General features: G+C 42.5%; 4 protein-coding genes across 8 annotated transcripts; 2 read left to right on the plus strand and 2 right to left on the minus strand.

Moving 5' to 3' along the window:
* The first annotated feature begins 66,165 nt into the window (after positions 1-66,165).
* OSBPL2 (oxysterol binding protein like 2) lies at positions 66,166-135,261 on the plus strand. Of its 4 annotated transcripts, none has more exons than XM_058175551.1 (14): positions 66,166-66,303; positions 86,078-86,212; positions 102,517-102,652; positions 105,284-105,359; positions 106,182-106,316; positions 109,999-110,096; positions 111,147-111,329; positions 113,861-113,968; positions 115,159-115,248; positions 117,730-117,853; positions 120,813-120,932; positions 124,708-124,831; positions 128,335-128,425; positions 130,374-135,261. In XM_058175551.1, exons 2-14 carry the CDS (start codon positions 86,176-86,178, stop codon positions 130,474-130,476), a joined length of 1,425 nt encoding a protein of 474 aa, XP_058031534.1. In that variant the 5' UTR covers positions 66,166-66,303; positions 86,078-86,175; the 3' UTR covers positions 130,477-135,261. The 4 variants fall into 4 exon arrangements, with proteins under 4 accessions (XP_058031534.1, XP_058031535.1, XP_058031536.1 ...); XM_058175552.1 differs by lacking the exon at positions 66,166-66,303 and adding an exon at positions 79,571-79,719; XM_058175553.1 differs by lacking the exons at positions 66,166-66,303; positions 86,078-86,212 and adding an exon at positions 92,697-92,720.
* Positions 135,262-140,898: 5,637 nt separating this feature from the next.
* ADRM1 (ADRM1 26S proteasome ubiquitin receptor) lies at positions 140,899-163,996 on the plus strand. 2 transcript variants are annotated; one of them, XM_058177107.1, is made up of 10 exons: positions 140,899-141,053; positions 148,142-148,352; positions 149,536-149,652; positions 150,459-150,582; positions 151,588-151,674; positions 152,413-152,473; positions 157,984-158,213; positions 159,326-159,483; positions 161,083-161,185; positions 162,381-163,996. In XM_058177107.1, exons 2-10 carry the CDS (start codon positions 148,143-148,145, stop codon positions 162,485-162,487), a joined length of 1,197 nt encoding a protein of 398 aa, XP_058033090.1. In that variant the 5' UTR covers positions 140,899-141,053; position 148,142; the 3' UTR covers positions 162,488-163,996. The 2 variants fall into 2 exon arrangements, with proteins under 2 accessions (XP_058033090.1, XP_058033088.1); XM_058177105.1 differs by having other exon boundaries at positions 152,392-152,473; positions 162,381-163,994.
* A 98-nt stretch (positions 163,997-164,094) lies between these two features.
* LAMA5 (laminin subunit alpha 5) lies at positions 164,095-459,384 on the minus strand. The gene is made up of 84 exons (XM_058176711.1): positions 458,785-459,384; positions 432,206-432,358; positions 373,048-373,165; positions 360,649-360,767; positions 351,032-351,202; positions 349,582-349,679; positions 333,683-333,798; positions 327,506-327,624; positions 325,937-326,027; positions 322,405-322,539; positions 320,801-320,863; positions 320,468-320,608; positions 319,145-319,282; positions 317,171-317,305; positions 315,763-315,897; positions 313,338-313,475; positions 312,564-312,616; positions 310,427-310,526; positions 307,281-307,333; positions 305,376-305,481; positions 301,382-301,481; positions 299,660-299,816; positions 293,036-293,165; positions 290,333-290,475; positions 290,143-290,249; positions 284,495-284,648; positions 282,464-282,624; positions 280,090-280,198; positions 277,259-277,356; positions 273,816-274,017; positions 271,216-271,342; positions 270,127-270,266; positions 266,882-266,997; positions 265,574-265,782; positions 261,752-261,956; positions 261,014-261,158; positions 260,080-260,220; positions 257,576-257,737; positions 255,780-255,881; positions 255,166-255,249; positions 252,615-252,845; positions 250,044-250,157; positions 249,754-249,881; positions 247,264-247,344; positions 246,887-247,101; positions 245,426-245,526; positions 242,431-242,611; positions 240,318-240,461; positions 236,775-236,926; positions 235,331-235,441; positions 231,742-231,853; positions 228,125-228,295; positions 224,947-225,143; positions 223,601-223,717; positions 222,850-222,892; positions 221,848-222,044; positions 220,434-220,550; positions 216,571-216,725; positions 210,883-211,068; positions 208,186-208,327; positions 204,308-204,410; positions 201,978-202,088; positions 200,038-200,217; positions 197,361-197,503; positions 195,461-195,640; positions 194,339-194,475; positions 193,116-193,269; positions 191,558-191,691; positions 190,169-190,331; positions 188,325-188,456; positions 184,835-184,986; positions 184,385-184,517; positions 181,854-181,994; positions 180,573-180,703; positions 180,318-180,485; positions 178,575-178,707; positions 175,460-175,599; positions 173,016-173,205; positions 172,251-172,403; positions 169,974-170,133; positions 169,716-169,843; positions 168,017-168,107; positions 166,913-167,032; positions 164,095-164,917 (listed from the first exon to the last, which is right to left on the minus strand). The coding sequence occupies exons 1-84, from the start codon at positions 459,091-459,093 to the stop codon at positions 164,775-164,777; spliced, it is 11,598 nt and encodes a 3,865-aa protein (XP_058032694.1). The 5' UTR covers positions 459,094-459,384; the 3' UTR covers positions 164,095-164,774.
* Positions 459,385-513,277: 53,893 nt separating this feature from the next.
* RPS21 (ribosomal protein S21) lies at positions 513,278-521,408 on the minus strand. The gene is made up of 6 exons (XM_058177108.1): positions 521,345-521,408; positions 518,150-518,243; positions 516,018-516,081; positions 515,262-515,333; positions 513,966-514,021; positions 513,278-513,342 (listed from the first exon to the last, which is right to left on the minus strand). Exons 2-6 carry the CDS (start codon positions 518,197-518,199, stop codon positions 513,333-513,335), a joined length of 252 nt encoding a protein of 83 aa, XP_058033091.1. The 5' UTR covers positions 518,200-518,243; positions 521,345-521,408; the 3' UTR covers positions 513,278-513,332.
* Positions 521,409-526,100: the final 4,692 nt, after the last annotated feature.

The following is a 526,100-nucleotide window of genomic DNA, read 5'->3' on the forward strand; positions in this document are numbered from 1 at the left end:
CTCAAAATGACGCTACAGAGCACTGCACACCAGAACACCTAGACACAAGAACAGTTTTTCCCCGAACGCCATCACTCTGCTAAACAAATAATTCCCTCAACACTGTCAAAATATTTACTAAATCTGCACTACTATTAATCTTCTAATTGTTCCCATCACCCATCTCCTTCCACTTATGACTGTATGACACTAACTTTGTTGCTTGTATCCTTACGATTTATACTGATATTGATTGTTTCCTGATTGCTTATTTGTAGCCTATGTGTCAGCGTTCCAGAAAAAGCTGGCTTCCAAAGCTGACACTATGACTATCATTAAGTGTTGTAAGCGTTGTACCTTGATGAACAAATCTGTTCTTTTATGTGCACTGAGAGCATATGCACCAAGACAAATTCCTTTTGTGTCCAATCACACTTGGCCAATAAAATTCTATTCTATTCTCTATTCTATTCTATATTGATATTGTTTCCTGATTGCTTATTTGTACCCTATGACTATCATTAAGTGTTGTATCTTATGATTCTTGATGAACGTATCTTTTCTTTTATGTACACTGAGAGCCTATGCACCAAGACAAATTCCTTGTGTGTCCAATCATACTTGTGTGTCCAATAAAAAAATCTATTCTATTCTATAAGAAAAAGAAGAAAAAGAAGCATTGACTTCCGATTCTCTGTTACAGTAAAATAAGGCACTAACATCAAATCACAATTTTTTGTTTTTTTTCATAACAATATGAACAAGTCATTTCTATGAGGATCTCTCAGTCTAATCGATAAAAGTCGAATTTTCATTCTTTTCCATATCAAGCACGAAATTCAGAAGCGGTCTCCACGTAGAAACAAAAGTACTTATGTGCTTTACTTTAATCAAAGTAGTCGATTTTGCCATTTCAGCCAACTCCATCACATCATCATCATCTTTTAACGACCCCATAATCCCTTGCAGGGGTGGAGTCTGTGCAACTGAATGGAGCTACCAGAGTCTTTAATGGCCGGATGCCCTTCCTGATGCCAATGTGGAGTTTTGTTCAGCAGATATATTCTCATTGTGCCCAGAGAGAGAATGCCCAGAGAGATTGTGCCCAGAGAGAGAGAGAGAGAGACAACTCCATCACATGACATGTTGTAAATACATGCTAATTGCCAAGCACCCAAATTCCGGTCACTTTTTTCAATGCCTTTGTAACTTTGGTCACTAAACAAATGGATGCAAATTGAGGATTGCTTGTATATGGCTCCTTTTTCTTCCTATGCATGGTTCTGAATTGGACCTGTAACTTCAGGCTATGTTCAGTTTGATTATCTTCTCACATTAACTTCTAGTTTTTAGGTTAGAAACTGTTAAGAGTTTGCAGCAATCCAAACAGCACACGAGTAAACAATTCAGCAGGATTCATTTATATAAGAAGCTTCTTTATATACAATACCCATGCAGCAGAAGCCAGAACCAGAACTCAGATGCACGAAGCCAAGTTCCTTTCTTGGAACTTATACATTTTAAAATAATCTTTCTTTAGGAAAGGGACAGAATTAAGCTAATAGCATCCGAGCTGGAAGAATTTCTCCTTCAAATGAGCTATTTTCCGAAAGAGCTCAACTGTCGGCAGTTTTTTTTTTTTTAAAATGTGATGCACAGAACAAAACCCTCTCTTTCAAATGCGGCCTCGCTAACATCGAAGACAGAGGAATTATTACATCTTGTGATTTTGAAATTATGTGTCTCTTAATGCAGTCTGAATTAGCTCATTTAGCAGAGCCGTATTATACCGATAGCTCAACTTTTTTTTTAAGCGTTCTTGTTTTCTCACCCACTACTCTCGCCAGCCAGCTCCACCTCAATCTTATTTCTTTTCTTTTTCTTTTCTTCCTCCCTTTCCTAAAAGTAGCGATACAGTTATCTCTTCTTTGGGGGTTAGGTTTAACAATCCAGTTTATCTGGATGCTACACCAAATGTATGAAAAAGGGGGGCGGAGGCTGATGTGTTAATAATTAAAAAGGATATATAAATAACAAAAAGGGATGCGGTGGCTCAATGGCTAAGACGCTGAGTTTGTCAATCGAAAGGTCAGCAGTTCGACGGTTCGAATCCCTAGTGCCGTGTAACGGGGTGAGCTCCCATTACTTGTCCCAGCTTCTGCCAACCTAGCAGTTCGAAAGCATTTAAAAAATGCAAGTAGAAAAATAGGTACCATCTTTGGTGGGAAGATAACAGCATTTTGTGCGCCTTTGGCATTTAGTCATGCTGGCCACATGACCACGGAGACGTCTTCGGACATTCGTTGGCTTTGAAATAGAGATGAGCACTGCCCCCTAGAGTCAAGAATGACTAGCACATAGGTGCGAGGGGAACCTTTACCTTTACCTTTTTACAAATAACAAACCAAGACTACAATCTGGATAATTTTCTATTAACAAAATTTACAAAGTGTTTACAAAAGAGGTTTGTTAAAGCTCTGAAGTATTTCGTGACAAGGGACAAAGGAATTTAAAAACAAAACAAAACACTAGGACAGTACAGGAAGTCCTCAATTTACGACCACAAATGAGCCCCAAATGTTTGTATCCTTTCAAAGTTACAACACACTGAAAAAATTGACTTAGGCCTTATGGTCACACGATCAAAATTCAGACACTCTTTTTTTTTTTTTAATTTGCATTTGTATCCCGCCCTTCTCCGAAGACTCAGGGCGGCTTACATTATGTTAGCAATAGTCTTCATTCTATTTGTATATTTATATACAAAGTCAACTTATTGGCCCCAACAATCTGGATCCCCATTTTACCTACCTTATAAAGGATGGAAGGCTGAGTCAACCTTGGGCCTGGTGGGACTAGAACCTGCAGTAATTGCAGGCAGCTGCTGTTAATAACAGACTGCATTAGCAGTCTGAGCCAGAGAGGCACTCGACAACTGACTCGCATTTATGATGGTTGCAATGTCCTGGGGTCACGTGACCCCTTTTTGCGACCTACCGACAAGCAAAGTCAATGTGGAAGCCAGATTCACTCAACCATTATTGACTGCAGCGATTCACTTAGCAACGATGGCAAGGAAAGTCGTAAAATGGAGCAAAATTCACTTAACAACTGTTTGACTGAGCCATGGAAATTTTGGGCTGAATTGTTGTCATAAGTCAAGAACTACTTTTACTGGATAAAGTAATCCTTGCGGTTGCTGTTCCTGGATCAAAAAAGACTTTGGAAGAATAAGATAGTTTGCTACAACTTCAGAAATGTCTTCACAGTTAGAAATATCAACGGCATTCAGATGTTTTATTTTGAGGTTACAATATCACTCCAGGATTCTCATAGAGAAGAGGGAGTGGTGCAGTGGCCTAGAGGCGGAGCTCTTGTCTCACGATCAGGAGGCTGTGAGTTCGATCCTAGGTAGAGGTGGATATTTCTCTCTCTGGGCATAATGAGTAATTATCTGCTGCGAACTCTGCATTGGTGACAGGAAGGGCATCTGGCCAGTGGTGGGCTCCAAATTTTTTAACAACCAGTTCTCTGCCCTAATGACTGGCTGTGTGGGTGTGGCTGTGTGTGGGGTGTCCTGTGACTGAGTGGGCGTGGCCAACTCTATGTCACTTGTGTGGGTGGTACCTGTATGGGTTGGGGAGGGAATCCAGGGGTCCTAGTGTGTCTCACCCTGTACTACAATTTCAGGCCATTTTGGGGGCCGATTTTGGACAGGAAAGTGGCCCAAAAAATGGCCTGAAAACAGACCGAAAACACCCCGAAAAACAAGTGGTGGCAGGGCCAGCCAGTGGTCCAATTTGCCAGTTCTCCGAACCGTGCAGAATCGGAACAACTGGTTCAGCCGAACCGGGCTGAACCAGCAGCAGCCCACCTCTGCATCCAGCCAGTAAACACTCTGCTCCATTCAGTCGTCCTGACTCCATCCCAATGTAAGGGATTACGGGGTCATTAAAAGACGCACACACACAAATCTCTCATAGAAAAATGGCTGCTTTTTGCAGAGAGATGGCAAAGCTGATAGCTATTTTTGAAAGGTTTCCACTTTGGTTCCCTTTCACCCAGGACAGGGTGGGTTGTGCCAAAGTCCATTACAGGCAGTCCTCCACTTACAGCAGTTCGTTTAGTGACCATTCGAAGTTACGATGGCACTGAGAAAAGTGACTTGTGGCCATTTTCCACATTCACGACCATTGCAGCATCCGCAGGGTAATTGACATTTGATTGCTTGACAACCGGTTCATATTTATGATGGTGGCAGTGTCCTAGGATCGCGTGGTCAACTTTTCTGACCTTCCGACAAATAACGTCAATGGGGAAGTCAAATTCGCTTAACAACCGTGTTACTAATTGAACAACGGCAGTGATTCGCTTACCGAATGTGGCAAGAAAAGTCGTAAAATGTGGAAAAACTCACTTAACAAATTTCTCAGTTAGCAACATAAATTTGGGGCACAATTGTGGTCATAAGTCAGGGACTACCTGTAATAGCTGGTGGGAGACCTCTGGTGGGAAAACTGAGCTCTGCTGAGTAGTGGAAGGCAAAAGAGAATAGAGAAGGGGCAAATAAAAGGAACAGGGGCAGCAACATTATTTCAAAAATCACCCTACAAAAATCAGAGAGGTTTGTGGTATTGTGCCAGAGGAGGTGGGCTAAAATTTAGGCTCTCTGAGGATTGGGAGGAGACTTTTAAAGCAAAAATAATTGATGATAAGCCTAGCAGAAGCCCCACCCATCTATTTTATAGCTCATTTTCCAAAAGAACAATGAAAGGAAAGAAGAATTTGCAGCATCGATATAGGATGCTGCAGAGGCTGAAAAAAATGGGGGGGGGGAGTTTCTTATTTTATGGCTTCTGAGGAGGGGGAGGAGGAGGAGAAGAGGAGGAAGAAGAGGAGGAGGAAGAGGAGGAGGAGAAAGAGGAGAAGAGGAGGAGGAAGAAGAGGAAGAGGAGGAAGAAGAGGAAGAAGAGACGGAGGAGGAGAAGAAAGAAAAGGAAGAGGAGGAGGAAGACGATAAGGAGAAGAAGAAGAGGAAGAGGAAGAGGAAGAGGAGGAGGAAGAAGAAGAGGAAGAGAAGAGGGACGAGGAGAGGAGGAGGAAGAGGAAAAGGAGGAAGAGGAGGAGGAAGAGGAGGAGGAAGAAGAAGAGGAGGAGGAGGAGGAAGGAGGAGGAGGTAGGAGGAGGAGGAAGAGGAGGAGGAGGAAGAGGAAAGATTAGGAAAAACTTAGATAATTCAATCTCAGATAGCTTTCTCCAATCTGGGTTTAAATACATTGGACTTAAATTTCCAAGGACCGAACCTCTCCACACTGGAAAGAACCGCTTTGGGGAAGACAGGCTTAAAGATACATAGGAAGGAGATAGAACTTTTACTTCTGTAAAATGAGCTATTAAAATCATGGGGTCCCTGCCAACAGCTTTGTAGGTCCTTCCCCTTTGCAAAAATGAAGACATGCCACGATTAAAAAAAAAAAATGCACTGGGCAAGGCTGGCTATTGATCCAAATAAAGAAGCAGTAACCCAACTTGGCCCTTTCAGATTAGAAAAGATGAACTGCTCGTAGTTATGTTGCCATGTGGACATTGGGTGTCACTGTCTGCTTTTAATCTCTAGCGGCTCAGGACCATAAACAAATTAAAACCCAGGGTGGGGAGGGGAAAACAGGAAATTAACGGAGTAGTTTTAAAAAAAAAGAGCAAAGGATTTACAAAACACTTGGTTATGACCAGGGGTGGGCTTCAAAAATTTTAGCAAGGGATTCTCTGCCCAGGTGCTGGGTGGGTGTGGCCATGGTGGGCGTGGCCTACTTGGCCTCCTGCACCATGGGAGTGGGGGGCAGTGGGTGGGTTTCAAATTTTTTTACTACCGGTTCCGTGGGTGAGATTTGGTGGGCATGGTATGGCTTGGTGGGCATGGCAGGGGAAGGATACTGTAAAATCCCCATTTCGTCCCGATCAGCTGGGAGTTGGGAGGCAGAGAATAGATGGGGGCGGGGCCAGTCAGAATTTTTACTACCAGTTCTGTAGGTGTGGATTGGTGGGTGTGGCATTGCTTGGTGGGCGTGGCTTGGTGGGTGTGGCAGGGGAAGAATACTGTAAAATCCCCATTCCCTCTGCACTCCAGCGGAAGGATGCTGCAAAATCCCCATTTCCTCCCGATCAGCTGGGACTCGGGAGGCAGAGAATAGATGGGGGTGGGGCCAGTCAGAATTTTTACTACCAGTTCTGTAGGTGTGGCTTGGTGGGTGTGGCATTGCTTGGTGGGCGTGGCTTGGTGGGTGTGGCAGGGGAAGGATACTGTAAAATCTCCATTCCCTCCTGATCAGCTGGGACTCGGGAGGCAGAGAATAGATGGAGGCAGGACCAGTCAGAATTTTTATTACCGATTCTTTCGAACTACTCAAAATTTCCACTACCTGTTCTCCAGAACTGGTCAGAACCTGCTGAAACCCACCTCTGGTGTCGGGGGCATTTTTGCCCTCCTCAGGCTCCAGAAGCTTTTCTTGAGCCTCCGGGGGTGTGTGTGTGAAAATGGCCTTCCCAGGCTCTCTGGAGGACGGAAACGGGCTCATTTCCAGCCTTCCCGAACTTCCGGTAGGCCCATTTTTCGCCTTCCCTGAGCTTCCGCACACACCTTGCATTTACCTGCATCCAAAATGGGCTGCATGGGGACTTCTGGCAGGGGCGGGGCAGGGTGGGGCGGGGCCAGCCAGGAGTGGGATTTGGGGATTCTCCAAACTGCACAGAATCTTAGCTAGAGGTTCTCCCGAACTCCTGCGGACCCCTAGCAGCCCACTCCTGGTTATGACGAATAAAACTTGGGAAGCAGATATTAAAAGATGAGAAGTTCTATTAGAAATTATTATAGTGTTTTGCTCTGTACCGACCTTCAATCGAAATAAAATGTCTTTTTTCTCTTATTGATTTATTTATTACATTTTTACGCCGCCCATCTCTGGTGTCGCAGTGAATTAGAAGGCAGAACAGGTAGATCTCAACTTACGACCACTACTGAGGCCAACATTTTTGTCGCTAACTGAGACATTTGTTAAATGAGTTTTGCCCCCATTTCACAACTTTTCTCACTGCAGTTGATAAGTTTGTAACCCTGTTGTTAAGGGAATCTGGCTTCCCCATTGACTTTGCTTGTGAGAAGATCGCAAAAGGGGATCATATAACCGTAGGACACAGCAACGGTCATAAATCTGAACCAATTGCCCAGCATCTGAATTTTGATCATCTGAGCATGAAGATGCTGCAACATCTGAGTTTTATACGTGTGAAAAACGGTCGTAAGTCCCATTTTTCAGTACCGCTGTAACTTTCAACTCAAGGCTCAAGGTTGACTCAGCCTTCCTGTTGTGTCTCGTCCAATCTCACCTCAGCCGGGGTCTTCTTATCTGCTTCCGAACACAGAGGAATGTTTTAGTATGCCTCCCGGCCCCAGCCCTGGCTCCATGCCCAGACAGGCTGAAGAGGAAGAAATACCTCCAGCCCCCAGCTCTGGCTCCATGCCCAGGCAAAAGGAACAACTAGACCCCTCCCCCTCCTCCACAGCATGTGAGCCTGAGGGAGGTCAATTACCAACAGCTGCCAACTGGAGTGACCCTCGCGTCAGAAGACTTGATAGGCGGAGGCAACAGAAGGAAGGGAGGGGCAGGCCTGGATAAGTGCTGAGTCATGGAGCCACACCCCATGGCCTATATAAAGGATCTGCTTTCTGGCATTCTCTGAGTCAGGCAAAGTCTAAACGTATCTTGCTGAAGTCACTTTCTGGTCTCCTGCCTGCCCTGAGGACTTTGCTAGGACTTTGGCAGAGCTGCAGAGGCACGCCTGATTCGGATTTCCCTGACCCGGCCATCAGCGGAGGAGTGGGACACGACACTTCCATCCTTTTGAGGTCAGTAAAATGAGGACCCAGATTGTTGGGGGTGTTGGAAGAATTGCCCATCTGGGTTCAGTCCCAAGTGGGGAAAAAGACACTGAATTCATGGAAGTTGATGAACAGGATTACATGGCTTGAGATCCTGGGCAGGAAAAGGGGGCAGAGATGCTGAGAGTGCCTGGGTTTTATGCCCTCTTGTTGGGCTTTGAATTTGAGCTTGTCTTCTGATTGGTTGTCAGACTCCCATGGGGCCATGCAGGGGTAATTTTGTAGGTTTTCTTTTGAGTCCCAAGTATGATTGACTCTTGCTGGGTGATGATGTAGTGAAAGGGCTTTGGCCAATTCCTACTGTGGCTCTGCTTGAAGGCGGTAAATCTTTGTTATGTAGAATAGGCTGGCCCAGGCCTTCATAGCCCATTGACAAAGGTGGGGTGGGTGAGGGGCTGAGTTTCTGCCTCCCTTTTAGGAGAAATATTTTCCCCTTTTAATATTTCCTAAAATATCTCATTTTCCTAGGAAAGGGGTGGCTGCTACCTTCCTATAACATGCTGACTCTGTAAATTGCTTAGAGAGGACTGCAAAGCCACTGTGAAGCGGTATAGAAGTCTAAGTGCTATCACTCTCTCCCCTACAAGGTGACTCTGGTCCAGAGGTCTCCAACCTTGGTCCCTTTAAGACTTGTGGACTTCAAGCTGGCTGAGGAACACTGGGAGTTGAAGTCCACAAGTCTTAAAGGGACCAAGGTTGGAGATCCCTGCTCTGGTCGACTTACCTTTTTATCAGCAAGGTATCCTGCATTACCTTTATAATTCAAACATTCTTTTTCATCAAGGAGGCTGTCCCTACACACTTTATATATAACTTATACAGGGTTGGCATATTTTATATTATTTTGAAGGCACTGTCACAAAATGGTTGCCAAAGGGAGTCCTTCATATGCACCACAGGCTGACCTAAAAAAACAAACAAACCAGAATTAAGAACAAGGTTAGAACAATACCTAATTTTACCAATATACTTATTGTTACATAAGCACCTACAGTATGTTTTTCTGTAAATTCTAGCTCAGAGATGCTGTAAGTCCCAATGCATTTTTTGTTTTAAAAAAAACAGCATCCTGCACTTTGTTGTCTTGTCAAAAGACTAATTCGCCTCGGAAATCGGATCTGTTACAAGGCATGTATGCGACAGTGTTTGTGAAGAGTGCATCTAACCATGGCTGTTTTTCATTGTTTGGATTATCTTCTCCATGTTGGTGGGGTTTATCTGAAGCATCATCTTTGAGTTGGTGATATTGAAGTGATGAAAACAAACTGAATGTGTGACCAGAATAATTTTTGCCACTTCCAGATTCCATGAAGAACACATACACTCTTAACTTTCACTGTTATTCTTTGCAGAGAGCAAATTCAAATACTAGAGGAAAAGTATGGTATTTATTAACTGGTGATATAGATAGATAGATAGATAGATAGATAGATAGATAGATAGATAGATAGATAGATAGATAGATAGATAGATAGATAGATAGAGTATATAGAGATGGGTGGATGGATGGATGGGTGGATGGATGGATGGATGGATGGATAGGCAGGCAGGCAGAGGATAGATATAGAGCTAGAGCTAGGCAGGCAGGCAGGCGGACAAATAGATAGATGATAGATGAGAGAGAGAGAGAGAGACAGTAGATAGAGATGGATGGATGGATGGACGGATAGATGATACGCAGGCAGGCAGAGGATAGCTAGCTAGCTAGCTAGCTAGAGATAGAGATAGAGATAGAGATAGAGATAGAAATAGAAATAGAGATAGAGATAGAGATAGAGATAGAGATAGAGATAGAAATAGAGATAGAGATAGAGATAGGCAGACAGGTAGACAAATAGATGATAAATAGATGATAGAGATAGATAGATAGATAGATAGATAGATAGATAGATAGATAGATAGATAGATAGATAGATAGATAGATAGATAGAGTAGATAGGATGGATGGATGGACGGATGGATGATAATTAGGCAGGCAGGCAGAGGATAGCTAGCTAGCTAGCTAGATTGATAGATATAGAGATACATATAGATATAGAACTAGGCTGGCAGACAGGCAGACAAATGGATAGATGATAAATAGATGATAGAGATAGATAGATAGATAGATAGATAGATAGATAGATAGATAGATAGATAGATAGAGTAGATAGAGATGGATGGATGGATGGACGGATGGATGATAATTAGGCAGGCAGGCAGAGGATAGCTAGCTAGCTAGCTAGCTAGATTGATAGATATAGAGATACATATAGATATAAAGCTAGGCAGGCAGACAGGCAGACAAATGGATAGAGGATAAATAGATGATAGAGATAGATAGATAGATAGATAGATAGATAGATAGATAGATAGATAGATAGATAGATAGATAGATGATAGATATGGAATATAGCTTTATCTTTAAATTATCTTTTATATATAACTGAAAGTGATAAACATACTTAATGCTCCTTAATACTCCTCTACATAACAACAATCCTGTGAGTTCGGTTGGGCTGAGAGAGAACGATCGGTCCAAAGACACCCAGCTGGCATGACATCTTTGATTCTTCCATCTCTGTCCTGACAAGTTCACAAATAATCCAAGGCCAATACCACAAAAGGAACTCATGATAAGATCTTTAAGCAAAGGGACAGCCCAGTCCAGGGCTCAAGACACATGTACAGGACATAAAGCATCAGCAGATCCAGGAAAAAAAAATTAAGATTTCCAGTTTAACTGAGTAACGGACTGTTCTGTCCTTACTACACATTAGTCTACGTGCAGCTCGACATGCAGCTTAACCCACCTATCCTCCAATAAAACAGACCGTGTGCATAGATCTGAATGCTTTATTGAAAGAACAGGATATGGTAAAACTGGGGAAAACAGGGATACCTACAATGAGAACCAAATACAAGATAGACAGTATTGAGTTACTGCTGAACAGAACAATTAATAAATACAAGTAATTTAAATCTCACCAGCGATGCTCAGATTAAGATGGAATCTTCTTTGTGCTTCTGCCTTCTCCAAATGCTAAAGAAAATGGAGTCTGGCTTCCCAGCATGCACTTGTTTTGAGAGTGTGGGCTAATAGATAAAGGGATGGGTCAGATTCAAACAATATACTTGGTATTTGTCTCTCCGGCCACTAGATGGGGCTAGAGAGCAACAACAGTATATAAAGATCTATGTTGGGGCATATTTGTCCCTCCGGCACTAGATGGGGCTAGAGAGCAACAACAGTATATAAAAGTTACATGCTGAGGCATGACACCGACACCTGAGTTCTTTGGGGGAGAAACTTAACATTAAAGTTAAACTTAAGAGGTATTTTGATCTTTCTGTTTCCTTTTGGACGTTGTCTCTTTTGAATAGGATGTGGATTTGTTTATCTGTATGTGTCTGTTAATGACCAGTCAGTCTGAGTGTCAGGCTTCCAGAAATTCTCTGTTTTGGATTTGACTTGCTCTACAATGCTGTGTCTCAGGGGCTGGGACGTTGAGCTTGTCGATCGAAAGGTCAGCAGCTCAGCGGTTCGAATCCCTAGTGTTGCCATGTTACGGGGTGAGCTCCCGTTCCTTGTCCCAGCTTCTGCCAACCTAGCAGTTTCAAAAGCATGTAAAAATGCAAGTAGAAAAAATAGGGACCACCTTTAGTGGGAAGGTAACAGCGTTCCGTGCGCCTTTGGCGTTGAGTCATGCCGGCCACATGACCACGGAGACGTCTTCGGACAGCGCTGGCTCTTCGGCTTTGAAATGGAGATGAGCACCGCCCCCTAGAGTCGGGAACGACTAACACGCTCATATTTTCCCAGTTGAAACTATGGTTATGTTTGTCCATGTGTTATGAAATTAAAGAGTTTGCTTAACTTCCTTAATTCTTAAATTCCTTAACTACTTAAAGAGTTTAAGTTAACTTTAAAAAATGGATTTTTATTTTAAAAAACAGCTACCGAGTTTGAAGGCAGGCTTGACATTTAAATCCCTGTATTTTTGCATTCCGGGAAGAAGCACACCATCTGTCATACCCAAAAGAGAAGGAATGAGATTGAGATCCAGATAAGAAGGACTCCATCCACCAAGGACACAGATCAACATCGTAACTGTTTGCCCTTCACAAGGTCTTCTAGATTTCAGCAGAGCCAAGAAAACCAAATATCCTCGACTGGCTTCAGATGCCAACCAAGGTCATTGGAACAGTACAGGATTTTTATATATTCGCCACTTCTCTCTTCCCTGACATGAGGAAAATCGCATCCTCTAATACAGTGTTTCTCAACATTGATCATTTTAAGATGCATGTACTTCCAGAATTCCCCATGCTGCTGGGAAATCGTAAAATGGCCGAGATTGAGAAATGCTGCTCTAATACATTGGATGCAATTCAAGAATGTCCAGCAAGGATGAGATTTTTTTTTTTCCAGTGGTGAAATGTAAAATTTGTTACTACCAGTTCTGTGGGCATGGCTTAGTTGGGGGGGGGGTAATGTGACTGGGTGGGCGTGGCCAACTTTTTTTTTTACTTTTAAAAGCATTTTTTCTACAACCTCTTTGGCCGAAGAGGTTGTTAAAAAACGCTTTTAAAAAGGTTCTGACAATTCCAGCTGAGTTGCCTGATCGTCAGAGGCTTTTCTTTTCTTTTCAAAGCATTTCTTTTGCCTTTAAAAGAAAAAAAAAGCCCCTGATGATCGCGCGGGTGGGATCCTCAGATCCTTTTAAAAGCATTTTTTCTACAACCTCGCCAGCCAAAGAGGTTGTAGAAAAAATGCTTTTAAAAGGTTCTGAGGAACCCAACTTAGCTGCGCAATCATCAGAGGCTTTTTTTTTTTACTTTTAAAAGCATTTTTTCAGCCAAAGACCAAGGGACCAACCTGGTTATTTAGGTAGTTTCGATCTGCAGCAATCCAGCTAGGTCCCTGTCTAAAAACTGCAGACCATTTTTCTATAGTCTTTGGATAGCTTTTAACATTTGGAGTAGTGAGCTGAACTATTCCTAGATTAGGTGGGATTTCCTTTGAGAGATCGGTGGGACAGTTAAGCCCTGAGTTATCCTACTTAGGAAAAACATACATCTAAATCGGCCTCCTTTAAAAAAAAAAAAAACCCTGTATCTTAAGCTTTGTTTTCATGGTCTCTTCCCTTTCACCCCTGCAACTTGTAAAACTAGAATTGAGGAATCTGAACTTTCTAAATCCAGTTTATGTTCTCCGCAGATGATAACAAGAAGAGAAAATATGTCAAGGTCAGTGGCCTGTTCGTTTCCCTTCTGAGTTCTATTACAACCAGAATTTTTAACATCACAAAGACACATCCCCACCCCGATGAAATATTTAAAAGACTTCCTGAAACAATTAAGCAAATGAGACTGTAAGCATCTTGTGTTATCTCTTCTGCATTAAAAAATAAAATGGAATGGTGAGTTATTTCCTGCTGTCACTCAAAACAGCTGGCCAAATCCACATGAACCCTGCTGCTCGGCCTGCTTTCTGGATAGCCAAGGAGGAATTTACTTTTTTTTTTTCAAAAATGTTTTTATTTTTGTTTCTCATAAACATATTTAAATGTACAGTCTTTTATCCATCATTTTCCATTCATCTTATCCAGTGGTGGGATTCAAATAATTTAACAACCGGTTCTCTGCCCTAATGACCACCTGAGTAGGCATGGCTCGGTGGTCATGTGACTGTGTGGGCGTGGCCAACTCAACATTGCTAACGCCGATGAGCGCTTCGCCGTAGCTGTTACAATGTACTAAGGGTTAGCCAGAGAGGCAGTTTCTGTAAGCAGGGCAATAAAGATTAGGCTAGAAACACCACCAGAATGTTTCCTTCCTGTCTTCCTTACAGGATTAGCCCTGGAAAGTGGGAAAAAACAAAATAAGATTTCTTCCAACAAACCGGTTCTCCGAACTGCTTAGAAAGTTAACAACCGGTTCTCCCGAATAGGTGCGAACCGGCTGAATCCCACCACTGATCTTATCTTTTAACTTTCAAACGCAGATGATGCCTAGGTAAAGGGAAAAAAGGGGAAGGGGGAGTGGTAAAAGGGAAAAAGTGAGACTATTATAAAAATGTACACAAATGATGAAATAGATGTAATTATTAAACGAATAAGAAATTCAAATGAGAACAGAGGTAAAAAAGAAAATTGGGGCTGCTTGAATACCATTCTAGATTGAACTGAAAAGGGAAACAACAAGAGAGAGGGAAAGGAGTAGAGAGAGAGGAAGGGAGAAGAGACGAGAGGAGAGGGAGAGATAGAAGAAAGGGAAAAGGAGAGGAAGAAAAGGGAGGGGAAAGAGGAGTAGGAGAGAGGGTCAGAAAGGGGGGAAGAAGAGAGTAGTGGGGGAAGGGAAGGGGAAGTAGGAAAGAGAAGGAGAGAAAGAACGAAGAAAGTAGGAAGAGATAAAGGAAGGAAGAGAAGGGGTGGGGAAGAAGAAAAGTTGTGGCAAAATATTTATTTATTTATTTATTTAATCAAATTTTTATACCGCCCTATCTCCCGGAGGACTCAGGGCGGTTTACAGGCCAATAAAATACAAATATCAAACAAAGTAAAAAACTAATTAAAAAACTTATTTAAATAGGCCATAGTTTAAAAGTACAGATTAAAATAGTAAAACCCCATTTCCTAAAAGTAATCAACCCCAATTAAAATTAAGTAAAAACTTTTAATCCAGTCCCGCTTGGATAAATAAATGCGTTTTCAGCTCACGGCGAAAAGTCCGAAGATCAGGCACTTGGCGTAAACCAGGGGGAAGTTCGTTCCAAAGCGTAGGAGCTCCCACAGAGAAGGCCCTACCCCTGGGGGCTGCCAGCCGACATTGTTTGGCGGACGGCACCCTGAGAAGGCCCTCTCTGTGTGAGCGTACGGGTCGGTGGGAGGCATAAGGTAACAGCAGGCGGTCCCATAAGTACCCGGGCCCTAAGCCATGGAGCGCTTTAAAGGTGGTAACCAAAATCTTAAAGCGCACCCGAAAGACCACAGGAAGCCAGTGCAGACTGCGTAGTAGCGGTGTTACATGGGAGCAGCGGGTGGCTCCTGTTACTACTCGCGCAGCTGCATTCTGGACTACCTGCAGCCTCCGGGTGCACTTCAAGGGCAGCCCCATGTAGAGAGCATTGCAATAATCCAAACGAGATGTAACCAGGGCATGAGTGACCGTGCATAAGGCATCCCGGTCAAGGAAGGGGCACAACTGGCGAACCAAGCGAACTTGGTAAAAAGCCCTCCTGGAGACGGCCGCCAGATGGTCATCGAACGACAGCCGTCCATCCAGGAGGACACCCAAGTTGCGCACCCTTTCCATTGGGGCCAATAACTCGCCCCCAACAGCCAGCCGCGGTTGCAGCTGACTGTACCAGGGTGCCGGCATCCACAGCCACTCCGTCTTGGAGGGATTGAGCTTGAGTCTGTTTCTCCCCATCCAGACCCGTACGGTAAATGGTAAAAGAGCATTTTTTACCAAGGAGGGTAAATGGTAAAAGAGCAGCCATAAACAATTAAAGAGGAATTTACTTTTTGCTGGAGTGAAAGTAGCAGTCATCCAGGTTGGGGGTCGGTGGGGAGAGGGCGTTTCCCACCAAATATCAGCTGTGGCTTAATTTGGACCAGTATTTCTCAAACTTGGCAACTTTTAGATAAATGGACTTCAACTCCCAGAATTCTCCAGCCAGAACTCTGGGAGCTGAAGTCTACATATCTTAAAGTTGCCACGGTTCAGAAACACTGATTCAGCCTCTGCTAGGGCTGATGGAGAAAGATGTGAACGTGGAATGCCAACACTCCATAAGGTAGACGGAAGATCCAGAAGGAACTTGACAGACTTGTCCACAGGGCCTTATCTAACAAAATGAAATTTAAGGGTGAAAAAAGTAAGGTTCTACATTTCGGCAAGAAAAACCAAATGCATTGGTATTGGCAAAGCTGGCTGAGGAACTCTGGGAGTTGAAGCCCACAAGTCTTAAAGGGACCAAGGTTGGAGACCCCTGGTATATTATTATTATTATTTATTCGATTTCTATACCGCCCTTCTCCCAAAGGACTCAGGGCGGTGTACAGCCAGAATAAAAACCCAAAAACAATACAATATACAATTAAAACAGAATTTAAAAACTTATTATACAATTTGGCCGAAAAACATTAAAACATTTAAAATTCTAAAAACTCATTAAAATTCATATAAAAATTTAGAAATATAAAATATAAATTTAAAATACAACAAAATTTAAGCCAGCGAATAAATAAATACGTTTTCAATTCGGGGTGAAAGGTCCGAAGGTCAGATATTTGGCGTAAACCAGGGGGAAGTTCGTTCCAGAGGGTAGGAGCCCTCTGGAGTATAGGTGGTACCTCGCTCAATAGTAGCAACTGTGAGAGGGATCTTGGAGTCCTAGTGGACAATCGCTTAAATATGAGCCAGCAGTGTGCTGCAGCTGCCACAAAAGCCAACACAGTTCTAGGCTTCATTAACAGAGGGATAGAATCAAGATCATGTGAAGTGCTAATACCAGTTAATAATCCCTTGGTAAGACTTCACTTGGGTTGCTGCATCCGGTTTTGGTCACCACAATGTAAAAAAGATGTGGAGACTCTAGAAAGAGTACAGAGAAGAACAACAAACATGTTTAGAGGACTGGAGGCTAAAAATATGAAAAATGGATGCTGGAATTGGATATGTCTAGTTTAATGAAAAGAAGGACTAGGGGTGACATGATAGCAGTGTTCCTGTCAGCGTTCCAAGTAAATGCACCCATTGAAATCAGAACTCCGAGGCAGGTAGATTCCTCTAAGAACAGGTTTATTGGATACATCATATCGGTGAAAACCAACTCTGAAAGTCCCCGCATTTTTTACCTAATTAAAAAATTAATACTCTCCCACTTCCAGGGGTGAAATGCTCCAGATTCAGACCAGATCACACGATCCAGAAGTAATGGCAGCAGGTGGTTCGGAAAACCAGTAGCAAAAATCCCTGCCCCCCCCCACATGCCCAGTCGGCTGAAGAAAAAATGCTTTTAAAAGTTAAAAAAAAAACCTCTGATGATCACACGGCTCAGCTGGGATCGTCAGAGCCTTTAAAAGCATTTTTTCTACTGAAGAAGTTGTAGAAAAAAATGCTTTTAAAAGGCTCCTGCGATCCCAGCTGAGTTGCCTGATTGTCAGAGGCTTTTTTTTCTTTTAAAGGAAAAAAAATGCTTTTAAAAGAAAAGAAAAGCCTCTGATCTATCTGACAAATTGAAAGACAAAAAGGACAAATATAAAAAGTGGAAAGAGGGGCAAATAACTAAGGCAGAATATCAGCAAATAGCCCGAGCCTGTAAAGATGAAGTGAGGAAAGCTAAGGCTCACAATGAACAAAGGCTAGCGACAAAAGTAAAAAATAACAAAAAAAGCTTCTTCCAACATGTTAAAAACAAGAAAAAAGTCAAGGAAACAATTGGCCCATTGCTGGGAGAAAGTGGCAAGAAGATGACAAGCAACAGGGAGAAAGCAGATCTACTTAACTCATATTTTGCATCTGTCTTTACACAAAAGGAAAAAACAATCCAACCTATCAAAAACAGCACTACAAAAAACAGATTAAAAACACAAGTTAAAATAGGGAAGAAAATGGTAAGTGAACACCTGTCTACCCTAGACGAGTTCAAATCACCAGGACCGGATGGATTACACCCCAAGGTTCTGAAGGAACTGGCAGACGTGATCTCAGAACCACTGAATTATATCTTTCAAAGATCCTGGAGCACAGGGGAGCTGCCAGAGGACTGGAAAAGAGCTGATGTAGTTCCCATCTTCAAAAAAGGGAAAAAAACAGATCCAGGAAACTACAGACCTATCAGTCTGACCTCAATACCGGGGAAGATTCTGGAAAAGATAATCAAGCAACGAATCACGAACACCTAGAAGCAAACAAAGTAATAACCAAAAGCCAACATGGGTTTGTCAAAACAGATCATGCCAGACTAATCTTATCGCATTCTTTGACAAAATGACAAAATTAGTAGACCAGAGGAATGCTGTCAATATAATTTACTTGGACTTCAGTAAAGCATTTGATAAAGTAGACCATAACCTATTACTAGATAAAATAGAAAAAATGTGGGTTAGACAGCACCACCACCAGATGGATTCGTAACTGGCTGACCAACCACACTCAGCGTGTAGTCCTCAATGGAACTACATCCACATGGAGGGAAGTACGCTGTGGAATAACTCAAGGCTCTGTTTTAGGCCCAGTACTCTTCAACATCTTCATCAATGATTTGGACAAGGGGATAGATGGGAAACTCATCAAATTTGCAGATGACACCAAACTGGCAGGAACAGCCAACACTCCAGAAGATAGGCTCAAGATTCAGAAGGATCTTGATGGATTTGAACATTGGGCGCTATCTAACAAAATGAAATTCAACAGTGAAAAAAGTAAGGTTCTACATTTAAGCAAAAAAAAACCAACCCAAAATGCATAGGTACCATATATGTGGTACCTTGCTCAACAGTAGTACCTGTGAGAGGGATCTTGGAGTCCTAGTGGACAACCATTTAGATATGAGCCAGCAGTGTGCAGCAGCTGCTAAAAAAGCCAACACAGTTCTGGGCTGCATAAACAGAGGGATAGAATCAAGATCACGTGAAGTGTTAGTGCCACTTTATAATGCCTTGGTAAGGCCACACTTGGGATATTGCATCCAGTTTTTGGTCGCCACGATGTAAAAAAATGTTGAGACTCTAGAAAGAGTGCAGAGAAGAGCAACAAAGATGATTAGGGACTGGAGGATAAAACATATGAAGAACGGTTGCAGGAACTGGGTATGTCTAGTTTAACAAAAGAAGGACTAGGGGAGACATGATAGCTGTGTTCCAATATCTTAGGGGCTGCCACAAAGAAGAGGGAGTCAGGCTGTTCACCAAAGCACCTGAGGGTAGAACAAGAAGCAATGGGTGGAAACTGGTCAAAGAAAGAAGCAACTTAGAACTAAGGAGAAATTTCCTGACAGTTAGAACAATTAATAAGTGGAACGACTTGCCTTCAGAAGTTGTGAATGCTCCAACACTGGAAATTTTTAAAAAAATGTTGGATAACCATCTGACTGAGATGGTATAGGGTTTCCTGCCTGGGCAGGGGGTTGGACTAGAAGGCCTCCAAGGTCCCTTCCAACTCTGATGTTATGTTATGTTATGTTATGTTATGTTATGTTATGTTATATGATGATCAGTCAACTCAGCTGGGATTGTCAGAGCCTTTTAAAAGCATTTTTACAACCTCTTCAGCTGAAGACAAATGATTTTCTTCATAATGCAGAATAGGGGAAGGATCACCTACTTCCCATCTCTATTCTGCTAATGCAATGCATATAGAACATAGAGTAATAGGTTGCAAGAGACTTGGAGAACTTTTAGTCTAGGGGTGTCAAATTCAAGGTCCGGGGGCCGCATCCGGCCAACAGGGTGCTTAGATCTGGCCCGTGAGCCTGTCCGGGAAACAGTGAAGGATCAGCCCGTGGTACCTCTGCCAGTAAAAATGGAGCTCGGGAGGCCATGGGATGAAATAGCGATGGATTTCATAGTTCCCATCACCAATCTCTTTCCACTTATGACTGTATGACTATAACTTGTTGCTGGCAATCCTTATGATTTATATTGATATATTGATCATCAATTGTGTTGTAAATGTTGTACCTTGATGAACGTATCTTTTCTTTTATGTACACTGAGAGCATATGCACCAAGACAAATTCCTTGTGTGTCCAATCACACTTGGCCAATAAAATTCTATTCTATTCTATTCTATTCTATTCTATAAGCATATGTATGAGTATAAGCGTGTAATAACTATATAAATTGGATATAATGAAAGGAAACAGTAGGACAGGAACAGTAGGCACATTTGTGCTCTTATGCACGCCCCTTATAGACCTCTTAGAAATGGGGTGAGGTCAATAGTAGACAGTTTTTGGTTAAAGATTTGGGGATTTTGAGTAGAGACCACAGAGTCAGGTAGTGTGTTCCAAGTATTAATAACTCTGTTACTGAAGTCATATTTTCTGCAATCAAGATTGAAGCGGTTAACATTAAGTTTAAATCTATTGTTGCTCTTGTATTGTTGTGACTGAAGCTGAAGTAATCTTCAACAGGAAGGACATTGCAATAGATGATTCTATGAGTTAAACACAGGTCCTGTCGAAGGCGGCGGAGTGCTAAGTTTTCTAAACCCAAGATTTCAAGTCTGGTGGCATAAGGTATTTTGTTGTATTCAGAGGAGTGGAGAACTCTTCTTGTAAAATATTTCTGGACACGTTCAATTGTATTGATATCAGAAATGTGGTCTGGGTTCCAGACAGTTGAGCTGTATTCAAGAATTGGTCTAGCAAATGTTTTGTAAGCTCTGGTTAGTAGTGTAGTGTTTCTGGAGAAGAAGCTATGTAAGATTACGTTTACAACTCTTAATGCCTTTTTGGCTGTCCAATCTCTTCTTGAAAACCTCCAGTGATGGAGCACCCATAACTTCTGGACGTAAGCAGTTGCACTCATTTAATTGTTCTCACTGTCAGGAAATTTCTCCTTAGTTCTAGATTGGGTCTCTCTTTAACGGGTTTCCACTGGTTCTGCCCTCAGGTGCTTTGGTGAATCTGTAGATGTTAAATCGGCAGGCCATTTTGGCTTCCTTAAAACATTACATCTGGCAAGACGGCAGTTTTGGTGGCCTGGCCTGCGTAAAGACGTTAAGGAATATACTAAGAAGTGTAGGACGTGTGCTACCACTATACCACAACCCGGAAAGCCTCTAGGTTTCCTACAGTCAGTGGCCGACCCCGGGAGGCCATGGGATGAAATAGCGATGGATTTCATAGTTCCCATCACCAATCTCTTTCCACTTATGACTGTATGACTATAACTTGTTGCTGGCAATCCTTATGATTTATATTGATATATTGATCATCAATTGTGTTGTAAATGTTGTACCTTGATGAACGTATCTTTTCTTTTATGTACACTGAGAGCATATGCACCAAGACAAATTCCTTGTGTGTCCAATCACACTTGGCCAATAAAATTCTATTCTATTCTATTCTATTCTATTCTATAAGCATATGTATGAGTATAAGCGTGTAATAACTATATAAATTGGATATAATGAAAGGAAACAGTAGGACAGGAACAGTAGGCACATTTGTGCTCTTATGCACGCCCCTTATAGACCTCTTAGGAATGGGGTGAGGTCAATAGTAGACAGTTTTTGGTTAAAGATTTGGGGATTTTGAGTAGAGACCACAGAGTCAGGTAGTGTGTTCCAAGTATTAATAACTCTGTTACTGAAGTCATATTTTCTGCAATCAAGATTGAAGCGGTTAACATTAAGTTTAAATCTATTGTTTGCTCTTGTATTGTTGTGACTGAAGCTGAAGTAATCTTCAACAGGAAGGACATTGCAATAGATGATTCTATGAGTTAAATACAGGTCCTGTCGAAGGCGGCGGAGTGCTAAGTTTTCTAAACCCAAGATTTCAAGTCTGGTGGCATAAGGTATTTTGTTGTATTCAGAGGAGTGGAGAACTCTTCTTGTAAAATATTTCTGGACACGTTCAATTGTTTTGATATCAGAAATGTGGTCTGGGTTCCAGACAGTTGAGCTGTATTCAAGAATGGTGTATTCAAGAATTGGTCTAGCAAATGTTTTAAGCTCGCGGCGGAAGGTCCGAAGGTCCGGAAGCTGACGAAGTCCTGGGGGCAGTTCATTCAATTGTTCTCACTGTCAGGAAATTTCTCCTTAGTTCTAGATTGGGTCTCTCTTTAACGGGTTTCCACTGGTTCTGCCCTCAGGTGCTTTGGTGAATCTGTAGATGTTAAATCGGCAGGCCATTTTGGCTTCCTTAAAACATTACATCTGGCAAGACGGCAGTTTTGGTGGCCTGGCCTGCGTGAAGACGTTAAGGAATATACTAAGAAGTGTAGGACGTGTGCTACCACTATACCACAACCCGGAAAAGCCTCTAGGTTTCCTACAGTCAGTGGCCGACCCCGGGAGGCCATGGGATGAAATAGCGATGGATTTCATAGTCCAGGAGTCTCCAACTTTGGTCCCTTTAAGACTTGTGGACTTCAACTCCCAGAGTTCCTCAGCCAACTTTGCTGGCTGAGGGACTCTGGGAGTTGAAGTCCACAAGTCTTAAAGGGACCAAGGTTGGAGACCCCTGTCATAGTCGACCTCCTAGGGCTACACAATAATCTGGACTGTGGTGGCACAGCTCCGGCTCGACACATGACGCTACAAGGATCCGGATCATGGGAGCAGCCCCTAATCAAAGATCCAAAGGGATGACATATCAAGGACTTATTTGAGGGATCTGCGTTTGGCAAGCATGAGAAATGAATCAGCACACTGGATAGAGGGAGATGAGGGCTGAGCGTTAGAAAGAGCTGCTTTAGTTCTGGGATTTAGCAGATGATGTGGCAGCTGAGGCTGTCAGACGAGGAGGGAGAGAGCGGCTGGGCGTCCAATCAACGGAGCAGTTCAGCCATGGGACGGGGCCTGAGCAGCGTGGGATGTTTAAAAGGGGCTGAGAGGCAGAAGCTCTCAGCGCTGACTTTATACAGAGAAACCTCGACTTTTCCTGAGACCCGTTTTGTAGCAGACCCAATAAAAGAAGTCACTATCGGGAAGAAACCCAAGATGGCTTGTTTATTCTCACGGCGTCTGACACAACTGTGGCTGAGCTAGCCGAGACCGCTCTTCTCTGTGACAGCCTTTCCAAGTACAGGTAGTCCTTGACTTATGGCCCCAACTGTGCCCAACATTTCTCTTGCTAAGCAAGACAGTTGTTTAGTGACGTTTGCTACTTTTTACAACCTTTCTTGCCACGGTGGTTAGATGAATCCCTCCAGTTGTTCAGTTAGTAACGTGATTGTTAAGTGAATCCGGCTTCCCCATTGACTTTGCTTGTCGGAAGGTCACAAAAGGGGATCACATGACCCCAGGACAGCGCAACCGTCATGAATACATGCCAGTTGCCAAGTATCTGAAATTTGATCACGTAACCATGGGGATGTTGCAACAGTCGTGTGAAAAAAGTCACTTATTTCAGTGCCACTCTAACTTCAAACGGTCACTAACTGAATGGTTGTAAGTCAAGGACTATCTGTACTGGAAAACTGCTATCATATCATCCCTAGCCCTTCTCTTCATTAGACTGGACATACTTAATTCTCTCAATCAGTCATCTTATGGCTTAGCCTCCAGACCTCTTATCATTTTAAAAGGCTTAAAGATGGAATAAGCAAAGGCTACTCCTGGTGAAATTGTCCATTCTACCTTCAGAAAGGATTGTCTCCAGTAACTCTGGAAAGTTCTGTGTTTTTCTAATGTACATAAAATATAGATAATGCGGACCGTTGACCTTAAATCTTCTCTCTTTTATCTGTCACCCATTGTTCATGTCTTTCTTGACACATTGGGTTTGCCTGTCATTAGTTTGTGCCAACTAACTCTTTTTTTTTGATGTTTGCTAATGTTGAATAAATAAATAGCAGGCTACCTGTTTTGCTGGCTGAACTGAGAGTTGAGTGCGCTTGCTTTGATCTGGATGTTGGTACAGATTTGGAAGTTGCTGGGTACAAACTAAACTGGAAATTACCCGCCGTCATTTCCCCACATTGGCTTTCTTACCATATTCTTTGCAACCCATGGTTTGGCTGTTGTGTGAATCCACCCAATCATGGCTTATTCAAAAAAAAAGTATGTTTACACAAACCACGGCTAGGAGTGGTGAATGAATCAAGTCTAATTATTCTACTCTATATTTACATATATTTATTGATTGATTGATTGATTGATTCATTCATTCATTTATCCATCCATCCCTTATTATTTTTATAAATAACTCTAGAGAATAATAATAATAATAATAATAATAATAATAATAATAATAATAATAATAATAATAATAATAATAATAATAATAATAATAATAATAATAATAGAGAATAACAAGCACAATACTCCTTCCTCCTCTCTTTTTTTCCTCACAACAACATTATGAGGTGGATTGGACTGAGAGAGAAAGTGACTGGCCCAAAGTCATCCAACTGGCTTTCAAACCTAAGGCAAGACTAGAATTCCCAGTCTCCTGGTTTCTAGCCTGGTGCCTTAGCTGCTAGACTAAACTGGCTCTCATTTTACACAAAGTCTATTTGGCAGATTTGTTGAAGACATCTTCCAAGACATGGTGACTTTTTTGGGACAGGGATACAAATTGCGCTCTTCCAGAAAAAGTGCCAGACATCTTGAGAGTTTTATCAGTTTTACAGTGACTTGCCTTCTCTCTTCAGCAATGGTTGCCTCCATGCCTTTCACACCGTATCAAAATTTCATGAAGATCTCACTTAAGGTTTGTGACTCTCCCCTCCCATTATCAGTGGTGGTATTCAGCTGGTTCAGACAAGTTCAGGCGAACCGGCAGCGGCGACCTGCCCAGACGCTATGCCATCCTATTTAACCACATTTTCTAAGCCCGGGCGCTATGCCATCCTATTTAACCATGTTTTCTAAGCCTGGGTGCTATGCTGTCCTCTTTAACCATGTTTTCTAAGCTGTGTGCATGCGTGAAAACTGCGCGCGAGCAAGGCGCATGCGTGGAAGTCGCACACACACATTTTTGGTGCACGGCGAATTGGTGGTAACGTTATGTGAACCCCACCTCTGCCCATTATCCAAACTGCTACTGAAGAGATATAGTTATTTTCAATAATAAAAAGAGAGTGTTATTTTTTTTCCCCCATCTGGATATAAAAGAAATCTTCTCTTAGGTTTGGCTTGTGCTCTGTACATAAAGTCACTCGGTTCATTTCAGCAGCTGTTGAAGCGTTTAGGAATATAGGAAGTTCAGCTGCCTCTTTCATCCATGCTAAGAAGATCATGTTTTAGTGGCCTCAGGATCGGAGGCGGCAGTTCTGTGGACAGAGCAGGAGGTGATCTGTCCTTAAACCAAGTGTTGTGACTCGTCCTCCCTCCTCTCCTCAGCCGGGCCCCTCCCATCTCCAACCGGGCCTTTTATCAGACTCCGAGTCTGATAATGAAGATGAACAGCCTGTCATGACTCCAGCCCCCGGCCCTGACCTCATGCCTGGAGAGGATTCCAGGAGTGAAAGGAGTAGCCCAATAAATCTCACTCATACAGCGTGTGTTCCTTTGGCTCAGCCTTCAGAGCAGGAAGCCAGCCAGGTGATGGAATTGCTCGGGCCTACTCCCTCTGACCCCTCCCTTTCCCAGACGCTGACAGCAGATCCAGCTGAAGACTTTTATTTCAGAGTGGGTGGACCCTCGCTTCCAGAGATCTGAGAGGCGACGCCAGCAGAAGGAAGGGGGGGGCAGGCCTGGATAAATGCTGAGTCATGGAGCCACACCCCACAGCCTATATAAAGGACCTGCTTTTGACATTCCAACCTTGAGTCAAGCAAAGTCTTATCTAGTTTGCTGATACTGGACCCTATCGCTGAAGTCACAACTTGGATTCCTGCCTGCCCTAATAAACCTCGAAAGAACTTGGCAAGCTGCAGAGGCTTTGTTGCCAAGTTTGTTACGGACTTCCTTGACTCGTTCGTCAGAGTGGGGGTGGGACACAACACCAAGCTCCTTGAGAGAACTGTACAAAGGCATAGCTTCCATAAATTAGCATACATAACAATAGAGATACCTGCGTAAAAGGACGCCGTATACAAAGCAGGGGATGATGATCAAAGCCCTCTGCCTTTGCTGATGAATTATTATATTTAAATGGTGACTCCAATGCAGAGGGCATGTGGGTTTACAGAGAATAAATCTCTGCCCCCACAAAAAACTTATTTTTTCTTACTTTACATTTCTTCCCCCATCCTTTTCTCTCTCAGCCTTCACAACAAGGGCCTTCTCTGTGGGGGCTCCCACACTCTGGAACGAGCTTCCCCCGGGTTTACGCCAAATACCTGACCTTCGGACCTTCCGCCGCGAACTGAAGACACATCTTTTTATTCGCGCGGGGCTGGCTTAAATTTTATTGATTTTTAAATTTTTTATTATTAATTTAAAGGGTTTTTAGTTTTTATATATTTTAAAAAATTTTAGGCCAATTATAAAATAAGTTTTTTAATTTTTATTTTAAATTGTATATTGTATTGTCTGTTTTTACTTTGGCTGTACACCGCCCTGAGTCCTTCGGGAGAAGGGCGGTATAAAAATCGAATAAATAAATAAATAAATAAATAAATAAATAAATAAATAAATAAAACAAGGATGACTGCAATTGGTAATACACATTTTTTACACTTGTATCGCATGCAGTAAGCATGCAGAACAGTAAGTAGTTCAGTAAAGTATTTTTTTCAGTGGTGAAATCCAATTTTTTTTTACTACTGGTTCAGTGGGCGTGGCTTGCTAGGTGTGGTGTGGTTTGGTGGGCGTAGCAGGGGAAGGATATTGCAAAATTCTCCATTCCCACCCCACTCCAGGGGAAGGATATTCCAAAATCCCCATTCCCTCCCCATTCCTGGGGGAAGGACATTGCATAATCTCCATTCCCACCCTACTCTGGGGCCAGCCAGAGGTGGTATTTGCCGGTTCTCCAAAATACTCAAAATTTCCTCTGGAAAGGGATTTGTGATGTTGACCTACGCCAGAAGTCAGCAACCTGGAGCCGCATGTGGCTCTTTCACCCCTCTGCTGCGGTTCCAAATATGCATCACAACCGCCAATGTGCGACACCCGCTGGCACGTGATTTATTGAGCTTTTCAACCCCCAGTAGGCCAACCATGGATAAATCCAAGAAAAGAAAAGTTTCAGAAGAAAACAGAAAGTTTAATTCAACTACATGTACTAGTTTTGTGGCTACTCAAGAAATAGTCAGGCACGGGAAGGGTTTTGTGGCTCCCGGGGTTTTCTTTTCTGTGGGAAACGGGTCCAAATGGTTCTCTGAGTGTTTAAGGTTGCAAACCAGTGGTGGAATGCTCCCAGTTCGGACCAGATTGCCCGATCCAGTAGCAATGGTGGTGGGTATTTCGGAGAACCGGTAGCAAAATCCCTGCCCCCTCCCCCCATGCCCAGCTGCTGAAAAATGCTTTTAAAAGTTTTTTAAAAAGCCTCTGATGATCACGCAGCTCAGCTGGGATCGTCAGAGCCTTTTAAAAGCATTTTTTCTACAACTTCTTCGGCCAAAGAGATTGTAGAAAAAATGCTTTTAAAAGTTAAAAAAAAAAGTTGGCCATGCCCACCCAGTCACATTACCCACCCACCCCCACCAAGCCATGCCCACAGAACCGGTAGTAACAAATTTTACATTTCACCACTGTTGCAAAACCCTGACCTACGCCAACCCCGTACAGCAGAGACATCAAATCACCTAGCTACAGCACGTTGTTAAGCATAACCAGTAATGGTCTGAAACTGCAGGCAGAAATTCCTTAATAAAAAAACCTCATTTATTTTGTCATTTTCTTTCTATTCACTCTCATTTCAATCAGCATTGCAGAATATTAGAGGGACGGTGCCATCAGATAAAATTTCTTCTTCCCTTTTCTGTTCTCTCTTTTTAGTTTGAAAATGAAGCTCATCTTTAGAATTAATATAAAAAGGAACACCTGAACTTTGGGGTGTTCAGTGAACTCATCTGCCAGCTCCAAATGGAAACCACAAAAGCAGGAAATACTGGTTCACCCGAACCGGTAGCATTTTTTACTACTGGTTCAGGAGAATTGGTCCGAACCGGTAGCATTTCACCCCTGCTCTGTAGGAGTAGAAAAGACAGAGCCTGGGGTTGGAGTTAAGAGAGAACTCAGTCTATTTGTTTGTTTGTTTGTTTGTTTGTTTATTTTACATACTGCCCTTCTCCCGAAGGACTCAGGGCAGTTTACAGCCAAATAAAACAGAGTTACAAAAAATTAAAAACGTTTTAAAAACCTAAATTCAAATTAGGCCGAAACAAATAAAACAGTGATAAAACCAAAATAAAAATCCACATTTAAAATACGTTAGGCCAGCCTAGAATCATTATGTGTCCACAAACACTAGAATAGCAGTTACAGCAGAAAGAAGAAAAGTGAAACACGTAGGAAAAAAATGAGATATACCAAAATGACCACCATAGAAAAAACGAGATATACAAATGTTATCTCGACAGTTAATACTTAGTTGGGTAACCTTTAGCATGAACAGCCTTACAACGTCTTCCCATAGAGTGAACCAAGTCTTTGAGTTCCCCAGCTGTTATAATGTGAAACCAAGATTGAATGATGGCTTCTATTAACTGGGTTTTATTGTTGGGTCACTTCTGACTAACAAGTTTCTTTAGTCGGTTCTATAGATTTTCAATTGGGTTAAGGTCTGGGCTATTCCCAGGCCATTCCAGCAGTGGAATAGGATTATCTTGAAACTCCAAAAAAAAAAAAAGTGGTGTTATTAGCCATCAAACCTCAAAAATATACTTTTCCCAAAAGGTTTCCACAATTTTGGCCACTACTGTCTAGTTTAACAAAAAGAAGGACTAGGGGAGACATGATAGCTGTGTTCCAATATCTCAGGGGCTGCCACAAAGAAGAGGGAGTCGAGCTGTTCTCCAGAGCACCTGAGGGTAGAACAAGAAGCAATGGGTGGAAACTGTTCAAAGAAAGAAGCAACTTAGAACTAAGGAGAAATTTCCTGACAGTTAGAACAATTAATAAGTGGAACGACTTGCCTTCAGAAGTTGTGAATGCTCCAACACTGGAAATTTTTAAGAAAATGTTGGATAACCATCTGACTGAGATGGTGTAGGGTTTCCTGCCTGGGCAGGGGGTTGGACTAGAAGGCCTCCAAGGTCCCTTCCAACTCTGATGTTATGTTATGTTATGTTATGTATATCTGCATTTAAACCAGAGTATTAATATTTTGCATCACAGAAGATGCCTTGTCAAACTGAAATTGCAAATGTGTCATTTAGCTGGACCTCTATTTTCTGACCTTATTTTATCTTTCTACATAGGACAGCCATAGATATAAAGCACCATCTGATGACAAAGTAAATTATGTCTGATATCACATTTCATCTCCATATAAGCAAAAAAATAACACTGCAGTCCTTCAATACTGAACTAACATCCAGCTTTAGTATGTAAAAATGTTTGACTTTGTGCAATATTTTAAAGTGAAAAAATGGAAATAAGAATCCAATTAACTCTGTATCATTAGGCTAAGCATTTTAAGTTAGATTTTCAATCAGAATTAAATTCCCACTCATTTCAATATCAATATCTGGGATCATATTTTAAACAGCCTTTTTTTCCCTCCCCTAAATCACAAGAAATTCAGTGGATACATTAATCCAATAAACCATGGTTTATAGAAAGGAGGAGCTCAACCAACTGATAATTAAACCCAAACACAAGCATTATCGCTTAATACACAGCCTAGTTCGTAAGAGTGCAATAAAGCATAACATAGTTTCTTTGGTTTGATAGAAGCATTGTGCAAACCTAACTATTACGATTTATGAAACATGATTTGTGGCTTAGCATGATTTGGGATCCACATAGGGATGGCAGGCAGGGGTGAAATCCAGCAGGTTCTGACAGATTCTGGAGAACTGGTAGCGGAAATTTTGAGCAGTTCAGAAAACTGGCAAATACCACCTCCGGCTGGCCCCAGAGTGGGGTGGGAATGGAGATTTTGCAATATCCTTCCCCCAGGAGTATGGAAGGAATGGGGATTTTGCAGTATCCTTCCCCTGGAGTAGGGTGGGAATGGAGATTTTGCAGTATCCTTCCCCTGCCATGCCCACTAAGCCACACCCACAGAACTGGTAGTAAAAAAAATTGGATTTCACCACTGCTGCTGGTGGTTCGCAGGGGTTCGGGAGAACCTCTAGATAAGATTCTGTACAATTCAGAGAACCCCCAAATCCCACTCCTGGCTGGCCCCTCCCACTCCCTCCTAGGAGTCCCCAAGTGGCCCTTTTTGGATGCAGGTTAGCGCAGGGTACACACGGAGGCTTGGGGAGGGCGAAAAACAGAAGTTCGGGAAGAGGGCCTCCAGAGCCTGGGAAGGGCAAAAATGCCTCCCTTTGCGATGGTGCAGTAGGCTGACTAGGCCACGCCTACCGTGGCCACGCCCAACCAGCAACCGGGCAGAGAACCCCTTACTAAAATTTTTGAAGCCCACCCCTGGACCCACACTGTGGCTTGTTCAACAACCAGGGCTAAGCAAATTATTTCTCATCTCTGTGTTTTGCTCCTGAAAAGCTAATCATCCAGCCTAGCTATTTCAGTCATTCTTCTTGTCACTTGATAGAAGCCACATTTCTTGAAATTTCCTCCTGCGGCAGAAAACAAATTTCCTTTATCATCCGTGATCTCCAAATATTTCAGAACAGTTTGTGCAAATGATTTATCTCTTTTCCTCTGAAATTTCACTTGGGGATAAATAACATTGCTTCATCGCAAGGATACATGTGGGCTACGGTTTCAAGGACATAAGCAATGTATCTTATTCACCATTACAGCAAGGTCAGAGGGCCCATGTTCTATCCCAAAAGGCAATTGGTGGTGTTATGTAACTATTTTCTATGTGTATTATTATTTATATATTTTCAGCCAGCAAAAGGGCAGGGGGTTGGATTAGAAGACCTCCAAGGTCCCTTCCAACTCTGTTATTATGATAAATACCTACAACGACACTTAGCAAAAAGGGGAGAAAAAAAATGAATATGCTAAAATCTAAATACCGTGGATCAGGGGTGAAATGCTTCCGGTTCGGACTGGATCAGCTGATCCGGTAGCGAAGGCAGTGGGTGGTGCGGAGAATCAGTAGCAAAAATCCTGCTCCCCTCCCCGTCCATGCCTATCCAATGCCCGCTTTCCCCACTTGCCACTTCTTCTTCTTCTTTTTTTTTTGCATTTATATCCCGCCCTTCTCCGAAGACTCAGGGCGGCTTACACTATGTCAGGCAATAGTCTTCATCCATTTGTATATTATATACAAAGTCAACTTATTGCCCCCCAACAATCTGGGTCCTCATTTTACCTACCTTATAAAGGATGGAAGGCTGAGTCAACCTTGGGCCTGGTGGGACTTGAACCTGCAATAATTGCAAGCAGCTGCTGTTAATAACAGACTGCATTAGTCTGTTGAGCCACCAGAGGCCCCATTTTTTAAAAATGCTTTTAAAAGGTTAAAAAAAAAAAGCTCTGACGATCACAGCTGAGCTGGGCGATTGTCAGAGCCTTTTTTTTTTTTACTTTTAAAAGCATTTTTTAACAATTTATTCGCCCGAATAGCTTGTAAAAAAAAATGCTTTTAAAAGTAAAAAAAAAAGATTGTGCGCCACAGCTGATAACCGACCCCCCCCCCACGCTGTTCTACTTACCCCATGGCTCATTTTAACGTGCACTGCACCCATGTGCATGTGCACCTTGCACTTGGTGCATAGTGCACACAGCGCACATGCGCAGCCAGCGAACTGGTAGTAAACCAGTTCAGATTTCACCACTGCCATAGATGTGTGTTAAACCTGCCATGATTAAACTAATTAAATAGGAGCAGAATCAGGAATTAAACCCTTATTATATCAACTTAAAAGGAAAGAGAAAGACAGTAAAAGTAGGTAGAACATTGTGGAAAAATAAAGTGGAAGTTTCCAGCCAACCCTGACCATCTCTTGGTACGTTAGCAGCCTAACTGCATTCCATACTAGCTAACAATTTAGTTAGGAATCCCTGGAGCGAGCTCTACAGGTAGTCCTCAACTTACGGCCGCAGTTGAGCCCAGCATTTCTGCTGCTAAGCGAGACAGGCGTTAAGTGAATGTTGCCACGTTTTGCGACCTTCCTTGCTGCAATTGTTTGGTTACAGTTACACATGTTTAAGTGAATCTGGCTTTCCCATTGATTTTGCTAGTCAGAAGGTTCCAAGAAGCGATTACACGATCCCAGACATTGCAATAGTCATAAATACGAATCAGTTGTGTCTGAATTTTGATCACATAACCAAGGAGATGGCTGCAGCGGTCGTAAGTGTGAAAAATGGTCGTAAGTCACTTTTTCAGTGTCGCCGTAACTTTGAACAGTCACTGAATGAACTGCTGTAAGTCGAGGATGACCTGTACTTCAGAGCTACGAAAGTAATTCAGAAGAGTCTAAAGAAAAGAAGAATTAAGGGTGACATGATAGCAGTATCCCAGTATCTGAGAGGCTGCCACGAAGAAGAGAAGTTCAAACTATTCTCCAAAGCACCTGACGGCAGGACAAGAAATAATGGTTGGAAAACTAATCAAAGAGAGAAGCAACCTGGAATTAAGGAGAAATTTCCTACCAGTGAGGACAATTAACCAGTGGAACAACTTGCCCTCAGAAGTTGTGGGTCCTGCATCAGTGGATGTTTTGAAGAAGAGACTGGGCAGAATAGGATAGAACAGAATAGAATAGAATAGAATAGAATAGAATAGAATAGAATAGAATAGAACAGAACTGGAAGAGACTTTGGAGATCTTCTAGTCCAGCCCCCTGCTCAAGCAGGAGAACCTATAGCATTTCAGATAAGTGACTACCTAACCAGTGATGGTTAACCTTTTTGGTGCCAAGTGCCCAAAGTGCTCATGCACACCCGAATTCACATGTGGATGCCTAAACACCCAAAACGCAATGCGAGCGCCCCTCCCCGCGCATACGCCCTGCCTCCTGTGCCCCATTTTGGCTTCCAGGGTGGTGCAGGAAGCTTTCCGAGCCCAAAATGGCGCAAGGCTCTCCGGCGCCTCATTTTGGGCCTGGAAAACCTCCTGCACCCCTCCCCCACCCATGTGCCCACACATGCATGGCAGCTGGCTGGTGGGAGGCGTGTGCACATATGTGGTGAAGCTGGGTTGGGGTGATGGCTGGCGTGCCCACAGAGAGGGCGCTGCGTGCCACTTGTGGCATGCATGCCATAGGTTCGCCATCACGGATCTAGACTCTTCTTAAAAACATGTAGTGATGCAGCGCAACTTCTGCAGGCAAGCTATTCCACTGGTTAAGAAGAAGTGTCTTCTTAATTCCAGGTTGCTTCTCTCCTTGATTAGTTTTCATCCATTGTTTCTTGTCCTGCCCTCAGGTGCTTTGGAGAATAATTTGACACCCCCCCTGTTCTTTGTGGCAGCCCCTGAAATACAGGAATACTGCTATCATGTCACCCACAGTATTTCACATGCTCTTGATTCTATGCCTCTATTTATACAACCTTGGATTGTCATTAACTTTTTTGGCTGCTGCTGCACACTGCTAGCTCATATTCAAGCGATCATCCACTAGGACTCCAAGGTCCCTCTCACAGTTACTGTTGTTGTTGTTGTTTTTGTCAAAGTTACTCTGCTTGATGGAAAGTTACAAAAGGTGATCACATGATTCTGGGACACTGCAACAGGGCCTCTGGTGGCTCAGACTGGTAAGACAGTCTGTTATTAACAGCAGCTGCTTGCAATTACTGCAAGTTCAAGTCCCACCAGGCCCAAGGTTGACTCAGCCTTCCATCCTTTATAAGGTAGGTAAAATGAGGACCCAGATTGTTGGGGGCAATAAAAAGTTGACTTTGTATATAATATACAAATGGATGAAGACTATTGCTTAACACAGTGTAAGCCGCCCTGAGTCTTCGGAGAAAGGCGGGATATAAATGCAAATAAAAAAAGCATGCCAGTTGCCCAATGTCATGTGACCCCCGGAGAGGCTGCAACAATCGTGACGGTGAAAAATGGTCACATTTTTTTTCAGTGCCATTATACCTCCGAACAGTCACTAAACAAAACGATCATAAATCGAGGACTACCTATATGTCGGATCTCTGGGTATATAAAAGAGGAAGCAATTGGTACGTAAATAAACATATTGTTGAACCTATTGACATCTCGAAAGTTCATTTGCTTTTGGAAAAACAAAACCCTGCAAAAAAAATGAATTCAGTTTGGGTCAGATTCATATTGGAGGAATTTATTGAGCTTGCAAAATGGATTTTGCAGCTTTGTGCAACACATAACACACACCTATTTTTTTCCCCCAACGTCTCTCGGTGGTGTGTCGAAAGAGAATAGCTCATCTCCTGGAAATACAAGAGACATAAAAGATTGTCAACAGACATGATTGATTCTCTCGGGAGAAATGGATTATCCTAATACCAACTTATACTCCTCTCACCAACCGACTCGTGAATTCCCAGGCGACCTGCAAGTGGTTGCAATCATTATGGAAGCAGCAAAATCTTGATACAGAAATCCACCACAGATTTGATGTCCTCCTCTCCTGCCGAACCGATGGAAACATTTTTATTTTGGTAATTAGAAGCGTGACATCTGGAAGACTGCAAGACTTCCAGCCCTCAACCATCAGAAATCAAGCAAAACTATTTGTTTATATATTCAATTTCTACAGCTGCCCATCACTGGGCAGTGAACAACCAGGAAACAATTAAAAGCAGTTCCAGAGTGAGGTTCTAGAAAGAGTGTAGAGAGGAGCAACAACTATAATTAGGGAACTGGAGGCTAAAATATATAAGGAACGGTTGTTGGAATTGGGTATGTCTAGTTTAATGAAAAAGGGAAGCGGTGGCTCAGTGGCTAAGACACTGAGCTTGTCGATCGAAAGGTCGGCAGCTCAGCCGTTCGAATCCCTAGTGCTGCCGTGTAATGGGATGAGCTCCCGTTACTTGTCCCAGCTTCTGCCAACCTAGCAGTTTCGAAAGCAGGTAAAAATGCAAGTAGAAAAAATAGGGACCACCTTTGGTGGGAAGGTAACAGCGTTCCTTGCGCTTTTGGCGTTGAGTCATGCCGGCCACATGACCACGGAGACGTCTTCGGACAGCGCTGGCTCTTCGGCTTTGAAACGGAGATGAGCACCGCCCCCTAGAGTCGGCAACGACTAGCACGTATGTGCGAGGGGAACCTTTACCTTTACCTTTAGTTTAATGAAAAAAAGGACCGGGGCAAAGGTGGTTATTCAACAGCTTCTGACCAGTTCTGAGAGAAAGAATATTTGAATATTCTTTCTGAATATTCTGAAAGAATATTTGTAGCAGAGGGTTAAATTGTGGGTTCTTTAGTGCTCTCCAAGCCCGGTGGTTCTCAAACAAACTTTTCATTACCAAACTATATATCATCAGTACACTGCATCCCGTTGATGAATGATGCTTTATATATCTGCTGTTAGTTTATATGTACTAAGAAATTTATTTTTGGCTGATAAATGCCTGTCTATTTACAATGAAATGTAATTATTTCTTTAAGACTTGATGAGAGCCACATTGTCATAAACATACCTGCTCCGTGCTTTTCCATAATATATTTTGGAAAATCTAAATTGCTTTACTGTATACCAGAGGTGGTATTCAGCAGGTTCTGACCAGTTCTGGAGAACCGGTAGCAGAAATTTTGAGTAGTTTGGAGAACCGGTAAATACCACCTCTAACTGGCCCTGCCCCATCTATTCTCTGCCTCCCGAGTCCCAGCTGATTGGGAGGAAATGGGGATTTTGCAGTAACCTTCCCCTGGAGTGGGGAGAGAATGGGGATTTTACAGTATCCTTCCCTTGCCACGCCCACCATGCCACGCCCACCAAGCCATGCCACGCCCACCAAGCCACACCCACAGAACCGGTAGTGAAAATTTTTGAATCCCACCACTGACCAGAGGTGCCATGATAGCAGTGTTCCAATATCCCAGGGGCTGCCCCAAAAGAAGAGGGAGTCAAGCTATTCTCCAGAGCACCTGAAGGCAGGACAAGGAGCAATGGGTGGAAACTAATGACGGAGAGAAGCAACCTAGAACTAAGGAGAAATTTCCTACAGTTAGAACTATTAATCAATGGAATGACCTGCCTCCAGAAGTTATGGACGCTCCCACACTGGAAGTTTTTAAGAAGAGATTGGACGACCATTTGTTAAATATAGGTATACAGGTGTAGGATTTCCTGCTTTAGTAAGAGATTGGACTCAAAGACCTCCAAGGTCCCTTCCAGCTCCATTATTCTGTATTCAATTACAAAATAGTACAACATTAAATATATAGGTAGTCCTTGACTTGTGACCACAATTGCGCCCAACATTTCTGTTGCTAAGCAAGAGAGTTGTTAAGTGAGTTGTGCCCTATTTAACGACCTACAGTGGTTAAGCAAATCATGCAGTTGTTAAGCAAACCTGGCTTCCCTCATTGACTTTGCTTGTCGGAAGCCATCTGGGAAGGATACATCCCCAGACAGTGTAACCATCATCAATAAATGCCGGTTGCCAAGTGCCCAAATATTGATCACATGACCCTGGGGATGCTGCAGTGATCATAAGTATAACAACCAGTCAGAAGTCTTTTTTTTTCAATTCTATTGTAATGTTGATCATTAAATGAATGGTTGTAAGTCAAGGACTACAGGTAGTTCTCAACATACGGCCACAACTGATCCCCAAATTTATGTTGCTCTGTGAGAAATGTCTTAGGTGAGTTTTGCCCCATTTTGCGACTTCTCTTGCCACATTTGTTAAGTGAATCACTGAAGTGGTTAAGTTAGTAACACAGTCGTTAAGTGTTCTGTTTCCCTCCCCCAATACTCCCAACAAAGAGTCAGTGAAAGGCCTCCTCTTCTACTTTATTTACATAGATAAATGTCCTGGCCACGTCTACCCATGGGCCTGCCAAGTTTCTGGAGATAACGAGGAAATTATAGATAAGGCCAGAATTACTCACGAATATATTCTTCCCTCCATTGATACAGTTTGACCGCGCAAATTCATTGCTTTGTCCAAGACAAAAAACCAGGAAGTCCCACCTCCTATTTATAGTCTCTGCAGATGTCCATCATTCCTTGGCCTTATCCCAACGCTGTTTCTGCTGCGCGCGCCGGTCACGTCTGCGCAGTCTTGCATCACTCCAAAACTGTTCTTGGGGCATTGCCAAATCAGAAGAAGGCTCCAGAGAATCAGGCCTTGCCGGCCCCTCCTCTTCCCTTTGAGTGGGTGCCAGGGAGGGAGAGGGCCCAAGAGAAGAAGGGCTTGCCAGGTCTTCTCCCTCACTTTCTGAATCATCCAAGTCCAGGAGTCCGGGTCCAGGAACCTGGGTCACAACATTAAGTGAATCTGGCTTCCCCATAGTTTTTGCTTGTCAGAAGGTTGCCAAAGGGGCTCACATGACCCCGGCATGCAGCAACCGTCGTAAATACAAAGCATTTGTCAAACAACTGATTGTAAATCACATGACCATGGGGATGCTGCAACGGTCATAAGTGTGAAAAATGGTCATAACCAGGGGTGAGATTTAGCCAATTCTGACTGGTTTGGGCGAACTGGATGTTAATTTTAATCTGGTTCGCCGAACCGGTTGTTGCAAGGACTGGCTGACCCCACCCACCCTGCCTTACCCCTCCCAGGAGTCTCCACACAGCCTGTTTTGGATGCCAGGTAAGTGCAGGGCCCATCTGGAAGCTCTAGGTGGGTGAAAAATGGGCCTACCGGAAGTTCCTGAAGTTCAGAAATGGGCCTGTTTCTGGCCTCTGGAAGGCCTCCGGAGCCCAGTAGAGGCCATTTTTGCCCTCCCAGAGGCGCGAGGAAAGCCTCCAGAGTCTGGGGAGGGCAAAAATGCCCTGCCATGGTGCAGGAGGCTGAGTAGGCCACACCCACCATGGCCACACCCACCCAGCAACCGGGCAGAGAACCGGTTGCTAAAATTTCTGAATCCCACCCCTGGTCATAACTCACTTTTTTTCAGTGCTGTTGTCACTTCAACGGCACTGAATGAACTGTTGTAAGTCAAGGACTATGTTATGTCCCCCTCCCCACTTCACAGAGCAAACACAAAGACGCGTGTCTCCCATCTTTTTATTTGCTACAGACCTGATTTTCTTCAGTTGAGGAAATACTTGGCAGTGATCATGCAAAGGCCTGCCAAGTTCTAAGTCCGTCACAAAGGTCAAATGGCAGCTCCACCCACTTTTATAGCCTGTGGGGTATGACTCATTGACTCAGCAATCTCTGAGCCTGCCACACCTTTTCCTCTGCTGCGCACACTTATCTTTTTGTCATTGCCTCGGATCAATCCAGGATTGATCGTCAGCAGCTGGGACTTGAGGTGTTGCCAGGGAGGAGGAGGGTGTGGGAGAGGGAGGCCTTGTCAGCTCCTCCTCCTGGCCTGCAGCTGGAACTTGGGGCGGTGCCAGGGAGGAGGGTCCTGGAGAGGGAGACCTTGCTGGCTCCTCTCCCTCACTCTCCAAGTCACTCTCCTCCATGACAACAGGCTCGGAGGGTGGAGTCACAACAGACTACCTGAACCAGTATAGAGCAGCCAAGAAAACGTGTCATCATAGATGAACCAACAGAAGAGAGTATTTGTAGCTGAGGTTGGGGGGTCCTTGGTACTCTCTGAGTTTGGTTGAACAAGCTGGCTGGGGAATTCTGGGAGTTGAAGTCCACCCATCTTGAAGTTGCCATGGTTGAGAAACAACTGCTATAAACAATTACGCTTTTGAAGTTTCTGGTTCCCAATAAATGCATTAGATGTAAGATGAAGAGCATGCTTTGAAAAGCTTTATTATTATTTTTTTCAAAGGCCTTAGATCAAGTTTCAGAAGAGTATTAAGCCAGGCTAATATCATGTATCATTACTGTTGTTCCAGATTGATATGGGAGGAAGTTATAGTAAAATATAGACATTATATTTATTGGAAAATTACTCAAGCTCTCCCTTTATCTTTGCATTACTGTCCCCAAATTAATCTTGTTTCGCCTTTGATCTTTTTTTTTTAAAGTATGGCATGTTTGATATTGTTTCTGGTTTGAAATCCAGCTCCTCTTTTTTTTCCTTTCTTTCTTTAATTGCATTTTAATTCTGGTTCATCTTCCTGTACCCCATCATTCTTCATCCCTCCAGCAGCCTTAATAGAAAGAGGCAAAATTACTGGAAAATTGAACCTAAATTGTTCCAATTCTTAAACTGGGATCAGAGTCAGAGTCTGCAAATATATCTGATATCTGAAATATATCTGATATTTGCAAATCTGACCATCAACTTTCCTCCAATTTTCCTCCTGAGAATGTTATTTACTAATTATTTACTAAGGTTATATTACTACTGTTCTTCTCATCCTTCTTATTACCTATCTCCTTTTCTATTTATGACTATAAACTTGTTGCTTGTATCTTTGTGATTTATATTGTTTCACTAAGCATTGTATCCAGAGGTGATATTCATTCAGTTTGGACCGGTTCGAGCAAACCGGTAGCACCTCGGCTCTATGCCATCCTATTTAGGCACGTTTTTGAGGCCGGGTGCATGTGCAGAAGGAGCGCATGTAAGCAAAGCGCATGCACAGAAGGCATGCGCGCATGCTCACATTTGCGAACCAGTAGGGAAAGTAAGTGAATACCACCACTGGTTGCATCTTATGATTCATGATGAATGTATTTATGATGACTATGATCATGATTTATCACTTATATCTTTTATGTACACTGAGAACTTATGCACTGAAGACAAATTTCTTGTGTGTCCAATCAGACTTGGCCAATAATGAATTCTATTCTATCACAGAAGATAGGGATACCAGCCACCTTCTGTCCTAGAATCCCAAAATAAAAAGGCAATGCAAAAAAAAAAAAAGCTTTTTAAAAAAAGCAAAAGCCTCTGGCGATCAGGCAACTCAGCTGGGATCGTCACAGGCTTTTAAAAGCATTTTTTTACAACCTCTTCGGCCTACGAGAGGTTTTTGAAAAAATGCTTTTAAAAGTTTTTTTTAAAAAGTTGACCACGCCCATCCAGTCAAATTACCCATCACCACCAAGCCACATCCACAGAACCGGTACTAACAAATTTTACATTTCATCACTGCTCCAGTAGGCCTGTTTTTTGCCCTCCCAGACCCTCCGTATGGTCCCTGTGCTTACCTGGAATGATGAACGAACCATGTGGAGACTCCTGGGAGGGGAGGGCGGGGTGGGCATGGGCAGCCAGGGGTGGCATTTGGGTCTTCACCGAACCCTGGTGATCCTTGGCTAGAGGATCGCCTGAATCCTGCCGAACCCCCAGGAGCTTACCCCTGGATACATTGTATTATTGTTCAATTTCCTGACCTCAACAGTGAAACAGAATGATCCCAGATGGGCAAAAAGCAATGGGGATTCCTGAGAGTTTCCTCATTGATTTGCCTTGTAGGAAACGTTCAGAAAGCATTGGAATAAAACTTCACCTGACTATGGCAAAGAAGCTGCATAGCAGCACAGGTGTCATAACCTTGTTAAATCTTAATTTTATTAAGAATCATGGATTTTGGACACATCCTTTAAGTCAGCCCATTTGTGTTATGTTGATTCAAAAATGGATGCCCTGGGATGTATTGCTTTGTCCAATTGAAGGTTACAAACTATCAAACAAGAGTTTTAGCAGGAGATCATTTGATAAGGGCCGCGGTGTGGCTCAGGCTGTAAGAAGCCTGTTATTAAAACACAGCTGCTTGCAATTACTGCAGGTTCTAGTCCCACCAGGTCCAAGGTTGACTCAGCCTTCCATCCTTTATAAGGTGGGTAAAATGAGGACCCAGATGGTTGGGGGGGGCAATAAGTTGACTTTGTAAATATACAAATAGAATGAGACTATTGCCTTACACACTGTAAGCCGCCCGGAGTCTTCGGAGAAGAGCGGGATATAAATGTAAACAAAAAAAAAAGTTGAGTTGACAAAATCAGAAACGAGGAGGTGATAAGCGAAAGAGAGAATATTTTGGATTTGTGATGCGACACCCGGAAAAATACGCCATACTTCACTTAATCCTTCCAAGGGAAAAATTGAAGGCAAACAAGGTCCAGGCAGAAGAAGAACATCATGGCTTCAAAATCTAAGGAACTGGCTTGGACAAAAACTCAACAGCACTTTTTCGGGCGGCTGGTGATAAAAATAGGATCGCCAACGCGATCGCCAACATCCGATGACAGAGATGGCACAAGAAGAAGACCGTTTGCAGAAGATTCTATGTATCTAGTGCCAGGGTCTAGATAGCTTAGAAAAGAAATGAATAATAGAGTTATATAAAATACAAGGTTCTATGAATTCAATTTGCAGTAGAAGATTTGAAGCCCCATTGAATCAGATCTGGTTACGTACAAGTGATGAGTTTCAGTAAGCATGAAATTGGTTGTGTCCTGCCTGCTGGTGGTAAAAAAGGTAACTGAAAACACCACACAGGATGTGCACTGGGTGAAAATAGAGATGCCGTCTCCTCTTCTCAGGATGGTGGTGGTTGTGGGGTCATCAGTGGAAACCTTGTTCACTAGGAAAGGACCTGTAGACCACCTATCCACAACATAGTCCTTTCAACAGTTCCAAGAAGGCTCCACACTCATTTGCACCACTCCGGTGACCCTGAGAACACAAATAAACCTCCAAGTGGCCCCGACGACTCTCTAAAAAGGATGCAAATGACCAGTTGTCTGCATGGAATATAAATTTCATGCCTTCCATCCTTTATAAGGTAGGTAAAATGAGGACCCAGATTGTTGGGGGCAATAAAAGTTGACTTTGTATATAATATACAAATGGATGAAGACTATTGCTTAACACAATTTAAGCCGCCCTGAGTCTTCGGAGAAGGGCGGGATATAAATTCAAATTAAAAAAAAAAATCCTTCCATTCCCCACCAGTCAGAGCTGAAGAAGCTTCTTAGATAAGAAGCGAAATGTCTTCAAAGAAAAAAAAACAAAGTCCAGTTGCCCCTTGAAAAAAGCACTTTTGGGAAAGCATTCTTAATTTACAGTGTTTTTCTACAACTATCTAACATGCCTGTTCAGTACAGGTAGTCCTCAATTTACAACCACAAATCAGGCCACAATTTATGTGGTCAAGTGAGAAATTTAAGTGAGTTTTGCCCCTTCTGAGGACTTTTCTTACCACCGTTGTTAAGTGAATCACTGCAGTTATTAAATTAATAACATGGTTGTTAAGTGAACCTGGTTTATTCCTCGATGTTGCTTGTCAGAAGGTTATGAAAGGGGATCACGTGACACCCCCCCACCCCGGGACATTGCAACCATCATAAATATGAGTCAGTTGCCAAGCATCGGAATGTAAATCACGTGACCATGGAGATACTGAAACAATCATCAGTGTGAAAAATGGTCACAAGTCACTATTTTCAGTGCCATTGTAACTTCGAACGGCCACTAAATGAACTGTTGTAAGTCAAGGACTACCTGTACTGTACATTTTTGTCTACTTTGCTTTGCTTTTGTTTATTTTTTTTCAAATGTAAACCATTCAGAGCAGTGGTGAAATCCAATTTTTTTTTACTACTGGTTCTGTGGGCGTGGCTTGGTGGGTGTGGTGTGGCTTGGTGGGCGTGGCTTGGTGGGCATGGCAGGGGAAGGATACTGCAAAATCCCCATTCCCTCCCCACTCCTGGGGGAAGGATATTGTAAAATCTCCATTCCCACCCCACTCTGGGACTAGCCAGAGGTGGTATTTGCTGGTTCTCCGAAGTACTCAAAATTTCCGCTACTGGTTCTCCAGAACCTGTCAGAACCTGCTGGATTTCACCCCTGATTCAGAGCCATTCTTAAGTCAGGTAACCTAAACATTTGATGGACGTGCAATGTCTACATATCACTGCTTTTAACAACACAAGCTACAGAGGATGTCTTCAGGGGCACTGATGGGATTCAATTTTTTTTACTACCAGTTCTGTGGGCGTGGCGTGGCGGGCATGGCAGGGGAAGGATATTGTAAAATCTCCATTCCCACCCCACTCCAGGAGAACGATACAGTAAAATCGCCATTCCCACCCCAATCCAGGGGAAGGTTACTGCAAAATCCCCATTTCCTCCTGATCAGCTGGGACTTGGGAGGCAGAGAACAGATGGGGGCAGGCCAATCAGAGGTGGTATTTACTGGTTCTCCGAACTAACTAACACCCATCCTGCGCAGACTGCACTGGCTGCCTGTTGTCTTCCAGGTGCGCTTCAAGGTTTTGGTGACTACCTTTAAAGCGCTCCATGGCTTAGGACCAGGATATTTACGGGACCATCTACTGCCATCTTCTATCTCCCAGCGACCGGTGCGTTCTCACAGAGAGGGACTCCTTAGGGTGCCGTCAGCCAAACAATGTCGACTGGCGGCCCCCAGGGGGAGGGCCTTCTCTGGGGGGGCTCCTACCCTGTGGAACGAACTTCCCCCTGGACTTCGACAGCTCCCTGACCTTCGGACCTTTCGCCACAAACTTAAAACCTATTTATTCCATCTAGCTGGACTGGCTTGATTTTAAAATTTTTAATTTACTTTTATGGGTTTTAAATTTTTGTAAATTTTTATAGGGTGTTATTGTATTTTAAATTTTTGGCCAATCGAATAAGTTTTTTAAGGGGTGTTCTTAATATTATATGTATTGTTTCTTTTTGTATTTTTATTCTGGCTGTGCACCGCCCTGAGTCCTTCGGGAGAAGGGCGGTATACAAATTAAAATATTATTATTATTATTATTATTATTATTACTCAAAATTTCCACTACCGGTTCTCCAGAGCTGGTCAGAACCTGCTAAAACCCACCTCTGTTCAGGGGGTGTCCAAGGAGTCAAGGTGATGACCACAACTCTACAATTGCACATGCATCAACATCTTAAAAAATGGCTGGAAGTTTGATCAGCAGTCACAGCCATCATCTTGATTCTGACATCCATTCACCCATCGTCTTTCCACCTGCTCAGGGATAAACATCTCTTTTTAATGGAAATCAACTTCTAACAACTTTATAGACATTTCTGTGCAGGATTGTTTTTTTGACAGCATAAGAGTAGGACTATAAGAAAAGAAACAAAATATATCTCTATTTCTGTGATATGCTTATATGCTGTTTTTTAGACTTTATAATTTTTCTTTATCTTTCATTCTTCCTTAGTTTCTTTCATTCTTTTTCTTTGATCTCTTTGGTTTTTTTTCTCTTTGGCTTTCTCTTTCTTTGTCTCTTTCATTTTCCTTCTTTCTCTTTTTTGTCTATTTCTTTCCTCTTTCCTTCCTTCCTTTTCTTTCTTTTTCTTTCTTTCTTTCTTTTTCTTTCTCCTCTTTTTTCTTTTTTTCTCCTCTTTCTTTCTTTTTTCTTTCCTCCCTTTCCTTCCTTCCTTGCTCTTTTTTCTTTCCTTTCTTTCTCCTCTTTTTCTTTTTTCTTTTCTTTCTTTTCCTTCCTTCCTTCCTTCCCTCCCTCCCTTCCTCCTATCTTGGTGTTTAGACAAGTGAGCAATACTTAATTTCATCCGAGCTTTATTCCTGTGGAGAAGGGTGTCCATTCTCGAGCCACGTGACATAAACTGGATTCTAATACATGATTGCTATTCTTCTTCAACTTCAGAGAAGGGAGTTTTGAACATGTAAGAACTGCCACTTCCTTTTATGTACACTGAGAGCATATGCACCAAGACAAATTCCTTGTGTGTCCAATCACACTTGGCCAATAAAAAATTCTATTCTATTCTATTCTATTCTATTCTATTCTATTCTATTCTATTCTATTCTATTCTTATCGCCTCTCTCCCCAACTGCCCCGTGCAATTAAGGTCCAGGGCCTTGATTTTTCTTTAACCTGGGACTCTGTGGGAGGGTTTGATAGCACAGCTTGGCAACTGATGTCTCCCTTTACTAGTCAAGACTTGGATGCTGTTACCCAAACGAATTTTAAAGTCAAATTATCCTGCCAACAATGCAGCAGCACTCAGTACTCAAAGGCTGTATTTTAGAGGGTTAAAAATAGATTCTGCTAAATGGAAATAAACCAGTGCAATGTTAACAATAGCAGTCTCGCAGAGTGTCCCTCTGAATAATTGAAGAAATGAATTGGTATAAAATTACCTAAGAAGGAGTTAGTTAGACAGCTGGTTTCTTTCTTATAAAGGTAGTGCTTGACATACAACAGTTTGTTTAGTGACCGTCCAAAGTTACGACTGCACTGAAAAATGTGATATTTTTTTATAGTTACAACCTTTGCAACATCACCATGGTCACACAATCATAATTCAGATGCTTGGCACCTGGTTCGTATTGGTCATGTGATCCCCTTTTGGGTCCTTCTGACTGTTGTGACCCAGGCCCAAGTAGATAGTAGGAAACTCAGTCCGTGAAAAAACGAACAAACTTTATTCGAACATCTGCGAATTACTTCATTCCCGGCGTCGTTCAACTCAAATTAAAACAAAGGCCTCCCAACACAAATTCCTCAGTCCTATCACAAACCTTGGTCCAATTAGGCAACCTGTCAAAGGCCTTTCTTGGCAAACGTTCAGAAGTCACAAAAATAAAGGCAAGATGTAGACGAAGCAGAAGACGAAGCTACCAATGTTGTTTTACGGCAAAGCCCAAACGCCGTTACTGGTTTGTTTTAAGCCCTACGGGAGGGGCCAATCATCTCTTGCCCCTACTCCCGAGTTGTCCTTTTTGCCTGAGCTGCTCTTGTCTTCTGGCAGCTCTTCTCATGCGTGCATTAGGAACAGGTTCCTCCTGTTGCTCTGCCTGATTACTATCAGTCTCTGGAGGCTCTGGAGGCTCCACCTCACTTCCCGATGGCCCTGGCCCCAACTCAGCCTCATCGCTGTCTGACTCCATTGCCAGCTTCCGTGGGCTGCTGACGGACCACAACACTGAGAAGCAAAGTCAAAAGGGAAGCCAGATTCACTTAACAACCAGGTTACTAACTAATCGACTGCAGTGATTCACTTAACAACTGCGGCAAGGCAAGTCATCAAGTGGGGCAAAGCTCACTTACCCATTGTTTCGCTTAGCAAGAGAAATCTTGGGCTCCATTGCAGTCGTAAATTAAGGACTACCTGTGTTGCATGAAATAAGGACTGTGCTAATCAAATAAGGAGGAGAAATCCCAGCCAGGATCCTTACTTGCATCTAAGCCAGTGGTGGGTTTCAAATTTTTTTTACTACCGGTTCTGTGGGCGTGGCATGGTGGGCGTGGCATGGCATGGTGGGTGTGGCAGGGGAAGGATACTGTAAAATCTCCATTCCCATCCCACTCCAGGGGAAGGTTACTGCAAAATCCCCATTTCCTCTCGATCAGCTGGGACTTGAGAGGCAGAGAATAGATGGCGGGGCAGGGCCAGTCAAAATTTTTACTACCGGTTCTCCAAACTACTCAAAATTTCCACTACCGGTTCTCCAGAACTGATCAGAACCTGCTGAAACCCACCTCTGATCTAAGCGTAAGACAAACATATCTTGGTCTTTTCTTCCTTCTTGTTGCTCATGCTGTAACTTTCATCTTCTATTGTTGCAAGAAAAATTCCAAGCTGGGAGAAAGGCGCTGGAACCAAAATGGAGGCTGGAGGCTGATTGGAAAGAGGTTCTGTTTATTGATGAAACAGAACCTCCAACTACATGTGATTCTGCGACAGCTGACAAAATGGAGTTGAGAATGGGGGGTGGGGTATTTATACCTTCTGGATTCCTATGGGGTCATGTAGAGGTCATGGCTGGCTCTATAGGCAAAAGGGGAAATGAATATCCTAGGTCAGTGTCGGCAAACCTTTATAGCACCGAGCACCAAAATGGGGGCATGTGCGCACATGCACGAGTGCCAGAAACCAGAAAAGCAGATGACCTTCTGGTTTCCAGAGCTCACATGCGCACCAGCCACCTGCTCTTCCAGGTTCTGGCGAGCATATATGCATGAAGACCAGCTGTCCAGCATACATGCGCAGGTTCCGTCTGGCCTTTCGGGGGTCCTGGTGCCTCCCTGCCCGCCCCCCCTGGTCCCTGTCGGGATGGCAGGACATCCCCACCGACGATCCAGTTCTGCAGCCCCGGACAGGGAGAGAAAGTTGGATGGGGAATGCCGCCTCCCTCCGCTGGAAAGCCGGAGCTCCTTCCTGGCCTTGGAGGGAAGAGGCAGCAGTGTTCCCAAGGCTCAGCTTTGGGGCCAGCAGGCGGGAGAGCTTCGCCCCCACTCTGGCGTCAGTGCCACGGGTTTCCCGGCGTGCACATGCACACTGGGCGGCTGCTCTTTCAGTTTCTGGCACTCTAGCATGCATGAAGACCAGCTGGCTGGCGCGCCGGAACTTGGAAGAGCAATGGGCGCCGGCTCTGCCTGCCACTTCTGCATATGTGCCATAGGTTTGCCATCACAATGGTGAAATCCAATTTTTTTTTACTACCGGTTCTGTGAGCGTGGCTTAGTTGGCATAGTGTGGCTTGGTGGGCATAGCAGGGGAAGGATACTGCAAAATCTCCATTCCCACCCCACTCCTGGGGCCAGCCAGAGGTGGTATTTGCAGGTTCTCCGAACTACTCAAAATTCCCGCTACCGGTTCTCCAGAACCTGTCGAAATTTTTTTTTATTTCATTTTGTCACAACAGTATACACAAACATCAACATAAGAAAATCAACACATTATAAAAGAAAAAAATATATATAAGCAAAAGTATGCAACAACCATGTTAATTTGTTATAACAAAAGGGAACAATAGGACAGGAACGGTAGGCACATTTGTGCTCTTATGCACGCCCCTTATCCACTTGCTTATCCACTTGCTGGATTCACGGTCTTAGGTGTTTGTCTGAGATGATTTTGTCAACCTTTCCTTTCTTGATTATCTGAGTTTCTGTCTTGACCCAGTCTTTCTGAATGGATTGCCGAATCTGCATTTCTAAAAACTGGCCTCTTCAGTTTCTGCTTGGGAGCAAGGAGTCTGGGGCTGGGTTCTGCCTCCCTTAAGATTTTTCCCATTTCTCATTTAGTGGAAATATTCTCTCCTGCCTTTTTTTTTTAAATATTTCCCAAAATATTTCATTCTTCCAGAGAGGGGGAGGGGCTTCCTACAGTATCTAAACCCCTGCCACGGGCAGCTTTAAGTCGTCCATCATTTCTGCAGATATAAGTCTACAGCTGGGTTGTTTTAAGGGGTTCAAAATCTGCTTTGCTCTCAACAGGGTAGTCAGGTAACCATTGAAAGGAGGATCGACTCTATAACTCTATGATGGTGAACCTATGGCACGTGTCCCACATGCCCCGCAGTGCCCTCTCTGTGGGCACGCGAGCCGTCACCCCAGTTCGGCTCTGCCACGCATGTTGGCCAACTGGTTGTTGGGTCTCTGCCATGCATGCACGGGGGATGGGCTATGTGCAGGGGATCCGTGCACGCTTATGCGGGGGTGGGGCCTATGTGGGATGTGTGCGCGTCCATGCGCAAGGGGGGCGCGGGCATGTGGGGGGCGCACACACATGCACGAGATGACTATTGAAAAATAAAGAGAAAGAGCAGGAAGATAAAAGTTAAGAGTAAATACAAAGTCGATGCTGAAAGTTGTAAAATTGTATATATCTGTTGTTAGTATTGTAGTTTAACGTTTGATTTAAGCGTATATGTTTTTGTTTGTTTTCTTTTGTTATTGTGTGTTTGGTTTTAAAAATGTAAAACACTCAATAAAAATTATTTTTTGTAAAAAAAAGAATCCTTCACCCTGACCGTCAAATTTTCCAGAGATCCCATTCTTTATTTTTTATTTTATTTTAGATCTTTTTTTAATCCCACCTTGCTTTTATAAATAGCTCAAGGTAGTGAACATACCTAATATTCAAGGTCTATAATTCTCAGTCATTCAGTTCATGGTTGTCCTAAAGGTGCTTTTTCAGGAGGCAGCTGATTGGACTTTATTTTTTTCTTTGAAGATGTTTCACTTCTCATCCGAGAAGCTCCTCCAGCTCTGACTGGATGGTGGGGAATGGAAGGATTTATATTCCTTGCGGACAGCTGGTTACTTGCATCCTTTTAGAGAGTCATTGAGGCCACTTGGAGGTTAATCTGTGTCTTCAGGGTCACCTGAGTAGTGCAAATGGTTCCTGTAATTTGCAATTTTTCTGGAAATATGTTCATACTCCCATAGCATTTGAGGGTGTTCATCACAAAGTGCTATGCTAAACATCTTCCATGAAAAAAACAAGAAAGTCCAGCTGCCTCCTGAAAAAGCACCTTCGGGATACCTAATACTCCTTCCTCCTCCTGTTTTCCCCATAGCAATAGCTCTGTGAGATGAGGACTAGCCCAAAGTCACCCAGCTGGCTTTCATCCCTGCAGCGGGACTAGAACTCACCGATTCCTGGTGATTGCCCCAAAGTCACCCAACCAGCTTTCATGCCTAAGGTGGGACTTTATTGCTTTCATCCTCCACCCTAAATTCCCCAAGTGTTGCTTTAAAAGATGGGTGAATCACTCATTTGGGCTTAGGTAAATATGCAGATTGGCCTCACATGATCAATCCAAGTTAGATCACCAGTTCAACCGGAGTTAGAAATTACAGGTAGTCCTCGACTTACAACCACAGTGAGCCCATAGTTTCTGCGGTTAAGTGAGACGTTTCTCAAGTGAGCTTTGTCCCACTTTAAGACCTTTCTTGCCACAGTTGTTAAGTGAATCACTGCAGTTGTTAAGATAGCAACACGGCTGTTAAGTGACTCCGGCTCCCTCCATTGATTTTGCTGGTCAGAAGGGTGCAAAAGATAACTCCAGGACAATGCAATGGTCATAAATATGAGTCAGTTGCTAAGCGTTTGAATTTTGATCACGTGACTATGGGATGCTGCTAAGCCACTTTTTTCAGTGTCATTTTAACTCTGATTCCATGTAACATTGTTAACTTTGATTGTATGTAATAGAATAGAATAGAATAGAATAGAATTTTATTGGCCAAGTGTGATTGGACACACAAGGAATTTGTCTTGGTGCATATGCTCTCAGTGTACATAAAAGAAAAGATGCGTTCATCAAGGTACAACACTTACAACACAAATGATGATCAATATATCAATATAAATCATAAGGATAATGTTGATAAATGAACTGTTGTAAGTTGAGAACTGACTGTACTGTATCAGAAAGAATCTGTTGTACAGAGGAATGGGCAATGACTGGGTTTTTTAGCAAGTTAGGTTTTCAATCTTTGTTATCATCTTGCAGGTAGAGATTTAATTTCCTGTCTCCAGTCAATTTGTTCTATTCACCAACTGCTGAGAAGTTCCTGATTTCAGAACTGCCAATGAAAACTCCAGGTGAAACTACTTGCAATATTTATAAAGTTTTCACCGCAGGGTCTTCTTCAACACAGCGTGAGCCCAACTTCCCAGCATCTTTTGCGGAGATGAATATTTGTTTGCGTAGAACAACTTCATCTGGAAAAGCCAGCCGTGGGTGTGTTTGTTTGTGTGTGTGTGCATCACATATTTTGGGGGCTGCCAATATTTGAGGGGCTGCTACAAAGAAGAGGGATGGAGTCAAAAGTCCCTAAAAGCAGGAGAAGCAAATGGATGGAAACTAATCAAGGAGAGAAGCAGCCTAGAATTAAGGAGAAATTTCATGACAGAACAATAAACCAGTGGAACAGCTTTGTCTTCGGAAGTTGTGGAGGCTCCATCACTGAAGAGATTGGACAACCTTGTCTATGAAATGGTCTAGGGCAGGGGTCTGCAAACTTGGCTCTTTTTTAGACTTGTGGACTTCAACTCCCAGAGTTCCTCAGCCAGCAAAACTCTGGAAGTTGAAGTCCACAAGTCTTAAAAGAGCCAAGTTTGCAGACCCCTGGTATAGGGCAGGGATGGCTAACCTTTTTCTCGTTGTGTGGTGAAAGCGCGTGTGTGTGTGCCAGCATCCATAATGCAATGCATCACCCTGTGCATGCGTGCATGACCCCCCCAGGCCCTTTTGCGCATGCGCACGGGACCCCCTAATGCTCCCCTGCCACCCCACGCATGGGCGCATGACCCCCACCTCCCGTTTTTGGCCTAACAGGCCTCCCTGCAGCCTCCTGCCCCCCCCCAAAAAAGACTATCTACTATTGACTTCACCCCATTCCTAAGAGGTCTGTAAGGGGCGTGCATAAGAGCACCAGCGTGCCTACCGTTCCTGTCCTAATGTTCCCTTTGATTGTATCCAATTCGTATGGTTATTTCATGCTTATACTTATATAGTATAACGAGCTTCCCCCAGGACTTTGCTAACTTCCTGACCTCTGAACCTTTCGCCGCGAGCTTAAGACACATCTATTTATTTGCGCAGGACTGGACTAGATTTTAAATTTGAATTGGTTTTAATGGGGATTTTATTATTTTTATTATCATCATTTTAATTATTCGGCCAATTATAATAAGTTTTTTAATGGATGTTTTTATTTGTATTTATATGTATATTTTTATCTGGTTGTTAACCGCCCTGAGTCCCTAGGGAGATAGGGCGGTATAAAAATATGAAAAATAAATAAATAAATAAATAAATAAAATATATACCGTTGTGTTTGACAAAATAAATAAATAAAATAAAATAAAATAAAATAAAATAAAATAAAAACGGGCCTGGAATGGGGGCATGCCGCCCCCACTGCACTCCACCCACCCCCATATGTGCACAAAACCCCCGCTCCCCATGCATGCGCCCCACCCTGTGCATCCCAAAAATCAGCTGGCTGGTAGGAGGCTGTGTGCAGGCGCGGTGGAGCTGAGCTGGGCGACGGCTCGCCTGCCCGCAGAGAGGGCTTTGCATGCCAACTGTGGCACACGTGCCTTAGGTTTACCATCACGGATATAGGGTTTCCTGCCTGATCAGGAAGTTGGACTAGAAGACCTCCGAAGTGCCTTCCGATTCTATCATTTTATTTCGTCTTCTGATGCCCGTCTATTTTAAAGGTAAAGGTTCCCCTCGCAATATGTGCTAGTCATTCCCAACTCTAGGGGGCAGTGCTCATCTCCGTTTCAGAGCCAAAGAGCCAGCGCTGTCCGAAGACGTCTCCGTGGTCATGTGGCCGGCATGACTCAACGCCAAAGGCTCACGGAACACTGTTACCTTCCCACCAAAGGTGGTCCCTATTTTTCTACTTGCATTTTTTACGTGCTTTCGAACTGCTAGGTTGGCAGAAGCTGGGACAAGTAATGGGAGCTCACTAGGGATTTGAACCGCTGAACTGCCGACCTTTCGATCGACAAGCTCAGCGACTTAGCCACTAAGCCATCACGTCCCACCTGTCTATCTTACGATCCTACTAATAGTGACATCTCTCAAATAGAATTACATATTCTTTTTGTTTTTGAAATATAGTGATGATGATGATGATGTTGATGCAAATACTTGTTTTTGAATAGTGACAAAACCTGCTCCAGGGACTGGATTACAGAGATATATTGATGGCCCAGGTTCTAATCCTATTGATCTAGTTATCTGAAAACTGCAGCAGAACCAGTGTTCTGGATTACACCATAAAAAAAGAAAACTCCAGGTACATTGCTGAGTGCAATAAGGATCCTTCCAGACCAACCTCACCACTCCAAAAGAAACATGCCAGTCTTTAACCTACAGTCTAATTCTAAAACCATGATAAAAAATCTGATATAATGGCATTTCCCCCAAAATCGCATTCGTTTGTGTAAAAAAATGTTTTTTGCTTCTCTGTGTTTTGAACTTAACATGTCGTTCAGGCAAGCTGCTCTAAGTTCATACATTTAAGACCAGTGGTGGGATTGAGCCAGTTCGCACCACTTTGGTAGAATCGGTTGTTAACTTTCTGAGCAGTTTGGTGAACTGGTTATTGGAAGAAATAATTAGGGGAGAGAACCGGTTGTTAAATTATTTGAATCCCACCACTGTTTAAGACCCTTAATGATTATTAAAATGATGCCTTTTTTTGTTTTGTTTACATTTATATCCCGCCCTTCTCCGAAGACTCAGGGCGGCTTACAGTGTATAAGGCAATAGTCTCATTCTATTTGTATATTTTTACAAAGTCAACTTATTGCCCCCCCAACAATCTGGGTCCTCATTTTACCTACCTTATAAAGGATGGAAGGCTGAGTCAACCTTGGGCCGGGCTTGAACCTGCAGTAATTGCAGGCTACTGTGTTCTAATAACAGGCTGTAACAGCCTGAGCTATTCCCTGGCTGGTTTTTTGTTGGAAGAAATATCCCTCTGGGTTCAGTTCCAAATGGGGAGAAAGACACTAGATACATGGAAGTTGCTTAGAAAGAAGGTTTATTGATGGACAGGACCACATGCCTTGAAGATCTTAGGTGAAGAGAAAAAAAAGGGAAGAGATGCTGAGAGTGCCTGAGTTTTATGCCCTCTCTGGGCTTTTGAATTTGAGCCTGTGTTCTGATTGGTTGTCAGACTCCCATGGGGCCATGCAGGGGTACCTTTGTGGGTTGTCCTTTTGAGTCCCAGGCTTAGTTGAGCCTTGCTGGGTGATGATGTAATAAAAGGGCTTTGGGATTCCTATTATGGCTCTGCCTGATGGCGGTAGATCTTTGTTATGTAGAATAGACTGGCCCAGGCTTTAATGGTCCATTGACAAAGGTGGGGTAGGGAGGCTGAGTTTCTGCCTCCCTTTTAGGGGAAATATTCTTCCCTTTTTATATTTCCTAAAATATCTCATTTTCCTAAGAGAGGGGTGGATGCTAACGTCCTACATTTAAAAAAAAAATAGTGCAATTTTAAATTTGGGAAGAGGAATGCAAAGGGCATTCTTTGGAGTCCTTTGCTTTTATTGTCTTTAAAACAGGGGTCTCCAAGCTTGGTCCCTTTAAGACTTGTGGACTTCAACTCCCAGAGCAAAGCTGGCTGAGGAACTCTGGGAGTTGAAGTCCACAAGTCTTAAAGGGACCAAGCTTGGAGATCCCTGCTTTAAAATATTTGCAAATGCCAATACAGATAGTCCTCAACTTACAACAGTTTATTTAGCGACGGTTCAAAGTTACAACGGCACTGAAAAAAGTGACGTATGACCTTAGCAGCATCCCCCTAGTCACGTGATCAAAATTCAGACGCGTAACGACTCATATTTATGACCATTGCCTTGTCCTGGAGTTATCTTTTGTGCCCTTCTGACAAGCATAATCAATGGAGGAAGCCCGAGTCACTTAACAACCCTGTTACTAACTGAACCGTTTTTCACACCTATGACCATTGTAGGATCCTCACGGTCACATTTAACAAAATTCAGATGCTTGGCAACAGATTGATGTTTACAACAGTTGCACTGTCCTGGGTTCATGGGATCATTTTTTGCAACCTTGGACAAGCGAAGTCATTGGGGAAGCCAGATTTACTTAACAACCATGTTACTGACTTAACAACTGTAGTGGTTCCTTTAACAACTGTGGGAGAAAGAAAGGTCGTAAAATGGAACAACTCTTAACAACTGTCGCGCTTAGCGACAGAGATCTGGGAATCAGTTGGGGTTGTAGAAAGTCAGCACCCACCATCCTAGAAGAATGAAATATTTTGAGGAACATTAAAAAAAAAAAAAGGGCAGAATATTGTATTTCCGTAAATGAGAAATGGAGAGGCATGTTTTTTTAGAGGCAGGAAGCAGACTCAGTCTTTCTTAATAACCCCCAAGCAGGAACTGAGGAGGCAGCTTTTAAAAATGCAGATTTGGTAATCCATTCAAGACAGGGTATTTTGAAACTCCCTGCAGCAAAGTCTGAAAAAAGGCAGGATGGTAGGATTGACCCTCACTCAAGTTCCAACACAGGACAAAGCCATGAAGCCACAATAGGAATTGTCCAACACCCTTTCGGAACACAAACCCCTTCATTGCATCACTCCAGAGCAGTCCAAACTTCAACCAAACCTGGGAGCTCAGACAAACACCTAAGATTTGCATTTTCTCTTTTGCCTATAGAGCCAGCTATGACCCCTACATGACCCCATAGGAATCTGACAACAGCCAATAGAATACATGTTCTTGCACAGGAACAGGAAGCTCAAGTGCAAAGAAGGTATAACTCTCGCCCCACTCTCTATTTTTTTTTCCTATTTTCTTTCTTTTTTTTTTTCTGGGCAAATTTTTTTATTTTCCATAATAATTCCCACAATTTGACCAGTGTACAATACAATCACTTATCCAACAATCGATCCTATACTCAAATTATGCTCAATCAGGCCTGCTCGATCGCCACTCCCTCCCTTAATCCTTTCTACCCTTCTCATCCTTCTTCTACTTTCCCCACCATCCTTCTCCTCGCTTTCCTACTTCCCCTCCTCTTTCCCACTTCTCACTACCATCCTTTCTAACCCTCTATCTTCTCCTTCTTCTTCTTCTCCTATCCTTTCTTCTCCCTCCCTTCTTTCCTACCTACCTACCTGCCTACCTACTTTCTTCCATCTTTACTCCTTTTTCCTTGCCCTTTCCCTTCGGGAGTGGTTACCGAGCAGTCCCGACTTTACACCATTCCAACTTGTTTAAACCCTCGCCCCACTCTCATTTCCATTTTGTCAACCACAAACCCATGTGGTTCTGCTTCAGCAATAAACCATTTTTTTCAATCTGCCTCCGTGTTTCCAGTGTCTTTCTCCCAGCTTGGAACTGAACCAGATGGATATTTCTCCCCCACATAAATCAAGGACTATTTATAAAGCTCATGCTCCCTTTAATGATGTCACCATGTTGGCCCTCCTTACATCTTGAGAATGTTGCAAACCTAGATGTTAGCTCCTACACCATGGAAGAGTTGCCACTTCTGGTTTACTGCACCTTATCCAATTTCTCAGGATTTCAGCATGCCCTGGAGGAAAAGTGTTGAAATCCTGTTTTTTTTTTTTAAAAAAATACTTTTCGTAGACATACCTTGACCTTGTATAGGTAATGTCTATTTGCACTGTGATTTGGAAAGGAGGGGACAGAACCAACATTCTTAAAGTAAGAAGATTACGGTTTTGTGGAGCTCTGGAGAAGAGGTGATGGAGAAATTTAGGAGGGAAGGTTTGAGGCCCCCCCTCCTTCTGGGGAACAGTGGTGGCGTCCAGCTTCCGCCTTCACTATGAGAATTTTGATGACATCACTTCCCTTCGGCTTCCTGGTTGACTAACTGTACTCTGGACTCGTTGCTCCTGTGAGTGCCCCCTGGTGGATCCGGAGGAAATTACAAGGATACTGTGCTTGCCTGAGGATTTTGAATACTTTTTTTTTCAAATGGCAAAAGGTCAGAGACCAACTGCTGGAGAGATGGAGAATTCTGGAAAAGTTATCTAATATGGACAAGAAATTGGATGATTTGCAAAGAGGCCAAACGGAAATAAGAGCAGAAATTGTGACTATCCAAAAGGATTTAAAGGATACTCAACAAGTCTCAGCAGAAAACAAGCAGAAAGTGGAAGGTCTGGAGGGTGATATGCGGGCAGTGCAGAAAAGAGAGGCGACAGGCAATGCTGTGCTTGGACTACAGATGGATAAAATGTCTTATTTCCTTAGGTTTCAAAATTTGGAAGAAGTGGACCAAGAAGATTTGAGAGATGTTGTGACTAAATTGTTGGGAGAATTTCTTGGGAGAGGTGTTGATTTCATGAATTGGGATGTGGATCGAGTTTATAGAGTTAATTCGCAATATGCACGCACGCATGCAGTTCCCAGAGAGGTTCATGTCAAATTTGTGAGAAGAGGCGAGATGAAATTCTTAGAAAACATAGGAGTGGGGCACTGATTTACAGGGGCAGGAGATAGCCATTCTGAGGCAGATTCCCAGACAGGTGCGTGAAAAAGAAAGAAATATTATTTTTGTCAAGCAAATTGTACCAGAAGGAGTGGGCTTCAGATGGCTGATGCCAGAGGATTGATGATTTTCCGGGAGGGCATTACGAAAAAATCAGTACAATTGTGGAGGCTACGGCCTATGTGGAGGAACACAAAGCCTTCCTGGAATCAGATGATCCAGGAATTGAAGAAGGAGGTTATAGATCATGGGGCTGAGCGGCTGCCGCTGTTGCGGCCCTGGAGTTGGGTCAGGCTGAACCCAGAGTTCTGAGATCCAAAACTAGGAAGTGATAAAGATATTTGGGATTGTGTTGGTTTTCCTTATTCTCTTTTGTACGATATTCTGATTATTCTTGACTCTTCTTTATTACGTATTTAAAATTTGCAAACTTAGCTACTTCGTGTCACCTGCTTGCCTTATGGCTGTTGTATGTGTTAAAAAATTTGAGTAAAATTCTTATTTTAGATAAGAAAAATGAAAATTTACCATACTTGATATGTATTTGTATAAACTTTTTTTGACTAATAAAAACTTTTTGAATAAAAAAAAAAAAAAAAAAAAAAAACCTGGGAGCTCAGACAAACACCTAAGATTTGCATTTTCTCTTTTGCCTATAGAGCCAGCTATGACCCCTACATGACCCCATAGGAATCTGACAACAGCCAATAGAATACATGTTCTTGCACAGGAACAGGAAGCTCAAGTGCAAAGAAGGTATAACTCTCGCCCCACTCTCTATTTTTTTTTCCTATTTTCTTTCTTTTTTTTTTTCTGGGCAAATTTTTTTATTTTCCATAATAATTCCCACAATTTGACCAGTGTACAATACAATCACTTATCCAACAATCGATCCTATACTCAAATTATGCTCAATCAGGCCTGCTCGATCGCCACTCCCTCCCTTAATCCTTTCTACCCTTCTCATCCTTCTTCTACTTTCCCCACCATCCTTCTCCTCGCTTTCCTACTTCCCCTCCTCTTTCCCACTTCTCACTACCATCCTTTCTAACCCTCTATCTTCTCCTTCTTCTTCTTCTCCTATCCTTTCTTCTCCCTCCCTTCTTTCCTACCTACCTACCTGCCTACCTACTTTCTTCCATCTTTACTCCTTTTTCCTTGCCCTTTCCCTTCGGGAGTGGTTACCGAGCAGTCCCGACTTTACACCATTCCAACTTGTTTAAACCCTCGCCCCACTCTCATTTCCATTTTGTCAACCACAAACCCATGTGGTTCTGCTTCAGCAATAAACCATTTTTTTCAATCTGCCTCCGTGTTTCCAGTGTCTTTCTCCCAGCTTGGAACTGAACCAGATGGATATTTCTCCCCCACATAAATCAAGGACTATTTATAAAGCTCATGCTCCCTTTAATGATGTCACCATGTTGGCCCTCCTTACATCTTGAGAATGTTGCAAACCTAGATGTTAGCTCCTACACCATGGAAGAGTTGCCACTTCTGGTTTACTGCACCTTATCCAATTTCTCAGGATTTCAGCATGCCCTGGAGGAAAAGTGTTGAAATCCTGTTTTTTTTTTTAAAAAAAATACTTTTCGTAGACATACCTTGACCTTGTATAGGTAATGTCTATTTGCACTGTGATTTGGAAAGGAGGGGACAGAACCAACATTCTTAAAGTAAGAATTCCTGTATTACTTGAAAGCCATCAAACGATTTTACACAAGAGGTGTTTGCACATGTGTTTTAGGATCCTGCTGTACTCTGGTTGATCAGGTCTTGGGTTGGTGTTTTTTTTTATGAGACTAAAATTTCCAGCTGCAGAACCAGTTGGACTCCCAATTCCTTAAAAAAAAAAAGTTAACAGATTAATAGAGTTGGATGGACCCTTGTAGGACATCTAGTCCAACCCCCATACCCAAAAAGGAGACCTTACGCCATTTCTGACAAATGGCAGTCCAATCTCTTCTTGAAAGCCTCCAGTGATGAAGCTCCCACAACTTCCGAAGGCAACTTCTGTTCCATTGGTTGATTGTTCTCGCTATCAGAAAATTTCTCCTTATTTCTAATCTCTCCTTGGTCAGTTTCTACCCATTATTCCTTGTCTGGCCTTCCGGTGCCTTGGAAAATTGCCTGACCCTTCCCTTCAAGCCCCTCAAACATTGGAAGATTGCTATCCTGTCTCCCCTGGTCCTTCTCTTCACTAGACTAGACATACTGAGTTCCTGCAACCGTTCTTCATATGTTTTAGCCTCCAGTCCCCTAATCATCTTTGTTGCTCTTCTCTGCACTCTTTCTAGCATCTCAACATCTTTTTTATAGTGTGGTGTCCAAACCTGGAGGCAGTATTCTAGGTATGGTCTTACTAAGGCTTTGTAGAGTGGTATTAGTACCTCACTTGATCTTGATTGTAGCCTTCTGTTAATACAACTTATTAACATAATAAGTTAATAAGCTGCATTAACAGAAGGATACAATCAAGATAATAACCTGCTTTATTAAGGGTTAACCACATTGGACTCTCTCTTCAGTCCAAGAGGGCAAATTCAAAGAAAATTCCTGGGTTTCGCAATGTTATATGCTAGCTATCAACTTTCCTTTTCTGTGCCCCATTAATGAGCTAGCTAATTGTTTTTTTTCTTTTTATTATGGTACCTGACCTGGCTTTTAACAGCTTAATTAATGCTGCTAACGTCCCCCTTCTTCCTAGAAATTCTCCTTTGCTCCTGACAACCGTCGTGCTGTTTCAAAGCTTTCCCCCCCCCTCCTATGTTGGAGACGTAACTCACACAGACAAAACTAAGGCTGACCTTGTGAGACAATACCGTGAATATTAATGAAGGCCAGCCCGTCCTATCCTTACTCCCTTCCTTGCTTCAAATTTCTTTTATCGTGACTGATTAACAAAGGAGAGGAAATTAAATGAGGCTAACATAAGAATCTAACCAAAGTTGGGAGGGCTATCGGTCTCTTTTCCAAAACTGTAAAGGGATAATATTTAAAACAAAAATAGAAAGAAAAAAAAGAGAGTGAGAAATTGTAAAGCCAAAAGAACATACAACACCAAAAAAAAAAAAAAAAAAGGAAACACTAGAAAGAAACATTATAGAGTTAAAGTACTGGAGGTTTTTAAGAAGATAGTGGACAACCATGTCTTGCCTGAGCAGGGGGTTGGACTAGAAGACCTTCAAGGTCCCTTCCAACTCTGTTGTTTGGTTAAATATGAAATATTCTTTGTATTTATTTGTATAAAATTAAATTGGGGTTTTATTAATATTTTTTTAAAAAAATTTAAATTTAAATTTTGATTATCAGCCTTTTTTTGTAATTTGCTATTTTTTAATTTGGTTTTAATTGTACATATTCTGTGTTTTATCTTTGGCTGTACACCGCCCTGAGTCCTTCGGGAGAAGGGCGGTATAAAAATTTGATAAATAAATAAATAAAATAAATAAATAAATTTCTCCAACATTCCTCTGCTTGCTAACCATGGATCGTTGCTCCTGTCATGTCCATGTACAATTTAATGGGTTGTCTTCTGCTCTTTAAATTTCCCACTTGCCTATTTTTAAAGTTTTATCACCTCCATCGAACTACAGGCAGTCCTTGACTTGTAACACTTCATTTAGTGACTGTTCAAAGTTACAACGGCACTGAAACAAGTGACTTATGACAGTTTTTCACACTTATGGCCATTGCAGCATCCCCACCGTCACATGAACAAAATTCAGACGTTTGTCAACTGACTCATATTTATGATGGTTGCAGTGTCCCGGGATCCTGGGGTCACTTTTTGTGACCTCCTGACAAGCAAAGTCAATGGGGAAGCCAGATTCACTTAACAACCGTGTTACTGACATAACAACTGCAGTGATTCACTTAGTGAGTGTGGCAAGAAAGATTGTAAAATGGGGCCAAGCCACAAAAGTCACATAACAATTGTTTTGCTTAGCAAAAGAAATTTGGGGTTCAACTGTGGTCATAAGTCAAGGACCATATAACATTCTATATAACATGTATAACATTCACAATCTTCCCCTTACTCAAACACATTCTCTTTTCCTTCATATTTTTTTTTAAATTTTATTTTGTCACAACAGTATACACAAGCATCAATATAAAACAACAACACATCATATAAGCATATATATGAGCAAAAGTATGCAATAACTATATTAATTTGATATAATGAAAGGAAACAATAGGACAGGAACGGTAGGCACTTTTGTGCTCTTATGTACGCCCCTTACGGACCTCTTAGGAATGGGGTGAGGTCAATAGTAGACAGTTTTTGGTTAAAGCTTTTGGGATTTACTTTGAAGTTCCATGATTATTCATTCTGTCCAAACAACCATTCCTAAACAAACTTAGTTCATTCACTATGCCTCTTCATATTTTCCCCCTGGTATAAAATACCCCGTCAAGTTGATATATTGTCTCATACATTACCCTTTGTTCTTTGTACTTTTAATTATTATCTTTTCATTGGAAGTTTACAACACATACAGCCACAGATTCTACAGAACTCAACAGCGTATTACTCTCCGATTGCCTCATGACATAGTTGGTTATTTGCCATCAGGAAATCTTAATAGGATAAAGTATGTTATATATTCTTGTTTAAAATACATTCAGTCAAAGTGATTTGTTGGGTTGTGTGCTGGATTAGCTACTACCTTCTTGGATTTCTGTCTTCAGAAATACAGTGAAAAATCTGGATGGATGATTGATGTTACGCTACTACAATCATCTTTATTTTATTAATTTTTTATTTTTTTAACAAATTGACTTAAAACCGGAATTATTTTTATTAGGTGTAGTAAGAGGAAATTATTGTAAGAAAATTCATTATACTGCACATAATAACTGCGGCCAGAGTCACCTATGCACAAAATTGGAAAAACGAAAGCACTCCTTCCGATGGAATGGTGATAGAAAAGGTGATAGAATGTGCGGAGATGGACAGAATAACGATCGAAATAAAAGAAAGAGGAGAAATGGAATATTATTTGATTTGGGACACACGGTATAATTGGTTAGAGAATAGAAGTAAAGAATAAGAACATAAAGATAATTTTAGAGGTATTTTAAGTTAAAAGGTTATATATATATATATATATATATATATATATATATATTTATATTTATATTTATATTTATATTTATTTGTTTTCTGAGGTTTTCACGGGTGTTTGTATGTAGGTCTTTGTTTGTTCGGGTTTTCTCCCGTGTAAAATTGGAAGTGTCTTGGCGACGTTTCAATGAAGTCTCATTCGTCATCTTCAGGCTTCAGCACGAAGCTGAAGCCTGAAGATGACGAATGAGACTTTGTCGAAACGTCGCCAAGACACTTCCAATTTTACACGAGAGAAAACCCGAACAACCAAAGACATATATATATATATATATATATATATATATATAGTTACGAATAATGACTCAATATATAGAACAGATATGTATTTAGAATAGAATAGAATTTTTTATTGGCCAAGTGTGATTGGACACACAAGGAATCTGTCTTGGTGCATATGCTCTCAGTGTACATAAAAGAAAAGATCATCAAGAATTCTAAGGTACAACACTTAATGATAGTCATAGGGTACAAATAAGTAATCAGGAAACTATCAATATAAATTTTAAGGATACAAGCAACAAAGTTACAATCATACAGTCATAAGTGGAAGGAGATGGGTGATGGCAACAATAAGAAGATTAATAGTAGTGCAGATTTAGTAAATAGTTTGACAGTATTGAGGGAATTATTTGTTTAGCAGAGTGATGGCCTTCGGGAAAAAACTGTTCTTGTGTTTAGTTGTTCTGGTGTGCAGTGCTCTGTAGCGTCGTTTTGAGGGTAGGAGTTTAAACAGTTTATGTCCAGGATGTGAGGGGTCTGTAAATATTTTCACAGCCCTCTTTTTGACTCGTGCAGTATACAGGTCCTCAATGGAAAGCAGGTTGGTACCAATTTTTTTTTCTGCAGTTCTAATTATTCTATGAAGTCTGTGACTGTCTTGCTGGGTTGCAGAACGAAACCAAACCAAACCGAATTTAAATGGTAAGGAAGAAAAATAAAAATAACTGATACGTACTTATGAGTGATACTGGTACTGGAGTGCTGTAAAGATTGAAAATGTGATATAAAATGAAGAAAACTGTTCAATAATAAATAAAAAAACCAATCATCTTTAATTCAATTGCTCTGGTTGTTTTTTGATTTTTTTTACGTCTTCCCAAAAATTCAGGGCCAATTTCTAGAACCATTAATATTCTCAAGATGAAGTTAAATCGTTGTTACTGGCAACGTATCAAAAAGTCTGGCGAGTAAAAAGTAAACGAGATACAAAGAACGTCAAATGCCTCCCAAATAAAACGGGGGGGGGGGAGCAATTAGGATGTAAGAAGGCGACCAATCTTTTTAGGCAGATTAGAAGCCGAATACATTCTTCATGCAAACATAGAATGGCACCTGAATTCAGCATAGTGGATTTTAAATAGTCCGTCCTTGAAACATGTCTAGATAGACATTCTAATTATTCTAAAATGCCACTTGCAGACTACTTTTTGAGTTGTGCTGGATACATCATAAGAGTCCCAGTTTGTTATTTGTTCACAGTTCTGGTTGTTGTGAGACAAAAATGCTAGTGACAACCTTTAAATGTAGAAGGCTGCAAAACTTTTGGCCATCATTGCAGTTTCTGTATTTCTCTGCTACCCATCCAGTCACAGCATGTTTTAGTTCCAGATGATGGTTTTGTTGTTGTTAGTTGCGAAGTCATGTCCGACCCATTGCGACCCCCATGGACAACGTTCCTCCAGGAAGGCCTAGCAGTCCTTTAAAACGCTAAATAGATTTTCTTTAAAGATTACTTTACCAATAGAAGTGATTATCTGTAGCCAGTGGTGAAATGCAAATTTTTTTTTGCTACCGGTTCTGTGGGCATGGCTTGGTGGGTGTGGCTTGGTGGTGGTGGGGGTCATGTGACTGGATGGGTGTGGCCAACTTGTTTTTTTTTTTTACTTTTTAAAGCATTTTTTACTACCTATTTGCCTGAAATGGTAGTAAAAAAATGCTTTAAAAATGTAAAAAAAAGAGGTTCCGACGATCACAGCTGTGTAGCACGATCGTCAGAACCGGGTTTTTTTTTTTACTTTTTTAAAGCATTTTTTTACTACCAGTTCGGGGGAATAGGTAGTAAAAAATGCTTTAAAAGAGTTTTTTTAAAAAAGGTTCCAATGACCACATGGCACAACTGTGATTGTCAGAACCTTTTTTTTTTACTTTTGAAAGTATTTTTTTACTACCGGTTCACCCGAACTGGAAGTTTTTATCACTACCAGTTCGCGCGAACCGGTAGCATTTCACTCGTCTGTAGCTCAGGGTTGAATTGCGGCATTCTCACTGTTCTCTGAATTTGGCTGTTTGCTTGCAGACATTTTATTACCCAACTACATAATATTATCAGTGCTAATTCTGATAAGTGCACTGCAGATGTTACCTAGCTGGGTAACGATATATTTGCAAGCAAACAATCAAACCCATTATTTTCTCTTTGGTGTTTTTCTCCTATCATTTGACTGAGTTTAGTAGGTGAGTATAAGTAAAGGCACCAATTCTCTGGAATGACCATGTTACAGGTAGCCCTCGACTTATAACCATTCATTTAGTGACCAAACTAAGACCAGCACTGAAGACTTATGACCAGTTTTCACACTTACAACCATTACAGTATACCCATAGTCACGTGATCTGGATTTGGATGCTTCGCAACTGGTTCATATTTATGACGGTTGCAGTGGCTTGTGGTCATGTGATCCCGTTTTGTGACCTTCTGACAAGAAGGAAGTCAGATTCACTTAACAAGCATGTGTCTAACAACTGCAGTGATTCACTTAACAACTGTGGCAAGAAAAGTTGTAAAATGGGGCACAACTCCCTTAAAAAATGTCTCACTTAGCAACATAATTTTTGGGCTCAATTGTGGTTATAAATCGAGGACTATATATGTACGTAGCTGGATAGTGAAATGTCTGTAAGAAGACAACCAGGCTCAGAGACCACAATTCAACCCTGACCTACAAATATTCTCTACTATGGATATTTAAGAATTCTCTTGCAATCAAATAGAATAGAATAGAATAGAATAGAATAGAATTTTATTGGCCAAGTGTGATTGGACACACAAGGAATTTGTCTTGGTGCATATGCTCTCAGTGTACATAAAAGAAAAGATACGTTCATCAAGGTACAACATTTACAACACAATTGATAGGTGTAACTCAATCTAAACCAGGGGTAGTCAACCTTTTTATACCTACCGCCCACTTTTGCATCTCCGTTAGTAGTAAAATTTTCTAACCACCCACCGGTTCCACAGTAATGCGCCGTCTGCACATGCCTCTCATGCATCGTGGATTGGGGTTGGGGTGGGTGGGCACTGGCTACCTGCTCTGCTTGTCTGTTACAGCTGGGTGGTGCGGGGGGAGATGCACGAGCTATTCTGGGACGAAGTTCTTTTGTTTGTGGTTGCACTATAGCACCATTTAGTTTCACTTACGTAACGTGAACTAAACTTATGCGCGGCAATACAAATAGTATAGTTTCAGAAATTTAAATTGTCACGGGGAATTTTATGAAAACCTAATGAAAATGTTTTTAAATAATGCTGTGAAATTTTTTTAAAAAGTCAATTAAATTAAGAAAATGGAAAGTGCTTTAGTATAGGACAAAACCCCTACTGCCCACCATGAAAGCTGGAATGCCCACTAGTGGGCGGTAGGGACCAGGTTGACTACCACTGATCTAAACTATTGTGGGTAGCTCACTAGGGCAATGAATTACAATTCTTTGTCTAAATTCAAAGGAGCAAGTACAATTCCCTAGTCCATGTCAACTTTCCCCCCAATGTGATTTAGGTGGTCCTCAACTTAAGAATTTGTGTTGCTAAGTGAGAAATATGTTGAGTCTGGCCCCATTTTACGATTCTTCTTGTCACATTGGTTAAGTGATTCAATGCAGTTGTTAAACTAATAATAGGGTTGTTAATTGAATCTGGCTTCCCCATTGACTTTGCTTGTCAGAAGGTCACAAAAGGGGATCACATGAACCCAGGACACTGCAACCCTCATAAATGTGAGTCAACTGACAAGCATCCCAATGTAAATCACGTGACCATCAGGCTGCTTCTAACGGTGGTTAGTGTGAAAAACAGCGGTAAGTCACTTTTTTCAGCGCCGCTCTCACAATCGATGGCCATACCAGCAAGGGATTCTGGGTGTTGTGGACCCAACACACCTGGAGCATCTTTGGTGGAGGAAGAGCTTCTGTAAACCACAAAATGTCTTTCTGGTCATGGCGATTGGACATCAACAATCAAGTGGGACGCCTGCAAAGGAGGCACAGTGCCTGCTTTCTTCACCAAAGGCTTCGGGGATCACGAGCGGTCCGACCGCATTCCGCTTATGACGCGCCTGAGCTGCTCGACGGGATTACTTTCCCCCATCTCATTTGCATGGCCTCGCCCCTTCGGAAGAACGCCATTGGCCGAGCAGAGCTGCCTTGAGGTCGAATCCGCTAGACAATGCGCGAAAGCTCGAGAGGAACTCCGGCGCCTCAGGCTTTTTGATTAGCATAATCCCCGCCCTTTCCCTTCCCTCGCGATCCATTGGCCCGCTTGCGGGAGGAGAGCGAGACGACACGGCCGTGTGCCGGGGGGGGAGCGGAGGGGAGGAGGGGGGTCCTTGGAACGTCACGTCGCTCCATCGCTGACGATTGGACGGCCTGACGCGTCTGTCAAGCGTGGACGGGGAAGGTGGGGGGAAACGTTGAGAGAGGAGGGGGTGGCGGCGGGTCGTACTTCCGCCTCGGGGAGTGTCGACGGGTCTCGCCGGGGGCTCGAGGCCGGAGAGGCGTGTGCGCGTGCGCACGGCCGCACCGCAGGACGGGGACGCGCCGGGCGACAGGTAAACCCACCGCCGGCGGGGTTGGAAACAGCGGCCGGCCTCTCGCCAACCCTCCGGGGCTCCGCAGCTCGAGCCCGGCCGCTTGGCAGCGGGAGCTCTACGGTCTCTACGGTCCCTCTGGCCTGGCTGAGGGAAGAGGGGGACGGCGGAGGGAAGGCCTCGCCGCCTGAGGAGGATGGGGGTGCCGCCCGAACCATCTCCCGGGGTTGGGGGAGGCGGTGCAGGCCCGGCTGATGGAAAGAATCCTCCCCCCCCGGTGATGGGGAAATGGGAGTTGCCCTCGTCCCCCCCCCCATCGTTTGGGAAACGTCGAGGCATGGGGACGGGAGACCCCGCGGTGATCCAAGCGGGGAGGACCGTGAATCTGCCTTCTCAGGGGGTTTTCTTCTTGCGAGGGTGGCGGGTGGAGGGGACACAGCTGGGCTGCTCGGTGTCTGCAAAGGTTTTCAGAGAAGTTAAGCCGGGGGTCCTTCCCTTAAATAGGTTTCTGGGAGAAGTACAGTCAGTCCTCGACTTGCAGCGGTTCATTTAAAAATAAAAAAGCAATTTTAAAGGTGTGGAAAGGAGTGCTTTGCCCCCCTTCGGACCCCTTGGTTCTGTTGCTCCCTTTAAAATACTGTCAAACATCCCCTACTTTACAACAGTTCGTTTAGTGACCGTTCAAAGTGACGACGATGCCGGGGGAAAAAAAAATGACTCGGGATCACTTTTTTCACGCTCGCGGCCCTTGCAGCATCCCCATGGTCAACCTGATCAGAATTCAGATGCTCGGCGACGGACTCGTTGTTTATGACGGCGGCGGGGTCCTGCGATCCCCTTTTGTGACCTTCTTAAGAAGCAAACTCGACGGGGAAGCCAGATTCACTTAAAAACAACTGGGCCAAAGAGCGACGTCAAAAAACGGGGTTCAAATTCACTTAACAGATGCCTGGCTTAGTGTAATGTAAATTTTGGAGCTTGATTGTGGTCGTACGTTGAGGACCTACCTGTACCGGGTTGCTTTTCCTTTTGGGGGCTTCCGACCCGAAGTTGAAGGTGGGCCAACTTGCCTCTGAGTTGAAGAGGCCTGTGAAGTCCTTGGCTTTCTCTCTTAGCTGCCTTGCTGGGCTTCTAGGAGATGATGGAATAGCTTGGCCGGCAAGGGAATGCGAATGCTGATGGCTGCAGGCTGGCAACCTTCACGTGAGGATGGTTGCGGTTCAGCCTGTTTAGATCATAAGATTATTTATTCTGTTTTGGATTTCCAGACTGCCGATCTCAGTTCCTTACACCGTAATGAGGAAACAGGATGGTACAGATAGTCCTCCACTTAATTTAAGAGTTAAATTGCAACCTATGACTATCATTTGTATTGTAAATGTTGTACCTTTGATGAAGGTATTTTTTTTCTTTCTTTTTTCTTTTTCTTTTCTTTTATGTACACTGAGAGCATATGCACCAAAACAAATTCCTTGTGTGTCCAATCACACTTGGCCAATAAAATTCTATTCTATTCTATTCTATTCTATTCTATTCTATTCTATTCTATTCTATTCTATTCTATTCTATTCTATTCTATTCTATTCTAACAAGCAGTTCATTTATCAACCGTTCAGAGTTCCAATGGCACTGAAAAATGGGACTCCCGACCGTTTTTCACAGTTACGAACTTTTGCGGCATCCCCACTGGCAACTGGTTCATATTTATGACCGCTGCTGGGTCCCAAGGTCACATGATACCCTTTTGTGACCTTCTCCCGAGCAAAGTCAATGGGGAAGCCAGATTCACTTAGCAGCCGAGTTACTAACTTGTCAACTGCAATTGATTCACTTAACCCACTGTGGCGAGGTGATAAAATGAGGCAAAACTCACTTATCAAATTTAAGACATTTTGGGCTCAGTTGTGATCGTAAGTCGAGGACTACCTGTATCTTTGGGGCTTGTCTGCTCTTCGTTTGTATTAGAGGAATAGAAGTTGTTTTCCATTTTTACTCAATTTAAATATTTTCTTTTTAAAGACTAGATGAAGGGAACCCAACTGGTGATCTTTGTAAATAGATGACCTGGGTTTGGTTTAAATGCTGCTTCGTTTTATTCTCTGTACCTGAATTGGAACAGTTTTTCGTGATTGTGCAGCCATTCATCCTTGATAATAAGTAATAAGTTACAATAGATTTTAATTGTCCTCTTCCTCTTCTGACACTTCAGCACTGGTGCTTGGATTCCCAAGCTGTGTTTTATTTTAGCCGAAGGTCACACACCCTCCCCAGTTCAAGGAAGATGACGCCATGCTGGCATAAAGCTACCTTGAGAATGGGATGGTTCATTCTGGGTTGAGGAAAATGGCAGCCGTTCCTTGTAAATGAGGTTCCCTTGTTTGTCATTATTTTGACTGACATTGAATTTGACTTGCCTGGAGAATTTGCTATCATCAGACGTGCTGAGGGCCATCAGGTTAGAAGCCTTGAAAGGAACCAGGGACATTGGTAGTTATAGCCTCATCTCTCTCTCTTCCAAAGATGGTGTGAGTTAATTAACAACTGTTGAGGAAGAAAAATTGAAAAGAACTCTTGTTTATTGTTAGTGTATTGTGTAGGCCACAATGTGACATAAAATGCAAGATTTGATGAGCTACTATCCCGACGCCACTGAGCTCTTATATTTGATGAAGGAATGAGTCACATTTTAAGGTGGGTTCACCCCGTAGCCTAGTCTTTTGAAACGAGTACAGGTAGCCCTCCACTTACGATCACAATTGAGCCCAACATTTCTGTTGCTAAGTGAGACATCCGAATGTAAATCACATGGCCATGGGGATGTTGAAATGGTCGTAAGTATGAAAAATGTTCAAAACTCACTTCAATGAGTTTTGCCCCATTTTGTGATCTTTCTTACTACAGTAACTGAATCGCTATAAAGTTAGTAACACAGTGGTTGAGTGAATCTGGCTTCCCCATTGCTTTTTGCTTGTTAGAAGTTTACAAAAGGGAATCACATGACCCAGGACACTGCAACTGTCATCAATAGGAACCAGCTGCCAAGTGTCTGAATTTTGATTACATGGCCATGGAAATCCTGCAGTGCAAACGTTCCTAAGTCACTTTTTTCAGTGTCATTGTAACTTTGGATGGTCACTAAACAAATGATAGTAGGTCAAAGACTACCTGTACCACAACATTTTTCTTTTCCTGGGAGAAGTTTTTGCCTGGATAATAAACAGGGATATGACCACAATTGAGCCCAACATTTATGTTGCTAAGTGAGAGCAAGCACACATCCCAAAATTTTCACAGCCATGGTTTTCCTTTAAATTACAGGCTGCCCATTTCCAAGGGTTGGTTACTGAACCTGCCCTAGCTCTTACTTTAGTGCATCCAGATTTTTTTTAGTCCAAATTGAGGTTAATCAGTGTGCAATCCAGGCTTTTTCCTTTCTTTTTTTTAAAAAAACATTACACACAATGAGCCCTGGGACTTCTACTCATGAGACCACCAGTGCAACATATCTTGCTTTACTGGGCAACTGGGCAGCATCATTTGTGAGTCATTCAGGGCTTGGGTTTTGGATATCACTTTTTCTGCTATCTCTTCAAGAGAGGAATTGCCTGAGAGGGATGCCCCTCCCACATGGAATTAGCAGGGAGATCTGACTCCTTGGGCTTTTAGTGCCACAGAGCAAAATCAACCTAGGGGGAAGCCTTGTGTGGAGGTAAGTGAAGGGAATAGTTTCAGTCTAATTCTGAATAGTGTCTCTCTCTGTGTGTGCCTGTGTATGCAGCTACCTTTACAATTCAGACAATACAAACAATACAAACATGCTGGACAAATTTCCCTACCATTAGACAGAAATCTCAGGTGTTCAGAACTAACTGTGGCAGCCACTCAAATACAATCCTTACACGAATACTTTTGCCCCGTTTTACAACTTTACTTGCCACAGTTGTTAAGTGAATCACTGCAGTTGCTAAATTCGTAACATCGTTGTTAAGGGAATCTGGCTTCCCTTGACTTTGCTTGTCAAAAGGACACAAAAGGGGATCAACTGACCCTGGGACATTGCAACCGTCATAAATGTGAGTCAGTTGTCAAGCATCTGAATGTAAATTACGTGGCCTTGGGTATGTTGAAAAGGTCCTAAGTGTGAAAAATGGTCATAACTCACTTTTTTCAGTGCCATTGTAACTTCGGTCACCAAGTGAACTGTTGTAAGTCAAGGACTGCCTGTGTATTCCCTAATTCCTTTCATAATGCAGTATTTGCTATTCTTTCCCTTGGGCTGTTTTCATCTAACAGCAAGGATTCTGCAAATTAGCTACCTCCCTGCAAATTAGCTACCTCCCTGGTGAGATCTCATGCCTTTTCCTCATAGTGGTCAATTGTAGCCAAGCATTAGACTACTTTGATCACATTGGATTTTTTTCCCCACCGATGGCTCGGAATAATTGAGGATTTGAAAACATTGCAGCAAGTTACTGTGAAAACATTTATAGAGGTAGTGAAACGGACTTGTAAAGATAGGGGAGGACAACATTATTTTCTTCTTGGAAAGCTACCACGATAGCGCTAAGTTGAAATTAATTTTATTCTTTCCTAGAGAAATATGTTTTGTTTTCCTAGCTGAGTACAAGTAATGTTCAACTTATAACCCTTGAATTAAGCCTAAAGTTTCCGCTGCTAAGCAAGACAGGTGTTAAGCAAGTTGTGCTCCTTTTACAATGCTTTTTAACCACAATTATTGAGTGAATTTCTGTAGTTGCTAAGTAAATCATGCGGTCGTTAAGCAAATCTGGCTTCCCCCATTGACTTTGCATGTTGAAAGTCAGCTTGGAAGATTACAAAACTCTCATAAGTACCTGCCAGTTGCCAAGCATCCAAATTTTGATCATGTAACCATGGGGACACTGCAACGGTTGTGAGTGTGAAAGCCGATCATAGGTCATTTTTTTTTCAGCGGTGTTGTAACTTTGAACAGTCACTAAACAAATTATCGTACGTTGAAAACTACCGGTGTTTCAACTTTTTTTAAAAAAGTAACACCGTGGAAAGATCTATAATTTCAAGATATTTTTTTCTTGTGATATGGAAATTGTAGCATAACGTGAATAGCATGGGTGGATGTTCCCTGTCGTTTCCCCCATTTTTACAACTTTTCTTGCCACGTTTGTTGAGTTGAATCACTGCAGTTGCTAAATTCGTAACATCGTCGTTAAGTGAATCTGGCTTCCCCATTGACTTTGCTTGTCAGAAGGTTGCTGAAAGTTGGTCACATGACCCCGGGACACTGCAACCATCATAAATATGAACCAGTTGCCAAGCATCTGAATGTAAGTCACGTGACCATGGGGATGCTGCAATGGTCATAAGTGTGGCAAAACTGTTATGTCACTTTTTTCAGCTCCGTTGTAACTGAGCGGTCACTAAATGAACGGTTGTAAGTCAAGGGCTACCTGTATTGTGACACTTTTCCTTGATTGATTTATGGCTAATCTCTACCATATCTCCTTGGACCTTGAATTGGCAAGAAGCTGTACCAAATTTGCTGCCCTTATTACTATATAATAAGCTTATGAGCTGTAGATACTTTTTTGCTTAGTTTTTCTCTTTTCTGCTGACTTTCAGATTCTCTCATGCTTTGTTTAGGGAGCAGTGTGCGATGCTTGGCCCTGTCATTCTACAGCAGACACAGACATGTTACAATGGCACTGAAAAAAGTGACTTACGATCATGTGATCAAAATTCTGATACTTGGCAACTGAGTCATATTTATGACCGTTGCAGTGTCCCAGGGTCATGTGATCCCCTTCTGCAATCTTCTGACAAGCAAAAATGGGGGGAAGCCAGGTTCCCTTAACAACCGTGTCACCAACTTAAAACTGCAGTGATTCATTTAATAATTCTGGCAAGAAAGGTTGTAAAATGGGACAAAACTCACTTAACAACTGTATTGTGGAAATTTTGGCCTCAATTGTGCTCATAAGTCGAAGACTACCTGTATAATTGTCATAGCCCACTGTAGAAACTAGGGAGACTAATACATTCCCTTAAATTGTGATTCTCAGACGGCATATCCATGAGCTCATTCTAAATACTCTTCTATAAAATTTGCCTCTAACTTAATGGATGGAAACATATAACAGAGTTTAGATACCTTACAGCTGTCATTGATGCTGTGATTTAGTAGGGAAAAGATGAGTACAGGTAAAAGGCACCTTAAGCATGTGTCACTATAATAATGGCTGGTGATAAATTGAAGGCAGCCTTATAGAGTCACAGCAGGAAAACAATGTTGTAAGGTGTGCTTGTGCCATGGTTGGGTACAAGTAAATAAAAACCTTTTGTGCTTTTGCAATACTGATTACCACTTGGTTTGTGTTATAATGAAACCAGTTTGGAAAAATGTAAACTTTCCCCTCAATGCATTCATCTTTCCATCATCCCTGTATGTTTGGAAACTACTTTCCAAAAAGTATTTTGGCACTCCTTTGTACTCCATAGTTTCTTCAAAATTTAGTATTGGTCAAATGTAAATGTAAAAACAAACTTATTTCAATATAGTAGATAAATAGTTGCATTATGCACATCTTAAATATGAATCAAAATCCCCAGTTTTATTCTTGGCTTGGCATGCAAGTTCTGAGAACTGAAAGTCTGACTTTGATTTTCACTTGCTGGATAAGAGTTAAAAGTGCATTGTTGAGAAGGGTGGTTTACTGAAATATTTTGCTGAATGTGGATATTGTATCTAGCAACACAATTTAGGATGCAATACGTGCAACCTTACTTCAAAATGAATGCATTATATTACTCTATTAATTTAAAGTACACAGTCTTTCAAATTTAAAATAAAAATATTCATATTTTGTTTCTACTTGCTCTTGCCTGTATGATCTTGTCCAGAAATAATATTTGCTTTTTGCTTTGCAAATGTTTTCCAACAGAAAAGCAAAACTTTTTGCAATTAGTAGCAAAAGTGTATAAGTAAGAATAATTACTTCTATTAGCAATTTATGAGTGAGGAAAGAGCATATTATTGTAATTAGCTGATTCTTCTGATGTCATCTAACTTTTGAATTCAGTATAATCCACTTTGATGATGGATGGTGATTTAGAAATTAGGGATTAGGTGTATTGATAGAAAATTGGGCTGAATTAGAACCAAATGTTTATAAACATCAGGTGCTCTTAATATAGGGAAATATTACGCTCATGTGAAGACATTCACTAAATTTTTGGAGGCACATCTAATTAGGAACTGCACAATAACCAAAACATGATGGTCTTTTAACTGATCCAGCAAGCTTTTATGTTTTTAGAATACCTGTACTGTAATGCATGAACTGAGAACAAGTTGGCAGTTAGGAAAATGTATTTGATGTGAACTGCATGGCAATTAGCAATTGGGTGCAAACAAACACAATGTTAAAAAGTTACCATATGTATGTAGCTACTTACCAAGCACATCCTAATTACATTAAAGTAACCGAAATATCTTTACAATCCTCAAGGCATGTCACAACTTTTGAGCACCCCTAATGTTTGGAAATTGAAAGTTGAAAAATTTGACTCGCTCTTTTTTTTGTTGTTACTCGCTCTAGCACTGCTTTAATCTCAGTTGCTTTCAGATACAGAAGTGGTTAAAAAAACAACCACTAATGAAACAATATCTGCAGATCAGTTAAAAACATTTTTTACCATTTTGCCACATGAAAGACATTTTTGCATTTTTATTTTTAATATAGAAATATATAGAAATTAAGGGTTAATTTTGGTTAATAAAGTATTAAATATAATGATTCCTTATCAGTGGCCTGACATATTGCTTTAGTGAAACAGATTTAATGTCGAATGAATAAATCTCATCCAGTCTTTGGATCAAGTCACCTCTAGTTTTTTTAGTTTGATTCATTTATCGTTGTTGAGATTTATATCCAAAATGTAAACTGTAGTTGGCTAACTGTGGTTTACAGAAATACATTTTCCAAGTCATAAAAATCAGTGATGGCAATAAGTTGTATTTAAACCCGTGATATACCTTAGTTAAAAGTGGACCAAAAGATTTTGGTGGCTTGTCTATGCTTGGGGATCATTTACATGATATTGAATTTTAGTTTGACATGTGCAGGCAAAGTCAATGGTGTTATTTGCACACCAGACTAAGCATTCTGAATGGTCAGGAAGTATTGTTCCAGAGTTTCTCCTTTTTTGTTAACCATTGTGTGACTCACTAAGATTTTGGAACTGTGCTTAAACTAAATTCAGTAAAACAAAGAAGCCATGTTTTGAAATGGCTTATTTTAAATTAATTGCAACCAATCTTATGTCACCCATACGTAATAGTTAAACCCAATGCAGACACTTCTTAGTTTCTCTTCTATGGTCCTAAAAGGAAGAGTGAGGCACACTTAGATCTGATATTCACAGCAACATTTGCCTGCTTTCACAAATCGTAATAAACCAAGTCAGGATGAAAGAAGAGTTTAAATAAAGTTCTGTATAGCTGAATTAGTTACATGTAGGAGATAACCCTATGTGGTAGCACAGGGGTGTCCAAAGTTTTTTTGGTGAGGGCCAAATACAGAAAAATAAGCAAAGGCACGGGCCACACCATTGAACGGGGGGGGGGGGGGGGGGAGGGCTAATTTTTTTTGTACCAGTTCTGTGGGCGTGGCTTATTTTGGGGTGTGGCTGAGGAACTCTGGGAATTAAAGTCCACAAGTCTTAAAGAGACCAAGTTTGGACACCCCTGATCTTGGCTTTTGTTTTGTATTTGGTATGAACTTGAAACTCCATTATTCCCTGCCCAAGGGGTGGAGGCGCGAGGAGCCTCGCCAGGCGGCCCGAGGAAGGCGAGGGTAGAACTGCTGGGGTCGGGCACGGCCAGCAGCCTCTTTCCCGCTCGCCGTCGCCTCCTCCGCCCCCTCCCTTCGTTATTCCCTGCCCAAGCGGTGGAGGCGCGAGGAGCCTCGCCAGGCGGCCCGAGGAAGGCGAGGGTAGAACTGCTGGGGTCGGGCACGGCCAGCAGTCTCTTTCCCGCTCGCCGCCGCCTCCTCCGCCCCCTCCCTTCGTTATTCCCTGCCCAAGGGGTGGAGGCGCTAGGAGCCTTGCCAGGCGGCCCGAAGAAGGTGAGGGTAGAACTGCTGGGGTCGGGCATGGCCAGCAGCCTCTTTCCCGCTCGCCGCCTCCTCCGCCCCCTCGCTTCATTATTCCCCGCCCATGGGGAGGAGCCACGAGCCTCGCAGCAAACCACCGGGCAAGTACCGGGAGGCGGCCGAAAAGGGCCATATTCAATTATACTTTCAGAATTTGCTGCGGGCCAATAAAAACTGACCCGCGGGCCACAGTTGGCCCGCGGGCCGTAGTTTGGACACCCCTGTGGTAGCAGAAATGCATATGGTTAGGTTTTCTGGTGTCGTGCTTTGCAGAATCCATTTGTTTCAAATAAAAATCAGTATACTGACATTTTCTGAAAGTGAATAAGGCCTAAGCGTCTGCAAGAGGATCAGCTGTCCTTGACTTAAACTACAAGTAGTCCTTTTTTTTGTTTTTGTTTACATTTATATCCCGCCCTTCTCCGAAGACTCAGGGCGGCTTACGGTGTATAAGGCAATAGTCTCATTCTATTTCTATATTTTTACAAAGTCAACTTATTGCCCCCCCAACAATCTGGGTCCTCATTTTACCTACCTTATAAAGGATGGAAGGCTGAGTCAACCTTGGGCCGGGATTGAACCTGCAGTAATTGCAGGCTACTGTGTTCTAATAACAGGCTTCTAACAGCCTGAGCTATTACGGTCCTTGACTTGCAACCATTCTTATGTCACCCATACGTAATAGTTAAACCCAATGCAGACACTTCTTAGTTTCTCTTCTATGGTCCTAAAAGGAAGAGTGAGGCACACTTAGATCTGATATTCACAGCAACATTTGCCTGCTTTCACAAATCGTAATAAACCAAGTCAGGATGAAAGAAGAGTTTAAATAAAGTTCTGTATAGCTGAATTAGTTACATGTAGGAGATAACCCTATGTGGTAGCACAGGGGTGTCCAAAGTTTTTTTGGTGAGGGCCAAATACAGAAAAATAAGTAAAGCCACGGGCCACACCATTGAACGGGGAGGCTAATTTTTTGTACCAGTTCTGTGGGCGTGGCTTATTTTGGGGTGTGGCTGAGGAACTCTGGGAATTAAAGTCCACAAGTCTTAAAGAGACCAAGTTTGGACACCCCTGATCTTGGCTTTTGTTTTGTATTTGGTATGAACTTGAAACTCCATTATTCCCTGCCCAAGGGGTGGAGGCGCGAGGAGCCTCGCCAGGCGGCCCGAGGAAGGCGAGGGTAGAACTGCTGGGGTCGGGCACGGCCAGCAGCCTCTTTCCCGCTCGCCGTCGCCTCCTCCGCCCCCTCCCTTCGTTATTCCCTGCCCAAGCGGTGGAGGCGCGAGGAGCCTCGCCAGGCGGCCCGAGGAAGGCGAGGGTAGAACTGCTGGGGTCGGGCACGGCCAGCAGTCTCTTTCCCGCTCGCCGCCGCCTCCTCCGCCCCCTCCCTTCGTTATTCCCTGCCCAAGGGGTGGAGGCGCTAGGAGCCTTGCCAGGCGGCCCGAAGAAGGTGAGGGTAGAACTGCTGGGGTCGGGCATGGCCAGCAGCCTCTTTCCCGCTCGCCGCCTCCTCCGCCCCCTCGCTTCATTATTCCCCGCCCATGGGGAGGAGCCACGAGCCTCGCAGCAAACCACCGGGCAAGTACCGGAGGCGGCCGAAAAGGGCCATATTCAATTATACTTTCAGAATTTGCTGCGGGCCAATAAAAACTGACCCGCGGGCCACAGTTGGCCCGCGGGCCGTAGTTTGGACACCCCTGTGGTAGCAGAAATGCATATGGTTAGGTTTTCTGGTGTCGTGCTTTGCAGAATCCATTTGTTTCAAATAAAAATCAGTATACTGACATTTTCTGAAAGTGAATAAGGCCTAAGCGTCTGCAAGAGGATCAGCTGTCCTTGACTTAAACTACAAGTAGTCCTTTTTTTTGTTTTTGTTTACATTTATATCCCGCCCTTCTCCGAAGACTCAGGGCGGCTTACGGTGTATAAGGCAATAGTCTCATTCTATTTCTATATTTTTACAAAGTCAACTTATTGCCCCCCCAACAATCTGGGTCCTCATTTTACCTACCTTATAAAGGATGGAAGGCTGAGTCAACCTTGGGCCGGGATTGAACCTGCAGTAATTGCAGGCTACTGTGTTCTAATAACAGGCTTCTAACAGCCTGAGCTATTACGGTCCTTGACTTGCAACCATTCATTTAGTGGCCATTCAAAGTTACAACGGCACAGAAAAAGAGTGACTTGTGATAGTTTTTCATACTTATGACCGTTGCAGCATTCCCATGGTCACATGACCAAAATTCAGTAAGTGACTCATATTTATGACAGTTGCAGTGTCCCGGGGTCATGTGATCACCTTTTGCGACCTTCTGACCAGCAAAGGCAATGGGGAAGCCAGATTTACTTAACTGTGTGGCTAACTTAACAACTACGGTGATTCACTTAATAACGGTGGCAAGAAAGGTTGTAAAATGGGGCAAAATTCACTTAGCAACAAATTTGGAGCACAGTTGTGGTCATAAGTGAAGTAGAAACTGCCTGTAGTAGAAACATTATGGAGATGTGACCATGTAATGCTGGAATTTGTACTAAGAGACATTACAAGGGACCAATGTCAAATGTAAATTTTGGACGTCAAGAAAACCATTGCTTTTATTAAAGTGATGAATTCTCCTCTGGTGGGAGAAGCTAATGTGTAAAGTGCTCATGGTATGGGAGTGAGGGCGAACCTATAACATTTTTGGTAACACACCAGGCCTCAGAACCCTTTGGAAGTTGTGCGAGAGGACTCTGTTCTCATGCAGCCTCTGGAGCAAGGGTGTCAAACTCGATTTCATTGAGGGCCACATCAGAGTTGTGTTTGACCTTGGGGGGGGAGCTCGATGTCACTCGTGTTAGGGGCACCTGCGGTGGCCAAGTGCTAAGGCAGGACTTCCCTCAGACCATCCCTCCCTCTCATTATAATCTTCCTTCCTTCCCTCCCTCTGTTCTGACCTAGGCTTCCTGAGACAGTAAAAAGCACACGCTTAGTCCCAAAAACCCTCTTTTTATAACACAGCCGGTAATGAGTCACAAATAGTTTGTAAAGAGTCTGACAGATGTCTGCCACAGTCTTTTGTGATAAGACTGATAAGCACCCACCTTATCTCCCTTGACATGCTGCCAAAGACCTAATTGGCAGTTGGCTTTGCAAGGCCACGCGGAGCACAGAGTCAAAACGGAGCTTCAGAATTCAAACCGACCAGAACGGACAAAGTTGCTTCCTGCAAAGGCTCATGTGCCTTTGCTCCTCCTTTATGTCTTATGGGAGGGGCCAATCATCTCCAAGCCCTACTCCCGAGTTGTCCTTTTGTCTTAACTGTTCTTGCCTTCTTGCAGCTCTGCGCATGTGCGCACTGGGAACAGGCTCCCCCTGTTCCTTTGCCTCACTGATGTCTGACTCTGGAGGCTCCGGAGGCAGCACATAACTCCCACATGGCCTTTCTCTGCCTTCAATGGAGAGCCCTCATCCGAGCCTTCCCTGGACTCCAGGACTGGCCCATGTTCCTCCCCAACCTCCTCACTGTCCGACTCTGCTGCCAGCTCTGCAGGCCGCCAGCGGACCACAACACCCTCCCTCCCTTCCCTCTTCCTTCTCTTTTCTTTTTCCTTCCCCTCTTTTCTTCTTTTTCCTTCCTTGCTTTCTTCCCATCTTCCCTTCTTTTTCTTTTTCTTTGTCTTTCCTCTTCCCCTTTCTCCTTTTCTGTCCCTTCTTGGATGCTCAAATGCAAAAGGGGAAACATTTCTCCTTTTGCTTTGTTTTGCTAGCCCTCTGCCAGCAAAAACGTAGCCTGGGGAGGGGGGTTGCGCGCCCCCCCCCCATACCCAGTTTGAGCCACAACGGACTCCTGCATCCCTCCATTTTTGCTGGCAGAAGCACCGTGGGCCGGTCCATCACGGCCCGCAGGCCTTGAGTTTGACACCTCTGCTCTGGAGCCTCCGAAAAGCATGTGAGAATGGGACAAGCTTTCCTTCTCCTTTTGGAGGCTGCAAGGCTGTGCAAGAGCCTTCTCCAAAGTTTCCAGGCCTCGTGTGACCCAGAGCTGACTCAAATACACATTTTTTCTTACTGACAGGAAAAGGCAAATTGAAAAATATTTACAATCTAATTTCTTGTTATGAATGGCTTCTCTTTTCTCTGGGAGTCTGGGTGTGTGAGACAGACACCCCAGCGAAGTCAAATGAGGCATTCTCTGAATTTTTTGACACACTGAGCTCAAAAGATTCACCATCCCCATACGCAGACCGCAGCTTGAGAACCACTTCCCTACAGCAGGAAAATTGAATTCTAGTAGTCCTTGTGGTGAGTGTTTCCTGACTTGGCTTCAGAGGCCTGACAAGATGCATATAGAATCATAAGACTGGAAGGGACCTCGGAGGCCTTCTAGTCCAACCCCCTCAGGAGTCCTTATACCATCCTTTCCCAACAATCAGTCAAATGGTCATCCAATCTATTTTTTGAAAACCTCCAGTGATGGAGCACCCACAACTCAGGGAAACAAGCTGCTGTGCCTCGTTCGCCCCCCTCTCCGCAGCCGGGCCCTTCTCATCTCCTGCCAGACACTGATAGTACAGGAGAATGGCCTGACATGCCTCCAGCCCCCAGTCTTGGCACCATGCCCGGACAAATGGAGCAGCTGGGCCCCTCCCCCACAGCATGTGAGCCTGGGGAATGTGAAGCCAGTCATGAGCTGGAATTACTAACAGCTGGAGGCTGGAGAGACCCATGCTTCCGGAGAGTGGAGAGGCAACGTCAGCAAAAGGAAGGGAGGGGCAGGCCTGGATAAGTGCTGAGTCATGGAGCCACACCCCATGGCCTATATAAAGGATCTGCTTTCTGGCATTCTTTGAGTCAGGCAAAGTCTCATCTGGATTGCTGAAGTCACACCTTGGATTCCTGCCTGCCCTGAGGACTCTGATAGGACTTTGGCAGAGCTGCAGAGGCACGCTTGATACGGACTTCCCCGACCCGGCCGTCAGAGGAGGAGTGGGACACAACACAAGCTATTCCACTGATCCATTGTTCTCCCTGCAGAAAATTCTCCCTGTCCGAAAAAATTTCCTTATTGTAGTGACCAAAATTGTGGAAACCTTTTGGGAAAAGTGTTTTTTTGAGGTTTGATGGCTAATAATGCCACTTTTTTTTTTTGGAGTTTCAAGATAATCCTATTCCACTGCTGGAATGGCCTGGGAATAGCCCAGACCTTCACCCAATTGAAAATCTATGGAGACGACTAAAGAAAGTTGTTAGTCAGAAGTGATCCAGCAATAAAACCCAGTTAATAGAAGCAACCATTCAATCTTATATATTATAACAGCTGCAGAACTAAAAGACTTGGTTCCCTTCATGGGAAGATGTTGTAAGGCCGTAATTCATGCTAAAGGTTACCCTACTAAGTATTAATGGACATGGTGATAATTTTTGTATATCTCATTTTTTCTATGTGTTTCACTTTTCTTCTTTATACTGTAACTGCTATTCTAATAACAAATCCTTATTGCATTACATTCTTGATTAAATTATTTTTCCATTGATATATAATTTTATAGTACTACTAAAAAAAAGTGGTGTTATTAGCTAGATTTAGAAAATACACTTTTCCCAAAAGGTTTCCACAATTTCGGTCACTACTGTAGGTTGGAACTCTCTTTTAACAAACCTGCATGCATTAGCATTGCTTCTTGTTCTGCCCTCTGGTGCTTTAGACTATAAGTCGATCCCTTCTTCTCTATGACAGGCTAAATATTCCTCTTGCCCCCAACAAATATTCTTCTGGCCTCTCCTTTTGGCACATGCTCTGAATCTTTGTCGATCCCTTTTTTGGCTGTACTTGTGTACCTTAGCTGGTTATCTTTTGGGCGAGGCCTCTGATTGCCTCACAATCTATTGTTGGGAAAGGATTTAGTCTCCACCGAACTTTTAACTGTGGCCTTCTTTAAAAAGATGTGGGTGTACTTGTGGGCAGGAGAACCATAATCCTATTTTGAAACATTTTATAGGGCACAGGGTTAGGTAAGGTAGAGGTGGGCAGATTTCAAGGAGTGAATCCACGGGGAAATTAAAAGAAGATGGCTAATAATAATCACACTAAAAGTTGCAGTTGATACTATCCAAAGGTGCTTTTTCTGGAGGCAACTGGAGTTTCTTCTGTTTTCTTTTGAAGTCGTTTCGCTTCTACGCCTTTTCAGCTTTGGCAGGATAGTGGGGAATGGAAGGATTTATAATTCTTGCAGACAGCTGGTAATCTGCACCTTTTTAGCAAGCTGTTGAAGCACTTGGAGGTTTATCTGTGTCCTCAGGGTCACCTTTGTGGTGCTCCTGGTTCCTATAGTCTGCAATTCCACCCCACCCCCCTCTGGAAATCCATTCCTAGTCCCATACCATTCAAAAGGTGTTCATCCCAAATTGTATAGCTAAAAGTTTGTAGAGATTCTCAGTCATCCAGGTCATGGTTGTCCCAAAGGTGCTTTTTCAGGAGGCAACAGGAGTTTCTTCTTTTTTCTTTTGAAGACGTTTCGCTTCCCATCCAAGATGCTTCTTCAGCTCTGATAGGATAGTGGGGAATGGAAGGATTTTTATATTGTTGATACTACAAATGAATGGGCCTCTGGTGGCTCAGCAGACTAAGTCTGTCTGTTATTAACACAGCTGCTTGCAATTACTGCAAGTTCAAGTCCCACCAGGCCCAAGGTTGACTCAGCCTTCCATCCTTTATAAGGTAGGTAAAATGAGGACCCAGATTGTTGGGGGGCAATAAGTTGACTTTGTATATAATATACAAATGGATGAAGACTATTGCTTAACACAGTGTAAGCCGCCCTGAGTCTTCGGAGAAGGGCGGGATATAAATTCAAATTTAAAAAAAAAATGGGTTGGTCAGCTTTCGACTTGTCACCAGCTGCACCCGAGTTCTGAAAAATGTTGTTGTTCTGTAATTCTCCTGTCATTGAGATGGCTAGCATTAATAGATGTTGAATGCCAGCTCTACAGTTAACCTATAACACAAACAAAAAAAAAAGAATTATTTCAATCAATATATTTATTTTGATACCACATGTATACAAATTACAGGTAGTTCTCAACAACAGTTCGTTTAGTGACCGAAGTTACAACATCCCTTAAAAAAGTGACTTAGGACTGTTTTTCCACACTTACAGCTGTTGTGGCATTCCCCTGATCATGTGATCAAAATTCAGGCGCTATTTAGGACGGATGCAGTGTCCCGAGGTCATGTGATCTTTTGCGACCTTCTGACAAGCAAAGTCAGTGGGGAAGCCAGATTCACTTAACAGCCGTGTTAACTAATTTAACAAATGCCGTGATTCACTTAACAACTCTGGCAGGAAAGATCGCAAAATGGGGCAAGACTCACTTAACAGCTATCTCACTCAGCAACAGAAATGTTGGGTTCAGTTGTGGCCATACGTTGAGGATTCCCTGTAATAAAATCAAAACATTTCCATAATGCCTATTAAATAAATAAATAATCATGGTTAAAGCACAGGGCCAGTTTATCTGCGGAGCACTTTTCGTTAAGGACAACTTCCCTTCCTACCAGGTCAGATGGGATAGGCATGATTTTAGTCCCTTCCCCTAAATATTGCCATCTGATGGGAGCTAGGAAACAGTGCCTTTTCTGTGGGCTGCCCCTGCCCTATGGAATACTCTGCCCCCTAAAGTTTGGTGGGCATCTACCTCCTAGTTTTCCATAAAGTCCTGAAGACCCAGCTTTCCCCCCAAGTGCTTGGGATATGATTAATGGCTGTACATCAGAAGCTTGACTTAGTGCCAGGGTTTTGTTTTTAATGCGTTTGTTTTTAATAAGGTTTTTTTTTAATGTTGTTTTGATTAGGAGCCGCCCAGAGTTTGTTATAAGATGGCAGCTATATAAAGGCTTTAAATAAATAATAGAAACGTTCCTACTAATGAACCAATTGTGCAATTAGAATTTTGGATTGTTGCTGACAATTAGCATGTATGAGAATGCAAAAAGCTCATTGTAGAGGTTTTTATTGATTGTTTTGTGGGCCACTTAGACTTTTTAAAAGCAAGAAATATAAAGGAACAGATCATCACTCAGAAGAACTATACAGAAAGCAATAAAACTGACAGAAGTTTGACAACCCACCCAGGGCCTGGGAGAAATATATATATACATACATCCATACATCCATATATATACATATACATACACATATATATGCATACATACATACACACATTTATGTGTATGTGTTGTTTTCGTAGGTTTTCACGGGTATATGTATGCAGGTTTTGGTAACTTTGGGTCTTTTCCCGTGTAAGGTTGAAAGTATTTAGGCAACGTTTTGATGAGGTCTCACTCATCATCTTCAGGCTGGAGTTTTTGGCTTTGTTCTTATGTGAGCAAATATAAGAAATATAAGAATGTATATATATATATATTTACATACATATACATATCCCATCTTTATTATTATTATTTTTTAAAAACAACCCAACTGCCTCCTAATTTCCCCACAACGACAACCCTGTGACGTGGGTTGGGCTGAGAGTAATTTACCCAAAGTCTCCAAAGTCACGACTAAGAAGGGACTTGAACTCATGGTCTCCTGCTTTCTAGCCTTGTGCTTTCAAAGTTTTTCTGAAAATCAAGGTGGGAGCTAAATAGATCACTGGGAAGATATCACACCTGGCAGCAAATCCAGAAAAGACATACAGGTAATCCTCAATTTACAACTAGTCACTTAGTGACCATTCAAAGTTAGAGGGGACTGCGATGACTCCCCCACACGCTTTCCCAGATACCTCTCCAGATATCAGCTTGGAGGAAGATGAACCGGTTCAGGGCACATCAGGAGGGAAGTTGGTCAATGGCTCCAAGCAGCTGTCTGAGAGTGATTTGGCTTGAAGCAGAGCTACAGCAGGACAGCCCTGAGGCTTCAGGTGGGGAAAGCATGCAGCTGCAGCAAGTGAGCGAAGAAGAAGAGGAACTGCCTTTTGCCCCTGATCCCAAAACACGTAGGGCAGAGAAAAGGCTGGAGCAGTGAAGGTCAGCCAGATTACTCATGAGGAGGCAGCCGCGCCCTTCTTGATGGGCTGCATCAAAAATTCACTGTTTAACACAGCAGACAGATGGAGGCGATGCTGGAAACAATTTGTTCGTTTCCTAGCTGTGTGTTCTTGCCTTGAACTTTGGATCGTGTCTGTTCAGCTGTTGCCTTTGCTTGCCTTGCCTTGCCTTTGCCTGTGGATTTGTCTTTGCCTTGGGAACTTGCTTTTGCCTAGTGGACTGCACTTGCCTTTGCCTTGAAGACTAGCGTTGGCTTCATTTGAGTAGCCTGTGAAACTCATTGAGGTTGAGCTGGTGCCGGCGCAGGGAACTTCAGTGCTGTTGTAACTGTTGTAAAGTACACCGGTATTCCAGGTGTAAAGAACACCTGTATTACTAAGGCTTTATCTAGCAGTGCTAATACTTCATGTGATTTTGATTCTAGGCCTCTTTTTATACAACCAAGGATTGTGTTAGCTTTTTTGGCTACTGCCGCAGACTAGACTGCTAGCTCATATTTAAATTCCATGATGAGCTTTATATGGGATGATATGCACCTTGAATGGCACCCAAAAGTCAACTGGCAAGCATTGGAGTTTGCACAGCAAACACAGCAGGATGTATCGAAGCATTCCTTTCACTGTATTTTCTGTGGTTTATTTACTCTATTATTCTGTAAATAGAATCATTAGAAGTATCTCACTTCTTTTCCAATCTAACAAAAAGTAAGATTTGGCGGCTAAAATAACATTATGATCACAAGTCTATTTTTTTTTTACAACCTGATTGTGCTCAAGGTTAATTTTAAAAAAATACCCTAGCTGTATTTTTCCTTTCAATACATCACTTTCTTATGTTTTAACTTTACCATTAGTCCTTGACTTATGGCCGCAAATGAGCCCAAAATGTATGTTGCTAAGTGAGAAATTCATTAAGTGAGTTTTGCCTCATTTTATGACTTTTCTTGTCACGCTTGTTAAGTGAATCACTGAAGTTGTTAAGTTAGTAACACGGTCGTTAAGTGAATTTGGCTTCCCCGTTGATTTTGTTTGTCAGAAGGTCTCAAAAAGTGATCACATGATCCTGGGACACTGTAACCATCATAAATATGAACCAGTGGTCAAGCATCCAAATGTAAATCACGTGACCATGGGGGTGCTTCTATGGTCATAAGTGTGAAAAAAAGGTCATAAGTCACACTTTTCAAGGGCATTGTAACTTCAAATGGTCACTAAATGAACTGTTGTAAATCGAGGACTATCTGTATTAAATTCCCAGAATAGTAATCTTAAAAACCAATCTCTCTCTCTCCATGACTCAGGTGGTAGAACAGAATTTGCTAAGTTTTAATTCCTCAATTTTGTGCTGAATTTTTTTCTTATTAAATTCCTTAGTTTGAGAAGGCTGGTTTAGACAAAACCTGACAAGAGATGTTGCAAACCAAAGTAGTCTGCATACTGTAATTGCTTAATTTATTTTATGAAATTGCCCAATGTAATTTTGAAATTTAATATGTACTAATTACATTGGGTAACCGCATGAAACAAATCAGGGGCTGGGTCTTTTGAGATAATCCAGATAAATAAAGAATATTATTTATTCTTGTTTTTCTTCCTCCTCTCTGTACAGGACATCTGGAACTATTTTGCTTTTATGAAAACGTAATCGCGTCAATAACAACTATGCATTAATGAGATACTGAAGAGAGATAAAAAACAACTAAAAGGATGAATAGTGAAGAGGAATTTTATGATGCTGTCACAGGTAAATTAATTCTGTATAAAGTCTAAATTTGTTGGAACTGAGGATCCTGTGTTTTTGTCCTGTGGGGCTCAAACATATTGCTGGGAAGGAAGTTGTCTTAGGCCCCATAACACCTGCTGGGTTCCCTCCTTCCCTATTCCTTAAGTCTTCAGATGTTTTCTTTCAACAAAACAAGCCTCTCTGATCACAGAGAGTCTGACACCCGGACTTATGGTCATGGGGGATTTCAACTTGCCGTCGGCGGGCGAATCGTCAATGGCAGCTCGGGAGTTCATGGCCTCCATCACAGCCTTGGACCTGACCCAAGTAGTTTATGTCCCCACCCACGTTGGGGGTAACACACTGGACTTGATTTTCGTCTCGGGACAGTGGCTAAATGATCTGGAGTTAGGGGAATTAATATCTCAACCCCTGTCATGGTCAGATCATTTACTCCTTCAGCTAGACTTTCGGACCGCTACACCTCACCGCAGGGAGACGGAACCGGTTCAATGGTTCCGTCCCAGGCGCCTGATGGACCCAGAGAGGTTTCTGACGGAGCTTGGGCCATTTCCAAGGGATTTAGCCCACGGCTCGGCCGAGGAACTGGCGGCCGCCTGGGAGGAGGCGGCGGCTGGCGCCTTGGACCGCGTCGTGCCTTTGCGGCTTCTGATCCGGCAACGAACTCGACCAGCTCCTTGGTATAACGAGGAGCTGAGAGAGATGAAGCGCCGGAAAAGAAGCCTAGAGAGCGCCTGGAGGTCCAGCCGCTCCAAACCTGACCGAACACTAGCGAGGTCATATATTCAGACCTATCTAGTGGCGATCAGGGCGGCGAAACATAACTATTTCTCCGCACTCATCGCATCGGCAGATAATCGCCCAGCCACCCTGTTTAGGGTGACCCGCTCCCTGCTTACGCAGGAGGCTCGGGAGGACCCCTTACAGGGACGTGCTGAGGATTTTGTACAGTATCTGTCTGATAAAATCGCTCAGATTCGGGATGGCTTGGACACTGATTGGATAGATCTGGGTGGGATGGCGGGGACGAGTCTTGAGAATGTTATCTGGGCTGAGTTCGATCCTGTGACTCCTGATGACATGGACAGGTTGTTGGGTAGGTTGAATCCCACCACATGTTTATTGGACCCGTGTCCCTCCTGGATGGTATTGGCCACACGGGAGGTCACACGAAGCTGGCTCCTGGGAGTTACCAACGCTTCTTTGTTTGAGGGTGTTTTCCCCGCCGCCTTGAAAGAGGCGGTGGTGAGGCCCCTCCTTAAGAAACCCTCCCTGGACCCGGCTGTATTAGCGAACTATCGTCCAGTCTCCAACCTTCGCTTTCTGGCGAAGGTTGTTGAGAGTGTGGTGGCATATCAGCTTCCTCAATACCTGGAGGAAACTGTCTATCTAGACCCGTTCCAGTCCGGTTTCAGACCCGGATACAGCACCGAGACGGCTTTGGTCGCGTTGCTGGATGACCTCTGGAGGGCCCGGGACGGGTTGTTCCTCTGTCCTGGTTCTATTAGATCTCTCGGCGGCTTTTGATATCATCGACCATGGTATCCTGCTGCGGCGGTTGGAGGGATTGGGGGTGGGAGGCACCGTCTATCGGTGGTTCTCCTCCTATCTCTCTGACCGTTCGCAGACGGTGTTGGAAGGAGGGCAGAGATCGACCCCGAGGCGCCTCACTTGTGGGGTGCCTCAGGGGTCTGTTCTCTCACCTCTCCTGTTCAACATCTATATGAAGCCGCTGGGTGAGGTTATCCATGGTTTCGGGGTGGATTATCATCTGTACGTTGATGATACACAGCTGTACACCGCGTTGCTCCCATATAACACCCATCCTGCGCGGCCTACACTGGCTGCCGGTAGCCTTCCGGGTGCAATTCAAGGTTTTGGTCACCATCTTTAAAGCGCTCCATGGCTTAGGACCGGGATATCTACGAGACCGCCTTCTGCCGCTGATTGCCTCCCAACGACCAGTGCGCTCCCACAGAGCAGGCCTCCTCAGGGTGCCATCGACCAAGCAATGTAGGTTGGCGACCCCCACGGGGAGGGCCTTCTCTGTGGCAGCACCGGCCCTGTGGAACGAGCTTCCTCCAGAGTTACGGCAACTCCCTGACCTCCGGACTTTCAGGCGTGAACTGAAGACTTTATTATTTCAGCGAGCTGGACTAGCCTAAGAATAAAATATTTTAGTTAAATTTTAATGGGTTTTTAATCGGTCTTTACCGTTTTAGTGATTTGGCTATTATAATATTTTGTTTTAATTGGGTTTTAAATTGGTTATTTATTATATTGTTGTATTTTAATATGCCTGTGAACCTCCCTGAGTCCTACGGGAGATGGTGCGGTATAAAAGTATGATTAATAAATAAATAAATAAATACAGAATGCAGAGGTGTCAAACTGGCCGCCCAGTGGCGGGATGCGTCATGTGCAGGCCACACTCACCCTAATTCTGTGAAGGGAAAAAACATCACGATATGTCACATGACAGCAACGTGACATGCCAAGTTTGACACCCGTGACATCCTTGGAGCCTAGTGGACGAGCAGAACCACTATGGTCTCTCACCATACCTCCTGCTCTTTAATCAACCATTGCTTTAGCTGTAGTCTTAGTGGAAGAAGAGCCCTTGGAGGTCCTCATTGACTGCTGTCCTCTCTGTATTGCTCTTCTAATTGTCCTCCTTCCTGCTAGTGAAGGAAGCCAGAATGAATGAGATTCTCAGGTAAAGGGGTACCAGCTTATGAAGTGCAAAAGAGCAGGGTCACATGTGAATCTTCTCAACTGATGGTTAGTACCTGCTTAGAGTCAGATAACAGTCTATGGAATTCAAGGGGGACTTGTGGCTACAGAGAAATTCTAGACTGATTCCTCTCTTAACTCCGCCCCCCCCCAGGTTCTACCACTCCTTTTCTTATAGAGCTTCAGTTATTCCCATGTTTGTCTGAAGTGGTATAGGGCCGTTGTTGTTTTTTCTCACATGCTGTAATATTAATGCTCCTGTGCTGACAAAAATAAACTAGAAAAGAGAAAAACTAGCACTCTTGAACATATGGGCATGTATTCTTAGTAATACCCACAGCCTAGCATATTTGATGGTCATCCAGTGCCTTGCCATATTATTTTAGACAAGCAAGATGCAAAAGCGTAAGGAATTAATTGCCTCATTTGGGCTTCTTAAAGCTTACATCTTACAGGAAGGCATGACCAGATGGCCCTTTTCTTGTTACTACATTGAAAACTAGATTCTAACGGTAGTTAAACAGCTACGATGGTGGTTAGGGGAAAAGGCAAAAGGCATACTTTATTTTGAGATAAGTGGACTCAAAGCTTTGTAAGGGACAGAGGTGTAAACAAAAACTAGAAAAACAGGTGACTGCTGTTTTCAAAACTAATATTGCAATACTGGGAAGGCCAAAAGTTTAGAACAAGAACCTTGCTGTTTAACAATTACTCTGGCTTGCTAGATGTTTTCTTCAGTGGGAAAAAATATGATCAGATTGATCATCTTGGAAATATACTAGAATAGAGGATTTTCTCCTAATTGCAAATAATTACATTATATATATCCCGAAACATTGGGAATTACCACCTGCAAAATAAGAGTCCTATTTTGCTTTTTCTCCAAGCTCTGTAAAAATAGTTCTGTGAATAACAAAGTATATACATGAAATTTGTTCTAGCTATTAACAGTTCCTTATAAATGCCAGAACAATTTTAAACATTTGCCATCATTTATTTAATTAGACTTCTACCTCCCATGATGGGGGGAAAAAGATGATTTTCAGCAGTTATATTAATGTTTTTCAAACTTGGCAACTTTAGGATGCCTAAACTCTCAGAATTTCCCAGCCGTCATCATATTCTTCTGTTCTAAGTTAGGCTGTAATTGGCACGCTAAATTAAGTAAGTACCTTCTTGGGGTGTGTCGACTGGTCGTAACTCAAGGACTACCTGTAAAATTTGATCCAGTCACGTGATGTTACATATCATTTATTCTGTTCAAGTTCTGCACTTATACACTTAATACAATTCTGAAACGCAACAAGTTAAAGACTCAATGATTGATTTATTCTGTTTCTGGACTGTATTTCAAAAACAGTAAAAAGAAGAGCTCACAGTTGTTCTCAAGGTTGTGTTAAAAGCTTTCAGATTCAGCCAGGTCTCTGCGAGTTCAACCTTGTTTTTGTAATTCTTTCAAACTATGTAGCTAATTAGAAGATATTGCAGCCAGTGAGGTGTTTCTGACTATTTCAGTGAGAGTCTCAAGAGATTTCAAGTTTGTTTTATTAAAGATTAAATTTTGCAATCTATAGGAATTATTGCCTCTCCATTGATCAAGCCCATGCAGTCCTAGGCTGCATCAAAAGAGGGATAGTATCAAGATCACTTGAAGTGTTATTACCACTTTATACTGCTTTGGTAAGACCACACTTAGAATACAGTGTCCAGTTTTGGTCACCATGATACAAAAAAGATGTTGAGACTCTAGAAAGTGTGCAGAGAAAAGCCGCAAAGAAGGGGCTAGAGGCTAAAACATATGAGCAGTTGCAGAAACTGGATATGTCTAGTCTAATGAAGAGGACTAGGGGTGAAATGATAGCTATCTTCCAATGTTTGAGAGGCTGTCACAAAGAAGAGGGGGTCAATCTTTTTTCCAAAGCACCTGAGGGCAGGACAAGAAGTAACGGATGGAAATTTACCAAGGAAAGATCCAATCTAGAACCAAAGAGGAATTTCCTGACTGTAAGAACAATTAACCAGTGGAATGACCTGTCTCCAGAAGTTGTGGGTGTTCCAACACTGGAGGTTTTTAAGAAGAGATTGGACTGCTATTTGTCCAGAATGGTACAAGGTTTCCTGTTGGATCAGAAGATCTGCAAGCAAGATTTATACCCACTGAAATCTTGACAGAATTGAGATCTTCTTTATTTGAGTGATTGGTGAAATCAAGTAAATTATATATTTTTTTCACCTTGTGATTCTACAACTCTTTCTGTTGTTTTTGTTTTGGCAGGATCATCCTTCATTCTAGGAAAGTTTTCATTCTAGGAATTATAAATTTCCTGTTTGGGGAAAAATATTTGCTTTCTCTTTGTGCTCAGCTTAAGATTTATACCCCACTGAAATCTTGACAGAATTGAGATCTTCTTTATTTGAGTGATTGGTGAAATCAGTCATCAATATTTTAGGTTACATATGGAGATCTGTTGTTTTTGTTTTGGCAGGATCATCCTTCATTCTAGGAAAGTTTTCATTCTAGAAATTATAATTTCCTGTTCGGGGAAAAATATTTGCTTTCTCTTTGTGCTCAGCTTAAGATTTATACCCCACTGAAATCTTGACAGAATTGAGATCTTCTTTATTTGAGTGATTGGTGAAATCAGTCATCAATATTTTAGGTTACATATGGAGATCCTTAAATTGTAGGATGATTTTACCCATGTCAGAGTTGTAACGTGGCTGAAGAATTACCTATACATTTTTTGAGATTACATTGCAACTCTCATAATACAAGTAGTCCTCGACTTACAACAGTTCATTTAGTGACTGTTGGAAGTTACAATGGCACTGAAAAAGGGGACATGATCATTTTTCACACATATGACCATTGCAACATCCCCATGGTCACATGATTTACATTCGGATGCTTGACAACTGACTTATTTATATTTATGATGGGTTGCAGTATCCTGGGGACATGTAATCGATCACCTGTTGCGAACTACTGACCAGCAAAGCCAATGAAGAAGCCAGATTCGCTTAACAACCATGTTACTAATTGAACAATTGCAGTGATTCACTTAACAAACGTGGCAAGAAAAGTCGTAAAATGGGGCAAAACTCACTTAACAAATTTCTCATTAAGCAATATAAATTCTGGGCTCAATTATGGTCGTAAGTCAAGGACTTACTTTGCAAAAGCTTAGTTCCATTGAAGCAGTAGAAGAATATCATAGCATTTTATTAGATTATTTCTGACCAGTTTATTTTATTTGGCGTGGTTTCCACCGATGCTTCTAAAATTCCGTTGGAAGAATTAACAGACATTCCTAAGATGATATCATATTTATTTATATACAAAACTGAAGCGAATAGATGAAATAGATAACAATTATTTATGCAGCCATTAGAATCATAACCTTGAGCGTCCTTTTTTAAAAAAACCATTAAATTGACCCCATCCCTCTGAAGGGTTAAGACCAGTTTGGGAGAGTCAGCACACCGGTTACTCTTGATTTTTATTTTCTTTGTTTTTCAAAACATGTTTTCGCCCTCATTGAGGCCACGCTATTACAAACATAGGAGAAAATACCATTAAGTTCCAACACATTTTTTAAAAAAAAAAACCCAACCTATTCCAGAAAAATCTGGAATTAAACTCATTGAGTTGGCTTCTTTTTAAATAGAGACGGTTTTCTTTTAATTACAGAAGAGCATGAAGAGAATGAAACTGGCATCTGCCTTCTGAAGTGGTTTAAAAGCTGGGAATAGATTTTGCCACCCTGATAAACTGGTAAAGAGTTGGCTTTTTATAATGCGACGCTTCGGTTTAATTTCTTCTGGCCGTTGTTGATTATATCTCCTTTTTCTGCAGAGATTGCATTGACTGAAAATAAAAACACGTTTGTACTGCTGAAATAGCCAGGAATAATAATAATAATACCATTGACTTATGTCATCTAAAAAATGAACGGGTTAGTGGTGTTCTTGACTCTGAAAGAAACTATACAGTGTGTCAGGATATCCAAGCCTTGACACTCTCCGTTGGCATCATAACATCCTCCGTGCCAAGGACTCTTTGTGGGAACTCCTCGTGAGGATGATGCGTCAAGACTGCTTTCCAAATGACATATTTAACTCGGAGGCACTATTGAAAGAATCCTTCCTTGCTGCATTGCACCTCTTAATAATCGGCTAGGCGGTGTAAACAGGGCAGGGAAGGTTGCTTGCTTGCTTGCAGAACAATTCCTGTGCTTGAGTTTCTAGGTGGAGATTTTTTTTTTCTTCCTCCCAGATTGTTGACCTCAAACTGTGAGCTTTGCTTTGCTAAGAGGTTGGACCTTTCGCTCAGGAATTCTTGACGGACGATTGACATTCAGGTTGAAAATCTTTCTCTTGCGACAGTGCAAGAGAGTGGCTTTATTTTCTATTTGCAGCGTTGGTGGTGGTGTTTTTCCCTTGTACGCCATAAAAACATATCTCTGTGTGTTTGTGTGTGTGTGTGTGTGTGTGTGTGTACATACAGATAGTCCTCGATTTACAACCAGAACTGAGCCCAAAACTTCTGTTGCTAAGTGAAACATTTGTTAAGTGAATTTTTGCCCCATTTTACGACTTTTCTGGTCACAGTTGTTAGGTGAATCACTGCAGTGAAATAGCAATACAGCTGGGCTTCCCCATTGACTTTGCTTGTAAGGAGGTTGCAAAAGAGGATCACATGACCTCAGAATGCTGCCACTGTCAGAAATATCAATCGGGTGCCAAGCGTCTGATTTTTGATCATGTGACTGTGGGATTGCTGCAACGTTTGTGTGAAAAATGGTCGTAAGTCACTTTTTTCAGTGCTGTTGTAACTTCGACCATTGTAAATGAACTGTTGTAAGTCGTGGACTCGACGAAGTCTCATCGTCATCTTCAGGCTTCAGCTTCGTGCTTCTGGGAGCAATGTGTGATTGCAGCTGTTTCTTCCTTTTTAACTGCTAGTGGGGTTTGAACTGATTGAGTGGGAGCTTGGCTGTGCTCTGATTGGCTGGGGGTGTGTCCTGTTTGGGTGGGGGCTTGGTTGTGCTCAGATTAGTCTGAGTTGCAAGGGGATTTGAGCTGGTGAGCTGCACTGCTGCTGTTTGGCTTCGTGTTCGTGTGTATGTATATACATATACATACACACACACATACATATACACATTTGTTATATATATTTGTTATATATATATTATTTGTTATATCAAATTAATTAGTGGAGATGCAGTTCCAAGTATAGAAGTGGTTCTTTGAAGTTATTCTTGCACTACTCTATTTGATCATTTTATCAACATTTATTTTGCTGTTTATGGATCTCAATTTCTAATAATATAACAGCACTAATAACAATTTCTAATAATATAACAGGAGAATCCAATGTAAACTGATTATTTTCTTCTCTTCCTGAATAATCTGAGTCCCTAAAGTTGGAAATTTGGCTAGTGGTTTAACATTATAATGGTCCCCAACTTCCTGAATAAAAGTTGCATGCAAAAGACTCTTAACATGGCATTTTTCTTTTCCTGAATTCCATATTTCATTCTGGGTTGTTGTTTAGTAATAAAATGACATTTATATAAAATGTCTTATAGAAAGCATTGCTACACTCTGGAATTCAGAACCACTAGATGTGGAGGTGGCCAACAACTCGGCTTGAGAAATTCATGAATGCTGTTAGTTTAGATGACTGCGGCTCCAAAACCATAGAGAAGATGATTCTTAAATATCATGTCTTGAGTGAATAAATGGAAGAAAGTCATCAGCCTTCTACCAATACTTGCGACCTTTCTGAACGTTTCTGTCCACCCATAGTGTGCTAGACTAGTTGGGCTCTTATCTTCTCAAGTGCTTGTGAAAAACATGTTTGTGTATAAAATATGGCAACTAATGATTAGGTCAAAGAACTGGCCCTGTTTTTCTGGGGTTGCAGTTGATAGGGCTTGGTGAGTTATATTCCGCTGAGCACATTATAGAAAATATATTCATGTGTTTATTTATTTGGCTTTGAACTACCATAGAAATTACTAAAAGTATATGTAATTGCAAGTTAGTAGTAGTAGTGTATTGTGTGTGGATAAGGTATATACATTTCGCCTTAATAATAATAATAATAATAATAATAATATTTTAATTTGTATACCGCCCTTCTCCCGAAGGACTCAGGGCGGTGAACAGGCAGATAAAATATAAATACACACAATAATTTAAAAACAACCCTTAAAAAACTAATTTAAATGCCCAAAACGTTAAAAAACATACTCCCCTGTAAAATAACACAATTTTAAAACCCATCCAATAAAATAAAAATCAGGCTAGTCCAGCCATATGAAATAAATAAGTTTTAAGTTCATGCGAAAGGTCCTAAGGTCAGGTAATTGTCAAGTCCGAGGGAAGTTCGTTCCACAGGTCGGAGCTCCCACAGAGAAGGCCCTCCCCTGGGGCCGCCAGTCGACACTGTTTGGCTGACGGCACCCTGAGGAGTCCCTCTCTGTGGGAGCGTACCGGACGATGGGAGATAGAAGCCGGCAGTAGGCGGTCCTGTAGATAGCCCGGTCCTAAGCCATGGAGCGCTTTAAAGGTGGTAACCAATACCTTGAAGCGCACCCGGAAAACAACAGGTAGCCAGTGCAGTCTGCGCAGGATAGGTGTTATGTGGGAGCTCCGAGACGCTCCCTCAATAACCCGCGCAGCCGCGTTCTGAACTAGCTGAAGTCTCCGGGTGAAGGGCCAAGTTTCCAGAAGGATTTTGACAAACTGAAAAAGTCTTTGGATTCTGACCTTGTTTAAATTAAAGACCGTATCTGCGCATACAATTGGGCTATGGTTTTTGATTACTTTTTAATGTTACAGATACTGAACTATAAATCTTTTGAAGTCTGTTCTCGTGTGCCTTGTACTTTCTTCGATATCAGGAGAGCATGGACTATTTGGTTTATGATTAACATTATCCTTAACCGTTTATTGTTATAGTACATATATTTTATAATAATTTGTGACATACATAGCCTGTAGAGAAATAGATCTTTCTTCCCTCAGTTATTTGTAGCTCCCTTCTTAGTTACCTTACTCAAAAAGATTTGTGATTTTTTAAAAGAAATTCCATCACTTTGCCCATTGGCTTTTATCTGGCATTTAAATATAAGTTGCTTCATTTCAAAGGGGTAGTCTCATTCCTTTTATAATGTACTACGATGACTCAGGCTGGCTCACCTTCCTGAATCACCTGGAGGTGGAGCTTAGTCAAATGAGGACTGCTGTTACTTTTCAGGATGTGGAGGAAGAAGAAGACTTCTAAAAACAAGCTTGCTCGTAAGTCACCATTTCTCACGTTGTTTTTAATACCAAAGACACCATTCTTACAATCTACCGAAGCATATTCAACTCAATTCTGAGTGGATTATACTGTGAAGTGTTTGCTGTTTAAGGAATTAAAAGGAATGCTAGTGTTGCTATGGATGGTAAACATCTCAAAAAATCGTATGAGTTCTTGTGTGTTGCCACTCCATCCTTCAGTGGCCATGAAAGCCAAACCCAACCTTGATTGTACATTTTTTTTTTTGTTTATGGTTAGATTTTCTCTTCTCTTTTGCAAAGTTTGCTTTAGGTCTTCTCTTGTTTGTTTGAAGTTTGAGCTGTGTGAACAGAGAACAGCAATACTGTATTCTTTTAATTCAGTTCCTTGAGGTGTCATCAGTTGTCTTTACTTTTAAAATGATAAGAAACTAGGTAAAACATCCAATCATGGGTTCTCCAGCATTATGTCTGTTTTGTATGCACAAGGGACATATGTGAGTGAGAAGGTTGGCTGTTTTTTTGTGGGAACAGTGCTTTTTGTTTTTTTTTGTGAACTTTAATTTGGTTTCTTCCTTCCTTTGGTTAAGCTCTGTAATTAACTTTAGGAATACAAATATCCAGAACATGGATAATTACGTTTAGCAATTTTATATGCAAATTAACCTTTGAAAATTTATCTCTGGCTATTAATTGAAAAAAAAATTAGTATTGTTGGCTATATGGAAGTTTGGGGTAACTTAAGTTTATGTTGTTTAAAAGAGAGGCTAATAAAGTTAAAAATTAAAATAAAAAACCACTTGGCAAAGTACAGGTCCACACACACTTGGTCTAAATAAAAAGGATGTATCTCCTTTTTGAGTGCTTTGATTTGATTTGAGTGCCCTTCTGAATTTTAATGTTAGCTGAAAATTGGTGCTATAGTTTCCTACAGTTTTGAGGAGAGAAATACAAAAGTGATATATTTTAAGCTGTTCTATAGACACAATTCTAAAAACATCTTCCTCACAATTCTAAAAACATCCTCCCACATAACTGGAAAATCCCAGCCCTGTCTAGTTTGCGTGGTGCCCTACTCTTTGTATACCTTGTCTTGAGGACATTGAGAAATCGCTCACCCCGAAGTCTGTGTTATATAAATAATGATAATTAGGTAGGTAATGAAGTGACATCCCTTATTTAGTTTTCAAGCTTCAACAAGACTTGCAGAGGACTGATGTGGATACCCTTTCTGTTCTTTTATTGAAACAATTGCTGAAAATAGGGCCATACACCTTTAGTCTGTCCATGATATGGGACTTTCTCAAGTTATTAGAAAGTCTTGCAGTCCTTCAGATCCTTTTCTGGTATGTGATTCCATGCCCGCAATATAGAATGTGCTGTAGGGTCTTTGGTGGTCTCTGAGTAGAGTGGTTTTAATGCAGATATTTCATTGGTAATGAAACATAATGCATCAAGCTCAGAGAGCACCAAGGACCCTGTAGTTCAACCCTGAGCTACAAACATTCTCGTCTTATCAATGTGCTGGAGAGATGTTTTTGCTACATATCAGTATAGCACCAGTTTGTGTCTCCATACCCCTAAAGACGTACGTTATTTTTATAATTCTTAAATTTTTTTGAATACTGTTTTGTTCAATTTGTGTACCCATATGGTGTATGGTACAATAGCAACATTTTCAAATGCCTTCCATTTATTTCACACGTACGTTAGAAGCAGCTCTTTTAACACCCATACAGGCTCCCATGAATGCCATTATTATTACAATACTAAAATTAGGTATTGTGATACCTTGGGATCTGATTATCATTAGATAATTACAGTTGCTTCTCCTGAATGTTCTGATGTGGCACAAATTAATGTGTGACATCACCCTTTATACTGCCAAGGGGAATAATAGTAAAACAGGATTTCGCCACCTGTAACTCTTTTTTCAGAGCTGATGCCTCAGTTAAAGAAACCCTAATCTTTTACTTCTCATAGTCTGATTAATTGATGGATCAGTTGATTGTTGATCAATAGACATCAGGTATAAGAAAAACACACACCACACTATACACCAAGAAAATTTGTTCATATTGTGTTTCAACAGACAATAGCTCTGTTTCTTGCTTGTCCTATCTCACAAATATAGTTAGTGAGTCTATAAGAGACATTAGACCAAAAGCTTCTAGTTCAGATAATTCTAGCAGTTAGTTCTGGCTGTGCTGGCACAGTGGTTAGAATGCAGTATTGCAAGCTAATTCTGCCCACAGTTTGGAGTTTGATCCTGACCGGCTCAAGGTTGACTCAACATTACAACCTTCCAAGGTCAGTAAAATGTGTCAGAGGGCTGTAAAGCCCCATGGAGTTGTATACAGAGTGCTATTGGTATTGTATTACATAGCCTGCTTTCTTTTTTAACATTCGAAGTATTTAAACTTGTCAAATGTGTGATGGTCACTGCTTAAAATAGTCAGAATTTGTACATGCCTCCATCTGATTTACATTGCATAGTATAATTCAATAAATCTGGAGGACTTCAAGTTGTGAAAAATTGACATTATTCACGATTGAAAAATAAGCAGGTTGAAACGGAAACTAATGTTCTTGTTTGAGCATATTAGAGAACAAAAATGTGTCCGGTCATACATCTCATGAATGTCAGTTGTGATATTTCTGCAGCATAGCAGGAGCTGATCATGTCCTTATTAAACCCAGATATTGTACAATATGTGCTAATATTTCTCCTGTATTGCATCAGAAATTCTTTAAACCAAGATACCCACTGGTTTTGTGCATAGACTGTGTCAGGAGGTCTATATATGTGATAAACTTGTGCAATATTCATATTTGGTCATGGATGAGAACTAAGTGGGACAGAGAGACATGGTTGGAATGCGAGAATATACCATGAAAAGGTGTGAAACAATGGGATGGTTTCCCGAAAAGAGACTTTTATTTATTTCTTTAATTTCATTGCATGTTGCATTAAGTCTCAGCAGTCCCCTGGTTATGTCTTGGAATGTACTTTTGTCCATAAGTGTCTATGGAGATTCTCAGTCCAGGTCATGGTTGTCCCAAGGGTGCTTTTTCAAGAGGCAACTAGACTTCCTTTGTTTTTCTTTGAAGATGTTTCACTTCTCATTCAGAAAGATACCTCTGCTTTGACTGAATGGTGGAGGATGGAAGGATTTATATTCCTTGCCATCATCTGGTCGTCAGCACTCTCTCTGAGAATTGTTGAGGCTACTTGGAGTTTTACCTGTGCCCGCAGGACCATCTGAACAGTGCAAATGACTATGGAATCTTCTTGGAACTGCTGAAAGGATTGTGTTGAGATAGATGGTGTCGTATCCCACACCCTCTGCTGAGAGAGGGCTGTTTACTCTTAATGTAGATGGCCTCTTTCAAACCAGCAGTCCTCTCTGTCCAGAATGTGGGCTTTGCTGTCTTCAAAAGAATGCCATTTGTCTTTGAAGTGCAGATGGACTGCTGAGTCTTGTCCGGATGGGTTTGTTCTCTTATGCTGTGCCATGCATTTGTAACGGGGTTGTTTTGTTTCTCCATTGTACAGATCTGCACATCTCACTGCATTGTAGCGCATTTTTGTCCACAAGAATGTTCTGATAAATACATTACACAGTATCAACTGACTGAATATACTTACTCATATGCCCCAGAATACTCTGAATCTCTTCTGCCAGATAGAGAAGAATGTGAAAGTCTTTCATAACATAAAAGTCATTTAATGTATTTTTGCTGTTTTAAAGCATGATTCAGAACAGCTGTTCCTTATCGCATACTCTGCAGATCGGCCTTTCTCAACCGAGTCACTAGGGGTTACATAAGAGATTGTGATGGGGCAAAGAACTCATAACATCATTTTTTGAACTTCACACACCACGTAAGGTAGTGCTTGCAGTGGTGGGACTTCTTACAAGTAGCAATTCAGCTGCCAAATTGCTGTGTTGCTGTTGTGGTAAATGTTATAATATAAAACAAGGTCAGAAGTATTGTGAAATGTTCTTTAAAAAAAGAAAAACTTTTATGCAGGGGATTTTTGAGTCCCTGAACATGATTTTGTGGCTTCCTCCAGGGTAATGTGATGGATTGTGCCTCTGAACGGGGAGAGATGGTATGATAGTGACAAGTCAGTTTCCCAGGAAAGAGGTAGCACCCTCCATGCAGCAGGGGTTTCCAACCTTGGCAGCTTTAAGACTTGTAGACTTCAACTCCCAGAATTCCTCAACCAGCTTTGCTTTGCTGGCTGAGGAATTCTGGGAGTTGAAGTCCACAAGTCTTAAAGCTGCCAAGGTTGGAGACCCCTGCCATGGAGGATTGTGAGAAAAAGAGACAACACAGGCCAGAGCTGGATTGGAGACGTAGGAAGAGAGTGAGGATAGTTTTTCCCAGGATATATTTGTTAAGCTTAGAGTACTATATATTACTCCAAAGGTTTATAGAATATGGGTAGTCCTCAACTTACAACCACAATTGAGCCCAACCATTTCTGCTGTTAAGCGAGACATTTGTGAAATGAGTTTTGCCCCATTTTAAAACATTTTTTGCCACAGTTGTTTAAGTGAAAGTGCCATAGTTGTTAAGTTAGTAACCTGGTCGTTAAGTGAATCTGGCTTCCCCGGTGACTTTGCTCATCAGAAGATCGCAAAAGGTGATCACATGACCCCGGGACACTACAACCGACATAAATACGAACCAGTTGTTAGGCATTTGAATTTTGATCACATGACCATGGGGTGCTGCAAAGGTTATAACTCTGAAAAACACTTTTTTCAGTGCTGCTATAACTTTGAACGGTTACTAAATGAACTGTTGTATATCGAGGATTACCTGTAATCTAAAAGAAGTAATCTATAGAGTAGTAAAATAATCTCTAGCAATGTTGGCAAATCTTTTTGGCACCAAGTGCTGAAACGGGAGCGCGCGCGCGCGGGAACACAAGAAGAGCAGTTGCTGAACTTCCGGTTTCCGACATGCGCATGCATGCCGGTCACATGGTCTTGCAGTTCCTGGCATGCATGCGCACCAGCGAGCTGCTCTTCCGGTGCTCCTGCATGTGTGAAGATGCATGCCCGAAACCGGAAGAGCAACGGGCGACAGCTGGCATGCTTGGAGAGATGGCTCTGCGTGCCACTTCCAGCACACGTCATAGGTTCGCCATCATTAATCTATAGTCTATATAGGTTTGATTTGATAAGATTCTGCTGATATGGTATAAGCAGATAAAGCATTGAACTTTTGCTGGATTGTTCTGCATTATCCTTGGGCTGGGCCTGACAGGTAGAAAGGTTACTTTAGAGATATATTATGATTACAACTAGACATAGTTTCTGTGCTGGCTAAAATCTCACTACATCTTGTCCAGGGTTGAAAAGACTTTTTAAGGTGGTGACTGTCTATCCTTCCATGCCCTTGTTAGATAGCCATGCCTCAGTCCTGTACGCAAAATGAATATTAAACGAACATTTAATATTCTTTTTCCTTGTACTTTCTTACTATCGCTTATTAAAATATGGCAGCTTGTAATCTCCTCTTTGCTTTTTTAAACCCTGTAAGCATCATTGTATAATTCATAAGCTGTTAACCTGAGACAAATTGCTTATGACTTTGTTTACTTCTCTCCTTCCTCCTCAACTGATATTACCCACGTGGCAGAAATAATTGAACCACTAGCCAGTTCATTTACGTATTAGTTTGCCTTTCAGGCTTTAGAAAATGAAATCAACATTTCTGCTAGATAGCTTGTAATCTAAAGTAAGAGGAACGTGCATATGTTGCCAAAAACAATAGTAAGGACCGTGCCGACTTATTTACAGCGGTATATTTATTGATTGTGTGCTGCCTTCAAGTCAATTGGTGACTGCCTGAAAAAGTCCCTACATTTTTTACTCCAGGACAAATGTGATGCTCTGGTTGGTTGTGACAAGAGAAGCCAGTTATGCAGGTAATCACACATCAAGTCATGTACAGCTTTGTAGTCAAAACAATACTTGAATTGCATCGACATGTCTGTTGGGATTCCATGCTGTACTCAAAGCCCAGGGAGAATGTGCTGTCAGTACATCACATGGGCTGCTACATATTATATCAACTCTAGCTTTCAGGTAGTCTTCAGAGGCAATCCCATATAAAAAATTCAGTTTATGACATTTACACATACAGTTCATATGTGTAGAAGTACTTCGTGCTTGCCTCTTTCCATTAGTGTATTATTTACAGGACAACCCCCCAGAGTCCTGTGATATGTTTCAATATGGTTCACTTTCTTTACACAGGCTTTGATTCCGATAATTCTTCAGGAGAATTTTCAGAAGCAGTTCACAAAGTTGATGTGGATGATCACCAGAGTAACAGGACTGGAAAGCACAATGGCGATGGGCCAGTACAAGAGAACGGAATCAAGAAACACAGGTACTTTCTCTGGAACTGACCAAGCAGGGCCTCACATTAGTAAAGTAATTGCTTTGGTTGGGAGTTTTTACTAAGGAGCCTGTGTTTTGAGAGTGAGCAGTGTGTAGACGTCATACCTGGGTATTGTTGTGACCGAGGCCCAAGTAGTGATTACCAAACACAATTCCGTTCTGAACAAACTTATTTTATTAAAACAGCTGAGAATTCATTCATTCTCAGCTTAGTCCAAAACAAAATTCTTCATAAACAGTCCTGCGGCCTTATCACCAACCTTTGTTGTCTTTGGCAACCTGCCAAAGACTTTTCTTGGCAAAACCCCCACAAAGTCCAAGAGATGCTGACAAGAAGCACTGGAATCAACGTTGCTTTTCCACAAAGAACCCAACGGCTTGTTGCTGCTCTTTTAAGCCTTCTGGGAGTGGCCAATCATCTCCTGGCCTTACTCCTGAGTCGTCCTTTTTGCTTCAGCTGCTCTTGCCTTCTGGCAGCTCTTCTCATGCATGCACTAGGAACAGGCTCCTCCTGTTCCTCTGCCTCTCTGCTGTCCGCCTCTGGAGGCTCCGGAGTCTGCGCATTGCTCCCAGATGGCCCTGGCCCCATCTCTGCCTCTGACACAGAGCCCTCGTCTGGGCCTTCCCCTGACTCTAGGACTGGCCCATTGTCCTCCCCAGCCTCCTCACTGACTGACTCCGCTGCCAGGTCCTCAGGCTGCTGGCAAACCACAACATGTATGAAGAACTATTTTTTTTTGCTTTTTAATACTCTTAATACTTAAAAATTATTAGATTGATATATAAACTACAATGAGTGAAACAGTGGGCAGTTTAGGAGGGTTTTCCAACAGCAATGGTTGATTCAGAAGTTCATTGTCAAAATGGGAAGTGGGAATGCTACACTTCGAGAATCATGTTCCACAAAGGAACTGAAAAATACAGTGGTACCTCAGTACCCGTCGGTAATTTGTTCCAGAAGACGTGATGAATTTTAAAACCGACCAGTACCTAGAAAATCATGAGACTTACCACATGACCGGCTATTTCAGCTGGAAGAAATAGCAAGTCACGAGGCAGCTGAAGTCAGCAAGTTATTCCTTACACATCGACTACCGGGAGAAAGACAAGTGCCAGGTGAAGATTCCTGCTTCAAAACATGTCGATTACAGAATTCGACAAAACATGTCGATTACAGAATTTGATGAGTTTAATTGCTTAGTTGTATGAGGGTTTTTTTTTTATTCCAGAATTATCTAAAACAACTGAAAGATGATTGACTCAAACTCTCAGAATTTTGGGAGTTGGAGTCCAGCCATCTTAAAGTTGCCAAGGTTGAAAAATATGGCTGTAAAAGAATGTTTAATTTTAAAGCTGAAGTTCTATTTGGATTTTGTTGGAAGAGTCATGTTAGATTTGCTCCCATTTAGTTTTCATTTAAAAAGTGAACTAATAGAAATTAGTTCAGTTCATCAGGTGATTTTACCTTATTGTTTAAGGTTTGCTTTGTGTAAAAAAACTTACCCTTTTCTCAGAGATACATTTCATTGCTTTCAATAGAGTTTGTACCAAATAATATTTATGTTTTCAAATTTTAGAAATTGCTATCCTTGTGTTTAAAAGTACACATAAGTTTGCACATGCCATATTCTTCGAGGCAGGATAATGCTCATATACATTCATAATATTTATTTAGTTAGTTAGTTCTTATTTACTTATTTAATTAATTTATATTGCCGCTTATTCACCCATGGCGATTCAAGGTAGTTTACAGAATATAAAACCACATTTAAAACAATAAAACTAATAAGAATCAAATAAACCAATAGTATAATATAATAAAATCACCCCCCCACCCACCCCCACCCCGCCCCGGTGACAGCCGATTACACAAGCCATTTAATGGGCTCCATCTCACTCTGGGTTCCCCAGGCCTGCTGGCAGAACTAGGTCTTTAGCGCCTTCCGGAAGAGCAATAGCGTGGGGGCCATTCTAATCTCTGGGGGAATGATGTTCCAGAGAGAGGGAGCCACCACGGAGAAGGCCCTTCTTCTGGGTCCCACCAGGTGTTTCTCCCTTGGGGATGGGACCCACAGCATTCCCTCCCTCCCTACTCTGATGAGTCCGGTAGATGTGACCGGCAAGAGACAATCCCTCAGATAACCTGGTCCCAAGCCATGAAGGGCTTTAAAGGTGACAACCAGCATCTTGAATTGCACCCGGAAGCAAACCGGCAGCCAATGCAGCTCCCACACGAGAGGTGATACATATGCACACCGGGGTCTGCACAAAACCATTCGGGCTGCTGCATTTTGCACCAACTGGAGCTTCCGGATGCTCTTCAAGGACAGCTCCATGTAAAGCGTGTTGCAATAGTCAAGACGGGAATGTCCTAGTCATGAGTGACTGTGAGTAGGGATAATATTGCAAAGATCAAGCCAAAAGTGTTAGAAGAGTCTTGGAAAAATTCCTGAAAATATCCCAACTAGTGGTTTTATATTTGTACCTGTCACTTTAAAACTACTCACCTGTACCATTGAAGAAATCCAGAAAACAGCTTTGCCTAGTGACCATTGCAGAATAATATTTTATGGAAAGGTAGGGACCCTAGTATTAATATATTGATTTACTCTTCCTGCAGAACATCTTTACCTGCCTCAATGTTTACTAGGAGTGATTTCAGTGTCTGGAGTATCTTAAAAAAATGCATTGGTTTGGTAAGTTACTATGGTATACTGGTATGGTTTGCTTGGCATGTTTGATCAATGTAGTGTGGAAATAAATTGGATGGATGAGTAATGTAAACACTGGTGAATGCACACAGAAGACAAATAAGGATGCCTTGTTTCCTGATGGCTGGCTGAAGATCTATTACAGTGCTTCTCAGCCTCAGCAATTTTAGGAGCTGTAGCACAGTGGTTAGAATGCAGTATTGCAGGCTAATTCTGCCCACTGCCAGGAGTTTAATTTTCAGCAGCTCAAGGTTAACTCGGCCTTCCCTCCTTCTGAGGTCGGTAAAATGAGGAGCCAGATTGTTGGGGACAATATGCTGATTCTGTAAACCCCTTAGAGAGGGATGTAAAGCGCTGTGAAGCGGTGTATAAGTCTTAAGTGCTATTATTATTGCTAAGATGGCTGGACTTTAGTTTGTAGAGTGGCATGGCTGGCTGGGGAATTCTGGGAGTTGAAGTCCATCTTAAAGTGGCTGAGGCTGAGAAACAGGCTACAATATATTTGAAATATAATATCTGTAAATTGGATAGTAGGTGCACACATTGAGCAGGATGGATATGTTAAGAAGTAAAAATAATGAAACAGCAGTATAACTAACTGTTCAAAGACGACTCATGTTGGAAAAAATCGGCAGCATAATGTGTTGTGGCAGCTGAAATAACATCCCTTCGCATTATGCTTTGTTTGTCTGGTGTTTAAGTAGCAGCAAGTTGTAAGGCAGATATCTGGGGCTGGTGTCTGTTAATTGGCAGTTGTTTAAAATATGCTTGTGGAATCACAGTTTTTTCCCCCTTCCCACTACTTAGGAGCTGTCAAAAATTACCATGCCCATTGCCTTCAATGAACCCCTGAGCTTCCTTCAACGAATAACAGAATATATGGAGCACACATACCTCATTAATAAAGCAAACTGTCATTCTAACCCTCTAGAAAGAATGCAGGTAAGATTTTTCATGTTTTTATGGCTGCGTTATGGCTTTCTTCTTCTTCACGCTGCATACTTAGGATCGTGTAATATGAATCTTGTAAAGATAGGGCTGTGTGTGAGGGAAGAACAGAGGGAGAGGGAGGGATGGAAGGAGGAGAGAGAGGGAAAAAGAAAGGGAGAGAGAGAGAGAGAGCACATAAAATCTGTTTTCAGAGTAGCTAGGTCATGGAATAGGGATGCGTGACTCAGCGGCTAAGACACTGAGCTTGTTGATCAGAAGATCAGCTGTTCAGCGGTTCGAATCCCTAGCGCTGCATAACAGAGGGAGCTCCTGTTACTTGTCCCAGGTTCTGCCAACCTAGCAGTTCGAAAGCACGTAAAAAATGCAAGTAGAAAAATAGGAACCACTTCGGTGGGAAGGTAACAGCGCTCTGTGCGCCTTTGGCATTTAGCCATGCCGGCCACATGACCACGGAGACGTCTTTGGACAGCGCTGGCGCTTCGGCTTAGAAACAGAGATGAGATGAGCACTGCCCCCTAAAGGTGGAAACAACTAGCATGCATGTGCAGGGGAACCTTTACCGTTATCTTTTAGGTCATGGAAAGCTCACAACCAAGACTGAAGGCTAGCTGGTGACTCTAGCTATTTTGTAGCTCTATAAAGCCTCTTCCAGTGTAAAGCAGGTCTTCAGTTCAGGCCAGGAGAGGCAGTTATAAGCCTCTTTTTCTGCAGACAACACCTGGCCACAGGTCCTCAAAATACCAAGGACTATAGGAGAGATTTCCTGGCTGGCCTGATACTAAAACCTTCTGACCCAGCACTCAGAGAGCACAGAAACTAATAGGCTGAACTTGCCTGGCAAGATTGCTATTGTCTTTGTTGTTTGTTGAAACCTGTACGCCATCTGACTCTCAATATCTTTGGGCAACTCCCAACAATCAAACCAAGAAATTGCAATGCAATCAGTAAAACATAAAAAGATAAAAGGTGATAAGTGCAATAGGCCACGTGAAACAAAGCAGAAAATGTCCATTGTTTGTTTATTTTCCATGCTGTTTTGCTCAGTTACCCAAAGTTACCTTTGCTGTTCCTGGGAGACTTGATTAATTATCTCTTATCTCTTGGGCATAGATACGGGTCTCTATATCTTACTTCAATTAATTTAATTCTCATGTAGCCACACTGTCATATGTATGAAAATACAAACCATGTACTGCAATTTAGAACTAAGAAGAAAGTTTCTGACAGTTAGAACAATGAATCAGTGGAACAGCTTGCCTCCAGAAATTGTGAATGCTCCAACACTGTAAGTTTTTAAAAAGAGATTGGACAACCATTTGTCTGAAATGGTATAGGAATTTCTGGATGAGCAGGGGGTTGGGCTAGAAGACCTCCAAGGTCTCTTCCAACTCTCCTGTTCCTGTTCCTGTTCCTGTTCCAGTTCCTCTTCCTCTTCCTCTTCCTCTTCCTCTTCTATTCCTGTTCCTGTTCCTGTTCCTATTCCTATTTTGTTCCTGTTCCTATTCCTATTCCTATTCCTATTCTTATTCTTATTCCTATTCTAATTCCTATTCCTATTCCTATTCCTGTTCCTATTCTTGTTCCTGTTCCCATTCCCATTCCCATTCCCATTCCCATTCCATCCCATCCCGTCCCCATCCCTACCCTATTATGTTAGTGCAGTATTGGATTTCTAGTGGCATCACATATTCCAAAACCACTCAGGCCTGGTCACACTGTTTACAGTGGAGAAACTGGATCCATTTTGTCAAGACAGTTCAGATCAGGGGTTAGAAGAGGGCTATGACACCCCTTCAGAGAGGGGAGGGGAGAGATCTTCCCATTCAAGAATAGGTAGCTTAAGTATCTGTCCTGGATGGGAATTCTTTCACTTGTACAGGTAGTCCTCGACTTGCAACCACAATTGAGCCCAAAGTTTCTGTTGCTAAGTGAGGCAGGTTTTTTACGACTGTTGCAGCATCCCCATAGTCACATGGTCAAAATTCAGACTCTTGGCAACCAACTAATATTTATGACGGTGGCAGTGTCCCAGATCTTGTGATCTCCTTTTGCAATCTTCTGGCAAGCAAAGTTAATGGGGAAGCCAGATTCACTTAACAACCATGTTACTAACGACCGCAGCGATTCCCTTAGAAACTGTGGCAAGAAAGGTCGTAAAATGGGGCGAAATGTTCACTTAACAAATGTATCGCTTAGCAACTAAAGTTTGGGCTCCACTGCAGTCGTAAGTCGAGGACTATCATCAGGGCTTGTTTCTCATTATGGGGGGGGGGAAAGCATTTGCTTTGAACAGCAGACTGTCAAAATTGATAAATGAAGGCCAAGAGACTGGTTGGTCTTGATGTGATGTTCAATCCTGTATAATAGGAAGAAAAAAAAACCATAGTAAAAATAGTTGTAGGCCTACATTTTGGAAGTGTGTTCATATGCTCTGAAAAAAGATCAAATATAAGTTGGAATAATGGAGGACATTCAGGGAGGAGCTATTCTAGAGCAGGGGTCTCCAACCTTGGCGACTTGTGGACTTCAGCTCCCAGAGTTCCTCAGCCAGCAAAGTTGGCTGAGGAACTCTGGGAGCTGAAGTCCATAAGTCTTGATAGCTCAGGCTGTTAGAAGCCTGTTATTAGAACACAGCAGCCTGCAATTACTGCAGGTTCAAGCCGGGCCCGAGGTTGACTCAGCCTTCCATCCTTTATAAGGTAGGTAAAATGAGGACCCAGATTGTTGGGGGGGGCAATAAGTTGACTTTGTAAATATACAAATAGAATGAGACTATTGCCTTATACACTGTAAGCCGCCCTGAGTCTTCGGAGAAGGGCGGGATATAAATGTAAATAAATAAATAAATAAAAAAGTCTTAAAGCTGTCATGATTGGAGACCCCTGCTGCAGAGGAATTGGCAATAGGAGTCTGTCTAGATCAGCCCTTTTATGAATGGAGGAGTGCTTCCCCCGGTAATCATTTTGTGAGTGCTTCTATCACGTAGCACTAAGTGTGTGCCCACAGTGTTATTAAGATTTTTAAGGTGCTGGTCACTCCCAATACTTGGGGGAAACTGGATAGGAGCATCTGAAAATTAACAATAATGTTTAATTACCATATTTTTCGGAGTATAAGATACACCGGAGTATAAGACCCGTCTTAGTTTTTGGGGAGGAAAATAAGAAAAAAGCTGATTGGCAGGTGGATTGGTCTCCCGGAATACCCCCAATCAGCTGTTCCCAGAGGTGAATTTTAGCAACAGGTTCCTTGGTTGTGAGCTTTTTTTTTTTTTGCTTTTTTGCTTTTTTTTCTCTGCTTTTGAAACTTCTGAAACTCTGTTTCAGAAAAAACTTTTTTCTGCCTCTGAAAGCCTCTGAAACAGCTTCAGAAAAAAAGCCTCTGAAGCTCTGTTTGGGGGCTTCTTTTCTGAAGCTCTGTTTGGGGGCTTTTTTTTCTGAAGCTCTGGTAGGGGGCTTTTTTTTCTGAAGCTTCGTTTCTGATGCTTTTTTCAGCCTCTGAAACCTCCATTTGAGAAGCTGAGCGGGGCTATGTTTGGCGTATAAGACGCACCCAGATTTTCACCCTCTTTTTTGGGGGAAAAAGATGCGTCTTATACTCCAAAAAATACGAATGCGATTTGTGTTATTTTCTGTTCTGTGGGAGAAATTCTTACCCGTAATGCATCTTGCAGACTGTTGCTGCTTTTGCGGTGTCCGCTGTTGCCTCTCAGTGGGAGAGAACAGGCAAACCATTCAACCCTCTCCTTGGAGAAACATATGAATTAATCAGGTGAGGCTAGAGTCTTAATTTCACTTTTGCAATAAGCCACATAGGTCCTCTGCTCCTGGCCCAAAACAATGCTTCCAGTTTGGATTTTGTGCATATAAATATTTACTGTAAGATAATAGCCAGATGCCTGCCTGTTTCTAAATGGCAAAGAGTAATCCTACTCTATAACGCTTTCCAGATCTTTTGAGATCATCCCATGTAGAATTTCTAGCTGGAATGGCCATATCATGGCAGGTAAATGTTGTGTAAATTTTAGTCTGCTGCTTCTGTGACAGACCATGTTTAGGAATAAAAAGTTTTGACCCTGAAGAAGCAAAAGGGGGAAAACTAAGGAGGTCTGGAAGTATTCTCTAGGGCCGTGATGGCGAATCTATAGCATGCGTGCCAGAGTTGGCACGTAGAGGCTACTCTGTGGGCACACGTGCCATTGCCAGCTGCTCTTCTAATCTTTGCATGTGCCAGAGCCTTGGACCACTTGGTCTTTGGGTTTTCGGCACTCTGGTGCACGCGAAGACCAGCTGACCTGTGCACATATGCGTGCCGCCAACTGGTCTTCGAGTTTCCGGGGCTCCGGCTTGCATACCTGTGCACACGCACATTCCAGTTTGGGTGTTCGGTGCCGAAAAGGTTCGCCATGACTGCTCTAGGGTGATCCCCACTTGAGTAGCCTACCTCCAAGTTTTGACTGGTAACAAGCGCCCTTTCGTAAAGCCAAGAGGGCCTTGTTCTATTTTTGAGCATTGAAGTTGCCCAGTGCAAATTAGCGCTCTAATATTTCTACTATTAGAATATTTGTAGCTCAAGGTTGAATTGTGGGGTCCTTTAGGCTCCCTGAGCTTGGTTGTTTTCATTACCAAACTAGGTAACATCATCAGTGCAGCAAAGCCAGTAATTATAATTGATATTGGCAATATAGGAAACGAATAAGAAGATAAGGAAGCTGTTAACAATTGATAGACAAATGTTTGACCACAACAATAATTTGAAGCTTCCGCCCCCGCCCCCCCAAATAACTGATTTATACTGATGACCACTTTTTCTTATTTCTAGGGATGATTTAGGTTTTAGGTTAATTTCTGAACAGGTCAGTCATCATCCACCTATCAGCGCATTTTACTCTGAAGGCTTAAACCAGGACTTCATTTTTCATGGCTCAATTTATCCTAAATTGAAGTTTTGGGGGAAGAGCGTAGAAGCAGAACCCCGGGGAACCATAACATTGGAATTGATAAAGTAAGTATATCTCTTCTTTCTTTTCTGGGTATTTCATTTTAATAGCTATCTCTACCAAGGAATTTTCATTTGTTGATCTTTTTCTGGATTTTGTTTGGTCTTAGGTTTCTAAATTTTTATAACTTGGATATCCCAAATATGGTATTAAGTACATTTAATATAAATTATAGTGCAAAAATATCAATATTGAAAGAAAAGAATATTTGTAGCCAAGGGTTAAATTGTGGGTTCTTTCCAAGCCCGGTGGTTCTCAAACAAACTTTTCATTACCAGACTATATATCATCAGTACACTGCATCCCATTGATGAATGATTATATATCTACTATTAGTTTATATGTACTAAGAAATTTATTTTTGGCTGATAAATGCCTGTCTATTTAAAACAAAATGTAATTATTTCTGTAAGAATTGATGAGAGCCACATTGTCATAAATATACCTGCTTTGTGCTTTTCCATAATATATTTTGGAAAGTCGAAATTGCTTTACTGTACTCGAAAGGTGGGGTATTCAGCAGGTTCTGACCAGCTCTGGAGAACCGGTAGCTTAAATTTTGAGTAGTTCGGAGAACCGGTAAATACCACCTCTGACTGGCCCCGCCCCCATCTATTCTCTGCCTCCCGAGTCCCAGCTGATCAGGAGGAAATGGGGATTTTGCTGTATCCTTCCCCTGCATTGTGGTGGGAATGGAGATTTTGCAGAAACCTTCCCCTGGAATGGGGAGGGTATGGAGGTTCTACAGTATCCTTCCCCTGCCCCCCCCCACCAAGCCACGCCATGCCCCGCCCACCATGCCCCGCCCACCAAGCCACGGCCACAGAACCAGTAGTAAAAAAATTTAATCCCACCACTGCTATACACCGTATAGTTGCATCACTGTGTCATCAGTACAAGTAGGTCACTTAGGGACCATTCAAAGTTACAACAGAGTTACTGAAGGGGCTACTGACAACCCGGATTTGAAGTTCTGATGGTCATGTCCCCCTCATGACTTACAACTGTGATGTGTAGGTCCCATTACAGTCATAAATCTGAGTATTTGTACCTATTTTACTTACTGGCTTTATTCTGCTCAACAGCTGTAACTGTGTGTGTGTGTGTGTGAGAGAGAGAGAGAGACACACGCACACACACAGAGACAGAGAAACAGAGCAAGAGACAGAGGGAAAACACCCTTTAAGTTATGTCATAGAGCAGAGTGGGGAACAATAAGGGGCCATAATTCCCCACCTCTGTCATAGAGCATAAATTCAGATTATACATGCTTACTGATGAACGTGCTGACTAACAGATTACTTTGCATGATCGGTGAGAACAGGAATCAAAGTGATTACCAAATGGCTAGCAGTGAAGCTGTTGCAGTGCATGCATTTTTCTTTGGTGCCAAAGGAAGTCAGGATTATCCCTTCAAACTCAAGGCAATGAGATTCATAGCCAATGGAAATTCATCTCTTCATGCACCACAGAGCCATTACTAGAATTTATAGCGATTGGATGTGACCTGTAACAAGTTTACATAATTTCAAAAGAGAACCAAACATATTCCTGGAGGACTGGCTGTTAATGGGCTAGGGCAGGGTTCTGCAAACTTGGCTCTTTTAAGACTTGTGGACTTCAACTTGTGTAGGATATAAAAGGTGGACAAGGAAAGAGTGAAACATTTTTAATATATAATTTAGGCTTTGTTTGATGTGGCTGATGTTCTCTCTTTGGTAGAACAAAGAAATATTTTGTTAAACATTAAGTGGATATTGTCAATTCTAGGATGTTTTGTTTGCTGAAATCATATCTTGAGTAAGTTTCAAAAATGTGAAGGGTGTTGGTGCTGTTAAGAATGTAAGAGTTTAGTTTAAAAGCTCCAGTAAAATCATTTGTATCTGTTGCTTTAGCCCAACCTGCCTACAGTGTGAATCTGTTAAAAATCCCAACAATCTTTTCAAATTATTAAGTAATTTTTTAAAAAATTGATATGGTACCCTTCCTTCCAATCAACTACAAAAATAATGTTTTAAAGTGATACTTATTATTTTCCTCTTGTTCATTGTTGCTTCATTGTTGATGTTGATGTTTTGATTTTAAAACCAATTTGCTTTCAGTTTTATTTAATAAATGTTAAAGTTATTTACATAAATTTAGGGAAAGTCTAGTTAGTCTAGGCGCTTTACATCAATAAAATCATGATTAATAAAGTAAAAAAAAATACCCATAGAAATTTGCAAAGCAAAACAACAAACAAAATCATATATTTATTTGATCAATTTCTATAGCACCCATCTCAAGAAGTAATTCTTGTCTGTAAGTGAATCTTATAGTTTTTCATCATGTTACTTCAAGGTCTGGGATAGTACACAATTTATGATCACAATTGAACCCAATATTTCTGTTGCTAAGTGAGACAGTTATTAAGTGAGCTTTGCCCCACTTTATGGGACTTTTTCTGCCATAGTTGATAGTTGCTTCAAATACCTTTTTTCTCCTCTTTCATTTTATTTTCCAAGCCTCTGATCAGCCTTTCCTTCTTCACTTACAGACATCGTGAAGCTTACACTTGGACTAACCCTACCTGTTGTGTACATAATGTAATTATTGGCAAGCTCTGGATAGAACAGTATGGAACAGTAGAAATCATAAATCACAGGTAAACTTTCATTTACATCACACTGCACGTTCTAAAACCTGCCAGAAGTAATGCATACTACTTGAAGGTGTAATTATTAGTGGGTCTGTCTAGTTCTGCCTATCAGCAGAAGCAGTTCAGAATAAAGATTTGTTTGTATGGATTTTTAATATCTCTCTTGGTGTGAGAAGAGATGAGCCTGCCGTCAAGAAATGTGACATTTCTTTCTAACCCTGGGGCAGAATATGTGAGAAATCTCTGCTATTGCTGGAGTTTTTCTGAAGCCTCTTCCTTCTGGAGAGGTTTCTCCTATAGAAATTCTAAAGCTTCTCAACTTCAATAAGTTGTTTAGAAATTGGGCGCAAACAATAATGCAATAAAAGGTGCTTCTAGTGCAGGCTACAGTATTTTTTAAAAAAAAATTCAGTGGGGTTAAAATATCTGTTCAAAGAAACCAATTTAAGTTCCATCCCAAAGATGCTTTTTCAAGAGGCAACTAGACTTTCTTTTTTTTCTTTGAAGACATTTCGCTTCTCGTCCAAGAAGATTCTGCTTCTTGGATGAGAAGCAAAATGTCTTCAAAGAAAAACCAGAAAGTCCAGTTGCCTCTTGAAAAAAGCACCTTTGGGACAACCCTGACCTGGATGACTGAGGATCTCCATAGACAATTTAAATTCTGCTGTCCATCCATTTAGGTCTGAGGATGACTTTGTACTTAGCTGGTGGTCTTTTTTTTTTTGTCTTTCCCCCACCCACCCTTCCCTGGAAGAACTCGCCCTCTCTCCCAAACAACAGTAAAATTGCCCATGAGTGGTTACGGTAGTTAAAAGCACGGTGATATAGCAACATTATGAGAGAGCCAGACAAACAGAGACAGACAGTTTGGTCTAATGGTTGAGGTACCAGGCTAGAGAACGGGAGATTGGGAATTCTAGTCCTGCCTTAGCCATCAAAGCCAGCTAGGTGATTTGGGGCCAGACGTTCTCTCTCAGCCCCAATCCATCTCACAAGGTTGTTGTTGTTGTGGAGAAAATAAGAGGAGGGAATTGAGTTCGATATGTTTGCTGCCCGGAGTTTATTTGTAAAAATAATAAAGGTGGGATACAAATAAGAATAAATAAAAAAATTAATATGATGCAGATGCTGAATGGGGAGAAGCTTTTATTTTCCCATGAGATCTTAGCACTATGTAACCTGTTTTCTTTTTATAGTACTGGAGATAAATGTATTCTTAACTTTAAACCATGTGGACTGTTCGGTAAAGAGCTTCACAGAATAGAGGGCTACATTCAAGACAAAAAGTGAGTAATCTATCAGAATCATAGAATCGTGGGGCTGGAAGGGACCTTGGAGATCTTCTAGTCCAGCCTCTCCCAAGGCAGGTGTGAATGGACCTAAATGGTTACACACACCGTCTTCCCATATGGAAAAACTTTCAAATTTGCTCTAGAGAAAAGAAACATACAGAAGTCTGTACCAATTTGTGAGGAAACAGTAGGGCCAGGATGGTTTACCAAGTCTTTCATATTTCTCCAATAACCAAGTTTCATTACGGGTAGTCCTTGACATACGACTGTAAAGAAGCCTGCCCGTTAATGTTATGTCATGACGGGTAGTAAAACAGGTCAGCCATGTGACTAATGTGAAATTACGGCCTTTCTTGGGGTGGTCAGTAAGCAAACACCATGGTTGTTAAGGGAATGTTTGTCGTTCAATGAACCCATTGTTTGCTATGGCTCAGTTTGGCCCAAAACTGGGCATCGGTGCCATAAGACTTCAGCAAAACTGTTGTAAAATGTGGTCACATGACCGTGGAACACTGCCAAGAGTCATAAATGGGGCTGCGTTGCTGAGGGATTCAAGTTCAGTCACAGGACTGTTGGAACTTTGAATCTAGGTCCTAAGTAACCCGGAAGGAAGGTTGAGAGCTACCTGCACCATTTTAGAGTTTGGGGTTTTTCAAACTGGGTGCCACGAAGACTTGAATGAGCTCTGCAGATTAATAGGGGAAAAAGCACTTGCCAAAAGGTACTGAAGTGGAGAGTTTTTTTCTTCCTTGGTCACCTGAGGGTTGAGGGGGTGGGAGAAGGGCCAAGCTTGTCATCCAACATGTCAACATTTCGAGTAACGCATCCACCAAGGCAGATAGATTCCTCAAAGAACATGTTTATTGGATACATCATAACGGCACAGCCGGTGAAAACCAACCCTAAAAGTTTCCGCGGTTTTCACCTAATTAAAAGAGCAAAAGTTCCCCCTCTCAGATGTCACCGGTCACATTGTCCAATGAAAGTAGCTGGCAGGCTGCTTGGTTACTCCTCTCCTCCTTCCACAGCCACCTTTTGAGGTGACCTTGGTTCCCACAGGAAAACTTTTTGTTTTGACTGTTAGCAAGCCTATTTATCTCTCCCCTCCTTTCGCCCTCTCAGAGTTTGTGGCAACTGTGAGGCAGCAAAAGATGGCTTCAACCAGGTTCGCCTCTGAGTTGACACAACGTTCAGAAGTCCCACCCCTCTCGATCAGAAGTTCCAGGGAATTTCTTTTTTAAAACAGTCAGGTTCCATGGTCTGATTTTTTTTTTTACTTACGACGGTTTTTCACACTTAACAACCATTGCATCGTGATCGGCATTTGGACACTTGGCAACTGGCTTGTATTTATGATGGCTGTAGTATGCCGGGGTCACGTGATCCCCTTTTGTGACCTTCTGACAAGCAAAGTCAATGGGGGAAGCAGGATTCACTTAATAGGTGTGTTACTAATTTAACGACTGTAGCGATTTGCTTAGCAGCTATGGCAAGACAGGTCGTAATATGGGGCAAAACTCACTTAACCAACAATCTGGTTTAGCAATGGAAATTGTGGGGGTTCCATTGTGATCGTATGTACCTCTACTCATAATAAGAAAAATCAGACTCTTGACAGTGAATTTTATTATCAGTTCTTGCAGTCTGGAATATGAAGTAAATATAAGATTATTTTATAATTTGTCATCCCAACCGTTTCATTCCCATTTTTCTATACAGTGGTACCTCAGTACTTATCGTTAATTGGTTCTGGGAGGCACAGTGAATACCAAAAACAATGAGTACCAAACACAATTTTCCCATAAGGAATAATGTACTGAGTCAAAAAGCAGCCAACACCGACAAATTCTAGCTTGTGCATTGAGTACCAACAAATAATGAGTACCAGGACAAAACTTTTACCTCAAAATGTGTTGATTACCAGATTTGATAAGTTTCAAATCAATTGCCTTACCAAGGTGCCCCTGTAACTAAGTTTTCCTCACCTAATTTAATTTCTAGATTTCTATTGTCTTGGAAACAAATCGACTACTTTTTCTCTTAAAACATTTATAACTAACTGTAATTTTGCGAAAGGTCTAAAATGTAGAAGGTGTGATTCTAAAGTGAGAGTGTTGAAAGCTGCTAGAAACTGTGTTTCTACATTTCGTGGTTTTATTCTTTTCAACAAATGCAGATAATGATGATAGCTTTTCATGTCACCTTGGGTTGATGTTTTTTTTTTTTTTTTTGGCCACTCCTATTCCAGATCATCTGATGAGGGAAAGAAAAATAACATTATAGAGTTGGTAGCTAGCTAGAGTGACAAATCCTCCATATTATAAAGGTTAATCTCATAATTGCCCATTATCAGCCCGTGTTAAGAATCATACCATATTTCATTAGTGGTGTTAGGGCTGAATTAGATTCTATCAGATTTTAAGTAGGCTGGAGATGCACAGAATCTGAGTAAACTAAAATGTCTTTTAAACACAGTAAGAAGAAACTCTCAGTGGTCTATGGGAAATGGACAGAATGTTTGTGGTGCGTTGACCCTTATTCTTACGAAAACTACAAGAAGAACGAGAAGAAAGGTGGCGATCAGAAGAAACCAAAGCCGGTAAGTTTTGTGAAAGTGGGAGCTTGCACATCTTTTTAAGAAAATTGTTCTCTAAATAGGATACAGTGCAAATGGGATGATTGTGATTTAAGTTATGATAAGGGTACCTGTTGTGGTCCGCCAGCAGACTGCGGATCTGGCAGCGGAGTTGGACAACGAGGAGGCTGGGGAGGACAATGGACCAGTCCTGGAGTCAGGGGAAGGCCTGGATGAGGGCTCTGTGTCAGAGACAGAGATGGGGCCAGGGCCATCTGGGAGCGATGTGTGGACTCTGGAGATTCCAGAGGCAGAAAGTAGAGAGGCAGAGAAACAGGAGGAGCCTGTTCCTAGTGCACACATGAGATGAGCTGCCAAAAAGGCAAGAGTAGCTAAAGCAAAAAGGATGACTTGGGAGTAAGGCCAGGAGATGATTGGCCCCTCCCATAAGGCTTAAAAGAGCATCAATGGCTCTTAGGCTCTTTGTAGGAAAGCAACATTGCTCCAATTGTTTCTAGTCAGCGTCTCTTGTTTCTGAAATTCATGGGGCTTTTCCAAGAAAAGCCTTTGGCAGGGTGCCAACGAAGACAAAGGTTTGTGATAAGGCCGAAGGACTTTTTCTGAAGGACTTTGTTTTGGATTTAATTTGGATTAAGTTGAGAATGAAGTAATTCTCAGCTGTTCTAATAAAATATGTTTGTTTAGGACTGATTGTGTCTGATAATAACTACCGTATATACTCGAATATAAGCCGATCCGAGTATAAGCCGAGGTCCCCAATTTTACCCCAAAAAACTGGGGTAAACTGGGGACTCGAGTATAAGCCGAGGGAGGGAAATGAGGCAGCTACCGGTCAGGGAAAGCCTCCCTCCCTCAGCCGAGAAGGCTGGCGGCTCCCCCGCCCCGCCCTCTCACTGCACCGGCAGGGCTTCCCCGCGCTAATGCAAAAGCCCGGCAAGTTTGCACCATCCGGTATAATGTGAAAAAAAGAAAGAAAAAAAAACTCGAGTATAAGCCGTATATACTCGAGTATAAGCCGAGGGGACGTTTTTCAGCACAAAAAATGTGCTGAAAAACTCGGCTTATACTCGAGTATATACGGTACTTGGACCTGGGTCACAACAGTACCATCATTTACCTTGTTAAGTTCTGGGATTATCCAAGGTTTTATCCAGTACAGTCAGGGATTATAGTTAGTCCTTGATTTACAACCATGAGTGAACTCAGAATTAATGGTCCTGCTGTGCCGAGGTCACCAGTGATTGTATCAATTTTACATCTGTTTTTGCCGCAGTCGCAAAGCGAAGTGAATGTTGCGGTTATTAAGTAAACCTTTGTCTGCAATAGGTGCTTTTTGCCAGAAATTGGAAATAAACACCAATTTCTGACCAAAAAGCCATAAATGGTGGTCATGTGACCATGGGACACTGCAAACGGCCATAAGCGTGGGCAGTTGCTGAGCATCCTAAATGTGATCGCGGGGCGAGGGGGGGTGGCCTTGCAACTTCAAATCGGCGTTATCATTAGTCCTGGGGAGATCTGTTTAACTTTGAATGGTTGCTAAGTGGCCTGTTGTAAGTCAAGCATTACTTGTGTATACATTTTTCAATTTATTTATTAAATGTATAGGCTACTCATCTTTCCTGAAGGTTAGAGGCATTGTACATCTCTTTCCATTGCTCCCCTTTCCCTCTGCTATTCATTGTAATGGCAGATTTCTAGAATACCTGTTGACAAAATGAGCAGGAAAAAGGGGTGAAATTGAAAGAAGAGAGATTTTTGGTCCTTGTGAGAGTGTAGGGGAATGTAACAATTAGTATAAAAGTGAGAGTAAGGTAGGAGCAAACATTGGCACAGAAGAAAGAGTTGATTTTAATGAATAAAAGGCAATGTATAATTTGGTCAGTGGCATGGCTGAAGCAAAGATGGATTTTAAGGAGAGAAAAATAAACAGGGATGATGTGAACCAGTTATCCTTTGCTTCTGTTTATCTTCCTCTCTTTAACTATGGTTAATATTAGTTATTCTTTCCCCCCCTTTTTTGAATAACATAGCTTAGCCTGGGAAGAATAATGTAAGGAGATCTGTATGTCTGTATGGATGGATGCAATAAAATTTCTGTGCTGCAATGAATGAGAGGGACATTGAACCTTAATATTGTTGCTTCAGGGACGCAGTGGCTCAGTGGCTAAGACACTGAGCTTGTCGATCGAAAGGTTGGCAGTTCAGCGGTTCAAATCCCTAGTGCCGTGTATTGGGGTGAATTCCCGTTACTTGTCCCAGCTTCTGCCAACCTAGCAGTTCAAAAGCACATAAAAAATGCAAGTAGAAAAATAGGGACCACCTTTGGTAGGAAGGTAACAGCATTCCGTGCGCCTTTGGCATTTAGTCATGCCGGCCACATGACCATGGAGACGTCTTCGGACAGTGCTGGTTCTTCAGCTTTGAAACGGAGATGAGGACTGCCCCCTAGAGTCCGAAACGAGTAGCACATATGTGTGAGGGGAACCTTTACCTTTTAACCTTATTGTTGCTTCAACAGATCAGAGTTCATTGCCCCATAAATGAACTTGGGTGCTCTGTCTTTCCCCATTCTTCTTCCCATTTCCTTTTCTACATTTCCTTTGTGGTTTTTAAATCCTCCCTCGAGGATATCCAAATTGAATAATATTGAAAAAAGAGTTGGGAGCCCTTAAATCGGAGGTCTCCAAATTTAGCAACTTGTAGACTTCAATTTCCAGAATTTCCTAGCCAGCATGGTTGACTGAAGAATTCTGGGAGTTGAAGTCCACAAGTCTTAAAGTTGCCAAGTTTGGAAACTCCCTGCCTTAAATCATAGCTTGCTGTTTGAGGTCTCTAGAATGTTTGGTTTAAGGAACCAGGAAGTGTTGTGCCTAAATGGGAAGCCATGTATGGCTTGAAAGTAGTTCTGAAGCTCCTTGGTGCTCTTTTGATTGAATATGCAGTATTATTTCATTTTAAGAGAGATGAACCTGAAAATGATGAAGCCGATGATATGCCAGAGGTTCAAGAAACTGTGCAAGTTATACCTGGCAGCAAGCTACTTTGGAGGATAAGCTCAAGGCCATCAAATTCATCACAGGTGAGCAGCTCTGAACATTGGACGTGGATTTACATATTATGTACTTGACCGAAAGCACAGCAGTAGATTAGAAAAAAGCCTTTATATATTTCCTTTTAGAATATTAAAAGAGTTCGATGAATTAAAGATCACAAGTGGTGAAATACTTGAAATAGTGTTAATTCTGATGCTGTAAAATTGCTTATTAGCCATGAGGTTTTTTTTGAAACTCAGATGGAATTTATATTAAGTTGAACCTCTTCCAAAGTAGTCTATGGAATTTTGATTTTGTGCCATCAAGTCAGGGTCACCGAGATACATGTTTTCCATGACAGTCTGTCTCTAATATGGTCCTTCAGGGTTTTTCAGTGCGTCACCCTGTCCTTCCAAATATATCGATATAGTAGATCCAGAAGGCAACAAATTAGACTGACTGCAATTCTTAATATACGGTAATCAGAATGTAAACTATTGCTGTATAATTTGAACAGACAATAACATTGTTATCAAGGACAGCCATAGTAACATTGGCATATTAAAACAATTTATATGCAGTGTTGAGTGCCACAACATCTTTATTAATTTAAAGATGGTGTAGCAGAGTAAACCAAATTAAAGATTGAGGGAGACAAGGGACTATCTTTATTAAATGCCATGTTGCCGTAGGTTGATAGGTTAGGTTGATAGGTTGAGAAATTCATGTATTTGTAATAACTCTAGCCATTTAATAGAGATACCAGATTGTAATGCAGTAAACAAAAGATGGTGCAATCCCAGATATCCTTAGAATACACTTCATAAATTCAGTTAGCACAATATTTTTATTTTTATTTATTAAGTAAATTTATCTGGCCATCCAAGTCACTCATGGTGACTCCAGATAGCTTACAGAAATAAAACCCCAATATCCAGGGCCTTTTCGGCATCGAACTAAATTGTAGTTTATTTGCAGCTCTACGACTCATGATATCAGTCATTGATAGATATTGTCAAATGCTTTTTAATTTTTTTATAAATTCAGATTGGCATGGATAAAGTATAGCTGGTATTAGTTCCTTCAGTCTTCAGGTAATTTTGCTGCAAATATTTTAATATGCTCAATCAAATTAATCAAGATACAGATCTATGGCCTCTATAGCATGCCTGTGTTATAAGAATGTTCTTAGATTTTAACATTAGTGTAGTATAAATCTCATAGAAAGATTAAATGATTGATTATAGATGTTATATAGGTGCCAGTAGTACTATAAAAATATTCTATCATTTAGAGGTATATCCAATTAATCTGAGGACTTTCTCCATTTCTACACCATCTCTCTAGAGCGATTATGATAATTTATTTTCTATTTTTAAAAAAATTCCAATGCAATATGACCATTGAAATAAGTATATATATATATATATATTTGCTTATATAAGGCTATAGAATCTATACTTTTACCAGGCATTTTAGCTTTTTCATAAAAGCAGACATTTTCGGGGGACAAATTTGTTTTTGGAATGAAGTGTGTCGTATTTATCCAGAAGTATGTAAGAGACATTTAAAAAAAAGATAAACAACCCATAAGTATTATGGGCCGTGGTTAGAATGCAACATCGCAGGTGTCAAGGTTCCAGAAAATAACTCTGCTGACTGCTAGGAGTTTGATCCTGATGGGCTTAAGGTTGACTCAGCCTTCCATCCTTCTGAGATTGGTAAAATGAGGACCCAAATTGTTGGGGTCAGTAGGCTGACTTTGTAAACCGATTAGAGCAGGGGTGTCAAACTCAATTTAATTGAGGGTGGCATCGGGGTTGTATTGACCTTGGGGGGGGCAGGGTGTGTGTGGCCAGCTTGATGTCACTTGTGTCAGGGGTGCCTGTGGCAGCCCGTGGTGCCTCTGCCAGAGAAAACGGGCTCCCGAGCTCCGTTTTCATGGTTGCAGGAGGTCGTCCCAGCTGAAAATGGAGCTTGGGAGTCCGTTTTCTTAACCCTTTGCAGGGTGGCCCTGCGGGCCAGATCTAAGCACCCTGTGGGCCGCATCAAGCCCCCGGGGCCTTGAGTTTTATACCCCTGGCTTAGAGAGAGCTGTAAAACACTATGAAGTAGTATACAAGTCTAAGTGCTATTGGTATTATTGTTTTCATTGTCCAGAAAATAAAGAGGTAGATTCCTTCTACCTGTTTATGATTTATGATTTTGTGGAACTAAGCAAGTCTCTTTTCTTTCAAACTGAAGTGAAAACAGTTTTAAGTGAAGGGTTTTGATGCAGGAAAAGGCCTTTTCCTTGTTCTGTTAATTTAAGATTTGACTTGACACTTGTCACGGAAGTTTTCTTTGCTTCTCCCACTCTTTGCTGTCAATGGAACTAGTCACAGTTTAGGGAACTTGGTAAGGAAAGTGAATTTGAGATAAAAGGGGAAATTTGTTCCTTTTAAAACCTTTTGGAACAAGAAGTTTAAAAAGTTGCCAGGTGAGTTTAGCTTCAGCTCTGAAAAAATAAAAATTAATGGCAAGTTTGAGAACTTGAAGAATTCGAAATAAACAGCAAAAGATTTTGATCTAAGAAAGTTATAAATGGGTTAAGGGAGTACAGGTAGTCCTCGACTTACAACAGTTCATTTAGTGACCATTAGTGAAGTTACAACGGCACTGAAAAAGCGACTTATGACCATTTTTCACACTTACTGCATGCAGCATCTCCATGGTCATGTGATCAAAATTTAAGATGTTTGGCAGCTGGTTCATATTTATGACTTGCTGTGTCCCAAGGCCATGTGATCCCCTTTTGCGACCTTCTGACAATCACATTCAATAGGAAATCCAGATTTCACTTAACAACTTTGTTACTAATTTAACAACTGTGGTGATTCACTTAACAATTGTGACCAGAAAGATGGTAAAATGGAACAAAATTCACATAAGAATTGTCTCACTTAACAACATAAATTTTGGGCTCAATTGTGGTTGTAAGTTGAGGACTACCTGTAATTAAATTTGGAATGTTGACTTTTAGTATAAGATTTTGGGAATTAACTACAAAAAATCAATAGCTTTTTGTGGGAAACAGACTTATTTTGGTTTGTGACATGTGGGCTAATATCAGTGCCACCCCTTAAAGAGGAAGATGATTTGTACTATTTTTTTATTTATTTATTTATTTATTTATTCGATTTTTATACCGCCCTTCTCCCGAAGGACTCAGAGCGGTGTACAGCCAAGGTAAAACAAAACAGTACAATATACAATTAAAATACAAATTAAAAAACTTATTATAAAATTGGCCTAAAAACTTTAAAATATATAAAACTAAAAAACCCCTTAAAATTAATAATAGAAATTTAAAACCAATAAAATTTAAGCCAGCCCCGCGCAAATAAATAGATATGTTTTCAATTTGCGGCGAAAGGTCCGAAGGTCAGGTATTTGGCGTAAACCCAGGGGAAGTTCGTTCCAGAGGGTGGGAGCCCCCACAGAGAAGGATCTTCCCCTGGGGGCCGCCAGCCGACATTGCTTGGCGGACGGCACCCTGAGAAGTCCCTCTCTGTGAGAGTGTACGGGTCGGTGGGAGGCATGAGGTAACAGCAGGTGGTCCCGTAAGTACCCAGGCCCTAAGCCATGGAGCGCTTTAAAGGTAGTGACCAAAACCTTAAAGTGCACCCGAAAGGCCACAGGTAGCCAGTGCAGTCTGCGCAGGAGCGGTGTTACACGGGAGCTACGCGAAGCTCCCTCTATCACCCGCGCAGCTGCATTCTGGACTAACTGAAGCCTCCGGGTACTATGTGCTGTGTGTTTACATTTCTGTTTCTGCTTCAGATGTACAATTTCACCAGTTTTGCTGTCACTCTCAATGAATTGGAGAAGGGCATGGAAGATATATTGGCTCCTACTGATTGTCGGTTAAGACCAGACATAAGGCATATGGAAAATGGAGAGATAGGTATGTGTCTGCAGATGGCCATGATTCTCAAAGATTACTAACCTTAAGCAAAGCTATGTTTTTCTTACAGATCTTATGCCCATGTATCTTATCCTCTTCTCTCTATTCCGAAGATGGTTTGATCCTTTGAAGGCTCCATCATAATACCTCCAAAGTGTTGAGTGCCCTTATAAACCTTGTTATGAAGTTGTAATTTTGTGACAGATGAGGAAAATTATTACATTCATGAACGGAGAAGACTCCTATTAACTGTTCTTGAGCCTAATTGCATCGAATGTACAGTAGTGGCCAAAATTGTGGAAACCTTTTAAGAATAGTGTATTTTTGAGGTTTGATGACTAATAACACCACTTTTTGGGGGGGGAGTTTCAAGATAATCATATTCCATTGCGGGAATGGCCTGAGAATAGCCCAGACCTTCACTCGATCGAAAATCTATGGAATCGACTCAAGAAACTTGTTAGTCAGAAGCCACCCAGGAATAAAACCCAGTTAATAGAAGCAATCATTCAATCTTGATTTCACATTATAACAGCTGCAGAACTAAAAGACTTGGTTCACTCCATGGAAAGATGACGTAGGGCCACAATTCATGCTAAAGGTTATCCAGCTAAGTATTAACTGACACGGTGATAATTTTTGTATATCTCGTTTTTTCTATGGTGATAATTTTTGTATATCTCATTTTTTCTACATGTTTCACTTTTCTTCTTTATACTGTAACTGCTATTCTAATAGCAAATCAAAGTTATTGCATTACATTCTTGATTAAATTATCTTTCTATTGATATATAATTTTATGGTATTACTAAAAAAAAGTGGTGTTATTAGCTAGTTTTAGAAAATACACTTTTCCCAAAAGGTTTCCACAATTTTGGCCACTACTGTAATTGGTGTTATGGCCGTAGCACTACTGTTTGAAGGTACCACTTTTCGAAGGGCAGCCCCTGGCATGCTGTGGGTCTTCTAGAAGCTGTGCAATTGTTTTAGGACACGGGGGCGGGAGGGGGGGATTTACTAAAGAGTAAAGGGTAGAAATATTTTCTACATATTTACAAAAATAGTATAATTCCAGAGCATCTCAAGGCAATGGATGGAAACTAATCAAGGAGAGAACCAACCTAGAACTAAGAAGAAATTTTCTGACAGTGAGAACAATTAATCAGTGGAACGACTTGCCTCCAGAAGTTGTAAATGCTCCAACACTGGAAGTTTTTAAGAAGAGATTAGACAACCATATCAATGGTATAACATTTCCTGCCTGAACAGGGGGTTGGACTAGAAGGTCTCCAAAGTCTCTTCCAACTCTGTTATAATTCTGATATACAAATTGTATAATCTCTTTTAAGCTTCCAGATATGAACTCTCATAATTAAAACTCTTGTTGATAAAAATAATAGGACAGAGATAGATTACAGCCCTGAATGCCTTGAGGCCAGGCCTTTGCTGCCAGTGTTATCTGTCGGTTGAGTGCAGAGTGTTTTGTTTTAATCCGTTCTATCAAGCTCCTTCTTTAATGGATTTGAAGTTTATCTTTGTGAGGAAGTTTTCATAAATGGGAAGGCTTAGCGGTTATTATTTATTTATTATGTTTTTATGCCACCCATCTCCCCTATAATGTGACTCTGGAGAGATTACAGGTTATTAAAAAAATAAAATATTGAAACTATGCAAATTTTAAAAAATTAAACTACAAAAACACTAAGACTAAGAGACGGATGGCAAGGCATGAGGTCTTCTTACCCCATCAACCACCTCCAGCAGTGAATACCACCCTTGGACCCCCAGGCCAACCAAGTTTTAATATCCTTCCACAAGGCCACGTTCTCACCTCCTGTTCTGACCCAGCTCCCCAAACATGACAAACTCTCTGAAGTGAACTCAAAAGATTTCTTTAATTAGGAGCGCCAGCAGCCCTGGCAAAAAGTTTCTCTCTCACTGCAGACTAGCAGGTCTGTCCGTCCGGAAGATGAATAGTCGTCTGCCACGTTTATTCCTGTCCGCCCCCCTACCTTTTATCTCTAGAGCTAGGGTGGGGCTTCACTAGCAGCGGTGGCTCTTCCTTCCTAAGGATCAGCCCATGGATTTCCACTGCTCTTCTCTCTTCTACTTTCTGCGCATCCTTGCGTCAGGCACTGGACCCAGCTGTTCCTTTTCTTCCTCATCAGCCACCTCCAGACCTGGGGGTTGTTGACTCTCCATCTAAGGGCTGACGGACAGCCCAGGCTCCGCCTCCGCCTCCGTCTCTGTCTCTCTGTCAGCTCCACTTCCTCTTCCCACTCAGAGCTCTCAGGTTGCCTTGATGCTGACCCTGACTCCCACACCACCTTCTCCTCTGGTGTGGTTGGTGGAGGGGCCGGCGGTTGACAGGCCACAAAACTTCCAGTGTTACAGTGTTCCACAAGGATGGAGCCACAGGAAAAAAGTCTCTTCTCCTTGGACCCACCCACTGGAATTCCTTAGCGCAGGGGTCTGCAAACTTGGCTTTTTAAAGACTGGTGGACTTCAACTCCCAAAGTTCCTCAGCCAGCAAAGGTGGCTGAGGAACTCTGGGAGTTGAAGTCCACAAGTCTTAAAAGAACCAAGTTTGCAGACCCCTGCCTTAGCAAATGGGATCGATAGCAAACCTTCCATCCTCAGATACCTCAAGTTAAATGGATCTTTTGCAAATACCCAATAACAGAATAACAGAGTTAAAAGGGACCTTGGAGGTCTTCTAGTCCAACATTTACTCAAGCAGGAAGCCCTGTATCATTTCAGACAAACTGAGCATCTACAACTAATCACTCCACTGATTAATTGTTCTCACTGTTAGGAAATTTCTCCTTAGTTTTATGTTGCTTCTCTCCTTGTTATGTTTCCATCCTTGCTTCTGGTCCTGCCTTCTGGTGCTTTGGAGAATAGCTTGACTTCTTTGTGGCAGCCCCTCAGATATAGGAAGACTGCTATCATGTCACTCCTAGTCCTTCTTTTCATTAAACTAGACATATTTAATTCCAGCAACTATTCTTTATATTCAATGTATATAATTGCAGATTTTATCTCTCTGAATATTTTGTCAGAACTCAAGTTTGACTATTAGTAGAGAGCTGAGAGTTCAGGATAATGATTGAAAGAGTATACAAATATTGGTACTTGGTATTCTAATGTTGTGGTTTGCTTTGTTTGTGGTTGCCATTTGTTTTCTAATATCCCAGTGCAATTATTTAGGTGGAAATAGTTTTTCTTGACCTAAAATCTTTTAGAGGCGTTGAATGATAAATTCTGTCCTCCTTCCCAGTGAAAATTTGATCCTGCTGATTAGATGGGATGGAATTTTTAGTCCAACATACTCCGAGAATCTCAAATAGGGAAAAATGCACTGGAGCAAGCACAGGTCTGAGTAAATTGTTCAGATTCACTTAGAAGTATTAAAATTGGTCTTAACTTGATCTGCTTTTTAATGTCTTCATCTACCGTTTTTGCCTTTTTCATTAAAAAAAATCTCTTGAAATATCTGTTAGATTTGGCAAGCAAAGAAAAAGAGAGGCTAGAAGAAAAGCAAAGAGCTGCTCGCAAGGATCGTGCAAAAGAGGAAATTGACTGGAGGACAAGGTAAATCATAGTTCTAGAAACAGGGAAGGATGCACTGCTGACCACTTTAGGTGCCTGAAGTATTCACACTTTTCCATTAAGAGACAATCAATCTTTTTGTGAGCACAGTCAGGAATGAATTGCTGTATAAAGTAAAAACTTCCTCAGTTGTTTTGCATCCATCTCTCTCCCTCTCCCTCCCTCCCTCCCTCTCTCTCTCTCTCTCTCTCTCCCTCCCCCCCTCTCTCCCTTTCCCTCTCCTTCTCTCTCCCCCAATTTTTGTTTTATAATAGAATGTGCAAAATTAAGATTAAAGAATTGGGTCCCTAGTGCTCTCTTAAGCTTGGCTGTTTTCTGCAGACATTTCATTACCCAACTAGGTAACATTATCAGTGGTAGGAGGGAGTGGTGTTTGCTTTCCATTTATATACTAGTTGGGTAATGAAATTCTGCAAGAAAACAACCAAACTCGGAGACCACCAGGAGCAGCAACCCTAACCCTAACCCTGAGCTACAAATCTCCTCTTCTAAAGATTAAAGAGGCAAATAGGCAACACAGACTGCTTATTCCTTCTTTTATTATTAATTATTCCAATCATTATTCCTTCTTCTGGCCTGTCCCTCTGCTCGTTTCTTCTCTATGACACTTTTTAAATACTTGAAAAAAAATGCTATCATTTCTCTCCCCACTCAGCCCAGTCTTCTGTTTGTAAGGCTAAGTTTCTAGTCCCTTGATAATCCTCACTGCCCTTCCTAAATCTTCCTATATGGATTTTTTTCCAAAAGCCTTGGAGCAGAACGCAGTACTCGAGTTGAGATGTGATCAATAAAGTGTGAAACAGAACAGTTACTTCCCATAATTTGTAAACTACCTTTGATGGAAATTGCCTTACAATTTGTCTTTGTGTAGCCACATCACATGCCTAGCCTGAACTCATTTTGCAGTCAATTGCCAAGATAAGCTTTTTTCCAGTACCGTTACCAAACTAAAGTCTCCCGCGTCCTGCATTTCATTTCTTTTCCCAGCGAAGAATTTCACATTTGCGCTGCCAAATATCATTCTATATTTTCAGCCCAATTTCTTAACCTTTCAGGATCACTTTGGATTTCTGTCTCTCAGGATATTCGCTGTCCTACCCAATTTTATCTCGGATGCAAATTTGGAAAAGGTTCTCTTCACACCTTCCTCGGAGAGAATAAAAAAAAATGTGAAGGACTGAATCCAGATTGAGTGTTTTTATGATCTGGTGTTTTAGAATCTTCCTTAATATTGTCATCAATCTGGCAGTCTATAGTTCCCTGGATCTTTTTCCTGTCGAGGATGATGGTTATTCTCCGCTGGCATTTTGACCATTCTTTAGCGAATTATTAAAGATAATGCAGAAAAATTTAAACTAAACTTTAAAGTAAATAAAGATTAAAGACCATTCAACTTCAAGTCCCGTCTCAGCCCTGAAAGCCAGCTGGGTGACTGTGGGCCAATTGCCAGGGGACTGTGAGTTCTAATCCCACCTTAGGCAGGAAAGCTGGTTGGGTGACTTTGGCTCAATCACAAACTCACAAACACACTATGAGTTCTAATCCTGCTTTAGGCAGAAAAGCTGGCTGGGTGACAATGGGTCAGTCATACTCTCTCAGCCCAGTCTGCCTCACAGGGTTGTTGTTGAGAAAATTGGCGGAGGAAGGTATGTTGGATATAATCACCCTTTGTAACCTTCCCAGCTGACTTCTGACAAGCAAAGTCAACGAGGAAAGCCAGATTCATTTAATGACCACACGATTCACTTAACAACGGCAATGATTCATTTAACAGCTGTGGCAAAAAAGGTCATAAAATAAGGCAGAACTTGTTTAGCAACAGAAATTTTGGGATCAGTTGTGTGCATAAGTTGAGGGCTATTTGTATTTTACTGAATTTAACTACTTTTCTTCTACCTTTGTGTTTTGTTTTTTTTAAATTTCCTTACAGATGGTTTTACCAAGGCACTAATCCATATACTGGGACTGCTGACTGGTTATACACGGGAGGATATTTTGATAGAAATTTCTTTGACTGTCCGGATATCTATTGAAAACCTTGAATGCCGTTGCTGTTTTGCCCAGAATTGGTAGACTTAAATGAGTCCAGCGGCTATTGGGCTATGTCATGACAAGAAAATAATATATTTTTCCTAAAGCAATGAAAATCATCCATCACTGATCAAGGTTTTGTCATGTACATTTGCCAAAATACTGAAGTGCTGTTTCTCATTTTCCTGAAGCTGCAACATGAAATTATGTAACGGGGAAAGATGCATGTTTTTGTTAGCTTCCTTCAATTTATCATTTCATGTTTTTGTTTTATTTTATTTTGGCCAGAATTAACTCACTATAACCAGTGGGAAAATGGCTCCTTTCTTAAAAAGAGAATATAGGTACTTTTTAAAAATAAAATAAGAATAAATTAAAAGTATTCAAAACTTGGAGGCCACAGAGACACCTTAGCCTAACAGATATGCTGCTAGTCCTATTGGAAAAAGTTTCTAGCGAAAATGCAGAGTGATTCAAAATTCATACGAGTCTTTGAACACTCCTAACTTTTAAAAGTTTGACAACATACAATAAGAGATAGACTTAATTTTCAGGAGCGATTTCTCCATTTTGCCTCAGCCTCTGGGGACTGTGATTTATTGATTCAATGAAGTATCTGTGATTTTATTTTTAAAAAAGGAACTACTCCATTGAATGTTGGGCTGGTTTGTAAGTGTGGATAACAGCAAACTCTTGTGTGTTTGAAGTTGCAAAATGTTTTGTCTTAAAACCCACTTTTGGAGATATTTATAGGAACTTGGATGTCATGTAAATATCATGTAAGAAATCATACTCCTTGCTTTGTTCAGAAATGTTGTTTGTTTGCAGCTCTGCTTTGGGAGACTGATTTTCCCATTCATTTCATAATACGGGCATCCTTCTTCCTCTTTCAATTTGCCTCGGATACATTCTGCAAAAGTTCATATTTATTTTGGGCTTGTTTTTTCCAAATCGCTTGGATCACAACTGATAACAGGTTTTTGAACAGCAGTTTCTTAGTCTGTCCAATGCTGAGTGATACAGTGGAAGCTTTTAATGCATCTGCCCTTGGTAGAATTTCCTTGAGAATAAGTGTAGGTTTTGCTATTTTAACCATGTCAAAAGTATGTCATTCTGGAGCCGTTTGGATTGAGAGGGAAAGAATAATTTTCTTTTATTTGTAACACGCATTAATGACAATGTGTGTGGCTTTATAAATAAGTTAATATTTACTAATTATTATTTACCAAATTAGAGATAATTTACCTTGCTGTTAAATGGTAAACCATCAAGAGCATAATAATTTAAAAGGGTCAGTGAAAAAAATATTAAGAGATTGGATTATAGTCCCATGAACATTTGACACCGGAATATTTGAGTATTTTTCATTAAACTTCAAGCAAAAAAAAATAAAAATACTTGAAGCAATAAAGTACACTTTTAAGAGAATTGATTTGGACAGGCACTAGTTAATTCTAAATTTTATGTTCTTGATTATCTAAATTTACTAAATATTGCAGCTTCAAATTCGTTTATTGTATTAGGGCTTCAAATTGCTTCAGTAGTCCCTCTCTTGAAATCACTTGCATCACAATAGTCTCATTGTATTACAATATATTGCCTCTCCTTCATAATGTTACCCATGAATCAGTGTGCATTTTATTGTTAATAGATTAATTTATCTATTATGTATTGCAGTCCAAAACTCTGGGGCCCCTTCTGTTTTTTGGTAGGAACAGTGAATATTGGTTCCAGCAGTAATTTTTGTGCTTTATGCCCACAGAATTTGGCTGTTTATATTGCTTATAATCCACTGATTTCAGTATCTGAACAATAAGGCTATACAAAGACCACCTATCCACCTGGGTGGTGGTGAACAGAAATAAAAGCAAGCCAACTATACAAATCTATTAAGAAGCAGCTGTGATGAGGTGCCTATGAATCATATGATCAGCCCATCAGTTGTTATGATATTTCAAGCTCTAACTCCAGAAACATGAAAATAGGGGACAATAGAAACTCACTTTTTCTCCCTTGATTAAGTCACTATCTCCTTTTATTAATAAAAGTTTTGGAAAGGGTCAAGCCAGGTGGTCTGTATGCTTAATTTAAGCATGCAGACAAATGCAGGTGGGTTGCATTAATATTTTGAAGGAATCACATTAATTTTTAAACTGGTTGGACTTTTTTTTTTTAAGAAGTGGCAAGGGATGTTTCTAAATTCCAATTTGCTGTAAGAGGAAAATGCGATCTTTTAAGTTGAAATTAAAATTGTTTTAAAGGAAGAGTGAATATTTTTCATTCACTTTTTGTATAATTACTCTCTACTGAAAATACATTTATATTAGATTTTCGTGACTCATCTTCTATACCAACTAAGGCATATATTTGTACTGTGTTTTCCCAACAATAAGACCACCTTATATGAAATAAGCGCTTGGCCTTATTGCCATGCACTCAAAAGTCCGATTGGGCTTATTATCAGGGGATGTCTTGTTTTGGGGGAAACAGGGTACTTATATGTTCATGATTTGGTGGCTGGCTGAGCCTTACGTTTCAAAAACGATGTGAAATTAAGACTGCAGAAAATCTGTTGTCCAGTAGAAATAGTGGGAGGCTATTAACTTAGCTAATTTGTTTCTCTGCAAATGTCTGTTCTCCCACATAGGTGTATCTCATTTCTAACCAACGGCAGGGTATTATACTAAATGTAATGCTTCAGAACAGATTAGAATTAAAACGCACACTAAAGTTTGATGACTTAAAAGCTTTAATTATATTGGGTTTTTTTTTCCTTATGAAAAAAGATAGTCATTTAGATTGTTTACATTCTTACCTGCACTTATTATAAGCACCACCTTCACAACTTAAGCACTGCCTTACATTTGACACTTCCATGGGGGGGGAAAAGCACTTTTAAAATAAAAAAATAATCATGTTAAATATTAAGATAGGTATTAACTTAAAGCAGATATTTTTTTATGTGAAAAGAAAAGTAGTTATTTTCTTGGTGGCTTTCTTCCATTGTGTTTACCTTGGTACCTTTGTTTTGAATTAAGGCTCGTGCATACGTTAGCTTAACTCCAGGCCAATGGGTTGACACCCAAAACTTTTATGTTTGCAGATAGTGGTGTTCCGCTCACCCTTCAGCATTGGGAAGAATTCCACACCCACATGATGCCTCATGCTATATCGCAACACCAGAGTCAATAAAACTCTGTGGATGAATAGCTTTTCTTGCTGTGCCATTAGGTTGACCTCACAATAAATGCAGTCTTTATCATAGCAAGAAATAACCACAAAGATTAACACTACTAGACCATTTCTAGAATAGCATGACAGCAGCAGGCTATGAAACGAAGATGGGACTTCCCCATTCCGAAACAAATCCCGCAGGAAAACATAACATGTCCACAAACCTTTGCTAGTCTTCTTCGCTCTCTTCCCCCCAAAGCAACCTACAGATGAGCAATTATTTTGACGTCACTTCAACAAAGATGCTTGATCGATGGAACACTACTAATTCATTAAATTCTCTGACAAGTGAGCATTAACTGGAAAGGATAGTTGGAAAAAAAAATAGAACGAAAGATAAGAAATTCCTGCTTGGTAATGATTTGATTTACATTATTAGCTTTTATATGTAAAGAGAAATGGGTAGAAATGGCACCTTTTTGATAAGTTTGATAAACCTAATTTAAGTTTCTTACTACTGCACCTTGCATACACTTTGGGGTAGATCAATACTTGAGTGTTTTCTCTTAGGCATCTTTAAAAATCTTTGGTCCTCAAAAGTAGGATATTAGACTAAAACCTTCATAAGTTTTAAAGCATAAGATTAGATCTATTTTAGTAAGTTAATATACAAATTCGTGAATCAGTACCATCTAGAATTAGTTTCTGAAAGTTTTACTTTGATTCTTAGAGTTCTTACCCAAAACGTAGCTTCAGATTACTAACTGTTGATACTCAGGTAGCCTGTATTCCTGAAAAAGACGTCGTCGTAATAATAGTCCCAACAGTTCAGGTGCCTGTGTAGCTCTTCAGTTTTTCTATGTTTGTTGTCTTCTGTGTATTTTAATGTGGCAAATGTGGCTGTCCTCTTGATGTCGTGTTTTTAATTCTTCATTTGATAATCTACTGTAACGTCATTGCCTCTTTAAAATCCTTAAGTGGTTTGGGTTTAATTGTAAAGTAAAGCAATATTTAAATGCCTCTGAAGCAAATGGTTCTAACAAAAATGATTTTTATGATGTTTATAGCATGTGGGGGGAAAAAAATAAATAAAAAGCACACGCCCCAGTTACCAGCTCTTAATTTCCCCATTCATTCTCCGCTGCTGTTGCTGCTACTGCTGTCCTGTTTTGTGTTTTTTATTTTGCTGTTAATAATCCCTGTTAATAATAAGAAGAAAAGGACACGGCACAATCCACCTAGAATTTCTTGGATCAAGCCTCATTTGGGATCCGTGGACTTGGAGAGAAGCATCGCGCGGTGCCCTTCTGCATTTTTATGTAAGTTCCCATGGGGCTTGTCCCAAAGAGTGCTTCCTGGCAGAAATATGCCGGCTGTGGTTTTTTTTTGCCTTATCCATGTTATATGAACCTGTTGGAGGATATTAAAAATTAAAAAAAAAAAGGCTTTAGCGAAATGGATTTATTTTTATAATATTTAACAACTGTCAATACCCAACTATATTAACTATTACAAATTCGTATTTACCTTTTTAGAGAAGTCTGTACAGGTTTGTGGACATAAATGTTAAAAAAAAAAAGTGTCAATGCAAATAAAGGCTGTTTTGGAGAAGACGTTGAGTTTCTGGCCCTTGTTTTGTCCCTTTGCAGCAAACGGGGATCAGCATCTCTTTTTAGCGGGTCATCCTCGGATCCCCTGACCCGGGTTTATTATACCCACTTTGATTCTGTCTTGTTCCCTGGAGAAACTCAAATTCTCGAAAGTTGAGTGTTTTACCTTAAGGAAACAACTTGGGCAGCCAAATAAAGATATTTCACAACCTGCATTCCTTATAGAATAGAATAGAATTTTATTGGCCAAGTGTGATTGGACACACAAGGAATTTGTCTTGGTGCATATGCTCTCAGTGTACATAAAAGAAAAGATACGTTCATCAAGGTACAACATTTACAACACAATTGATGATCAATATATCAATATAAATCATAAGGATTGCCAGCAACAAGTTACAGTCATACAGTCATAAGTGGAAAGAGATTGGTGATGGGAACTATGAAACGATTAATAGTAGTGCAGATTCAGTAAATAGTCTGACAGTGTTGAGGGAATTATTTGTTTAGCAGAGTGATGGCCTTCGGGAAAAACTGTTCTTGTGTCTAGTTGTTCTGGTGTGCAGTGCTCTATAGCGTCGTTTTGAGGGTAGGAGTTGAAACAGTTTATGTCCAGGATGCGAGGGATCTGCAAATATTTTCACGGCCCTCTTCTTGATTCGTGCAGTATACAGGTCCTCAATGGAAGGCAGGTTGGTAGCAATTATTTTTTCTGCAGTTCTAATTATCCTCTGAAGTCTGTGTTTTTCTTGTTGGGTTGCAGAACCGAACCAGACAGTTATAGAGGTGCAAATGACAGACTCAATAATTCCTCTGTAGAATTGGATCAGCAGCTGTTGGTTGTATGAATAGTTAAGGAGGGAGTTTCCTTCAGCCTGGATTTAAGCATTTGTGTGACTGCAGGTCTACAGGTAGTCCTCGACTTAACAACAATTCGTTTAGTGACCGAAGTTACAACAGTACTGAAAAAAGGGACTTACGACCGTTTTTCACACTTATGGGATTCTATAGTGTGATTCTATGATCAAAGAATTTTGATCATAGGATCAAAATTCAGGTGCTTGGCAATTATCTCCTTTATGACGGTTGCAGTGTCCAGTGTCATATGATCCCCTTTTGTGACCTGACAAAAAAAAAGTCAATGGGGAAGCCAGATTCACTTTACAACTGTGTAACTAACTGAAAAACTGCAGTGCTTCATTTCAAAAACTGGCAAGAAAGGTCGCAAATGGGCAAAATCCACTTAACAACCGTCTCACTTAGGAAGAGAAATTTTGGGCTCAGCTGTGGTTGCAAGTCGAGGACTTACCTGTATTGCATTATCCCCTTTTCCAGCAGCTCCTTGAAAGATCCAGTTCTGTAATGGTCAACCTTGAAGATGCGGCCTTGTTTTTATTTTTGTATTACCCCTGTCATAATACCAAGCTCTGATTTTTGTACAGGTAGTCCTTGACTTATGACCCCAAAATTTTCTGTTGTTAAGTGGAGACATTTGTTAAGTGAGTTTTGCCTCATTTTACAACTTTTCTGGCCACAGTGGTTAAGTGAATCACTGCAGTTGATAGGTTAATAACCCAGTTGTTAAGTGAATCTTGGCTTCCCTCAGGACCCTGCGACCGTCGTAAATATGAGCCAGTTGCCAAGCAGCTGGATTTTGATCACATGATCATGAGGAATGCTGCAAAGGTCATACCTATGAAAAGCGGTTCCAAGTCACATTTTTCAGCGCTGTTGTAACTTTTGAATGGTCACTATACGAACTGCTGTAAATCGAGGACTACCTGTATCTAGCATTAGGCTATGGTGAGTTTCAGGTATTTATTTATTTATTTAGTCACACTATATATAAGCATATATGAGTATGAGTATATAATAATAATAATAATAATAATAATAATAATAATAATAATAATAATAATAATAATAATAATAATAATAATAATAATAATAATAGAGTTGGAAGGGACCTTGGAGGTCTTCTAGTCCAACCTCTGCCCAGGCAGGAAACCCTACACCATTTCAGACAAATGGTTATCCAATATTTTCTTAAAAATTTCCAGTGTTGGAGCATTTACAGCGTCTGCAGGCAAGTTGTTCCACTGATTAATTGTTCTGTCAGGAAATTTCTCCTTAGTTCTAAGTTGCTTCTCTCCTTGATTAGTTTCCACCCATTGCTTCTTGTTCTACCCTCAGGTGCTTTGGAGAATAGTTTGACTCCCTCTTCTTTGTGGCAACCCCTGAGATATTGGAACACTGCTATCATGTCTCCCCTAGTCCTTCTTTTCATTAAACTAGACATACCGAGTTCCTGCAACCGTTCTTCATATGTTTTAGCCTCCAGTCCCCTAATCATCTTTGTTGCTCTTCTCTGCACTCTTTCTAGAGTCTATATAATAAATAATGGGCTACCTTTATAATATTTACAATATAACATGGGCTACCTCTTGCCCATACCCTCTCATCTTCCTGGGTGACCTAAATCTACCTCTCATTAACTGGATAACTAATGAATGTACAACTGACCCAATCCATACTACACTATACAACGCTGTTACAAACCTAGGTCTTGAACAACTTGTAACTAACAATACAAGACTCAACAACTCCCTTGATCTCATCTTCTGCAACAACTCAAACTCAATTTACAGACTACAAATTAAAGAACCTTTTTCCAACAGTGACCACTGCATGATTGATTTTCGTCTCAATATACGTCCATACTTAAATCATCATAACAACAGTATTCCCAACTACAACTTCAAAAAAGCCAATTACGACCTTATAAACAACAATCTTTCATTTCTGGACTGGCAAAATCTGTTTGCAACCTGCATAACCGCTGAAGACCACTATAGAATCTTCCTACTTGAAATCAATAGTCATTAAACTATATGTATCATAAATGACTACCATGATCAGGAAAAACAAACTACCCATATCAATAAAAAAGCTTCAATCAAAAAAAAAATCCCTCTGGAAAAGAAACAAAAAAGGCTACGTTGCAAATTTCAAAAACCGCTATAGAAATATATGCAACCAAATAAAATGCACAAATTACCACACCAAGCAAGAAGAGAACCTGCGCACAAATTCCAATCGTGCCTTTTATAATTTTGTTAACAATAAACTTAAAGACTCAAGATCCATCCCACCAGTAAAAGATTCTAACAACAAAGAATGCAATGACGAAACAGTTAAAGCAAACCTATTCAACATTTTCTTTGGCTCAGTTTTTGTTAACTCCGATAACACATATCCGACATTCCACAAAGGTACCAGCAATGATTATGATGACTTAACTCATATAGATTTCACAGAAGATAATGTTGGAAAAGCTCTTCATAACTTAAAACCATCGCTATCTATGGGATCCGATGGACTATGTGCATACTTCTTAAAAAAACTTTCCATTAATATAGCAGAATCCCTAAGTATTATCTTGGATAAAGCTTTCACTACCAGTTCCCTTCCCAAACTTTGGTCACTAGCCACAGTCATCCCTATCTTCAAAAAAGGAGACCCCAGCTTAGTCGAAAATTACAGACCGATCTCTCTGTGCTGCGTCACCTGCAAAGTCATGGAATCAATCATCAACCAATCCATTACCTCACACTTAGAAACTAACAACCTACTCTCCAATAAACAATTTGGTTTCAGGAAAAAATTATCATGTAACTTACAACTTCTCCACTGTAAAAACATATGGACTACAAATCTTGATCAAGGCAAAACAATAGATGCAATCTACATAGACTTCTGCAAAGCTTTTGACTCAGTAGTACACGATAAACTTCTCCTAAAACTAAAATCCTATGGCATCTCAGGACCCCTTCACAAATGGATATCTGCTTTTCTGTCTAACAGACAACAAGTGGTCAAAATTGGCAATGCTTTATCAAATCCTGTTCCTGTCAAGAGTGGCGTTCCTCAAGGCAGCGTCCTTGGACCAACACTCTTCATACTATACATTAATGATCTTTGTGACCATATCTCAAGTAATTGTGTTCTCTTTGCTGAAACATGTGAAACTATTTAACACCACAGACAACACATCTATCATTCAAAACGACCTTGATCATCTAACCGCTTGGTCTAAAACTTGGCAGCTCCAAATCTCAACCAGCAAATGCTCAGTCTTACATATAGGAAAAAAGAACCCAAACACTAAGTACATACTAGATGGACATTACCTTACAATGACCCCCATCCCGTTAAAGACCTTGGAGTTTTCATGTCAAATGATCTAAGTGCCAAAGCCCACTGTAACTACATAGCAAAAAAGGCTCTAAGAGTTGTAAACCTAATCCTGCGTAGCTTCTTTTCCAAAAACACCACACTACTAACCAGAGCATATAAAACATTTGCTAGACCAATTCTAGAATACAGCTCACCTGTTTGGAACCCTCACCACATCTCTGACATCAATACAATTGAACGTGTCCAGAAATATTTTACAAGAAGAGTTCTCCATTCCTCTGTAAACAACAAAATACCTTATCCCACCAGACTTGAAATCCTAGGCTTAGAAAACTTGGAACTCCGTCGCCTTCGACAAGACCTAAGTTTAACTCACAGAATCATCTATTGTAATGACCTTCCTGTTAAAGACTACTTCAGCTTTAATTGCAATAATACTAGAGCAACCAATAGATGTCAACCTCTTTAATCTAGATTGCAGAAAATATGACTTCTGTAACAGAATCATCAGTGCTTGGACTCTGTGGTCTCTTCTCATAATCCTAAAAGCTTTAACCAAAAACTTTCTACTACTGACCTCACCCCATTCCTAAGAGGACCACAAGGGGCGTGCATAAGCGCACAAACGTGCCTACCGTTCCTGTCCTATTGTTTTTCTTTTCTTCTTCATATATATTTACTCATATATGTGTTTATATACTATATAATCTTTTTGTATGATACCTACATATATTGTTGTGACAAAATAAATAAATAAATAATAACTATATAATATATAATAACTATATTAATTGGATGTAACGAAAGAAAACAATAGGACAGGAACGGTAGGCACGTTTGTGCTCTTACAGACTTTTAATCAGGAGGCGCATTGTTGGAGCTTTCCTTCTCTAGCTGCCTTATGAGCGAAAACAAGCTTGGCAAGATCCTCAGTGAGGAGTCTTGGAAGGAAATTACACCTTCAAACGACCCCAGTACACGCGTCTCGTGTACCCTGTAGAAAAATGAAACTTTGCTAGGCTCGAACTCATGGGAGGGGAGAACGGGCCGCCCTAACAGGCTGAGGAGGAAGCGAATTAAAATAATCTTTTTTAAAAAAGTGGATAATTATCGTGCATGGCTATGTAGCTTAAATACAACATAGAGGAAAAGATTTACGGCAGCGAAACGTTCAACGCTGCAAACTTCCAGGCTACGCTACGCTTCTGTCGTAGGACGCGATTCTCCAACGTTTCCGCAGCTCCGAAGCCCCGCCCTTTCCCTTCCTCCCTTTCCTTTCCGCCCGGCCGACGTGACACAGCACAATAGCCGAAGGCAGGCGGAAAGAGCGACTCTGAGCGCAGTGCATGCTGGTCCGTGTAGGTTCGCGACAGGAGAATGAGCGACTGAGGCTACGTATGTTGAGTGGCGTGTCTTCTTGACCAAGGAGAAGTGTAGGGGCGGGGAAACCGCCAGCCAATTAAAGAGAGGAAAAGGCAAGGGGGGGGAAGGTGGGCTTCCGCTGTGACTGGAAGAGAAGCTGAAGGGAGCCGGAAGAGACCGTCGAAGCTTTTGAGGGGAAGAGAAGCGAGCGGCGGGAGGCCCAATTGAGGCGACAGGTAACCGTAGGCGGGCTCGGCGGGAGCGCCCGGAAAGATTGTGGGGTGAGGGTAGCCTTTCTCAAACCACTCAGAAGCACCCTTCAAGTCCGGAGATGATGGGGATTGTAGTTCAACCCCCACCCCCTCCGGAGCGATGCCAGGTTGGGAACGTGAGCGGGTGGGATGCGCCCAGGTGAGGCTCAGAGGGGCGGTTTTTAGAAAGGTTGGGCTGAAGAAGTATTCCAGTACTTGAGGGGCTTCCATAAAGAAGGGGTGGGTGGGTGTCAACCTAATTTCCAAAGCACCTGAGGGCAGGACAAGAAGCCACGGGTGGAAAAATAACCAAGGAGAGAAGCAACTTAGAACTAAAGAGAAATTTCCTGACAGAAACACTGGAAGTTTTTAATAAGAGACTGGATAGCCACTTGTTTGAAGTGGTGTAGGGTCTCCTGCCTGAGCAGGGGGTTGGAGTAGAACAGGGGTCACCAACTTTTCGGACCCCACGGACCACTAAATTCATAATTTTAAATCCCACCGACCGCTAATATGATCTGCCTAATGACTGGCTGGGTGGTCATGTGATTGGGTGGGTGTGGCCAACTCGATGTCACTCACGTCGAGGGGCGCCTTGCCAGCCGTCGCCTGCCTACCAGCCTGAACTCCTTATGGCCCCAACAGGAAGCAGTTGCTGGAGCTAAGCAGCCACCATGAGAAAAGTTGGCAAAACAGCTGGCTCAGTTCAAATTGGATCTGACCGAGAAGGAGGCTCAGCAGAAGCAGCTCACTGAGGGCTAGGAGCATAGGCTTTCCAAGCAGAGGGAAGACCTGTTGGGGTGCAAGGCCAGGTACCAGCGCCTGGAGGCTCAGCAGGCTGAGATGGTCAGCCAGTTCCAGGCCATGAGGCAGTCCCACTGGAACAAGCCCTTCCAGCTCTTTGCCACCTTCCTTCTAGCGTTTGCCCAAAGCCCCGCACCAGGAGGCTGAAACAGACCCCAAGTGGGAGTTTCTGGCCCCCTCCGACCTGCACAAAAAGACCCAGAAGTGGGAGATTCTGCAGCAACACAAATTTTCATTGCATGTATCTGGCCCAGGGGCCTTCGTTTGAGAACCCTGGCCATAGTTTGATTTCGTGCAATATAAAAAATACAAATAATTTTTCTATGGACCACCAAAATTTTCTCTTGGACCACCAGTGGTCCGCTGACCACCAGAAGACCTCCATGGTCCCTTCCAACTCTTGTTACTTTGTTCTATTCATCTCCAGAGGATCTGATTTCCCCCAAGCCTCAAAACTCAGTTATGTGTTCTGGTTGATCCTTGGCAGCCATCTGCCAACAAGAAGCAGTTGGTGGGTTTTGATTTCTATTCTGACTGACTGGGGGGAAAAAAAGATCCAGGGTGGGAGCAAAAGGGGAGAGTCATCATGGCCTCCCAGCCAGAAAGAGCTCGGCTGTAATACTTCCTTGCCTTGCTAACTTTCTGCTTGCAGGGAGTTTTGCCTGCTTGGGTGCAACTGAAGAAAAGAGGGGCCTGCAGGGGTGAGACTCATGCTTCTTAGGGTGCCAGCCAAACTTAACCTTTTCCACAGGGCCCAAATGATGCCAGGACACATCCTTGTCCCTGACTTGGGATTCCTTACTTGTTTATTTTGGCAAAGCCTTTTAGTCTTCCGAGTGTCAAGGTTCCAGAAAAACCTCTTCTGCATAAAAAAACTCAGAAGCCATTGTTTTTCAGAGTTCTTTACTAGCATGAGGAAACTGGCACACGATGAGTGAAATTCCAAAACTGAATTTCCGGATTCTTTTCCCAGTTATACAAACCCCAAGAGTCCCACCCCCCTGACCCCTTTGATGGTCACATGGTCCCATGTTCTCCCAGTTCATTTGAATATCTTCTTGCCACTCTTCCTGCAGATGTGAACACCCTCCGACCTTGACCACTTGAAGAATGTTACCATACCCCTCAGCCCCCCTTCTTCCCCTCAGGGGAAAAATGTGGCAGCGTCTGGAACCCTAAAGTCTAGTATGGTTTCCGGGCCTGACACCGAGCTGCTGAGGTTGGTGGTTTGAGAGAATACAAAAATTGAGAAAAACACAATTGCTCTTGCCACCTTGTTGTATCTGAGTTTATTTTAATTGCTTCTGTATCATAAAGTCCACTACTACTCGACTTACGACCACAATTGAGCCCAAAATGTATGTTGCTAAGCATGACTCGTTACGTGAGTTTTACCCCATTTTAGGATCTTTGTTGCAAAGGTGGGTTTCAGCAGGTTCTGACCAGTTCTGGAGAACGGGTTTGAGCAGTTCGGAGAACCGGTAGTAATAATTCTGACTGGCCCCGCCCCCATCTATTCTCTGCCTCCCAAGTCCCGGCTGATAGGGAGAAAATGGAGATTTTGCAATAACCTTCCCCTGGAGTGGGGTGGAAATGAAGATTTTACAGTATCCTTCCCTTGCCATGCCCACCAAGCCATACCACGCCCACCAAGCCGCACCCACAGAACCGGTAGTAAAAAAAAAATTAAACTCCCCACTGCTTTGTTGCCATATCTTTTAAGTGAATCACTGCAGTCTTTAAATTAGTAACATGGTAAGTGACCCCATTGACTTTGCTTTTCAGAAGGTCTCAAAAGGTGATCACATGGCTCTGGGGCACTGCAACCGTCATAAATATGAGTCAATTGTCAAGTATCCAAATTTTTATCATGACCATAGGGATGCTGCAGCAGTCATAAATAAGAAAAATGGTCATAAGTCACTTTTTTTCAGTACTTTTTTAACTTTAAACTGTCATTAAATTAATTGTAAGTCGAGGACTACCTGTACATGCTGGAACTTTTTCATTCAGTTAAGTCTGTCAAGGTGATAAGACTAATATGCATGTAATACACCTAATATTCTTGTCTCTTATTTTCCCAGCAACCAGTAAAAGAGTTGAGCTGAGGCTGACGCTCTCTCGGCTTTCATGACTAAGGCAGGACTGAAACTCAAAGTCTCCTAGTTTCTAGGCCAGCTAATAAAGTTCATGGAGTAATTTGTTTAATTGGTTTACTACAATTTTCCCCAAATTGTAGATGGGGTAGACTTGTATACAGAAAGCCAGTTTGGGCTAGTGGTTAAGGTACCAGGCTAGAAACCGGGAGACTCCGTTCAAATCATGCCTTTGTCATGAAAGCCAGTTGGGTTACCTTAGGCCAGTCACCACCTCTCAGCCTAGGGTTATTCTTATGGGAAAAATAGGAGAAAGGAGCATTAGGTATGTTTGCCAGCCTTGAGTTATTTGCAAAAATAATAAAGGCGGGATATAAATAAATATCTATGGCAAAGGTAGTATTTGAGCTCAGTGTTGGAAAATCATATCTTATTTCCCTGAAAATAAGACCCTGTCTTATATTTTTTTGAATCCTGAAATAAGCGCTTGGCCTTATTGCCATGCGCTCAAAAGCCCAAATGGGCTTATTATCTTATTGTCTTATTTTGGGGGAACAGGGATACATCAATAGATTCATTTGCATGACTATGATGAATCATCAACTAGGACCAAAACCAGAATATTTTTATGTGAACATTTATGCATTTTGATGCAACTGGTACTGCAGCCTCTCAGGATTTGTAATATTTGTATTTTAGCCCTAATGCTAAATTTGCCCCAACCCTGTTCGGAGAAAGTCAGATCCATATGGCATAGATGGCCTTGTACCCTATTGCATTTTAATTCTTTTTAACTTATTTTCTAGCTTTCCTTTTCTAGGTAGGTTGCTATTTGGAGGAGACCTTTCTAAAATTATTACATTCCACCTAATATGAGTAATAGGGGAGTGCACATTTTATGTATTTCGAAGGGACACAAATGAATATTCTTATTTTATCTCTTCAAAGTTACAGACATTGAACAAAGCAAATTTGTTGCAGTTGGCTATTAGGAGTAGACTGGATGTATAATTTAAATAGACCTTCTTGGATAAGTGAATACAAAGTTTAAAGAGGAGCAATTGGAAAACTAATATTCGTTTGACAAATTTTATTCTGCTATGTCATCTTCCGCAAGTCTCTAATAATCTTATCCAAAGATAATTTGATATGTACACAACAGTGCTGCTGTTTTGAAAAGCGCTTATGTCATGGTCTAAGGCTCCCAAGTGACTTTCTTGGCTTTTACAGGAAGAATGTAGTTGGAAGAGTAGATGAGCATGAGTAGATATCATCTGAGAACTGGATGTAGCAATAGGATGAAGGCTTAAAAAATAAGCCATGAAAGCAGGGAACATGTGTCTGTTGTAGGAGACACTGATTGGTTCCTTCAGAACTCTTTGCTTACCCTTCCTTTGTTTTGGAGAACTTCAGAACAACTGTTTATAAATATGATCAGGGATCCAACAAGGAAAAAAAGGCCTATCTTTTCATGGACCGAAGAAAAGTGGGGATTTTTTTTGCTATTACTCCACTTGCTGCTGTGCAAAAAGCTTTTATATTTGGAATGTGGATAGATCCACCTTAGATATTCAGTTTTACATGAAACTGTTCTCCGCAGTTTCACTCCTCTCTATTTAAGTACCTGAGTGATATTTTCTGGAGTTAAAAGCTAAACAACTTTCATACTCGGATAAGATTCTTCAGGCTAGACTGGGCAAAACACTTTCCAGGAAAAAAGGAATGGCAAATCACAGGCTGCCAAGAAATCTAAATGAATATATCCATCAATTAACAGAATAACAGGATTGGAAGGGATCTTGGAGGTCCTCTAGTCCAACCCCTGCTCCAACCCTATACCATTTTAGACAAAATGGCTGGCCAACCTCTTCTTAAAAACCTCCAGTATTGAAGCACCCACAACTTCTGGAGGCAAGCCATTCCACTGATAATTGTTTTCTCAGGAAATTTCTCCTTAGTTCTAGTTTGCTTCCGTCAAGACAAATTCAGTTTGATTTAAGCTTCTTTGAAAAAATGTGCTAGTGGCAATAACATTTTTATTTTGCTGGACTGGACCCCTATACAGTTACTAAATTGTTGCCAATATTTTGTCAAAATATGTTTTTTTAAAAAATGTTTGTGCTCTGGAAGTAATTCACATACTTTTTAAACTAATAAATACTTTTGAGTTTTTTCTAAGGTTGGGCTCACTTTTTATGTTGATCAGGTTTTTATTTTTGCCACATGAATGTGTGATTATCTGATAAGGAAACTGATAGTGGTTTCAGTATTCTTCTAAAATAAGAACTGGTCTCAAAAATCTGGTTACAGTAGATAGTTGGGCTTTTGTGCTGTTTCATTGGGCAGTTGCTCTGTTTTAATAATTGCGTAGAATTCTTTCATGAAATTTGTATCAAACGTTCCTGAAATAGCACCTGACTCTGGACTCTCCTCTTGTTATGGTTTGTCTGCATTGTTTTTCTGCATTGAAGGATTGGCACTGGAATTGAATATGAAGAGGCAGGTTACTACCGTATTTTTCAGACTATAAAACGCACTGGAGTATAAGACACACCTAGAGTTCAAAGAGGAAAAGAAAAAAAATAGTTTTTGGCCTCTGCAAGTCCGATTTTTGCCTTTCCCACTTCCCAAGAGCAATTTGCAAGCCTCCCAAACCCTTTGCACGTCCCGTTTTTGTGAAAAACAGGTCCATTTTTGGCCTCCTGAACCCCCCATGTGTCCTGTTTTTGCCCCCCCCCCAGCCCCCAGGAGCAGTCTGCAGGCCTCCCAAACCCTCTGCGTGTCCCGTTTTTGGCAAAAACAGTACGCGGGGGTGGGGGTGGGGGTATTCGGGAGACCAAAAACAGGGCTATATTCTGTCTATAAGATGCACAGACATTTTCCACCCACTTTTTTGGGGGGAAAGTACATGTTATAGTCTGAAAAATACAGTAGTTATAAAAAGAAAAAACCCAATTTCTTTTGGCATGCAAGAATTAATGAAAATTATAATATCGTAGCTGCTTCAGCAGTTGGATCTGTGTTCCTCATTATCCATGTTTTTGCAAGAGTACCCCAAATCCAGGTAAAACTGATACTGTAATTGGTGCAACCTGTGGGAAATTGTTTAAGAACAATTGTCTATGGAGATTCTCAGTCATCCAAGTCATGGTTGTCCCAAAGATGCTTTTTTCAAGAGGCAACTGGACTTCGTTTTGCTTTAAAGACATTTCGCTTCTCATCCAAGAAGCTTCTTCATCTCTGACTGGATAGTGGGAATGGAAGAATTTATGCTCCTTGTAGGCAGCTGGTTATTTGCATTCTTTTAGAGAGTTATTGAGTACTTGGAAGTTTGTCTATGTCCTCAGGGTCACCTGAGTAGTGCAAATGGATTTGGAGCAGTAGTGAAATGTAAAATTTGTTACTACTGGTTCTGTGGGCGTGGCTTGATGGGGGGAATGTGACTGGGTGGGCGTGGCCAACTTTTTTTTTCTTTTAAAAACATTTTTTCTACAATCTCTTTGGCCTAAAAAGTTGTAGAAAAAATGCTTTTGAAAGGTTCTGATGATCCCAGCTGAGCTGTGCGATCATCAGAGGCTTTTTTTTTTACTTTTAAAAGCATTTTTTCGGCCAAAGAAAAAATGCTTTTAAAAGTAAAAACAACAACAAACCTCTGATGATCATGCAGCTCAGCTGGGCATGGGGGTGGTAGGGATTTTTGCTGCCGGTTCTCTGAACCACCTGCTGCCATCACTACTGGATTGCGCAATCCGGTCTGAATCGGGAGCATTTTACCCCTGGTTTGGAGCCTTGGAACTGCTAAAAGGATTGTGTTATGGAGCTGTGCTGTCTGGAGGATGTTTATGCCCTGTGTCCCTTCACTGTTGAACACAGGCACAAGCTGTTGGGGATGAGTCTGTGTTGTCTGCATTTCAAACTGCAGCGCAAATGGTCCCTGTAGTCTCCAATATTTTCTGGAAATCCAGTCATGGTTGTCCCAAAGGTGCTTTTTCAAGAGGCAACTGGACTTTCTGGTTTTTCTTTGAAGATATCATAGGCATCATAGGGAAGATAGAATTAGGGGATCAGATTTGGTGCCATGCAGCTGCCAAAATTGAATTTATCTACACCTCTGGAAACGTGATTGCCATGACTGTAAGAGAAGCCTTCATGATGAATCTTATCTCTTTCCAGGATGTCTTCTGGTGCTTTATTCCCAACCTTGGTGCCCGGCTCTCGGGGCTCATCAAGCAAATACCTGGTCGAGTTCCGTGCAGGAAAGATGTCTTTGAAAGGCAGCACGGTCACCCCTGATAAGAGGAAGGGCCTTGTCTACATACAGCAAACGGATGATTCCCTCATTCACTTCTGTTGGAAAGACAGGACATCTGGGAACGTGGAGGATGTAAGTGGAACACTCCAGCCATTGGATTGTGCTTACATAGATTTAAAGCATGCTTCCCCATTGATAGCTAAAATAGAATGCTTGTATACTTGTTTATTTAGTAGATTTTTACCCCACCTCTAAGTAACTCAAGGCAATGAAGATACATAACATTCTTTCCTTTTCCTATTTTCCCCACCATAACATCCCTGTAAGATGGGTTGGACGGAGAGAAAGTGACTAGCCCAAAATCACCTAGCCGGCTTTTCATGCCTAAGTAGAGTTCACAGTCTCCTGGTTTCTAGGCCAGCACCTTAACCACTAGACCAAACTGGCTTTCATTGATAATAAGAAATTAAGTTACATGCTTTGGGATGACATAACTTACCCCCCTTTTCTCTCGTACTCCTATTTTAGCAAGAAACAGAATAAATATAGAATATATTTATTCTGTCTGGTGGCTCAACAGACTAATGCAGTCTGTTATTAACACAGCTGCTTGCAATTATTGCAAGTTCAAGTCCCACCAGGCCCAAGGTTGACTCAGCCTTCCATCCTTTATAAGGTAGGTAAAATGAGGACCCAGATTGTTGGGGGCAATAAAAGTTGACTTTGTATATAATATACAAATGGATGAGACTATTGCTTAACACAATGTAAGCCGCCCTGAGTCTTCGGAGAATTCGGGATATAAATTCAAATTAAAAAAATATATATATGAATCTATGTAGAATTACCTCTTTCTGCATAGAGGCAAGTATTTATTTACTTTTATTTTGCATCTAGCTTCCTCAGCTCTTTTTCAAAAACCATGCTGATAAACGTATAATTCAAACTGTACAAATTATGTTTTCTGCTTTCTTCATGAGAAAAAAACATCCTGTTTTTTTCTCATGAAGCATACTCAGTCAACTATCCAGTGATAATTTCTCTCTTCTTTGAAAAGGAACCTTCAAGAAAGGGAATTGGTTTGTGGTTTTCCAGAAATCTTTTAATCCCCAAATTTCTGGATTGGACAACAGATGAGAATGAGAGAACATTTGATCTAGAAGATTTGATTTCCCCCCGATAATTGGAATGGTACCTTCCAAGGGAGCAATCGAACATGAAGTGTTCCTTTTCCCTTATTGTAGATTGAGAAGTTAGTTATTGATCAGCATTTGATTGATAATGTAAGTATTTAGATCCCGCCTTTGTTTTTTAGGACCTGATTATATTTCCTGATGACTGTGAATTTAAAAGGGTGTCTCAGTGTACTACTGGCCGTGTCTATGTGTTGAAGTTCAAGGCTGGGTCCAAGAGACTTTTCTTCTGGATGCAGGTTTGTGAGTGCCTCAATCTCTGTGTCCTGTGCTTCTCTGGGAATTTTAGTGTGATGTTGTACAGTACAATGCCAGTGCATCTAGAGAAGATTTTGAGTGAGAACAATCATGAAATTGATAGGGAAGAGTCACCTACCGTAACTTTGGATCAAGGTCATACCGTGTTTTCCCGAAAATACGGCCAACTCAGAAAGTAAGTCCTAGCTTGATTTTTACATCTGCACCCAATATAAGCCCTACCCCCAAAATAAGCCCTTATTAAGACCCCCACCCACTGCATGGGTAAAAATTAAGCTAGGGTGGGGATGGTGGTGGTGGAGCTGCCCTACTACTTACCTTCGGACAGTTGCAGCCAGGCCTTGCACACCTCGGCCCATTTCTTCTGCAGCTGGGAAGGCTTTCCCAAAGGCCTCCGTAGCCGATAACAGAGCTCTGGATTGATCTGGGGCTCTGTTAACACTGCAGAGGCCTTCGGGAAAGCCTTGCTGAATGAAGAAGTTCCTGAAGGCCTCAGATAGTGAAAAAGAGGCTGGGGGTGATGCGCATAAGTGAGGTGAGTCAGTGGATGACACCACCCCCACCCCCCCGAAAATAAGACCTGGTGCCTTTTTTGGTGACAAAAAATATAAGGCAGGGTCTTATTTTGGGGAAAACCTGTATGTCGCTTTGGGGGACGGTCTGTTGTAATATCAAATGGCCGCTAATTGGCCATAAATTGAGGACCTCTTCTATTGAGAAAGCCAAGATGTTAAGAATTACTCATCTGTCCTGAAGAAAAAAAAATTCTTTCTTTTTTTCTTTCCAGGAACCTAAAACGGAGAAAGACGAAGAACACTGTTGTAAGGTGAATGAGTACCTCAACAATCCACCCCTGCCTGGAGCTTTAGGAGGCAGTGGAAGTGGGGGCCATGAACTTTCTGCCCTTGGAGGTAGGAGCCTTTTCCAAGAAGCTCTTTCTGCTCAGGATTAGTCATTTTTTTTATTATTATTATTATTTATTTGCATTTATATCCCGCCCTTCTCCGAAGACTCAGGGCGGCTTACACTATGTTAGCAATAGTCTTCATCCTATTTGTATATTTATATAAAAAGTCTTATACTTATTGCCCCCAACAATCTGGGTCCTCATTTTACCTACCTTATAAAGGATGGAAGGCTGAGTCAACCTTGGGCCTGGTGGGACTAGAACCTGCAGTAATTGCAGGCAGCTGTGTTAATAACAGACTGTCTTACCAGTCTGAGCCACATTTAGTTCTGGTTCTTTACGGATTTTTTTTAAATCCAGTTATAAAAACTTCGATGCTGGCTAAACATCAAAATCACATATAAAATAGTAAAAACCCATGCTTTGATGGTAGCATATATACGTTTAGCTAGGCAGCTTAGTATGTGCAGTTCAATCAATCAGAATAGAGCTGGAAGGGACCTTGGAGGTCTTCTAGGCCAACTCCCTGCTCAGGCAGGAGACCCTATCTCATTCTAGACAAGTGGCTGTCCAATCTCCTGAAAATCTCCAGTGACGAAGCACCCACAACTTCTGGAGGCCAGCTGTTCCACTGGTTAATTGTCCTCACTACTAGGAAGTTTCTCCTTAATTCCAGGTTGCTTCTTTCCTTGATTAGTTTCCATCCATTGCTTCTTGTCTTGCCTTCTGGTGCTTTGGAAAATAGGTTGACCCCCCCCCCTTGTGGAAACCCCTCAAAGACTGCTACCATGTCACCCCAATCGTCCTCTTCTCTAGACTAGCCATACCTAGTTCCTGCAACAATTTTTCATATGGATTGTGGGAAAATGTCCTGAAAGGAAGGTGTGAAAATGCATTTTGTGTTTATCTGTTAAATGGTAGCACCAAGGCTTTCATTATGTTAAGCAGTTTGCATTGTGTAGCATTTAGTCACACAGTTATAAACATTTTGTCTTATTTTTCTTTTTAGGTGAGGGTGGTTTGCAAAGTCTTCTGGGAAACATGAGTCATAACCAGCTGATGCAGTTGATTGGACCAACAGGCTTAGGAGGACTTGGTAAAGTGCTTTCATGATATTTTTGTGAGAATGATATTTATTTAAATCTTGTCTTAGCTTTTAGTTTTAGAAAACGGCTATCTTGCCGCTGATGAGACTATACTTAAACCAAAGTACCCTGATTTGTGAATGTTAATATGGGATGCAGGAGCATTTTCTAAAGATGGTAACAATTGTGAACCTTTGCCTTGAAAGTGCTGCAACTGATCTCCAACATTTGCAGTTCTGAATGCATGGTCTGGAACTTCTGGATTTTCGTTTGATCATCTTTGATTCAAGATTGGTTTGATAAATGAAATTTGTGGAAGACATGGTGCACAGCAGGGGTGGGTTTCACTTATCTTTGCTACCGGTTCGCTCGCTACATCTGAGCATGTGCAGAAGCTTCTGTACATGCGCAGACCGTATTTGATGACGTCCAGGCGGGTGGGAGGAACCTCCCGCTGCTGCCGCTACCGGTTCTCCCGAACCAGTAGCAACCCACCACTGGTGCACACAGGTATTATTTTGGTGATTCCTTTTGAGAGTTCGCAGCAAGATTAAGAGGTCCTCTCACTGATAACAGTTTTACAATGTGGGAATGCACAATTTGGCCTCTTGCGAGAGACCAAAGGAAATTAGTGTGGAATAAACTTTTCCAAATGTTTTGATAAAGTTTTTTCTAAGAAACGTCTTTTTTAAAAAAAATAAAATTCTTATTATTAATTGTGCCGATAGGTGGACTTGGTGCTTTAACAGGTCCTGGTCTGGCTAGTCTGTTGGGCAGTGGGGGGCCTCCAACGAGCAGCTCTTCTTCCAGGTAAGAAGTTTAACTTACCATTTAAATGTCCTTTTACATACAGTATTAAGATAGGGATAGAAGTTAATTTCATTATACCGCCCCCTAGAGTTGGACATGAGTGGTTGGGGCAGCGGCCCCCAACCTTTTGGGCACCAGGGACCGGTCCTGTGGAGAAAGGTTTTTCGGTGGACTGGAGGGGGTGGGGCGAGATTCACATGCCTGCATCCCACGGATGGAGCTTCCCTTGTTTGCGTAGCCTGGTTTCTAGCATGCCACAGACTATGGACCAGGAATTGGGGACCCCTGGGTTAGAGGAAACCTTTACCTTTAATGTTTTAAAACCTCTCAGCCTCACAGTAGAACAATTTTCTGCCTTCTGTGGCACTTTTATAAGCTCATTATATTAGCCCCCCATAAAGAATTATGCTTGTACAGGTAGTCCTTGATTTACGATTGGAATGGAGCCTGTTCATTAGGGTTGCAAAGCAGGCCATCAAATGACTGATCAAATTTTATGACCTTTTTTTGAGGCAGTCATTAAGCAAACAAACGTGATCGTTAAATGAACCCAGTGTTCGCTATGGGGAGTTTTTGCTGAACACCAGAACACCAGTTTTTAGCAAAAATGTCAAAAATTATAGCCATGTGACTCGAAATGCTGCAAACAACCATAAATGCAGCCTGGTTGCCAAGTGCCTGAAATGCAGTGTGACGGGGGAAACTTCAGAACTGGGTTATAAGTACCTCTTTGGGGGTGTGGGGGTGTGTCATAATTTCAAACAGTTGCTAAGTGACTGGTCATGAGGACTGCCTTTATTTGGAAAAAAATATCAGTGCTTCTTACTTATTTCAATAATTCTTGTGTTAACTATATAGACCAGCCGTCCCAAAGGTGCCTTTTTCAAGAGGCAACTGGACTTTCTGGTTTTTCCTTGAAGATGCTTCACTTCTCATCCAAGAAGCTTCTTCAGCAGCATCCAGCCCATCCAGTCAAAGATCTATAGAAAATACGTTGGGTTTGGAGAAATCGAACTCTCTCCAGAATATACAAGCGATGCTTCAATCAATTCAAGAAGCCATGGTCAAAATGCAAGAAACTGGCAAAAAATCATGAGGAGATCAGAAGTGAAATGAGGGAGCTGAAGTGGGAGATACGTAAGTTAGATGAAAAAATAGGGAATTTTCAGCAAATGATAGGAAAAAATGAACAGAGGATACAAAAAATGGAGGAAAAAGCAGAACAAACAGAGAAAAAAGTGGTGGAAGTAGCACAAGTTAAGAAAGGCCTGGAGAAGGCAGTAATTGTCCTGGAGATGGAAAAGGCGGCCCACTTCCTGAAATTCCAGAATATTGAAGAAGAGAAAGGGGAAGACCTGATGGACGTGATGACAGAGTTGTTCGCTGGAGCTCTACAGAAAACTAAACAAGAGGTCCAAGGGGAAATAGGTGACGTATTTAGAATTCATACAGACTATGCAAGAAGACATAAACTCCCAAGAGAGGTACATGTGAGATTTACTAAAAGGACATTGATAGATGCAATACTTAAAAGATCAAGAGACAAGACTTTGAAATATAAAAGAAAAGAAAATTTGACTTTGAAATGGGTCCCTAGGAGAGTAAGAGATCAAAGGAGACAATATAAATTTCTTGACAACACAACTGATCAAATATAATGTGATTTTCAGATGGCTGATACTAGAGGGAATCCTGGTTATTTGGCAAGATAAAAGATTTAGACTGGATTCACTAGATAAAGCACATGCATTTTTTGATCATCATTTTACTGCAAGTGAAGAACAGGAAAGCAGGAAAGAGATAGAAAGTAAAAGGCAAGAAGAAATACAAGCAGAAGAAAAGACTTCACAACAAGAAGAGAGCAAAAATGAAAAAAGAGAACGAGCAGAACGAGAAGGTGCAAGAGCAAAAGAACAGAGAAAGATAAGAACAACTAGGAGTGTAAAACCTATATATAAATGAAATGATGGAAGAAGAAGTAAAGATGTTATCAATTAACATAAATCGATTGAACTCCCCTATGAAAAGGAAAAAAATGTTTACGAAACTACAAAACTTAAAATTGGATCTAATTTGTCTTCAAGAAGTACATATTAAAAAACAACATGGCAATTTATTGGAATACCCCAAAATTGGGAAATTATATTCAGCATTAGCACAACAAAAGAAAAGAGGGGTGATATTATATGTCAAAGAACCATTAAAAGCCAAACAAGTATATTCAGATGAAGAAGGGAGAATATTGATGGTTGAAGTTGTAATAAATCAGACACAGATTCTTTTGATTGCAATATATGCACCAAATAACAAACAAGAATTCTACAAAAAGCTTCATAAGAAGATAATTGAAATGGACTATAAAACATATGCATGATAGGAGACTTCAATGCAATTGTGGATGTCAAACTAGACTAGAGATGCAGCAAAAAAAGTAAAAAAAAATAAGAGGGACACTCCAAAAACTTTTCGAAATGACACGAGAAATAGGCATGCAGGATATATGGCAGTGTCACTGAACCTATGGCACATGTGCCTGAAGTGGCCCGCGAAACCATCCCGCGAAGAATGCGCTGCCTTGCTGTCTCCTATTCCGTGTTCCTGTGATCACACGCGTGCCGGTTAGCTGGCCATCGCACGCGCAGGAGTGGTGGAACCCGGAAGAGCAGCGTTCCATCACGCATGCGCAGGCCGGCACCCGAACTTCCGGGTTGACGTCGCGCACATGTGTGATGGACAGCTGTTCATCGGGCACACGTCCGTGCTGGTATCTGGGTGCCTGCTCGTGCATGTGTGATGGACTGCTGCTCTTCCAGGTATCGGTGCTCCCCGTGCGCAAAGGCCAGTGGGGCCGCGCATACCTTGCGGGATGGTTTCACGTGCCACATCCGGCACACGGTGACGTCAAAGGTTCGCCAACACTGATATATGAAGAGAGTTAAATCCAAAGAAAAACCAATATACATTCTATTCGAACAGACACCAATCATGGTCTAGAATAGATATGATATGGATGTTGCCAGAAATGAAACGGAGATCCAAGAGGTTCAGGAGTGGTATTCACTTACCTTTGCTATTGGTTTGCAAATGTGTGCGTGCATGGTAAAACAACAAATAGACCTAAAACTAGATACGTTGGGTATCCTACCAGAGAAATATAATAAAAGAAATACATATTTAATTTTACATCTGATAACAGCAAGAATTGTGTATGCACAAGACTGGAAAAATGAAAACATACCTATTGAGGAAAACGTAATAAAGAAAACACTAGAATGTGCTGAAATGGATAGATTAGCTTTGAAAATTAAGGATAAGGAGGAAACGGAATACTTTTAAACTTGTGAATTATTTTATCAATGGTGTTAGAAAACAAAGCAGAAGTTAGAAATTTAGAATCAAGGAGGATATGTAAATAAAAATGAAGTAAATGTGTAATTAAATAATGAATATTTAATAACGATAAGTAAAGATGATTAATAGACTTGGACGATAATGGTTACAAATGTGATGGTTATGTGATGTTTATAATGCTTGATATTATTAACTATAGACAAAACCAAACTCTTTAATTAAATAACGGAAAATGTTTAATAAGGATATGTGAAGAATATGGTGAATAGATTTTGAGAATAACAGTTATAGCTGTGTGTATAAGATTTACTATTTGTATTTAAAAAAGAACACTGCCATTGTGGATATGGAAATTTTATATATAACAAAAAAAATTGTATAATAAAAAATAATATATATATAAAGAATTATGCTTGTACAGGTGATCCTTGATTTACGATTGCAATGGAGCCTCCCCATTAGGGTTGCAAATCAGGTCCTCACATGACTGATCCAATTTTATGACCTTTTTTTGAGGCAGTCATTAAGCAGACACCATGATCATTAAATGAACTCAGTGCTCGCTATGAGGTGCTTTTGCTGAAAACGGGAACACCAGTTTTTAGCAAAAACATCAAAATTGTATAATAAAAAATAATATATATATAAAGAATTATGCTTGTACAGGTGATCCTTGATTTACGATTGCAATGGAGCCTGCTCATTAGGGTTGCAAATCAGGTCCTCACATGACTGATCCAATTTTATGACCTTTTTTTGAGGCAGTCATTAAGCAGACACCATGATCATTAAATGAACTCTGCTCGCTATGAGGTGCTTTTGCTGAAAATGGGAACACCAGTTTTTAGCAAAAACATCAAAAATTGTCGTGTGACTTAAGAGATGCTGCAAGCCACCATAAATGCAGGCTGGTTGCCAAGTGCCTGAAATGCGGTGTGATCTGGGGAAACTTCGGAACTGGGTTGTAAGTACCTCTTTGGGGGTTGTAATTTCAAACAGTTGCTAAAAGACTGGTCGTAAATCAAGGACTGCATTTATTTGGAAAAAAATATCAGTGCTTCTTATTTATTTCAATAATTCTTGTATTAACTATATAGACCAGCTGTCCCAAAGGTGCCTTTTTCAAGAGGCAACTGGACTTTCTGATTTTTTCCTTGAAGACGTTTTGCTTCTCATCGAAGAAGCTTCAACTCTGGATAGTGGAGAGAGAGCTGAAGAAGCTTCTTGGATTGGAAGAGAAATGTCTTTAAAGAAAAATGAAGTCCAGTTGCCTCTTGAAAAAGCACCTTCGGGACAACCATGACCTGGATGACGGAGAATCTCCATAGATATATAGACCAGCATTATTCCTTCATTGCCGATGGGGCATTAGAGATGCAGACGTGAAAGTGATCTAACATTTTCCAGGGAAAGTGTCTGCTAAATGTCCCCATCTTCCCTGTGAACCAATCAGGACTTCTTTGCAAGTTGGAGCTGGGTTTGGGTGTGGAATGCTTTGTTTAGCGGGATGTGTTTTGCAACTTAAAGGAAGGCTATTTCTCTACTTCTAGCGTTTTTAAAATGTGACTTAAAATGATGGGTCTCATTTATAGGAACCGAAATTTGTGTCACGTTTCTCTCCAAAATTGTACTTCTAAATTCATGGCTGTAAGATGAAATTATCTGTTGCCTTTTATAAGTTAAGAGTTTGTATTTTTTTTACAATTTTTATGACTTCTGTTTTATCCAAGTATAAAATATGAAGGAAAATAGAAACTGGAAATTAGGGGAAGGAAAAACAGGGTTGGGAGGGAGAAAAATGTGGGGAAAAAGAAAAAAAAATTACTTCTATTTTCAGCACAGTAGAAGATGACAACAATTTTATAGCCTCATCTTTTTACTTTTACACATTAGTATATACCAGCCATTTCTATAACAACAAATCTATCTAATTGGCAAAACCAAAGTGATCAAACATTTCACTTCTGGATTTTGTGCTTGTGATGAAAAAAAAAAAAGCCGAAGAGTTTGAAACCGAAAAGACTCCTAAGGAGTTGTCAAACGAAGAATAGATGGTGACCTAAATTAGAAGGTTTTTGGGCTTTTCACTTCTTTAACCCCCTCCTTCTTCTTTAGCTGAGAAATAATAGTTGCAGAATTTTTTTCCGAAATCTTTTCAGTTCTCGCAGCCAGTCAGCAGCTGTGACACCATCCTCCAGTACCTCCTCCACACGGGTAACGCCCGCTCCTGCTGCCCCTGCAGCTGCCGCGGCCACTAGTCCTAGTCCTGCTCCGAGCTCAGGAAACGGGACCAGCACAGCAACAAGTCCTACACAACCCATCCAGCTGAGCGATCTTCAGACCATCTTAGCTACTATGAATGTACCAGCCGGAACAGGAGGACAGCAAGGTAAAAAAGAGGGTTGCACGTTTGGTATGTCTCTCAAAACGTGCATCTTTCCTCAAACTTCCATCCTAACATCATCTCCCAATCTTTATTATTCTGGCCTGGAGTTAGATAAAAGTTCTGGACTGCAGATACACAACAGTTTGAGCCAGTGTTTGGCAGCTGTTGGTTCGTACTGTTCTGGCCCGGCCTTCGCAGAAGCAAAAAACAGATCCCCCGCAAAGAAAACCCCCTCTTTATTTACACATTGGGAATTAACTGCCTTCACCAACAGAAGGTCCGGGCAAGAGTCCTGCAAGGAGTTAAGTGAAAAAAATAAATCCTTATCAGCTCGTTATGATAAATGCAAGGCCACCAGCTGGGAGGCTGCAAATTAAATCAGTTCAAACAGAGAAGTAGACAAACCTCAGTTCTGGTAAGGCAGTCTTTGTCACACAAAACACACACGGAGCAAACTTTCCAGAAATGTGAATGGTTGTCTGCGACAACCAAACCGCTCCCCTTTCCTCATATTTATTCCCCAGCCAGGGAAGGAGGGGCCAGTCAGCGTCTACGTTTGTTTTGCTTCCCGAACCGGCTCACTGTCCTCCGTTGTTCACCTGTCCTATCTGCTCTGCGCATACACACATCTGGAACAGGCCTCAGCTGTTCCTCCTCCTCCTCACTCATCTCTGACTCCAAAGGCAGCTGCTTCCCTGGCTGGGAAATGCCGGGCAGCCCTGGCTCTATCTCTGTGTCTGACGCTGAGCGTCCATCAGAGCTTTCCCCAGGCTCCAGAATTGGCCCAAGTTGCTCCCCAACCCCCTCATTGTCCGAGTCTCCTGCCAGTGGAGCTGGCGGTCCCAAACAGGTTGGTTAGAATCAACTAGCACAGGGTGTCAAGCCCGCGGGCCGGATGTGTCATGCGCTGGCTATACCTGCTTTAGCAAAGCGGGAGGGGGAAATCACGATATGTCACGTGATGACCCAAGTTTGACACCCCTGAACTAGCACGTATAAGATGTGGTAGTCATGATTTTTATAGTTATTGGGGGGGATTCCCAGGTTACTCTTGGGAAGCATCTTTGCTAATTCCACGTACCTCAAGAGACCATCCTAATTGTGTCCTTCCACAGTTGACCTGTCCAGTGTGCTTACTCCAGAAATAATGGCACCTATTCTGGCCAACACAGAAGTCCAAGAGCGCTTGCTGCCTTACCTTCCTTCCGGGGAATCTCTGCCGCAAACAGCAGAGGAGATTCAGAACACGCTCACCTCTCCGCAGTTCCATCAGGTAACCAGGTTAATGTCAGTAGAAGAGCAGAGCTTGGTCCCAAGTTGAATAAGAAGTTAGCTTCTACAGGGAGTCCTCAACCATAATTGAGCCCAGTTACAGTTAAAGCTGTAAGTCATTGGAGTTGTAAGGCAAGGCATCATGTATCTGGACCCTATTTTTCCAACCTTTTTTTTGGTGGTGGTTAAGCAAATGCCGAAAGGGATGCAGTGGCTACGACGCTGAGCTTGTCAATCGAAAGGTCGGCAGTTCAGCGGTTCAAATCCCTAGTGCCGTGTAACGGGGTGAGCTCCTGTTACTTGTCCCAGCTTCAACCAACTTAGCAGTTTGAAAGCACATAAAAAATGCAAGTAGAAAAATAGGGATCACCTTTGGTGGGACGTTAACACCGTTTGTGGGCCTTTGGCATTTAGTCATGCCGACCAGATGACCACGGAGACGTCTTTGGACAGCTCTGGCTCTTTGGCTTTGAAACAGAGATAAGCAACACCCCATAGAGTTGGGAACGACTAGCACCTATGTGCAAGGGGAACCTTTACCTTTACCTTAAGCAAATGCCACAATCATTAAGCAAATTCATTTTCCCTTAAAGGCCTTTTATTTTTATTTTTTTGCCGGAAACCGGAAGTAAGCACCAGAAACCAGCAAAAAATGTTGCAAACCATGGTTATGTGACTGCAGGCACTGCAACGATGAGCTGGTTGCCAAGTACTGAAAATGGGATGATGTGCCTGCTGAAGGGGCCAGGCGAATGAAACTTTGAACACCAGTCATAAGAAGCTCTGAGGAGATCCATTATAACTTTGAACTGTCACTAAATCACAGGTCAATAGGTCAGGATCTACCTCTATGAATCGAAGTGGCTTACAGCAGGGGTCTCCAACCTTGGCAACGTGAAGACTTGTGGACTTCAATTCCCACTGAGGAACTCTGGGAGTTGAAGTCCACAAGTCTTCAAGTTGTCAAGGTTGGAGACCCCTGGCTTACAGGATCAGGTTAAGGAAAAATTATGTGGGGGATGAGAGTTCATTCAGAAATTTACATGTCATTTTAACCAGTCCAGCTCTGCTGGTGTTCTGTCTATCTGAAGCTTTTGATAGTATGTATTGTTTGGGGCTGTGTTGCTTACTCATTTCTGATTTAGAGTGACTTTACCCCAGCACTGCTTGGCTACGAATCCACAGGACTGGTGATAATTCAATTAAAGAATTATAGCTGTTATACTACCACCCATGTTGATAGTTTACAACAAAGCTCATAGCACTAGCTAATTTTTTTTTAGCTCTAATTGAAGTATCAAGAAATTATAGGGCAGAGGTTTGAAATTAGAGCATAATATTCTAGGATAGAAAGAAAATGCGATGAATGAAACCTGACCTTGGTTGGATTGTATCACAGGTACGTGAGAAGGATTCCCTCATCTACCTTTGTGGTCATGTAGCCCAGTGGGAGCTGGATTTTTGATTTCTCCATCACTAAATCTTCTTGGAACAAGGATGGTCTCTAGTCTGCCTCTGGGAAGATAGAAGCAGCTTGATTTTCTCAGAATCTGAGAATCTTTTATAGCCTAGGATGAGCTGGTCTTTTTTCGTTTTGCAGGCGTTGAGCATGTTCAGTGCTGCCTTGGCTTCTGGGCAGCTGGGACCCCTGATGAGCCAATTTGGCTTACCAGCAGAGGCCATAGACGCAGCAAATAAAGGCGGTAAGTTCATTTGCGTAGCTAATTGGGAGCTGCTGAATCATGAACGGAAATCTTTCTAAGGATGAAGTAATACGTCGTGAGATTTGAATTCTGCCCTCTCGTGTTTTCTGGAAGGCTTTTTGGGTGACTCTCATCCAATGTTTCTCAGCGATGGGCAACTTCATAAAGTGTGGACTTCAACTCCCAGAATTCCCCAGCTAGCATGCTGGTATGTGGAACTTTGGGAGTTGAAGTCCACACAAATCCTATTTTATGTACACTGAGAGCATATGCACCAAGACAAATTCCTTGTGTGTCCAATCACACTTGGCCAATAAAATTCTATTCTATTCTATTTTGGATTGCCCATTGGTCACGTGGCTGTTCAAAGCCTGCACCTTTGTTTACGTCTTCCTATGTCTGGGCGTTATGTAACGCTATGTAACAGGCGTTCCGTGTGCCTTTGGTGTCTAGTCATGCCGGCCACATGACCATGGAGACATCTTCGGACAGCGCTGGCTCTTCGGCTTTGAAACAGAGATGAGCACCGCCCCCTAGAGTCGGCAACGACTAGCATGTATGTGCGAGGGGAACCTTTACCTATGTCTGGGCGTTCTTATCTGTGATATAAATGGCTGTAGAGAATTTGCTGAATCCTTACTATTGAATAGTTAAGGAGAACTTTAACCAAGAATGCTACCAGAGAGCTGCTCCATCTTGAAAACCCAAAGTGTTTCAGGTCATGTGGATGCTACAAATTTTTAGATGTTCTTTAAAAACTTGATTGTTCCCCCAAGGTCTGAAATAGATGCAATGCTGCACGCCATTTTCCCTTCTCTTTTATATAATATTAGCTTTAAATTTTTAATTGTATGCTGTCAAGAATGTATGCCGAGTGGAGGAGCACTTGCAGATCTAAAGTATAAATAAAATCTCTACTGCTAAAACATAGTGAAATGGAAAATGTGATATCCAGCTTCTTGGAAACTGAGTTAGAAGGGAAATAAAGTTAGGCCAACATATTTATGCAAAGGATTTATCATTTGGACTAACGTTTAAAAACGGACGTTGCAAATTGCAGCTATCCTGTTGCAAACCTTCCATGCTGTTGCAAGTCGTGTTTTGCAACTAGACGCTTCAAATGTGCACAAGGCGGCCTGCTGTCTTTCATACTTTTCTCTTGCTGAATTACCCATTTAATGTGTCTTCTTTCTAGATGTAGAGGCGTTTGCAAAAGCCATGCAGAACAACGTCAAATCCGACCAAAAGGAAGGAGAAGCAAAGGAGAAGAAGGACGAAGAGGAGGACATGAGTTTAGATTAGGTTTCTTAATTGTGTCTGAATAATACTCCTAGATATTAACTTTAAGTAGAATCCCTAGCTGACTCCATATATTGAATCTACAAGTAAAGGATCTCACTCCCAAAATTCTTTCTGGAAATAACGTTTTTCCCTGTTTCTTGTTAAAGCCCAGGCAACTGTTTAGCCTTAAGACACCACTTGTCCCAAGGAAAGATTTGGTTGAACTAAAGGCAATCTTGCATCCAGTAAAACTGTAGCTTTTATGTTTGAAGGGTTAGCCTACATCTCTTAGTTTATATATATTTTTTATATTTAGCCAATTGTACCTGGGTGTGTCTATATTTGGTGGAATATTTGACTTCTTGCCTTCCTTAAAGATTTGAGGGGCTCCTGGGAGTCTGATCCCCTCCACTCCCTCTGTGTTGGATAATGTGGGGCCTGAGGAATTGTTTGAGCAGAATGTTTTCACAGAAACTACAAATCTGGGTATTTCTAACTGGCTTAAGCTCTAGTTGCAAAGAGCCTTCTCCAAGGGTAGGTTGGGCGTATGACACAAGGTGATAAAGAATGGCTACGGCTTTGGGATTGATAAATAACTGGCAAAAAATATTGATATTCGGGGGAGGTTATAGAATTGAACCCTTGCAAGCAATTCAGTTGGTTGTAAGCATGTAATTCACGGTGTACAAAGCGGGAAAACCAGTATCCCCTTTCGTGGTTTCCTATGAATGCATTTACTCAAACATATTCTCCTGCATTGAGGCCACTTTGTGCACAAATATTACAAGAAAAGAACAATCAGAAAAATTTATTGGAAGTATGTAGCAACGATGTACAGAAATATTGCTTTCATTATTCAGCCCCCAAAACAAGTTGCTGAAATAAAAGTCAGGATGAGTTAAAATCCACTTTTCAATATGTACCCCAGCATTAAAATAACAAATATACTGATGAGTAATAAAATTCTTTTTAGAACCATCTTAACCCAATGTGATGGGGTGGATGTTTCTAAGTGCACAAGTGAACCTGGTTTGATATTGAGGAGTAAGGGAAGTTAGCTGATGGAAAGGGAAGTTGTGATACTAAAACTGAAGAAGACGTAACACGACAGCGTAAGAGTGAAGGATTGGTGTTTTTTTCCTGAAAGGCGCTGAGGACATCACCTTAATAAATGAAAACTGTGTTTTCCTTTAATGTCACTGAAATGTAGACTGCAGCAACAGCACCTAAGATGAAGGGACCCCCCCCCCCGTTTTTGCCTGGAGTCACAAAATCCGCTTAAATCCTAGATCTAGACTCTTGTGCTATTAAGCAAACCACAGTATGGCCGATCATCATGGACTGGCTAGGTTCTCACAACACTGAACCGCAAAGTACTCCAGATCCAGGTTAATTATATCACACTTGACGGGCAAACCTAATTAAGCAATGCCCAATACATTTTTTATCAATTTCGGAAAGTTGGTGAAGACAAAATTTCAAGTGTAATTTGTATCTGCGGGAAAAGGGAATGCGGGTGCCTTTTGCAGTATTGGGTTCTTTTACCCCTTGCAGCCATTTTGTCATCACTCCCATTAAAAAAATGTAGACTACCGTCTCTGGAAAATTATTTACAACTGCAGTGGTCAAACCTACATGCAGATGCCAATAGAAGGGAATGTGTGCAGTTCAGGGTTGAACTGTGGAGTCTTCGGTGCTCTCCAAACTTGCTTTGTTTTCAGAAATGATGTTACTTTAATGCAGGGTTCTCCAACCATGGCAACTTTTAAGACTTGTGGACTTCAACTCCCAGAATTCCTCAGCCAGCAAAGCTTCAACTTTGGGGGTTGAGGTCCACAAGTCTTAAAGTTGCCATGGTTGGAGACCCCTTGCTTTAATGGAACATCACCAAGCTTAAGAGAGCACCAAGAAATCTGTATATTGTGTAGAGATCAGCTTAAAACACCTTGGTTCTTGTGTATTTTGACGAAATTGTTGCTTAAGGCATCACTGTGACTTGTCTCACTCGTGCAAGGGAGCACCTTGGCTTTCTAACACCCATTATAAATATTTTTATAAAGCGCACACCATGTGCCTTGTTTGAAATACCCTACTGCCAATATACTGGAAGAAATGTGCAAATATATTACAAATTAACGAACACAGCCCAGAACCCCACCACAGTTCTTCCGCTGCTCTATAGACACTCTTTTTGTTGAACCCTGTGTTTTCGTTGGCAAGGGGATGCATCACGAAGGCGTCCGCCGCCTTTTGGGAGGGTGACGAACCCATCTGTGGCTCTGACTTTGCACCTGCCAGGAAGCTTCAGTTATCCAGTCGGGCACCCTCTGAGCCCTACGGAGCCCCTGGCTAAGCCAGCTTGCCTGATGTCAATTGGGTTTCGGTTGATCACCATATTCTTCATGCAACCCACAAACGGAGGATGACGCATATGGGATAGTGAAGGGAGTTCTGCAAAAGGAAAAAAAAACAAAAGTGGTTTTATGCACAGAAACCAGCAGGACTTGATGCAGAGATAATCTTGCTAGGGTCACTTTTGCATCAAGGGAGCATCAAGCCACTTGAGCCTTATCTGTGCTGCGCATTACATTCAGAATTACCTTTTTTTTTTTTTTTTTGAACCGGGTCCAAATTCTCCAAGTAGGTGGTTTGTCCAGAAAAAGCCAGCTTGGCCCATCGCCTCTCCAATCCTTTGTGATCCCACAAGATAACTCACCCCTTCCTTCCTCTTTCCCTCCTTCCCTTCCTTCCTGCCTTCTCCCCTTCTCTTTTATTTAACAGAATAACAGAGTTAGAAGGCACCTCGGAGGTCTTGTCCAACTCCCTGCTTAGGCAGGAAGCCCTATAGCAGTGTTGGCGAACCTTTTCAGCACCGAGTGCTGAAACAGGAGCGCGCGTGCAGGGGAGTGGAGAAACCGGAAGACCAATTCCCCAGTATGTGTGCATGTGCTGGGAAACTGAGCTTTTGGTTTCCAGCATGTCCGCCGGTCACCTGGTCGTCTAGTTTCTGGCACACGTGCGCGCAAACACCAGCTGGGTGGCACATGCATGCACCAGAAACCAGAAGCTCAGCTTCCCGGCGCGTGCATGCACACCGGGAAGCTGCTCTTCCAGTTTCCAGCACTCCTGCACGCAAGAAGACCAGCTGGCTGCCGCCCATTCGCGCACCGGAACCTGGAAGTACAACAGGTGATGGCTGGTGTGCCCAGAGAGATGGCTCTGTGTGCCACTTCCGGCAGGTATGACAAAGGTTTGCCATCACGGCCCTATACCATTTCAGACAAATGGTTGTCCAATCTCTCTGCAGGCTCCAGTGATGGAACACCCACAACTTCCAAAGGCAAGGCGTTCCACCAATTACTTGTTCTAACCGGCAGGAAATTCCTCCTTAATTCTAGATACTGTAGGTTCTCTCCTTGCTTATTTTCCATCTGTTACTTCTTGTCCTGCCTTCTAGTGCTTCGGTAAATAAGCTGATGCCCTCCTCTTAGTGGCAGCCCAGTGATGGCTTTCAAAAATTTGTACTACCGGTTCTGTGGGTTTGGCTTGGTGGGCGTGGCAGGGGAAGGTTACTGCAAAATCCCCATTTCCTCCTGATCAGTTGGGACTCAGTAGGCAGAGAATAGATGCGGGTGGGTTCAGTCAGAGGTGGTATTTACCAGTTCTCTGAACTACTCAAAATTTCTGCTACCGGTTCGCCAGAAATGGTCAGAACCTGCTGAAACCCATCTTTGTGGCAGCCCCTCAGATATTGGAACACTGTTCTGTCACCCCCTAGACCAGTGGTTCTCAACCTTTATAGTGCTGCGACCCCTTTAATACAATTCCCCACAATGTGGCGACCCCAACCACAGAAGGAGGAAAAAAAGCAGCAAACTCTTCTTTTGAATTTATCGCGCCTGAAGCCGTATTGGCTAGCGATCTGAACTGCTTGCAATTGCCTTGAGGACGGAGGCATTAAAGCGGAGACTCCTCCCCTATTAAATTTATCGCGCCTGAAGCCAGATGAGGCTAGCGATTGGGAGTGATTGCAGCTGGCTTCAGAGGGAGACATCAGAGCAAAGATTTCTCTCTTTTAATTCATCGCGCCTGAAGCCGAATTCGGCTAGCGATTTGAAGAGCCTGCAGCTGGTTTGTGGAGTCAACCATTGGAGCGTGTTTCTTCGACTCGCAATTATACTTTCCATATTTCCGATGGTCTTAGGCGACCCCTGGCAAATCGTCATTCGACCCCCAACGGGATTGCGACCCACAGGTTGAGAACCACTGCCTTAGACCTTATTTCTATTAAGAGCAGACACATCCAATTCCATCAACTGCTTCTCATATATTTTAGATTCCAACCCCCATCTTTATTGTCTGTAGGTCTAGAAAGTTTAAAAACCAATAATCTGGATACATCCATTTAATGGACTCCTGAATGTTCCAGTTCCTTAACCCACTCACCTGGCATCCCACCAAGATAAATGCTTGCTTTGTCCGAGGTACCATGGACTTCGTTTGGACCCACTGTGTAATTTGCCTTGGTATCCACATCCAGTTGGATCATGTTGCTTCCTTTGATGACTAGGAAAGAAAAACAAAGCGTGGCTCTATTTCATAATTCATGCAGCCCCCACTTGTTCCCGTATGCCAGAGGAATATGCAAGGAGACGATAAAATCGATCTAGTGCCACTGATACTGCTCTTTCCAACCCACTGCCCAATAACAGTTGGACTGCAGCCCCTCTTAATTACCAACAAGAGAGACCTCTATTAGCAAAGCACACTGAGCTGGACCAGGAACAAAGAATTAGTCTTTCTTTAAACCTGGGGACAGATGGATATGCATGATTTGCGAATGTTATAATGTTTTTTAATTAGTATCCAATAGCTCTGTGGGATCTGAATTGACTCCAAAGTCCTCAAAGAAGTGTGGCGGTCCAATTTTAGCCTCCCATCAACAACCACTTGATGAGGGGAAAGGTTTCATGAAATCGTGACTGCACCACTGATTTTACCGACATTACATCTAATTAAATTAACTTGTTTTATGCTTTTACACTACACTTGAGACAATATGTTGACTCAACACGTCAACTAGATCAGGGATGGTTAACCTTTTCTGGACCGAGTGCCCAAAGCATGCACACACATGCCCGAACCCCCAAAATGGGCTCCGCACATGACACATGCCCCCCCTTCCATGCGCCCCTGCATGTACGGCAGGGACCCGAAGATCAGCTGGACAGCGGGAGGCATGCGCAGCACAGCTGAACTGGGGCGATGGCTCGCGTGCCATCAGAGAGGGTGCTGCGTGCCACCTCTGGCACACGTGCCATATGTTGCCATCACGGAACTAGATCTTCAACGGATCAACAGCGTTCTACGAAGACACTATTTTGTGATTAGGCTCTGCAGTGTATTGTCAAGTCCCGTGTAAACATAAGTTGAGGAGTGGGGGAAGGAGAATGTTGTAGAATACAGAGTTTGGGGACCATCTCTGATGCAGTCGATTCCTTCCAAAAGAGACAAAAAAGATGAGATCCCTTGGGTTGGAAAGTAGCTCACCTGTGATTGAATGCCATTGGCCATCGCAGAGGGAAGGCTGGGACACAGAAGTGGAGAACTCTCCGGTTCCTGTATTTGCGGTCAGCGTAACCTAATGCAGAGAAATGATTTGGAGAACTTCATTTAGATGGCCGCAGGACGATGCCCCTGAAAAATCCGGTTTATTCTATCTGAGGGTCGGTTCTTCAATGAGAAGAACAATGCTAGCGAGGAAGTTCTCAGAAAGAAAGTCAGATCCTTACAGATCTACCCCACTACTATTATTTTCAATTTCCACTGGATGAAATTTATCATCGAGAATCTGTCTGGTCTTGTGGTTAAGGTACCAGGTCAGAAAACAAGAAACCATGAGGTGAAGCCCAACTTTAGCCATGGAAGCAGATGGATGACCTTGGGCCAGTCATTCCCTCTCAGCCCAATTCATTTCGCGGGGTGGTTGTAGGGAAAACAAGGAGGAGGGAAGTGTGTTGGAGAAGTTCCCTGCCTTGAGTTATTTGTAAAAAATAATAATGGTGGGCTATAAACAAACGAGTGTAAAACTCAAGCCTTTCATCCAATCTATAATCTTTCCTCGCGGCTGTTAGTACAATGTGGCCTCTTCATTTATTTTTTACGTTTTTATTACTGATATTTCTCTATCACCCTGCTTTGGAGCGTGGGTCATAAAAGAAAGCTTAGTTCCTCCTCAAAGCATCTTCCAGAGTCAATTTTTCATCTCTTTTCAGAATCCAAGTAAAGAGAAAATAATCCTTAAATGTGGAAGCAAGTTGTACCACAGAAGAAGGGCCAATACTGTAAAGGCCCCGTTGACACAATTCCTTCATAAACCGCACACTCAATAGGTCTTCTTCTCCAGGTCTTACAAGAAAGGCAATTCACTTTGGAACAAGTACTTCTCGAGATCTTCCATGGTTCATGTTCCTCCTCAACCTCCTCACTGTCCGAATCTGCTGCCAGCTCTGCTGGCTGCTGGTGGGCCACAATACTATTTGCCCAGCCTGAACTCTTGGCATGACTGGCTGGGGAATTCCGGAAGTTGAATTCCGCAGGTCTTAAAGCTGCCAACATTTAGAAACATGTTCTTCCTTGACAATGGATGGTACATTTTTCTACTGTCCTTGCCCAGGAACATATATGACAATTGTTCTGGTTTCCCTCAAAAGCTGTTCAAGATAATTTGTCTCTATTACTTTAAAAAACTCTTAGAAGTTCGTTACTCAATCGATCAAAATTTAGAACTCCGCCGCCTTCGACATGACCTGAGTATAACTCATAAAATCATCTGCTACAATGTCTTTCCTGTCGAAGACTACTTCAGCTTCAACCACAACAATACACGAGCACACAATAGATTTAAACTTAAAGTGAACCGCTCCAATCTTGATTGTAGGAAATATGACTTCAGTAACAGAGTTGTTCATGCCTGGAATGCACTACCTGACTCTGTGGTCTCTTCCCAAAATCCCCAAAGCTTTAACCAAAGACTATCTACTATTGACCTCACCCCATTCCTAAGAGGTCTGTAAGGGGCGTGCATAAGAGCACAAGCGTGCCTACCATTCCTGTCCTAATGTTCCCTTTGACTGTATCCAATTCGTATGGTTATTTCATGCTTATACTTATATATACTGTTGTGTTTGACAAATAAATAAAATAAAATAAATTAATCAATCAAGGAGGAATCAGTTAATCAATTTACCTTTTGGCTGTCAGTAGATAGCCTGAGATAGTTTGTCTTTCTTCCTATGTGAAATATCAGGCCAGATGAACTCCGGGGTCGTATCTCTAATGTCATCTCATAGTCTTGACCGATGGCTACTGACCTATCTGAGGGGAGAAGAGCAAATCTTTCACAAAAGGTTTGTGGGCAGGAACCAAACGTTAAAACTAAAACAATCCTGAAGGGAAGTGCCAAGAATGACCAAGTGTGAAAGGACAGACAACACTTAAAAAGTACCTAGTGTGATGTAGCCTCCTTCAATGGAGAAAAAAACGCCGGTTTCCAAAGGGCCCACATAACAAGGGGTCACAGCGAAGACACGGGAGGGTGAATTTAGAGGCTTTTTGTCCAGCTTTAGGTGCCTGAGGCAACCCTTAAAGCTACTAGCAGAAGCGTCCTGCAGAAAAGAATTAGATAACTTCTAATTAGAATTAGATAACGGTAGCTGGACATTTCCACTGTCTACACACTTTCCCCCAAAACTTGCAATTTCATGCTTTCTTTTACACTGGCTTACTTAAAGAACTCAAAGGGCCACCCATCTCCCATAGAGATCCCCAGGGTGGGCTCATGAATGCTAATAAAAACAATATAAAAACAAATCAAATCCTTCCCACCAGGCACCAGACCACCCAACTGTTGGTTCTGATCAGCGGTGAAATCTGAACCAGTTTACTACCGGTTCGGTGGCTGCGCATGCGCTCTGCGTGCCAAATGCGCACTGTGCGCGTTCATGCGCAGTGTGCGCCATGCATCAAATGCGAGGTGCGCACATGCGCAGTGCACGCCAAAAGGAGGCATGGGAAGGAAAGTAAGTAGAACAGCGTGTGCGGAGTGTCTGTGTGTGATCAGCTGTGGTGCGGGATCATAGGAGCCTTTTTTTAAAAACTTGTTTTAAAGGATTTTTTATTACCTATTCAGGCGAATAGGTAGTAAAAAAATGCTTTAAAATACTAAAAAAAAGGTTCCGATGATCCCGTGCCACAGCTGTGATCATCAGAGCCTTTTTTTTTACTTTTTTAAATGCATTTTTTTACTACCTATTCCTACCATTTGGGGGGAGGGGAAAGCGAGCCGGAAAGAAGTGGCAAGCGGGAAAGCGGGCGATCGAGCAATTAGGTGGGCATGGGGGGTGGGCAGGGATTTTTGCTAGGGCCTCTGGTAGCTGTTATTAACACAGTTGCTTGCAATTACTGCAGGTTCAAGTCCCACCAGACCCAAGGTTGACTCAGCCTTCCATCCTTTATAAGGTAGGTAAAATGAGGACCCAGATTGTTGGGGGCAATAAATTGACTTTGTATATAATATACAAATGGATGAAGATTATTGCTTAACACAGTGTAAGCCTCCCTGAGTCTTCAGAGAAGGGCGGGATATAAATGCAAATAAATAAAAAAAACCACCACCCACTGCCATCACTACTGAATCGGCCGAACCGTGAGCATTTCACTCCTGGCTCTGATCCAAAGACGCTTTTTTCAAAAGCCAACTGGACTTTGTTTTTCCCTTGAAGATGTTTCGCTTCTCATCCAAGAAGCTTCTTCAGTTCCAACTCCCACCATTCAGCCAGATCTGAAGAAGCTTCTTGGTTGACAAGCAAAACGTCTTCAAGGGAAAAAACAAAGGAAGTCCAGCTGCCTTTTGAAAAAGCACCTTTGAGATACCCATGACCTGGATGACTGAGAATCTCCATAGGCTTGTTGACTATGATTCAATCTCATCCTAGCCCAAGGACTGAGGAACAACCAGGTCTTTCTGGCCTTCCAGAATGCTAAAAAAGATTGGGAATGCCAGATGGGCAGCTATAAATTTGACAAATAAATAAATATATTCCAAGGGGCCAAGGCAACAGCAGTGAAGATGCCCCTTCAAGGTCCTATCAGATGACAATGTCTAAGGCAAGGGCCTTGGAGCGCCTCCACCCCATCTGATCTAGTATGATGCGCAGAAGGTGCCCCCTGGTCCTTCTAGGGTTTTAAAAAAGGATCACCTGAATTTTAAATTGCATCTAAAAAATAAGTGGGAGCCAGTGTAACTCATATAACAATAGTGTAACATAGGGGTAAAATGCTGCTGGCTCTACAAGGTTCATGGGAGCTGGTAGCGCCGGCGGTGGGTAGCTCGGAGAGCCGGTAGTGGCAGTGGCGGGAGGCTCCACCCCCCCCAAACCAGGATGTCATCACGTCCCAGTTTTGACCATCTGCACATGCACAGATGATGGTGCATGCGTGCACATCAGTGAGCTGGTAGGAAAAGTAAGTACAAGGGAAAATTATAAAGAACCCAGAAGCATGTAAACAGCTGCATTTTGCAGCTTCTGGATAGTCTTCAAGGGCAACTCCATACAGAGTGCATTCCAGCAGTCCAACACCGAAGTGACAAGGTGCAAGTGACTTATTAGGTTTCCTGGTTCAGGAATGGGTGCAATTCATAAAATTCTCTCCCTCTTCGTACCAGGGGTGAGTCTAGTTAAATGAACAAGCGGGTTCCAAGGTAGATTATTAGGGTCCTTACTGGTATATGAGCCTTGGCTTTGGCCAGTGGTGCTCCCCCCACATAAAAGGGGCCAGAGATCCCAAAGTTGACAGGGGTTGGCAGCAATTTCTCCAGGGATCTCAGTCCATCAATGACCAGCTGAACTCTGTTCCTATCTCTGCTGAAGAAGACCTGAAAATGATAAGAGATGCATGCAATTTTTCAACAGAATAGAACGCAATAGAATAGAATAGAAAATAGAATAGAATAGAATAATTAGAATACAATAGAATAGAAAATAGAATAGAAAACATAATAGAATAATTAGAATAGAATAGAAAATACAATAGAATAGAAAATAGAACAGAATAGACTAGAAAACAGAATAGGATAGAATTAGAATAGAATAGAATAATTAGAATAGAATAATTAGAATAGAATAGAATAATTAGAATATAGAATAGAATAATTAGAATAGAACAGAATAGAAAACAATAGAATAGAACAGAATAGAAAACAATAGAATAGAATAGAAAACAGAATAGAATAGAATAATTAGAATAGAATACAATAGAAAACAGAATAGAATAGAATAATTAGAATAGGATAGGATAGGATAGGATAGGATAGGATAGGATAGGATAGTTGATAACGCACTGAACCATCTAGCCAAGGAGTCGATGCCATATCCTATCCGATGCTAATTCACGAAAACCACTCTTGGCTCAGTGTTAATCTAGAGGAAAACGAAGGCATTTGACACAGAAGAGATTAGCAAAATGTGCCTATTTCCCCTTTCCTTACCGTGTGCCATCTGCCGTCGTGGTATTTTTCTTTGGTCCGGAGTCTCAGTTTATGTCCGTTGGTATCAGCCAAAAGCACCAAGCGTCCATTGGAGACAAAAAGGGAGAAGAGGGAGCCCAGGGATTCATTAGCCATGTAGAAAAGCAGCCCGCTGGAGGAGTTCAATCTCAACTCCAGGGAGAAATGAAACCTGTTGAAGAAGCATCGATTGTCATTCAAGCTTTCTGACGTCTGGATTGGAGTTCAGAAGGTCAGTGAATAGAGTACAGGTTGTCCTTGACTTATCACCATTCGTTTAATGACCGTTCAAAGTTATGACGGTACTGGGGAAAAAAATGGCACATTTTTCATGTGATCAAAATTCAGGCATGTATTTATGTTTGTTGCATTGCCCCGGCTCATCTGCTGGCTTCCCACAAACAAAGCCAAGGGAGGAAGCCAGATTTGCTTAACAACCACATGGTTCACTTAACAACTGCAGTGATTCTCTTAACAACTGTGGCAAAAAAGGTCGTAAAATGAGGCACAACTCATTTAACAATCACCTGGCTTAGTATGACGACCTGGGGCCTGGCACACAGGTAGCTGGCAGTTCAAACTGCCCCCTTTATTGCTCCAAATTTTCCCAAATACTCCCACGTTCCCATGTTTCTGGCAAGTCCCAGAGCAAAGTGATGACAATCCGCCACACACATCTCAAGCAGCCTCTGGCTGCAAATAGTCCAGCCCAGCGCTGCCTACACCAAGGCTGCACAGCAATAGGGCCTCTGTGGCTCAGACTGGTAAGACAGTCTGTTATTAACACAGCTGCCTGCAATTACTGCAGGTTCTAGTCCCACCAGGCCCAAGGTTGACTTAGCCTTCCATCCTTTATAAGGTAGGTAAAATGAGGACCCAGATTGTTGGGGGAAATAAGTTGACTTTGTATATAAATATACAAATAGGATGAAGACTATTGCTAACATAGTGTAAGCCGCCCTGAGTCTTCGGAGAAGGGCGGGATATAAATGCAAATAAAAAAAAAATCCAGCGGGGCAAATCAAGGGGTTCAGGAAACAAAGGATCCAGTTAATTAGTCCAGAAAGCCAGAAAGAACACAAGGACTCTTGGAAAGTTCCAACGTCGGCACTCAACACTTCAGGAACTCAGCATTTGTTCCCGACAAATGCCCCTCTTCAAAGTGTCTCCTTTAAGTCTCATTCCCCAGGTGTGCCTTGTGAAGATAGGCGGGGCACCCTTCTCTCTAGTAGCCTGCTCAGTCTGCGCTATTCTCACCTTCTTTCCACTCTCTGTGCTCTTGCATCAGGAGGGGGTGGTCCTTGCTCCTCATCTGAGCTGCCTCTCATGTTCATCCTGCCCCGGTTCCTCCCTGTCTACAAGCTGTTCTAATCCTGAAAGGCCCTGGCCTTCCCCATTTCCCTCCAAAGCCAACGAAGCTGCCCCCTCAATCTCTGTTGGCTCAAGTTCCAGCTCATCTTCCCCCCACAGATTCAGGCTCCGACGGGGACATGACACTTAGCAACAAAACATTTTTGGGTTCAATTGTGGTTGTTAAATCGAGGACCTGAGGCTTTTTCATTTGACGGCCGTCTCCAGGAGAGCTTTTTACCAGGTTCGCCTGGTCCGCCAGTTGCGCCCCTTTCTAGACCGGGATGCCCTATGCACGGTCACTCACGCCCTCGTGACGTCTCGTCTGGATTACTGCAATGCTCTCTACATGGGGCTCCCCTTGAAGGGCATCCGGAGGCTCCAGTTAGTTCAGAATGCGGCTGCGCGGGTGATAGAGGGAGCCCCTCGTGGCACCCATGTGACACCTCTCCTGCGCAGACTGCACTGGCTACCTGTGGCTTTCCGGGTGCGCTTCAAGGTGTTGGTAACTATCTTTAAAGCGCTCCATGGCATAGGGCCGGGCTATTTACGGGACCGCCTGCTGCTACCGAATACCTCTCACCGACCGTGCGCTCTCACAGAGGGACTCCTCAGGGTGCCATCGGCTAGGCAGTGCCGTCTGGCGACACCAGGGAAGGGCCTTCTCTGTGGGGGCTCCACCTCTGGAACGAACTCCCCAGGACTTCGTCAACTTCCGGACCTCCGAACCTTCCGCATGAGCTTAAAACACATCTATTCGTTTGCAGGACTGGACTAGGTTTTTAAATGTAGATTTTAATGGGTTTTATTATATATATTGTTTTTAATTATCTGGCTGCATTTAATAAGTTTTTTAATGGATATTTTATTTTTGTATTTATATGTATTTTATTTGCCTGTGAACCGCCCTGAGTCCCTAGGGAAATAGGGCGGTATATAAATTTGAATAAATAAATAAATAAAATAAATAAATTTTTCGCCTCCCTATTTTTTTATTTATTTTTTAGTCTGAAATACAGTGTCAGAAAGACTTTCCAAGCAAGAAGAAAAAATACATTTCGCTTTTCAATGTTTACCTTTCTTGTAAAATTCCTGGTATTTTATTGTACTCTAAGCGGCTGACAGGGGATCCACCAAACTGGAAGGCATCTTTAATAGCTTTGGGCTCTTTAAGCAGGTGGCAATTTGTGTCCTTCAGCATTGTCTTGCTTGGTACCTGCAGAGACATAATTTGTAATTCACAGTCCAGAAGTTGGTAATAGAAATAGAAATGGAAATGGAAATGGAATAGCAATAGAGAGAATAGAATAGGATAGGATAGAATGGAATGGAACGGAACGGAATAGAATAGAATAGAACCAAAGGTGGTATTCAGCTGGTTTGGACCAGTTTGAGTGAACTGGTAGTGGTGACCTGCGGATGGACCTGCCCACCGCCTGGGCGCAATCCCGTCCTATATCGCTGTGTTTTTGACATTGCATGCATGTGCAGATGGTGCGTGTGGATTGCCATGTGGTTTGACGCTGCATGTGTGGACGGTGCGCATGAGTGAATTGCCATGTTTGGTCATGCTACACGCATGCACAGATGCTCACATTTCCGGTGCTGGGCAAATCGGTTGCTAAAGTATGTGAATCCCACCTCTGAACAGAACAGAATACAGAACAGAACAGAATAGAGAACAAAACAGAATAGAGAACAGAACAGAACAGAATTCTTTATTGGCCAAGTGAGATTGGACACACAAGGAATTTGTCTCCAGTGCATAAGCTCTCAGTGTACATAGAAGCAACAAGTAATAAATCATGATCACAGTCATTGAAAAAAATACACTCATCATACATCATAAGATACACTTAGTGATAGTCATAGGATACTAATCAGCAATCAATTTAAATCATACTAGGGTACTAAATAAAACAATATAAATCATAAAATACAAGCAACAAAGTTATAGTCATAAGGAGATAGGTAATAGGAAAGATTGTGATTGATTTCCCATTGAAACATGACTTGAATTTAAACTTTTACATTTTGGGCCCATAGATCTGTTAATCGCTTCACACCTTGGTAACATCCAACAGTAAGGGCTCCTAATACCTAAATGCTAAATGCCTGCTTTGTTTGCTGTTAAAAAAAGCCACAGAGATTTATTACAGCTAACATCAAAAACATCATTAAAAAAGGACAACAAAGAATGTTCTTTCTGCGCCAACTCAGTAAGCTCAAACTGCCCAAGGAGCTGCTGATCCAATTCTACAGAGGAATTATTGAGTCTGTCATTTGCACCTCTATAACTGTCTGGTTCGGTTCTGCAACCCAACAAGAAAAACACAGACTTCAGAGGATAATTAGAACTGCAGAAAAAATAATTGCTACCAACCTGCCTTCCATTGAGGACCTGTATACTGCACGAATCAAGAAGAGGGCCGTGAAAATATTTACAGACCCCTCGCATCCTGGACATAAACTGTTTCAACTCCTACCCTCAAAACGACGCTATAGAGCACTGCACACCAGAACAACTAGACACAAGGACAGTTTTTTCCCCGAAGGCCATCACTCTGCTAAACAAATAATTCCCTCAACACTGTCAGACTATTTACTGAATCTGCACTACTATTAATCGTTTCATAGTTCCCATCACCAATCTCTTTCCACTTATGACTGTATGACTATAACTTGTTGCTGGCAATCCTTATGATTTATATTGATATATTGACCATCGTTTGTGTTGTAAATGTTGTACCTTGATGAACGTATCTTTTCTTTTATGTACACTGAGAGCATATGCACCAAGACAAATTCCTTGTGCGTCCAATCACACTTGGCCAATAAAAATTCTATTCTAAAAAAAAAAAATTCTATTACTATTGGGTAGAAATAAATGCAGGTCATCTGCGAGTCACGACAGTTCATTTAGTGACTGTTCAAAGTTATGCTGACAGTGAAAAATGTGACTTCTGACTGTTTTCACAACACGTGAACATTGCAGCACCCCCATGGTCATGTGATCAAAATTTGGGTGCTTGGCAACTGGCATGTATGTAAAACGATTGCAGTGCCCCAGGGTCACGTGATCCCCTTTTGTGACCTTCTGACAAGCAAAGTCAATGGGGAAGCCGGGCTACTAACAACCGGGCTACTAACTTAACCACTGCGGTGATTCACTTAACAAGAAAGGTCATAAAATGGGGCAAAAGTCACTGAACAACTGCCTTGCTTAGCAGCAGAAATTTTGGGCTCAATTGCAGTCATAAATAGAGGACTACCTGCCTGCTTTCGTACAACTGAAATAAGGGAACTCAGTATATTATTTGTTCTTTGGACAACACGTAAAGACAGGCACCAGCAGGCAAAAGTGAATTGCTGTTCTAGACATTTCTTTGGGTCCTGAGTTCAATATAAATTGAACTGATTGAAAATATACTGATTGAAATATGATTGAACTGATTGAACTGATTGAAAATATTTTATATTGAAAATATAAATTGAACAGCAACTTTGTTGCTGGCAATCCTTATGATTTATATTGATATATTGATCATCAATTGTGTTGTAAATGTTGTACCTTGATGAACGTATCTTTTCTTTTATGCACACCGAGAGCATATGCACCAAGACAAATTCCTTGTGTGTCCAATCACACTTGGCCAATAAAAATTCTATTCTATTCTAAATAAAGCCAGGGGTCTGCAACCTTGGTCCCTTTAAGACTTGTGGACTTCAACTCCCAGAGTTCCTCAGCCAGCTTTGCTGGCTGAGGGACTCTGGGAGTTGAAGTCCACAAGTCTTAAAGGGACCAAGGTTGGAGGCCCCTGAATAAAGCAGAAGCTAAATGTACAACTTGATCTTCCGTAATAGCCTTCATAATGGGTGTGGATTATTCCATTCCTGAAATCAAGCCAAATGCTCTTAGGACAATGAAATTTGGATTTTAAAGATTTCTATCTCAGTCCAGAGTCCTCTGAGCTTAGCTGTTTTCCTGCAGACGTTTCATTACCCAACTGGGTAACATCATCAGTGCTAGAAGAGAGTGGAATTCGCTTTGCTTCTAGTATTGATGTTATGTTACCTAGTTTGGGCAATGAAATGTCTCTAGAGAAACAACCAAGCTCAGAGGGCCCCAAGGGTTCCACCAAGAGTTCAGTCTCGAGCTACAACTCTTCTCTTCTCTTGTATTTCCATCACCTTCGGTTTCCACCTGCTCTTCTTCTCTGGCGCTCTCATCTGCTGAGGTTGCCGATCTCCGGGGCAGTTCATGGTCACATTGAAACTCTCGGTGCTCTGCTGCAGATCCACAACTGCCTGAGCTTCCAATCTCCTAGTTCAGAAAGGAAAAGAAGATTAACAGCTGTCGGGGGGGGGGGGGAACCACAACAGATGACTTTTGACTACTACAAAAATATCTACGGTAATTCAGTAGTTGTACTGAATTGTAAATAGAATATTCTCGGAAGATCTTATGCAAGAAAGACTTGGGGGGGAAATGGGGTGATTATATGGTTTATAGAAGCTATAAGGGAGATATTCTCTGACTTGGATTGGATTTTTATGCATTAACTGGTTTTAAATACTTTAGGATTAATCTGTTCTATTGACTTATATATTTTATTACTGTTAATTGTTAATTTTTTTTGAAGGATTTTGGTTATGTAAGGAGGAAGTCAGAGCTAGAGAGGGAAAATTGGTATAATAGTTTTTTTTTGGGGGGGGGGGATTTTTTTTTAGCATACCGTATATACTCGAATATAAGCCGATCCGAGTATAAGCCGAGGTCCCCAATTTTACCCCAAAAAACTGGGGTAAACTGGGGACTCGAGTATAAGCCGAGGGTGGGAAATGAGGCAGCTACCGGTCGGGGAAACCCTCCCTCCCTCAGCCGAGAAGGCTGGCGGCTCCCCCGCCCCGTCCTCTCACTGCACCGGCAGGGCTTCCCCGCGCTAATGCAAAAGCCCGCCAAGTTTGTGCCATCCGGTATAATGTGAAAAAAAGAAGAAAAAAAAAACCTCGAGTATAAGCCGTATATACTCGAGTATAAGCCGAGGGGACGTTTTTCAGCACAAAAAACGTGCTGAAAAACTCGGCTTATACTCGAGTATATACGGTATGTTTGTTTTATTTTTAACTATACCTTGTGTTTGTTCCGGGAAGTCGGGGGGGGAGGGGGGTTTGTGAAGGGAGGGGGGGGGAAAGGGGAAAAAATTTTTTGTAAAACTTTTTGAATAAAAAAAAAAGTATCTACAGTAATTCAAAACCTCAATGAGCCCAATAGTTAAAGTTTGTGAAGAAGGAAAGAAAGCTGGAGGAAGGTTCTGTTATGGCCTGCCAGCGGCTGGCAGAGCTGTCAGCAGATTCGGACAGTGAGGAGGTTGGGGAGGAACATGGGTCAGTCTTGGAGTCTGGGGAAGGCTCTGAGGAGGGCTCTGGGGAGGGCTCTGCGTCAGAGGCAGAGAGGGGGCCAGGGCCGGATCCCAGTTATCAGCTGCCTTCGGAGTCAGGCATCAGTGAGGCAGATGAACAGCTGGAGCCTGTTCCCAGCGTGCGCATGCACAGAGTTGCCAGATGAAGGGAACAGCTAAGGAACAAGGGTCGACTCAGGAGTAAAGCCACAGGTGGACAATGAATGGCCCCTCCCAAAGGGAATAAAAGAGGAGCGAAAGGGGAGTGGAGTTTGCAGGAGATAATTAGTTCATTCTTGCCAAGTATTGTGGCGTCTGAAAGATATCAGCCTGGCCACTCTCCAAGCCTGATAAAGGTCGGTAATTGTGAACTATCTTGAAAGACTGTGGGAAAGGAAAGACTTTGCTGGAGAGGAATTCACTATAAATTAAATAAATGGGGTTTATTGGGATGAGGACTTGGCTTCATGCTGCTGGGGAAGCCTAGGTCAGAACAGGTACAAAAAAGGACACGACTGAAGCACCGGCTCACCTCTTGATGAAGACATTGCTAATGCAGCCTGTAAGGTTGCCAATGTTGCTGAGGTTGGGCAAACCTCCCAGGTGAAAAACGCCCAACTTAGCTTCACGCTTTTGCCTCCTCTCCCGATTCAGCCCGGCTGTGGATCCCTGAAGCTGATCATCTACATACATCCGGACCCTACAACAAAAATGTTGTGTGTTTCAAGATGGGGAGATCAAGATGGGGGAGCGGATAAGATAAACATGCGATGCAAAAGGGTGGTACCCCGCAGAATCACTGTAGATAGCCACGTAGTGGCTGGTGTCGTCAGCGTAGGCATTCTTGGTGGTAAGCTGCGTGGACAGGACATTGGCAGCCACACGGCCATCTTGCAAGGAAACCTGGCAGCTCCCTTCCTAGAGAGAGAGAGAGAGAGAGAAAGGATAATATATTGCTGCTGGAGAACCTTGACTCTTTGAAAGCAGTTCATTGGGCGTTAAAATATGCAATTCTTCGAAGGCGCCTAAAGGGTGGCTCAGAGTGATCAGGATGTCATTAACATCCCTCATGGACACCCATGAAGGGCAAAAGAAGCCACCATCTTTCCAGTTTAGAATATCTCACTCAGATAATAGAAGGATGGATGGATGGACGGGATAGATAGATGATAGATAGATAGATAGATAGATAGATAGATAGATAGATAGATAGATAGATAGATAGATAGATAGATAGATAGATAGATATAGACAGAGAGAGAGAGAGACAGACAGACGGACAGATAGATAGACAAACATAGCTTACGATAGATGATACAGATAGATAGATGATAGAAAGTGAGAGATAATAATAAATAGATAGATAGATAAGATAGGTAGGTAGGTAGGTAGATATGGATGGATAGATATAGCTATAGATGATAAAAGCTAGATAGCTAGAGATAAGTTATACATAGATAACAGAGGTAGATGATAGAGATAGAGAGAAGCGATAGAGATAATGATAGAGAGATAGAGACAGATGATAGATAGATGATATGGATAGCTAGATTGATATATATAGCTAGAGATGATAAAAGCTAGAGATAGCTAGATAGCAGATAGAGAGAAGCGATAGAGATAATGATACAGACGATAGATGATAGAGAGATAGATGATAGAGATATGATGGAGATAGAGATAGATAGATACAGATGATATAGATAGGCAATAGATAGATGATATATAGATAAGAGATAGTTAGATAGATACCAATAAAAGAAGAGTGAAGTTGATGAGTCTTGTAAAGAGAGTCTCAGGTGGGACAAATATAAGGAGAAAGTATACTGTCCCTCCTTGAGATACAGCTGTTAGTTAAAACCCCCCATCTGTCTCTTTTCTTAAGAATGCAAAACATCCCATTGACAGTCTTTCCAGTTACACAAACAGCATCTAACCAGCATCTAACATTGTCTTTTTCCTACGCTTCTGGATGCCAGTTAAGAGTTATTTCTCACCATTCGGCCAATACTAGATACAGGAGACTATTATTTTAGGACGCAATTCCTTCAAGACCCAAACGGCCTACCTTTGTATCATGGTGATAGAGCAAGCCACGACTCTGACTGGTACGGAAGCTAAAACCAGTGTAGAAGTCTTCCAACGGAGGGACGTTCCTCAGGGAGAGAGTCAAGTAGCCGGAGCCATGAAGTTTCACAGAACGAGCCACCTGGAAAAGGACAGGTACAACACCCATTGAAGTGGGTTATCCTTAGATCGAACAAAAAACAAAACAACAACCAGAGCTACCAAAAAGAACAGATTGATGCACTGACCCTGGTGGGGATGGAGAATCACAACATCAAAGAAGATTACCAACAACTAATAGAGTTTAACAGGTGGATGGAACTACACAGGTAAGTGGTAAGTGTACAGATAAAGTAAGGTGTCTCAGTGATTGTTATGAACAGTCAAAAGTTTCTTAGCGGCAATAGGCCAAGCAGTAATAGTATCTGGATGCTGGTAGTAGAAGAGACTGACAACCATTTGTTTGGAATGGTATAGGACCATGACGGCGAACCTATGGCAAGTGTGCCACAGGTGGCACGCAGATCCGTCTCTGCGGACACACAAGCTGTCGCCCCAGCTCAGCTTTGCCACGCCTGTGTGCACGTCTCCCATCAGCCGGCTGGTTTTCGGGTCTCTGCTACGCATGTGCATGGGGTGGGGCGCATGCGGGAGATGCGTGTGCATGCGCAGGGGTTGGGTCACGTGCATGTGTGGGGCGCATGCAAGGGGTCATGCATGCATGTGTGGAAAGGTGCACACAGGGGGCTGCGCACGCATGTGGGAGAGTGGGGCACACCTGGGGGGGCTGCACATGCATGCGTGAGGGGTGAGGCACATGGGGGTCACACACACATGCGTTGGGGGTGGGGCGCACAGGGGGTCACGCGCACATTGCATTACGGGTGTGCACTTTCGGCACTCGCCACTGAAAAGGTTGGTCATCAGTGGTATAGGATCTCCTGCTTGAGCAGGGGTTGGACTAGAAGTTTTTATTGTTATAGGAGAAGCTTCAATTGGAGTAGGGAGTCAGATTACTGCTTTACCTCCAGAGAGAAAACTGGCAGTGCTTAAATACTGAATGCAGATAGTAGTCCTTGACTCATGGCCGTTTGTTCAGAGATCGTTCGAAACTATGATGGAGCTGAATGATGGGACTTAGGACGGGTGTTCAAAGTTACATGGGTTTCCCACGGTCATGGGATTTTGATCTGGGTTCCTGGCAACCCGTTCGCACCGACACTGGGGTGGCCAATTCCCCAAAACTTTCTCAAAGCATCAAGAGGGAAGATCACAAGTTTGCTTCCTTCCTCTGGCACAGAACGCACATCCCCCTGCCCTCCACTGGTTGGGAAGTATCAGCTTTTTGAAATTGACTGATTGAGTAGAGATGGTGAAATTAACTGCTTTGATTAGAGATAATGGACTAGATAGGCTTTATAAGAGACTGGAAACCTTGTGGACTTTCTACGCGCTAAATACAATAACAGATGGTTAACAGAGGGATTTGAAGATGAGTGTAATGATTAGTTCAACCTGTTGACAGCTCTATCTATCTATCTATCTATCTATCTATCTATCTATCTATCTATCTATCTATCTATCTATCTATCTATCTATCTATCTATCTATCTTTGTCTGTCTGCCTGTCTACCCACCTTCCTACCTGTAAAAGGGGAACAGAATTTACTGCTTTTTTCTTTCAGGATCCAGCCAGGGTGGAGCTTACATGTTAAATTGACCTTTTTCCTCCTTTTTAATACACTTTTTGTTGTTGTTGTTGTTAGGGTTGAATGTATGTTTTTCTTTTGTTTAGTTTTGTTTGTTTGACTATTTTATTTTTACTTTATTTTCTATGATAAAACAATACATTTACATTTTTTTTAAAAAAAGTATAACTTTCTAACATATAAACGAGACGGGATCCAGTGCACTGTAGTGGAGAAATTCAAGCTTGAAACAAAGCTCAGATCATTGGGAGCTGTGCTTTCTTTCTCCAATCCAGCGTGCCAGTGCTATGACAGAACACAGCTGCCTGTCCTCTTTCAGTAGGCAGCTCTTTCGTTCTGTTTGTTTAGAGACCGCACCTTGGAAGGCCGGGAAAGTGATTGTTCAGCGAGGCGATCACATGGGAGCGTCATAGAACAACCTTACCCACTGATAACTGTGATGGGCAGGCTCCATTACGGTTAGAAGTAGAGGTCTAGCTCAGCGGTGGGTTTCACATATTCTTACCACCGGTTTGCCACGTGTGTGCACGCTCGATTTGCTCGTGCATGCATGGAAGGCGCGTGCAAGCGAAGCAAGTGTGCCCACATGTGGCAAACTTCCGTGCATGTGCCCGGCCTCGAAAACATGGCTAAATAGGACAGCATTACTTCCAGGTGGGTGGGTGGGTTCAGGTGGGTGGGCGGGTTCAGGCGGGTTGCTATCGGTTTGCCCGAATCAGTCCGAACCGGCTGAATACTACCTCTGGTCTACCTGTTGTAACAAAGCTGGCTTTTTCCCAAGCTGTGTGCTACGATAAAGAGGTCCATCAATGCATCTTCTTACCAGGAGGTCCAAGGTGCAGCCGTAACTCACTCCGATGGTGTTCATGCGTTTTAAGTCCACGTATTTGCCCAGAGCTTTCAGTCCTTTCATGCAACCTCTGATGGAGCCTCCTTTGGGGAACATTTTCTTCAGTCTGAAAAAACGTGTGAAGTGGAGCAAAGGATATTTGTGTTTTTTAAAGGATCAAAGTCTTTAGAACTTGGGGAGGAATCAGAAAGCATGTAGGTAGAGAGGATTTGGGCAGATGGGTGGATTAAGGAGCAGAAGGAACAAAAACGACCAGCTAAATGTTCCTTTTCCATATATCCCAGCTGCCAAAGCAGAATGAAAAGACTGGTTTAAATGAAGTCCTGACCCCAACTGACCCTAGACACATTACAACATAATACAAACTGTAGACACAAAGGAAACAAAGTTCCACCTGCAACTGTGAATACCAGAAAATCTTACTTTTCGGGCAGGATGGAAGTGGGCACGCCCCCTAAATAATAAGAGGTGGCCCCATGCAGAAGGTTTTCTTGTTCAATCATGAAGACGGTCGATTGCTCCAGACGGACCAGAACGCGATCCTTGGAACCCATTTTGAGGAGAAACAGCTGGATCTGGAATTAGACCAAGCAGAAATGTCCATGGAACTGCTCGCTCGCAAAAGAGACATTCAAGATTCAGACGTTCTTCTCAAAGTATCTCCTATCTAAAAACTAAGGAGACCACCACACTCTAGAACAGGGGTCTCCAACCTTGGCAACTTTAAGACATGTGGACTTCAACTCCCAGAATTCCACAGCCGGCAAAGCCGACTGAGGAATTCTGGGAGTTGAAGTTCACAAGTCTTAAAGTTGCCAAGGTTGGAGACCCCTGCTCTAGAAGAGAGTGCAGAGAAGAGCAACCAAGATAAGTTTCAATTTACTTTATTGTCATTGCACCTCATATAACGAAATTAAATAACATCTTCAATGTACATCATACATAAGAAAACTATAAAAAAAATAAAACAAAAATAGACATCCTTCACATTCTACACAATTGAATTGGAAACCCCTGATACTGCATTAATATTGCACTATACAGTAGAATTCAACATAGTTACTGCTCTGGGATAGGATAGGATAGGATAGGATAGAATTAGAATTAGAATTAGAATTAGATTAGACTAGACTAGACTAGAACAGAACAGAACAGAACAGAATAGAATTCTTTATTGGCCAAGTGTGATTGGACACATAAGGAATTTGTCTTAGGTGTATATGCTCTCAGTGTACATAAGAAGAATAAAATACATTCATCAAGAACAAAAAGATACAACACTTAGTGATAGTCAAGATTACTAATAAGCTATCAAATTGTACTAGGAAACAAATAAACACAAGAACAACTAGACACAAGAACAGTTTTTCCCCGAAGGCCATCACTCTGCTAAACAAATAATTCCCTCAACACTGTCAAACTATTTACTGAATCTGCACTACTATGAATCTTCTCATAGTTCCCATCACCAATCTCTTTCCATTTATGACTGCATGACTATAACTTGTTGCTGGCAATCCTTATGATTTATATTGATATATTGACCATCAATTGTGTTGTAAATGTTGTACCTTGATGAACGTATCTTTTCTTTTATGTACACTGAGAGCATATGCACCAAGACAAATTCTTTGTGTGTCCAATCACACTTGGCCAATAAAAATTCTATTCTAAAAAAATTCTATTCTAAAAACAATATAATTGAAAGATACAAGCAGTATGGTTATAGTAATAAGTGGGAAGAGATAGATACTAGTAAAGAAGGGAAATATAAATCGTAAGGATACAAGCAACAAAGTTACAAGTCATACAGTCATAAGTGGAAGGAGATGAGTGATAGGAACGATGAGAAGATTAATAGTAATGCAGCCTTAGTGAATAGTTTGACAGTGTCGAGGGAATTATTTGTTTAGCAGGGTGAGGGCGTTTGGGAAAAAAACTGTTCTTGTGTCTAGTTGTTCCGGTGTGTAGTGCTCTGTAGTGTCGTTTTGAGGGTAGGCGTTGAAACAGTTTATGCCCAGGATGTGAGGGGTCTCTAGATATTTTCACAGCCCTCTTCTTGACTCGTGCAGTATACAGGTCCTCAATGGAAGGCAGGTTGGTAGCCATTATTTTTTTCGCAGTTCTAATTATCCTCTGAAGTCTTGTTGGGTTGCAGAGCCAAACCAGACAATTATGAAGCTGTTTTTCAGCCTATTTGTCCTTGTTTTTATTGTCCTGTGCCCAGGATGAGATGGATCTTTAAGAACATTTTGAACTTTCTTAAGGCAGCAGCTCTTTCAAGGAAAGGAGAGGGCAACCAATGATCCTCTGGGCAATGATGTTAACCCTCTGGAGCGCTATCCCATCTGCCGCTATGCAACTGGCAATTGTGTTGTAAATGTTGTACCTTGATGAACGTATCTTTTCTTTTATGTACACTGAGAGCATATGCACCAAGACAAATTCCTTGTGTGTCCAATCACACTTGGCCAATAAAAATTCTATTCTATTCTATTCTATTCTATTCTAAAAACCAGACATTGTGCAGTAGGTTAAGATACTCCCTATAGTGCAGCAGTAGAAGGTCACCAGCAGTTTTTCTTTCAATTGTTGTTTCCTGAAAAATCTCAGGTAGTATAATCTCTGCTGGGCCCTTTCGACCAGTGCTGCAATGTGAGTGCCCCAGGTCAGGTCCTCTTTTATGATAATTAGGGAACTGGAGGCTAAAACATATAAAGAACAGTTGCTGGAATTGGGGATGTCCAGTTTGATGAAAAGAAGAACTGCGGGTGGCATGAAGCAGTCTTCCAATATCTAAGGGGCTGACACAAAGAAGTGGGGTGGGGGGGTCAACCTATCCTCCAAAGCTCGATTCAGTGGGTTCGAACCAGATACAGAAGTCCTCGACTTATGACCCCAAGTAAAACCAAATTTCCATTGCTAAGAAGGGTGGTTGCCAATTGAGCCGCAACCAATTTTACGGCTTTTTTTTTTTTGTCACGGGTGTTAAGTGAATCACTGGAGTTGTTAAGTGAATCATGTAATCCTTAAACAAATCCAGCTTCCCCCATTAACAACAAAGATGATTAGGGGACTGGAGGCTAAAACATATGAAGAACGGTTGCAGGAACTGGGTATATCTAGTTTAATAAAAAGAAGGACTAGGGGAGACATGATAGCAGTGTTCCAATATCTCAGGTGCTGCCACAAAGAAGAGGGAGTCAAACTATTCTCCAAAGCACCTGAGGGCAGGACAAGAAGCAATGGGTGGAAACTGATCAAGGAAAGAAGCAACTTAGAACTAAGGAGAAATTTCCTGACAATTAAGTGGAACAACTTGCCTGCAGAAGTTGTGAATGCTCCAACACTGGAAATTTTTAAGAAGATGTTGGATAACTGTTTGTCTGAAGTGGTGTAGGGTTTCCTGCCTGGGCAGGGGGTTGGACTAGAAGACCTCCAAGGTCTCTTCCAACTCTGTTATTATTATTATAAACTAGTCCCGTGGGCCAATAGGGTGAGTGTTGCAGTGCTGCTGCAATTTTTGTAACTTCGGGACTTTGTCATAAACTCTTTGGGGGGTGGGGTGGGGGAGGTTATCACGTAACTTAGAATGTTCACTAATTGAACTGTCGTAACTAGAGGATTACCTGTATATGCCGTTTGCCAATTGACTTAATTTTGATCACATGACCTGGGGATGCTGCAATGGTTGTTAAGTGAAAGGACTGGTTATAAGTCACATTTTTCAATGCTGTCGTAACTTCGAATGGTCGCTAAGCAAATTTTCGTAAGTCGAGAACTACCTGTAATTTGAAGTCAGTTACAGCCATTCTGTGGCCCTTATAATCTGAAACCCCTAATGCACTGAAAGAATAACAGAACGTACTTCTGCCTCAGGATGCAAAATTGAAAAAGACAGTTCGGTCATTACCGCTTTGTTTGCGTTGTTGCTGACTATCAGGGTGGCCTGATCCCTTGAAGGGGGCACCATGTTCAGGCCTCCCCCAAAGTCGTAATACAGCACCAGCTTTCCGTCTCGAATAGCCAAACACAGCAGGTGATCCTGTGGGAGGAAAAAGGACAAATCACTTTCAGGTTTTGGAGTCTAAAAGTGTCATATCCCACTCCTCCTCTGACGGCTGGGTCGGGGAAGTCCGTATCAAGCATGGCTGCAAAGCCTCTGCAGCTTTGCCAAAGTTCTGTCAGAGTTCTCAGGGCAGGCAGGAGACCAGGATGTGACTTCAGCAATCCAAAGTAGACTTCCTGACTCAAAGAATGCCAGAAAGCAGATTCTTTATATAGGCCATAGAGTGCGGCTCCATGACTCAGCACTTATCCAGGCCTGCCCCTCCCTTCCTTTTGCTGACGTCGCCTCTCCATTCTCTGGAACCGTGGGTCCCTCCAGCCTCCAGCTGCCGGCAATTCCAGCTCGTGACTGGCTTCATACTCCTCAGGCTCACATGCTGTGGGGGAGGGGTTTAGTTGCTCCATTTGTCTGGGCATGGTGCCAGGACTGGGGGCTGGGGGCATGTCAGGCCATTCGTCTTGTTCGGTCTGTCCGGGCATGGTGCCTGGACTGGGGGCCGGAGGCATGCCAGGACATTCTTCTGCACTATCAGTGTCTGGCAGGAGATGAGAGGGGCCCGGCTGCGGAGAGGGGGGCGAGCGAGGCACAACAAAAAGCAATGCTCTACTCTATATAAAAAGCAAAGGTTTCCCTGTCAGTCTCTATTCCTGAACTCTAGGACATATCTGCTCATATCTGTTTCTTGGCCAAGGGAGCCAGCATGTCCAAAAACAATTTCAGTGGTCATGTGGCCAGCATGGCTATACCCCAAAGGCACACGGAACACCGTTACCTTCCCACCAGAGGTATCTATTTATCTACTCCCATTTGCATGCTTTCGAAATGCTAGGTGGGAAGGAGTTGGAGCAAAGAAGAGGAGCTCACCCAGTTCTGCAGAGCTCGGGTCTCGAACCTGGGCTGTCAGCTTTTCAGCTGACAAGCTCGGAATCTTTAACTGTTGAGCTATCGCGCCCCCCACTGTTGTGTCTCGCCCGCTTTCACCGCAGCCAGGGCCTTCTTATCTGCTCCCGAACGCTGAGGAATGTCCTAGTATACCTCCAGCCCCCAGCTCTGGCTCCATGCCCAGACAGGCTGAGGAGGAAGAAGTACCTCCAGCCCCCAGCTCTGGCTCCATGCCCAGGCAAACGGAGCAACTAGACCCCTCCCCCTCAGCATGTGAGCCTGAGGAAGGTCAATTGCCAACAGCTGCAGACTGGAGTGACCCTCGCTTCAGGAGAATTGATAGGCGGCGTCAACAGAAGGAAGGGAGGGGCAGGCCTGGATAAGTGCTGAGTCATGGAGCCACACCCCATGGCCTATATAAAGGATCTGCTTTCTGGCATTCTCTGAGTCAGGCAAAGTCTATCTTATCTTGCTGAAGTCACTTTCTGGTCTCCTGCCTGCCTTGAGAACTTTGCTAGGACTTTGGCAGAGCTGCAGAGGCACGCCTGATTCGGATTTCCCTGACCCGGTCGTCAGCGGAGGAGTGGGACACGACACCCCACCTACTATATATAACGCTGCTTTAATCTGGGAAAAAGCATGAGAAAATGAGGACATATTGCTCTAAATTTGCTTCCTCTGATCCATCCGAGATGTCTTTATGACATGTCTTCTTTCTAATACCACTTGCACCAAGAACGGACTTGGACCAAGCAACCCGGATCCTTGCCAGGTTATCAAGTATGACCAATCAAAGAGACACCTGCCTGATGTTTCAGGAAGAAAATGATCCCATGGTAGGACACCAACCGCATCTCCTGCTCAAAGCGTTTGATCGATCCCACCTGGCTCTCAAAGGTGATTTCCGCATATCCAGTCCCATCAAAATAGGAGCCATCAGTCAGCCAGGGATCACCCGTTGATTTAGATCTTTGAGAAGAAGGAAAGAGCAGATGTGTGATATGCCCAATCTACCCAGCTGTATTCTAGAAATTAAAAATTTGGAGATTTATATATTTACTGACAAAAAAAATAGAGAGAGACTAGTATATTTCAAGCTATTTAGTTTGCTTGCATATTAGGCAGATATATTAACCTCTAAGCCATAAATGATTAGAGGACTGGAGATTAAAACATAGGAAGAACGGTTGCAGGAACTGGGTATGTCTAGTTTAATGAAAAGAAGGACTAGGGGAGACATGACAGCAGGGTTCCAATATCTCAGGGGCTGCCACAAAGAAGAGGGGGTCAAGCTATTCTCCAAAGCCCCTGAAGGCAGGTCAAGAAGCAATGGGTGGAAATTAATCAAGGAGAGAAGCAACTTAGAACTAAGGAGAAATTTCCTGATAGTTGTTCAGTGGAACAACTTGCCTCCAGAAGTTGTGAATGCTTCAACACTGGAAATTTTTAAGAAAATGTTGGATAGCCATTTGTCAGAAATGGTATAGGGTTTCCTGCCTGGGCAGGGGGTTGGACTAGAAGACCTCCAAAGTCCCTTCCAACTCTGTTATTATGTTAAATATAAATTTAACACAAAATAGTTTGTCGTGTAAACGACTGCCTGTGAGGGCTCCTGGACTGGGGCTGAGAGATGAAAAGGGAAGCCGTATGCTCCCTCCCATTTTTGGGTCGATCAGGTTGCTTTGATAGAAAGACCCTGAGCTTAGCTTGCCAGAATCTTCCTGCCTCCAGACAGGACATCAGCAAATCAAATTACATACAGATATTCCTCAACTTACAACCATGCATTCAGTGACCACTTGAAGTTACAATGGCACTGGGAGAAAACAATGATCTGCAACTAGTTCTCGCCCTTAAAATCACTGTAGCATCCTTACGGTCACCTGATCAAAATTTGGGCACTTGGGCAACTGGCATGTGTTTACGAAGGCTGTGACATCCTGGGTCATGTGATCGCCATGTGTGACTTTCCCAGCCAGCTTCCGACAAGCAAAGTCAGATTCACTTAACGGCGGCAGTGATTTGGTCCACAAAAGGTTCTAAAACTGTGCGCGACTCACCTAACAACTTCCTTGCTTAGCAAAGGAAATATTGGTCCGAACTGTGGTCGTTAAGTCAAGGACTACCTGTACCACCATGTCCATTTTCCATCCAGGGAAGAGGAAGGTTCTTGACCATATCGTCACCAAACTTACCTTGTGCAAGGCCTCTCCGCCGTGGTGTCGAGATGGAACGTGCGTTGGAAATTGTACAAGCTCATCACCTCTTCATTCAGCGAATCCATCTCTATACAGCCTCGGTAATTAGGATAGCGCAGAGGTAGAGGAGGCTGTTGGGGGGGAAAAATAATCCATTTGCTGAATCTTGTGTTTCATTTTCTCAGCAAAATAAACACTCCCATCTGGTTGCAAGTTGGTTGCGTCTGTAGCTTCTTGCTTCCTGCTTCAGTTACCTAATGGTCCTGCCTTTGAAATCCCAACCTTTGTCAGAACTGCCATCATATGCTTGAGCTTCGCATTCGCTAGCTGTCAGTCTGCCACGAACTATGAGTGGAAGGAGCTGGGCGACATCTCAAGGTCAACAGGGCTGGGAATGGAACGCAATGGCTTACCAACCAGCCCGCCGTTGAAGAGACTGTTCCCAAAACTGACTGTGCCCAAATATTATTGGACAATAAGGGACCAGCAGAGGGGAGGATCTAAACGGAGGAAGTTAACTGGGAAATTTTGGTGTGTGAACTTCAGTTCCAGCTTTTCTACATTGTATTCCACTTGGCTTTTAGTAAAGTATGCCGTTTGATCCAAATGGAATCGAGGGTCTTTCTTGCCTAGAGAACCAAGTTGGAGCAAGTCTGACAACCTTGCTTGATAGTAACAGAAGACGGTCTCTGCTTACCAACCCCCTTGTATATGGATTTTCCAGGGAAAAGTGACGTTAGTCATATAATTAATTGCCAGTTGAAGTTCCTTGTAAAACCCTTAGCTTACTTAAAATAGTTATAGCTTTTGTATAGAGAACAGTTTGATCTAGTGGTTAAAGCAAAAGGTTAGAAATCAGGAGATCTTGAATTCAAGTCTCACCTTAGGCATGAACGCCATCTGGGTGACTTTGAGCCAATCACAAGGAGTCTCTGAGTTCTAGTCCCGTCTTAGTAATGAAAGTTGGGTGGGGCCCATCCCCAGGAATCTCTGAATTCTAGTCCCGCCTTAGGAATGGAAGTCAAGTGGGTGACTTTGGGGCCAATCCCCAGGAGTCCTTGAGTTCTAGTCCCGCCTTAGGAATGGAAGTCAGGTGGGTGACTTTGAGCCAATCACCAAGAGTCTCTGAATTCTAGTTCCGTCTTAGGAATGGAAGTCAGGTGGGTGATTTGGGGGCCAATCACCAGGAGACTGTGATTTTGTGGCTTGCCTAAGGCATGAAAGCTGGGTGGTTGACTTTGGGGCCAATTCCTCCACCACCCCCCAGCCTAAATACACCTCACAGGGATGTTGTTGTGGGGAAAATAGGAGGAGGAAGGTATGTTGGATATGTTTTGTTGCCTTGAGTTATTGGTAAAAATGCTAAAGGCGGAAAACAAACAAACAAACGCAATCATAGGTGTGAAAGAACTTCATAATTGTTAAGACAGCTAAAAGGGTAAACGGGCTAACCATTAAGTCACCAATTGCTACTACGAGTTTATGCAACCTGATTCTAAAAAGTCCCAAAAATACCCCCTTGCCCAACACAAGCAGCATACTCAGATGAACTCACCGTGAAGCTGGAAGGGTAGCCACCCACGTACAAAACGGTGTTATGGGGCCTGAAGTTGAACAGTCCATGTTCTCCTTTGGCAACGCTGTCCCCCTTGGTCTCATGCAAGGTTTGCTTCTCCACTGTCACAGACATGTGTCCGTACTGCAAGATCCTACAAACCAGGAAGACATTTTATTTATTTATTTTATTTATTTATTCGCATTTTTATACCGCCCTATCTCCCTAGGGACTCAGGGCGGTTTACAGCCAAATAAAAATACATATAAATACAGAATAAAACCACAATTAAAAAACTTATTAGAAAGGCTGAATATTTAAAATAGAAATACAAATACTAAAACCCCATTAAAAACCAAATTCAAAATTTAAAAATCTAGTCCAGTCCTGCACATATAAATAGATGTGTCTTAAGCTCGCGGCGGAAAGTTCAAAGGTCGGGGAGTTGGCGCAGTCCCGGGGGAAGTTCGTTCCAGAGGGTGGGAGCCCCCACAGAAAAGGCCCTTCCCCTGGGGAAGCTGATTTCTAGGCTTGCTGGTTTCTAGGCTTTTCTCTCCTATCCCTCTGCCAGGAAACGGCATTCATGAACGCCCACGAAAATAAAAAATAATATAATCGGAACCAACATAAGCAGAAATGCAGCAGAAAGTCGACAAAGCCCATTGGTTCAAGGAAAAGAAGACAAAACCCAGGCCAAAGAGGACTTCTTTTGACGAGGCCTTAACAGAAAGCACTCTAAGAGCAAGATTTCAACCTTCAAAACAATTTTCTCTCTTCTACCAAGAAGTACAGGTAAGTCCTCGACTTGCAATAGTTCATTTAGTGACTGTTTGAAGTTACAACGGCACTGAAAAAAGTGGACACTTGGCAACTATCCTCACATTTATGACGGTTGCAGCGTCCCGGGGTCATGAGATCCCCTTTTACGACCTTCTGACCAGCAAAGTCATGGTAGATGGTTAGATTCAGTTAACCTAAGTGTTACTAACCTAACAACCGCAATGAATCACTTAACAACAGTGACAAGGTTGTAAACTGAGGCAAAACTCATTGAACAATTGTCTCAAATTGCCAATTTGGGGCTCAATTGTGGTCGTAGGTTGAGAACTACCTGTAGTGACTGTAGAGAGCAATTTTACCTCAGAAACTCTCATCCATGGATCCACCATGAAACACCAAATTTTGAAGCCTGTTTTTTTCCCCCCTGCTTCCTTCCTCCATACCTGTTGATGCTGACAGCAGCAAACTGTTCTCCAATTTCTTCATCGACCGTCAAATGTGCCGGTTCATCGTCTCCTAGTTTGTAAATCCATTCCACTTTGTGGTCTTTAAGGATGAGGCCCATGTAGTCCCCAGTGGCCTGGAAAATACAAAGAACAAAAGTGAACTTGGTTTGGCCATCCAACCTGGGGCCCAGGTAAGTGTGAATGAGCCTGGGTTTTTTTTGTGTGTGTGTGGTTTTTTTTTGGTTATATTGGATTGTGAGATGTTGCAACTCTTCCTATCTGTTGTTTATGCTATCTTAGGTTTAATTCACCTAATGAGAAGGAAGGACTCACTGGAGAAGAGCCTAATGCTGGGAAAGATTGAGGGCAAAAGAAGAAAAGGACGACAGAGAATGAGGTGGCTGGATGGAGTCACTGAAGCAGTAGGCATGAGTTTAAATGGACTCCAGAGGATGGTAGAGGACAGGAAGGCCTGGAGGAACGTTGTCCATGGGGTCGCGATGGGTCGAACATGTGGCCAGCATGACTCAACGCCAAAGGTGCATGGAACACTGTTACCTTCCCACCAAAGGTGGTCCCTATTTTTCTACTTGCATTTTTTACGTGCTTTCGAACTGCTAGGTTGGCAGAAGCTGGGACAAGTAACGGGAGCTCACCCCGTTACGCGGCACTAGGGATTCGAACCACTGAACTGCCGACTTTTCAACTGACAAGCTCAGCGTCTTACCCACTAAGCCACCGCGTCCCTTAATAAACACATACAATAGCCAAAATAATTAGCTAACTAACAATAAAGCCAAGAAATGAGACTTCAAAAACAGAAAACAGCAGAAGCAAACCACATTTGTATTTTAACATTGCTCTGGTTAAACTAAACGTTTTGCAAAGTAACATTTTGCAAAGTGCAAAATCTGAGGAAGAAACAGTAATCAAAGATATTGGGGCAAAGAAGAGGAACCCAAACAGAGCTAAATCTACATTACACCAACAATTAATATCAGTCATATTGAATAACAACAATCTCAAAAACATGTGAAAAACAAATTATCCTTATACTTTCTACCCCAAACCCACTGGGTTGATTTTTCCAGGTTCTTGATTTCTTTCCTGAGAACTTACATCCTTTTGTCCCAGGTACAACACGAAGCGTGTAGACTCATCCTGTGGTTGGTCTCTCTTTTTGGAGTCCGGGTTCTGAATGTAGAATTTGAGGGAAGTGTAGGCAGCCAAATCCTGCAGATTGCTAGGAGTCCGGATTTGCACACCGGAAGTGCCATTGAATTTTACCGGAACTTTAATCTAGAAGCCAAAAGATCAAAGGAACAAACATTTGATACTGGACACTTCAGGCCTGGCATTAAAAAATACTGTAATCCCAGCAGGATTTGCTATTTTAGCAATAGCACTTACACTTATATACTGCTTTACAGTGCTTTATAGCCCTCTCTAAGCAGTTTATAGAGCCAGCATATTGCCCACAACAATTTGGGTCTTTGTTTTACCCACCTTGGGAGGATGGAAGGCTGAGTCAACCTTGACCCTGGTGAGATTCAAACTGCCAAATTGCAGGCAGCTGGCAGTCAGCAGAAGTAGATTGCAGTACTGCACTCTAACCACCGTGGCTCATTTTGATGCTAATTTGTCCCAACCTCCCTTTAAAAATCGCCACTTCCAATAAATTGTTCTTAATGATATCCTGAGGAGCATGAATTAGTTTCTGTGAGTCAAATCCTTAACTGGCTTCACAGATTATGCTTATTTCTATTTGATGTTCTTAAGGATTGATGGGCAAAAATAATATACAGGTAGACTTCATTGAATGACCACTCAGTCACCAACCAAAGCTGCAATAGTGTTGACCGAGGGGACGTTACGACTCACAACATCCCCTGAGTCACACAATTGGAATTTACACACTTGGCAACTGGCTTGAAATTATGAGAATCATAGCATCATGTGCCCATGGGATCTCCGTTTGCAACTTTTCTTGTTGTCTTCCAAGCCAAAGGAACGGGGAAACTTTTCTTTTCTTTTATGTACACTGAGAGCATATGCACCAAGACAAATTCCTTGTGTGTCCAATCACACTTGGCCAATAAAAATTCTATTCTATTCTAATTCTATTCTATTCTATTCTATTCTATTCTATTCTATTCTATTCTATTCTATTCTATTCTATTCTAATTCTATTCTATTCTATTCTATTCTATTCTATTCTATTCTATTCTATTCTATTCTAAACTGGCAAGGGGTGACAAATGGTGATCATGCAACCATGGCATGCTGTGACTGGGTGGGATTGACTGAAGAACAGCATCTGGGAAGGCCTCAATTGCTGTTGTTAAAGTTGGCAAGCCCACCATGGTTTACAACTGGATCACTTAGTGACAGAATAACAGAATTGGAAGGGACCTTGGAGGTCTTCTAGTCTAACCCCCTCCTCAGACAGGAAACTCTATACCATTTCAGACAAATGGTTATCCAACATCTTCTTAAAAACTTCTAGTGTTGGAGCATTCACAACTTCTGGAGGCAAATTGTTCCTCTGATTAATTGTTCTAACTGTTAGGAAATTTCTCCTTGGTTGCTTCTCTCCTTGATTAGTTTCCATCTGTTGCTTCTTGTCCTGCCCTCAGGTGCTTTGGAGAATAGCTTGACTCCCTCTTCTTTGTGGCATCACCTGAGATATTGGCAGACAGCTGTCATATCTCCCCTAGTCCTTAAACTATAATGCCAAATTCCAGCAACCATTTCTTTATATGTTTTAGCCTCCAGTCCCTAATCATCTTTGTTGCTCTTCTCTGCACTCTTTCTAGAATCTCCACTTCTTTTTTTATCATTAAGCAGGGACTACCTGTAATTACCAATCCTGCCCTTGACTGACCAGATTGCACACAAGTCCTAAGTCAAGATTGTCTTCTCTTGAAGACCTAAACTCCCACATATAACTTTGTTTTGGAGTCCCACCATGGCAGAGAGCACGATCATCAAACATTGGGTGACTCTGAAGCCTTCTTACCTTACTGACAGCATTCCGGGCCAATGAGATAAGTTGGCGCACCCGCAGGATATTGTCCAAAACAGTTGCGTTGTGGCTTCTTCTGTTTTCCAGGCTGGTCAGTTTTCCCAGAAGGACTGGGAGAGTGCTTTCAAGACTTGAGACTGGACAGCCGACATTTTTTGAGAGGAAACCCAGACACCAACCCAATGGGAACATAAACAAGTCACAGAGGAAACATGTTATGCCTGATAGATTACAACTTAGTTCCAAGAAAAGAAGTTTCAAATCTTCTATTTCAAAATTGCCTTCAACGTAATTATGAGCTCTGATAATTTCGTTGTTTTATTTCAGATGACATTTCAGGGAAAGAGGGAAGAAAGCAAATAGAGAAGAGGGGACGGAATCACACAGAATCTGTTGGGTTTGGTCATTTTTAAAATAAGACTAAAGAAAACCAAAAAGTAAAAAAAGATAGAAGAATTTGCATCTTTTTTCTTTCAGCATTCTGTCTCAAAAAATAATGCAATGACCCTGACACACTGGAAGAAAAATGGAAGAAAATGCATAAAAGGGAAGCCAGAAAAAAAAGAGAATCTAACTGATATTTTGTATCTGACATTATTTATATCCTGCCTTTATTATTTTTACAACTAACACTGAACATAGTGTTATGCCTTTTACAAGGCACTGAACATAGCTACCATATTTTTCACACTATAAGACACTCCAGACTATAAGACGCACATTAGCTTTAGGGGAGGAAAACAAGAAAAAAAAATCTGCCTCTGCCTCCCAGCATCCATCCGGTAGTCATCTGGCTAACGTCCTTGCAGCAAACAGCAAGATCAGCTTCAGCACATTATCGCAGCCCCAGCACGTGGTTCGTTGGGGCCCTGCTCCATTGCGCCCATTACCGGTCAACTGAGCTGAGCTGCTGCTGGCAGCCAGGACTGGAGCCTTCGCTGTCGAGCAGCTGATTGGCAGTTGGATCAGCCTCCCAGAATACCACCAATCAGCTGTTCTAGGTGGTGGGGATCGCTGCCGCCGCCATTCACTACTACCAATTGCTGCCGCCGCTGATTGCCACCATCTATAACAGCTGATCGGTGGTATTCCAGGAGGCTGATCCAAACGTCAATCAGGCTTCAGCTTTCTCCGGTGGCAGGGTACCAACCCCCATCCCCCCCGCCGCAATATTCGCTCTATAAGACGCTCCAGACTATAAGATGCACATTAGCTTTAGGGGAGGAAAACAAGAAAAAAAAATCTGCCTCTGTCTCCCAGCATCCATTCATCCGGCTAACGTCCTTGCAGCAAACAGCAAGATCAGCTTCAGCACATTATCGCAGCCCCAGCATGTGGTTCGTTGGGGCCCTGCTCCATTGCGCCCATTACCGGTCAACTGAGCTGAGCTGCCACTGGCAGCCAGCACGGGAGCCTTCGCTACCGAGCAGCTGATTGGCAGTTGGATCAGCCTCCCAGAATACCACCAATCAGCTGTTCTAGGTGGTGGGGATCGCTGCCACCGCCATTCACTACTACCAATTGCTGCCGCCGCTGATCGCCACCATCTATAACAGCTGATCGGTGGTATTCCAGGAGGCTGATCCAAACGCCAATCAGGCTTCAGCTTTCTCCGGTGGCAGGGTACCAACCCCATCCCCCCGCCGCAATATTTGCTCTATAAGACGCTCCAGACTATAAGATGCACATTAGCTTTAGGGGAGGAAAACAAGAAAAAAAAATCTGCCTCTGTCTCCCAGCATCCATTCATCCGGCTAACGTCCTTGCAGCAAACAGCAAGATCAGCTTCAGCACATTATCGCAGCCCCAGCATGTGGTTCGTTGGGGCCCTGCTCCATTGCGCCCATTACCGGTCAACTGAGCTGAGCTGCTGCTGGCAGCCAGGACTGGAGCCTTCGCTGTCGAGCAGCTGATTGGCAGTTGGATCAGCCTCCCAGAATACCACCAATCAGCTGTTCTAGGTGGTGGGGATCGCTGCCACCGCCATTCACTACTACCAATTGCTGCCGCCGCTGATCGCCACCATCTATAACAGCTGATCGGTGGTATTCCAGGAGGCTGATCCAAACGCCAATCAGGCTTCAGCTTTCTCCGGTGGCAGGGTACCAACCCCCCTCCCCCTCTGCCGCAATATTCGCTCTATAAGACGCACAGACATTTCCACCCACTTTTTTGGGGGGGGAAGTGCATCTTATAGTGCAAAAAATACAGTAATACTTTTTCTTCACAACAGTTTTCATGCCTAAGGCGAGACTAGAACTCACAGTCTCCTGGACCAAAGTTATCCAATCACCTTTCATGCCTAAGGCAGAACTAGAACTCACAGTCTCCTGGTGATTGGCCCAAAGTCATCCAACTGGCTTTCATGTTTAAGGCGGGACTAGAATTCACCATCTCCTAGAGATTGTCCCAAAGTCACTCAGCCAGCTTTCATGTCTACAGTGGAACTAGAATTCACAGTCTCCCAGTTTCTAGCCTGGTGCCTTAACCACTAGACCAAACTTGCTCTTGAAAAACATTAAACAACATTTCGTCAAAAGGCATTTCTATCCAAATCCTTTTCCAAAGCATTTTCAATAGAAAAAGAGTATCTATACCCGCAAACGAATCCCGCTAATAGGCAACATCCCTCTTCATCCAAAGAAAGATTGAAGTAATGAGAATTACGCACCAGTATTCTTGACATCATGGGTAGCTTTATTTAGATCTTCACTTCTTAGATCTCCATACTGTTTTTTCCACTCGTCCACATTTTTTTTCATGTCACTCAATTTTCCTTCCATTGCAGCCACTGTCTCGTTGGCTTTTAAGGCTGTGTCTTTGGCCTTCTGGATTTTCTCCGATGCATTGTCTTGCAAACGAAAAGAGACAGGGTGCAAAATTTAAAAAAAAAAAAAAAAAGCTCCCAGAATTTAGATGAAAGAAATGCACAGAGTCAAGAGTGGCCCAAAACCTGCAACAGTTCAGGTTCATTTAAACTCAGGAAGAACAAATACCAAAATCAACCAGCGTAAAAACTTTGCGGTTCGAAGAAAATCATTAGCCAGGAGTGAAATTTATTGCATTTCATGCATTAATGTTGTACGATCAGATCACCGGCAAAGTGATGGGACAAATCTATTATATATTTACTTATTTTAATGTATTTATTAAATTTAAGTGTAGCCCATCTCACTATCAAGCGACTCTGGGTGGATTACAGTACCATAAATAACAAGAAGACAATGAAAAAGTTAAAAATATTATTACAGGTCGTCCTTGGTGTACAACCCTTCATTTAGTGACCGTTCGAAGTTACAACGGTCCTGAAAAAACCAATATGACTGTTTTTCACACTTAGGACCATGGTCAGGTGATCAAAATTCAGACGCTTGGCAATTGACTCATATTTATAACGGTGGCAGTGTCTCGGGGTCATGTGATCCCCCTTTGCGACCTTCTGACAAGCAAAGTCAACGTCAAACAACTGCAGTGATTCACTTAACAACAGCGGCCAGAAAGGTTGTAAAAGGACGCAAAGCTCACTTAACAAATGTCTCTCAAAAATCGGTTGAGAAGGTTGTAAATGGTGATCACATGATCCTGGGGTCCTGTGACCCTCCTAAACACCTGCCAGTTGCCAAGTGTCCAAATTTTCATCACACGACTATGGGGATGCCACAACCAGAGGTGGGTTTTACATATTCTTAGCACTGATTCGTCGACATTGCGCATGCTTGCTTCATACACGTGTGTGTCTTCCACGCATGTGCCCAGGCCTCCGAGCATGTGCTTTGCTTGTGCGCGCCTTCTGCGGATGCGCCTGTTGTGACTCCAGCCCCCGAACCTGGCCCCATGCCCGAAAGTGACTCCGAGAGTGAGGGGGAAGGGCTGGTAAGGCTTACCTCGGGAGCACCGATGCCTTTGGCCCGGCTCCAGGAGCCAGAACCAGACCAGTCGGAGGACGTAATGAGGCCGTCATACCGATTCCTCCCTTCCCCAGGCTACGCCTTCAGACACAGCTGATAATAATAATAATCAAGCTTAGATTGATCCGCGCTTCAGAAGATTAGAGAGGCGGCGTCATCGTGGGGGGAACCGTTGTAATATCCTGTGGGGTGGGCAGGAGCCCCACCCCACAGGATATATAAGGAGCTTTGGGACTGCTCTCACTCCACGGGAAGCAAAAGTTTAGCTGAACCGTTTCAAAAAGAGCTGAAAGTCTTGCTATGTGAGTCATTTGTTTGAACTTTGGCAGGCAGCTGCAATTTCTCTGCCAGGACTGATAAGAGCCGTGAATCCACTGGCTGAAGGCCAGCTCGTTAATCCGAAGTGGGGAAGGAGACAGAACAGCGCCTGGCCTCAAAAATGTGGCTAAATAGGATGGTATTACACGGGGATGGGTGGGCGGGCCCACCAGCGGTCACCGCTACTGGTTCGCCTCTACCAGTCCGAACCGGCTGAATAGCATCACTGGCCACAACAATCATTAAATGTGAAAACTGCTCATAAGTCAATGTTTTCAGCACTGTTATAACTTTGAAGGATCAGTAAGTGAATGGTTGTAAGTCAAGGACTTATGATTGTTTGGGAAATCTATGAAGTCATTATAAACATTATAGGCTTACTTACCATGGACCATGCCCAACTTGTTCTTCGCTGAGTTCAGCTGGTTCAGAAGTTGCTCCTTCTTGGTTTGGGTGCCAGCCAATTTGTTTTGGGCTGCCTCCAATGCTCTTTTGACTTGGATTAAAATAAAAGAAGTACAGAGTTATCAAAGTTCAAATCAGGATTTCGGGAAGTAACATTTCAATTAGTAACATTGAGAAGATGGCCTGGGGCTGCGAATGTGGAAGTCATGTACCAAGACATTCCAGACCTGTGTTCTCCAAATTGGGACAACCCCTGGGAATTGGGACAACTGCACTGCGGCCAACTCACCACGGGACAACTTAACAATTCTATTTAATTATTTTAAATAAGTAAAAAGTTATTTTATTTTTTGCCATTCACATTTCATTCTGTCCCTCCTTTTGCATCCTTTCTTGAATGATTCTGTTCCACCATTTCTTTGAGATTAGTGTAACTCTTGTCCCACAGTGAGTTGCCCTGCAGCAAGTTGACCCTGGCAAATTGTCACAGACCCCTTCAAACCTTCTAAACTGAGCTACTATTTTTGCTTTGCCTGTCCCATTGATAGACAGCTGCAGCTTAAACCCAAGAACAATACAGATGATCTGGAATTAAAATGAAAGAGAAAAATTGAAGTATAATAGAACTGTTTTCAATTTTATTGTTATTCTTGCAACCCTTTGCCTTCAAAAGGCAAGACAAGAAGCAATGGATGGAAACTGATCAAGGAGAGAAGCAACCTAGAACTAAGGAGAAATTTCCTGAAAGTGAGAACAATCAACCAGTGGAACAACTTGCTACCAGAAGCTGTGGGTGCTCCATCACTGGAGGCTTTTAAGAAAAGAAGGGACAGTCACGTGTCTGGAATGATACACTGTCTTCTGATTGACCAGGGGGTTGGACTAAAACAGTGACTCCCAATCCTTTGGGCACCAAGGACTAGTTCTGTGGAGAAAGGTATTTCCATGGACCAGAAGGGGCATGGTTTTGTGTGTTGCCTGCATCCCGCAGGTGGGGCTTTGCTTGTTTGCAAAGCCCGGTTGTTGGCATGCCGCAGCCCAGTGCTGGTCCACGGACCGTGGGTGGTCGACCCCTGGACTAGAAGACCTCCAAGGTATCTTCCAACTCTGTTATTCTGACTTCTGACTTTGTATTAATATTTATATTAAGAGCCGTCGGGGCACAGTGGTTAGAATGCAGTACTGCAGCTGCTGATCACCAGGTGCCAGCAGTTTCAAGGTTGACTCAGCCTTCCATCCATATGAGGTTGGTAAAATGAGGACTCAGATTGTTGGGGGCAATATGCTGACTATGTAAATAGCAATAGCACTTAGACATATACCGCTTCACAGCCCTCTCTAAGCGGTTTACTGAGTCAGCATATTGCCCCTAGCAATCTGGGCCCTCATTTTACCCACCTTGGAAGGATGGAAGGCTGGGTCAACTTTGAGCCTGGTGAGATTTGAACTTCCAAATCTGCACTCACCCGGCAGTCAGCAGAAGTAGCCTGCAGTACTGCACTCTAACCACTGCGTCACCAAGGCTCCGCTTAGAGAGGACTGTAAACCGCTTAGAGAGGGCTGTAAAGCACCGTGAAGCGGTATATAAGTCTAAGTGCTATTGCTATATCCTGCTTTTCCACTTGCTATAAAACTATTCCAAATACTTAACCAACAGAGGTACACCCAAAATGAGAGAACGAACACACAGTCTATGGCTCAGGTGTTTGGCTGGATCAGTTCTGGGCAGGCTGTAATCAGACCGAACCAAACCTTCCAATCTCCATTGATCCATTAAGGCAGCGGTTCTCAACCTGTGGGTCGCCACCCCGTTGGGGGTCGAATGATGATTTGCCAGGGGTCGCCTAAGACCATCGGAAATATGGGAAGTATAATTGCGAGTCGAAGAATCGCGCTCCAATAGTTGACTCCACAAGCCAGCTGCAGGCTCTTCAAATCGCTAGCCGAATTCGGCTTCAGGCACGATGAATTAAAAAAGAGAGAAATCTTTGCTCTGATGTCTCCCTCTCAAGCCAGCTGCAATCACTCCCCATCGCTAGCCTAATCTGGCTTCAGGCGCAATAAACTTAAAAGGGGAGCAGTCTCCGCTTTAATGCCTCCGTCCTGTATTAAAGGGGTCGCAGCACTATAAAGGTTGAGAACCACTGCATTAAGATCAATAAAGAGCCATTAAGAAGACCAAGGCATCAGGTGATAATGCCGCATGTGATATGCAGCGTGGTGAGTGGGGCTAAGGGGAAAGACCCAGATGAGAAAGAGGGTCTAATGGACCAGATTGGATGGAGAAGGTGCTGCTGGTTTCTTGCTCACCTCCGCTGAGCTTCCTTTGCTCTTCCTTCACAGCTTCTTCTAAAGCACTGCTGTCTTTCTTCATCTCTTTTGCTCTGTCGCCAAGCTTATGTCTGAGGACGTTCTGCAAATATAGAAGATAACTCGTCCCACCTCATTGCATCCGAATTCACACAGAATATTCTGAACCCACGTCTTATACAAGAGTTCTAGCCTCCATTGGTGGTTGTTCTGACCCAGGCTTCCCAAGAGCATGAAGCAGACTCCTTGTCCCGACAAAAAACCCTTTTTATTAAGGTACTGTGAATTCCTCTCATTCACATCCAGCAAAGTCTTTCAAGGGAGAATTTACAGTCACATACCTTATCTGGCTTGGAGAGCTGCCAGGCCGATACCTTCAAAACTTGGGAAGGAGTCTCGGAGAGCCACAAATCAATTAGGCGAACTAATTGTCTCCTGCAAACTCCCCTCCCCTTTCGCTCCTCTTTTATTCCCTCTGGGAGGGGCCACTCATTGTCCACCTGTGGCCTTACTCCCAATTCGATCCTTGTTCCTTAGCTGTTCCCTTCGTCTGGCAACTCCGCGCATTTGCACACTGGGAACAGGCTCCAGCTGTTTATCTGCCTCACTGATGTCTGACTCCGAAGGTAGCTGATAACTGGCATCCAGCCCTGGCCCCCTCTCTGCCTCCAACGCAGAGCCCTCATCAGAGCCTTCCCCAGAATCCAGGACTGGCCCATGTTCCTCCCCAATCTCCTCACTGTCCGAATCTGCTCCCAGCTCTACTGGCGAGCCACAACAGTTGTCTTCTCTTGTGGCCACACTTTCCCCCTCTAATCTCTACTGTTCCCTGACTCCCTAGAACACAGGTAGCCCTCAACGTACGACCACAATTGAGCCCAAAATTTATGTTGATAAGAAAGACAGCTGTCAGGTGAGTTTTGCTCTCATTTTACGACTCTTCTTGCCACAGTTGCTTTAAGCGATTCACTGTGGTTGTTAAGTTAGTAACATGGTTGTTAAGCGAATCTGGCTTCCCCACTGATTTGGATTGTCAGGCTTTTAAATTCCTTTGCTTTCCTTTCCATACCAGCTTATTAAAACCTGCTAGACAGTCTGATCTGAGACCTCACCCTACCGCTCCCCCACCCCCATTGATAATCATTGATAAGAGCTTGGTGCTCTTATCTATGCCACGACTCTCGCCTAGGAGGTCACTTTGGATTTTTAAAAACTCTCCACTTGGCTAGAAGACAATTCTATTGTTCGATAGTGGAACAATACATACGGTGTTATATAAATTACCAACAAGAAAACTGGTCCGACTTATTACCATTTGCAGAGGTTGCATATAATAATGCGGTACACAGCAGCACGGGGCTAACCCCTTTTCAAGTAACCAGCGGCATGGACTTCGTTCCAATGCCTGAACTCCCCGTGCAACCCCCCACTTCAGTTTCCCTAACGGACTGGATGAATTCGTTGAAGAAAGGTTGGGAAAACACAAAAAAGGCCTTAGCTGTGACAGCTCGAAATTACAAAACCCAAGCTGACAAACACCGTTCCCTTCAACCCCCTTTTCGCATTGGAGATAAAGTCTTTTTGTCTACTAAGTATCTAAGATTAAGGATACCCAACAGAAAATTCGGTCCAAAATTTTTGGGTCCTTTCCCCATTGTAAAAATTATTAATCCCGTTACCGTCCAGCTCAAACTCCCTCGCATGTTGGGGAAAATACACCCGGTATTCCATACCAGCTTATTAAAACCTGCTAGACAGTCTGATCTGAGACCTCACCCTACCGCTCCCCCACCCCCATTGATAATCCAAGGTGAAACCCACTATGAAATCAAGAAAATTCTTGACTCTAGACTCTACAGAGGTCAATTACAATACTTAGTCCACTGGAAGGGATACCCATTATCGGAATCTACTTGGGTCAAAAGTTGGAAAGTAAATGCTGACAATTTAATTAAAAAATTTCACGACACTTTCCCTGACAAACCTAAGAAACCTCTTGGAGAGGGGAGGGGGGGGTAGAAGGGAATTGTGGACCACTGACACTCTTCTTTATCGACTCTTTGTTTTCTTTCCTAGGATATAGCTTCTTTTCCAAGGGGGGACGCCTGTCAGGCCTGGAAACCATATTAGACTTTAGGGTTCCAGACGCTGCCACATTTTTTCCCTGAGGGGAAGAAGGGGGGTTGGGGGGTATGGTAACATTCTTCAAGCGGTCAAGGTCGGATGGTTTTCATGTCGGCAGGAAGAGTGGCAAGAAGATATTCGAATGAACTGGAAGAACGTGGGACCATGTGACCATCAAAGGGGTCAGGGGGGTGGGACTCTTGGGGTTTGTACAACTGGGAAAGGAATCCGGAACTTCAGTTTTGGAATTGCACTCATCGTGTGCCAGTCTCCTCATGCTAGTAAAGAACTCTGGAAAAGAAATGTCTCTGAGTTTCTTTTACGCAGAAGAGGTATTTCTGGAACCTTGACATCAACAAAGGTCATCCCATGACCTGGACATTGCAACCATCTTAAATACATGCCAGCTGCCAAGCATCCAAATTTGGATCACCTGACCATGGGGAGGCTACAACGGTCGTTATCTATGAAAAATAGTCATAAATCACTTTTTTCAGTGCCGCTGTAACTTCAAAAAATCACTAAACAAAATGTTGTCTGTCGAGTTAATTGCACATTAAATGGATTGCAGGTAAGTCCTCGACCTATGACCATTCGTTTAGCAACCATTCAAAGTTACAACAGAAAAAAATGTTGACTTATGACCAGTTCACACACCTACATCATCACAGCACTCTGGAGTCACTTTATCACCATTTGTGACCTTCCCAGCTGGCTTCTGACGAGCAAAGTCAAAGAGGGAAGCTGGATTCGCTTAATGACCATGTGATTGGCTTAAGGGCCATGATGATTTATTTAACGACCGTGGCAAAAAAAGTTCATAAAATTGGGCACAGTCGTGTGATGACTCACCTAATGACCATATCACTTAATGACAGACATTCCAGACCCAACTGTGGTCGTAAGTCAAGGACTGTATACTTTCCTAATCCATTTTTCAACAAGGACAGAGTCTCCATCCTTGACAAGACGCCCTTCTTCCGAATACCATTCCCAATTTTGCTAATGCTGAACTGAATTGTTTTTAAGTGATTTATGAAATTAAATGGGTACAATTGGAAGACAGATGTGCAGTTAACTGGATGAGGGAGATAGCAGTTACATGTTGATTGGCAACATCTCCTAGGTCCTCAAGCAAAAACTGTCAATTCTTCTTTGTCAGGCTGGTTTTCTTTGAATAAGCTTATGCGACTCTAACCATTTATCTGCCAAGTATCTGTAAGTCATCTAAGGAGAAAGCAGTCCTCCGTGAAACAGAGGTGGTATTCAACTGGTTCTCTTGAACCGGTAGCGGAAATTTTGAGTAGTTTGGAAAACTAGCAAATACCACCTCTGACTGGCCCCACCCCCATCTATTCGCTGCCTCCTGAGTCCCAGCTGATCAAATCCCAGCTGATCGGTTGGGTCTTCTTTTGTTGCCCTGCACAGGGAGCTGGAAAGCAGGTTAGTGGGATGGGGAGGGAATGGGGATTTTACAGTATCCTTCCCCTGGACTGGGGTGGGAATGGAGATTTTGCAGTATTCTTCCTCTGCCATGCCACCAAGCCACGCCCACCAAGCCACACCACACCCACCAAGCCACACTCACAGAACCAGCAGTCAACAGTTTTGAATCCCACCACTGCCGTGAAAGCCTCAGCTGTCTCACTGGAACAATAAAATTATTACACCGGATAATAGAGGGAGGGTCTTGGCAGGTGAGCTGGCGATAGAATCTCCTTCCCAAAAGAGATTGCACGACAAACATTCCCTACCTTCAAAGCTTCTTCCGAAGCATGGATGGCTTTGCTGGCTGCCTCTTCCGCATTCTTTACCGCCTCAATGATGCTGGCGTAGGCATTGGATGCATTGATGGCTCTTTGAATAAAACCATCCTGGTTTGTGCCATGGATAATGCTGTTTTGGAGAACAAAAAAAAAAGGCCTGTTTATTATGATTATGATTCTTGACAAATATATCTTGTCTTTTTATGTACACTAAGAGCTTATGCACCAAAGACAAATTCCTTCTGTGTCCAACCGCACTTAGCCAATAAAAAATTCCATTCCATTCCTTATTCCATTCCATTCCATTCCTTAATCTATTCCTTATTCCATTCCATTCCTTACTATTATTTCTATTTCTATTTCTATTTCAAATTTTAATTCTAATTCTAATTCTATTCTTAGAAGTCCCAACTAGGTTCCGGCTGCTAGCAGAAGGCCTGAAGTTTCAATAGTGCTGTTAATTTTATTCCTCTACAATTTCAGTACAGGTAGTCCTCAACTTACAACCATACGTTTAGTGACCATTCGAAGTTACAAAGGCGATGAAAAAAGTGACTTATGACCGTCTTTCACACACACACGAGGGTTGCAGCGCTCCCATGGTCACAGGATAAAAATTCAGGTGCTTGGCAACTCATATTTATGACGAGGTAATGGGATCATCGTTTGCCACCTGTCCAGGTGAGTTTCGACAATCAAAACCATCGCGGGAACCTTCATTCACGTAATGACGATGTGATTCACTTAGCAAATACAGTGATCTACTTAACAACTGTGGCAAGAAAGGTCACAAAATGAGGCAAAATCCACTTAACCAATGTCTCACTTAGCAACAGAAAATTGGGGCTCAGTTGCGATCATAAGTTGAGAACTTACTTACGAGACTGCCTGCTGCCACCAATTGCCTCCCATCGACCAGTGCGCTCCTATAGGTGACCCCCAGGGGGAGAGTCTTCTCTGTGGGAGCTCCTGCCCTCTGGAATGAGCTACCTCCAGGGATACGTCAACTCCCTGACCTCCGGACCTTTCGACGCGAGCTGAAGACATTTTTGTTTCATCGCGCAGGGCTGGCCTAATAGTTTTAATGGGGGCTTTTAAATAGAGTTTTAATTTTTATAGAGTTTTAGTTTCTTAGCCTAATTGAATTAGTCTTTTAATAATGCTTTTAATTTTTGTAGCTCTGTTTTATTTGGCTGTAAACTGCCCTGAGTCCTTCGGGAGAAGGGCGGTATATAAATTAAAATAATAAATAAATAAATAAACTACCTCTAGAAGGTAGCTTGCAGAAGAGCTGGTCAATTTATGGAGGCCAGAAATCAAGTTTCAAGGATTGGTCTTTCCTACATTCCATCACCAATTATCTCTTCTCACCTCCATGCGTTTGAAGGACTAACCAACCAGGACTAGGAAAGGATGTGGAAAGTGTTGTGGTCCGCCAGCAGCCTGTGGAGCTGGCAGCAGAGTCGGACAGTGAGGAGGCTGGGGAGGACCATGGGCCAGTCCTGGAATCTGGGGAAGGCTCGGACGAGGGCTCTGCATCAGAGGCAGAGAAAGCACCATATGAGAGGTATGTGCTGCCTCTGGAACCTCCAGACTCGGACCTCAGCGAGGCAGAGGAACAGAGGGAGCCTGTTCCCAACGCACACATGCGCAGAGCTGCCAGAAGGCAAGAACAATTAAAACAAAAGGAACGACTTGGGAGTAGGGCTTGGAGATGATTGGCCCCTCCCATAAGACTTAAAAGAGAAGCAAAGGCATGTGGATCTTTGCAGGAAGCAACGTTTGTTCATTCGGTTCATCTTAAAGCCTGAAGCTCTGTTTGATTCTGGACTCTGTGTGGCTTTGCCAATTATGTCTTTGGCAGCGTGTCAAGGGAGATAAAGGTGGGTGATTATCCCGAAAGACTCTTTACAACTAATTGGGACTCATCTGTGAATGAACAGAATTCATAGCTGATGCAATAAAAGAGGTTTTTGGGACTACTCGTGTGTTTTAATGTCTCAGGAAGCCTAAGTCAGAACAGAAGGACCTGAAATTTTTCTTCCTTGCATCTGCAATAATATCATCAGAAAGAAGAAACCCGGTCTATAAAAATACAGGAATCTACTGGTTTTGAAATAGGTTAGATTATGACTTTATCAAGGATGACAAAATACTGGAGTTTCAAAAATAAAACCTAGTAATGGATGATGTATTAAAAATATTCAATTCTTTGATGGTGACGATTTGTGTTCGTGTGTGGGAATGTAGTCTGGATTTCCACGAGGGAGGGAGCAGTCACTAAATGAAAGGTTGTACATCAAGGACTACCTGCAATATGATTATTAATTTGCTCATTGTCTATCTTGTTGTTTATGGTACTGTAAGCCACCCAGAGTCGCTTGATAGTGAGATGGCCTGCATTTAAATTTAATAAATAAATTAAAATAAGAAAATAAATAATAAAAAGTCTCCTTTTTCAGTTGCGTAGTAACTTTAAATGGTCACTAAATGAACTGTTGCAAGTCGAGGGAGCTTTGCTGGCTGAGGGATTCTGGGAGCTGAAGTCCACAAGTCTTAAAGTAGCCAGGGTTGGAGACCCCTGATCTAGAAGGAAGTCATTTTTATGACTCAGGGTAGAAGTTGCATTTTCAACAGCTGGTTAGGAAATGAGAAGAAACAAAGCAAATTTCAAGCAACTGTTACCTGGAGAGATTTCGTGCCAGTTCATCTAGAAGCTTTGCATGTTCTTCTGCCAACTCCACCTTCTGGATCTTGTTGCTCGCCAACGTGTACTCCTTCGCCTTCTCGGACAGAGGGTATCTGGCTCCATCTAGCTGAGCTAGTAACTTCTCGGATTCCTGAAACATAACAGAAGCATCGGCCACCGTTCAGAAGATCTACATTGCCATTCCTTCTCTTTCTGGCTAAAGGATCCTCTCTGAAGAATTGGCGCTATGAAGAATATCCAAACACCAGAGACCTGCTACAATAACAATCTGAGCCAGTGTTTCCCAATCTTAACAACTGTAAGATATGTGGATTTCAACTCCCAAAATTCCCCAGCCAGCCATGCTTGTGGACTTCAGCTCCCAGAATTCCCCAGCCAGCCAAACTTGTGGACTTCAGCTCCCAGAATTCCCCAGCCCACCAATGCTTGTGGACTTCAGCTCCCAGAATTCCCCAGCCAGCCATGCTTGTGGACTTCAGCTCCCAGAATTCCCCAGGCACCCATGCTTGTGGACTTCAGCTCCCAGAATTCCCCAGCCCACCAATGCTTGTGGACTTCAGCTCCCAGAATTCCCCAGCCAGCCATGCTTGTGGACTTCAGCTCCCAGAATTCCCCAGGCACCCATGCTTGTGGACTTCAGCTCCCAGAATTCCCCAGCCAGCCATACTTATGGACTTCAGCTCCCAGAATTCCCCAGCCAGCCATGCTTGTGGACTTCAGCTCCCAGAATTCCCCAGCCAGCCATGCTTGTGGACTTCAGCTCCCAGAATTCCCCAGCCAGCCATGCTGCCTGAGGGATTCTGGGAGCTGAAGTCCATACATCTTAAAGTTATCAAGGCTGAGAAACACTTGTCTGTCCCAAGCAATATTCTGAAACACTACCTCAGGATCAAAAAAGTCAACACAGTTCCTCTTCCTCCTTAACAGTACAAGTGCTTTCCTGTGTACAGGGAGTCCTTGACTTACAGCAGTTCATTTTTATAGAGTTTTAGTTTCTTAGCCTAATTGAATTAGTCTTTTAATAATGCTTTTAATTTTTGTATCTCTGTTTTATTTGGCTGTAAACCGCCCTGAGTCCTTCGGGAGAAGGGCGGTATATAAATTAAAATAATAAATAAATAAATAAATAAACTACCACTAGAAGGTAGCTTGCAGAAGAGCTGGTCAATTTATGGAGGCCAGAAATCCAGTTTCAAGGATTGGTCTTTCCTACATTCCATCACCAATTATCTCTTCTCACCTCCATGCCTTTGAAGGACTAACCAACCAGGACTAGGAAAGGATGTGGAAAGTGTTGTGGTCCGCCAGCAGCCTGCGGAGCTGGCAGCAGAGTCGGAAAGTGAGGAGGCGGGGGAGGACCATGGGCCAGTCCTGGAATCTGGAGAAGGCTCGGATGAGGGCTCTGTGTCAGAGGGAGAGAAAGCACCATCTGGGAGGTACGTGCTACCTCTGGAGCCTCCAGACTCGGACCTCAGCGAGGCAGAGGAACAGAGGGAGCCTGTTCCCAGTGCGTGCATGCGCAGAACTGCCAGAAGGCAAGAACAGTTCAAACAAAAGGGACGACTCAGGAGTAGGGCTTGGAGATGATTGGCCCCTCCCATAAGACTTAAAAGAGAAGCAAAGGCACGTGGATCTTTGCAGGAAGCAACGTTTGTTCATTCGGTTCATCTTAAAGCCTGAAACTCTGTTTGATTCTGGACTCTGTGTGGCTTTGCCAATTATGTCTTTGGCAGCGTGTCAAGGGAGATAAAGGTGGGTGATGATGATGATGATGATGATGATGATGATGATGATGATAATAATAATAATAATAATAATAATAATAATAATAATAATAATAATAATAATAATAATAATAATATCAGAGTTGGAAGGGACCTTGGAGGTCTTCTAATCCAATCCCCTGCCCAGGCAGGAAACCCTACACCATTTCAGACAAATGGCTATCCAACATTTTCTTAAAAATTTCCAGTGTTGGAGCATTCACAACTTCTGGAGGCAAGTCGTTCCACTGATTAATTGTTCTAACTGTCAAGAAATTTCTCCTTAGTTCTAAGTTGCTTCTTTCCTTGATCAGTTTCCACCCATTGCTTCTTGTTCTGCCCTCAGGTGCTTTGGAGAACAGCCCGACTCCCTCTTCTTTGTGGCAACCCCCGAGATATTGGAACACTGCTATTATGTCTCCCCTAGTCCCGAAGGACTCTTTATAACTAATTGGGACTCATCTGTGCAATAAAAGAGGTTTTTGGGACTACTCGTGTGTTTTAATGTCTCAGGAAGCCTAACAGAAAGACCTGAAATTTCTCTTCCTTGCATCTGCAATAATACCATCAGAAAGAAGAAACCCGATCTATAAAAATACAGGAATCTACCGGTTTTGAAATAGGTTAGATTATGACTTTATCAAGGATGACAAAATTTATTTATTTTATTTTATTTATTTATTAAATTTGTATACCGCCCTTCTCCCGAAGGACTCAGGGCGGTTCACAGCCAAGTAAAATAGACAATATATAAATACAATTTAAAATACACTTAAAAAACTTATTAAAATTGGCCATAATTAAAATTTAAAACTAAAACCCATTTAAAAACCCATAAATTTAAAACTAACTTAGTCCAGCGCAAATAAATAGGTAAGTTTTAAGCTCATGGCGAAAGGTTGGAGGTCCGGAAGTTAACGAAGTCCTGGGGGAGTCGTTCCAGAGGCGGGAGCCCCCACAGAAGGCCCTTCCCTGGGCGTCGCCAGGCGACACTGTCGCGCCGGCGGCACCTGAGAGTCCCTCTCTGTGAGGCGCGGGTCGGTGAGAGGTATTCGGTAGCAGCAGGCGGTCCCGTAAATAGCCCGGCCCTATGCCATGGGCGCTTTAAAGGCGTTCACCAAAACCTTGAAGCGCACCGGAAGCCACAGGTAGCCAGTGCAGCCTCGCGGATAGGTGTCATTCGGGAGCCACGAGGCTCCCTCTATCACCCAGCGCAGCTGCATTCTGGACTAACTGTAGCCTCGGATGCCCCTCAAGGGAGCCCCATGTGAGAGCATTGCAGTAATCCAGGCGAGATCACAAGGCGTGAGTGACTGTGCATAAGGCATCCCGGTCTAGAAAGGCGCACTGGCGCAGGCGTGGAAAGCTCTCCTGGAGCGGCGTCAGGTGTTCTTCAAAGACAGCCGTTCATCAGGAGAACGCCCAAGTTGCGCACCCTCTCCATCGGGCCAATGACTCGCTCCCGACAGTCAGCCGTGGACTCAGCTGACTGTGCGGGATGCGGCATCCACAACCACTCCGTCTTGGAGGATTGAGCTTGAGCCTGTTTCTCCCCATCCAGACCCGTCGGCTTCCAAACACGGGACAGCACTTGATAGCTTCATTGGGGTGGCCGGTGTGGAAAAATACAACTGTCATCAGCGTACAGCTGGTACCTCACACGAAACCACTGATGATCTCACCCAGCGGCTTCCTATAGATGTTGAACAGAAGGCGAGAGGATCGACCCCGCGGCACCCACAAGTGAGGCGCGCGGTGACCTCTGCCCCGTCAACACCGTCTGCGACGGTCGGAGAGATGGGAGGAGAACCACCGATAAGCGGTGCCTCCACTCCCAATCCCCAACCGGCGCAGCAGGATACCATAGTCGATGGTATCAAAAGCCGCTGAGAGGTCTAATAGGACCAGGGCAGAGGAACAACCCCTATCCCTGGCCCTCAGAGATCATCCACCAGCGACCAAAGCCGTCTCAGTGCTGTAACGGGCGGGCGGACTGGAGCAGGTCTAGATAGACAGTTTCCTCCAGGTGCAGGAAACTGATATGCCTCATACTCTCTACAACCTTCGCCGGGCGGGTTGGAGACGGGCGATAATTACCTAAAACAGCGGGTCAGGAAGGCTTCTTGAGGAGGGCCTCACCACCGCCTCTTTCAAGGCGGCGGAAGACTCCCTCAACAAGGAAGCACTCGTAATCCCTGGAGCCAGCCTCGTGTCACCTCCCGGTGGCCAGCACCAGCCAGGAGGGCAGGTCCAGTAAACACGTGGTGGCATTCAGTCTACCCAGCAACCTGTCCATGTCCTCGGGAGTCACAGGGTCAAACTCATCCCAGACAACATCACCAAGACCGCCCTCGGGCGCCCCATCCCAATCGCCACAATTTTGGTCCAGGCCGTCCTTAAGCTGAACGATTTTATCGTATAGATAACCGTTAAACTCCTCAGCACGTCCCTGCAACGGGTCATCCCGCTCCCCCTGGTGAAGGAGGCGGGTCACCTGGCTGGGCAGCTGGGCGGTTATCTGCCGGCGCAATGAGGGAGGCGTAGCGCCTCGCTTCCCTCAGTGCCACTAGGTAGGTCTAGTATAGGATCTAACTAGTGTCCGATCAGCCTCTGAACGGCTGGACCTCCAGGAACTCTCTAGGCGTCTTCTCCGGCGTTTCATCCCCCTCAGCTCCTCGGAGAACCAAGGAGCCGGTTGGGATCTGCGCCGGGTCAGAGGCCGCAAAGGCACGACACGGTCTAAGGCCCCAGCCGCAGCCCGTTCCCAGGCTGCAGCTAGTTCCTCTGCCGAAAATACTGGAGTTTCAAAAATAAAACCTAGTAATGGATGATGTATTAAAAATATTGAATTCTTTGGTGGTGATGATTTGTGTTCGTGCTTGATGGAATGTAGTTGTCGTGTCCCACTCCTTCTCTGACGGCCGGGTCTGGAAAGTTTGTCTCAAGCGTGGCCACGAAGCCTCTGCAGCTTTGCCAAAGTCCTGTCAGAGTTCTCAGGGCAGGCAGGAATCCAAGCTGTGACTTCAGCAACCAGATGAGACTTTGCCTGACTCAAGGAATGCCAGAAAGCAGATCCTTTATATAGGCCATGGGGTGTGGCTCCATGACTCAGCACTTATCCAGGCCTGCCCCTCCTTTCCTTTTGCTGACGTCACCTCTCCATTCTCCGGAAGCGGGGATCTATCCACCCTCCAGCTGCCGGCAATTCTAGCTCGTGACTGGCTTCATGCTCACACGCTGTGGGGGGGAGGTTTATTTGCTCAGTCTGTCCGGGCATGGTGCCAGGACTGGGGGCTGGAGGCATGCCAGGCCATTCGTCTGCACTATCAGTCTCTGGCTGAGATAGCAGGAGATGAGAGGGGGGCCGGCGAGGCACAACAGTAGTCTGGATTTCCACGAGGGAGAGAGCAGTCACTAAATGAAAGGTTGTACATCAAGGACTACCTGCAATATTATTATTAATTTGCTCATTGTCTATCTTGTTGTTTATGGTACTGTAAGCCACCCAGAGTCGCTTGATAGTGAGATGGCCTGAATTTAAATTTAATAAATAAATTAAAATAAGAAAATAAATAATAAAAAGTCTCCTTTTTCAGTGGCGTAGTAACTTTAAATGGTCACTAAATGAACTGTTGCAAGTCGAGGGACTACTTGTAATCTAGAACAGGGGTCTCCAACCTTGGCCACTTTAAGACTTGTGGACTTCAACTCCCAGAATTCCTCAGCCAGCTTTGCTGGCTGAGGGATTCTGGGAGCTGAAGTCCACAAGTCTTAAAGTAGCCAGGGTTGGAGACCCCTGATCTAGAAGGAAGTCATTTTTATGACTCAGGGTAGAAGTTGCATTTTCAACAGCTGGTTAGGAAATGAGAAGAAACAAAGCAAATTTCAAGCAACTGTTACCTGGAGAGATTTCGTGCCAGTTCATCTAGAAGCTTTGCATGTTCTTCTGCCAACTCCACCTTCTGGATCTTGTTGCTCGCCAACGTGTACTCCTTCGCCTTCTCGGACAGAGGGTATCTGGCTCCATCTAGCTGAGCTAGTAACTTCTCGGATTCCTGAAACACAACAGAAGCATCGGCCACCGTTCAGAAGATCTGCATTACCGTTCCTTCTCTTTCTGGCTGAAGGATCCTCTCTGAAGAATTGGCGCTATGAAGAATATCCAAACACCAGAGGCCTGCTACAATAACAATCTGAGCCAGTGTTTCCCAATCTTAACAACTGTAAGATATATGGATTTCAACTCCCAAAATTCCCCAGCCAGCCATGCTTGTGGACTTCAGCTCCCAGAATTCCCCAGCCAACCATGCGGGTGGACTTCAGCTCCCAGAATTCCCCAGCCAGCCATGCTTGTGGACTTCAGCTCCCAGAATTCCCCAGGCACCCATGCTTGTGGACTTCAGCTCCCAGAATTCCCCAGCCAGCCATGCTTGTGGACTTCAGCTCCCAGAATTCCCCAGCCCACCAATGCTTGTGGACTTCAGCTCCCAGAATTCCCCAGCCAGCCATGCTTGTGGACTTCAGCTCCCAGAATTCCCTAGGCACCCATGCTTGTGGACTTCAGCTCCCAGAATTCCCCAGCCAGCCATACTTATGGACTTCAGCTCCCAGAATTCCCCAGCCCACCCAAGCTTGTGGACTTCAGCTCCCAGAATTCCCCAGCCAGCCATGCTTGTGGACTTCAGCTCCCAGAATTCCCCAGCCAGCCATGCTGCCTGAGGGATTCTGGGAGCTGAAGTCCATACATCTTAAAGTTATCAAGGCTGAGAAACACTTGTCTGTCCCAAGCAATATTCTGAAACACTACCTCAGGATCAAAAAAGTCAACACAGTTCCTCTTCCTCCTTAACAGTACAAGTGCTTTCCTGTGTACAGGGAGTCCTTGACTTACAGCAGTTCATTTAGTGACTGTTCGAAGTTACAACGGCACTGAAAATAGTCACTTATGACCATTTTTCACACTTACGACCGTTGCAGCATCCCCGGGGGTCATGTGATCAAAATTCAGATGCTTGGCAACTGACTATGATGGCTGCAGTGTCCCAGGGTCATGTGATCATGTTTTGCAATTTACTGATAAGCAAAGTCAATGGGGAAGCAAGATTTACTTAACAAGGTTGTTATTAACTTAACAAATGCAATAATTCACTTAGCAACTGTGGCAAGAAAGGTCATAAAATGGGACAAAACTCACTTAACAAATTTCTCGCTCAACAACATAAATGTTGGGCTCAATTGTGATCATAGGTTGAGGACTAGGTGTAGTATTAAAGAAAGTTATAGATAGTCCTCAACTTACGACCACAATTGAGCTTAAAATTTAGACGCGTGTTAAGGGACATTTTGCCTCATTTTACGGCTTTTCTAGCCACAATTATTAAGTGAATCACTGTAGTTGTTAAGTCAGTAACAGGGTTGTTAAGTGAAACTGGCTTCCCCATTGATTTTGCATGTCAGAAGGTCGCAAAAGGGGTTCACATGACCTTAGGACACAGCAACGGTCATAAATATGAACCAGCTGCCAAGCATCCAAATTTTGATCACGTGACCACCGGGGATGTTGAAACGGCTGTGTAAAAAATGGTCAAAAGTCGCTTTTTTCAGGGCTGTTGTAACTTAAACCAGGGGTCTCCGCCCTTGGTCCCTTTAAGACTTGTGGACTTCAACTCCCAGAGTCCCTCAGCCAGCAAAGCTGGCTGAGGAACTCTGGGAATTGAAGTCCACAAGTCTTAAAGGGACCAAGGGAGACCCCTGACTTAAACTATTGTTAAATCGAGGACTACCTGCGAAGTGTTGTGTCTCGCCCGCTTTCACCGCAGCCGGGGCCTTCTTATCTGCTTCTGAACGCTGAGGAATGTCCTAGTATGCCTCCCGGCCCCAGCCCTGGCTCCATGCCCAGACAGGCTGAGGAGGAAGAAGTACCTCCAGCCCCCAGCTCTGGCTCCATGCCCAGGCAAATGGAGCAACTAGACCCCTCCCCCTCCCCCACAGCATGTGAGCCTGAGGAAGGTCAATTACCAACAGCTGCAGACTGGAGTGACCCTCGCTTCAGAAGACTTGATAGGCGGAGGCAACAGAAGGAAGGGAGGGGCAGGCCTGGATAAGTGCTGAGTCATGGAGCCACACCCCATGGCCTATATAAAGGATCTGCTTTCTGGCATTCTCTGAGTCAGGCAAAGTCTAAACATATCTTGCTGAAGTCACTTTCTGGTCTCCTGCCTGCCCTGAGGACTTTGCTAGGACTTTGGCAGAGCTGCAGAGGCACGCCTGATTCGGATTTCCCTGACCCGGCCGTCAGCGGAGGAGTGGGACACCACACGAAGGTAGACACATCCTTTTGTTAGTGAAGATCACATCCTTTTGTTAGTTCTCACATCCCCACCTCCTAGGTTCCTAGCGCCACCCGTGACATTTCTCCTCCCCAGAGAAGCACAATATCAATAGCAATAGCACTCAGACTTATATACTGCTTCACAGTGCTTTACAACCCTCTCTCTAAGCGATTTAGCGAGTCAGCATATTTCACCCAACAATTTGGGTCCTCATTTTACCCACCTCGGAAAGATGGAAACAGAGGTGAAATGCTACCGGTTCGGTCAGGTTCGGTCAAATTGGTAGTAAAAAAAAAAAAAAAAGCATGTGCGCACAGAATGTACCAAAAGGAAGCTTGGGAAGGTAAGTAGAACAGCTGGGGGGCGGGGCGGGGGAAATCAGCTGTGGGGCGTGATTTAGCTTTGCTAGAAAGCAGGAAATCCTACTTTCTAGCAAAGCTAAATCGCGCACCACAGCTGATTCCCCATGTCAGCCTTCCCGCATGCTATCTTGATTGTTTTATTTCCTTAGTTCAGGGTTTTAATTGTTTTATTACCGTTTATTGCTTGGTTAAATGCTATTTTAGTGTTAAGTATTAGGAATGGGGTAATGTTCCTTTAAGATTGCTCCGGCTGCCATACAAAGAGAGGGAGGAGGAATTCAAACTCCAAGACCCGGGCTGACACTAATGAACTCTGCATACCAGACAAGCAGAGGTCACCGGAAGAAGAACTGCCATCTGAAGCCTAAGAAGAAAGGGGCCGCGGTGTGGCTCAGGCTGTAAGAAGCCTGTTATTAAAACACAGCTGCCTGCAATTACTGCAGGTTCTAGTCCCACCAGGTCCAAGGTTGACTCAGCCTTCCATCCTTTATAAGGTAGGTAAAATGAGGACCCAGATTGTTGGGGGGGCAATAAGTTGACTTTGTAAATATACAAATAGAATGAGACTATTGCCTTACACACTGTAAGCTGCCCTGAGTCTTCGGAGAAGGGCGGGATATAAATGTAAATAAAAATAAAAAAGAAGAAGAATTGAATTGGACTAGATTGTTTGACCTTTGGAGGGAGGAGGGATTTATGAGGGTTACGCCACTCCTACTATTGAGATCTTGCTTTTCTTTTGTGCATTCGGTTCTACTCAGTAAAAGTACCTTGCTCTAAACCTATGGAGTCGGGGGTTTTCTTTCTTGGGTTCTGAATGGAGGCATACCTGACAACCCCCCCGCCTTCTTCTTACTTCCCAAGCCTCCTTTTGGTGCACAGTGTGCATGCGCTGCCGGCGAACCGGCAGCAAACCGGTTCGGATTTCACCACTCGATGGAAGGCTGAATTAACCTTGAGCCTGGTGAGATTTGAACTGCCAAAGTGTTGGTACTCGGCAGTCAGCAGAAGTAGCCTGCAGTACTGCATTCTAACCACTGCGCCACCTCTTACAGTTTACATCACTTACCTCTTTCGCATTTATAACCGTCTGCAGAAATTCAGAAATCTTCCCCAAGGAGTCTTTAGCCATTCTCAAAGTGTTCTGGATTGTGTCATACTGTTTCTCCATTTCCTTGCTTTTTTGCTGTTTTAGACATGAGAGAACATTAAAGACTAACACATAACATGCAAAGTCTGATCATAAAAACCCCAGATACTCTGCTCATCATCCATATATATATATATATATATATATATATATATATATATATATATATATATATATATATATATATATATATATATATTCTCCCAGAAGCCAGAGCTGAAGCCTGAAGATGATGAATGAGACTTCGTCGAACGTCGCCAAGACACTTCCAATTTCTGGGAGAAAACCTGAATAACCAAAGACCTACATACAAACACCCGCGAAAACCTCAGAAAACAAATATATATGTATGTATATATGTGTGTGTGTGTGTGTGTGTGTGTGTGTGTGTGTGTTTTCTGAGGTGTTCGCAGGTGTTTGTATGTAGGTCTGGTTATTCGGTTTTCTCCGCGTAAAATTGGAAGTGTCTTGGCGACGTTTCGACGAAATCCCATTCGTCATCTTCAGGCTAGGTGTTTACAACTTTGTGCTTCTAGGAGAAATTTCCAATTTTACGCTGGAGAAAACCCGAATAACCAAAGACATATCTATCTATCTATCTATCTATCTATCTATCTATCTATCTATCTATCTATCTATCTATCTATCTATCTATCTATCTATCTCTATCTCTATCTCTGTATCTATATATATACATACACACATACACACACACATCCCAAGTTTCTGTTTGTTGCAATATATGTTTTTGTTGTTTTAGTTCTTTTTCCTCTTTTTTAAGAAAAATTGTCTGTATTTACCTGCAGAAGGATTCCCTTATTGTTCTGATTCTTCAACTTACAATCATTCACTTAGTGACCATTATAAATTACAATGGTGCTGAGAAAAGGGACTTATGATCTTTTTTCACACTTATGACCACTGCAGGATCCCCAAGGTCACGTGATCAAGCTTTGGACACTTGGCAACTTTATGACGGTTGCCGTGTCCCAGGGTCATGTGATCCCCTTTCGCGACCTTCTGACAAGCAAAATCAGTGGGAAAGCTAGATTCACTTAACAACCCTGTTACTAACTTAACAACTGTGATGAGAAACAATTGCCTTGTTTAGCAATAGAAATTTGGGATTTAACTGTCCAAATTTTGATCACGTGACTCTGGGGATGCTGCCATGGTCATAATTGTGAAAAACAATCCTAAGTCACTTCTCTCAGTGCTGTTGTAACTTTGAACGGTCACTAAACAAACAGTCGTAAGACAAGGACTACCTGTATTCCCAAAATCCCTTGCAGCATAGTAGCTCGTTCTGCAACCCAAAATCTCTAGTGTTTACCTGGGTTTCCTCTAAGTGATTACGGTTCAGGCTGTTGAGATCTTCTGTCTGTCGGGTTTTATTTACTGCTTCATTCAGGGCATCTCGTAGGTCCATCAAATCTGAACTGTACTGATCCAGCTGGTCATTGATTTGATTGACCAGTTGTTGGTTGGCCTCCAACTTGTTGAAGAGCTCATTCCTCACGCGGTTCAGCACTGAGGGGAAAAAAGCTTTAAAAGATTAGTGATGAACATCAAGAGTTCCGTGACGGTGAGGTAAAACTGCCTCAATTCCAAAAGAGCAGTGTCTCCAAAATGGCAGCTTCAAGACTTCTGGACTTCAATTCCCAAAATTCCTCAGCCAGACATGTCTTAAAGTTGCCGAGTTTGAAGACCCTTGGAAAAGAGAGAAAAAGAAGCCACGTTGCGAACAACTCTATCATTGATATACAGTAGAGGCCAAAATTGTGGAAACCTTTTGGGAAAAGTGTATTTTCTAAAACTAGCTAATAGCACCACTTTTTTTGGAGTAGTACCATAAAATTATATGTCAATGGAAAGGTAATTTAATCAAGAATATAATGCAATAACATTTATGAAGGATTTGCCATTAGAATAGCAGTTACAGTATAAAGAAGAAGAATTGAATTGGACTAGATTGTTTGACCTTTGGAGGGAGGAGGAATTCAAACTCCAAGACCCGGGCTGACACTAATGAACTCTGCATACCAGACAAGCAGAGGTCACCGGAAGAAGAACTGCCATCTGAAGCCTAAGAAGAAAGGGGCCGCGGTGTGGCTCAGGCTGTAAGAAGCCTGTTATTAAAACACAGCTGCCTGCAATTACTATCTTGATTGTTTTATTACTGTTTATTGCTTGGTGAAATGTTTTATTGCTATTTTAGTGTTAAGTATTAGGAATGGGGTAATGTTCCTTTAAGATTGCTCCGGCTGCCATACAAAGAGAGGGAGGAGGAATTCAAACTCCAAGACCCGGGCTGACACTAATGAACTCTGCATACCAGACAAGCAGAGGTCACCGGAAGAAGAACTGCCATCTGAAGCCTAAGAAGAAAGGGGCCGCGGTGTGGCTCAGGCTGAGAAGCCTGTTATTAAAACACAGCTGCCTGCAATTACTGCAGGTTCTAGTCCCACCAGGTCCAAGGTTGACTCAGCCTTCCATCCTTTATAAGGTAGGGAAAATGAGGACCCAGATTGTTGGGGGGGCAATAAGTTGACTTTGTAAATATACAAATAGAATGAGACTATTGCCTTACACAATGTAAGCCGCCCTGAGACTTCGGAGAAGGGCGGGATACAAATGTAAATAAATAAAAAAAAAGAAATGAATTGGACTAGATTGTTTGACCTTTGGAGGGAGGAGGGATTTATGAGGGTTATGCTTGTGTATGCCACTCCTACTATTCAGATCTTGCTTTTCTTTTGTGCATTCGGTTCTACTCAGTAAAAGTACCTTGCTCTAAACCTATGGAGTCGGGGGTTTTCTTTCTTGGGTTCTGAATGGAGGCATACCTGACAACCCCCCCGCCTTCTTCTTACTTCCCAAGCCTCCTTTTGGTGCACAGTGTGCATGTGCTGCCAGCGAACAAGCAGCAAACCGGTTCGGATTTCACCACTTGATGGAAGGCTGAATCAACCTTGAGCCTGGTGAGATTCGAACTGCCAAAGTGTTGGTACTCGGCAGTCAGCAGAAGTAGCCTGCAGTACTGCATTCTAACCACTGCGCCACCTCTTACAGTTTACATCACTTACCTCTTTTGCATTTATAACCGTCTGCAGAAATTCGGAGATCTTCCCCAAGGAGTCTTTTGCCATTCTCAAAGTGTTCTGGATTGTGTCATACTGTTTCTCCATTTCCTTGCTTTTTTGCTGTTTTAGACATGAGAGAACATTAAAGACTAACACATAACATGCAAAATCTGATCATAAAAACCCCAAATACTGTGCTCATCATCCCCCCCCCACCCCCCCACCCACACACATATATATGGAGGTCTTTGGTTATTCGGGTTTTCTCCCGTGTAAAATTGGAAATTTCTCCCAGAAGCACGAAGCTGAAGCCTGAAGATGATGAATGAGACTTCGTCGAAACGTCGCCAAGACACTTCCAATTTCAACCTCAGAAAACAAATATATATATATATATATATATATATATGTGTGTGTGTGTGTGTGTGTGTGTGTGTGTGTGTGTGTTTTCTGAGGTGTTCGCAGGTGTTTGTATGTAGGTCTGGTTATTCGGGTTTTCTCCCGCGTAAAATTGGAAGTGTCTTGGCGACGTTTCGACGAAATCCCATTCGTCATCTTCAGGCTAGGTGTTTACAACTTTGTGCTTCTAGGAGAAATTTCCAATTTTACGCTGGAGAAAACCCGAATAACCAAAGACATATCTATCTATCTATCTATCTATCTATCTATCTATCTATCTATCTATCTATCTATCTATCTATCTATCTATCTATCTATCTCTATCTCTATCTCTGTATCTATATATATATACACACACACACACACCCCAAGTTTCTGTTTGTTACAATATGTGTTTTTGTTGTTTTAGTTCTTTTTCCTCTTTTTTAAGAAAAATTGTCTGTATTTACCTGCAGAAGGATTCCCTTATTCTGATTCTTCAACTTACAATCATTCACTTAGTGACCATTATAAATTACAATGGTGCTGAGAAAAGGGACTTATGACCTTTTTTCACACTTATGACCACTGCAGGATCTCCAAGGTGATCAAGCTTTGGACACTTGGCAACTTTATGACGGTTGCCGTGTCCCAGGGTCGCAACCTTCTAACAAGCAAAATCAGTGGGAAAGCTAGATTCACTTAACAACCGTGTTACTAACTTAACAACTGTGATGAGAAACAATTGCCTTGTTTAGCAATAGAAATTTGGGATTTAACTGTCCAAATTTTGATCACGTGACTCTGGGGATGCTGCCATGGTCATAATTGTGAAAAACAATCCTAAATCAGTGCTGTTGTAACTTTGAACGGTCACTAAACAAATGGTTGTAAGACAAGGACTACCTGTATTCCCAAAATCCCTTGGGTCATAGTAGCTCGTTCTACAACCCAAAATCTCAAGTTTTTACCTGGGTTTCCTCTAAGTGATTACGGTTCAGGCTGTTGAGATCTTCTGTCTGTCGGGTTTTATTTACTGCTTCATTCAGGGCATCTCGTAGGTCCATCAAATCTGAACTGTACTGATCCAGCTGGTCATTGATTTGATTGACCAGTTGTTGGTTGGCCTCCAACTTGTTGAAGAGCTCATTCCTCACGCGGTTCAGCACTGAGGGGAAAAAAGCTTTAAAAGATTAGTGATGAACATCAAGAGTTCCGTGACGGTGAGGTAAAACTGCCTCAATTCCAAAAGAGCAGTGTCTCCAAAATGGCAGCTTCAAGACTTCTGGACTTCAATTCCCAAAATTCCTCAGCCAGACATGTCTTAAAGTTGCCGAGTTTGAAGACCCTTGGAAAAGAGAGAAAAAGAAGCCATGTTGCGAACAACTCTATCATTGATATACAGTAGAGGCCAAAATTGTGGAAACCTTTTGGGAAAAGTGTATTTTCTAAAACTAGCTAATAGCACCACTTTTTTGGGAGTAGTACCATAAAATTATATGTCAATGGAAAGGTAATTTAATCAAGAATATAATGCAATAACATTTATGAAGGATTTGCCATTAGAATAGCAGTTACAGTATAAAGAAGAAAAGTGAAACACGTAGAAAAAAATGAGATATACAAAATTTATCCCCATAGAAAAAGTGAGACATACAAAAATTATCACCATGTCAGTTAATACTTAGTTGGGTAACCTTTAGCATGAATTATGGCCTTACAATGCCTTCCCATGGAGTGAACCAAGTCTTTTAGTTCTGCAGCTGTGATAATGTGAAACCAAGATTAAATGATTGCTTCTATTAACTGGGTTTTATTGCTGGGTCGCTTCTGATTAACAAGTTTCTTTAGTCGCCTCCATAGATTTTCAATTGGGTTAAGGTCTGGCCTATTCCCAGGCCATTCCAGCACTGGAATAGGATTATCTTGAAACTCAAAAAAAAGTGGTGTTATTAGCCATCAAACCTCAAAAATACACTTTTCCCAAAAGGTTTCCGCAATTTTCGCCACTACCGTAAGGTGATACTATGGCTGCACTTGTTTTACAAATATCTTGGAAGAAATGCTTTAGAATTCCTTGTATTAAGAAATCTGCATGTTATAATTAATGTGATTTTTAAAGCAGCCACACTGGAAGGCCGGGTTTCTCTTCTTCCATCTTCTACTTGCCGCCATAAGAAATAACAAAAAAATCCAACAGAACATTAGTATTGTTCAGCATTCATATTTATAGAAAGCCAAGATATGGGAGACTTAAAAAGATCTTGAGACTCTAGAAAGAGTGCAGGGAAAAGCAACAAAGATAATTAGGGGACTGGAGACTAAAACATACGAAGAGGGGTTTCAGGAATTGGGTATATCTAGTTTAATGGAAAGAAGGACTTGGGGTGACATTAGAGCAGTGTTCCAATATCTAAGGGGCTGCCAGAAAGAAGTGGAGGGGATGTGATTTCAACCTTTCTTCAAAGCATTTGAAGGCAGAACAACGGATGGAAACTAATCAAGCAGAGAACTGACTTAGAAATAAGAAGAAATTACCTGACAGTGAGAACCATTAATCAATGGAATGATTTTCCTTCAGAAGTTGTGGGTATTCCAACACTGCAGATTTTCAAGAAGAGATTGGACAACCATTTGTCCAGAATGGGATAGGGTTTCCTGCCTGAGCAGGAGGTTGGACTAGAAGACCTCTAAGGTCCCTTTTAACTCTGTTATTCTATTATATTCTGTGTTCTGTGCCAGCATAACTTATCTCAAAGGGTTGTAGTGAGGAAGACAAAGAACAGGGAGCATTGTAAGTGTCACCTTCAGCTCCAGTAAAAAAACAGAGAGGCTATTAACTAAAAGAAAAATATTCTCCGCTTATAAAATTTTACATCGTATACATAAAAATAGAAAAATGAGCTCTTGATATCTGAAACATCAGAAGGAAATAAAAAAAAAACATCCAACTTTTAGGAAATATAATTTGTTTTAGAACGTAAATAAAATCAAACTGCAAGGTATCTTGAATTTAAGAATCCAGTCTGTCCAGATCAAAAAATTGGTGTAATGCAAAGGGAGGAAAATTTAATAAAGCAAATTAGAAATCAGACCCAGGAGCATATAAAGAGATTGTATAATGTGTTGCTTGAAATAGATTTGGAAAAGGATTTGGTAAAGGATTGTATGATAAAATGGGCACAGAATATTCAGGAACCAATAATGTTGGTAACATGGGAGAAAATCTGGGTTAGAAATGTTAAGTTTACACAAGCACAGAATCTAAGGGAAAATTTTTATAAGATGTTTTATAGATGGCACTTAGATCCCAAAAAATTATCATGTATGTACCCTGATATCCAAGCGAAATGTTGGAGATGTGACTGTGATGATGCTACATATTTTCATATTTGGTGGACTTGCAAGAAAATTAAGGCCTTTTGGATAAGAATTTGGTGGATTATTCAAAATGTCTTGAAGAAGAAGATAAAGTTCCTGCCGCAATTTTTCCTTTTGGGAATTATAACGGATTGTACAGTGACTGAGATTAAATTGATTTTGAACTTAATAACAGCAGCAAGGCTGCTGATTGGACAATATTGGAAGAAAAAAGAATTACCTACAATAGAAGAATGGATATTGAAAGTTACTAACTTGGCTGAGATGGCTAAAATCTCAACCTTTTTGAAAGACAATACACAGGAAAGATATTTAATTGAATGGAAAAAATGGATTGATTATATACAAAACAGATATCAGATTAAGAGATATCAGATTGCCTTTGAATAATTAGGATGTATTATTTTAGAATGTAATGGGGGAGGTTAGGAAATGAAAAGACTTGGATGAGGTTAATTGGATTAGAAGGGAAAATTTTTACTCTATGTTTGGTTTATGTTTAACAATACCTTGTGATTGACCCGGGAAGCCAGTGGGGGGGGGAAGGGAGGGGGGAAGGGGGTTTTGAGGTGGGGGGAAAAGGGGGAAAAATATTTTTGTTTGTTAAAACTTTTTCAATTAAAAAAAAAAAGAATCCAGTCTGTCTTCCCTGAAACTTCATCGCTCAAATATCAATAAACTGGATTCTAGAGTATCTTAAGACACAATAGGTAAATCCTTGTGAATGATTCCCTCACACAACCCATTTGCTTTCTCTGTCATACTCACAATCCTGTGTTTCATCACGCTCCTCAACAGCAATGGCGGTCTGGAAACTAAAATCTATGGCTTTCATGTGCCTCAGCATAGCATCAACCTCAGCTATCTTCTGACGAAACTCCTCCGCAGAGGTGGAGCTAGCATTGGCTGTGGTAAAAGTGTCCATCTGATGTATGAGATCTGTATAAAAAGCCACAACAATTGAGATGCATGGCACATTAGGACATACCTCTGCACGTGTAAGAAGCTCTCGATTTGGTGTGGAAGATGACCAGGCTGAGCCCAAAGGAGGGGTCAAACGCATCATAAGTCATGAGTCCCTGTGTTCTGTGCCCCTCGCCTCAGTCCAAGCGATGGCTTAATTAGCCGGCACTATCAGCTCTGGCAGCAAACTAGCGAGCGTCTGCCAAGTGCCTCTGTTATCTCCCTTGATGCCGATAAGTCAACAAACAGTACTTCAGCTCTAATCAACCAGTTGATTTGCCTGCTACGAAGAGGCATAGCAGCCCTTGCTGCCTTTATATCCTGTGGGGTGTGGCTCCATGACTCAGCACTTTCTAGGCCTGCCCCGCCCCTGCTTCTGTTGTTCCCGCCTCTCCTGCCTACGAAACCTAGGGTCCAGCCAGGCCTGATTGCCATCAGCTGGGTCTGGAGGCGTGGCCTGGGGTGGAAAGAGTCAGGGGACAGAGGCCTCGTTATCTCCTCCACCTGGCCTGCCTCTGGCTCCTGGAGCTGAGCCAGGGAAGCCGGTGCTCCCGAGGTAAGTCCTGATGGCCCTTCCGCCTCACTTTCCAAGTCACTTTCTGGCAGGGGGCCCGGCCTGGGGGGGCGCAGACACAACACCCTGCGTGCACACAAGAGATCTCAGTCCAGCCCATTTTTAGTGCCTTTCTTATCTCCCGCTCATTTCCCTTGGCTGTTAGTTGGCCAGATTCTTGTAGAGAGCTCAAGCTTGCAATAAATCTTTACACTTATTTGAACTGCCTGAATCGCCTGATTTCCCTGGCACACTACACTTGATTTCCCTTTAAAACAAAGCCATTTCTCTCAGGATTCCAAAACATCATCAGATTTAGCATTTAGAACCAGCAAACCGATTAGCAAACTACCATCCCACCTACTATTCATCCCATGGAGGTTTTTGATATCATCTTATTTCTCTTTGCAAAACATTATTCCACTACATTCTTCCCTTTTTTACATTCAGCAGGATGTGCAACCATGCTAGTATCATGATAGAAACCATGCCTACATTTGTACCTGCGCACAAGGTGTACACCAGTGGTGGAATTCAAATCTTTTTTACTACCGGTTCTGTAGGCGTGGCTTAGTGAGCGTGGTGTGGCTTGGTGGGCATGGCAGGGGAAGGATACTGCAAAATCTCCATTCCCACCCCACTCCAGGGGAAGGATACTTGTTGTGTCTTGCCCGCCCTCAGAGCAGCCGGGGCCTTCTTACCTGCTCCCGAACACTGAGGAATGTATGCCTCCCGGCCCAAGTCCTGGCTCCATGCCCACACAAACTGCAGAAGAAGGAGCATCTCCCTGCCCCAGCCCTGACTCCATGCCCAGGCAAACGGAGCAGCTAGACCCCTCCCCCTCCTCCACAGCAGGTGAGCCTGAGGAGGGTTTACTCCCAACAACAGCTGATTGGAGTAATCCTCGCATCAGAAGATTGGAGAGGCGGAGGCAACAGAAGGAAGGGAGGGGCAGGCCTTAATGAGTGCTGAGTCATGGAGCCACATCCCATGGCCTATATAAAGGATCTACTTTCTGGCAGTCTCTGAGTCAGGCAAAAGTCGAACTTATCTTGCTGAAGTCACTTACTGGTCTCCTGCCTGCTCTGAGGACTTTGCTAGGACTTTGGGCAGATCTGCAGAGGCAAGCCTGATTCGGATTTCCCTGACCCAGCCGTCAGCGGAGGAGTGGGACACGACAGATACTGCAAAATCCCCATTCCCTCCTCACTCCTGGGGGAAGGATATTGCAAAATCTCCATTCCCACCCCACTCTGGGGCCAGCCAGAGGTGGTATTTGCCGGTTCTCCGAACTACTCAAAATTTCCGCTACCGGTTCTCCAGAAACTGTCAGAACCTGCTGGATTTCACCTCTGGTATACACATCACAATGCTAAGAGGTACCTCAGTACACCGATGTTTCCAATACACACTCAAGCTCGCAAACATTTTCTATCTTTCAGCGGTTGCTACCGAAATGCCTTTCGAATATATAACTAAAGGAATTAATTACAGTGTCCGTTTTGGAAGGCAATTTTCTTTCTTGCTTCTTAACTGCCACATATTTTAGCTGGGGAAGTTGGGAGGGGGTTGTTGTTGGAGCGGTAAAAAGTTAGTCATAACAACATTCCATATTCAAGGACTTTTGCCTGCGTCTGACGTAAACTGCCTGAAGATTGTATCCAATTGAGTGTGAAGAGTTGATTGGACAATGAAATGAACTTGTGGGTGTGGGCAGGGCTGTGAACTGTCAACTGGGTGTGGAAAACCTGGAAGCTTTCAGTTTCGGGTTTTCCCAGCTGTGCCAACATGACATCTCTAATAAATTGGAACTTTGAGGAACCTCAAGCCTCAGAGCTTTATTTTGTTGGGGGTGTTCCTTGGAACCCTGACATACAGTATGAAAGAACCCCTTGACTGGCATTCTGCTTTTCAATTATTTACATGTAGTCCTCAACTTATGACTGCAACTGAGCTCAAAATTTCTGTTGCTAAGCAAGACAGTTGTTAAGTGAATCACTGTGGTTGTTAAATTAGTAACATGATGGTTAAGTGAATCTGGTTTCTCCCTTGCTTGTCGGAAGGTCACCAAAAGTGGACACATCACCCTGGGATAGCGCAATCGTCATAAATATGAATCGGTTGCCAAGCATCCAAACTTGAACACGTGACCCTGGGGATGCTGCAACGGTGGTGTGAAAAATGGTCAGATAAGTCACTTTTTTCACTGCCATTGTAACTCTGAAGGGTCACTAAATGAATGGTTGTAAGTCAAGGGCTACTAGTATGTTGGGATGAGGTAATCCTCATCAATCAATCAACATCCCTGTGGTTGTGTAGCTGGGACTATCTGTACGTATGAATCGGGGTGAAATCCAGCAGGTTTTGAGTAGTTTGGAGAACCAGCAAATACCACCTCTGGCTGGCCCCAGAGTGGGGTGGGAATGGGGATTTTGCAGTATCTTTCATTTGCCACGCCCACCAAGCCACGCCACGCCCACCAAGCCACACCCACAGAACCGGTAGTAAAAAAATTTGGATTTCACCACTGATATGAATCCTTCAACAGCAGTTGCTTATGAAAAAACGAGTCTTACATAAATACAATCAGCATAAATTTTAAACGAATCTTATATACTAAACCAGGGGTCTCTAACCTTGGCAACTTTAAGCTTGGAGGACTCCAACTCCCAGAATTCCCCAGGCAGCTTTGCTGCCTGGGGAATTCTGGGAGTTGAAGTCCTCCAGACTTAAAGTTGCCAAGGTTGGAGACCACTGTACTACACAATTGGAATTTAAGCATCACTCTTGATTTTTTTTTTAACGGGAATTGGGCATTTCTCAAGTAGCACTTTTTAAAAGCAGGAAAATAGATAGAATTCTGCCTTACCATTAATTTTATTTTGAATTTTAGTGACGTTCAGAACAAGGCTCTCTGCTTGCTGATAGGTCTGCTGGGTAACATCCATCAGACGGTTGGCTTTTCTGTCCGTCATTGTTGCCTAAAAACAACATTGTCGGTTTAGATAATATTGAAAAGTTACAAGGGCAGGCCAACAATTTGCAACCATCGGGAAGTTTGCTTATAGACAGTTGTGAATTCAGCTTAATTTATTTTAAAGGTTAATTTAAGATCACATTGTTGTCCCAGATACACAGATATAATAAAGAAATTTTAAAATATAAAAAGGAAATTTTAAGAAAGGATTTAGATCACTGCTGATGGACCGCATAATAGCCTTTAGATTCCTGGTGGAATCCGAAGGAATATACCATATTTTTCAGACTATAAGATGCTCCGGATTATAAGACGCACCTACCTTTTTTGATGAGGAAAACAAGAAAAAGAAATCTGCCTCCCAGCAATTTTGCCTCATTGCAGCAAACAGCCAACAGCCTGCTTTACTTTCATTTTCGTTTTCAGCATAGCTTGATTAGCACAAGAAAAAAAATCTGCTCCCAGCAATTTACCTCCTTGCAGCAAGCAGCAGAGGCCCGCGCAGCAATAGGCAATGGCAATCCCTGCAGCCTGAAACAGCTGAGAGTCGGGGACAATCAACTTGTACTAATCAGGCTATGCTGAAGCTGAAATGGGCTGTTTCTTCTTGCTGCTTGCTGCAAGGAGGTAAATTGCTGGGAGGCAGAGGCCAAAGGGTGGGGGGGGCAGTGGGTGGGCGGGGCTACATTTGGTGTATAAGGCGCGCCCAAATTTTCACCCCCTTTTAGGGGGGAAAAAGGTGCATCTTATACTCCGAAAAGCTAAAATGCCTTGGTTGTCTGAACATGCCATGTTCTCTTCTGTCAGTTGTTTGGATAGGATCATTTCTCTCTTGCCTAATATTAAGAGCAGTTTTGACAGTGAAATTAATTACTCAAGGAGAGGGAGGGCCAACCACCAGGAGACTATGAGTTCTAGTCCTGCCTTAGGCATGAAAGCTGTCTGGGTGACCTTGGGCCAGACTCTCTTAGCTTGACCCATCTCAGAGGGTGGTTGTTGTGGGGAAAACAGGAGGAAGTATTTCATATGTTCACTACCATGAGTTAACTTACAAAAGTAATAAAAGTGGGATAAAATTCAAAACGAATAAGGATTTCTCCTTCCAGACAAAAGAGAAATAAGTGAAGGGACACAAGATTTTGCAACTCATTGCTTGACGATGCTTAAATAATTGGCACCAGATAGCTTTATCTTCCCCCTATGAGAAATTCAGATGTGATTACGCGTGAGGGGCCTGAGGAAGGATATTCCTAGCTATTTTCACATGTAGGTTTTAAAATGAACATTGACTTTTGAAACTAAAAGAGAAAGAGCATTGTCACAAGCAAAGTTAGCCTTTGTCCAGACAGTTTTGCTTACCACATTACAAAAAAGGTGTTGAGGCTTTGGAAAAAGTGCAAACAAGAACAACTAAGACGATTAAAGGCCTGGAGACTAAGACGTATGAAGAACGGGTGCAGGAATTGGATATGGCCAGTCTAGAGAAAAGAAGGACTAGGTCTGTTGTATCTTGCCCGCCCTCAGAGCAGCCGGGGCCTTCTTACCTGCTCCCCAACACTGAGGAATGTATGCCTTCCGGCCCAAGTCCTGGCTCCATGCCCCCACAAACTGCAGAAGAAGGAGCATCTCCCTGCCCCAGCCCTGACTCCATGCCCAGGCAAACGGAGCAGCTAGACCCCTCCCCCTCCTCCACAGCAGGTGAGCCTGAGGAGGGTTTACTCCCAACAACAGCTGATTGGAGTGACCCTCGCATCAGAAGATTGGAGAGGCGGAGGCAACAGAGGGAAGGGAGGGGCAGGCCTTAATGAGTGCTGAGTCATGGAGCCACACCCCATGGCCTATATAAAGGATCTACTTTCTGGCAGTCTCTGAGTCAGGCAAAAGTCGAACTTATCTTGCTGAAGTCACTTACTGGTCTCCTGCCTGCTCTGAGGACTTTGCTAGGACTTTGGGCAGAGCTGCAGAGGCAAGCCTGATTCGGATTTCCCGGACCCAGCCGTCAGCGGAGGAGTGGGACACGACAAGGTCTGTGATGGCGAACCTATGGTACTTGTGCCAGGGATGACACGCAGCGCCCTCTCTGTGGGCACATGAGCTGTCGCCCTAGCTCAGCTCTGCCATGCATGCGCACACGCCTCCCACCGGTCAGCTGGTCTTCGGTCTCAGCCTCACATGAGTGGGGGGCAGGGTGCATGGGGGGGTTGTGCACATGTGTGCAGCTGCACGCATGTGCAGGGGTGAGGCACATTGGCGGGACCTGTGCGCTCATTCCATTTTGAGGGTTCGGGCGCATGTGCATGCATTTGCACACATGCACATATGCTTTAGGCACTTGGTCCAGAAAAGGTTAGCCATCACTGGACTAGGTGGGATATGTTAGCAGTATTCCAGGATTTGAGGGGCTGCCACAAAGAACTTATTTTCCAAAGCACCTGAAGGCAAAGACAAGAAACAATGGATGGAAACTAATCAAGGAGAGAAGCAATCCGGAATTGAGGAGAAACTTCCTAATAGTGAGGACAATTAACCAATGGAACTGCTTGCCTTTGGAAGTTGTGGGTGCTCCATAACTGGAGGTTTTTAAGAAGAGACTGGACAGACTGGACTGGACTTGTCTGAAATGATATAGGGTCTCCTGCTTGAGCAGGGGGCTGGACTAGAAGACCTCCAAGGTCCCTTCTAGCTCTGTTCCGATTCTGATTCAGTTACCAGATCACTTTACTAAAGCACCTTGTACATTTTGCCACTGTACCAGGTGTAATCCAGATAGTCCTCGACTTACAACCACAATTTCGATTGCTAAGTGAGTTATTAAGTGGGCACTGCCCCATTTTACGATCTTCCTTGCCGCCGTTGTTATGTGAATCACTGCAATTGCTAAGTTAGTAGCACGGTAAAATGAACCGTAAAATGACTTTCCGACGCGAGCTGAAAACATGGCTGTTTCATCGCGCAGGACTGGCCTGATAGTTTTAATGGGGAATTTTAAATGGGTTTTAAGGAGTTAGCCTAAATTTAAATATTTCATTTTAAATTATTATTTTAATGTTTGTAATATTGTTTTTCATACGGCTGTGAACCGCCCTGAGTCCTTCGGGAGAAGGGCGGTCTAGAAATATAATAAATAAATAAATAAATAAATAAATAAACAAACAAACAAACAAACAAACAAACAAACAAACAAACAAACCAACAAACCTGGCTTCCTCATTGACTTTGCTTGTCAGCAGGCCGCTAAAGGGAATCAAACAACCCCAGGGTTCTGCAGCCATTATAAATCTGAACCGGTGGCCAAGCATCTGAATTGCGATCACGTAACCGTGAGGCTGCTTGCAATGGCCCTACGTGTGAAAAACGCTCCTAAGTCACTATTTTTTCAGTGCCGTTGTGGCTTCAAAGGCTCACTAAACGAACTGTTGTTAAGTCGAGGACTACCTGTACAAATATAGGAAGAGAAAAGTGGAGAGAAAAACGGTTTCACCTTGTGCTGAAGCGCGTTCAGATCCTGAACAAAATCTGTGTTCTCCTCTTCCAGCTCATCGGCATGTTGCCTCACCCTGTAGATGGATCGCTGGTACTCGCGCACTTGGCTCTGTGAAGAAAGAAGCAAGTGCAAAGTAAATCTATAGCAGTGGTAGTCAACCTGGTCCCTACCGCCCACTAGTGGGCGTTCCAGCTTTCATGGTGGGCGGTAGGGGTTTTGTCCGATACGGAAGCACTTTCCTTTTTTTTAATTTAATTGACTTTTAAAAAAAAATTTATAGCATTATTTAAAAAGATTTTCATTAAAGGTAAAGGTAAAAGTTCCCCTCGCACATACGTGCTAGTCGTTGCCGACTCTAGGGGGCAGTGCTCATCTCCGTTTCAAAGCCAGTGCTGTCCGAAGACGTCTCTGTGGTCATGTGGCCGGCATGACTCAACGTCAAAGGCGCATGGAACGCTGTTACCTTCCCACCACAGGTGGTCCTATTTTTTCTACTTGCATTTTTACGTGCATTTTTACGTGCTTTCAAAACTGCTAGGTTGGCAGAAGCTGGGACAAGTAATGGAAGCTCACCCCATTACATGGCAGCACTAGGGATTCGAACTGCTGAGCTGACGACCTTTTGATTGACAAGCTCAACGTCCTAGCCCCTGATTTTATTTTGATTTATTAGATTATTTATTATTTATTTATATAATTATTTATTATTTAGATTTATTAGGTTTTCATAAAATTCCCCGTGACAATTTAAATTTCTGAAAATATACTATTTGTATCGCCGTGCATAAGTTTAGTTCACGTTACTTAAGCGAAACTAAATGGCGCTATAGTGCGACCGCAAACAAAAGAGCCTCGTCCCAGAATAGCTCGTGCATCTCCCCCCATACCACCCAGCTGTAACAGACAAGCAGAGCTGGTAGCCAGCGCCCCCCCAACCCAATCCACGATGCGTGAGAGGCATGCGCAGACGTCAATACACGGTGCATTACTGTGGAACCAGTGAGCTGTTACAAAATTTTATTACTAACAGAGATAGAAAAGTGGGCGATAGGTATAAAAAGGTTGACTACCCCTGATCTAGAACGTTGTAGAACAGGGGTGTCAAATTCAAGGCCTGCGGAGCCATCCTGGAAAATGCAATGGCCCAGCCCACGTCGCTTCGGCCTGGTCTACCCAGTGTGAAGGGGAAACATGCAGAAGTTTGGGGAGTGGTGTCAAGCTGGCTGTGCTCACCCAGTCAGCCACGCCCACCCAGTCGGCCACGCCCTGTGAGTGGCATCAAGCTGGCCACCCCAGTTGACCACACCCACCCATTTGGCCACACCCGCCCGGCCCGCTGAGGTCAACCACAGTCCTGATGCGGCCCTCAATGAAATTGAGTTTGACATCCCTGTTGTAGAACGATCGGAAGAGGAACAATGAACTGGGAAGCTTCACATACAGTAATGGCTTGCATGGAGCCGTTGATGCTGTGCAGGCGGGCCCAGGCAATTGAGGTGGTATTGAGACTTGTCAACTGATGTTCCAGGGCGGGGAAGTCACTTTCAATCTTCTGGAGATCTTCTAACAAGAGCAGCACGCAGCTGTCACAAGCTGTTAATGAGAGAGGAAAGTAAGCCGTAGGACGTGTCGATGGAGAGTCTCAACCATCCAGGTTGTGGTTTTATCCCAAAGGTGCCTTTCTAAAAGGCAACTGGACGCTTTTAATTTCCCCCACCCCCTTGAAAACGTTTCAATTCTCCTCCGAGAAATTTCTTCAGTTCTAACTGATGGGTGGGGAATGGAAGGGTTTATATTCTTTTCAGACGTCTGGACGTTAGTACTCTGATAGTTAGAACATAGAAAAATAGAATTGGAAAGATCTTCGAGGTCTTCTTCTCCAACCCCTGCTTGAGCAGGAGACCCACTATTTGAGGGTCTTCAGATAAATGGTTGTCCAGTCTCTTTTTGAAAGCTTCTGGTTGTTGTGGTCTGCCAGCAGCCTCCGGAGCTGGCAATGGAGTCGAACAGCGATGAGGCTGAGGAAGAACATGGGCCAGTCCTGGAGGCTGGGGAAGGCCTGGATGAGGGCTCTGCATCGGAGGCAGAGGTGGGGCCAGGGCCATCTGGGAGTGATGTGCAGACTCCAGAGTCTCCAGAGGCTGCAGTAGCGAGGCAGAGGAAGAGGAGGAGCCTGTTCCTAATGCACGTATGAGAAGAGCTGCCAGAAGGCAAGAGCAGCTAAAGCAACTTGGGAATAGGGCCAAGAGATGATTGGCCCCTCCCATAAGGCTTAAAAGACCAGCAATGGCATTTGGGCTCTTTGCTGGAAAACAATGTTGATAGAATTGCTCCTTGTCTTGCTGCATTTATTTTTTGTTGGCGTCTTCTGCTTTTGAACATTTGTCAAGAAACATTTGGCAGTTTTTTCCAAAGCACCAAAAGGCAAGACAAGAAACAATAGATGGAAACTAACCCAGGAGAGAAGCAACCTAGAACTAAGGAGAAATTTCCTAAAGGTGAGAGCAATCAACTAATGAAACAGCTTGCCTTCAGGTGTGGGTGCTCCATCACCGGAGGCTTTCAAAAAGAGACTGGACAACCATTTATCTGAAGCCCCTCAAATTACGGGTCTCCTGCTCGAGCAAGGGGTTGGACTAGAAGACCTTTAAGGTCCCTTCCAACTCTATTATTCTATGTTCTAACTATTAGAGTGCTAATGACCAGACAACTGCAAAGAATATAAAACCTTCCATTCCCCACCCATTAGTTAGAATCTTCTTAATAATAATAATAATAATAATAACAACAACAACAACAACAACAACAACAAAAACAACAACAGAGTCGGAAGGGACCTTGGAGGCCTTCTAGTCCAACCCCCTGCCCAGGCAAGAAACCCTACACCATCTCAGACAGATGGTTATCCAACATCTTCTTAAAAATTTCCAGTGTTGGGGCATTCTGCAGACAAGTTGTTCCACTTATTAATTGTTCTAACTGTCAGGAAATTTCTCCTTAGTTCTAAGTTGCTTCTCTCCTTGATTAGTTTCCACCCATTGCTTCTTGTTCTACCCTCAGGTGCTTTGGAGGCAACCCCTGAGATACTGGAACACTGCTATCATGTCTCCCCTAGTCCTTCTTTTTATTAAACTTGACATACCGAGTTCCTGCAACCATTCTTCATATGTTTTAGCCTCCAGTCCCCTAATCATTTTTGTTGCTCTTCTCTGCACTCTTTCTAGAGTCTCAGCATCTTTTTTACATCGTGGCGACCAAAACTGAATGCAATATTCCAAGTGTGGCCTTACCAAGGCATTATAAAGTGGCACTAACACTTCACGTGATCTTGATTCTATCCCTCTGTTTATGCAGCCCAGAACTGTGTTGGCTTTTTGGCAGCTGCTGCACACTGCTGGCTCATATCTAAATGGTTATCCACTAGGACTCCAAGATCCCTCTCACAGGTACTACTATTGAGCAAGGTACCACATATACAGTACCTGATTCTTGGATGAGAGTCAAAACGTTTTCAAGGGAAAAAAAGCTCAATAAAGTCCAGCTGCTTTTTGGGAAATCACCTTTAGGATGAGCCATGTAGTGCAGTTGACATCCATAGGATCAAGATAAAGCTACTGTCACTGTAGACTCCTTGGTGCTGTCCGAGCTTGGTTGTTTTCTTGCAGACGTTTCATGGGTAATGAAATGTCTGCAAGAAAGCAAATAAGCTCAGAGACCCCTCAGTTCAACCCTGAGTTACAAATATCCTCTTCTAATGATAAACTTAAATTTCAGCAGTCCATAATTTCAGGAAAAACCATGGAAATAATGCTAAAGGAGAATAAAGGAGAATATTTGTAGCTCAGGGTTGACACGAGGGGTCCTTGGTGCTCTCTGAGCTTGCTTGTTTTCTTGCAAACAATTTATTACCCAACTAGGTAACATCATCAGTGTAGTGATGGTGTTACCTAGTTGCATTTATCATCATGCACTGATGATGTTACCTAGTTGGGCAATGAAACGTCTGCAAGAAAACAAGCAAGCTCAGAGAGCACCAAGGACCCCTCAGATAACACTTCTATTATTGTTAGATGGAGGCTAACAATTTATCTACATTTATCTAATCATTTATCAATCATTTCAGGGGCTGCCACAAAGAAGAGGGAGTCAAGCTATTCTCCAAAGCAGGGATCTCCAACCTTGGTGTCTTTAAGATTTGTGGACTTCAACTCCCAGAGTTCCTCAGCCAGCTTTGCTGGCTGAGGGACTCTGGGAGTTGAAGTCCATAAGTCTTAAAGGGACCAAGGTTGGAGACCCCTGCTCCAAAGCACCTGAAGGCAGGACAAGAAGCAACGGGTGGAAACTAATCAAGGAGAGAAGCAACCTAGAACTAAGGAGAAATTTCCTGACAGTGAGAACAATTAACCAGTGGAACAACTTGCCTCCAGAAGTTGTGAATGCGCCAACATTGGAAGTTTTAAAGAAGAGATTGGACAACCGTTTGTCTGAAATTGTATAGAGTTTCCTGTCTGAGCAGGGGGTTGGACTAGAACAGGGGTCTGCAAACTTGGCTCTTTCAAGACTTGTGGACTTCAATTCCCAGAGTTCTGGACTCTGGGAGTTGAAGTCCACAAGTCTTAAAAGAGCCAAGTTTGCAGACCCATGGACTAGAAGACCTCCAAGGTCCCTTCCAACTGTTATTCTATTCTATTCTATTCTATTCTATTCTATTCTATTCTATTCTATTCTATTCTATTCTATTCTATTCTATTCTATTCTATTTTTGACAACCCTCATAAAATTTCTCAAACCCACTCAGCATATGGACCCAAGTGAAAATCTTACAAGATACAGGTAGGATTTCTGAGTCATTCTTAGTTTGGCTAGTAGGACAGATAGGATGGGGGTTCCTGTAACCAACGCTAAGCCCATATGGATGATTACAGAAAGACCCCAAAACAGATACAACTGGGACCAAGACACTGGAGGAAAGAAGAAGCCTAACCTTCACATCTCATGTTGTCTGGACCATCCACCACGGGGATCTCATGCTTCTTTATACAGGTGTCACATTGCTTCCCTGTCAGGCCATTGGTACAGGTGCATTCACCTGTGCGGGGGTTGCAGGAGCCTCCTTTACACTGGCATTCTGTTGAGAGAACATCAAAGGGCAAAGATTCACAAGCAGGACTGCTTTCGGTCCACGTTAATCGTGGACCGGAATTATTGTAAGCGCTATGTCCTTAGAGCTCGAAGCATTGCTAGAGACCCCGCACACCCACTTTATGGTCTGTTTCTATTGCTCCCCTCTGGGAGGGGGTTTTGAAGCAGTGGTTTAAATCTAAATTTTTTTACTATCGGTTCTGTGGCGTGGCTTGGTTGGCGTGGTGGGGCTTGGTGGGCATGGCAGGAGAAGGATAATGCAAAATCTCCATTCCTACCCCACTCCTGGGGAAGGATACTGCAAAATCCCCATTCCTTCCCCACTCCTGGGGGGAAGGATATTGCAAAATCTCCATTCCCACCCCACTCTGGGGCCAGCCAGAGGTGGTATTTGCTGGTTCTCCGAACTGCTCAAAATTTTCGCTACTGGTTCCTGGATTTCAACACTGTTTTGAAGTATTTCTAGCAGGACTACCAAATTCTGTAATATTTTGTTTCCTAGCCATCCGTCTGGTAAACTCACAAGATTCGTTTTTCTCGTCATATACATGTATACATCCAAACTAGACTGTGTTGTTTCTCTGCGTCATATAATATATGTGGGTATGTGGGTATATACATCTTCCTTCCTTCCTTCCTTCCTTCCTTCCTTCCTTCCTTCCTTCCTTCCATCCTTCCTTCCTTCCTTCCTTTTCTTTCTTTCTCTCCCTTCCTTCCTTCCTTTTCTTTCTTTCTCTCCCTTCCTTCCTTTCTTCCTTTGTTTATGTAGTGTATATTGAAGGTGATGACCCTTTGAGAGCTGTATGCAATGAAATTTCATTTTAATGTACCAAGTAGTGTGCATTTAAAGTGACAATAAAGTTATTCTTATGTCTTATATCTTATTTCCATGCATCATACAACATGGAAATAACAATGGATAGAATTATTGCTCTCCACAATGTCAAAGCTTTCCCTGCATCTTGGAAAAACCATCTGGATTTGACTAGCCCTGTGCAATATGGACAATGCATGCTTTATTTTATGACCATTTTGTCATGGTTGTTAAGCGAATCACTACATTTGTTAAGTGAAGATCGTGAAGTGAATCTGGCTTCTCCCATGACTTTGTTTGTCAGAAGCTCCCTAAGACAGTTGCAGATGACAATTCCAGGACCCTAGAACACTGCAACCATCGTAAAATATCTGTAAAAGTTTGATTATGTAATTGTGGGGATGCTGCAACACTGTGAAAACTGATCCTAAATCACTTTTTTCATTGCTGTTTTGACTTTGGAGGGACACTAAACGAACGGTTGTAGGTTGAGAACTCTCTGCACTTGCAACAAATTGAGTTTGAGATCCCTGCTCGACAATGAGAAATTATTCTTCAGGTTGTTGGGTAGCAATGAGCAGATCTGGGGGACTGAGAAGAAATGATTTATGGACAAGAAAATGTCACCCACCATGGACAAATGGCTGCAGAAGCTGATGGAGTTGGCAGAAATAACTCAATTCAATTTAGCTATTCAAAAGATCAATTCTTTTGATCAAAGAAAAGAATAGAAGTACTTTCGCTGCTACAAGGAAACTGCTTCTGGGCTTTGTGCTTGAGGTGGGCAAAAAGATGAAACTTTGATTTTGGGTTTTACTGATTAGATTGATTTATTTTTATAGAAATGGCTGGTTTATATTATTATGGAAAATTTGTGGTTCAACATTAATGCTTTATTTTACTGCAACAGAGAAAGTTGGAAGTCAATGCTTTTTTCTTCTTCTCCCCCATTCCCCCCTCACTTCTCTTTCCCCTTCTCTCCCCCCTTCACTCTATCTTCCAATTTGTTTTTGTATTTTATTCTATAATCTAATAAAATGTTTAAAGAGTAAGAAAAAGTATGTGCCCTCTGTTTTAAGCTTGGGGGGTGGGAATCTGAGTTTCCTATTAGCAAGGCCTAAATATTAGGAAAGGAACTCACTGGAGCAGCCATCTGCATTGAGCCCCCAATATCCAGGGGAGCATTGCTGACAACGAGAACCGCTGACTCCTGGACTGCAATCGCACTGGCCATTCTGGGCATGGCAATTGGGGCTCACCGATCCAATGTCACAGTCACACCTCTGGCAGCCCAAGCAGGTTTCGTAACCATAATACCCTTCCTAAAAAAAAAAAAAAAGGGGGGGGGTTTGCATCCAGATTGTAGTAGTTATAACAGTGGTTTACAAGAGCGATGTATTGGCCTAGAGGTGGAGCTCTTGCCTCACAATCAGGAGGCTATGAATCTGATCCTAGGTAGAGGCAGATATTTCTCTCTCTGGGCACAATGAGAATACATCTCCTGAAACAAACTCCGCATTGGCGACAGGAAGGGCATCCGGCCAGTAAACACTCAGCTCCATTCAATTGCCCAGACTCCACCTTGCAAGGGATTATTTATTTATTTATTTAATCAAATTTTTATACCGCCCTATCTCCCGAAGGACTCAGGGCGGTTTACAGCCCAATAAAAATACAAATATAATACAAGATAAAACACTAATTAAAAAACTTATTTAAATAGGCCAAAATTTAAAAATTACAATTAAAATGATAAAACCCCATTAAAATAAATTTAAGATTAAAATTCTATTCCAGTCCTGCACAAATAAATAGATGTGTTTTAAGCTCGCGGCGGAAGGTTCGAAGGTCAGGAAGTTGACGAAGTCCTGGGGGGAGTTCATTCCAGAAGGTGGGAGCCCCCACAGAGAAGGCCCTTCCCCTGGGTGTCGCCAGTCGGCACTGCCTGGCAGACGGCACCCTAAGGAGAGCCTCCCTGTGAGAGCGCACAGGTCAGTGGGAGGCAATCGGTGGCAGTAGACGGTCCCGTAAGGGGTCGTTAAAAGAGAATGATGATAACAGAAGCTGCTCTGCGCTCAAATAAGGGCGGTTAATCATTCTGAAGAATCTCTCCAGGCAAATGGGATGAAGGAAAGAAAGATGGCACCTATTAACACAGGATATTTTGGCCATCTCCATTCCAATTGGTAACCAGCTGTCCCATTCCTCCTCTTCCTCTAAGGATAAGGCAGATTCAGGATGAGTACTCACAATCTCCTGCAGCACACTGCTTAGTTCTATACCCTCACTGCCTACAACTCTGTTGACATGCACACTGCTGTAAGTGAAGGCAGGATCTAGGACGAGAGTCCAGAGTAGGAACTCAAGTTAGATGAGGAGGAGTAGCTAGGATATAATCAGATGTTATTCTTAGAACATAAAAGCTGGCTGGGTGACTTTGGGCCAATCACCAGGAGACTGAATTCTAGTCCTGCCTTAAGACATGAAAGCCAGCTGGGTAACTTTGGGCCAATCATGAGGAGACTGTGAATTCTAGTCCTGCCTTAGACATGAAGACCAGCTGGGTAACTTTGGACCAATCTTGAGGAGACTGTGAATTCTAGTCCCGCCTTAGTTATGAAGGCCAGCTGGGTAACTTTGGGCCAATCACCAGGAGACTGAATTCTAGTCCCACCTTAGACATGAAGGCCAGCTGGGTAACTTTGGACCAATCATGAGGAGACTGTGAATTCTAGTCCCACCTTAGACATGAAGGCCATCTGGGTAACTTTGAGCCAATCATGAGGAGACTGTGAATTCTAGTCCCACCTTAGACATGAAGGCCAGCTGGGTAACTTTGGACCAATCATGAGGAGACTGTGAATTCTAGTCCCACCTTAGACATGAAGACCAGCTGGGTAACTTTAAGCCAATCACCAGGAGACTGAATTCTAGTCCCACCTTAGACATGAAGGCCAGCTGGGTAACTTTGGACCAATCATGAGGAGACTGTGAATTTTAGTCCCACCTTAGACATGAAGGCCATCTGGGTACTTCGAACCAATCATGAGGAGACTGTGAATTCTAGTCCCACCTTAGACATGAAGGCCATCTGGGTAACTTTGGGCCAATCACCAGGAGACTGTGAATTCTAGTCCCGCCTTAGACATGAAGGCCAGCTGGGTAACTTTTGGGCCTGTCCCTCTCTCTCAGCACAAACCACCTTGCCGGGTTGTCGTGGGGAAAACAGGAGGAAGGAATATTAGATAAGTTCCCCACCTTGAGTTGTTTATAAAGAAAAAAAAAAAGAATAAAAGTGAGATACAAATAAAATAATAAATAAATAAATAATACATCCAAGATGGGAACAACGTGCTGAAAACGGATGATCTAGGATAGAAAATGGATTCCTTTTCCCTCGCTCTTTTAATCTTATTCAGGGAAAGTGGAGTGATCATTTTGATTCAATCAGTGGATAGGTTTTTCCTCGACTCAAATGATTGAAGCTGTAGCTTCCCCCTTTATTGATATAAACGAAGGGTGACCCTGCCCTGCCTTTCCATACCCACTCACCGCTAATCATTCTTGTTTGGCTGGGCAAGAGAGAAAACACAAGTGACATGGGGACACCTGGCCTACTTGATGTTTGTTATGTGCAAATAAAAGGTAAAGGTAAAGGTTCCCCTTGCACATACGTGCTAGTCGTTCCCGACTCTAGGGGGCGGTGCTCATCTCCGTTTCAAAGCCGAAGAGCCAGCGCTGTCCGAAGACGTCTCCATGGTCATGTGGCCGGCATGACTCAACGCCAAAGGCGCACAGAACGCTGTTACCTTCCCACCAAAGGTGGTCCCTATTTTTTCTACTTGCATTTTTAACGTGCTTTCGAACTGCTAGGTTGGCAGAAGCTGGGACAAGTAACAGGAGCTCACCCCGTTACACGGCAGCACTAGGGATTCGAACCGCCGAGCTGCCGACCTTTCGATCGACAAGCTCAACGTCCTAGCCTCTGAGCCACCGTGTCCCTTTTTATGTGCAAACAGAGAAGCTGAAATCAACAGTGGGTCTTAACAGAACCACAACAAACGGGGATGCCTGTGAGGACCACCGATGCGGTGCAGAGAATTTAAGGAGTATCAGGGAGTATCGGTCGATTTTACCTGACAGCGATCACAGTGCTGACCTGTCACCCCAGGCTTACACCGACACTGGCCGGTTTTAGGATCACACGAGTCCGTTCCACAGGGCAGACAGCTGCACTCTAGAAGGAGAGAAAGAACTTTAAAAAAGGTTTCATGACTTCAACCTCTGCTGGTCAACTGTCAGCAGTTCGATTCTCATCGACTCAACGTTGACTCAGCCTTCCCTCCTTCTGAGGTCGATAAAATGAGGAGCCAGATTGTTGGGGGCCATAGGCTGACTCTGTAAACAGCTTAGAGAGGGCTGTAAAAGCACTGTAAAGCGGTATATAAATCTAAGTGCTATTTCTATTTCTAATGAAGTACATAAAATTTGACCAATGTATTTACACCTCGGCTTCAGCAACACAGATAATCCTCAACTTCTGACCACAACTGAGCCCAAATTTAGCTATCAAGGGAGTTTTGCCCCACTTTATGACTTTTTTTTGCCACTGCTGTTAAGTGAAATACTGCACTTGTTAAGCGGATCATATGGTCATTAAACAAATCTGGCTGCCTTCATTGATTTGCTTGTTGGAAGCCAGCTGGGAAGGTCACAAATGATGATCACATGACCCCGGAACAGTGCAACCGTCATAAATACCTGCCAGTTGCCAAGTGCCCGAATTTTGATCCCGTGACCATAGGGCATGCGGCAATGGTTGTAAGTGTGAAAAATGGTCATAGGTCGTTTTTTTTAAAGTGACATTGTAACTTTGAATGGTCACTATATGAATGGGTTGTAAGTCAAGGACTACCTGCATTTTCTATTGAGAAAAAAAATATTTCACAAGGTTTAGACTGGGGAAACTGAAAGGATTTTTATCCTTGTTTTTTTGTCCTTTCAAGCAGCTCTTGAATAAAAAGGGCAAAAATATTGGGTATAAATGTAAGAAATATATAAAGACTATTAGACTTCACTTGTGAGCCTAGCATTTCAATTTTTTTCAAAAAAACGCATCATTTTCCTGATTGCTTATGTCATCTATGACTATCATTAAGTGTTGTACCTTATTAGTCTTGATGAATGAATCTTTTTTTTTTTTTATGTACACTGAGAGCGTATGCACCAAGACAAATTCTTTGTGTGCCCAATCAGACTTGGCCAATAAAGAATTCTATTCTATTCTGTTCTGCTCTGTTCTGTTCTGCTCTATGACTATCATTAACTGTTGTACCTTATGATTCTTGATGAATGTATCTTTTCTTTTATGTACATTGAGAGCATATGCACCAAGACAAATTCCTTGTGTGCCCAATCACACTTGGCCAATATTCTATTCTATTCTATTCTATTCTATTCTATTCTATTCTATTCTATTCTATTCTATTCTATTCTATTCTATTCCATTCCATTCCATTCCATTCCTATACCTATTCCTATTCCTATTCCTATTCCTATTCAAATGAACCCAGGAAAGAGATTGGTTGTAGACCTACCAGTGCAGTTCTTTGCTACGACTGCATCACCGTAAAATCCAGCCGCGCACATTTCGCATCGGGGCCCTGCTGTGTTGTACATGCATCCTGTACAGACCCCTGTCAACGTGTTACAGTCACTGAAGAGCATGTTGGGGTCAGCATTCCCACTGCAGTCGCAGGGCTGGCAGGAGCTGCCAATCACGAGAGGGTTTCCATAGTAACCTGGAGCACATCTTTGGAGGAGAGAAGAAGGTCTTACAGAGCTGCAGTGTGAAGTCCTCCGCCGGTGGCCTGGTTTCACCAGTGGAGAACTCATCAGCCCCATCCTGCCATGCATGGATTGGATCTTAAGCAAACCAAGTTGAAAGAGCTGAAATTCAAGTTATATACGGTACCGTTCACATGAAAATCCAGCATAACCAGGCTTGCAAAGACATTGCATGGTGGAGCCTTTGTAGATGCATCCCGTGGCAAAGCTAAGACGAAAATGGATGGAAAAGAGAAGGAAAGAGCTATCAAAGTTTGCACCAAATAATGCTACTGTCAAGATTGAAACACTTTACTTCTGTTCTGCTTGTATGGCTTTCATCTTGTCATTCAAGCAGGAGGAAGGAGGGGGGAGAATGGAATGCTAAGGTTTAATCTATGAACCATGAGAACCAAGGTCACTGCTGCAGGTGTTAGACGGAGACACAGACTGTTCCCATAACAAAAGGAAGTTTTACAATTGGACAATGGGAACACCCAGGGGTGGGGAGAAAGGGAATCTATTGTTTAACTAAGTAAGCTTTTGCGTGGGAAAACCAGAGCTGGTTTTTGCTTCTGCAGTTCCAAGATGGCGTATCCAATAAAGTTATACTTTTGGGAATTCAAAGATCCCAAGAGTATCTACTTCTTTTGTGTTCACTAGTCGGACCGTTAACAGCTACGTCAAAATTACTTCGGAATCCCTATGATTCTTATGGAATTAGCAAACTGGAGTAAATTCAGCTAGTTCTCAACTTACGACAATTGAGCCAAAAATTTCCATTGCTAACCGAGACAGTTGCTAAGTGAGTTTTGCCCCATTTTATGACCTTTCGTGCCACAGTTGTTAAGTGAATCACTGCAGTTGTTAAGTTAGTGACAAGGTTGCTAAATGAATCTGGCTTCTCCATTGACTTTGATTGTCAAAAGGTCGCAAAAGGGATTACATGAGCCCCAAGACATTGCAACCGTCATAAATATGAACCAGTTGTCAATCATCTGAATTTTGATCATGTGACCATGGGGATACTGCAATGGTCGAAAAATGGTCATAAATCACTTTTTTCAGGGCTGTTGTAATTTCTAGCAGTCACTAAACCAACTGTTGAAATAGCACTTAGACTTATATACCACTTCATAGTGCTTTACAGAAGGGTCTCCAACCTTGGCCACTCTAAGACTTGTGGACTTCAACTCCCAGAATTCCTCAGCCAGCAAAGCTGGCTGAGGAATTCTGAGAGTTGAAGTCCACAAGTCTGAAAGTGATCAAGGTTGGAGACCCCTGCTTTAAAACCCTCTCTAAGTGGTTTACAGAGTCAGCATGTTGCCCCTAACAATCTGGGTCCTCAGTTTATTGACTTCAGAAGGATGGAAGGCTGAGTCAATCTTGAGATGGTCTGAAATGAACTCCTGCCAGGGAGCAGTGAGTTAGCACGCAATAGGTAGTCCTTGACGTACGACCACAATTGAGCCCAAAATTTCTGTTGTTTTAAGTGAAACATTTGTTAACATTTGCCCCATTTCAATGACCTTTCTTGCCACAGCTGTTGAGTGAATCACTGCAGTTGTTAAGTCACTAACCCCGGTTATGAAGTGAATCTGTCTTCCCCCTTGACTTTGATCACATAACCCTGGGACACTGCAACCGCCATAAATACGAGTCAGTTGCCAAGCATCTGGATTTGGATCACATGATGGTGGGGAATGCTGCAAAGGTCGTAACTCTGAAAAATGGTCATAAATCACTTTTTTCAGGGCTGTTGTAATTTCTAGCAGTCACTAAACCAACTGTTGTAATAGCACTTAGACTTATATACCACTTCATAGTGCTTTACAGAAGGGTCTCCAACCTTGGCCACTCTAAGACTTGTGGACTTCAACTCCCAGAATTCCTCAGCCAGCAAAGCTGGCTGAGGAATCTGAGAGTTGAAGTCCACAAGTCTGAAAGTGATCAAGGTTGGAGACCCCTGCTTTAAAACCCTCTCTAAGTGGTTTACAGAGTCAGCATGTTGCCCCTAACAATCTGGGTCCTCAGTTTATTGACTTCAGAAGGATGGAAGGCTGAGTCAATCTTGAGATGGTCTGAAATGAACTCCTGCCAGGGAGCAGTGAGTTAGCACGCAATAGGTAGTCCTTGACGTACGACCACAATTGAGCCCAAAATTTCTGTTGTTTTAAGTGAAACATTTGTTAACATTTGCCCCATTTCAATGACCTTTCTTGCCACAGCTGTTGAGTGAATCACTGCAGTTGTTAAGTCACTAACCCCGGTTATGAAGTGAATCTGTCTTCCCCCTTGACTTTGATCACATAACCCTGGGACACTGCAACCGCCATAAATACGAGTCAGTTGCCAAGCATCTGGATTTGGATCACATGATGGTGGGGAATGCTGCAAAGGTCGTAACTCTGAAAAATGGTCATGAGTCACTTTTTTCAGTGCCGTTGTTAACTTTGAACGGTCACTAAATGAACTGTTGTAAGTTGAGGACTACCTGTACTGCATTCTAACCACTGTGCCACCATGGCTCTTATTATAAAATTGAGGACTACCTGTATGCTCTTCCGTAGGCAAATAAGAAGCTAGCACATGATGTGGCCAAAGAATCATGAGGACTATATGCACGGAAGATACTCACTTGTTAGAGGGAACTGAAAGAGGGCAGGGACATCCTATGCATTGCAGGTGTTCCTCAAGGGAAGAGTTGCCCACAAAACCATCCTTACACCTTTCACAGTGCTCGCCTCCTGTGTTGTGTTGGCAATTCTACAGGGGAAAAAAATTAATGATGCTAAATTTCACATATTGGATCTCTGCCTCCTCTATATCTGCAGAAGTAAATAAATCATTACTCAGCGTTCATTGGAGGAAACACCTTTGGGGTAAATGGACTTTTTCATCATTTTGTTCATCATTTTGTTGACTTACAAGGCATGTTCCAGATCCCGGGAGACACTGATCCGAATGGCCGTTGCAGTCACATGGAATGCATTTCCCTAGAAATAGACCCTTGATGTCTCTGTAATAGCCTGGAGCACATTCCTAATTGCAAAGGAGATAATATGCATCAGATCATCATCAATGTAAGGCATTTGAGACAGGATGCCTGAAAGGAGGCGGGGGCCCTCAACGTTCCTCATCTTATCTGAGAGTTTCTCCAGAGGTTTTTCAGTTTGGAGATGATGGATGGATGGATGGATGGATAGATAGATAGATAGACAGACAGAAACTGTGTTTCCCTGAAAATAAGACTGAGAGAGAGAGATGAATACTAGGTGGATAAATGATGGATGGATGGATGGATGGATGGATGGATGGATGGATAGATAGATAGATAGATAGATAGATAGATAGATAGATAGATAGATAGAGATAGATAGATAGATAGATAGATAGATAGATAGATAGATAGATAGATAGATAGATAAGACAGACAGATTAAAACCGTGTTTCCCTGAAAATAAGACCGAGAGAGATATGAATACTAAGTGGATAAATGATGGATGGATGGATGGAGGGATGGATGGATGGATAGATAGATAGATAGATAGAGATAGATAGATAGATAGATAGAGATAGATAGATAGATAGATAGATAGATAGATAGATAGATAGATAGATAGATATAGAGAGAGACACATAGATAGATAGATACCGTGTTTTCCTGAAAATAAGACCCAGAGAGATATGAATACTAGGTGGATAAATGATGGATGGATGGATGGATGGATAGATAGATAGGCAGGCAGGCAGGCAGGCAGGCAGGCGCCCTCTGAGCTTGCTTGCAGATATTTCATTACCCAAATTAGGTAACATCATCAATGCTAGAATAGATGTCTCTCCCTCCCCCCTTCCCTCCCTGTGTGTGAGTGTGTGTGTGTTTGTGCGTGTGTGTGTGTGTGTGTGTGAGAGAGAGAGAGAGAGAGCGAGAGAGAGAGAGAGAACAATAGATAAGGTAGATTGACAGGTATGGATAGAGATAGAGATGCACAGATACTCAGAATCTCACATGATAGAATCAAATCAAATCAAACCTTTATATTATGAATCCTAAATTACTTCTATAATTGACTTTATATAATGAACTGAGGATTCTGATTACTCGGTATCAGTATTTCCCTCAGCAAACTTTAAGATGCGTGGACCTCAACTCCCAGAATTCCTCAGCCAACAGCAGACTGAAGAATTCTGGGAGTTGAGGTCCACTCATCTTAAAGTAGCTGAGGTTAATAGCAATAGCACTTATTTATTTATTTATTTATTTATTTATTTATTTATTTGATTTTTATACCGCCCTTCTCCCGAAGGACTCAGGGCGGTGTACAGCCAAAAATAAAAACAAACAATACAATATACAATTTAAAATACAAATTAAGAAACTTATTTTATAATTGGCCTAAAAAACTTTAAAATATATAAAACTAAAACCCCATTAAAATTAATAATAGATAATTTAAAATCAATAAAATTTAAGCCAGCCCCGCGCGAATGAAAAGATGTGTCTTCAGTTCGCGGCGGAAGGTCCGAAGGTCAGGTATTTGGCGTAAATTCGGGGGAAGCTCGTTCCAGAGTGTGGGAGCCCCCACAGAGAAGGACCTTCCCCTGGGGGCCACCAGCCGACATTGCTTGGCGGATGGCACCCTGAGAAGTCCCTCTCTGTGAGAGCGTACGGGTCGGTGGGAGGCATGTGGTAACAGCAGGCGGTCCCATAAGTACCCAGGCCCTAAGCCATGGAGCGCTTTAAAGGTAGTAACCAAAACCTTAAAGTGCACTCGAAAGGCCACAGGTAGCCAGTGCAGTCTGCGCAGGAGCGGTGTTATATGGGAGCTATGCGTAGCTCCCTCTATCACCCGCGCAGCTGCATTCTGGACTAACTGAAGCCTCCGAGTGCACCTCAAGGGGAGCCCCATGTAGAGAGCATTACAATAATCCAAGCGAGAGGTAACGAGCGCATGGGTGACTGTGCACAAGGCATCCCGATCAAGGAAGGGGCGCAACTGCCGAACCAGGCGAACCTGGTGGAAGGCCCTCCTGGAGACGGCCGTCAAATGATCTTCAAACGACAGCCGTTCATCCAGGAGGACACCTAAGTTGCGCACCCTATCCTTTGGGGCCAATAACTCACCTCCAACAGTCAGCCACGGCTGCAGCTGACTGAATCGGGGTGCCGGCATCCACAGCCACTCCGTCTTGGAGGGATTGAGCTTGAGCCTGTTTCTCCCCATCCCCAACTTAGATTTACATACTGCTTCACAGTGTTTTACAACCCTCTCTAAGTGGTTTACAGAGTCAGCCTATGGCCCCCAACAATCTGGGTCCCCATTTTACCCATCTCGGAAGGATGGAAAGTTGAGTCAACCTTGAGCCTGGTGAGATTCGAACTGCTGGCAATTGGCAGACATCAGAAGCAGCCTGCAGTACTGCATTCTAACCACTGCTCCACCACGGCTCTTGAGTTGAAGAGCTCAACATGAATTTGGGAGGAAACTGTTTCCTTACCTGGCAAGAATCTCCTCTGTAATTGGCTGGGCACAGGCACAATTCCACACTATTAGCTTGGATGCTCCCACCAGTCTCCGTGGTTTTCTCCAGGATCACCCGATGCAGGGACACAGAGGACGAAATTGGGGAAAAGAGAGCTCGGATCTGCAGCTGCTCCAGGTTAGCCAGAACCATCATCAGCTCTTCCCTGGAGACTGGGTTGTGTGTCTCAGTGTGTCTAAAATTACCCTAGGAAAGAAAATTGAGCTGCAGTACAACATTAGTTGGAATGTGATTTTCTTACATCAATAAACCAGATTATGGCTGCATTAGATCTTAATTTTCCCGTTAATAGGAAATCTGTTTTGGATGGATGGGTGGATGGATGGATGGATGGATGGATGGATATTGATTGATTGATTGATTGATTGTTTAAATTTATATACCGCCCTTCTCCGAAGACTCAGGACGGTGTACAGCATAGATAAAACAAATGTACAAAAGAATTAAAATACAATATATATTTAAAAATCTAATTCCATGAGCCGAGAATTTAAAATAGGAAGATAAAATTATAAAATAAAATAGCCCCGCTAAAACCCCGCTAAAAACCTTCAATTAAAATTTATCATTAGGCCAGCCCTGCTTGATGAAAGAAAAAAGTCTTGAGCTCGCGCTTAAAGGTCCGGAGATCGGGGAGTAAGCATAGCCCCATGGGTAGTTCATTCCACAGGGCAGGAGCCCCCACAGAGAACGCTCTTCCCCTGGGGGCCGCCAGCCGACATTGTTTGGCCGACGGCACCCTAAGGAGGCCCTCCCTGTGAGAGCGCACCGGTCGATGAGAGGCTACTGGCGGCAGCAGACGGTCCCATAAATATCCCGGTCCCATGCCATGGAGCGCTTTAAAGGTGATGACCAAAACTTGAATTGCACCCGGAAGACCACCGGCAACCAATGCAGTCTGCGCAGGAGAGGTGTTATATGGGAGCTATGAGATGCTCCCTCTATCCCCCGCGTAGCCGCATTTTGCACCAGTTGGAGCCTCCTGGTGCTCTTCAAGGGGAGCCCTATGTAGAGAGCATTGCAGTAATCCAGGCGGGAGGTAATGAGGTAGAGATAGATAGATAGATAGATGAATAGAGATGGATAGAAATAGATGGGGGTTGGACTAGAAGACCTCCAATGTCCTTCCAACTCTGTTATTAGGTTCTGTTCTGGTTATAGATAGGTAGATAGATAGATAGATAGATAGATAGATAGATAGATAGATAGATAGATAGATAGATAGATAGGCGGTCGGTCGGTCGATCGGTTGGTCGGACGGACAGATGGACAAATGGAGAGTGGGGGATGGATAGTTAGACAGAAAGATAAATAGATGAATCCAATATGGTTGCAATGAAGCCATTCCTTAACGTGTCATGTCAGAATCTGCAAAAAAACAACAACACCCAACACCTAGCTCTTCAAACCTGAGCTGCTGATTGTCTATTTTATGTTTCAGTCTACAGCTTCCAGCATTAAAAGTTTTTACAGCCTTTAAAGTGAATTGATTGCTAAGCGTAAAGATCATGCTGAAACAGTAACTTGCTTCCAGAACCGAATTAATTGTTATGTACATTAGGTTGCACTATATTAGGTACCATCCACAGGGGTCTCCTTTTGACCACCTCTACAAGGTTGGAGACTGAGGCCATCATTCTGCAATGTTCTCCTTCCTGAATAGGATAGGATCTAATCCAAAGTAAGCTTTTCAAATCATCAGAAACCCCCCTAATCACGGGTGAAATGCTCCCGCTTCAGACCGGATCGCCCAATCCGGTAGCGATGGCGGCGGGTGGTTCAGAGAATTGGTAGCAAAAATCCCTGCCCTCCCCCCATGCCCAGATGAGCCGCATGATCATCAGTTTTTTTTTTTACTTTTAAAAGCATTTTTTCTTTGGCCAAAAATATGCTTTTAAAAGTAAAAAAAAGAAGCCTCTGATGATTGCGCAGCTCAGCTGGGATCGTCAGAACCCTTTAAAAGCATTTTTTCTGAAAAAAAGCATTTTTAAAAGCATTTTTTCGGCTGAAGAGGTTGTAGAAAAAATACCTTTAAAAGGCTCTTCTGGCAATCCCAACTGAGTTGCCTGATCATCAGAGGCTTTTAAAAGCATTTTTTCTTTGGCCAAAAATATGCTTTTAAAAGTAAAAAAAAGAAGCCTCTGATGATTACGCAGCTCAGCTGGGATCGTCAGAACCCTTTAAAAGCATTTTTTCTGAAAAAAAGCATTTTTAAAAGCATTTTTTCGGCTGAAGAGGTTGTAGAAAAAATACCTTTAAAAGGCTCTTCTGGCGATCCCAACTGAGTTGCCTGATCATCAGAGGCTTTTAAAAGCATTTTTTTACAACCTCTTCAGCCGGAGAGGTTGTAGAAAAAATGCTTTTAAAAGTTAAAAAAAAAAAGTTGGCCACGCCCACTCAGTCACATTTCCCCACAAGCCACGCCCACAGAACCGGTAGTAACAAATTTTACATTTCATGACCCTAATCTTTCACCTTCTCCATGGGGTTATCAATCTCAACTGACCTCCAACAGCTGAAGCTCTCCTTGATAAACCTCTCCAGGAGCGGGATATGACTCTTCAACAAACATAATACTCATTTGGTTTCCCTAGGAAAGGACCAAAAACATATGCACTAAAAAAACACCGTTGTAAATTGATTTTGAATTTAATAACAGCAGCAAGACTGTTGATTAGACAATATTGGAAGAAAAAAGAATTACCTACAATAGAAGAATGGATATTGAAAGTTTCCAATTTGGCTGAGATGGCTAAAATCTCAGCCTTCTTGAAAGACAGTACTCAAGAAAAATATCTAAACGAATGGAAGAACTGGATTGACTATATTCAAAATAGATATCAGATTAAGAGATATCAGATTGCCTTTGAATGAAGGATGTCGTTTCTGGTTTTAATGGAAGAAGTCAGGTTATGTTAAAGAGAAGGATTATAATTGTGTTAGATTCCAAAAATTTAATGTATGAATGTTTGTTTATTGAACTATACCTTGTGTTTGCTCCGGGAAAAAATTCATTTGTTTTTGTAAAACTTTTTCAATAAAACAACAACAACAACAAAAAAAACACCGTTGGACCTGATGCCATTTAGATCAAAGACCCAAGAGGAATGGGAGATCTACCTTGAGGATAACGTCCGCCCGAGATTCCATCGGTATGAACACATCACCCCTTTGAATGTCAGAATGCAACTCATACTTCAAATATCCAGCATAAGAGGAGACCTGCATTGAAAGCAGAAACATTTTGCCCATAAGGATTTTAAAATCGTTCCCAAGCCCCTAATTCAAGGTCCTAGTACCAAGTTAACTGAAAACTTTTCTGTACGAAGGATTCTATTTTAACGAAATGACGTTTGTCAGATGGAACAGTACTTTTTAAAATTAAGGCGGTAAGACTATCATGGCGGAATGAATAGAAAGAGATTAAGTGGTACAAGGGATGCTGGGATGTTTCATATCACTTCAAAGCAAAGAAATGTTTGTTTGAATTAGTAATATTCCTCCATTTAGAAAAGGGGAGATGCTACTTTTTGACCCATGGGGAATCCTACTTTTTGACCCATGACCCATGTTTTGTTTTTCTATAAAACAAAATATAGCAACCTACTTATAACCACTTTAATATCAACAGTTTTTTTTAAAAAAACCTATTTTTTAGAATTATTTTTGACAGAAGCATCTCAACCATTTTTAAATAAGAATCTCTATGTAGAAGAATAGCAATAGCACTCAGACTTATATACTGCTTCATAGAGCTTTACAGCCCTCTCTAAGCAGTTTACAGAGTCAGCCTACTGCCCTCAATAATCTGAGTCCTCATTTTACCCACCTCGGAAGGATGGAAGGCTGAGTCAACCTTGAGCTTGGTGAGATTCGAACTGCCAAATTACAGGCAGCAGGCAGGCAGCAGAAGTAGCTTGCAATACTGCACTCTAACCACTTGTGCCACCTCGGCTCTCTCTGAATACAATCCAGTGGTGGGATTCAAATAATTTAACAACTAGTTCTCTGCCCTAATGATTTCTTCCAACAATCAGTTCACCAAACTGCTCAGAAAGTTAACAACCGGTTGTCCCGAAGTGGTGCAAACTGGCTGAATCCCACCACTGATACAATCTATTTCAAATTTAGTGGAAAACTTAATGGATTTCTAGACTTCTACTGAATGAAGTTGAAAAGTGGAGTATTTTAAAGTCACAAAAAATCCAGTGACACCCGAAACTTTAAGATATGGGTTTTTATGTGCTTCAGAAGTAACATAACATAACATAACAACAGAGTTGGAAGGGACCTTGGAGGCCTTCTAGTCCAACCCCCTGCCCAGGCAGGAAACCCTACACCATCTCGGTCAGATGGTTATCCAACATTTTCTTAAAAATTTCCAGTGTTGGAGCATTCACAACTTCTGCAGGCAAGTCGTTCCACTTATTAATTGTTCTAACTGTCAGGAAATTTCTCCTTAGTTCTAAGTTGCTTCTTTCTTTGATCAGTTTCCATCCATTGCTTCTTGTTTTACCCTCAAGTGCTTTGGAGAACAGCCCGACTCCCTCTTCTTTGTGGCAACCCCTGAGATTAAGTAAAGTAAAATCTAGCACTTGTCAATTTTAATTTTTCAATGGATATAGATAGCCACTCACATGGTATGTGATTCCATGCGACATGCGACATCATGCTACATTTAATAAAATCTCATAGTGACAATATTAATACATTACAAAAAACTTCTTTAAAGACATAAACAACAACGCCAAAGTTTTATGTAGCTGGTTCTTTATCATGTAATTTGACCCAGAAAAAAACAAATTATGGTTCTGAGGAATCTAAATATATATTTCAAATATTAGAATTCGGCTTTCGAGCATTAAGATACTGGAATATTTTGGCAAAAAGTGCATGATCAGCCCAGAATCATTTACCTGATCTCCAAGATAAGAACTGGGGGCATGCCAATAAAGTTCCTGGAAAGCATCTGGAAACTGCCGCAGATCAGCGTGAACAGTCTCGTCTTCCAAGCTGACTGAAGTGGAAGCTCCTTGGCGGTCTCCACTCAGCAAAGTCCACCCACTCATGTCAGTGAACTAGAAAACACAGAGATTGATAAGTAAATGAAGGCTTGCTGAAGGGGTCAGATGGTTTTAAAGGTTGACTCAGCCTTCCACCCTTCCGAAGTAGGTAAAAATGAGGGCTGAGATTGTTGGGGGCAATATGCGGACTCTGTATACCGCTTAGAGAGAGCTGTAAAGCACTGTGAAGCGCTATATACTGTATTTTTCGGACTATAAGACTCTCCGAAGTATAAGACACACCTAGCTTTTGGGGAGGAAAACAAGAAAAAAAAAATTGCCTCTGCCTCCAAGCAATTTGCTTCCTTGCAACAAACAGCCTGGTCAGCTTCAACACAGCCTGATTTAGCACGAGCAGTTGATTGGTGGTTAGATCTGCCTCCCGGAATACCTCCTATCAGCTGTTCTAGGCTGCGGGGATCACTGCCGATCATCGCTGGCACCCATCGCCGTTGTCACCTATTTTTGGCTCGTTCCAGGCCGCCGCCTATCCCCGCCACCTGGAACAGGTGAAAATGGGAGGCACGGAGGCAGAAAATGGGGTGCGGAGGCTGAAAACCGGATGCGCAAAGGCCAAAAATGGGGTGCACGGAGGCGGCGATAGGTGACAGCGGCAATGTGCGGCGGTGATCCCTACAGCCTCGAACAGCTGATAGGCGGTATTCCAGGAGCCGATTCAACTGCCAATCAGCTGCTTGTGCTAAATCACGCTGACCACGCTGTTTGCTGCCAGGAGGTAAATTGCTGGGAGGCAGAGGCCAGAGGATGGGAGCCGGCAGGTGGGCGGGCCTTCGGCAACATTCGCTATATCAGACATAGAGACATTTCCACCCACCTTTGGGGGGGGAAGTGTGTCTTATACTATGAAAAGTATGGTAAGTCTTAAGTGCTATTGCTATTTCTATTCCATCTAAAATAGGATGGTTGAAGTTCTTCTACCTGTCAACATTAATCCCGTGATCATCTCTTGATGTGCAAGAGAATGGCCCAGGTCTCTCTCGACCAAGATGGAGATGGAGAAGATGGAGACACAGATGGGCAGATAGACTGACTATGAACGGTTGTTATGAATTGATGCTCGGTAATATTACACTGAATAAAAAGGTAAAAGTTTCCCCTGTCCGGTTGTGTCCGATTCTAGATGGTGATGTTCATTTATGTTTCTTAGCCAAGAGAGCTAGTGTGTCACAAAGACATTTCCATGGTCATGTGACCAGCATGACTATTACACCCAAGTGCACTGAGAGCTGTTACCTTCCCACCGAAGTGGCACCCATTTATCTATTTGCACTTTGTATGCTTTTGAACTACTAGGTGGGCAGGAGCTGGAGCAGAAACGGGAGCTCACCCCATCATGCGGTACTTGGGTCTTGAACTGAGCCTTAACCACTAGGTCACTGTGCCTCTTTTATTACATTGAACAGGTTACTGCAAAATCTAGGAGGTTCTGTTGATAGTATTCTTTGAAATATTAATAGCATTGTTAAACACTTTAAACAGAATGCTATCTACAGACAACTTCATAGATCTATCTCCTTTTTTTCATACTGTGTAGCAGCTTCCTTCCTTGGGTCTGCAACCCAAGAAGACAGACACAGACTTCAGAGGATAATTAGAACTGCAGAAAAAAACAATTGCTACTAACCTGCCTTCCATTGAAGACCTGTATACTGCACGAATCAAAAAGAGGGCTGTGAAACTATCTCACATCCTGGACATAAACTGCTCACATCCTGGACATAAACTGTTTCAATTCCTACCCTCAAAACGACGCTACAGAGCACTGTACATCAGAATAACTAGACACAAGTACAGTTTTTTCCCCGAACGCCATCACTCTGCTAAACAAATAATTCCCTCAACACTGTCAAACTATTTACTAAATCTGCACTACTATTAATCTTCTCATTGTTCCCATCACCCATCTCCTCCCACTTAAGACTGTATGACTGTAACTTTGTTGCTTGTATACTTACGATTTATATTGATATTGACTGTTTCCTGATTGCTTATTTGTAGCCTATGACTATCATTAAGTGTTGTAAGTATTGTACCTTGATGAAGGTATCTTTTCTTTTATGTACACTGAGAGCATATGCACCAAAGACAAATCCCTTGTGTGTCCAATCACACTTGGCCAATAAAAAAAATCTATTCTATTCTATTCTATTCTATTCTATTCTATTCTATTCTATTCTATTCTAGTCTAGTCTAGTCTAGTCTAGTCTAGTCTAGTCTAGTCTAGTCTAGTCTATTCCTCAGCTTTCAACTCTTCCTTGTTTTATACGTTAAATCTGAGGCTGTTTTATCCCTCTCTTCTAGGACAGTCACCCCTAGATCTTCACCGACTCATTTACCTCCACACGGTACTTCTTGGCACTGTGGCAGCGATCAGTTGCCCCAAAACAGAAACATTTGGTGCAGCCTTTAGGATTGCTGGCATCAAGGGAGAATGTCCCCAAATGGCACTGATCACACCTCGGGCCTTCCACGTTTTCCTAGAGATTGAAGAAGAAATCCTGTCAGTTTTAAGCTCTGCCCCCGTGTTCTTGATTTTTCCTTAATATTGAAAATACTTCCTTTCTAGAACCTTTACTCACATCCTTACTATATTTAAAGGTTTCAATCAAGTCCCCTCTTTCCCTTCTGGCCTCCAGGCTGTATGTGTTCTGTTCCTCCAATGTCTCCTGATATGTTTTGGTCCCTCAGACCTTGCACCATTTTTGCTCCTAAAGGGATGTTTCTGAAGACTTGTAGGTTTGGGCTCGTCAGTAACAATTAGAACTAGAGATTCAGGCACAGAACCTTCATGGAATACATTATTCTTGACTATAAATATAAATGATGTTGGCAGCAGAGGTGGGTTTCAGCAGGTTCTGACCAGTTCTGGAGAACCGGTAGCGGAAATTTTGAGTTGTTCGGAGAACCAGTAGTAAAAATTCTGACTGGCCCCATCCATTCTCTGTCTCCCAATTCCCAGCTGATCGGGAGGAAATGGGAAATTTTGCAGTAACCTTCCCCTGGAGTGAGGTGGGAATGGAGATTTTACAGTATCTTTCCCCTGCCATGCCCACCAAGCCACACCCACCAAGCCATGCCACACCCACCAAGCCACTCAAAAAAATTCAAAAAAATTTGAAATCCACCACTGGTTGGCAGGATTTGTCTTGAAAATAACTGTTGATGCTGCTGTGAATTTGAAGGCACCATCGACACTGGTCCTGCCATTGGTTACTGCTCCTCAAACAGAAATCTGGCCAGAAACCAAGTCTAGACAACGATCAGACTAACCTTGCAGTGACATTCTCCAGTGACCGGGTCACAGATGCTTGGCTTTGTCCCTGCTTCATGGCAGTCACAAGCCCTGCAGTTGGGGTAGCCGTAATAGCCTGGGGCACAGAGATCACACTGACGTCCTACGATGTTGGGCTTGCATCTGGAAGAAAAAATGGTCACCTTCTGAATTCTTTTCTTTGTGCAAAGGACTACCGTTGGAAAGGATGTGACAGACAGTAACAGAATAATAAGCAGGGGACTCTGTACCATTCCAGACCAGTGATTGTCCAATCGCTTCTTAGAGAGAAAGAGAAGGGAGGGAGGGAGGGAGGAGTAGACAGACAAGACAGAAGATGGGTAGATAATATAGATAGATATAGTGAGGGGGGGGGGAAGTGTGATAGATAGGTGTTGGAAACCACCAGGAATCACTTAGGTAAGATGGGCAATGTAGAAATTTGATAGATTAGATAGATAGATGGATGAATGGATGGATGGATGGACGGGTGGGTGGGTGAATGGATGGATGGATGGATGGATAGATAGATTGAGAGATGAGAGAGAGAAAGAAGGAAGGAAAGAAAAAAGGGAGGGAGGGGAAAGAAAGAAAGGAAGGAAGGAAGGGAGGGAAGGAGGGAAGGGAAGGGAAGGGAAGGAAGAAAAGAAAGATAGATGTGGTCTGTGATACAGGATGGCCAGATGCAGCTGGTGCTCTAGGATTCAGACAGGGTTCATATCACGATCTCTACTTACTGGCATTGTCCACTCTCTATATTACATCCTGGTTCGGTCTGATCTTGGATCCCAGAACTCGAACAGTTGCAGTCCTCACAGCCCACCAGGGGGTGGCAGCCAAAGGTTTGGGGTTCACAGACCACACACTCTGGTCTAACGGTACGTGGTGGGCAGATGCATTGTCCTGTCACTTCATCGCACAGGCGAAATCCACAGTCGCAGGCTAGGAATGAAATGAGGTAGAGATGAGAAAGAGAACGATTAGCCTACTATGTTAATTTCTAAATTCGAGAAACAGGTAATCCTCAATTTATGACCAGTTTGTTTATTTGTACACCACCTGCTGCTATGGAACCACGGTGGCAGAGTGGTTAGAATGCAGTATTGCAGGCTGATTCTGCCCACTGTCTGCAGTTCGATCCTGACTGGCTCAAGGTTGATTCAGCCTTCCATCCTTCCAAGGTGGGTAAAATGAGGAGCCAGATTTTTGGGGGAAATATGCTGATTCTATAAACTACTTTATTTAATACATTTATTTATTTATTTATTTATATAATATCAATTTAACAATTTATATAGTTTTTATTTGTTTCCTAGCGATTTGATAGCTTAGTAACCTTGACTATTACTAAGTGTTGTATCTTTTTATTCTTGATGAATGTATTTTATTCTCCTTTTGTACGCTGAGAGCATATACACCAAAGACAAATTCCTTATGTGCCCAATCACACTTGGCCAATAAAGAATTCTGTCTATATTAGAGAGATAGAGTGCTGCAAAGCACTATGAAGTGGTATATAAACCTAAGTGCTATTGCTATTTGAGCTATGAATGGTGCCTGTTCAGATTTGAAATGCAATATATAATTTAGACAACTACAGGTTGCCCTTGACTTACTATCATTTCTTTAGTGACTGACTGAAGTTTCAACAGCACTGAAAGAATTGACTTCTGACCAGTTTTCACACTTATGACCATTTTAGCACCCCCATGGTTCACGTGAACAGCATTTGGCCACTTGGCAACTGACTCATATTTATGACGATTGCAGTGTCCTGGGGTCATGTGATCCCCTTTTGTGACCTTCTGAAAAGCAAAACCAATGGGGGAAGCCCATTAACAAACATGCTACTAACTTAAGTTAATCAGAGGATAATTAAAACTGCAGAAGAAACAATGGCTACCAACCTGCCTTCCATTGAGGACCTGTATACTGCACGAGTCAAAAAAAAGGGCTGGGAAAATATTTACAGAACCCTCACATCCTGGACATAAACTGTTTCAACTCCTACCCTCAAAATGACGCTATAGAGCATCTGCACACCAGAACAACTAGACACAAGAACAGCTTTTTCCTGAATGCCATCACTCTGCTAAACAAATAATTCCCTCAACACTGTCAAACTATTCACTAAATCTGCACTACTATTAATCTTCTCATCATTCCCACAACCAATCTCCTTCCACTTATGACTATATGACTGTAACTTTGTTGCTTGTATCCTTACAATTTATATTGATATTGTTTCCTGATTGCTTATTTGTACCCTATGACTGTCATTAAGTATTGTACCTTATGATTCTTGACGAATGTATCTTTGTCTTGTTATGTACACTGAGAGCATAAGCACCAAGACAAATTCCTTGTGTGTCAAATCACACTTGGCCAATAAAAAATTCTATCCTAATTCTATTCTATTAATCAGCTGCAGCGATTCACTTAACAACAGTGGCAAGAAAGGTCATAAAATGGGGCAAAAGTCACTTAACAGCTGTTTTGCTTAGCAAGAGAAATTTGGAGCTCAACTGTGGTTGTAGCTCAAGGACAACTTGTAAATTACTGTAAATTCAGTTGTACTGTTCCATGAATAGGGTTTTCAATACATTCTCTTTTAAAGTTATGAATATATTCATGAGTACAGGAAGTCCACAATTCGTGACTAGTTGCTTAGCAACTATTTGAAGTTATGACAGACCTTCCCAGATCAGCTTATGATCCATATTCAAAGTTCCGACGGCTGCCTCACCCTCCACCCCTCAAGTCATGTGATCACATTGTGGTCACACAACAACCGGACTGTACATATGGCCATTCTGCAGCATCCCCTAGCCATGTGGCCACAATTTACAGTATTTTCCAGAAACCCGTGTTTATTTCCAATTTCCGCAAAAACCACCCACTCTGTCCAATAATATGGTGACTCACTTAATGATACTATAAAACCGGTCATAAAATTGGGAACAGTCACATGGTGATGCACTTAACCACCAGCGTGATTGTAATTCTGGGCTAAATTACTGTTGTAATTCTGGGCTAAATTACTGTGGTAAATTGAGGACTACCTAAAGACTGTGCTGCAATTCAAAACATTAATAAAAGAGCGACCAATTTTCAGCTGCTTGCCATTCATGCACGCTTCTAATAATTTCACACTGATTTTCCAGTCCAATTTATTCTCTTGAATAGTTTGCTAAAAGGATCCTAGGGAAGAAAATTGCTCTAGGGAGCTGTACTAAAATAAAAGCTTATAAGCTAACTAGTAATAACCCAGCTCTCGGCCTTCAATTTATTTATCTGAACTGAAACCCAAACTTTTCTTGGCGGTTAAGAATAAAAGGATGGCCTAGAAATATAAGCAAAATGTTGCTTCTCATGTAAGAGAATAACAGAATTGGAAGGTATCTTGGAGGTCTTCTAGTCCAACCCCTTGCTGAGGCAGGAAATCCTATGCCATTTCAGACAAATGGCTGTCCAATCTCTTCTTAAAAACCTCCAGTATTGGAGCACACCACTTCTGGAGGCAAGTCGTTCCGCTGACTAATTGTCCTCACGGTCAGGAAACTTCTCCTTAGTTCGAGGTTGCTTCTCTCCTTGATTAGTTTCTATCCATTGCTTCTTGTCCTGCCTTCTGGTGCTTAGGTTGAAACCCCCCCCCCCCAAATATTGGAACACTGCTATTGTCGTGTTCCACTCCTCCTCTGACGGCCGGGTCGGGGAAGTCCGTATCAAGTGTGCCTCTGCAGCTCTGCCAAAGTCCTATCAGAGTCCTCAGGGCAGGCAGGAATCCAAGGTGTGACTTCAGCAATCCAGATTAGACTTTGCCTGACTCAGAGAATGCCAGAAAGCAGATCCTTTATATAGGCCATGGGGTGTGGCTCCATGACTCAGCACTTATCCAGGCCTGCCCCTCCCTTCCTTTTGCTGACGTCGCCTCTCCATTCTCCGGAAGCGTGGATCTATCCATTGCATCGTTTCGTCTCCAGCTGTTGGTAATCCCAGCTCGTGGCTGGCTTCAAGCGCACATGCTATCGGAGGGAGGTTTGTTTGCTCGGTTTATCCGGGCATGGTGCCAGGGCTGGGGGCTGGAGGCATGCCAGGACATTCTTCTGTACTATCAGTCTCTGGCTGAGATAGCAGGAGATGAGAGGGGCCTGGCTGTGGGGGGGACGAGCGAGGCACAAGAGCTATCATGTCATCCCTTTGTCCTTCTTTTCAATAAACTAAACATAACCATTTTGTGCAATTGTTCCCGAAGCATCTTGGTTGCTTTTTTTTACACTTCTTTCCAAAGTCTCAACAACTTTTTTATTTCATGGCGACCAAAACTGGATGCAGTATTCCAAGTGTGGCTTTATCAAGGCATTATAAAGCTGTATTAACACTTCCCGGGATCTTGATTCTATCCCTCTGTTCATGCAACTCAGTATTACATTGGCTTTTCTGGCAGCTGCTGCACACTGCTGGCTCATACTTAAGTGGTTGTCCAAAAGGACATATATTATCTGTCCTATACACATGAACACATAATTCTCTCCCTCCCCATAAGCTCAAATACTCACGTCGGCAATTGGGAAAACCCCAATATCCAGTGGCACAGCGGGAACATTCTCGCCCAATGATATTGGACCTGCACGTACATTGGCCCCCAAATGGTTCACACTGGCGCGAAACAGCGCCAGCCTCATGGCAATGACAAGGTTCAGCCCCGTTGTAAAAAAGAGAAATTGAGATGGCAGAGTCCTGGCAGAACTTGGATGAAGTTACAGGGCTGCAGAGAGAAAGGAAAAGTTTTGCACCAGGTCTCAATGCAATGCAATGCCTACAAATATTATTTATTAATGATTTTATTATTCTTAAGGAAAAGATTAATTGTATTCATTAATTAAAATGTGGAGCCTGAACACTGTTTGCTTTTTGGCAAGTATGAAGGCTAGATTAAGAAAGACTCAAATATGTGCTCATAAAACGAGTACAGGAGCTAGATATTAAGAAAGCTAGGCACATACTATAAGGCTCAGTTATTTTACTTTATTTACCTATCGGCCAACCTATCTAGTTACATATCTATTTTCAGTAGTGTCTGGTTGATCAGTTCGAACTGACAAGAACTCTCTCTCTCATTTTGTATCTATCTATCTATCTATCTATCTATCTATCTATCTATCTATCTATCTATCTATCTATCTATCTCATATATCATCTATTCATCAACTATCTGTCTGTCTCTCAATCATCTATCTTTATCTCTCTATCTCTCTATCATCTATTCATCATGTCTCTATCTATCTTCTGTCAAATTTCTACATTAGTTATCTGTCAGAATATTCATGACTGGGAAGACATGGTAACAAGGTCAGACAATGAATAGGCATAGCAACTAAATCAGCCAATTGGGAGCTGAGACAGACTGGAGCCAAGGCGTATCTTAAGTCTGCAGCTTCTGAGTCTGTGCAGAGAAAGAGAAACTGAAACCAGTGTGTGTGTGTGTGAACATGTCTGCTGATCTGAGCCAAAATTCTGCTTTTGGTATTTTGCAAGAAACTCTGACACCATCTCACCTGAGTGATTCCTGGTGGATTACAATAAAAAAAAAATGATATAAAAAAGTGCACTCTGGTTCTTGTCATTAAATCATGTCATCTATCATATCCCAGGTAGCACACCTCCATCGTCGTAGCCTCTGCCCTTGGGAACGACGATCCCCCTGAGATCCATATGGCTCCTATCCTGATGGCATTACAGAGGGTTATAAACACCTGTCTGTTAAAGTTTGTTAGTGGGTGCCTCCAAATGAACACCGGGGATTGGTTCTAAAATTTAGAGAACATTCCAGCTGAAATAACCTAGATCCTTATTTGCAATCTCACTTGATGTAGAAGCCGTTGACTCCGCAGCTGCTGATGAAATCGTAGGATTTGTCCAGCGGTTCTTCCGAAAGATAGTTGGAGCCATAAATGCTTTCAGGAACCACAAGGATATAATCCTATAAATAACCATTAAAAAAAAAATCCAAGTAGTCAAATTATTCAAAAGTGTGGCTTCTCATTTAAAAACCCAACTTTGTATAGAAATGCTACTCTTTGCCTGCTTTACTGCTACTTTGTGGTAGTCACATAATGTATCTCAGTATCTTTGACATGAATAGGTTGCATGAAAACTGTTTTGCCCAGATTTTTCAAATCCTCCTTCTTGGACAAAGATAGAACATAAAGCTTTCTTTGCCGTAAATAAGGATTTAGTCTGGAGTTAATAGAATAACAGAGTTGGAAGGAACCTTCTACTCCAACCCCCTCCTCAAGCAGGAAACCTTATACCATTTCAGACAAATAGTTGTCCAGTCCCGTCTAAAAAAAATTCCAGTGTTGGAGAACCCACAACTTCTGGAGGCAAGTTGTTCCACTGGTTAATTGTTCTAAATATCAGGAAATGTCTCCTTAGTTCTAGGTTGCTTCTCTCCTTGATTAGTTTCCATCCATTGCTTCTTGTCCTGCCCTCAGGTGCTTTGGAGGATAGCTTGACTCCCTCTTCTTTGTGGCAGCCCCTGAGATATTGGAACACTGCTATCATGTCTCCCCTAGTCCTTCTTTTCATTAAACTAGACATACCCAGTTTCTGCAGCTGTTCTTCATATGTTTTAGCCACACAAAAAAAGGATATAAATTGGCAAAACATAGCCATAAACACATAGAATGATTACATAAAATTGGGAACAGTAGGACAGGGATGACAGGCACGCTGGTGCGCTTATGCACACCCCCTTAGGGACCTCTTAAGAAACATGAAAGGTCCACGGTAGACAGTTTATGGTAAAAGGTATGGGAGTTAGAGAGACTAACAACAGGATTAGGTAGATTGTTCCAGACATTTACTACCCTATTGCAAAAGTCACACAATTAAGATTAGAGCGAATTACATTGAGTTTAAATCTATTGATGGCTTTTGTATTATTATGGTTGAAATTAAAGTATTCATTTACAGGTAGAACATTCTGGTAAATAATCTTATGAACTAAGCAAAGGTCGAAACGTTAGACGGCGTAGTTCGAGGCTTTCTAGACCTAAGATTTCAAGCCTGGTGGTGTAGGGTGTATATAGAGTATCATATAAAGTTCTGAAAAGGGGGGCAATCCCAAACAAACCAGAAAGGCATAGATCTTGCCTTCATCTAGAATCTTTGGTTAGATTAACATCCTTTTAAGATTAACATCCTCAATAAGCTCAAACTGCCCAAGGAGCTGCTGATTCAGTTCTACAGAGGAATTATTGAGTCTGTCATTTGCACCTCTATAACTGTCTGGTTCGGTTCTGAAACCCAACAAGAAAGACACAGACTTCAGAGGATAATTAGAACTGCAGAAAAAATAATTGCTACCAACCTGCCTTCCATTGAGGACCTGTATACTGCACGAATCAAGAAGAGGGCCGTGAAAATATTTACAGATCCCTCACATCCAGGACATAAATTGTTTCAACTCCTACCCTCAAAACGACGCTATAGAGCACTGCACATCAGAACAACTAGACACAAGAACAGTTTTTTCCCAAAGGCCATCACTCTGCTAAACAAATAATTCCCCCAACACTGTCAAACTATTCACTAAATCTGCACTACTATTAAACTTCTCAGCGTTCCCATCACCAATCTCTTTCCACTTATGACTGTATGACTGTAACTTTGTTGCTGGCAATCCTTATGATTTATATTGATATATTGACCATCATTTGTGTTGTAAATGTTGTACCTTGATGAACGTATCTTTTCTTTTATGTACACTGAGAGCATATGCACCAAGACAAATTCCTTGTGTGTCCAATCACACACAAGGCCAATAAAATTCAATTCTATTCTATTCTATTCTATTCTATTCTATTCTATTCTATTCTATTCTATTCTATTCTATTCTATTCTATTGACTCTTCCCCAAATTATCTTATTAGACTTACAAAACAATCAAGAGAGAAGAGACAAAATCAGAAGTTGCTTGAATTGTCTTCTTCTGTGTGAATTTTTACTTAGTTTATTAAGGTTTGTAGGTATGCGGTTTGGATTATTTTCTGATAGAAAAAATAAAAAGGTTGGATCACCAAAAAGGTGCTTCCTCTGACATGCCACAGTTAAAACCAATCAGCCAAGTTGAAGGATCGAAAACCACAACTTTGATGGTGAATGAGAAGCAATGAACATAACTGAGGTTTGCTTTCTCCTGATTTTCTTGACAGGCACAGATTTCCAAGAGACGAACAAAAAACATTGTAAGAATTTTCTAGCTTTCTCCACATTCATCTGGAATTTAAAGTACTGGAACGATTTTTGATTTCTGAAAAGGCCTGCCTTACATTGTGCTAGAGCAGAGGTGTCAAAGTTGATTTCATTGAGGGCCGCATCAGGATTGTATTTGACCTCGGGTAGGGGATGAGGGCATGGCCAAGGTGGGCGTGGTCAGCTTGACGTCACTCGTGTCGCGGACGCCTCTGGCCCGAGAGCTCTGCCAGTGAAAATGGGCTCCTGAACTCCGTTTTCAGCTGGGACAGCCTCCTGCAACCCCCTGCCAGCGAAAACGGAGCTCTGTTTTTGCTAGCACAGGCATCGCAGGCGGGTTCTTTGCTGTTTCCAGGGGGGGTCCCGTGGGCCAGATCTAAGTACCCCATGAGCCGGATCCGGCCCGCTGGCCTTGAGTTTGACTCCCCTGTGCTACAGCAATGATCAATTTCCTAATCACTGTGTGCTTAACTTTGAAGATAAATTGAATTTCCAGCAGAGAAGCTAGAAAAGCAGGTTCACAGAAAGCAGACAGATCCAGACAGGGCAGCTGATTGATTTCATATGTCAGAAAAATTCCCTGAAACAAAATGAATCAAGCTGTACTTTTATTAGATAGTGAGCAGCACTGCCTGGTGGCCATAAATTATTTCATGATGTGGTTAGAGAGAGAGAAAACCACAAACAAGGCTTGCTGGTTACGTCCTTAAGTGACTTGAGACCAGATGAGCAGTTTTAAAATTTTGCATTTTACCTACAGATACTCCGGTGAGAACGTATCTTTAGTTTATCTGATTAATGGTTTGAGTGAACATTCAAAGACAGGACAAGGATTTTTAAGATAGGAACATACCACCCAAAGATGCCGATCTTCTGGCACACGGATTACGACACTCAGATCATTTTCGGTGATATCCAGAACAATTTGGTTTTCTGCAACCACCAGACTCCGGCAACCATATCCGTGTGGGCAGAAAGTAGCATTAGCTTGTCCTGAAAAAGTCAGAAAATAAACTTGCTCCAATCAACTGAATTTCTTTTGCTTTTATACCAGGGGTGAAATGCTCCCGGTTTGGACAGGATCGCCTGATCCGGTAGTGATGGCGGCAGGTGGTTCAGAGAACCAGTAGCAAAAATGCCTGCCCACCCCCATGCCTGGCTGAGCCGCGCGATCCGCAGATGTGTTTTTTTTTAAACTTTTAAAAGCATTTTTTATTTGGCTGAAAAAATGCTCTTAAAAGTTTAAAAAAAAAACACCTCTGCAGATTGCACAATTCAGCTGGGATCACCAGAGCCTTTTAAAATCATTTTTCAGCCGAAGAGGTTGTAGAAAAAAATGCTTTTAAAAGGCTCTGGTGATCCCAGCTGACTTGTCTGATTGTCAGAGGCTTTTTTTCCCTTTTAAAGGCAAAAAAAATGCTTTTAAAAGAAAAGAAAACCTCTGACGATCAGGCAACTCAGCTGGGATCGTCAGAGGAGCCTTTTAAAAGCATTTTTTTTAACAATCTCTTCGGGTAGAAAAAATGCTTTTAAAAGTAAAAAGAAAAGAAAAGTTGGCCACGCCCACCCAGTCACCTTACCCCCACCACCAAGCCACGCCCACAGAACCGGTAGTAACAAATTTTACATTTCACCACTGTTTTATACCCTGGGGTGTCCAACCTTGGCAACTTTAAGATTTGTGGACTTCTACTCCCAGCATTCCCCAGCCAATTCAAAAAAAAAAAATAATGATGGATTTTCCTCAGTTTAAATTGAGGCATGATGTGGCTGAGGATTGCCTCTGGTAGCACAGAGTTTGGAGAATTTATAACCTTGGCAACTTTAAGATGTGTGGATTTCAACTCCCAGAATTCCTCAGCCAGCCATGCCCGGGTACTCACAACATTTAAATACGGTTTGAGTACTCCTTAAAACAGACATACCCCACTCTGCAACTCACCCTGCCAAATCCGCCCTCCGTTGATCAACACTTCAACAGGGAAAGTTGGGTGACCAGGCTGATAACAATGCAGGATGAAAGCATAGCGTCCTGGAGTCTGAATATGGCCGTTTAACACAACAGCTGTCTGGAAGAAAGCAAAGAGGAAAATCTCTTTTGGTGTCACTAACTTCTATTTCAAGTCACCGTTATGGTTCCAGAGTTTCTCCCAAGAAACTGACGTAGGGATAAAAATGGATAATATTGTATTTATCCTGCAGGTATCTCTAGTAAACAGAAAATGTCTTTAACAGTTATCAGGAACGTGGGCTAAAAGCTGTTGCTTTGCTGTCAGAAATACTGCCGTTTGGAAGAGAATATTTGTAACTCAAGAGTCTTGGTGCTAATTAAGTTTAGTGGTTTTCTTGCAGACATTTCATTACTAATCTAGGAAACATCATCAGTGCTAGAATGGAGTGAGGTTTGTTCTCTGTTTATATACTAGTGTCTTGCTCTATTGGAGCTGGTGGGAGCATAAATCTTCTCATAATAACAGAGTTGGAAGGGACCTTGGAGGCCTTCTAGTCCAACCCCCTGCCCAGGCAGGAAACCCTACACCATTGTAGACAAATGGTTATCCAACATTTTCTTAAACTTTTCCAGTGTTGGAGCATTCACAACTTCTGCAGGCAAGTTGTTCCACTTATTAATTGTTCTGACTGCCAGGAAATTTCTCCTTAGTTCTAAGTTGCTTCTCTCCTTGATTAGTTTCCACCCATTGCTTCTTCTTCTACCCTCAGGTGCTTTGGAGAATAGCTCGATTCCCTCTTCTTTGTGGCAACCCCTGAAATATTGGAACACTGCTATTCATTTTTTGGCAGCTGTTGCACACTGCTGGCTCATATCTAAATGGTTGTCCACTAAGACTCCAAGATCCCTCTCACAGTTATTACTATTGAGCAAGGTACCACATATACAGTACCTGTGCATTTTGTTTTTCTTGCCTAAATGTAGAACCTTACTTTTTTCACCATTGAATTTCATTTTGTTAGATAGCGCCCAATGTTCAACTCTTTCAAGATCCTTCTGTATCTTGAGCCTATCTTCTGGAGTGTCGACTAGTCCTGCCAGCTTGGTGTCGTCTGCAAATTTGATGAGTTCCCCATCTATCCCCTTGTCCAAGTCATTGATGAAGATGTTGGAGAGTACTGGGTCTAAAACAGAGCAATCTTGGTTGTTCCTTGACTAGGCTGTTGTTTACTTCTTCACTTTTGATTGGGATATTGTTTATTTCTTGATTGTTGGTCTAGTGCAGGGGTCTGCAATCTTAAACACTCAAAGAGCCATTTGGACCTGTTTCCCACAGAAAAGAAAACACCAGGAGCCACAAAACTCTTCCCGTGCCTGACTATTTCTTGAGCAGCCACAAAACTAGCATTTGTAGTTGAATTAAATGCTCTGTTTTCTTCTGAAACTTTTCTTTTCTTGGATTTATCCATAAGTTGGCCTACTGCGGTTGAAAAGCTCAATAAATCGCATGCCGGCGGGTGTTGCATATTGGCGGTTGTGACGCATTTTTGAGTGACAGGGATCCACAGCAGAGGGGTGCTTCACTGTTTTCATGGTAGCCCCGCAGGCCAGTTCTAACCATCCTGCAGGCTGGATCCAGCCCCCAGGCCTTGACTTTGATATCCTTGCCTTAGGGTATTTATTTATTTGTTTATTCATTCATTCATTCATCCATTCATTCATCCATTCATTCATTTATTTATTGAAAACATTTATAGAGCCTGTATCATTTTACAATGCAGACTAACTGACCCCCGATTCCTATGGCTAGCCAAGGATTGCACTGCTTTATACCAGGGGTCGGCAACTTTAAGCACTCAATGAGCCACAAAGGTCTCAATTCTGGAGCCGGACCGGATGTCCGGTTCCCCCACCATAGAGTCTCCTCCTAGCGCAGCATCCTTTTTCCTCAACCTATCCTAACTGAAAGTCCTATCAATTGTGGAGCTGGCCGGCAACAGGGAGCCGCAGCATAGGGATGAAACAGCCACATGTGGCTCCAGAGCCGCAGGTTGCTGACCTCTGCTTTATACTGTACTTGTGAAACTTTGCTGCAAGGAGTTTTACACACTTTTTTAACACACTGTTAGCAGCCGGAGTTACACCATGTTTAGCCCCATAGGAAAACTTCAAGAACGCAAAGTAAAAATTATACAAAGGACCAAAAAAAAACCCTTAAGTTACTAAGCCTCTGAGCTTCTGTGGCTCAGACTGCTAATGCAGTCTGTTATTAACAGTTATTAACAGCAGCTGCCTGCAATTGCTGCAGGTTCTAGTCCCACTAGGCCCAAGGTTGACTCAACCTTCCATCCTTTATGAAATGAGGTAAAATGAGGACCCAGATTGTTGGGGGCAATAAGTTGACTTTGTATATAAATATACAAATAGAATGAAGACTATTGCTAACATAGTGTAAGCCGCCCTGAGTCTTCGGAGAAGGGCAGGATATAAATGCAAATAATAATAAAAAAAAAACCTAAAAAAATATATCAAACTTCCAATAAAACTATGACCTCTCCACAGCTCAGCGGAGTGTCCCAAACCATAGTTACCTGAGGCGCCTTTAAGAAAATGAGTTTTGCGGAGGTGTCTATCAAAGTTGGAGGTTGAGGTGCGGAAGCTGGCAGACTGCCTTCTGGTGGGATGCTAATGGCATGAATTAGGGGCAAGTCTGGAGCAATGGGTAGCGACTGTCCTTCCTCCAGGACAATCGATTGTGAAATCTTCTGATATCTTGATGGCACACAGGAACTACTGAGGACAAAAACAAAAAAAGAACAATCGGAATTCTACAGACAAGAAAAATGCCTGTTCCATCCAGACATCAAAGGAACCTTGAGAGTAACTATAATGCAAAGCAAAGCGTGGAGGGTTGGTTTTCCTAAGGTCACTTTCATTATGATTCTTTTGATCTTCTACAGGTGCTCTTTTGTCTTCCCTGTTTAACTGTAATCAAGTCTATTTGTATGATAGCCTTTTGGCTCTGAGACACAAAATGAAGGAATAAGAGGATTATAATGAATTTACATCCTCTCCTCAGCTTAAAAACAATTTGAATGTTCTGTTTGGTTCCAAGAGTGAAACAATACAGGCAGTCCTCAATTTATGACCACATAATTGAGCTCAACATTTCTCTTGTTAAGCCAGACAGTTGTTAACTGAAGTTTGCTCCATTTTGCAACTTTTCTTGCCACTGTTGTTAAATGAATCACTGCAGTTGTTAAGATGGTAACACGGTTGTTAAGTGAATCTGGCTTCCCCATTGACTTTGCCGGTCAGAAGGTCACAAAAGGGGATCGCAGTATCCCCGGGACTGTTGTGGCTCCAGTCCCCGAACCTGGACCCATGCCTGAAAGGGACTCTGAGAGTGAGGGGGAAGGGCCGGTAAGGCTTAACTCAGGAGCACCGATTCCTTTGGCCCGGCTCCAGGAGCCAGAACCAGGCCAGTCGGAGGACGTAATGAGGCCAACATCCCCTGATTCCTCCCTTCCTCAGGCTACGCCTACAGATGCAGCTGATAATAATAATAATCAAGTCTGGACCGATCCGCGCTTCAGAAGATTAGAGAGGCGGCGTCATCAAAGGGAATATAAAGGATATATAAAGAGTTTTGGGACTGCTTTCAGTTCTACGGGAAGTAAATTAGCTGAACCGTGTCGAAGTGAGCTGAAGCCTTAATCTGTTTGAACTTTTTGGCAGCTGCGTTTTCCCGGCCAGGACTGATAAGAGCCGTATATCCACTGGCTGAAGGCCAGCTCGTTACTCCAGAGTGAGGACGGAGACAGAACCATCATAAGTTGCCAAGTGTCTGAATTTTGATCATGTGACCATGGGGATGCTGCAATGGTTGTAAGTGTGAAAATGGTCATAAGTCACTTTTTTCAGTGCCGTTGTAACTTCAAATGGTCACTAAACGAATGGTTGTAAGTCAAGGACTATCTGTATACATTTTCCTTCATGGACACTCCAAGAAATATTGTTTTATGGTCCTTTTAAACTGTTTCAGGATCATTTGTGTTATGATGTATAAACATTTTTAATAAATTAATTTTAAAAATCCTAAAACAGATTGCAGATATAAGAAAGCAAAGGCTACCATGAGTCATTATCAGGTCAGGGTGTTTAAACAGGCTGGGGGACCATTTTCCCCAGTCACTCTGTATAAGAAAATGAGCATTTTTAAAAAACATGGCAAATATATAAATCTACCAAAAATGGTGCCAGAGAGCATTCCTGCATCAACCACAATCCTTTCCATTTACATTCACCATGGTGAGGACACAGCAATGGTCACAAGTCCGAGGACCAGTTCTAAGTCACTTTTTTCAGCACTGTCATAACTTTCAACAGTCACTAAATAAATGGTCATAAGTGAAGGACTACATGAAACTAATAAATTAATCATCTTACAGTTTCTTATCAAAATTAAACAACAGAATAACAGAGTTTGGAAGGACCCTAGAGGTCTTCCAGTCCAACCCCCTGCTCAAATAGGAGACTATACATGAGGGGTGTCAAACTTGATTTTATTGAGGGCCGCATCAGGGTTGCGTTTGACCTTGAGGGATCGGGATGGGTGTGGCCAGGGTGGGTGTGCCCAGCTCGACGTCACTCATGTTGGGGGCCACCTGTGGTGGCCTGAGTGCTCTGCCAGCGAAAATGGGCTCCTGAGCTCAGTTTTCGGCTATACCTGATCCTGCCTCCCTGACACCGAATAGGAAGAAAAGACTGGGGCGGGGAGAGGGAGAGAGAGAGAGAGAGAGAGAGAGAGAGAGAGGAAGGAAGGAAGGAAGGAAGGAAGGAAGGAAGGAAGGAAGGAAGGAAGGAAGGAAGGAAGGAAGGAAGGAAGGAAGGAAGGAAGGGCCTCCCTCTGAACTGCAGCCCCCGCTCTACTCCCAAAGCCCCCAAGCTGCTGCACCGATTGGCTGGGTTCGAACTGTCCTGCGCGTCCAAAAGCCATGGCTCAAAGTGTCGAGGTGTAATAACGCAGAGGCGAAGCCCTGGTGGAGAAACAGGCAGTGCCAAGTGTTCGAGGCGAAAAGTCCTATTTTGCCTCCTGCAACTCTCAAGCTCCATTTTTGTTGGCAGAGTCACTGTTCTGTCCTCCTTCGCCTCCATTCGAGTGATGGCTTAATTAGCCGGCACTATCAGCTCTGGCAGCAGAATAGCCAGCGTCTGCCAAGAGCCTTCGTTATCTTCCACGACGCTGGTGAGTCACCCAGGAACAAACTTCAGCTCTTAGTCAATCAGTGGATTTGCCTGTTACAAAGAGACACAGCAGCTCTCGCTGCCTTTTATATCCTGTGGGGTGTGGCTCCATGACTCAGCACTTCCTAGGCCTGCCCCACCCTTGCTTCTGTTGTTCCCTCCTCTCCTGCCTACGAAACCAAGCCTGATTGCTGTCAGCTGGGTCTGCAGGCGTGGCCTGGGGGGAGGGAAGAGTCAGGGGATGGAGGCCTCGTTATCTCTTCCACCTGGCTGGCTCTGGCTCCTGGAGCTGAGCCAGGGAAGCCAGTGCTCCCGAGGTAAGTCCTGACGGCCCTTCCCCCTCACTGTCCAAGTCACTTTCTGGCAGGAGGGCCGGGTTGGGGGGCGCAGACACAACAGCCACCAAAGGCCCGTCCTTCACTGTTTCCAGGATGGTCTTGCAGACCAGATCTAAGCACACCCTGTGGGCCGGATCTGGCACACAGGCCTGGAGTTTGACACCCCTGCCCTACATCCTTTCAGACAAATAGCAGCCTGGAACATCAAACAGACAACATACCAGACATCGCAATGATTGTAAACACATACTTGAGAAATGTTTTATGTGGCATTTCTACAATTAAGTACTTACAGTTCTAATTAGCTCTCACATTTTGTAAACAAGCTGTTTATCTTATTGCTTTTTGTCTTTTTCATCCCAGGCTAGCCACTCAAGACTTGCAATTTGCAAGTTGGGTGGCCATAAAAGTTACTTGAAAATAAACCAGTAAAATGCAGGTGATTTTACCTGTTCAGCGATGAGGTTCCATGGGTACTGATGCAATGAACTTTTGGCTCCAAAAACTCCATAGTGAATTGCTCGTAGGGGACCAAGTACACTTTGTACTGAAGACAGGGGAGGGGGGAAAAAGGATGAGAAAGAGGATTTATGCTTTTTTAAAAAAAAATTTTACTTTTTATTATTATTATTATTTTTCTTGCGCAAAAATCCAAGCGCTTCTGTAGAGATGAGGTTGAATGCATAAAACAGGGGTGGGGAATTATGGGCCCTTTATGACCTGGGGACTTCAACTCCCAGAATTCCTGAGCCAGCATGGATGCATAAAACACGGGTGGGGAACTATGGCCCCTTTATGACCTGGGGACTTCAACTCCCAGAATTCCTGAGCCAGCATGGATGCATAAAACAGGGGTGGGGAACTATGGCCCCTTTATGACCTGGGGACTTCAACTCCCAGAATTCCTGAGCCAGCCATGCTGGCTCAGGAATTCTGGGAGTCGAAGTCCACAGATCATAAAGGGGTCATAGTTCCCTACCACTGACATAAAAAGTGACTAAGTTTTCTACATGCATTCAAAGGAAAAAGGGCACCTGTTGGCAAACAACAGTGTGCAATAAACAGAAACATCTCTTTGTTTGACCAGCAACAGACCCTTGGAAAAGAGGATGGGAGGGAGGGTTCCCAGCAAAGAAACTGATTAGTCATTCTCTGCTTGCTATGGCAACATGTTCCTAAACTTTGATTTGGGTTTTTTTGTTTTTTTTTGAGGGGGTGGGAGGATAAGAAATCTTCCAGGGGGTGGGAAAGGCAGGACCATCTCTTTTCTCTCTCTCTCTCTTTTGTTCACTGTATAAAGATCAAATGGAGCAGAGAACAAGCAGCTGTTTCTGTCAATTTGCTCTTTTGACACACACAGAGAGAGAGAGAGAGAGAGAGATGGTTGCAAAACAAAACAAACGAGCAGCCACCTGTTTTGTTCACTTAAAATGCTGTCTAGGGTGCCACTTAGAAAGTTGGTGCTTTCTGTTGCCCTGGAAAACATCTAAAGCAAAGCAAGAACCCAGAGAGGGAGAGAATGTGAAAGGTTAATGGCTGAAATGCCAATTTTTGCAATTGGACAAGAAACACTTCACAGTTCTTGTGAGCGAGCTACTCCTACATATAGCCACTGCTGCATAATATGCAGCCAAAATGAGCTTTGCACTGACTCTTAATTACACCCAACAATGGCTACCATCCCGTGTAACCTAGATATATTGCTTTAGATAATGCCAAACAATTCATTCTAATAACTCTGTAATTGGCAGGGAGGTTTTTGTCTTTACAGGTGGGCCTTGTTTAGTGACCAGAATTGGGACTGGCAACTTGGTTGTTAAGTGAATAGAATAGAATAGAATAGAATAGAATAGAATAGAATAGAATAGAATAGAATAGAATAGAATTCTTTATTGGCCAAGTGTGATTGGACACACAGGGAATTTGTCTTTGGTGCATATGCACTAACATGAAGCGGTTGTTATATGAAAATTGACTGTGCTTCCAATCTTACTTCAGCTTCACTTTGCTTTACAGACCTGCCAAAGTCATAACTGTGAAGCCTGGTTGCAAAGTTACACTTTCATTACTGTTATAGTCACTGTCTGACTCTTCTTTTTATTATTTTATGGAAGTGCAATCTCCAAGTTCACAAGAACTGTGAACAAGAGAGTTCACAGTTCTTGTGACCAAGCTACTCCTATAAAGAACAATTGCTGCATAACATCCAGCCATAAAGAAACTTGCACTGACTCTCAATTACATCCAACAAAGGCCCCCAGATACCGTATTTTTCGGAGTATAAGACACACCTTTTCCCCCCTAAAAGAGGGTGAAAATTTGGGTGCATCTTATACACCGAATGTAGCCCTGCAGCCTCTCAAACGGAGGTTTCAGAGGCTGAAAAAAAAGCCAGGCACAGAGCTCACAACCAAGGAATCTGTTGCTAAAGTTCACCTCTGGGAACAGCTGGTTGGGGATATTCTGGGAGGCTGATCCACCAACCAATCAGCTTTTTTCTTATTTTCCTCCCCAAAAATTAAGATGCGTCTTATACTCCGGTGCGTCTTATAGTCCGAAAAATATGGATAATCCAGATCTATTTCTTTTACATGATGAGTAGCAATTCATTCCAAAATAGGTGTAATTGGCAGGGAGCTTTAGTCTTTATAGACAGCCCTTGTTTACAGACCAGAATTGGTCATTAAGTGAAGCAGTTGCTAAGTGTAACCTTGCCTGTGCTTCCAATCTTACTTCAGCTTCACTTTGCTTTACAGACCTACAAAGGTCATAAATATGAGGGCTGATAGCAAGGTTACTTTTTCATCACAATTATAACAGCAAAACAGTCATTGCACCGTCATAAATATGAGCCAGTTGCCAAGAATACAAATTTTGATTGTGTGACCACAGGGATGTTGCAATGGACGTTAAGTGTGAAAAACAGTCAAAAGTCACTTTTTTCAGGGCAGTTGCAACTTTGAAAAGTTGTAAGTCAAGGACTCAACCTGGTTAGGGTGACAATAGCAGGCAACCCAACACAGAGACTTTGGTATTTGATTTTTGGAATGTGACAACTTCCACAAAATGTTATATTTGCCTCTTAGCTGCTTTTCAAGAGCAAAAATCTGGAGTTTGATGCTTGTCTTGCGTCTTCTGGGTCCAAAATAATTTTTCAGTTCTGACTCCTCTCTGCTCACACCTCCCATGCAGGCAACAGTTTAACCTTCTAATTTAAGAAGCTCAAACTTGCATCGGATAGTTGTGTCTCTCCTGGAAAACCTCTCCTCGTAAGACTTACCAGAAAGAAGCGGGCCTGACCTGCCGTGAACTGAACTCTCGCCTCGGTGTCGAGTTCAAATGCCGCCAAGCGGTTTTGGGAATCTACAATGATCCCACGACAGAGGAAACTGCGAGACAAAAGAAAAAAGTGGTCAAACTCAAAAGATGGCATTTTCCCAGTTTGTCTTTCCACATACACACACACCCTTTGTGGTTTAATATAGATTCCTTATGAACTTTGAATGAGTTAAGTGACGACAAGGAGAGGCTTCTGGAGGATATCCTAGGTCCTCGTTTCCGATCGTTTAAGGTCACGATCTGTATCCCGATTTGCAAAAAACGGCAGTTCCAGACAGTGTAATCCATCCATCACTGATATAAACATTGTCCAGTTGTTTAAAGAGATTGTCGGAGGTCAGGATGCGTGTGCTATTTTCATCTCACACATGTCTTGTTCTGAGGATGTGGACTTTTTGGCCGGATTGCTGCCTCGGATATTTACAAGGCTGGGAATCTAAACAGCACATAAACTGCGGTATAAAGGCTGATGCAGATTGCAGGTAGTCCTTGACTTACAATGGTTCATTTAGCGACCGTTACAATGGCACTGAAAAAAAATCTGGAGCTCGATACTTGTCTTGCCTTTTCTGGGCCTTGTGATTTATGAAAAAAGTGACTTACGGCTGTTTTTCATACTTAAGACCGTTGCAGCATCCCCGTGGCGGTCACATAATTTAATTTGGATGCTTGGCAATTGATTCATATTTATGACGGTTGAAGTGTCCCGGAGTCACGTGATCCCCTTTTGCGACCTTCTGACAAGCAAAGTCAATGGGGAAGCCGGATTCACTTAACAACGGTGTTACTAATTTAAGAACTGCAGTGATTCACTTAACTGATGTGGCAAGGAAAGTCCTAAAATGGGGCAAAGCTCACTTAACAAATGTCTCACTTAGCAACATAAATTCTGGGCTCAACTGTGTCGTAAGTTGAGGACTACCTGGGCTCAATCTTCTAGGCATGGACTGTTTGTAAAGCCATAAATCAGGGGTCTCCAACCTTGGCAACTTTAAGACTTGTGGACTTCCTTTTCCTCCCCTATTTTTCTTTGTAGTTCTGTATTTTACACAGGTAGTCCTCGACTTACGACCACAACTGAGCCCGAAAACCTATGTTGCTAAGTGAGACATTTGTTACGCGAGTCTTGCCCCATTTTACAATCTTTCTTGCCACAACTGTTAAGGGAATCGCTGTACTTGGAGAGTTAGAAACCCGGTTGTTAAGTGAATCCGGCTCCCCCATTAACTTTGCTGGTCAGAAGGTCACAAAAGGGGATCACGTGACCCCGGGCCACTGCAACCGTCATAAATATGAGTCAGTTGCCAAGCATCTGAGTTTTGATCACGTCACCATGGAAATGCTGTGAGGGTCATAAGTGTGAAAAACGGTCCTAAGTCACTTTTTTCAATGATTATGTAATTTGGATTAGTTCCTAAACGAACTGTTGTAATTTGAGGGCTACCTGTGTTTTAATAAAACTAATATTTGAAACCAAAATACTATAAATGACAACTGTGAAAATTCTACCCGAGGCCAGGTTGGAAAATCAAAATGGACGAAGTTTAAATGATTACAGGTAGTCCTCCACTTACGACCACTTTGGAGCTCAACACTTCCGTGGCTAAGCCTTTCTTGCCACATTTATTAAGTGAATCACTGCAACTGTTAAGTTAGTGACACGGTTGTTAAGTGAATCTGGCTTCCCCATTGACTTTGCTTGCTATAAGGCCACAAAAAGGATCACTGCAACCATCATAAATATGAGTCAGTTGCCAAGCCTCTGACTTTTGATCAAGTCACCTTGAGGATGCTGCAATGGTCATAAGTGTGAAAACAGTCATAAGCAGGGCTGAAATCCAGCAGGTTCTGGAGAACAGGTAGCGGAAATTTTGAGTAGTTCGGAGAACCGGCAAATACCACCTCTGGCTGGCCCTAGAGTGGGGTGGGAATGGGGATTTTGCAGTATCCTTCCCCGTAAGTGGGGCGGGAATGGAGATTTTGCAGTATCCTTCTGCCACGCCCACCAAGCCACGCCCACCAAGTCACACCACGCCCACCAAGCCACGTCCACAGAACCGGTAGTAAAAAAAAATTGGATTTCACCACTGGTCCTAAGTCCCTTTTTTTCAATGGTGTTGTAATTTCAAATGATCACTAACCAAGTAGTTGTAAGTCGAGGACTATTCACATGGTCATTAAACAAATGGTTACAAGTTGACCTGCATTCTAAGTTTAGGAAGTTTGATCAAAAATCTGGAGTAACAGTAAAAGGAAAGACAAGAAAAGATGATTAAATCCACAACCTCCCCTTGCCTCCTTATTTGAAGACATACCTGTATTTGCAGGTGTATATCATAAGAGTGCCCAGCCGAGGAACTTTCTGTGGTGTGCTCACAGATACCTCGATGGTCTGTGGAGTATCTTCATTGGCATACTCCATCAGAAGCACGTATTTCCCTGGCTGGGGTACAGGAATTACCAGTTGTACCTCCATCTGTTGAAAAGGAAAAAGCAGAAAGGTTGGGTGTACCTTCAAACAGATTCTTCATAAAACCTCATGGTTCCCATATAACACCCATCCTGCGCAGACTGCACTGGCTTCCTGTGGCCTTCCGGGTGCGCTTCAAGGTTTTGGTGACCACCTTTAAAGCGCTCCATGGCATTGGGCCGGGTTACTTACGGGACCGCCTACTGCGACCGAATACCTCCCACCGTCCCGTGCGCTCTCACAGAGAGGGTCTCCTCAGGGTGCCGTCAGCGAGGCAATGTCGTCTGGCGACGCCCAGGGGAAGGGCCTTCTCTGTGGGGGCCCCCACCCTCTGGAACGATCTACCCCCCGGACTTCGTCAGCTCTCGGACCTACGGACCTTCCGCCGCGGGCTTAAAACATACCTATTTAATTGTGCAGGACTGAGCTAGTTTTTAAATTTTAGGTTTTAAACTGGGTTTTATTTTTATATTTTTAACTTTTAATTTGACGGGCGTTAGAATAAGTTTTTTAAATGTTTTTATATTGTATCTATATTGTATTTATTTGTTTTTAATGCCTGTAAACCGCCCTGAGTCCCTTGGGAGATAGGGCGGTATATAAATACGATTAATAAATAAAATAAATAAATAAATAAGCCATTTCTTGGCATAAGATTTTTCCTTTTCCGTTTTTTCCAGATCAAGTTCAAAATCCACAAACGGTTTCCAAGTGGAAACAAAAGTAACTGTTTTTTTTCTTTTATCAAAGCAGTCAATTTAACCTTCTCTGCTAACTCCATCAACTTTTGCAGCCATTTGTCCATTGTGAGGAACCAATGGCTGCCCCCTTCACCCCCTTATCTTCCTATGGGTGCCAATGGTAGCCCACCTAAAACACAGGGGGCGGGGGGGGGGGAAGGATTTCTTTCTACCCGAAAGAAAGTTGTGTTGTAAAGATAAGCACTGATAGAAAGCCACAATTTTTTTATACCAAGAACTCTTCACTGGCCATTTTCAAAGAGCCTCTGGGAACCGTGCCCCAACTAAAGTGGATGCAGCCAGGACAAAGCTAAATCTAATTTAGTGTAAAGATACTGAATATGAATGTTTAGAATAGACTAGAATAACAGAGTTGGAAGGGATCTTGGAGGTCTTCTAGTCCAACCGCACTGCTTAGGCTGGAACCCCTACACCAATACAGACAAATGGTTATCCAACATCTTCTTAAAAACTACCAGTGTTGGAGCACCCACAACTTATGGAGGCAAGTTGTTCCACTGATTAATTGTTTTAACTGTCGGGAAATTTCTCCTTAGTTCTAAGTTACTTCTCTCCTTGATTAGTTTCCATCCATTGCTTCTTGTCCTGCCTTCAGGTGCTTTGGAGAATAGTTTGACTCCCTCTTCTTTGTGGCAACCCCTGAGATATTGGAAGACTGCTATCATGTCTCCTCTAGTTCTTCTTTTCATTAAACTAGACATGCCCAGTTCTTGCAACCATTCTTCATATGTTTTAGCCTCCAGTCCCCTAATCATCTTTGTTGCTCTTCTCTGCACTCTTTCTAGAGTCTCAACATCTTTTTTACATTGTGGCGACCAAAACTGGATGCAATATTCCAAGTGTGGCCTTACCAAGGCGTTATAGAGTGGTATTAACACTTCACGTGATCTTGATTCTATCCCATTATTAATGTAGCCCAGAACTGTGTTGGCTTTTTTGGCAGCTGCTGCACACTGCTGGCTCATATTTAAATGGTTTCTCATTCATTTAGTAATGTTGGCTTTCTAACATCTTAAAAATGTCAGTATGAGGGTTGATTTTGAAGGTCTCAGGACTCATATTTTTTTACACAGAAGCTTTAACTGAAGATTTTACATGATTATGGAATTACTTACGTGGGTGCCACTACACAGCACCAATTTGGGGAAGGTAGGAAAGATCTGCTCTACAGGACACTGTCTTGGTAAGTTGTCATCCAACTTGCACAAAGCATCTTCGCCTGACACAAAGGAGAACTGCTCCACAGGCATGTACTTGTATAGGAAGCAACTGGAAAGAATAGAAAAAAAGTTTTTAGCCCTAACGTTCAAATACCAGTCAAATGAGTACCCAAAAATTCAGTACTGGCAGTATTATCTGCCAATGCAATATCAACATTTTATTTAGCTTGCTAACCCACACTGTGTGTGTGTGTGTGTGTGTGTGTGTAAGTATATGAATATTATATGTCTGTACATAAAAGATAAAGGTTCCCCTCGCACATACATGCTAGTCGTTGCCGACTCTAGGGGGCGGTGTTCATCTCCGTTTCAAAGCCTAAGAGCCTGTATATGTGTATGTATGTATGTATGTATGTATGTATGTAGGTAGGTAGGTAGGTAGGTAGGTAGGTCTTGACATAAGGTTACACGGGAAAAGACCCGAAACCTACGAAAATAAATATATATGTATGTATATATATATGTATATATATTTTCTGAGGTTTTCGCGGGTGTTTGTATGTAGGTCTTTGGTTATTCGGGTTTTCTCCCGCGTAAAATTGGAAGTGTCTTGGCGACGTTTGTAGGTAACCAAAGACCTACATATGTATATATGTATATACATACACATGCACAAAAAACACAACTGGATATATACATACCCACATACATACAAGATGGGACTAGAGCTCACAGTCGCCTGGTTTCTATCCTGGTACCTTAATTACTAGATCAAACTGGCCAGTTTGATCTAGTAGTTAAAGCTAGATCAAACTAGATCCAGTTTGACCAGTTTGATCTAGGAGTTAAAGCACCAGGACAGAAACCAGGAGACTGTGAGCTCTAGTCCCATCTTGTTTGTTTGTATGTATGTATGTATGTATGTTATAAATATATAAAGATGTATCTCACAGATAGATAGATAGATAGATAGATAGATAGATAGATAGATAGATAGATAGATAGATATAGATAGAGAGAGAGAGACAGTATATGTGAGCCAGTTTGATCTAGTACTTAAGGCACCATGACAGAAACCAGGAGACTGTGACTTCTAGTCCCACCTTGACCATTAAAGCTAGCTGGGTGACTTTGGGACAATCCCCAGGAGACAGTGAGTTCTAGTCCCATTTTAGACATGTAAAGTGGCTGGGTGGCTTTGAATCAAACACCAGGAGACTGTGATTTCTAGTTCCATCTTAGGAATGCAAGCTAGCTGGGTGACTTCAGGCCAGTCACTCTCCCTGTCAGCCCACCCCACCCCACCTCACAAGGTTGTTGTTGTGGGGGAAATAGCAGGAGGACGTTGTATCGGATACGTTTGCTGCCTTGAAATTTGTGAAAACAATAAAGGCGGGATACAAATAATCACATTTTTTTTCCCAGCAAGTCTTTTTTTAAAACACTGAGAAGAACGTTGCCCTGGGGAAAATCAGCTGATGGGGAATGCTTGTCGGCAGCAGGCAGGCCAAAATCAACAGTGGATGTGGCCAGAGCATTATGTGGCCAAAACTCTGTAGTTGTTTCTCATTTTTTCCCCTCCATTCCCTTTCCTGTCTTCTCTCTCTGACACCACTGTTATCTCTCTTGCTCTTCCTAACACCGTTTCTCTGTCTCTCTCCCTATAAGGCAAGCCATCTCTGCATTTAGAGAGGAAGCAATCGGACAGGACTTACAAAAAAATGGGTCAAGAGGTTGACATTTCCCATCACAGATCAAGAAGAAACATTTCATACCTCCTTTCAAGTTTGTCTTTCAAATGCCAGAAGCAAAAAAATAAAATAAAGGAAGGGACAGATATAATAGGGTTCACGCTAGTTCTCTATCCTCCCTAAACTTAGAAGGCTACTTGGGAAAAAATGAATCTTCTATAGGCCCAAAGTAAAAAGCTGATCGGTTAACTCTGTTTAGAAGCACAAAGTGAATATTGAATATATTTCTTCTATATATTCTATTGAATATATTCTATTTTATTGAATATATTATACTTCTAAACTGAGTTAACCTATTGGCTCACAGGATTTAAAAAGTGTATATAATACTTCGGTCAGTGGTGAAATAATTTTTTTTTACTAATGGTTCTGTGGGTGGGGCTTGGTGGGCGTGGCAGGAGAAGGATACAGCAAAATCTCCATTCCCTCCCCACTCCAGGGGAAGGATACTACAAAATCCCCATTCCCACCCCATTCCTGGGGGAAGGATATTGCAGAATCTCCATTCCCACCCCACTCTGGGATTAGCCAGAGGTGGCATTTGTCGGTTCTCAAACTACTCAAAATTTCTGCTACTGGCTCTCCAGAACTTGTCAGAACCTGCTGGATTTCACTCCTGACTTCAGTTCTTCTGAGTATTATTTCAATCCTGGCCAAATTCCTAGTCAAATAAAATATGCAGAAATATTTTGAAGAGAAAAATTGCCCAAAACAGACAGCAGCTCTTAGCTGACCTTGGCTTAGTTCATCCGTCAAGACCTGATTTTACTTCAGTGTTTTATTTTTTCGATTGTTATTATTTTACTTGGATCTCTAGGAAATCCCGTCGCTTCAGGCTAGACTGAGAAACTGAAAAAACACCAGAGGATGACAAGGCAAACCAGTTCCACAGGGTCGCCAAGGAAAGTACAATGGAACATCCACGAAAATCCTACCCAGTGAATCTGGCTTAAAAGGAGCTTGGCCTTTCATTTAATCTTAAATTATTGTACTCATCTTAGTGTCTACTTGCCAATAATAGAACTGAACCTGTGGTGAAATCCTGCCGGTTCTGTCTGGCTTGCGCGAGCCTGTAGCGGCAGTGGCGCATGGTTTGGCAAACCAGTAGTGGTGGCAGCGCGAGGCTCCGCCCACCCACCCAGATGTCATTACTTCCTGGTTTTAAGGTGCATGCACTTCCGAACCGGTAGGGAGGGTAAGTAGGTTTCACTCCTGACCTGAACTTCTATTCTAAGACAGCTGATTTGATTTATTTTTTAATATGTTTTATGGGCTGATCATTGACTATTACAAAAATATATATATAATTATTAAATACCAATCAGGTTTCACTATAGGAAGATCTCGATTTACAACTGCAATTGGCCTCAGAATTTCTGTTGCTAAGCGTGGCGATCATGATCTACCCAATTTTACAACCCTTGTTAAGGGAATCGTGAGGTGATTAAGCAATCCAGCTTCCCGCCCCCCTTCAGAAGCCAGTTGGGAAGGTCGCACATTTATTTATTTATTTATTTATTTATTTATTTATTTATTTATTTATTTATTTATTTATTTATTTATTTATTTATTGTATTTATATACCGCCCTATCTCCCTAGGGACTCAGGGCGGTTCACAGGCAGATAAAAAAGTACAAATAAGTACAGAATAAAATAACAATTAAAAAACTTATTCTACACAGCCGAATAATTAAAAAACAATATAAATAATAAAACCCATTAAAACCAATATAAATTTAAAATCTAGTCCAGTCCTGCGCAGATGAATAAATATGTTTTAAGCTCGCGGCGGAAGGTTTGGAGATCCGGAAGTTGGCGAAGTCACATGGGGATCACAAGACCCCAGGATGCTACAATCATTGCAAATCCATGCCAGTTACCGAATGCCTGAATTTTGATCATGTGACAGTGCGGAATTACGGATTCTGAGACAGTTATAAGTACAAGGATCAGTTTCCCACTGCTGTTATAATTTCGACCAGTCAGTAAAAAAATGGCTGTTAATTGAGGATTACCTGTTCTTATTTTCTGGCATTCCTAACAAGACTGGACACACATATGCATTACCTTCCAGTTGCATAGGTTGTGTAGATGTGCGGCAACTAAACACACTACTATGATATTACGTCTATGGAGACACAGGAGAGCAAAGCCATCAGGACTACATTCAGCAGTCCATCTGCATTTGGAAGACAAAGTCCACTCTTTTGAAGACTAGCAAAGTCCACATTTTGGATAGAGAGGACCACTGGTTTGAAAGAGGGGTCAAAGAGGCCCTCTATGTTAAAATTGAACAGCCCTTTCTCAACAGAGGCGGAGGGATGAGACATCATCTGTCTCCAGTCTACAACAGAGTCCTTTCAGCAGTTCCAAGAAGGCTCCACATCCATTTGCATCACTCAGGTGACCCTGAGGACACAGATCAACCTCCAGGTGGCCTCAACGACTCTCTACCAGCTGTCTGTAAGGAGTATAAATCCTTCCATCCTCCACCATTCAATCAGAACTGAAGAAGCTTCTTGGATAAGAAGTGAAACGTCTTCAAGGAAAAAAACAAAATCATAAATCATAAAGTATGGGCCTCTGGTGGCTCAGACTGCTAAAGACAGTCTGTTATTAACAAAGCTGCTTGCAATTACTGCAGGTTCAAGTCCCACCAGGCCCAAGGTTGACTCAGCCTTCCATCCTTTATAAGGTAGGTAAAATGAGGACCCAGATTGTTAGGGGCAATAAGTTGACTTTGTATATAATATACAAATGGATGAAGACTATTGCTTGACATAATGTAAGCCGCCCTGAGTCTTCGGAGAAGGGCGGGATATAAATGCAAATAAAATAAAAATAAATAAATAAATAAATTCAACAAGGAAGAATAGAGGATAGAATATCAGAATTGGAAGGGACCTTGGAGGTCCTCTAGTCCAACCCCCTGCCTAGGCAGGAAACCCTACATCACAATATTTGAATAAATCATTTCTCCAAAAACCAACTTTTCCCGCCTAAAGAGCTACAGAGATTCTAGTACCCTCACTTAATGAAGAATAATCCCTGTTTAGAAACAGATTGTAATTTTCCCTATATCAAACAACATGACAGGAATTATTTTACCTCCTTTTCCTAGGAAGAGAACACAAATTACTGAATTTACAGGTGCTAACTCACAACCACAATTGAGCCCAAAATTTCTGTTCCTAAGCGAGACAGTTGTGAAGTGAATTTTGCCTCATTGTACGACCTTTTCTTGCCACGGTTGTTAAGTGAATCACTGCACTTGCTAAGTTATTTACGTGCTTGTTAAGTGAATCTAGTTTCCCTGTTGACGTCGCTTGTCTGAAGATCGCAAAAGGGAATCCTATGACCTCAGGATACTGCAACCATCATAAATATGAGTCCAGTTGCCTTTTGAAAAAGCGCCTTCGGGACTGCTATGATATTACTTTTCTTCAATTAAAGCAAGCAATGGATAGCTCAACTAACCCAATTAAAGACTGCCCACAACCATGGGAGTAGAAAAGGGGGAGGAAAGAGAGGGGAAATTTGATAAAAGATTAAAATTGGGTGTGAAGGGTAGATTAGATTTATAAAGAGAAATGTAAGAAGGAAATTAAAAAATGAGAGAAAATATATTGATGAAAGCATGTAAGATGTGTTGGAGAAGAACTAACTTTGGTATGAACATGTACCTGACCGATATTCTGGTCAGAAAAGATGCATTGTATATTGTTGTTTGTGTGTAAAAAATAAAAAAAACTTTACCAAAAAAAAAAGATTGCCCACATCCCAAATGTGCTGTAGATCAAAGGCAATGCAAAGACACAACCAAAAAATAAAAATAAAAATGGAAGGCTTACTTTTGACCCACATGTTCAGGAGCTGGGCTATAGGTACAAGGATCCGATACTTTATATTGCAATATAGGAGCTTCATAATAAGAGCTGGGAAGCAGAACCAGATAATCCTAGGAGAAAGAATGGAAATATGAGACTCAGATTCCTTTTGCCGCCATACTTCCTGTAGCGAGAAAAGGAAGACCAAACTTACAAGGAGGACATCTTCTGCTTCAATGATCAGGGACCAAACATGAGGACTCAACACAAATGGTTCTCCAAAGCTGTGGTGAGGAACAGTGACAAATGTCGGCTCTTGGGTTGGCCCAAAGACAATCTGCTTAGTCTGTTCGGTACCTGCAATTAGGAAAAGACGTACAATTGGCTTCCAGTTGGATTCGAAAGCGTGCAAATTATTTGCCTTGGGCTGGAAAATGGAGAACCAGCTCCAATGCTACTCTATGAACCGATTAAAAGCTGTGTCAGGGTTTCTCAACCTGGGCCATTTTAAGAGGGGCGGACTTCAACTCCCAGAATTCCACAGACAGCAAATCCAGCCATCTTAAAATGAGCCATGTTTAGAAACACTTAGCTGTGCTATGTTCCATAAGCATGCTGGTCTTGATGCATTACTCTCACAGGATTCCATCATGATATCAATAGTGCCAACCCGACTGACAGATCATCTAGTTGAACAAAAGCAAGTGTGTGTGGGGGGGGAAATCATACTAGACAACAGCGTGTTCTGAATAGTTTCCCTAGTCAAGGGCTCTTGGTTCTCTTCATTCACTAGTAGCAACAATGCTTATATATCTTTATCTAATTGTATGTCTGTCTATCTATCTATCTATCTATCTATCTATCTATCTATCTATCTATCTATCTATCTATCTATCTATCTATCTATCATATAGCATTGATGATGTTACCTAGTTTGGGTAACAAAATGTCTGCAGAAAAACAAGCAAGCTCAGAGAGCATCAAGGATCGCTAATTCTCTCCCTCCCTCTCTCTCTCTCTCTCTCTCTCTCCATCCATCATCTATTAGGCTATCTAACTAGCTAGCTAACTAGCTAGCTACCATGTTTCCCTGAAAGTAAGACCGTCTTAAATTTTTTGAACCCTGAAATAAGCGCTTGGCCTTATTTTTGGGGAGATCTTATTATTTTAGGGCACGTGAAGCAAGACGGGGCTCCTCTTTCCGTCTTACCTGATTTCCAGCTCTGTCTCGCTGATCTTAACCAGAGGAAGTGGCGGGGATTGGCTGCGCATGCGTTTAAATATTTTCAGGGAGGGCTTATTTTTGGGGGAGGGCTTGTTTTCGGGGGAACACGGTATCTATCATCTATCTACTGTATCCACCCACCTACTCATCCATCATCTATTTGGCTATCTATCTATCTATCTATCTATCTATCTATCTATCTATCTATCTATCTATCTATCTATCTATCTATCTATCTATCTATCTATCTATCTATCTATCTATCTATCTATCTATCTATCTATCTATCATCTCCCACACTCTGGAAGGAGCTTCCCCCGGGTTTACGCCAAATACCTGACCTTGGTCCATTGCAGCCCTAAACATTGGCAAGGTTTTTTTCCCCAAGTTTTTATTTTTTTAAATTTTTAAATTGTTAAATTTTATTAATTTTAAATGGGGTTTTTAGTTTATGGCAAATTTTAATTTTCAAGCTAATTTAAATAAGTTTTTTAATTGCATTTTAAACTGTATATTGTATTGTTGGTTTTATCTATCTATCTATCTATCTATCTATCTATCTATCTATCTATCATCTATCTATCTATCTATCTATCTATCTATCTATCTATCATCTATCTACTGTATACATTCCCAGCTTGGTCCATTGCAGCCCTAAACATTGGCAAGGTTTTTTTCCCCAAGTTTTTATTTTTTTTAAATTTTTTACAAACATATCAAATCAATGAGTGAACAGTTTGACACCTGGGTGTTATACATTCTAATACAAATAAAACTAGTAAAATTAATCATAGCTATCACATTGGATCAACTTATATATTTCTAATAATGATACACAATTATATGAAGTTGCACTCTGTCATTATTCAATTATTCCATGTGTTCTCTTATTATTACTTTTATTTTATTATATAAAAGTGTATACACTAATATGCCCCCTTCTTTTATTTCTATCACTTATTCTAACTTCTAATCATGTCACCCTTTACTAAAAAGCGTTTTCTTTCTTTCCTGCCTAATTTCTAATCATGTCACCTACCTAAAAGAAAGAAAAGAAAGAGAGAGAAAAGGAAAAGCAAATCAAAACAACAACCCAAAAAAAGAAACCATCTATCCATCGTCTCTTGCCCGCTTCAATACTTTAATTGCTATGCTTTTTTTGACTTGCCTCCCAAATTCCTCTCTTGGATCGTTATCTCTGTCTGCGTCTGCTTCTTGGCTATTCAATCTAGGTATTTCTCCCATCTCTACCCTCTTCCACTGCCTAGTTTCCAAAATTTCTGCCCAGGCCCCTGCATTGGTAAGGTTAAGGTTAAGTGATGGGTAGACAGGTAGATGGGAGACTGAAGACGATACAGTCACTTAACCTTACAGCAGTGCTTCTCAATTATTTTCTGTCATGCCCCCCTAGGAAGAAGAAAACATTTTTCGCGCCCCCCGCGCGACTGTAAATAGTATCATTAGCTTGTTATGACAGTGTTTGCCGAGGTCAAACGCGCCCCCCTTTACGGAGCCTCGCGCCCCCCCTGGGGGGCCCGCCCCACTATTTGAGAAGCACTGCCTTACAGTCACTTAACATTGGTAAGGTTAAGTGACTGTATCCACTTCAATCTCCCATCTACCTGTCTATCCATCTCTGTCCTTTTGGCCATCCCATCTTTGTCCTTTTGGCCATCCCATCTTGACCCTTACCTCGTTTTCGTGGCTGAGAAGCGGTGATTTTGCCCAGTACCGTCGTGCTCCCTGAATTGATGTATCTCAAGATGACATGAAAGAGGTAGAGCTCTCCTTCTCGTACGTGGATCGTGATTTTGACTTTATTCTGCAAAGGTAGGAAACAGCCACACACATCACTGCAAGTCTGTCCTGAGTTTGCTCCCTGCTCTGCCTTTCTACCTCTCAGCCTTTCTAGTCTCCCTCCCCTTCTCAATCTCCACTACTCTTAAAAGGAGGGATCAAAAATCTACGGTTTGGAAGGGAAGGGAGAAGGACAGAAATGATTGTTTTGCAGGAAAAACACAAAATCTGGCTTGGTGGAGGTGGGAAGACGTTCGTCTAGAAGTGAAAAACAGCACTTACAGTTGCCAAACATATTAAACTTTCTTTCCTGAAGGACTGAGACCCTCCCTTTGGCAGGCCCCTGGTTGGTGGTGAAGAAGACGAGGCAGAAGAGGTCAGGGGACTTCACACTACCTTGGGCTGGTGGGAGAGAAAGGGGAGAGAAGCAGAGCACACCTTAAGTCATCTCCACCGTCACCTGCCACCAGCCAACCAGATTAAGCAAAGTGCTCCCCGGATCCTCCTACATCCCAAAGCAACATGCCAAAGCAGTGAGACAGAATGAAGGCAGCCCCGTTCACCTCTTAAGAGAAATACGGCATCCGGTTTTGGTGACCACAATGTAAAAAAAGATGCGGAGACTCTAGAAAGAGTGCAGAGAAGAGCAGGAAAGATGATGAGGGGACTAGAGGCTAAAACATATAAAAAATGGATGCTGGAATTGTGAATGTCTAGTTTGATGAAAATAAGGACTGGGGATGACATGATAGCAGAATTCCAGTATTTGAGGGGCTGCCACTAAGAAGATAGGGTCAACCTGTTCGCCAAAGCACCTCAAGGCATGACAAGAAGCAATGAATGGAAACTACTGTATTTATTTTTTGGAGTATAAGACGCACCTTAGTTTTTGGGGAGGAAAATAGGGAGAAAAAATTCTGCCTAACAGGTATTCATCTGGTTAGTGTCCTTAGCCTGGTCAGTTTCAGCACATTAGTTCGCTTGCTGGTTTTGAGGTCGGGGCTGGTTGGGGCTAAAAAAACAGCTTCTAAAGCACAGCTGATCGTGGGAGGAAGTAGCAATTAGAAAAGCAGGCAAAGCACAGAAGATCGCTTCGCTCGCATTGGGGCTGAAAAACAGTTTCAAAAGCACAACTGATCGTCAGAGAGAGCTCCAGTGACTAAAGCAGGCGAAGCACGGAAGGGGTAAGAGAAGGCAGCAGCTGCTCCGGGTAGCAATTTTGGGCATTGTACGTCGCATGTTCGGCCTGCAAACGCGTCACATTTTCAGGTGGCGATCGGCAGCAATGTGCTTTGGTGATCCCCGCAGGCCTTGAAGGGCTCTCAAATGGAGCGTTTGGAGGTGAAAACGCGATGCACAGAGCCCAAAAACACAAGCCATTGTCGGTGGCAATCTCTGGAGCCAGGAAGGGGACGTGCGGAGGCCAAAGGGTGGGGGCCGGTGGGTGGAAGGGGTTATATTTGGAGTAGAAGACACACCCAAATTTTCAGCCTCTTTTAGGAGGGAAAAAAGTGCGTCTTATACTTCAGAAAATATGGTAATCAAGCAAAGAAGCAACATAGAACTAAGGAGAAATTTCCTGGCAGTGAGAACAATTAATCAGTGGAACGACTTGCCTCCAGAAGTTGTGAATTTTCCAACACTGGACGTTTTTAAGAAAAGACTGGACAACTATTTCTCTGAAGTGGTGTAGCAAGAGAAGGAGCAAGCCTATCAGAAGGTCACAAAAGTGGGGGATCACATGACCCTGGGACACTGCAACCGTCATAAATATGAGCCAGCTGCCAAGCATCTGAATTTTGATCATGTGACCACGGGGAGGCTGCAACGGTCATTAAGTGTAAAAAAGGGTCGTTAAGTCACTTTGTTCAGTGCGTTGTAATTTTGAATGGTGACTGAACAAATGGTTGGAAGTTCAGGACCACCTGTAAACTGCACAAGTACACACACACGCGCGCACACACTCTACAACCTCAGCAGGCTTCAGAGGAGAAACGCATCTCCAGAAAGCAAATTCATCAGATGTTAAGACTCACAATGCCTAGTCATTCAACCTTGCAAAAGAAATAAAGAATTCAAGTATGCAAGCAATCTTCGCAGATGAAAAGCAACCAAAGCTGCATAGGAAAGTGAAAGATTTCCTTTTCTTTGAGGAACAGGGAGATGTTATAAACAAAGAGCAGGGAAAGAGGATGTGGGGGTGAACTGCCCCTTAGGAGATCTGTTTGGGTTCTCTTTCTAAAATAAACCCTGTTGATTCCTGGCACACTTCCTTTCCTAGGCACGGTCTCCTAAGGGAAATTATCCAGCCGTCCTTGTCCTAACTCTAAGAGATTATCTTGAAATGGGACAACTTAATGCGGCCAACTCGCCATGGCCAACTCGCAGCCGGACGTCTCTCCGTGGGACAACTCACTGCGGCACAATTCAACAATTCAATTAAAGTAATTTAAAGTAATTAAAATTCCACCATTTCTTTGATAAAGCAATTACCAAGATACCATTATCTTGGTAATTACTTCAAAGTAATTTAAATAAATTCATTTTGTCAGAGTATATCCATCAATTGGAATAGGATGGCCAATGTATAGACATGGCAACTAAGTCAGCCAATGAGGGCTGTTTGGGAGCCGAGACAGACTGGAGCCAGGGCGTGTCTTACTCTGCAGCTTCTGAGTCTGTGCAGAGAAACTGAAACTAGACTGCTCTGCTGAAATGAAAGTAACTGTTCTCTCCTGCCTTGTGTTTTGCTTGTAACTGCTACTACGTTGAAGAAGAATCTATATTGGTATTGTACATTTATTTCATGTATTATATGTATATAAAGAAGTTAATGAATCTTGCTGAATCAGTTTACCTGTGTGTGCTTTCTGGATTTGATTTTCTACTGCAAACTCTGATACATTTAAATTTAAATAATTTAAATTTGTTTAAATAAATCTAAATCGTTTGAATTAAATTTAAATAATTGATAAATTCATTACCAAGATAAAGTAATTAAAATTCCAACATTTCTTTGATAACAGTGTAACTCTTGTCCCTGCAGCCAGTTGTTGTCCCACGGAAAGTTAAAGATAATTTAAAGTAAATTACTTTAACTTTGCGTGGCCAACTCATCACGGCCAACTTGCAGTAGGAAACTTTCCGTGGCCAATTCATTGCAGGACAATTCAATAATTCAATTTAAGTATTTAAAGTAATTCAAAAATTATTTTAATTGTTGTCATTCACATTTCATGTTGTCCCTCCTTTTACATCCTTTCTGGGTCTATTCTACCATTTCTTCAATATTAGTGTAATTTTTGTCCCACGGTGTTGGCTATGGCCAGTTGTCCGGCAGAGAGTTGGCCACAGTGAGTTGGCTGTGGCAAGTTGGTCACACCATGTTGGCTGCTTCGAGTTGCCCTAGACCAGGGGTGTCAAACTCAAGGCCCGCTGGCTGGATCCGGCCCATGGGGTGTTTAGATCCGGCCCGTGGGGCTGCTTTGGAAACTAGCCCGCGGGGCCTCTGTCAGTGAAAACGGGGCTCAGGAAGGCAGAGGACAGCAGGAGGCCATCGTAGTCAGAAACGGAGTTCGGGAGTCCATTTTTGCTGGCAGAGTGCTCAGGCCATCACAGGCACCCCCAACATGAGTGATATCAAGCTGGCCATGTTCACCCTGGCCACGCCCACCCCGGTCCCCTGAGGTCAAATACAACCCTGATGCGGCCCTCAAATGAAATCAAGTTTGACACCCCTGTCCTAGACCCTCCCCAGTAAGCAGCAATAAGAAGCAACTATCTACTTTGGGCTCAGTTTACCTTGCGGTTTTGGAAAACTTCTGAGACATTTTGAAAGTCACATCAAATACAAGCAGTCCTGACCACAATTGAGCCCAAAATGTCTGCTGCTAAGCGAGACAATTGTTAAGTGAATTTTGCCCCATTTTACAACCTTTCTCACCATAGATGAATCACCATAGTTGTTGAGTTAGTAAGGAGGTTGTTAAATGAATCTAGCTTCCCCTTTGACTTTGCTTATCAGAGTTTAACTCACAGAATCATCTATTGCAATGTCCTTCCTGTTGAAGATTACTTCAGCTTCAATCACAACAACACAAGAGCAAACAATAGATTTAAACTTAATGTCAACCGCTTCAATCTTGATTGCAGAAAATATGACTTCTGTAACAGTTATTAATACTTGGAACACACTACCTGACTCTGTGGTCTCTTCTCAAAATCCCCAAAGCTTTAACCAAAAACTGTCTACTATTGACCTCACCCCATTCCTAAGAGGTCCGTAAGGGGCGTGCATAAGAGCACAAACGTGCCTACCGTTCCTGTCCTATTGTTTCCTTTCATTATATCCAATTAATATAGTTATTACATACTTATATATATGCTTATATATTATATAGTTATTTTCATGCTTATGCTTATATATACTGTTGTGACAAAATAAATAAATAAATAAATAAAATAAAATAGAGTCTGGGACATTGCAACCGTCATAAATTTGAGTCATTTGCTAAGCGTCCGAATTTTAATTGCATGACCATGGGGGTGCAGCAAGGGTCACAAGTGTGAAAAACTTTTTTTCAGCGATGATGTAACTTTGAAAGTCACTAAGTGAACTGTTGTAAGTTGAGGACTACCTGCATTTTAGGTTTTTAGCAAATAGAGCACTTCTGTAGGAGAGTCATGAAAACCCTACATAAATTACTTTAAATTATTTTCTTTTGTTGACAGCCCATATGGTTTAAGATATGTTGAACGTGGTAGCACACAGTAGGGTGAGCTGTAATTACATATAATGGTTAACCCATGCCTTTTGCCTTTTGGGCTATATATAGGTAGTCCTCGGCTTACAACGGTTCAGTTAGTGACCGTTCAAAGTTACAAGGGCACTGGAAAAAGTGACTTAGGACCAGAGGTGGCTTCACATAATTTAACCACCGGTTCACCCCAGCACTGAAAATGTGAGCGTGCGTGCACGCATGCTCGCTTTGCTTGTGCATGCGCCTTATGCACAAGCCCTTTGCTCGTGCATGCACTTGCATGCATGCGCACGGCTGAAAAATGCAGCTAAATAGGATTGAATAGTGCCAGGGTGGGTGGACAGGCCCATCTGCAGGTCACAACTACTGGTTCACCCTAACCTGTCCGAACCGGCTGAATCCCACCCCTGCTTAGGAGCCTTTTTCACAGCTATGAACATTGCCGCATCCCCATGATCATGTGATCAAAATTCAGCCGCTTGGCAATGGGTTCATATTTATGACAGTTGCTATGTCCCAGTGACACGTGATCGTTGGCCCCGATGGAGAAGGTACGCAACTTGGGCGTACTCCTGGATGGTCGGTTGTCCTTTGAAGATCATTTGACGACCGTCTCCAGGAGAGCTTTTTATCAGGTTCGCCTGATCCGCCAGTTGCGTCCCTTCCTGGACCGGGATGCCCTATGCACGGTCACTCATGCTCTCGTTACCTCTCGTCTGGACTACTGCAATGCTCTCTACATGGGGCTCCCCTTGAAGAGCACCCGGAGACTTCAGCTAGTCCAGAATGCGGCTGCGCGCGTTATTGAGGGAGCGGTTCGGAGCTCCCACGTAACACCTATCCTGCGCAGACTGCACTGGCTACCTGTTGTTTTCCAGGTGCGCTTCAAGGTATTGGTTACCACCTTTAAAGCGCTCCATGGCTTAGGACCTTATGCGACCGTCTACTGCCGGCCTCTATCTCCCAGCATCCGGTGCGTTCCCACAGAGAGGGACTCCTCAGGGTGCCGTCAGCCAAACAATGTCGACTGGCGGCCCCCAGGGGGAGGGCCTTCTCTGTGGGGACTCCTACCCTGTGGAACGAGCTTCCCCTTGGGCTTCGACAACTACCTGACCTTAGGACTTTTTGCCGCGAACTTAAAATCTATTTATTTCGTATGGCTGGACTGGCCTGATTTTAAATTTTAAATTTTAAATTTTAAATTGAATTTTGATGGGTTTTAAATTTCTGTAATTCTTATGGGGTGTAATGTTATTTTAAATTTTCTGGCAAATTTGAATCAGTTTTTTAAGGGTTGTTTTAATTATTGTGTATGTTTCTGTTTGTATTTTATGTGCCTGTTCACCGCCCTGAGTCCTTCGGGAGAAGGGCGGTATACAAATTAAAACATCATCATCATCATCATCATCATCATCATCATCATCATCATCATCATTATTATTATTATTATTATTATTATTATTATTATTATTATTATTATTATTATTATTCCCTTTTGCAACCTTCTCACAAGCCATGTCAGTGGGGAGAAATCAGTTGTCATTTAACAACCAGGTTACTAACTTATCACCTGAGGTGATTCGCTTAACAACACCATGGGAAAGGAAAGTCGTAAAATGGGGCTAAACTCCCTTAACAAATGTTTCACTTAACAACAGAAATTTTGGTGCTCAATTGTGGTCGTTAAGTCGAGGACTACCTGTACGGAAGCGCTTTGCATATCTCAAAATTTTAATGCTGGAAACTGTCGTTCAAGTACCTGGATGGGGGACATTTGCGCATATCCCCTCCAGCTGAAATTCTCAAATTCCAGAGGACTGTAGCCAAAGCGAACCGGCCTTCCATCCAGGGTGGTTCCCTCTTCCAGCTCATATTTCAGGTGGTGAAGATCAGGGATATAATATCCTTTGGCAGGACTGCAGATAAAGATGAAGGAATATATTAAACAGCAGACTTTTCTGTATCACAAAGTAGACAAATGCCATATGCTTAGGATCCGTTCAATCATTGCCGTTCTCCGCCCAGAATACCCCCAAATCTAGAGGTAGTCTTCTGTAGATTTCAAGAATTCATTTAGTGATCGTTCAAAGTTACAGTGGCGCTGAAAAATGTGATTTACAGTTTTTCACACAGTTATAACCAGTAGTGGTATTCAGCTGGTTCGCACCGGTTCGGATGAACCGGTAGTGGCAACCTGCGACTATGCTGTTCTATTTAGCCATGCTTTCTAAGTCTCATTTTCAGAGCGCAGGAAACCGGTGGTAAAATTATGTGAAACCCATCTCTGGTTATGACCTTTCTAGCGTTCCCGTGCTCATGTGATCAAAATTCAGACCCACAGCAACTGACTCATATTTATGACGATTGCAGTGCCCCAGGAGTCATGTGATCCTCTTTTGTGATCTTCTGGCAAGCAATGTCAATGAGGAAGCCAGATTCACTTAACGACCCCTGATACTAACTTAACAACTGCAGGGATTCACTTAACAACGGTGGCAAGAAAGGGCGTAAAATGGAGCAAAACTCAATTAACAATTGTCTCGCTTAACAAACAAAAATTTGGGGCTCCATTGTGATTGTAAGCTGAGGACTATCTGTGTTTGCATTCTTATCAAGCAAATATATTAAAATTAAAACAACAACAAAAATGCAGTACAGGTAGTCCTCGATTTACAACAGTTTCATTTAGGGACTCTTCAAAGTTACAATGGCACTCAAAAATGTGAGTTTTGACCCTTTTTACCCTTTTTACGACTTATGACCATTGCAGCATTCCTGTGCTCACGTGAAATGACTCATATTTACGACAGCTGCAGTGTCCCAGAGTCATGTGATCATCAACCTTCTGACAAGCAACGTCAATGGGGAAACAAGATTTAATTACAAGAGCCACGGTGGCCCAGTGGTTAGAGTGCAGTACTGCAGGCTACTTCTGCTGACTGCTGGCTGCCTGCAATTTGGCAGTTCAAATCTCACCAGGTTCAAGGTTGACTCAGCCTTCCATCCTTCCAAGGTGGGTAAAATGAGGACCCAGATTGTTGGGGGCAATGGGCTGACTCTGTAAAACCACTTAGAGAGGGCTGTAAAAGCACTATGAAGCAGTATATAAGTCTAAGTGCTATTGCTATAGCTATTGCTACTTAAAAACCAGGTGACTAAGGTAACAACTTCTGTGATTCACTTAACCACTATGGAAAGAAAGCTCGTAAAATGGGGCATAACTCATTAAATGTCTCAATTAGCTACATAAATTTTGGGATCAATTGTGGTCATAAGTCAAGGACTACCTGTACTTAAAACCTTTTCGTTCTGCCCATTGTCTTTAGGACTCTGTTCCTAGCGTGAATTGGCTCATTCATGCTAATCACATGTATAAAATAGCAAAATAAAATAAAATAATAATGCAATCGATACTCAGAAAGAGTTAGAAATCCACCACCACGGGATGCCCTACACTAGATCCATTGCAACAGCTTCTTACTCAGAGCACGCAGGTCCCCTGATATTGTGCCTGCACTGACAAGATCCCGTCATCTCCTCACACAAAGGACCAACTGATCCTCCGATGTCACAATGGCATCCTGCAAGAAGAAACACACACAATTACTTTCCACGGTTGACAATTGGTCCCAAGTAGCAAACAACAACATGTGGCTTGAAAGGGAATGGAAGCAGTTTGGGCATCTATTTTTATTATATTATATGATATTCACGTTGACTTCCATCCTGGTTAGGAATTGTTTCTACCACACTGTCCAGTTCCAAACTATACCAGATACTCTGCTTGTTATCCCTTGCTGACTTTTCCAGCTGTGCTTGTAGATTAGCCATTCACACTGTCCAAGGACACAAGCTAGATATCTAATCAGCTGCAACAGGAAACAAATTTTCCTCTTATGGTACTTGGGAGGTTTTTATGCCAGTTTGGTCTATTGCTTAAGGCACCAGGCTAGAAATTGAGGGACCATGAGTTCTAGTCCTGTCTTAGGCAGGAAAGCCAGCTGGTGACTTTGGGCCAATCACCAAGAGACTGGGAGTTCTAGTCCTGTGCTAGGCATGAAAACTGGCTGGGTGAGGCCAGTCACTGCCTTAACCCAACCCACTTCACAGGGCTGTTGTTGTGGAGAAAATTGTGCATTAATGTTGGCTGGGTGACTTTGGGCCAATCAGTAGGAGATCGGGAGTTCTAGCTCCGCCTTAAGCTTGAAAGCCGGCTGGGTGACTTTGGGCCAATCACTAGGAAATTTCTTGTCCTGTTTTAGGCATGAATGTTGGCTGGTGACTTTGAGCCAATCAGTAGGAGATTGGGAGTTCTAGTTTCTCCTTAGGCTTGAAAGCTGGCTGGGTGACTTTGAGCCAATCAGTCGGAGATTGGGAATTCTAGTCCCGCCTTAGGCATGAAAACTAACTGGGTGACTTTGGGCCAATCACTAGGAGACTGGGAATTTTAGTCCCGCCTTAGGCATGAAAACTAACTGGGTGACTTTGGGCCAATCACTAGGAGACTGGGAGTTCTAATCCTGTTTTAGGCATGAAACATTGACTGGATGACTTTGGGCCAATCACTAGGAGATCTAATCCTGCTTTAGGCGTGAAAGCCAGCCAAGGTGTCCTTGGGCCAGTATCTAACTCTGAGGCCAACCATCTCAGAGCGTTGTTGCTGCAGGGAAAAATGGAGGAGGAAGGAGTATTAGGTGTGTTCACCACCTTGAGTTATTTACAAAAATAATGAACATGAGATATAAATTGAATTAATTAATTAATTAATGAACAAACAGTAAGTCACCCTGGCTCTATGCACAGCCAACTTCAGCAATCAGTTCTTCTGCGATGAATATATCATGGGTTCTACACAACATACTCTTAATACCGGAATGGGACAATTCACCATGACCAAACCACCATAAGACAATTTGCCGCAGCCAACTCGCTGTAAGACAATTCGCCACAGGACAATTGTACACGGGATAACTCAATGTTATCTGCCACCATTTCTTCAACATCATTTCCATTTTTGAGGAAATAGGGGGGGGGAAATGAAAATAATGACGAAGAAACCCATCTTAAAGCTGGCATACTTAAATCGTCATAACAACAGTACTCCCAACTACAACTTCAAAAAAGCCAATTACGACCTTATAAACAATGATCTTTCATTTCTGGACTGGCAAAATCTGTTTGCAACCTGCATAACCACTGAAGACCACTATAGAGTCTTCCTGCTTGAAATCAACAGAGTCATTAAACTATATGTACCACAAATGACTACCATGACCAAGAAAAACAAACTACCCATATCAATAAAAAAACTTCAATCAAAAAAAAAATCCCTCTGGAAAAGAAGCAAAAAAGGCTATGTTACAAATTTCAAAAACCGCTACAGAAACATATGCAAGCAAATAAAAACTGAATGCACAAATTACCACACCAAGCAAGAAGAGAACCTTCTGCGCACAAATTCCAATCATGCCTTTTATAATTTTGTCAACAATAAACTTAAAGACTCAAGATCCATCCCACCACTAAAAGATTCTAACAACAAAGAATGCAATGACGAAACAGTCAAAGCAAACCTCTTCAACATTTTCTTTGGCTCAGTTTTTGTTAACTCCGATAACACATATCCGACATTCCACAAACGAACCAGCAATGACTATGATGATTTAACTCATATAGATTTCACAGAAGACAATGTTGGAAAAGCTCTTCACAACTTAAAACCATCGCTTTCTATTGGACCCGATGGACTATGTGCATACTTCTTAAAAAAACTTTCCATTAATATAGCAGAACCCCTAAGTATTATCTTTGATAAAGCTTTCACTACCAGTTCTCTTCCCAAACTTTGGTCACTAGCCACAGTCATCCCTATCTTCAAAAAAGGAGACCCCAGCTTAGTCGAAAACTACAGACCGATCTCCCTTTGCTGCGTCACCTGCAAAGTCATGGAATCTATCATCAACCAATCCATTACCTCACACTTAGAAACTAACAACCTACTCTCCAATAAACAATTTGGTTTCAGGAAAAAATTATCATGTAACTTACAACTTCTCCACTGCAAAAACATATGGACTTCAAATCTTGATCAAGGCAAATCAATAGATGCAATCTACATAGACTTCTGCAAAGCTTTCGACTCAGTAGTACACGATAAACTTCTCCTAAAACTAACATCCTATGGCATCTCAGGACCCCTCCACAAATGGATATCTGCTTTTCTGTCTAACAGACAACAAGTGGTCAAAATTGGCAATGCTTTATCAAATCCTGTTCCTGTCAAGAGTGGCGTTCCTCAAGGCAGCGTCCTTGGACCAACACTCTTCATACTATACATTAATGATCTTTGTGACCACATCTCAAGTAATTGTGTTCTCTTTGCTGATGATGTCAAACTATTTAACACCACAGACAATACTTCTATCATTCAAAACGACCTTGATCATCTATCCGCTTGGTCTAAAATTGGCAGCTCCAAATTTCAACCAGCAAATGCTCAGTCTTACATATAGGAAAAAGAACCCAAAACTAAGTACATACTAGATGGACATTACCTTACAGACGACCCCATCCGTTAAAGACCTTGGAGTTTTCATGTCAAATGATCTAAGTGCCAAAGCCCACTGCAACTACATAGCAAAAAGCTCTAAGAGTTGTAAACCTAATTTTATGTAGCTTCTTTTCCAAAACACCACACTACTAACCAGAGCATATAAAACATTTGCTAGACCAATTCTAGAATACAGCTCGCCTGTTTGGAACCCTCACCACATCTCTGACATCAATACAATTGAACGTGTCCAGAAATATTTTACAAGAAGAGTTCTCCATTCCTCTGAAAACAACAAAATACCTTATCCCACCAGACTTGAAATCCTAGGCTTAGAAAACTTGGAACTCCGTCGCCTTCGACAAGACCTAAGCTTAACTCACAGAATCATCTATTGTAATGTCCTTCCTGTTAAAGACTACTTCAGCTTTAATTGCAATAATACTAGAGCAACTAATAGATTTAAACTTAATGTCAACTGCTTTAATCTAGATTGCAGAAAATATGACTTCTCTAACAGAATCATCAGTGCTTGGAATACTTTACCTGACTCTGTGGTCTCTTCCCATAATCCCAAAAGTTTTATCCAAAAACTTTCTACTATTGATCTCACCCCATTCCCAAGAGGACCATAAGGGGCGTGCATAAGCGCACAAACGTGCCTACCGTTCCTGTCCTATTGTCTTTTTTTAAAAAATATATATATATATATGTTTATTTACTATATAATCTTTTTGTATGATACCTACATATATTGTTGTGACAAAATAAATAAATAAATAAATAAATTGGATTATCAGACGCTTTAAATGCCTCCTTTCCAATTCTATGATTCTCCTCAATTCTGGGATGATGAACCTACAGCTTATTGACTTCCTCCAATTACTGATTTAAGAACATTTATAAAAGATAGAAAAGGATGTACCTTTACAGCCAAAGTAATTACCGCTCTCCAGATTGAAGTATCCCTCCCGACATGTAGAACACTTTTGGCCGCAAATGTTTGGCTTGCAGAAACAGTGTCCATCACCCTAAGAGACAGATTGATTGATTGATTGATTGATTGATTGATTGAACGACGCTATAGAGCACTGCACACTAGAACAACTAGATACAAGAACAGTTTTTTCCCGAAGGCCATCACTCTGCTAAACAAATAATTCCCTCAACACTGTCAGACTATTTACTAAATCTGCACTACTATTAATCGTTTCATCGTTCCCATCACCAATCTCCTTCCACTTATGACTGTAACTTTGTTGCTGGCAATCCTTATGATTTATATTGATATATTGACCATCATTTGTGTTGTAAATGTTGTACCTTGATGAACGTATCTTTTCTTTTATGTACACTGAGAGCATATGCACCAAGACAAATTCCTTGTATGTCCAATCACACTTGGCCAATAAAAAATTCTATTCTATTCTATTCTATTCTATTCTATTCTATTCTATTCTATTCTATTCTATTCTATTCTATTCTATTCTATTATGGACTATGACCACACCACATTTTAAAAATGAAAAAATGCAAGACAAAATGAGGGAAATAAGATCTATTCTTTTTTTTTCATAATTAAATACCAATATACTAAAAGTAAAATTGTATCATATTCAGGTACGTATAAGGAAGCCACAGGAAAGATGTTAACGATCTTATTTTTCCGTGGTGAAAGAAACCAGGACAAGAAATAATGGATAAAAGTTGCAGTTGCTTAGATTTCATTTAAATCAGGGGTGTCAAACTCAAGGCCCGCGGGCCAATCTGGCCCTCAGGGTGCTTGGATCTGGCCCCCAGGACTCCCCTGGAAACAGCAAAGGACCAGCTCTCTGCTAGCAAAAACAGAGTTTGGATAGGCTGGGTATGGCCTGCCAGGTCTCCATTTTTGGATGCAACAGCTTCCTGCAGCTCTCTGCCAGTGAAAACGGAGGTCGGGGAGGCCGAGTTCCATTTTCGTTTGCAGAGGGCTGCAACAGGCCTTTGCGGTCGAAAACAGAGCCTTGACAAGTGACGTTGAACTGGCTACGCCCATCCTGGCCACACCCATCCCCGCTGCCCTCGAGGTCAAACACAACCCTGATGTGGCCCTCAATGAAATCGAGTTTGACACCCCTGATTTAAATATAAAGGCAATCTTCCTAATAGCAATATCTATTCAACGGTGGAGCTACTGAGGCTGTGGGTTTTCCACCGCTGAAGGTTTTCACGAAGATGAGACAGCCGGATCTCAGGGGTGGTTTAACTGGTATTCGTGCACATTTCAGATGACTGAACTGGATAATCTCATCTAACATTGGAAATGAAGATCACGCGACCGCAGCAGCGCTGAAGTAGCAACAGCAACTGGGCAGTGCTGAAGCAATCACAACTTTCCCAAATTTTATTCTCACAGGAACAATAGGCCCTTGCATTCTATAAGTTAGCCCAGGGGTCAGCAAAGCTGGCTGAGGAATTCTGGGAGTTGAAGTCCACAAGTCTGCAGACCACTGAGTTAGCCCATTTGAAGTCCTTAATTTCAGTAACTCTTGCCTTACAATGTTTGTCCAATTGAAGGTTACAAACAGATGCAAGTTTCAACAGTATATAGATGATTGTATGAAATGAACTGAGAAAAGTTTCTTGACATTTGCTTGGCTAAAAGATAGGGACAGGCATAAACCCACTCTGCAGACCATTAGAAAGACCTCACCTGGAATAACTTATGGCAGCTTTTCCCAACCTCCCGCTATGTTGCACTATTAATCCCATCAGCCCACCAAAGAGCAGAGCGGAAGTGGAAGGATGTCAAGTTGAGGAAGGCTAGAATAAGGTCTGTTCCAAAACCTACCTGTCGGCATTCAGCAATGCCTGCCATTGTTCCTATGGTATTGCATTGGCAGCCTGAAGGAAAACACAAAAGAACAATTGGAGAGTCTATTTATTGAAGAAGCCATAGTAACATTTCTTACAATACATGGATTATCATTAAGCCATGACCCATAATGTTAAATTCCATTTTCTTTTAATGACCCCAAAATCCCTTGCGGGGTGGAGTCTGGGCAACTCAATGGAGATAGTAGATGGCCAAACGCCCTTCCTGTCACCAATGCGGAGTTTTGTTCAGCAGATACATTCTCATTGTGCCCAGAGAGAGAAATATCTGCTGCTACCTAGGATCAAACTCACAGCCTCCTGATTGTGAGGCGAGAGCTCCACCATTAGGCCACCACACCACTCCAACCCATAATGTTAAATTGTCGCATCTTAACCAATACAAGACTTGGTAATACATGTCTATTATATAATAGAGCTTGGTTGTTTGTTATGTTAGGATTGCTTGGTTTTAATTTCTGGTACACCACTCAGAATTACTGCTAAGAGACTGGCAGCCGAATAAATTGCTTAAATAAATTAACTGAATAAAAACAGACCTTATGGCTTAAGCGTGGCACGTGAACCCATTGTGAAATCAACGCTGTGGCTTTATATTTCCATTTATTGCTCTAAACACGTAGTCATCTATTTACAGAATTCATTTAGTGGCCATTTGAAGTTACAACGGCATTGAAAAAAAGTGACTGATGATCTTTTTTAACACTTATGACCATTATACCGTCCTATGGTCATATGGTCAAAATTCAGGCTCTTGGCAAATGACTCATATTTATGACAGTCAGAGTGTCCTGGGGTCATGTGATCCCATTTTCCGAGCTGCAGTTTTCACAGAAATATTTGGAAATCATACGCCTTGTGTTTCCACATAAGCCTGGAAAAATGGATTAGATACATTCCCATAAAAATGGTGGCTGAACCCTTTTCTTCAGCATTCCCAAATCCCAGGACAGCGATAGTTACACTACAGTCCTGGGAAGGAAAGAGAGGGAGGCAAGAAGAAGGAGAGTGTTGTGTCTCGTCCGATCTCACCACAGCCGGGGCCTTCTTATCTGCTTCCGAACACGGAGGAATGTCCTAGTATGCCTCCCGGCCCCAGACAGGCTGAAGAGGAGGAAGTATCTCCAGCCCCCAGCTCTGGCTCCATGCCCAGGCAAACGGAGCAACTAGACCCCTCCCCCTCCTCCACAGCATGTGAGCCTGAGGGAGGTCAATTGCCAACAGCTGCAGACTGGAGTGACCCTCGCGTCAGAAGACTTGATAGACGGAGGCAACAGAAGGAAGGGAGGGGCAGGCCTGGATAAGTGCTGAGTCATGGAGCCACACCCCATGGCCTATATAAAGGATCTGCTTTCTGGCAGTCTCTGAGTCAGGCAAAGTCAAACATATCTTGCTGAAGTCACTTTCTGGTCTCCTGCCTGCCCTGAGGACTTTGCTAGGACTTTGGCAGAACTGCAGAGGCACGCCTGATTCGGATTTCCCTGACCCGGCTGTCAGCGGAGGAGTGGGACACGACAGAGAGTAAGTAAAGTAGAGTCAGAGTGTAAAAGATAAAACTAAAACACAGAATGGTTCAGTAAAGCTATAACGTTGATGAAGTTGGCAGAAGGGAGAAGGAAGCAAAAACAAGAGAGAGAAAAATGAAGTGGAGGTGGCGGCAACCGCCATGACGCGCTCCATGGCTTAGGACCGGGTTACTTATGGGACCGCCTACTGCCGGCCTCTATCTCCCAGCGTCCGGTGCGTTCCCACAGAGAGGGACTCCTCAGGGTGCCGTCAGCCAAACAATGTCGACTGGCGGCCCCCAGGGGGAGGGCCTTCTCTGTGGGGGCTCCTACCCTGTGGAACGAGCTTCCCCTCGGGCTCCGACAACTACCTGACCTTAGGACCTTTCGCCGCGAACTTAAAACCTATTTATTTCATATGGCTGGACTGGCCTGATTTTAAATTTTAAATTTTAATTGTGGGTTTTAACTTTTGTAATTTGTATGGGGTGTAATGTTATTTTAAATTTTCGGCATATTTGAATCAGTTTTTTAAGGGTTGTTTTAATTATGGTGTATGTTTCTGTCTGTATTTTATTTGCCTGTTCACCGCCCTGAGTCCTTCGGGAGAAGGGCGGTATACAAATTAAAACATCATCATCATCATCATCATCATCATCATCATCATCATCATCATCATTATTATTATTATTATTATTATTATTATTATTATTATTATGTTTCTGGCTTGGCTCAGGTAAATTGTTCTCTGAAAGTTCTCAAGTGGTGAAGGAAGCTAGCCCCTGTACAGCTAGTCCTCGATTTACGACCATTCATTTAGTGGCCATTCAAAGTTACAACGGAACTGAAAAAATATGAGTTAGGACTGTTTTTCACAGTTACGCAGCATCCTCAGGAACACGGGATCAAAATTCAGATGCTTGGCAACTGGTTCATATTTATGAACTCGGCTGTGTCCCAGGGTCAAGTGAGTCATCACCTTTTGCGGCCTTCTCACAAGCAAAGTCAATGGGGAAGCCAGATTCGCTTACTGTAACCACCGTGTTACTAACTTAACAACGGCAGTGATTCACTTAACAACTGTGGCAAGAACGGTTGTAAAAGGGGGCAAAACTCAACACGTGTCTCGCTTATAGTGACACAAACGTTGGATTCAATTGTGGTCGTAAGTTGAGGAACTACCTGTATTCCTTCCATCCCTCTTCTTCCCCCCCCCACCCACCCCCAACATCCAGTCAGAGCTGAAGAAGCTTCTTGGATGAGAAGCGAAATGTCTTCCTCAAGGAAAAAACCAAGTCCAGTTGCCATTTGAAAAAGCATCTTTGGGACAACCATGGCATAGATCAGGGGTCTCCAACCTTGGTCCCTTTAAGACTTGTGGACTTCAACTCCCAGAGTCCCTCAGCCAGCAAAGCTGGCTGAGGAACTCTGGGAGTTGAAGTCCACAAGCCTTAAAGGGACCAAGGTTGGAGACCCCTGGCATAGATGACTGAGAATCTCCATGGAAATTTGCTGGTAAGTCCACTTGTCAGAAGGGGAGAGCAAGGAGGCCTGCTCTCTTGGATTTAATCCATAACGACAAGGGATTATTTCTTACTTGTGCATCCAAATGGATTTTCTGGAGTCAGGTTCCAGTAGAGTGGTTTGCATTTATCACAAGCTTCACCTTCCACATAGGCCCGACATTCACAGGAACCCTGAGGAACAAATAGGTAAAAGTGAATGAGACAGAGGTTTAGAGATTTGAAAGGGTCTATCAAAGAATCAAGCCAAAACAAGGTTGTCAATCAAACCAGGGGTGAAATGTAAAATTTGTTACTACTGGTTCTGTGGGCGTGGCTTGGGGGGGTAATGTGACTGGGTGGGCGTGGCCAACTTTTTTTTTTTTACTTTAAAAAACATTTTTTCTACAACCTCTTAGGCCGAAGAGGTTGTAGAAAAAATGCTTTTAAAAGACTCCTCTGGCGATTCCAGCTGAGTTGCCTGATCGCCAGAAACTTTTAAAAGCATATTTTTACAACCTCTTCAGTCTAAGAGGTCGTAGGAAAAATGCTTTTAAAAGGTTCTGATGATCTCAGCTGAGCCACACGATCATCAGAGGCTTTTAAAAGCATTTTTTCGGCCGAAGAAAAAATGCTTTTAAAAATAAATTAAAAAACCCCTCTGATGATAGTGCGGTTCAGCTGGGCCTGGTGGGGGGGCAGGGATTTTTGCTACTGGTTCTCCGAACCACCCACCGCCATCGCTACCGATTCGGGTGATCCAGTTCGAACTGGGAGCATTTCGCCCCGTGTTAAACTCAAAACCCGCAGGACGAATCTGGCCTGCAGGGTCCTTAGATCTCGCCCACAAGGTCACCTTGGAAGCAGCGAGGGACTAACCTGCGGTGCCTCTGCTAGTGAAAATGGAGCTCTGGAGGGCTGCATGCGGCCCTCCCAAGCGCCATTTCGCTGGCAGAGGGTTGCAGGAGGTGATTGCAGGAGGAAAAGAGCTCAGAAGCCTGTTTTTGCTGGCACAGCGCTTGGGCCGCCACAGGCACCCCCAACATGGGACTCCAAATGAACTCCACCATCAAATGCAGGTTGCATGTTTGCGTGTTTCTTAAACAAATCTATATGGCCCCCCAACTCGCAGGTGACCTGGATGGCGTACAACATTCAAAACTCACAACCTAAGGATCATAACCCCTGCCCCTTTGTGGCAACAGCAACACAATCAAATCAACTGGTTCAGCTCCATCTCCATTTGTGGTCCCCAGACCTGCTAACAAAACCTCATCTTCAGGACTTTTCAGAAAAGCAAAAGGATAGGGGCCAATCATACGTCCGGTGGAATGATGTTCCATAGGGAAGGGGCCACCACTGAGAAGGCCCTTTTTTGAGGACCCAACATATATATATCCTTCTTAGATGGGACCTGCAACATACCCTGCTTTCTTGTCCTGGTGGGTCAAGTGGATGTAATGGAAAACAGGTGGTTTTTCAAACAACCTGGTCCCAATCTATGTATCAACCAGCTGATAACCAGCACCTTGAATTGAATTCTAATGTAATCAACCGGATCTCCTGCATGGATTGCCCGTGTCTGTATAGGGCAGATGGATAGGGAGCTAACCACCAGATTGCAAGAATACAAATGAGCGGTCAAACAAGGAGACTCATTGGTAGCCTCACCTTGCAATGAACAAGGGCATGCATTCAATTTCGTAGCTACTAAGATTGTTGGCCGAGCCGGTACAAAGATAGCCAGGAAAGTGACTGGAACCTGAGAAATGGGTCCCTTTTCAGTCAACAAGAATGCTGATTTATCACCAGATTATCAGATACTTAAGGAGCCAAAGACTTGGCAGCACAAGGAAACAACAGCCAACGACCTAGTGGTTGGCCATCAACATACCAGTCAACCAATAGGAAGCCACATCCAACCAGACACCACATAAAGACGACACATCGAATAGCCCAGAGCACATATTCTGTTAGAGAGACGTTTCCTGAGAATGGGTTCCAGCATGAGTCCAAAACCTTGGAAGACTAAATCTCTGGTCCTGGTGACCGACCTAGATTGGAGCCTCCATTTTGAACTGTGCCTGGTAGCAGATTGGCAGCCATTTTGCAGCTCCCACAAAAGAGGAAAACCATCTTAAGTTCACTTTGCATTCGGCCCTCATAGCATGTCACCTAATAAGGTATGAATAAGCAAGTATCCACACTCAGTTCAGTATTTACGAGACATACCTCAGGTAGAGAATGATCTTCATGTACAAGCCCTGCAGGGTTGCAAGATCCCACTGAAACAAACAAGCACAGATCAGAGAAGGACATTAAGAAAAAGAAAGAAAGTATCCGTCACACACTGTTCCTAGAAAGGTACATGAGCTATTTATTGCCAAGGACTTGGCAGAATAACTAATGGTTTACATTAGCTGCCAAGAAGAAAACTGGTTTCAAGGATTTAAAAATAATCACATCAAACTAATGCAAAAAGCAAAAAATTCACTATGTTCCAAAAATATTGAACAAAGCGCTCGGCTACCAAAGTGATAATTTTATGTGGTTTTTAATTTCAGCACTATAGAACAGTGTTTCTCAATCTTGGCAGCTAGAAGATGGGTGAACTTCAACTCCCAGAGTTCCCCAACTAGCCTGCGCCAGCATGTTAATGTGTGGAATTCAACTCCCAGAATTCCCCAGCCAGCATATCAGTTTGACTGTGTGTGGACTTCAGCTCCCAGGATTCCCCTGTCGGCTTGAAAATGTATGGACTTCAACTCCCAGGATTCCCCTGCCAGCATGCCTGCTAGGGAATTCTGGGAGTTGAAGTCCACATTTTCAAGCTGCCACGTTGCGAAACACCACTAAAGACTATGACTAAATCCATTTTAAAACAAGGTTAGCAACACGGCCTGGTGTAGTAATAGATAGTCTAATAGCCCAACATTTAGATGAACCCTGAATCTTGAAACAAGATTTAACTCTGGCAATGTCAAAGATATGGAGTGTTGTGATTACCTTGACAGTCTGGGAATCCATAGGCCCCGGGAATGCAGGCATCACAGCGCAGCCCAGTTACTCTGGGACGACAAGTACACTGACCAGTTTCTTGATTGCAGGTATCATAAAGAGCCCCTTCTATGGAGCAGACACAAGCTGGAAAAAAGTGCAGAAACATCACTTGTGCAGCCTAGAGATATGCAATCAATTAATCCCATCAATAACATTTTGCAAGCAATTGCAAAATGCATACAAATGAACTTTGTATGCATTTGATTTTATCTCTCACTGAATTTATTTTGATCCTGTAAAAAAATAGCAAAGTATTCATACCGTAGCAATAGCACTTAAGTTATATCCCACTTCATGGTGATTTTCATTCCTTTCTAAGCGATTTACAGAGTCAGCCTATTGCCCCCAACAATCTGGGTCCTCATTTTTACTGACCTTGAAAGGTTGGAAGGTTGCGTCAACTTTCAGCCAGTCAAGATCGAACTCCTGACTGTGGGCAGAATTAGCCTGCAATACTATATTCTAACTACTGTGCCATCACGGCTCTTATTGTCCTGAAGTTTCTCTGATGAAAAACATATGCAACTTACATATGTCCTCAATTTACAATCATTCGTTTAGTGACCATTTGAAGTTACAATGGCACTTAAAAAAATGACCGATGACCATTTTTCACACGGCTGTTGCAACATCCCCATGGTCACGTGATCAAAATTTGGACAACTTGGCAATTGGCCAGTCACTTAACCATTGTGTTACTAACTATTAGCAAGCTTTGTGTTTTTCATACCCTGTATATAAATTATGATTATCTTAAATTATCTTCTCTTTAAGAGTGTAGCAGATTTGCGAATCAGGCAATCAATCAGAATAGAGGTGGAAGCTCTAGTCCAGTGGTTCTCAACCTTTATAGTGCTGCGACCCCTTTAATACAATTCCCCATGATGTGGTGACCCCTTTAATACAATTCCCCATGATGTGGCAACCCCCAACCGTAAAATTATTTTCGTTTTGAATTTATCGCGCCTGAAGCCAGATTAGGCTAGCGATTGGGAGTGATTGCAGCTGGCTTGAGAGGGAGACATCAGAGCAAAGATTTCTCTCTTTTTTAATTGATTGCACCTGAAGCCAAATTCTGCTAGCGATTTGAAGAGCCTGCAGCTGGCTTGTGGAGTCAACCATTGGAGTGCGATTCTTCAACTCACAAGTATACTTCCCATATTTCCGATGGTCTTAGGTGACCCCTGGCAAATCGTCATTCGACCCCCAATGGGGTCCCGACCATAGGTTGAGAACCGCTGCTCTAGTCCAACCCCCTGCTCAAGCAGGAGACTCTGTAGCATTTCAGATAGATGGCAGTCCAGCCTCTTCTTAAAAGCCTCCGGTGATGAAGCACCTACAACTTTTGAAGGCAAGCTGCTCCACAGGATAATTGTCCTCACTCTTAGGAAGTTTCTCCTTAGCTCCAGATTGCTTCTCTCCTTTTATTAGTTTCCATCCGTTATTTCTTGCCTTGCCTTCCGGTGCTTTGGAGAATAATTTGACCCCCTCTTCTTTGTGGCAGCCCCTCAAATACTGGAACACTACCTCCTAGTCCTTCTTACTGGCCATACCCAATTCCTGCAACTGAATGTTGTGATCCATCAGCAGCCTGCAGAGCTGGCAACAGAGTCAGACAGCGATGAGGCAGAGGAAGAAGATGGGCCAGTCCTGGAGGCTGGAGAAGGCCCGGATGAGGGCTCTACGTCGGAGGCAGAGATGGGGCCAGGGCCATCTGGGAGTGAGATGCGGACTCCGGAGCCTCCAGATGCTGACAGCAGTGAGGCAGAGGAACAGGAGAAGCCTGTTCCTAATGCACGCATAAGAAGAGCTGCCAGAAGGCAAGAGATGATTGGCCCCTCCCATAAGGTTTAAAAAACCAACAACGGCGTTTGGGCTCTTTGTCGGAAAACAACGTTGATAGCTTTGCTCCTTGTCTTGCTGCATTTATTTCTTATCGGCATCTTCTGCTTTTGAACTTTTGCCAAGAAAAGCCTTTGGCAGTTTGCCTACTTAGACCAAGGTTGGTGATCAGACTGAAGAGTTGTGTTATGAAGAATTTGCTTTGATTTAGTTTGGACTATGATGAGAATGAGTTAATTGTCAGCTGTTCTACTAAAATCTGTTTGTTTTTGAACTGATTGCGTTTACTACTACCTACTTGGGCCTGGGTCACAATACTGTTCTTCATACGTTTTTATCTCCAGAAGCTTGATCACCTTAGTTACTCTTCTTTGAACTTTTCCCAAAGTCTCAACAAAACAAGGAGAAAAGTAATCAGGAATAAATATAATCTACTGAAAACTTAAGTATAGCAGCGCAGAACCTTGCAATATGGAACAAGATGGATTCTCCACATCCAAAAGCAGGCTGAAACTGACCGATATCTCACCTGTGCAAGAAGGGAACCCATAGAAGCCTGGGGCACAGTGGTTGCACCTTTGTCCGACATAATTTGAATGGCAGTTGCATTGTCCAATGGAGTTGCAATTGCTGTCCACTGAGCCCCGAAGGTCACACGAACAAGCTGCGAGAGGAAGGCACATAAATGCATATGAAATATTGAATAAGAAAATAATAAAAGATAATAATTTAACAAAAATGTGTATTATTGTTAGAATTATATAACTTGTCAAACGTAAATATGATGAATATTATTTTAATTTGTATGAAAATGTGATTAGAAAGGGGATATTCTTTAAACGTAACAGTGGCATAATTAAAAATTAGAAAGGGGATAAACAATGGAAGATTATAATTTAATATAAATCTGTGTATTTATAACTAATATAAGTTATACATTAGTTATAAATTATTATTTGTATAATAATTTAAAAGGAGTGACGGTTAGAATTTGTGGATTGGTATAAAAATAACATACTGAAATATCAAATAATCAAAAATGAAAGATTATAATTCAACAAAATATGTGTACTATTACTAAAACTCTTTAAGATTGTCAACTGTATTAAATATGAAGAATATTGTTCTATTAGTGGTAAAATGTAAGACACTCTTGTACCACACTGTTTACACAATGATATGTTTTTGAAAAAAGGAAGGAAGGAAGGAAGGAAGGAAGGAAGGAAGGAAGGAAGGAAGGAAGGAAGGAAGGAAGGAAGGAAGGAAGGAAGGAAGAAAGGCAGGCACATAAATACATACTGGGAAGGCAAATTAAATAATAAGAATACACAAGTTTTGTTTAGTATCTCTGCAAGATACATTTGTAACCATGCAATGAAATAAAATTAGTGCCCCAAAAGACAATCATCCACTGATCTATAGAATACACGGGATAGTTTTGGACCAATCAGTCTCTCTCAGCCCATCTCACTTCACAAAGAGGTTGTTATGGGATACAACTGGGAAGCTTCCCTTTAAGCAGGAGGTGGGGATAATACAATTAGCCCTTGATTTATGACCAAAACTGAGCACCAAATTTCTGCTGCTAAGCAAGTCTGTCGTCAGGTGATTTTTGCCTCATTTTACAACACGTCATTAAGTGAATCGCTGCAATTGTTCAGTTGTAACACAGCTGTGAATCTGGTTTCCCTGTTGACTTTGCTTGTCAGAAGGGTTGCAAAAGGTGATCCCAGAACCCTGGGACTCGGCAACAGTCATAAATATATACGCCGGTTGCCAAGCATCCAAATTACAATTATGCGACCAGAGAGATGTTGTGACAGTTGTTATGTGTGAAGACTGGTTGTAACTTCAAATGATCACTAAAAGAAGTGGTCATAAACCGAGGACTTCCCGTAATGGATGCTTTCTATGAATCCTTTCTCATACTGATATACCTTGGCAGTGAGGGTAGGAGTGATATCCAAAACTGCACTGATCACAATGGAGTCCGCCATATTCAGGTCTGCAGTAGCATTTTCCGGAAGCGTCACAGCCGTCGGGCAAGGTCCCAATAGCACTGCAGCCACAAACTTTAACCGGGGAAAAAAAAAAGATTGTAAGTTTCAAACCTCATGACCTTAGTGAGAAAATTAACCTACTATAGAAGTTCAGAAATAGTCTATACCAGGGGTCTCCAACCTTGATCCCTTTAAGACTTATGGACTTCAACTCCCAGAGTTCCTCAGCCAGCTTTGCTGGCTGAGGGACTCTGGGAGTTGAAGTCCACAAGTCTTAAAAGGACCAAGGTTGGAGACCCCTGGTCTATACGATCCTGAAGCTCACCAAGTTAAGTAATTGGGATTCTTGTCAAAAAACGATCAACCAGACTAGCAAAATGTTAATACCACTTTATAATACCTTGGTAAGGCCACACTTGGAATATTACATTCAGTTTTGGTCGCCACGATTTAAAAAAGATGTGGAGACTCTAGAAAGAGTACAGAGAAGAGCAGCAAAGAGGATTAGGGGACTGGAGGCTAAAACGTATGAAGAACGGTTGCAGGAACTCTGTATATCTAGTTTAATGAAAAGAAGGACCAGGGGAGATATGATAGCAGTGTTCCAATATCTCAGGGGCTGCCACAAAGAAGAGGGAGTCAAACTATTCTCCAAAGCACCTGAGGGTAGAACAAGAAGCAATGGGTGGAAACTAATCAAGGAGAGAAGCAACTTAAAACTAAAGAGAAATTTCCTGACAGCTAGAACAATCAATAAGTGGAACAACTTGCCTCCAGAAGTTGTGAATGCTCCAACACTGGAAATTTTTAAGAAGATGTTGGATAACCATTTGTCTGAAGTGGTGTAGAGTTTCCTGCCTGGGCAGGGGGTTGGACTAGAAGACCTCCAAGGTCCCTTCCAACTCTGTTGTTATTATTATAAAATAAGATTTTACCTCCATCACCATATACTGTGCTCAAAAATTTGTATTATTTTATTTATTCATTCATTTATAAAAATTTATAGGCTGCCCATTTTACCTCAACTACTGCGATGCATGGGCTTCTTGCAGAAGCTGCTTTGCACCACTGTAGAAGCACAACTGTTGCGCCTTCTCAGAAGGACATGATTTTCCAAAAAATTGGGTACCTCGCTTAATGACCGCAATGACTTACGCCATAATTCTGGACTCCACTGTGTTCGTAAGTCAAGGGCTACCTGTATTTGACTTCACTGTCTATTCCTGCTTGGCGTAACGCCTATGGGCCAATTGCCAATAGAGCAGAGAAGAGCAACAAAGATTAGGGGACTGGAGGCTAAAACATATGAAGAACGGTTGCAGGAATTGGGTATTTCTAATTTAATGAAAAGAAGGACTAGGGGTGACATGAGAGCTGTCTTCCAATATTTGAGGGGCTGTCTCAGGCTGTTTTATTGGTTGATTACTCTCACCGTTAGGAAATTTATCCTTACTTCTAGATTGCTTCTCTCCTTGGTTAGTTTCCAGCCATTGTTTCTTGTCTTACTTTCAACTGACCCCCTCATCTTTGTAGGAGCCCCAGAAATATTGGAACCCTGCTATCGTGTGTCCCCTAGGGTTTCAATATTTGTGGGGCTCTTACAAAGACGAGGGGGGTCAATCTATTTTCCAAAGCACCAAAAAGCAGGACAATAAGCAATGAATGGAAACTAATCAAGGAGAGAAGCAACCAAGAACTAAGGAGAATTTACCTAACAGTGAGAACAATTAATCAGTGGGAAAACATGCTTCCAGAAGTTGTTGATGCTCCAACACCGGAAGTTTTTAAGAAGAGATTGGATTGTCTGAAATGGTATAGGGTTTCCTCCCTGAGCAGGGAGCTGGACTAGAAGACCTCCAAGGTCCCTTCCAACACTGTAATTCTGTTACTCTTCCATATTTGACAACTCACGTTGACAGAGCGGGTAGCTGAAATAGCCAGGAGCACACGAGTCGCATAAGTAGCCTTGAAACCCAATTCGGCACAGACACTGTCCAGTTTCGTTGTCGCAGGTCCCTTCGTAGAATCCAGGTCCCGAGCACTGGCAAACTGTGAGAGGGGAGGTTAAACATTTTAGGACCATAATTACAGACCATAATTGTCTCCACGCAATAGCACTAGCACTTAGGCTTATATATTGCTTATCAGTGCTTTACAGCCATCTCTAAGCCAGGGGTCTCCAACCTTGGTCCCTTTAAGAATTGTGGACTTCAACTCCCAGAGTCCCTCAGCCAGCAAAGCTGGCTGAGGAACTCTGAGAGTTGAAGTCCACAAGTCTTAAAGGGACCAAGGATGGAGACCTCTGCTCTAAGCGGTTTACAGAATCAGTATATTGCCTCCAACAATCTGGGTCCTCATTTTACCCACCTCGGAAGGATGGAAGGCTAAGTCGACCTTGAGCCAGTCAGGATTGAACTGCTGACAGTGGGCAGAGTCAGCATGCAATACTGCATTCTAAGCCCTGTGTCACAACGGCTCACAGTTATAAGTCAAGGACTATCTTTATAACCCTGAAGAAAGGACATCGTCTAAAAAAATTTAGTAAAGATAGAATAGTTCATTTATTTTCTATCAATGCCTAAAACTTTGTCCTGTCACATCTGGATCCTACCATTTCTCTCCCTTCCTTCAACCATCCTTCAAAAACTAGTTTTCCCAGGGAACCATCTCATGAGCTTTTACATCACTGGTCAGGCTAGGGCAGTGGTAGTCAACCTGGCCCCTACCGCCCACTAGTGGGCGTTCCAGCTTTCATGGTGGGCAGTAGGGGTTTTGTCCGATACTGAAGCACTTTCCTTTTTTTTAATTTAATTGACTTTAAAAAAAAATTTCATAGCATTATTTAAAAACATTTTCATTAGGTTTTCATAAAATTCCCCATGACAATTTAAATTTCTGAAAATATACTATTTGTATCGCCCGCGCATAAGTTTAGTTCACATTACATAAGTGAAACTAAATAGCGCTATAATGCGACCACAAACAAAAGGGCCTCGTCCCAGAATAGCTCACGCATCTCCCCCCACACCACCCAGCTTTAACAGACAAGCAGAGCTGGTAGCCGGCACCCCCCCCAACCCAATCCACAATGCGCGAGAGGCATGTGCAGACGACGATACACGGAGCATTACTGTGGAACCGGTGAGCGGTTAGAAAATGTTACTACTAACAGAGATACAAAAGTGGGCGGTAGGTATAAAAAGGTTGACTACCACTGGGCTAGGGCTTACTCACGTTGGCAATTTGGTCCGTAGTAGCCAGGTACACACTGATCACACTGCGTCCCTTGAAAGTTCGGTTTACACAAACACAACCCAGTTTGAGCATCTTTCCTGCAGGTGTTGCCACTTGTTCCAGCAACGTTGCAGTCACAGTCTGGAAAAGAAGGTAGAAAGGTGGAACCATCACGCAAGGTTTGTATGAAGCTAAGAAGAATCCTGACCTCTAGTAAAATCCTGCTAGGATATCAGGATTCTATCCTGATTCTGTATCCTAAAGAAACCATCGCTTTGCTACTAGTAGGTAGCATGAGAATTTCAAAAAGCGAAAATAAAATCAAAAGCTTACTTATTATCTGCCCAGCTGGAAGGACCTGTTCTCCGGTAGCATTGTAAGATAAAACTGAGATCGCTGTATGAAGGAAAAGACAACACAAAAATTAATCCTATGTAATGAGAAAGTTGGTTAGTAGTTAAGGTAAAAAAGGTAAAGGTTCCCCTCGCACATACGTGCAAGTCGTTCCCGACTCTACGGGGCGGTGCTCATCTCTGTTTCAAAGCCGAAGAGCCAGCGCTATCTGAAGACGTCTCTGCGGTCAGGTGGCTGGCATGACTCAATGGCAAAGGTGCACGGAACACTGTTACCTTCCCACCAAATGTGGTCCCCATTTTTCTACTTGCATTTTTTTACGTGCTTTCGAACTGCTTGGTTGGCAGAAGCTGGGACAAGTAACAGGAACTCACCCAGTTACGCGGCATTAGGTATTCGAACTGCTGAACTGCCGACCTTTCGATCGACAAGCTCAGCGTCTTACCCACTAAGCCACGTTTAACTACGTTTAAGTACGTAATTACTTAAATTTAAAATTAAATTTAAATATGTAGTTTATACTACGTTTAAAAGTAGTTAAACACTAGACTAAAATAAATCCAATTCTCCATAAATAAAGGTGGCCCTCAATTTACAATGCTTTTTTTAGTGACTGAAGTTACAACGGCGCTGAAGAAAAGTGACTTACTTATGACCTGTTCTGACCAGGCTCCCAAACATGACAAACCCTCTGTAGTTAAATAAATGTTCCCTTTATTAAGAGCACCAGCAGCACTGGCAAAAAGTTTCTCTCTCTCTCATAGCAATCTAACAAGTCTCCCAGCAGAAAGATGGATTCTGTCCCAAGGATCGGCCCATAGATTTTCACTGCTCTCCTCTCCTTTGCCTTCTGCGCATCCATATGTCAGGCACCGGACCCAATTGTTCCTCCTCTTCCTCATCAGCCACTTCCAGACCTGGGGGCTGTTAACTTTCCATCTGAGGATGGCCCAGGCTACATCTCTGTCTCTCTCTCTCTCTCTCCCACCTCCATTCCCTCTCCCCCCTCAGAGCTCTCAGGTTGCCTTGATGGTGGTCCTGACTCCCACGCCTCTTCCTCATCTGGTTTGGATGCTGGAGGGGCTGGCGGCCGACGGGCCACAACATGACCATTTTTCACATTTATGACGGTTTCAGTGTTCCTGTGGTCACATGATCAAAATGCGGGTGCTTGGCAACTGGCTTGTATTTATGACGGTTGCCGTATGCCAAGTCATGTGATCATCTTTTGCGACCTTCTTACAAGCAAAGTCAATGGGGAACCCAGATTTACTTAACAATTGTGGCAAGAAAAGTGGTAAAAACCGGGCAAAACTCATTTCACAACTGTCTTGCGTAGCAACATACATTTTGGGTTCAACGGTGGTCGTAAATCGAGGTCTACCTTGTAGTCCAATCTGGATTCCAAAATATCAGCTGCACTTGGAAATCCATTATTTCCTTCCATGAAATAGCTTAGCCTCAGATTGACCCTCTTGAAGACTTCACAACTTTGTAGATGGTCAGAAAGATTCCAACACCCCAGGAGAGGCAGACACTCAAGAGTTATGGGACCAGTGCTAAGTTCCGAGTCTAATACTTACGGTAGCAATGGGGGAAGTCCACGTAATTGTCTGCACAAGCATCACAATGTTCTCCTGAGTAGTTTGGCTTGCAGTAGCAGCGGCCAGTGAAATCCTCACAGGTGCCATCAGTAAAGTCTGAGTCACAGTTGCAGCCTAGAAGGAGAGATGATGAATGATCACGCCTGCATTTTTATGGTTTGATTAATGTCCTGCCTACAAATAACTCAAGGCTATAAACAAGCTGAATATTCAGAGCCGCAGTGGCGCAGTGGTTAGGATGCAGTACTGCAGGCTACTTCTGCTGGCTGCCGGCTGCCTGAAATTTGGCGGTTCAAATCTCACCAGGCTCAAGGTTGACTCAGCCTTCCATCCTTCCGAAGTGGGTAAAATGAGGACCCAGATTGTTGGGGGCAATAGGCTGACTATAAACGGCTTAGAGCAGCGGTCACCAACTGGTGGTCTGTGGACCACTGGTGGTCCATGAGAAAATTTTGGTGGTCCGCAGAAAAAATATTTGCATTTTTTATATTGCACTAAATCAGGGGTCCTCAAACTATAGCCCCTGGGACAGATACGTGCAATGAACGGTTGTGTTGCTGCAGAGTCTCCCCCTTCAGGGTCTTTTTGTGTGGGTCAGAGAGGGGCAAAAATTCCAACTCAGAGTCTGCTTCAACCTTCTGGTGTGGGGCTTTGGGCGAAGGCTGGAGGGAAGTGCCATTGGTGGCAAGGAGGCAGAAGGCCTTGTTCTAGTGGGACTGCATCATGGCCTGGAACTGGCTGACCATCTCAGCCCACTGAGCCTCCAGGCGCCGGTACCTGGCCTTGCACTCCCGCAGGTCTTCCCTCTGCTTGGAAAGCCTATGCTCATAGTCCTCAGTGAGGTGCTTCTGCTGAGCCTCCTTCCTGGTCAGATCCAATTTGAATGGAGCTGTTTTGCCAACTCTTTCTCATGGTGGCTGTTTAGCTCAGCAACTGCTTCCTATTGGGGCCCTAAGGAGCCCAGGCGGGCAGGCGAGGAGTGACTGGGAGGGGAGGGGCGAATAGAGGCCGGGGAGGCACTCCTCAAGATGAGTGACATCAAGTTGGCCTCACCCACCCAGTCACATGACCACCTAGCCACACCCACCCAGTCAGTCATTAGGCAGATCATATTAGTGGTCTGACGGATTTAAAATTATGAATTTAGTGGTCCTGAGGTCCAAAAGGTTGGGGACCTCTGGCTTAGAGAGGGCTGTAAAAGCACTATGAAGAGGTATATATAAGTCTAAGTGCTATTGCTATTCCTTCCTCCTCCTATTTTTCCAACAAAAACAACCTTGTGAGGTGGGTTGGGCCAAGAGAGAGTGACTGGCCCAAACTCATCCAGCTGACTTTCACGCCTAAGGCGGGATTAAAACTCAATCATCTGGTGATTGAGTCATCCTGCCCATTTTCATGCCTAAAGTGGGACTAGAACTCACAATCTCCTGGTGATTGGACCAAAGTTATCCAATCACCTTTCATGTTTAAGGCAAGACTAGAACTCACAGTCTCTTGGTGACTGGCCCAAAGTCGGCTTTCATGGGTAAGGCAGGATTTGAATTCACATTCTCCGGATTTCTTAACCTGATGCCTTTACTACTAGGCCAAAATGGCTCGCTAGCACACTAGACCAGGGGTCTCCAACCTTGACAACTTTAAGCAAAGTTGGCTGGGGAATTCTAGGAGTTGAAGTCCTCCAGGCTTAAAATTGCCAAGGTTGGGAGACCCCTGCGCTAGACGGTATATTTTATATTTTATAATAAATTTACTAGCATAAGTCTCCTATAAAATATTCAAAGGGGAAGCCAGCAAGAAGTTGCAATCATGTGAAGTCCTCACTTAACAATAGCAACTAGGAATTGACAGACCTGTCATTGTTAAGGACAGAAGTCAGGTGACAACATGCTTTACCTCACTTAGCAACGGATACTCTGGTCTTAATCATTCTCATTAAGTGAAGACTTATTTTCTTCACTTATTTCAAGGGCCACCTCTCATATCTTATTTTGATGTCCCATAAGATTTTCCACCCTCTGGGAAGACAGGCTATGGAGGGATGTCCTCATTGTCAGGCCTGGAAACCATACTAGACTTTAGGGTTCCAGACGCTGCCACATTTTTCCCCTGAGGGGAAGAAGGGGGGTTGAGGGGTATGGTAACATTCTTCAAGCAGTCAAGGTCGGATGGTGTTCACATCTGCAGGAAGAGTGGCGAGAAGATATTCCTGTCCCGATAGCTGTCCCGGTGCTTGGAAGCCGTACGGGTCTGGATGGGGAGAAACAGGCTCAAGCTCAATCCCTCCAAGACGGAGTGGCTGTGGATGCCAGCATCTCGATTCAGTCAGCTGCAGCTGCAGCTGACTGTTGGAGGCGAGTTATTGGCCCCAAAGGATAGGGTGCGCAACTTAGGTGTCCTCCTGGATGAGCGGCTGCCGTTTGAAGACCATTTGACGGCCGTCTCCAGGGGGGCCTTCCACCAGGTCCGCCTGGTTCGGCAGTTGCGCCCCTTCCTTGATCGGGATGCCTTGTGCACAGTCACTCATGCACTGCTACCTCTCGCTGGATTATTGTAATGCTCTCTACATGGGGCTCCCCTTAAGGTGCACCCGAAGGCTTCAGCTAGTCCAGAATGCAGCTGCGCGGGTGATAGAGGGAGGATCTCGTACCTCCCACGTAACACCCCTCCTGCGCAGACTGCACTGGCTACCTGTCGTTTTTCGGGTGCACTTTAAGGTTTTGGTTATGACCTTTAAAGCGCTCCATGGCCTAGGGCCTGGGTACTTACGGGACCGCCTACTGTTACCATATGCCTCCCACCGACCCGTACGCTCTCACAGAGAGGGACTTCTCAGGGTGAAGCAATGTCGGCTGGCGGCCCCCAGGGGAAGGTCCTTCTCTGTGGGGGCTCCCACACTCTGGAACGAACTTCCCCCGGGTTTACGCCAAATACCTGACCTTCGGACCTTTCGCCGCGAACTGAAGACGATCTTTTATTCGCTGGCTGGCTTAAATTTTATGGATTGTATAGTTTTATTATTAATTCTAAACGGGGTTTTAATTTCTATATATTTTAAAATTTTAGGAAAATTATAATAAGTTTTTTAATTTTGCATTTTATAGATTATTGTCTTGTCTGTTTTTATTTGCCTGTACACCGCCCTGAGTCCTTCGGGAGAAGGGCGGTATAAAAATCAAATAAATGAATGAATGAATGAACTGGAAGAATGTGGGACCATGTGACCAGCAAAGGGGCTAGGGGGGTGGGACTCTTGGGGTTTGTATAACTGGGAAAAGAATCCGGAAGTTCAGTTTTGGAATTTCACTCATCGTGTGCCAGTTTCCTCATGCTAGTAAAGAACTCTGAAAGACAATGGCTTTTGAGGTTTTTTTATGCAGAAGAGGTTTTTCTGGAACCTTGACACATATTTTATTTTGACGCCCCATAAGATTTTCCACCCTCTGGGAAGACAGGCTATGGAGGGATGTCCTCATAAGGATACAGGTGTAGAGATCAGAGAGAAAATACTCACGGTAGCAAATATAAGGTGAATCTATGGTATGATCAGGAGATTTATAATATCCCGGACTGCACCTCTCACAGTTAACGCCCGTTGTATGATGCTGCAAAATAATCGGTCTGTTAGCTGCCATTATTTTCAGACATCATGAAATCCGACAGATACAATTATTCAATCATACATGTAGTAACAGCGGCAAGAATTGTTTTTGCGCAAAATTGGAAAGTAGAGAAAATACGCCTGGAAGGAGAAATTATTAAAAAAAAATTAGACTGTGCAGAAATGAATAGATTAACTTTGATGATCAAAGAAAGAGAGGATTCAGAATATTTTAAGATATGGAATAAATTTTAACATTGGTTAGAAAAAAGATACAGATAAGCAACGGGTAATTATGTAAAAGACAGGTATAATTAGAATACTGTGCTTGTGAAAAAATGGTAAGAGATTAAACTGAAGTGAAGAAAGAAGAAACAACAAAAAGATGGAGCCATGAAGAAAACAATGAGATGTCACATGGAAGGAATGACTGATGTATTGTTTGTTTGTCTATAAAATAAAAAACTTTTTTTTTTAAAAAAGATACAATTAATCAATCAAACAAACAAACTGCATTATGTGGGTAGACCAGCAGAGAAAAAGCCCAAAGTCACAATTAATTAGGATAAAAAAAGAAAAAATATAATTCTCCTAAAACACAGGTAACTTTCGACTTACAACAGTTCATTTAGTGACCATTCAAAGTCACAATGACACTGAAAAAAAGTGACTTATGACCCTTTTCCCCACACTTATGACCGTTGCAGCATTGGATCAAAATTCACCGGATCAAAATTCAGATGCTTGGCAAACTGACAACTGCTGTGCGCCAGGGTCAGGTGATCAAGTTTTTGTGACCTCCTGACAAGCAAAGTCAAAGGGGAAGCCAGATTCACTTAACAATCATGTGACCAACTTAACAAGGGCAACGATTCACTTAACAAAGGTGGCAAGAAAAGTCGTAAAATGGCGCAAACATTTAGCCTTGTTTAGCAACATAAATTCTGGGCTCCGTTGTGGTCTTAAGTCAAGGACTATCTGTAATTAAACTACCCTGGTTCCCCGAAAATAAGACCTCCCTGGATAATAAGCCCAATCGGCCTTTTGAGCGCATGCGCTAAAATAAGCCCCCCCCACTGAAAATATTTAACTGCATGCAAAGCCAGTCCCCGCCATTTCCTCTGGTTAGGGTTAGGGAGACAGAGCTAGTACTCAGGTAAGATGGCAAGAGGAGCCCCGTCTTGCTCCACACGCCCCAAAATAATATCTCGAAAATAAGGCCAAGCGCTTATTTCTGGGTTCAAAAAAATGTAAGACAGGGTCTTATTTACGGGGAAACACGGTAAGGAGACACAACTAGCCTCAGTGCAATTTCTCTGCACATTTCCCTCCAAATTAGCTCTTTGGCAACTAGATAATCGTCCCCATTCTTCTCAGCCAAGATCCTCCGCGAAACAATGCAATTCGAAACAAATTCGAACGCTGAATTACCTGTATCACAAAAGAACGAGAGGAAATGCTATGCACAAAGGAAGGCCTCACCTGGCAGTCAATGCAGACCCCTCCTCCTTCAAACTGGTCGTAACGATTCTTGCTGGCTTTCCGATGCTCAATGTCTGGGTCATAATAGCAGTCATAGGCGTGGCCATTGCAATTACAGGCTGAAATAATAGAAAAGGCGATTAAAAGCTGGCAAAATGTCTGATTGACACAAGTGCCCTGTTTGCAATAGCAGAATTGCTGATGCGACAATGTCTGTCGCATCCCCTGTGTGGTTGGATCAGTGGTGGGTTTCAATTTTTTTTAGTACTGGTTCTGTGGGTGTGGCTTGGTGGGCGGGGCAGGGCTTGGTGGGCGGGGCTTGGTGGGCATGGCTTGATGGGCATGTAAAATCTGCATCCCCACCCCATTCCAGGGGAAGGATATTGTAAAATCTCCATTCCCTCTCTATTCCAGGGGAAAGTTACTACAAAATCCCCATTTCCTCCCAATCAGCTGGGACTTGGGAGGCAGAGAACAGATGGGGGCGAGGCCAATCAGAATGTTTACTACCGGTTCTCCGAACTACTCAAAATTTCCGCTACCGGTTCTCCAGAACTGGTCAGGACCTACTAAAACCCACCTCTGGGTTGGATAACTTTAAACTGGTGCACATATTTGCTGATTGCAAAATGCTCGTTGATCACCAACATTTTCTAGTAGTACAAGTAGTCCTCTACTTACAACAGTCCATTTAGTGACCGTTCAAAGTCACAACAGCACTGAAAAAAATTCACTTACGACTGTTCTTCACACTTATGACCGTTGCAGCATCCCCACGGTCATGGGATTTACATTCAGATGCTTGACAATGACTCACATTGGTTACTAAATTAACAACTGCACTGATTCACTTAACAACAGTGGCAAAAAAAAAAAGTCGCAAATTGGGCAAAACTTCACTTAACAAGTGCCTTACTTAGCAAAGGAAATTTTGGTCTCATTTGCGGTCATAAGTTGAGAACTACCTGTATTTCGTTATAACTTTCGTCAAGCTCAATCCTTCCAAGACAGAGTTGCTGTGGATGCCGGCATCCCGGTACAGTCAGCTGAGTCCTCGGCTGACTGTTGGGGGCGAGTCACTGGCCCCGATGGAGAGGGTGCGCAATCTGGGCGTTCTCCTGGATGAACGGCTGTCTTTTGAAGATCATTTGACGGCCGTCTCCGGGAGAGCTTTCCACCAGGTTCGCCTGGTGCGCCAGTTGCACCCCTTTCTAGACCGGGATGCCTTATGCACGGTCACTCACGCCCTCGTGACGTCTCGCCTGGATTATTGCAATGCTCTCTACATGGGGCTCCCCTTGAGGGGCATCCGGAGGCTCCAGTTAGTTCAGAATGCAGCTGCACGGGTGATAGAGGGAGCCCCTCGTGGCTCCCGTGTTACACCTATCCTGCGCAGACTGCACTGGCTACCTGTGGCCTTCCGGGTGCGCTTCAAGGTGCTGGTGACAATCTTTAAAGCGCCCATGGCATAGGGCCGGGCTATTTACGGGACCGCCTACTGCTACCAAATACCTCTCACCGACCTGCGCCTCACAGAGAGGGACTCCTCAGGGTGCCGCCAGCTAGGCAGTGCCGTCTGGCGACACCCAGGAAGGGCCTTCTGTGGGGCTCCCACCTCTGGAACGAACTCCTCCAGGACTTCGCCAACTTCCGGACCTCCGAACCTTTCGTCATGAGCTTAAAACACACTTATTTATCTGCGCGGGACTGGATTAGATTTTAAAGTTATGGTTTTTATTATTTATACTATTTTAAATTTGGGGCAATAGAATAAGTTTTTTAATTGTTTTTTTTAATCTGTATTTATATGTATTTTAACTGCCTGTGAACCGCTCTGAGTCCTTAGGGAGATAGGGCAGTATATAAATTTGAAAAATAAATAAATAAATAAATAACTATCCATAATCTAATGCCAATCAATTTTCCCATTTTCTTGAGTTAAGCAGAATTCTAGAAGTCTCATTATGCTGTGTGATTTTTTTTTACATTTTTACAAACTGTTTTAAACTGTTTCTAGCCTTTCGCATTTTAATTAAGCTAAGAATGTTTAAAGCTTGCTTTTAGCAAAGCTATTCCACTTTCAGGAATCTGGTGGTTGTCCTTTTCTGTACTGTTTCCACCGTGTAAATTTTCCATCCCTTTTCTCTACCTTTTCCTCCTCAGTTATTTTCCTAATAACCTCTTGTACAGAGTTGGTCTTCTTCAACTGAACTCTTCACGCTCTCAATTCAAGGCACTGTGTAAATATTCCATCTTTCTAGATAATATTAAGATAATAATGAAATAATGGGAAAGCATCGCTTACAAACTGAACTGATTTTTGAGCCTCTCTAAAATTCGCTGTTTAATGTAGAATTATTGCACAATAAATATCTAAATACTAAGTTCTCCAAGATTTTTGCTCTAAGTTCTCCAATTTTTCTAGTTGATATAGGTACTTACGACTTTGACTTACGACCACAATTTAGCCCAAAATTTTTGCTGCTAAGTGAAACATTTGTTCAGTGAATTTTGCCCCATTTTATGACCTTTTGTGCCACAGCTGTTAAGTGAAGTTAGCTACAGGGTTGTTAAGCAACTCTGGCTTCCCCATTGACTTTGCTGGTTAGAAGGTCACAAAAGGGGATCACATGACCCCTGGATGCTACAGCCGTCATAAATATGAGTCAGTTGCCAAGCATCCGAACTTTGATCAGGTGACTATGAGGATACTGCAACAGTCGTAAGTGTGAAAAATGGTCGTAAGTCATCTCTTTCAGTGCCGTTGTAACTGAACTTTTGTAAGTTGAGAACTACCTATATAAGATTGATTGAACTGTCCAGCCACAAACACCATCAATCCAGGTCCTATTATTAATTAATGAATATCCCAGCTTCATTATTTTCCAGGCAAATATAATGCCGTTCATCATACATAGGAGATTCTGCATACTGAAACAAAAAGTTCCCAACTTTATAATAGTTTATTATGAAGTTGGAATCTTTGTATTTCAATATGCAGAACCTCCTATGTATGATGCACAACATTTGCTGTTCAGTTTTTCATCCACATTGCTGAGATCCTTGCATTTGGTCTTCTTTTCAGCCATCCTGAATAATTTAATAACATCTGCAAGCATCATCCAAACCAGAGGTGGCCTTCAGCTGGTTTAGACCAGTTCGCCTGAACCGGTAGTGGAAATCGCGGGCCACCCACTTGCCCTGGCTCTATGCCATCCTATTTGCGCACTTTTTTGAGGCCAGGCACATGCACGGAAGGCCGGGCGCATGCACAGAAGGCAGATGTGCGTGTGAACCTGGGTGGGTGAGTACACAGCAAACTGGTAGTAACATAATGTGAAACCCACCACTGGTCCGTATCTGGATCAAAGTAAAAGTCACATTTTCTTTCAATTGAACCCTGCACCAAGTGACTTCAAGTAGGGTTTTTTCTTTCTTTTTTTTTTTTTTTGCTTTTTTGGCAACAACAGCAGTAATTTTCCACTGTCTTGCTCTGGGCTATTTTGTCAGCTTCCCACACAAAGCTGCGACCCTGTGATTGTTCCGGTCTTTTCCATTTCCAGAATTACCAGGTGTGACCTTCCTTAATTCTTTGAGTCCAGTCCAGGTCTAATTTCTCTAGGTCAGGCATCCTTGAAGAATGCCAGAAACGTCAGCAGATGTAAAACAGCAGGAGATCCCGTGAAGTGATGCATAATACTAGGGCCAAGAACCAGAGCTGCCTGCCAACTTGGAAGGGGGAAAAGGTTGATTCGAACATTTAAAATGCCTTAAAAGTTGACTCTTTCAGAGCCAGCTTTCTCACTTTCCCACTGGTCACTCTTAAGGTTTTTTTTGTTTTTTTAAAAAATGTTTTTTGTTATTTTGAACACATTAAAACACAAGACAAATATACAATATTTATATACATATCACTGTTTCTTATCAGCTATTCAAAGCGGTCCTTTCTTACTATTTACACATGTTTTAATTCTATCTTATTCTACTTTTATATTATCTATCTTCCTTTATTTCCTCTACATTTTACCCTGTTATTCAATTTTCTTATCTTTCCTATTTTCCAACCATTCATACCATCTACACCAGACCTTATAATATTCTGTATCCTCTTTTTCTTTGATTTCTTTTGTGAGTTTATCCATCTCTGCACATTCTAGGATTTTCTTAATTAAATCTTCTTCTGTTGGTGGGTTCTCCTCCTTCCAATTTTGCGCGTAAGCTATACGTGCTGCTGTTAATATGTGTAGTATTAAATATTGTGTATAATTTGTATAGTTTTCTGTTGGAATCCTTAATAAGAATTGTTCTGGCTCTCCCTTTATTGGTTCCTGTATTATCTCCTCTAACCACTTTTCACTCTTAAGATTTTAAAAAGGCTTCCCGGATGCTTATTGGGTGGCATTCTTCTGGGTCAATGCCAACTGAAAATGATCCACTCAAGAACTGTGTTAATCGATACCTCAGATTTGTTTTTTTAAAAAGCCAAAATCTACTCTCCAACAGCCTTTTTGAATTATTCTCAAGGTAACATTAAAGGGACGCGGTGGCTCAGGGGCTAGGACGCTGAGCTTGTCAATCAAAAGGTCAGCAGCTCAGCGGTTCGAATCCCTAGTGCTGCCATGTAACGGGGTGAGCTCCTGTTACTTGTCCAAGCCTCTGCCAACCTAGCAGCTTTGAAAGCACGTAAAAATGCAAGTAGAAAAAATAGGGACCACCTTTGGTGGGAAGGTAACAGCGTTCCGTGCGCCTTTGGCATTGAGTCATGCCTCCCACATGACCACGGAGACGTGTTTGGACAGTGCTGGCTCTTCGGCTTTGAAACGGAGATGAGCACCGCCCTCTAGAGTCGGCAACGACTAGCAAGTATGTGCGAGGGGAACCTTTACCTTTACCTTTTTAACGTTAAAGGTTCTGAGTGCATTTTGATTTGATTTTAATCTTATGTTCTGCTGTGCTTATTTAATTGTTAGATTAGCATCCTGATTTCCATTCCATTTCCTGTTTTTCCCAAGTCAGTCAGTCAATCAATCAATCAATCAATCAATCAATCAATCAGAATAGAGCAGAAACGGAGGAGGTCTTCTAGTCCAGGGGTCACCAACCTTTCGGACCTCAGAGACCACTAAATTCATAATTTTATATCCCATGGACCACTAATATGATCTGCTTGATGACCGGCTGGGTGGGCGTGGCTAACTCAATATCACTCACATCAAGGAGTGCTTTGTTAGCCTCTATTCGCCCCTCCACCCTCCACCCGGGCTCCTTAGGGCCCCAACAGGAAGCAGGAGTTGGAGCTAAGAGAAGGAACTAGCAAAACTCCAGTTCAAATTGGATCTGACCGAGAAGGAGGCTCAGTTGAAGCACCTCACTGAGGACTAGGAGCATAGGCTTTCCAAGCAGAGGGAAGACCTGCAAGAGTGCAAGGCCAGGTACAGGCGCCTGGAGGCTCAGCGGGCTGCGATGATCAGCCAGTTCCAGGCCATGATGCAGTCCCACTGGACCAAGGTCCTCCAGCTCTTTACCACCAGTGGCACTTCCCTGCATCCTTCACCAAAGCCCTGTACCAGAAGGCTGAAGCAGACCCAAGTCAGAATTTCTGCCCCACACAAAAAGACCCCAAAGGGGGAAGACTCTCTGCAGCAACACAAACATTCATTGAAACATCAGCTGATCCGGTAGTGATGGCGGTGGGTGGTTGTGGAGAACCGGTAGCAAAATTCCCTGCCCCACCCCATCCATGCCCACCCAATCGCCCTGTCGCCTGCTTGCCTTTTAAAAATGCTTTTAAAAGGTTTTTAAAAAGGCTCTGATGATGACAGCTGAGCTGCGCGATCATCAGAGCCTTTTTTTTTTACTTTTAAAAGCATTTTTTTACAACCTATTCAGCCGAATAGGTTGTAAAAAAATATATTTTTTAAAGTAAAAAAAAAAAAGATTGCGTGCCACAGCTGATCACTTACCCACACACCCCCGCGCTGTTCTACTTACCCCATGCCTCCTTTTGGCGTGCACTGTGCGCGCGCACCTCTCATTTGGTGTGTGGTGCGCATGTGCGTGTACAGCACACATGCGCAGCCAGCGAACCGGTACTAAACTGGTACAGATTTTACCACTGCTGTGTATGTTAACCCTTCAATGCACCTTGTGTCAGTTTCTGTTTATTGTAAAACTTACGTTCACATTCATTGGCACTGTCTGTAGTGGCTGGTTTCCAAGGCAGCTGGTTGAATCCTGGACAACAATGATCACACGACCCACCACAGGTATTGTGTTGACAGTCACACTGTAACCTGCAAATAAAAGGGCAGTGAATCCAATGCAAAAATCTGTATGGATATATCATACCAATCGTTTTTACATGACCCTGAATTTTGCAGTACTGTTGTGACTGAGGCCCAAGTAATGATTACCAAACACAATTCAGCCCTGAACAAACTTATTTTATTAGAACAGCTGAGAATTAATTCATTCTTAGCTTAGTCCAAAACAAATTCTTCATAAACAGTCCTTCGGCTTTATCACCAACCTTTGTTGTCTTTGGCAACCTGCCAAAGGCTTTTCTTGGCAATCATTGCTGGCTTGAATTTTAATTTTTTAGATGATTTTATGGGTTTTTAAATTTTAATTAGTTTTATAGGGTTTGAAAGTATTTTAAAATTTGGGCCAAATTTAATAAGTTTCTTAATTATTGTTTTTAGTAATATTGTATGTGTCTTGACAGTTATTTTATCTGGCTGTTAACCGCTCTGAGTCCCTCGGGAGAAGGGCGGTATATAACACACACACACACACACACACACATAATAATAATAATAATAATAAGAATAATAATAATAATAATTATAAATTTTATTATTATTATTATTTTTATTATTATTATTATTATTATTATTATTATTATTATTATTATTATTATTATTATTATAAATCCCACAAAGGTCAAGAGACGCTGACAAGAAGCAATGGAATCAATGTTGCTTTTCTACAAAGAACCCAAAAGCTTGTTGCTGCTCTTTTAAGGCTTATGGGAGGGGCCAATCATCTCCTGGTCTTACTCCAGAGTTGTCTTTTTTGCTTCAGCTACTTTTGCCTTCTGGCAGCTCTTCTCATGCATGTACTAGGAACAGGTTCCTCCTGTTCCTCTGCTTCTCTGCTGTCCACCTCTGGAGGCTCTGGACTCCATGCATCGCTCCCAGATGGCCCTGACCCCATCTCTGCCTCTGACGCAGAGCCCTCATCCAGGCCTTACTCCAGGACTGGCCCATTGTCCTCTTCAGCCTCCTCACTGTCCAACTCTGCTGCCAGGTCCGCAGGCTGCTGGCGGACCACAACAAGTACCAGCTGGCCTATGTTCTCCCTGGTATATCGTGATCTACAGAATAATAGAATTGGAAGGAATCGTGGAAGTCTTCTAGTCCAACTCATTACTCAAGCAGGAGGCCCTATATACCATTTCAGACAAGTGGCTGTCCAGTTTCTTCTTGAAAACCTGCAGTGATGGAGCGCCCCCAACCTCTGGAAGCAAACTATTCCACTAGTTAATTGTACTCACATTCTCCTCAGTTCTATGTTCTCTCCTTGATTAGTTTCCCTCAGTGGTGAAATTCAGCCGGATCTATCCGGTTCGCACGATCCGGTAGGGCCGGAGGCGGGAGACTCCACCCAGCCACCCGGACATCATCATGTCCTGTTTTTGACCCTCTGCGCATACGTGGAGGAGGCATGCATGCTCACATTTGTAATCCAGTAGCGAAAGTAAGTGCATTGTACCCCTGGTTTCCATCCATTGCTTCTTGTCCTGCTTCAGGTGCTTTGGAGAGTAAGTTGACTCTCTCTTCTTTATGGCAGCCCCTGAGATATTGGAACCCTGCTATCATGTCTCCCCTAGTTCTTCTTTTCATTAAACTAGACATAGCCAGTTCCTGCAACCGTTCTTCATATGTTTTAGCCTCCGGCTCCTACTCTCAAAATGATTGAAACTGATTCTCCATGAAACAGACAGTGGTAAAGGATCTCAGAACGTAATTTTTTAAGCTTTTAAAATTTATCATTGGGTTATCAGAATACAAAACAACCAAGAAAATGAATATAATGGGAAACGTGGGGTGGAAAAAAGGAAAAGGAAAAACTGTGGGACAGAAGGGGAAAAAGAAAAAAAAAGGAGTTGACTTCCGACTCTTTTTTTAGCACAGCAGAAAATAAAAACATTGCAGCCTCAACTTTCTATTTTCACCCAACAATATATACAGATAGTCATCGACTTATAACAGTTCATTTAGTGATAGTTCAAAGTCACAAAAAAAATTGACTTATGACCGTTTTTTCACATTTACGACCATTATAGCCTCCCTGTGGTCACGTAATCCAAATTTGAGTGCTTGGCTACTGACTCATAATTACGACAGTTGTCGTATCCCGGAGTCATGCGAACAGCTTTTGCGACCTTCGGACAAGCAAAGTCAATGGGGAAGCCAGATTCCCTTAATAACTGTGCTATTAGGAGCCAGAGGGGTGCAGTGGTCAGAGTGCAGTACTGCAGGCTACTTCTGCTGACTGCAATTTGGCAGCTCAAATCTCACCAGGCTCAAGGTTGACTCAGCCTTCCATCCTTCCGAGGTGGGTAAAATGAGGACCCAGATTGTTGGGGGCAGTTGGCTGACTTAGAGGGGGCTGTAAAGCACTGTGAAGAGGTATATAAGTCTAAGTGCTATTGCTATTTCTGCTAGCTTAACAACTGCATTGATTCACTTAACAACTGTGGCAAAAAGGATGTAAAATGGGGCAAAATTCACTTTATTTATTTATTTATTTATTTATTTATTTATTAAATTTTTATACCGCCCTTCTCCCGAAGGACTCAGGGCGGTTCACAGCCAAATAAAACAATAGAAAGTGCACAATAAAGCAGTAATTAAAAAACTTATTAAATATAGGGCCAAATTAAAATCCATTTAAAACAATAAAACCCATTAAATAAAATTAGAATCCTAATAATAAAAACTATTAAAAATTCTAGGCCAGTCCTGCGCGAATAAATAAGTATGTCTTCAACTCGCAGCGAAAGGTCCGAAGGTCAGGAAGTTGATGGAGTCCTGGGGAAAGTTCATTCCAGAGGGTGGGAGCCCCCACAGAGAAGGCCCTTCGCCTGGGGGCCGCCAGCCAACATTGCTTGGCGGACGGCACCCTGAGGAGTCCCTCTCTGTGAGAGCACACGGGTCGGTGGGAGGCAATCGGTAGCAGTAGGCGGTCCCGTAAGTAACCCGGCCCTAAGTCATGGAGCACTTTAAAGGTCATAACCATAACCATAACTTAACTAACATCTCACTTAACAAGATACATTCTGGGCTCTATTGTGATCTTAAGCCAAGGACTACCTTACTATCCATTTCTATTAAAAAAAAAACAAAAAACAACCCTGTCTAATCAGCAAAACCCCAATCAAAAGTTTCCAGTTTTTTCCATTACAAGAACAAAATCCAGAATCGGTTTCCAAATGGAGAAAGTCCTTTTTTTGTGTGTCTACGTGGTCTACCTGTATGTACCCTTGTATGTACCTTTCAACATTGGATTTCATCAGCTGGATTTACAGTGTTGTTTTTTGTTTTTTTTAAATAGGCAATTCTGAAAATACCTGGCAAGGGTTTTGTCCCGTCTAGTGGTTTATCAAGAGGTGACCTCATGCTACAAAATTCCATTCCCCAGTACCCGCCCAAGGAAAACACTATCTGTCAGCTGCATGGTTAATATAGTCCTGTTCCAGCTTTTATCTCTACAATTACTCATTTCCCCCCTCGGGGCCTGCCTCTCCCTCCCCTGGCACCACACATATACACTGCGCAGTGTTTGCATGTTCATAATCCAGGATTTAAAAATAGATACATCTTCTATTTTAAAAAAACAAACAATGATGTACCAGCCGCTGCAGGAATTTCAAGGGAGCTTCTACTTTTGCGTGTAAAGAGTAGACCAACACTAAACAAACACTCTGCTCCAGGACAGATCGTGCTCAACTTACAACAGTTGGTTTAGTGACTGTTTAAATTTACGACGGCACTGGAAAAAAGTGACTTACGACTTGTTTTTCATACTTACAACCATTGCAGCATCCCCATGATCAAAATTCAGAGGCTCGGCAACTGGTTCATCTTTATGATGGTTGCAGTGTCCCGGAGTCATGTGATCTCCTTTTGTGACCCTCTGACAAGCAAAGTCAATGGGAAAACTAGATTCACTTAACAACCTGGTTACTAACTCAGCAGCTGCAGTGATTCACTTAACAACTGTGGTGAGAAATGGGCCAAAACTCATTTAACAGATGTCTCATTTAACAACAGAAATGTTGGGCTCTGTTGTGGTTGTAAGGCAAGGATTACCTGATTTAACATGGTTTCTGTGCCATCTTCTCTAGCAGAGAAGTTTCCTTTATGAAGCCAGCTATTATGGCTTAATACTGGGCATAATCACGCTCGTATAGGTTTAAATAATCAGGCTTAGAATGATACAGGAACGATATATAGAAGAAATAAAGCTAAAGCCTTCTGCAATTATCAGAACATGGATTATGCTACCTGAGTGGATGCAAAAAGCTATTTTTCATTTATAATGTCTCATGGTGCGACCAGAACAATCTGGAACTGAACACATTCAAAACATTAGAAATGGTGGTAGACTTCAGGAGAAATCCTTCCATACTTCCACCTCTTACAATACTAGACAACACAGTATCAACAATAGAGACCTTCAAATTTCTAGGTGCTACCATATTGCAAGATCTAAAATGGACAGCTAACATTAAAAACGTCATCAAAAAAGCACAACAAAGAATGTTCTTTCTGCGCCAACTCAGAAAGCTCAAACTGCCCAAGGAGCTGCTGATTCAGTTCTACAGAGGAATTATTGAGTCTGTCATCTGCACCTCTATAACTGTCTGGTTTGGTTCTGCAACCCAACAAGACAGACACAGACTTCAGAGGATAATTAGAACTGCAGAAAAAACAATGGCTACCAACCTGCCTTCCATTGAGGACCTGTATACTGCACAAGTCAAAAAGAGGGCTGTGAAAATATTTACAGACTCCTCACATCCTGGACATAAACTGTTTCAACTCCTACCCTCAAAACAACGCTACAGAGCACTGCACACCAGAACAACTAGACACAAGAACAGTTTTTTCCCGAACGCCATCACTCTGCTAAACAAATAATTCCCTCAACACCGTCAAACTATTCACTAAATCTGCACTTCTATTAATCTTCTCATTGTTCCCATCACCTATCTCCTCCCATTTATGACTGCGTAACTGTAACTTTGTTGTTTGTATCCTTACGATTTATGTTGATATCGATTGTTTCCTGATTGCTTATTTGTACCCTATGACTATCATTAAGTCATAGGGTACTTATGATTCTTGATGAACGTATCTTTTCTTTTTATATACACTGGGAGCGTATGCACCAAAGACAAATTCCTTGTGTGTCCAATCACACTTGGCCAATAAAAAATTCAATTCAATTCAATTCTATTCAATTCAATTCTATTGTCATGCAAGAACAAAGTATGTTCTTGCTTATGTGTTCATCAGATGAATATCTGGTGCCTAATTCAAGGAAGGACGAAGATGTGATAGTCCTTGGGAAAAACTTGGGAGAGTGGGCAAAGAGATCCTGCTAAGGGAAAGATCAGATAAGAGGCAGCAGAGCCCACAGCTAGACAGTGGGAGGGAAGAGAGGCTCAAAAGAGACCCTCCCTAGTTTCCCAGGCTGTAGAGGAGACAATGATGGGAGAAGGATTTGCACTTTCAGATTTCCAAGCTTGCTATCAGCCTCATGGGATAAACCAGATAGGAATCACAACCAGATGAACTAATGCCCCTTTATTGTAAAGTTACATAGACAGAACCTTACAAGTCTAAAAACCTGATTGTTTTGAGGGAAGAGGGAGGGAGGGAGGGAGGGAGGGAAGGAGAGAGATGAGAAGAAAAGGAGATGGGAGGGAGGAAAGGCATGGGAAGTAGGGAGGAAAGAAGGAAGAAAATGGGAAGGAGGGAGGGAGGGGAGGAAGGAAGAGAAGGAGAGAGATGGGAGGGGAGGGAGGAAAGGCATGGGAAGGAATGAGGAAAGAAGGAAGAAAATGGGAAGGAGGGAGGAAGGGGAGGAAGGAAGAGAAGGAGAGAGATGAGAAGAAAGAAAGATGGAGGGGGGAGGCAGGAAAGGCATGGGAAGGAGGGAGGAAAGAAGGAAGAAAATGGGAAGGAAGGAAGGAAGGAAGGAAGGAAGGAAGGAAGGAAGGAAGGAAGGAATTTTTCCTATTTACATTTAATTATTGGACAGGTGAAAAAAAGGAAGGAATAGCTTGAATTACTTTCAGAATGAAAGACTATTTTTGAAAGGATTAATCTCCTTTCAAAAAAGCATCACCAATTATTCTGCATCTTCAATCTATGGTCCACATTCAGAAAGGAGATGAATTCAATCATATTGCAAAATCCGCTGAAACGTTGCCAGCTCATATATCACGAGAAGGATCTGCAAAAACAGGTTGTTTCTAGGATGTCACGGAGAAAAGCAAATTGTTGAAGAGAGCTGGGCCCCTTGAAACAAGAGTTCTCCAGCACCGCTTCACAGTCTAACAATGGCTATAACACAACCCCAGATTTCTTGAGAAAAATGACCGATGAGCCTTAAAAGACAAAGGAAATGGACATAAGAAAAATGCATTTCCTTCCAAAAAAATGAACTGCCCTGTTAGGCTAAAATACAACATTCTTTCCCACAAAATGCAAACCAAATGTTTCTGAATCGCCCAGAGAGGATGCAGAAGCCACTAGGACAACTGTCCACCATAAGAGAATGTAACAAAAAAACACTGAAGTTTTCCTGAAACTTCAGAGCAAGGGAAAGGAGGTCCACCCTCTGCAAAATTCAGCTTTTCAATGCCAGCTCTTGAAATTCGGAATGCATGTTTTCGGAACAACTTCAGATAATGGAGTGCAGAGAAGAGCAACAAAGATGATAAGGGACTGGAGGCTTAAACATATGAAGAATGGTTGCAGGAACTGGATATGTTTAGTCTGATGAAAAGAAGGACTAGAGGTGACATGATAGCAGTGTTCCAATATCTCAGGGGTTGCCACAAAGAAGAGGGAGTCAAGCTGTTCTTCAGAGCACCTGAGGGCAGAACAAGAAGCAACAGGCAGAAACTGATCAAGGAGAGAAGCAACTTAGAACTAAGGAGAAATTTCCTGACAGTTAGAACAATTAATCAGTGGAACAACTTGCCTCCTGAAGTTGTAAATGCTCCAACACTGGAAATTTTTAAGAAAATGTTGGATAGCCATTTGTCTGAAGTGGTGTAGGGTTTCCTGCCTAAGCAGGGGGTTGGACTAGAAGACCTCCAAGGTCCCTTCCAACTCTGTTATTCAATTCTAATGAAGCTTCATTTGTTGTTAGGTCACTAGCTATAGAAAACCTATTCATAGAAAAGGTGTGGTATCAAAACGCACCTTTAAAACGAACCAAAGCAAATGACGCTGTGCAGATAATCCTCAACTTACGACCATACAGGTACACTTCAACTCATGATCACAACTGAGCCCAAAATTTGTGAAACATTTGTTCAGTGAATTTTGCCCCATTTTATGACTTTTCTTTCCACTGTTGTTAAGCGAAGCACTGCAATTGTTACGTTAGTAACACATTCGTTAAGTGAATCTGGTTTCCCGATCGACTTTGCTGGTCAGAAGGTCACAAAAGGGGATCATGTGACCCCAGAATACCGCAACAGTCATAAATACGAGTCAGTTGCCAAACATCATTACGTAACCATGCTGCAACGGTCGTAAGTGTGGAAAAACGGTCATAAGTCACTTTTTTCAGTCCTGTTTTAACTTTGAACGGTCACTAAACGAACTGTTGTAAGTCAAGGACTACCTGTATTCCGATACATGCAAATGCTGCCAATGTAATCACCACCAATCCACAAACCTTCTTCCTTTTACATTCAAAATGAAACCCCTTCGCCCTGGGCCCTGTTCATCAGTCTAGAAATTAAGAAACAAATACTCATATATATTTCATTGGGAGAAACAGCCAACATTTCAGGCTGCCTGTAGCTCGCCATCCATTGCACAATACCGCTTATGTCAAGCTACGTGGAGAATGAGCAATCTGCCAACGTCCTTCTGAGAGTTTACATTTTTCACTGGTGAGTATGTACACTATGCAAGACTAAACAAAGACATGCAGTATATCTTGAGTATTCTGTTGGCTTCTCCACTCAAGAGATGCGCAGATGTGGAGATGTGTTGGCTTCTCCACTCAAGAGCCTCCCATAAAATACCGGTAGCTATTACCAAATACAAGGTTTCGAAAACCTAGAGATGTTAACGCAAGAACTTTGATATGCAGAATGTCGATGGAGATTCTCAATCATCCAGGTCATGGTTATCCCAAAAGTGCTTTTCCAAAAGGCAACTCGGCTTTCTTGGTTGTTTTTCCTTGAAAAAGTTTCATTTCATTAACAAATGAAAACATTTTCAAGGGGGGAAAAAAGAAGAAAAAAAATCCAGTTGCTTTTTGGAAAAGTACCTTTGGGATGTCATTTGCACAATTTTACAGGGAGATAGTTTAATTTCAGACCTTCTTATAGAAGATGATTAGATGATTGTGTCAGCGTTCCAGAAAAAAACCCAACTTCAAGTAAACTCTGAAGCAAGCATTTCTCAAAGTTCTAATTTTATTTTATTTTATTTTTATTAGAGTAGGCATACTGGCACATCCCGAAAACCCGAATCTGAGAGTTCTATGTTTTCCCTCAGTAAATCAAAAAACCCCAAACCATCCCCTCAGTCGATCACATGCTCCAATCACCACCCGTCCCATCTCGAGACAGCACTCCGACCACTCCTTCTCCAGATTCAGGATGATCCTGACCTTGACCGACAGGAAGAATGCTATTATGTCTAAAGACAACCCCTCTACTAAATCCCCCCACCTACTTTTCCACACATGAGAAGGTGGCAGCGTGGAAGCTTCCGGCCTAATATGGCTTCCAAAGCTGACAGATTGATTGATTGATTGATTGATTGACTGGACTTGCCTGGAGTTGTGATACCACCATTCATAGTTATTCATAAAAAGCAGGGGTGAAATGCTCTGAAGTCTGCTACAGGTTCACTTCGCTACCAGTTTGCTTCGCATGCGCATGTGCAGTGCACACATGTGCTACCGCACAGCGCTGAAAAAGGAGGATTAAGAAGCCTTTTCTGCGTCTTCAAAGATAAGTAGAACAGCGAGGAGGGTGAACAGCTGTGCCACATGATTTAGAATCGCTAGAAAGCAGGATTTCTTATGTGGCACAGCTGATCTTCGGAAATACCAGTTTGTCTGAACAGGTAGCATACCCAAACCGGTAGCATTTATTACTACCAGTTCACCTGAACCGGTCCGAACCAGTAGTATTTCACCCCTGATAAAAAATCTAAGTGATAAAACATCCATTGTGGTGACATGACACAACTTGGCTTCTTTGTGATTGTGTCCTGATATTAAGTACTGTAGTACTTTGGTACTCAACTCTTCGAAACTCATCGAATTTGGTATCCAACACATTTTGGCCCGAAAATTTTGTCCTGGTACTCATTGTTTGTGTAGTATGCAGCTCACTTGCCAGTGTCAGCAGCCTTGTGACTCACTACATTATTCCTCATGGGAAAATTTTCTTTGGTACTCCTCGTTTTCAAACAATCAATCAGAATACAGCTGGAAGGAACCTTGTAGGTCTTACAGTTCAACCCCTTGCTCAAGCAGGAGACCCTATACTATTTCAGATAGGTGGTTGTCTAGTCTTTTCTTAAAAGCCTCCAGTGATGAAGCACCTACACCTTCTAAAGGCAAGCGGTTCCATTGCTTAATTATCCTCACTGTTAGAAAGTTTCTCCTTAATTTTAAGTTGTTTCTCTCCTTGATTAGTTTCCATCCATTGTTTCTTATCTTGCCTTCTGGTGCTTTGGAAAAAAAGTTGACATTTCTTCTTTGTGGCAGGCCCTCAAACACTGGAATACTGCTATCATGTCACCCCAGTCCTTCTTTTCTCTAGACTGGCCATACCCAGTTCCTTCAACTGTTCTTCATGTTTTTGTGTCCAGGCCCTTAATGATCTTAATTGCTATTTTTTGCACTTCTTCTAAAATCTCAACATTATTTTTTTTTTGTAGTATGGTATCCAAAACTGGATGCAGTATTCCAAATGCGGTCTTACTAAGGTTTGATAAAGCGGTACTAATACTTCACGTGATTTTGATTCTATGTCTCTATTTATACAATTAAAGATTTTATTAGCTTTTTTGGCTTCTGCCATACACTGCTGGCAGGTTTTTGGTATTCACTGCGGTCCCAATTAATGAAGGGTATGGAGCAGGGTGAAATCTATTTAACTTCCCTACTGGTTTGGAAGTGCACGCACACCATCGTCACATCTGATTTTATACCCTCTGTGCATGCGCAAAGCCTTCTGCATATGTGCAGAGGGCCAAAAACAGTTTACTTCCTGGTTAAAACCAGGAAGTAACGACGTCCAGGTGGGTGGGCGGAGCCTCGCACTGCCGCTGCTACCAATTCACCCGAACCGGAGCGAACCGGTAGCATTTCAACCCTAGTACGAAGGAACCATTGTATTAAAGACACAGTATTACTTGTACCCTATGACTATCATTAAGTGTTGTACCTTATGATTCTTGATGAACATATATTTTCTTTTATGTACACTGAGAGCATATGCACCAAAGACAAATTCCTTGTGTGTCCAATCACACTCGGCCAATAAAAAATTCTATTCTATTCTATAAAGAATCAGCATCAAAACCCAGATCAAAAATCAAAGGTGCAAATCTCAACTGTCATGTACATTTCATCATTCTGGGTCACTGTGGTTAGGAACAGAAGGTTTATGCTCATATTGACAAATCAATGAATAAGGAATATGAGATATGTCTCTGATGATTTTAACATGAGACTTATTTTCACGTTTATGGATAATATGGAGAACAAACTCAGTATTGCCCACTATTATTCTCTTTCAATTTAATATTTATAGTTACTAGGATGGTTTTGGGAAGCATAACACGGTGCAAAGTTTTGAAGATCAAAAAAAAAGTTTTGATCGCTGTATCAAGAGTGAGGAATGTTATCAATACACACCCAGTATGGCAGCTAGCAAAATATACTACTTTGGTATAATGTAAAGATGGTACATTCCTAACTTTCACATCAGGAGTGGTGAAATGGATTGTTTATGAATTCTCTATTAATCTCTGATTACCTCTGTTTATGAACCGGCTCTTTATCAGTATCGTGAGAAAAAAGACTTATCAAAATTATTCAGTGTGGTGAAGGTTTGTTTATTCTTGAGTTAAAAACTGAGGTGTTCTTCCTCTTTGCTCTTTCCCTTGTTTTAATTTTTATCCTAAATTTTTAAAATACATGGGCTCCCCCAAAAAATGCCTTTTTTATTTGTCCTTCTACAGATTTCACTATAAATTAATTTCAAAAACCATGCAACAATTTATATTTACTGGTATCACAGCAAGGAAAAAAGCAGTGGCATTCCATTGTGGGAAAAAACCCAAATTTCTCTGAGCAAAAGATAAGGAAACATAATAAAGAAAATATCTAGAGGAAATGGTTGATGTAATTAACATAATCTTCATGGGACTTTCCAAAACTACTAATTGCCTAGTTTTAGCTTCAAATGGATGTTGTCTTTTTAGTCTGTTCTTAATCCAATTTAACAAAGAGATTGTTACTAACATGGGCTTTAAAAGCAAGGAGATAGCAAAACACAAACATATTGTATTTTTGTCTATATCCACACATCCTCTGAAGAACTAGATTCAATGCTTGTGTTTGGTCCACAGATGTACCGCATCTTCAAGAGGTAGGAATGATGTTTCAATAGTATAAGATGAATTCTTTCAAGTAATGCTCAATTCTTCGGCATTTATTAGATCCATGATTAGTTCCTCTTGCAATCCGTATCAGGAACCATCTCCAAAATCTATCACTTCACAATATCTACATCTGCCTTCCTTTCTAGGATTAATCTGCTAAATTTCAGTCCATCTTTATAGATGTAGGAGATGGCCAGGCTGAGCATGAGGGTGGGGTCAAATGTGTCATCAGTTTGAAGTCTGAGACCCAAATCCAGCCCTGTGAATTCCATTGATTTTTATCTAGTGCCAATTTGTCTTGAACATTAGTGGATCAGATTCTTACGTACAGATAGAATGAAATAAACTAGTACCATATTTTTGAACTCTATCCCAACTCCTGTTTTCTTGCAACTGACAATATATTCTTGAGCTCAGGAAAACAAAGCAGTTTACCATGTTCACTTCTTCGGCAAAAATTCTGAATTCACTAAGCGCATTGCTTGACGTTTCCTTCAATGTTTAACATTAATACTCTTCATTTAGTTAAATGTCTATGGAGAATCTGTATTTCAGACTTCAGAGAAACTCCAGAGATATTTTACTAGGAGAGTTCTCAAATCTTCTGGTGGCTCAGACTGCTAAGACAGTCTGTTATTAATAAGTTGACTTTGTATATAAATATACAAATAAGATGAAGACTATTGCTTAACATAGTGTAAGCTGCCCTGAGTCTTCGGAGAAGGGCGGGATATAAATGCAAATAAAATAAAAATAAAAATAATAAAATAAAATAAAATTCCCTATACCACCAGGCTTGAAATCGTAGGTCTAGAAAGCCTTGAACTACGACGTCTACATTTCAACCTATGCTTAGTTCATAAGATTATTTACCAACACATTCTACCTGTAAATGAATACTTTAATTTCAACCATAAGGTTGAAAGGGCCCCTTTCTAGACCGGGATGCCTTATGCACGGTCACTCACGCCCTCGTGACGTCTCGTCTGGATTACTGCAATGCTCTCTACATGGGGCTCCCCTTGAGGGGCATCCGGAGGCTCCAGTTAGTCCAGAATGCGGCTGCGCGGGTGATAGAGGGAGCCCCTCGTGGCTCCTGCGTGACACCTATCCTGCGCAGACTGCACTGGCTACCTGTGACCTTCCGGGTGCGCTTCAAGGTTTTGGTGACAATCTTTAAAGCGCTCCATGGCATAGGGCCGGGTTACTTACGGGACCGCCTGCTGCTACCGAATACCTCTCACCGACCCGTCCGCTCTCACAGAGAGGGACTCCTCAGGGTGCCGTCGGCTAGGCAGTGCCGTCGGGCGACGCCCAGGGGAAGGGCCTTCTCTGTGGGGGCTCCCACCCTCTGGAACGAACTCCCTCCAGGACTTCGTCAACTTCCGGACCTCCAAACCTTTCGTCGCGAGCTCAAAACACACCTATTTATTTGCGCGGGGCTGGGTTAGTTCTTAAATTTATTGGTTTTAATGGGGTTTTTAGTATTTATATTGTTTTAATAATTTGGCTATTGAATAAGTTTTTTATGTGTTATTTTAAATTGTATTTATATGTTTGCTTTTAATTGCCTGTGAACCGCCCTGAGTTCCTTGGGAGATAGGGCGGTATATAAATCTGAAAAATAAATAAATAAATAAATAAATAAATAGATTTAAACACAATGTAATTTGCTCTAATCTTAATTGTAGGAAATATGACTTTTTCAATAGAGTAGTAAATGTCTGAAACAATCTACCTGATCCTGTTGTTAGTCTCTCTAATCTCCATACCTTTTACCTTAAACTGTCTACCATGGACCGTGCTGGTGATTTGAACTCATCTAGGGTAGACAGGTGTTCACTTACCATTTTCTTCCCTATTTTAACTTGTGTTTCTAATCTGTTTTTTGTAGTGCTGTTTTTGATAGGTTGGATTGTTTTTTCCTTTTGTGTAAAGACAGATGCAAAAAATGAGTTAAGTAGATCTGCTTTCTCCCTGTTGCTTGTCATCTTCTTGCCACTTTCTCCCAGCAATGGGCCAATTGTTTCCTTGACTTTTTTCTTGTTTTTAACATGTTGGAAGAAGCTTTTTTTGTTATTTTTTACTTTTGTCGCTAGCCTTTGTTCATTGTGAGCCTTATCTTTCCTCACTTCATCTTTACAGGCTCGGGCTATTTGCTGATATTCTGCCTTAGTTATTTGTCCCTCTTTCCACTTTTTATATTTGTCCTTTTTGTCTTTAATACTCTTCATTTAATATTAATACTCTTCATTTTTACTTTCATAACAATTCTTGGTTTGCGTCCAAAGCAGTGTCTTCTTCATATCACAAACTGCTCATGTTTCAATCTCCAATATTGATTCCAGATGTTATCCTTTCATTCTTTGAATAGATTTAATATATAATTTAAACAGATATGAGATCACTATTCATCTTTACTTTATTTCCGTACCCTGTCTATTTTCCCGACGTAGTTTTTAACAGTAGCTTTTGGCTCAATGTACGGTTTCCACAGAAGAATAATTGAGCGTTCTGCTATACCCATTAGTCATAATAAGAACCACATTCAGGCAAGATTTAATAAGTCAAAGGCCTTGATGTACCCAAGAAGAAAATTAAACCTCCTGTTCTCTTGCTCTTTAACTCATCCGTTTTATGTTAGCTATCATTTTGCTTAGCGCTTTTCGAAACCAGTCTGTTTAATGGCCATTTTTCTCTCCATATATATGGCTCCATTCCTCTTTGTGAAATCTTGAGTAATCCTCGACTTAAAGACCACAGTCAAGCCTGAAATTTATGTTGTTAAGTGAGACATTGGTTATGTTGTGTCTGCGCCCCCTGAGCCAGGCCCCCTGCCAGAAAGTGACTCGGAAAGTGAGGGGGAAGGGCCATCAGGACTTACCTCAGGAGCACCGGCTTCCCTGGCTCAGCTCTAGGAGCCAGAGGCAGGCCAGGTGGAGGAGACAACGAGGCCTCCATCCCCTGACTCTTCCCCCCCCCAGGCCATGCCTCCAGACCCAGCTGATGGCAATCAGGCCTGGCTGGACCCTAGGTTTCGTAGGCAGGAGAGGCGGGAGCAGCAGAAGCAAAGGTGGGGCAGGCCTAGGAAGTGCTGAGTCACAGAGCCACACCCCACAGGATATAAAAGCAGCAAGGGCTGCTATACCACTTCATGGAGAGCAAATCAACTGCTTAGAGAGAGAGAGAGCTTGAGCTGAAGTACTGTTTGTTCCTGGTTTCCTGGCTGACTCACTGGCATCAAGAGAGATAATAGAGAAACTTGGCAAACGCTCACTAGTTTGCTGCCAGAGCTGATAGTTGCCATGGACTGAACTGCCGGCTAATTAAGTCTTCGCTCGTGTCTCCCGGACTGAGGACAGAACAGGTTAAGTGACATTTGCTCCATTTTATGACCTTTTTGCCACAGTATTTAGAATAGAATAGAATAGAATAGAATAGAATAGAATAGAATAGAATAGAATAGAATAGAATAGAATAGAATAGAATAGAATAGAATAGAATAGAACAGAACAGAACAGAACAGAATAACAGAGTTGGAAGGGACCTTGGAGGTCTTCTATTAGGCAGGAAACCCTACACCACTTCAGACAAATGGTTATCCAACATCTTCTTTAAAACTTCCAGTGTTGGAGCATTCACAACTGTCAGGAAATTTCTCCTTAGTTCTAGGTTGCTTCTCTCCTTGATTAGTTTCCACCCATTGCTTCTTGTTCTACCCTCAGGTGCTTTGGAGAATAGCTTGACTCCCTCTTCTTTGTGGCAGCCCCTGAGAGATTGGAACACTGCTATCGTGTCTCCCCTAGTCCTTCTTTTCATTAAACTAGACATACCCGATTCCTGCAACCGTTCTTCATATGTTTTAGCCTCCAGTCCCCTAATAATCTTTGTTGCTTTTCTCTGCACCCTTTCTTAAGTTAAGCGAATTGTTGCAGTTCTTCAGTTAAGTAACAAGATTGTTGAGTGAATTTGTCTTCCCTATTGACTTTTGCTTGTCAGACTCTTTTAAAGTGATCACATGACCCTGGGACATTGCAACCATCATAAATATGAGTCAGTTCCGAGTGTCCAAATTTTGATCATGTGACCATGGGGCTGCCGACCACTGATTTTTCAAAGACGACTTACCTGTAAGGATCTTTAGGGTTCTTGGCGTCACACACGTCAGCATGACCATGGCAGACGCAACGTCCTCCAATGCTGATATCTTTTATGCTGTAGTAATACTAGAAAAATAGAGGTTCCTTCATCAATTTCCAAAAAAGAAAAAAGAAAGAAAGAAAAAGAAAAGAAAAAGAAAAACCCTCCAGCATTCTCACCACATATTAGGTGAGGCATAAATATTCACTCAAGAGCAAAACTAGTCTTGGTAGGGCAATCAAATAAGCGTTCACCAAGTAAAGAAGAGCAGCATTCGGAGAGCTTGGTTGTGCTTGCTAATCTCCCAACCTGTTGATTTAGGTGGTGGGCTAAAGCTACAAGATTATATTGGCCTGGTAGCCATGTCACCATTATGACAAAATAACTGTAGGATGACATCATGGATCTGCCAAGAACTTTATGCCAAAAAAGGTAAAAAGAAACAAAAGTGACTGAGGGCTGAAAAATATTACAGGTAGACCTTGACTTATAACTACAGTTGGGACTGGAACATCCATGATAAACAGTTGGTTTACAACAGGGGTGTCAAACTTGATTTCATTGAGTGTTGTTGTTTTTTTAATTTACATTTATATCCCGCCCTTCTCCGAAGACTCAGGGCGGCTTACATTGTGTAAGGCAATAGTCTCATCCTATTTGTATATTTATATACAAAATCAACTTATTGCCCCCCCAACAATCTGGCTCCTCATTTTACCTACCTTATAAAGGATGGAAGGCTGAGTCAACCTTGGGCCTGGTGGGACTCGAGCCTGCAGTAATTGCAAGCAGCTGTGTTTAATAACAGGCTGTCTTACAGCCTGAGCCACACCACGGCCCACCGTGTTTGACCTTGGGGGGGGGAGGTGGGCGTAGCCAGGGTGGGCGTGGCCAGCTTGATGTCACCTGTGTTGGGGCGTCTGTGGTGGCCTGAGCGCTCTGCCAGCAAAAATGAGCTCCTGAGCTCCGTTTTTGGCTGCAACTGCCTCCCGCAGGCCTCAGCCAGCAAAAACAGACCTCAGGGGGCCGTGTGCAGCCCTTGTGAGCTCAGTTTTCAACCATGATGGCATCCTGCAGCGCTCTGCCAGCAAAAACAGAGCTTAGGAGGACGGCGCACACAGCTCTCCCGAGCTCTGTTTTTGACCGCGACAGTCTCCTGCAGCCCTCTACCAGCGAAATGGAGCTTGGGGGACTGCACGCGGCCCTCCCAAGCTCCATTTTCGTTGTCGGAGGCCCTATGGACCAGGCCTTCACTGTTTTCGGGGCAACCCTGCGGGCCAGATCTAAGCACCGCACGGGCCTAATTCGGCCTGTGGGCCTTGAGTTTGACACCCTGGTTTACAATTACATTAATTTCTCATCCATCTCCAGAAACAACTGGACTAGTGGCAGTGATCATTGAGTTGATAATTCAAAGGAAATTGTAGAAGCATCTCACCCTCCTGGTCACCGTGGGATCCCTCAAGGCCTTCCCCATCAGGTGTCCGAGCAGAGTGTTGGTTCTCAGGAAGCGTAAACGGATATTTGTCGCTTTGGTGAAATTCCGCAGAAGAGGGGAATACGAGAAATTCATGGCTCCCGGACGCCCATTCACCAAGGAAACCACAATCTGCAAAACCCCAAAGAGAAATTTTGAAACGCAACAATCCCAGAAATTAGAGAGCATTTTTTTTCCAGGATTTCTTTTTAATGTTAAAAAAAAAACCAACCCTAAACTTTTATGACCTATATACAGCATTTTATCACTACTTACAAAAATATACTCACTTTTTATTATACGGTTTATATGGTTTGCTCATAAAAGTAGATTGGGCAACATGCATCAGAAAAATACAGTTCATAAAATGAAGTACTTTGTTCAGGCAATCTTTCTCTAAAACAAAGCTGGCTGGGGAATTTTGGGAGTTGAAGTCCTCCAGGCTTAATATTGCCAAGGTTGGAGACCCCCAGCTCTAAAACCCCAAACTTGGCAATAAAGCTCTCTTCAGAAACTCTGACTAATATTCAGTAGCTAATGGCAGAAACTTGAAGAAATAGCATTGCTGGATATCTACTATTCATTACAAAAAGGATTATACATAAGGGTGAAATGCTCCCGGTTCGGCCCAGTTCGGCCGAACCGGTAGCGATGATGGCTGGTGGTTCGGAGAACTTGTAGCGATGGCAGCTTGAGGCTCCACCCACCTGCCCGGTCATCGTTACTTCCTGGCTTTAACCAGGAAGTAACCTGTTTTTTATGCGCGTGGCACGTGCACTTCCAAACCAGTAGGGTAGGTAAGTAGATTTCACCCCTGATTACATATGCATAGAAGTCAGACTACAGGTAATCCTCAATTTACGACAATTGAAACCAAAATTTCCATCGCCAAGCAAGACACCTGTTAAGTGAGTTCTATCCCGTTTTAGGATCCCTTTTGCCACAGTTGTAAAGCGAATCACTGCAGTTACTGTCAGTATATAAGGGTTCATGAACTGGAATAGAAATGGTAACAGGTCAGCCAATGGGGACTGTTTGGTGATCTAGATGGCTCAAAGCCCAGGAGTGGCTTAGATTCACTGGTGTGTGTGTGTGTGTGTGTGTGTGTGTGTGTGTGTGTGTGTTTGTGTGTGTGTGTGTGTGTGTGTGTGTGTGTGTGTATGAGTGCTTCTGTGATTATTGATTCTGTACTTCTGGATTCTGAGTTCTGGTTCTGGCTTCCGCTGCATGGGTATTGTATATAAAGAAACTTCTTATATAAATGAATCCTGCTGAATTGTTTACTTGTGTGCTGGCTGGATTGCTGCAAACTCACAGTTGCTAAATTAGCAGCACAGCTGTTAAGTGAATCTGGCTTCCCTGTTGCCATTGCTTGTCAGAAGGTCGCACAAGGGGATTGCATGACACACACACACACACCCGGGATACTGCAACCGGTATAAATACCTGCCAGTTGCCAAGCGTCTGAAATTTTGACCATGGGGATGCTGCTATGGTTGTAAGTGTGAAAACCAGTCGTAAGTCACTTTTTGTACCTCCTTTGTAATTTTGAATGGTCACTAAACGAATAGTTGTAAGTCGACAAGGACTACCTGTATTATGAATTACAGGACTCAAGAATTGGATGGATGGATGGATGGATGGATGGATGGATGGATGGATGGATGGATGGATGGATTGACAGATGATGTGTCAACCACAGTTTAAGTTCTATGCATTTTCTCCTCCTTTTGAATAAACTTTTAACTGTTCTTTTCCTACTTTGAATATCTATATATCTACCTACCTACCTACCTACCTATCTAACCATCATCCTATATGAGCCACTGTGGTGCTGTGGTTAGAGTGCAGTACTGCAGGCTACTTCTGCTGACTGCCGGCTGACTGCAATTTGGCAGTTCGAATCTCACCAGGTTCAAGGTTGACTCAGAGGTGGGTAAAATGAGGACCCAGATTGTTGGGGGCAATATGCTGACCCTGTAAACCACTTAGAGAGGGATGTCAAGCACTGTAAAGCAGTATATAAGTCTAAATGCTATTGCTATCTGTCTGTCTATCATCTGTTTGTCTGTCTGTCTGTAACTAGCTGGTATCGTCTCCCTTCTTGTCCTTTAATCTCTCTGTCACTCAATGTTGCCTTCCCATCAGGGGTGAAATTCAAAATTTTTCTCTACCGGTTCTGTGGGCATGGCTTAGTGGGCATGACAGGGGAAGGATATTGCAAAATCTCCATTCCCACCCCATCTGGGGCCAGCCAGAGGTGGTATTTGCTGGTTCTCCAAACTACTGAAAATTTCCGCTACCGGTTCTCCAGAATCTGTTAGAATCTGCTGGATTTCACCCCTGCTTCCCATCCACCCAAACACTGTCACCCTACCACCAACTCAAGATCTCAGAAAGAGGAATAGGAAGAATTTTCGTTTCTTGTTTGGCAGCAGCTTCTCTGCTTTCTGACGTTTCAATAAATAAATGTATAAATAAATAAAACACAAAAAAATAGATATGTAAAAAAAGACACGCAGTAAATCAACCGTTTACCCAGCCAAAAGACAAAGGCTGCACGCTTGGGTAAGGCCAGCAAGATTGGGGTCAATCTGATTTCTGGAATAATTATATGATAGAAAAGGCTTCCTTCCAAACATAGACTAATTTATTTCATCTTTTATCAGTATTAAGGGACATGATGGTTTAGCGATTAAAGAAACTGAGCTTGTCAGATGACAAACTGACAGCCCAGGTTCAAGACCTAAGTACTGCACGATGGGGTGAGCTCTTGTTACTTGCCCCAGCTCCTGCCAATATAGCAATTCGAAAGCATGCAAATGCAAGTAGATAAATAGGTACCACTCTGGTGGGAAGGTAACAGCATTCCTTGCATCTCGGCATATAATCATGCCGGCCGCATGACCAGGGAAGCATCTTCAGACAATGTTGGCTCCCTTGATTAAGAAACAGAGATGGGCACTGCCCCCTCACAGTCAGAGACGACTGGGCAGGGGAAACCTTATCTTTACTTTTTTATCAGCATGATGCATTATTTATAATATATATTAATATATATTATCAATTGGGACACGGTGGCTCGGTAGCTAAGATGCTGAGCTTGTCGATCGAAAGGTCGGCAGTTCAGCGGTTCGAACCCCTAGTGCTGCGTAATGGGGTGAGCTCCTGTTACTTGTCCCAGTTTCTGCCAACCTAGCAGTTCGAAAGCACGTAAAAAATGCAAGTAGAAAAATAGGGACCACCTTTGGTGGGAAGGTAACAGCGTTCCGTGTGCCTTTGGCGCTGAGTCATGCCAGCCACATGACCACGGAGACGTCTTCGGACAGCACTGGCTCTTCGGCTTTGAAACGGAGATGAGCACCGGCCCCTAGAGTCAGGAATGACTATCACGTATGTGCAAGAGGAACCTTTACCTTTATTATCAATTATTTTATAATCCAACTTTTCAGTTAAGATGGGGAGGAGGATTTGAAAAATCCTAGGAAAAAAATAATCCTCATGTCTTTCCAATTTTATTTTGAGACTTCAGATTTCTGGGAAAGTTTCAAATAGGGTAAAAATCCATTTGATTTTCCATCTGGAACTAATTTGTCCATAGTGTCGGATTAATTCAATGCTTATGTGCTTCTTTAAAGCTTAGGGTAAATTATTTTCTCATCTCACTCCACTGCACAGCATACCTGGAAGATAAATCATAACTGTTCTGGTTTTATAGATGAGGCAACTGGGGATGAAAAATAACTCGTGAGCTTGTTTTAGATCACAAATCAGAACTTTGGTTCATAGTCTAATATTAATTTCATTTCACTTAGTTCATGATAAATGTTGCTTCAAATTCAACAATTGTGGTCCCAGATCTATGAAAACAAAATATTAAAGAATAATACAGGAAAACCTTAATTTTATCGGTAAGTGTTTTTCAATATTGGCCACTTTAAGACGCATGGCTAGGGAATTCTGGGAGTTGAAATCCACGGGTCTTAAAACTGCCAAGATTGAGAAACAACGTTATAGACCAGGGGTGTCGAACTCATGGTCACCAGTTGGATGCATCACACGCTGGCCACACCCACTCCTGGTTTAGCGAAGGGAGGGGGAGTTGTTATACCTCATGTGACGACAACGTGACAGCGCGAGCTTCACACCCCTGTTATAGACTAAGGAATTGTATTGTAATAAAAGGTCTAATAAAGTGAATTTCCATATAATCATAAACTGGCTATGATAGACGTCACCCCACTGCTCACCAGGATAGGATCAACTGATCTGGCTGGCTAGATGAGTAAAGTTGTGCAGTGGAAGAGATGACCCTAATTGACCCTGACAATTTACACGATCTGGATCAATTTTCATGATTTGTGTAACTACATCTTTTACACAAGGGATCCCTAAGCTGTGGGCTGTGGCCCACCGGTGGGCCATGAGGGTTTGCAACTAAGCTGTAGAAATGGCCAACGAGTACACGCTCATCCGCACTTGCACGCAGACGTGCTCCATTTAAGTGAGAGGCAGGCGTGCATGTACGCTGCTCATGCAAATATAGCTGTGCATGCACAGTCACAAACTTGCTGGCCACTCGCGTGGAGCCATCTCAGCTCCTCCCCCAACTGGTCCGCAAAGCCGGAAACCTTAGGGAACTCTGATTTACACAGATTCCATTAATAAAATTGAGTTGCAATATTTTTCAAAGATGTCAGGGGAAGGCCTGGACGACGGCTCTGCATTGGAGGCAGAGATGGGGCCAGGGCCATCTAGGAGCAATGCACGGACTCCGGAGCCTCCAGAGGGAGACAGCAGACGGGCAGAGGAACAGGAGGAGCCTGTTCCTAGTACATGCATGTGAAGAGCTGCCAGAAGGCAAAAGCAGCTAAAGCAAAAAGGACGACTCAGGAAGGCCAGGAGATGATTGGCCCCTCCCATGAGACTTAAAAGAGCAGCAAAGGCTCTTGGGCTCTTTGTAGGAAAGCAACGTTGCCACAATTGTTTCTTGTCTCCTATTTCTGAACTTCCTGGGGTTCTTGCCAAGAAAAGCCTTGGCAGGATGCCGAAGAAGACAAAGGTTTGTGATAAGGTGAAAGGACTTTTTCTGAAGGACTTTGTTTTGGACTTAATTTGGATTATGCTGAGAATGAAGTAATTCTCAGCTGTTCTAATAAAATATGTTTGTTTAGGACTGTTTGTGTCTGGTAACAACCACTTGGGCCTAGGTCACAACAGAAGCAATGATGTATCATTTATACAAATGATATACAGGTACTCCTTGACTTATGACCAGTTGCTTAGCAACCATTCAAAATTATGACAGGTCTTCCCAGAGGTTGTTTCATCCCAGTTCCAAACTTCCAATGTGCACCACCCTGCCATGATCACATGATTCCAGTTCAAGCGCTCGGCTACTGATCCAGATTTGATATAGGGGTTGTATAGGGAGGGGTTCCTGGCTGAACAGGGGCTGGATTAGAAGATCTCCAAGGTCACTTCCAGATCTGTTATTCACTGCAGTTTACAGCATCCTGCAGTCCTGTGATCCCCTTTTACAATTTTTTCACTTTTACGACTGTCCTGATTTACAACTATACAGGACAGGCTCCATTAGGGTCATAAATCAAGGATCACCTGTAAATTAGTCACAGATGGTGAGGTAGGATATTCTTTCTTAAACTTAATCTGACCACAATCTATCTCTAATGGACATGTTAAGCCAAACTACAGTCAGAATATTGTGAAAACAGTCTACCTGTCTAAGGAATATCTCCACATGCATCAATCAGCATCAAACACCTATGAATGTTTAGCTATAATTTGACAAATACTATAGCCCAGGTTTATACCTTTAAAGCAGGGGTGAAATCCAGCAGGTGCTGAAAGGTTCTGGAGAACCGGTAGCAGAAATTTTGAGTAGTTCGGAGAACCGGCAAATACCACCTCTGGCTGGCCCCATAGTGGGGTGGGAATGGAGATTTTGCAATATCCTTCCGCCAGGAGTGGGGAGGGAATGGGGATTTTCCAGTATCCTTCCCCTGGAATGGGGAGGGAATGGGGATTTTGCAATATCCTTCCCCTGGAGTGGGGAGGGAATGGGGATTTTGCAATATCCTTCCCCTGGAGTCGGGAGGGCATGGGGATTTTGCAGTATCCTTCCCCTGGAGTGGGGAGGGCATGGGGATTTTGCAATATCCTTCCCCTGGAGTAAGGAGGAAATGGGATTTTGCAGTATCCTTCCCCTGGAGTGGGGAGGGAATGGGGATTTTGCAGTATCCTTCCGCTGGAGTGGGGAGGGCATAGGGATTTTGCAATATCCTTCCCCTGGAGTAAGGAGGAAATGGGATTTTGCAGTATCCTTCCGCTGGAGTGGGGAGGGCATGGGGATTTTGCAATATCCTTCCCCTGGAGTAAAGAGGAAATGGGATTTTGCGGTATCCTTCCCCTGCCATGCCCCCCAAGCCATACCAAGCCCCCCAAGCCACACCCACAGAACCAGTAGTAAAAAAAATTAAATTTCACCACTGCTTTAAAATTATTGAACATTAGAAATTACAAAACTACTAGGACAAACAGCCATAAATATGGAATTAAGTGTTTCAATTCTTCTCCATAAAGACACATGCTTGCCTATATAAAATTAATACGGGTATTACACAGTTTGGTTAGTGACCCTTAGAAGTTACGACAGCACTGGAAAATGGGATTTATGACCCTTTTTCACACTTACAACCACTGCAGCATTCCCATGGGTCATGTGATCAAAATTCAGATGCTTGACTACTGACTTATACAGGTAGTCCTCGACGTACAACTGTTCACTTAGTGACCGTTCAAAGTTACAACGGCACTGGAAAAAGAGACTTAGGACCATTTTTCAGACTTATGACCGTTGTAACATTTCCATGCTTAAGTGATTTACATTTGGATGCTTGACAACAGACTCAAATATATGACGGTTGCAGTGCCCCTGGGTCATGTGATCAATGGGGAAACCCGATTCACTTAACAACCGCTTTACTAATTTAACAGCTGCAGCGATTCACTTAACAAATGTGGCATGAAAAATCGTAAAATGGGGCAAAGCTCACTTAATGAATTTCTCACTTAGCAACATACATTTTGGGCTCGATTGTGGTCGTAAGTTGAGGACTACCTGTCTTTATAACGGTTGCAGTGTCTCGCAGTCGTATGGTTCTCTTTTTGTGACCTTCTGACCAGCAAAGTCAATGGCGAAGCCAAATTCACTTAACAACCGTCTTCCTAATTTAACAACTGCAGTGATTCACTTAACAACTGTTAAAAATTGCAAAACAGGACCAAACTCACTTAATAGCAGTCTCGCTTAGCAATGGAAACTTTGGGTTCAATTGTGGTTGTAAGTTGAGGACGACCTGTATTGATTTTGCTTTGTGAGGAAAGAGGTCTACAACTGTACAATATCCTTCCTCCTATATACCCCATCTCTCTCTCTCCTCCCCCCCTCCCCCAGTTCTCAGCAGGATTTTCCAGCTGGATTGTAGCATCCACACAGATGGAACAATTCTGCCAACATGACTCCAGATTATAGTAGTATTTCAAGATTATTATAGTATTTGCAACAGGATGCATGATGTGCAAAGTCCCACAGTCTTTTATCAGCTTTGGAAAGCTCAAAAAAATGATTAAAAGGTAAAGTTCACGAGACTGGAAAAGGCCAGGAATCAGCTATCTGCTAAGAAGAAGGAAAAAAGATCATTGCAGAATACATTCTTGTTGTTTAACCATTTGGTCGTGTCCGACTCTCGGCGACTTGTATACAGAATGTATATAGAATAACAGAGTTAGAAGGGACCTTGGAGGTCTTCTAGTCCAACACCTTGCCTAGGCAGGATACCCTGTACCACTTCAGACAAAATGGTTATCCAACATCTTCTTAAAAATTTCCAGTGTTGGAGCATTCACAACTTCTGCAGGCAAGTTGTTCCACTCGTCAATTGTTCTAACTGTCAGGAAATTTCTCTTTAGTTCTAGGTTGCTTCTCTCCTTGATAAGTTTCCACCCATTGCTTCTTGTCCTGCCCTCAGGTGCTTTGGAGAATAGTTTGACTCCCCCTTCTTTGTGGCAACCCCTGAGATATTGGAACACTGCTATCATGTCACCCCTGGTCCTTCTTTTCATTAAATTAGTCATACTCAATTCCTGCAACCGTTCTTCCTATGTTTTAGCCGCCAATCCCCTAATCATCTTTGTTGCTCTTCTCTGTCCTCTTTCTAGAGTCTCAGCATATTTTTTTACATCGTGGCAACCAAAACTGGAGGCAGCATTCCAAGTGTGGCCTTACCATGGCATTATAAAGTGATATTGACTTTATAGGCAAGTGCTTTCCATGCTACCCTGACAACTTATTTCAATTGTTGGTTGTTCATCTTTATATCAGATTTGATGTTACCAAGCCCGCCGGTTCTTTGCTTGCCCCGTCTTCTTGTTCCACTAACCATTCCTGACATCGTTGTCTTCTCTAATGAATTTCCAAGCACGGCAGGGCCAGAGTAAATGTTATCCTTCAATTCTTTTTCCAGATATAGAATTAAATCTTTATTATACAATTTGGAACCCTAAGAACCTTGTCCTTTATTTCAGTAACATGTACTAACTGCAGCTGAAAATTATGATGAAGAAAAGTATAGGGAATATTTGAAGTTTATTTGAACAAGAAACCAAAGGCTGGGTAGAAAGTACATCCCAAAGAAAAGAAACCTATATCCCACAGAAGAGTGGGTTAAAAATTTAATTATAAATAAGCGAAGAGACTCCCAATGGTTTGTTGAAGGAATTTCCATGACATTTCTGATTGATTGCTGAATTCCAAACCATTTTGTCCCTGCTCTCATACTTTATACTCATATCTCATATCTCATACATATCTTATACTCATAAATCTTCACGAAAAGTCAGACAAACCTATTTTTTTATACCGAATGTATAGACAAAGAAGAATTTGTGCATGGTTTCAAACTAAGCCCAGAAGTTGAACTCAAAAATTCACCTGTCTCCTACAAACTCTTATTTCAATGGCAGACAGAAATAAAAATCATGAAACCTATGAACATTCAAACCTATACTTCATAGCAAAAAGAATGTAATGCAAATGTAAGGCAATCCTTGACTTACAACAGTCTGTTTAGTGACCTTTCAAAGTTACAACATCACTGAAAAAAAATGACAGGACCTTTTTTCACACTTACGACTGTTGCAACAATGTCCATGGTCATGTGATCAAAATTCAGATGTTTGGCAACTGACCCATATTTATGACGGTTGCCCTATCCCAGGGGGAGTCATATGATCACCTTTTGCGACCTTCTGACAAGCAAAGTCAATGGGGAAGTCAGTTTCACTTAACAACCGAGTTACTAACTTAGCAACTGTAGTGATTCTCTTAACAACTGGCAAAAAAGGTCATAAAATGGGCAAAATTCGCTGGACAAATGTTTCACTTAGCAACAGAAACGTTGGCCTCAATTGTGGTCGTAAATCGAGGACTACCTGTAATCTAATCCTCTCATTTTAAATACAGAACTTGAATTAGGAAAGCGATCAAAGCTACTTACCTCCCCGTTTTCCAAAGGCACAATGCGGGAATATTCAGTAGTACAAATGACATCATCATCTTTAGTAATCTTCTCTCTGCTCCTGAGGCCGAATTTCTCTATGCAATCTCTCCTGGAAGCTATTGAGGGCAGATGACAAGATTTACAATCTGGAAGGGTGTGATTTACCCCAAAATAACGAATAACACTTTGCATGTATAGAGAATTTTGCAAACAACCAAAGCACTTTGCATCAGTCGTGGGTTGCCCCTCCCCCCCCCGGTTTGGACCGGTTCTTGTGAACCGGTAGTAAAACCGGAGGGAGGCTCCGCCCACCGATCCCGACATCATCAGGAAGCTTCTGCGCATGCGATCCCACTGCGAACCGGTAGTAAAGTAGAACCCACCCCCGCTTTGCATGTATAATTAAGTGGCAAGTGTGAAGAAATAAGACTACCCAATAACTTCCGATTAAGGTGATTTATTTCCTCATGTCTATATGCAAAAAATCTAGTCAACTAATGGTCTACATTAAAAGTCAGCATAATTGGCGATAGAACAGTGTCAACAGAATTCAAGAGGGATTGGACTGTCTTAGGCTGTTTGTGGGAATGTAAGGATTCTAGGCTGATGACTTGCTTGACTCCGCCTGCTGGCTCTGTCTCTTCTTCTCCTGCACAAAAGTGTATATCCTAGTAAGAATATATTGCAGAAAGTCACCTAAATGAAACTCTGGCAGTGGAAAAAAACTAATGAAAAAAATCCAAATTCTCCTCCTCTCTTATTCATGTTCATCAATTACCTACGTATAAAAATTGGAAGTAAATTTAGGATCAATTGGAAAATGAAAATGGAGCAATTTTTTTTTTCTGTTTTCAAGTGCCACGAAAACTTCTTGTGATTTTGCTACTGGAAAAAAATCCTTTTTAAAAAGGTCCATCTTCTGCAAAGTTGGAACAATAGAAATTACTGTTTCATTCAAGATTGGCACAAGAAACCTTATTATCCCATTTTATTTCCTACAGTCCTTATTTCCAACATTCCAGAAGCTGCAGAAGGAGTTCATATTATTAAATAGGATAAGCCATTCTTGCTAGCAATTCAAATTAAGTAGCTAAACTAAAAGAAGACAAAGATTAACACAATATGTTAGAGATAACTCCTTGACTTATGACTATACATTCAGTGACTGTTCAAAGTTATAATGTGACTTACGACCAATCCTCGCACTTACAACTGTCGCAGCAGCCCTGCAGTGACATGATCATGATTTCGCAACTTGGCAACTATCACACAGTTTTAATGGTTGCCATGTCCCGCGGTCACATAATCAATTATTTGCAATGATTCCAGGTGGCTTCCGATGAGCAAAGTCAATATTAATATTGCTTAATTAACATTGTTCTTTGCTCCCTTCCTCTCCATGTCAGTCTATTTAATTTTAAGCGAATTTTAAATTTATGAACTTTAATGTTTTATATGGTTATTTTTGTGGAATGACTGTACGTCATCTAGGGTTGCCTTTGGTGACATGGGTGGCATATAAGTTTAATGAATAAATAAATAAAATTTGTTTCCATCTTTTTCACTTTTCTAAGCTGTTTAAAACAGCTCTGTTCTGGATGAAACAAATGGGCCAGAAATGCTCCAAATAAATAGGTATGGGTAATCCGCAACTTACAACAGTTAGTTTAGTGACCGTTTGAAGTTACAACGGCACGGCACTAAAAAAAAGTGATATTTATGACCTTTTTTTACACTTATGACCAATTCAGCATCCTCATGGTCATGTGATCAAAATTCAAAAAGTTGCAACTGACTCATGTTTATGATGGTTGTCATACCCCAGGGTCACCATTTGTCTGAAGTGGTATAGGGTTTCCTGCCTAAGCAGGGGGTTGGACTAGAAGACCTCCAAGGTCCCTTCCAACTCTGTTATTCTATTCTAAATAATATATTCTTATCTGTATGGAGATAGCAAACTTGACTGCACTTGTAGAGCTGCTTCTGTTAAAACTCTTTGTAATCTTTTTATTTATTTATTTATTTATATATATAGGTCTTTGGTTGTTCGGGTTTTCTCCCGTGTAAAATTGGAAGTGTCTTGGCGACGTTTCGTGAAGTCTCATTCGTCATCTTCAGGCTTCAACCGTGCTTCTGGGAGCAATGTGTGATCGCAGCTGTTTCTTCCTTTTAACTGCTAGTGAGGGTTTGAACGATCACACATTGCTCCCAGAAGCACGGCTGAAGCCTGAAGATGACGAATGAGATTCAAGACACCGGAGAAAAATATATATATATATATACACACACACATATATATATATAAAGGTATTTTATTGATAGATTTAAAAATACCAGAATACACTATACATTTAAAAATACAAAATGATATAATATAAAATATAAATATAAAATATAAAACGGTTGCAGGAACTGGGTATGTCTAGTTTAATGAAAAGAAGGACTAGGGTGACATGATAGCAGTCTTCCAATATCTCAGATATTAATAATATATAAATCTCTTTTTAATCTTATATTTTAAATACAGGCAGTCTTCGACTTGCAACAGTTCATTTAGTGACCACTCAAAGTTACAACAGCACTGGAAAAAAAGTGACTTGTGACCATTTTTCACATTTACGACCTTTGTAGCATCCCCAGGATCATGCGATCAAAATTTAAATGCTTGGCAACTGATTCATACTTATGACCATTGCTGTGTCCCAAGGTCATGTGATCATTTTTTGCGACCTTCTGATAAACGAAGTCAATGGAGAAGTCAGATTCACTTAACAACCGTGTTACTAACTTAACAACTGCAGTGATTCACTTAACAAACCATGGCAAGAAAGGTCATAAAACGTGGCAAAATTCAATTCCTGTCTTGCTTTGCAACAGAAATTCTGGGATCAATTGCAGTGGCGGATTGAGAACTACCTGTAAATTGATCACCAATAAATTCAATAAAGGTGGCATGACGCCTTGGCAAATTCTTGGCACCTAGATTAAGGCCCGACATCCTCTTATTTTTAAGGATAATGTTGGATAGTCATTTGTCTGATATGGTGTAGGGTTTCCTGCCTGGGCAGGGGGTTGGACTAGAAGACTTCCAAGGTCCCTTCCAACTCTGATATTATTGTTATTATTATTATAGATGTCAATCCTCACGCTAGTTTAAGATCTGGGAAGGTGTTTTTTTTTTTAAGATTTTTTATTTTTTAGACAAACAAACATAAAAACATCTTCGATACAAATACAGTGTGTCAGTTGGTTGACTACAGATCTTTTGTGCAATTTCAGCATATACTTGATATTTGATTTATTTGATTTATTTGATTTGATTTATTTGATTTATTTTTGATTTATTTGATTTATTTATTTATTTATTTGATTTATTTGATTTATTTGATTTATCTAGTTTTACATTTTATCAATCTGATATATATCCAAATATTTTGGTCAATTAATCATTTAATTATTTTTTTTTCTTTTCTTTTCTTCTTCCTATATATATATTGGTGCTTATACCTCCTAATATTTACTCATATATATGTTTATATACTATATAATCCTTTTTATATGATGTTGTGACAAAAATAAATAAATAAAAAATAAAATAAATTAACTATAAGTATTTCTTCCCTCATTTCATGTAAAGTATTCGAAGTTTTGTGTTAATCATATTACATTCATCATCTTAAATCAGTATGTATTTCAACAATTCTTCCATTATAAAAACCTCTCTCAAACTTCATTAACATATTTTTCCCCTAACCATTGATAAAATGAATCCCATATCTTATAATATTGTTTATCTTCCTGCTCTCTAATTTCAAATGTCAATTTACTCATTTCTGCACATTCCATTATTTTCTTAATAATTTCATCTTGCGTTGGTATTTTCTCATTTTTCCAGTTTTTAGCAAACACAATCCTGGCCGCTGAAGATCTGGGAAGTTTTTGAGGGGAACTTTGCTTTTCAGAAGAAGACTCCAAATGAAGAGAAATTTAAACACACACACACACACACACAACACACACAGAGCAGAGAATCCAAAACAACAAATAGAGAACCTTGAGATTTTGCACAGTTGCAAAAACAGCTGGCAAGCAAAGGATGAGGAAGAAAACAGATAAACTTTTGTTTTGAAAAGTAAAGTCTTCCCGAAAATACACAGGAACCGATCCATCACAAAAGAATGCACAGATTGCCACGCTTGCAATAGCATTATCTTAAATAAAGGAAGAAGCAAAATTAATTAATGCTGTTGTGGCAGGTAGCTTATCTCTTCGCATTGCTCCAAAGCTGCGTTCACATACAGAACTTTCCTGAGCTAGGGCTAAGAATTGTAATTGGTTAAAACCAGCTGTAGTAGGCTGTTCCTCACTTAATGCAGGTAGTCCTCAATTTACAACAGTTCATTCAGTGACCATTCAAAGTTACAACGGCGCTGAACAAGAGTGACATGACCGTTTTTCATACTTATGACCGTTGCAGCATCCCCAAAGTCACGTGATTGGCCTTCGGATGCTTGACAACTGACTCACATTTAATGACCGTGGCAGTGACCTAGGGGTCACCTGATGCTTTTTTGCGACTGTCCGACAAGCAAAGTCAATAGGAAAGCCAGATTCACTTAACAAACCGTGTTCCTAATTTAACAACTGCGACGAGTCACTTAACCAATGTGGGAAGGAAAGTCGTAAAATGGGGCAAAACTCACTGAACAAATTTCTCACTTAGCAACAGAAATGCTGGGCTAAATTGTGGTCGTAAGTCAAGGACTACCGGTACTATCCCATAAAGCAGTGTTTCTCAACCTCGGAATCTGTTAAGATGTATGGATGAAGGGGTGGGATTTAGCCAGTTCGGACCGGTTCGGGCAAACCGGTAGTTATGGCCAGCAGCTGGGCCTGCCCATCCGTCCCGATGCTATCCCGTCTTATACAATTGCCATGTTTTTGACGCAGCGCGCATGTGTGCAAGTGAAGAAAGCATGCACACGCATGCTCACATTTTCGATTCTGGACAAATCAGTTGTTAAATTATGTGAAGGTCACCTCTGTACTGACAGTTCCCAGAACTGACCTGAGTGGAGAGTTTGGGGAGTCTATACATCTTAAATTTGCTACGGTTGAGAAACATTGCTGTAACACAAGCTTTACATGTCAAAACGGCCAAGTTCACACTCCTTCATAAGCCTAAAACAAAGATGTATCTTTGGAGTTTCATTGTGGTTGTAATTCGAGGACTATCTTTAAAGCTGGTGGTTGTAATTCGAGGACTATCTTTAAATGCACAGCACGAAAACTTGCTTCAGTAATTGTTATTAAAATTTAAAAATCCGTTCTCCCTTTTATTTTTCCTTTTTCTTTCTTCAGTCTTTTGGTTTTTTTTCTACTTTGGGATTTATTTTGTAAATCCCAGAAGCAATTAATGTAAAGTAAAAATGTTTGTAGGCACCTAAGATCCATCTGTTTTACATAATAAGATGATTAGATACTTCTGTTAGATCAGTCTGTGCGTTAATAACACACAGATGGACTCTGCGGGATTATCGGACAGCAAATGACTGCAGTCCATGGATTCTCAAATTGAGTAATTCAGTTGTCAGCGGTGATAACCCGCTAATCCAATATATATGTTAAACTTCAAATCCAGACCCACTCGCAGTTCTTCAGGCATTAACTCAGGATTAATTTAACTTGGCAAAAGACTCTTGAGATCTAACTAGATCAGAATTTTTACTAAACACTAACGGGAAATCTTATTCACCCAGAAATTGTAAATATAGAAATACCGAACAAAAAAAATCAAATACTCTGTTTCCCCCAAAATAAGACATCCCCTGATAATAAGCCCAATCAGGCTTTTTGACTGCATGGCAATAAGGCCAAGCACTTATTTCAGGCTTCAAAAAATATAAGACAGGTACCTGTCTTATATATAAGATATATATATAAATATAAGATATATATATAATATAATTTAATATAATAATATATAATATAATATAATATAATATAATATAATATAATATAATATAATATAATATAATATAATATAATATAATATAATATAATATAATATAATATAATATAATATAAATATAAGATATAAAATATAAGATAAGTACCTTGATGAACGTATCTTTTCTTTTATGTACACTGAGAGCATATGCACCAAGACAAATTCCTTGTGTGTCCAATCACACTTGGCCAATAAAAAATTCTATTCTATTCTATTCTATTCTATTTTCGGGGAAACACGGGTACTGCATTTTATGCAGCGATTCCTCCACTTACAATGACAATTGATCTCAAAATATCTGTTGCTAAGCGAGATACTTGTAAGTGAGATTTACCCCATTTTATGAGCTTTTTTTGCCACAATTCTTAAGTTAGGAACCCGGTTGTTAAGTGAATCTGGCTTCCCCATTTAGTTTGCATATCAGAAGGTCTCAAATGGGGATCACGTGACCATGGGACGCTGCAACCGTCATAAATATGAGTCAGTTGTCAAAACATCTACATTTTGATCCTGTGATCATGGTGATGCTGCACCGAAGTGCGAAAAACGGTCATAAGTCACAACATTATTCTATAAATCTTCATGTATTATTCAAAGGAAAGATTCCAGCTGGACCAGAAGATTTCCAAAGTCCCTTCCAGACCTATCGTTTTATAAAATACAGACAGTCCTCGATTTAACAACCATTCGTTTAGTGACCATTTGTATAACAACTGAAAAAAAGTGACTTAAGGCAGGTTTTCACTGATACAATCATTGCAGCATCCCCATAGTCACCTGATCAAAATTTTGGGCGCTTGTATTTACAACAGTTGCACTGCCCCAGGGTCATGTGATCACCATTCACATGTATGTCCCAAAGGTGCTTTTGCAGGAGGCAACTGTACGTTCTTGTTTTTTGGTGTTTTATTTGGAAGATGTTTCGCTTCTCATTCAAGAAGCTTCTTCAGCTCTGACTGGATGGTGGGGAATGGAAGGATTTATATTCCTTGCAGACAGCTGGAAATCTGCATCCTTTTAGAGCAGGGATGTCAAACTCAAGGCCTGTGGGCCAGATTTGGCCCGTGATGTGGTCAGGTCCAGCCCATGAGACTATCCTGGTCTACCTGCGTCACTTCATCCCGGTCTATCCACATCTCTTCAGCCCGGCCTACCCAATGCAAAGGAGAAACATCGGGCTAGCGTGGTTTCAGCTTCGTCTACCTGCATCGCTTCGGCCCAGTCTACCCAATCTGAAGAAGAAATATGCCAGCAGTTTGGGGAGTGGCGTCAAGCTGGCCACGCCCACTCAGCTGGCCATGCCCACCAAGCCAGCCACACCCAGTGAGTGGTGTCAAACTGGCCACGCCTAGCCAGTCGGGGGGGGCCCCAGCCCCCCTCCCCCGGAGGTCAACCACAGCCTTGATGTGGCCCTCAATGAAATTGATTTTGACACCCCTGTTTTAGAGAGTCATTGAAACACAGGTGTCGAGCCCAGCTCCGGCTCGACACATGACGCTACAGGGATCCGGATCATGACAGCAGCCCCTAATCAAAGATCCAAAGGAATGAATTATCAAGGACTTGTTCGAGGGGTGCAGGGATCTGCGTTTGGGAAGCATGGGAAGGAGATCATCACATTGGCGGCCGAGATAGAGGGAGATGAGGGCTGAGTGTTAGAAAGAGCTGCTTTAGTTCCGGGATTTAGCAGATGACGTGGCAGCTGAGGCTGTCAGACGAGGAGGGAGAGAGCGGCCGGGCATCCAATCAACGGAGCAGTTCAGCCATGGGGTGGGGCATGAGCAGCGCGGGATGTTTAAAAGGGGCTGAGAGGCAGAAGCTCTCAGCGCTGACTTTATACAGAAAGACCTCGACTTTTACTGAGACCCAGTTTGTAGCAGACCCAATAAACAAAGTCACGGGTGGAAAGAAAACCAAGTTGGCTTGTTTCTTCTCACGGCGTCTGACACAACTGTGGCTGAGCTAGCCGAGAACAGGATGCAGATGACCATCTGTCTGCAAGGAATACAGATTCTTCCATTGCCCACCATCCAGTCAGAGCTGAAGAAGCTTCTTGGATGAGAAGCGAAACACCTTCAAAGAAAAGTCCACTTGCCTCGTGAAAAAGCACCTTTGGGACAACCATGACCTGAATGACAGAGAATCTCTACAGACATTCACATGTATCCTTCCAAGCTGGTTTCTGGCAACACAAATCAATAGGGGGATCCAAAGTTTCTCAATGACCACATAGTTGTTGTGACCCAAGCCCAAGTAGGTAGTAGTAGACGCAATCAGTTCAAAAACAGACTTTATTAGAACAAACTAAATCAAAGCAAATTCTTCCTAACACAATTCTTCAGTCTTATCACCAACCTTGGTCTAATTAGGCAAACTGCCAAAGGCTTTTCTTGGCAAAAGTTCAAAAGCAGAAGATGCCGACAAGAAATAAATGCAGCAAGACAAGGAGCACGGCTATCAATGTTGTTTTCCGACAAAGAGTCCAAACGCCATTGCTGGTCTTTTAAGCCTTATGGGAGGGGCCAATCATCTCTTGGCCCTACTCCGAGTCGTCCTCTTTGCTTTAGCTGCTCTTGCCTTCTCGCAGCTCTTTGCATGTGTGCACTAGAAACAGGCTCCTTGTGTTCCTCTGCCTCACTACTGTCACAACCTCTGGAGGCTCCAGAGTCCGCACATCACTCCCAGATGGCCCTGCCCCGTCTCTGCCTCCGACGCAGAGCCCTCATCCAGGCCTTCCCCAGCCTCCAGGACTGGCCCATGTTCTTCCTCAGCCTCATCACTGTCCAACTCCATTGCTAGCTCCGCAGGCTGCTGCCGGACCACAATAATAGTTCACATAACAACTGTGGAGATTTATTTAATACATGTGTCAAGGAGGTCGTAAAATGGGATCAAACTCATGTAACAACTGCCTTGCTTAGCAACCGAAATTCTGGGCTTAATTGTGATTGTAAGTCGAGAACTACCACTATATATAAAAAATATACGCCACTGGCATAAACCCTCCTATTATTCTTTAGAGACCCTCTTTGGGATAAAGATGCTTCTTATTCTTTTACCCATGAGGTAAACTTAATGCGTTACTGTCAAAACTGTGAGTTGTAGCACACTCAAGAGATCATCCTGCCAGTTATTCTTTTTCCAGGTTTTTCTGTTTAAAAGATCATCATAAAACTTAATTCACATCTTCTACCAATTACTATTATTTCTCTCTGGAGAAGCCAGTGTTTAATATTTTCCAACCACTTACGGTCTTCTTGCTGTCTGCTCAAAAACGATGCATTTGCCGAGGAAATCGACGCATTTTGCCAAACCTAAGTAGAGGTGGTCCTCAGCTTACAACCACAATGGAGCCCCAAATTTCTGTTGCTATGTGAGATGCTCTTGTGGTTCCCTCTGTGGCCGCTTTGTCTTCCTCCATCTTCCCTGAGTCTTCATGCCACCTGGTGTCGGGTCGACGTTCGGGGCTCAGGACCCCGGACAGCACCCCAAAGTTTGGGGGGCTGGTTGAAGTTTTAAAGGAGATTCGGGTTAACGTCAGGGTTCCAAGTAACACCCCCAATGAAAGAAAACTCTCAAGGCTCAAAGTTTCTCAAAGTTCCATTTTATTACAGATATCATATGGGCACATCTGGGAAAACCCGAATCTGAAACCTTCCAGGTTTTCCCCACCCAAAGGAAAGTCCAAGTCCCTGCCCAGCACCCACAAGTCCATCACATGGTCCAATCAAACCACCGTCCCAACTGGAGGTGCCTCCCAGTCACACCTCTCCAAGTGCAGGGCAAGATGTCCTTGATTCCCAGAGAAAGAAATGTTATTATGGCTACGTATCTCCCCAGCTCCATACAATCCCCCCTCCCAGTTTTCCACAGTACTAAATGTGGCAGGCCTGAAGGTCCAATGCAAAAGATGGCTTCCAGGCCTGAGTTAAGTGAGTTTTGCCTCATTTTACGATCTCTCTGGCTGCAGTCGTTAAATGAATCACTGCGGTTGTTAAGTGGCACGGCTGTTAAGTGAGACTGGCTTCCCCATAGACTTCGCTTGTCAGAAGGTCGCAAATGAGGATCACATGACCCTGGGACACTACAACCATCGTAAATGGGAGTCAGTTGCCAAAAGGCTGAATTTTGATCACTGGCAATGCTGCAACAGTCATAAGTGCGAAAAATGGTCATAAGTCACTTTTTTCAGTGCCGTTGTAACTTTGAATGGTCACTAAATGAGCTGCCGTAAACTGAGATTTGCTCTGCAAACAGTAGGCAGTTTCATACTGAGAAAACAAATTCTCTGACTGAATTGTGGCTCCCATATAACACCCCTCCTGCGTAATCTGCACTGGCTCCCGGTGGTCTTCCGGGTTCACTTCAAGGTACTTGTTATCACCTTTAAAGCGCTCCATGGCTTAGGGCCGGGATATTTACGGGACCGCCTACTGCCACCATTAGCCTCTCACCGACCCGTGCGCTCTCACAGAGAGGGCCTCCTTCGGATACCGTCAGCTAAACAATGTCGGCTGGCAATCTCCAAGGGGAAGGGCCTTCTCTGTGGGGGCCCCTACCCTCTGGAACGAGCTCCCTCTGGGGCTTCGTCAACTCCCCGACCTCAGGTCCTTCCGCCGCGAGCTGAAGACGTTGCTGTTTCGAAGAGCAGGACTAGCGTGAACGTAGTTTTAAATTGGGGTTTTAAATCAGGGGTTTTAAACGGGGTTTTAAATTTGTATTTAAAAGTTTTAGGCCATCAATTGAATTAATTTTCTATTCTTTTTGCTGTTTTATATGTATTATATATTTTCTGTTGTTTTACTGGCTTTGAACCGCCCTGAGTCCTTCGGGAGATGGGCGGTATACAAATATAATAAATCAGTAAATCAATAAATAAATTTCCTTACATTTTCTACTTCAGGGAATAGTGGAAGAACACCATTTTTGGACAGAAATGCATTTTTATCTAAGCAAGTCATGTCCGATTTTACAATATACAGTATTTTGCTGCGATCGTTAGGTGAATCACAGATTCATTAAATGAATCGGGCTTTCCCCCTTGACTTTCCTCGTTGGAGGTTAGCTGGGAAGGTCACGTGACTCCTGGGATGCTGGGAGACCAAGTGCCTGAATTTGGATCGCATTACCACCGGGAGGCTGTGACGGTCATAAGTGCAAGGAGCCATTGTAAGTCACTTTTTTCAACCCCGTCCTAACTTTGCATGGTTGCTAAATGAACAGTTGTAAACCGAGGACTAACTGTAGCCTGTGAGAAAGGTGAGAGAAGTTCTCACGCTGTCGTGTCCCACTCCTCCGCTGACGGGAAATCCGAATCAGGCTTGCCTCTGCAGCTCTGCCCAAAGTCCTAGCAAAGTCCTCAGAGCAGGCAGGAGACCAGAAAGTGACTTCAGCAAGATAAGTTCGACTTTTGCCTGACTCAGAGACTGCCAGAAAGCAGATCCTTTATATAGGCCATGGGGTGTGGCTCCATGACTCAGCACTCATTAAGGCCTGCCCCTCCCTTCCTTCTGTTGCCTCCGCCTATCCAATCTTCTGATGCGAGGATCACTCCAATCAGCTGTTGGTAATAAACCCTCCTCAGGCTCACATGCTGTGGAGGAGGGGGAGGGGTCTAGCTGCTCCGTTTGCCTGGGCATGGAGTCAGGGCTGGGGCAGGGAGGTGCTCCTTCTTCTGCAGTTTGTCTGGGCATGGAGCCAGGACTGGGGCCGGGAGGCATACATTCCTCCGTGTTCGGGAGCAGATAAGAAGGCCCCGGCTGCTCTGAGGGTGGGCAAGACACAACACACGCTCTCTTTTTAAAGGCTACCTGGGCATCCATAAAATATTTACAACATCATGCCAGGTGGAAGGAGATTATACTTCGTCCTCCTCACAATTGCACCCAGTTCCGTTGAAGGTTCCTCAGCTTATATAAATATTAGAATAGAATAGAATAGAATAGAATAGAATAGAATAGAATAGAATAGAATAGAATAGAATAGAATAGAATAGAATAAACAGAGTTGGATGCAACCTTGGAGGTCTTCTAGTCCAACCCCTTGCTTAGGCAGGAAACCCTACACCACTTCAGACAAATGGTTATCCAATCCCTTTTTAAAAACTTCCAGTGTTGGAGCACTCACAACTTCTGGAGGCAAGTTGTTCCACTGATTAATTGTTCTAACTGTCAGGAAATTTATCCTTAGTTCTAAGTTGCTTCTCTCCTTGATTAGTTTCCATCCATTGCTTCTTGTTCTACCCTCAGGTGCTTTGGAGAATAGCTTGACTCCCTCTTCTTTGTGGCAGCCCCTGAGATATCCGAACACTGCTAACATGTCACCCCTAGTCCTTCTTTAAACTTTGCCTAATCAATTAATCCCTTTTAATTTGATCTCATACTCACAGGCAAAGTACTGCCATGGATCATACGTCACTCCAAAATCAGTTGATCGCTCCAGCACCCACAAGTCCGGACGGGGAGAATTTGCAAACTTGATCAGTACGTAGGCCACATGGAACAGCTGTGAAAAAAGGAGAAACAAATGTATATTTTAGCACAAAACAACACAGTTCCGCTCCTCCAAGAACAAACATGGGGCAAGTATATAAAGCTGAAAATTGTATAGTAGGAAAAATTTCATCAAGTTTTGATTGGACACTTACAGGTACTCCTCGACTTACAACAGTTCATTCAGTGACTGTTTGAAGTTACATCAGCACTGCGGAAAAAGTGACTTATGACCGTTTTTCACATATAGTATCATTGTAGCCTCTCCACCGTCACGTTACCATGGTAACTCCACTGTGCTGTACAGTAGAAGCCATTTTTAGGCACAACAGGCTGTATCTTAACAGAACTTGAATCCAAAATGCACAATCACTGTCAAAAGTACTGTGACGCTATAGATATAATTCATTCCTTTTCATTTCTGTGGCCCAGGAGTTTCAGAGTTATGCTGGAATACCCACACAGACACACAGACACACACCGAGGTGTGTTAAGAGTGTCTTATCCCCCACAGTATTTTTTTCCAGAGAGTAAGTCATCTGTGTACCAAGTTTGGTTGAAATTGCTTGAGGCATTCCAGAGTTATGCTGGAACATACACACACAGAGAGAGAGACATTTTTATGTATATAGAAAATACAGCCTATCAGTTGCTAAGACAAGATAGCTTCTGATAAGACCTTCACAGCTCTCAATCCAAGGTGCTTCTAATTCGTTTGAAGACTGAGAGTAAGAATGGAATCTGTATTGTTAAGCAAATTAAATACCCAGAAATACAATGTTTATTAAGAACTAAGAAAAGTAATTAATAGAAAATTAATTTTAAAAAATGTAAAAAAGAGACCGATTTGTGCAGCCATATTCTTGCCAAGACTGAAAAAAAGCATGCAGCTTAAATATATCAGTGCTGGGGAAAAAACTAACAATCTCAGCAACAGAATTCCTCTTTTTAAGCTGGCACTGGCTTTCTCCAAAAATCTTCACTTTATCATCCTGTCAAAAACATTCTATTTAAAAACAAACCACCACCCCTAAAGTGACCCTTATTTTATCAGTAGGGTAAGAATGCTTAAATTAAAACACAGGAAATGTGACGCTTACAGAAATACGAGTCTTACAGTGTTCAAACCAAGGGAATAAAGTTGTCTGTCACTAAATCATCTGTTGTAAGTCAAGGACTCCCTATAACTGTGAGCCACCCAAAGTCATTGGCAGACCAGCAGCTTATCAATTGCATTTCTCTATAAAAAAATAAACAGCTCCATCAACCGTACAACACTCTAAAAGAAAAAGAGAATCTGTGGGAAAAAGTAAAAGAAACACACATTTCTATATTTTAGATATTTGTGGGCTGGATTCTATACTTAAAACAGGTATGAAAATGAGGAAAATTTAACTATATGCTACTCCTGGGAAACAAAAGATTTTTCCTGAACTAGGATCAGGGGTGAAATCTAAAAATTTTCCCTACCGGTTCTGTGGGCGTGGCTTAATTGGTGGGCGTGGGTTGGTGGTCAGGTGACTGAATGGGCATGGCCAATAATAATAAATAATAAAAATAATAAAGTATACAAAACTTGGGAGCGCACCAGTCTACCTTCTTTAAAAATAGAGGCACCGGTCTACCAATTGCCTTTTTTTGGGAGGCACCGGTCTACCTTTTTTAAAAATAGAGGCACCGGTCTACTAGCCACCTATACAGCTGATCAGCTGTAGTGCGGCCCTTTGAAGCACCACAGCAGTCATTTAAGGCCGTTTGCAGCTATATCACCACCGAGAGCTTCAGGGACAGAGAAGACGAACAGCGAGGCATGGGAGGTGCGGGGGAGCAGGGATTTTTGCTACCGGTTCTCCGAACTACCCGCCCCCATCGCTACTGGATCACATGATCCGGTCCGAACCAGGGGCATTTTACCCGACTAGGATTATTTGCAAAGAAAACTAAGGAAGTATATAGGATTCAGCTTCTGCTTTTAATTAATATTGTTTCATCAACAGGATCTAGTTGTTATTGCTTTCTCCTGGCAATTATATGGAGAGTCATATTCAGTTCCAGAACAATAAATACTCTTCTCTAATTAACATTAATCACAACATTTACTATTTGTTACTTTTTTGGTTGTTTCTATATTTATCTCTGGTAGCTTCACAATGTTTATGCCAAAGCCTTTTTGTTTCCTAAATTAAATTTAGGAAATTTTATTTCCTTAATTCTTTCAAGAAAGTGGAAAGGAACAAAAGAATCGTCCCAAGAAATTCTTTTACTCCTTTCCACTTTCTTGAAAGAACTAAGAAACTTCTAGAAACACCAGTTACATTATTCCACCTTAATCCTCCTTTTGGCTACCTTCTTTTTAATTCACATGTTTATCAATTAATTGGTTTTTTAAAAGTATACTTGATCTTCTGAAAAAAGGATATCAAAAAGTCAAGATAATTTTTCTCTTCAACAACAAATGAAAATCCCTTCCTTCCCCCCTCAAATATATCAAAGATAAATATTTAGTATATTTTTATTGTTTCTATTATTTTAAGTGAGTTTTAATATTTTTAAGTTTAATATATTTTGATATATTGATTTTTAAATATTTAAATATTTAATCTTTTAATACATTAAAAGCAGCAATATATTTCTTTGAATTATAAACTGCCCAGAGTCATTGACTGAGATGGGTGGCTACAGAAAAAAAAAATAAACTTATTGAAGGATCGTTCGTAAATATTTAAACATTTCAGCTTCAGATGACGTTTGCTACCCTTAAGTCATTTGCTTAGCATTTTCAAGGTTAAAATATAACATAAAAGAAATGTATGTGCTTTTTTTGTGTGGACACAATAACTTTCTAGGTGTCCCACTGCTTTGTAACGTGGAAAAAAGAAACACACACACACACACACACACTAAAAAGGAAAACCCAACCAGGCCTACATTCCTGAAAAGGTGAAGCAGTTCTTATCTTTCTACAGTAGGTTAATTATGGAGGAATCCAGCTAGAAAGGAATAGAAATCAAACCTCTTCCTCTTTTATTTCTACAAAGAATTCGCTGGATTATATATAATATTGCAGCATGCAGAGGAGGGAGGCAGGGTGAGGCAGCTTTTAAAACACTGACAGAAGGGTGACCATGACTATAAAATAATAAAAGATTGCAATATTAATCTCAAACAACACATATACACCACAGCAAAGGTCACAATTTATCCGCTGAGCATATTTCTCCATAGTGTCTAAAATGCATCCGTAATCTAAAAATAAAAATACAGATCGTCCTTGATTTATGACCTATGTCCTTGACTTAGTTGCTGAGACATTACTTAAGTGAGTTTTGCTCCATTTTACAACCTTCCTCGTCACAGATGTTAAGTGAATCACTGCAGTTGTTAAGCTAGTAACACAGTTGTTAAGTGAATCTGGCTTCCCCATTGCTGGTCAGAGGGTCGTAAAAGGGGGTCACGGGATCCCGGGATACTGCAATCTTATAAATATGAATCTGTTGCCTGGTGTCTGAATTTTGATCGTATGACCATGGGGAGCTGCCATGGTCATATGTGTGAAAAAAAGGTCCTAAGTCATTTTTTTCAGTACTGTCGTTAATTTCGAAAGGACATTAAATGAACTATTGTAAGTCGAGGATTATCTATACTGCATTTCTTGAATGCATGCCCAGATAGTCCTTGACTTACAACTGGTCATTTAGAGACAGTTCAAAGTTACAACAGACCAATGCTTCTTGTCCTGCACTCAGGTGCTTTGGAGAATAGCTTGAGTCCCTCTTCTTTGTGGTAACCCCTGAGATATTAATTAGAATAGAATAACAGAGTTGGAAGGGACCTTGGAGGTCTTCTATTCTAACCTGCAGGAAACCCTATACCATTTCAGACCAATGGTTATCCAATCTCTTCTTAAAAACTTCCAGTGTTGGAGCATTCGCAACTTCTGGAGGCAAGTGGTTCCACTGATTAATTGTTCTAACTGTCAGGAAATTTCTTCTTAGTTCTAAGTTGCTTCTCTCCTTGATCAGTTTCCACCCATTGCTTCTTGTCCTGCCTTCAGGTGCTTTGAGAATAGCTTGATTCCCTCTTCTTTGTGGCAACCCCTGAGATATTGGAACACAGCTATCATGTCTCCCGTAGTCCTTCTCTTCATTAAACTAGACATACCGAGTTCCTGCAACCGTTCTTCATATGTTTTAGCCTCCAGTCCCCTAATCAGCTTTCTTGCTCTCCTCTGCACTCTTTCTAGAGTCTCCACATCCTGGAGACCAAAACTGGATGCATGTAATCTTGATTCTATTTTTTGTTTTGTTTTGTTTTTGCAAGCCATTCAACAAGGGCAGATTGGTGCCCTCAGCCCTCAGCTGCCAAAGTCTGGATTGGCATTAAATCAATCCATGCACATCAGAAATTCTACCTCCTACCTAGGTTATTCGGTGAGGTCTTTTAAGTTCAGCAATTGTATCAGATGATTGTATGTAGAGAAAAGGTACACAGCATAATGACACTTGGCGCAGGTCTCTGTTCGGGCTACAGCTTACAACTTGATTTTTTGCAGCAAAATAAGGTCAGTTGCCATGACAAGGAAAAGAATAACAAAAAACACCTTTTGTGAGTTTTGAGTTACACCTGGTATGTATGATGGCTTCTGGATCTGAATGGAAGTGCACCATGTCATGTTTTGTTTAATTCCTCTGCTATTGAAGTTTAAAAGAAGTACTATTCAATCAAAGATGATTAGGGGACTAGAGGCTAAAACTTATGAAGAACGGTTGCAGGAACTGGATAGGTCTAATTTAATGAAAAGAAGGACTAGGGGAGACATGATAGCAGTGTTCCAATATCTCAGGGGCTGCCACAAAGAAGAGGGAGTCAAGCTGTTCTCCAAAGCACCTGAAGGCAGGACAAGAAGCAATGGGTGGAAACTAATCAAGGAGAGAAGCAACTTAGAACTAAGGAGAAATTTCCTGACAGTTAGAACAATTAATAAGTGGAACGACTTGCCTCCTGAAGTTGTAAATGTCCAACACTGGAAGTTTTTAAGAAGAGGTTGGATAACCATTTGTCTGAAGTGGTGTAGGGTTTCCTGCCTAAGCAGGGGGTTGGACTAGAAGACCTCCAAGGTCCCTTGCAACTCTTGTTATTCTATTCTAAATAATAGATTCTTATCTGTATAGAGATAGCAAACTTGACTGCACTTGTACAGCTGCTGCTGTTAAAACTCTTTTTAATCTTTTTTTTATGTAAAAGTATTTTATTTATAGGTTTAAAAATACAAAATGATGTAATCTAAACTATAAATATAAAATATAAAACAGTTGCAGGAACTGGGTATGTCTAGTTTAATGAAAAGAAGGACTAGGGTGACATGATAGCAGTCTTCCAATATCTCAGATATTAATAATATATAAATCTCTTTTTAATCTTATATTTTAAATACAGGTAGTCTTCGACTTGCAACAGTTCATTTAGTGACTGCTCAAAGTTACAACAGCTCTGGAAAAAAAAGGACTTCTGACCATTTTTCACACCTACGACCTTCGTAGCATCCCCAGGATCATGTGATCAAAATTCAGATGCTTGGCAACTGAGTCATACTTATGACCATTGGTATGTCCCAAGGTCATGTGGTCCTCGTTTGCAACCTTCTGATAAATGAAGTCAATGGAGAAACCAGATTCACTTAACAACCGTGTTACTAACTTAACAACTGCAGTGATTCACTTAACAAATCATGGCAAGAAAGGTCATAAAATGGGTCACAACTTAGTTAAGAAATGTCTCACTTAACAACAGAAAGTTTGGGCTTAACTGTGATCGTAAGTTGAGGACTACCTGTATTATGATTGTTCTGATTTTTCAGGAACATCAGACATGATCCAATGAGATAATTAAAAGAAGAATCTTCACTTCAGTCTGATGAACTATAAGATACGGACCTGACCAAATACCAGGACTTGATCTGGACCCTCATAAATTTTCTTGATTTTTTTCTCAAAAAGATTTATAAATTATTTTGTTGTTAGTTGCGAAGTCGTGTCCAACCCATCGTGACCCCATGGACAACGTTCCTCCAGGCTTTCCTGTTCTCTAACATCCCCCGGAGTCCATTTAAGCTCACGCCTACTGCTTCAGTGACTCCATCCAGCCACCTCAATCCTCGCGGTCCCCTTCTTCTTTTGCCCTCAATCTTTCCCAGAATTAGGCTCTTCTCCAGCGAGTCCTTCCTTCTCATTAGGTGGCCAAAGTATTTCAGTTTCATCTTCAGGATCTGGCCTTCTAAAGAGCAATCAGGGTTGATTTCCTCTAGGACTGACAGGTTTGATCGCCTTGCAGTCCAAGGGACTCGCAGGAGTCTTCCCCAGCACCAGAGTTCAAAGGCCTCAATTCTTTGGCGCTCAGCCTTTCTTATGGTCCAACTTTCACAGCCATACATTGCAACTGTGGGGCCTCTGTGGCTCAGACTGCTAAGACAGTCTGTTATTAACACAGGGCCGCAGTGTGGCTCAGGCTGTAAGATAGCCTGTTATACCAGCTACAGGTACCGGAACAGACTTGTAAGTGGATCACAAGCTTCCTAACAAACAGGAAGCAGCAGGTGAAGCTAAGCAAGATCACATCAAATACCTGTACAATTAGCACAGGGGCCCCCCAAGGCTGTGTGCTCTCCCCACTTCTCTTCTCTCTGTATACCAATGACTGCATCTCCAATGATCCATTTGTTAAGCTACTGAAGTTCGCAGATGACACAACAGTGATTGGTCTCATTCGAGACAATGACGAATCCGCATATAGATGAGAGGTCAAACGACTAGCATTGTGGTGCAACCAAAACAATCTGGAACTGAACACACTCAAAACCGTAGAAATGGTGGTAGACTTTAGGAAAAACCCTTCCATACTTCCACCTCTCACAATACTTGACAACACAGTATCAACAGTAGAAACCTTCAAATTTCTGGGTTCTATCATATCGCAAGATCTCAAATGGACAGCTAACATCAAAAACATCATTAAAAAAGGACAACAAAGAATGTTCTTTCTGCGCCAACTCAGTAAGCTCAAACTGCCCAAGGAGCTGCTGATCCAATTCTACAGAGGAATTATTGAGTCTGTCATTTGCACCTCTATAACTGTCTGGTTCGGTTCTGCAACCCAACAAGAAAAACACAGACTTCAGAGGATAATTAGAACTGCAGAAAAAATAATTGCTACCAACTTGCCTTCCATTGAGGACCTGTATACTGCACGAATCAAGAAGAGGGCCGTGAAAATATTTGCAGATCCCTCGCATCCTGGACATAAACTGTTTCAACTCCTACCCTCAAAACGACGCTATAGAGCACTGCACACCAGAACAACTAGACACAAGAACAGCTTTTTCCCGAAGGCCATCACTCTGCTAAACAAATAATTCCCTCAACACTGTCAGACTATTTACTGAATCTGCACTACTATTAATCGTTTCATAGTTCCCATCACCAATCTCTTTCCACTTATGACTGTATGACTATAACTTGTTGCTGGCAATCCTTATGATTTATATTGATATATTGATCATCAATTGTGTTGTAAATGTTGTACCTTGATGAACGTATCTTTTCTTTTATGTACACTGAGAACATATGCACCAAGACAAATTCCTTGTGTGTCCAATCACACTTGGCCAATAAAATTCTATTCTATTCTATTCTATTAAACAAAGCTGCCTGCAATTACTGCAGGCTCGAGTCCCACCAGGCCCAAGGTTGACTCAGCCTTCCATCCTTTATAAGGTAGGTAAAATGAAAACCCAGATTGTTGGGGGGAAATAAGTTGACATTGTACATAAATATACAAATAGATGAGACTATTGCCTTACACAATGTAAGCCGCCCTGAGTCTTCGGAGAAGGGCGGGATATAAATGTAAATAAATAAATAAAAAAAACACAGCTGCTTGCAATTACTGCAGGTTCTAGTCCCACCAGGCCCAAGGTTGACTCAGCCTTCCATCCTTTATAAAGTAGGTAAAATGAGGACCCAGATTGTTGGGGGCAATAAGTTGACTTTGTATATAAATATACAAATAGGATGAAGACTATTGCTAACATAATGTAAGCTGCCCTGAGTCTTCGGAGAAGGGCGGGATATAAATGCAAATAAAAAAAAAACTGGGAAAACCATAGCCTTGACTATACGCACTTTTGTTGGCAGGGTGATGTCTCTGCTTTTTAGTATGCTTTCTAGCTTTGCCATAGCTTTCCTCCTGAGGAGCAAGCGTCCCCATCTGCGGTGATCTTGGAGCCCAGGAAAATAAAATCTGTCACTACATTTATAACTATACTTTAACTAATTAGTACTTAAACTAGAAACTAGATCTCAACTTATGACCAGAATTGGGACTGGAAATTTCCATTGCTAAGCAAGACAATTTTTAAGGGTTCACACCCATAGTTGTTAGATGAATCACACAGTCATTAAGTGAATCCAGCTTCCCTCATTGACTGCTAGAAAGCCAGGTGGGAAGGAACTCAAATTCCACATAATTCTCCCATTTATAATCAAAGACTACTCAACAGAAACGGAAAAATGGAAAATTTCCCAGGCCTATAGATGTACCTTCCTCAATATTTTCTTCACAAAATGCCATGGATTGTATTTCCAGTCAAGGCTTAATTGCACATCACTTCATGGTTGTTGCTTCTATTGAAAAACAGGCTTTGACCATATATTTCTCCATTCTCTATTGTAGCTTTGAAATTTGAACTCGGTGTCATGTTGATAGCACCTCCATTTCTCGGTCCTCTGATTCTTGTGCGTTGTCCAGGAATTTATTTCCAGCCTCCAACTGACCTGAACCGATTTTCTGCATCCAATCTAACCTCCCGGGCTTGAATGCAAAAGAAAACAACTTAATTTAATTTCACTAAAAGCAAAGCTTTTAGCAAAACCTAATCATGTCCCCACTGAGTCCTTATCATCTGATAGAAATCTTAATGAGTTCCTCTCATTTTATGTCATCCAGATGAAGAGAAAGAACCTCATGTTCTTCCCATAAAGACCATTACCATCACCATTAGCATCTTCCACTGGAATGAAGGGGAACGGAGGGAAAAATTCCGCAAAGCAATTAAATGAGGGCAAGTCCTCCCCAAAACTGGATCAAGTCATAGATGTACCGTAATTCACAGCTCTAAATTGTAATGCAACCTGTCCCAAGGTGCTTTTTTCAACAGGCAACTGGACTTTCTTGTTTTTCTTTGAAGACGTTTCACTTCTTATCCAAGAAGCTTCTTCAGCTCTTGACTGGATGGTGGAGAATGGAAGGATTTATAATCCTTGCAGGCAGCTGATCATTTGCCTTCTTTTAGACCAGTGGTTCTCAACCTTTATAGTGCTGCGACCCCTTTAATACAATTCCCCACGATGTGGCAACCCCAACCATAAAATTATTTTCGTTTTGAATTTATCGTGCCTGAAGCCGTATTGACTAGCGATCTGAACTGCTTGCGATTGCCTTGAGGACGGAGGCATTAAAGCGGAGTCTCCTCCCCTATTAAGTTTATGGAGCCTGAAGCCAGATTAGGCTAGCGATTGGGAGTGATTGCAGCTGGCTTGAGAGGGAGACATCAGAACAAAGATTTCTCTCTTTTTTAATTCATCGCGCCTGAAGCTGAATTCGGCTAGCGATTTGAAGAGCCTGCAGCTGGCTTGTGAAGTCAACCATTGGAGCGCGATTCTTCGACTCGCAAGTATACTTCCCATATTTCTGATGGTCTTAGGCAACCCCTGGCAAATCGTCATTTGACCCCCAATGGGGTCCTGACCCACAGGTTGAGAATCGCTGTTTTAGAGAGTCACTGAGGCCACCGGGAGATTTATCTGTGTCCTCAAGGTCACCTGAGTAGTACAAATGGGTGTGGAGCCTTCTTGACTGCAGGATGTTTCCGTGTCACTAACTTAAGAACTGCGGTGATTCGTTTAACAACCGTGGCAAGAAAGGCTGTAAAATGGGGCAAAATTCACTTAAGAAATGTCTCACTTAGCAACAGAAATTTTGGGGTCAGTTGTGGTCCTAGGTCGAGGACTTTCTGTATTTATGATAGTTGATAGTTTATCATCCCCTTTTGTGACCTTCTTATAAGCAAAGTTAATGGGGAAGCCAGATTTGCTTAACTTAAGAACTGCAGTGATTCACTTAACAGCTGTGGCAAGGAAGGTCGTAAAGTGGAGAAAACTCATTGAACAAATGTCTCGCTTAGCAACAGGTACTTTGGGCCCAATTGTGGTCGTAGGTCGAGGACTACATGTGTACCACTGTATTTCACTTTTAATGGTCATCTTAAGTTAGCCTTCGGTATAAAAAAAGCAGTTTTTTTTCCTCCATGATTTCTTCACAGACGTGTAACAGCTGCTCTAAGCCTGTTAACAAACCGCTTCCTCCATTCAGAATAGCAGCTGCAGCAACTTTTTTGTGCCCAGAATATAATTAAATGCCAAAGATAATTATTTGCTACAAGAAATACACTGTGACTGCATGAGGAATTTCAGGCTCTGACCTTTCTCTGGGAGATGTCATATTCCTTAAGTCCTTTTTGTGTAAAAAATAAATAAATAAATGTTCCAAGGGAATGAAAAGGTCAGTTTGCAGTTAACAAATCTCGACCTACTGTTCTGCGGAAAATTTGGTTCCCGACAGTATTATATTTGGGCATCCCTGGAAGATGCTGTAGAAATAATAAAACTCAATAGAAGGTGCATTCACACTTTTAATTCATTCATTAATTCATTCAATAAATATTTATTTATTTAACAATGTTATATTGCTGCCCAGCTTATATAAAGGTAATAACAGAATAACAGAGTTGGAAGGGACCTTGGAGGTCTTCTAGTCCAACCCCCCCGCCGCCCGCCCCAGACAGGAAACCTTATACCAGAGGCCTTCAAACTCAGCAGCTTTAAGACTTGTGGACTTCAACTCCCAGAATTCAGCTGGCTGGATACCATTTCAGACAACAGGTTGTTCAATCTCTTCTTAAAAACCTCCAGTGTTGAAGCACTCACAACTTCTAAAGGCAAGCCATTCCAATGGTTAATTGCTCTCACTGTCAGGAAATTTCTCCTTAGTTCTAGGTTGCTTCTCTCCTTGATTAGTTTCCATCCGTTGCTTCTTGTCCTGACCCCAGTTCCAGCAACCAGTATTTATATGTTTTAGCCTCCAGTCCCATAATCATTTTTCTTGCTATTTTCTGCAGTCTAGTTTGGATCAGTTTACCACGAGTTTGTTATCTATTGTGTGCTCTTGTATTGTTTTGGTTGAAGCTGAAGTATTCATTGGCTGGTAGGACATTGTAGCAGATGATTTTATGTACTATGTTTAGGTCAGACCGAAGACGGCGAAGTTCTAAGTTGTCTAAGCCCAAAATTTCCAGTCTGGTGGCATAAGGTATTTTGTTGCGAGCAGAGGAGTAAAGGACTCTTCTTGTGAAATATCTCTGGACTCGTTCAATTGTATTAATGTCCGATATGCAGTTCAGGTTCCAGACAGATGAGCTGCATTCAAGAATTGGTCTGGCAAAAGTTTTGTATGCCCTAGTTTACAGTTCAATATTACTGGAGAAGAAGCTACGTGTTGTGCCTCGCCCGCCCCCCTCTCCTCAGCCGGGCCCCTCCCACCTCCTGCTATCTGAGCCAGAGACTGATAGTGAAGAAGAATGGCCTGGCATGCCTCCAGCCCCCAGCCCTGGCACCATGCCCGGACAGAATGAGCAAACAAACCTCCCTCCTACAGCGTGTGAGCAAGAAGCCAGCCATGAGCTAGAATTGCCGGCAGATGAGCAGGAAGACAAAACGTGGACAGATCCCCGCTTCAGGAGAATGGAGAGGTGATGTCAGCAAAAGGAAGGGAGGGGCAGGCCTGGATAAGTGCTGAGTCATGGAGCCACACCCCATGGCCTATATAAAGGATCTGCTTTTTGGCATTCCTTGAGTCAGGCAAAGTCTCATCTGGTTGCTGAAGTCACACCTTGGATTCCTGCCTGCCCTGAGAACTCTGACAGGAATTTGGCAAAGCTGCAGAGGCTTCGTGGCCATGCTGGATACAGACTTCCCAGACCCGGCCATCAGAGGAGGAGTGGGACACGACACTACGCAAGATTAGCAAATCTTAATTGCTTTTTTAGCAATATTGTTACAGTGTGAGCTCTGGCACTTAGATCATTGTTGTACCTTGATGAACATATCTTTTCTTTTATGTACACTGAGAGCATATGCATCAAGACAAATTCCTTGTGTGTCCAATCACACTTGGCCAATAAAAAATTCTATTCTATTCTATTCTATTAAAAAAAAATTCTATTTGAGATGAGTACTCCAAGATCTTTGACAGAGTGAGGGTCGTCTGTTAGGTCATGGAGTCCCTCCACAAGACCCTCAATTGATGTGACCTAGACCTCAACCATCACAAGACCCTTACTTGACATGACCCTCCCATCACGAGACCTGCTGACCCCCCAAAGCCCTTATAAGCAGAAGAACACCAACACTGACATACCCTAAATTCTGCTGCAGATGTTACTCAGCCTGGTAAAGAAACGGTCGGTAACCAACCCACAAGTTCGGAGAACAAGCCTCCACCCTCAGCACTGAATGATGCAGGCTACAATAACACAGATAGTCTTCAACTTACGACTGTAATCGAGCCCATCACCATGGTCGTACGTTGCAGCAGTGACTAAAGAGTCAGCGTGTGGCTGCCACCAATTTTACAGCCTTTTGTGGTATCCCCATCAATTTTTACTTTTCAGTTTATTTTTATTTGCTAGCAGCTCCAGATTTGAAATGAAATTCCGCAATTCCAGGCAAACGTTGACAACCCCCACAAGCGTTTACATTTACAGAGAGTCCTTGACTTACAATAGTTCACTTAGTGACCGTTCAATGTTACAATGGCACTAAAAAAAGGGGATTTATGACCGTTTTTCACACTTACAACCATTGCAGTATCCATAGTCGCACAATCAAAACTTGAATATCACTGACTCATATTTATGACGGCTGCAGTGTCCCGGGGTTATGTATTCACTTTTTGTAATCCCGACAAGCAAAGTCAATGGGGAAGCCGGATTCCCTTAAAAAATGTGTTACCAACGTAACAACTGCAGGGATTCACTTAACAATCGTGGCAAGAAAAGCCATAAAATGGGACCAAGCAGCTTTATAAAGCCTTAGTAAGACTACATCTGAATACTGCATCCAGTTTTGGTCACCATATTAGAAAAAAAAAGATGCTGAGACTTTTGAAAAACAACCAGGTTACTAACTTATTAACCGCAGCAATTTGCTTAACAACGGAGGCAGGAAAGGTCATAAAAACGGGGGCGAAATTCACTTAACCCATGTTTCACTTAGCAACAAACCTTTGGGGCTCAATTGTGGTCGTACGTTGAGGACGACTTGTATTTCCGAAGAGCACATTCCCTCTTCACCAGCTCTCCAACAACTCTCAGTTTGAAACGCAACACTCATGGCAACCCATTTTCGTTAAATCCCCAAGCTGGAACTTCCTGAGCTGATGACCTTTCCTAAGGTTTGCTTCTCGTGTCTACGTGTTTGCAAGGGGGCTGGCTGGGGCCTTTTGTGAGGACCGCGAGAGAGACAGCACATTCTCTGCGTAAATACACTCAGAAGAGAAGCCGTAAGCGCGAAAATTATATTGTAAACTGCGAAACGAAAGCATTTGCAGGCAAGCGAAGATTGCAGCTGGGATCTCAGCCTCCAACGCAAAATTGCAATAATACGGTTTCTCTAACAGATTTCTGACCGACCAACATTTTTGTATATAGCTTCTTTTCAACCTGGCTCTGATATCCAATGCAAGTAGTTCTCGTCTTACAATAGTTCATTTAGTTCGAAGTTACAATGGCATTGGAAAAAAGTGACTTATGGCTGTTTTTCACACATACGACTAGTACAGCATCCCCGTGGTCACATGATCAAAATTTGGACTCTTTGTGAACAGACTCACATTTATGATGGTTGCAGTGTCCCGGGATCATCTGATCCCCTTTTGCAATCTTTTGACAAGTAAAGTCAATGAGGAAGCCAATTCACTTAACAACCATTGTTCCTAACATAGTGTAAGCCGCCCTGAGTCTTCGGAAAAGGGCGGGATATAAATGTAAATTAAAAAAAAAAAAAAACTTAATAACTGCAGTGATACACTTAACAACTGTGGCAAGAAAGGTTGTAAAATCGGGCAAAATTTACTTAACAAATGTCTCGCTTAGCAACAGAAATTGTGGGCTCAATTGTGGCCGTAAATAGAGGACTACCTGTACTAGGTTAAGAGATTTAACAAAATGGGAAGTTGGGATTTTTTTTTTTTTTTTACATTTATATCCCGCCTTTCTCCTGAAGACTCAGGGCGGCTTACAGTGTATAAGGCAATAGTCTCATTCTATTTGTATATTTTTACAAAGTCAACTTATTGCCCCCCCAACAATCTGGGTCCTCATTTTACCTACCTTATAAAGGATGGAAGGCTGAGTCAACCTTGGGCCGGGCTCGAACCTGCAGTAATTGCAGGCTACTGTGTTCTAATAACAGGCTTCTAACAGCCTGAGCTATTACGGCCCTGTGATCACGGATTTGTGATCACAGATGTCTAAACCAGGTGTGTTGTGTCTCGCTCGCCCCCCTCTCCGCAGCCGGCCCCTCTCGTCTCCTGCCGGACGCTGATAGTGCAGAAGAATGTCCTGGCATGCCTCTAGCCCCCAGTCCTGGCACCATGCCCGGACAGACCGAGCAAGACGAATGGCCTGACATGCCTCCAGCCCCCAGTCCTGGCACCATGCCCAGACAAACGGAGCAGCTGGGCCCCTCCCCCACAGCATGTGAACCTGGGGAGTGTGAAGCCAGTCACGAGCTGGAATTACCAGCAGCTGGAGGCTGGAGGGACCCATGCTTCCGGAGAGTGGAGAGGTGATGTCAGCAAAAGGAAGGGAGGGGCAGGCCTGGATAAGTGCTGAGTCATGGAGCCACACCCCATGGCCTATATAAAGGATCTGCTTTCTGGCATTCTTTGAGTCAGGCAAAGTCTAACTTGGATTGCTGAAGTCACATCCTGGTCTCCTGCCTGCCCTGAGAACTCTGACAGAACTTTGGCAAAGCTGCAGAGGCTTTGCAGCCACGCTTGATACGGACTTCCCCGACCCGGCCGTCAGAGGAGGAGTGGGACACGACAAGGTGTATGGCCCTACAAGATCATAAAGTTTTAACATTATATGTATGTACGTATGAATGCACACACATATTAACTATATTATACAGACAGTCCTCAACTTATGACCACAACTGAGCCCCAAATTTCTTTTGCCAAAGTGAGGCGTTTGTTTATTGAGTTTTGTGCCATTTTACGAACTGTCTTGCCACAGTTATTAAGTGACAGTTATTAAGTGCAGTTGTTAAGTTAATAACACGGTTGTTAAGTGAATCTGGCTTTCCTGGCTAAGGAACTCTGGGAGTTGAAGTCCACAAGTCTTAAAAGATCCAAGTTTGCAGACCCCTGATCCAGGTCATAGTTGTTCCAAAGGTGCTTTCAGAGGCAAATGGTCTGTCTTGCTTTTCTTTGAATTTCAAAGGAAAACAAGAAAGTTCAGTTTGTTGCCCCTTGAAAAAGCACCTTTTTTTATTATTATTATTTTTTAATTTTTGCATTTATATCCCACCCTTCTCCGAAGACTCAGGGCGGCTTACACTATGTTAGCAATAATCTTCATTCTATTTGTATATTTATATACAAAGTCAACTTATTGCCCCCAACAATCTGGGTCCTCATTTTACCTACCTTATAAAGGATGGAAGGCTGAGTCAACCTTGGGCCTGGTGGGACTAGAACCTGCAGTAATTGCAAGCAGCTGCTGTTAATAACAGACTGTCTTACCAGTCTGAGCCACAGAGGCCCTTATTTTTAACACCTGTCTTCCTTAGCAACAGAAATTTGGGGTTCAATTGTGGCAGTAAGTCAAGGAGTACCTATACTTCCCTCCCTCCTGCCACTCCCAGTCTATCAGATGCGAAATTCACTTAACCCATGTTTCACTTAGCAACAAACCTTTGGGGCTCAATTGTGGTCGTACGTTGAGGACGACCTGTATTTCTGGAGAGCACATTCCCTCTTCACCAGCTCTCCAACAACTCTCAGTTTGAAACGCGACACTCATGGCAACTCATTTTCGTTAAATCCCCAAGCTGGAACTTCCTGAGCTGATGACCTTTCCTAAGGTTTGCTTCTCGTGTCTACGTGTTTGCAAGGGGGCTGGCTGGGGCCTTTCGTGAGGACCGCGAGAGAGACAGCACATTCTCTGCGTAAATAAACTCAGAAGAGAAGCCGTAAGCGCGAAAATTATATTGTAAACTGCGAAACGAAAGCATTTGCAGGCAAGCGAAGATTGCAGCTGGGATCTCAGCCTCCAACGCAAAATTGCAATAATACGGTTTCTCTAACAGATTTCTGACTGACCAGCATCTTTGTATATAGCTTCTTTTCAACCTGGCTCTGATATCCAGTGCAGGTAGTTCTCATCTTACAACAGTTCATTTAGTTCAAAGTTACACTATGTTAGCAATAGTCTTCATTCTATTTGTATATTTATATACAAAGTCAACTTATTGCCCCCAACAATCTGGGTCCTCATTTTACCTACCTTATAAAGGATGGAAGGCTGAGTCAACCTTGGGCCTGGTGGGACTAGAACCTGCAATAATTGCAGGCAGCTGCTGTTAATAACAGACTGCATTAGCAGTCTGAGCCATAGAGGCCACTTTGGGTCAGGACTACCTGTTTATTTCATAGGTGGCCCAAGACAATGCCTCTTCACTCAGTGTGGCCAAGGAATGCCAAAAGTCTGGACACCCCTGGTCTAAAGCAGTGATGGGATTCTACCGGTTTGCACCGGTTTGGGAGAACCGTTAGCTCTGACTTTCAGCCATGAGCGAACCGGTTCGCTCCATTTTTGAAGTGAGGCCACCCGTCCACCCCTGCATTATAGTCACCTATATTTCCGTTTCTGAAGCCCAGCTGATTGGCGCGGCAGAGTGGATTGCCGCGTCTCAGCTGTTTTCCTCAACGGCTGCAATGCAGAAATTGACTTTTCTCAAAATTGCGCACATGCGCGCATTCAAAAAAAAAACCAGCTGTTAAACCGGTAGGATCCCACCACTGGTCTCCCAAAATTTATGTTGTTTAAAGTGAGAAATTTGTTAAGTGTGTTTTGCCCCATTTTGCAACTTTAGTAACACAGTTGCTAAGTGAATCCCATTTCCTTATTGACTTTGCTTGTCAGAAGGTCACAAAAGGCGATCACATGACCCCGGAATACTGCCACTGTCATAAATGTGATTCAGATGTCAAGCATCTGAATATAAATCACGTGATTATGGGGATGCTACAATGGTTGTAAGTGTGAAAAACAGTCATAAGTCATTTTTTTCTAATGATGTCGTATAGGTAGTCCTCACCTTACGACCACGACTGAGCCCAAAAATTTATGTTGTTTAAAGTGAGAAATTTGTTAAGTGTGTTTTGCCCCATTTTGCAACTTTAGTAACACAGTTGCTAAGTGAATCCCATTTCCTTATTGACTTTGCTTGTCAGGTCACAAAAGGCGATCACATGACCCCGAATACTGCCACTGTCATAAATGTGATTCAGATGTCAAGCATCTGAATATAAATCACGTGATTATGGGGATGCTACAATGGTTGTAAGTGTGAAAAACAGTCATAAATAATTTTTTCTAATGATGTCGTATAGGTAGTCCTCAACTTATGACCACAACTGAGCCCAAAAATTTATGTTGTTTAAAGTGAGAAATTTGTTAAGTGTGTTTTGCCCCATTTTGCGACTTTAGTAACACAGTTGCTAAATGAATCCCATTTCCTTATTGACTTTGCTTGTCAGGTCACAAAAGGCGATCACATGACCCCGGAATACTGCCACTGTCATAAATGTGATTCAGATGTCAAGCATCTGAATATAAATCACGTGATTATGGGGATGCTACAATGGTTGTAAGTGTGAAAAACAGTCATAAATAATTTTTTCTAATGATGTCGTATAGGTAGTCCTCACCTTACGACCACAACTGAGCCCAAAAATTTATGTTGTTTAAAGTGAGAAATTTGTTAAGTGTGTTTTGCCCCATTTTGCGACTTTAGTAACACAGTTGCTAAATGAATCCCATTTCCTTATTGACTTTGCTTGTCAGGTCACAAAAGGCGATCACATGACCCCGGAATACTGCCACTGTCATAAATGTGATTCAGATGTCAAGCATCTGAATATAAATCACGTGATTATGGGGATGCTACAATGGTTGTAAGTGTGAAAAACAGTCATAAGTCATTTTTTTCTAATGATGTCGTATAGGTAGTCCTCACCTTACGACCACAACTGAGCCCAAAAATTTATGTTGTTTAAAGTGAGAAATTTGTTAAGTGTGTTTTGCCCCATTTTGCGACTTTAGTAACACAGTTGCTAAATGAATCCCATTTCCTTATTGACTTTGCTTGTCAGGTCACAAAAGGCGATCACATGACCCCGGAATACTGCCACTGTCATAAATGTGATTCAGATGTCAAGCATCTGAATATAAATCACGTGATTATGGGGATGCTACAATGGTTGTAAGTGTGAAAAACAGTCATAAATAATTTTTTTCTAATGATGTCGTATAGGTAGTCCTCACCTTACGACCACGACTGAGCCCAAAAATTTATGTTGTTTAAAGTGAGAAATTTGTTAAGTGTGTTTTGCCCCATTTTGCAACTTTAGTAACACAGTTGCTAAGTGAATCCCATTTCCTTATTGACTTTGCTTGTCAGAAGGTCACAAAAGGCGATCACATGACCCCGGAATACTGCCACTGTCATAAATGTGATTCAGATGTCAAGCATCTGAATATAAATCACGTGATTATGGGGATGCTACAATGGTTGTAAGTGTGAAAAACAGTCATAAATAATTTTTTCTAATGATGTCGTATAGGTAGTCCTCACCTTAGGACCATAACTGAGCCCAAAAATTTATGTTGTTTAAAGTGAGAAATTTGTTAAGTGTGTTTTGACCCATTTTGCGACTTTAGTAACACAGTTGCTAAATGAATCCCATTTCCTTATTGACTTTGCTTGTCAGGTCACAAAAGGCGATCACATGACCCCGAATACTGCCACTGTCATAAATGTGATTCAGATGTCAAGCATCTGAATATAAATCACGTGATTATGGGGATGCTACAATGGTTGTAAGTGTGAAAAACAGTCATAAATAATTTTTTCTAATGATGTCGTATAGGTAGTCCTCAACTTATGACCACAACTGAGCCCAAAATTTATGTTGTTTAAAGTGAGAAATTTGTTAAGTGTGTTTTGCCCCATTTTGCGACTTTAGTAACACAGTTGCTAAGTGAATCCCATTTCCTTATTGACTTTGCTTGTCAGGTCACAAAAGGCGATCACATGACCCCGGAATACTGCCACTGTCATAAATGTGATTCAGATGTCAAGCATCTGAATATAAATCACGTGATTATGGGGATGCTACAATGGTTGTAAGTGTGAAAAACAGTCATAAATAATTTTTTTCTAATGATGTCGTATAGGTAGTCCTCACCTTACGACCACAACTGAGCCCAAAAATTTATGTTGTTTAAAGTGAGAAATTTGTTAAGTGTGTTTTGCCCCATTTTGCGACTTTAGTAACACAGTTGCTAAATGAATCCCATTTCCTTATTGACTTTGCTTGTCAGGTCACAAAAGGCGATCACATGACCCCGGAATACTGCCACTGTCATAAATGTGATTCAGATGTCAAGCATCTGAATATAAATCACGTGATTATGGGGATGCTACAATGGTTGTAAGTGTGAAAAACAGTCATAAATAATTTTTTTCTAATGATGTCGTATAGGTAGTCCTCAACCTACAATTATGTGACATCATGTGATCACCTTTTGCGACCTTCTGACAGGCAACGTCAATGGGGAATCCAGATTCACTTAACAACAATAGGGATTCACTGAACTAGGGCAAGAAATGTCATAAAATGAGGCAAAGCCCATTATTATTATTATTATTTGCATTTATATCCCGCCCTTCTCCAAAGACTCAGGGCGGCTTACACTATGTCAAGCAATAGTCTTCATCCATTTGTATATTTATATACAAAGTCAACTTTTATTGCCCCCAACAATCTGGGTCCTCATTTTACCTACCTTATAAAGGATGGAAGGCTGAGTCAACCTTGGGCCTGGTGGGACTAGAACCTGCAGTAATTGCAAGCAGCTGCTGTTAATAACAGACTGTCTTACCAGTCTGAGCCACAGAGGCCCTTATTTTTAACACCTGTCTTCCTTAGCAACAGAAATTTGGGGTTCAATTGTGGCAGTAAGTCAAGGAGTACCTATACTTCCCTCCCTCCTGCCACTCCCAGTCTATCAGATGCTCACATGTGCTGATTATCTCCAAAAGAGAAAAATCAGCCTATATTTCAATCAAGATTCAAGTGGTTCTTCTAGGGCAGTGATGGCTTTTCCGGACCAAATTCCCAAAAGCATGCATACGAGCACAAATGTGCACGTGCCTGAACCCCCCTGCGCATGCATGCTTGGCCCCAGTGGTGAAATCCAATTTTTTTTACTACCGGTTCTGTGGGCGTTGTGTGGCTTGGTGGGCATGGCTTGATGGGCATGGCAGGAAAAGGATATTGCAAAATCTCCATTCCCTCCACACTCCAGGGGAAAATACTGCAAAATCCCCATTCCCTCCCCACTCCTGGGGGAAGGATGTTGCAAAATCTCCATTCCCACCCCACTCTGGGGCCAGCCAGAGGTGGTATTTGCCGGTTCTCCGAACTACTCAAAATTTCCGCTAGCGGTTCTCCAGAATCTGTCAGAACCTACTGGATTTCACCCCTGCTTCATCCTCACATGGGCCCCACCCCTATGCATGTATGCGCCACCCCATGCATGCGCATGCTGCCCCATGCACGTGTGCCGCCCATGCATGAGCGTGTACCCCCCTCATGCGCCCCAGCCCTCATGCATGCGTGTGTGTCCCTCTGTGTGCGCCACGCCCCCCACATATGCGTGGGAGAGACCTGAAGACTAGCTGGCCAGCGGGAGGTGTGCGCACATGTGCGGCGGAGCTGAACTGAGGTGACAGCTCGCATACCCACAGAGAGGACGCTGCATGCCACCTATGGCACATGTGCCAGAGGTTCGCCATCACATTTCTAGGAAGAATACTGTTCTGTCCCCCTCGCCTCAGTCCGAGCGATGGCTTAATTAGCCAGCATTATCAGCTCTGGGAGCAAACTAGCGAGCGTCTGCCAAGTGTCTCTGTTATCTCCCTTGATGCCGATGAGTCAACAAACAGTACTTCAGTTTAGTCAAGCAGTTGATTTGCCTGCTACGAAGAGACACAGCAGCCCTTGCTGCCTTTATATCCTGTGGGGTGTGGCTCCATGACTCAGCACTTCCTAGGCCTGCCCCACCCCTGCTTCTGTTGTTCCCGCCTCTCCTGCCTACGAAACCTAGGGTCCAACCAAGCCTGATTGTTGTCAGCTGGATCTGAAGGCGTGGCCTGGGGGGGGGAAGAGTCAGGGGACAGAGGCCTCGTTATCTCCTCCACCTGGCCTGCCTCTGGCTCCTGCTCACCAGGTAAGTCCTATGGCCCTTCCCCCTCACTTTCCAAGTCACTTTCTGGCAGGGGGCCCGGCTCGGGGGGCGCAGACACAACAAATACAAGCATCTTCTCCAATTCTGCAGTGCAGAACCTTCTCTCTTTTTTCTCTCCCTTTCTTCTAAGCTAGGGGCCCCAACCTGGGAGCCATGGCCCACTTTGAGGCTTTGAGGAGTTTGCAACTGGGCCCTGAAAGCAGCTGGCAAGTGCGCCCACGGTCCATTCTTGTCAACTCCGTTCTACGCCTTCTTCACCTTTTAGCTAATAAAGTAGCTTTGTTTAGTTTACTTTCTTGATTAGCCCTTGGGCAATATCAAAGGGCAGAGTTCCAGACACAAATTATTACTAAAATCTGATAAAAACGATTTAAAATGAAATTGGAATAAAATATGATTTAAAATGAAATTGGAATAAAATACAATAATTTAATATATAGATAAATAAACTATGATAAAATTATATTTCGGGGTCAACCCCTACAATCTACCCCAATCAGTCCCACATATGCCGATCACAACCGAATCATTTTGCTCAAGTACTGTGCTGTGTTAAAAGTTATTTTCAGATTCTGGCCGCACAAGAGGTAAGTTGTTTTGATATGGGGAGGGGGTCCCAATCAGTGGTGAGTTTCAAAATGTTTTACTACCGGTTCTGTGGGTGTGGCTTGGCGGGTGTGGCATGACTTGGTGGGCGTGGCAGGGGAAGGATACTGTAAAATCTCCATTCCTTCCCCAATCCAGGGGAAGGTTACTGCAAAATCCCCATTTCCTCCCAATCAGCTGGGACTCGAGAGGCAGAGAATAGTTGGGGGCAGGGCCAGTCAGAATTTTTCTACCGGTTCTCCGAACTACTCAAAATTTCCGCTACCGGTTCTCCAGAACTGGTCAGAACCTGCTGAAACCCACCTCTGGTCCCAATGGGTCATTTGTTTAGTATATAGACCAAGGTACGTGTCTCTCACCCTCTTATACAGGCAACAATCGAATAGGATGTGAACCAGGTCTTCTACCACTGCCGCTCTGCAAATGCAGACGTCCATTGTAGGGTATAGAGTGGAATCTTCCATATCTGACCATCGTATCAAGCCGTTCGAATCTTGCTCATGTAAATATCTCCCTAATGTGTTTTGGCAGTTGTAACTTTAAATAGCTGCCTATTTGAAAAGTATGTTTGTATTTGCTCTGCCATTTCAACTTAATCAGGTAGCTTTGTCCATACGCTGCTTGTGTGTAGTTTTCATCTCTTGCAGTCTTACAATCTATTTTCTGTACAGGATAAGCACATATGGGGTCAATAGCTATCCATGATTCACTCCCTTTCCTGTTCTGAATCACTACTTCTCTAAACTAAGTTCTTACAATAACCTCTCATCTGTTTAAAACACTTCTCAGAAAAAAAAATTGGCTATTGTGTCAAAATGTGGCATGCATATTAGCCTGATGTATGAGTTACACCAGATTCTCCAAACTCTGCTCCACGGATTATTACTGGGGTTCATATTCCAACAACAATTCACATTGTGCCCTTGAATGTGGATTTCTGCAAAATCCTAACTCACATTCTTGGTTTGTAAGCAAGCCACAATTTATAGTTGCATTCTTCAATATGTTCCTTCCAGAATGTTGGAACACAATTCTTACGATGACCACCTACACAGCACAATCTGGCTGTGTTGGCTTGAATCATGGCCATCTAATATGTCTACAAGAAAAATGGGTCTGTGAAATCTGGTTTACCATAACCAAACTCAGTAACATCATCAGTGCTAGGGAGTAGGCATTGCTCTCATTTTATGTACTAGTGGCCTGCCCTGTCAGTGTAGATAACAACAGTCTAACTAAAGAACAACCAAGTCCACACCCAACAAGAATGGCAGGGCAAGACACCAGTATATAAAAAGATAGCAAACCCTAGCCCAGTTCCTTACTGACACTGATGATGTTACCTAGTTGGGTAATGACATGTCTGCAAGAAAACAACCAAGCTCAAAGAGCACCAAGGACCCCATAGTTCATCCTTGAGTTACAAATATCTATCTATCTATCTATCTATCTATCTATCTATCTATCTATCTATCTATCTATCTATCTATCTATCTATTGTGCCTCGTCCGCTTTCCCCGCAGCCGGGGCCTTCTTATCTGCTTCCAAACGCTGAGGAATGTCCTAGCATGCCTCCCGGCCCCAGCCCTGGCTCCGTGCCCAGACAGGCTGAGGAAGAAGAAGCGCCTCCAGCCCCCAGCCCTGGCTCCATGCCCAGGCAAACAGAGCAACTAGACCCCTCCCCCACAGCATGTGAGCCTGAGGAAGGTCAATTACCAACAGCTGCAGACTGGAGTGACCCTCGTTTCAGGAGAATTGATAGGCGGCGTCAACAGAAGGAAGGGAGGGGCAGGCCTGGATAAGTGCTGAGTCATGGAGCCACACCCCATGGCCTATATAAAGGATCTGCTTTCTGGCATTCTCTGAGTCAGGCAAAGTCTACCTTATCTTGCTGAAGTCACTTTCTGGTCTCCTGCCTGCCTTGAGAACTTTGCTAGGACTTTGGCAGAGCTGCAGAGGCACGCCTGATTCGGATTTCCCTGACCCGGCCGTCAGCGGAGGAGTGGGACACGACATCATCTATCTATCTATCTATCTATCTATCTATCTATCTATCTATCTATCTATCTATCTATCTATCTATCAACAAGTACAAGGAAACAAATAACAGTATAGACATAGACATAGACATGGACACATGAAAAAAAATTGGCAGAAATAAAAGGATATAAGCCATAAACACATAAAATGAGTACATATAAATGGGAACAGTAGGACAGAGGCACCACAGGCCGGTCCTTCGCTATTTCCAGGACGGCCCCATGGGCCAGATCTACCATATTTTTCGGAGTATAAGACGCACCTTTTCCCCCAAAAAAAGAGGGTGAAAATCTGGGTGCCTCTTATACGCCAAATGTAGCCCCACCCAGCTTCTCAAATGGAGGTTTCAGAGGCTGAAAAAAGCATCAGAAATGGAGCTTCAGATAAAAATCCCCAAACGGAGCTTCAGAAAAAAAGCTCCCGAACAGAGCTTCAGAGGCTTTTTTTCTGAAGCTCTGTTTCGGAGGCTTTCAGAGGCAGAAAAAGGTTTTTTCTGAAATGGAGTTTCAGAGACAGGAAAAGAAAAAAAAAAGCAAGGCACAGAGCTCACAACCAAGGAACCTGTTGCTAAAATTCACCTCTGAGAACAGCTGATTGGGGGTATTTCGGGAGGCCAATCCACCTGCCAATCAGCTTTTTTTCTTATTTTCCTCCCCAAAAACTAAGGTTTTTATACTCCGGTGCGTGTTATACTCCGAAAAGTATGGTAAGCACCCAGCAGGCTGCATCTGGCCCGCGGGCCTGGAGTTTGACACCCCTGGTATAGGGTCTCCTGCTTGAGCAAGCGGTTGGACTAGAAGACCTCTAAGAACACCATGGTTCTGATGTTCTGAAGACACAGAAGGACAGCTGCCATAAAAAGCCGAGGCAATGAGATACTGTAGCCAAGACTCCCATTGTTGACTCAGTTGGTCCATATGCAGTGACTCTTATTAATACTTTATCTTGTCTAAACAAAAGTGTATAATGGTAAATCTGTCCAGCTTTTCCTGGAGACTGACTTATCCTCCAGACCCCTGGGAATCCATAAAGGATGACTCACCACTGGTGATTCAATCTGCAGCTATGAGCGTGTCTCCAGAGACCTGTGGTACAGCAGGAAAAGACCCACATGCAACCTCATAGATTCCATTGTAGAAGATAGCCTATAAAAGCTTTAGAATAACAGGAAGTATTAGGAAGGGAACTACTAATTGCTGGGTTCCAAGTATTTTCTTGGGTAAGGATCCTTACGTAGGTCTCAAGGTCATTGCTTAAGATTCTTAATGTCGGAGAATAGATTGGCTTCAGGGCGAAGAGCCAAGCAAAACTCTCTTTTTAAAAAAAAATTCCATTCTAGTCTTGAGCTGTTCCTGGCCCAAATTAATAGGCCCTGTTGCTAAAGGCCTCCTGCTTAAAGACATTAAAGGTAAAGGTAAAGGTTCCCCTCGGACATACTTGCTAGTCGTTGCCGACTCTAGGGGGCGGTGCTCATCTCCGTTTCAAAGCCGAAGAGACAACGCTGTCCGAAGACGTCTCCGTGCTCATGTGGCCGGCGTGACTCAACACCAAAGGCGCACGGAACGCTGTTACCTTCCCATCGAAGGTGGTCCCTATTTTTTCTACTTGCATTTTTACGTGCTTTCGAAACTGCTAGGTTGGCAGAAGCTGGGACAAGTAACGGGAGCTCACCCCGTTACACGGCAGTACTAGGGATTCGAACCGCTGAGCTGCCAAACTTTCGATTGACACGCTCAATGTCCTAGCCCCTGAGCCACTTCTTAAAGACATTACAAATACATTAAAGGCTGCATTAACAGAGTAATGGAATCAAGATCAAGTAAAGTGCTAATACCACTCGGTAAGACCACGCTTGGAAGACTGAATCCAGTTCTGGTCAACAGGATATAAAGAAAGATGTTGAGACTCTGGAAAAATACAGACAAGAGCAACAAGGATGATTAGGAGACTGGAAGCTAAAACATAGGAAGAACGGTTACAGGAATTGGGTATGTCTACTCTAACAAAAACAAGGATTAGGCGAGACATGATAACAGTTTCGACGAAGGGGTCAAACTATCTTCCAAAGGACCAAAAATGCAAGACAGGAGGTATGAATGGAAACTAACCAAGGAGAGAAGCAATTAAGAACTATCAACCAATGGAACAGCTTGCCTTCAGAAGTTGTGGGTGACCCGTCGCTAGAGGCTTTTAAACAGAGACTGGACAACTATTTGTCTGAAACGGTATAGGACAATGATGGCTAACCTTTTCCGGACCGAGTGCCCAAAGCGCGCACGCCCAAACCCTCAAAATGCAAAGTGCGTGCATCCCCGCATGCGCCCCGCCCCCGCATGTGCGCGCAGCCCCCTGCGCATGCGTGCGTGTCCCCCCTATTTATTTATTTATTTATTTATTTATTTATTTATTTATTTATTTATTTTTCATATTTATATACCGCCCTATCTCCCTAGGGACTCAGGGCGGTTTACAGGCAGATAAAAATACATATAAATACAAAATAAAACATCCATTAAAAAACTTATTCCAAATAGCCGAATAATTAAAAATAACAGTATACATAATAAAACCCATTAAAACCAGTTTAAATTTAAAATCTAAAATCTAGTCCAGTCCTGCGCAGATGAATAGATGAGTTTTAAGCTCGCGGCAAAAGGTTCGGAGGTCTGGAAGTTGACGAAGTCCTGGGGGAAGCTCGTTCCAAAGGGTGGGAGCCCCCACAGAGAAGGCTCTTACCCTGGGTGTCGCCAGATGGCACTGCCTAGCTGACGGCACCCTGAGGAGTCCCTCTCTGTGAGAGCGCACGGGTCGGTGAGAGGTATTCGGTAGCAGCAGACGGTCCCGTAAATAGCCCGGCCCTATGCCATGGAGCGCTTTGAAGATCATTACCAAAACCTTGAAGCGCACCCGAAAGGCCACAGGCAGCCAGTGCAGTCTGCGCAGGAGAGGTGTTACGTGGGAGCCCCGAGGGGCTCCCTCTATCACCCGCGCAGCCGCATTCTGAACTACCTGGAGTCTCCGGGTGCTCCTCAAGGGGAGCCCCATGTAAAGAGCATTGCAGTAATCCAGACGAGACGTCACGAGAGCGTGAGTGACCGTGCATAGGGCATCCCAGTCTAGAAAGGGGCGCAACTGGCGAACCAGGCGAACCTGGTAAAAAGCTCTCCTGGAGACGGCCGTCAAATGATCTTCAAAACGTGCCCCCCACGTGCCCCCCACTTCCCCACGCATGCATGGCAGAGATCCAAAGACCAGGGGATTGGTGGGAGGCGCGCACACATGTGCAGCGGAGCTGAGCTGGGGCGACAGCTCGTGTGCCCACAGAGAGGGCGCTGCATGCCACCTCTGGCATGCGTGCCATAAGTTCGCCATCATAGGTATAGGATCTTAGCAGGGGGTTGGACTACAAGCCCTCCGAGGTCCCTTCCAACTCTATTATTCTATGTTCTAAATGCTCCAGAACGTGGAAAAAAAATTAGCCAAAACTCAAGGCTAAAGAAAGGCAGGACCTTAGCCATTTCCAAAAATTTCCATTCTAAGAAAAAGGTTACAAAGAATGCACTGCAGGCTATTTACCCTCTCCAACATCTTGTCCATTTTATATAAAGCAACTAAAAGTCTGCCAAGGCCACTTGGCAATTTTGCATTTTTTTTTTCAATTGCCTCCAATTGCCGAAGGACATTTTGGGTGATCTTACAGTGGGAAGACATTCCCACAATGCTAAAGATAAAATTGTTTACCAAAGCAACAGGACTGGAATTACTCCACTGGAGACTACAGATATCTGTAGATGATTCTTCCTTTTAAGCCCACGGTCCTATTTTTAAAGTCGTCTTTTTTGGAAAAATTCAATAAGCAACAAAAATACTCAAAAGGAAGAAAACAGAGCTATGACTTCTGAAACTGACAAACAAGCTCCAAGTAAAATAATACAGTGGTGTGAAGACTAGTTACCCCAACTTTATAGGTAGTGCTCTGTAACACAATCTAGAGTCCCAAAGGTACTTTTGCTAAACGGCAACTGGATTTTCTTGCTTTTTTTCCTTGAAAACGTTTTTCACTTCTCATCCAAGAAATTTCTTCAAGTTCAGCTTCTTGGATGAGAAGCGAAACATTTTCAAAGTGGGGGAAAAAATAACAAGAAAGTCCAGTTGCCTTTTGGGAAAAGCATGTTTGGAACAACCATGACCTGGATGATTGAGAATCTCCATAGACACAAACTAAAGACCCAATCTTTGCATTCTCTGATTTCCCTCCTGCGTTAGGAAGCACCCCTAAAGCTACTGAAACTTCTTGGTGAAATATGAATATATGCTTCTTGCAAAATGTTCTTTCTCACAGTGTCCTCACTTATAATCCAAAAGGGTTGCTAAATGATGATAATATTGCCTAGCAGAGATCAGGGTTGAACAATCCTGAGTACAACTTCACAAGAAATGAAGAAGCTTCTTGTTGTGGTCCGCCAGCAGCCTGCGGAGCTGGCAATGGAGTCGGACAGCGATGAGGCTGAGGAAGAGCATGGGCCAGTCCTGGAGGCTGGGGAAGGCCCGGATGAGGGCTCTGCGTCGGAGGCTTAGGTGGGGCCAGGGCCATCAGGGAGTGAGGTGCGGACTCCGGAGCCTCCAGAGGCTGACAGTAGTGAGGCAGAGGAACAGGAGGAGCCTGTTCCTAATGCACGCATGAGAAGAGCTGCCAGAAGGCAAGAGCAGCTCAAGCAAAGAGGACAACTTGGGAGCAGAGCCACAAAATGAATGGCCCCTCCCATAAGGCTTAAAAGAACAGCAACTGCATTTGGGCTCTTTGCTGGAAAACAACGTTGATAGCTTTGTCTTGTTGCATTTATTTTGTATCGGTGTCTTCTGAACTTTTGCCAAGAAAGGCCTTTGGCAGTTTGCCTAATTGGACCAAGGTTGGTGATAGGACTGAGGAATTGTGTTGGGAGGAATTTGCTTTAATTTAGTTGAACTACACTGAGAATGAGTTAATTCTCAGCTGTTCGAATAAAGTTTGTTTGTTTTTACACTGACTGAGTTTCCTACTACCTACTGGGGCCTGGGTCACAACACTTCTTGGATGAGAAACAAAACGTCTTCAAGGGAAAAAAAACAAAACAAAGAAAGCCCAGTTGCCTCTTGAAAAAAGCATCTTTGGGACAACCATGACCTGGATGACCGAGAATCTCCACAGACATGCAGGGGTCAGCAACCCGCAGCTCTGGAGCCACTTGTGGCTCTTTCATCGCTCTGCTGTAGCTCCCTGTCGCCAGTCGGCTCCACAATTGATAGGGCTTTTGGTTAGGACAGGTAGAGGAAAAAGGACGTCATGCTAGGAGGAGACTCTATGGTAGGAGAACCAGATCTCTGGTTGGCAGAGGAAGAAGGATGCCGCACTAGGAGGAGACTCTGATGGGGGAACCGGACTTCCGGTTGGCTCCAGATTGAACGGGGGTTTCCAGTTAGGACATTTGTGGCTCTTTGACTGTTTGCTGACCCTGGATTAATGAAACATCTGCAAGAAAGCAACCAAGCTTAGAGGGCACCGAGGGCCCCTCATTTCAACATTGACCTACAAATATTCTCCTTTAGAGCGCTGAAATTCTCCTGAATTTTGCAATTGATGCCTATTTCATCACTTGAGTCCATATCTAGTGACAAAAACATATAATAAACATAATTCTGCCAGGAATACAACTCATGTTCATCCCATCAACTATATTAGGGAAGGAACAAATGATAAAGGCATCGTTTTTTTTGCATTTAAATTGAAAACACCCACCACCCTAGCTATTTCTGGAACCCTGATCAGGAAGACCAAATCTGTCCCTTTATTATTATTATTAGCAGCTGGATGCTGAAAGCCTGGCCAAAGAAAACTCAAACTAGAACAGATCAAACATCTGGGAAAGCCCATTTGGAACCCAAAGAAGGAGGCCAGAAAGGAAAATATCAGTTATGATTTGTTGCAATTAGCAAACCAACAAAAGCCAGTAAGATCACATTGACAGCATATTTTCCAACCGTTTTTGGCAGCCGCAGCATTTTCGGAGGGATTTAATAAGAAGTTCAGATTGCCTTTCCAATGTCAGTTCTGACCGTTTTGAAGCATGGCTGCCATAACACAGATTGACAGGCGGAGTTAAGCAAGTCATCAGCTTAGAGTCGTTACATTCCCACAAACATCTCCTGAATTCCCTTGAGCCTTATCTGGTGCCAATTTAGTACCGAACTTCAGTTGATTAGATTCTAGTGCATAGGCTTGAGCAATAAATCTTTTTATTTGCAACTCTACTTATGGTCCTGATCCTTTCTGCCTGACAGAAGTTCTATCACCCATGGGGGTGCTCTCCCTGGAGAAAAATCTCATTGATCCCTGATCCTTCCACAGCTTAAATCAGGGGTGTCAAACTCAAAGCCCACGGTCCACATCCAGCCCGCGGGATGCGGAAAGAGCGAAGGACTGGCTCACAGTGTCTCTGCCAGTGAAAAGGGAGCGGCCCTCCCAAGCTCCGTTTTTCCTGGCAGAGGGTTGCAGGAGGCCGTCGCAGCCAGAAATAGAGTTTGGGAGCCCGTTTTTGCTGGCAGAGTGCTCAGGCCACCACAGTCACCCCCGACACAAGTGACATCAAGCAGGCCATGCTTCCCGTGGCCCCCACAAGGTCAAACACAACCCTGATACGGCCCTCAATGAAATCAAGTTTCAGGAAAGTAGAAGAGGAGAGGAGGGAGGGAGGGGAAAGAAAGAAGGAGGAGAAGAAGGTTTGTTGCAGGGGTGAAATGTAAAATTTGTTACTACCGGTTCTGTGGGTGTGGCTTGGGGGGGTAATGTGACTGGGTAGGCGTGGCCAACTTTTTTTTTTTTTACTTTTAAAAGCATTTTTCCGGCCAAAGAAAAAATGCTTCTAAAAGTAAAAAAAAAAACCCTCTGATGATCACACAGCTCAGCTGGGCATGTGGGGTGGAAGGGAGGGGGGGAGGGATTTTTGCTACCGGTTCTCTGAACCACCCGCCACCATCGTTACCGGATCAGGTGATCCGGTCCGAACCGGGAGCATTTCACCCCTGGTTTGTTGTGAAAAGCGGGAAAAGAGGGGGTAGAAAAGCAACCCCAAATATAATTAAAATGTCTTATTTTTATGCTTTCGTTAGAAAAAATACGTATAAACATGATCAAATAAGGATAAGAGAATATACATTTACAATATGTGTATAAGAAATAAATAAAAACCTTTTTTTCAAAAGAAAAAAGAAAAGAAATCAAGTTTGACACCCCTGGTTTAAATTGTGGTCAGTGGTCACTTTCCCATAGATGCTTGAGAGGGACAAATTTGCCACTTTGCCGTTGCAGTGGATAACCGGCAGGTAGTCCTCGATTTACAGCCATCCATTTAGTGACCAATCAAAGTTGCAATGCCACTGAAAAAAAGTGACATATAGCTGCTTTTCACACTTACGACCGTTGCAGCCTCTCCAGGGTCATGGGATCAAAATTCAAGTGCTTGGCAACTGGCATGTATTTATGCCGGTTGCGCTGTCCCGGGGTCATGTGATCAACATTTGTATCCTTCTCAGCTGGCTTTTGGCAAGCAGTCAATGGAGTAAGCCACATTTAATTAACAACTGCAGTAATTCCCTTAACAACTGCGGCAAAATAGGGGTGCAACTCAATTTATTTATTTATTTATTTATTTATTTATTTATTTATTTATTCATACTTTTATACCGCCCTATCTCCCTAGGGACTCACGGCGGTGTACAGCCATATAAAAACAACATAAATATACAAAGTAAAACATTAATCTAAAAAACTTATTAAATAGGCCAAATAATTAAAATAGACATATAAAATTGAGACTAAACTGATTCTGAATTTAATAACAGCAGCAAGACTGTTGATTGGACAATATTGGAAGAAAGAAGAGGTACCTACAATAGAAGAATGGATACTGAAAGTCATTAATTTGGCTGAGATGGCTAAAATCTCAGCTTTTTTAAAAGACAATACGCAGGAAAGATATTTAATTGAATGGAAAAAATGGATTGATTATATACAAAACAGATATCAGATTAAGAAATATCAGATTGCCTTTGAATAATTAGAAAGTTATTTTATTTAATGGGGAGGGGGTTGGGAGATGAAAAGCTTTGGATGAGGTTAATTGGATTGGAAGGGAAAATTTTATTCTATGTTTGGTTTATGTATAACAATACCTTGTGATTGACCCGGGAAGCGGGGGGGGGGGGGAAGGGGGTTTTTTGGGAGGGAGGGGGGGAAAAAGGGGTGAAAATGTCTTTGTTTTTTTTAAAACTTTTTTAATAAAAAAAAATAGACATATAAATAATAAAACCCAATTTAAAACCAAATCTAAAATTTAAACAATTAAAATTTAAAAATCTAGTCCAGTCCTGCGCAGATAAATAGATGTGTCTTAAGCTCGCGGCGGAAGGTCCGAAGGTCAGGAAGTTGACGAAGTCCTGGGGGAAGCTCGTTCCAGAGGGTGGGAGCCCCCACAGAAAAGGCCCTTCCCCTGGGTGTCGCCAGTCGGCACTGCCTAGGTGACGGCACCCTGAGGAGTCCCTCCCTGTGAGAGCGCACGGGCCGGTGGGAGGCATTCGGAGGCAGCAGACGGTCCCGTAAGTAACCCGGCCCTATGCCATGGAGCTCTTTAAAGATCATTACCAAAACCTTGAAGCTTGAATTAACAACTTAACCTTGAATTAACAACTTACTATGCTTAGAGGGACGCGGTGGCTCTGGGGCTAGGATGTTGAGCTTGTCTATTGAAAGGTCGGCAGCTCAGCGGTTCGAATCCCTAATGCTGCCGTGTAACGGGGTGAGCTCCCGTTACTTGTCCCAGCTTCTGCCAACCTAGCAGTTTCGAAAGCACCTAAAAATGCAAGTAGAAAAAATAGGGACCATCTTTGGTGGGAAGGTAACAGCGTTCCGTGCGCCTTTGGTGTTGAGTCATGCCGGCCACATGACCACGGAGACGTCTTCGGACAGAGCTGGCTCTTCGGCTTTGAAACAGAGATGAGTACCGCCCCCTAGAGTCGGGAACGATTAGCACGTATGTGCGAGGGGAACCTTTACCTTTACCTATGCTTAGAAGAGATACTTTAGGCTCAAAATGAAGTAAAACTCATTTAACAACTGTCTCAGTTAACAACATAAATGTTGGACTCAATTGTGGCTGTAAGTTGAGAATTACCTGTACAGCCGCAAATTTCTGTTGCTAAGTGAGACAGTTGTTAAGTGAGTTTTACTTCATTTTACAACCTTTCTTGCCATGGCTGTTAAGTGAATCTGGCTTCCCCGTTGACTGTGCTTGTCAGAAGGTCACAAACGGGGGTTACAAGACAATGCAACCGTCATAAATATGAATCAGTTACCAAGTTGCATTCAGTTTTGGTCGCCACGATGTAAAAAAGATGTTGAGACTCTAGAAAGAGTGCAGAGAAGAGCAACAAAGATGATTAGGGGACTGGAGGCTAAAACATCTGAAGAACGGTTGCAGGAACTGGGTATTTCTGGTTTAGTGAAAAGAAGGACTAGGGAAAACATGATAGCTGTGTTCCAATATCTCAGGGGCTGCCACAAAGAAGAGGGAGTCGGGCTGTTCTCCAAAGCACCTGAGGGCAGGACAAGAAGCAATGGATGGAAACTAATCAAGGAGAGAAGCAACTTAGAACTAAGGAGAAATTTCCTGACAGAACAATTAATCAGTGGAACAACTTGCCTCCAGAAGTTGTGAATGCTCCAACACTGGAAATTTTTAAGAAAATGTTAGATAACCATTTGTCTGAAATGGTGTAGGGTTTCCTGCCTGGGCAGGGGGTTGGACTAGAAGACCTCCAAGGTCCCTTCCAACTCTGTTTATTATTATTATTATTATTATTATTATTATTATTATTATTATTATTATTATTATTATTATTATTATTATTATTATTATTTTAAGTGTCTGAATTTTGATCACAAGTCCAAAATGGGGATGCTGCAACGGTCATAAGTGTGAAAAACGATCAGAAGTCACTTTTTTCAATACCACTGTAACTTTGAACGGCCACTAAATGAACTGTCATAACTCGAGAACTACCTGTATTTCTCATGGTTAAAAGGTAAAGGTAAAGGGTCCCCTCGCACATATGTGCTAGTCGTTCCCAACTCTAGGGGGCAGTGCTCATCTCTGTTTCAAAGCCAAAGAGCCAGTGCTATCCAAAGATGTCTCCATGGTCATGTGGCCGGCATGACTCAACGCCAGTGGCACGCGGAACGCTGTTCTCTTCCTACCAAAGGTGGTCCCTATTTTTCTACTTGCATTTTTGTGCTTTCGAACTGCTAGGTTGGCAGAAGCTGGGACAAGTAACGGGAGCTCACCCTGTTATGTGGTACTAGGGATTTGAACAGCTGAACTGCCGACCTTTCGATCGACAAGCTCAGCGTCTGTTACCCACTAAGCCATTGCATCCCTTCTTATCATGGTTAATGGAGGGGAAAAAATCCCTAGATTTTTAGACGAATAAGGGAGGCGGTGGCACTGTACTTAGAAAATGCAGTATTGTAGGCTAATTCTGCTGTCTACTGACTGCCAGCAGTTTGATTCTCACTGGCTCAAGGTAGACTCAGCCTTCCATCCTTCCGAGATTGGTAAAATGAGGACCCAGATTGTTGGGGCCAAGATACCGACTCTGTAAACCGCTTAGGGAGGGCTGTAAAGCATATAGGTCTAAGTGCTGTTGCTACTGCTAATCTATTCAGGCCAATCACATGTCTGTCCAGTTCTTCAAAAGATTTTTTTTTTCTTAGACAGCTCATTTGTTCAGTCCTGCAATTCCAGGAGACAAGCCCTGTGACTTCAGTTCCTCCAGAGTTCAAAAGGCTTCCAAAACTGGCTCTCGGCCCATCTTTCAGAGAATAGGAAATTGGTTTCCGATTATGGAAGCAAGCAAAAGAACAGACTTCCTATGGCAGGCTCTCAAAGGAACTCATTCGGTTTTAAAACCGCTCTATGCTCAGAAATGTTATTGCAGAAAAGCCTAATTCCGTGAAGGAAATTTCAGGTTAATTCCAAGTTTTGGTCTCATCCAAATCAGTGCTAAAATTACGGTATCTTAGTCTCTCAAAACAGAGGCAGAAAAAGTGAGACAATTAGACATTTTAAAACACTAATATAACGTATATTTAAAAAAAAAAATAGCAACCGTCTTCTTACACATTTTTGAGAAAGCACAAGCGGCACTAATTATTTTTTTTTGCAATACTGTAGTTAAATTTCTTTTGCCTCCAGATGTTTATAGCCATGAAAATGCATCGATCCAGACTCCCACCCTGCCCCCCCCCAAAAAAACCCTCACCAATTTGCAAATGTGTTTTAGAAATTGATCTCAGAAAAAGTAAATTTACTTAAATAAACTATTATTTATTAATAAATAAAATATTATTCGTGTCAGAAGCATCACAATTAAAATAAGGCCTAAAGATAAAGGTAAAGGTTCCCCTTGCACATATGTGCTAGTCGTTCCTCACTCTAGGGGGCATTGCTCATCTCCGTTTCAAAGCCAAAGAGCCAGTGCTGTCCGAAGACGTGTCCGTGATCGTGTGGCCAGCATAACTAAACGCAAATGGCGCACAGAACTCTGTTACCTTCCCACCAAAGATGGTCCCTATTTTTTTATTTGCATTTTTTACATGCTTTCAAACTGCTAGGTTGGCAGAAGCTGGGACAAGTAACGGGAGCTTACCCCGTTACGCGGCACTAAGGATTTGAACCGCTGAACTGCTGACCTTCCAATCGACAAGCTCTGTGTCTTAGTCACCGAGCCACCGTGTCCCTTCTAAGCAAGGGTGAAATGTAAAATTTGTTACTACCGGTTCTGTGGGCATGGCTTGGTGGGGGGTTAATGTGAATGGGTGGGCGTGGACAACTTTTTAAAAAAAAACTTTTAAAAGCATTTTTTTATAACCTCTTCAGCCGAAGAGGTTGTAAAAAATGCTTTTAAAAGCCTGTGATGATCAGGCAACTCAGCTGGGATCATCAGAGAAAAAAATGCTTTTAAAGGGTTCTGACGATCCCAGCTGAACTGCGCAATCATCAGAGGCTTTTTTTTTACTTTTAAAAGCATTTTTTCAGCTGAAGAAAGCTGGCTGAGGAACTCTGGGAGTTGCAGTCCAGTCTTAAAGGGACCAAGGTTGGAGACCCCTGATTTACATCATTTATGAGAGCTTTTAAAAACTAATTAAACCCTAACAAAGAGCCACCTGGGGCATGAATTTAGCCACCTGGGCAGTGGTGCAATCCAAATTTTTTTTGTTCTGTGGGCGTGGCTTGGTGGGTGTGGTGTGGCTTGGTGGGCGTGGCAGGGGAAGGATACTGCAAAATCTCCATTCCCACTCCACTCCTGGGGGGAGGATATTGCAAAATCTCCATTCCCACCCCACTCTGGGGCCAGCCAGATGTGGTATTTGCTGGTTCTCCGAACTGCTCAAAATTTCTGCTACCGGTTCTCCAGAACCTGTCAGAACCTGCTGGATTTCACCCCTGCACCCGGGGAATGAATTTTGCCATCCCGGAACACCTGGATTTAATTTACAGCAGTGAAAATAACAGCAAAATCTAATATAGAGATGTTATAATTTTCTAGGCAATTCTGTTATTCAACCAAGAGAATTTTTTTTCTCCCTTCAATGGAAGAAAACAGTAGCTAAGCTGCTATTGGTGAAGATAAAATTGAAGTACTGAATTTTAAGTACAGAAAGTGAAAGAGTAAAAACAGATTTTTTACTCTTTCCCTTTGCCAAATATTTCTGGTGGTATTTCTTCCCAGATGTTCCTTATCTCTAGCAGAAAATAGTTTGAATACAAAACAGTAGTTTTCATCAGAAAAAAAAATACTTTAGAAGCTTCTCCTGGTCCTAAATCATTTGTTTCTGAAATTTTACGAGGGCTTACAGCAACTATTTCATAAAAAGAATGATAGCAAAACACACTGCTATTAATCTGAGTTTAATATTCAAATAATAAGGTAATCAGTAATATCTGGCCAGTTGTGAAGAACAAATGTGTGTTGAAAAAAATGAAACTGATTATAGGTAATCCTCGACTTACGACCACATACACTGAGCCCAAAATTTCTGTTATTAAGCGAGACAGTTGAGTTTTGCCCTATTTTGAGACCTTTCTTGCTGCAGTTGTTAAGTGAATCACTGCAGTTGTTAAGTTAGTAACATGGTTGTTAAATGAATCTGGTTTCCCCATTGACTTTGCTTGTCAGAAAGTCACAAAATGTAATCACCTCAGGACATTGCAACCGTCGTAAATATGAACGAGTTGCCAAGCATCCAAATTCTGATTGTGTGACCAGGGGGATGCTGCAATGGTTCTAAGTGTGAAAAATGGTCATAAGTCACTTTTCTCAGTGTGTTGTAAGTTCAAACAGTCACTAAACTAATGGTTGTAAGTCAAGGACTACCTGTATGCTTCCGCATGCATCTGAGGAAGAAAATTAGGTCTATTAGCCACTTTAAGTTATTTATACAAATAATAAGGGTGTGGGAAGCCCCTCCCACCCCAGAAGAATGAAATATTTTGGAAAATATTTAAAAAAGGCAGAATATTATATATTTCCCCAAAGGCGGGAAAAATGGAGAAACATGCCAGAAAGCAGCCCCCAGTCTTTCTTAATAGCCCACAGCAGATGCCAGCACTTAAGGAGCTTATTGAAAGAAGAAACCAACAATCTAGATAGTTACATTCATAAGCAAAGCAAATACTGCAGGCAGAAATCCATCCAAGACAGGATATTTCAAAACTCCTTGCAGCAAAGCTAACAAAGGCAGAATGGTAGGATTAGAAAGCAGCCGCTCACCCAAGATCCAACACAGGACGAAAGCCATCAGCCACAATAGGAATTGCCCAACACCCTTTGCCCTCATTCAACCATTTGTTCAGCTGACCCAGAACTGCTGTTGGTTCTGTTCATGATTAAACTCTTTCCAATAAGCCTCCATGTTGTTTCCAGCGTCTTTCTCCAAGCTTGGAACTGAACCAGACGGATTTTCCTTCCAACAATTGCAAGAAATAAATAAGTTTCCTGAATCCCCTTTAGAAAATTCACACACACACACACACACACCCAGCCAGCGTGTTATTCTAGCTGCATCTCTATTATTCACGTCCATCTGTGCTAAAACAAACCCTGATTTAACCACAATGAACTCCTTCTGGTTTAAGGAGGACCTGCAGTCAGCAGGCCCATCAAAGCTCTCCGGTTCCTTGGCCTGAACTGTTCAGGAAGAACAATAGGAGGACTTGCAGGAAGGGTGCAGTTTCAGGAAGAGGGGGGGGAGGGGAGGAAAACCTGCCATTGAAAAGAAAAGGGATGGAAGGCAAGTAAGCGATGGCCGAGTTCATTTCCTCATAAAGCCCTTTAATCTGATAAAGTATGGTAGGTGGTGATCCGAATGTCAAAAGCTGCTGGCTGAACAAATAATGGAAATGCCTCCTTGTGGGCTGATTAGCTTCAGAGGGATGGGAAGAGTTCACACACTCCAGCTGACCTGAGGTCTTTATGCAAATATTGCAGATGTTAAAATACTTATGGGAAAAGAGGGACAGGTGAGACATTGGGAAATTTAAAAAGATCAGATCCTGCCCATCTTCTCTTTAGTGCAGGGGTCTCCAACCTTTCGCACCTCAGGGAGCACTAAATTCATAATTTTAAATCCTGCGGACCACCAATATGAATTTTTTAAAAAGATAAATGGCATTTAGTGCAATATAAAAATGCAAGTACTTTTTTCTGCGGACCACCAAAATTTTCTCACGGACCACCAGTGGTCCATGGACCACCAGTTGGTGACCACTGCTTTAGTGTGCTATAATGCTAGAATTCTTCCTTCCTTCCTTCCTTCCTTCTTTCCTTTGGAAGAAATATCCTTCTGGGTTCAGTTCCAAGTGGGGAAACAGACACTGGAAACCTGGTGGCTGCTTGGAAAGATGGTTTTAATGGTGGACAGGACCACGTGCCTTGAAGATCTTGGGTGAAGAAAATAAAAAAGGAAGAGATGCTGAGAGTTCCTGGGTTTTGTGCCCTCTCTGGGCTTTTGAATTTGAGCTTGTATTCTGGTTGGTTGTCAGACTCCCATGGGGCCATGCAGCGGTAACTTTGTAGGTTGTCTTTCTGAGTCCCAGGCTTGGTTGACTCTTGCTGGGTGATGATGTAATGAAAGGGCTTTGGGCAATTCCTACTATGGCTCTGCTTGAAGGCGGTAGATCTTTGTTCTGTAGAATAGACTGGCCCAGGCCTTCATGGCCCATTGACAAAGGTTTGGGGAGGGGGGCTGAATTTCTGCCTTCCTTTTAGGGGAAATATTCTGCCCTTTTAATATTTCCTAAAATATCTTATTTTCCTAGGAGAGGGGTGGGTGCTAACTTCTTACACTTCCTTCCTTCCTTCCTCTCTCCCTCCCTAATAAAAATCTTTCTCCCTCTTTTCTTCCTCATAAAAATCTTCCTTCCTTCCTTCCTTCCTTCCTATTTCCATTTTGATTTGTTGATTTTCATGTAAACAATGCATTCCATTTATTTATTTCCCATCTTTATTATCTGTAGAAATAGAGGTGGCAAACATGCCTAACACTCCTTCCTCCTCCTATTTTCTCATAACCACCTTGCGAAGTGGGCTGGGCACGGAGAAAGTGACTGGTCCCGAATCACCCAGCCAGCTCTCATGCCTAAAGCAGGACTAGAACTCACTGTCTCTGGGTGACTGGCCCAAAGTTATCTAGTGGGCTTTCATGTCTAAGGTACAACTCCTGTTGATTGGTCCAATGTAATGAACCCTCAGCAAATGAAAACCCACATTCAGAGAACTTCCACACCAACCAATAAAATGCTTTAGCCCAGGGGTCTGCAAACTTCTTTTAAGACTTGTGGACTTCAACTCCCAGAGTTGCTCAGCCAGCTTTGCTGGCTGAGGAACTCTGGGAGTTGAAGTCCACAAAAGAGCCAAGTTTGCAGACCCTTGCTTTAACCCATCTTTTCCATGTCCCTAATATAGACATAACCCTTCTATAAGCTCAGTGTCTCCTCCCTTCCTTTATTTTATTCCAGCTGGATACCCGTGCTTCGCTACTTATGACCATTTTTCACACTTATGACCATTGTAGCATCTGCACGGTCTTGACAGACTCTCATTGTCATCATCACAAACGAAGTATATCTGGAGAAATGAAGGCTGCTGCTGAGGCTCCGCCATGATAATCCCTATCCTGTGGTAGACCTGCCTCTGCACTTTGAATGTTGGCATAAAATTTCCCTCCTTCACCACTCTGGCTCCAAAAGACGTCATTTGGAAGCATCCATTGTACTTCTGGGCAGCAGAAAGACAGTCTTTTCCCTTTAACTGGTGTTACAGTAGAAGGATCAGATTCGTCTGAACTGAGGAGGTCAGTGTAAGAAGTGAGTTGGGGCTGGGACACTATGCAGGAGAAATTCGGTTCACAATCCGTTGGCTAAGTGGTGGTCGGTGATTGAAACTCTCTCCCACCGCCTTGAGTCCGGAAGCAGTTCCATAGGTGGAAGGCGTAGTCATTTTGGTGAGGTAGCCACGTTTAGTACTGTAAGGAGCCCCAGATCGCTCCTGAATGGTGGAATGTCTGCCAGTTTGAACTGAGGTAACGGAATGTGAGGCAACTGGCAGTTGGAACAGAGTTCTTTTCAGGTGGGGAGGGGGAGTAGAACATCTAACTCCTTAGCATCAGAGCGTGTGAATATAATACTATATAAGAAATACTAATGATCTAATGGTCATTTCGAAAAATCCTTTCTTAGCGAGCACCTAGAAGCCAAGAGAAACATACGTGCCAAATTTCAAGTTTGTAGGTTTTATTGTTCTGGAGATTTCATGATGAGTGAGTGGTATTTGGCTTTTATATATATAGATTGCTCTAGAAACATCTGTGTGACTTGTTCAATCCATGAACAAATAAGGTAAAAATATTATCATGTTCCGGTTAAACCACTTAAGAACTTATAAATGTTTATTCGAAAGAAGTCTCTATTTCATCTGCTCTATAAAAAGGTTACTAAACCTTTGCCTATAAAAAAGGTTTTTGGGGGGGATTCTTACCACCCTAGATGGACAGTTTTCATTCTTTCTTTTTAAGTAAAATCTTGAAGCAAATGCTTATAAAGCAATTCCAGATTTTCTTGAATAACAGTAAATTATTTTGATGTATCTCAATCTGCTTTTTTGGGGGGGAGGGGAAGCAGGCTGGACGTCCTAGGTTAGGGGTGTCCAACCTTAGCCACTTTGAGACTTGTGGACTCCAACTCCCAGAATTTCCCAGCCAGCATGGAATTCTGGGAGATGCAGTCCACAACTCTTAAAGTGGCCAACGTTAGACATCCCTGCCTTAGAGGGCGACTTCTACAGGAAATAAGTAAATACTGTGTTGTTTGGTTGACATCAAAAAGTTGTTTTTTTTTTGCATTTATTTCCCGCCCTTCTCCGAACACTCAGGGCAGCTTACACTATGTCAAGCAATAGTCTTCATCCATTTGTATATTATATACAAAGTCAACTTATTGCCCCAACAATCTGGGTCCTCATTTTACCTACCTTATAAAGGATGGAAGGATGAGTCAACCTTGGGCCTGGTGGGACTTGAACCTGCAGTAATTGCAAGCAGCTGCTGTTAATAACAGACTGTCTTACCAGTCTGAGCCACCAGAGTCCCTAAGTTGTTGGGACTTTGGAAAAAGTGCAGAGAAGAGCAACTAAGACAGGGGTAGTCAACCTTTTTATACCTACCGCCCACTTTTGTGTATCTGTTAGTAGTAAAATTTTCTGATCGCCCACCAGTTTCACAGTAATGCGCCGTGTATTGTCGTCTGCGCATGCCTCACGCGCACCGTGGATTGGGTTTGGGGGGGGCGACAGCTGCCAACTCTGCTTGTCTGTTACAGCTGGGTGGTGCGGAGGGAGATGCACGAGCTATTCTGGGATGAGGCTCTTTTGTTTGCGGTCGCATTATAGCGCCATTTAGTTTCACTTACGTAACGTGAATTAAACTTACGTGCGGGCGATGCAAATAGTATATTTTCAGAAATTTAAATTGTCACGGGGAATTTTATAAAAACCTAATGAAAATGTTTTTAAATAATGCTATGAATTTTTTTTTTAAGTCAATTAAATTAAAAAAAAAGGAAAGTGCTTCAGTATCGGACAAAACCCTTATCGACCACCATGAAAGCTGGAACGCCCACTAGTGGGCGGTAGGGACCAGGTTGACTACCACTGAACTAAGATGATTAAAATCCTGGAGACTTAAATATATATGAAGAACGCTTGCAGGAACTGGGTATCGCTAGTCTAGAGAAAAGAAGGACTGGGGTCAGGGGGACATGATAGCAGTATTCGTTATTTGAGGAGCTGCCACACAGAAGAGGGGGTTCAACTTATTTTCCAAAGCCCCAGGATGGAGGAAGCTTTGTTGATCTCTGGTACCAGTTAATCGAGAAGAGAAGCAACCTGGAATTAAGGAGAAATTCCCTAATAGTGAGAACAATTAACCAGTGGAACAACTTGCCTTCAGAAATTTTGCTTCATCATTGAACAGTAACCGTAACAGAGCTGGAAGGGACCTTGGAGGTCATCTAGTCCAACCCCCTGCTCGCGCAGGAGACTTAGACTAGGAATTCAAACGGCCAAACTGTCGACCTTTCTGAGCGACAGGCTCGGCGTCTTAGCCACTGAGCCACCTAGCCAGAAGAGACTGAATATAGCCACTTGTCTGAAATTACATAGGGTTTCCCTGCTTGAACAGAGGGTTGGACTAGAAGACCTCCAAGGTTCCCTTCCAGCTCTGTTCGGATGGAATACCCGAAGAACTACTTTTTCTGGCCTTAAAGTTGCAACTGTTTTGGGAGAAGCTCTTCAGCAACGCCCTCCCTCTTGGAAAACAGCCACCAAAAACATTCTCACTGAAAATATGGCCTGGCTAATTAGCCTCCTCAGCGGATATGACAAGGATGAAGCTCAAGGGATTCCACACTGCCCCCGTGCTCCAAATAATTTTCTTCCCCACATTTTCAAGAGCATCGAAGTTACAAATCATCGTCAAAACTCCCTCCCTGATTGTTATTCGGGTGTTTGCATAGCAGGGCAGGAGGCCAAAGGCAAGCAAACATTTGCACTGTGGTTGCAGAAGAATTTCAAACCCAGATTAGCTGACGGTGCATTTGGGGACCGACAGAAAAAGCTTGAAAACCAAGCTGGAACTTAGCCAGCCTGAGCTGCAGCTGAACGGTATCAATCGGAGTGTAGCTTTTGAGGAAGGACTGGAGAATTACACAGCAGCATTTCAGGGTCAGTTTTCAGTGCTCAGTCTGAATTTATGATTTAGAGATGATGTGCAAAAGCTCTAAAAATAAATAAATAAAGCGCTTTCACCAGGAAAATTCAGTATTGCTACATATTCTACTGAACATGAAGGATTGGCACCAGTTAACCACGCTGGCAGCAGAGAAGGGATGTCAGTGCCAAAACTAGACCACATTGTGTGTTCAGGAAAACCCCAGTTCTATGCGGTGAATATATTACAGAAGCGTGCTTCTGAATTGATTTAAGTAAGGAACCTGTATCTAGAAATAGTCTACTTTTTATTCTTTATCGCAGTTTCAAGCCCCTCGTGACACCTTCATTATCGACAGTCTGAATTTTAGGACGATGTGCACATGAAGAAAAATGTTATTTTTTTCCCACCAGGTACAAAGTCCTTCTTTACCTTTAGCAGAAAAGCTTCGGTAATGAAAAACAGATCAATTTTGAAAGTGCATTGGAGTCTAACAAGTGTCATTATTCCATGCCAACAATGCTGTCTCTTTTCGTGCAATGGCCCATTCATCCTTCTTGGCTTTACTTCCAGACAATCAACAAATAATATAATAGTCCTTGCTTACTGACCTCTCCTTCAGTAATTGTTTGAAACTACAACAATGCTGAAAAAGTGGACGTACGACTGGTCCTCAAAGCTGCAGCCATTGTTGAGTTGCTGAGGATCATGAGTCGGATGCTTGACAAGCAGCATGCATTTATGAAAATTGCAGCAGCCCATGATCACGATTGCTATTTGTGATCTTCACAGCAGCTTTTGACAGCAAAGTCAATGGGGAAGCCAGTAGGAGGTCGAAAATTGCGGTAATCTGATATTGCTGTGATGGCACAGTGGTTAGAATGCAATACCGCAGGCTAATTCTGCTGACTGCCAATGCCAGCAGTTTGATTCTGACTTACTCAAGGTTGACTCAGCCTTCCCTCCTTCCGAGGTTGGTAAAATGAGGACCCAGATTGTTGGGGGCAATAAGTTGACTCTGTAAACCGCTTAGAGGAGGCTGTTAAAAGCACAGTAAAGCGGTATATAAGTCTAAGTGCTATTGCATGAGATGACTGCAGGTGACCAATTTAATGACTGCAGTTGGATCATCACTCTTAATTCTACCAAAAATTGCCTATTCCACATTCAGAACTTCTTTATCAACCACTGTCTCAGTCTTTCACCATAAGCAGTTATGGTTTTAAATATATATTTTAAAGTGCAGTTTAAGATCAAAACAGGGCATCAAAATAGATTATGAGATTTTCTGGAATCTGTTTTACCCTCCCTCCTCAAAAATATGGATGCAATCTATATCAGCGTGTGCATTTGTAGAGATAATCCTTGTTTTATAATCCTTCATTTAGTAACTACTCAAAGTTACAACAGCACTGGAAAAAAAATGATTTATGATCTATTTTCACACTTACGACCATTGTAGCATCCCGGTGGTGAAATGCACTTACCTTCGCTACCGGATCGGAAATGTGAGCACGCGCATCTCTTCTGCGCATGCGCAGAGCCTTCTGTGCATATGCAGAGGGTCAAAAACAGGACGTAATGACGTCCCTGCGGGTGGGTGGAGCATCCCACCACTGGCCCTACCGGCTTGCGCAAGCCGGATAGATCCAGCCGGATTTCACCGCTGTAGCATCCCCATGGTCACGAAATCATAATTCAGGTGCTTGAAACGAGCTCATTAAAGATGGCTGCATTGTCCTGGGCGCATGTGATTACCACTTGTAACCTTCCCAGCTAACTTCCCACAAGCAGAATTAATGAGGGAAGCCAGATTCATTTAATGAATGCATCGTTCAACAACTGAAGTGATTCATTTAACAACTATGGCAAAAGGGTTGTAAAACGGGACAGAACTCACAACAACTGCTTTGCTTCACAATGGAAATTTTGGGCTCAATTTTGGTCATAAGCTGAGGACTACCTATTTACACACTATACATATGGACCTGTTTTCAGAGGAAACATTTCAGGAGCTAGCTCATTAAACTACAATGTCCTTCTATTCACTTTTCCCGAATTTGCATTTGCAGCTGTCATTGGGAAATTAAGGAAGCTCTGCGAACCAAGACAAATGATGTTTCCCTCTTTAGAGAACACAGATTTATTACAATCACTAAAGGGAATGGCATCAGAGTGATCTGTTTCACTGAAAAACTGCCAACAGCGCTCTTATTTTTCTCTGTGAGTAACTTCACAGTAGCAAGTGTTGCTGTCAATTTGCTCTAAGTCTAAGACATTGTACAAATAGGATGAGAAGTAACTACAGTTTAAAGCATTGTTCCTAAAAAAGGGGAATTCTTTACTAGGGAAAACTCAATTCTACAACATGAACACATTATGCAAATTATTGAATACCCTTTTTGGGTATTCAATAATGCATTCAACTCTCTTTACTAGTTTGTACAACTGTATTCATGCAGGACAAAGAGGACCAAAAAATTGCATTTCATCGGACATTGCCAATACGCTTTCCTGCGGATCTTCACAACCATAAAGGCAGGAAAGATGATCTGTGTTGTAAAACCAAAACCCTTAGAAGCCAATTTCCTAGCTCAACGGTTAAGACATTGGGCTTGTCTTAGCCAACAGCCCAGGTTTGAGACCCGAGTGCCAAGCAATGGGGTGAGCTCCCATCCTCATCCCAGCTCATGCCAACCTAGCAGTTCGATAGCAGGCAAATGCAAGTAGATAAATAGGTACCGCTTTGGTGGGAAGGTAACAGCACTCTATGACATCGTGCTGGTCACATGACCACAGAAATGTCTTCGGACAGCACTGGCTCAATGGCCTTGAACCAGAGAGGAGCACTGCCCCCTATAAGTCTATGGAGATTTTAATAATAATATAATAATAGAGTTGGAAGGGACCTTGGAGGGCTTCTAGTCCAACCCCCTGCCCAGGCAGGAAACCCTACATCATTTCAGACAAATGGCTATCCAACATTTTCTTAAAAATTTCCAGTGTTGGAGCAACTTCTTCAGGCAAGTTATTCCACTTATTGATTGTTCTAACTGTCAGGAAATTTCTCCTTAGTTCTAAGTTGCTTCTCTCCTTGATTAGTTTCCACCCATTGCTTCTTATCCTGCCCTCAGGTGCTTTGGAGAATAGTTTGACTCCCTCTTCTCTGTGGCAACCCCTGAGATATTGGAACACTGCTATCATGTCTCCTCTAGTCCTTCTTTTCATTAAACTAGAATTTTCAGTCATCCAGGTCATGGTTGTCCCAAAGGTGCCTTTTTCAGGAGGCAACTTGACTTCCTTGGGTTTTTTTTCTTTTGAAGGTGTTTTGCTTCTCATCCAAGAAGCTTCTTCAGCTCTGACTTGATGGTGGGGAATGGAAGGATTTAAGTTTGAGATGCAGACCGCAGAGACTCATTCCAAACAGCCTCCCCTTGTCTTCCAACAGGGAAGGGACACAGGGCAGAAAAACATCCAGCAGCCAATGGTGGGATACAGAAAGTTCGCACCACTTTGGGAGAACCAGTTGTTAACTTCCTGAGCAGTTTGGTGAACTGGTTGTTGGAAGAAATCATTAGGGCAGAGAACCGGTTGTTAAATTATTTGAATCCCACCACTGCCTGCAGCCAAGAAGGCTCCACACCCATTTGCACTATTCAGGTGAGCCTGAGGACACAGATAAACCTTCAAGTGGCCTCAAAGACCCTCTAAAAGGATGCAAACGACCAGCTGAAAAGAAACAATGGATGGAAACTAATCAAGGAGAGAAGCAATTTGGAATTAAGGAGAAACTTCCTAGCAGTGAAGACAATTAACCAGTGGAACAGCTTGCCTTCAGAAGTTGTGGGTGCTCCACAGTAGTGGGCTCCACTTACCTTCGCTACTGGTTCGGAACTGTGAGCGTGCGTGTATGTGCGTGTGCTTCACTTGCGTGTGAGGCTTCTGCACATGCGCAGAGCGTCCGTGATGACTTCCGGACCAGTGGGTGGAGCCTCCCATCGCCGCCACTACCAGTTCGCCCAAATCGGGGAGAACCGGTAGAAACCTACCACTGGTGCTCCAACACTGACGGTTTTTAAGAAGAGACTGGACAGCCACTTGTCTGAAATGATATATGGTCTCCTGCTAGAGAAGGGGGTTGGACTAGAAGACCTCCAAGGTCTTTCCCAGTTCTAGTCTGATTGAACATTAAGGTGATGCAGTTACTGAAAAGACAAATGCTATCTTGGGGTGTCTTAACTGGAGTCTGGAGGTTGTTCTGGTCAGATTCCTTTTGAAATACAAGTAGTCCTCAACTTATGACCACAATTGAACCCCAAATTTCCAATGCTAAACGAGACAGAGGCTAAGGGTCCATCTTGGGACCTTTCTTAGTAAGTGAATCACTGCAGTCGTTAAGTTAGTAACGCGGTCATTAAGTGAATCTGGCTTCCCCATTGCCTTTGCTTGTCAGAATGTCACAAAAGGTGACTGCATGACCTCGGGATACCGCAACCATCATAAATATGAGCCAGTTGCCGAGTGTATGATCATGTGACCAACGGGATGCGTGGGGTGGCAGGGCACATGTGGGAGACGTCCGTGCATGCGTGGGGTGGGGGAGACGCACGTGCATGTGCGGGGCGCGGGGCGGAGTATGGAGGGTGAGGAGCCCCCCCCCCGTGGCCCATTTTTTGATCCCAGGAGGCTGCAGGGAGGCCTACTAGGCCCAAAACACGGGGGGGTGATTGTGCGCGCATGTGTGGGGGGAACGCGGGAACGCAGGAAGCGCACGCATGCATGGAGGGCAAGGTGTGGGGGGGGTCACCCGCGCATTGCATTATGGGTGCAGGCACTTTTGGCACACGACGACAAAAAGGTTAGCCATCAATGGCCTAGAAAAAAGACGTCTGAGGAGAAATACGAGAGAAATCCTCAAATATCTGAAGGGCTCTCACAGATAAAAAGGAATGCATTTATTCTCACAAAGCCAAGAGGGATGTTCTACTTGGGGCACTGTTGTTATTTATTGGGTACCCTTGGCCAAATTGGCGATACACAAATGCAATGAACAAAATCAAACCCCTGTTTTTACGGATGACACCCAAATAATTATGGCCAAGCCAGAATAATTGCAAATTTGCCCCACCATCACCTCTGATAGGTAATTAAATGCACATGCGCGGACGCACACACACACAAACACACACCCCTTCAAGGTGTCACATAACCTTCAGAGCCAAAGAACTGTAAATTTCACCCATCAGGGGTTGTCTTGTCTCCATGAAGCAGTCAATTATATAAATTGTTCTAGCTGGGTGGCCTTGCCCCATTTCTCTTTCCTTTCTCTCCGGCTGACGATTCCAGCGAAATTTCCCGTTTCTGGTCCTTTTCAATGTGGTCAAGAAAGATGGCAGGCCAGCAGGAAAGGGCACAAATCAAAGAACAACTTGTTCCGCGAAAGAATAGCCGCCTGTTTTGAGGGATGTATCGAGGGGTCAATGAGGCAAAATCTGGCAAGCACTCTCTCCATTAAAAACTGCTACAGGAATGGGTGGCCTCCTCCTCCTCCTCCTCCTCCTCTTCTCCTTCTCCTCCATCTCTTCTTCTCCTTTGTCTCCTCCTCCTCTTCTCCTTCTCTTCTCCTCCTCCTCTTCTTCTTCTCCTTCATCTCCTCCTCCTCCTCTTCTCCTTCTCCTTCTTCTCCTTCTTCTCCTCCTCTTCTCCTTATCCTCCTCTTCTTCTCTCCTCCTCCTCTTCTCCTCCCTGCTTCTCCTCCTCTTCTCCTTCTCCTTCTCCTCCTTCTCCCCTCCTTCTCCCCTCTTCCTCTTCTTCTTCTCTCCTCTTCTTCTTTTCTTTTCCTCCTCCTCTTCTCCTCCTCCTCCTGCTCCTCTGCTTCTTCTCCTTCTTCTTCTCCCCCTTTTCTCCACCTCCTCCTCTCCTCCTCCTCCCACTTCTCCTCCTCTTCCTCTTCCTCTTCTTCTTCTTCTCTTCCTCCTCCCCCCAGAACAGGTAACAGAGTAACAGAGTTGGCAGAGACCAACCCCTCAAGCAGGAGACCCTATACCACTTCAGACAAATGGTTGTCCCATCTCTTCTGAAAATCCTCCAGTGTTGTAGCTTCTGGAGGCAAGCTGTTCCACAACAGGTAATCCTCGACTTATAATGTTGGATAAATGTTGGCTAACCATCTGTCTGAGATGGTGTAGGGTTTCCTGCCGGGGCAGGGGGTTGGACTAGAAGGCCTCCAAGGTCCCTTCCAACTCTGTTGTTGTTGTTGTTGTTGTTGTTGTTGTTGTTGTTGTTGTTGTTATTATTATTATTATTATTATTATTATTATTACTTAGTGACCATTCAAAGTTACAATGGCACTGACAAAAAATAGTATGCCCCCTTTTCACACTTACAATTGTTGCAGCATCTCCATAATCATGCGATTAGAATTCAGATGCTTGGCACCTGATTCATATGTATGACAGTTACAGTGTCCCAGAGTCATGTGATCTCCTTTTGCGACCTTCTGGCAAGCAAAATCAATGGGGAAGCCAGATTCATTTAACAACCGTGTTAGTAACTTAGCCACTGCAGTGATTATCTTAACAACTGTGGCAGAAAAAGTCGTAAAATGGGGCAAAGTTCACGTAACAAATGTCTCACTTAGCAACAGAAATTTTGAGCTCAACTGAGGTCATAATTTGAGGACTACATGTAATTGTTCTGGCTGTCAGGAAATTTCTCCTTAGTTCTAAGTTGCTTCTCTCCTTGATTAGTTTCCACCCATTGCTTCTTGTCCTGCCTTCAGGTGCTTTGGAGAATAGCTTGACTCCCTCTTCTTTGTGGCAGCCCCTGAGATATTGGAACACTGCTATCATGTTTCCCCTAGTCCTTCTTTTCACTAAACTAGACATACCCAGTTCCTGCAACCCATTTAACTCTTTGGCAGGGAATGAAGAAATTTTAAAAAGACACAAAGAAGAATGTGTAAAGCAGAATTTTTCAAGTGGGCAACTTTAAGGTGTGTGGACTTCAACCCCCAGGATTCCCCATCCAGCAAATCTGAAGTAAATTTTATGACTGTCACAAGTTACGACCAGGATGGGCTACTTTTCCCATAGCAACATCCCTGTTGAGGTGAGTTGGGCTGAAAGAGGGGACTGGCCCAAAGTCACCCAGCTGGCTTTCGTGGCTAAGGCAGGACTAGAACTCACAATCTCCTGGTGATTGGCCCAAACTCACCTAGCCAGTTTTCTTGCCTAAGGCAGAACTAGAATTCACTGTTTCCTATAACCTTGCTGCTGGTATCCTTACAATCTATACTGACTGTTTCCTAATATGATTTAATTGCTTTTTGTTCTCTCTATAATTAGAACTGCAGAAAAAATAATTGCTACCAACCTGCCTTCCATTGAGGACCTGTATACTGCACGAATCAAGAAGAGGCCGTGAAAATATTTACAGATCCCTCACATCCTGAACATAAACTGTTTCAACTCCTACCCTCAAAACGATGCTACAGAGCACTGCACACCAGAACAACTAGACACAAGAACAGTTTCTTCCTGAACGCCATCACTCTGCAAAACAAATAATTCCCTCAACACTGTCAAACTATTTACTAAATCTGCACTACTATTAATCTTCTCATCGTTCCCATCACCCATCTCCTTCCACTTATGACTGTATGATTGTAACTTCGTTGCTTTTATCCTTACGATTTATATTGATATTGTTTCCTGATTGCTTATTTGTACCCTATGACTATCATTAAGTGTTGTACCTTATGATTCTTGATGAACGTATCTTTTCTTTTATGTACATTGAGAGCGTATGCACCAAGACAAATTCCTTGTGTGTCCAATCACACTTGGCCAATGAAGAATTCTATTCTATTTTAATCTATTCTATTCTGTTCTGTTCTGTTCTATTCTATTCTATGACTAGCTTTAACTGTTGTACCTTATGATTCTTGACGAATTTATCTTTTCTTTTATGTACACTGAGAGTGTATGCATCAAGACAAATTCCTTGTGTGTCCAATCACACTTGGCCAATAAAAAATTATATTCTATTCTATGACTATCATTAAATGTTGTACCTTATGATTCTTGACGAACGTATCTTTTATGTACATTGAGAGCGTATGCACCAAAGACAAATTCCTTGTGTGTCCTATCACACTTGGCCAATAAAAAATTCTATTCTATTCTATGACTATCATTAAGTGTTGTACCTTATGATTCTTGACGAACGTATCTTTTCTTTTATGTACACTGAGAGCGTATGCACCAAAGACAAATTCCTTGCGTGTCCAATCACACTTGGCCAATAAAGAATTCTATTCTATTCTATGACTATCATTAAGTGTTGTACCTTATGATTCTTGATGAATTTATCTTTTCTTTTATGTACACTGAGAGCTTATGCACCAAGACAAATTCCTTGTGTGTCCAATCACACTTGGCCAATAAAAAATTCTATTCTATTCTATGACTATCATTAAGTGTTGTACTTTATGATTCTTGACGAACATATCTTTTCTTTTATGTACATTGAGAGCGTATGCACCAAAGACAAATTCCTTGTGTGTCCAATCACACTTGGCCAATAAAGAATTCTACTCTATTCTGTTCTGTTCTGTTCCATTCCATTCCATTCTATTCTAATTCCATTCCAGTTTGTTGCCAGATGCCTTAACCATTAAAACAAAATGGTTCTACATGTTGGGAACATTTGAGGCTCTTTCGTCCAAACTACATTCTCAAGCTGAATGCCCAGCACAGTGGAACTCCAAGATGCAAAGTTGGCTCCTCCATCTGCCTATTCAGCAAGCGAGGCTAGGGAGCCAATTCCTGCCAGCAACTTCAATCGCATTTGAAAGAAAAGCAGAGTGCATTGGGTTATATTGTCAGGTCTTTCAAAGCCATCAAAATCCCTCTCCCAGGAGATGGTTATTGCTCCGGTCTCCAAGCTTTGTTCAGAATTTCTTTCAGCCTCTTTCATGGGTTGGGACTGTGTTTAAATATTTAACTAGCAAGTTCCAAAAAAAAAACAAAAAAAACCCAAAAACTGCTCGCTTTGAAATGAAAATGTGGCCTCTCGTTATCCATGAATGGTCAATTTGGGATTGGAGCTGCGGGGTCACCAAGCTGTAAAACAGCTGGAAATGATTTCAGCTCATGGAGAGAAAGGAAGCACCGTCAAATCATCTTTTGCGGGAAAGATTTATTCTTCTTCCTGCTCGCAGGACGGAGGATAAGCAAAGGTCAGGTCCCAAACTAGACAGTGTTTTCTATGCTGTTCCTCCCAAGGCAGGGCAGTCGTGAGCCTGGAAGATTGGAAGAAGAGACCTTTGGTCCCAGCGACTGACTCAAGATCCTACAACATTATCCTGAGAACGGATACCTACTTTCATTCAACAGAGCAATCACTCTAAAATTTTATTACAATTTGTTCTCCCTCTCCCTCCTCTCTCTCTCTCTTTCTCTCTCTCTCCATTCATCCATCCTCTCTCTAGCTAGCTAACTTGCTATCTATCTATCTATCCAGTCTGGCTGTCTCTCTTGCTATTTCTTTCTCTCTATCTCTCTCTTGCTATCTCTCTCTATCACGTATCATCCATCCATCCACCCATCCACCCTCTCTCTCTCTCCATCTAGCTATCTCTATTTGTCTGTCTGTCTCTCTCTCTCTGTGTCTATCTATCTATCCAATCTGTCTGTCTGTCTCTCTCTCTCTCTCTCTCTCTTTATCTCTTTTTCTCTAGCTATCTCTCTCTCTTCTCTATCACCTATCATCCATCCATCCATCTATCCAGTCTGTCTCTCTCTCTCGCTATCTCTAGCTAGCTAGGTCTCTATCACTTATCATCTATCTATCTATCTATCTATCTGTCTGTCTGTCTGTCTGTCTGTCTGTCTGTCTGTCTGTCTCTCTTGCTATCTCTTTCTGTCTCTTTCTGTCTCCCACTCTCTCTCTCTTACCTATCATCCATCCATCCTCTATCTATCTATCTATCTATCTATCTATCTACCTATCTATCTATCTATCTAATCTATCTTCTATTTATCTACCTTCTAGCTAATTAGCTTCTCTATTTGTATCTGTCTGTCTGTCTGTCTGTCTGTCTGTGTCATAAAATTGTGCACGGTCACATAATGAACCACCTAACAACCACCTTACAATTGTAATTCTGGCCTCAATTATGGTCAAAGGCTGAGGACTTCCTGTGTTGCAGCAGTCCCCAACCTTTGTGGCTCTGCGGTGGCTGGAGGGAGGGGGGTGGTTTCACGCGCATGCACACCGCTTGTGCAAATGGAACTCCATGTACTCACATGGTCACCCACTGCTTGCATGGCCCGGTTCCCAATGAGCCAGGGCCCAGTACCAAGCAACAGACAAGGGGTTGGGAACCCCTCCTGCACTAAATCTTCTTTTATGAACGTCTGATGCATTAACCCAGGGGTCTGGAAACTTGGCTCTTTTAAGACTTGTGGACTTCAACTCCCAGAGTTCCTCAGTTGAAGTCCAGAAGTCTTAAAAGAGCCAAGTTTGCAGACCCCTGCCTTAACCTGTGACAAAGTCAAATAAGTTAGGTTTTACTTATGTTTCAAGCATAAAACCACTTTTAAAGTGTATTTATGAATCTCTCTCCTATGAAGCATCTCGGTGTGTCAAGATATCCCACATTTGAGGCCATAATGATCAGTTTGCGGGAAGGAAATCAAAGTTAATATAATCCATCTGAAACTTTGCATATTTAAAGTCCTACAATCTGATTGGGCTAAGCCTGCCTAGACTCAAAGGTTTGATCTAAGCCTCAACTACAAGGTACTGTATCAGCCATTCATTCTGGAGTGACTTCTTCACTGGCCATTATCTGCTTAAGGATGTTCACGTATGTTCATCATACTTGAAGAAAATACCTTGAAAACACCACAGTGCACGCAATCTCGTCAACAAAAGCTGAGTCCATATTAACTTTTATGTCATGAGGATGTATCAACAGCGATGTTGTAAATCTATCCTAAAGGGTAAATTTACTGATGACCCATTTGGTGCATAGGGACAGCGATTCTCCAATCCTTCTGGCTTGGCAGCTTAGCCCCAGGATTGGGGGTGGAGAGGGGATGGTTCCATGACTGACAGGTCCACATGCACACAGCTCCATTTGTGCGAGTGGCGCTTTGTGCGCAAGCATAACTCATAAAATCATCTGCTACAACATCCTTCCTGTCGAAGACTACTTTAGCTTCAACCACAACAATACACGAGCACACAATAGATTCAAACTTAAAGTGAACCGCTCCAATCTTGATTGTAGAAAATATGACTTCAGAAACAGAGTTGTTAATGCCTGGAATGAACTACCTGACTCTGTGGTCTCTTCCCAAACTCCCCAAAGCTTTAACCTAAGACTGTCTACTGTTGACCTCACCTCATTCCTAAGAGGTCTGTAAGGGAGGTGCATAAGAGCACCAGCGTGCCTATCACCCCTGTCCTAATGTTCCCTTTAATTGTATTCGCTTTATGTATTCAATTCATGCTTATACTTATATATATTGTTGTGTTTGACAAAATAAATAAATAAATAAAATAAATAAATAAATAAAGCACTTGCCCTCCTGCTGTTTCCGTGGCCCGGTTTTGAATGGGCCGCGGCAATGGTGAAATGTAAAATTTGTTACTACTGGTTCTGTGGGCGTGGCTTGGTGGAGAGGGGGTAATGTGACTGGGTGGGCGGGGCCAACTTTTTTTTTTTTTACAAGCATTTTTTCTACAAGCCGCAGGATCATCAAAGGTTTCGGTTTTTTGGGTTTTTTGGGTTTTTTGGCCGAAGACGTAAAAAATGCTTTTAAAAGGCTCTGATGATGGTAAAGTGAAGATTTTAATTATTACAATTGATATATTGGATAATTGTAATATTATTTGATCTATATAAACGTCAAAGATGTGAAAAGATGGACTATTGTTTACCCTTGAAGGTTGGATAGAAAAATTTAAGAAATTAAGTTGGAAATATGAACTATTTTTGAGAGACTGCTTAAGGAAGAAAGACATTTTAGAAGAACCCTTGGTGAATATTGGAAGATGGAACGTTGTTTTGATATTGATTGATGAAGGTTGGATATTAAAAACTATGTACTTTATTCAAGAACAAACACTAACTCAATCGGAAATTTCTGAGAACTCTAGGAGTGGAATGGTCTGATATATAATGGATTGGAAGAAATGTATTTTCTTTGTTTCTGGAAGGGGAGTTGAGGTTTTAAGGAGTGACTATGGATTATGATTTGTGTTATATTTTAATTTTTGTTGTTAGTTTTATACCCTGTATTCGGTTCTGGGAAGTCCCGGGGGTGGGGGGAGGAAGGGAAGGAGGGGAGGGGGAAGAGCGTAGAAAATGGATTGATGGTTAATGTACAAAGATGATTGAAGAAGTATAATTAATGTAAGATCGGAGCTGCCTGGCTACCACTTCAGAATGATGGGAAAGAAGGAAGTAGAAGAGAGAAGGAGGTAGGAAAGAGAAGACGAGGAAGAGGAAAGGAAGGAAGAGGGATAGAAGAGGGTGAAGAAAGGAGTAGGGAGAAAGGAGGAGAGGATGTAGATAAGAGAGGGGGAGGATGGTTGTGGAAAGTAGAAGAAGGTAGAGAAGGGAAGAGAGTTAAAGGAAGGGGGTGGTGACCGGGTAGGTCCGATTAATTGTATATGATGGTACATTAAATATGTTATTGGATATGAATGTTAAAATAAAACTTTTTTAATAAAAGGCTCTGATGATCCCAACTGAGCTGCCTGATTGTCAGAGGCTTTTATTTTCTTTTAAAAGCATGTTTTTTTGCCGGGTGGGGGGGAGGGCAGGGATTTTTGCTACCAGTTCTGCCTGATTGTCAGAGGCTTTTATTTTCTTTTAAAAGCATTTTTTTTGCCTTTAAAAGAAAAAAAAAGCCTCTGACGGTCAGGCAATTCAGCTGGGATCATCAGAACCTTTTAAAAGCTGAAGAGGTTGTAGAAAAAATGCTTTTAAAAGCCTCTGGCGATCCCAGCTGAGCTGCACAATCATCAGAGGTGTTTTTTTTTTAACTTTTAAAAGCATTTTTTCGGGCGAAAAAAATGCTTTTAAAAGTAAAAAAAAAAACTCTGATAATCGCACAGCTGAGCTGGGCATGGGGGGGTGGATGGGCAGGGATTTTTCCTACCGGTTCTCCAAACCACCTGCTGCCATTGCTACCGGATCAGGCAATTCGGTCCGAACCAGGAGCATTTCACCCCTGGGCCGTGGCCTGGAGGTTGGGAACCTCTGATCTAGGAGCTACACTACGATCTCAGCTCTCTAAGGAATCATTTAACCATATAGGCAAACAGGAAGGTACAAGAGAAAAGCTTTGCATGCAACAAACAGAAAGTGACAAATTTACCCTGCTTCATATCATACTCTTTTTACAGGTGTGGTATTTTTTTTTCCTGGTCTTGGGGGAAACAGACAAGCAATACAATCTCAATGGCAATTTCTTTAATCCTAGTTTTTATTATCCACCAAAAGGCATCCTTTTAGAGCAGAAAAAGAAAATTAAGTCCTTTAAATCAGTGTGGCTCAACTTTCGCATCTTTAAGATGCCTGTTCTTCAACTACCATAATTCCCCACCGGGCTGGGGAATTCTGGGAGTTGAAGTCCAGGCACTTAAAATTGCGAAGGTTGAGCCACACTGCTTTAAATAAATAACACGAAAGCATCCCTTACTTACTTACAACCTGAAGTTCAAAGTATTATGCATTGTATGATTCTGCTTGATCTATATACTGGCCCAGTGCAAGGAACCAAGCACATCAGTTTGACAAATGCAGCATTTGCCGTTGACTTCCCGCCCAAAGACTGGTCCTAGATACGTTTTTACAAAAATTTACAAAAAAAAATTTTTTTATTTATATATTCCACAATATAACAGTGGAAGTATATCTAATGCAGCAGTTCCCAATCTCTCTAGCTCTGTGGACTGGCGGTGGCAGTGGCACACTTGTCCTCTCTTGTACAGACCGGTTCCCAATGGGCCACAGACCGCTACCAGAGTGTGGACTAAGAGTTGGGGAGTCCTGACAATTATTTGTCGAAAGGCCAACAGAGCATCAGTAAAATTCAACAGAAGCTACCGAATTTTTAATATGCCTTAGCTTAGGGTAATCTCCAAACATCGGTGATCACAAAAATACTCCCCTGTCTGTCAGGATTCCAAGGAACACCCCCAACGAAATAAAGCTCTGAGGCTTGAGGTTCCTCAAAGTTCCAGTTTATTAGAGATGTCATGTGGGCACAGCTGGGAAAACCCAAAACTGAAAGCTTCCAGGTTTTCCACATCCAATCGACAGTTCACAGCCCTGCCCCACATCCAAAAGTTCATCACATTGTCCAATCGACTCTTCACATTCAACTGGATACAATCTTCAGGCAGTCTCCATCAGACGCAGGCAAAAGTCCTTGAATACGGAATGTTGTTATGACTAACCTTCTACAGCTCCAACAACAACCCCCTCCCAACTTCCCCAGCTAAAATATGTGGCAGTTAAGAAGCAAAAAAGAAAATTGTCTTCCAAAACTAACAGGCTTCCCCCCCTCAGGAAAGGAACCCATCCTGGTACAAGTCTGAAGTCAAGGGTTAACACAATTAACACATTAGCCACCTTCCCCCACCCCCCCAGACACTGTCTTTCTTAAAACAACACAAGTAACTTGATCAAGAAGCTTCCTACCGTAGGTTAAATATCGTATTTTTGGGAGTATAAAACGCACCTTTCCCCCACCCCCAAAAGAGGGTGAAAATCTGGGTGCGTCTTATACTCCGAATGTAGACCCGCCCAGCTTCTCAAATGGAGGCTTCAGAAGCTGAAAGAAGCTTCAGAAAAGAAGCTCCCAAACAGAGCTTCAGGAGAAAAAAAAAGCTCCCAAATAGAGCTTCAGAAAAGAAGCCCCCAAACAGAGCTTCAGAGGTTTTTCTGAAGTTCTGTTTTGGAGACTTTCAGAGGCAGAAAAAAGTTTTTTCTGAAGCAGTTTCAGAGGCAGAAAAAAAAAGCAAGGCACAGAGCTCACAACCAAGAAACCTGTTGCTAGATTCACCTCTGGGAACAGCTGATTGGTGGTATTCTGGGAGGCCAATCCACCTGCCAATCAGCTTTTTTCTTATTTTCCCCCCAAAAAACTAAGGTCCGTCTTATATTCCAAAAAATGCGGTACTTTTATTTCCTGCATGTACCTTATGACAAAATTAGGTCATTAATGAGAAATTAGTTCTTTCTCTTAGCATCTCCCATCGTTATAAGAAAGCACCCCATTTATTTATTTTAGTGGAAAGCAAGTGATCGCCTTACCTGTCCCAAATCTAAGGTGACGTTGACCTCGTTGAATTCCAGCCTTCGAGATAGAGGTGGGCTCTGCCACCAGCGTTCGGTCCCGTCGATAGCATTCGTGATGGGATGGGCTTTGTTGCTGTTGGCTGACGAACAGATGTCACAATACTGTCCCTATGGCCAAAAGACAATAAAATACAGAAAACACATGGTCAGAAATCCCAGAGAAATGCATGCATTTTAATTCACAATTAACACCTCCATTCACCATCAACATAAAATCATTGGTCTAACCCAGTTGTAATACAAATAATAGTGGTTTAGGGCTACTGGAAATGGCCTGCAAAATCCCAGCACCCCATTAGGTGGCAGCAAGGAGATAAAGCATTTGAGATCTCTGTACTGCCACCTAGTGTTCCTTTGGATAACAGCAGCCAAGATAGAACATCCCATATTTGCAATGTTTTCAAAATAACATCTCAGTTAAAGGATAAAACATCTTAGAAGTGTAACTGGATTTAAGCTCAGGAAGTAAAATGCTTCAGTGTCTTTATTTTGGCTTGCTGATTAAATCACCAACTTTTTTTCCTCTTATAAATGCCATGAAATGTTTTTAAAAAATAAAGAAACTAAGAATGAAAAAGGAGGCATTTGTCCAGTTTTGGTCCTATTATGCCAGACTGATTGACACATCTGACCCAAGTGACATATGCAACTGTCTGATCAAAATCCAAGTCCAAGTGCTTTTTACCAGCAATAAGGTACAGGTAAAGGTTCCCCTCGCACATACGTGCTAGTCGTCCCCGATTCTAGAGGGAGGTGCTCATCCCCGTTTCAAAGCTGAAGAGCCAGCGCTGTCCGAAGACGTCTCCGTGGTCATGTGGCCAGCATGACTCAACGCCAAAGGCCCACGGAACGCTGTTACCTTCCCACCAAAGGTGGTCCCTATTTTTTCTTGCATTTTTTATGTGCTTTCGAACTGCTAGGTTAGCAGAAGCTGGGACAAGTAACGGGAGCTCACCCCGTTACACGGCAGCACTAGGGATTCGAACCGCTGAGCTGCCGACCTTTCGATCGACAAGCTCAGCGTCTTTAGCCCCTGAGCCACCACGTCCCTTTTTCCCAGCAATACCTACAGAGAATTAGAATAGAACTGGAAGGTACCTTGGGGGTCTTCTAGTCTAGCCCCCTGCTCAAGCAGGAAAACCTATACCATTTCAGATAACTGACTCTCTAGAGTCTAGACTCTTCTTAAACACCTTTAGTGATGGAGCATCCACAACTTCTGGAGGCAAGCTGTTCCACTGGTTAATTGTCTTCACTGTTGGGAAGTTTCTCCTTAATTCCGGGTTGCTTCTCTCTTTGATTAGTTTCCAGCCATTATTTCTTGTCCTGCCCTTTGGTGCTTTGGAGAATAGTTTGATTCCCTCTTCTTTGTGGCAGCCCCTCAAATGCTGGATTACTGCTATCATGTCACCCCTAATTCTTCTTTTCTTTAGACTAGCCAGATCCCAAACCTGCAGCCGTTCCTCATACGGTTTTGTCTCCAGAGGTAGTCCTCAATTTACTGCCATTTGTTTACTGACCACTCAAAGCTACAACAGCACCGAAAAAAATGAATTATGACCATTTTTCACACTTACAACATCCCCACGGTCACATGATCAAAATTCAGTCGTTTGGCATCTGGCTCACATTTATGACGGTTGCCATATCCCAGGGTCACATGACCCCCTTTTGCAACTTTCTGACAAGCAAAGTCAGAAGCCAGATTCAATTACCAACTGAGTTACTAACTTAACAACTGCAGCGATTGACTTAACAACTGTGACGAGAAAGGTCATAAAATGGGACCAAAGTTACATAACTACTTGCTTAGCAATGGAAATTTGGGGATCAACTGTGGTCGTTAAGTGAAGAATTACCTGTACAAAAGGGGTGGAGCTTTCTTGATTTTCCCTACCCTCCCCCCCTCCGATCACACACACACACACCCCTGATCTCCCAACAATTCAAACCCACACTTAAGAGTTCTGAAACAATTTTACCATTGGTTAGAGAAGATATATATATATATATGGGGTAATGTTGTAATTTTTTATTTATTTATTTGCATTTATATCCCGCCCTTCTCCAAAGACTCAGGGCGGCTTACACTATGTTAGCAATAGTCTTCATCCTATTTGTATATTTATATACAAAGTCAACTTATTGCCCCCCCAACAATCTGGGTCCTCATTTTACCTACCTTATAAAGGATGGAAGGCTGAGTCAACCTTGGGCCTGGTGGGACTAGAACCTGCAGTAATTGCAGGCAGCTGTGTTAATAACAGACTGTCTTACCAGCCTGAGCCACAGAGGCCCTAATGAAATAATGAAATAAGTGAAGAAGGAAGAGGAGAAAGAGGATAGATAAATGTATTAATAGTAAAGCAAGAAATGTGGGAGAAATGTTACAATAAATGAAATGATAATATTAAGAAATGATAAATATTGGAGAAATAAGAAGAAGACACAAAAGATGTACTCGGATGGTACACTGAATGATTGGTTATGTATTGTATGTTTGTCTATAAAATAAAAAAACCTACTTTAAAAAAAAGAGTTCTGAAACACAAGCATTGTGTTGGGATTTTAAAACTTCTTTCTGAGGAAATGAATACTGCGCTTTTACCTCAAGGTTAAATTACCATAAATGGATGCCTGAAACAGGAATCTCCCCATTTTCCTTTCTTAATTCCCAATTTTTTTTTCCTCAAAAGATTTTTCCTCTTGTCAGGGGAGCAGAGCATTAAAATTTCTAACAAAAAAGGAAATAAAAAGAAATCCCTCAGTCATGTTGGAAGGACAAGAATGTGAGCAGGAAACAGGAGAATGACTGCTATTCTGACTAATTAAAATCAAAAATATGCTGAATAAGGAGCTATAAAATGCAGCACAAGGGTCAGTTTAGAACGAGGAAGGATCTTGTTTGCAAAATGAGCCATTACAGGAGAGGGAGGGACGGAGGGACAGAGGGACGGAGGAAGAAAGGAAGGAAGGAAGGAAGGAAGGAAGGAAGGAAGGAAGGAAAGAAGGAAAGAAGGAAAGGGAGGGAGGGAGGAAGGAGAGGGTGGTATGGAGGGGAAAGGAAAGAAGGAAGGAAGGAAGGAAGGAAGGAAGGAAGGAAGGAGGGAAGGAGAGGGAGGGAGGGAGGGAAGGAAGGAAACAAGGAAGGAAGGAAGGAGAGGGAGGGAGGGAGGAGGGAGGAAGGAAAGAAGGAAGGAAAGAAGGTGAGGGAGGGAAAGGAAAAAGGAAAGAAGAAGAGGAGGAAGGAGGGAGGAAGAAGGAAAGGAAGGAAGGAAGGAAGGAGAGGAAGGAAGAAGGAAGGAGAGGGAGGGAGGGAGGAAGGAAGGAAACAAGGAAGGAAGGAAGGAGAGGAGGGAGGAGGAGGGGAAGGAAAGAAGGAAGGAAAGAAGGTGAGGGAGGAAGGAAAAAGGAAAGAAGAAGAGGGAGGAAGGAGGGAAAGGAAAGAATGAAGGAAGGAAGGAGAGGGAAAGGAAGAAGGAAGGAGAAGGAAAAAGGAAGGAAGGAAAGAAGAAAGGAAAGGAGAGGCAGAGAGGAAGGAAGAAGGAAGGAGAGGGAGGGAGGGAGGGAGGAGGGAGGAAAGAGAGGAGGGAGGGAGGAGGGGAAGGAAAGAAGGAAGGAAGGTGTGGAAGGAAAGGAAAAAGGAAAGAAGGAGAGGAGGGAGGGAAAGGAAAGAATGAAGGAAGGAAGGAGAGGGAAAGGAAGGAGAAGGAAAAGGAAGGAAGGAAAGAGAGGAGGGGAAGGAAAGAAGAAAGGAAAGGAGAGGCAGAGAGGCAGGAAGAAGGAAGGAGAGGGAGGGAGGGAGGGAGGGAAGAAGGAAGGAAGGAGAGGGAGGGAGGGAGGGAGGGAGGGAGGGAAGGAGGGAGGGGAAGGAAAGAAGGAAGTAAGGAAGGTGAGGGAGGAGGAAGGAAAACAGGAAAGAAGAAGAAGGAGGGATGGAGGGGGAAGGAAATAAGGCAGGAGAGGGAGGGGAAGAAAAAAAGGAAGGAAGGAAGGAAGGAAGGAAGGAAGGAAGGAAAAGGAAAAGATAACAAATTCCACTTTGCTCCAAATCTTGGCATTTTTATCAACAGCCCTTGTGTTCCTATAGTTATACTACAACATTACACAGGTAGTCCTCAACTTAAAACAGTTCATTTAGTGATTGTTTAAAGTTGCAACAGCAGTGAAAAAAGTGACTTAGGACCATTTTTTTTTCACACTTACAACCATTGCAGTCACAACCAAGTGTGATTGTTTTTCCACACTTAACAACCATGGTCACGTGGATCAAAATTCAGATACTCGGCGACTGACTCCTATTTAGGCTGCAGTGTCCTGGGGTCATGGGATCTCCTTCTGCAACCTTTTGAGAAGCTACCTCAATGGAGAATCCACTGGAATGATTCACTTAACAACTGCGGCAAGAAAGGTCATAACATGAGGCAAAATTCACTTAACCACTATTTTCTTGAGCAGGAGAAATCTGGGGGTCAATTGTGGCCACTGCGGTTTCTCAAGAAACATAAAGCTGAAGAAATCATAACTTTACATAACGTGCCCTAATGTTGATCATGTGGCTGAGAGGAAATTGGGACAGTTGTAAGCGTGTTGGCTGAAAGTCACTTTTTTCAGTGCAACCCTAACTTCGAACCGTCACGAAACAAAACGGTTGTATATCGAGGACTAAAGAAAGTTCTTTCAGCTAAACTCCACATTCTTTTTGCCCAAATGGAAATTACGTTTTAATAGGAAATGACCACAGAATAGAATAGAATAGAATAGAATAGAATAGAATAGAATAGAATAGAATAGAATAGAATAGAATAGAATAGAATTTATTGGCCAAGTGTGATTGGACACACGAGGAATTTGTCTTGGTGCATATGCTCTCAGTGTACATAAAAGAAAAGATACCTTCATCAAGGTACAACATTTACAACACAATTGATGGTCAATATATCAATATAAATCATAAGGATTGCCAGCAACAAGTTATAGTCATACAGTCATAAGTGGAAAGAGATTGGTGATGGGAACTATGAAACGATTAATAGTAGTGCAGATTCAGTAAATAGTCTGACAGTGTTGAGGGAATTATTTGTTTAGCAGAGTGATGGCCTTCGGGAAAAAACTGTTCTTGTGTCTAGTTGTTCTGGTGTGCAGTGCTCTATAGCGTCGTTTTGAGGGTAGGAGTTGAAACAGTTTATGTCCAGGATGCGAGGGATCTGCAAATATTTTCACAGCCCTCTTCTTGATTCGTGCAGTATACAGGTCCTCAATGGAAGGCAGGTTGGTAGCAATTATTTTTTCTGCAGCTGGTCATTCCAACAAGAGCTAAATCTTAGGCAGCGAGAAGCCTTTTCAGAACTTCTGCTAAGCTCTTCCAGCTTTCGGCTCAGTTTTCTAAATGCATGATATACGATATCAAGCAGATTAAAGGGGTCAAACAAACTCAATTGCTGAAACATAAACTCCGGAATTTATTATTGTTGTTCCAGATGCAGCCCTTAATTTGCTCCACAACTTCCACCCCTGATTTAGTCCCTAAAAACTACAGAAACCTGTAAATGGAACTAATGAAAAACCACCACGACGTTTCAATTATCAAGTCTTGTTTTGCTTCCCTTCTAAAAACATGTCCGCTATTATAGGAAAAAGCCACTCCCTTAACAACCAGAGAAACATCCATCACTCGAATAAAGACCAGAGAATGCTGCTATCATGTCCTCCCCATTCTTTTTTCTAGACTAGCCAAACCCAAACCCTGCAGCCGTTCTTCATATGTTTTGGTCTCCAGGTTTTTGATCATCTTAGTTATCTACTAGATCTAGTTCTTCTCCAGATATAAACATATGTATTTAGGTAGGTAGGTAGGTAGGTAGGTAGGTAGGTAGGTATCACAGGTGGTATTCAGCCGGTTCAGATGAACCGGTAGCGGAAATCGCAGTGTCAGTTTTGGAAGGCAATTTTCTTTCTTGCTTTTTAACTGCCACATATTTTAGCTGGGGAAGTTGGGTGGGGGTTGTTGTTGGAGCGGTAGAAAGTTAGTCATAACAACATTCTGTATTCAAGGACTTTTGCCTGCGTCTGATGGAGACTGCCTGAAGATTGTATCCAATTGAGTGTGAAGAGTGGACTGGACAATGTGATAAATTTGTGGGTGTGGGGCAGGGCTGTGAACTCTCAGCTGGGTGTGGAAAACCTGAAAGCTTTCAGTTTCAGGTTTTCCCAACTGTGCCAACATGACATCTCTAATAAACTGGAACTTTCAGGAACCTCAATCCTCAGAGCTTTATTTCGTTGGGGGTGTTCCTTGGAACCCTGACACGCAGGTGGGCCTGCCCACCCTCTCTGGCTCTATGCTGTCCTATTTAAGCACGTTTTTGAGGCCGGCTGCATGAGCAGAAGGCACATGCATGAGCAAAGTGCATGCGCAGAAGGCTGGGTGCATGTGTGAAGGTGGTGCGCTCGAGCGAGGCCTGCGCGCCAGAGGTCGGTTTTAGCAGATTCTGGCCAGTTCTGAAGAACTGGTAGCGGAAATTTTGAGTAGTATGGAGAACCGGTAGTAAAAATTTTGACTGGCCCCGTCCCCCATCTATTCTCTGCCTCCCAAGTCTCAGCTGATCAGGAAGAAATGGGGATTTTGCAGTAACCTTCCCCTGGAGTGGGGTGGGAATGGAGATTTTACAGTATCTTTCCCCTGCCACGCCCACCAAGCCATGCCATGCCCACCAAGCCACGCCCACAGAACCGGTAGTAAAAAAATTTGAAACCCACCACAGGTGCGCACGCTGACATTTTTGGTGCTGGGCGAACCAGTAAGTAAATTATGTGAATCCCCCTTCTAATATGTATGTATGTATATATGTATGTATGTATGTATGTATTGAAGATAGGGATGCGTTGGCTCAGGGGCTAAGACAGCTGAGCTTGTCGATCGAAAGGTCGGCAGTTCTGTGCAGTGCTGCCGTGTAACGGGGTGAGCTCCCGTTACTAGTCCCAGCTTCTGCCAACCTAGCAGTTTCGAAAGCACGTAAAAATGCAAGTAGAAAAAATAGGGACCACCTTTGGTGGGAAGGTAACAGCGTTCAGTACGCCTTTGGCATTGAGTCATGCCGGCCACATGACCATGGAGACGTCTTTGGACAACGCTGGCTCTTTGGCTTTGAAACGGAGATGAGCACCGCCCCCTAGAGTCGACAATGGCTAGCACATATGTGCGAGGGGAACCTTTACCTTTACCTATGTATTGAAGGTGGCAAAGATACATAATACTTTTTTCTCCCCTTATTTTCCTCACAAAAGCAACCTGTAAGGCAGGTTGAACTGACAGTAACTGATCCCAGCTGGTCCCCTAGCCGGCTTTTATATTTAAGGCAGAACTAGAATTCAGTCAAGAATTCACCTGTATAGATTTCTTCTTTGACTTCGGCTGTCTGCAAGGAGAGCTAGCCAACCCCTCAAGCTGTTTCCATAGTTTGTTTGTTGTTGTTTTTTTGGAAAGCACACAGTTAAGTCCCAGGCTGTTACCCATGACCAGAAACCATCATTTGTTCTAGTTTGAGAGGATTCAAGCTCGGGAACCGCAATAAAAGGAAGCATAAAAGAAATGTTGACAATTCAAGTGTTCCCCTTGGCACGAAGCGCCAAACAATTGGGCAGCCTCACACCAACCCCATTTATTCTGTTCACAATAAGCCAGAATTCTCATAAATTCTAGCAGCTTATCGGGACCCCCAAAACAGCCCCATGAAGCATGTTCAACTTGGAGTGGAATGAAAGAAACACGTCAGGAGTCGCTCTTTCACTAAAGCCTCTGAGTGGGAAAAACACAGCCTCTCCCAGAGTTTCAGGAGCAAAATCTGAAGTAACGTTTCCAAGGATGATCTTCCTATTCAGAACTCAAAATAAAAAGGCAGTTTTCAGGAAGGCTGGACTCATTTCATCGCTCTGGCAGCCGGTTTTAAAAGAAGCAGGACACAAGCTTTTCTTTTGAAATTAAAACTTTGGCTGAAACTTGGGATATTAAGACTGGGCAAATCTCCTGCTTAGAAATTGTGCCAATTATCACTGTTCACTCTGAATCCAGTCTGGGGACCTTAGTAGGTCATCTCAATACAGATAGTCCTCGACATATGACTACCACTCTCTATCACCTATCATCCATCCATCCATCCATCCTTCTATCTATCCAGTCTGTCTGTCTGTCTGTCTCTCTCTCTCTCTCTCTCGCTCGCTAGCTATCTCTATCTCTCACCATCTTTCTCACTCATCTGTCTGTCTGTCTGTCTGTCTATCTATCTATTATCTATCATCTATCTATCTATCTATCTATCTATCTATCTATCTATCTATCTATCTATCTATCCATCCAGTCTCCCTCTCCCTCTCTCTCTCTAGCTAGCTATCTCTCTCATCATCTCTCACTCATCTGTCTATTTATCTATAGCTATCTATCTTCTATCATCTATCTATCTATCTATCCATCCATCCATCCAGTCTGTCTCTCTCATTTTATCTCTCTCTCTCTCTCATCATCTCTCACTCATCTGTCTATCTGTCTATCTATCTATCTATCTATCTATCTATCTATCTATCTATCTATCTATCTATCTATCTATCTATCTACCTATCATCTATCTATCTATTTATCATCTATCTATCCATCCATCCAGTCTGTCTCTCTCACTTTATCTCTCTCTAGCTAGCTAGCTATCTATCTCATCATCTCTCACTCATCTGTCTGTCCGTCTGTCTGTCTGTCTGTCTATCTATCTGCCTATCATCTCTCTCTCTCTCTCTCTCTCCCTACCTACATACCTACTGGGCAAATCTACTGCTAAGAAATTGTGCCAATTATCACCGTTCACTCTGAATCCAGTCTGAGGACCTTTGTTGAGGTCGTATGTTGAGGTTGTATGTTGATAGTCCTCAACATACGACCCACCACTGAGCTCAAAATTTCCACTGCTGAATAAGGTTCAGTGAGCTTTGTCCCATCTTTTTTTTTTGCCACCGTTGTTAAGCGAATCACTGCAGCTGTTCAGCTGTTAAACGAATCTGGCTTCTCCCATTGATTTTGCTCGTTGGAAGCCAGCTGGGAAGGTGGACAATGATCTTAGGACACAGCAACCGTCATAAATACATGCCTGTTGCCGAGCGCCTGAATTTTGATCATGTGACTGTAGGGATGCTGCAACGGTCATGAGTGTGAAAATTGATCGTAAGTCACTTTTTTCTCAGTGTCAATGCAATTTCAAACAATCACTAAGCCAATGGTTTTACGTTGAGGACATTTAAAGGGCCAGCATACATTGTTCGGGCACCTAGTTCAGGCAACCAGAGATTATGATTTCTCCCAATTAGATGAGGTTTAGAAGAATAGAATAGGATAGGATTAGGATTAGGATTAGGAATACTGTAGGAATAAGAATAGGACAGTGATGAAATCTTCCCCAGTTTGCCACCGGTCACTGCCCGCACATGCACAATGAGCACCAAACGTGCGCTGCATGAGCGTGCATGCACATTGCGCACCAAATGCGTGCTCCGCGCGCATGCGCAGTGCATGCCAAATGCATACTGCACATGCATGCACAATATATGCCAAATGTGCGCTTTGCATGGAAAAAGGAGGCTTGGGAAGGTATGTAGAACAGCGCGTGGGGGGGGGAGAACAGCTGCGCCATGCGATTTAGATTCACTAGAAAGCAGGATTTCCTGCTCTCTAGTGATTTTAAATCACGCGGCACAGCTGATCGTTGGAAATATCTTTTTGGAGGAATCAGTAGCTTTTTTTTACTACCGTTTCACCCGAACTGGTACTTTTTATCACTACCGATTCGCCCAAACCAGAGCGAACCGGTAGCATTTCACTACTGGAACAGAAACAGGAACAGGAACAGGAACAAAATAAGGAATGGAATAGAACTGAATGGAATGGAACGGTATAGAACAGAACAGAACAAGAAATGGAATGGAATGGAATGGAATGGAATTCTTTATTGGCCAACTGTGATTCGACACGCAAGGAAACTGTCTCTAGTGCATAAGCTCTCAGTGTACATACAAGCAACATGATAAATCATGATCATAATCATCACAAAATACTTTAATCATGATAGTCATAGGATACTAAATACGCAATCAACATAAATTGTACTAGGATACTAAATAAATCAATTAATATAAATCGTAAGATACAAGCAACAAAGTTGTAGTCATAAGGAAATAGGTAATAGGAAACAGGAGAAGAGCAATAGTAATACAGCCGTACTAGGTAGATATCCCATATCTGCGTCCACTCATGCACAACCTTTTGAGATTATGAGCTGCAAAGGGCTCTTGTAGACTTTATCTATAGCTACTTGTGGTCAGGGAAGAAGGAAACATATCCTTCCAAAGCAGAAAGTAATTCAGACCCTTTTCAAACACATGTTCCTTATAGCCCACCAACTTAACTTTAACCTGCTTGAAACTCAGCGGAACCGGTTCATCATTAAAATTTGATTGACTACATCAGAGGTGGGTTTCAGCAGGTTCTGACCAGTTCTGGAGAACCGGTAGCAGAAATTTTGAGTAGTTCGGAGAACCAGTAGTAAAAATTCTGATTGGCCTCGCCCCCACCTATTCTCTGCCTCCCGAGTCCCAGCTGATCAGGAGGAAATAGGGATTTTGCAGTAACCTTCCCCTGGATTGGGGATTGGAATGAAGATTTTACAGTATCCTTCCCCAAGTCAAGTCCACCAAGCCACGTCACACCCACAGAACCGGTAGTAAAAAAATTTGAAACCCACCACTGGACTACATACTACGGTACATGAGAAGACCTGAAAAACCAAGTTAAGAAAAGGTTGTCATGGAGAAAATTTATGTACTTATTTATTTATTTTATTTATTTAATCATATTTTTATACCGCCCTATCTCCCAAGGGACTCACGGCGGTTTAGAGCCTAGTAAAACATACATATATGTACAAGTTAAAACCCCAATTTAAAAAACTTATTAAATACGGCCGAATATTAAAACCACAATAAAATAATAAAACCCCGTTAAAACCAAATTTAAAATTTAAAATTCTAGTCCAGTCCTGCGCAGATAAATAGATGTGTCTTAAGCTCGCGGCGAAAGGTTTGAAGGTCAGGAAGTTGGCGAAGTCCTGGGGGAAGCTCATTCCAGAGGGTGGGAGCCCCCACAGAAAAGGCCCTTCCCCTGGGCGTCCCCAGCCGGCACTGCCTGGCTGACGGCACCCTGAGGAGTTCCTCCCTGTGAGAGCGCACAGGTCATGCGCTTGCTAAGAATCAACATCAACTTGTTGGCACATAATCAATCAAAAGGAATAAGAAAAAACTAAGGTGTCTTTGGGATCCTTGGTGTTCTCCGAGCTTGGTTGTTTCCTGCACACATTTCGTTACCTGACTAGGTAGCATCATCAATTGTAGTGAGTGTGTGGTTTGCTTCTGGTTTATATACAGTAGCTTGCCCTATCAGTATTGGTGGGGATGTGGTTTTCTCCTTGATAGTTCTTTGATTAGGCTGCTGTTTATTGCTTAATTGTTTGTCTTAGTTGATAATCCCTTGATTCGGATATTGTTTACTACTTGATTGTTTGTCTGGTATTAATCTCTGCTTATCTGGGTGTTGATTGCTGATGAGGAGGTGTGCTGTTCTTTTTGTTTCCTGTTTTAACTTTTTTATTCTGTCTTTTGAACGTTGCTCAGAGTCCTCTCGAACGGCGAGATGGGCAGCAAATAAATGTAATAATAATAACAGTGCAGGTAGTCCTCGACGTATGACCACAATTGACCCCAGAATTGATGTTACTAAGTGAGAAATTTGTTACGTGAGTTTTGCCCCATTTTTTGACTTTTCTTGCCATGTTTGTTAAGTGAATCACTGCAGTCGTTAGGTTAGTAACGCCATTGTTAAACGAATCTGGTTTCCCCATTGACTTTCCTTGTCAGAAAATCATAAAAGGGAATCACATTTTGGGATCCTGGGATGCTGCAACTATCATAAATACGAACCAGTTGCCAAGCATCTGAATTTTGATCACGTGACTACAGGGAAGCGTGATCAAAATGTGAAAAACGGTCATAAGTGCCTTTTTTTTAGTGCTGTTGTAACTTTGAATGGTCACTAAAGGCACTGTTGTAAGTCTAGGACTACCTGTAATAGGCGCCTTGGGTGAAATCCCAAACCAATCGGAGCATCACCACTGCCATTGACAAATTCACCATCAGTTAATTACAAAAGGCAACTTTACTTAGAACGGCTTACATCTGCGACGAAATCCGTAACACTATCAAACATCCACAACTGCCTATCCCATGGAAGTCGACAGGTGGATTAAAACCCCCAAATTTAGTCTGAACATCCAGCTGACTGTGCAAGAGACGAAAATAATAATGAACATCTGGTTGGCTGTGTGACGAACCGTAATAAAGGTGCAGTTTGAACATCTGGGTGACTGTGTAATGAATCGTATGAATAATGATGTATAAATGTGGTTTATCTCCATGTGTCTACTGATGGCCGATTTGTCTGAGTGCCAAGCTCTGTTTTGGACTTTAAGCTTGGCTTAGGATGCTCAGTTTCTCAGTTGGTTGAGTCTGTCCGTGGGTTGTGAAATCAAGGAGTTTTTAAAGAGCCGTGGTGGTTAGAATGCAGTATTTGCAGGCTACTTCTGCTGACTGCTGGCTGCCAGCAGTTTGACAATTCAATTCTCATCGGCTCAAACTTGACTCAACATTCCTGCCTTCCAAGGTCAGTAAAATGAGGACCCAGATTGTTGGGAGCAATATACCGACAAGTGGTGAAATGCAAAACATTTTGTTACCCGTTCTGTGGGCATGGCTTGGTGGGGTTGGCTTGGTGGGGGTCATGTGACTGGGTGGGTGTGGCCATTTTTTTTTACTTTTTTAAGCATTTTTATTACCTATTCGCCCACACCGGTAGTAAAAAAAATGCTTTAAAAAAGTAAAAAAACGGTTCCAACAATCACAGCTGTGCCATACGATTGTCAGAACCTTTTAAAAAACTTTTTTAAAGCATATTTTACTACCTATTACCGGTAGTAAAAAAATGCTTTTAAAAAGTAAAAAAAGGTTCCAACAATCACAGCTGTGCCATACGATTGTCAGAACCTTTTTACTTTTTAAAGCATTTTTTTTACTACCGGTTCGCTTGAACCGGTAGTTTTTATCACTACTGGTTTGCCCGAACCGGAGCGAACCGGTAGCATTTCACCCCGATGCCGATTCTGTAAACCGCTTGTACCTTTGGTTTTTCCTGACCAGGTGTAAAACCTTGCTTTTCTCCATATTAAATTTCATTTTGTTAAATAGGGCCCATAGTTCAAGTCAGTCAAAATCTTTTTGGACTCCATCAATGAACTATAGTAATCTCGCCTCAACCTGCTTAGTTTAGCAACCCAAGACAACAATCAAACCGGTTTGGTAGAAGCATCACTTCCATAGAAACAAAGTCCACGCAGTGTGGTGGGTTTTTTTTTTTATGGTTACTTCTCCACTTCTTTGTGAGAACAGTTGTTTTATGTGTGAGTAAAGCCTACCCTTCTTCTTACCCACCTACAGAGGATGAAGTCCAGGTGAATTCTAGAAAGAGTGCAAGGAACAGCAACAAAGATGATTAGGGAGACATATAAGGAATGTTTGCAAGAATTGGGTTTTTCTAGTTTAACGAAAAAAAGGACTAGGCGAAACATGATAGCAGTGTTCCAATATCTGAAGAGCTATCACAAAGAACAGGGGGTCAATCTATTCTCCAAAGCATTTGAAAGCAGAACAAGAAGCAAGAAATGGAAACTAATCAAGAACCAACCTAGAACTAAGGAGAAATTTCCTGACAGTGATAACAGTTAATGAATGGAACAACTTGTGTCTACTCATGTACACTGAGAGCATATGCACCAAGACAAATTCCTTGTGTGTCCAATCACACTCGGCCAATAAAAAAAATTCTATTCTATTCTATTCTATTCTATTCTATTCTATTCTATTCTATTCTATTCTATTAACTGTTGAGCACTGTTGAGCACTTTGGGTGCTCCATCACTGGAGGTTTTAAAGAAGATATTGGACAACCATATGTCTGAAATAGTATAGGGTTTCTTGCCTGAGCAAGGGGTTGGACTAGAAGACCTCCGAGATCCCTTCCAACTCTGATATTCTGTTATTCTGTTCCATCACTTGAGGGACTGCCACAAAGAGTATCTGTTTGTCCAACTCAACTGGAATGGGTTGAATTTTGAGAATCTTGATATAATGAAATCCTATTTTCCAAAGCATCAGAAAGAAAGACAAGAAAGAATGGATGGATACTAAATAAGGAGAGGAGCAATCTAAAACCACCAAAGAAAAGTGGGAACAATTAAATAATGGAACAGCCTGCCTTCAGAAGTTTTGGGTTCTCCATCACTGGAGGTTTTTAACCAGAGATTATATAGCCATTCATAGAATAGAATAGAATAGAATAGAATAGAATAGAATAGAATAGAATAGAATAGAATAGAACAGAACAGAATTCTTTATTGGTCAAGTGGGATTGGACACACAAGGAATTTATCTTTGGTGCATATGCTCTCAGTGTACATAAAAAGACAAGATACATTCGCCAAGAATCATAAGGTACAACACTTAATGATAGCCATAGGGTACAAATAACCAATCAAATCATACTAGGAAACAATCAATATCAATATAAATCGTAAGGATACAAGCAACGAAGTTACAGTCACACAGTCATAAGTGGGAGGAGATGGGTGATGGGAACGATGAGAAGACGAATAGTAATAGTAATGCAGACTTAGTAACTAGTTTGACAGTATTGAGGGAATTATTTGTTTAGCAGAGTGATGGCGTTCGGGGAAAAACTGTTCTTGTATCTAGTTGTTCTGGTGTACAGTGCTCTATAGCAGTGGTCACCAACTGGTGGTCTGCGGACCACTGGTGGTCCACAAGAAAATTTTGGTGGTCCGCAGAAACATTATTTTGGGCGAAGACTGGAGGGAAGCGCCACTGGTGGCGAAGAGCCAGAGGGTCTCGTTCCAGTGGGGACTGTACATGGCCTGGAATTGGCTGTCCATCTCAGCCCGCTGATCCTCCAGGCACTGGTACCTGGCCTTGCACTCCCACAAGTCTTCCCTCTGCTTGGAAAGCCTATGCTCCTAGTCCTCAGTGAGGTGCTTCTGCTGAGCCTCCTTCTCGGTCAGATCCAATTTGAACTGAGCCAGCTATTTTGCCAACTCTTTCTCATAGTGGCTGCTTAGCTCCAACAACTGTTTCCTATTGGAGCCCTAAAGAGTCCGGGTGGGCAGGTGAGGAGTGGCTGGGAGGGGGAGGGGTGAGTAGAGGCCGGTGAGGCGCCCCTCGATGTGACTGGCATCAAGTTGGCTACGCCCACCCAGTCACATGACCACCTTGCCAGCCAGTCATTAGGCAGATCACATTAGTGGTCCACAATATTTAAAATTATGAATTTAGTGGTCCCTGAGGGCCAAAAGGTTGGGGACCCCTGCTCTGTAGCCTCGTTTTGAGGGTAGGAGTTGACACAATTTATGTCCAGGATGTGAGGAGTCTGTAAATATTTTCACATCTGAAATGATATAGAGCAGGGGTGTCAAACTCAAACTCGCCCAAACCGGTAGTTAAAAAAATGCTTTAAAAAAGTAAAAAAACTGTTCCAACAATCACAGCTGTGCCATACGATTGTCAGAACCTTTTTAAAAACTTTTTTAAAGCATATTTTACTACCTATTACCGGTAGTAAAAAAATGCTTTTAAAAAGTAAAAAAAGGTTCCAACAATCGCACGGCACAGCTGTTATTGTCGGAACCTTTTTTTTTACTTTTTAAAGCATTTTTTTTACTACCGGTTCGCTTGAACCGGTAGTTTTTATCACTACTGGTTTGCCCGAACCGGAGCGAACCGGTAGCATTTCACCCCTGATGCCGATTCTGTAAACCGCTTGTACCTTTGGTTTTTCCTGACCAGGTGTAAAACCTTGCTTTTCTCCATATTAAATTTCATTTTGTTAAATAGGGCCCATAGTTCAAGTCGGTCAAGATCTTTTTGGATCCTGAGCTTGTCTTCTGGGGTGTTGGCTATTCTTGCCAGCTTAGTGCCATCTGCAAATTTGATGAGTTCCCCTTCTATTCCCTCATCTAAGTTTCCTCTCAGTCAGCAACATAGAAATTCAATGAATGAATGACTCCATCAATGAACTATAGTAATCTCGCCTCAACCTGCTTAGTTTAGCAACCCAAGACAACAATCAAACCGGTTTGGTAGAAGCATCACTTCCATAGAAACAAAGTCCACGCAGTGTGGTGGTTTTTTTTTTATGGTTACTTCTCCACTTCTTTGTGAGAACAGTTGTTTTATGTGTGAGTAAAACCTAGTTCTTCTCACCCACCTACAGAGGATGAAGTCCAGGTGAATTCTAGAAAGAGTGCAAGGAACAGCAACAAAGATGATTAGGGAGACATATAAGGAATGTTTGCAAGAATTGGGTTTGTCTAGTTTAACGGAAAAAAAAGGACTAGGCGAGACATGATAGCAGTGTTCCAATATTTGAAGAGCTATCACAAAGAACAAGGGCTCAATCTATTCTCCAAAGCATTTGAAAGCAGAACAAGAAGCAAGAAATGGAAACTAATCAAGAACCGACCTAGAACTAAGGAGAAATTTCCTGACAGTGATAACAGTTAATGAATGGAACAACTTGTGTCTACTCATGTACACTGAGAGCATATGCACCAAGACAAATTCCTTGTGTGTCCAATCACACTTGGCCAATAAAAAAAATTCTATTCTATTCTATTCTATTCTATTCTATTCTATTCTATTCTATTCTATTCTATTAACTGTTGAGCACTGTTGAGCACTTTGGGTGCTCCATCACTGGAGGTTTTAAAGAAGATATTGGACAACCATATGTCTGAAATAGTATAGGGTTTCTTGCCTGAGCAGGGGGTTGGACTAGAAGACCTCCGAGATCCCTTCCAACTCTGATATTCTGTTATTCTGTTCCATCACTTGAGGGACTGCCACAAAGAGTATCTGTTTGTCCAACTCAACTGGAATGGGTTGAATTTTGAGAATCTTGATATAATGAAATCCTATTTTCCAAAGCATCAGAAAGCAAGACAAGAAAGAATGGATGGATACTAAATAAGGAGAGGAGCAATCTAAAACCACCAAAGAAAAGTGGGAACAATTAAATAATGGAACAGCCTGTCTTCAGAAGTTTTGGGTTCTCCAACACTGGAGGTTTTTAACCAGAGATTATATAGCCATTCATAGAATAGAATAGAATAGAATAGAAGAGAAGAGAAGAGAACAGAACAGAACAGAACAGAACAGAACAGAATTCTATATTGGTCAAGTGGGATTGGACACACAAGGAATTTATCTTTGGTGCATATGCTCTCAGTGTACATAAAAAGACAAGATACATTCGCCAAGAATCATAAGGTACAACACTTAATGATAGTCATAGGGTACAAATAACCAATCAAATCATACTAGGAAACAATCAATATCAATATAAATTGTAAGGATACAAGCAATGAAGTTACAGTCACACAGTCATAAGTGGGAGGAGATGGGTGATGGGAACGATGAGAAGACGAATAGTAATAGTAATGCAGACTTAGTACCTAGTTTGACAGTATTGAGGGAATTATTTGTTTAGCAGAGTGATGGCGTTCGGGGAAAAACTGTTCTTGTATCTAGTTGTTCTGGTGTACAGTGCTCTATAGCAGTGGTCACCAACTGGTGGTCTGCGGACCACTGGTGGTCCACAAAAAATTTTTGGTGGTCCGCAGAAAAATTATTTTGGGCGAAGGCTGGAGGGAAGCGCCACTGGTGGCGAAGAGCCAGAGGGTCTCGTTCCAGTGGGGACTGTATCATGGCCTGGAATTGGCTGTCCATCTCAGCCCGCTGATCCTCCAGGCACTGGTACCTGGCCTTGCACTCCCGCAGGTCTTTCCTCTGCTTGGAAAGCCTATGCTCCTAGTCCTCAGTGAGGTGCTTCTGCTGAGCCCCCTTCTCAGTCAGATCCAATTTGAACTGAGCCAGCTATTTTGCCAACTCTTTCTCATGGCTGCTTAGCTCCAACAACTGCTTCCTATTGGGGCCCTAAGGAGTCCGGGTGGGCAGTTGAGGAGTGGCTGAGAGGGGAGGGGCGAGTAGAGGCGGCGAGGCGCCTCGATGTGACTGGCATCAAGTTGGCTACGCCCACCCAGTCACATGATCACCTTGCCAGTCAGTCATTAGGCAGATCACATTAGTGGTCCGCAATATTTAAAATTATGAATTTAGTGGTCCCTGAGGGCCAAAGGTTGGGGACCCCTGCTCTGTAGCCTCGTTTTGAGGGTAGGAGTTGACACAATTTATGTCCAGGATGTGAGGAGTCTGTAAATATTTTCACATCTGAAATGATATAGAGCAGGGTGTCAAACTCAAACTCGCCCAAACCGGTAGTTAAAAATGCTTTAAAAAAGTAAAAAAACGGTTCCAACAATCACAGCTGTGCCATACGATTGTCAGAACCTTTTAAAAAACTTTTTTAAAGCATATTTTACTACCTATTACCGGTAGTAAAAAAATGCTTTTAAAAAGTAAAAAAAGGTTCCAATAATCGCACGGCACAGCTGTTATTGTCGGAACCTTTTTTTTTACTTTTTAAAGCATTTTTTTTACTACCGGTTCGCTTGAACCGGTAGTTTTTATCACTACTGGTTTGCCCGAACCGGAGCGAACCGGTAGCATTTCACCCCGATGCCGATTCTGTAAACCGCTTGTACCTTTGGTTTTTCCTGACCAGGTGTAAAACCTTGCTTTTCTCCATATTAAATTTCATTTTGTTAAATAGGGCCCATAGTTCAAGTCAGTCAAAATCTTTTTGGATCCTGAGCTTGTCTTCTGGGGTGTTGGCTATTCTTGCCAGCTTAGTGCCATCTGCAAATTTGATGAGTTCCCCTTCTATTCCCTCATCTAAGTTTCCTCTCAGTCAGCAACATAGAAATTCAATGAATGAATGACTCCATCAATGAACTATAGTAATCTGGCCTCAACCTGCTTAGTTTAGCAACCCAAGACAACAATCAAACCGGTTTGGTAGAAGCATCACTTCCATAGAAACAAAGTCCACGCAGTGTGGTGGGTTTTTTTTTTTATGGTTACTTCTCCACTTCTTTGTGAGAACAGTTGTTTTATGTGTGAGTAAAACCTAGTTCTTCTCACCCACCTACAGAGGATGAAGTCCAGGTGAATTCTAGAAAGAGTGCAAGGAACAGCAACAAAGATGATTAGGGAGACATATAAGGAATGTTTGCAAGAATTGGGTTTGTCTAGTTTAACGGAAAAAAAGGACTAGGCGAGACATGATAGCAGTGTTCCAATATTTGAAGAGCTATCACAAAGAACAGAGGGTCAATCTATTCTCCAAAGCATTTGAAAGCAGAACAAGAAGCAAGAAATGGAAACTAATCAAGAACCGACCTAGAACTAAGGAGAAATTTCCTGACAAGTGATAACAGTTAATGAATGGAACAACTTGTGTCTACTCATGTACACTGAGAGCATATGCACCAAGACAAATTCCTTGTGTGTCCAATCACACTTGGCCAATAAAAAAAATTCTATTCTATTCTATTCTATTCTATTCTATTCTATTCTATTCTATTCTATTCTATTCTATTCTATTCTATTAACTGTTGAGCACTGTTGAGCACTTTGGGTGCTCCATCACTGGAGGTTTTAAAGAAGATATTGGACAACCATATGTCTGAAATAGTATAGGGTTTCTTGCCTGAGCAGGGGGTTGGACTAGAAGACCTCCAAGATCCCTTCCAACTCTGATATTCTGTTATTCTGTTCCATCACTTGAGGGACTGCCACAAAGAGTATCTGTTTGTCCAACTCAACTGGAATGGGTTGAATTTTGAGAATCTTGATATAATGAAATCCTATTTTCCAAAGCATCAGAAAGCAAGACAAGAAAGAATGGATGGATACTAAATAAGGAGAGGAGCAATCTAAAACCACCAAAGAAAAGTGGGAACAATTAAATAATGGAACAGCCTGTCTTCAGAAGTTTTGGGTTCTCCAACACTGGAGGTTTTTAACCAGAGATTATATAGCCATTCATAGAATAGAATAGAATAGAATAGAATAGAATAGAATAGAATAGAATAGAATAGAATAGAATAGAATAGAATAGAATCCCAAGTGGGATTGGACACACAAGGAATTTATCTTTGGTGCATATGCTCTCAGTGTACATAAAAAGACAAGATACATTCGCCAAGAATCATAAGGTACAACACTTAATGATAGTCATAGGGTACAAATAACCAATCAAATCATACTAGGAAACAATCAATATCAATATAAATTGTAAGGATACAAGCAATGAAGTTACAGTCACACAGTCGTAAGTGGGAGATGGGTGATGGGAACGATGAGAAGACGAATAGTAATAGTAATGCAGACTTAGTAACTAGTTTGACAGTATTGAGGGAATTATTTGTTTAGCAGAGTGATGGCGTTCGGGGAAAAACTGTTCTTGTATCTAGTTGTTCTGGTGTACAGTGCTCTATAGCAGTGGTCACCAACTGGTGGTCTGCGGACCACTGGTGGTCCACAAGAAAATTTTGGTGGTCCGCAGAAAAATTATTTTGGGCGAAGGCTGGAGGGAAGCGCCACTGGTGGCGAAGAGCCAGAGGATCTCGTTCCAGTGGGGACTGTATCATGGCCTGGAATTGGCTGTCCATCTCAGCCCGCTGATCCTCCAGGCACTGGTACCTGGCCTTGCACTCCCGCAGGTCTTTCCTCTGCTTGGAAAGCCTATGCTCCTAGTCCTCAGTGAGGTGCTTCTGCTGAGCCTCCTTCTCGGTCAGATCCAATTTGAACTGAGCCAGCTATTTTGCCAACTCTTTCTCATAGTGGCTGCTTAGCTCCAACAACTGTTTCCTATTGGGGCCCTAAAGAGTCCGGGTGGGCAGGTGAGGAGTGGCTGGGAGGGGGAGGGGCGAGTAGAGGCCGGCGAGGCGCCCCTCGATGTGACTGGCATCAAGTTGGCTACGCCCACCCAGTCACATGATCACCTTGCCAGTCAGTCATTAGGCAGATCACATTAGTGGTCCGCAATATTTAAAATTATGAATTTAGTGGTCCCTGAGGGCCAAAAGGTTGGGGACCCCTGCTCTGTAGCCTCGTTTTGAGGGTAGGAGTTGACACAATTTATGTCCAGGATGTGAGGAGTCTGTAAATATTTTCACATCTGAAATGATATAGAGCAGGGGTGTCAAACTCAAGGACCAGGGGCCGGATCTGGCCCAACGGGTGCTTAGATCTGACCTGTGGGGCCACCCTGGAAACAGCAAAGGACTGGCCTGCAGTGCGCTCTGCCAGCAAAAATGGAGATCGAGAGAGACGCATGCAGCCCCACAAGCTCCATTTTCGCTGGCAGAGGGTTGCGGGAGGCCAACGCAGGCGAAATGGAGTTCGGGAGCCCATTTTCTCTGGCAGAGCGCTCGGGCCGCCACAGGCACCCCTAACATGAGCTGGCCACCCCCACTTCACCACCCCCACCCCCCACGGTCAAACACAACCCTAAATCGGCCCTCAATGAAATCAAGCTTGACACCCCTGATATAGCATCTGCTCAAGCAAGGGGTTGGATTAGAAGACCTCTAAGGTCCCTTGCAACTCTTGATATACTGCTAACTGGGATCTTAGCGGCTTCCTACTCCAGGAGCAAACGCAGAGGTCCTGCTGCTTTGGTTTGTCTTCCCTCAGTGGGGGGAAGGTTTCAGATTCCACTTCTTTCCCAACTACTGTAGTTGCCCTTACAAGATTTACAACAACTCTGGGAAATCAAAGCTTCGTTGAAGGGCTCACGCTCTTCTGCGGCCTTCTTTTAACAAATTCCCTCTTGCAACTGGGATCTCTGCGTCCAGATGTTCAGGATCGTTTAGCCTTTTGAAGAGTACCAGCTCCTCAAAGAGTGGCACCCTTCTGCCACCCACATTCCTGAAAAAATTCTTGTCCCTGGGGGCTTGTGGCTGCTCAGTTGAGGGCCCCTTTTAAGCCGACGTTTACTTTGACATAAGGCTGTAATAATTGTTTATCTTTAACACACCCTCCGCTCCCACCCACATTCCTGCAAACAATTTGAGGACTTCATTATATCAAGATTCTCAAAATTCAACCCACTCTGCTTAAGTTGGACAAACAAAAAGTCTTCCTTCCCCCCCCACATCCCAAAGCACTAAGAGATAAGCATTTCTGCAGCACACGGGGAAAGAACACACAAAGTGTGCTTTTTGTCTCCCTCCAATCTGGGGTTCAGCTTTAGAATAGAACAGAACAGAACAGAACAGAATAGAATAACAGAGTTGGAAGGGACCTTGGAGGTCTTCTAGTCCAACCCCCTGCTTAGGCTGGAAACCCTGGCCTGTACCGTTTCAGACAGATGGTTATCCAAACTTTCTTCCAGAGCTTTAGAAAGTGATTGAATCAAATCAGCAGTCTGCAGCAGCAGCCCAAAGAGCTAATGCAATCCTCGGTTGTATAAACAGAGACATAGGATCAAAATCACGTGAAGGATCAGTACCGCTTTATAAAGCCTTAGCAAGGCCACACCTGGAATACGGCATCCAGTTTTGGTCCCCACATTACAAAAAAAAATGTTGAGACTTTGGGAAAAGTGCAGAGAAGAGCAACTAAGATGATCAAAGGCCTGGAGATTAAAACGTGAAGAACAACTGGAGGATTTGGGTTTGGCTAATATAGAGAAATGAAGGACTAGGGGTGACACGATAGCAGTATTCCAGTATTTGAGAGGCTGCCACAAAGAAGAGGAGCGTCAACTTATTTTCCAAAGCACCAGAAGGCAAGAAAAGAAACAATGGATGGAAACTAATCAGGGAGAGAAGCAACCTGGAATTGAGGAGAAACTTCCTAACAGTGAGGACAATTAACCAGTGGAACTGCTTGCCTGCTGAAGTTATGGGTGCTTTATCACTGGAGGTTTTTAGAAAGAGACTGGACAGTCACTTGTCTGAAATGGTATAGGGCAGTGACGGTTAACCTTTTTGGTGCAGAGACCCCAAAGCACGCACATGCACGCGAATCACGCACACATGCCCCAATCCCTAAAATGCAATGTGCCCGACCCCGTGCATGCACTCAAGTTCCCTGCGCATGCACCCTCCGCGCATGTGACTTCGCCCCCCATTTTGGCTTCCAGGTTGGTACAGGAGGTTTTTCAGGCACAAAAAGAGGCTCCGGGGGGGGAGGGGGCTTGCGATCCCGACAGTTTCTCCCCCCAGCGCATCCTAGCTTTCTTCTGCTTTCCGTGCCTTCCTCGATCTTTGCAGATTGTCCCCCCCCCCAGCGCGTCCTAGCTTTCTCCTCCATTCCTGCAACGGAGAGGCACCTGCGAAGGGTGGAACCAGCGGAGATCGCGAAAGGCCCTGCCCCACGCATGCATGGCAGAGACCTAAAGACCAGCTGGCCAATGGGAGCCGCGCGCACATGCGCGGTGGAGCTGTGCTGGGGCGATGGCTGGCTCTGTGCGTACTATAGGTTCGCCATCATGGGTATAGGGTTTCCTGCTTGAGCAAAGGGCTGGACTAGAAGACCTCCAAGGTCCCTTCCAGCTCTATTCTGATTCAAATCAAATGAAATTGATCAGAACAAATTAACTATGTATATCAACCCGTTACAGTACAAGGAATACAGGTATTATCATACTACCACCTTCAATTCTTTTATTAAAAAAATAATTTATTACCTGTCTTCTGGACTGTTTATGTCTAAGATTTGTATCCTGCCTTTTATTAATTTATTATAAGTAAGTGAAAGTGGTGAACATAGTCAATACTCTTCCTCCTGTTATTCTCCCTACAACCATAACCCTGCGAGGTGGGTTGGGATGTGAGAGAGTTACTGGCTCAAAGTCACCCACTGGTTTTCATACCAAAGGCGGAACTAGAATTCACAGGCTCTTGCGGATGGGCCCAAAGCCACTCAGCCGGCTTTCATGTCTAAGGTGGGACTGGAACTCGAGGTTTCCTTGTGATTGATCCAAAGTCACCCACCAGCTTTTATGCCAAAGGCGGGACTAGAACTTACAGTCTCCTGGCGATTGGCCCGAAGTCACTCAACTAGCCATCATGCCTAAAGCAGGACTAGAACTCATGGTCTCCTGGTTTGTAGGCTGTTAACGATTATACCTCTACAGTTCAGATTTGAAAAGATCCAAGGTGGAACTATTATACAAAATCATTTATAATGCATAATAAAAAACATAAGCACATTTCATTTGAATTAGGTTGATCTCTGAACACCTTACTAGGGGTGCACATCACAAAAGTAATTATTTTGTATAGAAAGTTGCAGGTAAGATGACATCTGTGATAGAATTTCATTCTATCTCAAAATCTTGAAATGTTGATAAACACCATTTCCTTTATATTTAACTTCTCTTTTTTTTAATTGTCTTCCGCTGCTTTAAGCCGGCACATTCTGAGAGCTTCACAAAATATCCAGGTATAAGCTACACAATGCAATAATCAATTCAAAATTATGCTTAGAAGATTCACCATTTCAACCCTAGCTAACTTTTAAGTAAAACCAAGGAGTTTTACTACCCACAATGGGACTAAGTTACAAAACGGATATGGGAATCCCCTGAACACCTGGAGAAAATAATATACGTGTATATAATTACGATTATCAAAAAGAACGAATGGAATGGATCAATTTGCTTTGCCCAGCCCTATGCGTCTTTAAAAAGTACTTTGTACCTCCAAAATTCGTCACCCTCGCAAAATCTGACAGGTTTAAATGTTTTCAATTTCAGCAGAGAATTTTAGCAAGCATTTTTCTATTCTTCTCACTCAACAAGTCCAAACATATTTTGTGCCGAGCTGCATGCCATTCTGCTCTTAAGACTGAACACCCTGTAATAACATACCCACAGTCCTAATTCTCGAAGAAACCAATTTCTATTTAGCGCCCTCCAACCTTTTGAGAGATCAAATCCTTGGTCTCCATTTCTTTAGACTTCTGATCAATTTTTTTTTCTCCCTCACTTAGCTACCCAGCCCAGAAATTCAGCTTAGCAAGTGATTTCTTGGACTTTTTCCAACAAATATTGAGTAAGGAACACTAGGGACCCTTTTCAGATAGGAAATGTGGTAAATGTGGGGGGAAAAATCCCCTTTATAAAGCACTGAACAAAAGGGCACCTGAGAACGTAAACAGACACAAAGTGCACATCGGAAAGCCACAATCACCAAAAGAGGGTTTGTGCGTCTGTCTTATAAGTGGGAATCAGTTCAGAAGCGAAGAAAATTGGAAGGTAAACACAATCTAGAGATGGATGGATGAATAGAGGGAGGGAGATCAGAAGAAGGAGGGAAGGGGAGGGAAAGGGAGGGGAGGGGAGGAAAGGAAAGGAAAAGAGGAGAGGGAGGGAGGGAGGGAGGGGAAAGGAAAGAAGGAAGGAGAGGGAGGGGAAAGGAAAGAAGGAAGGAAGGAGAGGAGGGGAAGGAAGGAAAGAAGGAAGGACAGGGAGGGAAAGGAAAGAAGGAAGGAAGGAAGGAGAAGGAGGAAAGGAAAGAAAGAAGGAAGGAAGGAAGGAGAAGGAGGGGAAGGAAGGAAGGAAGGAAGGAGGGAAGGAAGGAAGGAGGAAGGAAGGAAAGAAGGTAGGAGGGAAGGAGAGGGAGGGGGAAGGAAATAGGGAAGGAGAGGGAGGGAGGGGGAAGGAAAGGAGGGAGGGAAAGAAGGAGAGGAAGGGGGAAAGAAAGAAGGGAGAAGAGGGAGGGAGGGAGGGAAGGAAGGAAGGAAGGAAGGGCCTACCCAGAGTCCTAACTGCCTGGGCAAAGGGCGGGGGAGAACTGCAGGCTGAAAACCCAAGGTAGACCAGAACAGAACAGAACAGAACTCTTTATTGATTAAGTGCACTAGGAATTTATCTTCGGTGCATAGGCTCTCAGTGTACATAAAAAGACAAGATCCCTTCGTCAAGAGTCCGAAGGCCATGGGAAGGCATGGCTTTCCTGCCTTCTTGCCAAGAGGAAGTAGACCTGAAGTTGGGGATGGCTCTGTTTTGGAGCCCGGCGCTTCTCCTTCCCCAAACCCTCCAACTGGTGGTGGTGGGGGGAACTCCAGCGCGACCATCCGGAGCGTAGTAGCCCTCTCCGTAGAAAGGAGACCCCGCAGAGACCCCTCCACCCCCAAAACCCCCAAGACAGCAGCATTCACACACACACACAATACACACCAACCACACTTGTTGCTGCAGCATTCACACACACACACAACACAACGCTTGTTGCTGCAGCATTCACACACACAACACAACACAAAACACCACGCTTGTTGCTGCATTCACACATACACACACACACACACACCACAACACACAACACCACACTTGTTGCTGCAGCATTCTCACACATACCCACACAACACACACGCAGCCTTCCCGGTAAAGGCAGCGCTCTCTCTACCTGGATGGTCTGGTTGGGCTCCCCTCCCGAGACCGGCCCTCCCACGAGTTTGCAATAGAGATCCTCCACGGGGCGTGGGGGGCTCCGGCCGCCGGCTTCTTCCTCGCCGCAGGTCGCGGTGGCCGAGATCTTGGTGCCCTCGGCCAGGTTGAAGTAAGGCGGGTGCAAGCTGTAGCCGTTCACGTCGGCCTGGAAGGAGACCGGCTGAGCCGACGAAGGAGAACCCAGCAGGGCCGCCGCTACCACCGCCAACCGCAGCAAAGCCACCGGGCACCGGAGCCCAGCAACGGGCACCAGCCGCCTCGCCATTTTTTCCGCCCACCCCGGGGACTTCGGCCGCCTGGCTGGCCGGCCGGCCGACACGCTTGGAAAGAGCCGGCCGTGGATGATCCCGCCGCCGTGGGAGGCCGATGGAGCTGAGCCCCGAACCGCTCAGGGTATCCGGGCAAGAGGAGCTCGATCCGGGCGCTCCGGCAAAGTCGAGCCGCCAAGCTTGCAACCTGCGCTGCTGCTGCTGCTGCTGCTGCTGCTGCTGCTGCTCCTCCCGCGGGGCGGCCGCTCGATCCGGAGCGCGGCTCGCTTCTCTCCTCGCTCTTTTTTTGGCGGCTCGCGGCGGCGGCGGCGGCAGCAGCGTCCCCGGGAGGGAAGTGGCGCGGGGTGTTGGAGTGGGGGGTGGGGGGGGCTGAGGGAAGGAGGGGCCACGCGGGGATTAGTAGCCCTGCCGGAGGCTGCCCATTGTGTCGGCAGCCCTGGCGGCTCTTGTCCCGGGTTAACCCGTTCTGCCCGCGTCGGCCGGCCGGGAAAAGGAGGTTAAGGGAGAGAGACAAAGAGGGGGAAAGTCCGCACGCGTGGCTCGCCTTGCACCGGCCGCTGGGGCGAGAGGAGGGGGGGAGAGGGGAGAGGCACCCCCTCCCCAAAATTCTCTTTCTCCCCTTCTCTACTTTTTTTTTAAAATTTCCCTTTTAAAAGAAGGTATCTTTTCTTTTATGTACACTGAGAGCGTATGCACCAAGACAAATTCCTTGTGTGTCCAATCACACTTGGCCAATAAAAAATTCTATTCTATTCTATTCTGTGACTATCATTAATATATATATAGGACAGGAATGATAGGCACATTTGTGCGCTTATGCATGCCCCTTATGGTCCTCTTAGGAATGGGGTGAGGTCAATAGTAGAAAGTTTTTGGTTAAAGCTTTTAGGATTATGAGACAATATATATAAGCATCACACAAAAAGATTATATAGTATATAAACATATATATGAGGGAATATTAGGAGGTATAAGCATATATATATTTATAAGAAGAAGAAAAAGAAAAACAATATTATGCACGCCTCTTATGGTCCTCTTAGGAATGGGGTGAAGTCAATCCAAGGATTTCCTCCCCACCCCCTCTCCGCCCGGAAGGACAAGTCCAGGCGAGCTCTCTTGGAATTGCCTCTGGGCACGTGTGGGGTTGGGACGCGGGTAGTCCTCGACTTAAGAGAGTCATCGCGGAGCCCCGCGTTTCTCATGCTGAGTGAAACATGAGTGAAGGGAGGTTTGCCCCACCTTAAAGACCTTTTCTTGCCACGGTTGTTAAAGTGAATCACGGTGGTTAAGTGAGGGACAAGGTTGTTAAGTGAATCACGGCAGTGGTTAAGTGAGGGACAAGGTTGTTAAGTGAATCATGGCAGTGGTTAAGTGAGGGACAAGGTTGTTCAGTGAATCTGGCTACCCTGTGGACTTTGTTGGTCAGAAAGTTACAAACGGGGATCACATGATGCACAACCGTCATAAATATGAGTCAAGAAGCTGAATATTGGTCATGGGGATGGTGTGCAATGGTCGTAAGTGTGATAAATGGCCATAAGTCACTTTTTCAATGACGTTCTAATTTCAACTAAATGGACTTGTAAGTCGAGGACTACTTGTATTTGAGAGTGGGGGAGGGGACATTAAAGATGATCTTACAGAGAGATAAATGCTGGTACTCTAATTTGGCTCTAAATGAGGATTTGGGATTCAGTGGGATCAGGGGTGAAATCTAGCAGGTTCTGACAGGTTCTGGAGAACCGGTAGCGGAAATTTTGAGTAGTTCAGAAAACCAGCAAATGACACCTCTGGCTGGCCCCAGAGTGGGGTGGGAATGGAGATTTTGCAATATCCTTCCCTCAGGAGTGGGGAGGGAATGGGGATTTTGCGGTATCCTTCCCCGGCCATGCCCACGCCCACCACACCCACCAAGCCACGCCCACATAACTGGTAGTAAAAAATTTTGGATTTCACCACTGAGTGGGAGATATGTTCTCCCTGGCTTATGGGTTTTGACCAATAGTGGGATTCAAATCCCATTGCTACCGGTTTGCTTGTGGGTGCACACGTGTGCCACTTCTGAACACGCGCAGAAGCTTCTGAGCATGCACAGAGACATCTGGACGGGTGGGGGGAGCCTCCTGACGCCGCTGCAACCTGTTTGCCCGAACCGGGTCGAACCAGGAGCAACCCACCATTGGTTTTGACCCCATTGCAGGCAAACCCTAAATATCACTTTAGTTTGTTCTAAAATATTTTTGAAGCCTTGAAAAAGGAACTCATCTAGGGGGCAGCACTGGGCTGATCTCACCAAGCAAGTAGTGGGAGATCAATAATACCTGGATGGGAGATCATCCTCATTTTTTAACGACCCCATAATCCCTTGCAGGGTAGAGTCTGGGCAACTGAATGGAGCTAGCAGAGGATTTTAAAGGCCGGATGCCCTTCCTGTTGCCAATGCGGAGTTTTGTTCAGCAGATACATTCTCAGTGTGCCCTGGAGATGCTACTAGGAAATATAAACCATAGGCTAGACCAGTGGTAGTCAACCTGATCCCTACTGCCCACCAGTGGGCGTTCCAGCTTTCATGGTGGGCGGTAGGGGCTTGTCCGATACTGAAGCACTTTCCTTTTTTTTAATTTAATTGACTTCTTAAAAAAAATTCATAGCATTATTTAAAAACATTTTCATTAGGTTTTCATAAAGTTACCTGTGACAATTTAAATTTCTGAAAATATACTATTTGTATCGCCCGCGTATAAGTTTAGTTCACGTTACGTAAGTGAAACTAAATGGCACTATAGTGCGACCGCAAACAAAAGAGCCTCGTCCCAGAATAGCTCACCCATCTCCCCCCACACCACCCAGCTGTAACAGACAAGCAGAGCTGGTAGCCTCCCCACCCCCAAACCCAATCCACGATGCGCGAGAGGCATGCGCAGACGACGATACATGGCGCATTACTGTGGAACCGGTGGGTGGTTAGAAAATTTTACTGATAAAAGAGATACAAAAGTGGGCGGTAGGTATAAAAAGATTGACTACTCCTGTGCTAGACTGATGATTGGCTCAAATTCACCCAGCCAATTTTCATACCTAAGGTAGGACTAGAAGTCACAATCTCCTAGTTTCTAACCTGGTGCATTAGATCAAACTGGCTAATTCAACTGCATTGCACACTTCCTTTTAAAAAGTCAAGCCAAGTAACTGAAGATTCCTTCAACTCTACCTTATTTCAAATCCCTGACAACAAAATAAAATATACTAGCCTATAGTTTACATTTCCTAATAGCATCTCCAGGGCACACTGAGAATGTATCTGCTGAACAAAACTCCGCATTGGCAACAGGAAGGGCCAATCCAAGCTGAAACTGCTCAGAGAGCCAGTACAGTCCTTGTGATGTGATTCACATTCATATATCCTGAAATATAAGTTAGAAGAGTATATTAAGGCCATTGAATCCAGTTGCCCTCTCAATTCCTCTGGGTCATTGTGTCTCTCAAACGAGTGGTGTAGTGGCCTAGAGGTGAAGCTCTCGCCTCACAATCAGGAGGCTGTGGGTTCGATCCTAGGTGGAGGCAGATATTTCTCCCTCTGTGTTGTGTCTTGCCCGCCCTCAGAGCAGCCGGGGCCTTCTTATCTGCTCCCGAACACGGAGGAATGTATGCCTCCCGGCCCCAGTCCTGGCTCCATGCCCAGACAAACTGCAGAAGAAGGAGCACCTCCCTGCCCCAGCCCTGACTCCATGCCGAGGCAAACGGAGCAGCTAGACCCCTCCCCCTCCTCCACAGCATGTGAGCCTGAGGAGGGTTTATTACCAACAGCTGATTGGAGTGACCCTCGCATCAGAAGATTGGATAGGCGGAGGCAACAGAAGGAAGGGAGGGGCAGGCCTTAATGAGTGCTGAGTCATGGAGCCACACCCCATGGCCTATATAAAGGATCTGCTTTCTGGCAGTCTCTGAGTCAGGCAAAAGTCGAACTTATCTTGCTGAAGTCACTTACTGGTCTCCTGCCTGCTCTGAGGACTTTGCTAGGACTTTGGGCAGAGCTGCAGAGGCAAGCCTGATTCGGATTTCCCTGACCCGGCCGTCAGCGGAGGAGTGGGACACGACACTCTGGGCACACTGAGAATATATCTGCTGAAAATAAAACTCCGCGTCGGTGACAGGAAGGGCATCCGGCCAGTAAACACTTAGCTCCATTCAGTTGCCCAGACTCCACCCTACAAGGGATTATGGGGTCATTAAAAGAGGATGAGGATTGTGTCTTCCAATGAATACAGGTACTCCTCCACTTACAACCATTCACTTAGTGACAATTCAAAGTTACGACTGCACTGAAAAAAGTGATGACCGTTTTTCACACTTACAACCGTTGCAGCATCCTCATGGTCACATGACCAAAATTCAGACGCTTGGCAACCGACTCATATTTATGATGGATGCAATGTCCCGTCAATGGGGAAGCCAGATTCGCTTAACAACCCTGTTACTAACTTAACAACTGCAGTGATTTACTTAACGACTGTGGCAAGAAAGGTCATAAAAGTAGGACAAAGTTCAACAAGTGTCTTAACAATGGACATTTTGGGCTCCATTGTGGTCGTTAAGTAGTTTTATGATTGTATGGAATTCAGACATTTCCCTTCTGTAACATGAAAGTATGACTTTACGTCTTATACTCTGCGATTTTAAACAAGGCTGTATGACATTCCTTTCAGTATTTGGAGAGCTGTCATATCAAGGGTTTGAAGATGTTATCCTACTGCCTGTGAGGCACATTTTCTCAAGGCTAAACAAAGGCAATTCCTTTGTCACCTTAATTATCATTACTATCAGCTCAAATCAGTCCACTGCAGGTTATCAGCCATTCACTGAAAGTTACGAATTGCAACCTACTGTGCTAGTTCAATGCACATTAATAGATGTATGTTTATTATAGAATAGAATAGAATAGAATAGAATAGAATAGAATAGAATAGAATAGAATAGAATAGAATTTTTTATTGGCTAAGAGTGATTGGACGCACAAGGAATTTGTCTTGGTGCATATGCTCTCAGTGTACATAAAAGAAAGGAAACATTCATCAAGAATTCTAAGGTAGAACACTTAATGATAGTCATAGGGTACAAATAAGCAATCAGGAAATGATATCAATATAAATCGTAAGGATACTAGCAACAAAGTTACAATCATAAGTGGAAAGAGATGGGTGATGGGAATGATGAGAAGATTCATAGTAGTGCAGACTTAGTGAATAGTTTGACAGTGTTGAGGGAATTATTTGTTTAGCGGAGTGATGGCGTTTGGGAAGAAGCTGTTCTTGTGTCTAGTTGTTCTGGTGTGCAGTGCTCGGTAGCATCGTTTTGAGGGTAGGAGTTGAAATAGTTTATGTCCAGGATGTGAGGGGTCCGTAAATACTTTCACAGCCCTCTTTTTGACTCATTATTCAGGCCTTTTCCCGTGTAAGGTTGAGAGTATCTTGGCGATGTTTCGACGAGGTCTCACTCATCATCTTCAGGCTGGTGCTTACGGCTTTGTCCTTGTGTGAACAAAAGCACAGCTCGCACAAGCACGAAGCTGTAAGCACCATCCTGAAGATGACATCCTCTCTTAAGAGACCTTCTACCCTAGTTTCCCCCTTACCTTTTCAAAGCAAAATAAAAGGCACGGGGTGTTTGCGGCTGGGGGAAAGAAAAGAAAAACGGTCTCGTCCGCCGTGGCCCAAAAAAAGGATTGTTTGCATAACCTTTCCGCTCTTATTTTTATTGTGACCATTTCGATGCCGGATTTTGAACTGTCGGGCTCCAGTGTTTTTTTCTTACGCTGAATGACTCTCCTGTTGTACTCCGACGGGATTTTTTATTTTATTTTTGCCACTGAGCGAGACGCCGCCTAGGGCCCTTGAATAACTTAGCTGCCGTCCTGAGAAACAAAGGGCCGATTCTTTTATTGTGTCGGAGGGTAGGAACCGCTGCAATCTCAGCAAAAGTTTCTCGGGCGAATTGGAGGGTTGCGGGAAAACGTCGGACTCTGACACGCTAAGGCGAGCTTTTAAGCCGTTTCACCCACCAGCTGCTTCAGTCTTGGCACAGGCCTGCTGGAGATGGTATTGACATGATGTCACGACTTCCAAGCGCCCGTTTTCATGTAACCCAAGGTGCCTCGGCCCCCTTTTTTTTTTGCATCGGAGCGTTGAAGCACAGCAACCGAGCTCATTCAATTAGGAATGACTTCCCGGAGAGCTTTCAACGCCACATTTAAACGCTTGCTTTGAATAGCTTGCTAAAGCTTGGGAATTTTAAAAGCAGGCCTTGTTTCTTAGTGCCAGTTTCTCACCAGGCTAGAAAACTTTTTTCTTTTCACCTGACTAAATCCTTGGTTCTGCTAAAAAAACAAAAAACCCACACCCTAATTTCTACATTTTAAAGCAGCCACCTGGCTGGAGAGAAGAATGATGGATCTATGTTTCCTTTGAGCAATGCAACCTCTCTGTTTTGGCTGGATTTTTCCGCTTGAGGGTTTTCCTGGCTTGCCTGAAAATGTAGGAAGAGCATGCAGGTGGTTCTCAAATTACAGCTTTTCGTTTAGTGATGGTTTGATGTTGCAAACGCACTGAAAAATGTGACTTGTCATTTTCTCACGACTGTTGCTGTTTCTCCATGATCACGTGATCAAAATTCAGATAGAATAGAATAACAGAGTTGGAAGGGACCTTGGAGGTCTTCTAGTCCAGTAGTTCTCAACCTTTATAGTGCTGCGACCCCTTTAATACAATTCCCCATGATGTGGCGACCCCTTTAATACAATTCCCCACGATGTGGCGACCCCAACCGTAAAATTATTTTCATTTTGAATTTATCGCGCCTGAAGCCGTATTGGCTAGCGATCTGAACTGCTTGCGATTGCCTTGAGGACGGAGGCATTAAAGCGGAGACTCCTCCTCTATTAAGTTTATGGAGCCTGAAGCCAGATTAGGCTAGCGATTGGGAGTGATTGCAGCTGGCTTGAGAGGGAGACATCAGAGCAAAGATTTCTCTCTTTTTTAATTTATCGCACCTGAAGCCGAATTCGGCTAGCGATTTGAAGAGCCTGCAGCTGGCTTGTGGAGTCAACCATTGGAGCGCGATTCTTCGACTCGCAAGTATACTTCCCATATTTCTGATGGTCTTAGGCGACCCCTGGCAAATTGTCATTCGACCCCCAATGGGGTCGCGACCCACAGGTTGAGAACCGCTGTTCTAGTCCAACCTCCTGCTTAGGCAGGAAACCCTACACCACTTCAGACAAATAGTTATCCAACCTCTTCTTAAAAACTTCCAGTGTTGGAGCATTCACAACTTCTGGAGGCAAGTTGTTCCATTGATTAATTGTTCAAAGTAAATTTTTCCTCAGTTCTAAGTTGCTTCTCTCCTTTAGTTTCCACCCATTGCTTCCTGTCCTGCCTTCTGGTCCTTTGGGGAATAGCTTGACTCCCTCTTCTTTGTGGCAGCCCTTCAAACCTTATCACACTGCTATCATGTCATCCCTAATCTTTCTTTTCATTAAACTAGACATACCCAATTCCAGCAGCCGTTCTTTATATGTTTTAGCCTCCAGTCCCCTAATCATCTTTGTTGCTCTTCTCTGCACGCTTTCTAGAGTCTCAACATCTTGGCAACTGACTCATAAATATGATGGTTGCAGCATCCCGGGATCATGCGATCCCCTTTTGCGACCTTCTGAAAAGGGAAGCCAGTTTCACTTAACAACCATGTTACTAGTTTAACAGCTGCAGTGCTTCACTAAATGAGTGAGGCAAGAAAGGTCGTAAAATGGAAGAAAATTCACTTCACAAATGCCTAAAACTGAGCAACAGAAATTTGGGGCTCAATGGCAGTCGTAAGTCGAGGACTACCTGCACCGGTTGGGTTTTCAGCTCGAAGGTTCCTGGCTTGTATGGAAAAGAAGGAAGAACATGTGTGAATGTGGTTTTGATAAGTCTGTGGGTCATTTTGTGTGGGCGCACGGACATGCATCCGAAATGTTCAATTTTTTCTCTCTCTTTTCTCCACGGAGAAAAGCCGATTCCCTGTTTTCCAAAATGCTGTTTCCAGCTTTGTTTTTACCCATATTCAATACGGAATGGCACCAAGGGAATTCTGGGAGTTGAAGTCCACCTGGCTTAAAATTGCCAGGGTTGGAGACCCCTGAACTAAAAGAACTCCAAGGTTCCTTTCTACTCTGCTATTGTTCTGTTAAATTAATTGCAGTGGGAAGTGTGAGAATTGCACTCACATGTAACAGGCAGACATATCCCATATCTAGCCACGTTTGCATTTCAGTTTGAACCCCAGCTGTCTGAGGCATGGCCTGACGTCATATACACAGGAGGAATGTTCCAAATATTTTTGTTTTTTGTTTTAAATAAAATGCAGAAGCTGGGAACCAGTGGTGGGTTTCAAATTTTTTTACTCCCGGTTCTGTGGGTGTGGCTTGGTAGGCATGGCATGGCTTGGTGGGCGTGGCGGAGGAAGGATACTGTAAAATCTCCATTCCCACCCCACTCCAGGGGAAGGATACAGCAAAATCCTCATTTCCTACTGATCAGCTGGGACTTGGGAGGCAGAGAATAGATGGGGGCGGGGCCAGTTAGAATTTTTACTACCGGTTCTCTGAACTACTCAAAATTTCCGCTACCGGTTCTCCAGAACTGGTCAGAACCTGCTGAAACCCATCTCTGCTGGGAACCAAGGCAGAGAAGAGAAATGGGGTTTATGTCATCTCCCCAAAATATACAGTTCAGAATAGCTGTAAACAAATCCAGAGGGTATAATAAGGGTATAATAAACCCACAGAGGCAGTGGGTATTCGTGGCCAATGCAAACCTGGAGAATCTTTTGCTGTTAAAGCTTTGTTTTCCCCAACAACTGAGGTGCTATTCAGCCAGTTCAGACCAGTTAGTCCCGAACCGGTAGCAGAAATTGTGGATAAGCACGCCCACCCCCTCCGTTCCTGCTCTATGCTATCCTATTTAGACATGTTTTTGAGGCCGGGCACGTGCGCGGAAGGCTGGGTGCATGTGTAGACGTGCGCACTCACATTTGCGAACCAGTGGGGGAAGTAAGTTAACACCACCCCTGCAAAGAGGCCTTCAGAGTCATCCGGTATGGCTAAATTACACACAACGTATATCTTTATTTTTAAAAAAGTACGTAAAAATACAAAAAAGAGCCAGCAGAAAGAAAAGAACGGGTGGGGAAATGATTTAATCCTTTCTCCCTCCTTCCTACCCTTCTTCCGTTGCAAAAAAAAAATCACGCACAAAAATCATATCGCCTCAATTATTATTTTTTCCTTCTGGTGAGAGAAAATATTCCTTCTCTGACAAATGAAAGAACAGTTTAGAAGAGGGTGCAAATCCGAACACAGGCAAAGAAATTATAATTAGATCTTCATTACTCTCTCCCCTTCCCTGTATTGCAGCCTCCAAGGCTATTTAATAATTTAAAAAAACAAGCAAACTCTACTGTGTTAGAACAAGGTGTCCAACTTTGGCAACTTATAACACTTGTGAACTTCAACTCCCAGAATTCCCCAGCCAGCCATTTTGGAGAGTTGGAGACCACAAGTCTTAAAAGTCACCAAGTTTGAAGACCTCCTGGCATAGGACAAGAATAGAACTTCAGTTCTTGGCTCCTTTCATTCATAAATCTGGCAACCATCCGAATTTCTTTTGACAAGCCTGGACAGGAATTACAAACGTATAACACCACAAGGATGTGCAGCTCCAAAGCACTTTATAAATGTGGTGGCTGGGTTTGGAATAGTTTGCTGTTTGAATCCTGCAAGAATAGCTTGTCAAATCGTGGTCTCTGATCTGAGATGGTGGTTGACCTATAAAACATGGATAAAGAAGCTACCATACAACTTCGCAGGAAGGGATCATGGAGGATTTCTAGTCCAACCCCTTGCTTGTGATCCTACAAGAAGCCAGAATCTATATTTCTGTTTGGGGGAATTTTGTCTGTAGGAAGCCAAACCCTCCCCATCCTAGAAGAATGAAATATTCTGAGAAATATTAAAAAGGCAGAATATTATATTTCCCTAAATGAGAAATGGAGAAAGATGTTTTTTTTAGAGGCAGGAAGCAGACTCATTCTTAACAGCCCCCACTTTTCTTAATAGCCCTCAGCAGATGTCAGCACTTAAGAGATAAAGAGATAGATTGCTCTATTCATAAGCAAATACCCTCACCCAAGATCCAACAAAGGTAGGATTAGCTCTCAGTCACAATAGCAATTGCCCAATGCCCCTTCATTGCATCACTCTCAGAAACTTCAACCAAACCTGGGAGCTCAGACAACCTACAGAGCCAGCTATGACCCCTACATAACTCTTACATGGCCCCATGGGAGTCTGACAACAGCCAATAGAATACATGTTGTTGCATAGGAACAGGAAGCTCAAATGCAAAGCCCAAGAGAAGGTATAAAAGCCACCCACTCTCAACTCCATGTGATCAGCTGCACCAGCACGATGGGCTCGGTGGTCCTGCTTCATCATTAAACCATCTTTCCAATAAGCCTCCAGCCTCCATTTTGTCTCCAGTGCCTTTCTCCCAGCTTGGAACTGAACCAGATAGATATTTCTTCCAATATGTCATAAGAAGTTATAAGACATGGATGGGCACACATGAGAAATCCCATTGAGATTGTGGTGGTGATGATATGAGCCGACTACAGGTTGGGCTCGATCTACAGTCATTCACTTAGCGACCGTTTGAAGTTACTGTGGCACTGAAAAAAGTGACTTATAACCAGTCCTCACACTTACAACCATTGCAGCATTTCCCCACTGTCATGTGATTCAACTTTGAGCACTTGGCAACCAGCATGTATTTACGAAGTTTGCAGTCTCCGGGGTCATGTAATCACCACTTGAAACCTTCCTGATCGGCTTCCGACAAGCAAAATCAAGCTGGATTTACTTAACGACCATGTGACTCACTTAAGAGATGTGGTAGCGCAGTGGTTAGAATGCAGCACTGCAGGCTACACGTCTGCTGATTGCCAGCTGCCAACAGTTCGGCAGTTCGAATCTCACCAGGCTCTAGGTTGACTCAGCCTTCCGTCCTTCCGAGGTCGGTAAAATGAGGACCCAGATTGTTGGGGGTGATAGGCTGACTCTGTAAACTGCTTACAGAGGGCTGTAAAGCAGTGTAAAGCAGTATATAAGCAGAGGTGGGTTTTACATAATTTTACCACCGGTTCGCCATGCACTGAAAATGCGTGTGGCTTTCACACATGCGAATGGCTTAGAAAACATGGCTAAATAGGACAGGGCAGGTCGCCACTACCAATTCGGCCAAACCGGTCCAAACCAGCTGAATACCACCTCTGTATATAAGTCTTAAGTGCTATAACATTCGTCTATAGCTATTGCTATTAACAACCATGGGAAATGGTTGTAAAATTCAGTACAACTCACTTAACAACCACCTGGCTTTGTAATGGAAATTATTGTGGTCATAAATCAAGGACTACCTTTATATAGGGCTGGTTCTATTAGGCCAAGGGTGTCCAACTCAAAGCCCTCAGGCTGCATTTGACCCATGGGGTGTTTAGATCTGGCCCGCAGGCAGTGGTGGGATTCAAATAATTTAGCAACCGGTTCTCTGCCCTAATGACCAGCTGGGTAGGCGTGGCTCGGTGGCCATGTGACCATGTGGGCATGGCCAACTCAACATCACTCATGTCGATGGGCGCTTCGCCTTAGCTGTTACAATGTAATAACGGTTAACCAGAGAGGCAGTTTCTGTAAGCAGGTGTTGTGCCTCGCCCGCCCTCCTCTCCTCAGCCGGGCCCTTCCCATCTCCTGCTATCTGAGCCAGAGACTGATAGTGAAGAAGAATGGCCTGGCATGCCTCCAGCCCCCAGCCCCCAGCCCTGGCACCATGCCCGGACAGAATGAGCAAACAAACCTCCCTCCTACAGCGTGTGAGCAAAAAGCCAGCCACGTGGTAGAAGTGCCGGCAGCAGAGCAGGAGGATGGAAAGACACAGTAGACAGATCCCCGCTTCCGGAGAATGGAGAGGCGACGTCAGCAAAAGGAAGGGAGGGGCAGGCCTGGATAAGTGCTGAGTCATGGAGCCACACCCCATGGCCTATATAAAGAATCTGCTTTTTGGCATTCCTTGAGTCAAGCAAAGTCTCATCTGGTTGCTGAAGTCACACCTTCGATTCCTGCCTGCCCTGAGAACTCTGACAGGAATTTAACAAAGCTGCAGAGGTTTCGTGGCCACGTTTGATACAGACTTCCCAGACCCGGCCGTCAGAGGAGGAGTGGGACACGACAGTAGGGCAACAAAGATTAGGCTAGAAACACCACCAGAATGTTTCCTTCCTGCCTTCCTTACAGGATTAGTTCTGTAAAGTGGGGAAAAAACAAAATAAGATTTCTTCCAACAACCGGTTCTCCCAACTGCTTAGAAAGCTAACAACCGGTTCTCCCGAATAGGTGCGAACTGGCTGAATCCCACCACTGCCCGCATGGCCACCCTGGAAACAGCAAGGGACCGGCCCACGGTGCCTCTGCAGCCCTCCCGAGTTCCGTTTTAGTTGGCAGATGCTCAGGCTGCCACAGGCGCCCCCATCACGAGCAATGTCGAGCTGGCCATGCCCCCCCACACCCCCGATGTCAAACACAACCCTGATGCGGCCCTCAATGAAGTCAAGTTTGACACCCCTGTATTAGACCAATGTTTCTCAATCGTGGTGTGTAGACTTCGACTGCCTTTAAAACATGTGGACTTCAACTCCCAGAATTCCCCAGCCAGCCTTACCTCTGGGGAATGCTGGGAGTTGTAGCCCACACGTTTTTAACGCTGCCAAGGTTCAGAAACGTAAGCCCTTGCCTGAGGCTATGCAGACAGCATGAAGGCGGTTTGCATTTGTTCCTCTTGTTAATTTAGCCGGCGGGCACAAGGCAAGCCTGTAGTCTGGAGGAGAGCTGCCAATCGAATAATTGCCAATCCAAACAGATTTGCACATTTGCACAAACAGAACACCAGTTTTGTTCTTTGTCTCGGACAAAATGCATTAAGCCACCTGTGACAGTATCTATCCCTGCCATGTGCTTGCTTGTTGCCTGCCAGTTCTGTGTAATGCAAGATACATACTGAATTCCCATAGAGTCTGTTACATGGCTCATCACTTATGATAAGTAATTAAGGCTGGACGTGAAATTAAAAACAGGGAATTGATTAATTAATAACTGGTGAGAATGCTAATATGGTACAAAAGATATTCCATTGGTGCTGGGGCCCATTTTGCCTATTCCAGAATATTCCAGTGGCAGCAGGTTTCTGTTTTTATTTTTTTATTTTATTTGTTTCCCGCCTTTATTAATTTTACAAATAATATACATATCCCGAACATATCCTACACATCTTCCTCCTCTTATTATTCCCAACAATAATTACCCCGTGAGGTGGCAAAGAGAGAGAGTATTAGCCCAAAATCACCCAGGTGGCTTTCACGCCTAGGGCAGGACTAGAACTCACTGTCTTCTGGTGATTGGCTCAAAGTAAGCCAGCCAGCTTTCATGCCTAAGGCAGGACTAGAACTCACAGTTTCCTGGTGATTGGCCAAAGTCATCCAGCCAGCATTCATGCATAAGGCAGGGCTAGAATTCACAGTCTTCTGAAGATTAGGCCAAAGTCACCCAGTCAACTTTCATGCCTAAGGCGGAACTAGAATTCACAGTCTCCTGGGGATTGGCTTAAAGTCATCCAGCCAGCATTCATGCATAAGGCAGGGCTAGAATTCAGTCTTCTGATGATTAGCCCAAAGCCACCCAGCCAACTTTCATGCCTGAGGCAGAACTTGAACTCGCTGTCTCCTGGGTCCAAAGTCACCCAGCCAGCTTTCATGGCTAAGGCTCTAGGGAAGCTCTAAGCTTCCCTTCTGCCTGCTGTACCTCATCCTTTTCTCTGAAAATCCCAGGAATTAAAACTAGGGCCATCTGTATCCCAAACATTTGTTCTCTTCATCAGTTCTCATGAGGACACTATTACAACAACATTCAAGAAGCTGAAATAAGGACAGAATTATTATTATTTTTTTGCTCCAACTTTTGGTTGCAAAAGCAAAATATAGAAATCCCTGTAGACCAACTCAACCAATATTTTTTTTTTAAATTGGCCCAAGGGCATGAGATTCATTTGTTTTCAAAAGAGTTTGAATAATTCCAGTAAAAACTGAAAAGAAGCAAGGAAACAAGAAGACGCATGGGGCTTTTGCATCCAAAATGGAAATCTTTTGACCTTGGGAAGCATGCTATGGGGGTGTGGAGGGAATAAAATCATTTGGCATCTTGGAATATTTAGATTTATTTCCCAGGGATGGGATGGTAACTCTGGGAGAGCAAGCATGCATTTAAAAAAAAACAGAATAAAATAGCAGCGTTGGAAGGGACCTTGCAGGTCTTCTAGTTCAACCTCTTGCTTAGGCAGAAAACCCTATACCCAGGAGTGGGATTCAAAAATTTTAGCAACCGGTTCTCTGCCCTGTTGCTGGGTGGGTGTGGTGGGCGTAGCCTACTCGACCTCCTGCATCATGGCGGGGGGTGGGTGGGTTGATTTTGCCCTCCCCAGGCTCCAGAAGCTTTCTTTGAGGCTCCAGGAGGGTTAAAATGGCCTCCCCTGGGCTCTGGAGGCCCTCCGGAGGCCCTCCGGAGGCCAGAAACAGGGGGGTTTCTGGACTTCCAGGAGGCCCATTTTTCACCCTCCCCAGGCTCCAGAGGCTTTCCTTGAGCCTCCAGGAGGGCAAAAACAGCTTCCCCCGGGCTCCAGAGGTCCTCCGGAGGTTGGAAACAGGCCCGTTTCCAGACTTCCGGAACTTCCGGGAGGCCCGTTTTTCCCTCTCCCAGAGCCTCCGCGTGGGTCCTGCACTTACCTGGCATCCAAAATGGGCCGCGTGGAAATTCCGGGGAGGGGAGGGGAGGGGTGGGCCAGCCAGTCCTTACAACTACCAATTTGGCGAACCAGATATAAAAATTAGCATCCGGTTCTCCCGAACCGGTCCAAACCAGCTGAATCCCACCACCCCTGCCGATACCATTTCAGACCAATGATTATCCAGTCAGGGCCTTCTTAACAGTATTATGGGCTCCGGGCAAAGCTGTGTACTGGGGTCCCTATGACAACAGGAATAAAAATGTAAATGGTCAATAAAATTAAACATATATTTATCTTACTGGCACTTCCAACATCGGTGTTGAAACATTAAAAACATGCTGTGCGTGTGCATTGAAAACATGCTGTGCAGCAACAACTAATCAGGGGTTCGGGTTAGGCCCCATGTATCCAGTCTCTGCTTAAAAACCTCCAGTGTTGGAGCATTCACAACTTCTGGAAGCAAGTTGTCCCACTGATTAATTGTTGTCACTGTCAGGAAATTTCTTCTTAATTCTAGGTTATTTCTCTCCTTGTTTAGTTTCCATCCGTTGCTTCTCGTCCTGCCTTCAGGTGCTTTGAAGGCACCTGAAGGCAAACTATTCTCCTGAAACTATTCAGGAGAATAGTTTGACTCCCTCTTCTTTGTGTCAGCCCATGAGATATTGGAAGACTGCTTTCATGTGTTTCCCTAGTCCTTCGTTTCATTAAACTAGACATACCCAGTTCCTGCAACAGTTCTTCATATGTTTTAGGTTTCAGTCCCCTAATCATCTTTAGAATAGAATAGAATTTTATTGGCCAAGTGTGATTGGACACACAAGGAATTTGTCTTGGTGCATATGCTCTCAGTGTACATAAAAGAAAAGATACATTCATCAAGGTACAACATTTACAACACAAATGATGGTCATAGGGTACAATTTAACACTTATTTATTGTTCTTCTCTGCACTCTTTCTAGAGTCTATAACAAAATAAATAACAAAATAGTAGCCTTTGGAGAAAATTCCTTGCCAAAAAATTATTCCCTTTCTACTCAGTTAAACTGACTGCTCTTATTGATATAATACCAACATTGATTGATAATTATGTGCTCCCAGGCCAATGTTGACTCTTAGTGACCGTTTAGATACCATGAGATGTCTAGGCTGAGCTCCATCCTTAAATTGGTTGATCAGTGTCTCTTTTTCTCTTAAGAACAGCATGTAGAAACATAGCCATTCAGGTAGTCCTCGACTTACAACCATTCGTTTAGTGACCGTTCAAAGTTACAACGGCACTGAAAAAAAGAGACTTATGACTGTTCTTCACTCTTACGATCATTGCAGCAGCCCCATAGTCACATGATCAAAATTCAGATGTTTAGCAACTGGCATGTACTTATGACAGTTGCAGTGTCCCAGGGTCATTTTTTGCGAACCTCTGACAAGCAAAGTCAATGTGGAAGCCAGATTCAACGAAAAACTGTGTTACTAACTTATCAACTGCAATGATTCACTTAACAACTGTGGGCAGAAAGGTAGTAAAATGGGACGAAACTCACTTAACTGTCTCACTTAGCAACAGAAATTTTGGGCTCAATTGTAGTCGTAAGTCAAGGACTACTTGTATTTCAGCAGGGCAAAGAATCTCGTTCAGTTTTCTTACTGTCGTTGGCATGTTTTTGAAGGAACATCCCAAAGCAGACACATAAATATAGTTTAAACATAGATTAGTCATTTATCTGGGTCAAATTGACAAAATTAAGGTAGCTACAGATCAGGGGCGGGTTTCAAAACTCGTCGCTATTGGTTCACTTTTGGGCGTGGTTGAAGCTTCTGCTCATGCCCAGAAGCGTCCGGGCAGGTGGGTGGAGCTGTTGTGGTCTGCCAGCAGCCTGCAGAGCTGGTAACCGAATCAGACAGCAATGAGGCTGAGGAAGAACATGGGCCAGTCCTGGAGACTGGGGAAAGCCCAGGCTCTGCGTCAGAGGCAGAGGTGGGGCCAGGGCCATCTGGGAGCGATGTGCAGATGAACAGAAGGAGCCTGTTCCTAATGCATGCATGAGAAGAGCTGCCAGAAGGCAAGAGCAGCTAAAGCAAAGAGGACAAATCAGGAGTAGGGCCAAGAGATGATTGGCCCCTCCCATAAGGCTTAAAAGACCAGAAACGGCATTTGGGCTCTTTGCCGGAAAACAACGTTGATAGCCTTGTCTTGCTGCATTTATTTCTTGTCGGCGTCTTCTGCTTTTGAACTTTTGCCAAGAAAAGCCTTTGGCAGTTTGCCTAATTAGACCAAGTTTGGTGATAAGACTGAAGAATTGTTAAGAAAAATTTGCTTTTATTTAGTTTGGATTACGCTGAGAATAGAATAGAATAGAATAGAATAGAATAGAATAGAATAGAATAGAATAGAATAGAATAGAATAGAATAGAATTTATTGGCCAACTGTGATTGGACACACAAGGAATTTGTCTTGGTGCATATGCTCTCAGTGTACATAAAAGAAAAGATACCTCCATCAAGGTACAACATTTACAACACAAACGATGGTCATAGGGTACAATTTAACACTTAATGATATAACACAATGATAATCACAGGGCACAAATAAGCAATCAGGAACAATCAATATCAATATAAATCACAGGGATTACCAGCAACAAAGTTACAGTCATACAGTCATAAGTGGAAAGAGATTGGTGATGGGAACGATGAGATTACTAGTAGTGCAGATTTAGTAAATAGTTTGACAGTGTTGAGGAAATTTAGCAGAGTGATGGCCTTCGGGAAACAACTTTTCTTGTGTCTAGTTGTTCTGGTGTGCAGTGCTCTATAGCGTCGTTTTGAGGGTTACGGATTAATTAATTCTCAGCTGTTCTAATAAAGTTTGTTTGTTTTTAAAATGACAGAGTTTACTACTACCTACTTGGGCCTGGGTCACAATAGGACCCTCCCGCCGCTACCTGTTTGCCTGACCCGGGGCAAACCGGTAGCAACCCACCACTGCTACAGATCAAGATTAAGCCACCCTTCCTAACCCTAACCATATCCATAGTCTAGATTTGGAAGGCACAATAAATTAAGCCAGAATAGGGCTAGTGTATATGAGAATGTTGCGTATATGAGAATGTAGTAGGTGCTAAGATAATGATCACATTGGAATTAATTGTGGTGGGTGGTGAGACTATTATACAGATATGGAGTTTCCCCAGACCACCCAGACAAATCCAGGCAGTAAAGTTTTTTGGTAAACACCCATAATTGAATAGAAAGGAAGAAGAGGCCGAGAAATTCCCCACTAATTCCCACAAAAATGCAAGGAAATTGTCAACATGATAATATCATGCATCAACTTGATGGTGTTGATCCTTCCTATGTTATCATTCCGGCCAACTTTTTTTAAAAAAAATAAAGAAAGAAAACCATTCAAAATATGAGGAATTGCCCAGGGTCTTTGAAGACGAAGGGGAAAAGATAGAATACCATTTTCTCCAAATACCAAGTTGCTTACAATTGCATCTGTAATCTCACCCATCTGAAGGCAGAAACATCTGGTTAGGGAACGTTACTGGAAGCATGTGAATCAATTATGCTTGGTACATCATGGAAGTTAATCCATAATGCCTTGGTAAGACCATGCTTGGAATACTGCATCCTGTTTGGATCGCCACGATGCAAAAAAAGGATGTTGAGACTCTAGAAAGAGTGCAGAGAAGAGCAACCAAGATGATTAGGGGACTGGAGGCTAAAACATATGAAGAACGGTTGCAGGAACTCGGTATGCCTAGTTTAATGAAAAGAAGGACTAGGGGAAACCCTATACCATTCCACTTTCTACAGTATTGTTGATGCTCTGAATTATTTGTTGTAAAAATACAGTGTGGAAACAAACACTTGTGTCAGCAAAATTGCTTTTTTCTTGCTTCTGATTGTTCAAAGGTACAACCGCTCTGAAAAAAGTGACTTACGACAATTTTTCACACTTTATGACCATTGTAGCATCCCTATAAGTCATGTGATTTACATTCGGATGTTTGACAACCGAGTCACATTTATGACGGTTGCAGTGTCCTGGGGTTCCTGTAATCCCCTTTTGCGAACTTCTAACAAGCAAAATCAATGGTGAAGCCAGATTCACTTAAAAACGGCGTTACTCATTTAACAGCTGCGGTGATTCGCTTAACAAATGCGGCAAAAAAAGTCATAAAATGGGGGCAAAACTCACTTCACAAATGTCTCGCTTAGCAGCATCCGTTTAGGGCTCGATTGTGGTCGTAAGTCGAGGATTAGCTGTACTTATTTTGCACTTCGGCTTTACAAGATCCCGTTCCTTCAACCGGGCTTTGTAGAAACGTATTCGAAAGTCCCACCAAATTAACCCGCTGAGAAACTTTTTAAACTGACGGCTTTCCAAATGTCAACGAATCTTGCAAACTTGGCCAATTTGCTAGGGCTTTTATCTCCAAGTTTCTCAGGGATTTCAGGCAAATATTTGCCATTCCAAATTTCCCACTCATGTTCATACAGAAGTAGGAGAGAACAGCCAGAACGGCAGCTGAATGCCGACATCAAGGAATATAAAACTGCATCTGGCGAAGTTTGTTTTGCTTTGTTAACCACACACCGGCTACGGTAACAGGTGGACAAAGTTGATGGCTGTCGCATCATCAAAAGCATGAGGCTCTTGGCTCTCGTCTACAAAAGCCATGCGGGATTTTTTTTTTTTTTAAACAGTTCAAAAAGTGACTAACATGCAATAAAAAACCGGCCAGAGGAAAAAAGAGAACGAAGAACAAAGGAAGAAATTACCCTGGGAATTTAGCATGCAGGAAACCTCAGTTAAAAGTACCTTTTAACGTAGGATAGGAGTAACTCTGCCATTAACCCCAGATACCCTGCCTCAAGTGACAATGAAAATATAAATAGTCCTTGACTAACGACAGTTCGCTTAGTGACCATTTTGAAATGACAACGGTGCTGGAAAAAGGGACTTAGGACCGGTTTTCCCCACTTAACGACCATTGCAGTATCCCTGTAGTCACGTGATCAGAATTCAGAAGCCTGGCAACTGGTTCCTATTTACGACGGTTGCAGCGTCCCAGGGTCATGTGATTCCCTTTTGGGACCTTCTGACAAGCAAAGTCAATGAGGAAACTAGATTCACTTAACGACCCTGTTACTAAATTAACAACTGCAGTGGTTCACTTAGCAACGGTGGCAAGAAAGCTTGTAAAACGGGGCAAAACTCACTTAACAAATCTTTCGCTTAAGCAACATAAATTTTGGGCTCAGTTGTAGTTGTAAATTGAGGACTATCTGTACAAAGTTAAATTTCCGATCCTTGGCTCTCCTTCTTTGCACCTGTGGTATTTTCTCTGACTTTTCTTTAAAATGCGGTGCCAAGCATTCAAGGCAATGCTTGAAGTGGGATCCAGGCAAGGCAGAATAATTTGAAACGGTGACTTTCCATGTGCTTTGGGGATTTAATTGCACTTGATGCAGCCTAAAAGTGCTAAATTTGACTTTTTTAGGAGCTGCATCTGGAGTTAATCAGCTATATAGGTAGTCCTCGACTTACGACCATCAATGAGCCAGTATTTTCTGGTTTGAAGCAAGACAGTTGTTAAGTTAAGGGCCGGTTTAGCTCTGCCTGGTAAGGCCTGTTATTAAGAACACAATAGCCTGCAATTACTGCAGGTTCAAGCCCGGCCCAAGGTTGACTCAGCCTTCCATCCTTTATAAGGTAGGTAAAATGAGGACCCAGATTGTTGGGGGGGCAATAAGTTGACTTTGTAAATATATACAAATAGAATGAGACTATTGCCCTATACATTGTAAGCCGCCCTGAGTCTTCGGAGAAGGGCGGGGTATAAATGTAAACAAAAAAAAAAAAAAAAAAAGTGAATTTCTCGCCACAGTTGTGAAGTGAATCACTCTGGCTGTTCAGTTAGCAACACGGTTGTTAAGTGAATCTGGCTTCCCCACTGACTTTGCTCATCAGAAGTTCGCAAAAGGGGATCACGTGTCCCCAGGGCCCTGCAGAGGTCATAAATAGGAACCTGTCGCTAAGCCTCTAAATTTTGATCACGTGACCATGGAGATGCAGCAACAGTCATAAGTGTGAAAATGGTCATAAGTCACTTTTTCCAGTGCCGTCATAACTCAGAACGGTCACTAAACAAATGGTTGTAGGTCAAGGATTACCTGTACATACTGTATTACATCTTATATTTCAAACCACAGCAATAATTACAATTATTCCCTGCAGCAATTTCCACATTCCCGCCCTTCTCTTTTCTTTTTTTTACAGAAACAGATACAAGAAAAACATTTCCTTCTTCGCAGAAGTGCTGTGTAGATACAGGCAGTCTACAAGTTAGGACTGGTCACTTAAGCAGCAATTCAGAGTAACAACGGACCTCAAAAAGGGTCTGGAATTCAAAGTTCCAATATCCACAACCCTGTCTTTTTGGTCTCATAGCTGAATTTTCTGGAATTCGACCACTGGCCCGTGTTGACAGACATCTGAAGTCTCCAGATGGGGGTTTCAAATAATTTTACCACCAGTTTGCCGCGCACAAAAAATGTGAGCACCCACAAAATTGGCAAAGATTAGTAAAAAATATTCTCCAATTTGTTGGAAATGTGAAATGGAATTAGGAACATATTACCATATGTGGTGGGAATGCCAAAAACCAAAAAAAATTTGGCAGCAAATAAGCTGGTTAGAGGAAATGTTAATGATCAAAATTGAGGTCAAACCAGAATTTTTCTTATTGGGTATGACGGACGACAAACAAGATAAAAGTGTTACTTATATAATATTGCACATACTAAAGACTAAGATTTGCCCAAAAGTGGAAGTGCAAAGATGTACTCGCGGAAGAAGACATAATAAATAAAATTTACAACTGCGCAGAGATGGATAGACTTACCCTAGAACTTAAAGATAAATGTGAATCAAGGTATTACGAGGTCTGGAATAAATTTTATGACTGGCTTGAGAGGAGAAAGAATGCCAGAAAGTAGGGATAAGGAGCGTCTGGAAATGTATATATCAATGTATATTGTATATTGTATTTATGAGGGTAGAATAGTTTTATTAAATATGTATAGAGTTGTAATAGTAATAATAACATGGTATATACTTGATATAAATGGAATCAGGAGATATGTAAACCTATATATAAACTGTGAATATATGACATAGTAAATTAGATTTGACATATATGTTAAAAACCAGAGACGTGGAGCAAAGTCTCGTGGCTCCCATATAACACCGATCCTGCGCAGGCTGCACTGGCTACCTGTGGTTTTCCAAGTGCACTACAAGGTGCTGGTTACCACCTTTAAAGCGCTCCATGGCATAGGACCGGGATATCTTCGGGACTGCCTTCTGTTACCACATGCCTCCCACCGGCCGGTACGCTCCAATAGAGAGGGTCTTCTCAGGGTGCCGTCAGCCAAACAGTGTAGGCTGGTGACCCCCAGGGGGAGAGCCTTTGCTTGCGTGTATGGCTTGCATGCATGCGCATGGCTTAGAAAATGTGGCTAAACAGAATGGCAGAGTGCTGGGGCGGTTGGGTGGGAGCGGGCCCATCCGCAGGTCACCACTTACCAGTTCGCTTGAACCGGTCCAAACCGGCTGAATACCACCACTGGCAGTCTCCCCCAGTCACATGACATTGATTTTCAACATTTACCAGGATCTGGCATTTATTTAACAACCGCAGTGATTCGCTTAACAGCTGTGGCAAAATGGTTATGAAATGAGACATAACGCAATTAACTGCCTAGTTTAGCCATAGAAATTTGGGGATCCATTGTGGTCGTAACTCGAACAGTGGTGGGTTGCCCCCCAGTTTGGTCCGGTTCTTGCGAACCGGTAGTAAAACCGGCGGGACGCTCTGCCCATCTGCCCAGATGTTACTATGGAGGATCTGCACATGTGCGCGCGCGCTCCCGTTGCAAACCAGTAGTAAAGGTAAGTAGAACCCACCCCTGAACTCAAGGACTACCTGTCATGGACAAAGACGAAGAACTATTTTTCCTAACTGCATTCTGGACCAACATTGTGTCAGATGACTTAATTGAGCAACAGTATGCTTTGGCTTATTTATTGTAGCCTATGACTATCATTAAGTGTTGTATCATTAAGTGTTACATTTGTACCCTATGATTATTATTAAGTGTTGTAAGTGTTGTACCTTGATGAACGTATCTTTTCTTTTATGTACACTGAGAGCATATGCACCAAGACAAATTCCTTGTGTGTCCAATCACACTTGGCCAATCTATTCTATTCTATTCTATTCTATTCTATTCTATTCTATTCTATTCTATTCTATTCTATTCTTCATTAAATTTATACGCTTCCCATCCCACTCTGCAAAGAGACTCTGGGCAGCTTACAATTAAAATCCACTGGAGGTTTTTAAGAAGAGACTGGACAGTCACTTGTCTGAGAGGGTATAAGTTCTCCTGCTTGAGCAGGGGCTGGACTAGAAGACCTCCAAGGTCCCTTCCAGCTCTATTCTATTCTGAATTCTGAAAATCATAAGCCTAGAAATTCTGAAAAACATGAAATCCAGAGACAAGAAGCGAAAGGCTGGTTTTATTTGATATGCAGATTAAAATGTTGTTATTAAAAGGGCATTGTATGTTTCTTCCTTGCCCAGCCTTAACTCCAATTAAAGCATTAATTTTATTCAGGGAAAGGAACACATTTTCATTTAAGCATTTTAAGAAGCAGGAGCGGTCCAGCATTTGAGAATGTCTATCTTCCATGAAAGATATTTTGTCTGGACTCACTCTCCTTACCTAAAGGTCAACTCAGGGGAAAGCTATTTTGAATGTCCTTTTGCTATCACTTTCAATTACAGTTTACATTCTGATAAACGCCTGACAAGTTTTGGAGAACATGCCGTCTCTCGTCACTTCTAACTGTTCCTAACGCCTGTCTCCATTTGCAAAACTAGCTATACATTTCTAACAAGAGGAACAACATCCGTAGGTGGTAAAATGTTTATTTAAATACTGGATATCAATAAATGTCTTTTTGGAAAAAGAACATTTTTCCTCTCCCCCCCCCCTCATTTATAATTCCTCACTTTAAAAAAAAATTAAACTGCCCTAAATGAAATTTAAGGGATGTGGCGGCTCAGTGGCTAAGACACTGAGCTTGTCAATCGAAAGGTTTATTCTATTCTTGAATACAGCTCACCTGTCTGGAACCCATACCACATCTCTGACATTAATACAATTGAACGCGTCCAGAAATATTTTACAAGAAGAGTTCTCCGCTCCTCTGAAAACAACAAAATACTTTATACCACCAGACTTGAAATCCTGGGATTAGAAATCTTAGAACTTAGAACCGCCGACTCCGACAAGACCTGTGTTTAACACACAGAATCATCTATTGCAATATCTTTCCTGTTAAAGACTACTTAAGCTTCAATCGCAATAATACAAGAGCAAACAATAGATTCAAACTCAATGTTAACCGCTTCAATCTAGATTGCAGAAAATATGACTTCTGTAACAGAGTTGTTAACGCTTGGAACACACTACCTGACTCTGTGGTCTAAAACAAATATAACCCCCCCAAGCACATCCTAGATCTGACCAACCACTGCCTATCCAACACATACTTCATCTATAACGGACAAAAATACAAACAAATAGAAGGAGCACCCATGGGATCACCCGTCTCACCTTTCATCGCCAACCTCCACATGGAACACTTTGAAACCCAAGCTCTAGAAAAATCTGATCACAAACCCAAACTCTGGCTCAGATACGTAGATGACACCTTCATAATCTGGCCACACGGGAAAGAAAAACTTGACAACTTCCTAACACACCTCAATAGCCTACACCCCAAAATACAGTTCACCATGGAAACAGAAGTTAACAACCAACTTCCCTTCCTAGATGTCTTAGTCTAGGACACACCATCTACCAGAAGAAAACACACACAAACCGCTATCTGCACGCACTCTCACACCACCACCCAGCACAGATCAACTCCGTAGCCAAGACACTCATCTCCAGAACAAAACGCTTAGCTGACGAACAACACCTAAAAACCGAACTACACACTCTCACTAACGTACTAACATCCAATGGATTCCAGAGAAATAAGATTACCAAACTAATCCAAAAAGAACCCCCCACTAAAATCCAAGACAGAGAACAAGAAAACGGCACAGCACTCCTCCCATATATAAAAGGCACCACAGACAGAATCAGCAAGATCCTCCACAAACACAACATCAAGACAGCATTCTGCACAAACCGAAAAATATCCACCATCCTAAGAAACCCCAAAGACAAAATTGAGTTAGAAAATCAAGGAGTATATGAAATCCCATGCACCGCCTGCCCCACCACATACATTGGACAAACCAACAGATGAATAAGTGCACACATTGAAGAACACAAGAACTCAGTCAAAAAAGAGGAACCAACTTCTTCCCTGGTCCAACACCTTAAAGCCACAGGACACAATATTGACTTTAAAAAGACCAGAACTATCGCCAAAACTGAACACTTTAACAACAGAATAATCAGAGAAGCCATCGAGATAGAAAAACGCCCATACAGCATGAACAAACGAGATGATACCTCCCGCCTACCAGCCATTTGAAAACCCGCCCTTATTGACAAACGAGTCCCTAACACGAGGAATGACACCAGACCCACACTCACGAGGTCCACACAGGATGTCATCACCACACATCCACCCAGAAAGCAGACCCAAACGCACACTGATCATGAAGCACGACCAAGGACCAGAAGCCAGACCGCAGCTGCAACATTAGCCATTTCAAACCCCTCCAATCCATACATGCAGCAGACTGACACCCACTATGAAGATGTAGCACGACCACGACCACGAAGCCAAACAACAGCAATGCAGCTCACCAGCTCAAATCCCCCTGCAACTCAGACTAATCTGAGCACAACCAAGCCCCCACCCAAACAGGACATACCCCCAGCCAATCAGAGCACAAAAAACCCCCCATCCAATCAGAGCACAGCCAAGCTCCCACCCAATCAGTTCAAACCCCCACTAGCAGTTAAAAAGGAAGAAACAGCTGCAATCACACATTGCTCCCAGAAGCACGAAGCTGAAGCCTGAAGATGATGAATGAGACTTCGTCGAAATGTTGCCAAGACACTTCCAATTTTACGCGGGAGAAAACCCGAATAACCAAAGACCTACACATATATAGATAGATAGATAGATAGATAGATAGATTCATACACACACACACACACACACACACACACACACACATATTATATTATGTTTGTGTATACTGTTGTGACAAAATAAAATAATAATAATAATAAAAAAAGGTCGGCAGTTCAGTGGTTTGAATCCCTAGTGCCATGTAACGGGGGTGAGCTCCCGTTATTTGTCCTAGCTTCTGCCAATAGAGGTACTCTGAAGTTATAATTGCTGATTTAAATATCTTTCATTATAAAATAATGATCATTTTCTTGCAAAATCACACAGAACATGCTGTTTTTCTATCTGTTTTACATATAGTTACAGTTCTGAATAACCAGTTCGATTTCTGATTGTAACACCTCTGTATTTATTTACCAGTCTCCAGCTACCATCGAATCTACCCTGAATTAAAATTATCTTTAAAAGTTCGCGTTTTGAATACATCGGGGTTGATTTCCTGAGCTTCCTTCATGTTGAACCAGAAAATATGATTTCTGCTAATTTAAAGTGTGAACATTTGGCAAGTTATGAAGATGCCGCTAACAACGATTACTAGGCTGCATTTTTCCAGAATACTAACATTTTCCTTCCTCTGTGAGAAGAGTTTGGTTTAGGAGATTTTGAAACATTCCCCAGATGCAAATTGCCTTATAAATCAGTCTTCTTCTATAGGACTTGGGATGTACAATTTACAGTCTCAGCAGGAGAGCTCAGATAGGACAGAAGGTCTTGGGTGGTCTCCTGATAAGATTACCACAAGGGCTACATTAGCAAGACATGGAAGAAACAATCAAGCCGACATGTGATCTTTGGTGGCCTTAGGATTTGACTTCCCAACACAGTGGTGTTGTTTATTGTTTAACATGACATTTAACCTCCCTCAACATTCATTCTGCCTGCCTGCCTACTTTGCTAATTACCTACTTGCAATCAGAGGTGGACTAGTGTCAGTTTGGACAGGTTCGGGTGAACCTGTATTCTAGCCAGTGGCTGCCCTGGTGCTATCCCATCCTATATAATTGCCATTTTTTTCGATGCCGCACACATGCCCGGAAGTCGCACGCACGAGCAAAACTGACATTTTCCATTCTGGCTGAACCGATTGTTACAGTATGTGACCCCCACCTCTGCTTGCAATGGATGGAAACTAATCAAGGAGAGATCCAACCTAGAACTAAGGAGAAATTTCCTGAGAGAACAATGAATCAAGGGAACGAGTTGCCTCTAGAACTTGTGGGTGCTTCAACACTGGAGATTTTTAAGAAGAGACTGGACAGGCATTTGTCTGAAATGGTATGGGGTTTCCTGCATGAGCAGAGGGTTGGACTAGAAGACCTCCAAGGTCCCTTCCAACTCTGATGTTATGTTATGTTATGTTATGTTATGTTATGTTATGTTATGTTATGTTATGTTATGTTATGTTATGTTATGTTATGTTATGTTATGTTATGTTATGTTATGAATTCTGGGAGTTGAAGTCCACCCATCTTAAAGTTGCCAGGTTTGAAAAGTACTGGGACAATTAGAATAAAGAAATAAGCAATCCAAGAAAAAACAATTACTACCAACCTGCCTTCCATTGAGGACCTGTATACTGCACTAGTCAAAAAGAGGGCTGTGAAAATATTTATAGACCCCTCGCATCCTGGACATAAATTGTTTCAACTCCTACCCTCAAAACGACGCTATAGAGCACTGCACACTAGAACAACTAAACACAAGAACAGTTTTTCCCCGAACGCCATCACTCTGCTAAACAAATAATTCCCTCAATACTGTCAAACTAGTTACTAAGTCTGCATTACTATTACTATTAATCTTCTCATTGTTCCTATCACCCATCTCCTCCCACTTATGACTGTATGACTGCAACCTTGTTGCTGGTATCCTTAAGATTTATATTGACTGTTTCCCTATGGCTATCATTAAATGTTGTACCTTATGATTCTTGATGAATGCATCTTTTCTTTTATGTATACTGAGAGCATATGCACCAAAGACAAATTCCTTGTATATCCAATCAGACTTGGCCAATAAAGAATTCTATTCTATTCTATTCTATTCTATTCTATTCTATTCTATTCTATTCTATTCTATTCTATTCTATTCTATTCTATTCTATTTATCTCCAAATGCAGAAACCATACCTGTCCAAAGAGTTTTGTGAGAGTACTTCTATTTCAGACTTTTCCATAAATAGCTCAGAAATATATAGTGCTGGAAAGGAGATGAGAGAGAATGGTTTCATATAAAAGACGGCTTTTGTTAAACCAGTATTTTTAACTGGGATAGCAAACCTGCCAGAAAGATTAAATCCAGGAGGACCATAAGAACGTTCTTCAGGAATTGGAACGGACAAGAGACGATGGATAGATGACTTCTCCTTTTTGTTGTTCTGATTTGCTTTTCTTTTTCTCTCACTTTCTTTTCTTTTTTTTAGGTAGGTGACATGACTAGAAGTTAGGTAGGATAGAAAGAAAATGTTTTTTAATAAAGGGTGACATGATTAAAAGTTAGAATAAGAGAAAGAAATAAGAGAAGGGGGAATATTAGTGTATGCACTTTTATATAATGAAATAAAAGCAATAACGAGAAAACAAGGAATAGCAAGAGCAAGAGCGCTTAGACTTATATACCGCTTCATAGTGCTTTTACAGCCCTCTCCAGTGGCGGGATTCAGCCAGTTCGCACCACTTCGGGAGAACCGGTTGTTAACTTTCTGAGCGGTTTAGCAAACTGGTTGTTGAAGAAATCATTAGGGCAGAGAATCGGTTGTTAAATTACTTGAATCCCACCACTGGCCCTCTCTAAGCGATTTACAGCTTATTACTCCCAACAATCTGAGTCCTCATTTTACCGAACTCGGAAGGATGGTGACAAAATAAAATAAAAATTTAAAAAAAATGGAAGGCTGAGTCAACCTTGAGCCGGTGAGATTTGAACTGCCAAACCGCAGCTAGCAGTCAGCTGAAGTAGCCTGCAGTCTACCCAATGCGCCATCTCGGCTCATTGGATAATTGGTTAACGACAGACTGCAACTCAATATAAATGTGTATTAGAAATGCATAAATTGATTGAATGTAATAAGTATGATTAATTCTATTAGTTTTATTCCTATTAGAATGCATGACACTCAGGTGCCGCACTGTTCACTCATTGATACATTTGTTTAAAAAAATTTAAAAAATAAGAAATTTTTAAAAAAAGAAAAGAACATTCTTCAGGAATGCGGAAAAGCCCCTCGGTTTGGAAAGAGGACCCTGTTTTTCCATTCTCTTTGGATTGCGTTAATCTTTATAGAGTTTACATTCCATCCATCATATTTATAACCAAAGGATTAGGAATGGGGGGATCCTGTGAAATTTTCATGCAAGTTCTCTGCTTATCTTCACTAACCGGAAAGCCTTCCTGCCGAATCCAAATAATTTCTTTATCACAAAATCCTATCTGTGTTGCCAAATCTGACCTCTGACCTTTTTGAAGAGGGAAGGGCGTTCTGGCGGAACCAGGCAGGGATGGATGAGGGTTTTGTGCCTGGCCATCTCTGTCAAAGCTACTAGGTAGGGAAGGAGAGAATGCAGGCATGGTTTTATATGGTAAATATAAAATATAAAACAAAATATAAAATAACATAAAAATAAAACAAAACAAGATTAAAATAAAAAAAATAATAAGAAGTAAAATAGAAAAGTAAAAAAGTAAAATAAGAATAAAAAATGTAAAGATAAAAAAAAAATAAAGTAACATAAAAAAAATTATTTTTTTAAAAAATTAAATATTTAAAAATTAAAATAAATAAATTTATATGTACATAAAAGTATTTTTAATAAAAATAAATACATATTTTTATTAAAATAAAAATACAATAAAATAAAGTAAAATATATTTTTAGATGAAATAAAAAATAAAATAAAATAAAGTAAAACCAAAACCAAAAAATAAAGTAAAGTAAAATAAAACGAAATAAAATAAAACATAAAATGAAATAATAAAATATTTACTCTGGACTGGCATGAAGAAGATACTTGACTTGTGTGTGCGTGTATGTGCATAGATATAGATGATATAGATATAGATAAAGCCACAATAAAAAAAATAAAATGGGAAGTGTAGATCATGGTGTCAGAAATATACCTGAAATAGGAAACATTTCTTCCACAAGGTACAGTCAGAAAAGTGAAGATGGTGACTTGAAAATGTGCAATTGAACTTCTGTCAGAGTTTATGTGTGAAAATGCACATTAAAAAATCGATGGAACTCAAGTCACACCCTGTAGACACCTGTGTACTAAGAATTTTATTATTTGTATGCTTTTAATGGTTTAGTTATGCAAGTTATTTTGAATCCAATGAACTAGGTATCATACTGGTGCGACATTGCAGGTCCCATCCCCTAAGGAGATACATCTGGCAGGACCCAGAAGGGCCTTGTCCATGGTGGCTCCCACTCTCTGGAACATCATCCCCCTGGAGATTAGACTGGCCCCCATTCTGACCCTCTTCCGGAAGACCCTGAAGATATAGTTCTGCCAGCGGGCCTGGGGAACCCAGAGCGGGATGGAGCCCATTAAATGGCTAGTATGAATTTGTGTTGTTGCCAGGGTAGGGGGCTATTATTTTATAATTTTTCTTTTTTATAATTTTTCTTTTTCTTTCTTTTATATTGTGTTTTTATGGCCTTGTAACAGAGGTGAAATGCTCCCGGATCGGACCGGATTGCGTGATCCAGTAGCGATCGTGGCCAGTAGTTCGGCGATCTGGTAGCGATGGTGGAGTGAAGCTCCGCCCACCCACCCGGGTGTCATTACTTCCTGGTTTTAACCAGGAAGTAATGTATTTTTTACCTTGTGCGCATGCACAGAAGGTCTGCGCGTGCATGTAATGCACAGGTGCGTGCAAAACGAGCACGTGCGCAGGGCGCATGCACTTCCAGACCAGTAAGGAAGGTAAGTAGATTTCACCCCTGTCTTGTAAGCCACCTTGAGTCGCCATGTGCAAGTAGGCGGCAATACAAATTTTCTAAATAAATAAGTACAAATCAGTGTTTTTTAAACCAGGCAACTTAAGATGTGTAGACTCCAACTCCCAGAATTCCCCAGGCCAGATTGAGGAAGACTGATCTAGGGTTGTTGTGTCTTGTCAACTGATGAGGAACAGACAGAAGCAATACAGATAGTCCTCAACTTACAACAATTTGCTTAGTGACCATTCAAAGTTATGACGACACTGAAAAAAAGTGACTTATGAGCGTTTTATCACACTTACAACCATTGCAGCTTTCCCCATGATCACGGGTTCAAAATTCAGTGCTTGGCAACTGACTCACATTTATGACGGTTGCAGTGTCGCGGGGTCATGTGATCCCGTTTTGTGACCATCTGACAAGCAAAGTCAATGCGGTGATTCACTTAACAAGTTTGGCAAAATTCACTTAACAAATGTTTCACTTAGCAGCAGAAATGTTGGTCTCAATTGTGATCGTAAGTCGAGGACTACCTGTGCATACAAGAACCTCTCAAGGACTACTGTTGTGAAAACAGCTGAAAAAATAAAAACACTCAAAACACGGACAAAGTTTTATTTTATTGCTCCGCTTGCCAGATGAAAGCAATTTTAGGTCAAAAAGGAATATACCTTGTATGTCCCCTTTCACTGGACACGGCAACCCTAATGCAGCATTCACTGCTTCCTTCTCTTAATGTGACACCTAACCTTAGGAAGTGGGGATAGTTTGATAAATGACATCGCTTTTGAGGAATGGCAAATTCTTTGCCTTGGAGGCTCAGGTACATAGTTCTTCTGTGAAATCATTCCTTCAGGGCTCCTGCTCTACCATAATTCACACACACACACACACACACACACACACACACACACACAGAGGGAGGGAGAGAGAGAGAGAGACAGACAGACAGATGTCCCCTCCCCCCCATGTGCCACATACAAACAAACTAATATCCTGAGTGAATTCAGAATGCACAAAGTTGTAAATCTCAAATCTAGATTTGCTCTTGGTTGGTTTCTAGGATGGGAAGGTGAAAAGTCAGATGAGAAGGAGGCAGGCAATTCCTGTGGGGGAAGTCAGTTAAGTATCGGTGGAATTCATTGCTCCTGGGCCTGTTTTATGGAAAGGCGTCTGTCTTTTGGCCTTTGATTAAAATAAAGAGAAGGGAAGCATTAGGTACACAGAGGAAGAAAGCTGAAATGTAGGTTACGGATTGCAAGAAACTCCTTCCCCTCCACCCGCAAAACTTTCTTTTGACTGCATTAAACCAGCATTATAAAATCCGCTGTCCGGAACTTGGTGAAAAATAGACTTTACTGGTTTCTTAGCGGACAAATTTTGAGAGCTTCCTTTTTCAACTTTGATATTGTCTCAATTAGGAAGTTCTGAATCAGAATAGAGCTGGAAGGGATCTTGGAGGTCTTCTAGTCCAACCTCCTGCCCAAGCAGAAGATCCTATACCAATGTTGGCAAACATTTTCGGCACCGTGTTCGGCACCGTGTGCGGGGGCGGGGAGCACCAGAAACCGGAAGAGCAGCTTCCCAGCGCACAAGCACGAGAGTGCTGGAAACCGGAATAGCAGTTCCCCGGCATGCAAGCTTGTGCTGGGAAGCTGAGCTTACGGTTTCCAGTGTGTGCATACGTGCGGATCACCTGGTCTTCCGGTTTCTGGCATGCATCCGTGTGGCCAGAGTGATGGCTCTGCATGCCACTTCCGGCAAGCGTGCCATAGGTTTGCCATTACTGTATACCATTTCAAATAAGAGGCTGACCAGTCTCTCCTTAAAAACCTCCAGAGATGGAGCACCCACAACTTCTGGTGGCAAGCTGTTCCATTGGTTAATTGTTCTCACTTGTTAGGAAGTTTCTGCTTTAATTCCAGGTTGCTTCACCAGAGCAACTAGACACAAGAACAGTTTTTCCCCGAAGGCCATCACTCTGCTAAACAAATAATTCCTTCAACAATGTTAAACTATTTACTAAATCTGCACTACTATTAATCTTCTCATCGTTCCCATCACCATTCTCTTTCCACTGATGACTGTATGACTGTAACTTTGTTGCTGGCAATCCTTATGATTTATATTGATATATTGACCATCAATTGTGTTGTGAATGTTGTACCTTGATGAACATATCTTTTCTTTTATGTACACTGAGAGCATATGCACCAAGACAAATTCCTTGTGTGTCCAATCACATTTGGCCAATAAAAAATTCTATTCTATTCTATTCTATTCTATTCTATTCTATTCTATTCTATTCTTGATTAGTTTCCCTCTTCTTTGTGGCAGCCCCTTAAACATTAAAATACTTGGTGAAATTAGAATGCTTTGCGAGATCATCATTCTACAGCTTCGATGATTCTATCAGTGATCAGCCAAAGATTTTGTAAGGGCCACAGAAATCCCACCAGACTTCAAAGTATAAATAAAATAATTGGATGAACCTTCCTCTGGAGATTCGACTTTCTCAGAACCCAACAATCAAACTAGATCTCTGGATGTGTCTTGTGGGAGGAGATAGGGGGAAGGGAAGATCTTGCAGTCTTGAGAAGGAAATGCTTTGGGCTGTTTTCTGAACAAACACACTTTGATCCATTTAACAACCGATCTGATTAGCTGCCTTGGAGGCATGTTTGAAGATTAGAGTCTGTGGATTTTTAAGGATGGGTAGGCATTAAGCAGGAAGCTGTCAAAAGAGCTTCAACTCAGACAGCCAAATAGTCAGGGGGTAAAACTATTTTAACCATCCACACAGGCATGCAATAAGGCACAATAATATATTTAATAAAGGAAAACTGTATAGATACACACAGATATATAGGAACATTTCATCTGCCAGACAACAAAGCAAGGGATAAATAAATCAAGGGTCTATTTGGCATCACAAATCTTGGTTGTGAGCTTGATGGACATATAAAAAAGCTAAAATATTCAGAATAGAATAGAATAGAATTCTTTATTGGCCAAGTATGATTGGATACACAAGGAGTTTGTCTTTGGTGCATATGCTCTCAGTATACATAAGGAGAATAAAATACATTCATCAAGAACAAAAAGATACAACACTTAGTGATAGTCAAGGTTACTAATAAGCTATCAAATCGTACTAGGAAACAAATAAAAACAATATAATTGAAGGATACAAGCAACATGGTTATAGTAATAAATGGGAAGAGATAGATACTAGTAAGGAAGAGAAGGATAATAGTAACACAGTCTTAATAAATTATTTGACATTGTTGAATCAAATACGTGAATTAATTCAGAAGATCTTGAAGACAAATATATGATGGAAGCCAGCAAGATTCCTTCTGGGACTGATGGCCATTTAGAAAAATGTTATAGAATTTTGACTTTGCATACTGCATGGTAGCAGCAGCGAGACTTTTATAGGCATAGCGCTGGAAAGATTTGACATTATCCACAGTGGAAAAATGGAGGGTAACGTTTATGGAGCTGGCTGAGATGGCAGAATTGATAGCTTTGATTAGAGAAAAGTCATGGGTTAATTTTAATGCTGTTTACTAGCTCTTCTGGACTTTTTTGTGTGAAATTGGGGAAAAAATAAAATCATAATATAAATAGATTTGAGAACTAAAAAAAAAATCGGTGTTAGAAAAAAATAAAAGTTACATTGCAAACATACAATAAAACTTATTATAAATTTATATGTATACCTGTTGTAAAAGAAAGAATTTCTTTTTCTTTCTGCACTTTTGGATATGTTTCTTTTTCATTTTTTATAATTCCAGTCAGGCAGTCAGTTTTGGAAATATCTAAGGCTGGAAGTAGAGTTGGCTTGCAATTGTCCCCTATCACTCATCTGTTTACCTGTTACTTAATTAATTAACTTAACTTCCTCAACCAAGATCACCTTTACACATCAGGTTTAATCTTGTTTGTTCTTGGTAGGCGGTACAGTAGTGGCCAAAATTGTGGAAACCTCTTGGGAAAAGTGTATTTTCTAAAACTAGCTAATAACACCACTTTTTTTTCTGAAGTAGTACCATACAATTATATATCAATGGAAAGATAATTTAATCAAGAATGTAATGCAATAACTTTGATGAAAGATTTGCTATTAGAATAGCAGTTACAGTATAATGAAGAAAAGTGAAACACGTAGAAAAAACGAGATATACAAAAATTATCACATCAGTTAATACTTAGTTGGGTAACCTTTAGCATGAATTACAGCCTTCCAACGTCTTCCCATGGAGTGAACCAAGTCTTCTAGTTCTGCAGCTATTATAATGTGAAACCAAGATTGATTGAATGATTGCTTCTATTAACTGGGTTTTATTGCTGGGTTGCTTCTGACGAACAAGTTTCTTTAGTTGGCTCCATAGATTTTCAATTGGATTAAGATCTGGGCTATTCCCAGGCCATTCCAGCAGTGAAATAGGATTATCTTGAAACTCCAAAAAAAAAAAAAGTGGTGTTATTAGCCATCAAACCTCAAAAATACACTTTTCCCAAAAGGTTTCCACAATTTTGGCCACTACTGTAAGTAGGTAGGAGACTCTACCTGGACAATTGTATAAGGAAAAGCAGTGACCACAAATCAATTGATAATTACGGTAAATGTAGAAGGAGCCCAGGGTCAAAAACAGTCAAGACGGCAGCCACAGCTTTGCAATTCAAGCTCCAGCCTGTTTTACTGCTTGCTTGTTTTAGAGTTTTGTGCAAATCCAGGTGGTTTGGCTATACATATAAGAAATTTCGACTTAGAAAAGTTGATTAGTGAACGTTCAAAGTTAAAATGGGACTGAAAAAAGTGACTTATGACCGTTTTTCACACTTATGACCATTGCAGTATCCCCATGGTCATGTATTCATAATCGAGGCGATTGGCAACTGACTCATATTTATGACAATTGCAGTGTCCCAGGATCATGTGATCCCCTTTTGCGAACTTCTGACAAGCCAAGCCAATAGGGAAGCCAGATTCACTTAACAATCGTGGCAAGAAAAGTCATAAAGTAGGGGGAAAAAACTCATGTAACAACTGTCTCACTTAGCAACAGAACTGATTTAGAATAGCAGAATTGGAAGGGATCTTGGAGGTCTTCTACTCCAACCCCCTGCCTAGGCAGGATACCCTACACCACTTCAGACAAATGGTTATCCAATCTCTTCTTAAAAACTTCCAGTGTTGGAGCATTTACAACTTCTGGAGGCAAGTTGTTCCACTGGTTAATTGTTCTAACTGTCAGGAAATTTCTCCTTAGTTCTAAGTTGCTTCTCTCCTTGATTCGTTTCCACCCATTGTTTCTTGTTCTACCCTCAGGTGCTTTGGAGAATACCTTGACTCCCTCTTCTTTGTGGCAACCCCTGAGATATTGGAACACTGCTATCATGTCTCCTCTAGTCCTTCTTTTCATTAAACTAGACATACCCAGTTCCTGCAACCGTTCTTCATATGTTTTGGCCTCCAGTCCCCTAATCATCTTTGTTGCTCTTCTCTGCCCTCTTCCTAGAGTTTCAACATCTTTTTTACATCATGGTGGCGATGGACCTTTGGGTTCAATTCTGGTCATAAGTTGAGGACTACCTGTACTTATATTTTATTCCCCCGTGTTATTCAGACCCGGCCAATGAGGAAAAGATTTGTGTCCTTTATCATCTTCTGAATCCCTTTGTTTGTTTTTTAAAAATAAATCTCTAGATTGCCATGCAGGATTCACCTCTGGTTTACAACGTGCAGTCCTGGCCATTTCAATTCATTTGCCGCATCCTCTTGTTGTAATATTCATGGGGCTTTTGCACAATTGCGAGGAATAATTTTCCCTCAAGAGGCCGGGAAAGCAGCCTCTTGCTTGAAAACTTTGAGGCAGGATCATTCAGAGCTAGCTGGAGGCTTCTTGGCGGCTGGCCAGAATGCAGAAAACATGTTTTTCTTTCTTCTTTTCTTTTCTTTTCTTTTTTTCTTCAAGGCTTCTTGGATTTGGCTGATGAATAGGGTCTCCTTGAAATGGATACATTCGCTCGCTGGGTGTTCTATCAATTCAGGATAGGTGACTGCAGATGTGTGTCCTGGGTTAAGGCGATATGGTGCAGTAGCGAGATATTCTTTATTTCGATAAAAAGCGAATCCAAATAAGAATTGCACAGATGGGAATCTGATGGAGGAGAAAAGTTGCATTTTAGTCGGAAGGAGATAAGGCAGAACCATATGATTCTCAAGTTTGTGAAAAGAAACTGCCTTTGATTGTATTCAATGGCTTTTGGTCTGGACTTTTAAAACACTTATTTGTTTGCTTTGTTTGCTTTCTTAGGAGTGGTGTGGTACCCTAGAGGTGGAGCTCTCACCTCGCAATCAGGAGGCCTGTGAGTTTGATCCTAGGTAGAGGCAGATATTTCTCTCTCTGGGCACAATGAGAATATATCTGCTGAACAAATCTCCGCATTGGTGACAGGAAGGGCATTCGGCCAGTAAACATTCTGCACCAGCTCCATTCAGTTGCCCAGACTCCACCCCTCCAAGGATTATGGGGTCGTTAAATCTTGCCTTTCTTATTTTTACAAATAACTCAAGATGGCAAATATCCAACGTATTCTTCTCTTCTTATTTTCCCCATAACAATAAACCTGTGAGAGAGTTCAGCTGAGAGATTGTCCCAAGGTCCCCCAGCTGGCTTTCATGCCTAGATGGGACTAGAACTTACATTTTCCTGATGATTGAACCAAAGTCACCCAATTGGCTTTCATGCCTAAGGGGAGACTAGAACTCACAGTCTCCTGGTGATTGGCCCAAAGTCACCCAGCTGACTTTCATACCTATAGTGGAACTAGAACTTCCACTAAGTTCTAAGAGACTTTTCTTTTCTTTTAAAAGCATTTTTTTTTGCCTTTAAAAGGAAAAAAAAGCCTCTGACGATCAGGTAACTCAGCTGGGATCATCAGAGGAACCTCTTAAAAGAATTTTTTCTACAACCTCTCTGGCGGAAGAGATTTTAAAAGCCTCTGACGATTCTTCGGCTGAAGAAAAAATGCTTTTAAAAGTAAAAAGAAAAACCTCTGATAATCGCACGGCTTAGCTTGGCATGGTGGGGGGGGGGAGGCAGGGATTTTTGCTACTGGTTCTCCGAACCACCTGCCACCATCGCTACCAGATTGGGTGATTCGGTCCGAACTGGGAGCATTTCACCCCTGATCCATAACCTTCTTCTTTCTAGACTGGTGCCTTAACTACTAGACCAAATATTCCTGGTTAGCTGAGAGCAGTGACAATTCCTGGTGGTCTCTCTCCAAGCACTAATCAGGGCTTATTTCATTTGCACTGTCCCCTTTGTGAACTTGTTGTGAATTCAACTTTTACATTTAAGAATGAAAAAGAAAGCTGTTCTGAAAAGTGACAGATTCGTCCATCTCTGCCATTTCCCAAAGGCACTTTCTCAAGAGGCAATTGGACTTTCTGGTTTTTCTTTTGAAGATTTATTTTATTTGTCAAACACAACAGTATATATAAGTATAAGCAGGAAATAACCATACGAATTGGATACAATCAAAGGGAACATTAGGACAGGAACGGTAGGCACGCTGGTGCTCTTATGCACGCCCCTTACAGACCTCTTAGGAATGGGGTGAGGTCAATAGTAGATAGTCTTTGGTTAAAGCTTTGGGGATGTTTCGCTTCTCATCCAAAAAGCTTCTGCAGCTTTGACTGGATGGTAGGGAATGGAAGGATCCAGCCAGAGCTGAAGAAGCTTCTTGGATGAGAAGCGAAACATCTTCAAAAAAAACCCCAGAAAGCCCAATTGCCTCTTGAAAAGGCACCTTTGAGACAACCATGACCTGGATGACTGAGAATCTCCATAGACATTTCTGCCATGCTTTCAAATAATATTTCCGACTGCTTCCATACACAAAAATTCCTGAGTGGTTCTGAGGGACACCGGTGGCCCTTGTTGGATTCATCATCCCTGTCCAACAAATCGTGTACCTTATGGTACAGAATAGAGGAGGGATCACCTGTTGTGTTACTTTCCATCTGCTATTGCTGCTTGAACAATCAAAGAAAGGGCACTCCCTTTGGTTAATGCTAATTATCCACATTATGGCTCTGGAAAGTTCTGTCCCTTTTGATATAGAATTAACACAAATTATTGCTTGTTGTTCCTGGCTTATTCTTTCTGTGTTTTTGTCTCCATTTGTTCCTGTTTTTTCCCCCTCAGCTCTTTTGATGTTTGCTGATTTGTTAATAAATAAACATTAAGCTATCTTTTTACTGGCAGAACTGAGTGGCGGGTGGGTCTGATCTAATCTGGATATCAGAGTTGCCTGGAAAACGTCTGGACACAAATTAAACTGGAACGTAATCACTGTAATTTTCCAATAGCCCTTTCATTTATGGAATGACTGCTTGGCAACCGTTCCAATGTTCTTTTAGCACCCTCACAAGTTATTACCAAATAAATGTCATTTTATTAGCAATTGTTGATGATTTATTAGTAGTTTCCTTTTTTTTGCATCTTTAAGAAGTTGCATAGAAAAACTAATCATGAAAAACATGCAGACTTTGAATAGAATAGAATAGAATTTTTGCTATTCGGTTCTCTAATTTAAAAGTCTACTTCCAATATTCTCTGCTTGTACAAGTTAGAATAGAACAGAACAGAACAGAACAGAACAGAATTTTTTATTGGCCAAGTTGTGATTGGACACACAAGATGTGTCTTGGTGTATACGCTCTCAGTGCACATAAAAGAAAAGATACGTTCATCAAGAATCAGAAGGTACAACACTTAATGATAGTCAGAGGGTACAAATAAGTAATCAGGAAACAATCAATATCAATATAAATTGTAAGAATATAAGCAACAAAGTTACAATCATACAGTCATAAGTGGGAGGAGATGGGTGATCGGAATGATGAGAAGATTAATAGTACTACAGACTTAATAAATAGTTTGACAGTGTTGGGGGAATTACTTGTTTAGCGGAGTGATGGGGTTTGGGAAAAAATTGTTCTTGTGTCTAGTTGTTCTGTTGTGCAGTGCTCTATAGTGTCGTTTTGAGGATAGGATTAAATCAATATTTAAATCATTTTTTAAATTAAATCAATAATTAAATCAATAGTGAAATCAATATTGAAAACAGCCCAAATCTTTACTGGGCATTATATATTTTTATCCCATCTTCATTATTTTTATAAATAACTCAAAGCAGAGAACAGACCTAAAATATCTTCCTTCCCTTATTTTCCCCAAAACAACAACCCTGTGAGGTGGATTGGAAGCATTTTTACGTGCTTTCGAAACTGCTAGGTTGGCAGAAGCTGGGACAAGTAATGGGAGCTCACCCCGTTACCCTGCACCAGGGATTCGAACCGCTGAACTGCCGACCTTCCGGTCGACAAGCTCAGCGTCCTAGCCCCTGAGCCACCTTTATGTTCCATAAAGAATCAGAAGTCAATGTTTTACTTTTTCTTTGCCCTTTTCCATTACACTTTTCCCTCATTCCCTTCTCATTTTTCTTTGTATTTTATATTTCAATAAACAGACTACCAAAAACTTGAGAGGCCAGAAATGGTTTTGAAAAAAACCAAAAAAACGTTTAGTCAAATTTGCAGATGTATTTAGAAGTGCTCTATGATGGTGGGAAAAGATACGTCCATTGGCCATGCCTTGGTCTTATCTGTCGACCAGATGGACATTTCCTCTGTGGTTCTCAAAAATGGCTGGATGGGAAACACATCACCCAACTGACACTACAAGACGATCCAGGAAATATTATGTTGCCAGCCCACGGATGCAGCTGCATATCTTGGTTAAATCCATCCAGAGCAAGGGAAATGCAGAGGACAGTTGACATTTTGTTTAAAATGTGTTCAGATTTATGGGGATCCCCTGATAAACATTTTATCTCCCATCAGTTACTGGGCTTCTGGAGGGCTTAACTGGAGGGAAAGCTTTTGATATGGTATTTTTCCATGCCATTGGACAATGGGAATCTTGAAGGGTTTAACTCTTATCATTTCCATTTACATTTTCAAGGCCGTTCAACTGGGGAGGAAGGGAGCAGCCCAGAAAAGAGACTAGCTTTTGAATTTCCCTTTTTCTGTATTTTAAGTGCAAAACTAGAAGAGGAGTTGGTTTTAAAAGGGACTTGCTATTTTCTGGTTTTTAGCCTGCTGGGTTAATATTTAAGTGGTGTATTTTTCTCTAATGGGAACCCTTAGCCTCATGCACAATGGCATAGATATAAAGAGGGACGTGGTGGCTTAGCAGCTAAGACGCTGAGCTTATCAATTGAAAGGTCTGCAGTTCAGCGATTCGAATCCCTATTGCCATGTAACAGGGTGAGCTCCTGTTACTTTCCCAGCTTCTGCCAACCTAGCAGTTTGAAAGCACGTAAAAAATGCAAGTAGGAAAATAGGGACCACCTTTGGTGGGAAGGTAACAGTGTTCCGTGCACCTTTGGTGTTGAGTCATGCCGGCCACATGACCACGGATACGTCTTCGGACAGCGCTGGCTCTTCGGCTTTGAAACCGAGATGAGCACCGCCCCCTAGAGTCGGGAACGACTAGCACACATGTGTAAAGGGAACCTTTACCTTTACTTTATAAATCACTCTTCAATACTGACAACTTTAAGGATTTTTTATTATTGATTTTTATCCCACTTTTATTATTGTTTATAAATAACTCAAGTTGGCAAGCATACCTAATATTTCTTCCTCCTCTTATTTTCCCAACAACAACACCCTTGTGAGGTGGATTGGGCTGAAAGAGAATGACTGGTTCCAAGTCACCCAGCTGGCTTTCACGTCTAAGGCAGAACTAGAACTCACTGTCTCCTAGGGATTGGCCCAAAGTCGCTCAGCAGACTTTCCTCCCTATGGCAGGACCAAAACTCACCGTCTCCTTGGGACTGGCTCAAAGTCACCCAGCTGGCTTTTGTTGTGGCCTGCTGGTGGCCTGTGGAGCTGGCAGCAGAGCCAGACAGTGAGGAGGTTGGGGAGGAACATGGGCCAGTCCTGGAGTCTGGGGAAGGCTCAGATGAGGGCTCTGCATCAGAGGCAGAGAGGGGGCCAGGGCCATCTGGTAGTTATGTGCTGCCTCTGGAGCCTCCACAGTTGGACATCAGCGAGGCAGAGGAACAGGGGGAGCCTGTTCCCAGTGCGCACATGTGCAGAGCTGCCAGAAGGCAAGAGTAGTTAAGACAAAAGGGATGACTCTGGAATAGGGCTTGGAGATGATTGGCGCCTCCCATAAGACAAAAAGGAGAAGCAAAAGCATGTGAGCCTTTGCAGGAATCAACTTTGTTCATTCTGGTCAGTTTAAACTCTGAAGCTCTGTTTTGACTCTGTGCTTTGTGTGCCTTGCCAAGCTAATTGCCAATTAGGTCTTTGGCAGTGTGTCAAGGGAGATAAAGGTGGGTGCTTATCAGCCTTATCCCGAAGGACTGTGGCAGACTTCTGTCAGACTCTTTACAAACTATTTGTGACTCATTACGGGCTGTGAATGAACAGAATTCACATCCATTGAAATAAAAAGAGGGTTTTTGGGACTAATCGTGTGCTTTTTACTGTCTCAGGAAGCCTAGGTCAGAACAGCTTTCATGTCTAAGGCGGGACTAGAACTCACTGTCACCCAGCTGTAAATTTGGGTGCTTGAAAACCAGAATGTATTTACGATGGTTGCAACACCCCAGGGCCATTTGTGACCTTCCCAGAGGTTTTCTGGCACGCAAAATCATTGTGGAAGCCGGCTTCACTTAATGACCACCTGATTCAATTAACAACTACAGTGATTTACTTAAGAACCATGGCAAAAAGGTAGTAAAATTGGGTGTGACCCACTTAACTTTGCTTTGAAACATAAATTCTGTTCCCAAACTGTAGTCACAAGTTAAGAACTACCCGTAGAGGTAATCCTTGACTTATGATCACAATTGAGCCTAAATACGTCTGTTGTTAAGTGAAGCATTTCTTAAGTGAGTTTCGCTCCATTTTACGATCTTTCTTGCCACGGTTGTTGAAGTGAATCATTGCAATTGTTAAGTTAGCACGGTGGTTAAGGGAATCTGTCTTCCCCGTTGACTTTGCTTGCCAGAAGGTCACAAAAGGGAATCACATGAGCCCGAGATGCTGCAACTGTCATAAATATGAGTCAGTTGCCAAGCATCTTAATTTTGATCACGTGACCGTGGGGATGCTGCAAGGGTCATAAATGTGACAAACAGTCACAAGTCACTTTTTGCAAGTGTCGTTGTAACTTTGAACAATCACTAAATGAAATGTAGGTTGAGGATTACCTGTATTTATTTATTTTATGTAAATATCTATATGGCTACCCAGCTCAGATCATGTGACTCTGAACAGCATACAAAAAGACAAAGACATAACACTGGAAATTTTTAAGAAAATGTTGGATAGCCATTTGTCTGAAATGGTGTAGGGTTTCCTGCCTGGGCAGGGGGTTGGACTAGAAGACCTCCAAGGTCCCTTCCAACTCTGATATTATTATTATCATTATTATAAAATCATAAATCGACCAATTAAAAAAACACCCTGGCGATTGGAATTGAAATGTTGTGAAATCCAAGCTAGTTGCTCCACTTATCCTACCTCAGGGCTCAGGAAAGAGCCAGGCCTTAATCCGGCTCTTAAATCTTCTAGCAAAGAGATAAATTTAGGAAGATTTATATCAAAACAGTGATGTATAAATCAAATAGTTAATTTAATAACCGTGGAACCAGCATTGAGAAAAACAAGAGTTCGTTTCGTAACTCTTTAGTCTAATTGCTTTGACTTGGCAAGGTTGGCCGGGTTTAATAAAAAAATTTTTTAAAAATCCACCCACACCTTCACTTATATATCATGCCTTTCCGTGTCATATAAAAATCTCTGAAGAGCAAAAGGAAAGTATTCAGAAAAGCAAAGCATGCCTGTGTGCATAATCATTAACTTTCACTCCAACCAAGCGTAAAAAGAATTCAAGAGGCTGCAGCAAAAATTCAGCCAACACTCCAGCCCTCTCGAATGTTGAGTGGGCTGTGTACAGTGGTGGGATTCAGCCAGTTTGCACCACTTCGGGGGAACCGGTTGTTAACTTTCTGAGCAGTTTGGCAAACTGGTTGTTGGAAGAAATCATTAGGGCAGAGAACTGGTTGTTAAATTACTTGAATCCCACCACTGGCTGTGTAGATTCCTAGAAAATGTAAAACATAGGTTTTGTCCACGCCAAGTTTTCTCAGCCTCGGTGACTTGGAGATGCGTCGACTTCATCTTGAAGTCCACGCGCATCTTCAAGTTGCCACGGTTGAGGAACACTGATGCTGCACAACTTCAGTCATTTTCCAGCTGAAACAAACGCAGCTCTCTGGAACCACACAGTGGCTGGAAAAAATAATACAAAGCTAAATGGCTGCACTTTGAAGCTTCCCTTTTCTTGTTTCTTGTTTCTAATATTTACAGATTCCTCACATCCTGGACATAAACTGTTTCAACTGTTTCAACTAGAAAGAGTGCAGAGAAGAGCAACGAAGATGATTAGGGGACTGGAGGCTAAAACATATGAAGAACGGTTGCAGGAACTCGGTATGCCTAGTTTAATGAAAAGAAGGACTAGGGGAGACATGATAGCAGTGTTCCAATATCTCAGGGTTTGCCACAAAGAAGAGGGAGTCAAGCTATTCTCCAAAGCACCTGAGAGTAGAACAAGAAGCAATGGATGGAAACTAATCAAGGAGAGAAGCAACCTAGAACTAAGGAGAAATTTCCTGACAGAACAATTAATCAGTGGAACAACTTGCCTCCAGAAGTTGTAAATGCTCCAACACTGGAAATTTTTAAGAAAATGTTGGATAGCCATTTGTCTGAAATGGTGTAGGGTTTCCTGCCTGGGCAGGGGATTGGACTAGAAGACCTCCAAGGTCCCTTCCAACTCTGATATTATTATTATTATTATTATTATTATTATTATTATTATTATTATTATTATTATTATTATTATTATTACTCCTACCCTCATAACGATGCTATAGGGCACTGCACACCAGAACAATTAGACACAAGAACAGTTTTTCCCTGAAAGCCATCACTCTGCTAAACAAATAATTCCCTCAACACTGTCAAACTATTTACTAAATCTGCACTACTAGTAATCTTCCCATCGTTCCCATCACCCATCTCATTCCATTTATGACTGTAACTTTGTTGCTTGTATCCTTATGATTTATACTGATATTTTTTCCTGATTGCTTATTTGTAGCCTATGACTATCATTAAGTGTTGTATCATTAAGTGTTAAAGTTGTAGCCTATGACTATCATTAAGTGTTGTAAGTGTTGTACCTTGATGAAGGTATCTTTTCTTTTATGTCCACTGAGAGGATATGCACTAAGACAAATTCCTTGTGTGTCCAATCACACTTGGCCAATAAAAATTCTATTCTATTCTATTCTATTCTATTCTATTCTATTCTATTCTATTCTATTCTATTCTATTCAACAGATGAAAGTATAAACATAATTAGAATACATGAAAAGGATACGAGTAAAAGGAACATTAGGACAGGGACGGAAGGCATGTCTGTGCGCTTATGCACACCCCTTATAGACCTCTTAGGAATGGGGTGAGGTCGACAGTAGACAGTTTAAGTTTTGGGGGTTTGGGGATGAAACCACAGAGTCAGGTAGTGCATTCCAGGCATTGACCACTCTGTTACTGAAGTCATATTTTCTGCAATCAAGTTTGGAGCACTTTACCTTGAGTTTGTATCTATTGTGTGCTCTTGTATTATGGTTGAAGCTGAAGTAGTCACTTGAAGTAGTTAAGTAGGTAGGACGTTGTGGCAGATAATTTTATGTACTACACTTAGGTCAGACCGAAGTCGGAATAGTTCTAAATTGTCTAAGCCCAGAATTTCAAGTCTGGTGGCATAAGGTATTCTATTGCGGGTAAGGAACGGAGGACTTTTCTCATGAAATATTTCTGGACTCTCTCAATTGTATTAATGTCTGATATGCAGTGCGGGTTCCAGACAGATGAGCTGTATTCAAGAATTGGTCTAGCAAATGTTTTGTATGCTCCGGTTAGTTAGTGTAATATTACCGGAGAAGTATTCATCATTCCCACAGCATTATGATATAATTTACAAATGTCCTTCAGGTGGGGCTGCCTTTGAAAGCAGATACAGAATTCAGAGCAGGTCTTTCAAATTGTTGATGGTAGGAATCTTACTTCTGCTCAGATTTTATCCGATGTAGGCAGCTAAAATCACCACTCAGTAGTGAAATTCACTTTGGAGCAGTGATCTTCTGTCTCTTAGCTGTGGGCAACCATACAACTCCATAAGCTGCTTAATTCAAATATTAAATGGGAAGGAGGAGGAGGAGGAAACGCTAGCTCAGGGGTCTGCAAACTTGGCTCTTTTAAGACTTGTGGACTTCAACTCCCAGAGTTCCTCAGCCAGCTTCGCTGGCTGAGGAACTCTGGGAGTTGAAGTCCACAAGTCTTAAAAGAGCCAAGTTTGCAGACCCCTGTGCTAGCTCATCATACTCACTGACCATTTTATCACAGGCTCCCTTACGGTCAAAACTCAAGGACTACCTGTACTAACAACCACATAGATAGATATTCTCCAAAACGATCACCACTTTATAATGCCTTGGTAAGGCCACACTTGGAATATTGCATCCAGTTTTGGTCGCCACGATATAAAAAAGACATTGAGACTCTAGAAAGAGTGCAGAGAAGAGCAACAAATAGGATTAGGGGACTGGAGGCTAAAACAGTTGCGGGAATTGGATATGTCTAGTAGTTTAATGAAAAGAAGGACCGGAGGAGACACGATAGCAGTTTTCCAATATTTGAGGGGCTGCCACAAAGAAGAGGTGGGGGGGGTCAGCCTATTCTCCAAAGCACCTGAAGGCAGGACAAGAAGCAATGGATGGAAACTAATTCGGGAAAGATCCAACCTTACTGAAGAGAAATTTCCTGACAGAACAATTAACCAGGAACGGCTTGCCTCCAAAACAGAGGTGGGTTTCAGCAGGTTCTGACCAGTTCTGGAGAACTGGTAGTGGAAATTTTGAGTAGTTCGGAGAACCGGTAAATACCACCTCTGACTGGCCCCGCCCCCATCTATTCTCTGCCTCCGGAGTCCCAGCTGATTAGGAGGAAATGGGGATTTTGCAGTATCCTTCCCCTGGATTGGGAGGGAATGAAGATTGTACAGTATCCTTCCCCTGCCAGGCCACCAAGCCATAACCACTAAGCCATGCCATGCCCACCAAGCCACACCCACAGAACCAGTAGTAAATTTTTTTTAAACCCACCACTGCTCCAAAAGTTGTGAATGCTCCAACACTGGAGGTTTTTAAGAAGAGATTGGACAATCATAGGTCTGAAGTGCTATAGGGGTTCCTGCCTGAGCAGGGGGTTGGACTAGAAGATCTCCAAGGTCCCTTCTAACTCTGTTATTTTGATCTGTCCTTAAGTTGATCCTTCCGGTTTTCCAATGATGACCCCATCAGCTACGGCAACTGAGTCCATCCATCTTGTTACTGATTGTCCCTTTCTTCCTTTTCTTTCCACCTTTCTCAACATCTTTTTCTCCAAAAACCTGGTATTTAGGCCGTTACGAATGCCATGGCTGGCCATTTTTTTTTAAAACTGCCGTGCATTTTGAGTGCATACATCTGCTCTCCTTGGGAAGGAAGGGTGGGGCAGCCACAATTCCAAATGCACAAACAATTCTCTTGAGACTTGTGGAAGTAATTGCATTGGGTTGTTGTTTTTTCCCCAGCATATATGCCTTCTCTGAAACTCCCCGAACTTGCAAAGTGTTTTGAACTGTTCAAACTTTGTGCACGTGGTTGCCAATTCGACACAGAAAATTCAGACCTATTGTAATCTCACACCAATTTCCTAGGTTCTAGCAGCAGGGAGGGTCAATTCCAAGAAGGAGGTGTGTTAAGGGGAATTTTCTCTGATTTTTAACAATAGCAAACTTCCTCTTTGGAAGTAGTCTTAAATGTCCTTCCTTTGTTTGCTTCCAGCTTAACCTTGTGGATAATGGTTAGAGATTTACTGTTTCCACCACAAATTATATTTTGCAAGTTTCTGCAATTTATAGAATAAAAATGGCACATGATGCCTTGATTCAGCAAACATGAGAATCAACGTTGCCGAGAGAAAAGAATAGAATAGAATTTTTTATTGGCCAAGTGTGATTGGACACACCAGGAATTTGTCTTCGGTAGATACGCTCTCAGTGTACATAAAAAGAAAAGATACATTCTTCAAGAATCATAAGGTACAACACTTAATGACAGTCATAGGGTACAAATAAGCAATCAGGAAACTATCAATATCAGTATAAATTGTAAGGATATGTTGGAAGAAATATCCATCTGGGTTCAGTTCCAAGTGGGGACAAAGACACTGGAAACATGGAGACTGCTTGGAAAGATGGTTTAATGGTGGCCAGGATCACATGGCTTGAGATCCTGAACAGAAAAGGGATGAGATCCTGTGTGCTCCCTGGCTTTATGCTTTTTCTGAGCTTTGAACTTTCTGGGGCACAGGAAGAATATCCTGATTGGTTGTCAAACTCCCAGGTGGTCTAGGGGTCTTAGTTAACATTGTAGGTTGTCCCTCAAGCTTGCCTGAGCCTTGCCATGTGGTGAGTTTCTGTTGCTAGATGGGTTCTATTATGTTGCAGATGATGCCCATTGACAAAGGTGGGGAGAATGAGTTTCTACCTCTGACCCATTGACAAAGGTGGGGGGAAATGAGTGAGCTTGGCTGAGGCTTTAATAGCCCATTGACAAAGGTGGGGGGAAGGAAGTTGCAGGGAGCTGCTTTGTCTTTAAAACATGTTTCTCCATTTCTCATCCAGGGAAATATATTCTGCCTTTTTAAATATTTTCTAAAATATTTCATTCTTCTAGGAGGGGGGTGGGTGCTAAATTCCTACAGATACAAGCAACAAAGTTATAGGCATACAGTCATATAAGATTAACTAGGTAGGATTAACTAGTTAGGCGGGGCAGCATTGCCACTTTTTCACAAAAATTGCAGCTGTTGATGCAACATACCTGGACAGTGACAACCTAGGAAGGCACGTGGTGTGGCTGCTTCTTACCTTCTGCAAACGAATTTTGGCAGAAGGCTCAAGGGTGTTCCTCAGGTCTTCCAGTTTTGGGAGAGGTTGACTCATTCATGAGGTCCAGTGGTGGGTTTCAAATTTTTCACTACCGATTCTGTGGGCGTGGCTTGGTGGGCGTGGCAGGGGAAGAATACTGTAAAATCTCCATTCCCGTCCCACTCCAGGGGAAGGATACTGCAAAATCCTCATTTCCTCCCGATCAGCTGGGACTTGGGAGGCAGAGAATAGATGGAGGCGAGGCCAGTCAGAATTGTTACTACCGGTTCTCCGAACTACTCAAAATGTCCGCTACCGGTTCTCCAGAACTGGCCAGAACCTGCTGAAACCCACCTCTGATTAGGTCCCGAGCTTTTTTTTTTTTTAATGGCCCAAAGCTCTCATTATCTATTATCTTCAAAACAGTTTGGGGGAGAGGGGCTGTGTTTTCTGGAAAGACTACTTGGTCAAGAAAAGGGGCGGTAAACTTTTCTCTAGGGGTGGGAAATTATATTTGTGGAGGGTTGGAGCCTTCTTTTCCATTCATGTTTTACAGTGAAGACATCAGGAGTATCAGAATAGAATAACAGAGTTGGAAGGGACCTTGGAGGTCATTTAGTCCAACTCCCTGGTCAAGCAGAAAACCCTGTACTGTGTTAGACAAATGGTTGCCCAGTCTGCTTCTTAAAAGCCTCCAATATTGGAGCATCCACAACATCTGAAGGCAAGTTGTTCCAAAACTAAAATGAAGGGTCATCCAATTTGCAATCTGAACACAGTCCCTTCCAAGAGAAGCTGTGTATCATAGATTATTTGAGAGGCCCCATTACAGGTAGTCTTTGACTTAAAATAGGATTTTTTATTGGTCAAGTGTGATTGGACACACAAGGAATTTGTCTTGGTGCATATGCTCTCAGTGTACATAAGAAAAGATACCTTCATCAAGAATCATAAGGTACAATACTTAATGATAGTCATAGGTTACAAATAAGCAATCAGGAAACAATCAATACCAATATAAATCGTAAGGATACAAGCAACAAAGTTACAGTTATACAGTCATAAGTGGAAGGAGATGGGTGATGGATATGATGAGAAGATTAATAGTAGTGCAGATTTAGTAAATAGTTTGACCGTGTTGAGGGAATTATTTGTTTAGCAGAGTGATAGCCTGGGGGGCGGGGGAAACTGTTCTTGTGTCTAGTTGTTCTGGTGTGCAGTGCTCTATAGCATCGTTTTGAGGGTAGGAGTTGAAACAGTTTATGTCCAGGATGCGAGGGGTCTGTAAATATTTTCACAGCCTTCTTTTTGACTCATGCAGTATACAGGTCCTCAATGGAAGGCAGGTTGGTAAACATTGTTTTTCTGCAGTTCTAATGATCCTCTGAAGTCTGTGTCTGTCTTGTTGGGTTGCAGAACCAAACCAGACAAGTTAAAGAGATGCAGATGACAGACTCAATAATTCCTCTGTAGAACTGGATCAGCAGCTGTTTGGGCTGTTTGAGCTTTCTGAGTTGGCGTAGAAAGAACATTCTTTGTTGTGCTTTTTTGATGACGTTTTTGATGTTAGCTGTCCATTTTAGATCTTGCGATATGGTAAAACTTCGAAATTTGAAGGTCTCTACTGTTGATACTGTGTAGTCTAGTATTGTAAGAGGGGGAAGTATGGAAGGGTTTCTTCTAAAGTCTACCATTTCTACGGTTTTGAGTGTGCTCAGTTCCAGATTATTCCAGTTGCACCACGAGGCTAGTTGTTCAACCTCCTGTCTCTATGCCGATTCATCATTGTCTTGAATGAGACCAATCACTGACTGTCGTGTCATCTGCAAACTTCAGTAGTTTAACAGATGGATCGTTAGAGATGCAGTCACTGGTATACAGAGAAGTGAGGCGAGCACACAGCCTTGGGGGGCCCCTGTGCTAATTGTACAGGTATCTGATTTGATTCTCCTTAGCTTCACCTGCTGCTTCCTGTTTGTTAGGAAGCTTATGATCCACTGAAAAGTCTGTTCAGGTACTCGTAGCTGGTTTAGCTTAGTTAGTTAGTTAGCTTACAACCACAATTGGGGCCAGTCCCTCTTAAAATTAATGGATAAGAATCGCACGTTACTGCAAAATAACCATGTAAGGGCAAGAGGGCACCATTGGCACAAACCTCCTCTCGTTTTATTCCCTTTCATGGAGTTTTTGAGATGGGAACTATTTCTGTCTTGAGAACGACGCTGAGCATTTTACTGCATGACGATTCTTAAAATACATCTGGAAAAGTTCCCTAAAACAGCCCAGGCTGGCAAAACAAAAAGAAAAAACCCTTCTTATTTCTAAGGGATAAGAGACAGCCTGATGAATGCAGAAATATTACTGTAGTGCTGGGTGGGGAACTGGGTTACTCCTACCCATGCATGAATGAAAAAAGGAACCCTTTCCAAAAATAGTCTGCATCAGGGTTGTTGTTTTTTTAATCTCTGGGATGGGGAGCAGGAATCAAGAGCCAGATTAAGTTGAGATTAGCACCAAGATTTTATTTGTACTATATTTCATGTTTCTAAATCTCCCTCAATTCTAGAACAAAAATCAAACAGTAAACAATACTTGCTCGATACCATTCTGCAATCAAGAAACCACCCACTGAGATGAACAAGCTAACAGTAAAGATGTTAGAATATTCATGACTGGAAAGACATGGTAACAAGGTCAGCCAATGAATACGCATAGCAACTAAGTCAGCCAATTGGGAGCCGAGACAGACTGGAGCCAGCGCATATCTTAGTCTGCAGCTTCTGATTCTGTGCAGAGAATTGAAACTGAAACCAAGCAGTCTGTGCCTGCGGTCTGCTCTGCTGAAATGAAACTAACCCTTCTCTCCTGCCTTGTGTTCCACCTGTAACTTCTACCACGTTGAAAAAACTCTGGTGTTGGTATTGTATATATATTCTTGTATATATAGAAGTTTCTTATTTAAATGAATTCTGCTGCATCGGTCTGCCTGTGTGTGCTTTCTGGATTTGATTTTTGCAACAAACTCTGACAAAAGAAGAGTCTAATTAAGGAACCATCAAGATATTCCTACAACATTGCCAAGGCAGGCTGCTTGGATATGAACAGAGCAAAACTCACTTTTCTAGCACTGATCATGTTACCTAGTTGGGTGATGAAACGTCTTCAAAACAGCCAAGCTCAGAGAGCACCAAGAACTAGTCTCCCTCCTCCTCCTCTTCCCCTGGCACTTACAACCATTGCAGCATCCTGTCATGTAATCAAAATATGGGCGCTTAGCAATTGGCATGTACAAGTCCTCAACTTGCGACAATGGAACCCATAATTTATGTTGCTAAGTGAGAAATTCATTAAAATGAGTTTTGCCCCATTTTATGACTTTTCTTGCCACACTTGTTAAGGGAATCACTGCAATTGTTCAATTAGTAACACAGTTGTTAAGTGAACCCGGTTTCCTGCAACTTTGTCAGGTTGCAAAAAGGGATCACCTGACCATGGGACACTGCAACCGTCATAAATGTGAGTCAGTTGTCACACACCCAAATGTAAATCACGTGACTATGGGGATGCTGCAATGGTGGTGTGAAAAATTGTCATTAAGTCACTTTTTTCAATGCGCTTGTAACTTCTAAGTGAACTGTTGTAAGTCGAGGACTATATGTATTTAGGATGGTTGCAGCATCCTGAGGTCATACGATTGTTGTGACCTTCCCAGCAAGCAAACTCGATAGCTCCATGGCGAAAAAGATCATAAAATTAGGCATAACTCACTGGACCTCCTTGCTCAGCAATGAAAATTGCTCCCAAGTTCAAGGACTACCAGTAAAATGGCATTTGCAAGCCAAATATAGTTACACATACACGTTCTTAACAGCATTCTGTGTTTTGTTGCACGTTCTGCGCTGTGGCATGTCATGCTTGCCACCTGACCGTGGAAATATCTTTGGGCAACACTGGGTCCTCAGCTAAGATATGGAGACGAGCACCACCTCCTAGTCACACACAAACTGATAGGGGAAATCTTTTATTTTTTTACATGGTCTAAAGTAGAACATGATGAATATTAGCTAGCAATCAAAAGGAATGAAAAATAAAGGGCCGACAGAGTAGTAACTACAGGTTCTTTTCAATGAACTCAAGTGCAGCACCTCTGGGTTTTACCAAGTAGAGATGAACTGTTTTGACCAGCTGAGTAAGTCTATTAATGGACTTCTAGAAATGGCTAATTCTTAATAAGCCTTGTTTATTAATTGCTGTTTATTCCACAACTTAAAACCATCCAGTTTATTTTTCCTATTCAAGAAATTATGTCTATAGCAGAGATGATATATGGAAGGCTAGCAAGCTTTTACAAATTTATGTTCAGTCGTGTCCAATACTCAAGAGTATTTGGTCAAGTCCCATTATTTTCTTCCTAGGGATGAGTGTATGTATCTATTTTTGTCAAGTATTAGAATCCTACAGTCAACAACTCACAAAGATCCATAGATGATTCTTAAAATCACCCGGGAGTTTATGGACTCTCAGTTGTCACACTGCAATAAATACAAGTGAATACATGAATGATTGCAGGCTGCATCTTAATTCAGAAATTTTAACTTGCATGTTTATAAACTTCTGAGTGTCTCAAAACTGTGGATCTTTTAGATGAATCTAACCCATCTATTTCTAAAGCTTATGAATGTTTTAATTGACCCACATCTTAATATGAAGACTTCACCAAATTACTTGTTTCAGTTTCTTAAACTTGAAATACTTTTCTAGGATCAATGCCACTGAAACCAAGAGTTTATTTTATAGTTAATTACACATAGGAATGTTCTCGTCTTAAATGACACCTATCAATAATGTCGTAAACTTCAAAATTAGCCATGGGTAAAGCACTCTGCCTATTATGACTTGAAATGACACACTGCACAATAAATGTTTTCCAATGTTTTATTTTCTAGGAAATCCCACATCCTGACTTTTTTTTTCAGTTAAAAATTCCTGCAAAGACAAAAACAAAATACAGAATGGTTAACTTTCCAAGAAATTAAGGACATGGTCTGTCTCACAGAAATTCTTCCCTGGAACCTGTCCCCTTTGACTTTATCTTAAAATAAAATGTTTGGCTGCAGCTCTATGCTACATCTGAAAATATGCCCAGAAGCACTAAAAAACAAGAGGGGGGGAGACTTTCATAGGGAAAAGGTAATTATAGGGGAAAATGTTGAGACTGCCTTCTGATAACAGAACAGTAAGAGCTGAAAGGGACCTTGGAGGTCTTCTAGTCCAACCCCCTGCAAAAGCAGGTAACCCTATACCATTTCAGACAAATTGTCCAATCTCTTCTTGAAAACCTCCAGTGATGGAACACCCACAATTTCTGCAGGCAAGTCGTTCCACTGATTGTTCTCACTGTCGGGAAATTTCTCCTTAGTTCTGATAAATGGGTGTTTTATAAGAATCACTTTTTGTGAGATGAGTAGCTATATAAACTTAATAAATAAGCATTTTCACCAAGGCATATATTTTGGGAATACGTATCTCCTAATGACATTCATGATGTGCTATCAAGCAAAACAGAAAGATGCATTATCAGAGTTTCCAAACTTAAATATCAGGCTTACTTGGAAACAATTCCATCATTCTTTGCCAGTCGCAGAATTGAGTCATCAGACTCCCCCTGAAAAAGAGTTTTGTAATTAAGTAAGATGAAGAAATTGAATTCATACCCTGAATTTCAATCTGAAAATGCTTCAGTGAATTTGGGAAATTGTCCAAAGGAAATTCATTGGCAACTAAAAGGACAAGTTTCTATCATTAAGAATCAAGTACTATTGCATACTTATTTGCTAAGTTTTTAAGGTTAAAAAATGGCCAAGATTGAAAACCTATAGTTAAAGAATTTATAATAGTCTAAAATTAGAATACAGTATTAGTATTTGTACAGTGAAGATAGGCAAAGCATTTCACAGTAAAATATTGACACTGAAATGGAGAGTCCTGAAGTGGCTTGACCTTGAAACAAGACCATTCTAATGTTTGTCTGTTTCTTGAACAATTGGAAAGGCGGTCTGTTTGAGGTTACAGCATTCCATGATGGAACATTTTATACCCCAATATTATTTTGTTTTATTATGTATGTATATATGTATTCATGTATGTCCCACCCTTTAGTATTTTTACAAATAACTCCAGGAAGTGAATGTGTCCAACACATTTTTTGGTCTTTTAATGACGCTGTAATCCATCATGGTGGAGTCTGGGCAACTGAATGGAGGTGAGTGTTTACGGGCCGGATGCCCTTCCTGTCACCAATGCAGAGTTCACAGCTGATATTTACTCATTGTGCCCAGAGAGAGAGAAATACCTGCCACTACCTAGGATTGAACTCACAGCCTCCTGATTGTGAGGCAAGAGTTCCACCTCTAGGCCACTGCACCAATCAGTGAATATATCCAACACATATCCCTATTTTCCCAAACAAAGTTGGTTGGGCTAAGAGGGACTGGCTTTCATGGTTAGGGCGAAACTTAAAACTCACGGTCTCTGGCTTTCTGGAGATTTGAATTCACAGCCTCCCACTTACTAACCTGATGCATTAACCACTAGACCAAACTAGCTCTAATATTATGCAGTATATTAATGTATGGTATTCAAAATTTCCTGCCTGCGTTCTTTCTGTAATACCAAAGAAATGCTGACAATTTACTTTCTAATGTAATATACCTACTGCTCTAATAATTTCCATATTCAGAAGACAACCTTCCCAGGACCTAAAGTCTTCACTTTAATTGCTGTTACAAGGAAAATTGGAATGGATGTAAATCTGTATAAATACAATGAATGAAACCACCCATCCTATATTTATAAACCATTCAGAAATAGGCAACTCTGAGTCATTGAAAAACAATTAGACTCACCATCCGACGGATTGCTCCACAAATGGCATATGCTTTGAATTGGCCATTCACTCTGCCTGTGGCTTTGTCAACCTGCCATTGGAATTAAGAGGGTTCAAATAATTGTTACACTATCATAACTGAATTGTTACACAATCATAACTGAAAGTTGACAGATTGGTATAAGGCACATAATATATTTATTCATTTTATGTTTTACATATCTAACATATATGTTTGACAACTGAGAACTGAGAAGTAACATATATGTTTGACAACTGAGCAAACCCCAAGCCTATCCCGAGCAAATGGGTTTAAAGGAAAAAATGCATTTACGCTGAGTGAAAATCTGGGCAAAATTTCCCATTTATAAAAGAATAATTTTTAATTACTGCTATTCCAAGGCACATCGAAATGAAAGCAAAAAAAGAGGAAAAGTTTAAACTAATTTTTAAACTTTAAAAGAAGCCTGAAACAAATTGTTGATTTCAGCCTTTGTTATACAGCATTTTATTCTAATCATATTCATCCTCTCTTCTTTTCATTGCTGTTTCTGTTGTATTCTGAAAGCTTTTAACAGTTATAGTTACATAATAATCAAGATCTGGTTTTGTTTGCCTGCATTAGGAAATACAGCTTAATGCCCAATGCCCATACACCTGGATTTATCACTCCCAAATAAATGAAAATATTTTTGACTATAAAGTTACAACTAGCCATTTATTTCATTTGAAACACTGATGGCTTTCAACTTCAAATTACAGATATTTTACTTACTTCTGCAACATTTATTTGGATGGAAGCATGGTCTTTAGCACCAATTATCCGATTGCTAGCAGAGCTGAAGGGAAAGAAATAAATAAACAGAAGAACTTAAAATCAGACACTAATCTAGAAAAAATGCTCTGTTATCTTTCTAGATAACTCTCATCACGTAGCATCAATTCCATTTCTTGACATGCCAACTTACCACTCTTTTAGCAGAAGTTCCTACCACAATACCAAAAACAACAATAACAAAAAAAACCCCTCTTATTAAGACATTGTACTAAGACAACTGTACTAATCTACTGTAAGAAAAAATCAGAAACCTCTTTTCTAACAAATTTTATTAAACATAATTTTTCACAAGCTGTAGTTTATGTCTTATGATGAAACATATATCAGAAAAGGTGATGCCAGGTTACTTATACTTTTTTTTACAATTATTTCAGCCTTCGTTATACAGCATTTTGCCTGATGTAAATCAGGCATATAGAAGCATCTACTTGAATAACACAACAAATCTATGTGTGCATGTAATGCACCAGAATAAAACATCATGTCCACTTAAGACACATTAAGATTAAATTATAATTTGAGTTAAAATCGGGAATCAGAAAGCTATTGCACTCTGCAAAAGATCTTTCCTGAGAAGAAAACAGCTTTTCATCTATAGCACAGCACTCATTTGGGTATAAACTAAATCCATATCCCAATGTGTTTTCAGTTAGAAATTGTCTCTTGTAGAGTGCCCACATAATACTGAAAGCTTTTACTTCCATTTAAAAATAATCACAATTTTATTTTATTGAGATTGGCTCAAGTTAAGAAAATTTCCCCAGGCACTGAGAGGATGGTGAGCTAAGCTTGTGAATAAATTGCCTAACACTTATAGCAGTGAGAAGTCTTCGATGCTCTCTGAACTTGTTTTCTTGCAGACATTTCGTTACCCAAAATAGGTAATATAATCAGTGCCACTATATAGTTTGGCTAACAAAACATCTGCAAAACAATCACCACCACCAAGCTCAGAGAGCATCGAAGACTCATTTCAACCCTGAGTTACAAATATTCTCCTTTATCGGTACTCACAGCGGTTTGAAACAACTATCCAGAAAAGTGATGATTTCCTTTCACCAGATGTGTTGAGATGGAAGCTAGAAAGCAGGGCTTGAATTACCCCTTCCAATCCTTATAAATCCATGGATATCCTGCCAGTTATATATTACACATAAGAGGCTTTCCTGGTTAAGATTATTTTACCAGATTACCAGACTATATTTACCATGTTGAGCTTTAGTGAGCCATAAAAGTTTAGATTTTTTAAAGAAAGCCCCCAATGGGCAATTCATACAAGTTAGGAATCCATAACCTGCCATGTGTTTGGCTGTTTACTGTTCCACAGAGCTGTAATCTTTGAAATTTTTCTGTACTACTGTTTTCGAGATTGTTAGTTTTGTTATTCCAGTTTACTATTTTAATCAAACTAGGGGAAGAGAACATGAAATACTTGAGTCCTGTTGATTTGGAATCACGTGTTAAGATCAAATAAATAATAATACAGCCATATCAGTTTCCAAACCAATGATAGTCAACCTGGTCCCTACCGCCCACTAGTGGGCGTTCCAGCTTTCATGGTGGGCGGTAGGGGTTTTGTCCGATACTGAAACTTTCCTTTTTTTTAATTTAATTGACTTTTAAAAAATTTTTCATAGCATTATTTACATAGCATTTTCATTAGGTTTTCATAAAATTCCCCATGAAAATTTAAATTTCTGAAAATATACTATTTGTATCGCCTGCGCATAAGTTAAGTTCATGTTACGTAAGTGAAACTAAATGGCGCTATAGTGCGACCGCAAACAAAAGAGCCACGTCCCAGAATAGCTCGCGCATCTCCCCCCACACTACCCAGCTGTAACAGACAAGCAGAGCTGGTAGCTGGCGACCCCCCCAACCCAATCCACGATGCGTGAGAGGCATGCGCAGACGATGATACACGGCGCATTACTGTGGAACCGGAGGGCAGTTAGAAAATTTTACTACTAAAAGAGATACAAAAATGGGCGGTAGGTATAAAAAGGTTTACTACCCGTTCCAAACCATCCAAGGAAGACACACAATTTCTGATGATCAGATATACTCACCATTTACGAGGCACGTAGAGATCTACAAATTCCCCAGCGTCGTTCTGCATTTTGCTTCTTTTACTTGCCTCAGATCAGGTGCAACAGGTGGTTTCTAAAAAGATTATTGCTAAGATCAGTTATTAAGCAAATCACTGCAGTTATTAAGCAAATCATGGAGTCATTAAGCAAATCTTTCTTCACTCTGCTTGTCAGAAGCCGGCTGGATAATTACAAAAGGTGATCACATGACCTCAGGACAATGCAACTGTCATAAATATATCCCAATTGCTAAGTGCCTGAATTTTGATCACATGATCATGGGGATGCTGCAAGGTTTTTGAGTGTGAAAAACAGTCATAAATCGCATTTTTCAGTGCCGTAACTGCAAGGTTTGTGAGTGTGAAAAACAGCCATAAATCGCATTTTTCAGTGCCGTAACTTTGAAAACAATTGGTTGTAAGTCAAGGATTACTTGTAGCTGCACCATTTGCACAAAACATTACAGGATAGAAAAATGGAATCACTAATATTAGCTTATACATCTTTTGGGAAGAAGATTGTACCCAACTGACCATCAGTACCCCATTAAGATAACCCTGTATTTAATAACTCTTCAGATACATGAACTGCAGAATATAGGGCACGAGTGTCAAACTCAATTGCATCGTGATGTATTGTGACTTTTGCCTTTGCGGAGCCGGGATGAGCGTGGCCTGCACATGATGCATCCGGCCCAGGGACTGCCAGTTTGACAGGCCTGCTATAGGGTCTCTCCCATTCTTACTAAATAGAATAGGAGTTGGAAGGGACCTTGGAGGTCTTCTAGTCCATCCTCTTGCTTAGGCAGGAAACACTATATCATTTCAGAAAAATGATTATTTATTTATTTATTTATTTATTATTTATTAATTATTTTGATTTATATACCACCCTTCTCCCAAAGGACTCAGGGTGGTTTACAGCCAAGTAAAACACAAATACAAAAATTAAAAACATTTTTTTAAAAGTAATTCAATCTGGCTAAAAAACTAAAACTCTATTAAAAACCCCCCATTAAAACTATTAGGCCAGCCCTGCGCGATGAAACAAAAATGTCTTTAGCTCGCATCGGAAGGTCCGGAGGTCAGGGAGTTGATGTATCCCTGGATTATCTAATCTCTTTTTAAAAACTTCCAGTGTTGGAGCATTCACAACTTCTGGAGGCAAGTTATTCCACTGATTAATTCTTCTAACTGTCAGGAAATTTCTCCTGAGTTCTAAATTGCTTCTCTTCTTGATTAGGTTTCCACCCATTGCTTCTTGTTCTACCCTCAGGTGCTTTGGAGAATAGCTTGACTCTCTCGTCTTTGTGGCGGCCCCTGAGATATTGGAATAGCGCTATCATGTCTTCCCTGGTCCTTCTTTTCATCAAAGGAAGTCCCTTCTCTTTTCAGTTGCAAGTAGAAATACATTCAGGCATTTCTTCATTCTCCTTGGCCACTACAACTACCAGCCACTCTGAAGACTACAGAAATTATAGATGCATATATGTATATAAGGAAAGCAACAGGCTGTAGAATGGCTTCATTCATTTGCTCTGCTGAATCTGCTTCTAGGAAATAAAATTCACAAACGGAGTATAAAAATCTGCAAACGCTGCTCCCTCTCTTTTGTTTTCTCAAAAGCTCCAGTTCTGTTACATGAATGGATAAAAAGTTTGGCTACCTTTTCCCACTGTTCAACCCCATTTTCTAGGTTCTCATGAGCACCAAGTGAAGCAGAAGGAATAGACTTGACTTTGGAAAAAGTGCAAAGAAGAGCAACCAAGATGATTAAAGGCCTGGAGACTAAAACATATGAAGAACAGTTGCAGGAATTGGGTTTGGCTACTCTAAAGAGAAGAAGTAGTGGGTGGGGGGACGACGACACGATAGCAGTATTTCAATATTTGAGAGGCTGCCACAAAGAGGAGAGGGTGAATTTATTTTCCAAAACACCTGAAGGCAAGGCAATAACCAATGGATGGAAACTAATCAAAGAGAGAACCTGGAATTGAGGAGAAACTTCTTAACAGTGAGGACAATTAACCAGTGGAACTGCTTGCCTCCAGAAGCTGTGGGTGTTTCATCACTGGAGGTTTTTTAAGAAGAGACTGGACAGTCACTTGTCTGAAATGGTATAGAATCTCCTGCTTGAGCAGGGGGTTGGGCTAGAAGATCTCCAAGGTCCCTTCCAGCTTTATTCTGATCTCAGACGATGGCCCAACATTTGGCCCAACATTTCCCCTAAGCGTAGCTACCATTCTTTTTTTAAAAAAAACTAATCTGCATTTGCCTTGGACTGGAAGGATGGAAATATCTAACATCCTCGATCAGATATCCGGCTGGATCTGGCAGAAATGGGCAAGATCTGTTCTTTATGGCCTTGAATGCAGGCCAAGGAAAGGACGGATCCAAGATACAGGAAAGTAGAATCAATGTGAAGGGGGAGGGGGGGATACCTGAGAGAAGCCAAGCATGCATAGCTTTGCTTGCTTTCTAAAGCAGGGGTCTCCAACCTTGGCACCTTGAAGACTTGCGGACTTCAACTCCCAGAAATCCTCAGCCAGCTTTGCTTTTCTTTGGAGAAATTTCTGGGAGTTGAAGTCCACAAGTCTTCAAGTTGCCAAGGTTGGAGACCCCTGCTTTAAAGAGGAACCCAGGCGGGTGGCCAGGTAGCCATTAGTCGGGAAAAACAGGATAGAAATGTAACAAACGAAGCTTTAATTCGGAAGCCCTGCACTAGCGGGGGGGGGGGGGTTTGGGCTCTACCCTCCCAATGGGGCTTGGCTTTGTATTTATTTATTTAATTTTGTCACAACAGTATACACAAACATTGTCATAAGTAAAAAAAACATATCATGAAGAATATATATATATATATATATATATATATATATATATATATATATATATATATATATATATATATATATATATATATGTATATATATATATATGTGTGTGTGTAAAGAATATGCATTAGCTATATTAATTTGATATAATAAAGGGAACAATAGGACAGGCATAGTCAGCACGGGGGAAAAAAAGAGGGTCGCGGGCGCGTTCTTCCTTCCCCCGCCCCGCAGTAATCCTAGGAACCCCGTGGAAAAAGAAAGATTTCTCCCTTCCCGCCGTAGCCCGACCGGCGGCGAGAAAGAAGCGACCCCGCGAACCGGGATAGGCCTCGCCTCACCTCCTCACACGCCGCGAGCCCAGGCCGGAAAAGGAAGAAAGCGTCATTCCGGAGCGACTCGAAAGCTCGCTGCCGAAAGGAGGGGGGGAAGGCCACGCGGAGTGGCGCGCAGGAGATGACGTCATCCGAACGCCGAGAGCGAAAGCGGCGGGTAGGGGTCCCAGAAAGCAGAAGGGAGGGGTGCTACTTTGAGGGCGGGGCAGAAGAGGCCGTTAGCCACGCCCACACCTTAATTACAAGGGCGGGAAAGTCCAACCTGAGCGCGCGTTTCTTAGGCGCCATGTGCGATCTGAGGAGAATTCGGAAGCGCCCAGCTGGAGAAAGAAGCAAGCAAAGGAGCCTGCGATGTGGCCTTATATGACCTTATGTTGGCTGGGGAATTCTGGGATTTTGAAGTCCACCCATTCTTAAAAGTTGCCAAAGTTGAAAAAACACAGACCTACATTGGGCTTGGATTTAAGACTTCAGCTGGACATAGCTAATCTAGTGAAGAGAAAGACCAAGGGAAACATGATAGCAGTCTTCCAATATTTGAGGGGCTGCCACAGAGATGAGGAGGTCAAGCTATTTTCCAAAGCACCTGAAGGCCAGACAAGGAATAATGGATGGAAACTGAACAAGGAGAGATTCAACATGGAAATAAGGAGAAATTTTCTGATACAAAAGTCAACTAATGGAAGAGAAGTTTCCTTCAGAAGTTGTGAGAGCTTCATTACTGGACGCTTTCAAGAAGAGACTGGACTGCCGAAATGGTGTAGGGTCTGCTTGGGGGCAGGTTGGACTAGATGACTTACAAGGTCCCTTCCGACTCTCCAGTTCTACAGAGTCTTTTCTTTTTCTTTTATAAAAATTAAAATATTATTATTATTATTATTATGTACACTGAGATTTTATGTACACTTTTTCTTTTATGTACACTGAGAGCATATGCACCAAAACAAATTCCTTGTGTGTCCAATCACACTTGGCCAATAAAAAATTCTATTCTATTCTATTAATCTGTATCTGTATTCAGCTCCCATAACCCCTAGCCCATGACTGGGCATAATGGGAGTCTCAGCCCCTCAAGAAGACGGCAGCCTGGAGAACAGAAACTATCCCGGGATTCATGGCTTCTGCCAGCTCAGCAGGGAAACTCACTATACTGGAGTAGTGCATCCAATACTGGTCACCAGGATAAAAAAGAGATATTGAGAGCATGGAAAGTGTGCAGAGAAGCACAACAAAGATGATTAGAGGGCTGGAGGCTAAAATAAATGAATGGTTACACAAAATGGGTATGTCTGGTCTAAGGAACAGAAGGATTAGGGTTGACATGATAGCTGTCTTCCGGTCTTGAGGGACTCTCACAGAAAAGGGGGGAACCATCTATTCTCCGAAGTACCTCAGGACAGGAGAAGTAAAAAATGGAAACTTATCAAAGAGAGATCCTTCCTAGAATTCAGGAGAAATTTCCTGACGGTGAGAGCAATCAACGAGTGGAATGGCTTGCCTTCAGAAGTTGTGGGTGTTCTATCTCTGGAAGTTTTTAAGAAGATATTGGACCATTTGTCTAGAATGGTGCTTGAACAGGGGGTTGGACTAGAAGACCTTCAAGATCCCTTTCAACTCTTATTTTGTATTCCTGGCTTCTGCCAGCTCAGCAGGAAAGATGCTGTTGGGCATGAGGTAGCATAGCAACAGGATTCCTCTTCATTCTGGGAAGCCCCATCTTCGTACCAAATGTGGTTTCCTGGGAAGACACTTGGTATTGCTCCTTTGAAAAGCAGTGGTGTCGGTAGGAACTGCCATCTCTTCCAGTGTTGTACAGTGGATGGAACATATTTAGGGCCAGATGGGCCTAACATGGACCACAGTACCCCAAAATGGAAAGGGAACTCAATCTGCCAATTGAGGTCTTGCTGATGGGAAGTGAAGCACAGCAACCAACAATCAAAAAGCTATTTTGCATTTCTGTCCCACTCTCCTCTTGACTTACCTGAAAATGACAGCTACTTGAACTCACTCCCCAGGCCATTTTTGGCATTTACAAGGATGGACAAATGACAAAATATGCCTAATGACATCACACAAAATGTGTCATTTTGACATCACTGGTTTGCTGAAGCTGTTGCTGTTTGCTTCCTGGACATGCTTTGCTCTCAGGATTAGACAAGCCAAATTAGGTTAGGTATGCACAGCTGATCTGATTCAGGACGGGTGTCAAACTCATGACGTCACGTTGCCATCACGATATTTCATGACATTTTTCCTATTTATGGAGTTGGGGTGGGCGTGGCTTGTGCGTGACACATCTTGCCCGTGGGCCACCCATTTGAAACCCTGTGATACAGGATATGGGAGATACCAGTCTATACCCTATAATGGACGTCTGCATTTGCAGAGCGGCAGTGGTAGAAGACCTGGTTCACATCCTATTTGATTGTTGCCTGTATAAGAGGGTGAGAGACAACTACCCTGGTTTATATACCAAAGTAATGACCCATTGGGATCCCCATATCAGAACAACTTGCCTTATGTGCAGCCAGAATCTGAAAATTCTGTGTTAAATGTTAACACAGGGCAGTACTTGAGCAAAATGGTTCAGTTAAGATCAGTATATGTGGGCATGATTGGGGTAGATTGTAGGGGTGATAGTGAAATATAATTTTAGCATATTTTATTTATCTACCGGTATATAGTAAATTATACTTTATTCCAATTTCATTTTAAATCGTATTTTATTCGTTCCATTTTAAACAGTTTTTAACTAATTTTAGTAATAATTTGTGTCTGGAACACTACATTCTCTCCTTGGAAATGCACAATACACCCCTATCTCAATATCACCCTATCAATATAAAAGCCAGTGATAAATTAGTTTTGAACTCAGGTAATCCTTAGAGATTGTTTTTGAAATTTGATACTCTACCACTTAAGAGTCATGCATACAAGACTCAGTATACCTTATCCTACCTATTGCATTTTTGCTGACACCCTGGGTTTGAGACCAGAGTTCCACTTGACGGGGTAAGCTCCCAATACTTGCTCCAGCTCCTGCCACCTAGCAGTTAGAAAGCATGCAAACACAAGTAGATTAATAGGTACCAGTTTGGTGGGAAGGTAAGTATTCTGTGCACTTTTAGCACATAGCCATGCTGGGCACATGACCACAGAGATATCTTTGGACAATGCTGGCTCCGTTGGCCAAAAAACAGAGATGAGCCTCGCGCTGTAGAGTCAGACACAACTAGACAGGGAAACTACCTTTACTTGAATTCTTCCATTTTACAATTTATTTGACTTAAATGGCAGTATAAATGGCAGTATAAATCTTATGAAATGATATGGCAGTACATTTTATGAAACAACCCTGAGTAGCTCACAGCACTGTTGTTATTCTATACCCTCTTTTGATGATCTAACATACTTTTCATCCTCATCCCCCTTAGAATGATTTGAACAAGTATCAACCAATTCCAGTTTACTGCAATCTTCATTGGTCTATCATCCCTGTGAACAGGAAACTATAGGTATTTAATGATTTAAAAACCACGATGCTGTAGTGATTAGAATGCAGCACTACAGGCTACTTTTGCCAGCTGCCAGGAGTTTGATTCTGACTGGCTCAAGGTTGACTCAGCCTTCAATCCTTCCAAGGTGGGTAAAATGAGGACCCAGATTGTTGGAGGCAATATGCTTACACTTTAAACAGCTTAGAGAGGGCTGTAAAGCTCTGTGAAGCGGTATGTAAGTCTGCTATTGCTATTGAACATTTCTCAGTTGAAACCAGGTAAGTGCAGTGAAATGTATCCAGAATGCATGTATTCGAGTTTTATGATAACCACCTTTATTCCAATGGTGGCTATTTTGAGGCCCCTCCTATTTTGTCCAACTATAGCATCCAATATTCAGTGGTATGCATCATTTTAGTTGTGGGTGTTGAGAATTATAGTTCAGTAGCATCTATCAGGCCATAGGTTTCCCACTTTTTAGTCTATAGCAAAGGTCTCAATTCTGCAAACACATTTTGAACCTATCCAGCTTCCAAAACAGCCTGCACTTTTTGCAGTTACTCTTTGTCATAATCTATGAACAATTCTGATGAGATGCACTGAAGACTACAATGTGTGAAGCCTACCATGTACTTGTAAATAGGTTCGAGTTTTACTGCAAAAGCAGCCACTGATAAAAAGGTCAATAAACAAGCTAAATATAGATGCCACGAAAAACATTGATCCACCCCTTCGTGATTACACTGAAGCTCATCAATTTTGCAACTTCGTTTTGTTAAATACTCAAGGCTGATTTTCAATATATCACTGATTTTCAATATATCACTGATCAACAGATATTAAAACATGGGTACTTTTGAAAGAGGTGACCTGTGTCTAGTTATAATTGGAACAGTTGTAAGCAGCTATTTATGGATTTCCCCCCTATTTGTGCAACTAATGAGAAGGGTTAATTTGCTGACAGTTCAGATTACAAGAGAGGAATATATAACTAAGTCATTATTCTTAAATATAAGCTTATGTTTTTTTCCAGCATATTATTATTATACATCAAAGAACTATTGTGAAATATATGTAGACAAGTTTAAGATTTTCATACTAATTAGTTCTAACAAACTAATACTATAACAGCAATTCTGAGTAAATTTTATTTTTAAAGTCTACATTACACTTAATATAAGACAGATAAAAATTAGCAGTAGACCAGTTTTAAAACCCCATTATTTATTCCAGAAGGTCCTAGCAAAGAAATCAGTTTTATC

This window comes from Ahaetulla prasina, chromosome 3 (genome assembly GCF_028640845.1).
Source record: "Ahaetulla prasina isolate Xishuangbanna chromosome 3, ASM2864084v1, whole genome shotgun sequence".
NCBI classification, from domain to species: Eukaryota; Metazoa; Chordata; class Lepidosauria; order Squamata; family Colubridae; genus Ahaetulla; species Ahaetulla prasina.

Coding starts and splice junctions, on each gene's coding strand:
- OSBPL2 (XM_058175550.1), top strand. CDS start 96,217: ATGTGGAGGAAGAAGAAGACTTCTAAAAACAAGCTTGCTC. Junction 96,257..102,516: donor TTCTAAAAACAAGCTTGCTC/GTAAGTCACCAT, acceptor TTCTTTACACAG/GCTTTGATTCCGATAATTCT. Junction 105,360..106,181: donor TAAAAAAATGCATTGGTTTG/GTAAGTTACTAT, acceptor CCCACTACTTAG/GAGCTGTCAAAAATTACCAT.
- ADRM1 (XM_058177105.1), top strand. CDS start 148,143: ATGTCTTCTGGTGCTTTATTCCCAACCTTGGTGCCCGGCTCTCGGGGC. Junction 150,583..151,587: donor TGAACTTTCTGCCCTTGGAG/GTAGGAGCCTTT, acceptor TTTTCTTTTTAG/GTGAGGGTGGTTTGCAAAGT. Junction 152,474..157,983: donor ACGAGCAGCTCTTCTTCCAG/GTAAGAAGTTTA, acceptor AAATCTTTTCAG/TTCTCGCAGCCAGTCAGCAG.
- LAMA5 (XM_058176711.1), bottom strand. CDS start 459,093: ATGGCGAGGCGGCTGGTGCCCGTTGCTGGGCTCCGGTGCCCGGTGGCT. Junction 266,998..270,126: donor AAGATCGGCATCTTTGGGTG/GTATGTTCCTAT, acceptor GGTTATTTATAG/GATTATATCCTTGTGGTTCC. Junction 245,527..246,886: donor CGTAGCAAAGAACTGCACTG/GTAGGTCTACAA, acceptor CTCTCCTTCTAG/AGTGCAGCTGTCTGCCCTGT.
- RPS21 (XM_058177108.1), bottom strand. CDS start 518,199: ATGCAGAACGACGCTGGGGAATTTGTAGATCTCTACGTGCCTCGTAAA. Junction 515,334..516,017: donor TCCAAATAAATGTTGCAGAA/GTAAGTAAAATA, acceptor TTCCAATGGCAG/GTTGACAAAGCCACAGGCAG. Junction 514,022..515,261: donor GTGGAGCAATCCGTCGGATG/GTGAGTCTAATT, acceptor ACTCTTTTTCAG/GGGGAGTCTGATGACTCAAT.